Raw genomic sequence first — 576,716 nt, 5'->3', positions numbered from 1 at the left:
GAAACTGCAAAATTAAATTTTGCCAACGATATCCAGCACTTACTCATATCATATGTACAGCCCCATGTCCTCTTCAATGTGGACTTTTGCCAGAAATATCAAGTGCATATCCTTGGCACATAATCTGTCCATTTATCACTCAACAGCTGAGTCCTCTTGGGCCTTAGGCTTCCATTTATTCATTTTTTTAAGCAGTCAAGAAACTGATGTTAAAGTGAAAGGTCTAAATTTACAAAGGGCCTCCATTTTGTGGGTGTATGAAAGCCACATTGGCAGTTCAAAATCAGGTATTTAAGCAACCAGTATATGTATTCAGTTTGTAATTTGATGCTTCTGAGAGACAAAGTAGACTAAATCATGTCATCCTTATTCAGTTTTTATTCTATCCTTGTACAAGCAAAATTCCTGTTGAAGTCAAAACTGAGTGAAGACCAAAGGAATTTGGTCCATTAATAATAATTAATTAAGATATCCTTAAATGTAGAAAGCTGCTTTCTCTTTGATAACGTAGCCAAGTTTAACTTTTCATTTTCCACCAGGTCAGGCAGGATAGAGACATTTACATCATCTGACACCCCCAAAATGAGGATACTTCTGTCCCTGGTCACATTTTTAAAAGCCCCTAATTTAGGATCTATCATGGCAACCTGTTTAACTGTTGTCTTCATCATATTCTGCTAAATGTCAGTTCATAGTATCCATTTTGTCCTCCAGGTAAAATGTTTTGTCTGTATATGTTTTGAAACTCTTCTGCAAAGAGTAAAATCTGCTTTGCCTTCAATCTACTTTAGTCCCCTTAAACTACAGCGACCTCAGAAGGAGGCTGCCTGCTTCCATGTTGTTTGCAGGGGAGGCCTAAATTCTCTGGCAGTATAAAGGCAAGTATCTGAGAAGAAAAAAGTTCTGCTTTCCAAACTCTATTCTATGTTTTGATATGGTAAGTTAACAGTATTATCCTCCTAAAGAATCCACAATTCGGAGATGTCTGTGGAAACCATCTAAAGCCATTCCATTCACCCCAAAAAGACTTTATAGCATAAGAGATCATGCTTTACAGAAGAATGGCTCACTGGTCAGCAGAAAAACCACAACTTCCCATATGGGGGAATAGTTATTAGACCTAGGAATTCTTGAAAATGATAAATTCTGTTCCACAGAGAGCCAAATTCCATATTTGGGAGGATCTCAAAGGAAAGAAGGAACAAAGGAACAAGGAACAAACAAAGGAAATCCTACCTACAAATCTCAAGGGAGAATTTGACTTGCAGAATTTACATTTTAGGAGATCTTGACTTCTGGAAACAACCTCATTGTTAATGTTGGAAATACAGATCTGCTTCTGACATTTAGCTCTTTGGGTTGCATCACTAATTAAATCATGTTATTTCCGGGCAGCTCTACTTCCTTATTCAGGCTCTTATGGAGAAATCTGTGTGAAGTGTTAGTACCTCTTTATCCACAGAAACCACATCATAGTAGTTTGTATCTATTAGCTTATTTAGTCTTATTCATATCCACCAGGAATAGGTAACTCTCCTTTTCCTATTGTAACGTAGGCTTAGTCTCCCTATGGCAACCACAATCTGTAGAAAGAGATATTAAATCTCCTGCACATCTAAAAAGAATCAACATGACTTTTAAAAAAGATTTTAAATGGTATTTCTTTCCCAGCTGACATTAGATTGTAATATAGATAATTCCTTGAGCAGCCCAGATCAAAAGAGCAACAAAGTTTAACATTTCAACATTTTACTCAGCAGAGTTTTCTAAGGAAGGCAAAGTGGCTGAAACATTAATCTTTGTAAGTTTTTCCATTTTCTTTATTCAAATAAAGGAAAGTGATGGTCTCTTTTAATTTGAAGATCTCACTGTAAATACCTGGAATGTACATTAACTCAATATTTCTATGCATTAGTTATTGAAGAGTATAACTATTTAGTTCATTTCACACACAGCAATCATGCTGAACAGGGTGTAAATCAGGGCAGTATTTAGGCTGTAGAGACGTATCAGGAATGTTGACATAGCTACAGAATAGGATCATTTATGTCTTTTCTTTGGTCCAGAACTGTAAATAGGGAACTAAATCAGCAATGCTGGTCTTATTAGGAATGGTGGGAAGCTCAGAGGAAATACCATTTTCATCATCCAAGTGTTTTGTGAGCTAAATGAATCCATGGGGAAAAAAAATAAGCCTTGCTCAGTCTTAAGTTGCATACGGGTTCAGGAGAATTGCTTGTATATGCGGGCTGTGTTACAGCATTCTCTTGTGTAGGTGACAACTTACTGATTTTAAACTCTGAGCACTCAGAAGTCATAAAAAGAAACATAGAACTGCTGAGTAAGGGTTGCAGTACTTGGCTCTGAGTGACAAGTTTAATCTGCTCTTAAGGTTAAGGTTGGAAATTCCTTCACCAAATAAGTAATTGTATCATGTACACCCCATTGAGCTGCTAAATAGCAAAAGAGTCATTTTAGGATACAAGGAAACTAGAAATCTCTTATAATTAAGTCTATCACGCCCCCCTTGGTGTTTATAAATAAACTCTACAATAGTTTGTTTTTACTCAACACTTGCATAACACACTTTTTTAAAACTACTTATGCTCTTAGAGTATGTAGAAAAAGCCATTAGGTGCTATCTCCCACTCTCCAGGCAGAAAAATTCCATCTGAATTCCTTTTGTGTCTGGTCATTCCATAGATTAAATCTATGCCCCTTATTCTTGTGTTTGGCATGAACTCATATCTGCTGTTAGTATCGGTCTTGTCCCTTCTTATTTTTGTATACATAATTTAGATTCCTTTAAATCTTTTCTTTTGGAAAGTTCACAGGCCCAGTTCCTTTAATCTTTTGACTAACTAAGAAGTTTAAGTTCCTGTATCATCTGGTTCCCTTCTCCTGTCACTTGTCCATCTCTGATATCCTGCCAACAAAGAAGTAAACAGAATTTCATGCCATGTGCCCAGTTCAGCCCTCAGATACACCTATGCAACTCCCACTGTCTTTAGTTGGATTTGTGCAAGTATATCTGAGGGCAAGCTAAGGCCCAGGATTTGTAAAAATGGAAAATGTAATGGGTGTGTGGAGAAAGGCATGAGGGAATCAGATTCGGCTTCCTGATTATCAGAACCAGCCCCAGCCTTGCCACAAATAAAGTTGCTGTGAGGCAGTTTTAAATTGCACATCTAATGGACCAGTGTGGGACTGTTTTGATGAAGGAAAGCAAAGGTTTGCCCATCCACCCTGACTTGCCTGCTTTTGCCCCCACCCTCTTCTTCCCCAGCCGCAGCTCCTATGCCAGGAAGCAGGGTTGGAGCCACCACATCAGCACCAGCAAGGAGTTCCCGCAGGGGGATTTTCTGTGAATTAGTTACAAACAGTTTCAGGTTCCTTGATGCAAAAATTGCAAATTTGCAGCAGTGGATCTCATCTTGGTTTCAAGTATCGGTAAGCGCTACTGGTTCATATTGTGTCTTTCTTTGTCTACAAATGGAGTTTGCACTAGTGTAACTACAATAATGACTGGCCATCATGGACTGGAATTGAGATAAATCCCTGTGACAAAGTCTTCATGCAAATGTCAGAGGGTAAAGACACTACAATTATGAAGGTGCATATTGAGTAAATGGGTGTGAATAAAGAGGAAACACAGAAAATAGTTGTTACCTCTGATTCTTTGTAACCAGAACTGAGCAGAGCAATGAGCTAGACAAAAGCCAGTTGAATTTTAAAGTAAGCTTGCTTGGGTCTTTGTTACATCATGTCTTTCTGGCCACATCCTTAGGAAACTGGGAGGAAGCTGTTTTGGCACTGGAATTTTGTCACTCCTGAAATGTTCTAATTATCTGCTCTAACATGAGCCTAGTTTCCTGGTTCAATGTTTTCTTTTCCTCCCTTGAGACTGTTTCTGGCATCTGTTTCCCCACCATTATGTGAATGTTGAGTAAAAATATTTCTTTAATGTTTTAGCAACACCTACCTCACTTATCAAGTGTATTGACATCTCTAAGAAGTCCTGCTGTCTACATCTAACTCCTGTTTTCCTTGGTGAGTTTGCACAATTTCTTATGGCATCCGTGTGATCCCTTATGATATCTTCCGTTCTTTCTACACTTTTTCTTACACTCTCTTCTGTAATCTGCAGCCAACATTTTATTCAAAGTTCATTCACTCTGGTTCACATAGAGCCCAATTCTGCTAGGTGTGGAGGAGCTGCGACACCCATTGATGTCAATGGGCACTAAGGGCATTTAGCACCTCACAGGTTTGAGGCCTAAAGAGTCAAGCAGAAATACTGAAAGAATGCCCGATTATTTTCTGATCATTTCAGAAGAATCAAGATTAGACTCATGGATCTGACTCTACCCACAACAAGCTTTTAGGCACAATGCTTGATCAGTGCTACTGTAGGATTTGATTTCACTAAGCAGATTCTGAAACATGATTTGAAATGTAACTGTTGCACCACAGGCAAATTCTGAAAACAGCAAGTTAAACCGAGCACACATTAGCATATTGTGAATAGACTTCAGGAATAACGGGTAAACTTTTTGACTTATTGAGACAGAATTAAAAATTCCTAAATAATGATTACTCTGCAGACTTTTATAAACCTGAGCCAATACAGAGTTCTGACAGTGCAGTGCAGTATAAATGATTTTTGTACTATTAAACAGGCCATATGTCACATAAGACATTAAAAAAGGAAATCATTCTTTGATGGCGGTCCAGTTGGAATGTAAATATTATATAGCAACTTTCTTCCCTAAAGGATCCTTCACATCCCTTATGGAGCTCGATGATTCTGCCACCTGCAGCCTGAACTCAATTGCTTTTATAACTTAGTTTACATTTTAGTTTACAATGTAGAGATATGATGCCAGCTGTTGAGTTAGTATAGATGGACATAGGTCCATCGACTTCAATGCAGCTATGCCAGTTTACACCAACTGAGGACCTGGACTATTGTGGATATAATTATATAATCACACATTTTTTAACACACACAATCTTCACAGTTTACTTTTCAGGTCTGCCCTGCCTTAAAAAAATCTGTTGTTTATTACATTGTATTTGCAACAGAAATACATGTATTATCCTCAATTGAAGATAATAATTGAGACCTTATTTAAAACAGACCAACAAGAAAGAAAATGTTAAGCTATTTACTTGCACAATTATAGACACGGGGACATTTTCCTCTGTCTTTAAAGCCTACAAAAGAGCTAATCATACTTCAAGGATTTGCAAGGAATGCTTATTAATGAGTGGCAGCTTGCTGCATTCTCAAAGCACAAACAAAATGACAAGTACTGAAAAGCACTAATGGTGGCACTAAACAGAATCAGTATGTCAAACTATCTGCCTTTTACATTTGAGAATTTCATTCTTCCCCAGCTGGCACTACAGTACTGGGGTGGGTGTGGTGTAGTGTGGTGTTTGTTTTTTCTCCCCCCACCTCTCCAATTTTTAAAGAAAACTAAAAAGGGAAAAATTCGTTTGGCCATAATGGGAAAAAGATTGTCTTTATAAGCATGAAAATTGAGAAATAATTATTCACAATTCCTTCTTAAAATATAAACCTTTTAAAATAGAAACATATGTAAAATACTCCAAAACAAATCTTTAATGAACAAATTAGTTGGGTTTGTAGCATCTCATAATCCTGAGGAATTTAGGAAAGCCACATTCCATGGATTCTAAAACTCTAACTGTTCCCCCTGCTATTTCAAATAATGTTGATTTTGCTGACTTCTCTCTTTGAGGGCCAGCACAGTTGTCTAATTGTAAGTAAATAATCTTGAATCAAATCCACGCTTGACATACTGTCATACTAATGTTTACTACTTTGAAAAGGGGATTTACTCCAAGGATATTGAAAAATTCCACTAGTGTTTAGGGGAAGAAGCAACTGTGACCCTCCATAAATTAAATTATTTGACCTTATGATCCCAAACGTTTCAGATATTCAAAATAGTAAAGGTAGATAAACACATTTTATGTGAAGATACAGCATGTTATTTATACAAACAACTAGAAAGGTTAGCTATTTGAGATTCACACACATTCCCCCCTCCTCTTCCCTGCTAGCTACTTTGGAGCCCCATTAACTTGAATGGGGATCCATATGGTTATGGGAACACAACCACATGTATCATGTTGCAAGAAAAATACCTTAGGCCTCCCAAATGAGCAAGATATACTTTAAGTATGTGCCTAACTTTAAACATAACTATAGAGGTGGGTAAAATTTTTCCACCAAATTTTTTTCAGCCAAAAATAAAAAATAAAAAAAATGCACATTTGGTTTGACCGAAACTTTTCACAGATTCATGTTGATTTCAGTGAATTGTTTCAGTTGTAAAAAAAATTCAGAAAAAGTCAAAACATTTGTTCTGCATTTTTTAAATGAGATTTTTCAACTTTATATGTGATTCATTTTTTGTTTCAAAATGACATTTTATTTTTTTTTAATTAAATGGAGGGCGGAAGTAGATCAAAATCTAAACAAAGACAAAATTCTGACTTTTCAGTTTAAATTTAAAAAAATTTTAAATTCATTTTTGGTTCAACCCAAAATGTTTTGGTTTGGTTTTTTTTTCAATTTTTCAGAATTGCTGTCAAATTGAAAAATTCATTATTCACACAGCTTCATGTGAATAGTGCCATTTGAAATCAATAGCACGTACTTAAAATTGGGTACCCGCTTAAGTATCTTGCTGAATTTGAGCCCAAATGAGTAAGTTAATAATTTAGGACACAATTGTTATTATTAGCTGAAACTCTTGATTCTGAAAATTTGTGAGATCAGGATCTCTTTGGATTCCTCTACTTCTCATTCCATCTGAAACCAGAAACTAAAGAAATAAGAGACAGGAAAGGATTTGGGTGTGATTCAAACTGTAGATGAAGGATCAGGTCAGTTCTCATTGTATTGGCACCAGTTCACCTATCCCTAGTAAAATAGTATGTTACTTTACCTGTTATTGGAGTTTTACTTTTCTTGAGCTAGATTGTCTGATGATTATAAATGCTAAAGTGTCAAATCAATTCTTTAGACTTATCTTATGCATGTGAGCAACCCATGGAGAGTTTGCTAATAAATGCTGCTAACAAATTTGCCCTTTGTGACCTCTTGCTGTGAAGTTACCACAGTAATTAAAAGAGCTCCTATATCAAGTAACAAAGACTTTTTTTTGACAGTGGAATGTGTAATGTTTGTGGATTTTCCTCTCCAGTAAACCATCAGCATTTTCAAAGGAAAGGAGGGAGAAGTCTAGTGGTGAGATCACGGGACTGGGAGTCAGGAGGTCTGGTTTATATTCTTGGCTCTGCCTGGGTCACGCAATGTGGCACTTACCCCTTCTGTGCCTCATTTTCTCCATTTATAAAATAAGAATAATGCCACTTACATACCTCAGAGGGGTGTTGCAAGGCTAATTAATTATTATTTATTATAGTATTATTGCATAGTGTCCAAAGGCTGAGCCCCATCATGACCCCATTGTGCTCTGTGCTGTAACATAGGAAGAGACAGTCCCAACTCTGAACAGCTTACCTTCTAACTAGTTAATGTTTGCAAAACTCTAGATGAAAGGCTATATAGAAGTGTCTGAAGAAGAGAAAGTGTCATCATGATTTGTAGTGGAGAAAGCCCTTTAGATAAAGTTCCTTGATTAAAATAGAAAAATTGTTACTGGTTCAAGCATGCAGTCAGGAAACCTGCCGTCTACTTCTGGCTCTGCCACTTGCTTACTGTGTTACCTTGGTCATGTCACTTAACCCTCTCATGCCTCAGTTTCCACAGCTATGTAATAACATTAAAAGTGTTCTTTTCAAGGGACTGATACGTTGAAGTCAGTGGAATGATTCCCATTAACTTAAAGGGCCGTTAGAACCCAAGTGCCATGATAGTTACTTTAAAAAAAGCTTTTTGTGAAATACAAGTTGCAATAGTTCTAATACTTTGCTCTGGCTTATGGTGCTCAGACCGGGAAAGACCAGCTAGAAGGCATCTTCAGGAACCTTCTTAGCATTAAACACATGTACAGCTTGGAAGAGTTTATTGCTGCCTAGTAAACCTGGTAAGGTCAGTACCACCCTCCATCCCTGACCATAATGAAGCCAAATTCCGGCTTCCATCCTGACCTCTCTGTGCTGCTCCTCTGGCATATTAGGGGCATTAAAGAAGCTGCAGCTGGCTGAGATAGAATTTCCCCAATGTGGGGGGGTCTATGTAAATAGCCTTATGATGCCCGTCCAGTCACAGGCCCCAGTCTAGAGAATGTGCCTAGACAGGTCTGGGGCCAATAGGAAACAGGCATACAGAGCTTGGTGCCATGAGAATTTTGGGCTGTAGTGAATCCTATAGGCACTATAAGATAAAGAAGCCCTAGTAACATGAGGGCACTTTTCACAAACATCCAAAGTTCTTATGTAGCTGCACCATTATGAGTTTTCTAGACACTCCAGTTGCCTTTGAAAAGCTGTGTAGTTTTCCCCCACAGAGAACACAGATGCTGTGCACTCAACATCAGCCACTCTTCCCGTGAATATGTGTACTGGCCACTAAGGTGCCATTATAACCGTTGTCAGTTGATCCAATGTTTGTTTTAAGCCAGATATTTTCTTCATTGATCCAATAATATTTCCATGAAATCACAAGTAGCTTTTGTTCAGTGATGAACTAATAGCTACATAATGTAATGTGTTTTTTCTTTTATTTTATAAATGATTTTTTATTAGTCACTGAGGAAAAAGAAAGCCTTATAACAATTCAAAATTAAGCCATCTGGCTTTCTGCTCTTACAACACAATTAACAAATGGCCCACATCTAATAGAGAAATATGAGGAAGTACTTCCATAGCACACTCATATGCAGAACATATATACATATTTTTTAATAAAGTACATACTTTTAGCTTTTTCCAAGACATTACACTGACTTGTTGCATGTGTTTTGGTGATCTTGTTCCATCTCTCGGGGTGTGTGCCCCTGCAAGCACACAGGCATTGCAAACCATGCAAGACAAAGGTGTTCCATCATAAAAATAGGCATCTATTCATTTAGATTAGCAGTTAGATTTTACGTGTGAAAAAGATGACTGAAAAAGAGGTCAGTCTTAGACTCTTGTTATTTAGGTGAGTCTTCGTCTTGCAGTTATTGCAGTTTAGAAATAAAGAAAGAAATGGGATGCTTACAATCATTGCTAGTCCACAGGGTAGATTTACCAATCTTCCAAATCATATAAGGAACCTTCTTAATGAAACACCTCCTGAAAAGCATAATCTGAGCTACTGTATATGAAAAGTTTGGCATGTAAATTAAATAAAGACACCTCACATTTTGGTGTCCTTGTTTATAAAAGGTATAGAGAAAAAACGGAATGCAAGAATTCTGATCTCCAAACACCTGAACCAACACCCATGATAAGACTTCCATTGCCTTCCTTGGGCTTTGGATCAGGGGCCAAAATGTTATACTTCTTAACACCCTTGATTTCACTCAATCAGTCTTCACAAACACTCCCTCATATGCTCTATGGATACAGCTTTGTTTTTATCATCAACAACTTTGCTTTTTCTTTCTTGAAGACCATCTGAAATTTTGATTCACTTATTGCAAAACTGTCCAGCTAAACCAGCACAACTATTTACAAAAACTTTCTTTCAGCTTCTCCTTTCCCCACTACTGCGGTTTCCTGAAAGTCTGTCCTCGCTTCTGCTCTCATGACTAGAGAGACCAGGTGTCTCTGTGGGCAGGGAGTACAAAAATCATGTACCATGAAATGGCTACATTGGCTAGGTGCCTATTTGAGCTTTGAAATCCTCAATACCCGTGGCTCAAAGTTTCTCTTTTCCTCGAGTGTGATGACAGAAATCTTTCTGTTATTAGCTCACCACCAAGTGGGAATCAGCGACTTAATATGAATAACAATATAGCAAACCTTTAGAAAATGCTGGAAAGGTTGCCAGTTATAATGACAAAAATGTATTTAGAATCAAATAAAGCAAGGTCTTACTCGTCTATGGCATGTGCACCCCCCTTTCCGGGAAGCTAATCCTTTTACCCCTCCTATTACATCTGAAGCCCTGCCCCACCCCTTCAACCTGAGGCCCCTTCCACCTGGCCCCTTCTGCCCAAGGCCCCACCCACCACTCCGCCCCTGCCTCCTCTCTGCTCCTGCTGGCTCACTGGCCGGCGCAGCCCCAAACCCAAGCCGGCACCTGAAGCAGCCCCAACTGACGCCTGGAGCAGTCTGGATGATCCCCAAACTCTGGCTGGCCAGAGGAGCTCTGAGCCCCACTGTGGCCTGACCCCCCAGCCTCCATTATGCACCATCTATGAGGGATGGGAAGAGCCAGGGCCACCACCACGGCTCAGGCATCTGGCAGCAGTTTGGCAGTGGCTGCACCAGGGGAGCCAGGCTTAGCCTCCCCTGGGCTATTATACCCACCACTTATGGTCTTACTTTTGGCCTGATTGTGACGATTTTGATTTTAATGCCTACATTCATTCTTGTAAAAGAAGGCTTTGCATTGTATATTTGCATTGTATATGTATAATTTGGTCAAATTAATACTGTCATAGAATCATAGAAGATTATGGTTGGAAGGGACCCCAGGAGGTCATCTAGTCCAACCCCCTACTCAAAGCAGGACCAACCCCAACTAAATTATCCCAGCCAGGGCTTTGTTAAGCCAGGCCTTAAAAACTTTTAAGGATGGAGATTCCACCACTTCCCCAGGTAACCCATTCCAGTGCTTCACCACCCTCCTAGTGTAAAAGTTTTTCCTAATGTCCAACCTAGACCTCCCCCACTGCAACTTGAGACCATTGCTCCTTGTTCAGTCATCTGCCACCACTGAGAACAGCCTAGCTCCATCCTCCCTGGAACCCCTCTTCAGATTACTGAGGGCCACTATCAAATCCCCGCTCACTCTTCTGCAGACTAAATAAGCCTAGTTCCCTCAGCCTCTCCTCATAAGTCATGTGCTCCAGCCCCCTAATCATTTTCAGGGCCCTTCGCTGGACTCTCTCCAATGCGTCCACATCCTTCCTGTAGTGGGGAGTCCAAAACTGGACACAGTAATTCCAAGGTGGCCTCACCAATGCCCAATAGAGGGGAATAATCACTTTCCTCGATCTGCTGGCAATGCTCCTACCAATGCAGCGCAATATGCCATTAGCCTTCTTGGCAATAAGGGCACACTGTTGAATCATATCAGCTTCTTGTCCACTTTAACCCCGCAAGTCCTTTTTCACAGAACTGTTGCTTAGCCAGTCGGTCCCCAGTCTGTAGCAGTGGATGGGATTCTTCCATCCTAAGTGCAGGACTCTGGACTTGTCCCTGTTGAACCTCATCATATTTCTTTTGGCCCAATCCTCCAATTTGTCTAGGTCATTCTGTATCCTATCCCTACCCTTCAGCCCACTCCCCCCAGCTTAGTGTCACCTGTAAATTTGCTGAAGGTGCAATCCACCCCATCCTCCAGATCATTAATGAAGATGTTGACCAAAACCAATGATGTTCATTAACGAAGATGTGTTGACTGGCCCCTCAGGCACCACTGGTTACCAGCTGCCAATTAGACATCGAGCCATCCACCACATGCAATATTTCATAAAAAGCAGGAATGGGGTTAAATTTCTTGCAGAAAAGTTAAAACATATCCCTGACTTCTAATACCATCATGCAAGAGATGTTTTAAATGCACACATGATTCTTTCATAATCTTCAAGGCAGGACTGTTTTTTACACTATGTTTGTACAGCGCTTACCTGATCTGCTTCAAGTCTCCAGACATTCATAATTTTTGTTTTATGGAAATTCATGGATATCCCTTAGGGGTGGACCTATTAATGGAGATTTTCTGTACCCTAGTAAGAAGGAGAGGATGGAGAGGATAAAATATGGCTAGGGTCTGATAAGAAACAGTCAAATGAAAAAGAGTCCCATTCAATTATATCACATAATGGCACACAGCTAAAAAGGTGACAGTTTTTAAGAGCTTATATACAAATGCAAGAAGTCTAGCTACTAAGATAGGTGAACTTGAGTTCTTTTTATTAAATGAAGATAGTGATATAATAGGCATCACAAAAACTTGATGGAATGATGAGAGTACAAAATATATCGAAAGGACAGAATAGGTCATATTGGTGGGGGAGTGGCACTATATATGAAAGAAAGCATAGAGTCAAATGAAATAAAAATCTTAAATGAACCATACTGCGCCATAGAATATCTATGAATCTCTAATTCTATGCTTGAATAATAAGAATATAGCAATAGCACCACCTGACAGGATGCTGATAGTGACTGTGAAGTGCTCAGGGAGATTAGAGAGGCTATAAAATTAAAAAGTCAGTAATGGGGGATTTCAACTATCCCCATATTGACTGGGTACATGTCACCTCAGGACAGGATGCAGAGATAAAGTTTTTTCTCACCTTAAATAGCTGCTTCTTGGAGCAGCTAGTCCTGGAACCCACAAGAGGAGAGGCAGTCCTAAGTGAGTTAGTCCTAAGTGGAGCACGGGATCCGGTCCAAAAGGTTAATATAGCTGAAACACTTGGTAATAGTGACCATAACATAATAAAATTTAACATCCCTGTTGGGGGTGGGAGGACACCAAAGCAGCCCACCATGGTAGCATTTAATTTCAGAAAGGGGAACTACACAAAAATGAGGCAGTTAGTTAAACAGAAATTAAAAAGCACAGTGCCAAAAGTGAAATCCTTGCAGGCTGCATGGAAATTTTTAAAGTCATCATAATAGAGGTTCCATTTAAATGTATACCCCAAATTAAAAAACATAGTAAGAGGACCAAAAAGTGCCACCGTGGCTAAAAAAGAATTGAAGAACAGCTAGCCAAGGACTCCAAAAGTAACAGCAAAAAAAATTTAAGTACATCAGAATTAGGAAGCCTGCTACATAACCAGTGGGGCCACTGAACAATCGAGATGCTAAAAGCAGCACTCAAGGAAGATAAGGCTGTTGTGGAGAAACTAAATGAATTCTTTACATTGGTCTTCACAGCTGAGGATGTGTGGGAGATTCCTAAACCTGAACCATTCTTTTTAGGTGACAAATCTGAGGATTGAGATGTCATTAGAGGACGTTTTGGAACAAATTGATAAATTAAACAGTAATAAGTCACCAGAACCAGATGGTATCCACCCAAGGATACCAAGTTCTGAAGGAACTCAAATGTGAAATTGCAGAACTACTAACTGTGGTACGTAACCTATCATTTAAATCAGCTTCTTTACCAGATGATTGGAGTATAGCTAATGTGACGCCAAAAAGCTCCAGAGACAATCCTGGCAATTATAAGCTGATAAGCCTAACTTCAATACCAGGCAAATTGGTTGAAACTATCATAAAGAACAGAATTATCAGACACATAGAGGAATATGATTTCTTGGGGAAGAGTCAACATGGTTTTTGTAAAGGGAAATCATGCCTCACCAATCTACTAGAATTATTTGAGGGGGTTAACAAGTATGTGGACAAGAGTGATCCAGTGGATATAGTGTATTTAGATTTTCAGAAAGCTTTTGACAAGGTCCTTCACCAAAAGCTCTTAAACAAATTAAGTGGTCATGGAATAAGAGGGAAGGTCCTGTCCTGGATCAGTAACTGGTTAAAAGGTAAGAAACAAAGGATAGGAATCAAGGGTCAGTTTTCAGAATGGAGAGAGATAAATAGTTGTGTCCCCCAGTGGTCTATACTGGTACCAGTACTGTTCAACATATTCAAAAATCATCTGGATAAAAGGGTAAACAGTGAGGTGGCAAAATTTGCAGATGATACAAAACTACTCAAGATAGTTAAGTCCAAAGCAGACTGTGAGGAATTACAAAGGGATGTCACAAAGGGATCTTACAACGTATCTCTCAGAATAGTATTTACACATAGTTAGTGAAAGAAGAAAGTGCATCTTTCCAAGAAGTACTACCAGAGCGTAAAAAGGCATGTGTATGACCAGATGTTTAATCAAAACTGTTTAAACTCAGAATGCTGTTAATAAGCCAGGAAAGAATCCTAGACATTGTTCCAATATCAATTCATACAGCAGCATTGTATGCAGTGTAAGATTACATATGTTTCTTAATAGTCAAGAGTCTTGTCCATCAATATAATCAGAAAATACAAGTCAAAGTAAAATTATGTAATTATACATAAACTATTTGAATTCACTCTTGCCAATAAAAATCTTAACAAAAGTACTGTCTGCATAGCCAACTAATTCCTAAGTGAAAGTTTGGCACGTAAGACTACAGGCTGTGATCTTCAGCTGTGCTAGAGTAATGCATAGTGCAACTCAGGAAAGGGGGTGAAGTGGTGGCTTCACGCCATCTTTGTGCTGTCCAGTCTGGGCTAGCTGCATGTTGGTCTGGTCCTCTGGTATATCATAGAGCAGACACTAGTTGCCAACAGCCTATTACCTCCACCAGTGATTGCCAGGTCACAGATGCTCTCGCCACATCTTCTACCCCAGCAGCAGGAAGAAAGAGTGGCATAGAAGTGGTTTGGCTAACGCTGTGCCACCAGGACATACAATGGGATGATGATTCTCCCGCAGCCAATTAAGCTGGCTTTAGGGCCATTTTGCACTGCCAGCACAAAGCAGCCCGAGCACAGCCAAGTGTCTGTGCCGGAGACTTCAGAGTCTGTCACAAAACGATCCATCGCACTTACTATCTTATGATTACAAATTAATTGCCAGTATAGTACTTGCCAATATAGTGATGAATAAGACACAGAAGATATGTTTGTGACCTCTACACTTGATAATGGCAACTCATTATATTTGGGAATGAAGCCATGCATTCTTAAAAACTTCCACTGGTACAAAATGCTGCAGCCCTTTTGCTTAGCAACTCAGATAACCTAGAACACTGAACATAGGCCATGCTTACAGGATGAGGGACTCTATCCTGGAAAGCAGTGGCTCTGAAAAAGATTTGAGGGTCATGATGGAAAATTGGCTGAACATGAGTTCCTGGTGTGATGCTGTGGCCACAGGAACTAATGTGATGCATAAAGAGGAGAATCTCAAGTAGGAATAGAGAGATGTTTTTACCTCTGTATTTGGCATTGGTATAACTGCTGTTGGAATACTGTGTCCACTTCTGGTCCCCACAATTCAAAAAGGATGCTGATAAATTGGAAAGGGTTCAGAAAAGAGCCACAAGAATAATTAAAGGATTAAAAAACATTCCTTTTAGTGGTAGATGCAAGGAGCACAATCTATTTAGCTTAACAAAGAGAAGGTTAAGATGTGACATACCAGGCTACAATCCAGATTGATGAGCAACTGTGTCACCCATGCCCTGCAACCTTGGGTGCCTTACAATGCCTTGATGAAGTAGCTCCTTCCTGGGCTGCTAACAAACAGCCTTCCAGCATACAAGTCACATCCTGAGTGTGCATAACTGCAGCCTGCCAGCCACATTTGGGTTACACTCTGGCTCTCACAGCCTCCGTTATACTGCAGAGTGACCTCAACTCATCCCTAGTCTTAGATTTTCTCCCAGAAATGTCTGGCCTGTACTGCCCAGCCCTCTCGTGGACAATATAAGTCAATTATTTCTTTATAATATGCACACAATTTGCCACCCCAAATAGAGTTTCCCAGACACTTCAATTTAAATACACTGAATTAGACAAAACAATAAAACAAATTTATTAATTACAAAGAGACAGATTTTAAGTGAGTACAAGTAATGAGGCATAAAAGTCAGAAATGGTTACAAGAAAATTAAGATGAAAAACACTGGTGCCTCACTTGACAAACTATGTTAAATTCAAAGCAGTTTTCTCACCACATGCTTTCAGCAGTCTTACTGACCAAATTTCTTAGATCCGGACTCCTTCTCCAGTTCAACGGCTGCTTCCTTTATCCCTTCAGGTGCTGTGAATCAAAGGGCGGAATGTGCCTTGGAGTGTTTGTCCCTCCTTTTTATAGTTTCAGGCCCCCTCTTGAAAAACATTTCCAGCTGGGTACCAGGAGACAAAAGGTCTATGGGGAAAGATGTTCCCTGCTGCTTTTTTCTCACCTGTTTGAGATTTGTTTCCCTTCCTGCTTGATGATTCTGTTTACTGTTTAAATGCAAATTAAGCAGAGCAGACATTCCTTTGTATGAGACAGACCTGTTTGCCAACCTCAGTTTGGAACATGTGTTAATAACACTGTACAGTAGAATCTTACAACGTCACATATAATGTTGCCACACATATTTTATTAGGATGATACTGATCAGCAAACTATGAGTTTTCAAATTATACTTTACAAGGCATACTTTATACAAAGATTATTACAATAGTGTGTAGGATGTGAACACAGGGGTGTATTCTGCCACATAAGGGGTGATAACAGTCGATAAATACCTATATGGGGAACAAATATTTAATAATGGGCTCTACAATCTGGCAGAGACAGGTATAACATGAGCTGATGGCTGGAACCTGAAGCTAGACAAATACAGACGAGAAACAATGTGTACATTTTTTTTTTGGTGAGAGAAGTTAATCATTGGAGCAATTTACCAAGGGTCATGGTGGATTCTCCATCATTGACAATTTATAAATCAAGATTGGATGTTTTTTTAAATGATATGCTCTTGAAATAATTTTGGGGAAGTTTTATTGGCCTGTGCTATACAGGAGATCACCCTAGATGATCACAACAGTCCCTTCTGGCCTTAGAGTTTATGAATCTATGAAACGCATCATCCCAGTTCTACATTTTCTGCTGTGGGTCCCCAATAAACAGAGACCAATTCAAGGCCTCTGTTCTGATATTCAAAGACTTATATAGCTATCTCAGAGATGACCTGTTCCACCATAATCATTCCACTGAAACAATGCAATTACCAAACAATAGGGTGGAGGCTCATGATTGCAGGAGATAGAATGTTAACAACAGGTGAATCAGCAGCACTGTGGATCTCACTCTTACAATAGATAAGAAAGCCCACAGACCCCATCACTTTCAGAGATCAATTCAAAGCTCAAGTCTTTGAGTTAGATTTCTCTCTGTAAGTTACACACACACACACACACACACACACACAAACACAACCGATTATGTAGTATTCAGTCACTTTCTCTTGAATAAAGAGAAAAGTAAGAGAGAGATTATTAATATTTATATTTTTAAATACTTAGTGCTAAGATAGGGTCATGCGGCCATATAAGTATGTAAATATAATAGACAGAAAGGCAGACCATATGTCCCTTAGTTATGTAGTTCCTTAATTAGAATTTTTAATTTTCTTTGAAGAAGTATAAGAATTATAGAGTGATATAATTTTGTCCCCCTCTTTGAGGGTTCCTCTGTCTCCACATCAGAGCCCTGTGGAATCCTCTCCCACATACTAAGTCCTCTACTTTACATCATCCAAACCTCAAATTCCTCTCTGTGAATGACTGTGGATGGGACTGTTTTCTCCAAGGGTTGTTGTTGAACAACTTGAAGCAATTCCTTCCCTTAACCCAGGGGCTGGGCAAACTACATTAACTGCTCACAAAAGGTTTTCATTCCACGTTTTAGATCTACAAAATGAACTGCTACTGGGTTGAAATAGTTTGAAAACTGCTTATGTATCTGAGCCTCCCTTAACTAGAATCACATACGCTGTCAACATGTTTAAAAAAAAAAAAAAGTTAATGGCTTTGGGCCAGATTCACTGAGGCTGGCAGAGGAAGGTATAAATTATGCCTCCTTGTCCCAGCTTGGCTCGCTATGCCCTGGAAAGGGTGGGTTAACCCTAAGGATATGTCTTCACTGATGGCGGCAAATTCGCCACCATCAGATCGATTTTTCAGGATCGATTGAGCGGAAGTGAACAGCCACTCAATCGATCCGGAAGTCAATTTAATAAATCCACCTGTGGAAAAAGAGTAATGCTGTGCCTACGGAAGTGCATTTCCCGTCGGCGCAGCAAAGTGAAGATGCCACGGTAAGTAGAAGTTAGGAAGTTGATGGGAGATACGCAAGCTACTCTACGTAGCATGCATATCTCCCGTTGACTGCCGCCAAATTTCCCAGTCAGTGTAGACCAGGCCTCAGAAGCACTAGGCAATGTTTCTATCACTGTCCCTTGGAGTTTTCCATCAGTGGTACATTGCATTGGGGCTGCATGGGAGCCCTGTCAGCATGAACTGCTGAGGGTATACACCAAATAAACTCAGACCCTGACTGCCCTGATCATGTCCCTCTCCACACAGCACTGCACATGTTTTGTGTTATATTGTTCCTGACGGAGGAAGGATTAAAGTCACTCTGGGCTGGATTCACAAAAGGACTTAGGTGCCTAACTGTCAGAACTAGGCACAGGTGGATTCACAAAACCCCTACTCAGTTGTCCCTTAGCCCTGTAGGCACATAAAATAGCTCGATGCCTACATTTTCATAGTAAAAGTTCCCTAGGCACCTCTGTTTCTGCCGGGGAGCACGTGCACTGCAGCCTGCTCCCACCCCAAGCATCCAGATGCCTACACCCCAGAGTGATGCACAAACAGGAGCAGTGAGGTATTCTCCTCCTAACTCACCTGTGGGGCCCAATCTGGTAAGTGTGCTCAGGCTTGCCAGGCAGCCTGGTATTTGTATAGGGAGCGTAGGGGCCAAACTCAGGCATTGTGAATCCCAGTGATTTTCTAGGCACCTAGAAATTAGGTGTGATGACACTGAGCATCACCACCTCTGAGTATCTTTGTGAATCTAGCCCTTTTCGTCACTGGCATTCTTTCTTCATTTCTCCAGCCATTTTTTTTTGGTGCCTATTATTAAGTGTAGTTTACACTTCCCATTATAAGACCCCATTTACAGTTGCTTATAACTTGGCCAAACTTTAACTGAGCAGCATTTTTCCATGCTAGGTGTCTGTCTCAGGCTGATTTTTGGAGAGGGGGAATTTCAGCCCAAACAGTTCAATTGGAAGGAAAAATGTATTATTTGGCCCATGTTAAAAAATTCTGGCCACCTTTTATTTATAAAGCGCTAACATACCCAGGCTTTGGTGCAGGGTTTTGAAATTTGGTGGGGAGGAGAGGTTAGCCTTTGAGTCAGGGATGAGATATGTCTTTTGCCATCCATATGGACATCCTCCCAAATTTGGCCAAGTTATCAACCTTTGAAAAATCAGTTTGCACATGCTCAGGGGAGAGACTTCTTAGATTTTAACAGGTAAATTGGGATTTTCCCTGAAATTGCAGCACTGGGCTGCTGTGCATTGTGCTGGGTTCAGCTCACTGAACTGTCTTTCCTGAGCTCTCAATGACACCCTGCTAGAGGCAGGGTGGAGTGTAGAGGGGACAACAGAAGGACCTGGGGTGGGGGAGTATATTGGGACAAGGAGCCTTGCAGGAAAGACTGAAACTGAAGGCTGGTAGTGGAGAAAAATGGGACTGGAAGTTGTGGTGGTGGGGAGACTGGGACCGGAAAGCTTGGGCAGGGTAAGACTGGGCAGAGAGATTGGGATTGGGAGGCGAAGAGGAAAATGGGGGAGTGGGAACTGGGAGCTATAGGGACTGGCTAGGCAAGGAAACGGGGAGTGAGAACCAATGGGGCAGCAGAAAGAGTTGATGTGGGAGAGGAGACACATATTGAGGAGCTGGTGTTCAGAGGAGAACTGGGATTGGATGGGCAAAGAGACTGGGACAAAGAGCCAGGGAGAGGACACTGAGGTTGGACAAGGTGCCCAGGCAGGAAAATTGGAAGTGGGAGCCAGAGGGAATGAAGAAGGTGGGCTGAGGGTGACTGTAGGCCAAGGTGGGGGAAAGAGAAAGATTGGACAAAGAGCCAATGGGAGGGAGGGAACTGAGACTGGTTGGGCAAGGACACTGGGGACAAGGAGCTGGGGGCTTAGCAGAAGAACTAGGAATGTCTGGACAAGGAGACTGGGAGTGGAAGGGAGACCAGGACTGGGACCAGGAGTCTGGAGAGGGTGAGACTAGGAGTTGCTTGGCAAGAAGACTGAGACTGGGATGAGATGCTTGAAGACTGGAGACTGGAACTGGTCAGGTGAGGAGAATAGGATGGGGACACTGAAGCCACTGGTGGGGAAGAGACAGGACAGGAACAGGTTGAAGGAGATGGGACAGAAGGATCATATTTGGGGGATACAGGCAGAAGAGTGTGTGCCTATTAGAGCACACTTCCCTCCAGAGCCTGGCTGTAAACCAAGATCCATGAATTTCACCTTTCTTCTCTTATCAGCAATTATCTTTGTAATCCACTGGCAAAATGTCCCAACCCCAACTACTGCTGGCCCGCACAGGGCGTCACAACCTACTAGTGCTGTCACTTACTTGGTCAGCTCAAGTGGTGGAGGGCTGTTTGCAGCGAATCTAAAGATTTCACCCTGCTGATGATTCATGTGGATGTCAGTACGATGCCACATGATGGAATTTATGGGTTATTTTTCAGTTTGCTTTTTTAAAAACCAAAGAAACTACACACAAGAAAGTACATTACAAGAACATCGTTAAGGTTGCAAAGTCAAGCACTCAAAAGTTAGGAAATACCAGAATTAAGTTGGCCTGTGCAACCTTAGTTTGACCCCCTTGTGCATATGCATTATAATACTGTCTTTAATTACACAATCACATACAATCTTTCCATGACTCCTGCCTCATTCAGTGCACGGGATGCACCATGCTCTGGGGATGAAATCAAGGTTGTGTAGTAAAGGAGACATATCTGTAGGACCCCTGCAGAAATTGGAAGGTGTGTAGCAAATTAATTAGGGGATTGCAGGAAGAGAAGGATGGTTTCATGGTTAAAACAGTTGAATGCTGCCTGGAGAACTGGATTATATCACTGCCTCTGCCACAGTGTTTCTGTATGATGCTAGGCAAGGCACTTAAACCAAGCTTTTCACAAGTTGTTGCTGTATTCCTCATTTTCTGGCGCTTGATTTGAGAGTCTGTGGTCTCATTTGCAGAAGTACATCTTTTTGTGTGTGTGATGCATATAAAGTTTTCACAATGGAAACAAGACACATACTCCTCTGAAAGTGTTAATTAATATTTCCCATGAATAACTAGCAGCATGCAATCAAGCTGAAAGAATACAGAAATATTGTTTCAGAGGCAACTGTTGATAATATGATCTCAGAAGCAATATACAAGGGGCAATTTATCTCCACCTATCTTTTATTCTGTCTGTTCCTTTTGAAGTTTGTTTAGTCTGAAAAGCAAGACCAATATAAACCTAATAAATAAGACTAAAAATACTTATTAAAGCAGCTATTGGTTATTATCATCACCTCAACTAGCAAAATTTCAGAGGTTCAGTATTTTCTATAAACAGTAATTTACATAGATTACAAATGAGTTCTACATATTAAACAAAATACTTTATGGTCAGAATCATTATGTTTCATTAATTTCTAAGTTATTTTTATACTTACTGGCCAAATTCAGGTAAAGTGTTTTAACTTAAGACTCCCTGAGACCTACAGACACCCACTTATTGGTGTGTAAGGGAGTCTAGACAGGTGTGCTATGCTTCTCTTTTCCGGCCAATCAGCATACGAGTTATACCAGCTTAGACTCTGTTAGGCTCTGTGGTCCAAATTCAGAGGTGATGAGTAAGGGGGAATGAAAGTTATACATTTGTAAGAGGGTCTGAATTAATAAAACTAGGGAAGCTAATAAAGCTATGGAATTCTAGAGGGACTAAGCTACATTCTAGTAGAAGTAAGCTACATCGTGAGGATGTCAGAAGAAGGTATAAACTACACCAGCTTCAGCTCTCTCTAGAGTTAGTTAGGCTTACATAGACATCCATCTGAATTTGCCTGGTCTCTAAAAGAAGTTACACAATAGGATTGAGTATGCAGAACATTTCAAACTCTTTGCCTATTGCATATGGAACACAATCTGGCATCTTATTTCTACATGCATATAAAGCCCACTCTTCAAGGAGCTGAGCATCTTCTGCATGGGGCTAATCATCCCCAGCTCCTATTGAATGTAAAAGGATCTTGTAGGTGCTCAACACCTTGACATGCTCAGAACATTGTAGGATCTGTCTTCTATTGTTTGTTTCTTTTCAACAACGTATATCAAGTCACAGTTTGTGGTAATTTTTGGATGTTATTAACTATTGCCATCCAGCTAAAGATCCATTAGATCTTGGGCAAAATGTAGTATAAATCAGGCTTCCAGAATTTGAAATGTTGATATTCCACAAAGTACAGTCTCCAAAAGAAAGAGTTCACAGCAAGGAAAGCCTGACAAGCTGCCACTGGGATGTGGGTCTTAGAAGCACCAGCATTCAGATTTAGAGAGAATGACGTATAAAATGGGAATCTACATCCATGACTAGCTTGAGATACTCAGAGATAACCAGGTGGTTCACTGCTTTCAGGGTCTGTCCGTCATACTTCAGAATGCCCAGAGAATGAAAAAAGGGGTATGGGGCAGCTGAAACCAAACTCACTTGTATAGGATAAGTCAAAATAATTAAATACTTCCAAATTCTGATGATACATAGAAGAGACTACATGATCCAGATTAAGGAAAAACTCATCTGTAGACTTTACAAAATGATTTGTAAATAACTTCATCATTTGCTTACGATCATTTAAAAACTCTTACCCGGATCCAAGGATAATATCTTTGCTTTGGGCACAGTTCCAAAAAGGTCATTAACTACTATAGAAAATTGTGGAGGAAAAAGATTTATCTCCAAAATACATTATAATACGCAACTTTTATTTTTCAAATGAACATTTTGTATTGAGCTCAGCAACATCCTCAAGTTGATGTGTAAATTGCAATAATTTATATACCCTAATGCTCAAGCAACAGTAAATGCGTATAAGTAGATTTAAGGGGGGGTAATTTACACCATCCTGGTCCATCCCCTCTACATTTGGTCATAGTGTGATATCAGTACATGACGTTGTGTTATGACTATGCACTATAATAGCAGGTTGTCCCTCCACCTGTATTTTGTGGTTCTCTATGACCATCTGATGAAAAAGTGGGTCTCTAATTAATCTCTTGAACTAGAACAAAAACAAAATATCTAAAATGAAATATTTCTGTTAAATCAGGTGCTACTATAGGATAGCCAACCCTAAGAACCTGCACTTTTCTAAAATAAAATAAAAGAATGTTTGAGGAAATATTTTCTGAAAAAATAAACAGTTTTGTAAGGAGATACAGCTGTAGTCATGTTTAGCAAATTGCATAATATCCTTCAACAAGACTCAAAAGCTGCAAAGGCAGACAGCTCAGTAACTGCCTAGAACATTCTGGGCATGGTAATGTCATCGGCGATCCCTCAGAATCGAGGATGATCTGTTTCACAGGCTTTATTTCATATGGGTCCTTTGGTAACTGAGGAGTCCAATCCTTGGGCTGCAGACTCATTGGCAGACATTGCTAGTGCCGTTGAAAGGCAGGATTGGGTCACAATTACTGCATCACAGTTATCTTGGTTTTTTTTTTCTGTCATTTTTCTGCAACCAGGGCAAGGCGATTTTCCCCAAAAATGGTCATTCCTTCTCTGACAAGTCTTTGCCAGTTAGCCCTGTCTTCGGCTACTGTCTCCCAGAGTGTGGTGTCGATGTTACACCTCTGGATGTTGGTCTTGAGGGTGTCTTTGAAGTGTTTCTTTTGGCCTCCCCGTTTCCTTTCTCCTTTGGTGAGTTGGGCATAGAGCAATCATTTTGCACACAATGCCTGCTCCATCTCAGCTGGTGCTGGGTAAGGGCCTCAATATTGAAGATATTGACCTCCAGGAGGACACTGACTTTAGTGTGGCGATCCTCCCAATTTATGTTGGGGATCTTCCAGAGGAAGTGCTGATGCTGGCATTCCAGGTTTTTCAGGTGTTTTCTGTAGGTCACCCAAGTCTCGCAGCCATAGATGAGAGTTAGAACTACCACCATTTTGTAAACTAAGAATCTGGTGTGTGTTCTGATATCATGGTTGTTTAACACCCGGCAAGAGAGTCTACCAAAGGCAAGGCTGGCACAGCAGATTCTGTACTAAATCTTGATGTCTATGTTTGCCCTCTGTGAGAGATGGCTACCATGGTAGGCAAAGTGTTCTACATTTTTCAGTTCCTTTCAACAGGCTGTTGGAGTTTTCCAACAGGCTGTTGGAGTTTTTCAGTTCCTTTCAACAGGCTGTTGGAGAACTTTTGTTAGGCTTTTATAAACTATGGAGAAGTAGTTGAAGGCTGTTTGTAGATCTTCCTTTGAGTGTGCAACTATAGCACAATCATCTGCATGCTGGAATTTGGTTATTGTTGCCGATGTTACTTTAGTTCTGGCACAGGGGTGAGGGAGGTTGAAGAGGTTGCTATCAGTCCAATATTGGATGCCCATGCCCTATGACAGACAGTCTTGGATTAGCATTTTCATAGCTGCTAAGAAAATGGAGAAGAGAGGGGGTGCCAGTACACAATCTTGTATGCTAGTACACAACCTTAAGGAGATACAGCTGTAGTATTGTTTAGCAAATTGCATAATACCCTTAGACAAAACTCAGAAGCTGCAAAGACAGACAGCTTAGTAATTACCTAGAACATTCTGTGCATGGAAATGTGCCCTTATTACTGCATTTACTCCCTCTTCAATAGTTGGATGGTAGAGGGTTCCATAATCACCAGACAACAGGAAAGGGAAATATAACATGAAGTCCGAGGGGATGTTCTATATGGTTGTGCCATCCCCCCATTTCTCCAGTGTTGTCAGATGAAGAAGGGAGAAATGCAGAAGGTGTTGGAGCACAGCATCACTTTTGTGGGGGATATTGTCACCCCGTCAACAGCCAGCATTTCCATAGTATGTTATCAGAGTGTTTTAGTCTGCTACAGATGCCTATCTTTCTAATCAAACTGTTTTGGATGGAAAGGTCTTTTTATTTTACTCTCTCTCCCCCACCTTCTCTCCTATATCAATAATCCTTGCAGCCAAGGATGCCAGAGTTAAACCTCCTGAGTCCTCGAAACAAATTTAAAAATACACTAGCTACGTCCACTAGAGTCTTTCCATGGAACATCCACAAGTCCAACTCATTGTCTTTCAACAGATTCATAAATTTTAGAGATAATAAGGACTCTTAGGATAATAACTTTCCACAAACTTTGCTTTCTAATCCAGGGGGCTGTTTAGGAGTTGGGGGAGTGTTTTGTGGGGAAGAAAAAGGAAGTATTTAGTTCAAGCTGTCTGAACCATAAAAGGATTTATGTCAGAGGAAAGAGTTGAGACTTGGGACAGTTCTTATCTTTTCTAAAATTCTTTACTCATCACTAATAGAGCTTTTAAAAGCCACTGCTATTTAAATATTAGCAGAGGATAAACAGGATTTTAAATTATATAAAAGAATTTACGGAGTATACAGTTCAGATGATCAAGGAATGATATACATTTAAGAAACATGAAGTATCACAATCCATACAAGTTTTAGTAAATAAATATATATTTTGAAACCACAGCAAAATGCACATTAACAGATTCAAACCCTAATAGGTCAGTTATAAATGTCTTAAAACATGGTCCATAGGCCTTCAAATTCTCTGGTTTTTCTTCTTATCCAGTATGTTTTTTTTCCAGGCACATCAGCTTACTCATTGCAATACTCAGGAATATTTTGTTTGTTTGTGTGCTGTCCTTCAGTTTCTTAAGCTTTTGGCAATTGCATATGCTGTCAATAAAAAACTGCTTTTGAGGTGTCCTACCTGAAGAATGAGTTCCCAGGTTCTTCTATAATGTCACTATTTTAAAGCAGTATTAATTATTTTTACATCAGCTAAGTGGCTCAACTTTAAATCAGATGTAGTTTTTCTGTGGAGAATTTAGACCTCTTCAATAATGGCTTTATCCAAAGCCCATCAAAGCTGATTCCAAATGGGAATCTTTCCAGTGACTTTGATGGGCTTTGGATCAGGCTCTAAATAGTTATTAATACTGGCAATTGAATACACAACAATTCAGATTCCACAAAATCAAAAATTAGTGGTTGACTCAGGATCCAATTTAAGCTAAATGTCTGATCAAGTGTTGTGCTGGTATGTAAATACTGTCAATGCTGTTGCCTTTACAGATTAAAATGATCGTTAAGGCCCTAACTCAGCAAAGTACTTAAGCATGTGCTCAAAGCTTTGCAGAATAGGGCTGGATTTAAGTGCTTTGCCCATTATACATATGTAGCAAAAACTCAATAAACTAGTGTAATATAAATAGCAATCTCTTTGATATCCAACACCTGACCTCAAAGTAAAAGGGCTTAGTGGGCTAACTACACCCAGTTTAAGTGATATGCAAATATGTTTGGCAATACTACCAAAGGGAGAACAAGGATGGTCTCTGAGGCAGCAGAATGAGGGTTGGATCAGTTGGAACCAGTAATAGTCATGACACTGTCTGAAATAATTATCATTTCTAAGAAAGAAAAATCTTTGTATTAAAGAAATTATTTTGGGGGATCCAGTCTTCCTATCCTCATTCAGGCAAAACTCCACTTGATTTAATGGCAGTTTTGCCAGAGTATTTGAGTTAAAGAAATAAAAGATGGCTTGTCTTTATATCTCCAATTCTGCAGTTACACCGTACTTAATTTTAAGCACTCTGAGTAATCCCTTTGATTTCCATTGAGCTACTCACAGTAGCTATGTGAAAACTGTGCCACAGTGTGGACCACAGGGTGTGTGAATTGCAAAAAGTGTTGCTAAAGGTACCGTCCATTAACATAGTCCTGTTTGAAAGAGGAATATGTTAATGTGAACTATGTACCTTCTAGCTTGTGCTAGCAGCATCCACATAGGGCATTTAGATTCCAACACTTTGGTGTGCTCTGCAATTCACACCTCCCTTAGTCTTCACTGTGACACAGTGTAGACAAGCCTGTTATGTAAAGTTAAGCATCTGTGTCAGTCTTCATAGGATCTGTGCACAAGTCTTTCTGATGGATGGAGTAAAGGTGTGAATTGGTCTTCTGCTTCTTGAAGTAGTTTTTTATTTTGTACTGGTAAAGTGTGGTCTAGTGGTTATAACAAAGGATTGGCTGACATTATAATTTATTAATTGCCATCTACTGGCGATGTGCATACAAGATAGAAGTGCAGACAATCTCCACCCTGATGAATTTACAATCCAATTAAAAAGCCCTGTTCCTGATTCTGTCACTGACTTGATCTGTGACTTTGGACAAACCACGGAGGCCCGAATCCTGTGAGTTACGATGCATGGACACAGGGCCTGTGTGTTCTGACGTGCAGGATCAGGACTTTAGGTCTCAACCCTGCACCAGGCGGAGTACAAGCAGACACCTGAGTCCGTGCAAGTGCAAGGGGGCAAGAGCCATCCCTGAAGAGCACACTGGGGGATCCCCCATAATCTCTTTGTGCACCAGGTCCCCCGTCAGTAAAATAATACCCACCTTTGTAAAATGCTTTGAGATCCTCAGTGAGAGGGGCTATCAAGGCACAAAGTCTTCATTAGCTAATTCATCCACCTTGGTAAAACTGGAAATTAAAACAGCTGAAGGTGTGGGCTCAGCCTCTTCTCCCTGTCCTGTCTGCTCACCCCTCCTTGGAGTGGAAGGGAGCCTCTGCCTGGACCTCACTTGCCTCCCAGCCCCCACTCCCACGGGGACCCTCTCACCCAACCCAGGCTGACTGTAGAAGTCTGTAGAAAAGCGTCCAGGTGTTGACTGAGGTCTCAGCCATTCCCTCCTCTGGGGCCATTTGAGGGGGGGGGCTGCTGGGAGAACTTCCTTGGCAGGCTTTCTCCTCCTCCCCCACCCCGCCCCCCTTTGCTCTGGGAGTCCCGGCCTCGCTTTCCAGCCCAAAGGGGGAGAGCGGGGAAGCAAGCGAGGTGGCCAGAAGAATTGCGCAGCAGCTGAGCTTTCTCCTCTTCCCAGCTGAGCCGGAGGGGAGGGGCAGGGTCCGTCGGGTGAGTGCTGGAAACTCCAGGTCCTGGAGGCTGCTGAGACCAGAGGCAGAGGGAGAGCGAGAGGCTCCTGTCACAGCTCCCTCTCCCCGAGTGCCCAACATGGAAGTGCAATAAGGGAGCCCAAGGCGCCAGCAGCAAACTTCGTTTCAACAGGCTCTGAACGTGTCCTATGTGACCCGTTCCGTTGCCAACATGAAAGGTACGAAGGGAGCTGGGGGGCTGCGTGTGGATCCAGCCGCGCTTTAAGATGTGCTGCTTGCTGTGCTGGGGGATACCTGCCGGGAAATCTCTGCAAAACACCCGTGTGTGTGAGTGGGTGTCGAAAAATAACTTGCACTAGCTGACCAGGGGGAGGGAAATGGTGCCAGAGAGAGAGAGGGAGGGCTCCTGGCTCCTCTTTAAACTGATGAAGAAAGCTGCCCTGGATGAGTTTCTAAATAAAGCCTGAGACCAGTCCCTAAGAAGTTGTTTACGGAGCACTGCTTCAGATGTGTGTGGACTGAAAAAAAAAATCTGTTCAGGAGAGGGGAGCACTCGCCCTCCCGATCCTTTCCGCTCTCTCCAGCACATATTTCCTGACCACCTATCTTTTATTTTTCTCCTTTTTTCTCTCTCTCTCTGTAGTTTTAAAAACAGAGCAGCCTTTTCTTTTTTGGCCAGTATTTCGTGATGTTCTTGGTATTGCTTTTAGACATCTGGCAATGATTAGGTGCCAGTGGAGGTTTAACTGGCTTGTGAAATGTATTTGGCATCCTTCACCCCAAGATCCGACTGGAAAATATTTGGTCTTTTGCTTTGCATCTGTTTAAAGCTGAAACGTAAAGTCTTTCCCTGCTTTTAAAGGGTGAAACACCCACTTCTTTTACATTAACATTGGTGTTGGCCCTGCTCATGTCGTATGAAGTTGTGACCAAGAGATACCAGATAGTACACTTTTTAAATCAAATACAGAAGTGGCTCCCCAATTGCTATAGTTCTAATCCAATAAAGATGTGCTAGGGCTTTGCAAGAAGCCCCCGTTTATGAAAACTGAGAGCCACACAGCAAAGCATAGAACCCTATACTCTGGGGCAGAGTTACAATAAAAGCATCAAAGAACATTAGGGAACGCTTAGGAAGTACTTGTGAGTTTGCAAGAGTCAAGTTAAGTTTTTCTCAGAGACAAAAATAAACTTTTTAAAATATCAGGAAACCTGCAGCTGGCCACTGGTTTAAAACCTGGATTGTGCAATTTGATTCTAGATGCCAACAGGCCAGAAACATCATGATAATTACACTTAATTTCCAGAGCCCCAGTACACCAAGCGATGTGATCATTTATTCACATGCCAGAGTAGCTGCCTACAGGGAGGAGTGTGGTTGCTTTTATTTTTGTTTTGTGAGCCCACACACACTACTTTAAATAACTTTTGGCATTGTGACAAGGTGTCTCTAGGGGAGCCTGCAGTTTATTAACAATTATATATTAGTAATTTTTATTTATACGGCACTAGTACCAAAAGTTTTGTCACTGCCTTGTTGCTAACATCATTAACATAATCCTCATCATAATAATATCTGTCTCTTATATAGCACCTTTCACTGGTAGATTTCAAATAGCAGAGACAAAGCAAAGCAGTCGAAATCCAGCAAATTTAAAACCATATGTGTTTTAATTTACAACCTTTAATTTAGTGTTTCTTCTCATGTTGGCAGTGAGGATGTGCTCACTTATTTTCTAGCTGTCTCTTTTTTGGAGTGAGTAGAAGGTGAAGTTAAAGGAGCATTATATGATGCTTTACCTTGCTGAGTGCCACATTGAACAGGATCCTCCACCCATTGAATCCTACAGGAGTTTTGCCATTGATTTCAGTAGATACGCTATATGAGCTGATATGATTTGTGGCCATTGCTTTTCTCTGCTAAGGGCAGAAATGGCACTCAGAGAGAAGGCATTATGGCTTTTATAACTTAATGTTGGTTGCTCCAGAAATGCATTGTTATTGAAATGCTTCACACTCTTTTCTAGTCCCTAACCACTGTTTCTTTAAGAAATTTCACAGCTGCTTGATTAAAAAATTTTTTTTTCAGAACAATGGAAGCCAATCATAAGCCTTGTAAAATAAAATCTTTAAATTAGAGTGTTAATAGAAAACATCCTTCAACCAAGACATCAAATCAAATGGTGCTGCAAGAGTTATGGAAATCCTAAATACTGCCAAAATAAATTTAGTCTCTATATTTTCCTGTTGCCTCTTTAACATACATATTTGGCTTTCCACATTCTCCTTTTAAACCTGGGGCTTGTAATAACGCTAGAGCTTTTGAACCTTGTGCAATCACACATTCTCCTCATGAATAACACACAGTTGATTTTTTGAATGCAGTAAACAGTTGTCTCTGTTCCCGTATCTACCCTCTCTGGAGAACAGAACAGTATCAAAATAATTACATCATTAGATATTTGAAAGGAATAAATTATATTTTTCCATTGCTTGAATTCTTAATGTGTTGTGTCTTAAGTCAGTAAAATAAATTGAAATTTATGTTTAGTTTACTGCCAGATTCATTTCCAGTAAACTAAACTGAGCTCATAAACTTAGTAGCTTTTTAATAATTTCACATTTTTATAAAGGGATTCGACTGCCACAAGATTACCTGAACCTTTATCTAATAATACTTCTCAATTTTTAAAGTTTTAAGTATTTTGTGAGTTATGAAGCAGTACTTGTTGCCTAGACAATAGATGGAAAACAACTTTCACATATTCAAACAACAACACATGTTTAAAACCATTGGGCCTAATTTAATATAGGGAAAGAAGATGCCATTAAAATTGAGTGTTCAACTGCATATTTCTGAACTTCTTTGTTTCAAATGCATCAGTAGGCACTATACTTCTGTCACAATTGTTCTGTTGTCAAATATAGGAATATGTTATATAGATATGGTTTACTGTGTACTTCTCATATCACTTACTTTCTTGGAGTCTGCTTCTTTGACATACACCGGACTATGGGATACTACATCAAAGATTTTTAGTGGGGGTGAGGAATGTCTGATATATTATGGAGAAAAGTATGTGACTAGAGTGCCCTGCCCCATGCAAAGTGCCCTCTTATATTAAAAACTGCACATTCAGTGAGACGTATGGCCAGATTAAGCCCTGGGGTAGCTCCACTGAAGTAAATAGTTGTATCAGGGATGAAGCAGGCGGAACTGTTCTTTCAGACCCCTTCTTCATTAGAGTGCATTGGCTTACTTTAGAGGAAACTTGTTACATAAAGTTTTCAATGAGCCAAACTTATGTGCGCTCTTTGCTTTATTCAGGATGCACTTTACTGGACAATGAATGAGGTATGGCTCCTATAGTTACAATCACTCCTGTTATGATCCTACACTGAGCCATGACACGTTTAATGGGCAAACCTTTTTTTAAATTTAACCATGCACCAAAAGTTGTCATGCGTGCACACAAAATGCAGCCAATCATTGTATAAAGATATATTTTTTAACAATCAAAGAATTATCTTATATTATTACTATTTTCCTGCCAAATTTCAATTTTCTATCCACAGGCACTCTTGTGATAGAACTGTTTTTTAAAAAATTAAAGACAGTTGGGCTTAGTAATGCTTCATCTGTGCAGGCTCCCTTATACAACCAATTAAATTATTGCATGCAAATTAACTGTAGAGTAATAGTGGTGATTAGTTGACTTACCTCTGATATCACAATGGTCTAGGCTTACTGTAGCTGAAAACCCGTGCTGTGGTATGGGTGTAAATTGTAAAGTTAAAATGGCTTAAAAATTGGACAGTAACAGATCTCAAAATATAGTGATGGTTCAAACTGGTGATATTCTGAACAAAAAGAGCTTTCAACCATGCTTATAGCTGTCTCCATCGCTTGATACAGACTCAGCAGACATTCTAGGCTTCAGAGTGACTGGAATCTTATTACATAGATTAGTATATGTGTGTAGTGCCATAAATGAACCAGACATGCATGTACAATGAGCCCCCTGTGCCGCACCTGTAACAGAACATAGACCTTGCAGTCTAAAGGCATGAGCAGGTACAATAAATGTATGATGCAATGCAGAAAAAACACAGAACTTTGTCAGTATATGGTCATTCTAGCTGGAATGGTTGGCAGAATAGAAGGGTTTTTTAAGTTTCTTACAGGTGGGGGATCTTGCAAAGATGAGCTGGGAGGGTATTCTCATTTGGCAGCATACAAGAAGGCACAGTGTCATGAGATGGAAAAAAAGGAAGGACATAAATATTGGACATAATGCAGATAAAAATTACTGTATATAAATGGTGTTAAATATAATTAGGATTGAAATTTAGTATCACATAGGATTATCAGAATTAATTAGAATTGCTCATGGTGGGTCTCAATATTCTAGTTTCCCTACACATGCAGAGCTGTGACTGATACTACGGGGAGTACTGGGTGGTCTGTGCAATGTAGGGAGAGCAGGGACTTAGAATTTAGCTCCACTGGGTTTGGTTTGGTTTTGTTTTGTTTGGGGAGCGGGGGAGTTGCTTTTACACAGGAGTCAGTGGAATTACTCTAGACTGACAGGTATCACTGAGAGAAGAATTTGTTTGTTATGATTCCTTAGCTCTATTTGTTTACATTTGCACTGTAAGAGCAAAATCATGCTCATAGGTCCACATATCACTGCTTCTTTAAGTTGTAATATAAGGAGGGAATCATGCATAGAAGTACAGTCCCCAGCGTGAGTGGCTATGCATGGTGAAACAAAGGGAAACATAATTATAATTAACGATGGCTGGAAAATGGGATAAATACACAAATTGATTTTAAAAATACCCAAAAATACAGGTGTCCAGTCATCAAGGGAGATGCCCAGGATGATTTGCTCCAGAGTTTTGCCTTGAAGAAGCAGACAGGACCAGTAGAGCAAAATTTAAAAAAAAAAAAAAAAAAAAAAGTGTCTGCCAGGTTCTGGGACTGAAATGTCCCCCTTAGTATGTTGAATGTAACATTATATAAGCATGGACTAACCGTAATATGAATTCTCTTTGGGGTTAACCTGCCCCCTTCTAAAATTACAATCCATTTTGGTTTATAAATTGGAGGTGAAGACTGAGACATGACTGGGAAACAAAGTGGATGAATTATGGAAGTAGTATAGCAATATATTATTCAAGAAAGTGCAGCCCATGTTTTAACATGGTTTAATGAGTGCTAAAAACTGCAAGTAGAAAAATGATAGTTTTTAATTCATGAATAGGATTTAGAAGATCTGTTCTCAAATTGTTATTCTGAAATATGAATTGATTTAAAATTCAGGCACTAGTTTCTAATTGTTAGTTTCAAACTTTGATATTGCATACTGCATCAGTTCCTGGTCTCAGTGCTGGTTGACATACTGCACTGATAGATGAAGAGTCTGTTTGGTTCAAGAGAAATATTCTACAGACTTCATTATATAAAAGTCAAACTAATGGCCTTTATCTGTTTTCTTTGATATGTGGTTATGGATGGATCTCCTAAGTAAAACTTCTAAGAACAGAATTGAATTATCAGCTTTTGTTAGACCGATGGGGGAAGAGGGATGGAATCTTGGAGGGAAGATGTCTGAGAAAATTGGGAATGAGCTATTGAGCCTCATCTATTTATCATGATTAATTATTTGTATTACAATGGTGCCAAGGCTCCAATGAGATCAGAGCCTTGTTGTGCAAGGCACTGTAGAGACATAGTCAGCCAAAGGTCTGGGGAGAAAGACTGTAAGATATGAGCAGAGTGGATGGTTTGTCTGAAAATGGCATGTTAGTTCCATGATTTTGGTGATGTTATTTTTAATTTTGGGTGAGGTTTTGTTGGGAGAGAATTAGCTAAACAGAGACAAAGAAAAGAGAGGGCTATTGAAGGGAGGTAGCAAGGAAGAATGAGGGACGAACAGGAGTGTGGGAGAGCACATGGAGTAAGGCTGAAATGAAGAGTCTGCGGAAGAGGGAATGGAGGGAACTGGAGAGAATAGTCAATGGGCTCAGGGCAGGGAACTTCTATCTGTGAAAACTAGCTGAACACTAATAACACGATCAGCAACCAGAAGTCCCTGCTGCATTTGCTTGTCTTTGTTCCTGCTGGCTCAGTTTCATCTCTAGGTCAGTGTTTTGAAATAGTAGGTTCCAGCTCCTGGATGATACTTAGGTGCCTAACTCCCACTACAATGATCTTTGAGTATTTGGGCTAGGTTAAGAGTCACCACGAGTATGTATACATCTGATGCCTATTCAGCAACTTGTAATAAATGAATTGGTTGTGTCTGTTCTATGTGCAAAGATGTTAGAATTACAAAAATACACCGTCATGCAAGTTTGCATCTTTATCAAAAAGCCCTAAGATTCAATAAATACAGAGACTGAACTTTTTGCCACTAGAAGTAGTACTTCCTTACTGGGTATGAGACACACTGGTATAGAATTCTGAAGGGGAACCTTGCCTTGTCATTGTATGGACTGTCTCTGTTCTGTGGATAAACAGAGAATGTTAGTCCTACATTATCAATGCAGCATCTTTCAAAATAAAAAGTCTATTCTTGCTAAGGATAAAGTACATTTTAGAATATTGCATAAGGTTATATACAGTTCCCATTAAGTCAGGGCCAAAAGCATTAAAGCCCTTTGAAAATGGACATTATAGAAAGATTTATTTTAAAGGAAATACAGTGGAGGTCACTATTACTAGAAATTAGTACTATAGCCCTGAGTTCCCAATGCAGTACTTATGAGTGATTTCTAATATAGGCTAAATTCAGTTTTCATGGGGTTTATAAATTAGCTGTTCAAATCTGAGCTGAAATTTGGCATAATCATTTTCAGTCCTAATCTCTTAATTATTCCTTGAACTGTATCTTTATTTGGTTTTGAAATCTGGTGTGGAAAAAAAAGTTTTTCTTCTTTTTAAATTCTGCTCTTTAACTTAAAAGGCTTAAACCAAGGGCCAGATTCTACCCTTGTTAACATGTGTACAAGTGTTCTAGGAGTCTACCAAGGTAGAATTATGGTCCAAAAGTACTTCAGTTCCTCAATATTATTTACTGAAACTGGTGTGTTTCATTAGTTAAATATATTTAAATCGCCGAGCTGTTTGCTTTTGAGAAGTGGCAGCTGGACATGCGCGTTAGCTGCTTTCCATAACACATTCTCCATGCCAGGAATGACATCCATAAAACACAGTAGTAAAATTGTAACAATTCCACTAAAATCATATTGGATCCAAAGAACCCATGGATCTGACATACTGCCAATAGAGGGAGAAAGAAGTGGAGTGGTTATGGGTTATATGACTAGGATGGGTTTGGCATCCTTTGTGGCTCCAGCCCAAATCTTTCTTGAGTTCAAACTGAGTCACAAGTGGACCATGATTAACATATTCAAGATTCTAAAAACAAGAAAGCACAGTTCTACTCATCAGATTTTTACTTTGCCTCCAGTAAATTAATCAAACCACAGTTTGATTTGTTTTAGATTAAGTGAACTCTCGAAATTAGTTGTTAATTCCCTGTTGAACTGACTTATTATTTCCTCTTCTTTTAAGCAGTGTACTGTAACTTAGTTAACTCTCTAACTATATTTATGAAAGGTATGACAATAACAATTTATATCTGAAGTGTTATCAGAATTTGCCATCAGAGCCTGGTGAGGTGTGGTTGCTGCCAAAGTGTTTCAAAATTTTTGAATCTGAGTTCTTGCTTTCCATTGATTTCCCAATAAGGGTCTTATCCTATTTCCCATCCAATTCTCGTCCCATCCTGGCTACAAAACTCCCATTGTCTTCAGTGGTTCAGGACTGAGCACTAAGTGAGATTCTGGTGTAGAAATACAAGGACGTACCTACGTCAGTGATGAAAAAATATCTCTCAGAAGGTCCCTTCATTTTTCTGACGTGATCTTTCTCTTTCTTTTGTACATTTAAATAGTGGCTAGTTACTTTTAAAACTTTGCACAATAAACACGAAATCCCAATTTTTGTAGATCCTTCAAGCAGAGCTCCAGCTGAAGCTAATGGAAGCTTTGCTTGGATAAGAACTCTTAATTTAAGTTAGATTTTTCTCTTCTTTATTATAGATTCACTCACTTATTCTCCTCACTAAAAACTGAGAGCTCTGTAAAGGTCAAAAAACATGGATACTAAGTAGTGAAATACATGACTGTGATGGTAGTGATCATGTGAGCATAGCATTAACTAAACTTCTGAAGTCCTATCCCAACATGTATTGGGCTCAGTGGAAAACCTTGAATGTCTGTTTGTTTGTTTGTTTGTTTGTTCCAAAGTTCTGATCAGGAATCTGGATGGGTTTCTATAGGATATTAGATATCACAGTTTAATCTGCTTTCAGTGAAGCATTTTGGTTTTTTTAAAGAATCTAACCAAGCTCACATAGGGAAGGTGCTGCCATGCCAGAGGATGTGTGAGCAAAGTGACTTTCCCTTAGCTGTCCTAGTAGTTCCAAGTTTGGAGTGTCCTAAGCCCCATCCTATTAAGTGGCAGACTCTGAGTTGAATTATGGCTGACCTCTCTTGCACTGGTAGGGAGTTAGTTCCTCTTCAAGCTAGGTGGGAGGCGGGATATTGTGGCTACCTGAATGTCACAGCAGCAAGTTCAGTTTTATTTCTTAAAGAGAAATATGCCCTTTGTATTTGTCACTTAGGAAAACACTTTTTTAATTTCATTTTTAACATACTGCCCCAAAGTACCCCGTGAAAATGAAAAAGATCTAACTTAAACAACAACAATAAACATTAACTTAAAGGCTTTCACTCTGCAAATGTTGCTGTGTTACACCTGCATAGCCTCACAGAAATCAATGAGATCGTATAGATATAAGTGAACAGAATTTCAGTACTGCTAACACCATACAGTCATAAATCATGAAGCAGGCCCTCCAAATTTCCTGAGATTGACTTTAAAATAATGAGATTTAAACAAATAATACCCTTTGGGTTCTTTTCATTTGCTTTCTGGTTTTGTTTTGAGCCTTTATATTGAAGTCACATTTACATATTTTCCTCTGCAACCATCATGGCTATCAACAATGAAAACTGAGGTTCTCCTGTAGTCACATGACTAGGGGTTTTGAGAAAAGCACCAGTTTTTGTCAGGCTCATCATAAAATCTCCAGAATTGGCAAAACTGGAATTTCAGCGCTCTGTTCTTAACACAGCTGCTTGTACCTAGTACAATACTGATTAGAGTGGATTAAGGTGTAGGGGAAGGAGTTAGCCTTACCTCTGGATTATGTTTATCACTTTGTTTCTCAACTTTCATTTTAACACTGTAACTTAGAGAAAAGCCTTAGTTTAGATTCATATCCTTGGTTGACTTTTTATCCCACCACTCCCGAAAGGGTAGAACTTTAATTCTACCTCCTCTCTAATTTAATTGCAATATATTGTTACATATGCAACTACAGTTATTATTGATTTTAAAAAATAGTTTGTTTATATTTTCACCTTTAATAATGGAAGGCCAAATGAAGGACTGTTGAATTTGGCCCATTAGTAATTTTGCTCACAAAGAAATACATTTTCTGCTCTTAGAATACGAGTTCATGGGTAATAAAGTCTTACCCAATCTTCATACTTTAATGTAAAGGAAGCAAAGAGATTTGTTGACAGAAGTGTTCTTACACTCTATGTTCAAAACACCATGAACATGCATCATAATTAAGAGATTTAATATGGGCATTATAAAGTCTTTTACCTTCGAGCAAAGAAAAACAGTAATCTTCAATAAATCACAGTGCTCTGTTGTGCAAATAAAAAAGCCAATGGTCCAAAGAAATCTACATAAATCCCTGGCAATGCTATTGGGCAAATCATGAGTAATGAAATGACTTATATAGTGCATCTAGTGTTTTGGGGAAGGAGGTGGGACTTTCAGCAAACAAGCATAGCTAATTAACCAGGTATCACTCATAAACTTCTTGGATTCTTCAGCACTTTCCATTGTACTATACTAAAGTTAAGTTTTCATCAGAAAAGCAACTATATAAATGGCATCTTCTTGCTCAACATATCTATTCTTTTTATATATTCAGACTCAAATCTGCTTACATTAATGACAAAAATATATTTTGTTTATTACTTTTAATTCATATTGCCACTGCAGAGCCAAGACAGAGAAGAAAGGGAGAGAAAAGTTCTGTTTCATCTTATGCATCATTAAACGACTTGTTTGCTAATTTTCAATTGGTTACATCTGTGCACAGGTGTCCGTGAAGGCCCAATTAGGCCTGCTGAATCTTTATTACATGTGACTAAATTAGCTACAAAATGATGATGTGTAAATTAGCTGTTACCGCTGAAGAAAGAGATCTTGGAATCGTGGACAGTTCTCTGAAAACATCAATTCAATGTACAGCGGCAGTCAAAAAAGTTAAGAGACTGTTAGAAATCATTAGCAAAGGAATAGATAATAAGATAGAAAATATAATGCCACTGTATAAATCAATGGCACACCTACCCTTGAATACTGGGTACCAGGGGTACTCAAACTTTTTTTACTGGGACCCCATTTGAAAATATTTCAGGCTGTGATGACCCCACCCCTCAAAAAAGTGACAACCCCTCCCATACCAGGCCACCCATACTTCTCTGCTGTTGCTGAGGGCGGTGCTGAGGGGGTTGCTGAGGGCTGCTTTCAGAGCACCTGGCCAGCAGCCGCTGCTCTCCGGCCACCCAGCTCTGAAGGGCTCTGGCTGTCAGCCATGTACGGAGCTGACAGCTGCAGCCGCGGCATGCCTGGGGGCTGACAGCTTGTGACCTCCCCCCCATAATAACCTCACAACCTTGAGGGGTCCCAACCCCCAGTTTGAGAACCCTGTGTACAATTCTGGTCGCCCCATCTCTGAAAAGATATATTAGCATTTTAAAAGATATAGAGAAGGGCAACAAAAGTGATTAAAGCCTTATCTACACCACAAAGATAAGTCGATCTATGTTAGGTCAATTGACAGCCACTGTGTTAATTACTGCGATGGCCGATGTACACGTTACTTACCTTGGGTCGGTCGTGTGTGTCCTCACCAGGAGCACTTCCACCAACCGAAGAGGGGCAGTGTGGGGAGCTGAAAGCCCAGTCTCAGCTATGCTGGCAGCTCCTTGCCAGGAGCCTGACTGCTCCACAGGCCCCTGGGCTCCTGGCAAGTTGGCGGCCCCCCCCCCCCCACTCTCCGTTCCCTGCCGGGAGCATGGTCCAACCGCCCGGGCTTCTCACCCCATTCCCAGCCGGGAGTGGGGGCAGCTGGGCTCTAGCTGCCCAGCTTTCTTGTCAGTTTCAAATTGCAAGAATGAGAGGCAACAGCTGATGTAAAGAATGCAGTGTCTATGCTGACAGTGTCACCCTAACTACACTGACACAAGCTCTACACTTCTCGTTGAGGTGGTTTTATTATGTCGGCATAGCAGGGGAGTTACATCAGCGTGAGGAGCATTTTAGTGTGTACACCTCCACTGTTTTGTCAACAAAAGTTGACTTTTATCAACAAAATTCTGTAGTGTAGACCAGCCCTAAGGGTCTGGAACAGCTTCCATATGAGGAGAGATTAAAAAGACTGGGACTGTTCAGCTTAGACAAGAGACAGCTAAGGGGTGATATGATAGAGGTCTATAAAATCATGAATACTATGGAGACAGTGAATAGGGAAGTATTATTTACCTCTTCACATAACTCAAGAACAAGGAGTCACTCAATGAAATTAATAGGCAGTAGGTTTAAAGCAAACAAAAGGAAGTATTTCTTCACACAGTGCACAGTTAGCTTGTAGAACTTGTTGTCAGGGGATGTTGTGAGGCCAAAAATATAACTGGGTTCAAAAAAGAATTAGATAAGTTCACGGAGGATAGGTCCATCAAAAGCTATTAACCAAGATGGTCAGGGACACAACCCTCTGCTCTGGGTATCACTTAACCTGTGACTGCCAAAAGCTGGGACTGTATGACACAGGATGGATCACTTGATAATTGCCCTGTTCTGTCTATTCCCTATGAAGTGTCTGGCACTGGTCATGTTGGAAGACAGGATGTTGGGCCAGATGGTCTGATCCCATATGGTCGTTCTTATGTGTGAGAAGGGAAAAAATCTATTTTGACTCTCAGATCCCATTTGAGTTCGCAGGGTTAGCTGTTATAAACCCCTTCTTCCTATCTTTACACTTGTAAATAGAACACATCCGATGCTGAAATTATTGAAACAGTAAACATGGAACTCCACAGTGCCATATTTTAGTCACAGAGCAGAACTGCACTTTAAACATAGTTATTTATTAGCTAAAACAAAATACATGTATCAGTTGAATGGAATTTTACTCTTTTATACCAGAGCAAAATTTTGCTTTTCAACTAGAACTGCAATGGGAAAACTACCCCAATAAGAAGATCAGCAGTAATTTGCTAAAAGGGTCTGAAACAAATGCAGACAGATGTTTGCAGCTGAAGAGGGCAGTAGACATGCAGCTCCTCTGAGTGTCTCAACCTTCCAATGCCTACTTGTCTTCAACCTTATCCCCTTTGTGATGGATGTAATAACAACACAGGGGATAAGGAATTATGTTGGGTCCTCAGCCCCGCCCTGTCACACCTGCAGGAAATGTTCCGTCTGGTGCAGGAATTAAAAGACAGGGAAACAGCTCATTTGGGGGCAGACTGGGAAGAGAGCAGAGCTGCAACCCGCGGCTCGAGTAGCACAGAGCAGAGGGAAGGCCGAAATCTCTAGGATAACTGCCCCAAAAGGCCCTCCTTGAGGGAAGGGAGGACTAACCCCAGACACAGGCAAAGAAAGAAGCATTCCTCTCTCCCCCGCATATGGACCCTGGTTCTATCTCCCACATTTTTTTTAATCAGTTTCCTGCAGCTTCCCAGGAAATAAGAGTGTGAATTCCTCTCTCTAGTTTGCATCACTTGGTTTGTTTGCTTAGCTTTCTTATTCAATGCTTTCCTGAACTTCATCACATTTTGCTATCATTTTGTGTGTAACCCATCTGCCTGTTGGAGTCAGCAGGAAAAAGGGCCGGTTTCAATATCTAGGGGTTCCTTTCAACAATACAACACAAGATAGGCTTGAATCACACCCAGTAACCTGAGACAATTGCACCCGACCCCTTGGGGGCCTCTAGAGGCAATACTTTCCCTCTCGCAAGCACAGAGACTGAGTATAGAAAAGAGACTTTTAATAAAAAGGGGAAAAGTAACCCGCCTGGCATTAATTTGAGAAAACGCTGCAGGCAGGGTTCACACGCATAAATCCATGAGAAAACACCCGCCCCAGGGTACGTTGGGCAGTTTCCTTTTGCCTCAGGTTCTTAAGTCCAGCAACAAGAACGTTCCTTTCAATGTGCCCCTTCCTTCACAACACCTCCCTCACCGGTGTTATACTTAGTCAGGGCAGTCCCAGAGTCTAGAGGTGCAGCTGCGGAGTTCACGTCCTACCCTGGTTGCGGGGAGGGGGATAGAAGGCACCTTGCTCACTCCACTATCCAGCTGCTACATTCTGGCTGCTTACTGGCTGCTTGTTGCTCCATGGGCCACTCCACCAGTCGCCCGTCAGCCACTCGGCCATCCACTCCACCAGCCACTCTGCTGCACACCATCACTTTCTGTTATCACCTGCTTCTCTGCTATGAACTCTGCAGGCCAGTCTCTTGAAGTTCTACCCAGCTCTCAGGGATTTCAGCTCTTATGGGGTGAACCTCAGTACTGAACTTGGACAGGCGCTGGCCCACAGTAGATGATTTCAACTCTAGTGAGTACTTAACAAAACAAAAGATTCCTAATAGAATCTTAATTAGCCCTATCTTTGAACAGTGTCAGGAGGAGGTTAAATCATGCCTGGGGCTTTTAGGCAGAGCCCACACTTCCAGGCAGGAATCTTGTCCCTACCCCCATCAACCTTCATATGGTTCTGGCATCCGAGTCCCTTGCTTAGCCAGTTTGGTTCGGGTGATAGTCCTTCAATCAGAACAGGCTAAGCACAGTTCTCCTGCCCTTTTCTCATACAATAAGGGAAACAACATTTCATTACCCCTGCATTTAACACTAAAGTGATTTGTAGCCCAAGACCAGCCAAAGGAATCATTTGGGCAAAGCAGTCCCACCATGCTGAGCACCTAAGCAGGGTGGGTGTGCTCATGCAAATATAGTCTGGTCCTGACGCCTGTTCCCCTCCTCCCAGCCAGCTCAGCAGGATGTTCAGACCCTGCTTACATCCTCCCCCCAGCCAAGAATTTGTCGTCCCAGCAAATCACACTCTGGATTACACTAACTGCATGAGTTCTCCCCAAAGGGTCTGAGAAAACCTACTATTGCTTCCACAAGCCTGTAAGCTAAGTGTATTACTTCTTCACTAATCACCCCTGGTGCATCATAAGTTAACCTGTTTACTGGCTTTATAATCCTGTTGTGTCTATTGAGAGTTGGCCTGGTGGGGAGCGGGTGATAAGGTGTTGTCCTGTACTTCATAATTCCTGCCATCCTCAACACCTCGGTCAGAAGGTGACTCTCAAAGTCCCGTCTCTGGTCAGAATGCATCCGAACCAGCAATCCATATACTGAAAAATATTTCTCTCACAATACTCAAGCGACAGGGTTGGCCTTCTGGTCACATGTGGGGTAGGCCTGCGCATACCATGTAAAATGGTCAGTCACTACTAAAATGTTCCCCACATTCCTCCTGTTCACTTCTAAAGACAAGAAATGCATACCAGTTTCAGAGGTTTGCTGCTGGTGATATTCTTTAGATACGCCATTTTAGTGGGCTCTAAACTCTTTTGGTAGCACTAGTTGTGTTAGTTGATTTTTATAAAGGATTTGCAGTGATTTGGTGCAGCGCCCTCTGTATTAGTGTAAGTTTGCTCCGTTCCCTCAGTAGCAGTTTACACTCGGGGGTAGAATGAATAATTGCAGCAGGGTTTCGCCCCTCCCATTTTGCAAGCAGAGTGTTACGAATGTCATTATCTTGCAGTTGGGCTTTTTGCCAATCCACAGCATTGAGCCTGGGTAACAGATTGGTCCAACACAATATAGTTCACTGAGGAAGGTGGCACAGTTTCAGGGGGCAGACCCAGAGTTTCTGTGACACAGCCATGGATACTTTCATGGGCCTCTGACTCTTGACAACTCCCCCTGCAAATAGCTCTCACTCCATCCACAGGAATCACAGCAACAACTGATGTAGGTGCAGATGCATTGTCCACCAGCATTGCTTCTCCCTGATCAGTACTGAGTGCTGAACTTGTAGCTAGCCAAGGTGACCACCCATCTCTGTTCTGTAGCATCCAGCTTAGCACTTGTTACCAGCAGCTGGAGAAACTGCTTTAGAGAGCTGTCAAGAGGGGAGCAGTGATTGCTGAGCAGATGGGTCAGACCAGATTGGCTCAGATTATAAGAGGAGCTCAATATCAGAACCTAGTTCTACTTCAGCTCCAATTAATGGGACAACAAGAAAGTCCCTGGAGTTACTCCTGGCTGGTAAGAGGTTAAAGAGAAGGAAGAAGCTGAATGTTGACTGATTTGTGGTCACTTTGATTTTTTAGTACTTGTCATAAGATCTGCTTCTTTATTGGATAGAGTTTTCAATGTGTAAATTTTGAAATTTCTCAGGCTTCTGGAGATTTTGGGGAAGACCATGACAGTGGTTTCTTGTTGCCTTGAAAAGCAGCAAGGGTTTTAGGAAGCTGCAACAAGTTCTTGCTTTCTTACATATGCATCCAACTCGGGATCCAATTCAGGCCATGAACAGCGGTGTGATGGGTGGGCACTACCTGTAAGAAATGTAAGGTGAAGAGTTTGGATAGCAGGTTTTGAGCTGTCCTGTCAGAGGCATCATCTGTGTGAATGTTAAAGCCCTGCAAGCTGATAAATTTTGTGAACATCACCACCATGTCAGGCAGTGTCTCTGTCAGCTCCTCTGGGAGCCTTCGATGTTTTGTAATTAATAGCTTAGCAGTATGCCTAAATTAGTCTTGTCTCTGGGCAAGAGTAAGTGGATGCACTCACAGGATTTTGGTTTGAGTGAGCTTTTCCTGATCTTAAACCTGAAACGGAAACAAATGATTATACTCCATCTTCAGATTTGTCCTCCTTAGGTCTGGCTGTGTAGTTAATAAAATATCTGAGAGGGTGGGGGGGAACAAGGTGAACTAGCAGTTAGCTGCAGTGTCATCCAGCCAGATTTCTGTGATGCAGACCTGGCTGGTTGACTCATCAGCGATGAGACTGAATCATGAAGGTCTTATTGAACACAGATTTTGCACTGATCTTCATAAGGCTGAGGGCCCAGTGATTTATTTTGGACCTGTCTAATGTACCTATTTTGTGATTGCACTTGATTGAATGAAGCTTTCTGGTAATCTTCTGTCCAGATACTGGCCGGTGTTCCTGTTTACTTCTTTCTGTTATGACTTGTCTTGGGAAAGAGGTAGCTGAGGAGTTAGTGTACTTGGTAGTGATGGCAATCTCTGTGTGTCGCACACCTAGACAGTGGTATGGGCCTCCTAGGGGACTAAGTTAAGGTGAGCTGTTAGTGAAGATTTGCAACTGCTCCAGATGCCCAAGGTGTGGCAGGTATGCTTAACACCCCTGGGCGCACTGCCGCTGTTGATGTGGGAAGGGGTGAAGCTCTACTTCAGAGCAGTGGAAAATAGGGCGGCAAATGGAATACAGCCATTAGGCTACCCCTTCTTTACCTGCTCTCGGTCTATGTGCTGGTAATTAGCAATGCGGCAGTGTCCCCTCTCTGCTTTCTCCTCAGAATAGGAAGGAGAACAGAATAAAGTGAGGCTGGACCAGGGCTCCAGACCTAGGCAATTCAGCTGCTGAGTGATCCTGGGTCTCAAGGGAAAGGCCCTGCTGGGAGTAGGATGAAGGGCAGGGTTGGTGGAGGGATGTTATGTGTGTGTGTGTGTGTGTGTGTGTATATATATATATTAATTGTGATATTGCTTGTTTGTGTTGATCACAATCCTTTCCTTTGTGCTGGTACTGGCAGGAGGACGGGGGGAGAGATGAAAATTCATGACAAGATAAAGGCCTGAATATCAACCTCCTACTCCTTGTGCCAAAATCAAGATGAAAAGGACTAAATACTCTTATTTCTGTTACCTTTTTGAGCTTGATCAAGTTGTCAGTTCTGTTGCCCAAGTCTGAATGAGGTTTATCTCTTCAAGTGAATTTAGTGTGCGTAAAAGGTGATGGGTTGGCAGCCCTAGCAGCTGAAACTTTCTTCTCTTTATGCACAGGAAGAGCACAGAACAGGCAAGCAGTAGTGCAAGCTTGCCCAAAGACCTTGCTAATGTGCCTCTACCGGTCTACCCCGACCTGGAGGAGACTTCCCTGTACAGGTTAAAGGGTGGTTCAATCTCTGTGCCTATTTATTCCTTTGCCTGGATGAAACTGCCAACAAACATACACCAAGTGCCTTTTGTGATGAGGGATTTGTCTGCTCAAATCTGTACTAAGACTAACAATCAATTCAGTAAAAGTCCCTGAACAGCCATCAGATGATAACTTGTCAGCTGGATGTCTGATGGTGACTCAAGAAGTAAAAAGGATCCAAGTATCATACAGTAGCCAAAGATTGGGGTGGAAGATTAATAGTGGAGAGAGGAAAGTTTGTGATATTTTCATACACCAGTGAACTGTAATATGTGATAAAATCATTTAAATGCTTAAATACACTGTTCAATAACTTGTAGTATACTCTGAAATTTCTGTGCATTGGTATCTAATCTTAGTACTAAATCTGTGCTCCTGTCTTTCTGTAGACGACTTTGCAGAAGAGGAGGAGGTTCAGTCCTTCGGTTACAAGAGGTTTGGTAAGTAGCAACAAATCTCTCACCTTGCTCTTTCTTATTACTCGTATGAAGTTAAACTGTTGTTACAAAAACCCTTCCTGATAGCAGTAAGACAAAGTATGGGAACAAGCTCATCACAGGGCTGATGCAGGTATGCAAAGGAAATATACAGTATAGGACCATAAACAAGTGTTATCTTTAGACCTGGTAGAAGCATCTTTGGCAAGTATATTCTTCAGCAATAATCCTGAGCTAACCATCCAGAGCTTCTTAAACAAATACTTTCTTCCTGTGATGTTACAGGTTATCTGTTTTATTGTTTGCTTGTTTACATAACTCTTTCATGTAGAATTTGCACTTCACCAGAAGTGAATCTCTGCTGGTCATTCAGAAAAAGGTACAGTATCTTGCATCATGGATTTCTCCTTGGCAATTAGACTTTCCTTAGGCCTGTAAATGACTAGCTAAATTCTCAGGAATAGGGCGATGGGAACTGTTATGGAAGACAAGGTGTTATGGAAGACAAGTTTAGCCGGAAATTCCTCCGGTCCCCTGCATTTCTCTCAAAAAAGAAATAACATGGAAAACAAGGCAGAAATACAGGTACACGGTGTGAGCTCATTCAAGGTTAAAAACAAGTCCTAATAATAATTGCTCATCACACCCTTATCATTTGCTTCTGATGTTATGTGGTGCAACTCGATATTTTATGAATTGCTGTTTAAACTAACAATGATATTGAATGTTCTTTACTAAGCTGACAGTGTCAGTTGTCTCGCTTTGATCTCTGTTCATTGTAAATGACTGTTGTGCTGCACTGACCCCCCAGTGCATGCAGCTCTGAATGAGGGCTAGAAGTCACTGAGATTGTTCCCTATTCTCAAAGGTGTTTTTCCTCCTCGGCAACTACCTTTGGAGGCATTCCATAGCCACCCAAGGCAAGAGCAATCAGACGCCACTCTGATTGCTGTAGGGATCCTAGGAACAATAGTGTGAGAACACTGAGCCTTCTGCATCAAAATGCAGGGAAAGCTCCGTCCAAGATGACTGATAGTAAGATTTCTTAAGGGGCCTGTGGTCCAGAGATGCCTTCCTGTTTGGAAGCTGTCAGCAGGGAGAAAAGGCACAAGTGACTGTTTGACTAAAATCTCACCTTATTTTCCTCTCTTCCCTCAAGCAAATCGTGATGGGGAGATGTGGGGCGGGAAGGGCCCTATCTTCACTAATACCCACAATATGGAGCAGGAGGCCCTTCATTGCCTCTGACTAGCAAACGGGGGAGGAAAAGGACAACTGAATAATAATTCCTACTGCCTCAGAAGGAGTGGGGAGAGGAACATTCGTTCGTAGCAGAAGGAACTGCAGTGTTTGGGAGTGGGAATCTTATCTGCATGACCTCTTCTTCATCTGAGCTACTCCACAGATCTCTGCTGTCGAGGTTTTTTGGATAGGTCAGCTCAGCATAGGGCCGGCATCTGCGGCTTGGAAAGTTCATAAGTTTGCATGTATTATTTATTTATCTATTTCTTTCTTTTTCTTTTGTTGTTGTTGGATCAGGCCCTGGAATAGCAGAGGATTCTTGAGAAATACTGAGAGAGTGTAACCACACTTCTCTCACCTTTAATGAAAAGAATTATAATTCAAAATGAAATATAAAAATAGTTGCCCTCTGTTTGCTATGCAGTGCTCATCAGTGTGCTTTTGCAATGAATGACTAAATGTTTTAGTGTGAAGTTATCATGTCTGTGTAACAACCCACTTGTGTGACATAACAAGTATTAATGTGTTAAATGTTTTCATTTTTTTCTTTATCCTGGATGGTGTGCCACAAAGAAAAATTATTAATTTCTCCCCTTAAAAATGTCATACATCTCATCTGAATGTTCCCAAAACAACTTTTATTACTGCTCATGGAGGATAGGGGAAGCAGTATAGTATTAATAGTAGGCAGATATTTCTCATACTCTTGCTGTGAACAAGAGAGAGAGGTTAGCTCCATTTCTGGAAAATAACCTTAACCTCTCCTTCATCAAAACAAAATTCCAGAGCTTTTTCTGCTGTCATCAGTATTTGAAAATAACCCCTTAAACCAATCTTTGGTTTGGAAGAACCATCTGTAAAGAAGGACCAGGGAGCTTCATTGTGCATATTCAGTATTCACATTGCAGTGGGAATTTTATAATTCTGTAATATAAATAATGTAATATTATTCTGTTAAAAATCCATCTTCAACTATTCATATTATTTTTTCAGTGCAAATTGTCAAAAAGAGCTGCCAAAATTTACCCCCCACAGTTTGTGCATGCCCATTTGTACATGCCCTTTTTGCTTGTGCACACAGTTGTTTGTGCACCTGTCTGTCTTCTGTGTAAGACACTTTAACATGTACAAATTGGAGTGAGAGTGTGCCATGTACACAGCAGAGGGGTAATGTCTTGGTCTGGAGGGAGGCACCGCTACTCAGAAAGGTAAGCTAGGATCTAGCCTGCACCAATCAAATTCATTAACACATCATTAACACATTTTCGGTAGGACACTAACTTGCTATAGGTGTGGGCCAGTAGATTAACACCTGACTAGGAATTGGGATGTCCAGATTTTTAATCCTGCCTGCAATATTTACTCCCTCTTTGGTCAAGTCTATGCCTCAGTTTCCCCATCTGTAAAATTGGGTATAATAGGCATTTTCTTATCTCCCAGGGGTGTCATGAGGATTAGATATCTTTTATGAAAGTCTTTGAATAAGTACTAAGTGTTTTTGGTTGTTTATGGTTATGTGCATATTGAGAGTGCCCCTTGGTGCATATGCCAGCCTGTTCAATGAAATCCTGCTGCTGTTAATTTACAGCTCCCTACTAGAATGTGTTTGATACAGTAAGGGGCACTATAGCATTGTTTTTCCATGAGTCCTTAATATAAGAGCTATTCTTTTACTCTGATCAGCTGTGAATACATGGCTGTGATATTAGTTCTTCATTTTTCTGAGTCAGACAGATATTGCCTCAGTGGCAGAAGTGTTGTTGACTCCATCTTTTGGGGAGGAGGTGGGGCTTGTTTGTCCTTTCTGGAACATAAAATGTTTTGAAAAGTAAGAGAGAGCCAGAACACTGTTGATTCCATGAAAAACACTGGTAGAAGCTCAGTGTATTTAAAGGCTTAATGTGAGTAATTGCTGGCAGCTGGGAACAGTTGTTGGTCAGTGTTTGGCAAGCAAAGTTTTGACCAAATTGCTTCTCAGGAGTTCAGCAAAAGTGAAATTGGGTTGTTATTGTTGCCATTAGTTCATTCTGCGAACAGATCTGTAAAGTTGCAAATGGATGAGGGGAAGGAGCGACTAATAAACCTTATTACTCTCTGCACTTAATTTCATAGATATTCAGTAGAGGAGGAAGACATCCTGGAGGAAACCTTGTGTTTTGGGAAAAAAGCTTTTTAAAAAACAGACTAAATGCTGCCTCATGCTGCCAAATAGAGACACACCACTTACCCTCCATGAGTCTTTCCCTCCCGCCCTCTCCTGTAAGCTAATTTTAAATAATTTATGGTGTTACCAGTCTTTTCAATTGGCAAAACATTAGCTAACTATATTAAGCCACAAACATATTAAATAACAACCAGTGCATACTCTGGCGTACTTCAAGATGCTTGAAAAACATGCACTAATTATTTTTCGTTTTGTTTTTAAGCAAAGAACAAGTTGCTCTAGGGAGGTTGAGGACAAGTCCTTTTCCAACTGAGTGGTGGTTGAGGCTGTTTACTTCCTTTCAATGCATGCTGTAGATGTTCAAGAAAACTGCCAAGAGTGAGCCATCTGCTGACTCGGCTTTCCATTGCTTTTGACTGTTGTGGTGAGAGTGTACATAAGAAACATACTTTGTCACCATTACTATTTCTGTCAGCCATGGTGTTTAGCTACTTCTGAAGTCCTCTAATCAATATATCAAGCTAGTGCCTTCTCCATCGTTTTCCTCTAGAAAACTACTACCACCATTTTTAACCCTACCCTCTGTCAGAATTTCAGGAATTTCCATCTTTTCCTTTGGGAACAGTTAATGAATGAAGTTTGGAGGCCATCCTTTCAGGGACACACATCTTACAAATTCTTTAGTTAGTAATTTTTTGTAAAAGATAACTTGTACAGTCAGTGGTCCTGTTTGTTTTCTTTTAAACTGTGAACAGAAAATCAAGATCTGGAACAAAGAAATGGGGGAATGAATAAAAGAGAAATTAATATGCAATATAATGTGTACTTAGGTTCCAGATCAATGAACTCATGCAAGCTCCTATATGTCCTTACACAAAAGGTTAAGTGGCACAAAGGAGTTTATGCAGAACACTCCGTGTGGGAGTGAATTGCACTCCTATGTATTGACCTTTACAGGCTGTTTAAGGAGACTATCTGAAATCTAGTAACTTTTAAATAATGGGTTAGAATTATTTTCAGGTACTTCACCTGCTCTTTATTTCCCTTGCACTTTTTAGTGGTCTTACAACCAATTTTCCTTTCCTCTGTTGCTGTGTGAAAGACCTAGGCAAACACAGGAAACTGATTATATGAAGGGCAATAGTGAAAATGAGTATACACAAAAACAAAAAAAGAACACTTTTTCTGTAATCTTTCTCAGTAATAATGTAAGGTGTTACTTTTAACAAGAACAGGTGAAATTTTTCAGATAGAGATGTAATTTTTTAAAGATGATGATGTCTTTTAAAATTATCTTCTTTAATTTTTATTTACAAAGAAGTAATTCAGCATCTCTGATCTCCACTGTAAGCTAATTCCACAATTTTTGAGTTTACTTGCCAAAGGCTTGTATAACATATGGGAAAAATAACTTGCATGACGAGTTATAGTATAAACTGTTTTCTTTTTAACTTTTTTTATTTATAAAGTTAACAACATTTATTCAAAGAAAAAGATGTCTAACAACACTGAGAGCATACTGGGAAATATTACACCACAAAGAAAAGTATTGATTTCGTTGACCACAGTTGAACACAAATTTAAAATTTTGGAAGGGATATTTAACATCATGCTTCAGGGTTTAAACCAATATCTAACTATTAAACACCAGAATGAGATCTGTATGGAGAGAAGAATATCCCACATCTACCTACTGCGGGGTTCTTACTCCTTCCTCGCTACATCTGGTGCTGGCCACTATCAGCATTAGGATACTGGACTAGGTGTACCCCAGGTTTGATTCAGTATGGCAATTCTTGTGTTTTGTGTTCACAGTTCATACCACTTCAGGGTGACTGATGTGGGGAAGAGAATTTTAATTTAATGTGTTTGTTAAATTATAAAATATATAATGTTCAGATTGTATTGGACTCTGTACATGCAAAGTTATATACCATACATTTTATTCCATGCTCTTGGGTCATTCAAAAACCAGAAGGATGATGGACTTACCATTCTTTATTATGGAACCCATGACAAAGATTTTGGAAACAGAAGAAATTGAAAGGAATGATAGGATGACCAGATAGCAAGTGAGAAAAATCAGGACAGAGGGTATGGGGTAATGGACACCTATATAAGAAAAAGCCCTGAATATTGGGACTGTCCCTATAAAATTGGGACATCTGGTCACCCTATTATGAAATGCAAAATTTGAAACCATGCTGATAACAGAAGCTCAAAGAGGTCTCAGAAGATGAAGCTAACATTATGGAATAAGGAGGAGGACCAAGTGGCCCATATAAATCTATTCCCTTGTGTTGAATTAACAGTCCTGCCATTTGCATCTGAAGAGATGCAAGAAGGGTAAGTATAACCTTTTTTTTTTTTTTTTTTTTTCTCTTTCTCAAAAATCCCGTGGGATCTTGAACTTCCATCCAGACACCACACCAGAAATGGGCAAGAAGGAGCCTCATTTTGACACCTCATCCAAACAATAGAACTTCTAAAAGCATACTATACGACACCTATAGGGACCAATTTGTCAGCCATACAGAGGATAGAATAATGATGGAGATGCAAGCAGTGTGAGCACCTGTCGTGTGTGAGACTGATGTGTGACCTGCATACTGGGTTAATTCATTGTTACTGTAACAGGAATAAAACTCCTTCGTCGGTGTTTGGGGTAGAGGCGGGGCATGCAAGCAAGGAGTGGGTCATGATTAATGCAAATAGAGCATGTCCCTTTCTGACAGTTGTGCATGTGCAGCAGTGATATGTGCGTAAGAATGACAGTGTCTACACTGAAGTATTCATCTGCCACATTTTCAGCAGAATATGTTTGAGCACTGGTCTCTCAACAGATGAACAGTACGGTATGAAAAATCCTTTCTTAGTTAGTTGGCAACAGACCTATGACTCCACAATAGGCACAGCTGATGGAGCCAGTATGAGACTCATATGTTCTTTGGCTTTATAAACTTCTTTTTTACCTTGTCATTTAACCGTCTGGGTGTCACTATTCTACAGCTGCATAACAAGTGCTGGTTCACACAGTGGACGGTCCCTGGATGGCCTCTTCTGGGTGGACACATTATGCAAATCAAACTCCTCCTAGTCATTGATGCACTAGGATGTACAGGACCTCACTTAGTGTACAATAATGACAGGGATGGGTACTACATAATTGCACCTAAGTGTGTAAATTAGGCCTTTATATAGAATTTACATGCCAGAAACTGAGTGAGGCCCATAGTGTCATTCCTGGTGTAGGAATTAAACCCATGAGCTTCTGTCCCAAAAATGAGAGCCACTAACTGACCACACCATCACACAAAAATATGGCACTTGCAACTTAAAAGACTCTTTTTAAAATATAGATCTTATGTTACCAAAAAAAGAACATTTTTGTGTGGTAAGTGGCAAAGAAACAATTGAACTGGATCCATTCAATGATTAATTCCTAAATACTGATTGTTTGTATTATTTTATACATAAATAGAGAAAAAATATTTACTATTCCTCCACCTTTAGTAGAAGTTGTTACTAAATTAAACTTGAAATGAAAACTCTATCTATAACTTACAATGGAAGACCAAAACTCTGACATAGACAAAACTTTACATTTAATAATCATAGAAAGGTAGGGCTGGAAGGGACCTCCAAAGGTCCTCTAGTCCAGCCTCCTGCACTGAAGCAGGACCAAATATACATAGACCATCCCTGAGAGGTGTTTGTCCAACCCATTCTTAAGAACTTCCAGTCATGGAGATTCCACAACTCCCCTGGAAGTATATTCCAGTACTTAACTACCCTTATTGTTAGAGAAAACTTTCTAACATCTAACCTAAATCTCCCTTGTTGCAGATTAAGCCAATTATTTTTTGTCCTACCTTCTTGGGCATGGAGAACAATTGGTAATCATCTTTTTTATAACAGCCATTAACATAACTGAAGGCTGTTACGTCCTTCCTCAGTCTTCTTTCTTCAAGACTAAACATAACCAGTTTTTTGGAATCTTTCTTCATAGGTCAAGTTTTCTAAGCCTTTCATTTTAGTTGTTCTCCTCTAGACTCTCTCCAGTTTGTCCACACCTTTTCCTAAAGTGTGGTGCCCAAAACCGGACACAGTACTTCAGCTGGGTCCTCACGAATGCCAAGTAGAGTGGGAAAATCACCACCTGTGTCTTACAAATGATACTCCTATTAACACACCCCAGTATATTAGCCTTTTTTGCAGCTGCATTACTTTATTGGCTCATATTCTATTTATGATCCACTATAACCCCCAGATCATTTTCTGCAGTACTACTACCTAGTTAGTTATTCCCCATTTTATAGTTGACCATTTGATTTTTCCTCCCTACGTGTAATATTTTGCACTTGGTTTTATTGAATTTCATCTTGATTTCAGACCAGTTTTCCAAGTTGTCATAGTCATTTTGAATTCTAATCCTGTCCTCCAAAATACCTGCAGCCCCTCCCTTCTTGCTGTCATCCACAAATTTTATAAATGTAATCCCCTCTCTGTTATCCAAATTGTGAATGAAAATGTTGACTAGCACAAGATCCAGGACAGATCACTGTGTACTCCTTTAGATATACTGATAAAGTACATATTTTTACTATAAATAACATAGTTCAGAAATGATCACTGTAAGCATTTGTTAAAACTCCCCTTTTGGCATTTTCTGTTAGTTGCAGGAAGAGCATTTATTCATTAAACACTGCACAGACCACCCCTTCTACACCAAAAATCTATTCTTTATCCTTTGATGAATCCAGTCCATTGTTCAAAACTGCAATAACTTGCAAAAAAATGTCTGGCATCAGTCTGGCAATGTGTCCAATATGCACACAAATCTTAAGCCTTCAGGGGAAAAAAATCTAAGCTCTAGAAGTTTGAGCTGACATTCTTCTAGGTCTGGAAAGGGCCAGTGGAGGGTTTTAGTCCCCATTAAAGGGACATTCTTCTATGTATGTGTTTGCAAATTTAATAAAATTATCTGGGCTGCCATTAATAACAAAGCCAGGAAGGTCTGGCAGGTTACTTCCAGTTCAATGATCTGGTCATATTTATCATATTATAAAATGTGTCTGTATATTTTTATGTTAATTAAAGCCGTGTTGAATGAAAGTCTTAGTGTTGCTGTTCGTGATAGGATGAGAACTTTCATCTGAAGTGACCCTTTTGTCTAAAAGGGATATTCAGGCAGGACTAAGGAAATATTCTCAGTGTGGTTGGTGACTGTGTCCATAAATATGTGGAAAAAGCCCCCAAATAGCCTGTGATTTTTGTTTATATTTTCAGAGGGTTTGATTACATAATTCATAGGGCTAGATATTGAAAAATCATTTTGCCCAATGGATCTAAGTATGGGTTGACAGATGAACTTGACTTAAAAAAATGTGATGCTTCATGAGAAAAAAAATGAGCATGAATTGATGTAAGGCTAGCAACATGTCTCGAGTTTGTTTAGGTAGGTATGCTATCAGCTGGCCCTTTCCAGTAAGCCTAGGTATTATGCAAGCCTCTGAAGATTTCTTCCATTGCTTTTAGTAGTACTGTGTGTGCTTGCTCCATATATGGAGAAATCCCATTCTGTCATTTTTTTACAATGTATGCTGAGAGTATTGAGGCACTTTGCAAGGAATTGAACTCCAAATATGAAACAACAATTGAGGTGTGTGTATAACATGAACATTTCAGAGGAATGTGTAAAATAAACTCCCATCAGGGTTGGTATGTTTAAACCCATGTCTGCTGTGTAGCGTCTGTATTTTATAGTAAGTATGCATATTAAAGTGGATAGATGATAATCCAGTCATGAAATAGGAAATCACACAAAGAAAATAATTGGCATGTGGCATGACCTGACCAAGTTTCCCTGTGTCAGGCTACTTACTGAAACCCAAAATGTTAAAATTCCTTCGCGTCCATTTTCATATGCACTTACTCAAAAAGCCATAAGAGCCATTGATTTTTCTGGGTTCATCTGCATCTGTAGGATCTGGCCTGCTAAGCCTTGTTAAAGGCATTTCTTCTTCTAATCCATAAAAAGGCGTCTAAGCAACTAATGTGGGTGGCTCAAGTCATTCCAGCTGTATATTCTTATGCAGGCAATCTACCTTTTCCTGGTCATGGGTTTTAGTCATCTAGAATTTCGGTATGCAATGAAAGTTCACAAAGTTTTTCATGCATGTTTCATTTTCATGCCTAAACTACCTGCTTTTGACCACCTTCCATCCATTTCTGAGATGTGTTGAAAGGAGATACATAGATTCAGCTTTGTGTATGTATCTTTCATCCTTCCTTGTACTGGAGCTGGAAAATAAATGCATGAGCTTGAATGTTCCATTTTACTTTTCCACAGGAATGAAAATTTTTGAATATCTAGTCCATCATATCTTGGGGATTTTGCTTTTGCTTTTCTAGTAAATCAGTATTAAAGAGAGACAGATAATGAAATACTTAGCACCTGGTCACTACCAAAATCCCCAGCCTGAGCAACCTGTCACATATGCTATCACATGTCAGGTGTTCAACTGTTTACAGCGATTCCCTGAAATAGACTGCCTTACACAAGGACTAAGAATTGTCTCATCAGAAGTCAGCACCTTTGATAACATGAAAACAATACAGAAAAACAGTGAAAGGAATGGAAATTAAAGGTGAGCAGCTACTCTTAAGGAGGAAGATGAAAATGACACACTGAGAAGCTGGCTGTTAGAACAGTCATCAGTAATATAAGTTTATGTTTTCAATACTTGTTATAATACAGAAGTCATTGGTGAGCATCTTTAAACATTGTTTAAACATTGTTCAAACTAATAGTATTTACATGCAGCCAACTGCTACTATCTACCCCTCTCCATTAACCTATACTCACTCATGCCATTATATAATGAAATGCTTCAGAACTGTATTAGGGACATGCTCTATCTACCACAGCTCCTTCAAAATCATCCTAAGTAATGAAGCTGTTGTGTTGTATTTTCTGCATATGACTGAGCTAGCTGTTCAACAAATGCTGGTATCTAGTGGTAAGTGGCATTCACCCTTTAAATTTAACAATTAGTGCCACTTTCTCTTGAGGGTATGTGAAACACTTAGGCTAAATATTTTGTACTGACAGTCGGAAATAAAACTCAAACCCTGCATCAGCTGGTCATGGGTGCTACTTTCATTGAAATCCTAGATTCCTTTCCATTCCTTGGAAGGCCCTTTGAAACACCAGGAAGCTCTAACAGTGACCGTATCAGACATACCAGAAAAGCTCAGACATACTTTCATTCCTGGTATGTCAAGCTTTTCTGGTATCTTGGTAAAGATAAAAGGGGAAAAATAAGCGTGATATCATGATAGAGGTCTACTTTAGATCTCCAAATCAGTAAGAAGAGGTGGATGAGGTGTTCTATTTCTAGAACAAATAACAGCATTTGGGGCCCAGTTCTGCAAGCTACTGAATACTTTCTGGCTTTACTGAACGTTGAAGGTAGTACCTTTCAGAAGAGGTGCTAAGCATCTCAAAGGATCATGACAGCAAAATTGGATGCATCCAGTAAAAGCTCCTAAGATTGACGTTCAGAACAACCTAGCTGATAAAGGAATTGATATACATATGCCCTAACACAATAAGCATCTGACAGTCAAATTAAGAGGCCTCAGATTCTATTGATGTCTGGCTTGATGTCTGACTGTTTGCATGCAGATAGAGCAACCATCTTGCACTCTGCTCTCCAATTCAGAAATGTCCTAGTGAAGGGGAAAGATCAGATTAAATTAAGTTGGTACAGTCATTTGTCTGAAACCCTCAAAAATCTTAGAATCAAAATGTCATAACATTTTGACATAAGATGTCATTTAATATTATGTCAAGCCTCTGTGGCACTGTATGACTCGTGCTTATTCTCCCATGTGCTGAGAGAGCCTGAACCCGTGAGGCAAGCAGCCTCCCAGGATTGGGCCTGCTCTCAACTCTCACACTTTACACATACAGTGCTCTACCCTGCACCCTTTCTGAGGGAGATGGAGGCATCCATCTGCCTGACAAGAGGTCCCAGGAGGTGTGCTGCCTGCCTGGAGACCACGTCCGAGATATCATAGAAAGGTTGCCAAGGCTCCTGTGTCCTTCTGACCACTGCCCCATGCAGCTCATCCACATGGACACTAATGAAACTGCTAGGTATGACCCTGAGCAGATCAGCAGTGACTATAGGACTCTGGGAGCAAGGGTGAAGGAGTGGGGGTGCGGGTTGTGGTGTTGTCCATCCCACAGGTTGAGTGTTGTGGAAATGAGCATACGGCTGTGCAGATGGTTTCAATGGGAGGGCTTTGACTTCCTCGACCATGGGATGGTGTTCTGGAAAGGAGGAATGTGGGGGAGAGATGGGGTCCCACCTGACCAAGAAGGGGAAGAACATCTTTGGACATGACTTTCTAACCTAGTAAGGATGGCTTTAAATTAGGCTCAAGAAGGAAGGTGGCAAAAACCTACATGTAAACATAAAAGGGTGACCTTAACAGAGGGCTAGAAGTTGTGGGAGAAGGAGATTACATGGAAAATCACAATAGGGTCATAGGAGCAACAAAAGGGAAATCAGTGGGGGAATCTGCTCGGTATCTTAGAGGTCTAGACACAAATTCAAGGAGTATGGGAAATAAACAGGAAGAACTGGAAGTATTAGCACCTACGCTAAATTATGACTTAACTGGCATCATAGAGATTTGGTGGGATAAATCTCATGACTGGAATACTGGTATAGAGGGATACTGCTTATTCATGAAGGACAGGCAGGGAAAAAAGGGAAGAGATATTGCACTATACAACAAGAATATATACACTTGTTCTGAGATTCAGAAGGATATGAGTGACAGACAAATTGAAAATATCTTGGTAAAGATAAAAGGGGAAAAATAAGCGTGATATCATGATAGGGGTCTACTTTAGATCTCCAAATCAGTAAGAAGAGGTGGATGAGGTGTTCTATTTCTAGAACAAATAACAGAAATATCCAAAACACAAGACCTGGTAGTAATGGGGAGCTTTTAGCTACACAGACATCTATTGGAAAAGTAATATGGCAAAATGCAGAATATCCAGTAAGTTCCTTGACTGTAGTGGGGACAACTTTTTGTTTCAGACACTGAGTGAAGTAACCAGGAAGACAGCCATTTTAGACTTGATTCTGGCCAACAGAAAATAATTGGTTGCAAATCTAAAGGTGGAAGGCAGTTAGGGTGAAAGTGATCATGAAATGATAAATTTCATGATTCAATGGAAAGGAAGGAGTGAGATCAGCAGAATAAGGATAATGGACTTCAAAAAAGTAGACCTTAACGAATTGAGCAAACTGGTATATAAGAGAAAATCTAAGGGATAAAGGAATTTAGTAGAGCCTGCAATTTCGAGGAGGCAGTATTAAAGGCATAACAGCAAACTATTCCAATACAAAAAAAAGATAGGAAGACTAGCAATAGGCCAATATTGCTCTGTCAGGAGCTCTTGAATTACCTGAAAATCAAAAAGGTATCCTACAAAAAATGGATAGATATTATTATCAAAATCTTTCAAACTATAAGGGTAGTTAAGTTCTGGAATTGGCTTCCAAGGGAGTTGTGGAAGCCCCATGATTTGACATTTTTAAGAACAGGTTAGACAAATTCCTGTCAGGGCTGATCTAGATTTATTTGGTTTTGCCTTAGTGCAGGAGGCTGGACTTGACCTCTGAAGATCCCTTCCAGCCCTATATTTCTATAATAATGTGTTCACCACCCTGCAGGATTGACTCCTTAGCTTCTAGCCAATAACTTGGGACAGATGAATGGCCAGATCTGACCAATTGTATGCCTGTAAATAGCAAAACTTTGAAGTTCAGGTTTGCAGTGACTTAATTTCATGTCTGAAGATTCATTCAGCACATTAAGTGGAAGACATAATGACTTCTTGTGATGGGGTATGCAAACCCCATACTGGAACGCAAGGGGTTCAGACACAGTTCTGATCCCATGCAGCCCCATCCAAAGCCTGCACAAGCTGGCGACAGGGCTTTAAAGAGGGGAGCAGAGCCGCTCCGAGGTAGGCAATTGAAGGGATCAGGTGGCAGTTTTGAGCTCAAAGGACTGCCCAAGAGCTCATTGCCTGGGACCTGGCAACATAGACCTTGGCAAATCCACAAAGGAGAAGTAGGGAATGGAGTGTGTGGGTCAGAGACTTGACTGGAGTGAGTTACTTTGGGAAGCTGAAAGAGATTGGGGTAGGAAGTGGTCTGGGGGATAGCAGGTTACCACCCCAAGGTATTGGATGTAGCTGCTCACTACTGGGCCATGGACTGGAGCCCAGTGGGGAGGGTGGTCCTGGGCTCCTCCACCCACTCTGAAAGGACAATACAACAGTAAGAGCCTTCACCTCTGGTGAGAGGCCAGCTGGAAAAGACTGTGACAGTTCAAGGGCCCAGCCCTCAAAGCCCTAGTGCTAAGGGGAGTACTGGAAACCCTTGAGACAGAGATGCTGAAGGACATGGTTCTGCTTCAATGGGTAGACGTTCTGCCAACCACTTCCTAATCACTAGGCAGTTCTGTCAGTGGCTGTGCACCTTCTACACTTCCCTACTAAGAGAAGTATTTTCAATATTGGAGATACCTCATTGCTTTGGGTCCTCAGCCAAAAGGTATATGATATGGGGGCTGGCTACTATTGTCCTTCAACTCTACTTATATAACTGTGCGATGTAGGGAACCCCATGCAGCCATTGGCTGGAAAATCTGGCAATGACTGCTGACCTAGAAAAAGATGCCTGAGGAAGAAGATGGTATTGTGAATGGGCCAAATAAAGGTAGTGAAAATCTTTATGTGGCAGACAATGGGAGAGGAAGCATGTGTGGTTTTGCTATCAATATAGTGAGATTAAAACGAAATCCTAGTCAATGTGCTGAGACACCAAAGAAGAGCTGGGATGTAAATTGTGTTTAGTCTTTTCTTTATCAACTTTGTTAATATTCATGGTGCTTGGCTTAGCTCTCAGTGTAGAAAAAACATCTGTCTTGTTTTACTTTTGGTTAAATGAATGTGCTGACATTCTGGAATGACTGAACATAAGAATGGCCATGTGGGTCAAACCAATGGTCCGTCTAACCCAGTATCCTGTCTTCCGATAGTGGCCAATGCCAAGTGCTTCAGCGGGAATGAACAGAACATCAAGTGATCCATCCCATCGGCCATTCACAGCCTCTGGCAAACAGCAATCCCTGCCTATCCTGGCTAATAGCCATTGATGGACCTATATTCCATGAATGTATCTAGTTCTTTTTTGAACCCCATTATAGTTTTAGCCTTCACAACATCCTCTGGCATAGAATTCCACAGGTTGACTGTGCGTTGTGTGAAGAAATACTTCCTTTTGTTCATTTTAAACCTGCTGCCTGTTAATTTCATTTGGCAACCCCTAGTTTTTATATTATGAGAAGGAGTAAATAACACTTCCTTATTTTCCACTACTTTCTCTGCACCAGTCATGATTTTATAGACCCCTATAAAATCCTCCCTTAGTTGTCTCTTTTCCAAGCTGAAAAGTCCCAGTCTTATTAATCTCTCGTCATATGGAAGCTTTTCCAAACCCCTAATCATTTTAGTTGCCCCTTTCTGTACCTTTTCCAATTCCAATATATCTTTTTTGAGATGGGATGACCAGACCTGCAGTATTCAAGATGTAGGTGTACCATGGATGTATAGTGGCTATATGATATTTTCTGTCTAATTATCTATCCCTTTTCTAATAATTCCCAACATTCTGTTACCTTTTTTGACAGACGCTGAACATTGAGTGGATGTTTTCAGAGAACTATCCACAATGACTTGAAGATCTCTTTCTTGAGTGGTAACAGCTAATTTAGACCCCATCATTTTATATGTATAGTTGAGATTATGTTTTCCAATGTGCATTACTTTGCATTTATCAACATTGAATTTCATATGCCATTTTGTTGCCCAGTCACCCAGTTTTGCAAGATCCCTTTGTAATTCATCACAGTCTGCTTTGGACTTAACTATCTTGAGTAGTTTTGTTTCAACTTCAAATTTTGTCATCTCACTGCTTATCCCTTTTCCCACATCATTTATAAAAACTGGAAGCACATTGTGAAGGATGTATGAAATGGAAGAAGCTCTGCCTGGTATATACACAGAATATGGAGAAATGTTGAGCAATCAGTGCTTTGATAGTTTCTGTGTGCGACAGACATTCACCATTCAGTTCAGAGATGCATCCAGAAAACCCAGCCAAGAAGTGAGACCAAATATGCCCTAGAAAAATAAAAGTTCATTATTTTTGTTTTAATTGTCCACCCTTTATGAAGCAAACTGGAATCTTTGTGGGAGGATGCTAGAGAGGGGAACTTGATTCAGCTTTCCAGTTAGAACCCCTGGGAATGTCTTCTTTTTTTATGGGCTTTTAAGAGTGGTTAGGACATAGAGGGGAGAGGATGTTATGGGGTGTTGCTTTGCTGACAGTTATTTGTGGGTAGGCAGTTTTATGAAGGTGAGTGTGACTCATTGTGCTTTTAAAGGATGGCAGGCACCGGGAGCTCTTGAGATGCCTGTGATGGTATGTATACTGCGCATAAGGCCTGAACAGGTGAAATAAGCTAATTAACGTCCTATAGGCTGCACGTGGAGAGGAGTCAGGGCTAGATAAAGGCGGATAAAGCCCGGCAGGGAGAGGAGCTAGGATTGGCTTATAAAGAGAGGAAGTTGGTAAAAGAGGGCTGCAGGGCACTGAATGACCCTCTGCAGCCTCTCTCTAGAGAGGAAGAGAGTTAGCATGAGACAAGGAGGAGTTCTAGGGGGAGAATAAACCTTGGGATCAAGTTTGGGAATAAAGACTCTGGCAAAAAACCCAAGACAGTGTGAAGAAGTCACAGGGAGTAGAGGAAGCTCCAGTGGTAACCAGGGGAGGGCCAGAAGTTAGGGGGAAAACTATAGGAAGGAGTCCAGGGACAGCAACAGGGTCTGAGATTGTGTAGACTGTGGTTGCTAGACATGAGGTCCCTGGGCTAGAACCTGAAGTAGTGGACAGGTTGGTTCCCCTACCAGCCCCGGTGGAAGTGGTGCAATCTGGCCAGTGGATTAGAAAACTGCCTGAGACAGTTTGTCCACAGGTACTTTGATACCCAGAAGGGGGAGACTATAGGTGACCTGGCTAGAGGGTCATGTCACAAAGAGAGAGCATCCTGAGTCACGAAGAGGGAGTAACTTGACTCCAGAGAGATCACAGGGCGAGGAACCAAAGAAGGGGATGACAGACTAGCCAAGAGGTAATCCCTATATGAGCCAAAAGGAGGCACCCAATGGTGAGTAGAAAGCCCTGTGACAGTGCCTCTTTGCATATTTTATACACTGAAATTAAAAAAAAAAAAAAAACCAAAACTCTTTAAAAAAATAAATAAATAAATAATAATAATAATAATTCTCTTTAAAAATGGTGTGGTTTTGAAAGTGTTTAGTTACTCTTTTATGTTATATATCTGATACTGAGGTTGTGTGCCTCTCACTAGAAAGTGGAAAATCCTGAAAAGTTTATAGCTTCAAAATTCATAGAAGTGGAAATTGCCTTTACTTCAGTTAAATTCCTGCAAATCTTGAAGATGGATAGGCCAAGCTAAACTATTCAGTGATGGGTTGTGGTAGAAAGGCACATGTTCCTTTCAATTTTGTTCGAAGTTATTTTCAGGATGATGTTTTTCAGATCATCTGTGTATTGGTGCTCAGCAAAGATTTTGTTCGTTTGTTTTGTGTCCCCCCACGCACAAAACCTTTGTTCACTAAAAATGCAGATTCAGGTTGACTGAAACAATTCACAAATGTTTCAGTTGGGGGTAAGGAGGGATTTCTTTTTCTTTTTTTTTTTTTAATGTTGAAACAGTTTACTTTGGCATTTCCAATATGAAACATTTTGCCTTTCCATTTTAGAAAGACACTTTGTTTTGGCATTTCCCTCAATTTTATTTTAAAAATTCATTTTAAAACTATTAAATCTAAAAATTGAAACAATATGTTTGATATTTCAGTTATTTGAAAAGTTTGAAACATTTTTATTTTGGGGTCAACCTGAAATTACTTTTCGTTAATTTGGAATCTGCACCCAAACCACACATTCAGTTATTCATATAGGATTACTGTGTATATAATGCCATTGGTAGCAGAAAAATTCTTCATCATATAATGCAAGACAATGTGGTTGTATTTGCAAGTGTATTTTCTGTTGGGTGTCACTAAGTACTCTATATTTATTGATCCACATGGCCAAGAAACTGCCTCTTTTTCCTCTCCTGCAGTATTTTCACAATTGGAACATTACTGTATAAACTAACTCAGATGCCATTTACATATGGCATACTCTTTGCTTAATGGAATGTTTGGACTGCTTTGTGCTGCAGCTTCCAAAGTGAAAAAAATAAATAATAAAAATTAGTTGCTGATGTGTGTAGTAATACTGTATGCAGTGTCTGATGTAACTGAGCATTTCTTGTATTAGAGCACTAAGTTTCTCCCTTCAAACTCAAACTTATCAGCCTTAGTGAAAATATCTTTCTACACAGTACTAGTTGAACTGCCAGGGTCAAGTTTTCAATGTGTAGCTACTGTTTGCATCATGCAGTCACAGGGCCCCAAGAACTTTTCCACACCATTACTTGTGTGATTGTGTTTAAATACACAGACTCCATTTGAATGTATAAATCAAAAGAAAATGAGGTTGATTCCTGCACATTTTTTCTCTTACCACTACAAGTGTGCAAAAATAAGTACATTAAAAGGTAGCTGAGGTTTAGGTTCCTCTTGAAAATGTTCTCTCCAAATGTCCTGACCCAACATTCCCAGTGCCTGGTAACTGAAAAAACTGGGGTGGCTTTTCTTGACTTCCAGATCCCTGGCCAAGAATGCAGAGGTTGTTTCCCATTACACTGTATGTGAAGTTTCCTAAACCAGGCTAACCCATTGCTGTCCCATAACTTACTTGAATGTCTCCTAAAGGAAATTGGACTTTTGCTTGATTAATGGTACCTACTAGTTGAAAGCAGAGAATTCCGACATATACATACTTTAGACCCAGGCAGTGTGTCCTTAGTAAATACTTTGCAAAAAGCAGCAGAGTGTAGGATGGGTGAGAACACTGTGTATGACTCAGTTTTAAAAGAAAACAAACCACCAGCTGGTGTTTCTGCGCATTACAGAGGATCTGAAAAGGCTTTCCACAAATATTACACTTAAAATTAAAGTGTTTTTAAAAGGGTTGGTCATTTTGTAGCTACTGTTTTTAATTGAAAAATAACTAAAAATAAAACTCGTTTTCAAGTCATTGTCACAGGATAGCTGGCCCCTGAGGGTGGTCAGGCTCCCAGCTTACCTATGACAGGCTCTGCTAGAAGAGAGAGAGCCAGCCCAGATCCATTTCGGGATAATTGATTGCCCAACTAGGTGGGCAGTACTTAATTAATTAAGGGAAGACCTGGGCCTTATAAAGGGTTATCTGAGCTTAGGCAACAGAGAAGGCAGGGAGGAAGTCTCTGGGGAGAGAATGTCTCAGGGGAGCTGGCTAGAGAGCTACTCCCAGTGAGGCAGACTAGAAAACAGGCTCCTAGGGAGAGGAACAGTCCCCAGAACGACAGAGCTCCTAAGGGAAGGGCTTCTCATGGAAAGCTAGTGAGGGAGCTCACCAGGAAAGGAAACCAAGAGTGGTCTTAAGTGGGAGAGGCTCTAAAAGGGAAGCACTAAGAATACCAAATCTCCGCGAAACCTGGTCCCAATAGAAGAACTTCACCAGACAGCAGCAGGGAGCCCAGATCAAAGGAACTGTGTGTTCTAAGGAAGGCTCATTGTGGTTTGACTCTGTGGGGACCTTGACCGGAGAGGAGAGGTCCTTCCTCATCTGATGACAAAAGGCCCTGACTCCAGAAGAAGGCTGTGATTCAAGAGGGCCTCACTGGTAAGGAACCTGTACATAAGTGGGGTTGATAGACTAAGATTAACTCAGTCCAGCTAGGACCCTGGGCTGGAGGCTTATATTTTTGTTCTGCCTTTGGATAAAATAAACTGAAAGGGCACTGCTCAATATACCTAAGCTTCACTGGACTTACTGAAAGCTCACTAGGGGAAACTGACAGAGATTTAATTGTAGTGCTGCAGCAGGCTGCCATGGTCAGAAACACCATAAAGAGGAGTGGGACTAACCTGAAAGGATAAAATACATGTCAAAGATCAAGCTTCCCTCCCTCTGAAAATTTTCTGCAGTGTCTTGAGATAATGTTGTGAAAGTACCATGTTCCTCCAAAGCGAAGTATATTTTAGTCCATTTTAGTTCTATCATCTATGTAGGTCTTTGCCAAGGTACATACAAATCTAGTTCAGACAATGCACGTTGGGGGACCCTACTTGATGGGGACCCACTGATTTGTGTGGTGTTTACTGCTCATGCTCTAGTACCGTATGGTGTGGAGAACAAGCAGATGTTGTGCTGTGATGCCCACTAGAGAATCACAATGCTTCAAAAGAATGTTCCTTGTTCTACTGAAGCACAGGCTGTGGCAAATCAGAGGAAGAGCCTCCCCTCTTCCTGTTTAACAAAAAATCTCCGTCCCTTATACCCTTGACACCTTCTATTCACTCAGTCTCATTCTGGATTGGTGCAATAGACTGAAGAAAGCAAGTCCAAGGCTCCGCCAGATGGCATGGCATAGGAGTTTGGGAAAGGTGTGAAAATTGGAGAGAAGTTGTCATTGTTGCACACTGAATCTTGGGCCTTACAGCTTTCCAACTGAATAGCTTTTAGGGATCCCTATATTTGACACAAACCAGGAACCAATGAGTCAAAAACAGAAAAGAGCTTTAACCCCCATATTCAGTCTGTATCCATCTTGCATAGTGACACTGAAATGAGTGTGTGACATTAGGGCCATCTTAACAGTGATAGCTATGCTGCTTCCCTTTTGCTGCTTAGCATCCTGACTCCTGAGAAGCTAATGATCTTGGCAAGCCATTTGTATTTTATTCTCAAATGTCTACACAAGAGGTTTCAGTTAGTGGTATGATTTAATACAGAGCTGTATTGCTGGCAGCTGTCACTTTGTAACACATTTGGTTTGAATGGCAGTTAAGCTCCTTAATTACATCTCCAATGTCCAGAAGACTCCTTGCTAAGTCTCTTGCTTAAAAAAAATTTAAATAGTTGAAACTAGATTGCAAAAGAGAACCAAGGAACCATACAAACCTCTAGATAAACCAAGCCCCAGGATATTTTTCGAGGTAATAGTTTAAATGGCTAACTTGTACAGGAGGTTAGGCAGTGATGGAGAATAAGCAAAAGCCAAGTAGGAGTTCCTCTTCAAATGGAGCAGAGAAGCTCTAGTGAGGTCAAATGATCTCTTGTATCAAAATATACTTACTCCATCTTAGTTTTATTATTTTCATGTTTGCTGATTACAGTGATATAGCACCATAACTTAATCTTTTTTCCCCTTTAGAAAGTTATTGAAATCTATATTTATTTTGCTTTCTAAAACAACCTGTGGTACCTTCTCAGGTGAAATATTGAAAGGACTTTTGGTATGCTAAAATAGAGATATTCACAGAATATTTCACAGTATGTATTTTTTTATTTTTTTAAATAGTATAATCCTTTTTTTAAAAAAAAAAAAGTCTAGAGGTGCTTTTGATTCAATGGAAGTTGAATTAAGAAACTCCCACAACTCAACATATTGTACAGCGTGGTATGTTTGCAAAATAGTACATCATAGGAAATTATGAATGTAAATTCTGTTAATAACAGGAGGAATTATTTTGCCCCTCTCCTCTTCAAACATACCCATGAGATTTGTACTGGTAGCATTTAGAAAACCCCCATCCTAGGCTCTGTCATAAAGTCTTTGGTCAGGTAAATTCCCAAATCCACCTCTGTTTTTCAGACACCTGTAGCCTCTCTCATTTTCAAGGTGGCTTCATGATATCTCTTTAAACATTCTTTTAATATTACTATAATGCCTAATGCATCAGTCAGCACTGGGGATCCCATTGTGGTCATTACAGCCATCTACAATCTCTGCTCAAAGGAGTTTAGTCTGCCATCCTTGAGTAGTAGTTTATCTTGTGATTAGAACCTGGCCCTCTATCATTTTACCACAATGAAAAGCCAATGTAAAAGGCAAAGCAGTACATTATGAAATCTATGACATGTTTATACAACTTAGTTTAAAAATTTTTAAACTAAATACTCCCAGCACTGTAGTTAATCTAGTTTATGAAAGGCTACCTGTTAATGTAACATATCTTGCCTAATGTAACTCAATAACCAACACTAAACAGTCCAGAATCTAGTTATTCTTGGCACTGAGTTCAATAACGGGAAATGAAGGCAGTTTGATTTTTCTGCCCTATGTTTGATGTACAGTGCTTATAGCAGCAAAAATGGAGAACAATGCTGCAACACAACAGAGACACTGCAGTTGTAGAAAGAGTTGGGATCTTGGTGGAAGAGTCTGTTACTTCCATTCACAGTGAAAAGCACTTATCAGGATGTAAAAAAATGTTTTTGCTAAGCAAAGTTTAGCTGAGATTTTTCATTGGAAGAGTCTGTCTACTATTATTTGGGTACAGTTCAATGCAATACATATTTTTATGCTCATTCATAGAAAGTAATTTGAAATGTTTCAAATTTCTCCAACTGGTGTCTATTAAGGCTGTTTCTGCCCTGACTTGTATTATTTTGTTTTATATACTGTACTTCACTTCATCAGATTGGAGCATGTGATACAGACATAGCTCAAGACAGGGTTAAAAACATCTGCAGTTTGGAAATCAACACAGTCCTTTGGGAGGGTGTTAAATCCAGAGAGTGCTGATCTGTTTCCTGTCTTTGTTATGATTTCTTCACTGTAACTGAATATCCATCCCTCTGAGTTCCAGCAAATGAGTTATCCTAGTACAGCTGTGTCAGCAGGCCAAGAACTGCTGGCTTAGCCTCCCTTTTCACATTTACACAGCTAGCTTCCAGAATCCGAGAGTAGGTTTTATTCACTTACAGGTTAAACCACTCAAAGTTTCTCTTGAAATCAATGGACACTTGCTGCATACTGCCTTCACCTACATATTTGACAACCCAAAACCTAAATAAGAGCAGTTAGTAAGGACAACCCTTACCTGTGACTGCATTAGTTCATGTCTATAGAAGATATGGAGTGATGTTTATAGCCCTGTATATCATTACATGGGTCTCTACATGATATTTAGAAAGGGGGTACAAAATGAATATTACAGTTAAGGCTCTGGATAGAGGATTTTTTTTTTTTCATGTTGAACTCCAGAGTTTTAATAAAGTTCAGTGCTTTTCAGGAAGGAAGCACATTGTCCATACATTTCACCACATTTTTAGCAGGACACATTCCGAGCAGATTTCTGCCTGTTTTCTTTGCAACCTTAAAAAAGAATCTACCTAATGTGATGACAGTGAAGAATAAGAGTTGTGTGTTGAAGAAAAGTCCATTATGTCCACAGATCTGCTCTATAGATATTGACCTCCCAGACTGGTAGGTAACACATGAACTGCAGGTGCATAAATTATTCCATCTTCTGTAACTCTGACATTGTTTACTAGCTGAGACAAAACAGCAAAAAGTCTGCCAGGACCTCAGCTGTTTCCATCCTGCAGTGAGAAGAGATGGTGTGTGAAGAACACCTCTGCTGCCGCCAGTAGAGGCCTACTGTGAAGCCTGAAAAAATGTTATTTGGAGGGTGTGAGGGTAGTTAGGTCCTCTTGCCTGTGGTTGTATGGGATGGGTCAAGAAAGATCTCATTTTGCCACCGAGCTCTCTTCACTCAGTAGATGGATTAAGTGATAGCCATTGATACCCAGAATCTGTAGACCCAATAGTATGTGTCACTACTGGCCCCAAACCTGTGTATAGTCTTTTGCCCCTGAACTGAAGCAGTAGGTTTCACTGGTTTTCCCCTTACGTACAGCAAAATGCGAATTTAGCCCCATGTTGCCTTCTCAGTGTTTTCTGTTAACTCCTTTTGGTTTGTGGCTAAGAGAAATCTTACTTTACTACTAGCTGTTTGTTTGTTTGTGTTCCTTTCTTGTTTGGTAGATGGAGATCTGGCAGTGCCATCTGATCAGCCTTTGAACTTTTGAAGAATGATCTGTGTGTTCTCACAATGTTTAGCTTCCAGAGCTCACTATTGCTGAGGATCAGCAAATCCAGTCAGCATACTTCCTCATCTTAAAAATGTGCTGTTTTGAAAGTTTGCAAATTACACTAGTTCTTGAACCAACTCATGAAGATGTTGCCAGCAAATTTCCAGTAAACTAGACATACATTTAACTCCAAGTGGCTTCTTTGAAAAGTTTGAATTGTGGCATTAGTGCAAGATGTGGGGGGAATTTGTCATGTATATGGTGCTTTCTTGTGCAGATGGAATATCGAAAGCAGCACTTGCCTTTTCAATTCAAGATTTGTGTGATTAGACTTATGATTTTTCCTAGGCCCTTACTTAGGAAGAGGACCAGAATCTGCATTGATTTACACCGGGTGCAGTCCCATTGAAATAAATAAAGAATTGGACCTTTCATCTCCTACCTTGCACTACCAGGAGCGTTTCTTCTTAAATACTGTATAATTGAAAATATTTTATAGTATTGTAATAAGACATAGCTATGAATCCAGCTACCACTCCGTCCCATAATATATGAAAACATACACAAGTATTTTGTAAATAACGTGAATAGCTGCAAAGTATTGACCTTCATTGTTATAAAGTCTTGCAATAATAAAGTGAATCCTATTTTAGATTTTTTTTTTTTTGCATCAAGTCATTTATGGGATTTAATTAAAAAAGAAGACAGTCACACTTGAAGTCCAATAATCAATCCATCTTTTGTCTATAAGTATGGCTGGCAAGAATAGAGCCTTTTGTCCTTTGAGATGACCATTTTACATTTATTAGCACCTCTAAGTTGAATAGTTTTTCTCTCTTGCATTATTAATCTCTGAGAGCTACACATATGGCTATTTTGCATGTTGTAACCAGTAAATCAGAAGAGATTAGAAAATTATTTGGCGTATTTTCTATAATTGTGGGGATTTTATGGTTTTAAAACAAAATGAATCCTCTTTCCCTTGATCATGGCCACTATCCCACTCCTTATGTTTCTGATACTTTGAGAGAGGATTTTAGACTGTGTGTGATGAGAGAAATGGGCCATGTGTTCAAAAGTGCATAGCACCCAGCAGCTTTAGCCCTAATTATCTTCGTTTCTTAAACAGTGTGTTGAAGGAATATACTGTCTGCCCCATGCCATTTGTTAACTGGGATGAAAGGATATACAAAGAGGTAAAAACAGCTATGCTCATTTTAGCTCCTCTGTTTTGTGCAGTGATAAATCCATGCCCACTCAGTTCCCTTTAACAAAACAATTCTCTCTCCTCATTCAAATCCTTCCAAAAACCTCGCTTGCTCCATGCAGCCCTAAAAGGTGAATTAGTATAAACGCCTTTTTACTTTAGCGGAACCATCTAACACTGTACGCATCATGGCTTGGTAAGTGATCTGATTACTGTAAGTTTTATGCTTCCTCAGTCTGTCCCACTTACTGGTAGTTTCTCACTGTATTGCATCTACAATTGGATGTAAGCACCTTGTTGACAGAGACTTGTCTTTCTATCTGTTCTGTAAAGTGCTTTACACACTTCTTGGTACTGTACAAAAGAGTGATTAAAAACGAATAATCAGCTAAAATAGAAACAGTGCTGTTATTGCAAAACCTGGTTACAGATGTGATGTGTCATTATCAGTGTCAATGAATCATGAGCCCAGTCTTAGTCATTCCAGTTACCGTATTTTCATTGAAATTGGAGCAAGTTTTGTGTGTGAAAGGACTGTAGGAAAGGGCACCTACTTCGTTCTCCTTGCTGATCATCACTGAATCAAGACAGTCCACATTAATCAGAATTGACAGTGATTAAGAATAATTGAAGCAGATTTTCTAATTTAGTGATTTCAGTTTTAATAAGGAGAAATTGGAAGGAAAAACAAATGCTCTTGTTCACTAGATCCTAAAGATCTATTTCTGGTGTCTATAGACTCAACAGTTCATTAGAGCAGGGAACTGGCAGTATACAGTTAAAGGAACTCTAGTTTTCTGCTTGTTTTATGATATTTTTGTTTTCTCTAAACATGTTGAATATTAACTTTTTCAGTTTTCATAATGTCATAGTGCAAGGATTCAGGACACTAGGCACTTCCTATTGTCTTGCCTCAGTAATGGAAATAAAGGAATTTTGCAGTCATGATTGGCCAAGTAGAATATTTTCACAAATTCCTAGGCAAAATAGTCCTCTTGGTTTTGAAAAGAAAAGTAATGAAGATATTAATAAGATTACCTGTAGTGTTGGGTTTTTTTCCCCACTTTATAATTTTCTAAATCTTAGAATTATAAAGGACAGATTAATACCTACACATTAATATGAGACAGAGAGATAAACCACAGGTGGTGAAGACAACTGTGTGATAAATTGCTACCTTACTGTATTCTGGACACTAGCCCATCTCCTGTAGGATCACTTGTAACATTCCTAGTCTGTAAGCAGCATTAAGCAACTGCCAATATATATAGGCCTAAATTTAGGGCTCACATTAAGGAAGCTAAGTGGCAAGAATAGAAAGGATACCCTACTGCTGCCTAGGATGATCAGGCTCTGCTGTTCAGCCTGCCCCTATCAGAAGGCCTCAGCACCTGGTAAGTGAAGGAGGCCCTGGGATGTTTCTGCCCTATCCCCAGAAGATCTCCATATTCAGAGGTTCCAAAAGTATCTCATTTACTTGAGCTTTTATTGTGCATACATGAGAATATGAACCAGTATGCCAAGTAGCCTTTTTGCAGTTTGAACCTAAATGTCAACTGCCTTGTTTCTCCTCCAGTAAATGCAATGATTGCTTTGTAAAACAATGCCTTATCACTGTTTTACTGGCTAAAATCAAACTGATCTTATTTGAACTGTGATCATTTGATGTCAGTGAAGAGTTATAATGAACACTATCACAACACCTAAGGAAGTGTATATTAGCAAGCAAGTAGGTTGACTCAGGTAAAGGCTTGAAAGCTTCTCTAGTCTTGAACTTGAGCTTCAGCTCTAGCCACAGCATCCATGCTGCTATTTTTAGCATGCTAGCCTGAGTGTCTCTACCCGGGGGGCTCACTTCCAACTGCCATGGAGAGATACCCTTAGTGGCCACAAGTGAAGTACGTCTAATGAGGCATAGAATTTCCTTCGCAAGATTTGTTTTCAAAATGTTGTGCATTAGATTATTTGGATGTTAGTATTTCATGAACAAAGCCACATCAGAGATGAGCATTTTATTTTGTATCCATCAGGAAATCCATATTTCATTTCAAAGGGCCTGTCCCTGCCCTTTCATCCTTGATTTTTACACAGGCCTCACCCCACTTACATTAGGATAAAAGAATAGAATCAACCCCATCTCATCTTTGGCTTATGCTGTCAATCTTTATTTAAACCCCAATTTGTATATTTAAAATAACCAATTGTCATGGTATTCCATCCCTCAGCCTGACTCTGCCCTCTTCCACATGTGTATGCATTTTCTATTTCTTGTATCTAGCATATGGAGCCTACCATGTTAAAAAAAAAATACACAATAGGTAATGTAAGAGCAAAACTTTTATTTTTTCCGAAGCCTAGTTAAAACCCAAAGCCACAGTTCCCTATAAAACTGAAATCAATCACCTAGCTCCAAATATGAGGTAAGCCTCAAACCTGACAAGGGAGAAAAATAAAGTTATATGCTGGGTACTAACAAAAGCAAAACTGTGCCACAAAAGCAAAACATCAACAGCAAATGGCACATCATTAAACCAATAGCAATAAAGTCTGATCTGCAGTTAAAACCAACTATTTAATGCTTATATGGCATTTTGAATATCTAAAGTTCTATAAATAGTCATATTTGTCTCAGTGCAAAAGGCTACATACAGAGTGCCCACACTTCGGAGTAAAATTACCCCCATGCAACAGAATATAGGAATTGCCATACTGGATCAGATTCAATGGTCATCTTACAATAGACCCTGATCATCCCAGCCAGCAGTGGGGTATCCTTTCCACTTCTATCACTTGGCTTCCTTACTGTGGGCCCTGAATTTAGGCCTGTGTTATTGAGGGGAGAAGCTAACAGATGCTTCAGAGGAAGGTTCTAGAAATCTTGCATTAGTTAGATGTGGGATAACTTACTCACTACATTTGATCTTCTCTTAATTTCTAATAGAGACTGGCTTAAACCCTGAATCATGAGGTTTGATATATTTTCCAAAGTTTGTTAGAATTAACTATTTGTAACTCTGGATATTTCTGCTATCCATATAAATGTTCTTTTTGAATTTTGCTGCATTGTCAGCCTGAATTACATTCTGTGGGAATGGGTTCATGAGTGTGTGTATGTGTGGGTTTTGTTGTTCGTTTATTTTTCTAAAACAAAGCACCACACCAAACAGGAACAGGTTAAGGAGTTGCTGTGAGTTCAAGTAGCCCATTCCAACACACCAGCAAGATATGTCAGGGCTGGAGGAAGCGTTCAAAAGGGGAGAAGCCCAGCTCAGTAGGAGGCAGCCCTGGGAGGATGGAACTCTAGTCCCCAGCACCCAGGGAGGAGCCTGGTGGAGGGCAGAGCCCAGTCCTATGCCTACAGACTGTCTGAGCACTCTGAGAGAAAGGCAGGCCAGACAATAAACAGTTACCTCAGGACACTTCCTGGTAGTTAACCAGATGACATTGAGCTAGAGTGTAGTTTGCCCAAGGTCCCCCCCTTGAAGGAAGAGAGCCCAGTGGCTCATTTGGGACAGGTTGGTGGTTTCTACTCTTCCCTGCCTTCATCTTCATCTTTGTTCTCTGACCCCAGAAAGGGTTGGAGGATAAACTTCAGAGGAACTGGAGTTTCTGTCCTGGGCTTGTGCTGTTAAATCTTCCTAACTTGGACAACAAGTGTGAATGAGTACATGACTCTGTTGTATTCCAAGGGGTGCTGCAGTGGGATTAGGCTCTTGACAGAGTTCCAGTCTCGAAGTGTGAGAAAGTTTTTTATAATCTGCTTCCTTTTGATGTAATTGAATGTCCCCTTATTCTTGCTTTGTAAGATTGGATGTTCTCAATCACTAGGCCCACACAAACTTAAACCTTGTTTTGAGGGTTAAAATAGGATTTAAGTGATGAATGAGTCTTGTGCTGGCCTGCCACGTGGGGCTGCATTCATCTTCAATTCCAGGTGCTATTAGTTTGTTTTTTAAAGGAAATAGCTTTGTTTAAAAGGGCTGAAGCTCTAAAATACCTTCACTGTAAACACGAGAGCTGATCAAAAACTGGATTCCTTCCTCTTGCCTCCCATTCCACAGGAAATTCCAATACTATGAAATTTGTTTTTGTTTTGAATCAGGATGTGAAGTTGAAATATTTAATTATTTTTCACAGAACAGAGTTCAGAAAAATTTCTATTTTGAAATGTCTAAATACTCTGTTTTGGTGATTTCAACTGAATCAAAATGGTTAGTCATTCCTGAATCAAAATGTTTAGTTTCAGCTCAGTTTGGCACTAAATTGCATCCACTGGAGCTGCCACAGTCCCTCATGGGATATGTAGTTCAGATACATCATGCCACCACTTGCCTGTAAGGGCCAGACTCCTTGGCTAGACTACATCTCCCATGATGCATAGCAGCTCTTTAGCCAGAAATGTTAGTCTGGTTCAACAAATAAAAATGTTTTTATTCTGGACAGAAAATATTTTGTTTCCATTTTCCTGATACAAAATAAAGTCTGCAAGATCGGAACTTTTCTTCTGAAAATTTCAATTTTGCAGTAACTGTATTTTCCATTAAAAAAGTTTGACAGAAAATTCCTGACCAACTCCAGTAAACACTTATTTCTAAAAGGCACCTGGTTTCTTTGTGGTTTAATCGTTAGCTGATTGCTCTAAAATTATTGTAGAATTATATTCTGAAACTATTTATACAACCTGTGTTTTTCAGATGCAAAAAGAAACTGAAAATGACTTCAGTGATTTGTTTGGAATTAATGATTGTTCTCTTTCCTGTTTTTGAGTGAGATCTCTATGCTTCCTTGCTGTGTTACTTTCTCTTATCATTTACACACAAGAGGGAATGATCACAAACAGTCAGTTAACTCATGGAGGCTGAAGTTAACACCTTTCATTTAAAAAAAATATAACGTCCCCTATAAATCCCAGAATATTTATTGTTACTTATTATTTATATGTTAAGCTAGAGCTGGGTGGGAAAAAGTTTTATCTCACAAATGTTTTCAGGAGTCTGAAAACTTTTACTGTATTCAATCAGGACATAAAGTCAATCTCAAATTTCCACGAACCAAAAAAAGGAAAAATATTTTGGGTCATGTCAGTCAAAATGTTTCACTTTTACTTTGAACTTTAATGTTTTTCAGGCTAAATAGCTTAGATTTCAAAATGAAAAGTCCTTTTGAACTGGAAAACCAGATTTTTTTTGTTTAGAAAATGTTGAAACATGTTTTTGACAATTTCAAAAAGAATTTTAAAAAATGCTCAAGTTAACGTTTTCTTCTTTCCTTTTGCTTTGTCTGTGTTTTTTGCAGCCATTGAGTCTAGTTCTACTTATATATCAGGGCAATGAGAGTCTTTATGTGCTGACGACAGTACTGTAGCTAGGTTTTATAATCTAAAATTACGCATAAGGGCACTTCAATAAAAGATTTTAAAGCTCTGCAAAGCAGAGTTAGAACATCAGAACTCAACATCTATTATCTGGACAACCTGATGATAGCCTAAACGAAAATATGTGAACACCTAATGTTACTGCTGCTCCCAGATACTCCCACAATACACAGAAGGGGTCACACAGATCTGTAAAGAAAAACTAAATCTATGCACTACAATGAAATTTGTTTATAACTGTAGCATAATTCATTACACAGCATCTCTGGGCCTGATTCTGATCTTATATCACTCTTGTTCTTCTAAAGAGTCATTCCTGATCTATACCAGTATAAATGAGATCTGAGTCAAGCCCTGTGTGAGCAAGTTCAGATAAACTAGGTAGCTATGTATATTCTATGGCTGGAGTTTGTTGGCAGTTGTGGAAGGAGAGAAGTATAATCTCTCCAGAAAAATAGTATTGTTGCTGAGAGGATCTAAAACACACAGAGGATGGAATCTGCTGAAATTACATTTTTACCATGATAAAAGAACAGGTGTAGCATTATTGCACTTTCTGGTACTGAGCTTATTCTGTTCATCACATGAAAATTATTGCACTGGCGAGGTTGGTTTGATGTGTTACATGTTCACACCAAAGTGCCAAATTCCATGTGGTAAAACCATTTTCAGTAGAAATAAATGAACTGTGACTTTCAAAATAAAGGAAGAAAGTAACAAGTGAGATTTGACTGTCATGCAATTCCTCCTGACAGAATCCAGGATATTCAGCATTAAGGCTGCACTTTTGGGCCAAATTCAATCCTGTGTAAATGGGCACATCTCCCTATGAAATCAATGAGTTTTGCCTGAACTCAGTGCCCTTGAGACCTTATAATCAATCCAGGGATCTGAACAAAAAGAAAAGAAAAAAAAAGTTTCTCACATTCAAATTAAAAAGTAATACAACTGATATCACCTGCTATCATAAAATATACTACACAGATTTGGCATTTTTTATGTAGTTTATTGTGATAGTTTGGTATTAAGCAATTTTTGGAAAGAAACTTTCCATCTGCCATACTCACATGCTCATTGCATTTCTCTTTCCTTGACAGGCTGCCACACAGGGAAGTTTAGCATCAGACTTTCGTGTTGGGTATCACTGATTATCACCAGTTTTCTAGCAATCACTGGCAGGTGTCCTGGCATCTGTTGTTTTCTTACAATGGACGTGTTACAAACAACTGTTACCAGGACTGGGTCTGAGGAAGAATGTAACACCAGTGTGACAGAGAGCACAGCTCTTTTGGTGAGCCCCATGAAGAGTCCTGTAGCCCTTCTGCTTCCTGCCCCAGAAGAGCCCATAGATGGATGCCTAGGTGAGCCAGAGAGTGGCCTGGGGTTTGATGAGTTAAATTGTCAGTAAGAATTTTAGAGTCAGGTCAGATTGGTGCTTCCAACTGGGAGCTAGTCAAGTGTAACTAACCCCTCTTCATCGCAACATACTAAAGACTGGTTTGGTTACTCTCAGGCCAGAGAGAGATGTGTTTATGCTGACCAAGAGCCAGGATAGACAGCTCTTGGGGAAACAAAAGAGTTACCTTTGGTGCTTTATAATGTTCTGTTTTGTGTGTAGTATTTATTGTCTATTTGCAAATAAAGAGTGTAGCAGCCAGAAACTTAGTTGCAATTTTTGTGTTTTCGGTTAGAGAAAAATATAAACCCAAGCATGGGTTTTCCTTTACTCAGATCTGGGTCTCCATTCAACTCTCTTGCTAGGCACTCTGACCCTTCCCTACAAAGGAACGACCTCATCTAGTTCACCTAACCTGTTTTTTTCAGTGTTAAGCTCTTGCCCATTAGCAACTTTCTACCGTTGCTAACTAAATACAGCTACACAATGAGAGAATTCATTGTTCTGTACCACTGACTGCAGTTATTGAAGTATGACCCTGAGCTACAAACTTTTGCATCTATCTTCCTCCCTTGCAAAATATTCTCATGATGAAAACAAACTTCTGTGCTGCAAAAAAAGAGTGGGGGGAAATAGTCATAGGACACATCAGCCAGGGCATGGAAAGGAATTCTGGATTCTTGAAAATGTCTTCCAGCTGTTAGCACATGTATATTGGTGTTATAATCACCTCAGTGTGCACTCCTCATTCTTCAATGTATGGTACATTGCTTTAGCTATTAGATCATTGACATTGAGAACAAATCTTCATACAAAGACCTGGATTTAATTATAGATGGTTCAACAGGGTTCTGTCTGTTCAGAACATGTTATATGCTTGACAAGTTACCAAGGTACACAGAGGTGGATGGCAAAGATAGGAAGGCAAGAGCGGATGCACAACTGGCTGTAGAAAAATGGTCTGACTAACATACTATGCACCATAGTCATGGTTCAGTAATTTTGGTTTAAATTCCCTGTCGGTAGGAGGTGAAAACTGTGTAACTAAGCCGGAGGGGTTGACCAGTTACATAGCTGGGTGCCAAGATGACAGCAAGAGACTTTTGCAGTGGTTAGCCTGCCCATGATTTGAAAGTACTAGGTTTCAGTTCAAAGGGTTTCTTCCATGTGTTATCAGAAGGAAGGATGTGAAATTTCTAGAGAATACTTTGAGCTCTATAACAAAACGGGGTAAGAGCAGACACTCTCAGTATGCTCCGAGCATTCTCCTGACACAAACTCTTCCATTGTGAGGGTAGCTTTCTCAGTCAGTGAATGGAACAATGCCTTCTATTTTCTCTGTTAGAAAGTCCCATTGCTCATATGAGACCCAATCTTGCGAAATAGGTTGAGCCTATTAACTAACACACAACAAGCAATTTACATTACAGTTTTTGTCATTGATGAATTTAGTCCATTGAGGTGCCTTCGTAAAAGGCCAAGGTTAGTCTCTGGCCATAAATTAACCTTGTCAATGAAACTTGCCCCGGGCCTGTAATACTGGACAGATTTGCCTTTAGTACTTCAAAATCTATAAAAACAGAATGAATATGTAGATGAGAGGGGTGGGGCAAAAAACCTCCAACCTTAGAAGAAGAGGGCCTGATTCACCACTTTGTTGTTCCAATTTCTTTTCCAGAATAACTCCATTGACTGACTACCATGGCATTATGCCAGCATAAAACAACAATAACATTGTAGTGACTCAGACCCAGAAGCATTCCACTTCTCAGTCACATGCATTATCCTCGTCTTCCTCCTTTTTCCGCTTTCTCTGTCTTGTAGTTAATGTTTGCTACTGCAGATAGCAAATTGTTAAGAAAGGCGTCTTATTTTGCTTGTTAGCCAAAAACATGACATGCAGGTTTTTGGTAATACTGGCCATTCATGACAGAAAAAGATTGTAAAATGTTGGGGTACCAGCCACAAATGCTGAATGTAGCAGTGATGAAAATAGAAATACTTTCAGAGTTAGGAAAACCCTGGATAATTTTTATCAGAACAACTTGCCTAAAATTGTTGCTTTATTTGCAAATTCTTAGCTTTTGTCCTAGGATTTCAAAACCATAAAAGAATTTTCTTTTCGCAATTATTTTTCAGAAAAGACATCCCCTTGTAATCCCCTTCCCCGTCGTCTTCCCCCCCCCCCCCCCCCCCAGCACCACCACCCACACACACACTGTATATTTAAGGAATGGAAATGTTTGGTTGTATCTTAAGGTAAATGGTTGGGAAAAATCTTTGGCATCAGATTTCTTTAACAGCTCAAAATAGATGACTTTTCTTTATTCTTTAGGAAAAGCTTTCTATCTGGATCATAAACGCTCGATGTTTTTATTTATATATCTGGTTTCACTAATAACCTGCATATTCCTTAATAGAGTAAGCAAAGACAGACAAATGTTTGATCCAATTTTAATGAAATTCTGTTTCATTATAATAGCAATATTTAACCATTATGTAGCACTTTTCAAGTAGAATATATCAAATTGCTTTTCCAAGGAGGATAAATATAATTAGCCCATATACAGACAGGCACTCTGTAGCATAGAGAGAAGTGGCTTCCTTAAAGTTATGTAGCAGGTCAGTGCCTAGTTAGGAGCCTTCTTAAAAAAAAAAGGATGGGAGAATAGGTTGGGCTATATATGCATGGAAGGAAGGAGGTCAGGCAATTATGATTCTATTTTAGCTCTGTCATGTAATGTCTGTTTGACTTTGGGAAAGTTACTTATCTCTGTCCATTTCCTCATCTTAAAAATAAAGATAATGAGACTTACTGACTTTACAGGGCCTTTTGAGGCTTAATATGGTTGTGCTTTTCCAAGACAAAGCCGATCACAAATTCCAGGACAAAATGTGTGGCAGTTGGGGCCAAAGTACTCTTAGTTGAGAGGATCTGGCTGTGGAATGAACTACCAGAGGAGATCAGGCAAATGTGGAGTCTAACCATCTTTAGGAATGCTGCAAACTGTTCCTTCCACCATAGCAAAAATGGCACTTGTATTGTTGATACCCCATCTATCAAAGCACACCTCCTACCTACCCACCCCAAAAATGGAATCAAACAAATAAACCAAATGAACAAGCAAAAAGCCCTTCCCCAAAAAGAGTTTTTAACCCTGAAAAAGGAAAAGTGCCAGAGACTCCATAAAGCCCTCTAAAGACTTCATTGTTACTGTTTTACATGGAAGGCGCTCAGCTATTATGGTCATATAAAGATAGATATTCGCTGAAATTGTTGGGTGGAAGGACCCATAGAAAATGCAAATCTTTTTATTTTATGGTTTACTCCTGGCTGAATTCTGTGCCACTGTGCACACGCAGAATTCATGTCCCCTGAAGATTTTTTTTTCACCTCACAGAAAATACATTCTGGTGGGAAGGTGCTGCAATTATATCTTTTGCCCACTTGGAGCTGCTGTGGCGCCAGAAGAGAGGGCAGTGGCTTCGCCAGCCGCGGAGAGGCTTGCCCATGGGGCTAGGTGAGGAGGCATGGGATATGGAGGGGATAGACAGAGCGGGGTACACAGAGCTGCTGGGGGCTCACACAGACTGGGGTTCAGAAGGCTAGTGGGGGAGGGGGGAGACAGACTGATGCAGGAGCATAGGAGCTAGTGTGGTGACAGCATTGAGCCAGGGGCTGAAGAGTGGGGATGCAGGGCCACATGGGGTTGAGGGTAGGAGGGGTGCAGGGACACATGAGAACAGGGGGAGATGTGCCTGGCTGAATGGGAGAAGCTAAGGGTCAGCTAGGGTCTGCATGGGAGAGTCTCCCTAACAATCCCTCCCTCCCCCCAAAAAACCCTGTTCCTTATTTCTCCCGTCCACACCTACTCCAAGTTCACACAGACTCCTTCTCAGCAATTACTTCCCTCTCCCTCAGCTGCTCTGTTACCCCTGATTTCCTCAAACCTTTGCACTGCTTCTGAGGGGTGCAAGAAATAAGTTTCTATATTGTAGTTTAAATTAATTATTACTCAGTGTTCTATATCAAAATGTCTAGTAAGGAAATTATTTGTTAAAAATATTTCCTGAATCTTTTTTGTTGTCTGTATTGTCACAGACATATTTGCTGATAGGTATTTTGAAATAAAAAACCTTTAGAGTTGCAGATCAGAGAGAGGCTGCTGGGAAAGGAAGTGGAATAAGTGCAAGACACTTCTTAATAGAGAGAGATTTGGAGGGGAGCAACAGCAGCCCATCCCTGCCTGCTGGTAGGGCTTTCCACTGACTGTAGTGAAACTCCCAGCTGAGGAAGGGCCCAAGGAGGAAATGTGCTTAAGAAGTCTATGAAAGTGCTGGGATGAAGGCCATAGAGGCAAACATAGGGCTTCCTGCCCTTGCTGGGATCCCCAAAGCTATCCTAGCTGTAGGACTGGAATAATGTGTGCATGGCTGCAAGATGGGGAGAAGAACAGGCCCCAACTGCCCTCAGAGGGTTAGAGAGAAAATTACTTCTGGCGATGAGGGAAGTGCAACTTTTCTGATGCTGACTTGAGGGTAGAGTAGATTGGATGGAGAGGAAATCTTTCCTTAAATTTACCATGGAAGAAGTCTGGGATCTTCACCCACCTCATGGCTATTGATTTGGAGGACCTTTGGGGGAATCATTGGTCCAATGGCTGAACTCCATTATAGAGTTAATCAACCAAAGAAGCATCTTAGTACTGCATAGTCTTTTAAAAAATCTTCCTTGCCTGTCATCTAGGATGGTCCCAGGAAAGAGGAAACCTTGGGTGGCCATGTAGTTCCTAAAATCATAGAATCATAGATGTGTAGGATTGGAAAGGACCTAGAGAGGTCATCTAATCCAGTCCCCTGCACTCAAGTCAGGGCTAAATATAATCTTGACCATCCCTAACAGGTATCTGTCTAACCTGCTTTTAAAAACCTCCAATGACAGCGATCCCACAACCTCCCTAGGCAATTTATTCCAGTGCTTAACTACCCTGACAGTTAGGAAGTTTATCCTAATGTCCAGACTAAACCACCCTTGCTGCAATTTAAGCTCATTGCTTCTTGTCCTATTCTCAGAGGTTAAGGAGAACATTTTTTCTCCCTCCTCCTTAAAACAACCTTTTATGTACTTAAAAACTATTATCATTTCCCCCCCTGTCTTCTGTTCTGCAGACTACATGGTTTTAAGCACCTACCCTGGGGAGGGAGAGGACACCATCTTGAAACAGGGAGGAGCCATTGTGGCAATGTCACCCAGAAAGCCCATTGGGCGAGCAGCAGTAGAGGATGCATATCTGCTGGGGAGAGCCCTAATGTCTGTATGTGTGTAGCTGCAGTTAGCTACCCTGAACTGTCATGGCATATATGATGCTGGCAGGAGGTCTAAAAGGCTCTGCTTTGCTACATAAATGAAAGAACCCAGAGCAATGTTTCTCGGTTATGCAGTAAAATAATAAAAATGCAAGCTGAAATTTCAGAATTAGTAGGGGACTATTTTTGGCCTTCTCAGAGACAGCATCTGTAAATAATCAGGCAGAAGCCTTTCCATAAAACAACACAGAAAAACCTCAAAGAGCATTTAGAGTCTGCAACATTTAAACAAGATTTTTAACCCATAGGGAAGCCAAAATCAACACAATGCTTCCTGCACATAAAAGCCTGGAATTTCATAGCAGTGTGGGGGCAATAAATGACTATCACGTTTCCCTCCTTTTTAAACATAAATACTGTTCAGTGTTGATATGAATATTGGTGGAAAAGAACCAGGATTGTATGTTACGTAAGAATTGGGTTAAGCATTAAACATTGCAGACTACATGCTAATTAGAGAAGAGTCTATACTGCTAAGTTGAGTCCTGAAAATGGATATCAGCCTACATCGAAAATTCCCCAAAGACCAAAGGGTTTGGATCCAGTGTTCAAGTTCAGATCCATCTTTTAGTGCTGGGCCTGAACTGTGAAGGCTTGGATCATGATCCAAACTCAAGGGGGTTCATCTCTGCCCTTCCGGACCAGATCCATCTGGAATATAAATAGAAAAGGATGAATAATGTGTGCTGGGAATGATATCCTTTTTAAAAAGACAATGAGAGCATGATGACTAACAGCTGTGCAGCAGGATGGATAGCTAGTTATTTCAAGGTAATCTAACTAAGTTAGTTAATCAATTCTTATTTAGCATTTACCGTCACAATCTTACACATGACTAATTTGTACATAAAAACTTCATCCACAAAACACTGAGTACATGAAAGTAGTATTAAACACAAATTACAGTTCAAGACCCAAACATTCAGCCAGGTTAGGGATGGTATATTTTCGTCATTTCACATTTCTTTTCAATTCTCCTAGCTGGAGAAAAGAATCCAGAACATGAAGCTGGATGCCTTAATTACTTCAAATAATAACCAGTATACCAGGCCTTCTTGCTCTCCATCAATAGCCTTTTGTTTTTTAATTAATCTCTGCATGAATACATTATTATGTAGTGAGACATGCTCCCAATATCACCCTTACCACAATCCTAACTCATATCCTGTGTGAACCCTGTGGTTTGTCCAGAACTAAGTCTGAAAATGGTCCTGTATAAAAATGTGTACTGTCTGTAAGATAAGTAAACTGCAGAATCAGGCTTTTGGACATTAGGAAGTAATATTGTTCATAGGTAATCGGCTACCTTTCTAACAGACCATATTTAAATAATTACAACCTTATTTCACATCTGTGACGCCATTGTGCAGAGTAGGTAAAACTTTTCAAACCGACTTTGATGCTAGAGAGCATTTGCTGCTTGCTTACCTTTATCGTTAGTTTTATCTCATGTTTCTGAAACTATAATTTCAAGTACCTGATTGGCTAACTTCCCACAAAAGACAGACTGAGTCTCCTTTGAGGTCATGCACCATTACTAAAGGGTTATGCAGTGAAAGCCTCGAGCTAATGGCATGGCCAAACTGCACTTAAACTGTTTCTAATTTTCTCTAACGATTGAAAGATTTATTTGATATCCACAGAGGCGCAATTACAATATGGAAAAAATTCAACATTGTTCACTGCAGAATCCAAACAGAATGAGTGTTAAAAAATGCCTTTTTGATTGTGTAATAATCATGGTTCAGATTTATGTTCAGACCATCATAAAAATGCTGTTTACCTAACCTCATCCATCATAATATATTTCCTATATCCTCTCTACCAAGTCAGAGGTGTAATATAGCATCTCTCCATCAGAATCTTTTAAAAGCGGCAGGGGACTCAGTCACTTGACAGCAATGTACCTCCCTGTTGCATCTGGTTTTGGGAGCAGCTCCTGCTTTTTTTTCCCCCCTCCTTCTGGGCAGGTAAAGTTCACACTCTCCCCACTGGATCTTGTCTGTTTCTGGACCATCCTTGGGCTCTTTGGGACAAAGGACTGTTCTTTTTAAATGCACAAAGGACAGTTACATGCCAGTGATGGGGTGTACAAACCCCACACTGGAGAACAAGGGGTTAAGGAGCAGCTCTGGGTCCAGGCAGCCCCACCCCATCGCACCTGCAAAGCCTGCCTCAGCTGAAGGCAAGAGTTTAAAAAGAGAAGCAGAGCAGCTGCAGGGGAGGCAGGCAGGCAGTGGAAGGGAGCAGACCTCTTCTCTGAGGTGTATGGCCTAAGAGCTCTTGGAGCTGGAGACCTGGCAGCACAGACCTGACAAAGCCCACAAAGGAGAGACTGGTGACTGACTTTAAAGGGCAGAAACTTAATTTTCAGTTCTTTAATTTTCCTTCTGGATAAAATAGGACTTAGGTAGGAAGTGATCCAGGGAGGAAGTTGCTTAGCACTCAAAGGTGCAGAATTTACCTGTTCGCCACTGATCCCTGGATTGGAGCTTGCTGGAGAGGCTGGGCCTAGGCTCCCCTACCAAGTCCACAAGACAGGACAACAATGGGAGCCTTTACCTGGTTGGGGAATCCAGCAGGGGAAGACCCTGAATGCTCCAGGGTACAGACTCCAAGTCCCTGAACTAAGGAGAAAGCTCTGAAGCCACTGCAGGCACCAAAAGACTTCCCTGCTATTGGACTTTTCTTGTATACATCCTGAAATGGGTTGACTAAAATGTGTGACCCTTGCAGAGGGCTGGGCCACAAAAGAAGGGACAGACTCCACAAGACAGAACAGAAAAAGGGGAATGTCAGGGAAGGAGACAGCCTGCCTTACCTCTGCCTGACCATGAGGGGGCACTGGTGATGAGTGTTCCCTTTTACAGTGCCCAACTCCCATTGGCTTTAATAGGAGTTGGATACCTGCCTGCCCTTTGTCCCTTTCAAAATCCTCCTTTGTTTCTACAGTTCTTAGCAGAATAGAGCTTCAGCTTGGTTGACCAGTAGGCTCTATCACAATATAAATGCTTAATAATAATAAAAATGAGTGGAGAGAGATGCTAAACTCTGAGGCTAAAACAGTTTACCGTGCCACAACCAAAGCATTATTTCAAAGAACCCTGTTAACGTTGGTATCTCCACAAACTGACACACTTTGATAGTGGTCCCATATAGGAGCCAAAAGAGCTTGCTTTGATGCTCTTCTCAGTGTATTTTTCATTGCAAACTAACCCCCTGTTGCTGCCAGGAATATTTAAAAAACCCCAAAAACTATGATGTAAAATCATAGAATCATAGGGTTAGAAGGGACCGCAGGTTGGTAATGTGAGATGAACAGACCCACAGTAATCAAAATATACATGGTCACATATATTGTGCAAACATTGATTTGTTTACTGTTGGTGTAACAGTGAATTGTGGCTTTTAACATTTTTTTCTATGACTATAACGTGAATTGTTTAAGAAAGCAATATTGTATATGGGATGGCTCCAGAACATAAGAACTTCCAGATGAGACCACTGTCGAAGTAGGTCAGTTTTACATCTACAAAACATTAAAGGGTGTCTTTAAAGTGAAAGAATACATTGCAACTTATCTACATTATGGGTGGCACAGAGATTTTTTTTTTAACTTGGTTAACACACATACCTTCTATATGCATTACTTAGGTTGTATAAACTGGTGATTACAACCTTTGACTTCCAAAATTAAAGACGTAAAAATCAGGCATAATTCCTGACTCTTCCCTTATTCCTTTAAACTTTCATGTATACACTGTGATCTTTTCAAAGCATTCACCTCACATATGAAAATCATAAGCAAGTATGATACTTTACATGACTACAGAAAGTCAAAAAATGCAGGGGTCTGCTTTTTCTCTGCCCCCCCCCCTCCCATTTTTATTTTGAACCCAACTAATGTAACTTTTGGAGATATAAAAGATCACCATGTTTGCTTGAACTAAGGGTGCTGGGGGTGTTGTCACACACCCTGGTTTGAAGTGGTTTCCATTATATACAGGGTTTACGGTTTGGTTCAATGTCTCTCAGCACCCCCACTATACAAGTTGCTTCAGCACCGCTGCCTGTTTGAGAATTATGAAGTATTTTCCACTATCCTCATATAACCGCATGAGATGGGTAGAAGTAGTATCGATGTCTGAGTCATTCAATTTCTTGTTCATATTTTACTGTACAGTCTCCCATACCACATCCCCGCTGTTTAGTGAACAGATGCATTACATTTTATTGCATTAAGTACTGGAGACAATAGTCACAAGTGCTGCATCAAATATTTATAATGTGGGATTATCTTGAGACAGGAGCTGAGTACAAGATGGCATCCTTAATATTGTCTCATTTGTTTTTGTAAGAACCAGAAGCCTTGCTGCTACTGCTTTGCAGTTATGTTTCTCTTCTACCCTTCAGGTGTCAGCTTCTGAATATGTTTTAATTAGCGTTATTTATTGATCTCTCTTTAGTGCTTCCTAAATCAGCTTCATTTGAGAAAGGGCCAGATTTTCAAGCACTTCTCTTTTGTGATATCACCTGTTTGTATGGGTAAGACCCACATTTTCATGTACAAATCAGTTAATTGAATTGGGAGCAGACATGGAAATTTTGTGTGTATGCAGAACAGAGGTACATTGTGTGTACATTGGTCCATAGTGTGTGTACAGTGATTTGTTCAACATACTAAAAAGCAGCACTACCTTGTGGCCCTTATGTATTTTGAACATCACGGTGTTACTACTTTCCCTGTGCAAATCTGGGAATGTAGTCACCACTCCATACCAGCAAGTAGAAGCCTGTAACTGAGGGCTTAATTTGTCTTTCTCACCAACAGAAGTTGGTCCAGTGAAAGATATTACCTCATCCACCTTGTCTCTTGGCTTAATTTAAGTGTCTTTAGAACATTTTCCTATGTCTTATGAAGTGAAACTTCAATTATCTATAATTTGTTTATCCTCTGATACACAATGTCATGTTTCCAGCAGCTAGTTATTGGTTTTCTCTGAGCTTTGCAAAAAATTAAGACTTCATCCTTAACAACCTACCTTAAAAAGTCTGAAATAGCTGCAGTTATTTTCTTTTTAGAAAATCAACACATTAAAAGAGTTTGTTGTTGACCTGCAACTGATGTCTCTTATTTATGACAGTCTATTTAAATTCTAAATTTAACATGCTTTCTTTACCACTTCCTCCTGGCATATCAGAACAACAGTATATGCAAATCATTCCCACGTGCTCATGACAATTGAATACCTGCGAATTAATTTGCATCTAGTCAAATTAATGAAACTTTTTTGATAAATTATTTAAAATGAATAAATTATCTGTGAACAAATATCTTCATTATTTGACCAGCTGTTTTGCTGATTAATAAATTATTCAAATATTATTCAGACTATTTATTTCCTTTGATTGTTGAATAATTTACCCACAACTACTTTTCCTTTATTCAGCTAGCTATAGTTTCACTGTATCTCGTCCATCAGAAGAAACTGTCCTTGTTTATCCTGTTATGAATAGTATTGTTAGGATTTCTATTCTAATTGTTTCTATTCTATTCTATTTATTTCTATTTAATTTCTACTCTATTGTTAGGATTTCTATTCTAATACATCTAAGGAAATGCTACTAAGGAGTACAGCCCAAGGAGGGTTAAGGGGGTGGTATGCCATATTTGCACCATTGGGATTCTTGGGCTCTCAGAAGCCAATTTGTTCCCCTGTGTATGCTAGGGATGCATTAGGAGCTGTACTAGCGGGGCTACTGTGTTTCCAAGCCCTGTCCAGAAGCTCAGAATAGATGGAACACAGTATGCTGTAGCCACAGTTCCTCCCTCTTTCCATATTTGCCTTCCCACTCCATGGGCCTGGCTGCATACTTGGGGCTTTGAGGAGGGACAACACAGGACTGTTACAACTGCCTTGTGCTGCCTTGGGAACCCTCTTTTTCCAGTAGCATTTCCAGATGAGGAGATCTGGCCAAGCTAGCATTCTGTACTCCCCAAATATGCTATGCTGTAGGAGGAAGGATTGTCTTGTGGTTCAGGCAGTAGCCCAGGACTTGGGAGATATTGCTGGGATTGCCTGCTGTGCCACGCACTCTTTTTGTGTCTTTAGGCAAGTCGCTTAGTCTTTCTGTGTCTCAGCTCCCTGTTGTAAAACTGGGATAAAAATACTTGCCTACCTCACAGGAGTGTTGTGAGGATAAATTCATTAAAGAGATACGATGGTGCTGAATGCCATAAAAAGTACCTCAGACTGTACCTAGGCTGCTGTCTCTTCAATGTCACATTAGAAAGGGTTGCATGACAATAGTAGCTTTTAGAATGGTCAACAGAGAGCTAAAATAGTGAAGTGATGACAGAGAGAAAAACTGAGGAGGAAAACAGATGGATGGGCATGGTAAACCATGGGCAAAGGTGTCCAAGAAAAACCTGGACTGAGGGTTTTCAAGTTTATAGAAAGCGATCACAACCAAACTGTGGAGAATAATGTGGAAATGGCAATGAGCAAGGGACTTGCCATTCAATTTCCATAAATACCGTTTAAATTTTGTTTATAAAATAGAAATTGAAAAGCCATCCTATCAAGTGGTGCATCAAGAGGACTATTTCAAATACCCTCCTGTCGCCCTGCTGCTGAGGTCAGAACAGCTTCATCTGTAATGTATAAATTTTCTCTTGCGTATCATGACTCACAGTGACTTTCTGAGAATAGAACACCTAAATATGATGCAATCAAAAAGAATAATAGTTTGGCCTTTATTAGCTCTATTTGCAAGGCCGGAGCATGCAGCATAGGAAATATGAAATAGGTAGAAATTGCTTTATTAAGACTTCCATGCTATTGGAAATCTCTAATTGCAGAGACAGAGCAAAGGATAAACTTTCAAAAAGGTCTGATGCAGAACACAGTTCTCATGAGCTCACAGGCATGATGGCTGAATGCATGAGTAAGAGAGAATGAATTTCCCCTTAACTTAACCTTCCTTCTCAGCTTTTAATGCCACAGTCCTTTTTGTGTTGTACAGAGGGGAGAGCTAAAGTTGTATGAAATCTTTACCAACCTGCCTTGATAAATTCAGACGAAATTCATCACCTCATGATCATATATAATTTTCGGAGACACTAGAACTGCCCTGCCAATGTGTTTTGGAAGATTACTCCACAGGCATGCATCCTTGCTGCTGCTGGGATGTCCTAGTATTTAAGATCATTGGAGCATCTAATTTTTAAGGGAATTTTTGGCCCTTTGGGTGCAGTTTACACAGAGTGCTCCACAATACAGTAGAACCTCAGAGTTATGAACATCAGAGTTATGAACTGACCGGTCAGCCACACATCTCATTTGGAACCAGAAGTACGCAATTAGGCAGCAGGAGAGAGGCACCCAAAAAAAAAAAGCAAATAGGGTACACTACTGTGTTAAACATAAACTACTAAAAAATAAAGGGAAAATTTAAAAAAAAGATTTGACAAGGTAAGGAAACTGTTTCTGTGCTTGTTTCATTTAAATTAAGGTTAAAAGCATTTTTTCTTCTGCATAATAAAATTTCAAAGCTGTATTAAGTCAATGTTCAGTTGTAAACTTTGAAACAATCATAACGTTTGGTTCAGAATTATGAACGTTTCAGATTCCTGAACAACCTCCATTCCGGGGGTGTTCTACTGTACATTTCATCCCTGAAATGTTTAAGGCCAAGTCAGAAACCCAGTGGTTAAAGCCATTTTGGGGTGTTAGTGAAACCCCTTCACTCCACATGCAGAAATCTTTACCCTGCCCATTTTTATCTTCAGGGAGAGTAAATTAAAATTTCACCCATTTATCTCTCAGAACCTGAATGAATTTCAGTTGATTTGTTTCTTTGGAGGTAAATAAACACTACTGGCATCACTTTATTTTTTAATATGCAAGATTCTACCAAGCTGAATGCAATCTTTTAAGGACCCTCTTCTCACAGGTTATCTTAAAATTCAAGCCTATCTTACTATGCAAGATGTGTTGTTCTCAAGAAAACATTAGAACTTTACAGTAAGGTGCTCCGCTGTCCAGGAGCACCGTGAATTCATCATGCTTAGCCTCAGAAATAGCAAGTATTCAATATAGCTCAATAATGGCTCCCCCAGCATGTGGAATGTGCCATTTACTGACTCTGGAAGGTAGAGGAATTCATTTTTGGATTAAAATCCTCAGAGCTCTGTGTAGGATACAGTGGACTTCCAAGGAGCTAAAAGTGTGTCTTCATTAATCCAGGAATCACTGCTAACTTGTTTCATAATCACTTTTTTCTTTTTTATACACACACTTCTTTTTAATGTTGCCCATCGCATATAATCTAATTATAAAATCATGATAATAAGCTTGATTTAAGGAGATGAAAGTTTCTGAATTTAAAATGCTTGCAAAATTAAAAAAGGGTTGACTTAGAAGACATGTATGAATGCTCCTGTCCTTTGCAGACCTACATTTATTTATATAATTTGGAAAAGTGCTAAGATAGATGGTACTGAACATAATGTGCATAGGAAGTTAAAGTCAAGTTGAATTTGAGTACAATTCCCTCCATTTTCCTCAGAGTAAAGAAGTCATTTTGAATAAAATCCAAATGACATGCTCAGGTTACTTTTCTGGTTTTACTTGTGAATTGGCCCAACCCAGACCTGCCAACAGCAATTCCGGGCCCCATGGCAGAACAGTCAATGGCCTCTGCCCCCCTAGAAAGGGATGACTGAGGTTTACGACTATGGGCAGCAGGTGAAGCTTCCCCTCGGGTAGGCTAGCTATCCATCCCACCTCTTCCGTCTGCAGCCCCATCCACACTCCACCCCTGCTCTGCCTCAGACCCTGCCTCCATTCCACCTCAGGCCCAACGCTTGCCCACTTACTACTGCGTCCCTCCCCCCAACTCCACCACTTGCTGCATCCTTCCTTCCCCTCTCACTCAGCCCCCCTTCCATCTTCCACACCACCCTTCCCTTGAGGGTGGTGAGCAATGGTAGAGGCTGAGCGGGAAAGGGGGGGGAGGAGGGACTTGGTGAGCAAGTGGACTGAGTGGGGGCAGGGCCTTGGTGGAGCAGGGATGCATGAAAGAGGCTGGACAGGGAGCTAGCCTTCCTGAGGGGAAGTTTCATCCGCCAACCATGGATTTATCCCGTTCGCCCGTGCCCTTTTAAATCACCAGGCTACTGTGCAGTTGACCCCTTTCTCCCCCTCTCCTCCCCCCATACCCCTGTCTGCAGGCCTGGCCCTACCTCTTTTGTTCCCTGTGCAAATGCAGTATTTGAGCTCCCTGCTGAGTCCTGAGTTTGGAACAATCATGATGAATAATTCAATCTTAATCTTAAATTCATTCCTTTCTGAGTTTCAAAACTGTCATTCTTTGTATATTTATAAAGTGCTTACTCTTTTGTTACAAGAAAATGTTTGAAAGGAATGATTTCTAAATGAAGACTGGTTGTATAATGTTTATTTAATTCAGAAGAATAAGTTCCATGTGTGACTATTAAATGCTCCTCCTTATGTGGAAAAGAAGGCATCACTTTATTACAGTTTTCTAATGCCATTACGTATTTGTCTCGTGTGGGCAGGATTATATATAGCTATAGATACACATGTGTATGTAGATACTAATATTAAAAATGAAACTCATACATAGATTATATTTTATATTATGTATATTACACTATGTAGTGTATATATAGAATGCATGTAATATGTATAATATAGCTCTGTGTTTATACGATCTTAATTGTTAGTACTTTTAGTTACCTAGATCATGTGGTTTTGGGGAAGGGGTGGTTACTAAGCATATTTTACGTCTTAAACAAAAAGAAATAATAACAGATTTGCTAAATAGTTAAGATGCCATGCATACTTTTTTAGCATCCATGATTTCAACTACATCTAATTAGTTTCCTCATGCAGCTTTAAATCAAGGGTGAAATTAAATGTAATTACTTTTCCCTGCAGCTGGTGTGTAAAAACATGGCTACTGATAGAAGGCCACAACCATGGTAAGGGTGTGGCTGCTAAACACACTGATCACTAATTAAGGACAGCTTCTGTATAAAGATACATGGATTGTGCATGACCTTTCACATTTCACAGCAGACTATATCACTAAAAAGAATCCTACCCCATATGAATTTACTAGATACCCAGAAGGCAAGTAATGTTTAACAGTTGAAATCAGGCCAATGGTGTTTAAATATAGCCATGTAGTTTACTGCTGCTGTAGTGACCATAAATCGTTCATTTGGTTCTGATGAGAATAGTTCAACATGCTCCCAGCATGCCAAGCAAGAGATTGGCTGTGTGGCCCTATGAAAATGTATTAAACAGATGAAAAGGAATCCTAAAAATACTTCCTCTCATTTTAGAAATGGGAAAAGATCCCTCTCCTGAGTAAAACCATGTGGATTTAAAGCATTCAGGGCCAATCCTAGGGCCAGACTCTGCTAGCATGGAATCAATGGCAAAACTCCTACTGGTTTCCATAGGAGCAGGATCAGACTCTGATCTTTTCCAATAAAGGTTTCATGTGACCATCTCTTCTGGGTTCCTTGAATATGTTCAATGCTGATCAATTTCATGACTATTCCCAGATGGCTTCTGTCATAAAAGCATTTTCTCATTGGTAAATTGATATCAGTGTGCAGAATTAATAGTTACATATCTAACTGTTCTTTTCAGACAAACTAGTAAACTGGGCTTTGTTAAAATACTGTCCTTATTAACTTTATGGGTCAGATCCTCAGCTGGTGTAAACTGGCATAGCTCTAATGATCTACAGTCGCTGAGGGTCTGGTCCTGTATATCTATATTTCTAAACATTTAAAAAAAACTAAAATAGATTTAAGATGGAAAATACTGTGCCTTGAAAACAACAAGAGCCTTAAAAGAATATTTGGGTTTTTTTGTTTTTTTTTTAATTTAAAAAATCAGGAGAACTCAGAGGCAAAATTCCACTTCCTACCATAATTGTAACATACTCTTCATATCCCAGTTCACCGAATAGATCCATAACCTCTTTCAGAACTATTACAACTTTAGAAACTTTTCACTTCCAATGGGCCAGATTCAACTAATTGTTTTGCCAACTTGCCCCCCAAGGCAGAAGCCTGCCAAAAGGGACTTTAAAGTATCAGAAAACATTAAAACATTAACATCCTCTCCATTCAGAGATGGGAATAGGCTAGTGCTGCCAATGAAGTAGGTGGTGTCAAGAATGGGGTGTAATTAGGGCAGTCTGTGGATTCACTGACTCAGCACATCCCTCTAAGGACAGGTATCATATTATTGGTAGGGAAGTGGCTATGCTAATGAATGATTTCATGTCAATAAGAGAGTGATTGTTATAATAGATGTACTATGCCTCTGAATTTACCTGGTGTGACCTAGAGGTTTCCAGAAGCCCGAGCAATCGCAGCATGAGTTGTGTGTTCATGTTTAGAATACAAGTTTTGTATCTTCTCTCCAAGCAACCTGCCTTGTTTAATGCTTATTAAAAATTATAGTCCCCTGCCACAATCAAGTATGAAAATCTAAAGTAGAAGGGCAACTTCAACACCATCTGCACACCCCCACCCCCACAGGGTGAATCCTGGGCAGTAAGGCACTTTAAAAGTTGCTGTAGACCTCGCTACACCTGCAAATAGTGCTGACTTTTCTGTGTAGCTGTTGGGTCCTTACTAATTAAAGCAATTATTTCTGGTGTAACCACATATGCCCCTCTGTGCTCCAGTCCGTACTGTAACTCAGTGTCAGAACTAGCCTGATCTATTGGCAGAGAGGGGGGAGAGAACGTGGAAAAGTTTCTCTTAAGTAAGTGAATCACCTTTTCAGTAAGAGGAGGCTTTGCAGTGCCATACTGAGGGTCTCCAGTGCCCGGAGGCCAAGCCTACATTTGCACACATTTCCCCCCCCCCCCCCCGTGTTGCTCCCTCTCCCCCTCACGCGGGGCAAGAGGGGGCCTGTGCTGCCCCCCAGCTGCTCCAGGGAGGGGGGATCTGTATCTGTGGGGGGGTGAGGCTTGGGGGGGGCACAAATGCAGGCTTGGCTTCCCCCCACCCACGCGCTTACCCAATGTACAGCGCCCCCCTCTCCCGCTGCAGGCCTGGCACCGGCTCGGATGGGGTGGCCACACCCCCTGGCCTGAGGAGCAGGGCTGGGCTAGCCCTTCATGAGGCACGGGGGGAAGGCGCTGAGGGGCAACCTGCAGAGCCTCCTGTGCCGCTCACCTATTATGAAGAGCTGGCCCAGCGCTTACCCACCACTCCAGCCCTGCAGCCCAGTGCTGGCTCAGATGGGGCGGCCTCACCCCCCCCCCCCCCCCAGCCTGGGGGTGGGGCACCGGGCTGACCCTTCATGACACGCAGAGGTGCTGAGGGGCACTCCTCAGAGCCTCTTGTGCCTCCTGCCCGTCATGAAGGGCCAGCCCGGCATACCCCCTTTCCCCGCACTTACCCACTGCTCCAACCCCACAGCCGGGCGCCAGCTTGATGGGGCAGCCTCTCCCCCCCACACCCCCCCAGCCTAGGGGCAGGGCCCTGGGCTGGCCCTTCATGATGTGCGGAGGGTGGAAGGCACTGAGGGGTGCCCCTTAGCCTCCTGTGTCCTCCGCCTCCTACGCATTGTGAAGGACCAAGCTGGGGCCCGCCCTGCAGGCCGGCGCTGGAGGTCTGGCCCCCCCATTTCCCCAGTTTCCCTCTCGGTACGTCACTGAGGCTTTGTTTTCTATATTCCCAAACACTGAAGGACAAAACAGGCTGCTCTGAAAGAGAGAGACTCAGGCTGAAGAAGAGGCAAAGAATGAAACAAGGAGGATAGAGAAAAATAAACTTTTTTTAGGAGAGGACTCTGCTAAGAAACTAGGCTGAAACAGAGCAACAGTTGCAACAAGGATTCACAGATCCCTGTGAAAGTGAAAAGGAGAGGGTGGGGCTATCTCCACTGCAGAAAAGATTAAAGCAATACACAATGATACAAATGGGAGAGGGGAGAAAGGAATTAAAATAATATTTATAAAGAGAAAAAAGTTATTTTTCCAGGAGCAATGGACCTAATATTTCTTGTCATCCTTCCAAAGAGCTTTAACTTTGGAGATAAATCAGCCTGGCCAAAATGGATAAGCCACTTTGAGCAGTTTCATGTTGCATTCAGACTTGTGAATGAGTGATGAGTACCAAGTCATTTTCCTTATTTATACCAGGGGAGATGATGCAGATGACATACCATATTCATGATATCAAGTCTAACTCCAGATGTGAACAAAAGAGGGAAGAAAGTTATGACAGATATGGCAATTTCCTGCATATCCTTGGGAGACCTTATTGAACGAAGTTTAAGTATGGGGTCCATTGTATTAAATGCAAAGTTTATGTATTACTGTGGGCCAGGATTGCATACAACCTCTCGAGGGGATAGACGTGGTGTGTGGCCTGGGAGTTCAAAGGGCTATATTGAAAATGTGCTAAACAAGAATGGACTTTTGAGACAGTAAGTGTGAAGTGAATTTTCTGGGGAATACCTAGGGAGAGGCAATGCAAATTCCCCCACCTCTAGTTATGCAAAAACCCAGACTTTTGAAGCTATGTCTGGAGGAGTGAGTCATTGTCTGCTGATTCTTTTTTCCTGGAGACAAGATCAAAGGCCTGAGCAGTATAAAGAAACAGCTGAACTTCCCAGCCTGTGCTCTGGTTTTGAATCTGAGACAGTCATGAATTTATAACCCCAGGGAAAACCCAGTTGTGGGTTTTGAAGGACTGACACTTCCAGAGCCCAAGGTTGGAGTTGGGGTGACTTCTGGTTATGGTTTTTAATGTTTTCTTGGTAATGCTTTCACCTTAAGAAGAAATGTGCTTGCTTAGATAGAGCTGTGTGGTAACTTGTGGCTACTGGCAGTTACTCTGTTCATAGCCTCTGGAGAGGAAGAAAAGAACAGATACTGGCCTTTTTAGGAAGTCTGACTTGCTGGGAATATCACAGTGTAAATCAGGAGGCTGAGCAGCCTTAATATCAGGAGGGAGAGAGATATGGATCTCACCCACGAGAGATGATGGCTGAAGAGCTGGAAAAATCTTTAAATAGGTGCTGGTAGTAGACCACAGAGGAGGAATAGCAAAAGCAAAACTTAGAATAAACCAGAATAAAATATAGATTTATGTAAAAAAGAAAACCATAATCATGTAGAATAAATCCTACTTGCTTTTTTGGGGAAAGGACCAAAATATTTTAATATGAATATTTAATTTTTCACCTCATTATCTCCTGCCTCTCCCCAAAAAGTCATAACTTTTTTCAAGAAGCTAGAAATTCTGAATGATCTGGATACACTTGCCTTAATCCATGTGTGGATTTGCCATCCTTTTAGGAATATTCCTATGTGTAAAACAACAAAAGTTCATGACTGCCAAAAAATGTAATAGTTTATATATAATGCTGTTAGCTCCCCAGCAATGCATAAATTACTAGTAGACTGGTGATGCCTTTAAACAATAGAAAGACATTCTGGAGTTCTACAACACTATAATGTATGCGAAAGCCTTCTGTGAACTATAAGAATGACCGCCATGTTTTGCCATTTGATTCTTTTCCCAAACTCCTAAATACTGTTGCAAACAAAAATAAGCCATAGAATGACGACAATTAGGGAGTGCACCCAGATAAAAATAAGTCACCTAAATTCAGACGATTATGGTTGTGTTCTTATGCCAGAGCCATTAAAACAGAGCGTCTACATAATTAAGGCTATATCAGTCTTTCCATTATAAGCCCTTATGTTAGAAGTTATAATTCAAATGTACTCACTAAAGTTTTTAAAGACTTTGATTAGGGAAGTGCTGGGGAATGCACCCCTAAAATGCATTCACCTGTTTTTTAATGGCAGCATACCTGCTTATAATGGGAAATTGGAAATCCTTAGATTTTCCTTGCTAATTCCTTGCCGGTCAAGGTACATGTAAAAACATATGTTTGTCTCTTTTTCAAAAACCATTAATGAAAGAGAGTCCCAAAAGCCAGCAATCTCCCTCTCCCCTGACCAATTCCTCAAGCAAATACTTGCGTTAAGAGATGGGCCTCCCAGTGTGCTCTAATGCTCAACAGATATGGCCTTGGTTGAGCCAGCAGGGGAAGTGAATTCTGGAGCGGAATGCCCATTACGGAGAATGCCCTGCAAGCAGCCACTAGATTCTTAAATCTAGGGATAGCTAGTTTGATCACCTCAACTGCCATAGAGTGACACATGGCTCTCTCAGGTAGCCGGTGCCCAAGTAATACAGGGCTTTATAGAACAATGTCTATATTGCATGCTGAAACTAGCACAGTTCTTGGAGAGCTGCTATGACATGGGCCTGTAGTGAATACTGCCAAACAAGTGGGAAGCTCCAGGTGTGTAGCAGCTCTAGTTTCCACATGATCTTCGAAGGTAGCCCCAAATAAAGTGCTGTGCAATAATTCCATCTAAAAGTAAAACAACACACAATTTTCGGGTTTACTATATCAAGGCCAAGATCTGACAGAAAAGGTCATGAACCCTTAGCCACATGCAGATGAAAAAGGTACTCTAGGTTACTAGGAGTAATAGGGAGACCAAGGCCGCCTCCAAATTGTGAACTTCTTGCATAAAGGGTGGGGAAAAAAACCTTCAGTAATAGGGGTAGAAACCAACCCTTCCATTCCCTCAAGATCCTTCCCCCTCCCACCAATATCTTGTTGGACTGAGCCTTAGCCATCTCACTGCTTCAAATTCCAGCCTTGGACAAGCACTGAGAAAGTGAAGAAACCACACTATCCAGGACTAATGAAAACAAGCAAAGATCCACATCTCATCTACCTACTGATAACAAGGTAGCCCCAATCACATGTTGAACTGGAGGATCAAGCTGTTTAGATCTCATGATAGAGATCCTTGGGGAAAAAAAATCTGTATGTAAATGCTAATGACAAATAGTCTGCCCTGGGATGGACAAAATAAATTGGCTAAATGTATTTTTCACCTCATCTAATTGCTACTAATATTATTCAGATAAATGAGTCTATAATTTTATTAAGTTTTAAATAAGTATTTAAATGATAGACTAGATGTTTTATAAAGACTACTTGGCTGTTGAGCACATAAAACAAAAATTTTAAAATTGCCAGAATACAAGATTACTCAATAGATGGAAAACTGTTTTATTTTTATTTGTGTTTATTTTATTATTGGCATGTGCTGTGGATGAAGCAGCTTTGAATTCAGCTTTGAATTTCCATGAGTTTTCATGAGTTAAAGCCAGAAACTTTGTTGGTCAAACATACTGTTTTATTTTAGATTGGTAATAGGAGTATAGGAATTTAGACTTATTTAGGTTAGGCTTACATTTGGATTTTGACCCATCCATACCTTGAGTGCTTTCTTTCTCCACTTTTACAGTTCCCCATATTGTGTTATTTAAGTACCTGACACTTTTAAGTGGATGTATAAATATCCACCCCATTGGTGTGAAATAAGGCAGTGTGCAAAATATCTGGTTAAAGCTGTCATCTATAGATATTTCCACATGGAGACATAGAAATCTCAGCAGCACTCAGATGTTTTCAATCTGCTGCATCTGGTTGATTTAATTTTTTACTGAATCTCTTTAGTTTTTGGTTGAATTCATTTTTTTCTAATGCTAAGGTAATAGATATGTTAGAAATACCGTGGAAAGATTATAGTAGATATTTCCATTTATAATTGGTACGTAGATTTGTAAGATTACCTGCCTATCTTAGGTATTTGCATGATTCTCATTACCATAATATTTGAGCACCTCACAGTCTTTAATGTATTTATCCTCATAACACCCACTAGGTAGGGAAGTGCAATTAGCTCCATTTTATAGATGTGCAACTGAGGCACAGAGAGGCTAAGTGACTTGCCCAAGCTGGCACAGAAAGTCTGTGGCACAGTAGGAGATTGACCACTTCTAGGCTAGTGCAAGGACTGGCACACCTACAATGATGATCATACCCAATGTACTGTAGTTCCCCTCATTATATGTCTGTGTCATAGTGATAGTCTCTGAAAACATAAACAACAGAAAAGCGTGTTCATGACCTTTTGTGAGTGATGGCATCTAAATCCTTCTGTATCCAGGGGCACACAGTCTAGTCACAGCTATAATCAACCGGTGGCCTTCAGTTTCTGATGTGACACACACAAGCTCATAGGCACATGAATATGCACAGTACTTACCCCATCTTTGCTCCTCATGAAGAAGGAGCTAAAGCTTAGCGTCCAGCTTGAAAATGGGGTGAGTGGCATGTGGCAGTGAGAACCCCTGAGGTGAAAACCTTGGCGGTTTTCTACACTGTGTAGTGTGCTTCAGGTCACCAAGGGCCTGTAAATAGCATGGTAATGGCTGGTTCCTCAGCAGGAATAAGCATGTGCTTTGAGTTTTCGAAATGATTCAGAGGCACGCTGTGAGATAACTACTGATAACAAGCAGATGTGAAGCTTGCTTTTCAAGAGAGGGAGGCCCAGAGGGAGAGTAAAGTAAATACTGTTTTTGCCTACTTTCAGTGAGCCTGATTTTGATCCCACTTAAGCTGCTGTTTACAATGGTGTAGCTATGTTGAAGTCAATGAAGTTAGTTCTGTTTTACAGCAGTGTTAGGAAGTGCAGAATCTGGCCCAATGAGATCATGCAAATTGAGGATTTGGGTCAGGACCCAATCATAAAGTGTGGATCCTTCTTCTGCAAAAATAAGGAACTTGATATATTTCAAAATGTATATTACATTAGGGTGGTCTCCAATTTGTTTTTGTCCAGAAAACTTCTCTAAACTTGCATAAGCAATTTCTCCAATTATCATACTTTTCTCGGGTGTAAGCAAAGCAAATTGGTAAGCACAGTATGTCTCTGTGGGGCTCTTGTTTTATTGGTACACACTCATACTGTTTGCTCCAAGGAGGGGGTGTACTATAGATTCTTGTGCATTTTACCAATTTGAAACTCTACATTTGCCCAAATTTTGGCTGATAGTAACATAACACAGGATCTTCTCCTCAGACATATACACAGGGCTTCCTCAGAGCTCAGTGTGAGCCGCATACATGTGTCTGAGGGAGAAGAATTTGGTCCACAATGTGTTTTTCTTCAGAATCACTGTTCTTCATGTTTGCAGGGCCCAAGCATAATTTTTTCGGGCCAGTACAAACTTTTAACAGAGGCCCCCTCCCATAATGGAGGTGATGGGGGTTGCAGTCTGGGCGGGGCCCCCCAGGGCCTCCAACCCCAGTAAAGGGTACCCTTTTCCCCCCCATGTGTGGGCCCTGCATGCTTGTAATATACAGTGTGGGACTTAAACTGGGCCTGTTTTTAGAAAAGAAATGAGCCTGATTAAAGATCCCGCAAACATTTCAAATATCCCTCACTAGTTTTTATAACTTGCCATTTTCTTCCAAGCCCACGATTACATAGGTAGCCATTTTCACACAGTTGCTTTTGGTATCCATGTGTATTTCATGCATATATTTCAATGAAGGGACATATAATAAATTAACAAAATTCACTGTGCACCTGATTTAGCTGGGCACTCAGCTGAATAAATGCTGTTCATCATAAGTAAGGGTTGGTGAATCAGGGCTTATATGTAGTTTATAAAAACATCTATCTTATCTATCATACAAATATTGTCTCCATTACTGTAGTATCTGAGCACCTCACAATATTGAATGGTTTTATCCTCATAACACAGCTGTGAGTTACGGAAGCTATTATCCCCACTTTACAAATGGAACCGAGGCACAGAGCGGCTAAGGATCAGATTATTAAAGGCATTTAGGTACTGCTCTGCTCCACTTTGCAAGGTCTACAGGACAGATTTTCAAAGGCATTTGGACACTTAAAGATGAATACAGGCACTTAGTGAGGTTTTCAAAAGTACCTAAGCAGGTTAGATGCCTAAGTAGGCTAGGTTAGACTTGCAACATTGAGCAGAGCAGTGCCTAAAATATCTATCACAAATCTTGGCCTGAGGGGGTCTGTTGACACTGTCACTGGCAGATGTGATTTGCAGCATGGGTAGACAGACGTGAGTGTGCTAAAAGTGCTGTGTGGACATTGCAGCACTGGTGGCAGCTTGAGGTAGCTGATCAAATCCAAGCCTGCCCAACTCCCTGGACCTGAGGTCTGGCAGCTAGCCCAAGCCTCTACCAGTGCTTGAAAAGCCACACTAGGATTTTTAGCACACTAGATTGAGCCTGTTTACCTGTACTACGAATCCCACCTCACAGCTGCAAAGTAGACGTGCCCAGTGACTTCCCCAATGTCTCACACCAAGTGTTCAGCGAAGCAGGGTATCTAAACTTGGGTCTCCAACTGGGGTGTTTAAACTGGGTTCATACTCTAACCGAAGGAAGGATGGGGAAGAAACATCACAGAAGAAAGGTTTTGTTAACATTGTACACATGGGACAGAAATAAAGATGTTTGGCTTTTTGAAATTAAAAGAAGCAGAAAGACATACTGGTGTCCTTGTCAGCCACAAAAATTCCCACTAGATCTAAAATGAATCAAACTCATCTAACTTGAAAGCTCCCGTTGTTCTAAAGTGGAAGGAGGACTTGTAGCTCAATAGGTTAATGTGCAACCCTATCATCTCCTGTGACCTAGATTCAAACTAAAATGTTATGATTTATAGACCTCACTTATGTACCTGGCTCTTCTGAAATCTATAGGAATACACGGACTACATCATGAAGACTTCACCCTCAGCATCTCTGATCCTGCAATCAGTGAGGATCTGCATGGGAGCATGGATATACTCTTGTGGGTCCAAATGTGGGGTCAGGGCCAAAACTGGATGAAAACAATGCAAACAAATGTCAGGTGTGAAAATGTAGGGAGACTACTGTGGGGGAGATTAAGCATAAAAAGAGTTTGAAGGAGGGGATGTATAATAACTATGTTGCCAACCTGAATTTATTTTACTTACTGATTTAAAAAATTAGTTTTCTTTGAGAACATCTTTTAAAATAGTATATCTTGACATTTAAAAAAATCTTGAGTGGGGGGGAGTATAATAGCTTTTTCTGTTCCCTAATGAAAAGGGAGGTAGCCTGATGCATGGAAAGAAGTCTAAATTACCTTATTATTGCTCTTAGGCTAGTCACTATTCTTATTTCTATTTACTTTTATGGTCCTCATTGATGTAACATCTGAGAACATCACAAATAGTAATGACCGTCATGACCCTCTTGTGAGATAGGGAAATATTATCCCATTTAACTAGCAATGGGGAATGTGGTCACACAGAAAATGCATAGGAGATCCAGGGTAAAAGGCACGTTTCTCGAGTCCCAGTCCCGTGCCTTAACCCAAAAGACCATATTTCCTCCATACCAACAACAAAAGTTTGGCACAATTAATAGTTTCAAATAACTTAAAAAATCTTACAAGTAATGTGTATATTTATAGATTTTTAAGGCTAGAAGGGACAACTGTGATAATCTAGTCTTACCTCCTGCATACTCTAGGACATAGAATTTTACATCAAAATTCTTACCTGAAATCCTTAACTTTTGTTTGAGCTACAGCATGTCTTTTAGAAAGACATCCAACTCTGATTTGAAAACTTCAAGTGATGGAGAATTCACCAGATCCCTAGAAAAGTTGTTTCAATGGTTAATTACCCTTGCTGTTAGAAATTTGCATTTTATTTCTAGTCTGAGTTTGTCTAGCGTCAGCTTCCATTCATTAGATGTTATGACTTTGTTTGCTAAATTAAAGATTCCTGTACTATCAGAAATAATTTCTTCATGTAGTATAGACTGCAATCAAGTCATCACTTACCTTCTCTTTGATAAGCTAAACATATTGAACTTCTGTACCCTCTCGCTTTAAGGCGTATTCTCCAGACCTCAGATCATTCTGGTAGCTCTTTTCTGAACCCTTTCCAATTTTTCAACCTTTTTTAAGTATGCACACCAGAATGGACACATTGTTCCAGGAATGGTGTCACTAATGTTATATGCAGAGATAATACCACCTCTTTAGTCCTACTTGATAATTCTCTGCTTATACATCCAAGGATTACATTTGCTCTCTTAGCCATCACATTGCATTGTGAGCTCATGTTCAGTTGGCTCTCCATCATGGTCTCTCCATCCTTTTCTGAGTCATCACTTTCCAAAATACTTCCCCCATCATGTGAGTGTGACTTATAGTCTCTTAGTTCCTGTATTTATGACTTTGTATTTAGCAGTATTAAAATGCATGTTGTTCAAGTGAATTCAGTTTACTATGCAATCCAGATTGCTCTGTAGAACTGACCTGTCCTTATCAGTATTGCATATTCCATCAGCACTGATGTTATGTTCTAGACATATTGGCCAGGATGAAACCTGTTGAAGATTCACTTGTTTTACATTGTACTGTCCCATCCTTTTCCCCCCATGCACCTAGCTGCAGACTCAATAGGCATTTGAAAAGTATTTATGATCTGAATAATGGCTTTCTGTACCATGTCTTGCTATTGCTGGCTCACATTCTGTAATCTTCTGTCCTCTTCCAACAACCAAATCAGTTTTGGGACTGTCACAAAAGTTTGTTTAACAACTACAGCACTGAAATGTCAAGTTCACAAATATTGTTTTATGTAATCTTAGTTCAACAGAACATCTACATCTGGTTCTGTTCCTTAGTTGACAATAACACTGGCTCCCTCACTTGAGAGAAGCAAAACTTCCTCTGAATATTTTGTGGAAATGGCTGGATTATCTTGTCTTGTTTTTCTTCTGTTTTGTATGTTGCCTTTGAAGAATTTGATTCCAAAATGAATCAAGAGCCTAGATTGTCAGATTTGCAATTGGACTAGGCATAACATTACATTTATTATAATTTCATTTGTATAATGCTGTAGGTCTACAAGGCACTGTACAAATGATAGAATGTTCAAAACAAGTAACAGAGTCCCTGCCCTGAAAAGCTTTCAGTCTAAAGCCATGAGTGGATACAATACAATATAAAACTCAATGAACAGGTGGTGTGCAGGCAGACACCATGTGGCGTGTGATCACTGGAGCTGGAAGGCAGTCCAGAAGAAAGTGAATTTGGAGGAGGGGTTTGAAGGAGATGAGGGAGAGTGGTTGGTGAGATAGAAATGAGAAGCCACTCCAAGCCAAGGAGGTTTTGAGCTAAATCTTCAAAGAGATTTAGGTGCCTAACTGCCATTTTGGGCTCCTAAATCTAACATTTAGGCATCACTGAGATCCTCAACCCCTCTTCTCCCAGCTGTTGCTGGTAGGTGTGTGAATTCCCTAGGTGCTTAAGTTTCTGCCAGCAAAGTGCACTAAGTGCCTACATTTCCATTGATTTGAGTCCTGATGCTTGTGGGCTGCTCAGGCACTCTAGCTTACCCCTGAGCCCTGCCAGGATTCTCAAAGTAGGCATTTGCCCATTTATATATATGCTGCTTTTCCAGAGCAAACCTACTGGACTGGACCTCACATAAAAGGCAGGCAGGGACAGCCAGATCATGAATTTTGCAGGCTGGGAGTGAGTGGGTGTGTACCCAATAGCCATGGGGTTACAACACTCACCTGGGAGACCTATTTTCAAATCCTTACTCTGCCTGATTTGGAGTAGAGACTTGAACTTGGGTCTTCCCCCTGCTAGTCAGTGCACTAACCCCCAGACTATTGGGTATTCTGGAGCAGAGCTGGCTATTCCACACTGTAACACTAATTAAATATTAATTTGGCCATGGAGAGAACAAGAGAGATTGAATCTACAGCCTGGTGGCTAGGGCACATAATTAGGAGGTGGAAGAAGCATGTTCAAATCCAGATTTCAAATCAGGCAGAGCAGAGATTTGAAAACTGGGCTCCCCAGCCCACTTGTATTCCTGAACCACTGGGCTAATGGCTATAATGGGGGGTGGGGTCTTTTTCCTTTCTTCTGGTTTCTCGTGAGAAAAGCCTAGGTGCCTAACTCTAGAAGAGGGATTTTGGCTGTGAATTCCGAGCAGAGAGCCTTCTCCTACCCAGAGTTAAGTGCCTACCCATCTATGAGGGACTAGGCTTATGCCCTGCCCCTCTCCTTGGTATTTCCTACTGGCTATCTTAGGTGGTTCCATGCACAATGAGCTAGCTTCTGTGAATTCCATTCTTAGGAACCTAACTCTCCCCAGACATTGTACAGATAGTCTGGACACTTAACTTGGATCTGAGGATTCTGCTGGGTGGTAGGGTGCTCAAAAGGTAGACATTGCAACACTGAGCTTTGCAAAGCCTAAATCCCTTTGTGGATTTAGCCCTTAGTGCTGATCCAGCTCCCATGGATTTCAGTGGGATTTGGATCAGGGCAGCAGTGAAAGTTGGTACAAAGACACAAATGGGAGAAGGAGAAAAAGGGAGCAGTTAGGAGAGAAGAAATGGAAGAACATATGGAGGTGGAACTGAGATCAAATTTAGAGGTGTAATTATGAAGTGCTATGAAGATGGAGGAGAGCACCTTAGTTTAATGCAAAAGAATGCAGTAAATGGAATTACTGTTAAGTTAAATGGAATTTGATTAATTGGAATTACAATCTACAATTAAATGGAAACCAGTGAAGGCATCTGAGAAAAGTGATGTAGTGAGAACAGTGGGAAGGAAAGAGGATCTTAGCTTCACTGCTTTGGATACACTGGAAAGGGTAGAGGAGAGATGCAAAGAGGCCAGTGATGAGGAGGTTTTGGTAGTTGAGACAAGAGATGACCAGGACTTTAGTAGAAGGAATGTAGAGAGAAAGCTCAATTTAGGGATGTTTTAAGAAAAGCAATAAAACTTAGTGAGAGCCACAGCTTAAGAGTTAAAAGTATGAGAGTTTATTCATAAGACAGCAGGAAATATACAGCTGATATTGTTTCCATATTGAAACAATATGGAAATTAACTCTTTGTTGTAAATTTCTACTGGAAACACTTCTGATATTTTTAGTCCCACATTGCATAGAGCTTTAACTCCCTTGTGGATAAATTTGTTTCTCATCTGTTCAGGAATTCATACTCCACAGGCATGAAGAATACCAGACAAAAATGGTGTGTAATATCTAGCTCCTTGTATATTTTCAGCTCCATACAGGGAGATTTAGATGTGTTATTGCTGTTGTCAGAAAAGTGCAAAAAAGACCACAAGAGTAGATCTAAGACCAGTAGATCTAAGAATGCTCATACTTTCTGCAAAGAAAGGGAAAAGAGACATGATTCCAAAGTGTGAGGAGGACTGGAAGATAGCTGACTAGTGAGTTAATGCACCCTTATCACCTATACAACTTTTACCTATTGATATTAGTATTCAGAGTCTAGTAATAAAGAGTTTGTTGCTCCCAGCCTTGTCTCCATTTCTCCACATCCTACAACTACCCCATAGATTGGCAAAGTTGCAATTTTTGCCAAAGAGAGGCTCAGGATTGGAGTAGCAGGGAAGCTGTAGGTCAGGATTGAGGTTTACTGGAAAAGCTGTAGGAAGAAGTTTGCACAGCTCTTGACCACATTATGCAGTGGTGTCTCACTTCCGTAAGTACCTCAAAGAAGAAGTTCTTAGAAAAGAAAATAGTAACAAAGACATTTGGCTAATTAATATGTTAATTATAGAGCAGAATGCTCTGTTTATTGTCTAACTCTTGTTTACCCTAAGTAGGCTTTGTCTGTGGGTATTTTTCTCAAGTACAGCAGGTATGTGAGAAAGGAACAGACTTTTGAAACCTTAGTGTAAAGGAGACGTCACAAATGGGCATAGTGATCAATCTGAGATTCAATTTTGCATTTATTTAACTTTTTAAAACAAATTATTATGACCTCACCCCTTTAACAGAAATTCCTCCTACAAGTCTTGTGAATGTCTTCCTCTGAGAGGTGGTTGTCAGCATGATCTTATTAGTGTTTGATTTCTTTGCTTTCTGAGAGCCAGGTCCTAGCGTGCATACTTTTGATTCAGGCAAAACTCCCGCTGACATCAGTGGGAATTTTGCTTGGATAGGGAGTGAGTAAGAATGATTGGATTTGGCCATGAGAAAATATGAAACAATTTTGAACATTATTTTTGTTCTGAAACTGACCCCACTGAGCAAAAGCCTAAGAAATGTTCTTAAAATAGGATATCAGGGCTACTAAACAGCGCTTCTATAGTTTATATTGACAAGTAATATATTAAATGTACTGAGACAAGTTCTGCTCTTATCTACACCAATATAAATCTGGAGTAACTTCAATGAAATCAGCAGACTTCCTCTGGATTTACACTGGTGTAATGGAGATCAGAATTTAACATCAGAAAGAAACTCCACATGAAGGAAGCAAATTCCATCCACAATCTTTTGACCTTTGTTTGGTTTATCTGTGCTCACTATGGAAGCCTAATCCTTCAGACACTGTCTGCTGGGCTCAGTGCTTATTCCTGTGACTGCTTCCAGTGGGAGTCATGTATCTGGTTGCAGGACTAGAACCTTAAATGGTAAACCTCTTGTGGGGCAAGGAGCATGTCTCTTCCGTACTCTGTAATGCACTAAGACACTATCAGTTGTAAGCAAATAACAATTCCATTGATTTACATAGTGGAATTACACTAAGGATAAATTTGAAAAGTTTTAGAGGGGGCCAAACTTAAAATACTCACACTTTATTTTTTAATGGTGATATTGAGATTAAATGTCTTCAAAATCCACGTTACAAGAGCTTCCTCAATAATGTGTTCACTTGAAAGTCCATAACTGCTTCTTTGATCACACAAAAGCAGATTTAGGGATAAATCCTGCCAATTTGAGTGCATGTGGTCACAAGGGGCGTGAATTGGAGGTTAATGGGTTGTGCCTGCTGTGACACTCTGTGTCTGAGAACAACACCTCAGAAACGCCATATTCACCAATGTCGTGTAATTATGATATGTTCTGTACAAGGTATGCCTTGTTTGGTATTTTAAAAGTCTTGATCTGCTGAACATTAATATATTGTTGGATTGTATGTGCTACCATAGTATGTGAAGTTATGAAACATTATTGAACATGCTATTTGAACATGTTGCATCGTGGGAAACTCCCACAAACAAACAGCCTTTCAGGCACAACAGTGGAGTGGCCAGACAGCATTAATGGCGCTCTCTCACCCATTCAGGAATAGATTCCACTAACAGGAATTGTTTACAGTGAAGGCTTCATATAGGAAACATGTTTGCATGTTGGGGTTGGATTGCATGTTGGGGTTGGATTGACCAATGAGGATGACCCCCCCAGGTCACAAGATTGACCAATGAGGATGACCCCCCCAGGATGATTGGTTTGCATGTTGGGGTTGGATTGACCAATGAGGATGACCCCCCCAGGTCACAAGCCCGATTGTTCTAGCAAATTGGAACTGACTATAAAAAAGAGGAGTGATATCATGACTTGACTCCACTCCCATACAGCTGAACACCTGAAGGATCATCTGGAAGACAAAAGGACTTTGAAAGGGGGGAAGGGAGTCCCAGGCAGGGAAGGTTGCCCAGCCAGTGTATAAGAAACTGCTTGTATCAGCTAACGAGGGCGAGACATTGCTAGTTCAAATCTTGTTAGTTTGTAGAACTTAGACTGCAATTTTATGTTTATTTCTTTTGGTAACTACTTTTAATCTCTTTACATTTGATACTTACACACTTAAAATCTATTTTTCTGTAGTTAATAAACTTTGATAATGTTTGGATAACATGTTTTATCTTAACGAGCAGGCCCACTGACAGCAATTCCAGACCCCAGGGCAGAACAGTCCCATCTCGCCTCTTCCACCCGCGGCCCCGCCCACAGTCAACCCTCTGCTCTGTCCCAGGCCCTTCCCCCCTCCCCGGCTCTCTGCAACATCCCTTCCCTTCCCCTCGGTCCCCCTCCTCTCTTCCACACTCCCCCATCCCCCAGGTAGTGAGTGAGAGCTGGGGAGGGGCTAAGCAGAGGGGGAGGGACACGATGAGCAGCAGCGGGTGGTCAAGTGGGGGAGGAGAGGGACACAAGAGGTGAGTGATGGCGGGGATGCTGAGCCAGGGCGGGAGAAGGAGCGACGAGGTGAGCAGCGGGTCTGGGAGGGACCTGGAGTGGAGCTGGGGTGCAGTGTGGGTGGGGCCATGGGCAGAAGAGGCCTGGGCCCTTTTAAATTGCCCCCTCTGCTGACCCTTCCACCCCTGTTGGCGGGCCTGTTAACCAGTGTGTTTCTGAATGGAGTGTTTAGACAAACACTGCTCAGTAACAAAAGCTGGTGCATGTTCCTTCCACTTTGAGAGAAGGGCAGACTGGATAATAATCTTCACTGGTCAGGGCTTTTGACCAGGGTTAGATGGTAAAGTCCTGGGCTGGAGAGTCATCTGGGGTTTCACTATTGTTGGTTCATGAATGGCTGGGGAAAACATTCATGGAACTAAGTTGGGTTGGGTAATAACAGGGTCTGGAGAGGCTGCTTATGTGTCACCACCCAGAGTGGTGGAGAGCTCACCCTAAGCTAAATAGTTGTTAAGGGTATCCAGTGGTTCCACAATTAACAGACGGTACCCCAGGGATTCTGAATACCATTACACATGCACATCCAAAAACTAACTTAACCTGTAACGTATAATTACCCCATAAGCTATTGACTTATCTGCCATGATAGTCTCGTAAGAAAGCAGAATTTCAGTCAGTGTTGGCTGATAAACAAATCCAGTCCATTTAAATAAATGTAAGTACATTTTAAAACAAAATCTAAATCAAAGAAAGCAAATATTTATATTTTTAAGAGAGAAACAATGTAAAAAATCCAGCATTCATCTTCTCTCAAAATAAACAACTACCAGTTGTTGAAACAGGCTAGTTTTTTCAGGCCACACAGTGTGTGTAGGGAAATTAGATTCAGCAAAACGGAATCATTTTCAGATTGTGTTCTTCCGAGAAGTTTCACAAAGCAGTCAGACAACACTGATGGGCAACAGTTGACAGGCCAAATTTTGCTCTCGGTTACATTGGAGCAGTACCCTTCACTTCTGTGGGGATCCACAAGAGTAATTGTGAAAAGAAGTTGGATCAGCTTCCATGTGAAAGTAGTATTGATGAAGCAGAATATTCTTAGATTCAAGCCACTGGGACTTGGCATAGAATCCAAACACTGAAACTGAATGAGAATTCAAAGGGATTTTTTTCTTTTATTCAGTTTTGCCAGGCACTACACAGATAAATTGGAAGATACAGCCCTGGATCCTTTTCGTTATAGCATTTTAGGCATCCTGGGAAAATGCAGCAAATTATCTGTTAATCTAAAGCATTCACAATATTACTCCGGCATGTAAGCAGTTAATAGACATTGGAGTGAAGCATAACTGTGTCCAAAAAGCATAAAAAAAGCAAAAAAAACCCCAAAAAAGCAAAAAGCATAACTGTGTCCAAAAGAAGGTACATCTGTCCGCATTCTAGAGATTTTTCTTTTCTGTTTCCTCTTTTTTTCTTTTTTCTTCTCCCTTCTTTGTTAGATGAACATAGTGAAAAAATGTCATGCCTGCAACAAATCTTGGAAACTATAGTTTTTAAAAAACAGCCATGTATTTGAGCTTTTCTCTAGTAGAACGCCCACTATGAGAATTGAGCTGGGTCCAGAGGTATTCCAGAACCTGTCATGTTCAAGCGTCTGTTTTTCATACAATCCCTAAATTGATTATGCCATTTTGAAAGAAGAAGCAGCAGATTCACAACCACACTGCAAATCCTAAAAGGCATGTTTCACTTTCCCTTCTTAGAGAGTTATATCTGAAAGCAGAGCTAATTTTTTCCCTCTGAGACTAGAATGGTGAATAATTAAAGCTACAGCTCACTGGGACTCACATTTGTTGGCAATAAAAGGCAGATGCAATGACAACTTTACCAATTACCCTGTCAAAAAACTGACAAGTTTCTTTGTGAGAGAATCGAGATGGAAGGCTAGGGGAGCTGTCCCAGTAAATGAAGCACTGGAAAGTCCCCAATAGAACATACTTTCATACTGTTCCCTTCATTATAGGTGTCCAATAATGATACAGCATTTCATCACTTCTTTAATGTATTACATCACATATTAGATTTATGTAACGTTAACTAGCCCATTGGGCAAATGGTTCTAGAATGCAACATTTACTTTTATTTCTGATAACAAGGATCACGGTCAAAGCAGCCACTGTGGTCAGAACAGGATTATAAAGACCAAATGTGATTCAATAGTTCGTGACTATCAATAAATTCAATCGAAACAACATTTTCTCAGTAAATATCTTCTACATCCATGTAAAAAGTTGGCACCTGCCAAATTTTCCAGAAAACACTGGTCAGTTCAGATCTGAGGATGTCTGCCTACATAAATTACAATGAATCCATTACTACCTAGTACTGTAGACCAAAAGCACCACTTTCTCTACTGGGCCTTTTAACAATCACTGGCATTACAGCGCACTGTGGTGACTGATTTTGTGCAGTTGCAGAAAGCATGATTTAGGGCTCCATTATTCCTATACGCTTTCTTCAGTCCATAGTGACAGCTCATTCACAGAACCTTAATTCTTCCCCTCTATCCATTTTTGTATTCTTGTAAAGAAATAAGTAGCACTCCAACAAAATAGCCAAAAATCTCCTTTTTAAAATGTGGTGAACCACTCTGAAGAAGGCTCTGGAGATGGGCCCATGCCACAGAGTAAGGATCTGCATCTGGATACTAACTTCCCCAAAATTCAAGGATGTCCAGTTCTGGGTCTTTGGCTCAGCCCTTTATAGAGAGAAGGGAGACCAGGAACATTCAGAATGGTAAATTTGCCCTCTTTCAAGCACCCAGAAAGAGTAGAAACAATGGGAGAAGCTGGCCCATAATAACCATGTTACACATTACAACTTGCACATGTTCTCTGAAGAAAACAAAGCAGATAAGATTGCTCAACTATGCAATATTAACACGCAGGACCAGAGCTTACTCATCCAAGCTCTCACGAACTTGGCAGTATTACAGGGTCATAGTTTCACATGGATGAACAGTTTCTAAACAATTTCTCCAATTGTGTTAGATACAAACAGGCTTTTCATTCATATCTGGAGTTCACGTCTTCTGATTCATCCTATTTGTTCCTAGAACAAACATTTTTATTATGGTCTTTACAAGTAAAACCATTCGGACAGTGTCTCAGGGTACTGAGAGAGTACCAGCTATTGATCCACACTCATCCCCTTTATATGGACTCCCTTTCAAATCTCCAATGCCACAAAACAATTGGTGGTGTTAATTACTCTTTTCCCATATTAATTATGGGCTCAATTTTGTCTTTAATCACATCCTCATATTGGGCCGATGTGGTGCTAAATCATACTAGCAGTTCTCCTGCTTGCACACAGAGCACACAAGGTGCTATATCTCTTCAGGAATGCAGCACACTCCCCTCTTGCACACAAGACCAGTGAAGAGGTAAGCTGTGGCCCACCCGCTTTGCAGTGTCTTGCACAATCTGTGTCCATTGATGAGTGGGTCACAAGAGGGACTCCTTGTGCCACTCACACCCATTTGGTCCTTGTCTTCTGACAGTACTGTATTTTATTAAACAGTGCTGTATTTTTAATTGTTAGGAAATAAAATGGCTTTTAAAAATAAGACTGCTCTTCTATCTCTAGTTTCTTTCTCCTATGCAGCAAGGTTTTGCCCTAACTTTGCTACTGCACCTCTGAAAAAATACTTAGGAAGAGGCAGTTCTCAGAAAACATTGTTCACTTTAACAGAGATCTTGAGAAAATAGGAATGGGAAGAGAAAGGGAGCCCTTACTTCAGATAGGCCAGCCTTAGATTTTCTAAGGGAGCATGATACCTTGACTGGCCATAGCCCCATCGGGTTATATGACACAAGAGCTGCCAGAACATTTTCCAGCTGTGACAGAGATTAAAACAACTGGAGATGCTCAAGGTTAATCTACTGGCTATATCTATTTTAAGGTTACATCCATGTCAATGTGACACTTTTAATTGTGCAACTCTGCACCCTAATTACTTTGTATTTGATATACACAATTAGAGAGACTACACTTGGGATTTTGCCAGTTAAAAATATCACAGCAGCAGATATATGAGCTGAATCCGTTCACCTTTAAAAATAATTTCATCATATTTTTATTATGATAGTATACAAGACAAAAATTATTCAAAAGAGCAAAGCAGCATTAAAACCAGTGAACAGGAAGTTGTCTTTACTTTCACATCAAATCACTAGTGAAGAACAAGAAAAGCATGCAAAGTAGTCAAACACAGTAGTCTGTGCTGTGAAAGTGTTCTACCTAGGTCTTCAAACATTATTGTACTGGGGAGGCTTGAATAAGATTCTGACATGTTACAGAGAGTGATTATGAAATATGTTTAACAAAATACATATTTTATGAAACGTGAACACTTCAACATCACACTGAAAGCCGTGCCATGCATGGTATGGTTCATGGTATGAGGTATAGTTAATCATCAGCATTTCTCCACCCTGCTTTTTAGGAGTTTATAGCTCAGCCATGGAAAGATTCACTCTGAGCTGAAATTTGATATACAAGCAACCAGCCAATAAACTTTTTATATTAAATAGAAGTACATAGAAACAGACATTTTTAGACAATTTTTGCACTCCTAATAAACCAAAATTATTTTTCAGCTGAAATTTTGCTGAGCATGTGGGCATAATGGGGCGACTCAGTGCCTCTAAAATTTTGAAGACATGTAGGCAATTTAGTTTGTTTTATAAACAGGTTGTAGTGCTTGTGCATTAATTTTTTAAAGTGAAAATGTGAAGAGTGAAGGCTTGATTCTGATCTGACTTGCATTTTGGTAAAAATTGGTGTAAAAGTTGGTAAAAAAATTGGTGTAAATCAGAGATAACTCTGTTGGAAGCAGGCAGTGAGGCTATCTTTGTATAAGTCAGAGCAGAATTGGGATCCTGAGTTTTTAGTACAGTGGCCTACTGAGAATGTATGCCATTTGCATTGACTATTATATGAGATTATAATGGCTCTAAATTAGGGCTGAAAGACTAGTTGAAGAATACAATATATTTCTGTGTTGGAATTCAAAGGAGTAACTGGGAAGTATAAGTAAATTATAGCAGAGAATGACTTCTCTTGGAGTGAAAATAAAGTTGTATTGACCCAAAAGTTAAATATTGACCCCACGTTTGTCTCACTCAATATTTGATTCAAGGAACAATAAATCTTGACATACAGCAATACGTAAATCAGTGAACCAAATTCACACTTGATGTAAGCAGGTGCAATTCCATTGACTTCAGTAGAGTGGCACCCTTTATGCCAAACATGGAAAAGGACCAATATGTATATATTCCAGATGCCTCATCAAGATCTGGAAACCTCTACATTACAGTCATGAATTTGAGAAATGTAACTTTCTTCAGCATTTTAAAGGTAAGATAAAGTTAGAATCTTGGAAAGCTATTGACTACTGAGGGACCAGTCAAGAAGCAGACATTTAAATATGCAGTCTAAATGGCTTTTAGCCTCAGTTTGAGACTGAAGAATCATTCAAAAGTAGTTTTCATATGTGATCTGACTGATTAACTTTGTTCCCACCTGCTTTGCTCCAAGTAGTGTTGACCTCCAAGTAAGCAAACATTATTTCAGACTTACCACATGACAGCTTTCATTCAATCATGAGCCAAGATTTTGTCTTGTATGTAACATTGCCTGTTTTCAAAATTTCCAGTAATGTTCTTTACTAAAGTGCAAATACAGTTTTTTTTCCTTGCCATTTCAGATGATAAAAGGTATTTCAGAGCACCTATTCTTTCTAATTTTTCCAAGCTTTCAAAAACTATCAAGTAGGGATATATATTCTTTTTACACACTTAACAGCCAGCACATACTGTAATAAGGTTTATTTTTATTGCAGTAACATGTTTATTGCTTAATTAGGTAGCTGGTCAATGAATTTTCCTTATGTAGAAACCTGATAAATTGTTGCTGGGCCTATGTGCACATTTAAAAGATTTGCAGATTAGTTGACTAATATATTTTGCCATTTTCAGTAGGATTTTTATCTATTTAACATGCTTATTCCTTGGCCACTAACTAAATAGAAGGGTTTTCCTATACATACTAATCTGAAAATACTGGCATAAGAGACATAGTAAATGTATTATTTCATCACGGTTTGTGTTACTATTGACGGATTACTTACCTGGACTGTGAATACAAACTGCATAGGATACCATTCCACATATCAAATGGCTTCTTCTTTTTTTCCTCTTGTTTTTAATATATGACAAGCAGATTTAATTCCACAATTCATAAACTGTTTTCAAAGAAAGGTCGAACGCGGCAATTGTCTATTTCTAAAACTTAATTAGGAGGAAAAACAAGAAATTGTATCTATTAGCCCACGTTCTGCCAGTGTGCTGGGAGCATCATACAGCAATTTATTAAATATAGTGTAATAAAAATTACCTCCCCAAAATATAAAAGAATTTAAAATAAGAAGTAAAATCACAATTGCAGTTAATTCCCCAAATTTAGGAAGTGCTAGTCCAAGGCAGAGACAGTCTATTAATCAGAGCTGTGGCTTCCTTGCCTTACAGAATTGTTGTGCATTGTCATAACTGCCTGAAACAGGCTCTGGTCCGGTGAGGAGAGCTCATGCTGAGCTTACTTTATAGTGAGGTAATTGGATGCTAAAGAAATGTGTGTGCCATGAAACTGAAAGAGTTAAAAAGTTAATACCCGGTCTTTTTCAGTGGAACAATGTTTACAGCTAAGCATAACTTCTTCCTGTAGGTGGGCATGCAAATTATTGAGATTAGGAATGATTTGTAGTCAATGGATTTGTAACCACTCACACTAGGGTGAATTTGACCTAGTGTGTCTAAGGATCTTCCTCTTCTATTCAGTGCCATTCTATTCCAACCATGAACTTAGGAGCTGGAGCATGCTGGCATCATCACTTGATGATAACCTGTTCTATTCATTCCCTCTGAAACATCTGGCATTGGCCACTGGAGGAAGGCAGGATACTGGGGTAGATGGACCACTGGTCTGACCCAGTATGGCCATTCTTATGTTCTTATGCTGGGTGACACCATGGGAAAGTCTAGTGAAAAATGGCTTTGAACAATTTGCTTCCACAGCCATAGCCTGATAAATAAATGATGCATCGTTTATGGTGTCCATATGTTTTCCATATTCACGTATATGAGGTCCTGTTCACGTATATAAGGTCCTGTTATGCTCAGATTGGTCTTCTTCATGCATCTCATTATTTTTGTGCATAATTCTATTCATTTGGTCTCATTCCAAGTAAGAGACCTATTTTGCTGCTACATTTTCAAGACTAACAGGCACACCTCCATCTCTTCCATTTTAAATCCTGAATAATGCCCTCCATTAGGCTTTTCATTTGGAAAAAAAGTACTTCATACGTTATGGACTTACTCCTACTTCCAATAAAGTCAATGGAAGTTTTGCTATTGACTTCAGTGGCAGCAGGATAAGAGCTATATATTAATTTAAAGCTGTTAACTCAAGATTGACTTACTCCAATTCTGTATAGTCAGTTTTCCATTACCATATTCTAGGTGGACCATATTGTGAAACCTATAGTTAAGGATACCGTCATTTTCATTCTTTCATTTTTTTTCAACTGGAATTTGGCACACCTGTTCAGTCTGAAAGTTTCAGTCAAGATAGTTCTGCAGTTTGCAAGAATTGAAAAAAAAGAGAATGCAGTTTTTCTGCTATAAAATATTTTGGGACCTTATTTTGGACAGCTGTAGCATGGCAGTGGGAAGTGAGGAAAACTTGGTGTTTGTCAGGAACATCATGTTGAGGGCATAGATGTGTCTTACACTGGTTTGGTGAAAATTTGTTTTGGTTCTTCTGAGTTATAAGAGTTTAAAAACATAGTTCATGGACGCACATTGGTGTTATACAATACAACTAATTACCTGCCAACTCTCCATTAGTACTGCACAGGTGCATGTGTATGAATTTTACAGAAATTTCTTTTGAACAGATAGCCTCCTAGTATTCCCTTTGGATTTGCATGCATGCATAAAAAAGGTTGAATGGAATTTTAGTTGTAATATATGTGGTTTGTGGAATATGGCCTCTGATGATGTGTTTGAAAGAAGGAGACCTTGCCTCATTGTGTATAGATACTGTGCAGGAGAGAATGTTCCTCTGTGTTTTCTAAAATAGTGACACATGCTTTCATTTTCTCTTTCTTTTTTTTTTAAATCTATGTTATAAGAACGTTAAGGCTGCCAAGTGGAACACTCAAAAAGTCTGGAAATATTAATGTAAAGGTTGATTGAAAGGGTCCTGGGAATTTCATCTGTCCCTTTAAGCAATATCACTATTTCCCCAATAATCCCCTCCTCCATGCAAATATAATTGGTGCCCAACATCATAATCAGTAAACCTTACAGCTCCTTCCAAGACCATGATGTTACTTCTTTAACCTGGCCTCTTAAAGGGAGCTCAAGGGCAGTGAAGCATGCATTTCTTATTTCTTCTGCCTAAAAACTACCCAGATGCCATGACTGTAATCACTAGCACTCAGATACCATGGTATAAAAATTTAGACTAGTAAGAAAAAAATAAAAATTGAGTCTAATATATTAGACTGAAGGAAAAACAAAAGGTAAGTTAAATTAGGGGACAAAAATTAGATACATTGATTGGTCTTCAAATTATACAACGCTAATTAGGGACTACATTCCTTTAGAAACACTAGAGATGAAGTTCCTTGCTTTGATTACAAATTGAAGGTCATAGAATTATATAGAGTTAAGGAAAGAAAAGACATATTAGGTCATCTGACTAAATGCCCTGCCTCTGTATGAAGCTCCCTTCTATATATTTTCCAGTGCTTTGTTTAGTTGAATTTTAATTTACTCAACAGTGGGGCTTCCACTTCTTGTAGGAGACTGTTGCACAATCCAATAAATCTTGCTATTAGGAATTTTCTCCAGTTATTCAGCCTAAATCTCCTGTGCATGCGTGCATGCGCACGTGTGGCTCAGTTTGAGAAAAACTTTTAGCTGGAATGCTAGTTGGTGTTTTGGCGTCTTGTGAGTCAGTATACACGTCCTTAATTCTTGCACAATTATAATTTATTTTAGCAGTTCTAGGATTTTTTTCTTCCGTGTGATTTAACTGGATTTCCTTTCTTCCAGGGCAGTGAACTAAGTGATCACCTGCTTGATTTGCGTTAATCAAGTGCAGTGACAGCTCACCCACTAAAGATTATTATTTCACAGTACCCTTGTTTACTGCATGTTTGTTCTGGATGGATCTTAGATCTGGTTGTATTATTTTAATATAATGATTTAAAAGATCTCATATCCCCTGGGAGTTTAATAATCTTACCACGTTTCTATGGCTTGGCATTGTACTGTAACAAATCTATGATTTTCCTCAAAATTTATCATGACAATTCTACAGCTCTTCTCATAATATTTGTATAATGTACAATGAAGACACTCAGTGGTCTCTGATTTGCCTGTATTGTGACTGGGCCATATTTGTACCCTTTTAATTAAGTTGTTTAATGTTTAATCACTGCAGGACGTTGTTTGGTAATACTATATAACTAAACGGTTATGGTTGGTGAGGTGTATAATTAGGAACTTGGACAATTCATTCTGAATCTGTAGCCTACAATGAACAAGAACAAAGCCAAAGCAAAAATGCTGGCTGGGTTATATAAATAAGTGCGAGATGATGGTCAAGCTGGATCATGATGGCTCTTCCGTCCTTTAATGACAGGGATTGTGTATATTGCATATAATAAAGTATTTTTATGCTGGGAGCTTTCCAGAGAAAATAATACCAGCCTTTTGGGACCCCTTATTATGTCAGATGTGGGACAATGGATTCTTGGAAAGGGGCCACTACATATGACGGAACAGATCTTGCAGCAATGAACTTTCCCTGCTTTTCGCATGTGCAGATTTAGAGCCTGTTCCAGCAGGGCACTGAGGCTGAGATTTTCAAAGGTGTCTAAATGAGTTGGCTCCCAAACCCTATTGGTATTCTACTTAATTCCGTTAGATGCCTTTGACTGCCTCTGTGCTTCATGGGAGTTACTAAGTCCCTTCAATTCCCATTAAGCTCAGTGGAAGCTGAAAGTATTAAGCAACCCCAAGTATTCAAAAATTAGGAGTCAGCCCCCTCCATCATAAGATTGGTTTAAAAAGCATTACATTAAAAAAAAAAAAAAAAAAAAAAAAAAAGCTAGATTCTTTTATTTGCCTTGTGGTTTTGAGCTTTTAAAATTCACATTTTCAGGCTTTTCTCTGCAACCAGTGCAGCTAGAAACTCTTTTATTTATTTATTTATTTTTAAAAGAAACCTGAGAGTCTCATGTAACTTCAGAAGTGTGATAAGCGGGGCAGATAGTGCTGCCTATTATTAAGGTTGTCTGACGCTTCCCACTATAAGACCTTATTTTCAGTTGTTTATAATTTTGCCAGACTTTAACCATTTGAGCTGAAATTTTCCATGCCAGGTTTCTGCTTCTGGCTGAATATATTTGGAAAACTTCAGCCAAAATGGTTCAGTGATTTCTAAGAACAAGGTAAGGGGAAAATACATTATTTTGTACATATTAAAAAATTCTGGTGATCTTTTCCATGCTTTCGAACAGGAATTTAAAACTTAGCAGGAGGGTGGCCTTTGTGTCAGGGATGCACCTTTTGCAATCACCATGAAAATCTGCCCAAATCTGGACATATAGTAAGAGTGTGAAAAATCAAACTTTTTCAGAAGTCTCAGTAGAGACTTCTATTTTAGTAGCTAAAATCACCAAAGATTCAGACTATGTCTACACTTGCTGCCAAATTCGGTGGCTGTCAATGGGACAGGCTCTACGTAGCTTGCTTATCTCTCGTCAACTTCCTAACTTCTACTTACTGTGGTGTCTTCAGTTCCCTGCACTGACAGGAAATGCCCTCCCGTTGACGCAGCGTTACTCCATCTGGTGGAGGTGGATTAATAGTGTCAATTTCCAGATTGATTGAGCGGGTCTCCACTTCCGCTCAATCGATCCAGATAAATCAATCTGATGGTGGTGAATTTGCCACCGTCAATCTAGACATAGCCTCAGTCCTCACAGAGCATGCTCAAGACTCTCACAGCTCCTAGTTCTGACCAGGCTGTGTATGCACCCATCCTCACACAGCAATTGAGCATGCCCCAGCTCAAGACTAGAGATTTGAAGCTGGACTTCTCCTGTAACAACTGTTCGGTGCTGCTGTGGGGCTGACCACTGAGAGCAGGGTGTCTGTCTGGCCTGTGATCTCAATGACCCTCTTGCTGACAGCTAGGCAGCATGGAGCAGGAAGTTGTCTGATTCAAATGCAGAGGGAACAAAAGCCAAACCAGTAGAGAGGAAAAGAAATAAAGTGGGAGAAGGAGTCTGGTGAGACTGGCACTGGATGTAGGTGCAGAGAGATAAACTGGGATTGGCTGGGCAAAGAGACTGGGACCAGGAGCCAGGGTGAGAGTGGAAGCTGGGATTGGTTAGATGAGGAGGCTGGGAATGCATTGTACAGGCAACCTTAATTCTGTCATTACCTAAGTTTTGAGTGCTGGACTTTGCAACCATATGTCCTTTTAACATAGCTTTTGTGTGTTTAATATATAAACTAAGTGTCAACCAGATTCCCTCTGAGCAATACCTTACTCTGTGAGGAGCCCTGTGGAATCAAGGGGTTGAATTGTGGAGTAACGTACTACTCAGCTTGAGTAAGGGTAGCAGAATCTGGCCCTAAATTAAAGTACTTAATAACCATAGTCTAAGGGTATGTCTGCACTACAGAGTGAAGTCGATTTATTTTAAATTGATTTTCACTCACCGAATTTTAGAAGTTGCAGGAGCGTGATCACACCACACTCCTTGCATCAGGCTCTTGCGTCCCCACTCGCCATGTTTGGGTCGACATTCAAAGCAGTGCACCGTGGGTACCCATCCCACAGTGCAACTAGCCGCAGAGGCTTTTGGGAAGCTTTTCATCCTCCCATGATGTAACGTGCTCCCTCCCCCTCCCTTGTTGTCCCAAACAAACTGCAAATGCTTTTTCGTGCCATTTTTCTATGCCACGCGCACACTGTTGCCAGAGAGTCATGGAGCCCGCTCAGCTCTGCACTATCATTGTGAGCATCACAGATACCTCATGGCTTATCCTGCAGTATGTTCAAGGGTGAGACAGGAGCACAGCATGGAAAATAACAGTGTTACTGAGGCCACCCTACTACAAGCCATAGAGCGAAACAATTCCCGTTTGCTTCAGGCTGTCATACATCATCTTCAGTCCATGGAACTCCAGTTCTGGTCCCGGGAAACAAGCACAGATTGGTGGGATCACATTGTTATGAAGGTGTGGGATGATGAGCAGTGGCTGCAGAACTTTCACGTTCTTTGAACTTTGTGCGGAGCTGTCCCTAGCCCTGAAGCACGTGAATACTCGCTTGAGACCAGCTCTGACAGTGGAGAAGCGAGTGGCCATTGCTCTGGAAGCTGGCAACCCCAGACTGCTACCAGTCAGCTGGGAATCAATTCGGAGTCGGTAAATCCACCGTTGGAGCTGCTCTGATGCAAGTGTGCAGGGTCATTAATAGACTTCTGCTACAAAGGGTAGTGACTTTGGAAAACGTGCAGGACATAGTGGATGGGTTTGCTGCAATAGAGTTCCCAAACTGTGAGGGGGCAATAGATGGCACCACATCCCTATCCTAGCACCTGGCCACAGAGTACATAAACCAGAAGGGATACTTCTCAATGGTGTTGCATGCCCTTGTAGATCACAAGGGACATTTCACCGACATCAATGTGGGGTGGTCTGGAAAGATGCATGACGCGCATCTTTTGGAACTCAGGTCTGTTCAATAAGATGCAGGTGGGCACTTCCTTCCCTGACCAAATAATAAATATTGGGGATGTTGAAATGCCAATAGTGATCCTGGGGGATCCTGCTTATCCCTTGCTCCCTTGGCTAATGAAACCCTACACCAGGCACCTGGACAGCGCGAAGGAGCATTTCAATAACAGGCTGAGCAAGTGCAGCATGGTGGTGGAATGTGCATTTGGACATTTAAAAGCCAGATAGAGATGTCTACTCACTAGGCTTGACATCAGTGAAAAGAACATCCCATCAGTTATATCTGCATGCTGTGTGCTCCATAATCTTTGTGAAACAAAGGGTGAAAAGTTCCCCCATGGTTGGGCCATGGAGACTGATAGGCTGGCCGCAAATTTAGGGCAGCCAGATTCCAGCGCTGCGCTCAGAGCCAACCGCGGAGCACTTTGCCTACAGGAAGCATTAAAAAAACGGTTTTGCAATGAACCGCAGTAATGTATGTCTCTGCTGTGCCTTTCCTTCCCATCCCCCACCCTCGCACCAGCGGCCCCCTCCCCTTCTTTCCCCACCCAAGCTATGAATGAATAAAGAAAGACAGATGTTTTTTAAAGCTGCAAAGTTTTATTTGTGACCCGTTTCAGTGGGGGGAAAGGAAGATAAGTTAACATTGTAAAGTGTCACTGTGCAAGCAACTGTAGTTGCGTGCAGTTCTTAAAGGGTCCATCACGTCTTTCTGCTTGCCTCCATTTGTGTGGAGTGCAGCACGTACTGCACCCTGCTCAGCCTCCTCCTAGAGCACTTGGGGGTGGGGCTGATAAGAAAGTGATAGGTGGTTGAGCATTTTGGAAAGGCTGCAGAGGGTATCTGTCCTGCCACTGCTCTTCCTGGAGCTCTACCAGACGCCTCATCATGTCGGAATGATCCCTCATAACACACAACATCTCCTGTTGTGTGTCATGCTCCTGTTCCTGGGCTGATCTTCTCTGTTCCATGTCCATGTCTAGTTTTTCAGACAAGGACATCTTCCAGGCTCTGAGCTCTGTGGCAGCAGCCCTGGGAGGCGTTCATTAGTTCGCTGAACATGTCATCCCCCAGTTTGTTTGTTTTTCTGCTTCCTAATCTGGGAAAGTCTTTCAGCAGGAGTTCCACAAGGTGGGCTGAAAGCCGAGGTGTCGACTGTAAGAAAAGCAAAGCACAAAGTTGCCATTGTTAGCTGACCCAAAATAGTAAAAGAAATGTTACAATGTAAAAAGAACTCCCCTTCATATTCACAAGGTGAAGCCAGACCTGCATTCCAATCTGTATGTATCAGATGGGTCAGAGTGGCGTTCCAGACATGGTAAGCAAAGGGCCCTTGCATCCATTATAGAGAGGTCTCATTAGCACTAAACTCCACAGTCCACACTTGAGCAAGGAGAAGGATCACTGAGCTCCCCTGTAACATCCCAAGGGCTGGTTTAGGAGGAGGTGGGCAAAACAGATTAGAGGATGCTGTGGGTGAAGTGTAGTGGCAGAAAACATAGGGCAACCAGTGTCCCAACCCATAATGCCCATAGCAACAATACCGTGACTAGGAATTGTCTTGTGGAGGTGCCCAGGGACAACACCCATGGCGGAAGAATAACACGGAGTGACTGTATTGGTCGGGTGTTTTAAACTTGCACCACCTTCCCTAGATGACCATGTGTGATATCAGTCTCCTGAGGGTAACGCAGGTGGAAAGGGAAGATTTGCTGCAAACATCGGGGTAGAGGCCTGGTGCTTATGCTGCTATGCTGTGTTCCATGATGATGCCTGCTCATTTAATAGCAGAGTGGCAGGGTAAAGTGTCCTCCCGTGGCGTAAGAAATAGGGCTGCCCTCCCCAGAAACCTTCTGCAAAGGATTATAGATTACCTACATGAAAGTTTCCTCGAGATATCCACAGAGCTATTCTCAGAGCATACCTTTGCACATAAATAGTCTGTTCCGGGGGTAATCCTCACTGAAGTTTACCAACACCCAGGAAGCCCATCCACTCAAAAACACAAACTCCTTTTAAGAAGCTGGACTGGGGACATAACCATAAAAATGAGATTTGCCACCCACACTCACAAGATATGCCTTCCCCTGCATCTCGATCAGTCCCGCTGTCCTGTGTGTGGCTGGGCTGCTCCGGAGTAATGAACAGGTCCTGACTCTCAGGGAGAATGGATACTCCACTCTTCTGTATCCTGCTCTTCTCAGTCTCGTCCTCAGAGTCCTCCTCATTTGTCCTGGAATAGGATTCTTCAGAGGTATTGTTGCTGCTTGGTGGCACAGTGGTTGGGTCGCCGCTGAGAATCACATGCAGCTCCTCATAAAAGCAGCATGTTTTGGGTGAGGAGCCAGAACGTCTGTTAGCTTCCCTAGTTTTCTGATAAGCCTGCCTCAGCTCTTTGATCTTAACGCAGCATTGCTGTGCATCCCTTTTGTGCCCCTTCTCCAACATGTCACAAGATATCTTCTCGTAGATATCAAAATTTCTTTTCCTGGCTCGGAGCTGAGCCAGAATAGACTCTTTGCCCCACAGACCAATGAGATCCAAGACCTCTGGTTCACTCCATTCTGGAGCGCATTTGGGCCATGCTGTCGCCATGAGTGGTTCAGCTACAAAGCTCTCTCCACGCTGTCTAAACCGGAAATGGAAATTCAAAATTTCCCAGGGCTTGAGGGGAGGAGCTATTTCCTACATTACAGCAGAACGTGAATGTCCAGAGTGGTCACAACAGAGCATAATGGGATACCTCCCAGAGGCCAATGGCATTGATTTACATTGCGCTCTGCCTACACTGACGCTAATTCGACTCATGGATTTCGACTTCAGCGCTACGCCACTTGCGGAGGTGGTTTTATTAGGTCGACTTTTCCCATGATTTAGGTCAGCGGAACTTATGTGCCAGCAGAGATGCATACTGTAGGGGGTCAACATAAGCAGCGTTACGTCGACCTCCGTTGTCAGTAAAGACCAGGCCTTAGGGTCTGATCGTGTGATTGCTGAGCACCCTCAATTTCCACTATAGCCTTTATGATGCAGGATCAACCTCTGAAATAACAAAGAGCTGATGTTCCTGAAAATCAACAAAAATCAACCTCTTTTTGTAACTTATAAATCTTAGAAAGTCACTGATTTAAATGTTTTACAGACTTTTTGCTTTCTATAGTATGTTAACTCTCAGAATGTATCTGAATCATCAGTTTTGCTATTTATAACCAAACTATTCACTTGGGATTATAAGGATTCATACCATAAAGTAGTAGGGTAATAACCTGTAAAAACCAAATGAAGGAAAAAGTTGCAAATCTCAGCTAAAAGTTTGTGGCTGGCTAGATTTTACAATCTCCACGCTTTATTGAAGGTTATCATTGGTAACCTGAGCATAGAACATGCTAATGCAATATGCCCTTTGTTCCCTTAAGACCCCAGCAGATCCAAATATTAAATACTTTGAGACCAGTTTTCATATCTGAACATCTAATCTTTCCCCTTCAGTGCTCAAATTGTCACTCAGGCAGTCAGATACTTATTTTAGGTGTCTAAGATGTCAGTACAAATGCCCAAATGCATATCTGGATGCCTAAATTTAGAACCCAAATTCTGAAAATCGCCTTTTTATGCCCCATTGATATTAGACCACCTTCCTAATGCTTTAAAAGTATTTATCAATATGTATCAGTCTTTAATGCTAAAGCGTCATGATTTTACTTGTCAAGTACACCAGCTAAAATATTCTAACGTGGGTCCCTGATTTTAGTTACTTAGGGTCAGATTTTTCAATATATTTAGTGCCTAAATAAGCACTAAATATATATGCACTACATTATACCAACATTTTCTTTATCTTACAAATGCTTTTTTATCATGGTTATGTAGGGAACCTTATGTCTTCATCACAACTTTACATTATAGCACAGATTTTATGAAGCCACCTAAATTCCTGAAGCAAGAGCCAAGAAGAAAGCTCAATGGAAAATATTTCAAAAGAATTATTTGGCAGGAAAATATGTATACATGTTACACTCAAACATTCTAAGTCATGGTCCACGAAACATGTTTGAGGCTTCCGGCTTTTGATAAGGTATCTGCGCACTGGCAAAGGGCATACGTGTTTAGCCTCCTGTAATAAAAAAAACCCTGCCTATCTGCAGCACAAAAGGAGACTGCAGATGGATACCCCCTGCAGGAAAACAAAGTCCCCATCACTAGAATGTAATGCTGTATAAACAAATTCTACAAAGGCTGGTAACAGGAGGATGTCTCTCTTGTATGTTTATTGCAATGATCTTGGTTCACAGAGACAGGGGTCCCCAAAACATGTGAGCCAGCAGGATCCCTTTGTACTTACTTGCTGTCTGTTTGGCCAGATGTCTTCCCAACAGTGAGACAGAAAAAACAAAGCTCTTATTAAAATAAGTCAGGAAAAAGAAAAGTGTGTCAAGTGAAACAAGGCACTGTGTGTCCCATCTGATATTTATTAAATGTTGATAAAATCAGCAGTAAGCAATGCTCATCATCCAGAAGTGACCCTGACTTTTTGATATGCAACACTAGTGACAAATGTCTTGGAGCAGATCAGCATTAAAACCATCTGTACAGAATGCATAGTGGAGTATGCTATGCTAAGAACAACAAAGATCTGATTCAAGCTAAGTCCACTTCTGTGTGATTTACATATGTTCTCTTTGTAGGAAAATGTCCTACACTGGTTCCACTGAGTTAAAGATCTCAAAATAAGATGTTACAAACCTACGTGGATAACACTGATTCACTATAAGCCAAATCTTGTAGTCTTTATACTCAGGCTCCAAACAGCCAAAATACCATTTACTCAAGTGGAAGTTTTGCCTGGTTAAAGATTGAATATGGACTTCAAGCTAGGACTCTGTGTTCCCATAAGGCTGAGGGAAGGTACCTACTTTATTCCAAGCTGCAGTTTTTTACATGTACCTTATGCTGACTCTGAATCTTCTTCCCCATGCTGACTCTTGTTACTCTTATAGACTAATATGGCTGTTTCCTTTGTAAAGAAAAAGACCTTAACAAACCACAAGGCACTCTTAATGAGAGCACGTTCACAATGCATACCAAGTGCTTCTTATGTACCAGATCAGCCATCTTTGAATGGACTTTAAGCAAAGTGAACCTGAACTGTTCAACCTCCCCCAGAGACATTGGAAAGAGTCCAATACTTATTCTCTGATTTGAGACAGATCCAGGTTTTCATCATGTTTAGCAGTCCTCTCCACTCAGTTAGTCAGAAGGCCAGCTAGTATTAGGAACAAAATGGATATCCATGTATTCCTGACGTAAGATAAATGCTACAGCCAAGAGGAGGTTACAGTGATATAGCTATCTGGGCCAGATTCTCTGCAGTGCTCTGCTCCCAAGTGGGGGAAAAGGAGGGATTCCCTTACAGTTCCCTGATTCTCTGCTCTAGCCCTTGTGCAGGTTAGATCATTTTGGGATAGATTAGATTACAATATAATGTAATTATAAACTGACAAGAATGGGAATCTCTCTCTCTCTCTGACACACACACTCACACACAAAATATGTCCCAGAATTGAAACCCAAATTGTGTAAGCAATCCACTTTAGCCTTTATGGCTGCTTTAGTGTGTGCGTGTTATCTCAGGACTGACAGTAGTGGATTGTTAAAAAAATGAAAAGAGTCGGTCTTGAGTTCAGGTGCTATTTTTATGTCAGTTTGAAATACACTGAAACTGAAAGATCTATGAAGCCCAAGTGTTATTTAATTGAACCATAGATAGGGAGAGAAGACCAAGAGAAGAAAGCAGGTGGCTTGTAAAATATTAGTACATGTATGTTGCTAGATGACGAACGGTATTACATTTAGTGGCATCGGTGAGAGTTGCAGCCTGTTACATTGTACAGGGAATCAAATTAAGTACAGTGACAGCAAGCAGATCATAAATTGAAAATGAGTAACCTTCGTGTAGGGTTTTAATACAAACAAATTTTCAACATACAGTTAATGCTAAAGGTATGTTTTTTCTTTCTCCTTCTCTGTGTTGTACTTCTGTGATCTGTTGCCCTTTCTTATCATGGCTTGATTCTGCTTTCATTAACTTTAAGGATCAAGCTTTCTGTTGCCTGTATAAGCTAGCGGCCAATCCTGAGATGTGCTGTGTGTCCTGAACTCCTATTAATTTCCATGGATAATTAGGGTGTACAAAAACTTACAAAATTTGGTCCTAAATTATAAACTTCTCAAAGGAGAGACCTTGTCTTCAAACTTGTCTGAAAAGCAACATGTACTCCACTGCACCTAAAGGAACTTTCCCTCCAAGCAGTTAATGACAACAAAAAGAGCTGCATTCAATATATTTGCGGACCTTCTTGACAAATAAGCAAACTGGCCCAAGCCACCTCCCAAAAACCTGAGAAAACTAAGTGTTCCCTCGCTAGGTGCCATTAAGAGGCAGGACTTCTCCCTCTCACAAGTACTTCAAGACATGGACACCAGGTTTGTATAATTTTTGGTGGTGCCCAGAACGGGTCCAAGTCCTGGCCCCCACACCTGCCTTGTAAGCCCTTGGTGGGGGGTGCCGACCGGGCCCACATACAAGAGGGGTGGGGCTAGGAGGTGGGGGCATCTGTTGCGCTGCTTGGGGCAGGAGCAGCTCCTGGCCAGAGTGCTGGGCCCACGTGGGAGAGAGGCGGCGGGAAGACATGGGGTCGGGACGGGGGGGGAGCAGCCACTGTGCTGCTTGGGGGCGGGGCTGGCACCGGAGTGGCTCCTGGCCAGCTGCTGTGAGTGTGTCCGGAGGGCAGAGGGGGGCAGAACAGCCAGGCCGCCCTGGGCGCTGCGGGCCCCTGCACTCCTCCCCTGCACAGCCGAGCATCACTGGAGGCTCCGCGGCCGGCCCCCCAGCAGCACAGAGATATTGGTGGAGCCGGACCCACATTCCTGAATATTGATGGAGCACAGGCACCACGGGCCCATATAACTCATCGCCTATGCTTCAAGACTGTGTACAAGCAAGGAAGGGAAGCCAAGCACACTTAGGACCCTGGAGCAGAGTCCTGGCTGCTTGGAAATCAGCTCTTTGTCATAAGATCCTCTTTCTCTGTCCAAGCTCTGGGAGCCCACTGCCCCTAAAATCCAAGTTCATATCTAGTGATGGTGATTCCCCAAGTGGCAGAAGAGGAGTTGTGCATAGATGACCTATGCAAATGAAGCTCCCTTTAGCAGGACTTTTCTCTTTCCATCAGTAGAGGGAGCAGATAGCCCTTTCCCTTCTGGAGCTTCTGGCCACATGGCATTCACTAACAAACCTAGATTTAGAACATAAATGTATTAACTTGTTTTCTCACAGTTTTTTTACCACATCTGTTGATTGACTGATAGGTTTGTATATCATCTGAAAAAAGGAATTGCTCTTTCCCAACTGATCTTCTCTTCTGACTATGTCCTAGAGTGACTTCATAATTTTAAATCCATGACATCACATCCATCCCACTGCAAAAAAATGTGATGTCACAACCATAAGAATATGATTTCACCACACAATTATAATGTGGAAGAAGGAGCTGGCCTGTGAGGTGTTCATTTCAGTTTTGCCCAAGCCTGAAATATGAAATAATACCGTAGTAAAGAGGACTGAGAAAATAAGTCATTAAATAAATTTACTTTTATATAAATCTCTCTTCTTGAGTTTGCCTCAGTATGCAAATCCCTTTTTAAAGCACTTTAGATTTAAGAGAACCACTAGAACCTGTTACTCGTTGAGATAACAAGAGTTGATTTAATTTGCTATTTCTGTCATCAGTCCTCAATAAACATGACTGAAGCTGCCTGTGCATTTCTCAGAAGAACTGCATGTGCAGGAGGTCACAAGTCCGTGAAAAGTAAAATCAGCTGTGGGTTAATCCCCATGGGAAATATAATTTACTTATAAAGAGCTGTTGAGCAAGTTTTCATTAGATCAGTAATTTGGTACATGCAACTTATTAAAGCTCTCTCCTTAGGGACTCTATTAGTGGTAAACAAATAGGGTAAAAGGTCAAGGAAGTTCATTTTTAATAGACACAGGGGGTTATGTTCATCCTTGCCTGCACCTCCCTCACTACAGTGAGGGCTGAATCTAGTCTATTCATTCCAACATGGTCTTCATATTCCCATGGTTTTTATATGTCGCTGTTTCCCCTATATTTCTTGATAATCCAATCAAAGCTTGCAATACTTAGAGGCTATGCCCTGTGATCACTGATAGAAGAGAAGGATATTGGTCCCACAATAGACTGACATCAGTATGTTCTGTAGAAAGCTAAACTACCAAATATTAAAGGTTCATTTTCTCTCACAACCTTTAGCTATGCTCTCTTTTTTAGAACTTGCTTACATGTGTAATTGCTATGGGTAGCATAATTATACTGGTATAACTCCTCTTAGTTTCCACACAGAAAGATATACCAGTTTAACTATGCTGATAAATTTTCCAGCGTAGAGAAACCCTAAATCTCATTATTTTCTCCCTTATTTTACACAGTGCAAATAAATGGAGTGCTAATATTTTCCTTCTCAGTCCAAGTGTCAATGTAAAGGTTGCAAAATAGGGCAAAAATCTCCTTTCAGCAGGGGGATTGGGACAATTTTTACAGTGGTGGTGCTGATAACCACTGAATAAAACTGAAAAAACCCTGTATATAATGGAAACCACTTCAAGCTGGGGGTGCAACAACACCCCAAGCATCCCTAGTTCCAGCACCTATACCTTTCAGCCATTCACAGAAATACTTAATTTCAGTATTCTATTTCTGTCTGTGTGTGTATGTTGCCCACAGCTAACAATGTGGGGAAGTTGAATGCTAAAACCAAGTTGTTACTATGAAGATCTAGACAGAGAATATTGCCATAAATTTTTGGCTTAATTGAAACCTAGTCTCATTATCAGACTCTTAATAATACTGTTTTTCAAATAAAGCCACACCTGGTTTTTCAGTTAAGTTGAATCCAGTTATTACCCATTTGAAATCTTAAAATCAGCATATCACTAAAGTAAGGTTTTAGTGAGTCTGGAGTTCATAGAATGTTAGCCAGCACTTGCAGTGTTGATAAATATGTGTACAATTATTATCTGCATATGTGATTTAGACAAAGAAACCAGAGAATAAAATCGACCCGATTATGAAAGTCCCATCTTTTTTTGCAGGTATTCAGGAGGGGACTCAATGTACCAAGTGCAAAAATAATTGGGCACTGAAGTTTTCCATCATATTACTATATGTTTTGTGTGCCTTGCTAACAATAACAGTAGCCATTCTGGGATACAAAGGTATGTACCATATTTATCACAGTGTTTCACTTTCAGACAGGAAACCAAACCAGAGTTCCAAGTATTAGAAAGAGATGGAGAGGAGAATGGATTTATTTTATTTTCAGCTTTAAGATTATTGCAGAATGAAACTTCTATGTTAACATGATTCATTGTACATTTGGGATAGTCTACACTAGACAAACTTTGCAGTTTCTCTCTCAACCAGCTATAAAGCTCTGGCATTAGATCAGAGATTGGTTGATTTTAAAAAATATATATATAATTAAGTTACCAGTTTTTGGTATGAAAGAGTATTAATTTGGAGACCCAAGGACTTCAGGAGGGCTCCACATGGGTACCAGCATCCACCCCTAGAATTCATCTTGTGTAAGGGAGGGGCCAGGAATGGTATCACTTAATATATTAATATTTAGAGTATGTCTATACTGACGGTGCAAAGTCGCCGCCACAAGATCGATCTTTCTGGATCGATTGAGCAGTCAGTGTAGACCCACTCAATCGATCAGGAAGTCAACTGAATAAAACCACCCCCTCAAGTAGCGTAGCGCTGCATTGACAGGAATGCAGTTCCCATCGGCACAGTGCAGTGAAGACGGCGTGCAGAAGGGAAGCACAGTAGTCGACGGGAGTTACACAAGCTCTGCGTAGCTTGCGTAACTCCTGTCGACTGCCGCCAAATCGCCAAGTAAGTGTAGACCAGGGCTTAGTATTTTTTATCTGTGGAGTTCAAAAGTATAATGAATATTGTTCTTAGTGATCTGGAAGAGGCAGTAAATGGTGTGGTGCCAAAACTGATGAATTACTTATTTTGATAAGCCAACTCTAAGAAATATTTTGAAGACTGAGGAAATTCTGAAGAATCAAACAATGCTGAGCAACGTGTTGCCCAAGAAAATTATATATATATGAGTAGAAATTAATGTACACTGAAAAGAACAGTTTGTGATATTCAGTTCAGCTATAATCATCAAAAAATATAGGCATCATTCTGGACAGATCAATGCAAACATCTGCTCATTTTGAAGTATTGGTTAGGAAAATAAGCAAATTAAAAGCTTGGCTATATTAAGAAAGGGACACGATCCTGAAAATATTACAATAGGACTATATACACTCCCCCTCTCTTTGCTTTGTGCTTTGTTCACCTCACCTCAAAAAGGAAATAGTAGAAATAGAAAAGAGGCAGAGAAAGGCAGCAAAGATAATTTAGAGGCTTGGGAGGACTTCTGTATGGGAAAAGTTTAAAACGATCAGGACTGGCTAGAGAGAAGATTCCCTAAGAGGAGACATGATATTGGTGTATTGACTTATGGATGTAAATAAAGGACAGTTGGGTGCTCCCATTTACCCTTTAGTATAATACAAGAACAAAAGGGAACTTAATAAATTAAAAAACGTATTTACAACAGAAAACACTTTTTGGCACAACTTATAACTAACCCATGGAACTCTTTGCCACAAGATGTTGAAACCAAAAAACTGACTCAGTTTCAATCAATAATTAGATATTTGTAAGGATAAGAATATCCCCCGTTACATTAGCTGGATAAAAACAGAGCCAGACCCTTAGCAAGTTAAGTTGGCATAGATCAATTTACACCAGTAGAGGATCTGACCCTTATATGGGATATCGGTCCTCCATGTTAAACCAGCCACTAACTGCCTGGGTTCAGAAGTTTCCATGTTGTTTGGCATGTTATTGCATAACTGTCTTTTCTGGGGTCTTACATCCTCATTTGAAGAATCTGACACCGCTCACTGTTAGAGACAGTGTACCAGTTGGACCCTTGATTCATGGATTCCAAGGCCAGAAGGGACCACTGATCATATAGTCAGACTTCCTGTATAACTCAGGCCATAGAACTCCCCAAAAATGTTTCCTTTAAAACTACCACATATCTTTCAAAAAACATCCAATCTTGACTTAAAAATTGCCACTGATGGAGAATCCACCACTTGGTAAGTTGTTCCAGTGGCCCATTACCTTCACAGTTAAAAATGTGCATCTTATTCATAGCCTAAATTTGTCTAGCTTCAACTTCCCGCCATCAAATCTTGTTATACCTTTGTGTACTAGACAAAAGAGCCTATTATCAAATATTTCTTTCCCATATAGAGATTTATAAACTGTGATCAAGTCACCCCTTAACCTTCTCTTCGTTAAGCTAAATAGATAGAGCTCTTAGAGTCTTTCACTAAAGGCATCTGAACTGACCTGCTATGTCAATTCCTTTGTTCCTTCATGAAACTCTGAATGGGAATAAGCAAACAAGAAGACCCTTACTTGAGTGTCTCTCACTCTTCCTAACCCTACACTTTCAGGTTTCTCTAACCACATGCCTCCAGCGCTGTCTTTCTTCCTCTCCTCAAGGCCCTCCTCTCTCTTTCTACTTCCTAGCTACATTCTATTATGCACTTCCATGTATGACTACAACCATTTATGTGTTATCTTCTTTCCATCTCTGTAACACTCACCAGGATTTTTCATTAGCATCACTGAGAGGAATTTCTTAGCCCATTGCCACAAGGAAAAAAACCCGGGGGTTGTGTGAAGATGCACATCTCATTAATTCATCATAAGGCACATTGGGGCTCACCCAACCCAGTTTCAGGGGAGGGAATCATGGTATTGGCCCAGAGTCCCTGGTCTGTCCAGCACTCCTCTCAACTTCCTGCTTCTCAACTCTCTTGTTCTGAATGCCTCCCTGTCCCTCCTGTCTCCCATGTTGATGTTTTCATTGTGAAGGTTGAGCATCAATGCATGTTTCTTACAGTTCTATCTGTTCCATTGCATTTCAGAAGACACTGACATCTTGAGTTAAATTTATCTTTTGAGTAACTCCACTGAAGTGAATGGACTTACACTGGCGATGAATTTGGCCTTTTGTCCTCATATTTACATCCTGTGCACTGGTCAGCTAGCTTTTATACAAACCCTTCTGATCACTGGAATCAGAAGAAATACCAGTTTGCTAGGAAAATATTATGATATTTGATACCCAAATGAATTGTTGTGATACTTTTGTTTATTTGTTTCTAAGCAGTTAGGCCTTAAATCTTGGACACAAAAGAAAAGTGAAATACATTTTTACAACAGTCTCCTCTACCTCAGAGTTCAGTTTCTCCTTTCTATGGTGATATTACAATGAAAGACAGAATTTTGCTAGCATCAAGAATTCTTCCAATCTGTTCACTAAGGTTCCATTAAAACTGTCTCCAATAGCTGATGATTTATATTAATAATGCCCAAAGCTGTTTTTAAGACTTTCAGTTTCTTACCTGGTACTTAACTATTCTATGTAATTTCAAAAAGTCAGCTACTAATTAATGGATTAAATTTGGTTGGCAAGAAAAATAACTCTATGGGAGACAAAATAAACATAGAATAAATCTCCAAATTAGTTGCAAAATTTGTATAACAAACTGTAGAAAGCTGACACCAAAACAGGAATTAAATATCAAGATCTGCAAAGGATTGCAAGATAAGTTTTCTATTCATTTCCCTTCAGAATGAAACTTGAATTCTTTCTGTTGTTAAAAGCATTAATAAAACAGGGGCCTTGGTTTTCCAGATGTTTTCTTAAGGAAATTAAATGCAAAAGTATGTAGTTAAGATTCTTCTAGCACCAGTCAATGTAAAATTAATCTATTTAAGGTTAATGATAATACTCTAGCTCACTGCATGGTAAAGGGAGTGGGAGAAGTAAACATTCTTTGAGTATCAGCCTTAAATTTGAATTTCTGGTTATTGTATAGTTTGTGGTAGACCTTTATATTACAGCTTGTAGTTTTAGGTTTGTGACCAACACACACAGCAACTCATCTATTGCTTGGTCCTTCTGCCACTGTAACCCAACTCCCTGGGATGGGGTACTTGTTCATGCTTCTTGTCTGAGACTGAGAGCAGGGAGTAGGATCCAGACACTCTCTCTCCTTCAGCAACTGAATACAGGATTTGCTTCTCTTAAGGTACATCTGAAAAATTGCCCATAGAGCAGTGATCTTAACAAAAATGAAGTTTATTAAAGACAGAGAAAATGGAATTAAAACAAAAGAAATGGTTTGCTTAACATAGCTGAGTTTACACTTTTTCATCAGCTACACTAGATAAAAGTAGTCACAGCTTAATCATGAAGTAAATAGCTAACATCTTACTGCCCTCTTTTGTTCTCTTGTGAGCATCATGCTGCATTATACAGCAAAATTGCTCACACACACACACAGACTTTAGACTCATGCATTTTCTAGGAGCTGGACCATTGAGGATATAAAGACTCTTTAATGAGGATCAACAGCCATCTTTCAAAGGCTTAAGGACCTAGCTCAGACACGGCTACCTTGGCTGGTTGTATGTAGTTTCGATAAGGCCTCTCATCATTCCCTTCAAGAAATTTTTTTTGGCAAAAAATATGAATTATGGGCAGGTCTCCAGATTGTCCATCAAGAGGTTATTAGAATCATTTTTGTAAGTTACACTTAATGTGCTAGACTGTCAAATTTCTCAAAAGTAGATAACTGTTTTCTGATTAAAGTTACAAATCCAAAAACTTTAGCATCTCAGAAACTAGCTGGTTTTCCTACTATGCTCTGGCCCCATTATGCTGCCCACATGGCATAAGTGGGCCAAAAAGCAATTACATTTCCCTAGCAAGTATATAACCAGCATGTTATAGCTTATGACACACTCTACGGCCCCTCCCCCCAGTGTAAGGGTATCATATCAGGGTAAGGAAGGGGCATGGCTGGAGCATTCTGCACTCAGGCATTCCCTGGTTGGCCAATGGTCTCTTGGGGTGTTATAGTCAGTCTGCAGAAATTAAAGTAGACTCCACATCTCTCTATTGTACTCCACGCTGGCATGAAACCAGACCTAGAATCTACCTGCTGGAATTGTAACCGCCTGCCTTGCAGCCTCCCCACTCTGCTGCACCCAGGCTAGTTTTACAGCTCTCTGAAGATTTGACTTCCACCAATTCCTTGAGGCCACAATGGAGTATAACATGTACCAACATTTGAGCCTAAACTATTTTAACATCCCAAATATTCTCCAGCATTTTTCAGCAATATTAAAGTTACTCTTGGTGAAATTCTGTGCCTGTGCCTCTAAGAGGGGGAAGGAGGATATGGTGACTGTCAGGCTGTCTGGAGTAGCTCCCGAATGTGCATGCCAGCTTCAGGGCAGACTGTTACAAACCCGGGCACAAACCCCAGATTGGTTGTGTTCTATAATTAGATTTCACCAACCAAATATCAAGTGTGAACTCCTCAAACCCTGTAACAGCCTTGACATGGAGTCACAGACAATCCGTTTAGGAATTCAAATTTGTCTTTCCACCCAGACAAGCTTGTCTCTGTGATAGATGATCCCTTACATCAAATATCACAACAATATTTAGGTTATTCCCAGTCCCAGTCACTTATCCCAGCTCAATCATACCTTAGATATCTCAAGACCAATCCTGTAATACACTAACTAAAGATTCAGCCCTCAGTGCTGAAAGAACAGGTTTAGGACTATTTAGAAAGACTGGACATACACAAGTCCATGGTGCTGGATACAATATATCCGAGGGTGCTGAGGGAGTTGGCTGATGTGATTGCAGAGCCATTGGCCATTATCTTTGAAAACTCGTGGCGATTGGGGGAGGTCCCAGTTGATTGGAAAAAGGCAAATATAGTGCCCATCTTCAAAAAAATGGAAGAAGGAGGATCCGGGGAACTACAGACCAGTCAGCCTCATCTCAGGCCCCGGAAAAATCATGGAGCAGGTCCTCAAGGAATCCATTTTGAGGCACTTGGAAGAGAGGAAGATGATCAGGAATAGTCAGCATGGATTCACCAAGGGCAAGTCATGCCTGACCAACCTAATTGCCTTCTATGATGAGATGACTGACTCTGTGGATGTGGGGAAAGCAGTGGGGAAAAAAAGAGAGTTATTTACCAGGTTAAAGCAAGTAACACACACACAAACGAGTTACAGTTGTAGGTTCAAAAAGTAAAGCTGCTGCTGTTATATGCAAGCTCTATGTGTCTGCAGCTTGGGGATCCCTTGCTTAAGCTTAGAAATACTGTCTTCTCCAAATTCCAGGTAGCATAGTGATACAGTTCCATCTGGTCAGGGATTTTTATTCCCTTCCCCCAGAGTTCAAACTGTGATGGGACAAGTATTTGTGTGGGGAGAGCAATCAACAAAGTCTTTTATACACTGATGTTCCACAATGGTTCATCTGGTGTCTATAGACCTCCTAATGCTGAGCAGGAGACAATACCTCTTGCAGTAAACTAGTATTTCAGATTTGGTAAGGCGTCTCTCCTAACTGGGGTGGGTTCCAATTTCAGAGCAATACATAAATATGACCTTATAACATGGGATACAGAGAGATTAATGCACACAGCAACTCACAGGCATTTCATAAAGTCCAAACACTAAACACATTCTTATAAACATAAGGTCTGATTTAACAATGCTAACACACAAGTGAGCCAGACAGGTTTCCAGCTACGCTTTTTGTCAGTGTTCAGTGAGGCCTAGGGGCCTTGGCATGAACCGGCACCTGGTCTTTCAGCATCAGTGGCTTTAAGCCACCTCTGCATCCTCCTGATCCTGGGCTGCTCCTGGGTAATTTAGACAGCACTGAGGGCTGGTCTTCAGGCCTCAGTCTGGCCAGTATCTCCATAGCACTGCATGCTATGGCTCTGGGCTTGACACAGCTGGCCCTTTCTGCTCCCTATAGAGGCACTGGTATGCCTTGGATGCCAGGGCTTGCAAGAGGGACTTAGGAAGAGAACCTTGCAGCTGTCTTCCACAGTGTCTGAACCAGGGGAATTTTTCACCAGCCAGAATTGAGAATTTTAGAGCTCTTTCACACTACTTCTACCGTTTTACCTGGCTCAAAAAGGCTAGAGAGAAGGTAAAGATTTCACCCATTGTCTTTACATATCAAGGGCCTAATTTACCACCACATTACATCTGTTTTACATGTGTGTAACTCAACTGAAATCTGTCACCTGGGGTTATTAATAACAATATATATTATAGCTGAAAGAATGTTAAAAATTATGTATTTTTGGGGCCCAAACCTGCAAGTGCTCCAGACATAGCTTTTCCACAGATTTTAGGAAGAGTTCTACATATAGTAGTTAGCACACTTATTAAAGGCAGTGCTTTGTTTTCTTTCTGCGTTTTATTCAGTTTAGATAATGAAAATAGGCTAGATTGCTCTACTCTTATTTCTTGCCAGTTTCACTTCCCAGCTCATAGGCTACCACTTCAGGGGAATGTAATAATCCACATAAACAGCATTTGAAATTTTAAAAAAAAAGAAAAAACTATCAGGGAAACATTTATTTCTATTGTTATAAAGACAGTGTAAAACCTTGTTTTTACAAAGTTTAAATTTGAAGTCTACATTGAGTTGATAGTGTCCCTTTAAACAATGAAAGTGCTAACATTAACACTAATACATGTTCCTTCTCCAAATACAGCAGTATTGTATAATATATAGAAAAATAAGTTATTGGCCGTGGCTTAACGAGAACCATAAATGACGTGATAATGCCGCCCAGTAAGGCCTTGATTCAAACAAAGTATTTAAAGCACGTGCTTCAGTTCCATTGAAGTCAGTAGACTTATGCACCTCCTTAAAGGCTTTGGTGAACTGAGGCTTCAGTCTTGAAGAGGGACAGAGAAATAAAAAATCCACCCTCACTTGATTTAGAAGGCACATAATATGCAGCATTTCTCTGCATTTGAAAAAGTATCTTAATAATCAGAATGCTTAATGGAACATTTGTGTTATTTTTTAGAAAATCCTTGCCAAGGCAGAAGATATTGACAAACATTTTCTGCTTAAAACTTTTTATTTTTTTAGGAATTATGTGGTGCCACACCCATATTTAAATTAGTTTTTCCTTCTGTGAGGGTTTCCTCCCTTTTCTCTTCTAGCATTCTAGGTCAGGAAATATGCAGTGCAATAGTGGATTTCTCTTCCGGGTTCCTGAAAAATTCAGAATGACATAAGTTAGGAATAAGGACAAAAAAAGCCCAGCTGTATTCTGTTACAGTGAATGTTAGTTCTGGATCCCTGTCAGCCTAGATCTTGTATTCAGTAGGCCAGCTACCCTCATCTCAGCCATGAAATGCAGAACTCTGCACCCTGGTTCTATTTTTGTGTTTGTTTTGTTTTTTATACACACACACCCTGGAGTTTGTGTAGCTGGCTCAATAGCATCATGCAAAGGAGAAAAAAAGCAGCTTTCCACCAAAAAATGTTCAAGTTCCTTAAAAAACCTTGGGGCCTGTGATAGGGCAGTGGTGGGTGGAGGTTGCCCCCATAATTCCTCGGGTGGTGCAGATCATCTCTGCCCAGAGGCTCAGTAATCAGGGTAAAGAGGGAACCTTCTGGCCTTAGCTGTGATTTGAGTACACAGACACCAAACTGAAAATGGGTTGGGACTTGAAGGTCAAGGCTGAATCTAGCTTCTGAAGCATTCAGTTTCCTCCCTTGCTTGTTACAATTCAGAAATACATATCAAACGATTTGAGCCTTCTGGACTCTTCATTTCTGGCTCTCTCCTTCTTCCATACCTATATTGTTGCCATGAAAAGCAACAGAATGTATATTTGCCAGAAAAACAACTCAAACCTCATCAAGCCAAGAGCAAATCGGGAACAGCCATACATCCAGGCTTGGCTGAATATGACTATAGTTTAAACCCTTGCATATCAGAATTATTTTAAAACCATTGTTTAATTGAATGCCCTTATGTTGTTATCAAGAGATTTCAAAGCTGTCACTTTTCAAAAGGCATTATTTTAGAACAAAAACAACAAGAGTCCTGTAGCATTTTAAAGACTAACAAATTTCTGCGGGCATAAGCTTTCGTGGGCTGCAACCCACTTCATCAGATGCAAGACAAAGTGGGTTGCAGCCCACGAAAGCTTATGCCCACAGAAATTTGTTAGTCTTTAAGGTGCTACAGGACTCTCGTTGTTTTTGCTGTATACAGACTAACACAGCTACCCCTCTGGAATATTTTAGAACCGCACCTTATATATGAACCTCAGCCTCTAGGATGCAGTTTATAATAATTAAAAGGATCAGAAAATTATTTGGTCCATTTAAATGGAAATGGCCCACAGGAGAGTAAGAGGAAGTTTGCTGTCAGCGAGGTAACAAGCCTTAAGCATGTAGTGTACCTTCATTAGACAGAGGCACCTTTAGCAGTTAAATATTATAAAAACTAATTGATTAAAGAGGAAGACTCAAAGAGCAATCTCCATTCATGAGATTAATCTGTTTATTATTACAAGAAATATTGGGTCCAAGCCTAGTGGTTAACTTCCTATCAGAGTGCAAGTTGGTATGAGCAGAAAAGAACACACCAGTCTGAAAATCTGCAGTGTGCTCTAACTCTGGAGTTAAGTAGAAAGCAAGGTAATTGTTTATTTTTTTAAGTATTTTCTATGCTTGACCCTAATTATTTTGTAGTTTTTCATTATTCACTACATTCTTGTTTATTGTTCTTCTATATGACTTGTTATAAAAATCTCATTATTTACACCATATCTCATAGTTGGAATTTCACACAATGATATCTACACCAATTATAAATGTAAATGCTTGTTAACACACTGTTCTCAATTTTCCAGTTGTCGAGAAAATGGACAATGTTACAGGTGGAATGGAAACATCCCACAGAAGATACACTGAGAAACTCACAGAAGTGGAGAGTGGTCTGAAGAAATTAGGTAATCGCCACATAACCAAAAGCCAGATAAGTCACGTCCCTGTGTGGTGTTATTATGGGAGATACATCAGTGGACAAAAGTTGATCTGGTCCCCACAGATCTGTCTGATGAACAGGTGGCCAAGGCATGTGCATATCCATTCCATCTTACATTTTTGTTCCCTATTCAGGACAGCTCTTAAGCACATTCTGAAGTCCCACTGAAATAATGTTGAAATAAATGGGACATCAGGATGTGCTTAGCAGCTGTCCTGAAGGGAATTGTTTTTCTCAATCAGAGCCATACAGTGATGCAAACATGGATGGACAAAAGAAGAGACTCTTGAAAACAAAAGTCTTCATCCACCCAGTTATCTTTGAGTTAATGTTGTTTAGGAGATAAATTCCAAATCTGGATTCCATGCCAAGAGATATTCAAACAGTAGCATATGCTTAACCCTCACCTCAGAGGCAAAAATATAACTTGTATAAAGCGCATCTCTTCAGTCATCAGTGCTTAAAGTGTGCTGAGTGGAAATAGATCACAGACCCAGGAAATAAGATTTCTAAAAAACAAGCCAGGTCGCTGAAGGGCACACAATTTTAAAACTGCCTGCAGGGGAACCCCCTCTGGTTGGCTGCAGGAAGCAGCAGAGCTCTCCCCGTTCCTTCAGCAACCCAACATCATTTGCACAGAATGTGGATCCCCCCACATGATATCACGCTCCCAACTTTGCAGAAAGGAGGAGATAAATGGTGTGGAAAGAATTTTCTTCACTGTGAATTTCCAGCCTTTTTCCTCTACACCACTGAAATGGAAGCTCCAGGTATTTAGAAATAATTTTTTTAATACTTGAAATAAGTTGTTAGTTGTTTTATAGGGAGACAAGGTGAGTGAGGTAATATCTTTTATTGGACTAACTTCTCTTGAAGACAGGGTCAAGCATTCAAGCAACACGGAAATCTTCTTCATGTCTGGGAAAGGTACTCACATTGTCACTGCTAAATACAAGGTTGAACATACTTATGCTAAACTAAGACACATTCAAGGTGAAGTGGCTCAGTAACACCCCTGTCATCATAGGACAAGGTGCGATTAGAGGGTTATGGATTGTTGTAACAAGCCATAAATCCAGTGTCTTTATTAAGGCCATGATTTTTAGTGTCTAGCAGAGTTATGAATTTAAGCTCCCAGGCTCATCTTTTGAAAGTGTTGTGCAGGTTTATTTTGAGGATGAGGACTGATTGGTCAAATATAGAGTGATCACTTTGTGAAAAATGTTCAACCACAGGCGATGTGGTATTTTTGTCTTTTATTATTTTCCTGTGTGAGTTCATTAGAGGGCATAATGATTGTCTGTTTTCATCTACATGGTTGTTATTGGGGCATTTAGTGCCTTGGATGAGGTACATCACATGTTGCTATAGGCATGTGTAGGGTCCATGGATCTTGAAAGGTTTTATAGATACTGACAATATATTAATTGAGGTGCATATTGCTAGGGAAGCTGTTTAGCTTGCAGTTCAGTCATAAAAAAAATTCTAATGGCTACTCAGTAAAAGGTGTCCATAAACTGTATGTTAATGATATCATTCAATGACCTGTGTTAGCAGTAGTGAATTCATAGGAAGAGAATGTTACAACTAAAAGCATATACGGCCTTCTGTTATTCTGTGATATAAATTAACCATAGTCTGGAACTTTTGTGATCCAATTCATTTCTAAGCATTGTTTATACTCTGTAGTATGTATGGTATGGGCCAGATCTACGGGGTGCTTAGCACTATCAGTTCCTATTTAAGTCAGCTCCAATTGTGGAAGTTAAAAAAAAATGGGGGCAATATGTGTGGGGCATATTAGCAAGGGGGCACTAGGAGAGAACTTGGGGAAGTTGGGTCATGGTGGGGGCTGACATGGAGAAAATATGAGGGTCACATGGTTTACTGATCATCATGGTGGCACCTCCTGGTGGCCCCAGCTGGGGATTACCTCTCAACCAGAGCCTTTGGTTGATCACTCTGTCTCTCTCCTTCTGGACTCAATTGCTCCCTCTTGGTTACCCAGGGTGCTCCCTCTTCACCAGTGGCTGGTAAGGAAACCCAGGCCCACTGTAACCGGGCGTCACCAATGCTGTCCTGCTTCCACTGCTGCTGCACTCACAAAGTCACTCAGAAACCCTGGGGTTCAGTAACCACTGGTGCAGTTTTATTTACAAGTTGTGCTCCCACCACATTTTCCCATACACAGCTTGCCCTTTTAGCATCTACGCCCAAGAGGGAAGAGCCATTGCTCTGCTTCCACTCTCTGGCACCCTCCCTCTGGCTCCCTTCCTCTCAGTCCTTTATGCAGCCCCAGGCTAATTGGGCTGGCCGTTGTCTCTGGTTCTCTAAAGAGGTCTGGTTTTCTCCAGCCAGCTCCAATTTACCTCCCTAAATGGGAGCTGGCATGACAGAGGGCTGACTTAGCAGTTCTTGCTCAGCACCCTGTCACACCCACGCTCTACTCCAGGTTCCAGCCCAGGGACCATATGTCTAGCAACCACAGTCTATGCAATCCCAGACCTTGGTGCTGTTTGACTGAACTGCTTCCCACCTTTTTTCTTTAGCTCTGGGCCCCCTGTGTGTTACCATTGGAGCTTCCTCTGCGCCGTGTCATTATTTCACGCTTTCTGGGCTCTTGCCAAAGTCTATAGTCCAAGGCAGAATCCCAGGGCTTACTCTCACCCTAGACCTCCTCCTTGTCTCTTGCCAACACCGCTTCTCTCTAGGATGTGACTACAGAATTCCTTCCTGAAGCCCCCTTCTTACTTGCCACTTCCTGGTGTTAGACCAGCTCACCCTGGCCCTGCCCAGCTGGGTTTCATCAGTTAGACCAGAGGTGGGCAAAATCCAACCCATCTAACATTTCTGTCCAGCCCGCCATGCAGGGGCGAAAGCAGGCCCACCCAATCCGTTGCTTCTGTTGCCAACTCTCTGCTTAAACTACCCTGGAGCATCAGGCAGCTTTCGGCCAGTCACTACCTGAACTTCCAGCTCCCGGTCATGTGGCCGGAAAAGGGAAGTCCAGGAAGCGACCGGCTGAGAATCACTAAGCTGCCCAACGCTCCAGTTGCCAAGGTAACTGGAGCATCGGGCAGCTTAGTTTCTCAGCCGGTTGCTTCCCAAACTTCCTGCTTCTGGTCACATAGCCGGAAACGGCCCAGGCCCATGACAACTTACCAAAATTCATGGAATGGCCCATCTGTGAAAATTATTGCCCACCCCTGAGTTAGACCTTATCAGCCCTGACTCTTCTCCAGGTGCAGCCATCACAGGGCTAATTGGTCCTTTTTACTTACTCAGGCCTTGTGTGGTGTAAACACCCCATCACAGTAAGACAGGTCATAGAGTTGTAGGAGCTTATGGGGGTATAGCTGGAGGCAGGCATGGTTAGCGATCAGCTCTGTGAGGAATTTGGGATATGTGTTACAGGTGAAAAATGGCACTTGAGTTGGGAGGATCCAGGATCCATGGTCTGTGTCCACAGCAGGTCATGGATAGTGGAGCACAAGCTAGTTATAGCTGCCACAGTTTGGCAACCTGGCAGTGCCCACTAGCTGGCAGCTCTGCAGGCGCTGGGTTTGAGCCTGCTGGGCCTTACACGCAAGGGCAGCAAGAACACTCCCAAATGAAAGAAAGCATGAACATCAACATTTCTTTCCTGGCCATGCACAGAAAGGGCCATCAGCTACTTACTTACCTATCCCCCTTCAACCTATTGTACTTGACTTAATCATCCAATCTTTTTTTCAGTACAGTAGCAGTACTAGACTACACCTATTTGCCATTCTTTTTAAAAGTTGATTTTTAAAATAAAGTAAAACAATCATGTTTAAATAAACATATATAAACAGTAATGACAATAGAACCATCATTCTATTCCCCTTGGCAAGACAAAGGGTCACATTCCATTGGCTTCAACAGCTGTTAAGTTCATGTACGTTTGGGGGGCGGAAGGCAGAATTAGACCCTACAGTATCTGTTTTTAGAAAAGTGACCACATAATGTTTCACCAACTGAATGCTTTAATTGCCTGACCACTCTTAGATAGAGCATATACAGTGCAGGAAAGAGGTTTGTTTTTTTTATATTGTGCTTTAAAACCAACCCCAAATCTAATGCTTTTTAAAATTTCCCTCTTTAATAGATGACCAAACTGGACAAAAAGATATGAGCACTAACAAAGAACTTTCTAGCTTCAGATCTGACATTCTGGCTCTTCGCCAGCAGCTTCAGGAAATTTCAGAGAAAACCACCAAAAACAAGGATACACTGGAGAAGCTACAAGATTCTGGAAATGTATTAGATGACAGGCAGAGCCAAATGAAAGGTGTCTTGGATAGCAATTCTTTCATGATCATCAGTGTCAATAAAACTCTCCAATCATACACTGGCTATATCAACAACCTCCAACAAGACACAAGTAACATCCAAACAAATTTGCAAAGCCAAATGCATTCTCATAATGTGGTCATCATGAATCTAAACAACTTAAATCTGACACAAGTTCAGCAAAGAAATTTTATCAGTGTTTTGCAGAGGTCTGTGGATGATACAAGTCAGGCTATCCAAAGAATCAAGAATGACTTTCAAAATCTGCAACAGGTTGTCCTTCAAGCACGAAAGGACACTGATTGGCTTAAGGAGAAAGTGCAAAATGTACAGATGTTAGCAGTCAACAACTCTGCACTGGCCAAAGCTAATAATGATACACTTGAAGACATGAATAGTCAACTTAGCTCATTCAGTGGGCAAATGGAGAACATCACCACAGTTGCACAAGCCAATGAACAAAATCTTAAGGATCTGCAGGAGCATCATAAAGATTATGAGAACAGAACTTCTGCCAAGTTTAGCCAGCTAGAAGAGCGCTTTCAGCTCTTTGAGACAGATATAGTCAATATCATTAGCAACATCAGTTATACTGCACATCATCTGCGGACACTGACTAGCAATCTCAATGAGGTCAGGACAATTTGTTCAGACACCTTAAGTAAACACACAGATGACCTGATTTTTATGAACAACACATTAGCCAATATTCGTTTAGATTCTACATCTCTCAGGATGCAACAAGATGTGATGAGATCAAGATTAGATACTGAAGTTGCCAATTTATCACTAATTATGGAAGAAATGAAGCTGGTAGATTCCAAACATGGTCAGCTCATCAGAAACTTCACAATACTGCAAGGTAAGCTGAATTTCAGTCTATACCTCAAGTTGTATCTCATAGCAAAATATAGGTTTGGCTTCTTTTAAATAAAACCAAAATACATCAACTTTTTTTTCTTATTATGGGCTAAATTCTCTCCCTCTGAACAAACCCTGATTGAGATGTTGTTTGTGAGGACATGGGGAGAAAGAACACTTCTTATGTTGTCCATGGAGCTGAAGCAAAGCAACTTTGTAACTGCTTAAGGTTGCAGTAGTTCTCAGAGCTCCTGCTGCCCTGTTCTGCAGGGTAAAGGCCCAGACGATTTGCACAATGGCGAATCTTCCATTCCTGCACCACCCACACACCGGGCTTGTCCTGCCCAGCTCTTGCTGTTGGCCTTGTGAAGGGCTTTGGCTGCTATTTGATGCCTTTGCAACCCCTTTAATGTGTTTGACAGTACCTCTTGTAACACAGGTGTTATCACTTACCAACCTTGGAATGTGCTGTAGGGGCTTTTGGCTTCTCCCTGCATAGTCGCCAAAGAAAAGGAACAGGTACCGTAGGTTAGCCTTTAATAAAATAATAATAATAATAATTAGTCTTTCACTGTATGAAAGTCCATTTTCCAGTTTATGCTGGCACAGAGATCTTACCTGTTCCGTTATCTAATCCTAAATCTGGGAGATGTAAATTTGGTTTAAATTTTTCTACCTAAGATTCCCATCCCTTCTTTACTGGCCTGAATTTGAGATGTTGTAAAAGAAGTTCTACATTTGTTAAATTTTATTCTGACTGTTGGGTCCACTTTTGATCTATCATCTAAAGTAAGCCGTAATAGATGTGGAGAGGGTGGAAACCTCAAGAAACCAATCCCTGCTAAGGAGGAAATAGCTGAAAAATACTAACTGGATCCGTCCCAGAGAGGTCACCCTTAGTGTAAAGCAGGTTACTATTTTGTTTTAAGCCAGCTGGGAGCAGGCTGAGAAGCATCCTGTTTCTTTTCATCAAAGGATACTTTATTTTCTCCAGAAATAAATATACACATAATGTTGTTGAGCTTTTGGGGTTTTTTAGTCTTCCAAGCCAAGTGTTCTTCTAAATGAAGTTAATACTCCATATTGCTGACCTGATTTGAACCAGGTAGTGGCAAGCCTTGAACCCTGATCACTAGGGTTGCCAATCCTCCAGGATTGTCCTGCAGTCTCCAGGAATTAAATATAAATCTTTAATTAAAGATGAAGTTATGTGATGAAACCTCCAGGAATACATCCAACCAAAATTGGCAACCCTACTTATTGCAGAAATAAAACCTTCTCTCGGAATAGAAAGCGATAGAAGCAAGGTCCATGATGCATGTGAGTCCAGAGTACCTTTCTTACCTGTCCCCATTTCACACGGAAGTAGGTGCCTCCATTTTCAGAGGCATGTTAGGAGTTTGTCCTTGATGGAGATTAAACGGGATAGATTTTGAAAATAAATAAAAATTTACTAAGACGTGCTTATCTGTGAACAAAATCCAAACCTGCTTTAAAGATCAAATATAGAAGACCCCTCCCTCTCACTACTTTCTCTTCTCTGGCTATGACTGGAGCTCTGTCCTTCTATAACTATCCAATAGGTAAGTAGCTTTCTGCTAGTCTTTCCATTAACCCTCCATTGGTCTTATTTCTCAGTCATCCATCCCAAGATTCTCAGATATCCCATAGCTCCCTCATTTCCACCTTTCATCATCCAGCTCTCCTGTGGATCACTTTGTCTGCTTCTTGTTTCATAATAAACATGTGGTGCAATAACTCTCAAGCCTCTCTGATTTTGTGGGGCATTCTGCTTTTGGGCTTTCTCCTTTTTTGTTCCATTATCCCAAAATGTCACTGCTAAATCCCGTGCAGTTTCCACATCAAGACAGCACTGTTTTTTCTGACTACATGCTGCTGTTAGAGTGAAAGGAGAGTGAAAGAAAGGAAAAGTGAAAGGACAAGATGAGAAAGAAGAGAGAATTAGGGGAAAATCATGCAGTAAGCCTCATATTTCAGGGGCAATGATCTACAGTGGCTTTGGGAGGCACCTATTAAAAATTGAGAGGTCCTCACCTTTAATCCCTGCACAGTTCTGCCTCACCCATATCACAGATCTCATTTCCTTATACTCCATCCTCTCCCCCACACACACAACTGCTTACCTCCTCAAAAGTGCCCTCTTAAACATTTCTTTTGCCACCTCTTTCCACTCTTGCCTTTACACCTTCTTCCATGCTACTCCTTAAAATTAAAAATTCATTGTTGTGTCCCAAACAGCCACTCTTTCTCTTCATTCAAATCCCTTCTTACGGCTGCCATGAAGCCCATCAATGTCAATCCACCAAAGACAAAAAAAATACATAACACAACATTTAGAAAACAAATGATAACTGTATCAGTTTGAGAGCTGAGGTTCATTGATCATCTAGGGTACTGATCATCTGGAATCTAACTTAAATTACAAGGCCTATCTGGCAGGGTCCATGTTTTCTTCTGTGTCTTGTATAGCATCAAGTGCCTTGAGGAGGCTCAATAAATAATAATATATAACTAATGATTGTGAAGAAATTCACCTACTTTTTCTAAACCTCCTGTATTTTTACATTGCCTACTCAAGTAGCTTTGGGCTTTATTACTGCTTGTAGTATATTGAATGTCCAACATTTTTAATCTCAGGTATATTGAACACTCTTTCTGTTTTTTGTTTCCTTCTGCATGTTTAAATTGTTTCAGGCCCTCCAGGTCCAAGGGGACCTAAAGGTGACAGGGGACCCCAAGGGCCTCTTGGTCCCACTGGCCTAAAAGGGCAAAAGGGAGAAAAAGGTGAGCCAGGGCCACCAGGACCTGCTGGTGAAAAGGGCCCAGTTGGGCCAATCGGGCCACCAGGAGAAAAAGGTGGGAAAGGTTCAAGAGGATCACCTGGCTCCAAAGGTCAGAGAGGTTCTACTGGGAAGACTGGTCTGCCAGGGCCTAATGGAGACCCGGGACCACCAGGACCCCCTGGCAAAGATGGTCCTCCGGGTCCACAGGGTCCACCTGGATTTCAAGGACTGCAAGGAACTGTTGGAGAGCCAGGGGTACCTGGACCTCGAGGATTGCCTGGTCTGCCTGGCATACCAGGGATGCCTGGGCCACCTGGGCCACCAGGTCCAGGAATGCCTATGGCACTACAAAGTGAGCCAACATCAACACCTGAGGCTAACGGTAAGCTATCTACTCACCCACCTACTTTTCTACTTACATGTTCATCTGCCCAACTAGGTATTTTTAGTGCACCTACCACCAGGATAGTGGACTAATGTTAATCCCTGTTAGCTTTTGCTTATGTGCATCAGTTCTCAAAGAGTCTTAGTGTGGAACTCAGTCTCACCTAGCAAAGTTGTGTCTGCTTGATTTGTTTCGACTGCTGTGGAAGTGGATTAAAATGCCTCATCTCTAAGGAGATGGCAGCAATGCAATGAGTAGTGAGCAGTTCCCTGGGCCTGCAGTTTAAGCTGTATTCTGCATTCCGGTGCAGACTTCTGATATGTGCCTTTTATTGGCTCAGCATCTAAGTATTTCAGATACCAGGCACGAGGACAGTTTAAAACCCCAAGTTTAACAGCAGGGTTTCATGTCACAGGTTGTTCTGCTCACTGGAAGAACTTTACAGAAAAATGTTACTACTTTTCATCCGAAAGAGAGATTTTTGAAGATGCAAAAGTTTTCTGTGATGAGACGTCCTCACACCTGGTTATCATAAACAACAAAGAGGAGCAGGTAAATAACATCACCTGCTTGTCTGAAAGCCATAACATTTGAAGGTATTTTGAGTCTGGAAACCACATGGCAATAGGGAAGCTGAGAACATCATGGATTCATGTGGTGAAATGAACACACTGATTTATCCCATTCAGAATGCTGTACTCTCATGTCTGCTCAGCACTTATTGTTCATAGGAGCAACACAGGAGGCAATGGGCCTGATCCAGAAAGTGCTGAGCACCTGCCACTTCCAGTAAATTCAGTGGGAGTTGTCGGTGTCCAGCACCTTTCAGAATCAGGCCAGTTGTTAGCAGCAGATTATCTGAAACACATTTTTCTTCCATGTTGCAAATAGTTATTTTTAAATTCAGTCTTTTAAGATAGACAACTTAAGCCTTTATTGTGATCTTCTATAGGGAGAGCAGCAATAATTAATAACAATCAGACCTTACATCATGATGTGGTATAATTGTTTGGTAGCCAAACATGCCCCTGCCATGCAATAGTGGCGCAATAAAGTATAACTGCTTTGTTTTCTTAATTAAAAAAAAACTATTGGCTGTGGACTTGCCAGTTTTCACAAGAAGTTCTTATTCATAGACAAATAGTGCCATTAAGTCTAGTGGGACTCCTTGTGTAAGTTAAGGTTGCAGAACCAGGCACTAAAATTACAGCTGCATAAACGTTCCATAATCATTTGTACATTAGCAGTGATGACCCCTCATAAAACAGGAGTAGTAGTGATTGGTTCTGGAGAGAACCACATACCATCTAGGATGTTGTTATAAACTAAGGTCTATCTTTGTGGGGAGAAAGGGAAGGAAGGAAGTTCCAGCCAGCGAGGGAACCCCGTAGGAGAGAGCATTCTTCAATGACAAGAGGGGAAAATAATTACCAAAGTCCCCACTGATACTGCAGTTACCATCAGATGTGTTAGCAGCACACACACACAGGAGAGAGAACAAAGGAGGGTCAAACTCAAAATTAGAAGGAATAGGTAATCAACAAGGAAGCGAGGTGGGGGAGCTTGGAGAATGGGAAGGAGAAGAACACTGTTCTTATTCTGTCTTCAAAAAGCAAAATATACACAAAACAAGGAATTGTTGCATTCATGGATTTCTTTCACTCACAGCAATGGATAAAAAGACAGATTGCTGGAAAAGGCAACTTCTGGATTGGGCTCACAGATTCAGAGCAAGAGAATGAGTGGAGATGGCTGGATGGAACCTTACCAGAGTACACGTATGTGTTGAAAAGAACCATATTGTTTATACTCTGCAGAGTGCTACTGTTCTAGCCGCCACTTCACTAGAGATCTGCAGTATCTACAGATGATCTGCAGATCAGAGAGTTACTGGATGCCAGTGAAGCAATACTTGATCTGGCAGTGTCGTTAAATGTTGTTTTTCCCACCCACTCCTCCTTTCTCTATGCACAAGGCTTTATTTCCTTGCCAGAAGGAAAATGGAAAATTGAATACTGAATGAAAGAATCATATAACCACACAGCATGATACTGCTTGCCAATGTTTTTACAAAATGGGGGTGGAAAGCCCAGACAACTTTTTGGTCTTGGTTTAAATTTTCCTCATTTGCATTACAACTGGCCATAAATAGAGAGCTCATTCTTATTGAAAAATAGCTATTAGATAAAAGTCAAACCCAGGTGCAAGGTAGTAAACAGAAGGAGAAGGTATAAAGCAAGGAGGTCCAAACTTTGGTGAGCTCAGGGCTGCATTGGCAAGTGGCCAGGAATCCAACGAATGCACCTAATTTGTATTAAATGGACCAGGTTGCAGCCACCTTAATTTTTAATACAGTGGTATGGACCACAGAGACTATAACTCTCAGCATACGGCACACCAGAAAAACAGGCTAAATCCATTGTATTTGTTATAAATGATTTGCAGGTCTCTAATTGGTGGCCACTTTTCATGAGGAACATGGAAAAAAAGACCTGTTTTGGGTAAATCCTGTCATAATACTTTCTCTCAACTCCAGATGGCTACAGCAAACCAGTGGCCTGTGTCACTGAAGCCATTATTTTCAATAGAGTTCTCTTGTGCTATACTTTTTAGGTGTCCTCTAGTGACCTCAGAACTGTCAGTCACTGATTCATTATTTCTGGAAGTATTTGTTCCTTCCCAGATGCTGTCAGACCCTCTGTATCAGGCAGGGAATGTTCTTTTGCTGCATATGGCACCATTTCAGCCAACAACCACAAGCTTCTGTTCAGCAACCTGTTTCTTTAAGAAAAGAGCTTTTAAGTTTTGAGATTGGAAGCACATCTCCTTTATTAAATGAAAACAGAATCGAGAGACTTTTGTTCCACCAAGCAAGGGCACTAAGTACGGTGTCAAGTTTTACTATCAAGGTTACTGGCCTCCAAATAAAGCCAACTTTTGAAAACTCCGTATGAGTCTGAAAATTCATTTCCCATCCAAATTGAGGTCTGAAAGATAGATAAATTCCTGCTTTGCAGCTTGAGAGGCCTATCACAATCAAAACAGGGTTCTGAGTTTCTGTGCAATTACAGGTGCCTATTTTGCCACCTTTCTCTTCTATGTCCCTTTTGTGTTCTTATTAGCAGGCAAGGTATTGAAATATACAAGAATCTCACAGGAAGAATCTTGGATGTTTCAGTACCATCTGTTGGTAAGAATGAAGTAGACGGACAGGATGATGCAATGTGCATATGGCACAGGCCTGCCAACAGGGTGGGGCAAAGGGGACAATTGCCCAGGGGCTCGGGGATTTTAAGGAGGCCTGTCAATTTTAAAAGGGGCCCAAGCCATGAGCGGTGGGGTGAAAACTTTCCCTTGGGGAGGCTGGCTCCCCATCCCGCCTCGTCCGCCTGTAGAACCCGCCTACAGTCCATCCCCACTCCACCCCAGGCCCCACCCTCACCACCACGTTCCTCTCCACCAGCCCACCTCCCTGCTTGACCCCCATCCTATCTTCCACACACCCTCCTTTCCCCGCTTGACCTCCCAACAGCTGCATACCCTCTCCTCGCTCAGTCCCCCTGCCATCGCTCGCCACGTGCATCCCTCCTCTCCTTCCCCGCTTGCCTCCCCACCGCTGCTTGCTGCATCCCTCCTCCACCCCACCACACTCAGCCCCTCCAGCTGTCTCTCGCCGCCTGGGGGAAGGGGAAACGTGGAAGGAGGGGGATCGAGTGATGGGGGAGAGGGATGCGGTGGTGAGCGAGCTGACTGAGCAGGGAGGGGACATGGCCAGGGGTGGGAGGGGCAGGGCTGCAGGCAGAAGGGGTGGGGCTAGACTGTTCTGTCCTGGGGCCCAGAATTCCTGTTGGCAGGCCTGATATGGGATGTTCTCTCATCACACTTGTGTGTACATCCACAAACCAAAATAGCACTCATTGGTTTAATTTTAGGTTTTGAGCCTTGACAGCCTTAGACTGAGCAGATTCCCTTCTCTGCAGCACATCTGTTTTCCATTTTCAATAAGAGTAATGTATTGTTTGTTGAAGAGTGTATTTCCAGGTCAGAGCAGGTCTCGGAATGTTTTTTGCTAATCTCTTCTGTTGTGCATGGAAAATTATCATGTGGTGCTGCATTGTAAAATAACATCTACTTCTTATTTTGTTGAAAGAAACTGGAAAAGTGGGCAACCTGATAACTGGAGCACTGGACAAGGGCCAGGGGAAGATTGTGCTGGGTTAATCTCTGCTGGGCTCTGGAATGACTTTCACTGTGGAGATGTTAACAGTTTTATTTGTGAAAAAGACATGGACAAAGGTAAGCTGGGTGTTCAATTAAAAGAGTTTCAACATATCCACAAAGAGTCAGGATTGCATAGTTTGGACAGAGGAGATCTGTATATATATTGTGTCCAGGCAGAGGCTGTGGAGCTGCTTTACAAGGAGGATGGGCCTCTCACAAATGAGAACTCAACATAGATCTAGCCCAAGATGCATGAAAAGTCCCTGCTGCTGGGAAGTGTTTGGCAATTGCTGGGCCTCTCTCCTTAAACACCCACCTGCCCACTCTGACTGCTGGAAGGGAGTGTGGGCCTTGTCCAGGTTCTCTAGCAGACAGCTCCATTTTACATAATGGCAGGTGGGCCGGGTGGAATCACAGACTGCCTGTTTGACTGAGAAGTCACATAAGTACTACAGAGTCTCTTTCTAGGTCTAGGAATGCACTCACAGTAGAACCCCCTGGTGCCCCAGAGCTGCTTAGGGCTGTGCTCCACAATTATTACTAGAGCTCAGATTTGGCCTATAATAGTTTTGTTCTGATGATTGCATTGTTTAAAGAAGTTATTTTACAGCCTGCCCAGAAATATTGTTGTTTAAATTAATGCTTTTTTCAGATTTTTTTTTTTTTTTTTTTTTGGGCCATGAATGCCTGGCTGTTATGATTGTCAATACAGTACATAGGTAGAATTTCATAGGATTTGGTTTTGGATACTGGCTCTTAGGTAAAGTCCACAAAAAATATATACACTCTCCAGGTGCATAATCCACATCTCTGAGTGTACCCTGAGGAATTGCATGTGCACGGAGTTCTTTTTTCTTCCTAGATAAATATGTCTGATATTAGTAGAACTTTAGGTTTTGAAAATATTAATTGTTGGAGGTGTACAATATCTGAATATGGGTCATATTTTAAAAAGTTGGATCACTTGATGATTACCTGTTCTGTTCATTCCCTGTGAAGCACCTGAGTTCGGCCACTGTCAGAAGACAGGATACTGGGCTAGATGGACCATTGGTTTGACTCAGCATGGCTGTTCTTATGATCTTATGTACTTAAGTTACATTCCTTGAAAACCAAGCCTCATATATTGATAGAATTTTCCAAGATACTTGAATTCAATAAACTTCCTTGCTGATAATTTATTTTACCTTTGCAAGCTTTTCACCTATGTTCCCTCTTTCTCTCTCTCTCACTGTAGCCTAGGCATCTGGATTATAACAGGCTGTAAATTTACAGACACACATACTAAAAAAATCCTATGGGACTTCATCATCTAACAAAATTGAAAAGGAAGCACTGAAAACTGGTTTAGTGAAAAAAAAGAATTCAGCAACAACTCGTCTTCACCATCTTGAGATTATTCAAGGATTTTGAATCCATAGCACAATGCATTTATTGGAAATGCAGTTGGACTGAATCAGTTACATACTTTTGTCAACCAGTAACAATACAAGTGTACTAGTTTTGTCTGCAGGAACATGGAATATATCAGTCTAAGTAAGACTCTTGGTCATTCAGCTATAGGAAATACATATAAAGCTACAGTGTAAACAGTACTTTAATTTTGCTAAAATCTCAAATGTAGGAAAATTATACAGAAACACACATATAGTATATAGATTTTATATAAATATATATATAGTCAAGTTCTTATCAATAATATGGAATATACTTTTAAGAGCTTTTAAAACTTTGTATTTTTGTACAAAATATTTGCTTTTTACAATTGTTCTTTTTTATTGTCTTTTTTAAAAATATATTTATATAGTACGCAGGGGCCAAAGAAACCAGTAAAGATACTAATAATAATTCAGGCTGTTGTCAGACTTAGCTATATTCAGCTATAGAAAAATATTTTCCAGTTTAAAAAATGTGTTTTCCCAAATGAACCACTCTGGCTAAATAACTTTGAAGCTGATTTTAGATAGTATTTTCAGTATTTTTATGCAAGGTCTAGTCTGTGTGTGTAATAGTTAAGTAGACCAGAGACTAGATATTCATGATGGCTGTAATCACAGCCAATGATCCATCAATGCACTGCTGTACTATATGGGTCGTGTTAACACAAGACACCACAACACCTGCCTTAATTTCCTCCTTCCCTCTCTGTTTACGGAAAAATATCAGAAGTAAATCACTCCCTTTTTAAAATGATTTTTAAAATGTTTTCATTATTCCTCTTAGTTATTAAAAAGCAGGTTTTAGGTGTTCTGCTATAACAAGTGCTGCTTACACTGAAAGGCAAACTAAGAAGACATTAAAAGACATTTATAAAACAGAAACAAAAATGTGAGCATACTGAAATGTGTTTTTTTTTAAGCTGGATTTTAAAATGTGGTAATAAAACATTATGTACTCAGAAAGGTCAGATCAACCTGCATTTCTCTAAAATGTTTTACTGTAAATTAATCTCATGACTTCTTTGTCTCAACCCTTCCCTGCCAAAATAACTAGAAAATTAAGTATGCTACCACCAGAAGTTAGTATGTTTAATGGATGATATCACTATCCAACCCACTTCCTCCATGTCCCGCAAGAGCTGTTGCCGAGACAGCAGCGGCACTGCATATCGTAAACAAAAAATAAACAGTTAAAGTTTATTAGCAGAATCCATGTGATTTGGTTTCTATTTTGTGTATTCTCTGTGTGGTCACATACTACTCTGTCATGTATGTCCTTTTGGACCCTTTTGGAAGAGAGTTGTTTTTTTACTGCCTCCTGACCTCCAGTTTACCTTGGCTGAGTATAGATAAGCCTGTTGAAATATTCCAGCTCTGCTAGAAGGAGACAAGGTTTTTGTACTTTGTATTTTCAGGCATTGCTTATAAGTGTAACCAATTAAAACTCCTTGTCTTACTGTCACTAGAGCTCCCAGGGCCTACATTCCATACCCTCTCAAAAGTTCATCCTCCTATTTCTTAAGTCAATTATAATTTATTCCAAGAAAGTACCTGGAAAGTGAAATGCAGAAATCCATAGTGTACATAATGGGTATGAAAAATTAACATAACAGCAAAATCCATAATTAAAAGCCATTTCAGAAGCAATGCTTTTCCTAGAACGTTAGATTTCCTGAGGGATTTTCTTTTTGTCATGTATTGAATAACAATCAAATGATCTATGAATATTATATGGTACTTTATATATACAAAAGTGTATAAATATAGAGTATTGCCATGTTTAAATATATATTTATACAATATCTATGGGGATAACATTAGCACAGTATCTTTAGACAGACAGGTGCAATATTAATACTCTGCACTGTGGTAGGGTCTTCCATCCAAACCTACAAATATTAATGAATGAAGCCTCACAGCATCCCTGTGGTTTAGAGCAGTGGTTCTCAACCAGGGTACATGTACCCCTGAGGGTATGCAAAGGTCTTCCAGGGGGTACATCAACTCATCTAGATATTTGCCTAGTTTTACAACAGGCTACAGAAAAAGCACTAACAAAGTCAGTACAAACTAAAATTTCCTACAGACAATGACTTGTTTATACTGCACTATACACTGAAATGTAAGTACAATATTTATATTCCAATTGATTTGTTTTATAATTATATGGTAAAAATAAGAAAGTAAGCAATTTTTCATTAATAGCCCGCTGTGACACTTTTGTATTTTTATGTCTGATTTTGTAAGGAAATAGTTTTTAAGTGAAGTGAAACTTGATGGTACGCAAGACAAATCAGCCTCCTGAAAGGGGTACAGTAGTCTGGAAAGGTTGAGAGCCATTGGTTTAGAGAAGTATTAATATCTCCATTATACTGACTAGAATAGGTAGGCTTCATTCTGACTTCACACCAGCATAACATTATAGATTTAAATGGAGTTGCTCTTGACTTCCACTGGTGTGACTGAGAGACAAACAGGGCTCATAGCTATACTAGTCTAGAACCCAAATCTCTTGGCCTGGGCCTGGGCCAATTTACCGCAAGGCCGTCTTTCATCTCCTGCGATAGCGGACAGACTGCCTCTTTTTAAAAGGATGGATTTTTCCCATAACATTAGTGTTACAATGCTCTTCAAATGAAGGTACACTTCAGTAAGTGATCCTCCCGAGACCAATTTTCTTCCATTCAGGGAGGTTTCCCATGCAGAGACTACCAGAAGCTTAGAATAGTGAGTTGAGTTAATTTAATGTTGTTGAATAATAACTATTGTATGAAGAATGCAGATGCTGTTTGGATGGAGATTACATTTAGGAGCATTCCTCATTACCCATGTCTGAGTCAGAAACAGCGCAGGCCTGATTCTCAGTTATCCTGACTCACATCCTCAAACATATTTAGTGCCTAGCTTGCATTTATTTCAAAGGGAGTTAGGTATTTAAATACCTTTGAGGATCTGGTTCTCTGTTCCTGCACTGGAGCAGAGATGGATTCAGGGGGTGGCTTTAAGTAACTGCCCTCTGCAGGCACAACTTTTAGGGTATGTTTACACTGCTGAGGCTGCGCAGATCGATGCAGCGGGATCAATTGAATGGGCTGTGGAGACCCGCTCAATCAATCCTGGAAGTGCTCTCCGGTTGATGCCATTAATCCATCCCTCAAAAAAAGTAAGGCTGCGTCGACCAGAGGGCATCTCTCATCGACACAGTGCAGTGGAGATGCTGCGGTATGATAACGTAAGTAAGTATGGCAGTGTATCTCCCATTGACCGCTGGTGGCACTGTAGACCAGGCCTTAGACAACCATTTTTGAAAACTTGGCCTGCAGAGTGCCCGCAAGTAAGACAGATTCATCAAGCAAATGCCCATTTGTCCATCTTTGGCAGCATTCGTACAAGAGAAAAAGGGAAATGTGAGGTGGAAAAAGAAGACTGAAATCTCAAGGGGAGTGTGGAAGTTGCTAGTACAGCTCAGGAAACTGACATGATAGGGAGGGCAACTGGCATGGGTTCAACCTGATGCCATGAGAGATCAAGATTGCCATGGAAGTCAAAGTTGCCATGTGGGGTCTGGCAAACAGCCATGTAAATCTACTTTCTTGAATGGCTTGAATGACAGCACAAATTGTGCAGAAAGTTACTTTTGTGTGAGAAAATTCTTTTATCCAGTTATTGCAATGTCTGGGTAAGCTATATCCAGCTAAAGTGGAACTGGCTGCATTCTCTTGACGTACTAAATATATATTTCCATTAGGATTTTTTAATGTAACATTAAAAACTACATGTTATTTCACTGATAGCATAACTACCCTGAAAAATTAAGTGGCTGCCATTGTAGCTGTTACGAAAAAAAAAAGTTGTGCCTTACAGTATCAGCAAATGCTAGATCTTTTAAATACCCTCTTTTACTCATATCATTGATTTGTTTTGAATCACTTTCCGCAGATTAGAACTTTCCACGTGCCTACAACTTTCCATAAATATCATCTGAAATTGTTCCAATGAAAGAAGCACTAAGTGGGAGACACTTTAAGTATTGCATATTCTATGCATACATATAAAACAAAATTGGCAGTTGTGTAGATGCAAATAGTCAAAAAAAAATTCCATATGTATTAAAAGCCAAGTTAAATGAAAGAATAGTTCTGCCCAATAAAAATTCTCCTCTCGCATCAATTTTACACCCAGTACGGTTATTCCTGATTTACACTGCTGTAAGGTAGAGCATAATCAAGCATGTGGTATCTCTAAACACAATTATCTATTTTACTTAGTGACTGCATTTTTAATTCACTGTTCCTGCATTATCTAGCTGCTAGAAATGTGTAGTTTAAATGGTTAAGAGAAAAAATGCACAACTCATCTTCATAAAGCCTTACAAGGGAACTCAGAACTGGGAAAAAGAATCAAGGGTAAAATATCTGTTGACTTTAATGGTGCAGGATCAGGCTCCAAGTTAGCTATAGTTCAGTCTGTTTAACTCGACTGTGTAAATAGCTATACCTGTTCTAACCTTGCTCTTTTGCTAGGTATCAAATGCTTAGCTGTTCTAATTTTTCTTTTCAGTAGATATTTTTTTGTTTTGTTTTAACAAGTGGTAAGAATTAGTCTTTGATTTTGAAAAATGATAAACTGACTGGAGCATGGTGACAAGCAAAGAAATCTGCTTAGCTGGAATGGAGGCAAAGCCACCTGAGACATCCAGTTTGTTAACACTATATGATTAAACAAAAATGTTCACCCCTTATGGAAAAATTGTTATTATTCCCCCATTAACATCATGTTGTTAACAGAATATGGATTTGGAAACTGATCTTCCCCTCTTCTGAGTTCCTGATTGGGCTTTTTGGTAATGGTAATACTGATATCACTTACGCTGCATAGTACTTTTCATTTTCAAAGTAATGTACAATCTACATACGTTAATTAAAAGAGAGTCACAACTGGAACTTTATTACCGGAAGAATATGTAAAGAGAATTGGAATTGACTATGTCTTGATCTAACTTCCTAGAGAACAGCTCTTTACTTGCCGTGTCACTCTGCAGCGGAAATAGGGATGTCCTAGGAACTATCAGTCTTCCTGTCAATTCATTGCCTCACTTAAATTCTCCGTCACTTGTTTGATGGCATCTAATACAAAGAAACCTGGTTTCGAAAAAAATAAATTCTAATTTGTTTTCTTTTTCTAGCAACCAATATTTTTCTGTCTCAGTGAAAAAGATAAAGATTTGTTTGTTTTTCAAAATAAACTATGATTAATGCTCCAAAATTTGTGTGAAAATTTGTTTTTTATATAAAAGCCACAGCACTAGGCAAGTAATATGAATATAGGACTGGAAGGGACCTCTGGGTCATTGAATCCAGTTTTTTGCTATCACAGGCAACTTTGTTATAAGCCTGCTCATAAATTTAATCAAGGTCCCTATTAAAACTATTTAGGTTGTTTGTGCCCAGTACTCCTATCTGAAAGCTGTTCCAGAAACATAATGCACAGTCTGCTGTTATTCAATAATAATACTTTACATATGTGTATGGTTTTCTTACCCAAAGATCTCAGAGTCTATGAGTGCTTTCCTAAGGTGGGTAAGCATCGTAATCCTCATTTTTCAAATGGAGTAACTGAGGCAAAGAGAGATTAAATTCTATTCATTTTGAGTGTCTCCATTTTGGGGTACCCATTTTGAGATAGTGAGAGCCTGATTTTTAGTAGTTCTGTTGACATTAATTCTCTGTTAGATCATAAAAACAGATTTAAATCATTTTTAGATGTGCCCCACACCTGGCAGTTTGCGCCTCTGTTTTCCTCCTAATGCTAACTTAAGCCACTGCTACTGCTGCTTTTCCAGTGCAACCAGGTGCCATTACTATGCCATTTCCTGTGCCACTCCGCAGAGCAGAACTCACAGCTGGTGCTGCAGAGCCGGCTGAGCTCAGCAGTAAGGCAAAAACTAGTGAACTATGTGTAGTGTTTATGAAAGGGTTAATGAGTGACACTGCGTCTCCAAACAGCTGTTGATCCTGTGTTATGTCATGTAACTGCAGTGGTCAGTTAGGTTACATTTCTCTTGAGACACAACCAAGGAAAGATGTGAGCAAACAAACTCACCTGAGAACAATGCCTCAGCCCTGCATCAACAGGTGTAAAAATGTGGTAAGACTGGCAGGAAGGGGGACAAATGCAGAGACAAAGAAAGGAGGGGGGAGTACACACTGGAAGAATTCAGTGGTGGCCTTTCCTTCTCCATTGGGTCTCCGATCTCCCATTAGCTAGCCAGAGGGCACGGGGAGCTAATTGGCTCCTCCCCTGCCCCCCTAATGTAAATCCTAGGGTTTATGGATTCTCTTGCTCCAATGTAGCTGTCTAGAAGATTTTTTTTTAAGTGAGTGACAGAGGATTTATTAAATGTTTAATGAATGAAACTGTGGACCTGACTGACTCTGATCTCACTTAGCCTGACTCTCATCAGGGTGAGTTCAGAATCAGTGCCTGGATCTTCAGAAAAACTTTGAGATCATCATGTGATCTGTAGTGGTTACTTTTATAGTTCCATCAGCCTGAAGTATCCTTCCTAGTTGCCTAAACAAAGGTTTCTGGCTGCAGACTCCAGCAGCTGGGAAATTTCCAGACACTCAAGACTACTTCCAAACTGTCAGGACTTTCAGTCAAGCTACAGCCACAGGTGCCATGATGGGTGTTAAAAGTTTAAATGTACAACTAAAAAGTAGGATGTTTCTGCAGCCCTGACATTTTGCAGGGCTTTGCAGCCAGACTGCAAAGAAAATATTTCTTCAGTTCTGCAGCCTCACTTTGACACTCACTTAAAAGAGGAGCTTTATTTTGTTTACTGATAGTAATAAAAAAAAAAAAGTGTTATTTATGTCTGTTTTCGGCAAGTGCCAAAGTAAAAATCTGCCAGTGGAAGTAGCAACTTAAGAGAACAACATCTCAGGCTATGCAGCTTCTTACTGTAACAGACAAGACAGGCAAAATGTTCCTGACCTGATGCCTGAGAGCACCACAACATGCTGACATATTTGATGTAAATTTTAGTAATAAATAGCTTTTTATGTATTGATGTTAGCATAAAACTTTATTATGGCCTAAGCTTTCAATAGCAGATTTCCCACTCTCAATCATGGAAGGTCATTAGCAATCTCACTAGGCATGTAGTGTCCCTCAAATGTTTTTAAAGTTGTTTTGGTTTTTTCTAAGAAGATGAGTAAGACGGAGAAAGGAAAAAGGGCAAAGAGCTACAGAGGGTGGAGGCTGGGGGGGGAGGAAAGGGAATAGGAAAGAGAAAGGAGAGGACTGGAAAAGAATTGGGAGACACCGAGAAAGGGGTAGAGAATTATTGCAGATGGAGAATTGTCCTGAAGTTCTCATGGTGGTCCCCACCAAACTATAAAATTTGTTATCCAAAACATTTTTGCTAAAAAATGCAAATTCAGGTCAACCAACATTTCACCAATTCATGTCAAATACAGGTCAAATGGTTTCAGTTGGGGCAGGGGGGGAAACAGAACACGGAAAACTTCCTTTTGACATTTTTGAAACACAACTTTGGGGTTTTTTAAATCAAAATGACTTTTTGTTTCAAAATGTATTTCAATTTATTTAAGAAAAACTGGACATGTAAAGAAGCTCGAAAAGTAAAAAATGTTTTGTTTCAGGTAGAACAAAACACTTCATTCAACCTAAAGTTGAATTTTTTTGCTTCACGAAGACATTTGAAAAAGTTTGTTTCAGATTGACTGGAATTTTCCTTTTAATGGGCATCAAATGGGAAAAAATCAGTTATTCTCACAGCTCTAGTAAGATCACTCAGCTGACCACTCCTAGCCCTGGCCTCCACCCACTTCAGGGGAGAGGCTGAACAAGAGCAGGAAGAGGAGCAGCACCTGGGCTGGGGCCATGGGGGAAGAGCAGGATGCAGCAGAAGGGGGCGGGGCCACGCCTGGCTATTTGGGGAGGCTTAGCCTCCACTGGCTTATAATTCCTGCCACCCATGAGTATAGATTTTAGAAGTTAGGAAAGATTATATAAACTGTGTAGTGTGAGACGTGAGCTGGAACTTTGTGGTATCAGCCTGTCCCTGGGCCAGGCCAGCATGGGTAAAGAGCTGTTACATGCCTAACAAAGTCACCTGAGTGATGATTTGGAGTTGAATTGAAGATTTCTGGAACCCAGAGGACTGGATGAAGTGGACTTCCCAAACTGGACAGAGTGTTCTGGATAAGCCAAGTGGAAAGGTCTTGGAGGGAAGCCCAACACTATATGAAATAGAAAGGGACAAAACCGTGGGGTGGTTTGGGGCTTCCAAGTTTCATCATTTGGGGATTTAATTTATCAAAACCAAAACAAATTTGAGGTAGTTCAAGTCTAGGTCCCATTTTATCCAAACCCCCCCAAATTTGGGAAGGGAAGAAGTGGATGAAAGTCCCAGTTTTGTCTTATCATTAGTTTAAATCAGCTCTCTTGCTGTGTGTGTTAACAATTTTGAATAAGGGAGAAAGTATGCCAGGCACAGTGTTTCATAAAAATGTCATTAGAAGCTCTTTACTTATTTAGCAGACATCATTACTGAGGCTCACAGAGTACATGCAGAATTTGGCACTTCACATATGAGAAGAGGCTAAAAATAAAACAATTCAAGCAGAACAGCTGTTTTATCCAGACCAGACCTTGAATGAAGTCCATGATGGTGGGGAAAACACTGCAATTGAAAATCCATTTAAGTCTTCAAGTCTGATTGCAGTTGTAAGTTTTAGATTATATTCATGATAGATTAAGAGAAACTGGGCCCAGCCCACATCTCACTGGCAAGAGAAAAACCTCCTGTACAGCATCACTTGTGGTTGCTTCAACTCTGTAGGTACAGTATATTGAAATTATATAGTAGTATTTTTTCATTTGCCATCACAAGCAACAAAAGCATGTGTATTATATTTTCCACAAACATTCGAATGTCAAGGATACTGATATGTGTTTTGATTTGCTGTTTTCCTTCTACTACTGAACTGCTTACCCTGTAATCAAGCTAACCAAGATAAACACTGAAACAATATATGGCTTGTGAAATAACCCAAAAAGCCAGGAATATTTCTAGCGCTCTGTATAAATAAATAGAGAGTGAAAATGAGTGTTCATGGTGTAACAGGCTAGACAAACCAGTCTAGCAATGACTAAACCTCTTCCCGTGCTGGGGCCTCCAATTCGGCCAAGTATTGTTGTGTGTGTGTGTGTGCAGTAGGCATGAGGAGTGAAATACTATGCAGAGGACCGGCCACAGGACATTGAAGTCCCCAGGCCAGTTGAGAGAAATTTGAGGTCCATGTACCTCATGGTCTCTGCGGGTCCCACCTCCTCCCATTTCACCACAGTTACAGATGTTTTGGGGATTTCAGGGCCCAATATAATTGTCTCTCCTTGTTCCTCCTTTCATCAGCTCTGCAAGTCTCACTTAAACATAATTGTGAGGGTTTAGCTTGAGTAGTGCATAGGGCTTGTGCTGGCCTTCTGCACAGGGATGAATTTCACCTTGCAATCCACTGAATGCTCCTAGAGGGTGCTGAGTGCCCGCCACTCCTATTGACCTCAGGGAGAGTTATGTCAGCAGCTCCCAAGAGCATGCGGCATACAAATCATCTTGCAGGTCAGGCCCTAACTAACAGTAAAGTGTATTTAGCTAAGAGGAGAATGAAGAAACAAGTGAAGGATCTGAACTATGCATTTAATTAATTCTTTGGCACTTACCTCAGAAATAATACTGGCTTCCTAGCCAATGAGCTTAATCAAACACAAGCAGAACACTGTTATTTATTTGCTGTGTGTTCACAGTGTGCTCAGTGCGGTACAGAATACCACGTTAAGATACTGGGCATGGTATTTTTTTCCTCTCACATCAGTGTAAATCTAAAGTGACTCCATGAAAGTTGGAGGAGCTACAATGGTGTCAAATATATATGCAAGCAGAATCAGGCTCGCTGTCTGCTTTGAGTCAATTACAGTCTGAGAAGACAAACCTAGACAGCAAACACAAAAAATACATCAGCCACAGGATAGAGTCACAGATGAGTCTTTGTTTTCGGTTTATTTATTCAGTGATCAGACCCTAGTACAATGGCATGAATAGTATGTACTCTCAAAATAACAATGTGGTTTTTAGTTGTTCAAAGTACAACTTTACTTAAAGGGCTGACAAATTGGCTCCTAACTCCACAGTCCCTGCAGCATGCCAAATTAGTATAGGAATCAGTTGGAGCCCAAAAGCTCATTAGTACTGGATTCCTTCATTTATCAAACCAGTTCAATGCAAGTCACAATTAGCTGCAATGCTAGCATTTGCTAGATAAGTGATTGTGTTTTCACTAGTCTGGCACCAATATAGAAACCTGAGTGGGAACTACTTTGTGCTGATAGCACATTGCTGGTGGTAAGGGGGAGTGCAGAGCTCAGCTGTGGGGGAATGGGAAGTGTTGCACTGTCTGGAGTGGTTCATGATCATGAGTGCCAACCTCAGGGCAGACTGTCAAAAGCAGGGCAGACACCCCAAACTAGTGAGATGTTCTATCATTAGATTTCACCAACCCAGTAACAAATGCAAACTCCTGAAGCACAGTAACAGTCTTACCATCCAGTCAGAGACACTCTCCTTAAACATTCCAGACTCTATGTTGCCAGGCAGGCAAGCTGGATTTAGTGATAAATGGTCACTTACACCAAAGATCACAAAATAGTCAGGTTGCTGCCAGTCCCAAGAGACCAGTCACTTACCCCCATGTCAAGTTGTACCTCAGATCTCAGACTCTCAAAGCCAGTGCTCGTAGCCAATCCTATAGTAAACTAACTAAGGATTTATTAACTAGGCAAAAGAGATGACAGTTATTGACAGGTTAAAGCAGGCAACATATATACACAAATGAGCTACAGTCTATGGTTCCAAAAGGTGACAGAGTTGTAGCAATCTGTCAGCCCTGTCTTTTAGGGCTAACCCAGACTGACACTGGGGATCTCTGCTTTTGTTTCCTAGCTCCAGCCTTGTGAGAGTCCAAACAGCAGAGATATGAAGAATTTCATGTCAGCTATCTTAATTTCCTTCTTTCAGAACTCAAGCTGATAGGATGAACTGGGGGACCCACTCCTCACACCTGGGTTCACAAGTTCAGAGCAGGCATTTTTATAGTTATAAAGCAAAACTTACATATCACTTTATAGCAGTGTTTTTTCAACCTATGGTCAGATGTCTCAGGGGGTCTGTGAAAGGTTGTCGTTACCATAGAACAATGGTTTTCAATCTGTGGACCATGGGCCCCTGAGGCTGCAGACTGTCTAAGGTTTCCAAAGGGGTCTGCACCTCCATTTGAAATTTTTCAGGGGTCTGCAAATGAAAAATGTTTGAAAACCACAGCTTTATAGCCTGGGATACAGATGTTACACGTAAGCTTAATGCATGCAGTAATTCACAAGCATTTTATAGATGCGTCTAAACACAGCTTTATAAGTCTAACATCTGTCTTGAACAATATTAACATACAGGTGAGCTGGTCTGGTTTCCAGCTATGAATTTGTCAGTGCTCAGCTGATGCCTATAGCTTTGGCAAGAGCTGGCACCTGGTCTACCCGCATCACAGGAAGTACAAGCTATAACATCCCTTTAAAAGTGCAGTATCCTCCCTTACTATGCAGCTGGTCAGTAGAGGAGGAAGGGGTCACACCTGCACCAACTCCCTACTCTCTGTTTCCCCGTTAAGTTGAGCTGTTGCTGAGGAGTTGCATGTGGTTAGCAGGCCCTGAACTCCACTAACATAGGAGCTGTGATTCTGACTAGCTTTACACAGGGAAGGCAGGGGAAGTGGAGGCTCCTTAATCCCTTCCTGCCCACACTGTGCACTCACGTAAGGATTAGCCATACCCTGGCCCTGCTTAAAGAGATATTACATAGAGGAGTGACACAGCACTCACTTAAAAATGCTAAATGTGCATCATTTATGGCCTATACGAATGATGGGAGTCAGTGGTTTCAATTCATTTGCCTGTGGAAAGGCAACCCACATCACAAACACCAGCAATCAAACATGGTTTGGTCAATCTCAGCACAGGTCAGGGCTAGACCAGACAGGGGGATTGAACAACCTAGAGCTGGTTCCTTTAGCTGAGGGATGAGACCATTTAGCTGGACAGTGAGGACAAACTTTCATTGCCACAGCCTGTGTCGGACCCAGTCTATGACCAAACAGAGAGCGCCAGGGTTTTCAGTTGTGAACACAGCACCTTTCTCCAGCACTGAAGTGACACTTTAAGAAACAAAGTTAATTTGCATATTTTAGGATTTAATTTATATGAATTTCACAAGCAATATCTTCCCTGCAATTGGTGGGTGTGATATACATGGATGAGAGGAGAAGTTAGTGGTACGCAGACATAGAAACTTTAAAAAGGTCACTGCATTGCATTGAAGTTCTAGTGAGGTAGACAAATGAGAGCTAGATCAAGGATGCCCCGCATGGATGTGCAAAGGGGAAGCAAATGGATGTAGGAAGCTCCTTTCTTGCCCTTGTACACCAGTTCAGTGGCCAACAGGTAGCTGATGATTGCACTTCCTGTGAGCAAGAGAGTCAAGCAAGCAGTCAGAAACACTGTGCCCATCAAAGGGCATGGCCCTACCCTCCATAGCCTCCTTTGGGCGGCTAATGTGCTTAGGACACAGTAGGAAGGTGCAGTTCTTAAATGTGGGGGAGGGCAGAGATTGCAATTGTGCTTGGTCCTTGGGCAAGAGGCACAAGGAGGTAGATTCTTTGTGTCCTCCCCCACCTTAGTACAAGGATTGAGCCCTCAGCACTGCTATAGTGCTTTACAGCTACAGATTCCTTTAGAAATAGTCATTAATCAATGCTATCGAGCAATGGGCCTGAGCTGCAATGTTTAGACACAAAATTTGATCTGAACCAGAAGTTCCAGGGTGTTGGGATTCTGCATTTCAAAGCGAGATCCACGGCAGGCAGAGACACCTGTTTCTGAAATTATCCAGCTGTCTGCTTGCAGCGGCAAACAAAGCACTGCTGGGAATGTTTTCATTCCATAGCCCTGTGCAATAGAATTTCTCTTTCACTTTCTGCAAATTTACTGCGAAACGGCCCTGGCTAAAACACAGAAAAATGGAACAATGTACTGATCTTATAATAGACGGTTATCACATCTGTCATGTTATGCAGAATGTCATTGTGGCTTAGGGAACACCATTCAGAGGCAGATGCTAAAGGCTCTTTACTTTTGGGAAGTCAGTAGCAATTTGGCTGCTGTTTTGTAAGTTCCACTGTCAGGAGATGAAGGACTTGTGTAGAGGACATCTGTCCCTCTGCTTCAGACTTTCCAGACTGATTCTTTAAATTTCTTCTTTCATTGATACAAATGGGTTTGAGCTCCAATTTATTCTCCTTCAACAGAAAGTAGCTTTTTGTGTACAATAATCTGTCACAGAACAAGGTCATTGGTCTTCCTGGCTTATTTTATATGAAACTGAAAAGCGGCTTCATCTAATAGTTAAAGCTTAAGCCTGGCTGAGACTAAGAAAATATGGATCCTTGCTCTGCCATAAACTTACTGTAATACCTTTGGCAAGGTATTAAGTTCCCAACATAACAAAGCACGTAAGCATGTGCTTAACCTGAAACACATTGCTATTCCCATTCATTGAGGTCTAACTCTCACTCTATCTCTGTTTCACCAACTATAAATCAGAGATGATAATATTCATCTCCCTTACAGAGGTGAGCATTAATATATGTAAAGTGCTTTGAGAAAGTTGGATGGCAGATGGTAAGGGAAGTATAACTGCTATGTTCTCCAGTCAGGAAAACTGCCATTGGTTATGTAGTCTTACAGCCATATTTTACAGCCAAAGGTAGAATCAGAGATTCCAGTATTGGGAAGAAGTTGGATTGGATCACAATGCTACATAGTCACCTTGGTTCTGGGGATATGTGTATTGGGATTTTTAAAATCTATAAGAAAGAATTCAGGCTGAAGGAACTGAGAAAGGTCCTAGGTAGAAGCAGTACAATGAAGCAGAGTGAGAAACACAAAGGCTTTGGGGCTAATGCTATTTTCCTTATTCTGACAGGATTCCTTGTTCAGCATTAGAAAAGAATGACTGTGAGCCTTTTACCATTGTCCCATGACACCTCACGCTATGACAATGTGAGTAACTCTCCTAGGAAGAAGCATTATGAGACAACACACACAAAAAGCACTGGGTTAATTGCATCCCAGCTCTTCCAAAAGAACAAGCAGTGTGCCCATATGCTATTTATACTTCAGTAGGTGATCTATTCTTCTGAGGTTAGAGACAGTCATACTAAAAGAATGTTGCAAACAAAAAAGCCCCAGGGAGTTTGTTTAGTCTATTAGCCCCTTACTGAAACTTAGGGGGTCTTTTTGGTTGTCCATCTCTTGAGGAAGCAAGACCCTGAAACAGTCACAGGCTCCAGGGCCACTGGAGAGAGGCCAACTCAGGTCAGCCTGATTGACAGGGTGGGTAGGCCAATGAGGGAGTTAGGGCGTGGGGGAGTCCCATCCTCCCTGTGAGCTGCAGCTGCCCGCCTGGGCAGAGAGCAGGGCTGAGCTAAGGACAAAACAGTCAGTGGCTGGGAGACCAGAGAAAAGACACAGGGAGCTGAACTGAACTGAACTGAGCTGAGCTGAGCCACAGCAGCAGAACCAGAGGGGCAACCCAGAGAGCGGAGCTAAGCAGAGCAGAGCAGAGCACAGCTGCACAGAGCAGGAGCTGGGGCTGGAGCCCTCTGGAGCCAGGTGCAGTGAGCAGCTGGGGAGAGCGAGGGGGACCCTGAGCAGGGCCTGGCGCAGGGAGAAGCCACCAGCCCAGAGGCCTTGCAGGCCAGACTCAGAGTGACCCGGACAGGGGGGCTGATGCTGGGGAGAAAGGTCCTGCCCCCTAGAGCCTGAGAGCATGTGACCACTGCCAGAGCAAGTGTCTAACTCTCTGCGTCCCTGCAGCGCAGCCAGGGCCTGGGCACGGAGCCTGCGACGTGTGACACAGACTGTGAACATCCCTCACACCCCAGAGACGCTGTGTGTGGTGCCTCCGTGCCAGAGGGCAGCATTGGGTGTTTTCCTTTAACCTTTCTCCTCTTCTCTTATTTTTGTATTTGATTTTTGATTGCTGTGTGTTTAACAAATTGTATTGCTGTGAACTGTATGCAATGATCAGTGGGTCAGGGAAGCGTCCAGTGTAGAGTTAGTACCCCGGAGTGGGGACACCCTCGCCCCTGCCCTAAGGGACCACGGCAAGATTGGGGGGGTCGAGTCCCAGGAATCCTGGGTCCAGCCTTGTCGAGGTTACAGGGACCCCACCACACTGGAGAGTGGAAGGGGAGCCCTCGAGGTCAGGCAGGCCTCTGGGTAAAGAGAGTGGGAGCAAGGACTCGGATCCCTTTGCTAGCCAACTCCACTGGGGTAGTGTCTGAGCCAGGAAAGTTCCCCACGATAGCGGGCCCATTACCCCGCTTACACTGACGCATATTGATCTTGCAGGGATTTTAAAGTGATTGGGTACTCTGAGGTAATAGGAGGGACTAATTTCCCTTTCAGTGAAGCCACATATGCTAAGCATTCAGGTTTTGAAAAGCAGCCAAAACAACATTCCTTCAGGCTTGAAGCTGATATAAATAAAATGTAACAGAAAGCCCTGATAGCAAAGTTTATCAATGACACATGCTTTAGTCATAATTTATACATAGACAGGGCTGGATTTTCCATTTTTGTGTTCAATTCACTTTTAAGGAATTTCATCGGCTGCCATAAAATGGCTATTTCCAACCGCAGTGAGCCTAAAACAAGAGACCCCGTGCACAAACAACCCAACATGATTTGTGTTATTGTTGTTACTTATATTGCAACATCACCAAACTGGGGAGCAGAGCCCCTATGTGCTATACATACACACACCAGTTTTGGCCTGATGAAGGATGGACGAAAAGGATAAAACATACCAGCAAAGTGGTCAGGATGACAGTAGGCACATGACTTGTCAATTCCACACTCCTCTTTCTACCCATCCCACATCAACCAATTTTATTTTTATTTTAATATAAATTTGGCCATAGACTTTTCCTATTTTATTAATATATTTAACCACGGCCCAGTTATGTTATGTTAGCCCTAGTCTTTTCCTACTTGTTTAAAAGTATGTATATTTAATGCATGCCTGTTCAAAGTTTTTCTTAAATTTTTTCCATTTTAATATATATTTAACTCTTTACAGTATTTTCTTTCTTTCTTTCCAGTCCTTGACAGTTTTTCCACACAGGCATCACCTCCAGTGAGGAACATGGCAGCAGTTTAACAGCCAACAGTAATTCTACACAACAATTTAGTACAGGAAGAGAAGAATGCCAGTTGCAACTCCAGGAGGAACTGAGGTAGGCAGAATCTCATTGCCCAAATTAGAAATTGCCCAGACGCCAGAAGTGACACCCTTATGTCTCTGAAAACTGCTAGAGGATTTCCAGTGGCCTCAAGTGGTCTGGAACTTATTTTCATCATTAGCCAACCTAACATTATATTGATCCATTGGGTCATTACTGGTTGAGAAGGAATCATCAGTTCCTGCAGCATTGTAGATTTTCCTTAGGAGTCTTCAATCCAGGGGCAGACTTGGATGCTTGGGATAGGATCCTCTCCTACTGTTCTTCCCTTCTCTTTCAATCTTTGCACTGGCTGCCCCTACCTTGCATGTCAAATTCAAGTTCCTCATCTGCATTTTCAAGGCCCTATGCAATTCTGACCCTGCCTACACCTCAGCTCTCATTCCCTCCTCACTCTCTCCCTTCCTACTACACCCTTTGGCTCAGCTCAGTTTCCTCTCTTATGTCCCTTCCTTGTCCTTCTCTCACTCTCACTTCTTTCTTTTTCCATGCTACCTGTCATCCTTGGAATAGCCTCACTCATCTCATGTACCAAACAACCTCGTTCTCTTGCTTCAAAGTCCTCCTCAGAGAAAACTTTTTCTGCAAAGCCTTTTTTAAAAAATGACCATTGCCAGATTCTGACCTCAACAATTCTTCTTTGGGTCTTTTCTGTAGTATTTGTGTTTGAAATAGATGGTAAGTTTTTTGGAGCAGGGATGTGTCTTGCCAAGATGTTCAGATTAATAATAATGAATAATACCAATAATACCAATAAATCAGCTCCAATAGCTCAGTCTACAGGAAATCTAATCTGAAAAAAAAAGCTCTTTCAACGTTGGGCAGAGGTTTAGAATTACCATACAAACACAATGGCTGCATCTAGGAATTCATCGCAATAACTGATACAAAGCTAAAGGAAATAACCCCAAAAATTCATGGTATGGAAACATGGGTCTGTGGTCTAAATAATGTTTTGGTGTATGTAGCATTCTTTAATAGCCCAGCAAGAAACTATAAGACATTCCTGAATAAAATTAATCTGCTCAAAAATAAAGCTAAACTTTTAAATCCTTATCAAATTAGCTGCCTAGAAGAACACATTCAGGAGAACTGCACTTTTTGGCTTTGATCAACAAGCTGATAAAATTTTGAACACTGACTATTTGGAGCCTGATCCAAAACCCATTGAAATCAGTTGAAAGAAGCTCACTCACTTCAGCAGCCTTTGGATCAGTCCTTAATTTACATGCCACCCTCATTTCCTTCTTTCACTTTTTGCCTTTTTTCCTTCTGGCTCCCTACATCTGAAGTGCCTAGCCTGATCTGTGCTGCATGTTTCCACCCTTTGCTCCTAGCGCTCAGCTCCTAGCACTCAGGCCCAAAGTGCTCAACACCTTGCAAGATCAAACCCATGCGCAGCTAATGAAATTGCTTGTGTAGCCCCCTCCTGTCTACTAGCCCAGCATGAGGGTGTTCAAGATAGGGAAAGTCTGCCTTGTGACTTTTTAAACAGCTTTGGGAAACTGGGCCTGAGGCGCCTCTGTGTGCTCTGCGTTGTGTGTCAATGTGTATTCACCTCAGACCAGACCCACTCAGACCAACCACCAGGAACAAGGTTTTATTCTGCATGGAAATATAGAACAGGATTACAGTCCATCGGTCTCCTCTCTGCTTGTCTGCCACATGCTCCTAGCTTCAGCCAGTGCTGAAACTCCCTGCTCGGGAGAGAGGGTGCTTCCTGCATGCTGTAGTATGTCGTCCACACTGCGAAGCACACTGGACCTTGGGCTGCACTTGTTTACACAGGCATTTGCAGACTTATTATGCCCAGAGACTGTAAACTTGAAGAAAGGGTCCACATCTCCTCTTTTGCTGGACAGCACCGACCACAGTGCAGGCACTCAACAAATAATAATAAATATTTGACACCAGACAGAAGAAAATGCATAGCAAAAATTTGTACTTCTTTTTCCAGCATTGTTTCCACTTTCTTTCCTCTACTGGTAATATAGTGATTTATCTTTTAGGCAAAAGGTGTAATGGAATTAAAATAATTCAGAGGGTCTCATAGGACTTAACATAAAAAGAAAATAAAAGCATCTTATGAAAAGTGAGTTTGTCAACTTTTCACAAAATTAAGGGCATCAAATTTTGGGCTTTTTTGCCAAGAAATATCATTATTAACTGAAGTGGCTTAGTGTGAGAATTTCTAATTGTGGCGCAATAATGAATTTCTCATAAATCTCCATTTAAAATACCTATGTAATTTATAAAAAGAGTATATTGGTCATATCATTTCTGTCAATACTGTCATACTCTAAAGACTGATCCTAAAAATCACAAGATTTTCTACTTAGGAACAACATTCTTTTCAGAATGTTACTAGCATACAAATCTTCAGTATACCCTGTGATAAACTTATTTGCAGGGATTTTTTGGTGTACAGTCTGTCTGACCATTCCACAAAATGCCACATGGAAATCCAGGAGATAGTGTTCAGATTGCAAGAACTGATAAATTCATTGGAAATTTTGATATGGATAGTATAATGAAGCACAATCCATTTCTACTGGTGTCAGTGAACATGACTCAGGTAGTTAGAGAGTACACACAGAGAACGACATATCCTTGGCCTAGTTTTTGGACTGAATTTGGAATTCTAGATGTCAGGTTTGCAATTGTGCATACAATTATTGGGGAAGTCAAATCTTTCCAAGAGGTTCACCTTAAGAGGCTGCAGTCTCCAGATCAGTTTTGGCATGACTATCTATTGTATAATTCTCACAATGGGTCAGTGGAGCAATGTTATTGTTTGCTACCTGATTTCAGAGGAACGTGTAGTACCTCCACAATATGCCTTAATTATAAGCAGCTGCTTGCAGGAATCTGAGCAAGACCTTTTTCTATGTTAGCTCATCTTTGATCATTTTTACCTCTTCGTTTTTTAATTCCCCTTCATGAATAACTTTTTGTTCAGTCTACTTAGGGTGACTGGATAGGAAGTGTGAAAAATTGGTACAGGGGATGGGTAGTAATAGGCACCTACATAAGAAAAAGCCCCAAATATCAGACTGTCCCTATAAGATCAAGACATCTGGTCACCCTAAGTCTACTTGGACCAGTTCTGTTAACTGGAATGTCATGTAAACTTTAAAATATTTTATGTGTGATAAGTGCTATAAAAATTAATTGATTAGTGTTGAATGCAACCAGTATGCCCTGCCTTGTATAGCCATAAAAGGAAGACATGGTGTCTGCTTCAAGTAGTTTATATTGTAAATCAGACAGACAATACAATTCAGACACACTACAATTCAGACACAACATGCCAGAAAAAGTTCCAACCTCAAAGCAGTGCTGATACCATTTTTTTCCTTTCTATCTATGCTAGTTTATTGTTAGAAGGCTTTGCAGAAGACGTACGTTTAAAACAGGGATCCAAATGAAGAGATAGTGGCTGTTCAGTACACCTAAATGAAACAAGAGGAAAATATATTAAAAAGCAGTCAAAATGCTGAAGATATTAGATACACACACACACACACACACATATATATATCAGACATAAAATTCAGGGATGGGAGAAGAGAATAACAGAAAACTTGAAGTCCTCTGGAGACCTCACCATGCAAATTTAATTTATTTGGAAGCATTTATATGCTAAGCTGATATGTATTATAGAAAACCCAAAGATAAAAAGTGAGAAGTCAAGTCCTCTGTTATAAGCCTTTTTTAAGAGTAACTAAGTTTTTTGAGAGCTATTTTTGTGCTGATATGGCTTCTTCCTGACTCCACATAAGTTAGACTGTATATCTGAGAGTCAGTAACAAACTAAAATGTCTGGCAGGATACCATCCAGAAGAAATCAAGTATCAAAGGGAGTGTGGGCTGGGTGTCAAGGACACTAACCATCTTAAAGATGTTCCAGTTTGTGCAGTTCTCGATGACCAGTTTGGAAATACCAAGTAAACTATTTAAACTAGGCTAGCCAGGTGACTTATCCATCTTACACATTGTCCATTCTCAGCAGGTAGATGTTGTGGAATCTAGCCTTTTGAAACCAGTGGAGAGCTGCAGGGAGGAGGGAGGCAGCAGAAAGTGAGACAGAAACTCAGACAGGGAAAAGAAAGCAGAGCTGCTAGAAAACATCAGGGAAATAGGTACGGTTTAAAATATACCACTGTTTGTACAAATGACAGCACAAGATATAGAGTTGGGTTTGAAAAAAGATTTTTGTCTGGACAAAAAGCATCTGGTATATGTAAAGTCCTTTATAATTCAAGCTACCCAATTGATTGGTATCCGATAACATGACACCTGATCTATCAATGATCCTCTAAACACACCAATGTTTTGAGATCTTGATTTTTTTTTAAGTGCGTTGGTCCACTTTTACCTGTTTTCCAAACCATTTTTGGGAGGAGTGATGGGAGAATCTACACCATTCATTAAAAATTGATTGTTAAACACCTACTATTATTGGGGAGGATGGTGAGTGAAGGACATTCTTAATTTAACAATATATTTTTATCCTAAGAATACTACCTTCCTGAGTTATCAGAGAAAAGCAAATATCTTAAGTAGGATATTTTTAATCCAGAGTTTGTGTTACAGCCAAATATGAACCATTTTAGTCATCTGACTCTGCTTTTAAAAGCCATGTCCAACTCGAGTGACAAGAATCTTAGCTGATTTTGATGGTATCTGCTTTGCAAAAAATAGGAAAGTGGTGATCTGTATTTGATATGAGCTTTTTATATTTTTATTGGTTTCAGATACGTGCATTAATCAGAAATATGGCATAGTCAGTATGTAGGGAGTCTTGATGAGGTACTTTCTGCTTGTATCCTAATGATTGCTGGTGCTGTGTTAGAACAATAGACTTGCAAGTCTTCCTATTTAGCTGAGGATCTTCTCTTTCCGAGAAATTCTTGGTTTAATTGGCTGCTTTTGAGATCATTTGGGCTGAAATCTGATTTCTGCTGTAGGTCAAAAAGCCAACCAAACCGCAGTGTCCAAAGGGACCCCCAGCTCAGACTGGCTTGCTGTGTGTTGGACTCTCATTTGAGTCTCTTTATCTCCAGAATTTCATTACTGACAAAGCAGGCAAGAGAAAAGCAGCTGAAAAAAATAAAGTGTTGCTAAATAAGGCCTTGTCTAGACGAGGATTTAAAGATGTGATGTTAGCATGTAAGCTCCTCCTAAGCTTTAAACCAAGCAGTCTAGCACATTGTAAAGATAGCATGTCTGATCTACACCAGATTTTTGAAGTGTGTTAGCACGTTAGCTACTGGGTGCTAATATCACACCTTAATCCTAGTCTAGATAAGACCTAGTGAAAGTGGCCAGTGATTCTTAAGTGATTAAAGCCTTAGGGCTGGAGTCATTATTGCCCTGCACCTCACATGCTCATTTACACAAGTTCAAAGTGAGTGAAAAGTAAGTGTAAAAATATTACCATATCAGAGTGGTAGCATTTTGCTTCCACTTCACACCGTGCTTCCCTGGGAAGAATAATTACCCAAGATGTCCCTGCTAACACTTGTATTACTTTTTAATTGGCTGGCAGTTTGTCTCTGTTCTTGTATAACCCAAAATGGCTAAAGGAGCCTATATTAAAAATAAATCTCCATTTATTTTGGTAACACAGTAAGTGCCTGTAGGGTACTTGTGATTTGTTTTAATAATGTCTTTACCAAAGTTTAAAACATTTTTACTAAGAGAGCTCTTCCCTGCTTCTCATTCACAGCATCGGTGAATCAAAAGACATATTCAGAATGGAAGGACTAGTGAATTGACAGGGCCAGACTCTTACTCCCAGATTAACTGTAAATACGCAGAAATTTAGCAAAATGAGATAACGAATAGTAGAACTAGAAGTATGTGCAATGCAAATCCTGAAAAAAGCTAGCAAACTTTCTTGTGAGCCTGAAAGAATAATGTTCCACTTATCCTGTGGAACTAGTATATGACAACTAATTCAAAACAATAAACAGAAAACATATCCAGCTATATTTGATGTTATGAACCCCCTCTTCTTTGCTAATTGCTTGAAATGAGGTGGCCTGGTTATGACACCCAGAATTTTTCAGACAATGAGAAACAATAGTCTGATTTTTAGGTGAGGTGATAAAATTTCAGTTAGCCAAATACTGTTGGATTTCCATGAGTAGCACATCATCAATGCCAGAAACTGCTTCAAGCCAAATCTAACTGTAAATGAGATGTTTGTTAGCATATGCTTATTTTCTATGTAAACACTGTCCTCTAGTGGTATAATAACTTACTACAGTCACACAATCAGAAAATACAAGTAGAATTTAAAATAACAATGTCCTTTTCCTATTGAAAGGAAGTGGTAAAATAAATAAAATCAAAGCATCTTTGATGTACAGATCCATAGAGAAGTTGAAGTTTTTTTGATCCATTATACCAGTTTTCCAGCCAGTCAATTGGAATTTTCAAAAACTAGGTTTGTTATCCTGTCATAAAATAATATGTCTGGTAGTCAAGGGAAACCACATTGGGGCTAAACCAGTAGGTTTGTTTAGGCCCTCTGAGCTAAAACACAAGCTAAGTCCATATGGCTATTTATTACCATACACAAGCAAAAAAGGAAAACACATCAAGGGTAGAATTCATCCCAAGTGACCAGTATGACCACCAGAAAGTAATGCCAGGAGGCTCTTCCTGACTCAGATTCTTTATTCAAAGACACCAACTTGTCTTCTGAGCTCTTCTACTGTTTGAAATACAATTGTGTTCTGGTGAGTATTCAGCAGCCTTACAAGGACCCAATCCTGCAATATGCTGAACACCCTTAGTTCTTGAATTCAGTCTAGACTAGGGTAAAAGGTATTTTGTTTTTTAAACTTCCCAACAAACACATTTTAACTAACCTGTTTTAAAACTCTGGTGTCAACAGGGCCAGTTGTATTATAACACATCCGTTGCTCAAGATGAACCCTAGACTTCCCACTGAGGCCTTGTCCATACTGGTGGCGGCAGGTAGGGTGCATGTAGTGATACGCCACAGTGAAAAGTAGACTATGTCCACACTGTGGTGTGTAGCTACATGAGGCAGTAAAACGCTCTGGCAGGGGGAAGGCAGCAGGAAAAGGCTCCAGCAGCAGGGAGCTACTGGAGCCTTTCCCCAAAGCCAGAGTCTTTCACTGAGGAGGAGGAAGGCTTCAGCAACTCCCTATGGCAGGAAAAGCCTCTGGAAGAGATGAGACAATGGGACACTACTTTGCTAAAAACAGCAGTGTAGATAGGGGAGACACTGCTTGGGTGTGTGGAGAGCCATGTAGTGTACATACTGTAAGGTTCTGGAGTGTCTTTACTCACCTAAGCAGTGCCTTACTGTCTACATTGCTGTTTATACTCGTGCTAGCAGGGGAGGTATTCTGCATGCCACTGTAAGTTAAAACATAGCGTAGGGTTCACCTTGACCAGTTAACACATGTAAATATACAACTTGTGGAATGGTTATAGAGTTCCTGGTTCTCCATAGTTACCAGAGAGAACCAGGTCATCATGCACCTGGGAGCTTAATAAACTTAGAAACTTCCTGGTCAGGGAGTTCTCTGATAGCTCCTGAAAGTCTGGCTCTTTGTGTTTGTCCTTGCACCACATGATGTCAGAGGTGAGTGAATTCCTCTATCTACAGAAGGAATTAAGGAAAAGAAAAGAGGCCCCCCAGAGCGGTGAGTGTATGGGGAAACTAGAAGATCAGGAAGGATCTGTGAAAGCTGCATCAGGCAGGAGGCACAGCCCTCTCTCAGCACAGCAATGGAGTCCATAGTGCAAATGGCTGTGCTAACCCAGTTTAATTTTGGTAACTCAGTTTTTTGAGCCATCGATTTGAGCGATTCCAGATGCCTTCTGGTTTAGTAGAGAAAACACAAGAACACCAGAAAAATATCCTGATATTTGTCATGGGTGATGCTGTTTATGACAGCCTGTGTGCACTAGCCCTCACTAAGGAGGAAAAGAAAGAATACGCCGAAGTGAAAACACTTTTGATGCCCATTTCAAAAGCAGACAATATTATATGAAAGGGTCAAATTTAATAGGAGGTGCCAGGAAGAAGGGGAAACAGCTGAGAGTTTTATTACTGCAGTTCATAGTCCTGCTGAACATTGCAAATATGAAACTCTAAAATAAGAACTAATAAGAGACAGATATAGGTTGGCATAAGAAACACCAATTTATCAGCACAGCTTCAGTTAAATACAGATCACAATAGCAAAAGTGAGACTGCAAAGAAACCATATAGAAACAGCAATATGACTTACATGCCAAAAGCACAGGGCAGACTGCATCAGACAGAATTAACACAATAAAGAGAATAGACACAAACATGAAAGGAGCAATCAGACCAAATTTACAATGTAACAATAGTGCACAACTAAAGTGGGAGACCAAAGAACCTTAATAGAAGGGATGGTTGGAAAAGCTGCGTGAGATGTGGCAAGAGACCAAGCCACGGCTGGCAATAATGTCCAGCTAAAGAAGCAGAACGTAGGAGATGCCATAAAATGGGACATTTTGCAATAGCATGCAGGTCACCAAGAGTAGTGGAAACCATATAAGAGAGAGTCTTATCATCAGATGATGAGTCCTTTCTTCTAGGGACTATATCCTCAACAGAACAGACAACACCCTGATATACAAACATGAATCTGAATGGTTAAAACCTTACATTTAAAACTGATATCATGGCAGCAGTCACTGCAATTCCAAAAAAAAAAAAATTATAACCAATCCCAGCATGGAGAGCTGCAAAGGCCAAATAAAATTCTTCTTGGGGCTAGTAACAATACATTGGATGTTTGTGGCAATTCCTTGGGAATAAAAGGACTATACCTAGTAGACTGAAATGCATGCATTCTGGTATGTGGGGATTGTTGTAGTACTGAAGGCCAGTGGCAAAATCTGCATTTGTGTGGATCTTAGGCAACTTAATAAAAGCTCATGCAAAGCAAGACACAATTGACCAGTTGACCTGCAATTGCCCAAACATTAGCTCAGTTATCAGAGCCCAAAGTGTTGTCAAAGTTAGATGATACAGCAGACTTCTGGCAAATCCTCCTTTCTAAAGACTCTATACCATTAACTACATGCATTGTCCTGTTTGCAGATATTTCAATCATCTGCCATTAGGCATATTGTCAGATCCAGAATATTTCCAAAAGTGAATCTCAAATTGTGTCAGGTTGCTTGGCATCTCTTCCAATACAGATGATGTGCTGGTGTACGGCAGAGATAAAAATGAACACGGTGAGCAAACCAAATGCAGTTTTGAATGCTTCCAACTAGACAGCCTCATTTTGAATGAGAAATGTGAATTTGGAGAGCAGCAGATAAAATTTGAAGGATGCATAATTTGCAAAAAAAGGAGTTCAACCAGATTTAGACTAACTGAGGGCATTGCTAGCTTTACCCAAACCCCAAGAAACTTCTGCTGTAAGAAAACTTCTGGGTATGACAAATAATTTTGGGGAATTCTTACCAAATTTAGCTCATGTAACAAAACTCTTAAGAGATCTTCTGAGCAGACAGCAGCCAAAGTTAGCACTTGGAACAATTTACTCAGAAAACTGTCCGGCTCAACCTGGGGTGCAGTTGCTTGGACACTTAGAACATCAGCCCTTGCCCTCTGCTATTCAATAGTAGAGTACTGTGCTCCTGTCTGGTGTCATTCGTCTCACATGAGGCTGGTTGATGTAGAACTTAGCAAACCTATGCACATTGTTACCGGGTCTTTATGTGCAACTCCATTGCCATGGCTGTCAATACTTAGTAACATAGCGTAGCCTTATATTTGCCATGAAGGGGCTTCCATCATGCTCCTGGCCAAGATCCATGAGAACAGCAATTTGCCTCTGTACTTAGACCTCTTCAACCACCCTCCAGTTACCTGAACAGCTCGTCCTGCTCTTCAGCTATACAGCAGAAGTGATGCATGCTCCCTGCTGAAGATGTAGGAGGCCAGACTCTCAAAGACATGTATGGACATAGCTCCAGCCATCTGGCTACTCTTTGGTCTACATGCGTCCCGGCCCGTGCTGCAGCTGACCTGATCACAAATGGGGCAAGTTTGTGACAGATATGTTCCTAGAAGTAACTACATGTTACTGATGAGCCCTATTGTTAAGTCAGAGTGTGGGGATGATACAGAAGCACACATGAATGCCATTTTGAGTCTCTTGTCAACCTCACTATAGAAATTAGGACATTAAAATAGCCACCTATGGAAAAAGAAAAGGCTTTAGAAAAAGCTGTCAAATGACCTTACTATGACAGCACTTTCAGTTGACTTCAGAAAATTAGCTTTAGAACCTGCAGGGCTGAAACCTGGGCAGCTGACAGGAGGCTTAGGCTGGGCTCCCTTGGGAAGACCCTGTGAGGCTGGGCATGGCAGGAAGTACCACCCAGAGAAGTTGAATGGCAGCCTCTCACAGCCCCCTGATTGGCCAATACTAGTACTTAAACCAGGAAGCCATGAAGGGGAGCTGTCAGAACAACAACAGAGACCTGCCTGTCTCTGCTCTAGACCTTTCTTGTAATAGACCCTACACTCTGGCTTCTGACAATGGTTTGTCCTCCACTTTGCTATTTGATTGCTGTCTGTAATCTGGTACCTGACCCTGATCTCTTGGTAACCTGAACCTGGCCTGCCTCCTGGCACCTGACTCTTGGTTCACTCTCTGGCCTATCTCTGACTCTGACATCCTGGTACCTGACTTGGCCCAACTCCTGACTCCTGCACCGACTATTAGGTCTGTCTGCCCTCGTCCCGATCATGACAATTAGACATGAACCACTAAAGGGGTGGGGAGTCATAGGAGTCAACTTCCAACAGACCTATTACTATATTTTCAGGACCAAAACTACCTGCACATGGCCAGTGACCTGCTTCTGAAAGGATGGCGCATTCTTAATCCTTACAGTACTTCAGAAAGATATGTTATCCCGAATACATGAGGGACACCAAGGTATAAACAAGTGCATAGCATGAGCACAATAATCTGTATGGTAGCCTGGTCTGAGTAGGAAAATTCAAACCTTAGTACGGGGCATAAAGGTCTGTAACAAGGAAAAAATATTGCCAGAACCATTATTTTCCACAAAGCTATTTGCCAGATTGTGGAAGTGGATAGCAACAGATTTGGTTTTTTCGGAAAGAACACACACACATTATTGTGGTAAGTTACTTCTCCAGATATATTGAGTTGGCTATACTTACACAGACTTCATCAGCACAGGGCATCCAGAAATTCAAGTCAATATTTGCCAGACATGGAATTCCTGAAGTGCTCGTATCTGATAATGGGCCTCAATTTACCACTAGCATTTGCACAGGACTTTGTTTTGGAGTATTATACTAATAATCCATGTTACTCCAAGAGTAACAAGGAGGTGGAGAGAACAGTGCAGACTTTAAAAACTGCTGCAAAAATAAATGGACCTGTATAAAGCACTCCTGGCATATCAGTCAACACCACTTGCATCTGGACTGTCTCCAGTGGATCTTCTGATGAGAACGTGACTAAAGATGCTTTTACCTGTGGCACTGATACAGCTTAAGCCTAAGTGACCCAACTTGAAGAAATGCTGAGAATGGGGGGCTGACATAAAAATTTGGCCGCAACAAATCTTCAGTGTCAGGGCTTTTGTTCTGTGCCAATCTGAACTGAGACTGAGATCAAAAGCTCCCAAATTTTTTGAACTTTTCAGAACTTGGCAGAAGCACACAGATCCTATCTAGTGGAGACTCCAAAAGGACTTCTCTGGAGGAACTGGGTTCATCTTCAATATTTCCCAACACAATGAAGAAAGAATCCGAGTCCTGCAAATAATCTGTCAGAAAGTGAGCTCCCTCCACAGGGAACTACACATGGAAACTCAGCAGAAATGAGAATAAATCTGGAAGACTGATCAGACTCCCCTCAAAAACTTGATCTTTAGAATACTTCTCAGACAATTTATATGAAACTGATAATTGGTCATAGTAGTGTCAATAGTTTTAATCTGAAGTTTATTTTGAATTGTTGTGTGTATATACCTTGGTTTATAATTTAAGTTTTAATTTTTTATTATAGGTTTATAATTTAAGTTTTAATTTTTATTATAAACAAAGGGAGATGCGGAGTAGATTTTCAAGTTCCTTGTCCTTCTCAGTTACCAGAGAGGACCAGGTCTTGTTACAGCAGGTGCTTAATAAACTTAGGAATTTCCTGGTCAGGGAGTTCTCTTGTTGCTGCTTAAAGGACGGTTCTTTGTGTTTGTCCTTACACTACACAACTTGCCCTGTCTACACTAGAGTTTTAAAATGTGTTTGTTAAAACATATTAGCCAACACATTTTAAAAAAAAATTATCCTAGTCTAAACATAGTGTTAGGCTATGTATACAATTTGTCATTTCAGAAAACATTATAACTAACATGTTTTAACTAACTTTGCATCTAGTATAGACAGGAACAAGTGCATGACTTTGCACCTAGGGTAGATGGGGACATGTCACATCTATAAACATAATAACTGACTCTGTTATCACAGAGCCTAACCACCTACTTACAGGGTTAACCTGGACCAGCCAACATTTTTAAACAACTGTTCCTGTCTAAACTAAGGTCATGTTTAAATGTTAGTTATAATGTGTTAGTTAATTCAGTAACCACAAGGTAATGCTACAAGGCTATGTTTGTCAGGTCACTGGACTGAGAGACAGAAGACCAGAGTTCTGTTTTTGGCTGTTTTTAACTGTAATATAGATATAGTCTGGTTCAGCCCTCCTAAACTAAAAGTGATCATAGAAAACTGGGGCCGGTATACAAAGAGTGGGAGGCTACATAAGAGGAATGTTTAACCTATTTCCCCTGCTTCTTAGACTTCTGATCTAGTTATCTGACCAGATTGCTTCCCAATCACAAAAATAGGAAGGGTTGTACTAAAGGGGATACACCAAGATTGCCTCAGTTGTGTGAGGTTGGGAAGATCTAGCACTAGAGGAGGGCAAAAACAAATGCTCTAAAATACACAATGCTTCCCTGACAAATTGAAATCAACCAAGTTTACTTGCAATTTATGTAACAAAATATATATTTACTAAAAGAGAAGGAGAGCTAAATGGAGACAAAGAAAACCAATTCACCCCACTGCACAGATTGATTCAGATACTTTCAAAAGTTCATGAATAGCCAAAGACTGAATCTCTTTCCCAAGGAAAAGCAATTATTTGTAATTCGGCCCCCCAAAATGATCCCATTCCATAGAGAATCCGTGTGCATCTTCGTTAATATCAAGCTAACATGCTGTTACTGGTTTTAGAGTGGTAGGAGATGTGGGGGAAAATATGCTTGTTACAGAACTGAGGCATTTGCAATTTGTTCATGCACTGCTGAGGATGGCAATGTCAACAGAAATAAGAAACATTTCATTCAGTCATCTCAGTGGACTGTAAAAGCAATCAGTAAGAAATAGCTCTCTTAGTTAACAACCAGACTATGGAAGTGGACTTGTAGCTGATTCAGTGCTGTCTCAGACTCAATTGGCAGCATGAGCAGAGGAGGGAGCTAAGGAAATAAAAACATCTACAATTCTATTCAGTGATTCCTGAAAGAAAACAATTTATTATCCATCTTTTCTTAGGTATTTTGTGTAGCACTGAACATTGTAGCATCTATGCACTGTGACAGCTCCAGCAAGAGAAGAATTTGTCATCTTGTTCCTGTATTTTTCTCATATGTTCTGCATTGCATTGTAATTAAACATAGACTGTAAGTTAGGGTAGGTCACTGATATTGTTTCTGATGAAAAGTGGATGACTTAATGGAACAGAAATTGTCACAGAAAATTTTCATTTATACATTTTCTGCTTTTTCAGCTAAACCAGAGTCTACCACAATGTTGTCCTATCCCCCATGACTGGGGCTCTTAAGTGCTATGATGACGATGATGATAATAATAAACACAATTTTTCCTTTCATTTTGAATCTGAAAATTTTATTTAATTTTGTATAGAAGAAGAATAAAAGGGAGACGAAGTGGGAAAACCATTAAAATATAGAAACCCAAAAAACTGAACCAAAACAAAAATTTTCAATTTGAAATGAACCAAAAATTTTCTTTCAGTTTCATTTTGTCAAAAAACACAATGAAATTTTATTTTTGATTTTACAGAAAATACAGTTTTTTTCACCAATCCTACTGTAACTCATCAGGCATGGAATTTGTGTTTGTACAGTGGCCAGTGTGATGGGGTAGATTGGTGCCTTCGGGTACTACCATAATAGAAATATTTAGATCCATATTCTAATAGCTTAGGACACTGGGAGATGGCATTGTGTTATAACACGTGTTATATAACAGTATAAAAATTGTGGTAACAGTCTGTGCAGACAATTAAATTATGTCAGATGGTTGTGATTACCCCTAGTGTCTATGAACAATTTTCTATCCATCTGTCACACCTCTGGAGTGGCTCATGCTTGTGAATGCTTGCCTTCAGGCAGACTGTCAAAAGCAGAGCAGATACCCCAAACTGGTCTTATTTTCCCTAATTAGATTTTGCCAAGCCAGTAACAAATGTGAACTGCTGGATCACTATAACAGTCTCACCATGGAGTCACAGAAAGTCCCCTTGTAACTCTCCAGTCTATCTTACCACCCAGGCAAGCTGGACTTAGTGATAAATGGTCACTTATACCAAAAATCACAAAATATTCAGGTTGCTTCAAATCCCAAAATATCAGTCCCTTACCCCAGATCAATTTTTATCTTAGATTTCACACCAAAGACAATGCCTGTAGTCAGTCTAACTAACAGGTTTATTAACTAGGAAAAATAAATAAGAGAATTAATTACAGGCTAAAGCAAGCAAACATATACACAAATGAGTTGTGATCTAAATCCTCAAACAGACAGAATTGTAGCGATCTGTCAATTCAAAGCATCTGTCAAGGCAGACCCAGGGGTAACGCTGAGGATCTAGGCTTTCTTTGGTCTCTGGCCCTGTGAGAGTTTAAACAGCAAAGAGATCGAAAATTTTCCTGTGTCTTTGGGTATGTCTTCACTGCTTGGGCTGCATGGATCAATGCAGCAGGATTGATTAAGTGGGCTGTGGAGACCCGCATAATTGATCCTGGAAGTGCTCTCTGGTTGTCCCATTAAATCCAGCCCCCCAAAAAGAGTAAGGCTGCGTCGACTGGAGGGCGTCTCCTGTCGATGCAGCACAGTGGAGATGCCACAGTACGGCAACGTAAGTAAGTCGACTGTCGATACGCAAGCTACGTTATGTAGCTTGCATATCTCCTGTTGATGGCCGGCAGCAATGTAGACCAGGTCTTTGTTTTATTTCCTTCATTCCTCATCCAAGTCCATAGGACAAGTTTCCTTACACATAGCATTTCCAAGATGCAATAGGGCCATTAACCTTTGTATTGCAATGTTCCTTGATGGCCCAGCTGATTTTGATAGTTCTTCTGGACAGGTAGGGGGAAACACTCTTGCCATCTGAATTCACAAGTTTAGGGCAAACATTTTCAGGCTATAAAGCAAAACATACATATTTCCTTATTGCTTGGAATACAGACATTACAAGTAAGATTACCGCATGCAGCAATTTGCAAACATTCTACAGACTCTAAACACTAAATACATTTTATAAGATTATACCTAACCTATTTTGAACAACACTAACACTCTGGTCTCCAGCTATGAGCTTCTCAGTTCTTAGCTAATGCCTGCAGCCATGGCAAGAGCTGGCATCTGACCTGTACAAATCACACCATCTACTTTAATTCATCTACCTGACGCCAATGGAATAACACCAATTTACAGTGCCTGAGGATCTGGCCCAGTGTGTTTAACATCCTGTTAATTAACAGAAGTTCTCCTGCTAACATAGCTACCGCCTCTCATGGCGGTGGAGTTATTAATCCAATGGGAGAGCTCTCTCCTGTCAGTTTACACATTTATTCCTTTCATATTGTCCTACTAATGCAAAAGAAACATATAGAGAGAGCAGCGCAGACTGCTGGAGTCAGCACAACGCTGCTTCCTTTGCAGGATTGGCACAATGCTGTCAACTATAACAGTAGATCGTTGTTGTAAGTGGCCCTACTTAAAGGATATGTGGTTGAAAAATAATGCATCTAAGAGATCTCAAACTTTCTTCTCCTACCACTGGAATGCAGACAAAACCCACCTCCCAACAAAGGTCACGATATCTGGATGAGAGGCAAGGCTGAAGAGTTGTTTAGGTTTACCAATGTATTGTTAAATATTGACTGTTAAATACTGTTTATAGACAAAACTGGGGTTGAGGTGTTTGTATCAGTGTGTGTGTACTTTTTAAATCTGCAGCGCACAAGAAGGGAAGGGGGGAAAGGTTCTAGCACCTCTACAGCAGCGGGTTCTCAAACTGGGGGTCGTGAGGTTACTATGGGGGGGTGGGTTGCGAGCTGTCAGCCCTTATGCACGCTTTTAAGGATGGCATGGCATGGCATGGCATGGCGTGGGGGGGGGGGGGAGGCGGGGGTCGACGGCCTGAAGGGGGGGGGGGGGTTGCTTGGGCAGGTTGGTGCTGCTGGGAAATTCTCGGTTACACGAGAGCGCAGCGCAGCCTTTGCTCCTCCCTCGAGCACAGCGACGCGGGCGGGCCGGGGCCCCCGGGCGGGGGCGCTGCAGAGGCAGGTACCGCCCGCCTCCTCACGCTTCTACCGCCCCCCAGCAGCGGGGCGAGGCGGCGCTGTGTGTGCGCGTGCGCGTGCGAAGCGCGGCCGTTACGTAGCGAACAAGGCAGGGCGGTGACCCCGCCCCCCCGGGCGTCCCTCAGACTCGTCACTGCCTGGCGGGGCGGGGCCCTACGTCTCTCTGGCCGTGAGGATGCGACAGGCCGTTGGCGGGGGGGCGCTCTAGCTCGGGGTGGGGGGCGGGGAGATCTGCTCTCTATGGTTTCATTCTAGCTCGAGAGCCGAGGACAACGACGGACGGAGGGAGACGCTGAGCGATGGCGTCAGACTCAGCAGCTCGGGCCGCGGGCTGTTGCTGAACGTTGGGGGGGAGAGAGAGGGAGGATGTCGCCGCCGCTCTTCAGCCTGCCCGAGGCGCGGCTCCGCTTCACGGTGAGCAGCGCGGGCCTGGAGCCGCGGCACGAACCCGCCTCCCCCCTCCCCAGCGTCCGGCGCGCGGAGCGGGACCTGCGCAGGCATTTCCCCTCCCCCGCCCGGCCCAGCCCAGCCCTGTCTGCAGGGTGCGTTCCCCCCCCCGGCCGCGCGCGCGCCCCTCCGCCCGGCGCGGGGCAGTGGGCCGGCCCGGGGCCAGGGCGCGGGAAATGGAGCCGCCGGCACGGCAGCAGCTTTCCCCTCAGGCCCGGCCTGGCAGGAGGCTCTGCGTGTAGGTCGCTTTGTGACTGGGACCCCCCCCCCCTCCCGTCGGTGCTGGAGCTTAAGAGTTTTCCCAGGGCTGGTCTGCACAGAGCAGCTGCCGCCGCTTAAGTTTATTAATCACTTGAAAAAACCGTTTAGTTAAAACCGTGTAAACCCTCTGCGTGGGCAGCCGTAGGTCGGCGTACCAGTGCGAGCGACGGAAACCCGTCCAAGTGCCCACTAGTAAACACACACGCAAAACTTGAACCAGTTTAGCTCAATCAATTTAAAACCCCGCCTCTGGTCAAACTCGGGCAGCTGTGAGTAGACCAGACGTTTGTATCTAGAACACTTGTATTCTCAGTCACGTTAGTGTGTACCTTAATTCATTTAAGGCATGTTTCCGTGCATTAAAAGCCACTGCTTTCCGAGGCATGTTGACCCACCAAATTGCATACATTTGTTATCATTAATGGAAATTGAGCTGTGGAAATACCCACATACTAATAGAGCAAGTAGATTCATTAGCATTTACTTTTTTTTCTGTCATTAAAAAGAGAGAGTCTTCTGTCTGGACTGCTTTTGGTTTTTTGTACTGGCACTTACTTGCAATTTATTATGTCATTTAACTTGTTTTTAGAATTCTACTCGAGATGCTCTGACCAACAAAACTATCAAACCCTTATTGCATTCATTCAACCAGATTCCTGGAAGGTAAGGAGGTATTTCATTTAAAAAAAAAGTATTTTTAAATAATTTGTATTGATGCTGAACATATCATCAATATAGTCTAAAACTTTTCTATTTGTAGTGAAAATGAAAAGAAATGTACCCTGGATCAATCTTTCAGAGTTGTTCTAGAAGAGGAAATTGTAAGTATATTGTTCACATCACTGTAACTGTTGATACAAATCAAAATTGTACATGTAAATTAATGTACAACTGATGTACAATTTTCATCATTTGAATATACTATGTTGACTATTAGTAAAAACTTGCAGAAACTATTAGGATATCTTTTGGAAACTTTGATGCTATATATTTAATTTTTAAAAGATGCAGTTAAAACATGCTTTCACAAATGATGTTTCATAGTATAGTGACTTTTTAAAATCTCTCTTGCAGCATTTATTGACATAGCAATTTTTAATATATACTTAAATTCCTGATATACTTAAATTCCAAATTATAAATCTGTGTGATAATAGTGAATGGAGGTGTGATAGCAGCTTGTATATAGGATCAAGAGAGAGGGCTTTTTAAAAATTATTTAGCCCTTAAAGGATATCCTAAGAGTAAAATAAAACCGAAAATAACTTGCATCAAAAATACCTAACAGAGTGTAGACTTAAAGAATTTTATTCTGTACTTTGAAAGGAAGACATTTAAAAAAAAAAAAAAAAAGAGAGAGAAAGAAAGTTACACATTCCCATATGTTTTGCAGTATAGGCTGTAAGTGCCTTTTAATGTTGAGTTAAAATAGTATCGCTGTTCATTCCAAAGCACTTCACAAAATGTACACAGAATCATTTCACCCAGCACCAAAATGCAGATGCTTCTACAGTGGAGCAGGTTAACTGTTTAATGGCACACAGCAACACTACATGGCCATGTCTACCCTGCTGGTACTATAGCAGCATAGTTGTAGCTATGTTGTCATAACTCCACAGTCTAGACACAGTCCAAAGTGATGGAAGGGATTTTTCCATCACTGTAGGAGTTCCATCTCCCTGAGCGACTGTAGCTAGGTTGACAGAAGCCTGGTTGCATTTACAGTGGGGATTAGGTCTGCATAGCTGTAGAGCTCAGAGGTGTGGATTTTTCACACTGTTGAGTACTATAGCTATATCAGCCAAATTTTAAGCATAGATGAGACCACTGTTTATGAAAGGAATCAGATAATTGAAATTGCAGAGGAAATTTAAGGAGAATGTAATTAGACATGTTGGAATAAGAATATTCTGTAGCACTGGCCATGCATAAAAGTCTTTAATGACCACAAGTAATCAGGAAATGTCACTTAGCTGTGTGAGTTTAACTTGGTATGAGTTTTATATGAAATGCCTGCTACTGACTGTTATTCCCAGAGTGCTTAAATTAATGGGGAGATGAGCATTGACTCTTCCTTGTGCCTATAGTGAGATTTTGAACATTTGTAATATAAAATATACTTTAGCTTTCTCTGGCTTCATTAAATGTATCTGATCAAAATATTACAAATTACTTGGATTCTGTGTAGTAAATCTGTCTTACATTTGTTTAGATAAACCAAGCTTCCTGTGAAAATGTCTTGGCTATTATTTCTCTTGCTATTAATGGAGTTACAGATGGTGAGTAATTATATAAAACAACCTATGAGATAGATAAGTTTGTCTGCTCATCATATTCAATAGTATTTACAAATGTCAACTCTGCTTGTGCATGATCCTTAGCGTAACTAGTTGGGTAAACTCACTTTGCATAAGTGCTAAGATATTATCGTGATGAGTGAAATACAAATACTGTTCTAACAGTAGCAGAGCTTTTGCATAGGACAGCTGACTAACTCCTGCTAGCTGAACTTGTAACTGCTGTACATGTTAAAGTGATTCTATTTTAAAAAAAACAAACAAACAGTGGGAGTCTGTGTTCATTTCTGGACTCTTCTCCCCAGTTGTAATAGCATTTACATAGTACTTTTCATCCATAGATCTCTAAGCTCTTTACTTATGGGTCTTGTTATCATTTTACTGTTGAGAGAGAGAGGTTAATTGTCCAAAGTTAATTAACATGTTAATGGAATAAAAACCCATCTCATGGCTATCCATGTTGGCCTCCAGCAGTAACTGACCTACTGCAACACAGTTGTTTTGATAGTGTTTGCGTCTTTGTCTTTATGATGTCTTTTTAGAATTGTGAATGAGAATTAAGGCAATGGTGGAATCCCTCTTGCATAGAACCTCTGGTCATCCATTTCATTTGTTTATGAATAGGAAAACACATCAGTCACTTAAGTGTATTCCTGTTAAATATTTGTTTTGTTGAGTAAAATTTTTGTATTAACTGTAGTAATCATCTTTTGGCAAAACATGTGTGTTTCATAAATGATCAGTGTAAAGTGTGACCAGTTAGCTGTGATTGCATATGCTGTGTACCTCAGTAATTTCTGCATCTTATTTATTAGAGCACCATTGTAATAGTCACTTGACTAAAATGACAATAATAAAGCGTTTGATCATGGTTTACTTTGAAGTAGAAGTAGAACCATTGAATTGGAAGTCTGAAAAGTGAGGAAGGACATTGGAAGAATATGAGGCTATATGCCTCTTCATTTCTGAGGAATTAGTCACTGGCTGATGAAAACACTGACATTTCTGAATTGTTTCATAGTAGAGGGCAGTTTCTACTTCAGAAAGCCCTAAATGGCAATAGGCCGCATTATAGTTTCACTTTCTTCTTCTGTAAAACATTGCCTGCTTTAATTGTAATAAAAACACATTTAAATACAAATCCCAACATCTCTTAATTTGGGGACCTACCAAGTTTTGATAACTATTGCGGTTATCAAAACTATACTGCATCCACACACAGGAAAACAGAAGGATTTACGCTTTAGTCCTCATCCTTTGTAACTTTTTGTGGGAACCCTGAAAAACTTCTCTCTCATGGTACTCTGCAACTTCCTTTTACTGTCTTTGTTAGTACAGTTAACCTTCCTGACCAAAATAATTCTTATACCCCCACCCCTCTCCAAAGGTATCTGCACAGCATCAACCCCTTTTGTGCTTCTGGGAGATGTTCTGGATTGCCTGCCTTTGGACCAGTGTGACAAAATTTTTACCTTTGTAGAAAAAAATGTCACTACATGGAAATCAGTAAGTATTTTTTCCAAAGTATGTTTCATTCATGCCAAGGTGATGCTATAGATGTATAAAAGATTGACCAATTAACCAGATGGATTTTCTTTTATTTTTGTGATGGAATAAATGTCAGTATTGCCTGATTGTAGGAAACATAAAACATAAGCTTGTAAGTCTAACATCAGGAGTTAAAAAATCATGATTAGATAAAAAAAATGATTTTTTCTTTTTTTAATTATCTTCTGGGTTTTTTTTAAATCCCCTGCTTATCCCAAGGGGTCTGTGACAATAACAGGTTGGAAAGTCAACTCAAAATGCATACATAATGTGCACTCCTAAAAATGCAGGCCTTAGCTGCCCATGTGCACTCACCCCTTTCTCCTTCCACTTCCTGCCTTCTCTCTAGCCTGCAGGAGAAGGGGCTTCCTTTGGGCTCCTGTTTTCAGTAACTCTCTTCCTGGATTGTGGGGGTGCAGCCGCTGCTGCCGCCGCCAAACTCACAGAGGTGAACAGGCTCTGCCATACTGCACCTGCTCTAGAGCTCTTCACTGCATGTAGCACATGGGTACCCCAGGACTGCCGGCAGCTGTTATGGTTACCTGCAACACAAGAATAGCAGCCTCTAGAAACTCCAGGCATTTCAAACAAAATTCCTGAGCTTCCAGTTTTATTGCATGATCGTGAGAACCCCACAAAATCAGCCCAGAATTGTAACACTTTAAAATATCTCTAGTGTTGGCACATCTTCAGACTTACCCTTAAAAAGCTTGAGAATATTCTCAAGTTTTCTCTGTTCCTTGATCTAAATGTGACCTCCTTGCCATTTGGGACAGGCATGCAGACCATTCCACTTCGGAGCAGCCTCTCAACCAGACTTGCTTCTGCCATTATTCCAAACATCATCCATTTCACTTCTCTTACTGCCAGATCTCTAATGCCAGCTGATGCTGTTCAAAATTTTCTGTTTACATGCTTCTTTTAACTTTACATCTATCTCTAAAACACATAAAGGGAAAAATAAAAATGGGATGCATACATATCAGAATTTCGCACTGTTAAGAGCCTTTCAGAAAAAGCTGGTAAATTACAGGCATTTCTTGTATTTGTATAGAGGTTGGCATTAAGCGTGATTTGCATAGGAAATAGAAATTTTCTTGAAATTAATTGGGACTTTATTTTGTTTGTATTTTCATTTTGTGAAGTCTTTCTTAGGCCGTGTCTATGCCAAAAGGTTTTGTCGATGGTAGTTATACCGGTGATTTAAAAAAAAAAAAAAGCGCTCATACCCGTCTATACACAACACTCATTTTATCACAAAAGAGCATCCACACTTAGCAGCAGTGAGAGCAGTGCATTGTGGGCAGCTATCCCACCATGCAACTTGGCAGCTTCTGCTGCTTGGAATTCTGGGATGGGGGAGAAGAGTGCAGAGCACCTTGGGTGCTGGTTCAGTGTCCCATGGCACAATGTGTATCTGTGCTGTCATTCATTGTGTTGCTTGTAGCGACTCGCACCCTTTTTTCAATAACTCCCTGCCGTTTTCTGCGCGCCCGCCATCTGAATCTGAAATGATGGATCCTGCCCTATTCTCCACTGTTGCTTTCAGTGTTCTTAACACATCGTGGCTGGTCGTGCAGTATATCATGAGCTCTGAATAGGAACAGGAATCAGAGGAGCTTGACCTGCTGGGTGACGTGCAGACAAACAGCACCGCATTACTATTGTCATTCATGGAACATCTGCACATAGTGAACCGTTGGTTCTGGGCGCGTGAGACAAGCACTGAGTGGTGGGATCACATTGTTATGCAGGTCTGCGATGACGACCAGTGGCTACAGAACTTTTGAATGCACAAAGCCACCTTCATGGAATTCTATGAGGTGCTGGCCTGCTGGCCCCTGCCCTGCAGCGCAAGGACACTAGAATGAGAGCTGCCCTCTCGATGGAGAAGCGTGTGGTGATCGCTGTGTGGAAGCTGGCAACTCCAGACTGCTACTGGTTGGTTGCTAATCAGTTTGGAGTTGGCAAGTCCACCGTTGGAGCTGTTATCACAAATGTTCAGGGCCATTAATCGCATTCTGCAGCAAAAGACTCTGACTCTGGGCAATGTGTGTGAAATAGTGGATGGATTCGCAGCAGTGGGATTCCCTAACCGTGGCGGGGCAATAGATGACACGCATATCCCAATTTTTGGCTCCGGAACATCTTGCAACTGAGTACATCAATAGGAAGGCATACCTCTCTGGTACTGCAGGGGCTTGTTGATCACCGGGGTGTTTCACTGACATCAACACCGGTTGGTCGGGAAAGGTGCATGATGCTCATATCTTCAGGAACACAGAGCAGCACTGAAAGCTATAAGCAGGGACCTTTTTCCCAGATGAAAAGATTACAATAGGGGATGTTGAGATGCCCATAGTGATCCTGGGAGACCCAGCCTACCCACTGATGCCATGGTTCATGAAGCCTTACACAGGCAACCTGGATAGCAGCAAGGAGCGCTTTAATAACAGGCTGAGTAGGTGCCAAATGACTGTTGAATGTGCCTTTGGAAGGTTAAAGGCTTGCTGGAGATGCCTTTATGGCAGGCTGGAGTTAAATGAGGACAATTTCTTGTGGTTATAGCCGCTGTTGTGTGCTCCACAATTTATGTAAAGCTAAGGGTGAGAAGTTTGCCCCGGGGTGGACAACTGAGGCGGATCACCTTGCATCTGCATATGAGCAGCCAGATGCCGGGGTGTTGGGGAGTGTAAGGGGGAGCCATATGCATAAGGGAGTTAGTGAGGGCCCATTTTGATAATGAGAACCCATATATATATATATTTTTTTTTAAACGTCACTGATATTTTACTGCTATGAAAGGTAAAAGATGTGCCTCGGAGGTGCCCATCTCATGTTAACACAGAAATAAACAGTGCTTATTGTTCTGAGAACTGACTTTTTTATTAAACACCCAACAGTGCACAACACAAACAAATCCTGAAGGGGGGCAGTGCCTGCTTTTATAGCTGCGTGTAAGTCCAGCTGTCGCTCTTGAAGCTGTCTGAAGGAATGGAATGAAGAGGGTATCGAGGTGGTCTGACTTTTGTTGGGGGAGTTGGTGGAGTGCAGCGAAAGAAGTTCTGTTGTGGCGGTGGGGGGGGCGAGGCGAGCTTGCATGAACTGTGTCTGCAATGACACTATTGTCTTTAGAAGCTCTGTCTGCTCTTCCGTGACCTTGATCATGCACTCATGGCCAGCTAAAATTCTCTGCTGGTTTTCCTTCTGTTCCTATCTGTCCATCTTCTGGGATTCTGACACTGATTCTCTCCATGTGCTTTTCTCTCTTTTGAACGCCTCAGAGGACTGGAGTAGTTCCTGGAACATCTCCTCCTTGCTTCTGTGGGGTTGCTTCCTTATCTGCCGGTTTAGGGGCCTTGGCTGCAAAGGTCTCATCTGTGTAAGAACAAGAAACAATGAAAAGAAGTACTATTGTCAGTGCCCTCACAGTATACATGTATCACTGTGAAATACACTGCATTCTCATTGTCCCCCTGCGCAGAGTACAGCTCCTTGGTCAGCCTGGGAATGGTAAGTTTGGGGGGGGCCAAGATCATTCAAGTAGGTCGAGGTTCTGGGTGGGTGCTTGCTAGGGGTATACATGCAGGTGCACTGGGAAAACAAATTTCAAATTGTGCCACCATTCTACACAAAGAAGCCGATACGCTAGGATGTATCTCCTCTACGCGAGCAGCTTCAAATCGGGTCCCTATGCTGCATGACTGTGCATTTACTTGGTCCCTGCTAACATGATTTTCAATCAGTGTGGGAAAGTGACCTATAATGGGGGAAGAAACACAGCTGCTCTGCTGAGGAATCTGAGGCAGAGAATCAGGGAGTACCTCCAAGAAAGTTTCCTTGAGGTCACACTGGAAGATACCTTTGATATCTTGGTGTGCATTAACGTGCTTCTCAGCCATACTGCCTAGATGCTGAAGGGAATGGGAAAGCACATGCAAACACAGCTATTCTTGTACATTTCTATCCCTTCCAATACCTGTATGTTTAGACAAGCTGAGGACCCTCATGCCTCCTGTACACAAGCAGCATCAGCTTCCAAACACTTACCAGAGCTTCTCTCTCCTGCATCCTGAGTGCCTGAGCTGAAGGGCTGGGACTGTCTGTATCCTTCTGGGGTGGAGAACAGCTCCTGACTCCCAACCTCAGCAACTGAGCTGCTTCCTCACTCTGGGTCATCCTCCATTCCACTTCCTCATCAATTACCTCTTCATCGGGGTTTAGACTGCTATCCGGTGGCCCCAGGGCCGCAGAGGTGTCTACGGGTGTCTTGGAAGTGGATATGGGGTCCTTGCTGAGGAAGGCTTCCAGTTCTTTGTAGAATTGGCAGTTCATTGGCTCCGCACCAGAGCGATGGTTTGCCTCCTTGGGCTTCTGGTAGCTCTGCCGCAGCTCCTTGATTTTAGCTCGGTACTGCAGCTTGTCTCGCTCATAGCCCGTCTCTGCCATGGCATGAGAAATCTGGATGTAAATATCAAAGTTCCTTCAGCTAGAGTGGAGCTGGAACTGCACGGCCGACTCCCCCCAAATACTGATCAGGTCCTGCAGCTCTGGTGTGCTCCAAGGCGGAGAGCGTTTGCTGCATGGAGCCGCCATGATCTTCTGGGAAGATGAGATGCAAGCTCTCCATGCCGACCAAGCAGGAAGTGGAACAAAAATTTCAAATATTCACGCAGTTGTAAAGGAGGAGGAGCAGGTGGCAGTAGAACAGCAGAGTGCAAACGATGTCCAGAGTGATCAGGATTGGCATTGTGGGACATTTCCGGAATCCGTTTAACGCGACATAAACATACAGCAGTGTCTACACTGACGCTTTTGCTACAGAACTCTGGTAACAAAGGCTCTATGTCTCTCGTCTAGGTGATTTTATTTTGTCGACAAACAGACATTGTAGTGTGTACACCAGGACTGTTTTGTCGACAAAAGCTGACTTGGACACAACTTCCTAATGTAGACAAGGCCTTAAATAAGTGGAAATTCACGTTTGAGGTTTAAGAACAGGAAGGACTCAAATGGATTTATTTCTAGTATCAATGTAATATGTATTATGTTTTTGAGTTAAAAATACAAAAGCTATTGAAGAAGATTGCAGCATCTTCCAAACGATACTGATACATTTGCTCTGTTTTTCAGAATACATTTTATTCAGCTGGGAAGAATTACTTGTTGAGAATGTGCAATGGTGAGTAGGACTTCTTCAGGGAAGTGGAATGCAGCTCCAAAAACAACTGAACAAAGCTAGGGTCTTAATATTTGAGTCGCATTAGAATACGTTCTGTAATAGTTTTACAAGTGATGAGTTTTTTATTTCGGTAAGTGTTCAAGACTTTGCTGCTCAATATGATCTTCATTTTGATTATGGGGAAATTTGTTTGTCATTAGAGAGAGAGAGAGAGATAAAGTAAAGGAAAGTTTCTGAGCAACTTTAAGTCCCCATCATTGCCAGAGGCTGTATTGGAAGGAGTGGCCCAATAGGTTCTTTCAGCAATTATAGAAACAGTTCTAGGGCTATTGGTTTGTGGAAATTCAGAGACTTGGTCCACTAGAACACATTAGATAAAGCATTTGAGGCCTGAGGGATGAAGGGTTGTTTAAGATAGTGGAATTTGAATTTACAGTTGTCTCAAATTTATTTAATTATCTATCTCACCTTTCTGAATTCTTAAAATGAGTGCTAGAGATAGTGGATGAGAAGTTGGGAGATGATACCCATGGTAACATTAATGCTTGTCTTTGCTTTCCCATTTTTACATTACTTAGATCTCCTAAGAAGATTATCTAAATCACAGAACACAGTCTTCTGTGGAAGAATTCAGCTATTCCTTGCTAGATTATTTCCTCTTTCAGAGAAGTCAGGTGAGATTTTGTGTATTTCACATGAAAGAAGAGCAGCATAACACAGATTTAAATACCCCAGAGTCTCTTATACTTTTACTCCAAACAAAATTCACTTTAACCAGAAATCAGTTTCTAACTTTCTTAGTTTATTTAATATGTGCCTAATGTAGAATTTAAAAATCTTCACTTTTTATTAATACAAGCAGAAACTGTTACTTGATTTGTTTACTGCAGATTGGCTATTGTATGTTGGGTAATAATCATGAGCTGGCTTTATGAACTTCATAAGTTCCCAGACTGACATATTTGCTATTTTTAAAAGTTGGTATTTTTTTCTGCAGGACTTAACTTGCAAAGTCAGTTTAATCTGGAAAATGTCACAGTTTTCAATACTAATGAACAAGAAAGCACTCTGGGACAGAAGGTGAGAATTGCAGCATTATACTCAACTGTGTCTGCAGAAAATTCTGTAAAGTATAGGAGAACTGGCACAAAAAAAGCACAACCACTTTTAACCAGTGTTTAGAATTATTATACTTCTAACTCAGTTTATAGCACTCCTATAAAACAGCATTCTGCTCTAGAACTTAGCATATATTTCACCCACTTTGTTACCTACCATTATAGGTGGGATGGGCTGTTGGAATTTTGAGACCGGATGCTTTAACTTGTGGTTTAAGGGTTATCTTGTTAATCAAATAAGATTTTCCCCGACTTCTTGTGTAACTGAAATGCTAGCATGCTCTCTCTCTGACTTGCCGATTCAGGGCCCGTACAGGCCCTCACAGAGCTCAATTTAAGCCAAGGAGTCTGTCCTTGCATAGTCCATTACAGAATCATGGCCATGGATACTTCTCTCTTCCTTTTTTTATATGTATGTGTATATATAATATGTAGTGCAGTTCATGAGAGGGACCCATTAGTGTGGAATACAGTAAAGTAGAGAGGTTTTCCTTCGTTATCCTAAATTTTCTGAACCAAAAATTGAAGTAGTTCCTTAAAAAAAAAAAAAAAAAGGAGGGGGTGGGGTGGGGGGAGAGGAAGTTATAAATTCCAAATTTTCTAAAGCGCTATTGAGACTAAAACCATATATGCTATTGGAGGGGGGAAAAAACCAATGTCCCTGGTGTTCTTTTGTATCTACCTGTATTTCTCTGTCTCTCTAGAATGACACTTCCGTAGAAGTTACACTAGGTGACTGCTCCTAATTTTTTCAATTCAAGAAAATTAAAAACCATTTTTGTGGTGTATATTGAGTGTAACTCCTCAAGGGAGAGAAGAAGGAAAAAATAATATAGGTCTCGATTTAGGAAAGCACTTAAGCACATGCTTAAGTTCCACTGCTTTACGTGGTTAAGCACTCTTCCTTCACAGGGAGGCTGTCCTGAATTAGGCCTTTAGAGGGGAAAGGAATAAAGTGAAGGGGAAATCTCTTTGCCAGTCTTCACATTTCAAGGCCTGTTTTAACATCCATATTTACTTACTTTGAAATGCAGCGCTCACTCTCACCTATAGCAAAGCTTTTTCAATATTCAAAGAGTTGGTGTTTGAAGACCTGGCTTAAGAATGAACAAACCAAAAACTATTCAAAGTATGTTTTGTTTTGGTTCCAATGAATAATGAAGGTCTTTGAAACTGGAATAATGAAAATGACATGCTGATTAAAATTTGTATATGTAGTTTCTACACTTTGTGTACTTTTTCCCCCCCCCCTTTTGGTCAGCACATAGAGGAGAGAGATGAAGGAATGGAAGTAGAAGAAGGTGAAATGGGAGATGATGAAGCTCCTACAAGTTGGTGAGTTTAAAGTTTAATTTGACTTTTGAAATTGTTATAAAATGAAAGCATGCAGTGGTAGATTGAAAACTCCTGGTCTTTTAGCATAAGAATGTTTAGTTTAGGAATTACTCTTGTATGTTGTATTCAGAATTCTTCCTTTCTCTAAACAGTTACGATCTAATGTAAAAAATCGTCCAGTCTAAGTATCTACTTTTATTTTAACACAGTAATGTAATCAAATAATGAAGCGACATATTTTGACATTACCAAAAAATACTGTAACAAGCACTTGGTAATGGTGTTGAATTAAACTGAATACAGTATAAGTCAGATAATAAAACTTCCTGGTTGATCTCATTTAAACAATATTTATTTGAATGGTATTTATGCCAAAATTTTCAAATGTGAGTATATAGAGAGAGGCATTTAAATAAATGGCTCTGATCATTAGGCCATTTGTTGCCTAAAGTCAGTAACCAACAGCTGACAGTTAAGGCCTATGGGTTTATAATATGTCCTCAATTCAGTTAATTTAACTGAAGACTTAAGTGTTGTTTAAACCTTTTATTTCATTAAACTAATTAACTTGTAACTTATTACTAATTTACAAAATGCTAAATTCACACTTAAAAGAAATTCTTTTCTGGTTTGCAACATGAGGGTCATTGAAAGAGGATAAACTGCAAGCTATTTGACTGCACATCACCACTTTAATTTTAATTGACGGTGTACTTGGCACTGAGGTTGAAAATCATTCCAGTAAAGTGGCTGAGCAGTTCACCAATGTCATCAATCAAGAAAATGCTCGATTTAATAGGAAAAAACTTGTTCCCTGAGGTTTTTATATTAAAGCAGCTTCTTTCTGATTATCCACATTCCATTTAAGTGGTTTCACCTGTCCCAGAGGGAGAGCTGGAGACACTGGTGCAAAGCATGGTTGACAACATGCTTTTTTTAATGGACTTTGTGTCAGCGTTTGTAGAACAAACTTCTGCTTAGATTATTGGTGAAATTCTTAGTGTAACTAGTTTTACAGGTACTAAACAATGTGTTTCTTAATTTTGGCATACTGGGCTTCAAATGGGTGTCATCTGCCATCTTGTTATATTATTAGAGGAGTGGTTAAACAGTGAGGGCAGAAACAGTAAATGTGAGCTTGTAATAGTGCTGCATTCACAGTGGCTGAATCATTAAGGTGAGAGAGGTGATGCTCTAGGTTTTTGTTGCTATGGATTCCAGGTCAAATGAGCCAGATGCTAAGTACATGCAAATAATCAGAAAACATTGCACTAGAACAGTAATACGAGGGTTGATATGTCAATATCATGATCACTTTTTAAAAAATTATAGTACTGAAGGAATGAGAAATACATAGCTTTATAGATTTGCTGCTGTTTGATGTTTCAAAGGTTGGAAATTTTACCACTGACCTACCATTCTGAGGAATGAATTGACACATACTTAACACCACAGTCCCTTAAAGCCTGAATTATTAATGCACCCACTTAAAGGAACATTATTGATATAAAAATCCTGACATAAACCATGACCTGAGAGAGATTACGGACAGCAGTTGAGCACATGAAAGCAGAAAGCCTACAATTAATGGAAGATGGGAGGGATCAGCAAGGAAAGCTACCTCTTAGAAGTCAGTGTAGGGAAAAAGTGAAACTGCCAAAAGCCAAGCAGAGTTGGATTTTGCAAAGGAAACTAAAACCAGTAGTAAATAAAAGGAAAACAAGGAAGGAAGAAGTAGGGAACTGCTAAGCACAGCGAATGCATGGAGGTTAAAGATAATCTAGGCATGGCCCAATACCTAAACAAATACTTTGCCTCTGTTGTAGTAAGGGTAATAAGGAGCTACTGAGTTAATTAGGTGTAGTGGCAGGGTGGCTAGTGGAAACAAGGATATGGAAGTAGAAATTACTACATGCGAGGTGGAAGTCAAACTCAAACAACTTAATGGGACCAAACTGGGGGGCATAGATAATTTCCATCCAACAATATTAAAGGAACTGGCACATGAAATTGCAAGCCCAGCAGCAAGAATGTAGAAAGGGGAAAAAGGGATTTTGGAAACTACAACCCTGTTAGTTTGACCTCAGTTATATGCAAAGTCTTGGAACAAATTTTGAAAGAGAAAGTAGTTAAGGACATAGAGGTAAACAGTAATTGGGATAAAATTCAATATGGTTTCACAAAAGTTTCATGTCAGACCAACCTGATCTCTTTCTTTGAGAAAATAACTGATTTTTTTAGACAAAGGAAATGCAGTAGATCTAATCTACCTGGATTTCAGTAAAGCTTTTGATACAGTTCCACATGAGAAATTATTAGTTAAATTGGAGAAGATGGGGATTAATACAATAATTGAAAGGTGGATAAGGAACTGGGTAAAGTGGAGTCTATAGGCAGGGGGTCATACTGAAAGGTGAATTGTCAGGCTGGAGGGAAGTTACTAGTGGAGTTCCTCAGAGATCGGTCTTGGGACCAGTCTTATTTAATGTTGTTATTACTGACCTTAGCACAGAAAGTGGGAATGTGCTAATAAAATTTGCGGATGACACAAAGTTGGAGGAGGACTGGAATATCATACAAAAAGATTTGGATGGCCTTGAAAACTGGAGTAATAGAAATTAGATGAAATTTAATAGTGCAAGGTCATGTATTTAGAGATTAACAACAAGAATTTTTGCTATAAACTGGGGGACGAATCAGTTGGAAGTGACAGAGGAGGAGAGAGAGCTGGTTGAGGATTATGAACTGACAATGTGATCCAGCTGTGAAAAAGGCTTAATGCAATCCTAGGTTGCGTCAGGCAAGGTATTTCCAATAGAGTTAAGGAAGTGTTATTACTATAATACAAGGCAGTGGTGAGATCTCATCTGGAATACTGTGTGCAGTTCTGCTCTCCTATGTTTGAGAGGTGAATTCAAACTGTAACAGGAACAGAGAAGGGCTACTGGGATAATCAAAGGAATGGAGAACCTACCTTACAAGAGGAGATTTATGGAGCTTGTCTTGTTTAGCCTAACCAAATGCTCTCTCTAAATACAACTGAAGGATAAACATCAGGGAGGGAGAGGAGTTATTTATGGTAAAGGCCAATATTGGCACTAGAACAAATGGATATAAACAAAGTTTAGGTTTGAAATTAGGCCAAGGTTTCTAACCATCAGAGGAGTGAAGTTGCAGAATAGCCTCTCATGGGGAACAGTGGGGGCAAAAAAAACTAACTGGCTTCAAGACTGAGCTTGATAAGTTTATGGAGGGGATAGTATGATGTAGTTGCCTACAATGGCATGTGGCCCATCCGCCACTGATAGTAGCAAATATCTCCAGCAGCTGGAGATGGGGACACTAGATGCGGAGGGCTCTGAAGTTACTACAGTGAATTCTTTCACAGGTGTCTGGCTCTGGGTCTCACCGACATGCTCAGGGTCTAACTGATCACCATATTTGGGGTTGATGGAATTTTCCCTTAGATCAGACTGGCAGAGGTCTTGGGGGATTTTGCCTTCCTCTGTAGTGTGAGGCACAGGTCACTTGCTGGTTTGAACTAAAGTAAATAATAGATTTTCTATAACTTTAAGTCTTTAAATCATGATTTGAGGACTTCAGTAACTCAGAGATTAAGGGGTCTATTATAGGAGAGAGTGAATGAAATTCTGTGGCCTGTGATGTGCAGGAGGTCAGACTAGATGATCATGATGGTCCTTCTGACCTTAAAGTCTTTGAGTTGGTACTGTTTTTCCTTTCTGTCCACTTGCTCCTCCGTCCCCCACCCCTCCCAATTTTTTATTTTTTGTTGGGTAAATTTCTTTACCCCCTCCTACACTCACATGTTCATGAGGGTGGAACCTAGTATGGTCACCCACCTGGATAATGTGAATACCATGGGAAAAGAGAAATTAACAAGCTACTGTCTCAGTCTATAACCATGTAACCAACCACAGGAGCAGCTCATCCTAGAAGCTACCATGTGAGTGGGAAGGAAAGCCAGACAGCTTTCAAGGGGTCACCTGCTGTTTTACCAATAGCAGTGGGCTCATATTTAAAATGGGTGGATCTGTGATCATGTCCCTTCCTGTGGTGATGTGAAAAGACTGAAAGAGACTCTGCAGGCATAATTACCATGATTGAGAGTGTGAATGACAGTTACAAATCAAACTGGCTCTTTGAAGGCACTGGTACTATTAGTGCATGTGAAATCACGGTCTCAGATCATGTATGAGAGCAGTCCTAAAACTTGTGCCTAGAAGATGCAGAATCTGCACCTAAAATTGTTTGGTGTTTAATTTAAAGGGCCAACTCAGGATCCCAGGTAATTGCATAATAAATTGCTACCTGTAACGCCGATCTCAAATCCATGATTTGACTCATGTTTTTCTAGCTATTATGAGATAAAGGCACTGGCCCAGTGTGTGTCAACATGCTTGGATGTGGGTTATCCTAAAAGAGGAAAGACAATATACGTAATTTTCAAGCATCCTTAGACTGGCTACAGTACGAGTCAGTGTATGCTTTGAGGAGAAGAGGCTGTACAGCTTCTCAGCCTATGGGATAGCGTTGAAATTGAACTTGGAGAAGGACTGCAAGAAAAGGATTCTGATCTTAAAAGAACAGCTGAAAATGAATGGGCTGAATGAAACCCCCTGTTTTGGCCTGATATTCTGAGTTACTGACTCTAGGAAGGGCTTACTACTACTGGTTTTTGCTTATCTGATTTACAGGAATAGTGGTAGTTTTGTTTTCAGTGATTTCATATTCATGAAAATGGACCTTCATTTGTTTAGCATATCTATCCAGAGTAAAATAGTTATTTGCTTTTGTTAGCTCCATTCCAATAGATTACAACCTGTATAGAAAATTCTGGTCGCTTCAAGATTTCTTTAGGAATCCTGTGCAGTGCTATGAGAAGATCTCATGGAAGACATTTCTTAAGGTAATTATTTGTTCCTATATAAAACCTATTCAGCAATCCACCTTTTGTTCCACAAGTGAAAGTATTGTTTCCAAAGATTAAACTATTCATGATATTGGAAAGTAAGAATGCATGAGTTAATGCATTATACATTTTGTGCAAAATTAGCCATGCAGTAATTTGTTTGATGTACATATAGTGTATCAGCTAACAAAGCTTCATGTTTATAGAAATGCTTTCTGTATTGGAACAAATATCAGATTTTCTTTTTCTTTTGTTAATAGGAAAAAAACAGAAAAAAACATTTACTTTAGGCTTAGATCTTGCAAATGAATCCAGGCAGATGTGCCTTTATGGAGTCCTGTTCATCACAGTCCAGGCCAGTGGGACTCTGTACAGGATAATGTTCTGTTTATGTAGGTCCCTTTGTAGAGTCTGGACTTGATGTGGTGACTTTAAGCTGCCATATATACATAATAGCTCATTGTACCAGTTGGATACTGAATAACAATGTTTGTTTTGCCAGCTATGTAGATATGAGGATGATTAGTAAATTTAATTTTTAAATTGTTTCTATGTTAGACAATGGATTATAATTACCTCGTAAAATTCTTTTTGTTTTTTAGTAATAGGAAACCTATTTTATTTCAATCCACTTCTGTATATTTTGGTGCTAAAATGCCTGATCTGAAGAGCAGAAGTAAATAAACATTACATCTTGGCATTAAATATGTTAAAATAATCTTCATTTTTTAAAATCTCTCTAAAAAAATTGTATTGTTTTGGGGCACCAAGAATGGCAGGACTTAAGCAAGCCAAAGTTTTGGAAATTATCACAAGGATTCTCCATGAAAATGAATTGTCATGAAGATATACTTTAAAAAATGATGTTAACTAATCCTAAAAGTAGAGCCTTAAATTTAACTATTCGTACATGCTCAGGCATGTTCAAATGGAAGTGCAGTGGTGCCTGAGTACAGCACGAAAAGCATTATGGAGAAAGCACTTATACACATTGATAGACAGGAAAGTACTAACATATTTTAAGAATAAAGAGTTCAAATCATTTCATGGATTAAATTGTGTCAGGTGTACTCTGTGCATTAGTTCTCATGGAAGACTAAGTGCTTGAGAAGTGTTGAAACTTTGAAACAATTGCTTTTTGGGAATTGAGTGGCCCAAAATGACTAGACAAATCTTGAAAAAAAGACGTGACATTTTCACTATTCTATAATAAAAATGTCCCTCTCCTTTGATATAAGTGTGAGCATGAGAATTTTCAGGCCAAAGTGGTTTTTTTGTGCGTGAAAATGGGGTAGGAGGACGGACATTATGGGGCTTAGAATTGAACTTGTCTTGAACTTTAACTACACTAGTCAGCTTCCTTGTTTGCACATTATAAATTACTTAAGTTTTCAGTACTTTCTACTTAACACTTGAAGGACAACTTATTCATATTTCGTCTGATTTTTAAATTATACAAGAAGCTCTCAGTCAAATTTTCCTGTGCAAAATTCATTCTTCATCAGACTTTTAAGTGAAGAACTTTTGTGCTTTGGCTAACATTGCACACAGATGTTCCTACTGATGGTGAATAGCAAACTTATAAATATATTTACTAGCTCAAAACCTTCTGGGATTGGTCCTGTTGCATTTTTTATTAGAAAAACACATATTTTGATATTTTCACGTAATAAGTACCATTTGCTTTACAGTACTCGGAAGAAGTTTTGGCTGTTTTTAAAAGCTACAAATTGGATGACACTCAGGCCTCCAGAAAAAAGTTGGAAGAGCTGAAAACAGGGGGAGAACATGTCTACTTTGCAAAGTTCTTAACTAGTGAAAAGGTATTGTAACCTGATTTCTGTCTGTCTATAAAGAAGGAAAAGCTTGGATCATGGGAAAAGTTGATACAATTATATTTGTTGTATCTGATCTATATTGTTCTATAATGTTACAATATAGAAGGAAAATGAGTAGAAGTAATTATTTACAGTCTGCTTTTTTCTTAATCACGTACAACTAACCTTTCACCTCTTAAAATGAGCATACCAATTGTGTTTTAGTTGCATTTTCTGCTTTTTGTATCGTGATTTTTGAGGAAATTATTGCAAATCTCTTTTAGTGTTGTAGTAATGTGCATCGAACTCAAATAATTATGTACTTTATGGCAATTTCATGATTTAAGTCAATAAATACTAAAATATTTACCCTTTGAAATAATATACATATTTTTACAAAAGTCACCTTTTATTTGGTTTTGAGACTTTTTTTTTTCTTGATCTCCTTGAGTTTCCTTAGCCATCTGGTAATGCAGAGTTGCCTTTTCTGGGATAGGGGAGCACATGAAACGGTTTCATTGCTGTTACTTTAGGGAACTTGGGCTTTCACAGAGCCCAAGTATGGTTAGTGCATAACCCATCATAGCCTCTTTTGCACAGTGAACAGAACTGTCAAAGTTGATTTCCCCCCCCTCCCTCCCTAATTTATCATGTAGCAGTAATATTGTATGGGAGCCAACCACTGGGCCACCTCTATAGAAAGTTTTTCTAGGAGAGATTAAATCTGGTAGTAAAAACTAGGTATTTTTTGTAAAATCTGTGCTGCAATACAGTGTTGCACTGGTGGAAAGAAGTGTTGAGAGTCCTTTTGTTAATTTTAAACTTTTAACTATGCAGTGTAATAGCTTTTCATGGCTGCAATGTATGGTGGTAAAGGGAAAAAATTGTTTGCATCTGTGAGTACATTTGAGGTATTTGTACAAATTCTTGTACACTTAGAAGTGAATGATGTCTCCGGTAGAATGTTATGCAGTCCAGTAGCACAGCAACATAAAACATTTGTAATGGTTTCTAAAAACCATGTGTTGCCCATGTATGCTATTCTCCACGCTTTTATCTTTTCTTAACAGATGTCACATTAATATATCCCCCAAGACATCAAAGTTGGTGTCTTAATAGAGAAGGAATTCTAATAAAAGTGGGGCAGCATGATATATAATGCATTTGAAGATAGTTAAGATGAATTGCCACATATGGATGATCTCAACTACAGATTTCACTACATTTCAATAACTTCAGATTTATGTAGGAGCAGTCTCAATTTAGCCTATCAAATGCATTCAGGCTTTCCATTTGAAAGCTTGAAGATTATCTGAAAATATATTGGATCTGATGAGTCTTATATAGTTGGTGGGATTTTTTTTTAACTCAGCTTCTTTGTTTTGTTTAGCTAATGGATTTACAGCTGAGTGACAGTAACTTCCGCCGTCACATCTTGTTGCAGTATCTAATACTATTTCAGTATCTAAAAGGACAGGTCAAATTTAAAAGGTAAATTAGAAATGGTTGCCTTTTGGGGAGCTTGGGTTTATAAGTACAAGCAAATTTCAGCATTTTCAAAAGAAAGACCAAATTTGCTCTTTTTAATGGAAAATCTTATGTAAACCGTAGGAAGAGATCTGACAGTGGGATCTGAGCTGGCTGAGATATCTGCCAGCGTGGATCATCTGGTTGAAGGATCTGGACCTTTCGGTGCTAAGGATTTTTTCTGTGTCCAAAATACCAGCATCAGTGGTCATAGGTCATTGTTTTTAATAACCCTAAAGTGACAGACAAAAATGCTGTTACGTTGCTAAAGACTCTAATTTTGCTATATTAGATTACAACTTCCTAAATGTAAAACAAAATTTTTGCAATTTAGCTTATTCATTTCTTGTGCTGTGTGTACATATAATGATTTGTTTACTGCCTTTATTGTAATTAAGGTCAAGATTTTGGCATGGGGATTTTTATTAAAATCAATGGGCAGGACACAGGCAATAAATCATAAATCACGAAAGCCGGAGCCTCATTGGCTGCAGGAGGCTGAAGCAGAAGTCACAGAATCCATGACCTCTGTGATCAAATCGTATAGTTAATTATCATTAATCATACCTACCTCTTACTATGATGCTTTCACTTTACACATGTCCAAGTACTTTATAAAGGAGGTCAGAATTATCTCCATTTGACAGAGAGGGAAAAATGACTTGTCCAAATTCTTCCTGCAGGACAGTGGCATAGCCAGGAATAGAATGCAGGTTTCCTGTGTCCCAGCCCAGTGCCCTATCCATGGACAAAACTTCCCTACAATACAATTCAGACACAAATATTGACTTTATTCTTCTGTCAACATAAGTATTCAACCAACCCTGGAATAAAATAGGAATGTGACAGCCTAAAATTTCATATAGATATTGCAAGATAATAATGATTTTCTAAAACAAAAAAATTCACATTCCTCTCACTAGAAGGGCTCCTTGCAGAAATCTTTCTGCCATAAGTTGATTAGCCATAATCATGTTTGTATTTACTGTTAAATACTAGTGCCTCACAAAAAGATGAAATTTTACATATTGTGTTGCTACTGAATGTTTTGATTCAGACTTTATATTCCCAGGGATTCACTTTACAAATGGACTTTTTTTCTTTCACCAGTGAAAACTGAAAATTAGAATTTAAAGTTCATTTTCAATATGTAAAAATTACACTTGTTTCATAGATGAGCCAAGTCACAGATCTTGTTAATTTCACTTCACTCCCCTCCCTTTCCCCTCTTACCTGCCAGTCTTGTTGAGATACTAGGTGTATAAAAAAAGCAATATCCTTTGTTCCATAAAGTCTACAGAATAGTCTGAAGTTATTGTTTGAGAGGAAAGTGGATTTTTTTAGTGTAGCTCATTGCTTACTATTCCTAGATTAATTGGTTCCTTTCGGATGCTGCTGGCTTACTACATAAACTCTTCCTCATATAGAAAACTTTAATATTCACATTACAACTATGAATGTACAGCATCTCATGTACCAGCCTGATTTTTTCCCCCCCCAGTTCAAACTATGTTCTAACTGATGAGCAGTCCCTCTGGATTGAAGATACTACAAAATTAGTTTATCAGGTCAGTACAATACAATAGAGGACAAACAATGCATGTTCTAAATCTTTTACTGTAACTCATAAAAGGATCTCTGAATTGGCTTCCTTATTCCATTTACTGTTTTATATTATCAGTTTTTAATAATTCAACATGGCTGTACTATGGAAATTTAGCTATGTTGTTTTCCTAAATGTGAAAGAACACTAGAAATCTTAAGAAAATACCAGAAAGGCTGAAAAATGGCATTTCTTATCCATGAATTGGTTATCACAGTTTTGGTTGTTTACTTTCTTTCAAATATTCTGCTACAATCATATGATCTCTTCCAATTGCAGCTTCTTTCAGAAAACCCCCCAGATGGGGAAAGATTCTCAAAAATGGTAGAGGTAAGTATTTTAAAATAAAATTTTAGTATATGTCTGTGTAAACAGAATCAAAGTAGGTGGTAAAAGGATGCCATTGACAGTCAGTTTTAAGGCATGAGGTAAAATTTTCAGGTGCAATAACCACCTTCAATTCCCCCATCAATATTTTGTTTTGCAGTCACTTTTTTTCATATTTCTTTAAAATGCTTTCCTTCTGTTACTCTGGAGAAAAAATGGGCACGCACGAACATACGTGTATGTAAAATAAAAAATGGGGAGATTGGCTATATAAGAGAAACAGTGTAACTGATTTCTTTGTGTATTTTACAGCACTTTGTGGGCAAACATATTGAAAAACAGACCTTTTTCCTCTAATCTTTTGCTTGATCGTCTCAGGTGTTTCTAACCCAGCTTCTCAGGTGGTTTAAAAATGCAGACATTGTTTCTGAAGGGGACTTTGCCCTTTAATGATGTCAGGTGTCTGTCTACTTATTTTTCAGCATATATTAAACACTGAAGAAAACTGGAACACCTGGAAAAATGAAGGCTGCCCAAGTTTTGTGAAAGAAAGGTAAATGTGCATAGAATAGTAAAAAGCTTCCCTTTTACAATGAGTTTGAAATGACCATTCCATTCAAGCATGTGTACCTACCTATGTTTATGTATTTAGTGACTTAGCAGGTAATTTTGCTAAATAGAACAGCGAGATATCACAACTATGGTTATGTCTATGCTGCAGTTGGAGTTGTGATTTGCAGCTCGAGTAGACATACCTATGCTAGTTTTAATATAGGTAGCATGACTAAAAGCAGTGAACATGTGGCAGCACATACTGTGGTATGGGCTAGCAACACAAGTGTGTACCTGGGGTTCTGTGCACACTGATACAGCCCATGCTGAAGCTTGTTTTCTCTGCTATGGCTAGTCATGTTAATTGGATTAAAGCTAGGATGGCTGTGTCTGCCTGAACTGCAATTACACTTTCAGTTGTAGTGTAGACATACCGTGTGTGCATGTGCTCTCTCTTGCTTTCCCTCCCTCCTTGGATACCACCAAGGGGTCTGTGATTGGAGAGACTGGTGAAGTGTCATGTCCTTCCCCACCTTCTGCACTTACTTTTTCATTCTGAGCTTTACTAAGATAGCTGAGGCTAAAATGCTTTCCCATATACTCACATCTTCGGGTGTGGATTCCCTGTAAAGGGGTCCCTGGCAGTTTGGCGCTAGTGAAAATGTATACAGGGGAATATACAGCCTGTAGGTCTCTTTGCTGGAATGAGGTCTAAGATTTTATGTAATGGTGCTTCAATGAATATATGTCCTCCGGCAGCTGCTCATTGATTATCAGTGAGTGACCTGAAAGAAAAAGTAGTTGGTTTCATATAGCCAATAAACAGTCCCTGTGCAGTTAGATACAGGCCATATTCAAAAGTGATAAAACTTCAGGCTAAAAAATGTATCATCTTAGCATAAAGTGATGGCCCAGAACCTTTCATCCTGCCCCTCTCATCCCCCACTACTAACTGGCGTCTTCAGTGGTGAGAAGCAGCTGGGTCACCACCTGATAAACTGGGGAGAGAGTCCGGTGGAGCTGTCTCTTTCTGATTCCACCCATTTGCAGAGATGGCAGAAGAGGTGAAGGAAGGGAAGAATTTCTATCAAACCACAAAGCTACAAATAATTATAACAAGTCAAATTTTATAATTCCTAATGTCCTACCTCCTTCTCCAGATCCCAGCCAAAGTTTCTGAGTTTGGGTAAGTCTCACTCTGACTGCCTTAGTGGTCTGGGAGTTTCACTGCCTTCTACCATTGGCTTCAGGGGCATTGTGGAGAGGGGTCCTGCATCCCCTAGAGGTTGCGTGCAAATGATATGTACTGCTGCAATAAATAGAAATTATTTCTTTTCAGCAAATTCTAAGATGTTTTGTCAGTTTGAGTCAGTTATCTCATTAATTTGAGGTGTAATATGGTATCTGACAAATCCCCCAAAATCCTAATTGCTCATATTTCCTGTGGAAAGTTTGCATTGAGATTCGGCTAGAAGTCATCTATAATGAAATGTCCTCATTTTGGATCTCCAAATATTGTAATTTTGACATTGAAAAAAGTGTTGCTTACTTAGACCATCAGATTCCAAGCCAACAAGACCTGTGAGAAAGAGGCCAGCTCCAGAAGATTTCCTGGGAAAAGGACCAAACAAAAAAATTCTCATGGGGAAGTACGTTAATTTTTCTTTGCCGCACTGCATTGTATTTTGGTATTGATGACTTGGTGGTGATATGAAAAGTATGAGGTGTTGAGAATGAGCTAAACTACTGAAATATGTCTTCAGAGTATAGCATGTCTTCTATTTCCTTATTTCATGCCTCCTTGTAATCAGCCCCTTTGAATCTGCTCACATTCACCACTTCTCTGTCTCTCCACACACACACCTTTGACCCTTCTACCTTTACACTTGTTGAACCACCTTTCCCTCTTCTGCCTTAAATCTTTTCTTGAGACATTTTCTACAAAGCCTATGCACCCTGATCTTTGCAACAGTCCAAGAATTCTTTTCCACCTTGCGTATCTATCCTGTACCAATGCGTTGCGTCTATATTGTCTTATCTGTGACTGAATTAAATTATAAGCATTTTGGGGCAAGGGCTTTTCTTTATTGTCGGTTCATCCCCAAACATGGTGATGTCACATAAGTAAAGGCAACATACAGAAGAACATCATAACCATGTGTTGTACTGATTACATTTAACAGTTCTTGAGTGGAGGAGTGAGAAATTTTGTCTTCTCCTTTGTATTGTAGCTTTTCACCTAACCTCCAAGCTGGGAGAGGTGAGGTTCAAACTTCTGTCAAACTCTAAGCCCCTCTTGTTGATTGCTTGTCAGAAACTCCTCTCTGAGTTAGAAAGTGGTACTTAACTCTATCTATCATAAATACCACAAGGCCAAGCTTTTCTAATTTTGGAAGTAAAAATCTTTATTCTGTTTCTGATTCCAAATCCCCAGGGCAGCACATTGCACATATATTAGGAATATAAATGTCCTAATGGCCAGCAAAGACCACAAGGTCATCATTCATTAATGTTATAAACCTAGAACATAATGATTCTATGTACATCTCATAACTAAAATTATTTGTTATGAGGGTCTTTAGATGAGAAGTATGGTTGGAATATTTCTTGCACCTTTTCTTTTAGTGAATGATTAATGTGCAGTTTTAACACATGAATTAGTATTCATTCCTCTTTCCAGTGAGGAGCTAACACGGCTTTGGAATTTATGTCCGGACAACATGGAAGCTTGTAAATCTGAAACTAGGTAAGTAGGAAAAGTACTTCATTACCTACAAGCTAACTTCCAGCACTGTGACTATACAAGTTTAAAATATTATTTAGATACACTAGCAAGCAAAACATGAAAGATGGTTATATAGCTAACTGATATATTACTCTTACCTAGAGAGAGCTTATTTTATTGCTTGGATCTCTCCTCATCTCTTGAACTCTACTTCAGGATAATCAAAGAAACTTTGGTTACTTGTCTAATAAAATTGCTTATGCTGTCAATAATAAAAGTGAACAGAATTGAAGTAAAATTGTAACTAAAGGCTACAGTCTGCAGCCCTCACTTACATTGAATGGTGCACATTCATGCAAGTAGTCCCATTGCCTTCACTAATTCTGGCATTAGTGAGTGGAGGCAGGGGTTGTAGAATCTGGTTCTAAATGTTTAAGCTATATTAAAAGACTAATGCTTGAGGGTGATAAAATGAGATGATAGCAATTTGCTAGCATGTATGTGCTACTTGTAGCATTATTTGAGATGAAGCAGGCTAAATTTTTTCCTGCTAGGAATAGGAATCTGCTGTTAGTGATTTTTTTTTTGTGATTTAACACTCCAGCTGTGCTAAGGCAATGACCGTAAAATGCACTCTTCAGTTACTCCTTACAGTTGTGCTACTGTCAAGGCCTCATGTACTATGCAATTATAAGGCTTCTACACTTGATCACATAATTGTCTTTGCTAATGCTGCTACATAAATCCGTTTTTGTGCTGCATCAGTGATTGGCCAGGGAGCTTGGGGATTGGATGGAGCAGGAAAGAAGTGGTAGACAGTGGCTGAGGAGGCCAAAACAAACACAGGGAAAGACGCTTGCCCTGCTGCATTGGAACTTTGCAGAGCCTCTGCTTTCACAGATTGTAGGAGTTCTGCACAAGAAGTGACTTCTTCAGGTGTGAGTGACGCTTCTACTATGTGCTGAAGGTAGCCTCAGAATCTCCACCAGGGTGGAGCCAGGCTAGCTTGGCTAGCGAGGATAAAGTGTGTACCAGAAGAATGCTGCCAATGGAGCTGTGCTTAAAAAACCCAACCTTTGACTCCACATGAGTTGTGACTTCCCCACCCTCCAAGAATACCAAAAAAAACTTTGGACAATGGAGGTTTGGTAAGCCATTTGGCATTTATTTTATCATGACTGGAAGAGTGTTGAGCAGAAGGATTATTGTGTGGTTAAGGTACTGGACTGGGACTCGGGAAACCCTGATTCAGTTCCTAGCTCTGCACAGACATACTGTGTGACCTTGAGCGAGTCACTTTATCTCTGTGCCTCACTTTCCCATATGTGGAATGGGATAATATTTCCTTTCTCACACCAGTATTGTCTCTAGATTGGTAAGGTCTGTGGGGTGGAAACTGGCTCTTACTCCGTTTGTACAGTGTTCAGCACAATGGGGCCCAGTCTCAACTGGGACAAAACCCACTTTTCAAAACCAAACCAAAATCAGTTTATCTACATGTCTTCATGACCCAGTTCTACAGTGTGTGTCCTCCCTGCTTCCTTGTTGCTCCATGATAGCCTCCTCTTCAGGCAAATGTGATACCTCTCTTGAATGGACCTTGGATAAGGTACATATAGATCAAGACTTGATGCCTGATGAATCTGTTTTACACTGTATTTGTGATGCAAGATAATGCACATGTCACAATACCCTATGTCTCTAAGGAACAGAGTTTAGTTCTCTGTTTCTGTTGCTGTCCTGGTGGTTGTGAATATCTTTAGATACATCATGGTACTTAAGTGCAGATTTGAGTATCCAGTAGAAGCAGTTGCTGACTATTTCAAGAACAGTAACAATGCAGCTAACAAAAGGGTGTATGAGAGCTATAAATATTGACTTTTAAATAAAGCTAAGTAATTTGCGATCCCTCAATATTCAGGATTCTGTTGATTACTTTTTAACTTACATAGTAGTTACCATGTGCCATATTGAAAGTGGAGCAAAGCAAGCAAAGCCACACTTATCAAAATGTTCAATCTGGAGTGAAATCCATCAGCATGGGAATAACATGTTAAGTATAGTACAGACCAGTGATTCCCAGTCTACTGGCCACTTGCAGCCCAGTCAGCACAGAACTGTGGCCCATGTGACATCCTCAGGACCGTACAGGTAGTGTGCGTATAGTGTGTGAATGCAGCCCACATAACACAGAGAGCTGCATATGTGGCCCACAATGGTAAATAGGTTAAGAACCACTGGTATAGACTTTAAAGTCAAAAGGGACTCATGGTCATCTAGTCTGACCTCTTGCACATTGGCTGGTGGGTCTTGTCCACGTGCTCAGGGTCTAACTGGTTGTCATATTTGCAGTCGGGAAGGAATTTTCTCCCAGGTCAGATTGGCAGAGACCTATGGGGCTTTTCGCCTTTCTCTGCGGCATGGGGCATGGATCACCTGCAGGTTTAAATGAGTGTAAGTGGTGAATTCTTTGTAACTTGAAGTCTTTAAATCATGATTTGAGGACTTCAGTAACTGAGCCAGATGGGTCTATTACAGGAGTGGGTGGGTGAGGTTCTGTGGCATCTACAATTTTTCCTCTAAAAATCAGTGGCCAGAAATAAACTCAATGAAAGGGAAATGTGCAGCTCATATCAAACAGTTCATTAGCCTTCTTGTTCTGTGCCTGGTAGAGGAGGTGTAAGGATCTCTGCTTTCTAGGCTCTGTTCCACCCAGATTGCACAAAATTGACAGCCTTTTTTGACTCCTACATCCGTGTAGCCCTTCTTGATATGGTCAGCCATGCCTCCTCTTTCTCTCTCTCCACTTCAAACCTCTCCTTAAAACACACTTCTGCCATGGAATACGTGCATCCTAATCTTCCCCTCATGGCACTGGTAATTTAAATAATAATCAGTATTTTTACAAAATCCTCAAGACTCATGCATATTAGTAACCAAAACAATCATGTAATCCTATTACAGTAACCCTTGCCCTGCCACCCAAAATGTACTATATCTCCTCATGTCATATCTTCATTGAGTGTTCAGTTCAGCAGAATACTTAAGCACATGAGTAATCCCGTCACTGTTCAGTAATGCATTTAAGCATGTACTTAATTCCTATTTAAAGTCAGGGCTTTTCTGAATCGGGGCCTTAGACTGTAAGCTCTTCAGGGCAGGGATTCTGTCTTTTTGTCTTATATGGTGCTGAACTGATGATAGTTATGTTACACCTCTGTTGCAGTATAGTGGTGGAGCTGTAATTCATCTCTTAGCAACATTAGCAATGCATAGATAAAATTCACTTCATTGCAGTGTCAAATCAGGATATCTATGGCTGTCTCATAAGGAAGACTGAATTGTGCATAAATTAATTGGAGGGATAAATAGAGATCAGTCAGAATGCAAATGTGAAGAGTATCAAGTTCTAATTTTATTTCATAGGGAATATATGCCAACATTGGAGGAGTTTTTTGAAGAGGCCATTGAGCAGGCAGATCCTGAAAACATGGTTGAAAATGAGTATAAGTGAGTAGATTTAATTTTATTCCACTTTATTTTGTGTCCCTTCTTTTAATGTTTGCTTGGGTTGTTGAAGAAAATAATCTGTTCTCTGGATTATTGATGTCTTCACCAGTCTGAACTCCTGTGCTGAAGGCTAGTGAGTTTGGATAGCATAACATTAGTTGGGAAATAAGTGTGACCTTATTATTTGTCTGGCTTGGTAGAATTAGATTTTTTTTATAGTTTCAGCAGAAAAATCAATGTTTATTTTTAAGCATATTTTCAATTTTTTTATTTAAACTGTCACAATTGTGGGAAATTAAGGGGGTCGGACAACGGGGATTGGACAATAATTATTTAATGACAATAGATGTTGAGATTCAAAAAGCTAGAGCTTTGCAATCATTAAAACACAAATTGTCAACATCACATGTCAAAATATACAAAGTAAATATCCTAAAATCAAATTCTAATAGATTCTCTAGTGGCATTTTTCTTTCTTTGCTTTCCAAACCCTATGTATAGATGACAAACAAGTAACTAACACTACTTGTCTTTATAGGGTTGTGAACAATTCTAATTATGGCTGGAGAGCATTAAGATTACTAGCACGCAGAAGTCCACACTTCTTCCAGCCAACCAATCAACAATTTAAGAGTTTACCAGAATACCTAGAAAACATGGTAATCAAATTAGCCAAGGAGTTGCCTGTAAGTAATATTACCTGGTACTTATATCAAATTATGCTAACTGACTTTCTGATGATCTCTGATTCTGAAGAATGGTAAATTATAATCACATATATCTTTGGTTCATGGCAAAAGAATTACATTCATGTGTATGGTTGTGTGTTAAAATAAAAACTGCAATAAAACTGGTGTTACCCGTTAAGACCCCCTGATGCTAGACTTTGGAGCAGATTTGATTTGCTGTCATGTGCTTAACATTTTGGCTTGTTGGAACAACTGACTGTGACTCTCAAAATATTTGCAGAAACATTCATCTTCCATGTGCTTGGAGGGTCAGTTTGTCTTAAGCCTCTTGTTAAAGGTGACCTTGGGTTTGTGCCATTTTTACTTTGAAGGTCTGAAAGGTTAGGTGGGATTTTTTTTTTGTTTTTTTAAATCTGTATTTTTACCCCTTAAAAATATCAGGATTATCTGTCTCTTCTGATTGTGTTGTTTCTCATCAGTTTTGGAGGATCCACACTTTTGTTTGAGAGCTTTCTTATACCTAAACTGAAGCGAGAAAGAGAGGGAACTCAATTTTTAACAAAAAGCTTTTTTCAGCATGTTCAGTCATTTGAATTAACTAGTTGATACAAACAGTTCTTTTTAAAAACGTTAAACACTCCGTAAACATCACTTTCTTTTCAATCACGTTTCATTTGGCATAGTTACTCTGGCTTGGTCTACACTTACCTCCGCGATTTGGCGGCAGTCGACAGGAGTTACTCAAAGTAAGCAAAGAACTTGCATAATTCCCGTTGACTTCTGCGCTTCTCTTCTGCGCGCCGTCTTCACTGCACTGCTCTTACGGGAACCGTGTTCCCGTTGATACAGCACTACGCCACTTGCAGGGGTGGATTAATAACGTCGACTTCTGGATCAACTGAGCGGGTCTTCACTGACAGTCGATCCAGATAAGTCGATCTGATGGCAGTGACTTTGCCACTGTTAGTGTAGACATAGCCTAAGTCATCCTACTAGTTGTCTAATTGTCTATTAGATCCAACAGCAAAAAAAACGTAGTAGAGAAGACCCGAATTTCAAATGTTGAACAAGCAGGAACCTTTTTTTAATCCTGTCAGGCTTTTATCCATCATAAATGAGCAAAAAGCCACAAACTCAATGTTTTTTCCATTGGATGCCACCATCAGCTAATGAATGGGAAAATGGGCGAGGGTGGGGTGGGAAAACAGGGTTTGGGAAAAATAAGAAGCACTGACTATCCCACTGTGTCACAGATAGATAGTGGGATGATTGGTTTTCCCTAAAGTGAGCAAGCTGCATGGATATAATGCAAACTTTTGTTTTCTTGAAAAGAGCAGGAGATGCTCCTGTGACCAGGTCAGCTAGCATTTTTTTTATTGTTTGTTAGGGTTTTGTTTACAAAAGGATACATTTGGGTACAAATGTGTCCTGTCAAATTTTCCATTCTGGCAGGCATATCAGGGACCATCACACAACAATAAAATGTCTTTTAAACACAAAAGCCATCGAGTAATTTTAGTTCTCTCATTATAGCCTCCTTCTGAAGAAATAAAAACAGGAGAGGATGAAGATGAGGAAGATAATGATGCTTTATTAAAAGAAAACAATGAAAGTAAGATTTATATATTCTTGGTCTCTTTAGTTTCTCTCTTGATGCATATTTAGAAGGTGTGTTTTTTTTAATCATATCTTTTTCCCCAAAGTCATCCATCCTGTTTAACCTTCTGCTTCTGACCTGTCAACATTTAGCAGCAGTATTCATACTGAAAGTGACAAACAGCACCATATCAGGTCCCACAAAGCTAGCAGTTACTTGGATCTCCCCAGCACCACTGATAGTGTTCAGCTCCTCAGAGTTGGGTGGAATCTTCACTGTGAATACTCAGGCCTGGTCTACACTGCTGTGCTGGGTTGATGTGATATACACTGGTTACGTACCGTAACTAACATATCTCATGTCAGTGTACTGACATCTACGCAGTGCAGCATCTTCACAACACTACATCAGTGGGAAAGTGTCTCCCGTCGACGCTGCCTTCTGCCTTTCAGGGAGGTGGGCTAATTCAGGTGACGGGAGAGCACTCTCCCATTGACTGAGCGGGATGTCTGCCACCGCGGCAGGGTTGGCATGCCCTTAATTAGGAATCTCTCCCAGTATTCCTCTTTGGTAGTATGTGCTTACTGTGTAACTAGATGTTGTTGAAAGCCAAAAATAGTGCATACCTTTCTCTGAATTCTCCTTTACCTCTATTGTAATTACAAATTAAATTGCGCCAGGATAGCGTTTACTTATAGACCCTTAAATATCCTGTGCAGTGCTTCCAATAATAATCTGTCTTCAAGATCACTGAGATCTTAATCTTTTCATCTAGATGTCTCCAAAGACAGAAATTTCTCTTTGACAGAGGAGGAACATTCTTCCTGTTAACTCCATTTCTTTTTCCTTTCCATGAATCAGACTTCTCATTTGTGTCCTGCCCATAACATTGGCATATTCTTATTCTGATCTTTCCTGCCCCATGTCAGTGAATCTGCCTATCTCCATCCTTATCCATGCCCTCATCTCATTCTAGCCTTTTCCTGTGTGGTCTTTCACTGTCCGAGCTCTCCATTATCCAGCATGTGGAGTGTGTTTCTGGGAGTTGCATGTGACTTCATTCCCATCCCCGGATGCCCTCAGACACCTCGAGATTGAATTAAAAAAAATTTCCTTTGTTTTTTTTAAAACCTTCCATGGTTCTCTGCATGCACGCGCACACTCCAGTGCCCTTTCTCATCTAGCACTTGTCATCTCTTCACTTCCACAATCTTGCTGCTCTGGGTGCAGGAGCCTTTTTCTCTTCAGCTTAACACTAACTAGAACAGCCTTCCCAATTCCATTTTGCTGAATTTCCATCTCATTTTAAATCTCATCTTAAAGTAAAGATGGGATGGCTGTGGTCTGATGCAGTATATGCATGCTCTGCCTCTGAGTAGTAATAGAAATGTTATGTTTGCTTTTGTCCCATGCTATTTATGAACTTCAATTCCTAACCCTTGCTGTAATGGTTTTAGTTCTTTGTGAAATGTCCTATAAATGAGTGTGACTGATAAGCATTGGAGGGAGTTAGAAACCTTCAGAACATGCCAGTTGGCTCTTGAAACTATCTGAGGAGAGACACTGATTCAGAATATTTATCCAGTCCTTGTATAGGTAATTTCATCCATTGCTTTGTTTTTTGGAAATGTTATGCCCAATAAACTTGGTCAGCAAAGCACATAGATGACAAACCATGATACATTACAAGTTTGTAAACTCACTCGTATAATCATTGCAGAATTTGTCTTCTCGTTAAGACACTAAATTAAGAGTGTTTTTATCTTGATGCCAAAAGTTTAAGAAAGAAAGATTGTTTTTAATAGTATAAATTAACTGCTGTATAATCCAGTGCAGGCTGCCCTATAAGCAGGAAGACCAGAGTTTTCATTCCCTCTCTGTACCTTTAGTCATACAATTAGAGGGAAGCAAATCTTGTTTTTCATAAATTCTTACAAGTTAAACTGGGTTAACTCTGCTTGATTTACCTAACTTAAATCTTTCCAAATGTAGTAAAATTCCAGTTATGGTTTTGGATTTTAAGGCAGCTATCGACGTAAGTATTGAAAATTACAATGGCTTTCAAATGTAAACTACTTACACGCAGCAATGGAAATGATTGCTTTTGATGTACCTAAGAATATAGTACCAAATTGGACTAGTGGTTTAGAAACCCTCATAGTGGACCGTCTTCATCTGTGGATGAAGTTTCTGTTAGACCCAGGCAGTGATTAGACTATGTAAAATTGACTGCGGTTTTTGAGTAGGGTTTAAAGGACTGTTTCAGACCATAAATATAAAATAAGATGCTTAGCTGAAATGGGTAAAACAGCCAGAGGCTGTTTATAAATAGGTTATAACTTAGTAGATCACAAGGAATGTGGAGTGCTGCATCATCCTGAGGGTATAACCTAACTCTCTCTCTGTCTTTGTTTAGGTCCAGATGTACGACGAGACAAACCCGTGACAGGGGAACAAATTGAGTCATTTGCTAACAAGCTTGGAGAGCAGTGGAAGGCTCTGGCTCCCTATTTGGAAATGAAGGACTCTGATATAAGGCAGATTGAGTCAGATAGTGAGGATGTAAAGATGAGAGCAAAGCAGCTGCTGGTTGCCTGGCAGGATCAAGAGGGGATACATGCAACACCTGAGAATCTGATTACCGCCATGAACAAAGCTGGATTAAGTGACCTTGCAGAAAGCCTAACTAACGACACCGAAAACAGTAGTTAACTTATTTCAGATTGTAACTTTTTTATTACACAATTGTGATTATTGTTGCCAGGTAACAGACCTAACATTTGAAAAGGGCAGCTTACGTTTACTAAACAATAAAATCTTTCTATAACATTTAATTTTCTAGAGTTTCTGAAAAGGATTAGTAACTGTGATCCAGAAATAGCAATCCATCCTTGAATTATGAAAATGTAAAAGAGAAGAGTCAGAGGTTCAGTAGCATTCTCTGTGACACACACTGTAATAGTTGAATGGCTTGGTATTTTGAGTGAGGGCCATTGTTTTGCTGACAAGTGGGTCAAAGGCCTGTGTGTAATGTGCACTATCTTGGTACTTGCTTCTCAGGGTAAATATGGGTACAGATGACCTGACTCCTAATTATCTATTTGGTTGCACATACAAATGTTGGGGTGGAATCGTACGCAGACCTTTGGCATCCCTTCCTGAAAACTTGACTATTAAGAAAAAAATGTTGCTAGTAATCCAGAGAGAGAGATTCTTCCTGCTGAGGGAAGTTGGTTTCATTGCTGAGTCAGCAGTGAAGCAATGTCCTTTGGGAGAAGTTGTAAAAGGTGCAGTTCTTTTCAAATGCTCTTTGGATAGGCAGATATTTGCGGTATTGACTCTTACCAGTAAAACTCTGTGATCTTTTAATTTTTTTTTAAGAGTAGGGTTTTTAGCCTAGATCTCCTGATTTTAAGTTATGCCTGGCTACCCAAAATTCACCTTTGATGTAACATAGATAAGGTATTCTTCTATCTTGGTCTGTTGTGGAGTATTGCTGAATGTTAGTTTAAGCTTCCTTTTTGAAAAGTAGGGATGGGTGCATTTTATTGATGTGTGAAGCTTGTTTGTTCAAAAAATATTTCAGGAGCTTTTGATGGTGTATAGTACGTGGGTAGAACCCACTTTATGGAGAAATTTTCTGAATTTACTGGAGAATTTGCTTTATTAATTGAAGTACTTCAATCGCTGAATACTCGGAAAACTTTAGGTATCATTGGATTTTTATCTTTGCATAATTCTCTGTTCTAGTTACAAAATCATGTCTATAAATTTCTATAGATGCTAGCCAATGACTTCACAGCCTACTACAGAAAAACTATACATATTTCCATAAGCATTTCTGTCAGTGGTATTAGATTAATTCTTCCCACTACTGTTTTAAAAAAAAAATTTCCTCTGCAAAAAGAAGTTTGAAAAAGAACAGATCAGCCATATATCCTGGCCTGGGAAGCCACCCAGGGCCACTGGAAGCAGGATTTAGCAACTATAAGGAGAGAGTCCTTTAAAAAGCTGGAAAGGGGTCAAGCTACTGTGGCCCCAAACCTGACTTCAGTGGCAGTAGAGAAGGGGGAACCTTTTAAAAGAGAACTCCATCCAGCCTTTCCCAGCCCAACAAGACTCTCGGGCTGGCACACATGCTGTGGTTTTTGTGGATGGAGCAAGGTAGTGGGAAGTTCTAATAGGTTGGCTCTGCAGGTGAGAAAACAGGGTTACTTACCAGTAACTGTTGTTCTTCGAGATGTGTTGCTCATATCCATTCCAATGCTGCTCATGCTGCAGTATATGAGGTGCCTGTGAGCTGAGTCTGGCTATTATCACCACCACCTTCCACAACTGATGCCAGCATGGAGGGCTGGGGAGCTCACTTGGAGACCTAAATAGCCCAGGGTCTCTGGAGTAAAGAGGAAAAGGCTCACAACATAAAACATCTAGAGCAGAGAGCAGCTGAGCTAGCTCTATGAAGGGGGAGCCAAATCCTGGTTCAGTCAGACAATATGACTGTGGTTGCATATTTAAACAATCAAGGGGGAACAAGAAGTCCAGCAGTACATACGGAAGCAGTGGAAACAAGAGGTGGGCACAGTCCCTTCTTTCCCTCAGAGTGATCCACCTCAAAGGGGATATGAAACAAAAGGAAGGTTGGCTAAGCGGGTGCAGGATCAACAATTCTGAGTAGTGCCTAAATCAGGAGATTTTCAATCGCATTATTCAGATGCTCAGCCTCTCTTCAGCCAACTTGTTTGCAAACTATATGGACACAGAGGCCAAAATACTTCACAAGGGAGGCAAACCCCTGACACCTGGAGACAGATGCTTTCTCAGATAGTTAGCCACAGGGCCTACTTTACACATTTCCACTCCTTCCATTACTGGGGAAGTTGGTTGAGAAAATGAAATGAGAACAGACAATGTTGATACTTAAAATTCCTCATTGGTCACAGAAACACTAGTTCTCAGACTTGATGGAACTGAAACTGGAGACTTCAGCTTCTGTGGAGACCAGACATCCTCTCACAAGGTCCTCTTCTTTATCTGGACCTGAAACAGATTCAACTAGCAGCTTGACTAGTGAGAGTGAAGTGCTTAAGGAGGTCCCGTTCTGTCCTTCAGACTCATTAAGACATGGCTTTGAGCTGCAAGAGTATCAGCCCTAAAACTGTACTCTTACCTGGTCCAGATTCAAAATCTGGTAACAAGCGCACAGTGCAAATCCCAGAAATGCAGGAATTGCAGCTGTTCTCTACTTTCTTCAAGAAGGCAGAGGCCTTCAGCCCAGTACTGTTGCATGTCAGGTGTTTATCTGAGTAGTGTGCTATTTGCAAGTTCTGCCGGCTCCCTGGCAGACAATCATTGGAGCAGCCCAGTTAGGCAGTCAGGCCACTCTTCCCAAAATGGGGCTTCGCTGGTTTTGAGGGCCTTGACAAGCCATCACTTTGAGCCTCTGACTTCAGAGTTGGCCGTGTATTTATCCATTCATTTGTTTCTTAGTAGCTGTTGTGCCTTCCAGGCAAGTGTCTGAGCTGGCAGCCTTATCTATAGAGGAAGCTTACTGAATGTTCCACAAGAATACGATTGTGTTCAAGACATCAGAATCCTTTCGTACTAAGGTAAATTTCTCCTTCCACACTTCAAGGCAGGTGGTGCTTTGTTCTTTCTGTCCAAAACCACATCATCCAGCTAAAATGCGTGGCCACCTTCAATGTCAGAAGAGCATTGACTTCAAAAGGGGCTCAACAAATGGTTGAAGAAAAAGAAGCTCTTCTTCGAGTGCTTGCTCATGTCCATTCCACTATGTGAGTGCACACCTCCATGCACGGTTCCCGGAACTTTTTCCCCCATAGCAGATCCCGTAGGGCTGGCTCCGGCGCCCCCGGGAGCCCTGCACCCGTGACGGTTGCTGGGACTAGCCTTGCTCTCGGCAAGTACTATTCCCTTATTTGAACTTGTTCATTATTCTAAGTTAGTTTTAGTTAGTTAAGTAGTTAAATGTTGTTAAGAGCAGTTAGAGATAAGGCAAGCCCCTGCGGGGACTTAGAGCGGCCAGGCTGTGCCCCGGTCACTGGGATTCAAGCTGTGTGCCTCCTGTGGGAAGGCCTTCCCGCTTAGCAACCCCCATGACCGCTGTCTTAAGTGCTTGGGGGACGTGCACAGAAAGGACAAGTGCAAGATCTGCAGGGCTTTTAAACCGAGAACTCAGAAGGACCGAGAGATCCGATTGAAAGCTCTGTTAATGGAGGCAGCGCTCCGCCCGGTGTCCGAGCCGACCCGCTCCACCTCAGCACCAAGCACACCGTCGGCACCGCCCTCGACTCAGCACTGTGCAACATCGCTGGCATCGAGGCGCGGAGCGCAGACACTCCCCTGCGCCGTCAGTATGGGCAGGGTCGAGCACGGAGATGCACTGGACTCAGCCCGTAGATCTTCTCCGGTGCCTGCATCTCTGGTCAGGGAGTGTCCCCTGACTCCTGGGAGTAGGAGAGTGCCCCTCTTGACGCTGTCGACACTGGAGGCTTTTCAGGTGGCAAGAGCCTTGTTGGCCTTGCCTACGCCACCTCCGCCAAGGGAGAAGGGGCCAGTGTCGCGGGGGAAACCTGCGTTGGGTTCCCCTGAAGGGCAGTGGAGTAGAGTAGAGATGCTCCCCCAGCAGTGGCTCCAGGTCGGTGTCATCGAGCCGGCCTGCTTCGACTGAGGACGTGGAGTCTTCTTCTCGGCGCTGATGTCGATCCCCAGCACTGGAGGTAGCGCAGGCCAGGAGGTGTCACCAGTCGAGGTATGCCAGGCGGCACTCGGACAGCTCCTGTCCCAGTTCCCCAGCACTGAGGAGTTCGTCTGTGCCCATACGGCACAGAACCCAGTCATCATCAGAGGACCTGCACCGAGGCAGCGCAGAACCTGGTTGCCATCAGAGGACCTGGCACCGTGCAGTCCACGACTCAAAACCTGGTTGCCAGAGTCTGGCTCGGCACCAATGTCGGTCATCAGAAGGGTCTGCAGGACCACATGGCGAGCAGTAATGAAAGTCATCGGTACTGAGACAACACTCTGGTATCTCTAGCTCTTCGGAGCACATCTCTGGTCATTGGCACCGTTCACAGCGACGAAGGCAGTCCTCATCGTCCTCCAGGTCAGAGGCATCAAGAGGGCGATCCTCGGCGTGCAAGGATGCCCGGGACCGAAGACATGCATGGCACCGCCAGTCCAGTGACTCCGGGTCTCCTGGGGGGGACAGACGTCGGGAGAGCTGATGCCCCCACAAAGCGGGGCGCCAGGGTCAATGGCCGCAGCAATGGCCTTATTGGGCCCCATGGGGTATCCAGATGGGGCCGGGGCCCCAATCCATCCTGTCATTGGGGATGCAGCCTGTGCCTCCGGCACAGGAGAAGGCCCATAGACGACACCACTTGAAGGAGGAGTCAGACCCCATGAAGGGACCCTCAACGGGTGCAACCCTTTGCCAGGAGGGGGTGCACTCGGTAGTCCTCTTCACCAGAGGAGGCAAGTCTCCTGGGACCACTCAGCGCCACTGGAGGATTTCAAGGCACACCAGGAGCTGCTCAAGAGGGTGGCCTCCAACTTGGGGCTGGAGGTGAAAGAGTTAGAAGAGGCCGAAGATGGCCTTTTTAACTTGATGGCGCTGGCTGCCCCAGCGAGAGTGGCCCTCCCACTCCACGAAAGGGTCCTTAAAATTGTAAAGGCCCAATGGCAAATCCCTTCCTTGATCGCCCCTAAGTCAAAGGTGGCCGAGAGAAAATAGTATGTCCCGGCCAAAGGGTTTGAGTATCTGTTCACTCACCCTGCCCTGGGAACTCTGGTGGTAGACGCAGCTAACCAAAGAGACAGGCAAGGTCAGCCAAGGTCCACTCCCAAGAACAAATCCAATAAAAAGCTGGATTTGTTTGGGAGAAAGGTTCTCCCTGTAGTTCAGGAATACCAACCATCAGGCCCTCCTGAGTAGATACAATTTCAATCTGTGGGACTCCCTCAAGTGGCTCGCTGAGGACCAGGCTGCAGACTTTAGCACCATCATGGAGGAAGGAACCACGGTAGCTAGGGCAGTGCTCCAGATGTCCTGTGATGCTGCTGACTGGGTGGGCAAGGACCATAGCTTCCGTCATCTGCATGAGAAGATGCTCATAGCTGCAATCCTCGGGCCGGTCCCAGGAGGTGCAGCAGTCGATTCAGGACCTCCCCTTTGATGGGTCGGCCCTATTCTCTGACCAGACTGATGCGAAACTGCATGATCTGAAGGACTCCAGGCTCATGCTGCGCTCTCTGGGCCTGTACATGGCCCAGGCGTCAGTCATGGCCCCCAGGCGCAGCAGCAGCCAAGGCCTCTGCCCAGGCCTTTTTGACCCTATAGGAATAGGTGGTTTAGAAGGAGAAATCAGCTCGTCCTCAGCTTCCCAGCAGGGCCCCCCCCCAGGAGGTCGGGCAACCAGAGGAGACAATTTTTATCGTGCGCCCGAGGGTGGCGCCCTGACTGCTCTCCTGTATCTGCTCCACCCCTTCCTAAACAGGTTAAGACCCTTCTATCCTGAATGGGCAAAGATTACTTCAGACCATTGGGCCCTGGGGATAGTCTCAGGGGGCTATGCCCTACAGCTTACATTCTCTTCTCCTCCTCCCCCACACACACACACAGCCCTGCCCCTCCGTCCCTCTTCAGGGACCCCTCTCATGAGCAACTCCTCTTGCAGGAGGTGGACACCCTCCTCAACATAGGAGCAGTGGAAATGGTCCCCCAAAGCAGAAGGGGAAAGGGGTTTTATTGGAGGTACTTCCTCATCCTCAAGGCGAAGGGGGGGGCTGAGACCCATATTAGACCTGCTTCATCTAAACATGTCAAATGACTCAGGTTTTGCCTGGATCCAGGGGACTGGTATGCCGCCCTCGACCTCAAGGACGCATACTTCCATGTGTCCATCTTCCCTAGCCACAGGCGCTTCCTCCATTTCACGGTGGCTGACTCCCACTACCAGTTTACAGCCCTACCCTTTGGCCTATCCTCGGCTCCAAGGGTGTTCAAGTGATTGGCGGTAGGGCTGCCCACCTGAGATGAAAGAGTGTGCAAATTTTTCCTTACCTGGACGATTGGCTGATCAGGGGCAGGTCCAGGTCCCAAGTGCATGAGAGCGTGACCCTCACTTGCTCCACGTGCAGCAGGCTGGAATTGCTCATAAACGAGCAGAAGTCCACACTAACCCCAGTGCCTGCTTCAGCCACGTTTCGAGGCGATGGTCTTTATCATCTTCCAGCTGCACCAATGCCCCACGACAACAGCCAGACACTGCCTATAGTTGTTAGGCCACATGGCAGCCTGCACGTACGTAGTGAGACTAGCTCACCTGAGGCTCAGACTGCTTCAGGCGTGGTTGTCCTTGGTATATGTACCAAGCAGACATCCATTGGACGGGGTGGTCACAGTTCCCCTGCTTGTCTTAGCCTCCCCAACTGGTGTTGGACTCCCAGGGCAGTGATGAAGGGGTTCTGTTCAGGGAGATTTGTCCAGTCGGTCACCCTAATTTCCGACCCTTCGGGTGTAGGATGGGGAGCCCACATCAGCACCAACCTACACACTCAGGGGCTCTGATCAGGGGAGGAGAGACGCCTGCACATCAACATGAAGGAGCTGAGGGCCATTCGCCTAGTGTGCAGGGTGTTCCTCCGTTTCCTGACAGGCAGAGTGGTACAGATGCTGATGGACAACACCACAGCCATGTTCTACATAAACAGGTGGGGGGGAGCACATTCCTCAGCCCTCTGCGAGGAAGCTACCAGTCTGTGGGACTTTGCCATGAGGCATTATTTTCACTTGACCCAGGAGTGAGGAATGACAAGGCGGATCGCCTCAGCAGGTTGTTTCTACCCCGCCACAACTGGTCGTTGCGTCGAGAGGTGATGGCTATGATCTTCCAGAAGTGGGGCGTTCCCCCAATTGGACCTGTTTGTGTCGACCTGGAACATGACGCATCCGAGGTTCTGCTCGCTCCAGGGTCACGAGACTGGGTCAATTTCTGACACGTTCCTCATCGACTGATTGGGGACCCGTTCCTGCCCAAGGTCCTCCTGAAAATAGAGGGCCAAGACACCACTGGTTCAGCATGCTGACATTATCCCAAGGCAACACGACCTTCTATCCCAGGACCCAGCCTGGCCATTCCACCCAGCTTGTGGCTCGGCTGTACAGGCGATCCTGGAGTTCCATTCCACCCAGCTCCGGCTGTACAGGCGATCCTGGAAAGCTCCAGGGTCTGGCGCTGGCCTCGCTGAAGGTTCACCTGGCGGCCGTTTCAGGCTTCCATCAGCCGCTAGAGGAGAGATCCCTGTTCTCCCATCCCATGTCGGTCAGGTTCGGCAAAGGAATGGAGAGGCTTTATCCACAGGTCCACGACCTGGTGCCTCCCTGGGATCTCAACCTGGTCCTCTCGAGATTCACTGGGGCCCCCTTTGAACCTATGGCTTCATGCCCTATGCTCATGCTTTCATGGAAGTTAGCCTTCCTGGTGGCCATTACCTCACCTAGGAGGGTCCCCGAGATTAGGGCCTTGACCTTGGGAACCCCCTTATACAGTATTCTATAAGGATAAGGTGCAGTTGAGGCCACATCCAGCCTTCCTGTCCAAGGTTGTTTTCCAATTTCATTGTAATCATGATATTTTTCTCCCCGTTTTTTTTCCCAAACTGCATGGCTCAGAGGAGGAGAAGCGATGGCATTCGCTGGACTTGAGACGATCCCTGGCCTTCTACATCGAGTGTACAAAGCCGTTCCGGCAATCGATGCAGCTCTTCGTTGCAGTGGCCGACCAGATGAAAGGCTCACCTGTCTCCACCCAGCACATCTCCTTGTGGGTTACATCTTGCATCATGTTCTGCTAGGAGCAGGCGAGGGTGCTGCTTCTGGGAACCATCACAGTGCACTCAACCAGAGCTCAAGCCTCGTCTACAGCTTCCTGGAGAGAGTGCACCTGCAGAACATCTGCAAAGCTGCCACCTGGTCATTGGTGCATACTTTCATGTCCCCCTACGCCATCGTCCAACAGGCAAGAGAGGACACGGGATTCGGCAGAGCGGTGCTGAGGGCAGCTCACCGGTAACTCCTACCCACCTCCCAGGTATTGCTTGTTAGTTGTCTATAGTGGAATGGACATGAGCAAGCACTGGAAGAAGAAGCAAGGTTACTTACCAGTAACTGATGTTCTTTGAGATGTGTTGCTCATGTCCATTCCATAACCCACCCCCCGTCCCCGCTGCTGGAGTTGACAGAAAGAAGGGACTGAGGGGGTGTAGGGCTGATAGTGCCTCATATACCGTGGCATGTGTGCGGGGCTCCAGGGGGCGCTGCAGCTGGTCCTACAGGGCTTGCTAAGGGGAAAAAAGTTCCAGGAACCAGTGCACGGGGCGCGCACTCACCCTATATTGGAATGGACATAAGCAACACATCTTGAACATCAGTTACTGGTAAGTAACCTTGTTTTTTGGATGGAGCCCCTCCCCTTGATAGTGTCATCCCTGTCCCAGCGGGGACTTCTTGACTTGAGTAGATCGAGCAGACATATATCTCCAAATCCCCAACAGACCATGCTCTGCAGACTTCTGAGGTTTGCCTGTGGCAGGAAATGTCTCAAGAGCACAGAATCCATTAGACTTTGGATGGAAGAACACAAAGTGTCAGGAACTCAGAGCTTCCATGTCTTCTGCCAATAGGTGGATTAGACTCTAATGAAGTCTACAAATCATCAGAAGGGGTCAAGGCATACTCATTGTGATGCTTAGCAACCCCATGGGCAGAATGAGCAAGCATGTCCACTTGGAAATTTGCAAAGTGTGACCACCTGGTCTACAGCTACAACTTCATTAAAACATGGACTTTTTATCTTCTGCAGAGGCTGTTTTTGGTAGGAAGGTGCTGCACATGGTGCCCCAGACATTTGAGCAGACTCACAAAGCAGTGGCTGGCACTTGCCTACCAAACTTTTGTTTCCTACAACTGTTCACTGCTTGATTCTTCTAGACATCCAGAATTGTAGGAGATGCTGGGCTGCAGAATGGAAAATTTACCAATGATTTCCTTTCTTCTAGCAGTATCTCACAATTCTGTCCAACCTGTGGCTTGTGAGTCAAGGTTGAGATTAAGTGGAATTCTTACCATACAACTTTTTTGATCTAAAGTACAGTTATTTTATCATCACTGGAATGTTTGATGATGATGGGGAATAACTCAGCTGGCGGCGGTGCCAAAACACTGATCCACTCGGAGCTGCTACTAGCAAAGGGCAATTATCGGCAAGAAATTTTCTGTTTTATGAGTGGGAGTTGAATTCCACTGCAGAGAGGGATTCTGATTGGGTATAGGACTTGAGAGACTATCTTTACTGCTGAAGGAAGAGATTTTTGTGCATGGAGCTGAATTCCTTCACTTTGGAATGAATACTTTGCTAGGGAGGTGAGACTACTTCATGTATAAGAGGGTGGTATCCCTTTCATATTTTATTTGACAGATTATCCTCCTTTAGGGAAGGCGAGCACCCCATTGGACAAGGATTCCTATTGATTAAACTGTTTTTTTACTCTTGTGCCCATAGTCATGAGACCTCTAGAGGAAGAGGTGAGCAATGCGATTGTAAAGTGGATGGAACTAGTTGATTACTAAGGGGGGTCTGACTAGATTTATGTTCTAATTAACCATTAATGGTGGAGTTTTGATGTTTTAGACCATTATACACATGGTTGGAAAAGATTATTTGGCAAATGAGTGGTTTTGGTACAGCCACATCATTTATAAGTAGTAAACCAAACATACACACAGCTGCACATTGTTTGAACTGGTTCTCTGAGTAAGCTCCTTAGTGATTTTTATAGCAGGGCACCTGTGCTCTGACCTAGCACTTCCTCTCTCCTGATGTGTTTGGGAGGAGTAACATACTATTGGTCCTTTATACAGGGTTTTCTTAACTCACCAGATACTTTATAGTGCTATTTTCTCAAGAAGGCAATTAGGAATGTAATGAAGTGCAGGTGGAACAAAGGCTTCTGTACAGAGAGCTCTGTGTGCTGCATTTCCTTTTCTAATCTCCCAAACAATCCTCATGCTGTGGCATATTTCCAGATTACCCTCTAATGACCAGGCTGTGATCAACATAAGGGCCAGGGTCTCACTTACACAAGTGCTGGATCTACCCCTGCTTCTACATGCTTTCTGTAGACATGTCTCACCTCTGAGCAGTTGCGGAGGAATGAGCACATGCATTTGTCTCACACATTCAGGCATTCAAACAGTTGTGGGTTTTTTTAGGCTGCCAATGCATTTTATTTATAATAGACCCCTATATGCCTCTTCTCCTTTCCCACATTTGAGAACTCTTGCAACCAGAGTCTGCTTAGGAATATTTTTTTTCTTGGAGACATAGCAGGAAAGTCCTTACTCAGGAGTTAAGACAGCACTGCAACAACATTCAAGGTAAGATGACTGACAAAGGAGATCATGTAGCAGGGACACTATTAGTATAGTTAAAGTGGTACAACCTACCTCCTGTGGACAATTTTCAATAAAGGTATTTGGATAGTCACACCCCCCTAAAACAGTGGGTGCGGATCATACCTCAGTAAATATAGCTAATGTTGGGAAACAGAAAACAAAGGGTGCTATTACCACATGGAATAAAAAAAGCATTTGTTCCAAAGAGCAAGACATTGCAAAAATCCCATGATAGGTAGGTAAAAACTTCCTCCATGTGACCTGCTTTAAAAGGACCATGATATGACAGGAACTGCACTTCCACCTTCAAATTTCTGTATTTTTTAATGTTCTGTAGAGGTTACTTAGCTTTGCTTTACTTTCTCTATTTGACAGCACTTCAGGTCTATCCATTTTTACTCTTGAGCTCCTCCTGGGGCACCCAGTAGAGCAGTATCCTAAAAGTATGTTAGATCTAGCTTTTAAAGAAGCAATAGTATTTAACTGTATGCCATAACCACTAGTGACACTAGAAGTGTTAGGCTGCAGTCACAGCTAGGTAATGATCCAGTACTCATTTTTCCAGACAAAGAAAAGACAATTTTAAATACAAAACAGCACGTGTTGTTGATCACCATTTATTTTAAAGTCATGAAATGCCAGCAACAGAACAGACCAAGTCAGCAGGTCAGGCTGGACAAATACTTGATTATAGCCATGTTTCCATAGGCTATGGGCAGCAGCACTGAGTTACACAAGAAGGCAATAATTTCCCCTTCCACATTCCTTGCAAAACTGTCAGACAAGGCAAAGGATGAACAGCTACTGAACAAGTGGTATCAACCATGCAAGAGTAACAAATGATGTAATAGGTGTGTAATAAATATTTGGTTGAAGTTAGAGGGAGGCTCATTTTAGTTAGTTTTTAAAAAATTATCCTTAGGTAAAAGCTCTAAGTGTCCTAGCAGCAGTACACTCAGCAATGATTTTTGTAAGTGTTTGGTACATGGATCAGTTTCAAACAGATTAATTTCCCAGGAGAAATGGCTTGAACAAATTGTCTCCACTGCTAAAGCTCCAGGGTTAAAGAAGTGATCAACATTTATTTCACACCCAGGTAGGAACAACAAACTGTAGACTAGTGTTCAGCTTCATCTTCAATTACTTCAACTCTGCGAGGTCCATACAGTAGAACATAAGCTATATGCCAGTCTCCACCCCCTGATAACCTCAAAATATCTTCAGGTGTAACAATGCTGACTTTGTCATCATCAAACTTAATCCATTCATCTACAAGAAATAAAAAGATATTTGTAATTCTCAAATTATCTAGTACCCTTTAGGAGGAAAGGGTATCACCATTACTCATGCTAAGTAAATACATTGTACAAGTTAACCAGTACAGCTAGGCTTTTCTTTTAAACAGCTAGTAAACAGCACTGGAAAGGCATTTATTACCTTGTTTCCTTTTTACCCAAGATACATAATGACCCGAGGAACTAGATCTTCCCTGATGCGTTAGCACAGCCTGCAGGTCGTAAAAACCACAGTTATTGGAGCCAATATCTGAAAAAAAAAATTGCACCATACTGATTAAATACAGTAATTGGATTTTAATGTTACTCATTAGATTGGGTCTTGCCCCAATACTTATGGCAGATAATATTTTTCCATTTAAATGAAACTGTTTCAAGCACCCCAGGTCAGCTTTTTCCTTGTACCAAGAGTTAAGATTTTGCTGGCTTGGTATCAGTTATCAAATACATCAAAACCAAATGCAAAGAGTAATGTGTTCAGTGTGGTTCTAGTCAATACAAAATAAAACAGTTTGGGTAAAGAAAGATCTCAAGAGCTGTTTTTGTAGATTTAAATAGCATTAAATCATCATTTAACTAGTAAAGAACCCCAGTGACAGCACTGTCATTTACATGCATCACTTAAGTCAATTATTTAGCAGGGTGTGTTTGTTGTTGTTGTTTTTAACTAAGTAGAAACTAGTTTGTAATCTGAGTTAGGATAGAAGAAATCCTGCTGAATAAATACAGTGAACTACCCTTGAGAGCATGCTGAACTTATATCACCACAAAAAAAGAATAGTTTCCAAAACTACTGTTGGCAGGTAAAATGAGATCTGCTTTAACAGGTTATGGTGAAGTTATTTTGAAGATCCCGCACCTATTCTTACTGTCAGTGTGGACCACAACATGGAAGTGTATTTTCTTGTTGCATAGTTATTACTAAAAATATGTAGCTGTCATGCTATCACTCATTATACATGAAGACTGCTTAATCTGCAGCTCAGTACTGGCACTATCTCACTATGTGGTGGTCTTGGAATCAAATTAAAGCATTGTTACAATGCCTAGAAGTTTTTTTTTTTTTTAAATGGAGCTTATGTTACACTCATGGAGGTTTCACTTTTCAATTTGTAGCTTAAATACATCTGAAAAAGTGAGAGGTTTTCCTTTGCAGTCTCTAACATGGTATGTGTGGAAAAACTTGGCTGAACACAGATGGATAGCTGCATGTGAAATAGGAGAACACAAGCAACTGAACTGGAAGAAGGCTGACGGCACACCATTGTCTTCTTCCTTCAGAAGTTCTGCATTGTGGTCCCTTTGAAAACAGTCAGTGCTCATCTGATCAATGGATCATCATTTGAATGCTCTACCACAAATATACCAACTCTCTGGCTGGCCCCATCCATTATCTGTGCAGTGCCCAACAGACTCCACCATTGCATGGGAGTTGAACTTGTACCATACACCTACTGGCCAAGTGGATTTTTCATGACTTACACCCCCACCCCCCCGAACCTGGGTTCTATCAGTGAAATGAGTTGAGCACACTAGTTACAAAAACCAAAACATGAAAATTACAAAACAAGAACTTCTATTTACAGTAGAACCTCAGAGTAATAAACAAGTCAGGAATGGAGGTTGCTTGTAATTCTGAACAAAACATTAGGGTTTTTCTTTCAAAAGTTTGTAACTGAACATTGACAATACAGCTTTGAAATTTTACTATGCTGAAGAAAAATGCTGCTTTCCCTTTATTTTTTTTTGTTAGCAGTTCACATTTAACACAGTACTGTACTGTATTTGCCTCTCTACTGCTGCCTGATTGTACATCCAGTTCCAAACAAGGTGTGTGGCTCACTGGTCAGCTCATAACTCTGATGTTCGTCTGAGGTTCTACTGTAATTTAAGTTCTGACGCTGGAGTTCGACTTTTAACTCCCAGCCAGGAGACTTGGGAACTAACATATAGCACAATGCAAGTGCCTAGCATATAATCTGCTTGTCCTATGGATGAATATAGAGCTCCTCTGATGCAGTCTTTGACTAATCAGGTAGCACTTAAATAGATAGCTGACTTGCCACTACTATTTCCATTCTGTTACACTGCACCTGGGTTTCTGGTGATTATTTTCAGTCATGAAAAGTAAAGTTCTCTGATGGGGAGATTTTTCCCCTTATACAAGATAATTTTGTCCTTGCTTAATTAGGATACAAGTTTAAAAATGGATATTAAACCTCTCAAAATTCACTTACCATCAGGAAAGGAAAATGGTTCACATTTAACTTCTTTCTGTGCACCATCACCTTTACTAGACTGGAAAATAGAATGAATTTTGGATGATTAATTTTAAAATGCCTTACTATAACTGTCAAATATATGGCTTACATCTTTGAAAAGACATTGTTTGCCTTGATTTTCTGGTTGCTTGACATGAAACATCTTAATGGAACCTGGTTTCCAAAATATGCTGAACACCCACATTCTGAAAATGAGACCACTTTAAGATCTCAAGTTGGGCACCCAAAAATTGGGATATCCAAAATCACTAGTCACTTCTGAAAGCATAGATACATGCTAACAAGTGTTTGACCAGGACCATTTTCCCAACAGGGACAATATAAGCAGCAGAAAATGTGCTTATGGATTGGAGTGCCAATAAAATTCTGCGACAGAAAATTTTCATCTCTTGCTATGGTCACACTGGAAGTAGGGGAGAGGCTAGAAAGGAAAATAAAAATATGGGAGATGAACTAAGTGCTAATCCTGTTCACAATAAAAACACCTCTCCTCCCCCATCTAAAGGGAAAACAATCCTCCAAAGACAAATGAAAGCTGATGAGATAGGGAATATGAATCAACTTTAGCAATAGCTATACAATGGTACAGTTCAACATACACAGATTATTTTTTTTTAAAAGAAGAATCAAAATCAGTATAGCATAAAGGATACAACTAAATTGCTTATAGAAATATGTGCTCTAACAAACTCAAAAGTACATAAATACATATACATGTTTTAAAAACATGCACGATGGAGCCAAAAGAGCACATCTACTCTCGCTCTTCAATTCAATACCAATCACAGCTTCATTCTATTGTGATTCTGGGTATGTCTTCACCATCAGGGCTGCAGAGATCGATGCAGCGGGATCGACTGAGGAGGCTGTGGAGACCCACTCAATCGATCCCAGGAGCGCTCTCTGGTCAATGCCATTTATCCAACCCCCCAAAAGGAGTAAGGCTACGTCGACCAGAGAGCATCTCCCATCGATGCAGCGCAGTGTAGAATGGCAACGTAAGTCCACAGGAGATATGCAAGCTCCATTATGTAGCTTGAGTATCTTCCGTCAACCGCCAGTAGCAGTGTAGACCAGGCCTCAAATGATCTACCAGTAAGCGGCAATATTTGGGTATTTCAGTTTACAAATTTATAGAAAGTACTTTTATGCATAGCGAAAAAAACACTTTGTTCTAGCTCACTGGTCTCTACTACCCAGAAAAGATACAGGTGCCACCGCACCATATTTTTGGAACAATTTGTCCACTGAAATTAAAGCACAAACATATTTGTCTGGTAAGAATGATTTAACTTGCATTTCTTAGAAGCTGATTTCTCAGGAAATTGTAACAAACAAGTGTCCCACATAAGAGCTAGCATACAGTACTTCTTTCCTTTCAAGCAACTATGCTGACAGCTTTAAGACAATATTGTATGTGAGACATTTTGCTAATTATTTCAAAAGCTAATGAAAAAAATGTGTAATATTTAAGGGAATTGTTTTTCTGCCCTATCATTGGATGAGACTAACATGTGAGGTGCATTTTTTATTCCCATTATACATTTCATAAGATTAAGCATATATATTTTCAACTACTGTTGAATATTCCAACTCTGAAACACACTTACTCCAGGTTTTTTAAACAAAGCTGAAGCTTTGTAATCTGATCACTATTTGTGGGCACAGCCTTGTTTATATGCAAGTCCTTTAAAGTTTAAATTGGCATGACTGACATTAAAGCACATTGGTTTAATAGGTCAACATTCTTTTACATAATAAGCAGCTTTCACAGCCTGCAGAATTGCAGCTTAAATTGCTTGACCACATCAAATTTATGAAACTGAAAATGTCACTTTTCAGTAAATGTAAAGCATCAGTAACATCTCACCAATATGCAATTGTGACTACAACCTAAAATAATCTGGAGATTTTTTTCAGTGAACAGTTTGTGGAATTAATCTATCAAGTCCAAGTTTTTTTTTTAAGAGGCATGAAAAATTTTCAAACTATGGCCCATTATGTCAGGATGCAAGTTTGTAAATTAGGACTTGATACGTATTAACTTTAAGACATGCTGTCTCACTTTTGCTGATTATATGAAACCAAACATTAATTTAGGATATTACATAAATCAAAATGGCTAAGAAATTTTCATGTAACCTACATTCTTTGGCTGCTGATTTATTTTTTTGTCTTCTAGATCCTTGAATTTTGACCGAAATGGGACCATCTTTTCTTGAAGTTCTGGTGTACATAACTCGTATACATCCAACATGAGAGGAAATTTGACATCCTAGAATCAAGTTTTAAAAAAAAAAGTCAGACTATTAGCTCAATTTAGAATTCCATATTAAAGTGTTTTTCCAAAGAAAGCCAATCCCCCTCTGATCATTTAAATGCAACTTAGCCATATTTCTGACACAGCCTTTTCTTGATTTATTCAAGAGTATAAAATAATGTAAGATGTCCACAAAATAGATCACATAGAAATGCACACAACTGTCCGATTAGCCCACTGCTGAAAAACTGACTAAACATTTGTGTGTGTCTGCATGTGGGAGGTGGTATGTGTTTCTGTAACAGACCAATGAGTGTAAACTGCAACAAGCTAACTAAAATACAGTTAATACAAACATTTACATGTCAACAGTCCTTTCTCTATAGATACACTGGAAGAAAACTTTTCAGTAAATAACGGACACCTCAGTGGGATTCAGTTCTTTATATCTGAGCAAACAGTTTAGATTGCCTCTCCACTTACTAATTTTTAAAATGTATAATTTAGTTTTAAATACAATTAACTAATGCTCTCAAAGTGTTCATATGTAGCATGGCTCCTTATTTTACTCTTTTGCAGTACTACTTGCTGTCAATTCATCTTTGCAGGAATATTTATCTGCCAAGATCAATCCCTTTTTGAGTGTGAAAAGCATACTCTTCAAAGTATATTCTGCTAAAGAGCAGGCCACCCTCCCTGAACTGATTTATAATGCCATTAGCTAATGGGCACCCTCCACTGAAAAGGAGAACTCTGAGTATTCCTGAAAGCCTGTTACACGAATCTGATTTGCTGGCAGGGACACAGGTCAATGAACAGCCAATCCAGGCAGAAAAGGGCCTCTTATTAATTCATCCACCACCAAATTGGTCCTTGACATTCTCAATGCTGGCAAGTTTGAAAGTCAGTTTCTATCAACTTCATTTACACTAAATCTTAGCTTCTCTTAGGGGTTGAAACTTTCCATACTTTGTCTCAAAACTGATTTTTTTTATTTTCATTTTTTAATCTGGCAAATGTGGAATCTCCCACATGAACATTCAAGAAGAGAGACTGTATGAATAACTCAAACAGCTGAATTTCAGAATTCAACACTGCATGTGATTCAACCTTTATCAGAAGCAGAGTTGATAAAAATCAATGATTTTTTTTTTAATTTAAAAAAAAATCAGTTTTTATTTAAATCAGATTTTTTTTTTTAAATCACTACTAAATTTCTCTCTCATTTAAAAAATAAGTTATAATTAAACCTCATCACAGACATGCTAAACCTACACTTACAGTCTCATAAAAATGAATTAATGGCTCTAGTCTGTCCAGCCTAGCTACCAGCTCTTCCTTCTTGAAAGTTTGGGGCTTTCAGTTTCTGTTTCAGTTTCTCAGCAGCCTAAAGTCACATGTGCAAAGGAAGACAAGCTAGATAGGACTGTCGTTCTGTGCTTATGTGGTGGTGGAGCTGGGCCAGGCAAGGTAGAGGAGTTAGTTAAGACACTGTCTTAAAGACAGAGACAAAGGATGGAGGCAGAGTAGAACAGTGGAGTGGACTGAAAAGAAAAAGGGAAGACATTATTCAGTACACACACAGCTTCCTATATTCCCCTACACTTTTGCCACAGAAAAACTGTCATGGCTTCTGGGTGTAGGAGACCCTATCTGGGAATACTTTGAAGAAATTCCTTCCCTGGGCAAAAAAGGAAAATGTGTCAAGTGTAAGCAGTGCAAGAAGGAGATGCAGGGCCTAGTTGCAAGAATAAAACATAATGAAAACTGCTTATTGGGAGAAAATGATGTGGATCAGCTGGTTAGTAATGTAAATAATTCACTTTGCAATGCATCATTCTTCAAGTTTCACTCTATGCCTTTTAGTACAAGCGTAATTTAACAAGTAAATTCCCAAGCTGTTTGCTATGTTGGATGTTGCAAGTATATGGTACAGAAAGCTGCAGTAAGAGAAATTTAGAGTTGCCAGTTGTCATTGGGTGTCATTTTCTTATTACATAATACATGCCCCTTACTTTGGAGCATCATGGCCACAGACCATAATGCTGATGCCTACGTCTATTCCCTATTTTATTTCAGTGTAACTCAGCTTTCCCAAAGGAACCCCATCTTATACTTGTTTTCTCAAAAAACAGAAGTGCCAGTGAGTTCTATGGGACTTACCCCAAAATTAAGCGCACTTTAAAAAAAAAAAAAAAAAAAAGGGCAGGAAAACACGTATTTCTGTTTCAGTCTATGAATAAAAATGACAGTGGGAGTGGGGAAGATGAAAGCTAGTTGTAGAAGTTAAGGACAGCATACATTTAGTGTTGTGGTCCATTGTCTACAACTAAGCCTAAGATACAACCGGATTTGCTCCGATCCCTCAGACAGAGACAAACACCTACAGGATCTCCATAAAACATTCTTAAAACAACAATACCCACCTGGAGAGGTGAAAAAACAAATTGACAGAGCCAGACCGATACCCAGAAGTCACCTACTACAGGACAGACCCAACAAAGAAAACAACAATACACCACTGGCCATCACCTACAGCCCCCAACTAAAATCTCTCCAGTACATCATTAAGGATCTACAACCTATCCTAGCAGATGATCCCTCACTCGCTCAAGCTGTGGGAGGCAGACCTATCCTTGCTTACAGACAGCCCCCCAACCTGAAGCAAATATTCACCAGCAACAGTACACCATACAAGACCACCACCAACTTGGGAACATACCCCTGCAACAAACCCTGCTGCCAGCTCTGCCCACACATCGACTCTAGTGACACCATCACAGGTCCTAACCACATCAGCCACACCATAAAGAGCTCATTCACCTGCACATCTATTAATGTAATATATGCCATCATGTGCCAGCAATGTCCCTCTGCCATGTACATTGGCCAAACCGGACTGTCACTATGCAAAAGAATAAATGGACACAAATCAGACATAAAAAATAGAAACATCCATAGGAGAGCACTTCAATCTCCCAGGACACTCTGAAAGTTGCCATACTTCAACAAAAAAACTTCAAAAACAGACTTCAAAGAAAAACTGCAGAGCTTGAACTGATCTGCAAACTTAACACAATCAAACTGGGTCTAAATAGGGACTTGGAATGGTTCTCTCATTATAAGAAGTAACTGTCACTGTTCACACATTCTCGCCTCCTAATCGATGGTTAGGAATAGGCCTCAACTACTTCCCCATTGTTGTTCCTTAGTCTTAGATATGTACATATACACACCTGCTATTTGATTTCTATTCCTTACATCTGACGAAGTGGGTTACAGCCCACGAAAGCTTATGCCTGCAGAAATTAAATTTGTTAGTCTTTAAAGTGCTACAGGACTCTCATTGTTTTTGCTGTAAATTAGTGTTGTGATGAATTGTCTGTTAGAGTTAATAACATTTGAAAATTAAAAAAAATAAGTTTAAGGACAGCAGTCAGCTGGCAATCCAGGAGACTGTTGCAACTGCGAATATGAAACACTTATGTAACATTTAAGATTTAGTTTAATAAAATGTAAGTGCTATTGTGTTTCTGTGCGAGATTTAGTTCTTACCATTCCTAATGTACTGCTGCTGCATCTGCAGCTTGACTCAGGTAATTATTATATACTACTTCCTAAATTAATAAAAATCAAATTACCTAAAAAATTACACAAAGTATACCCCCTCTAGATATTGTAAAATGCTGTACTGAGTTGTAAATTAACATTTTAGTGATCAGATTTGCACCATTGTTTAAGAAATATGTGAAGACGTATCAGTGGGAAACTTGATTTAAATCAATCCACCCTGATCAGAAGTGGTCACTTTGTTGGTTTTAAATACAAGCAACTAAAATTAAAGTTATGAGTAATTAAGAATTGGCTTTTGGCAGGCTAACTACATTATTTCTACTAAGTTTTCAGTTGCATAGTCACTAATGGCATCTAATTGTATTAGGCACCACATGGACAGCTATTTTTCAGTTGCTAAGCATAAAAATGTATAAATTGAAGTCTGAACTAAAAAAATGGTAGCATCTTCAAACTGGGCACAGACCGTGTCCTGAATTCTTGGGCGAATTATTTTGTTAATCTGTATACTAAATTTCTCAAATTGAAATTTAATTGATTTTTGCCCACTATAAAATATCTACAATGTAACTGTGTATTCAGAAGTTGCCCAACATAGCAGCATTAAACACTATTGTGCAACTCTGTAGTGGCATAGCTAAAGGACAAAAACATGCATAACGAACACAAGTAAACATACCTATACCCTAACTACATACATGCTGTGCGAATAAATAATCCCATGTATATACCCCACTAACAAGCTACATATATTCACAGACATGTCTGTCCTATATAGCTATGTGCACCGTCACATCTTCCCTCACTGCAACAATCTCTATACTCACCCCAACAGTGTCTCACTATGCAAAACTGAGTACTGTGTAGACTCGGTTACATGCACACATTTAAATCTTTCTCCCACCTCCCACAAAACCAGTCTTTACTTTGTGCTGGAAGGAAGCAAGATTTTTTTTCTTGCTCTGCTTTTCAGTGGGTTTCAGGAAAAGGAGAGTGGGCTAGTCTAGCATTTGTCAAAACAGTACAGGATTATAGAACCCTCCAAATAAGTAAAGCCCCAAGAGGCTGCTTATATCTAAAGCTGCCTCTGCCCTCCTACTCTATCTTTACACACATGTCCTTCTTCCATTCTATGTGCACACATTTTTCTAGGAGGCCTGGTCACATCATAAATGGACCACACACATCTTTTCTCTATTTTATATATTTTCCATTTTCTTTTTCATTCCTCTTCCCAACAGGAGGTGGAGAGGCAGTTTCTTCCCTGTTTGACACTCAGAAAGTAATCTAAGCAACCCTGTGCTGCTTGAACACTACAAAATGGAGCAGTCCATCAAAGACAAGGGGCCACTAACACCCCTCAGAGTGCTGACTGGGGAGTAAGCTGAAAGCAAGAGCCCTCTTCCCAGACAGGATAGTCACAGGGGGCAAATATGACATCCTCCTCTGAACTAATGGTGAAAGACAGGATAAAAAATGCTTAGTGGTATCAGGGCAATTGAACTTCAGTCTCATACAGAAAAAACATTTAATTTGGCATCTTCATTATTGGGACAGTTTCAATATATTTATGAAGATACTGTACACTTTTGGAATGAAGATGTACTGTCCATATAAGGAGTAATTTGAGAGCAAAACCACGTCAGAAAACTATCTGCAAGTGTTAATGAACTTGAACAAAATTCTGATCTCCAATTATATGAGGACTCTAAACTTCAACATATTAATGAAGATTGCTACTGACCTTAAGAACTTTGGCATTCACTGATTCCTTCTCTTTGTAAAAAAATCGAACCATCTGAATTGTCAGGTAGGCAGGCAAGCGACTAATCTTGGACTAAATAAGAAAATATTTAGAGGGAACCATTATACTTCAGATTTTCAGAGAATTTAGACATTTAGCATTTTCATCTTAGACCGTAAGCTCTTCTTGGAGGGACTGGGTCTTCCTGTATGTTTGTGCAACATCTAGCACAAAAGTGCCCATCTTGATCGGAACTTCTGGATGCTTTGGTATTAAATAAAGTAATAAATTGCTCTGATTTGTACACTTCTTGGTTCTTGGAATCTGGAGGCTCCTGCAAAGGTTCAGCACATTCTGTTACAATAACTTTGTTTTGGAGCCAGAAAATCTTGTCAACATGATGAAGTTAGTAAAATTACAAGAATAGTGATGACTGATTACTACTCACAGATTTGATGTACAGAGCATTTCTTTGCAGTGTTGGAGAAAGTTTTGTGATTTCCTCTTGAAGACGCTGTAAAAGAAATTAGCAATAATATTAGCACTGAACTAATACACACCTATACAACATAAAAACAAAAGCAGTTGTATGGAACATATATGTTAGCCCTATTCCTTACTCCACCAATCCTACTCTTCTACCTGGTTGCTAGCGCTCAATATGTGATAAGAGCTCAAAATAAAAGAGCTCTCTGCACCAGGACCATGTATTTCTTCAGTGTCATAAATATCTGAGATGCTTAACTTAAAGATACTATATAATTATATCCCCTAAGGGCAAGGGTTTTTTTTCCCTGCTAGAAAATTACATGCTATAAACTAGCTGTGCAGTGTGAGGTTTTGGATACAAGCAATTACAATATTAACATTGTAAATGTTAGTTAACATTAATATTTTCTCAGTGTAACTAACAGAAGAGTATATAGACCAGTGTCATGAACTAAGTAACAGACTTATTTTAGAACACTGTTTGAGCTATTAAAAACACAGTAGAAAACATAAGAAATGTAACATCCAAACAAGACCAAGTAACATGAAATCAAAGACCAATTAGGGGGAGCTGATCAGACATTCAGATTGACCACCTGGTATGAATCCATGTTCTCAAAGGTTTTGGACCCATGAAAAGAAATGTGACTCAGTATCTTTTTATAAGTGTTTAACAACACCTAAAAATAAGATCAAGAACTATATCACCAAAGCTAAGCTATTACTAATATTAAACTAAAGAATAAAGCAATAAACTATCAAATCAAGATACAAATCAATAAATTGGTCTCCATATTGGACTTGAGTAAAATCATAGTTAAATAATAAAATATAAAAAATAGTCAGTCCTTATATACTTTACAGAGGATTCTAAGGTGATGGTTGGTTAGTTGGTAAAATTCCTTAGTTGGGATTTGTAACCAAAGTTAATAAAATGTATAACTTGGAGCTGATTAAATACTTTAATAATGAAACAAAAATCATCTAAGGTCTAGAGCACAACCTCAGAGCCAATTATAAAGCTACCTTCTTAGAATTCAATTCATGTGTGGCGGCTTTCTTCTCACTACCCCAATCAGAGTTACAGAGTTCTGTTAACATGTATTATAAATCACTCTTATTTACCAAAATTTACAGATGGAAATTTCAAGCCTTTCAGGACTTTTAAAGACAGTTTAGAGAATGGTTTTATGGGACAGGACTAGAGGAACTGTCCTTCCAGTGCCTTCCTCATGTTGACTTTGTGCATGCATATGCGAGCACCCACACTGCCATACCCTAAAAATAAAAAGGCTAAAATAGACTGGGATGTCTCCAGACAATAACAAAAGAAAAAAAGAAAAATAGGATACTTGTGGTAAATTTATTTTTTTCAAAAAACAAATTCTTCAACACTCAGTCTTCTGGCTCTCAGAGCAGGAGCTGGAATTGCAGTCCAGAAGCCAGAGAGCGATGTTCTGCTGGCACAGCACTTCTTGCTAGTGGACCTCCTTAAAATGCAGGCTCAGACTAGTCAAAGGCTAGTGTGGCCTGCTTGTTGATATCATCACTCTCTTTCCAAACTTCTAAGTTTTGGGAATTCTGGAAGGTCAGTCTTTCCTCAGGTGGCTTGTCCCAAAAGGAGAAGATTCTCAGTCTTACTCTTGATTTTTCTAGTTGGAGAACTTTAGTTACTCAGTCTTGCAGCACCTCCTTCAAAGGTCTTTGGACAGATCAGGTCCCAGGCCTATTTTGGAGCTCTGCAACTCGGTTCAGTCAAGTTCAAATTAGGCCATCATTAGTAAGCAGCACTTTGGAAGAGTACTGCTTAAATTAGTGATTTTTCAAAACTTCTTGAGTTTTCTACACCACAGAGATTGTGAATCTGTGATCCGCACACACACATGCACACAAATCAGAAATCCAGAGACTATTTTTGAGGAAGCTGGCATTTTGAGGAAGCTGGTCTTATCTGAGTGAAAGGTCTTAAAACGAAATTGTGTGATCAGTTTACACAAATTCAAAACACAAAAATCCTATAAAATAGCTGACTAAAAAACCCAATCAACAAAGCCAGTCATTCAGCATTTATTCATCAACAAATAAAAAAAATGCAAACCTGTGATCTTTCACCACCTCTGCTTCTCGGCCTTTTTGAAAAAGTAAATGCAATACTTTCCTATTTTGAAACTGGGCTATTGGTCAAACAGCTTGCGTACTGGAATCTACTTCTATCTAAATGAAACCCATTTAATCATTTAAAAAAAAATTATGTAAGGTCTCTTATCCCATATACACTATTTCTCTCACAAATGAGAGAACTCTTGTAGAAATAAAACTCTCACAAATGAACTCTTGAAGAAATAATTTATAAAATGTAAACAACTCAAAGTACTATTATTTTGTATAAATACTACAGTGGTAGTCATTTGGGCCCTGTGTATAATATTGCATGTTAGGCTCAAATTCACAGCAAAGCCTTGCAATTTTTACAGGAGGGTAGTATGTTAGTGTTTAGTAGTAACTCACTTTTAAGTGTTCTTCTACTTTATGCTGTTGTAAATTTGTTTGCCTCAATTAATTAATTAATTGACAGTACAATAACTGTTTAGCAGTTGCCACTGGATGGGTGAAGTAGTAGAGAAAAATTTGATAGTCTGGCAGCTGAGGAAGTAGAGAGAATTAATAGATACACCATCCTCTTCCTTCCTTGTATGTTTGTCATTTTAGCACTCTCCTAACACCAATTGCATAGGAAGAGTTCTCGGATTTGGCATTTTGCTTATTCTGCCTGTCAGTATGCTGCCACTACTGCTTGGTATGACAGCTGTTCTATTAACAGCCAGAGAAAGGTCTTTCATTGGTGGTGGTACATTCAACGATGGTTGATTGATAAACATATCTGCAATTATGAATGGTGCTACCTATATGTTTTTTCTTCACACAGTAGTACAAAGTATTTGGCCTTATTCCTGTGAAGACATGCTCCAAGCGTGATGTAGGCCATTTGCTTTTTTGGTCTCAGTTCAAAGGAGAATGTTTGTACAAGCCCTATGACCGTTTGGAACACAAGTCAGCATGATTAACAGATTTTCCTGAAGAGAGCCGGAATTAGAAATATAAGTGGATGCATGTATAGAGAAGTGTCAATCTCTGGCTCCACTAGGTCAGGTATCAGCCAGTGCTCTGTTTACATTTTACTTTGGTTAATATGCAATTCACCTCCCCTTTTCCTATTCCCTTATCCCACCCAAAAAGATCAGCTACCTTTTAAAAGCAGGGAAGTGAAGCCTGCTGTCACGTACTGTGATTTATATTCTAAATTACCTATATTACTGCCCTTGGCTTTCAAACAAGATATGTTTAATGCTACTCACCAATTTAAGTCCTGTAAAAAGATATTTGACTTCTTGATTAATAAAGCAGCTAAGTTGAAGTTGATTTTCTTTTCCTTTGGTTACTTCCTCCTCTTCTGCTTCTGTACATTTCATGCTTCACACAATTAAGGAAAACCATCACATCCTAAGAGCTGAACTATTGCTCTATTACATTGGTAGGATCAATGGAATACTAAATCAGTTAATACAATCTGAAATTTCTGACTGGATAGTACTTTTACTCCTCCCTTTAGAAAGAATAATTTTTACATAAATGTGGTTTTTATATAAGAAAGAAACTACTAAGATTTGGTACAATGAAAAGTCCTTCTGTTAAATAAATATCCACCCACTCTTCTCTGCTTTAACAAGTCTAATGGCTAGAGTAATAGTCCATGGAAACAGCAACAGCTCACAATAAATGTTTTGCTGATACTTAGCCTTGCAAAGGCCATTTTGCTACCAGGAAACTAACTGCAATACTCGGTTTGCCAATATCAACTCCTGGGATCAGCTGTAATATTACACTCCACTGAGAGTGAACAATGGGAATAGAAACAATTGCATTAAGTTCTTTTACACCTGCTATCTCCCAGGCTGTCCCCACTTCAGATCACTTAACAGCTTTCTCTTTGCAAATTGGTAGGTATTTTATGATGGCACATATCCCCTTCCATCCCTTCCTCCTTTCTATCTCAACTGCCTTTCCTTCCTCCCTAATTCTATAATAGCCATCCCATCACTTCTTTTCTGTAGCTTCATTCATCCTCTCCTTTCACTGTTCTTCCTATCAGTGGATGACCTATGAGGTAGATCACTTATATCCGGGCTTTTTTCTTTTGCAGTTCCTTCAGCACACAACTCAGTCTCCCTATCAGCTAACTCTTCCCTTCCCTACACCATCTCTGTTCCACATGCCCTTCCATTATCATGTTCTTTCCACTCTCTGAGTTCCACCCCTAACTTTCTATGGACTCATTTCATCATGCCACTGACCTATCTGTCTATTCTCTTACCTACTCATTCTGCTCCTCCAACCAGTTTAGGGACTCAGATACTAAAACAAAGTCCATGGTATGAGAGCAGAAAAGCATGGGCCTCTTGCTCAAAAAACATCTAAGATCTAACACTTGACTCTGCACCAAAGGTTATATGGGATTGCTACCCTGATTTTAACAGACATTTCCCTCTTAATATCTCTCAGAGGAAAGCAAACTGCCCCGTCCACGCCCATATGTTCAGGGAAAAATTATGTGCCATGCTCAAACACAACACTCAGTTCCACTATGGGCAGGTATGCAAGAATAGTACACTATGCTTTAAATGCCACTTCCATGGAGCACATAAGTCTTGATCAACCTCCTTAAACAGTATTATTTTTCTATTAAAAAAACCTACAGATTGAAAATTGTGTGATGAATCCACTTCCTAGTCACCTGATATGTGACTGTGTATTTGTTACTTTTGACAAAATTCCAAAGGAAGGGACTACTATTTTTTGTACACGGCTAAGTACATAAGCAACACAAATCAGTGACTAAATATATGGTCATCTAGTCCATTTTATATCAAGATATCAGTGGTATCCATGTAAAAGTAAACTGTCACCGTCTCCTGAGGCAAAGAACTTCAAATGTTAGTCGATAGAGAAAGCCACTGTGTATTAAAGCTCTTTTTAAAAAAAAAGTTTCCAAGGTTACCATGTTTTCCATTACTACTTATTCTAATTTTTGTGATATGCTTTTATGTACTTCTGCTATACCAGATGCATCTTTTACCCAAGCATCTTCCCTCTGCACCCTCTTCTGACTAAGCTTTTCATTTACCCCTTAAGTGTGAAATCCCCACCCCACTCCGATTTACTAAATCACTACTACTCTTTAGATCTTGCTTTAAAATCCTTAGGATACGTTGTTTCAAATTCAATGCTGAAGAACTGATCGACTAAACTCTTCTTTTTAGAAGCTGCTGCTGAAGCTCCTGAGTCTGTCTGCAAAACAGGTTATCTTATTATAATTTTAAGTAGCAAACAAAACACCTCTCTTCCATGCAGACTACAATTAAGTATGATTTACTTTTAAAAGATAATTCATTAAATGACTATTCCTTCCAAAAGAACACACACCTATGGTTTCGCAAGAAAACTAGTTATGTTGACATTTCATCTGCTTAGTCTCCCCCTAAGCAGAGGGGAAAAAAATCAGAAGACACACCAACATTAGCATTTAATTACTGTGAAAACAGTCTCTTTATACTATAATACTGACAAAAAACAGTAAATGTTTTTGTTATCAAGAACAGCATTGTTTATTTTTCTTTGAAAGACTTCTCTCTAATACTTTTTTAAACTATAAATAAAGCTGTTTTATCTCTGACCTTTGTAAGCCAAGACTCTTCACAGAGTATTTTTTTTAAAGCTACACTTTGGAGATGTCTCACTCTTAACTCTGGAGGAATTAAAGTTCTCAGTGAGTTGACTAAACTAATCCTCAGTTTGCCACAGCATTCTTGCTGAAATCCTTCTCTGAAATACAAAGCACAAGGATGCTTTTCAGCAACAGCCAATAATGTATCAAATGAATAGGATGTTAGGGCCAGTAGGTCAAACAGGCACTGATCCTGTGGCCCTTCACCATTGTGGTCTTCCACACTGGCTTATGCAGGGCCAACATGGAGACTCTTTCCATAGTACAGGCATCCCAATGTGGGATTTAAGTGGCATGGAGGGCCTTGCACTAGCCATCCAAGCCATAGGGCAATTTCACATACTAGCCTATAATTATAATCTAGGGAACTTGGCAGCACTCCAGCTTAATGAAACTGGTTCAACTATTTATTGTCATACTCACCCAATAAGAATATAAGTCATGAATACTGTATTATAAGCCTCATCTATAATGAAATCTTATAATATTCTATGATTTTGAATTACCTCCATAAGAGAATCACCTTCTATCCCTTCCAGCTTTTGCTGTAGTACCCTCATCATTTGTACCCAGCACTCATTGGCATCCTATAAAGAAAACAAAATATTGAAATTTGTCTAAATACCAGTAATTAACATTTATGATTTTACATATGTAATAATATAGAACTATCATCAATCTCAACTACAACAAAAAGTTTGGAATCTGACAATTCATTAACTCTAAACTTTTTGCCATTCCAAAAATACTCATTTTGCTAAGCTAGTGTTTGACTCTTCATGCAACTTTTTTCTACATCCTTCAGAAACATCTGGCTTTTAAGATACAAAAGGCTACAGAATAATTTTTAGACTTTAGCTAGAAGCAAAAAATAATTTTCTGTTGAGTTAATGCTTTGTAACTGTACTCTATGACAGAATAAGTTCTTTAATAAATGTATCTTTTCCAGATATGTATTGCTTGGACACTGTACAATATGCTGGAAATTAAGTGAAAGTATGTACCTGTTGAAGATATTGGCCTTGATCACCTTTTTCTGCAAATTGTGGGAAGGCCATGTGCAAAAACTGCAGGAGAATGATGGGCGGGATACTAGAAGAAGTTTTATCCATGGAATCAAACAAATCTCTAAGAGCTTAAAAATAAAGCAAGTGAGTTTTGAAAAATAAATTTAAAAAATCAAAATTAAAGAAATCCACTTAGTTAAAATTAACAGCAAGAACGTAACAATATTCAGAGGGAACGCTTATTTAATAGTGTCAAATTAGAGCTTTTCACCATACAGCTAAATATTTTAGCAGTAGATATAACAGGTGCACCGACAAAATATGTTTGTAAACTTAGTATGCATAACAAATGACCCATATATGAAAGAAAGGCACAAAGTGCCTTGCCCTATGAAGCTGGTTCCCTGCTAACAGTCTAAGAATGGAATCTTCATTCATCAAAAACTATTTAACACACCTGAGGCACAATGTTCTCATAACAGGTCTATACCTAAAAACATAAAGGTGTTCATGTAAGATCCACTTGCTGTAACTGAAATCCACAGTGACTTAAGTGTCACTTACTGCTGATAGAACCAAAACTAAACTTGATTTTTCAAAATTAAAATTATTCAGAGAATACTTAAACACACTTTGCACCCAGAAAAAAACGAGTGAATTGTACAGGTAAGTGCAGAAAGTTCAAAACTATTTGCAAATCAGTGGATGATGCTCATAAAGAGTATGCTGAGTGACAAAAACACACACATCCTCTTTTTCCCCCACTCCTAGCTGCATATATTAATCTTATTCCTAAAAATGTACCCGTTATACAGCATTTGAAGTTTATAAAGTGCTTCACAGACACTGACTGCTGCTCACAACAGACCTATGATGTAGGCTTTATAGGCAAGGAGACTAGGTGTGAAGCTTTTCTACCAATGGATATAGCGAACATTATTTTATAACAAAAGGAATTAAGTTTTATGGCCAGTTTCTTCCTGTCCCTGTGATCCAACATCTATTAAACACTGACTCCAAGAAGAGGCATTATCTCTATATGACACAGCCATTAAAAAAGGCTTTTGTGTCATGCAGGAGCTCCTGACCAGCCCAGCACCAAAGAGTTAACTAAGGATTTACTTATTAATGTATTAGACTCCTCAGAAGCAACGTTGTCACCTCAAAAGAAAATAAGGGACATAAAGTAGAGGCAGTGAGAAGGGAAGGGGCAGGCATGGTTGTATAGAATAACCATTGAACTTACCACCCCAAAATTCGATCAGCAGGCAAACCCACAAACTGGACCTTTCCTTCTTTATTTTGTTTTGTTTTTCCTTAAATGGACTGGTAGAAATCCCAGTGTGCTGGCCCAGCATCTTAGTGGGGCAATGAAATAGAGTGAAAAAGAAAACAGAGTGGACAAGTAGTACCCTTGTTCAAACGTAAAGGGTCGAGCTAGAGTTCTAGTTAGAGCTCAGAGATACTGGGCCTTTGTGAGCTCCTGCTACTTAAACCACCATCACCACCATGATAAAATGCGACTTTCCCTTTGGAGAGTAAATATGCATGACACTATTATGAAGTCTGAATCCCTAGGGTAAGGATGATGACATACTAATGATTGCAGTGGATATTACGCCAATGATATTGCAAGGCCAATAACATTTATTAAAAGTGTATCACTGGGATGGTGAGTTCCAGAAATACAGTTATAGCCTACCATTAAGAGAAAAACAAGAACTGTCCACTAAAATGTTTATATGGAAAGTGTTCACCTCAAGTGGAGAGGAGGGTTTTACAAAGTCCCAGCTACTTTAAATAAGAAATAAGGGACATAATGCTTTATATGCAAGACTGAATTGTGTCTAGTTTCATGTGCACAATCCACACTACTCCAAGTATACCTTTGTTGGAGTAGTGTTTGGAAGGTGCAGAAAAGTATGCTTTACATCCAAGATTAGTCAATTCCTTAGAAGTGCACGAGGTAGTAAAAGTTAAAAATGAACCCCTCACTGCTAATGGACCTGGAGCTCCCAAGGCATAAATTCCAAAGAAAAACAGACTTTCAAGACTTGCAATAGCAATCCTGGATTCCAGCTGCAATGAGATAAAGTTACATAATAAAAAAAACTCAGTGTTCTAATCCAAATACCGACCTGCAGTAATATACTGAGCAGAGGCCATTTCTCCTGAAGCTCTTAAGGCACCAGCATACCTAAAACATTCAAATAATTTGCATGCAATTAACCAAATCATGTAAAATAAATTTAAAAAAAATAAACACCACACTTTTAATTCACAAAAGAGAGGAGTGGATAAAATGGTCGGATAAAATTTTAAGAAAACATTCTAAAAAAGAGTTCTGGATAGATTCATTAAACTTGACCCAATCTAAGTATTCACCTCCTGATAGCACTCATTGTCTAGTACTTCGAAACCCACCCCAAATCACCATTTCTGCTATAATCATGCTGAAGCAAGGGAAATGCTAGCATCCCTCACATCAGTTTTGCTAAAAGGTGAGTGAAAACCAAATTTTAATAAGATATTTTTATTTTTTTTAATTCTATATAATTTTGCATACACTCTACTTCAATTTAATTCAGTCCCCCTTCTCTTCCTGTTTCTTGGAAGAAGAGCCTTTCCTTGCTTAGCACATGAAAAGTAAGGCTGAACACTTGCCTAAACACAAGTTTCTACTGCTTCTCATGGGAACATCATCATACGCTTCCTAAATGATTTTGCACCAAGATGGGAAAGAATAGCCACACTAAGTAATTAAAGCAGATCAAAGCAGCAAGGAGATAAATAATTTTGGTAGCTGTTGTCACACATTTCCCTCTTATGAAACAATGCAGTGTTGCAAGGGAAAGGGAATGGGGACAAGAGAGTAAGTATCCAAAAGGAATTCATGTCCCCAAGCAGGTCCCCAGCCAGCCAAGGAAAAGTCCACCGCAAATATGGAACAAGTTAAGGGCACATTTCATGGGAGTGGGACACACCATTCTACCAAGAAGGAGAATCTATTTTAGAAAAAACATAAGAAATGGGGAGCACATGCAGGAATTACTCCTTAGAAATTTCTGAAATATCCAGTGCAATTTCCTCCATTTTACGAGATTAAGATACTTGGAGTCACTGTGGATAATTCTCTGAAAACTTCCACTCAATGTGCAACAGTGTTTGAAAAGGCTTAGAGCATGTTAGGAACTATTAGGAAAGGGATAGAAAATGAGGCAGAAAATATCATAATGCACTATATAAATCCACTGTGCGCCCAAACCTTGAATACCATGTCCAGTTCTGGTCACCCCATCTCAAAAAGGATTTAGTAGAACTTGAAAAGGTTCAGAGAAGGGCCAAGATGAACAAGGGATGAAATGACTTCCGTAGAGGCAAGATTAAAGAAATCAGTTCAGTTTTAAAAAAGAGATGACTAAGGGAGGGGGAATATGATAGAAGTTTATAAAATCATGAATGGTGTGGAAAAAGTGAATACAGAAGTGTAATTTACATTTTCATGCAATAACAAAATAGGGTTCACCCAATGAAATTAATAGACAGCAGGTTCAATACAAACAAAAGGAAGTACTTTTTCACACAGTGTACAACTAATCTGTGGAGAGCACTACCGTGGGATGTTGTGAAAGCCAAAAGCATAACTGGGTTAAAAAAACCTAGGTAAGTTCATGGAGGATAGGTCTATCAATAGCTATTAGCCAAGATAGTTAGGGATGCAACTCATGGTTAGGGCAAACCTATTCCTCTGATTACCAGAAGCTGGAAATGCAAGACAAGGGTGGATTACTCGATAACAGCCCTATTCTGTGCACTGCCCCTGAAGCTCTAATATAAGCCACTGCCAGAGACAGGATACTGGGCGAGATGGATTATAGTCTGACCCAGCATGATAGTTCTTATGCTCTTAAAATAAATTTTGAATAAAATTATGTAGCTGGTGGGCATCCCTTCTTCTCCACTTCTCTCAGAGGGAAGCAGTGAGTGGGACAGATCTTTCTTTAAGAAAAGAGGAAGTGAATAAGTAGGGTACATCTTATCTGTCAGATGCTGCTGCTGTTTCACCCACTGCTGAGGAAGTCTGGGAGCCCCTACTGCTACTCCTATTTCAGATTTATCTTCCTAATGAGCCCTTACTTTAGCACTTAGAAGAGGAACTCTGAAGAAGCAGGTTCCTCCAAGCCAGGAAGAGGGATGTTTGCTTCTCTTACTTCAACCTTGGACCTGACTTCCACATAAATTCATGCCAGAGAGAGTATCCCTTTCACCAGAAAGGGGTACATCAATCATGGGAAGCTAAAGGGAGATGCTCCCGGAGACCTCAATAGGACAGCGGACATGAAGGGAAACCAGAACACTAAGCTTGCCCAGGTAAAACTACTCACTTTTACTTCCCTCCTCACTATCCTCTGTGCTGTCATCAGGTGAGAAGAGGAGAAAGGCTGAGTCTTGCTAACACTCTTCAGAGCAGTGGATTTGACTTTTTCCAGGGCTGGTTTCCCAGCAGATAGAATACTGTCATATTTTATTGCACCCTCCCAGTTTTATAGGCTATACCTTGACACTCAACCTACGTGATATTTTACGTACTAAATAAAGCACTGAAACTAAGGGTAAAAGACTTCCTGGCTGAAATGAAGGTTTATGGATTTCCCCCCAGATTATTTCTAAACAGTTTCCCAGTGTAGTTAGGTATGTAAATTTTGCAACCTAGAAACAGCTATCAAAATTGATATAAGGCCACATTGATGGCTTTAACAGTCAAATTGATTATTTAATAAAATGGAGGGCAATTAATTTGAATAAGTATTTGGATAATCAGTATTACTGTACATAGGGAATCAAGTCAAATATAGAAGAGTCAAGAGTTTTGGTCATTCTACATGAGTGAAGTAATCCTGACTAAATGACCATTATCCCCACAATTCTTGAATGTTAAAGATCTCTTATATTGCATGCGAGTTGGCTCTCTCACTGGAATTCTCCAAAAGTAAGTCTGGAAGAACTGATTTTTCTCTCTTGCTGATCCCTAAACGGTAGCAAAATCCTTCAATACATTTCTCACAATGAAGTATGTAGAAATTGTTTGTTTCTAGACCTCAATCCAGAAAAATCAGGAAAATTAGGAAATATCAAATGTACTTGAAAAAAAATGCTCGTGGATTTATAAGATAAAACTTTCATTGTGTTGCCAACAAAACGTAACATACCGAACATCACAAGCTACATAATCTGTAATTAGACAGTTTGCAAACGAACTCTGGACAGAGTTATGGTCAAATGTTTTTGCAAAGGAACAGGACTTTGTTTCATAAATTAACTGCATAACAGGTTTTTGTGGGTTTTTTTGTTAGTTTAAGAGAAAGATAATACTTTAGATGAAAACAGAATATACATATTAACCCCAGAAGAGTAGATGCTCAGAATTCAGCAATTCACCTAAACAGTTACATGAAGTCTATTTGCAATTGATGTGAATTGTTTTAGCAAGACAGAACCAATAGTTATTAAAATATTTTAGCTCCTATAAATATATAGTTTTAAGTTTATAAAACAAACTGTATACTGCTTTGACTTCTTACTAAGGACACTTACTAAGCTGCAACCAACATAATAATTGTGCTACTCTGTAGCACTATTAAGACAACAGTTTTACAAGACTGACACTCCATAATCCAAAGAAAACAATTTTAATCTTAGTACTTTTATAATGAACCCTACCTCTTAAGGGCCTCTTTCAGTTCTGGCACAGAGCGGATACACTGAACTGTAGCATTCATGTAACAAGTGTTGCCAAGATTTGTCAAACCACATGGTAATTCCATCTGCCAAGGAAACATACAAGGTGCTTGAAGGTTTAAGAGACATTTATTTTGGTATAAATATTGTAACAGACAGTAACTTGTTAGAATAGGATGGATCTGAAATTAAAGAAACCTAATCACCCACCATGTTGCATCAAATTTCATCTAATAAATCTATTAATTCAACATTTTTTCATGAAGTGTATTTATTCCTAGTTCTATTTTCTTGTTAGTTTGAAGTATTTTACCTTTTAGCGCACTTTAAAATACATTCAGGAGTTCTTCATTTTATTTCTGTGTGTTTTGGTATGGTGAGCAGAATATAATTTAGAGGGCATATCTCTTGAAAAGCAGTCATTTACAAAGGTTCCAATTATAACCAAATTCAAATTTTAACTTAAGTGTCCTGACTTGTGAATTTCTGAAGTCCTAAAATTTACATTTTAAAAATACTGATTTGACTTTGTAAAAGAAGAAAATGGTTATACTAATGTCATAAATGGATCATAACAATTTCAGGTACCATTAGAAATAATCGCACAAATAAATAATTTTTACAAAAAAACAATGTAACAAAAAGTGAGCCAGATATCAGGAAAAAATGGATTAATAAAAGATAAGTCAATTATGCATTTGGATAAATTTTTGGGAAAAAGCATTAATCTAGCTACACAATGTGTGTTAGTGTGTCCATTAAAAACACAGAGTACAGGCATATTTGAAATTCAGATGTTAAAAATTCAGCGACAAAATTTGGCTAAAAGAAAAACAAAGTAATATAAAGATTTTCAAATTTTATCCAAGACTGATTTGTCTCCTTTTTCACCTCTATTATTAATAGTTAGCTATTCTAGTCACTTAGACTATTGTCTCATAGGTTTAAGTATCAATTATTTCCACAGAGACCATAGGAGGCGCTTGCATAAGTACTAAAGACACATCAGTCCTAAATTACAAAGCCATCATCATATGGATATTTACAATAGAATTATTGTTCCATACGTGCAGTAGGCAGTGTTCAGAAGTCAACTTGACAGTTTTACTTTAATAAATACTATCAGATTAAGGACAAAAACAAAACTGATGAAGTTATAGAAAAGAAAAAACCAGGGAAACCTTTGTTTTTAAACATGATGTCAATTCTTTTCCCCCAGATACTATAAATGATAAGTAAATAAACTATAATTTAAGATCCACTTTCAAATAAAAATTACAAATACACTGAAAAGTGTAGTTATCCAAAAGATAACAGGAATCTGTGGTACAAAATATACTTACAGCTGAGGCTAACTGCTCCTCCGTCATGTCTTCTACAAAGACAGGTCGAGCTACTGGTTCCTCAGGGAGTGCATCTGCTGAGCCCATCATTAGTAAGGACATCCCCTGTAAACACAGGAGGTATAATCAGACATCCATAAAATACACGCACCATTAGAAATAATTGCACAAATACATCATCATTTTTTGTAAAAATTATGTAATAAAAAGTGAGCCAGAGATCAGGAAAAAATGGATTCACACAAGATAAGTCAATTATACATTTGAATAAATTAAAGAGCATCCATAAAATACAAGTACAAGAAAGGTAGAAATCTGCATACCTCTAAAATTTAGTAATTTCAGATGTCTCCTATTGGAGATAAACTAACACACAGTCTTCTCTTATAATGTTTATTTGATACTGCATTATTGTTTCTAAAAACAAAGCTAACCAATAAAACATAAAATGAAATTAATCTGCTTTATTCTATTCTATTTTTATTGAATTACTGAATCTCCATTACTTTACGGAAACTAAAAACATTTTAGTCCATTAATCTCTAAGTAATACTGCTAACTTTCTCATTATATAGAAAATGCACAATAGGAAAAAATTCATAGTATTTATTCAAGTTTCCATTTGGCCACGCCATTACATCAGTCAGCAGACAAGATCTTTTTTAATAAATAGCATTAAGTAACATCAGATTCCAAGTCTGACTAAAAATGAATGAATCACAAAATACCCTTAAAGAAAAGAACTCCCCACAGTTTTTGACCTTTCAGAGCCAAAAGTCTTTCATACTGCAGTACAAGGAAAACTACTTTGTCCTTCTTTCCTCTGATCATGAAGACATCTTGAGCCTCAGGAAGTTAGGAGCCAGAACTATATTCAGATTTGAACGGATAAAATAAAGTTGACTAGAATCTCCACATCTCCGTGTGCAAAAGTTTCTAATTAGTCAAATTCAGAGTATTCTGAACAGAAAGAAATTGACCCTTCTTTGGCTAAGAATTTCGGGGTGCTTAAGAGGGGCCTTGCTGAATTCACTAGCATGGAGACTGGCTTGTGGGTATGTGTGTTCTCTTGGGATGGGAATACTAAGAGGAGGGGGAAGAGGGTGCTGACAACTCTGACAACAGGGGGGCTATTTGAGGAAGTGAGAAATATTTGGTCAAGGGTGACAAATATGGCTTAAATACGAGGGGGAAATAGACGGGGGATGCTCCAGAGCATTGCCCAGAGAACAAGAAGAGGTGGACAGTCGGGGGAAAAAAGGTACTGGTGCTATGATCTTTCATGGGCCAGTGTGCGCAAAAGGAGCTTGCCATCATGACAACCTGGGCTGGTTCCAGACCATAGACACTTCCTTCCCCTCTGATCAACATGTCAGTCTTTGAAAGTATGGTTCTAATCATGAGAAGGGTATATCAAAAAATGATTAATACCCAGAGACTCACCCCAACCATAAATTCCTTAAAATATCCCAAAGTGTGGTAAGATTGCTGGAGGAAGGATACAAGCACTGGTACACAGTGCAAGACCAGAATTTTACCTATCTAGCCCTCATCGCAGTAGTATGAGAATGCCTTTGTCATAGCTCTTTGATCAACTGCACCACCCTGCTGCTACTATGCAATAAGGACTGGACAGCTATCACCAGGCTAGGGGAATCAAGCAACTTTCCCGTTTGCTCAGTATAAATCCCCTCCCTACCAGACTGCTGGTGAATCTGAGGAACAAGAACTACCAGTTCCTGCACGAAAGAAGAGAACCATCAGGGAGAGCTCAGGTGCAACATCTGCTCTTCCCTGGTCAGTCAGAATATTGGGTAAACAACATGGATGTGTAGAGTAAAAGTGCAGCAGGCTACAGGAAAGAACAAAAAAATGTACATGAAGAATCTCTTGTATTACCCCAGCAAGTGGATAAATAGCAGATAAACCTCATCAGTGAGGCTAGTGAAAGTAGTACATATTCTATATCAGAGAAAATCGTAGGGAAGTAATTGAGTGAATGCAATAAAAAAATTCTCAAAGCATATCAGAAGACATTGTAATTTCCCTCCACAGGGCCTAGCTCACAAAGTTCCCCCACCATATTCCCAGAGAACAAATGTTAGGAGACCCAGTGTGGGAATTTTAAAAATATGCTTGGGTATGACAAATATTTTCTAAAATTGTTTAGACTAAAAGCAGAAAATCTAAAGGCCACTGTGGCTACAAAACAATGCCTATGACAATTTTGATTAAGTTTCTCTCCTATTATTTTTGTTGTCTTCACTATGGCTTTCCTACTTTTTCCTTAAAGTCATAAGACACCCCCCACTTAGGAGAGAAGTAATGAGAGGCTCTTAAAAAGACAGTCACTATAATAAAATGAACAAGTTTTTAGTAATTTACCAATATGCAAGTTAAATTTCAATGATACTTACATTCTTTATCTTGATGTTGCCCCATTCATCATCCTATGTTTAAAGGGAAGAAAAGGATTGTAAGTGTTACTGTTTTACACTAATTTAGAAGATTCTAAAGACTAACTGATGTTTTCACCAACATTAGTCATTTGTCACTGAACAGCACACTATAGTAAAGCTTTAACACTTAACTAGATACTATTGTTTTTGCAATCTTGTGTCAATCTAAACAAAAAACAGTAAGGGACTTCTTTCTAGATGGTTATTTATAGTTTTCAACTGGTCCCGTCTCTGGCAAAGAAAAACATTGTCTGTTCTGGATTGTTTTCACTGACCTGCAGTGCAAAAACAAGTTAAAGTTCTTAACTGAGCTATATAGAAAGAAAGTTCTGTTCAAGTACTATTAATTTCTTAGGCAACAAAGAAAACAAGAGACTATCTTGGTATAAAGGGATGGGGGAAAATTTTGAAACATTGGTTTGTGGGCTTGACCACCATTTAATCAACCTGGATTTTGCAAAAAAGATGTTCCAGTAACAAGCAACAGACCCTACGGCATCAACACATCATGCTATGTATTTCCTGAACTGTTCAGTCACATTTATACATTTGTATTATTATATTCTTACTGTTGATTAAACATTATTCGGAGACAGAATAAGACAAATTTAATATCGGAAAGTTATAAGTAATTTCTACCTTTAGAGTTCCTCCTTTCACCATAACTTTTTGTCTGTCTGGCTGAACTCCAGTCAATGCAAAAAGCTGAGCCTTGAACACCATTGGAGGTTCATCAGTATTCAGCTCTACACCATCAAATTTCTCTTTCCCCCATTTTACGTTAACTGCAAAGACAACACATTATACAAGTGGATCATCCTCTTCTACTTGAACTTTAGTTTCTAGAATTAACTTTGAGTATCTAATTTTTTACCTAAGACAGACCTGCCCCCATATTTTCAGTTTCAGGTTGGCTCTCAAATTTGAAAAGATTATTCAAGATACAACAGTCTAAGCCATTAGAATACATTCTTCAAAACAACTGTATAATATGATTCTGTAAAGCAAGTGTAAACTCAAGTGATTCTCAAACTTTTTGTTTTGGTGACCCCTTTTACACAGCAAGCCTCTGAGTGAGACTCCCTTGCCCCCCACCCCATTGCCCTGGTCCCCAGGGACACTCCTCCCCCTTCTCCTCTGGCCACCATGTGCTTCCCACTCCCCCTTCACTCCTGGCCATCACAGGCTCCCCAGTCCCCCTTCGCCCCAACCCCTGCACTCCCCCCTTCACGCCTAACCCCTGCACTGTGCCCACTGGGGGAAACTGACCTGCATGCACAGAGCGGTTGGTATTTCTGCTGGCTCCTCCCTGAACACTGCTCCTCCACACATCCCTAGGATGTGGAAGGGGAATGAGGAGCAACCTCAGAGCTCCCTACATCCAGATCATTTTCCCCACCTGGGCTGCATAAGGAGAGGGCAGAGAGCAGCAGCTCTTGATGCTTGCCTCACTGCACAGCACAGGTGGGGAAAGTGTAGGGATTTAGGGAGCCCTAGTATTGCTCCCCCTCTCCCACGCACAGGGCGTGGAAGACCACTGGGGGATGGGTGAGCAGTATGTGTGTCACTGCTCGCCCCCTCCCCCATGTTCCTTGGCTGAAAGGAAGCAGAGAGGCTCACAGCTCGCGACCCCCACATAACCACATTGTAACCCCCTTTCAGGTCTCACCACCCCCATTTTGAGAACCAATCTATTTTCAACAGCATCATACAGTTTGTCAATGCTATTTCTCTGTCCAATATGAAGAAGTCATTAGAAAGTTAATTCCCCCAATCTATGGTCATGCTGATTGCAACTATTAGTTAGGGTTCTTCCAAAACAAAACTTCTGTTTAACAATTGCTAATACTTCAGGTGACAAAGATTTTTTTATATGAAATTGCATAATACATATATCAAATATGTCCCCAGATTATCTTGCTTTCTCTTAATGACACATTAATTTTATAACCCCAGTTATACCACCACCACTGCTAAAGAAACAATGGACTGTTTAAATGAGTTTTAGAACCCATATTCACCAACTCCAAACTAGGTCCCAATTTACAAACCACAATTCCAATTGAGGGTAGATAGGGAAGTAGCTACATTGGTAAGTTTATTCCCCCAGCCCTGAAATGCTCTGACAGGCCTGGGAGGGCTGAACTGTGAAAGGCAGATGCCACAGCTCCCAGAGGAGAATCATGGAAGAGTGGGAATTTCCAGCTCTTACAGTTTTTGTCCATAACTTTCTTTGGTGGAAACGGGTGGGTGGGATAAGATGCAATTGTGCTAAATTGCATCTTCTCTAATATTAACTAGCATACAGTGCAATTTTAAAAAAAAAAGCACAAGGCTGATGGGCCTACATTAGGAAAAGTGAGTGTAGAATTATTTGTTGTTTGGTGAACCTAAGTGTGTTCAGCACTGTGCAGAATAAAGACAGAGAGGCCGAGCAAGTATCAAATGTTTGTAAATGCTTTTTATATATATCCACCTCCCAACAGGGCAGGCAGGCACTGGCACAGCAGACTGTTACTACATTGCTTGCTTTGCAATGCACAAGAAGTGCCCCTCTCCCCAACCTCCCGGGCAAGTGGATAGACACAAAGTTAATACCTGTAACACCAGGCTGCTTTGGGGTGTTTGCAGAATGCAGCAAACATGGTTTATTTGCAATGCTGACACTGTGCCACACAGAAGGAAACTAGGGAAATGCAGCTTAGATAAAACCACGATCAAGCGGGGACACAGCTGGTTCAAAGCCTGTTCTCTCAACGGCTCGCTCTCAGCCTGGCAGAGGCATCAAGCAGGTACCAGCGGCGGTGGGTGAGGGGGGCCAGCCCGACCGCGCATTCACGGGCGCTGCGCGGCACCAGCCGATCGTTACGGCCGTAACAAACCGGGGAGACGTCTTCAGGCGCCGCTCGGTAACTCAGGCGGGACGCGGCCCAGTCGCCGCCCCGGGGCTAAGCAGGCGGGCCCGTGCCCCCACCTCTCCCCGCCGGGCGGGCCCCGCCCCGGCGACACCCCGGCCGCCCCAGAGACGGGAGAGCCCGAGCCGACAGCGCGCGCACGGGGGAGGCCCGGCGGCGAGCGCGGGAGGGCGCGGCTCACCTGAGAAGAGCGGCATGGCGGCGCGCGGGCGGGCGGCGCGCGGGGTGTCCCGGGGGCGTCAGCGGGCAGCGGCTCAGGCGCGTCCCTCCCTCGGGGTCTCATTCAAACCGGCCCCTCAGCATGACGCTGCAAGCGAGGACAGAGAGAGCCCGCCCGGCCGCCGGAAGCAGTGGAAGGGGAAAGGAGAGGGGGGGGGGAAGTAGCGCGCGCAGCTCCGGAAGAGGCGCCAGCGTCCCGTCACGTGACTGGCGACTGCGCTTTTCGCGCCCCTCGGCCAGCGTGGGCCGCCGGCGTGGTGGGAGGAGCCTGCGGCGGGGCGGCTGCGCGCGCATTGCCGAACTGCCGCTGCAGTGCGCGCGCGCGCTGTGTGGGCAGCAGCGTGGCGGTGGGGCCCCGGGCTCCGCCTTCACGAGCCCCACCCTCCTCCCTTCCCCCCACCACGAGACCGGCTTTTAAAAAAAGTCACCGTTAATTTTCTCCCGCCTGAGCCGCGACATCCCGCCTGACTCGCGGGGGGGGTTGGTTCCGGGCGGCCGCCTGCCAGGCCGCCAGCTCGCGCTCCCAGCCGGGCTGTTTGTTCTTGGCCTTAACGAATTAAACGTGCCCCCTCCTGGGCTGTCATGACTGGGGCGGGCCGGGCTTCTGCAGGACTTCCTTGAAGCCAGCGATGGGGGGCGCCGCTGTCTCCAGCAAAGGCAACGTCGGGAGTGCAGCCTTGCAGAGACACGGGTCAGGGCACAGGCTCGGAGGGAACCAAAGGCCCCGCGCCCCTCCCGGCCCTGTGATTAGAGAGTCTCGTAAACGTTAATCGCCGCGCAGCGCGGGCGGGGGTGGTGCGGGCAGGCGGAGGAGGGCTGGACGCTAATCTTTTTTTATTCCCATTCACTCTTGTTAAAATACACAGACGTGACTTTTTCAAAGAGGGCGCTTACCCTTGTCACGCACCGTTTCTCTGCTGCATGAAAGTAAATCATCTTTTCCAAGATTTGTCAAAATAGTTTTTCCAATAATTCTGGAGGAACACAGATTATAGCAGAGTTACAGCGTGCTGTCCCTACACATCCTCTTTCTAGGGGTCATCCCCTGAAATTAATACAAGTTTAAAACAAACAAAAGTAAGTATTTAGTCTCACAACACATAGTCATCCTGTAGAACTCTTTGCCAGAGGATGTTGTGAAGATTAAGACTATAACAGAGTTTTAAAAAAAACAAATGAACCATCAGTTCATGAAGAATAAATAGGTCCCTCACTGGCTATTAACCAAGATGGGCAGGAATGCAAAACCACGTTCTGAAGTGGCCCTAGCATCTGTTTGCTAGAACTTAAGGTAGGATTACTTGTTCTGTTCATCCTCTGAGCACCTGCCATGGGCCACAGTTACAATACAGGATACTAGAGAAGATGGAGCAGTGATCTGACCCACTCTGGCAGTTCTTATGTTCCATTGTAATCATTATAAAGGTAGAGTAAAGGTGCTTGCCTCATGTTTTCCTTAACAGTATATCCTAAAGCTTTTTTAAAAACATTTTTCCCTCCCCTCACTTGATTCAATCATTTAACAAGCTCAAGAGCTGGAAGAAAAGTGTCCAAACAAATTTTCAACCCTCCCCCCCTCATTTCCCCACCCCCCAAAAACAAACTTTTTTCATCCATTTCCCAAAACAGCTGTGCCACTCAGCCTTAAGTAAGGTCAATGCAATGAAAGAATGTGCGCTTGCTAGTCTCCATCCAACTCTCAGTTGTCTCAGTTCCACTCATGTTGCCAATTACAGCGGTTCTGGAGAAGAATGTTACTACTTTTTCCTCCAGTGAGGATGGTTCTGGACTCTTGTCAATTTTATAATTTAGTGTTTCCAATAACCCCTGGATAGCATCATTGATAGTGGCATGTGAGTGGGAGCAAGTGGGTGTGTATCACTGTAAAATGGTTGTATAGTTCAGACATAAGACAATAGAAATTAGCAGTGGTCTTATTTTTAGCAGGAGCCAATTTTTTAACCATGAATAAAAAGTTACCATGGGCAGCGCTCGTGTCTCTCCTGCAAACAAATAAACTAATCAAATTAATAACCATCAAACTAATCACTTCCCTAGTCAAGGGTTCAATCCAATCCTTACAACATGGATATGGAGCCTTGTTTACTAGCCATACTCATCCTTCTGGCTCTCCAGCTGCCTTCGTTTTAGCTCCACTCGAACACTTGTGCAAAGGGAGGAAAGAGTTAATCTCTTGCTTACTGGAGATGTGGCATTGAACCTGCACCAGAATCACTTTCCTCTAACCACTAAAATAACATGTATCTGAGTATTTCCTGTATGTTGATGAGGGAATCAAATGATCTTCTTTGCCATGTCAGGATGCTGAAGTCCAGAGATTCTTTGACTGGGGGGATTCTTGTAGAAGGAATCAATCTTCTGTCATTCACTTATTCTTGATAGCAGAAAACAGGAAACCACTGGGGCCACGTGGTTTGTTGAGCCACTTTCTTCTATATCTGAGGGCTCGTCTTCATTAGGTGGCCAGCTCAATGTAAGGTATTGAAGTTGATGTACCTTACATCGAGTAGCCGCACTGTCTTCACTAAGCTATTTCGATGGGAAAGCGTCTCGTCAACATAGCTTACATTTCTCATTCCAGTGGAGTATCAGAGTCAATGGGAGAGCGCTCAGCAATTGATTGAGTGTGTTTTCACCAGACCTGCTCAAATCGATGCCACTGCATTGTTGGCTGCGGTGCTGATGGACCAGCGTAGTGAAGACAAGCCCTTTAATGTATATGGATAAAATATCCCTGTGGGATAATGGAACTTTAATGGTAGGGAAAGTAGTTGAGTTGCCTTAAGATGGTATGAGCAGGAAAAAAGATACAGCAGTCATAAATAGATTTTCAGGCCTTCTTCCAGAATGGTACAGTTGATTTAGGGATATAAAATATCATTTAAACAGTACCTGTTTAAACTGCTAAAATTAGACCAGTTAAATGTTTAATCATTAGCATGTTAACAACTTGCCCCACCCATGTCCACATATATTATCTTTGTCAAGTGTCTTTACTAACAACAAAAACAGTCTGACTTAAACCCACTTTTGCAATGACCTGCAACTTCATTAAGTTAAAATACAGACATTCCTTTCCAGCTTTATAAATTGTTTAAATTGTACTCACCAGAGATGAAAGAAAATGGGTAAATCTGCAGAAACAACTAGCTGTAGCAACTTCTTACTTAATAGCCTCAAAAAATATAATACATATCAGTCAAAAAACAAAAAGTCTGATTAAAAAAATAAAGTTCAGAGTCCAGTCCAAATGAATCAAGTTTTTAAAATGTTGCATTTCATTTTCAACTCAACTCTATTGCTACTGATTTTGCTTAAGAAAAATTAACATTTACATGCTCTGGTATCAGTCTTGTGTGCAGACAATTAACAGTAAGGCCAGTGTTGGAAAACACACATTCTGCAGGCAGAGACAATCCTGGAATGCACATGTAACACTGTCAGCTTTCCAAGCCTTGGAAAATGCTGAGCATTGACCTCGTACCACTCCAATAGACTGCATTCCAATGAAGGACAAGGCTCCATGTAGTAATTTTTCAGTTCATTTTCCACTGCATTCTCCTCATTCTTTTTGGTATAATCTTCACTGAAAAGCATCACTATAGCACTCCTCTCAGTTACATGCATTTTTTTCGGCGCAGCCTTTATGTTCAGCTCCTCCAATTCAGCATTGCTTGGATCAGCTTCAGCCACAGCACTCTGAGGTCTTTATTTCTAACATTGATACAAGTTGCAGAAGCTTTGATTTAGCAGCGATCTGGACAATAGGCAAAAGAAACTGCATGTGTGTATGGCATGGATCTAACATGGAGGCAATAAATGCAGGTTTCTCATTTATGGCAGGATCGTTGGGTTTCATATGATGTTGACAGAACAAGGAGCAACGGTCTCAAGTTGCAGGGAGGGAGGTCTAGGTTGGACATTAGGAAAAAGTTTTTTACTAGGAGGGTGGTGAAGCACTGGAATGGGTTACCTAGGGAGGTGGTGGAATCTCCATCCTTAGAGGTTTTTAAGCTGCGGCTTGACAAAGCCCTGGTTGGGATGATATAGCAGAGGTTAGTCCTGCTTTGAGCAGGGGGTTGGACTAGATGACCTCCTGAGGTCCCTTCCAACTCTAATATTCTATGATTCTATGATTCTATGATTCCAGAGAGCGACAAACAGCAGCCTTGAAATCAGTGACTTTTCCATTTTTGCCAGGAGCTTCACTTCTGACGTGAGTTTGGAGAAGACTGCTGCAAATTGGATAAATGTTTGAAATTGAAACTGACTGTTCAGCAGACATGGTAGTTGTAGTGTATTATGAAGTGGAAAGTGGTGGCAAGATATCCTTTATTCATTGCTAGTACTCATCTTGCAGCTGAAGCATTCAGGCATCAAATTGTTTTGTTACAGAGTTATCTGAAAGCACAGTTGTTACCTTTGTTCACTGAGTCTTTTGAACGTGTCATACGTTGAATTCGTATTGAGTTGAGTTTTATACGACTGGATCAGATGGTGTCACTTAACCTGAAGCTATGATTGTTTTCTTTCAAATGCTTTTGAAGCCACAGAGCTGTTGTGGAAGCATGCAGCTAGTTCACTTGAAGCTGCAAACAGCACAATCCACAGTACTTGAAGAAAACCCCTTGCTGCAAAGAATGGGCAAAATAATTAACAGATTCCAATGTAGAATACCTCAATGTGTTGGCAAGCACAATGTGTCATCTGGCCTGCCAGATCCCATCTTTCCAGTGTAGAGTTTAATTTTTCAGCAAGGGTTTCCACTGTATATTGTTCTGCCACACTTTCAGTTTGTAGGACTGAGGATCAAAGCTTCCAATTTTCAATATAATGGAAAGTGACAGTCACGTAGCTCTCTGTATTAATGCTGTCCAGCAGTTGGTGGGGAAAGCTACTTTAACGGCGTTTTCCAATTGTTCCTGTTGAGACTTCACACAATCTTTATAGCACTTCTCTAGTCACGAGGTTACAGCCTGTCTCACAGGCACATGATATTCAGGTTCTACAAAACTCATCAATGAGCAAAAACCTGTACCCTCAGCAACTCTTATAAAAAACATATCTGTAGTGATCACGTGCACAACTCCATTATTTTTTCGGCATGTTGTGCAGTTCATTTTCTTGAACTGCCAGAAACAAATGTCAGTGGTGTTTGATTTTTGTCTTCTTTTTCACATGAAACGGGAATGTTTCAGCTTCAAGTGGTTCATCATTGCTCTGGTGCTGTTTGCATACCTCAGCTCTATGTTACAATTTACATTTATCGGGGTCTTCTGTTATTTTTGTGAAATAATTCCAGGCATTACTCCTTCTCATTCGCTCCATCTTGATTGAAACTATGGGTGCGTTTTTGTGCCGTTTAGGTAAAGTGGTTACCAAAAATTGCAATAACCTACATGATGCTGTTTGAAGGTTTCACACTTCCAAACTGTGATGTCAGTTCCATAGCAAGTCTCACAACACAAATCACGATTGGTACATATTTGCTGGTACTGCTATGGCATTTTTGATGTGCACATGTCGAACTACGCTGCTGCACATTAGGCAACGTTTAATTAATGCACTAAATGATATGACTAATAATTACCGGTTAAATGTTTGATGTTTTCCAGCCCTAAGCTGATGTTTAATAAATACTTAAAGATCGTTTTTTCCCCCCCCAAGAGACCTGCTCACACATTGCAGAGTCAGTCAAGATTTTTGACAGTGAAAATATTTTTCTGGGTGTGTCATTCAAAATGTTTCTCCCACTGCATATACACATCACACTTACAGTAAACTATTACCAATGTCTACATATCAGCACGCAACTTGTAGTTTGTAGTAGACTTTATTATAATAGGTTGCAACATACCCTAGACCCAGAAATCAATGTAAATTTACACTTCATTAGATCATTTTATTTGAGTAAAACCAGAATTTAAAAAGAAATGTAGAACTTTAGTACGGGCACATTAACATTTTCTATAGTGTTTAAGCGTTCTATGAAGCCTATCCATTGCTTCACAATCATACCTTGTTTTGTATATCACTGTCAAACTTTAACATTTGTTATGTATCTTTTTCAGGCCTTCAACACCCATTTTCTGAGGTATGACATTCTTCTTGAAATGAGGTATGATTCAGCAGCAGGGTTCTAAATCTCAAATACAAAAATTCAGTTCTACACAATGGAATGTGGGAAACCAAACTGAAAAATAACCCAGCTCTTGAGAATTATCTGACCCCTAAGTTCCAAAGAGGGAGGAAACTCCTGTCCTGTCTGTGCCATCTTTTACCAAGTTTATTTTATTATATTATGTATTTCTGAAGCAAGGTAATCTAAATTTAATCAGTTTAACTTTACTTTGTGAAGGTGGGGGTTGAGTTGGAGAGGAGGGGCAGGTTTAGATTTTGTTTGTGCATACATGCGTGCAAGCTCTAACCAAATAAACCCCTTTAATTGAAAAAAAATAATTTAAAGTGTATTTTTCTGATTTAAGCCAATTATAGACATGGATAAATCTATTTCAGGGGAGAATTGAAGGAAAATATCTTGTGTTACATAGACATGGTCAGTGAGGTAATATCTACATTTCCACCAGTTTGATCTTTTTGCTTTTCCCAATTTTCTTTCAACAGGTCCCTTAGTGTCATCTCATTCTCTGCTTCCATACTATCCCGTTTACTCTTGAAGCATCATCTCTCCTCATCTGTTAATTACAACAACTAGTCAAAATCCATTCTTTTTGTGAAGCTTCTCAGTGCTAAGCTTCCACACCAAGTTCTTGCCACTATTTTCTAAATTGTTTCTCATGGTTTGTATCTAGGGGGTTGAATTAGACTGGAAACTACTTGGAGTCGGGATATTGTGTTTGTGAGTACTGTGTACACATATGGCACTTCAAAATAAAAAGGGCATCACAGTTATGTAAGGTTAATAAGAGTCCACCTGTTGTCTTGTCATAACCTCGTCTGTAGCTCTTTGTGGCAAGGACTAGCTTTTTCTGAATGTCTGTACAATGGCTAGCACAATGGGGTCCTGATCCTTGATTGGTGGCCCTAGACGCTACTGCAAGACATACACACAAATAGTAATACAGTTTGACAGAATTTTACTTAGTCACGCTACAATTATAACTGAAAAAACAGTTAAAGATGATTTGTGTTTAACAACAAAGTATTAATTAACTATATTAGATTTCAAGAACTGTTACTTGAAACAGTTACTATTACTACTCAGATTTCTTCAGCTGAAAATCAAGTATGTTTTACTATAGTATTTACTTGTTCATGTAGCAGAACAAAAAATTATTCAGTCTCATAAGCATTGTATCACAAATGAACATTGTACCAGCTTCTTGCATCAAACTAAGAGAAACTTTTTTAAACTAAGAGAAACTGAAATCTTTGCATTAATTATGCATATTTTGATATATTTGTTCATCTATTACATAAACTTTATAGCAAATTTTCTGAATGCTCAAAGAAATGTACACTTTAGTCAGGCGAAAACACCATACCAGTCATTTCAAAAGGGTCCTTCCATAAATTACTTTATTTCTCATTGAATGAGCACAGAGTCATTACCATATTAATAACAGATATGTTTATTATTACATATCCATCAGTGCGGCTTTCAATACCACTTGAAACATGCACATCGTCCTGAGGACAAATCAGTTTTCCAGTGCTTCTTATTTAATACACAACTGCAAAGCCATTATAAATTACTGAAGAGGTATTTGGTTAAAAAAATAAAATAAAACAAAACCATACTGTCCATACCATGAATGTATTCCTGCTACAAAGTAAGAGTTTAACACATTTATACTTTAATTCCTGAATTATCTGGAGTTTTTAAAGTTTCACCGATATATTTTTTGTTACTGTTTCTATGTTACATGCTTTTTGCATTTTCTGCAAATCTCATCTTATGAATGAGAATTCTTTCTTTGTAACAGGAATTTTCATTCAAAGATTGTATTCAATTTAGGAAATGCATCTAGTATCTACAATACTTTAAACCAATTAAAAGTTCAGTAAAAGCTACTGATGCAGAATAGGTTTTTTGAGATTTCTACGCTTATTGACATGGCAATAATACAATTATCTCAAAACAAGGCACTAAAAGGGCAATGCAACACCCATTAAAAGTGTTCTAAGAATAATTTACATTTCAAACAGTGCATATATTTCTTAAATGTCGTTAACTTAATGTACGTTATCACTTAAAACTGTATGGCAATATGTTATACAATTACAGAAATCATGTACCCCAAAATATGTTTCCAAACTTGTTTCTTTTGTAGTTAATTTCTAATGCCTCTAATAGTAAAATAATTCAGTATGGCTTGGCAAAAATGCATAGATTAAATGCTTGTTGTCCCCATCCCTTTACACACTTTCTGAATCAGTATTTTGTAAAGCATAATGTGAAATATTTAACACTTTGATCCATTCTATTATGGGTGATTAGCATTAAGGCTGTTAAGAGCTCTGCTGTGAAGGCACTGAAGTTCAAGTGAGTATACGGCTTCATTTTTAAGGTAATTCTGCAGTGTTCAAAAGCACAACTCTGAGTCTTTAAAGAAATTTCAATTCTTCTCATTTTGAGATAGCTTCCTTCTCTGCTCAAGTTTGTGTACTGATCTTGATATAAATATCCTTTCCAAAGGGGCAAGCAGTCCTTTTCTCTCATTGATATGAGGAAAGTTGACTGCATTTCATCATGATTGACAGGCATTTTTTATAAATCCAAAAAGGCAGCACCTTTTTCATACACCTAGCTAAGCTTTATTTGCTTTAATTTGCATTACATAGTAATAATTAATCTAATCTACCTTTAGGCAAACCCGCAGTAAAACACCTTCAGTGTGCTTTTTGTGCCAAAGCAAGGAGGACAGAGTAACAGCAATCTTAACCCTGAAGCCTGTGATAGTTGTGTTGAAAGGAACAACAGCCTGTCTGCACTGCTCTGTATGGTTAAAGAAGCCCAGTTTTTCAGACTGTATCCCATGGGATTCCATAAAGTATTGTACATGTGGTTAGCTGGAAGAAAAAAAATATTGCAATTAATGAAGAAATAGCAGGGACACTCTTAGTTCATGTTAACCAAGAGATTAAATGAAAGAAATCTGTGTTCTACATAGCAACATTTTATAACTTATTTTTTTCAACTTGTAACATACTTAGCATCACACAGCCACTCTTACACAATTGTAAATTTAAACACAAACCTCACATAAAATTCCAAGTAAATATATTTTCTGATCTTTCTATTAAATGAAAATTCATTCACAGTATCATTTTATACAAGAACAATGTAATTTTTTATGTAAAGTTTTAAAATCACAGTTAGATGATACAAAAGTTAATGTATGCAATATTGTTGAAGTTATGTTGGTTCTAGAATATTTAAGAGACAAAATGCATGAGGGAACAAACAGAGGTTGTTCCAATAAAAGATATTACTTCACCCACTTTGTCTCACATAACGTTAATGGACATGAAGTCAGTCGGACTCAGTTAATAGAAAATGAGACCATCACAAAGCTTAAATAAAGTTTTGAAGTGTTAATGACCAAAACAATGGACTATGCCTGACAACCAAGCCTATTCTGTTTCACTGTAAATGTTAATATTGCAAATACAACAATAATTTTCCACAATCTCCTTGCAATTCTAAACTGCTATAGTGAAATAAATATAAAAAATATTAAGAGCAAAAAATGGCACAACGCTGAAGATAAAAAGTTCTGTAAAAATTAGTGTGGTAGAAGCCTAAAATATCCTTTCAGATCTGCAGATAGCACTGCTATTGGTAGTAAAATAATTAATTCTTGGTTTCTCTCTGTAAAATGAGGAAAATCGCCTACAAGAACTTAATTATAATGTATTGCACCCGCTTCAAGACTCAGACTTCATGGACTTTTACTCAGTTTATTGGCTCTGAATCAGGAGAGCACTTAAGCTTAACTTTAAAGCACATGTTCAAGTCCACAGCTATTCAGCAAAGCATTTGATTGAATGCTTAAATACTTAGAGGCCTGACCCAAAGTCCATGGAAGTCAACAGAACAACTCTAGATGGATTTATTCACGTTTGAAGTTAAGCACACACTTAGATGCTTTGCTGAACTGCAATCATAATGGGGTTTCATCCCCCTATGATCAGGTTCCAACATACTTCTAAGAATGTAGTAATGATCAAGGTAAATGCTATATTCTAAGAGGATTACCACCTGTCTTCATCCCCTCCTTCTCAGTTCTGGGAGAACACAGATTTTTTTTTTTGGTGGGGGAGATGGGAATGAGGTACAATAAATCTTCAGTAAGTGGCTTGCACTGTATAATAAACAACAACTAAGAAACCAATCTTTGTTTCTAGGATGTAAAAGTGAATTTTTCAGCTGATTTTTGTTACTAACCCTGTGTTCAATAATGGCCAAAACAAAAACCCCTCCCCCCCAACTATCCCCTAAAAAGATGGTCAGAAGCCCATGTACAGAATACTTAGTGATGTTAGGAACATAGGAAGGTGTTCTATGTCACAGCAGAATCCATCTAATTTCCAACAACCATTAGTATCAAATGCTTCAGAGAAAGATATAAGAAAGTCCCTACTAGAATAACTTGTTGATGGAGAAAAGTTCTTTCTAACCCTTATCAGTTAATGTCTATCTTATGCCCTGACACAGAAATGTTTATAGCTCCCATTTTTTCCTAATATAACTGTGGATCTTTTCATTATCCATTTAAATATCTAATCAATTTTGGAATCTTATTAAGCTCTTAGACTCAATATCCTGTGGCAACTAATTACACAGGTTAACTATACATTGTGTAAAAAGGGATTTCAAAGGGATTTCCTTTTATAAGTTTTAAATGTGTTGTTTTTCAATTTCTTTGAATATCCTCTTGTTCTTGTATTATGCAAAAAGGTAAATAGAAGCACCACTCAATTTATTTTCTGCCATTCATTATTTTGCATTCTTTTATCATATCCCTTCTCATTTGATTCATCTCTAAAATAAATAATTCCAGTCTCTTCAATTTCTTTCAGTAAAGAAGCCTGTGTATGCATGCCTCTAATAATTTTTGTCACTTCTCTCTGGACCCTGTCTATATCTGCTAGAAATAGAGCAACACAAGCAATTATCTCTCCCTATAAACATTATCCCAGGATATACACTCAATCCTTACAGAATGTGACAGTTAAAATGTAGAGTACGCTGTAAATTATGTTCAGCAAATAAACTATATTCATAGTAATCCTGAGACACAATGAAATGAAATTTCTCAGGGTGGATTTCTTTGCTATTATACCTCCACCAAAAGATTCAGAGAAAGTCTGAGAAGAATATATTGGGTTTAACTCCCATCATCCTGGAACATTTTGTATTAGTAAAATTAATATCCTAAATTGTGAGAGCATTTATCTGACGACTGTTTCTTTACAACAGTAACAGGAAGATAGAGTATAGGGGCCAAAGAAGGTTTGGGAAGAAGCTCTACAATGAAGCAGAGAGAGAGAAAGAGAAAAAATAGATAATAATTTAGAAAATTAACTTTAGGGACAGTACTGTTTTCCTTATTCTAATAAAGTTCTTTGTTCAATGCTGGAAAACAAGGACTCCCAGATTTTTTACTACTGTTACATGACACAAAAGTGTCAATGATATTCAAAGGGAAGGTTACTCACCAGTAACTGGAGTTTTCTGAATGGGCACTCTCCCCCACAGATCCACACCCTTCTGCCCTACTGAAATGTAGAAATGAACATTTCAAGAAAAATTTCAGATGCACTGAGTGCTGTGTATGCACTCTATATGAGCATCTAAAAAAGTGAACTGTATGCCTGTGCTGGTGAAAGGCAAGACACAAGCCAAAATGTCTGTTATAAGAATGTGAAAAGAATACAGTGAGTTGGTCTTCCACTTCTCAGCAAACTTCTTCCTATTATTTGTAAAGAGTTTGAATGGAAAGTTTCTGTCTCCCCTAAATAATCTGCAATAATGTCTGGGTAAAGTTCTGATCTTGAAATGAAAAACTTGAAAGCCAAGTAGCTAGATTCTTGGGAGCATGATCTGAGTGAAGAAACTGACTGTTCTTTCAGTACAAGAGAATCAAAAAAGGGGGCTGACAACTATAATAGATCTGAATAGCAGAGCTGTTTTGCCTAATGTGGCACTGTGATAAAAAGTGAAGCCTTTGTCTTAAATGAGTCTTGAAATAAGTAGAACCAGAAATAGAGACAGAAGATTTTTTTGTTGTGTGAAGATCCACATTCTGTGGAGCCTATTGAGAGACTTTCATTGCTGTAATTTGAAGAATATACAATTTATAGGCTAATTGGAACAATATAACAAATTGAAGATGTGTTACTAGATTGTTCAAAATAAACACACAGTAACAGCAACCAGAAGCCTCTGCAGAGGGCAAAAGGAGAGCAGAGCCGAGCATACTTAGGATAGAATTCCAGTAGCCCCCTGGTAAGAGAAAACAAAGGACACAACTCTAAAAACACACTAAAAAGTAAAATATAAAAGCAGTTTTACAGAAATGCAACAGAAGGGACAGCAGGACGCCCTACATAATAGACAGGCAGATACGGGTTGGTGTACCCCCAAAAATGTAGTTTTCACAATCATGCAGTCAGGACTATGACATTCCAATGGTTATTTTTATTTTGTATATTTCACACAACCAACAACAATATAATTTGTTATAAGATACATTTACACAGTGTTAAATTAATCCTCTTTTTCCTTAATTCATCCTTTAGAAGAAATCTGAGATATGTTCCAGAGAGGTATCAAACAATGCATCTACCTTTCCTTATATTTAGGTAATGCAAAAGATCCCTTACAAATATATACAACCATAAATGTGAATTCTCCAGTATTTACTATATGAAGATCATTTCAAGGATGGACTTACACTAAGCTTTGAAAGCAACACACCAAATTAAAATAGAATCCACAAATTCTAAGGCAAAATGAGTGGGAAAACAAGAACCCTGTATCAACGTATCTTAGAAGCAGAATTACAAGGTCATGTGAACAATCAGCTGAACAATCTTAAATCAACTGTGGGTTCTTTTTTTGATGAGGAAAATTAGAAGTTGCCAGAAGGGGAATGTTCTTTGACAGAAGGAAGAACACTTAAGGCCTAATCCAAAGTCCACTGGTCAATGAGAGTCTTTCCACTGACTTGTATAGGCTTTGGATCAGGGATTTTGTTAGAAGAGGTCATACAGGCAATCTAGGTTGCCTTGGGAGAAGGGTCGTACTTTACAGCAGTTGGAGTGCTATTTGGGACCCACCAAGTGCTTTAGACCCTTAATAGCTGAAGCACCTATAGGGCTTGTTGAGGCATGCACTTTGCACATTACTGTGTGTAGGGCAGCTCTTCAGGACCTCACGAGGGGGCAATGATTATCCAGTGGTACAAGTGGGATCCCATTACATTCCTAGTGATATGAGGAAGAACTCAACTGGTTAATTTAGCCAGCCGAAGTTAGGAATGAGCAAGATGCCAGAAGTCTACATGGCACTAGAAGTGAGTAACTTACAATTCAAGTCTTTATTTTTCTCCTGAGGTCTAGCAGACATGATAGTTCAGGTGTGGTGATGCAACAGCTCATATTCATGCTTGGGAGTGTACAGTGGGGATCACAGAGGTCTGGCCAACCATATCAACTACTTTGAGTGGACTGCAAGAATAATAGATGGAATGAGACCACTGAGCTGGATTTTATGGGTCTGCTATTCCAACACAAAGCCAATAAAGTGTTTCAAGGGCTGGCATCTGACAAGCAATGGGGATAAGCATCTACTAAGGATGACCTCCATGTAGTAGCCCCTAGACCGAATCACAGATTCTAAGTATAAACAAGCAGACTTCAATAATAGGAGACAAGAAAAGGGGAATCCAACAGTTATTTTGGCTGTGCCCTTTGACATCTAGTCACCAGGGCATTTACACATTTTAAGGAACAATTAATCCTGCATGTGTGACCCACATATATGAAAGGGAGACTGGGATAGCTCTTTGAAAGAAGAAACCTCAAGTACTGGAAGGAGCAATCAAGACTATTGCAAAATTGGAGCTAACCACAGAAGCTGCATAATAAGGCTCAGTTCCCTGGGCAGAGGTACCTAAGATCAAGCGCTTACATAGAAGTGGTACATCTGACATGGCAGCAGTGAACCACAGCACTCCAGGACCTTACGAGTAGGCCACGATTACAGTACAAATTTTTCCATTCTTTAAGAGATACCATATACACAGGTTTCCTACTCAGAGAAGGATGTCAAGGAATGTTTCATAATAGACAAGTAAAAAGTACTGCTAAGAAAATTGAGGTTAGCCAGAGCACTGCTGCCTTGACAAAGCAGGAGCTGGATGCTATTGCCACACTTAGTAGGGAAACATCTGCTCCACAGAGCCCTGGCTTCACAATTTGTATGTCAGCAAGAATGGAGAAATCCTGCTGCTATGTCATCTTTCAATGGGAGCTCAGTAGGCTGGCCCTTTAGAGCAATGTCTATGCCCCATGACCTGACAGGTGTGTTTGTTTCAAGGCAAATCTAATATGGACCCCACAATATGAATGAATCAGAACACTGGAAAAAAGGGCCGTTCTCAGACTGTCAACATCCTAGCCCACTAGAGTAAGGCATCTTGCACTAGGAAGATGTTCAAACCCTGAGTGCTTTAAAAAAAACAATATTTTGAGTGAAACTGTCCTAAAATTTGGAGTGCAGAAAGGCACAGCCATCTTAGCTGGTTACATGGAGTTGCTGAGGTCCAGCTAGAAGAAAATTCTTGAGCGCTTCCTGCACATGAGTGCGCCTATGATATTTACTCCCCAAAGAAGTTCCTTTTGGGACAGCTCAGCTGCTGGCAGAAAAACAGAACAAAGCAATCTGAGACATATAAAAGGAATTAAACGTCTTTGTTCAGGTGGTCAAATCCTAGCTTGCCAAGAACAGAAGTGAATTGTTCTGGTAGATGTTAACACATTCAATAGAGATCCTCAAGACTACCTCATCTGGGGGAATGACTTTCAACATGAGCAAGTATTAATTCCAGGAATGTTGCATTAGAGCTCACAGCCACTGCAATGACAGAAAGAGGATACAAACAGAAATCTATGGCCAGTGAGTTAAAAACAGTAAGGTTTGGGTTTTTTTCAAATATACTGGGGGGAAAATTCTAACAATGGTATTGGTCCATTACTAGATGGTAGAATTGTCAATAGTGCAGAAAATACAGAAAGTGTTCAATAAATATTTCTGTTCTGTATTTAGGGAAAAGCCAAACGATCCATTCATATCATATGATGATGATGAAATACTTTTCATTCCAACAGTAACTAAGGAGAAGTTAAATAGCAGCTATGAAAGCTTGACATTTTAAAAATCAGCAAATCCAGTAACTTACATTTAAAGAGTTTTAAGAGGAGCTGTCTCTCCCATTAATGTTGATTTTCAATAAGTCTTGGAACACTGGGGAAGTTACAGAGATCTGGAAGGAAGCTAATATTGTGCTAATATTTTAAAAAGATAAATGGTATGACATGGGTAATTATAGATCTATCACAGCCTGACATCAATCTCGAGCAAAACAACAGAACAGGCGATACAGGACTCAATAAAGAATTATAGGTGGGTAATAAAATTAATGCCAATCAACACAAAGTTTATGGAAATTAATTCCTGTCAATCTAACTTGATATCTTTTTTAGATGAAATTACATATTTGATTGGCATTTGACTTAGAATAAAACAGCATTTTGATTAAGAAACTAGAATGATATGAAATCAACATGGCACACAAGAAATGGATTAAAAATTGGCAAACTGATAGGTCTCAAAATGTGAATGGGGAGTCATCATTGAGTGAGTGTGTTTCTAATGGGGTCCTGCAGAGATTGGTTGGTGGCTCTACACCATATAATTTTTTTATCAATGTCCTTGGAGGAAACATACAGAGTGATCTGGATCGGTTGATAAGCGGGGTGCAAGCAAACAAACAATGTGCATTTCAATATGGCTGAATGTAAAGTCATACAACTCAGAACACAGAACATAGTCTCTCATCCTGTAAGCATGGCCTATCTTGGGAAGTAATGACTCGAGGGGGGGGGACTTGAGAGTCATGATTGATAATCAGCTGAACATGCGCTCCCACTGTCGCCAAAACGGTTAATGCAATCCTTGGTCCTTTCTGGCCTTATAATCTATGAATAAACGAGTTGATGAAGTCCAACAGCAGATCCTAAACCACAACTGATGTGTTGAGCTTCCAACACAGGCCATTAGAGAAGATATTGTCTGTGGGATTCTTCAAACTTCTCCCCCTGGTGTTATGCCGGGGTGTTGATCAGTTCTTGCTGTTGAATGGTGGAAAAGTTCTGTGTTCTGGATAGTGAGCTAACAGAAACACGACACAGAATCAAAACTGGCCTGCCAAGTATCATCATAATGCTCTGATATGTCAATGAGTTTGCATCTCAGGGGCACAGGAAAAATGAAAACAAAGTAACAATGTTTCAAAGTGCCTCCCCACATCAGAACACTGAAGGTCCCCAGTTACTGCTGTTGCGACAAAGCAACTTCACTTCTCTGAGTACCAGGAGAACCTGAACAGAAACTAAATACCCCAAACCAACACTGTTCTGCTTGGCATCTAGAGATACAAGAGGCATCAAACCCCTCATGCAGTGACACCCAGCATTTCAGCACCTCCCTCACATAGTGCTTGAATGGCAATGGCTAGGCACTAGCTCACCTCACTTCAAGGTGCTACGGCTACAGTACTACAATTCCAGCATACCTCATCTCTACAGCGCTGGTTCAAAGAGACACACCACCTCTGTGGTGCCAGTGCATATAGGCACTCAACTCCATGTCCCCTAGGCAGCAAGGCACATCAGATTCATGGTGCCAACAGAGAGAGGTCAAAGCACCAATCTATCAAAGCAGTTGCACAATGAGGTGGAGGCACTGATGCACCAAAGTGACTCATTACATCAATGTGAGTATTCTGAGGCAAATCCACTGGAGTACCTCTTCATCTGACACCAATGTACCAGTGTTGAGGCAGAGATGACAAAGCACTGGAGTGCCTCTCCTCTGTAGTGCCAATGTGTTGAGATAGATATGTGCCTGTTTCTGGGATTTTGAGGCTGAGGTGATATACTTCAGATTGCTTCCACCATGGTGTTGCTCAGTCTAGGCAGAGGTAGTTACTCACCAGAGTTCTTCCTTTCCCTGGCACTAATATGTTTAGGCCAAGGCATTGATGCTTCTTTCACCTTATGATGTGCCAAGACAGAAGTTCCAATTACCAGAGTGTCTCAGATGAACTGAGGTACAGGTGTTCTGGAGAATCTCTACTGTTCAGCACCAATGTATCAAGGCAGTGGTCTTACAGTGCATTTACTATAAGGCAACCTTCTACCCCTCTCTGCTTCTTGTTGGAGGCCTGATACCACCTGAGTTGCCTGACCACTGTCCTACAGGCCTAACATAGCTTCAGTTGCTTGCTTGGATATTCTGACCCCTGTAGCATGATATCTTTCAGTTGGCAGAGACTGAATAACCTTATAGATGTCTCAGTTTCTGCATAGCACGGCATATAAGACAAAATACAGATATTGTATGCTTGCAGCTGCACATAGATAACGGTGATGGGAACAAGAAGCTATCCTTGAACGACTGGGGTACACTGTTTTATTGCCAAGGGGCATACTTTTACTCCGCCCTTCCTATCACCAGATGTTGTTTTGACAACCCCAATTATTATGGAGAGAATGAAATGTAGTTAAGGATGGAAACCCAATGTAGGTAATTAGCATCTATGATAATGAGAAAGAGATAATTAGGTGAAGGTTGTTTATGGAAGGGTATAAGTAGTTATCACTTAGACAAAGGGGGGCGCTCCATCAACACCTGACTCTGCGGGAGGTGCTGCCGGTTGGACTAGAGGCCACTGACTCCCTGGCAGGGCCCCTGAAGAAAGCTGTTCCTGTATACAGCCTTCTGAGTGACTGCTTAGCTCTCCAGGCTTAGTGAGTATGATGTATTGTAGTTAATTTTAGGCTTGGTATCTAACTAGTATATTTATAGAAAACCTTGCACATTAAACCTTATTGATCTGCAAATCAGGCGTACCGTGTCTCACAGGTATTCACACTGATCACAAAGTGTCCAGAACCAACACTTCTGGGCTCACATCTTCTTCCACCTTAATACCCTAATACAGTAGTCAGATACACAAAGCACTTAACCTCCAAAGCAGTCCTTGACCCTTAAGTGGATGAAATACCTTAACTCTGGACTGGAATAGATTTACAGACTCTAGGAATCTGGTGAAGGTCCCTTGACCAGGTATACACCATTCAGAAAATAGTGCCAGGTACACCTCAAGTGCTGTGTGGTGAGGCACTGGTGGAAATAGTTTAACATAGATAAACCCCTGAAAGAACAACAAAAAAGGAAGAACATGAAAAACAAACTATCCATACTAACAAATTGATTGAATGAAGGAGATGTCCTCATTCCTGACAGACTACATGTGCAAAAGATAAAGCTACCGTTCTAATGTGGCATAGGCAAATTAAGACATCTAAGAAGACAATTGCTTTAAGCTTTGACAGACAAAGATGGAGTAGCAGCCTCAAGCTTCAGATGTAAGTTATCTTGGAAACAATCAACGCTTCCAAGGAAGCTGCTATTCAAATCTGAGTGTAAAGGCTCAGCACCAACTAAAAACTAATTAATTAGAATGAAAAGGAAAAGACCAATGAAGGATACAGTGGAGTGTCAGAAATAAAGAATGTTCTAAAAAGAGTTGAAGTAGCAGTAGGTGAGGTCTCATGTGCAGTTTACATAAAGAGTTTAATTGCTGACTGCATTCAGAAAGGAACTAACTAAAAAGTTAAAAAACTAAACTCATATGAAAACTTGACACAATCAAACTGGGTCTGAATAGGGACTTGGAATGGTTCTCTCATTAGAAGAAGTAATCGTCACTGTTCACACATTCTTATCTTCTAATCAATGGTTCTGAATAGACCTCATCTACTCTAACTGAATGGACTTTGTTTACACCTACTCTCCCCATTGTTTCTTACCCTTGGATGTGTACACACACACACACACACACACACACACACACACACACACACACACACACACACACACACACACACACACACACACACACACCCTCCTCCTCCTCCTCCTCCTCCTCCTCCTCCTCCTCCTCCTCCTATCTGATTTCTATTTCATGCATCTGACGAAGTGGGTTGCAGCCCACAAAAGCTTATGCCTGCAGAAATTTGTTCGTCTTTAAAGTGCTACAGGACTCTCATTGCTTTTAATGTAAATATACAGTCTTATTACAAATGTGATGAACTCTAGCTTTTAAGGCAGTAAATCAAGGACTGGTGGTGGGGATCCCTGGTTGGTGGAGATCTTGATGGCACCAGCCTGAGAGATTCCTCAGGACTGAGACTCGTTGAGATTCTATAGTTACCATGTGGGGCCACGAAACCTCAGATGAGTGGTGAGGGGAGGAGAGCTCCTCTTTGCACAATTCTTAGAGGGGGATCTGCCCTTAAGAGTTCCCTGTGCTCTAAGCTTTTTCTTTGGCATGCTTCTTCTCCATTTTCATTGACTTATGGGTCATGGAGAATGACCATCTGTGTGGTAAGGAACCTGCACATGCAATCTTCAGAGCAGAATGTACTGCAGGGTTGGTCAGCCTGGATTTGGTGATAGCTCTATGGATCTATAATACAGAGTGACTTAGACAAATAGGAGGAGTGGGCCAAAAGAAATCTGATGAGGTTCAACAAGGACAAGTGCAGAGTCCTGCACTTAGGACGGAAGAATCCCATGCACAGCTACAGACTGGGGACCAACGGGCTAGGCAACAGTTCTGCAGAAAAGGATCTTGGGGTTACAGTGGATAAGAAACTGGATATGAGTCAGCAGTGTGCTCTGGTTGCCGAGAAGGCTAACAGCATATTGGGCTGCATTAGTAGGAGCATTGCCAGCAGATCGAGGGAAGTGATTATTCCTCTATTTGGCATTGGTGAGGCCTCATTTGGAGTACTGTGTCCAATTTTGGGTCTCCCCACTACAAAAAGGATGTGGACATGTTGGAGAGAGTGCAGCGGAGGGCAACAAAAATGATTAGGGGGATGGAGCACAAGACTTATGAGGAGAGGCTGAGGGAACTAGGCTTGTTTAGTCTGCAAAAGAGAAGAATGAGGGGGGATTTGATTGCAGCCTTTAACTACCTAGAAGGGGGTTCCAGGGAGGATGGAGATAGGCTGTTCTCAATGGTGGCAGATGACAGAACAAGGAGCAACGGTCTCAAGTTGCAGGGCGGGAGGTCTAGGTTGGATATTAGGAAAAAGCTTTTCACTAGGAGGGTAGTGAAGCACTGGAATGGGTTACCTAGGGAGGTGGTGGAATCTCCATCTTTAGAGATTTTTAAGCTGTGGCTTGACAAAGTCCTGGCTAGGATGATTTAGCTGAGGTTAGTCCTGCCTTGATCAGGGGGTTGGACTAGATGACCTCCTGAGGTCCCTTCCAATTCTAATACTCTATGATCTATTTAACAGAAAAATCTGAAAAATTGTCTCTACAGGCCTGGGATATGAATAATTTGCAATTTACATATCTTCCAGGAAAACGTGAGATTCCCTGAGGACAATAGAGGCCTTTAACATGCCTATCATTGGTGGGCACAGTTCCCTCAGAAGGGAGGCAGTATTTAAACCTTGGCGATCTTGAGGTGGCCACCTCAGAAAAACAGTTTTCTCCTCTCTCTCTCTCTCTCTCATTTTAATTGTAAAAAGTACACTAGCTATAATTAACTATAAATACGAATACACTACTGAACTGGAATACAGAGATGGACAACAACTGCTCTCTCGATGCCAAGAGGCGATTGAGAGGAACCAATGGCAGATTGTGTGTGCTACCTCTTATGCCCTCAGTGAGAAACATGAGGAGATGCAGGGTGTATGTGCCCCAAACAGATATGCTGGCCGAAAGGCTCCAAACTCAAGAACAGGGGGCACACACACACACCATTAATGGAATAGGCATATGGACAACCACTTGAAGCAGAATGTGAGATTCTAAGGGCTAAATTTAAAAATTGAATGATTTGTACCTTTTTCTTCTGAAGACTATTTTTAATAACGAAACTGTGAAACAAAAGGGATTTTAATCCTGTTGTAAATGAAAAGTTCAGCACAACTTTAACTGCAGACTTACTAACAATGCCCCCATAATTTATGATATACTGACAGACATTTTTGCATTAAAAAAAGAGCTAGAAATGTTATAGTTAATTTCTCACCTAGTTTTTCCAGAAGTATTTTTAACAACTTTTCGGAAAGACTGATTCGCTGAGGATCTTGCAGACAGAGTTCTAGGGGAAGCACGAATGAAACTGGATGGGGGTGTCTTGGGTATCTTCTTTACTAAATGAGTGACCCATTTCTTCTGTTCATCCTGACAGGATGCCAACAACAACATATCTCTTGCTGAAGTTATATCATAACTCACTGTAAATAAGAGAAGAAAGAAGACTGTTCAATGAAAAACTAGGCAGAATTATCAATACAATGTTTATAGTGTTATGATAATCATGCTGCTGGGAGAGTGCTGGAATCTGCATACCTAATGTTTAATGAAATGGGTTATATATTTGTAAAACATATCAGTGGAAATTACAGAAATTAAATATAAAACTATGCAAATCTGTCTCTATTAACCAAATTAAAATTATGGCGACTTTAGTCTACTTTAGTCTACTTTAATTTTAGTCCTAATAAAGCTGATATAATTATATTGGGGCTCTGTGGCCCAAATTCTGGAGAAAAATGCACACCTAAAGTACAGGGATGTATACTTCTCTATGGGAGCACAAAAAGACAATTACTCACCTTGTAACTGTTGTTCTAACTGTAACATGTTGCTCATGTCCATTCCATTCTAAGCGTTTACGCACCTCCCTGCACAGTTACCTGAATTTTTTTCCCTTCAGCAGTACCCATAGAGCTGGCTACAGCACCCCCTGGAGTCCCGCACACATGCTGGGGGTACATGAGGCACCGCCAGCCCTACACCCCGTCAGTTCCTTCTTGCTGTCAACTCCAATAGCAGGGACAGGGGGCGGATTATGGAATAGATATGAGCAATATATCTCGAAGAACAGTTACAATGTGAGTAACCGTCATTTCTTCTCCGAGTGCTTGCTCATGTTGATTCCATTCTAGGTGACACACAAGAAATACCTTGGAGATGGGCCTGGAGTTACAGATAAGCTATCTGCAGCACCGCTCTGCTGAACCCGGCATCATCCCATGCCTGCTGGACAATGGCATAGTGCGACGTGAAGGTGTGCACCAATGATCAGGTGGCAGCTCTACAGTTGTCTTGCACTGGCACCTGTGCCAGAAAGGCTGCCAAGGAAGCTTGCACTCTGGTGGAGTGGGCCGTGACAACACCCGACAGAGGCACCTTCGACTGCTCGTAAGAAAACTTGATGCAGGAAGTTATCCAGGAGGAAATGTGCTGGGCAGAGACAGGTAAACCCTTCATCCTATCCACCACTGCAATAAAGAATTGTGTAGTTTTCCAGAATGACTTAGTGCATTTAATGTAGAAAGCTAATACTCGCATAACGTCAAGTGTTTGCCACCTCCATTCTTCCTCCTAGCCATTCAGCTTGGGAAAGAACACAGGAAGAAATATATCTTGGTTACAATGAAATTGAGACACCACCTTGGGTAAGAAAGCAGGATGAGGCTGCAACTGGACCTTGTCCTTATAGAAGGTTGTGTATGGCGGTTCAGAGGTAAGCACCCTAATCTCAGAGACTCGTCTCGCTACGGTAATCACTACCAGGAAGGATACCTTCCAGGAGAGCAATAGCAATGGACAGGTAGCGAAAGGCTCGAGGTGGGGACCCATGAGCTGAGACAGAACTAGGTTCAAATCCGAAGGAGGCACTGGGTCTCAAACCTGAGGGTAGAGCCTCGTTATTCCTTTCAGGAACCTAATCATCATGGCATTGGAAAAAAAATCGATTTTCCGTCTTGCGGAGGGTGAAAGGCCGAGATGGCCACCAGGTGAACCTTCAACAAAGCCATAGCCAGGCCTTGCAGCTTAAGGTGCAATAAAGTACTCCAGAACAGCCTGGATCAATGACCGTTCAGGCAAAATTCCACGGGACGCTGCCCAGCAGCTGAACCGCTTCCATTTGGCCAGGTATGCAGCCTGAGTGGAAGGCTTTCTGCTACCCAGCAGAATTTGCTGAACCTGTGACGAACAGGCCTGTTCCTCTGGGTTCAGCCATGGAGTCTCCATGCCATGAGATGCAGAGACTCCAGATCCGGGCACAGTAAGTGACCTTGGTCCTGGGGGAGAAGATTGTGCCACCGAGGCAACTCCAGTGGGGGAAAAGGGGTGTTGACAGTTCCAGCAGTATGCTGAACCAATGCTGATGGGGCCATGCTGGTGCGACCAGGACGTTCATCCTGTCCCTCTTGATTTTCAGGAGAACTCTGTGTAGCAGGGGAATGGGTGGGAATGCATACATCAGAACCACCTTCCACTGTAAGAGAAAGATAGCGACACCTCCTTGAGGCCGCAGAGAGAACAGAACTGCGGGAACTTCTTGTTCCATCTGGATGCAAACAAGTCCACTTGGGGAGAGCCCCACCTCTGGAAGATCATAGCGGCTACCCTCAAGTGCAGCAACCAGTCACAGCGGGGTAAAAAGGACCTGCTGAGGCAGTCTGCTGTGTCGTTCCTGGTGCCTGGAAGGTGAGGCGCTCTAAGGTGAAAATCATGGCTCACTGCCAGGTTCCACAGACAATGCCTCCCAGCAAAGGGCTGAGGAGTGGGTCCCCCCCACTTGTTGATATAGTACATGGCAGGAGTGTTGTCGTCAGCACCTGTACTACCTTGCCCACAATGAAAGGAAGGAACACCCCACAAGCCAGACGCATCGCCCGTAGCTCCCTCACGTCTATGTGCATGTCTTGCTCCTCCCGCGACCAAACCTCTTGCATGCTGTGGTTGGAGCTGAAATGGGCCCCCCAACCCAAATCTGAGGCATCCGAAACCAACACGATCAAGGGGGCAAGCTCCTTGAATGGCATGCCCCACAGCACCGAGTGAGGATTCTGCCACCATTCCATAGAGGACAGGACATGAGGTTCAGTGAGTGCCTGTTCAGGGAGTACACAGAGGCCAGCCACAACTGGAGCAGCCTGAGCCCTAGGCGTACGAGCCTTACTACATACGTGCAAGCCGACAGATGGCCCAGCAGCTGCAAACAAGACCTGCCTATCATGATGGGGCACTCGTGCAGGCGAGTAATAATGTCCGACATGGGTTTGGAGTGAGGTTGGGGCAGAAACGTACTGGCCCACGTGGAGTCCAGGACCACTCCAATGAATTCTATCTGCTGTACCAGCGTTAGTGTTGATTTCTATTAATTTATTAACAGAACCAGATGGCAGCAGGTGGTACACGAGGTCCAGGCTGCTTCAGACCTGAGACTGAGACCTGCTCTTGATCAGCCAGTCATCTAGGCATGGGTAAATCTGCATGTCCTGGCATCTTAGGTGCACCACCACCATACATGCCGTACATTTTGTAAACACTCTTGGCAGACGAGAGACCAAGGGTAATGCCATAAATTGGTAGTGGGAGAGAGCCACAACGAAGCGGAGAAATGGCCTATGACTAGGAAAAATTGTGATGTGGAAGTGCATGTCCTTTAGGTCGAGGGCGGCATACCAGTCTCCTGGATCAAGAGAGGGAATGATGTAGGTTAGGGAGACTACGTGGAACTTCAGTCTCTTGAGATATTTGTTGAGACAATGCAGGTCTAGAATGGATCTGAGACCCCCCTTTCACCTTGGGAATAAGGAAGTACCGGGAGTAAAATTCTTTCCCTTTCATGTCCATCAGTACCTCCTCTACAGCCCCATGGCTCATAAAGTTCTCCACTTCCTGCACGAGAAGTTGCTTGTGAGAGTGGTCCCTGAAGGGAACTCCCACAAGGACCTATCCTGCTGAGATTATGCCAAGGATCCAAAGGTCCGATGTTGTCTTGGCCCATTCGGACAGGAAAGGGGCAAGACGGTTGAGGAATGGACGGGAGGGAGGATCCTCTCTGGAGACTGGAACTCTGTCCTCTGGTGCACCCTCAAAAGGAATGGCGTTGGCTGTTGGAGTGCCTAGAAGGCCCTAGCTGGGGCAGACCCCGCAGTTATCCAGCACCTCCTAGACCCCCTATCTTTGTCCCTTCATCTGTAGGGGGCGAAATGAGGAGGCAGATACCTCTGCTACTGTTGCTGAGAGCAGAACTGGCGCCTCGAGGTCTGGGGCATATAAATGCCCAAGGAGCACACCATAGTCCTCGAGTCCTTCAGACCATGCAGCTTGGTGTCAGTCTGGTCTGAGGAAAGGGTAGACTTGTCAAAAGAAAGGTCCTGAATGGACTGCTGCACCTCCTGCAACAGACCAGAAAATTGCAGCCATGGGCACTGACACATGCAAATCACTGAGGTCATGGCCCTCCTGGCTGAGTATGCCACATCAGAAGCCGCCTGCAGGGCCGATCTAGCCACTGTTATACCCTCCTCGAGGATGGTGGCAAAGTCCGGTGCCTGTTTCTGAGGCAGGAACGCCTCAAAATGCTTGAGAGAGTCCCAAAGATTGTAATTGTACCTGCCCAGGAGTGCTTGTTGTTTAGCAATGTGAAACTGCAGGCTTGCCGTCAAATAAATTTTTCTCCCAAAAAGGCCCAGTTTTTTATTGTCCTTGTTTTTGGGAGTTGTGCTAGGTTGGCCCTGTCTATCAAGCTTGTTGGAGGCCACCACTCCCAGGGAACCCAGGGAGGAGTGAGTGAACAGATATTCATCCCCCTTGGCAGAAACATAGTACTTTTTCTCTGCCCTTTTTGATGTTGGGGCCACAGATAATGGCGTCTACCACAGAGCTTTCACAATTGTGAGTTCCCCTTCATGTGCAGGTAGGGCAACCCGGGCTGGCATCGCCGCTGCGAACACATCAAAGAGGCTGTCTGAGGCCTCCTTGAGCTCCTCTGCCTCCAAACCCAAATTCGAGGCCACTCTCTTAAGGAGCTCTTGGTGGGCCTGAAAGTCGTCCAGGGGGACAGATAGCCCCAATGTGACCGCCTGGTCCAGGGAATATGATGAGGACTGAGCTGGCACAAAGGGCAGTGGCAACCTCTGCTGCTGATGGGAAGCCGCTCTCAAATGTCCCCTCCTGGGTGTCTGAGTCCTCCTCCAACTCGTGCGCCCTCTCCAAGGCCACTGGCGCTGACTGCATGCCAGAAGACCTGTATCAGAGAGGGCCCGGGGCCACTGGTATCCCCCAGGGTCCCCAATACAGCTACTGTGCCAGCCACTGGCCTTGGGGCCAATCAGGAGCTGCAGAACAGGGGATTTGCTCCTGAATCTTGGGGGGTGGCAATGCCCCAGTCGAGCAACAGGCTACCTGTCCTCCCTTGATGTAATGGACTCGCTGCCGGATGACCATGGAGGGGGGGAAGTAGCTGGCTCCTTTGTGATGCGGTACTGCGGGGTGGAGGAACGGCACCCCGAGCACCATGGCACTCCGATGATCGCCGCCTTCATGTTGGGGAACGCAAAAAGGATGACCATCAGTGCTGTTCACCCAACCAATGCCGGGTTGCCGAGGATCCATGGCCCAAGGATGAGCGGGACCAATGCCATGTTGAAGATCGGCGCCTTGGGACCAAAGGCTTGCGGCGTCTTTGCCCCCTTTAGGGGATGACTCCCTCTCCGACGACCGGGTTCTGTACCGTGCCTGTACAGGCAAACTCTTCAGTGCCGGGGAGCGTGGAATGGTGTCAACTCCCCTCCAGAGAACACCTGTGGGAGGTTGAGTGGGAACAGTGCTGTCCTCCTAAGCGTGAGGCCCTCTGTGCTGAAGATTGCGATCGGAGCCCTGAGGTGGCCGGTGACTGCCTCTGATGTTCCACTGAAGAGCACTCTGGATACGGGGATAGGGAGCACCCTCTCAGGGACCAGTGCCACAACATCAACTCCCTGCGCAGTGACCTGGCCCTCAGGGTTGGGTGCCTCTGTTTGGGGGAATGGTGCAGCCATTGTGGGGGACCCTTTGGAAACTGGAGCTGTTTCCTTTGACATCACCGGGAACCAAAGAAAAGGTGGCAATAGCAGAGCCATCAAGTTCCTTGCCACTTGGAATGCCTCTGGCGTTGATGGCACCATAAGCTGAAGAGGTCCCCTCCCACTCCCAGGAGTCGGGGGTGGCTCTCTCATCAGGGTTGCACTCCTAGATGGCGATTCCCTCTCCTGCTGACCCTCAACCAGCTGGTCCGGAACGGGTCCCACGCTCGACCCCGCTTCCCTAGACTTTCTCGGTGCAGGAGAGCAGCCTCTCTCTGCATGTTGCTTCTTCTGTTATTCCTTGACGGGGAAGGGGAAGAGGAAGTGGTGCCATGTCGGGGCTTAGCGCTGCCTCCATCAGTAAGGCCTTCAGGCAGATTTCCCTCTCCTTCTGAGTCCGCGGCCTGAAAGCCTTACAGATCTTACACCTTCTTGTGACCTTCCCCCATGCACTTCAGGCAACTGTCGTGGGGGTCACTAAAAGGAAAGGGTTTCCTGCACGAGATGCAGAGCTTGAAACCCAGAAACCAGAGCATGTCCTGCTCCTGGGCAAAGGTCCCAGCAGGGACTATTCCTAACCTAACTATTGAACTATTAACAATTACTTAACTAACAGAGAACGAACAACTACTATCAAAAACTACTGAAAGTACTGAGCACTTGCGAAGCAAGCAGAGCAGTTCCAGCAACCGTCACAGGTGGAAAGAAGGAACTGATGGGGCATAGCGCCAGCGGCGCCTCATATACCATGGCATATGCACAGGATTCCAGGAGGTGTCAGAGCCAGCCCTACAGGTATTGGTAGAGAGAAAAAAATTCCAGTAACCATGCATGGAGGCACGCACACACCTCGAATGGAATTGATATGAGCAAGCACTGGAAGAAGAAGGAATGCTCCCCTTCAGCCCATGGGATAGTTGCAAAGCAACTCCACGGCTGCTGCTCTAGCCTTAAGGCTGTAGTAGCCTGTATGGCCCCAGTATGTCCCTCTGTGAAGGTGCAGAGAATGATGGAAGGATACATGTGGCGTGGGTGCTCCTTAGCATTCCCCTCCTACAGCTTATCCCTGCATACAATCTCTAGAATCACGCTCTGATTTCCCACAGCAAAATTGCATCAGTTCTGCTGCCAAGGAACTCTCTATGGAGACATAGGCATAGTTTGCCTCTTTAACAGCAATGTGTTAGGTGTCCATTATTTTAACACTATCCTTACCAGTATAAATTTTTCTAAAGCTACCATTAATACATTATTTTTATTTGCATCTGGTAATTTGAAGTGTTTGGCTAGAAATGCACAGAATAACTGTTTCAAGCTACAAAAAAATATAATAGGTACAATGCCTTACCTTTGCATGGAGCAATTAAGTCCTCCTTTTTATCTAAATGATCTCTATGGCACTTAACATGGCACCTTCGACACTCCAAGGCAGGGGGTGGCTTAAAGACATGCCAGAGGGGTTTGGCACAGGCTTCACAGTTGGCTGGAAAGTGGTATAATGTAGGAATAAATTCATGCCCTTTGTGATTTAGAAAATTTGTCTTCTCCACTGTCTGTGCCGGTTCTGCTTCCAAATCTTTCCTGCATTCACCTTCATTAGCATACAGAATCTGAGCAAAAATTAAAAATAATATATTGGACAAACCTTTAAAACAGATAAATTGTATTGATTTTTAAAAATTATTTAAATTCCTGTTACCTGGAATATTTTAGGGATTTCCTCAGTTTCTGCTCTATATACATCTCCTTGGGTGACAGGTCGAACATGGAATAGTTTACTGTAATTACAGAAACAAGATTTGGAAAGTGCTCACAGAGTATACACCAAATCTCTTTATTAAACTGCTCTGGATTTAAATTGGAGACTCAATCTTACGACTAACTTCATGGGAAGAAGACATTATCTGCAGTGCAAAACACTTATTGATATTGAGCTAGACCAGTGTTTCTCAACTGGTGAGCTGTGAATGCCAGGGTGGTCACGTAGACAATCAGGACAGTTGTGAGGCACTGAAAATTTTATTACAATCCAAAGCAAAGGAAATCTCACTCTCCCATGCACTCTTATCCTTCAAGGCTGAGGATATTCTGTCAACCTCTGAAAACATACAAACATCTTATGTCTGATATATTTTTTCTCTCTTTTATATTAAATGTAAGGGATGTGTGAAAATGTTTTATTTCAATTAAGGAGTCAACAACCTGAAAAAATTGAGAAACACTGGGCTAGATCAAACCTGATCCTTGCTCAGATACGTACGAAAGAGGTGGTGGTGATGGAACACATGGCTCTGGAATCAAGGAGCCTTTCCCTCACCTTTTGTCCCAGAATTGTGCCATGTACAATTGCAGTTCTTTTGTTTAGGGAACACAAGGACTGTTCCCTCAGTGCAGCCCAGGGAGCGCTAGTCATCCCAAAAAGGTTAGGCAGGGTCAGGGAGTCAGGGGCCATGGCTTCATCTTCTCCCCCCACCCAAGGACCTGGCTGTTCACAGAAAGGAGAGAATGCTGCCATCATATCAAGATGTGGAGCAATGCATGTATTCCCGTTCCTGTGCACATCATGTGATGATGTGGCTCTGCACCACCCTGAATACAGAACAATGGCTAATCCCATTATCATATTATACTGTAGTTAATTTTTTCCTTTATATTTTATCAAAACAAGACACTAGATAAAAATTGTCACTGAAGTCTAAAAGTTGAAGATACCAGAAACAAAACACTTCAGTATCTTAAAGCAGGACAAATAAGTATTTATTTTCCAAAGGCCAAAGCAGATTCAAGGCTATTTACTGTATCTTGATTCTGAGTTTTCAAATTTGTTGTCAGTCACAGTACATAAAATAAAATGTTTTTACCAATTTTTTTTACCTCAAATTAACAGTAGCATCACTTACTCGATATCTAGTACCATGGATGGATTGGACTGGTCCTTGTCCTTTTCATCATTATAGAACAAAATCTTTTTACTGCTTACCACAACATACTGAAAGAAAAGGAAAGGGAAAAAGGTTACACACACACACACACACACACACACACACACACACACACACACCCACCCCTTATATACCAATAACTAGAGTTTTTCAAGATGAACCTCTGCACAACTGCAACACTGGGAGATGTGCTAGTGTTGCAGCTGAAACCTCTGGAAGCAGTGATCATTGAAAGCTCCAAGGCACTCCATCCTTGCAAACACTTTGAAGGTTAGGCAATAAAAAGGAGCGAGATACTTCAACTACTTCTGTTATTTCCACATTTAATCCTGCAGCCTAGTTGTAACAGGGCTCTGAGGAAGTGGGGAAGGTAGGAAGTAGCATGAAAGGGCAGAGACTCATTTTGAAGAAAAAACGCTTATTAACCTTCTATAACTGTTGTTCTTCGTGATGTGTAATTCATGTCCATTCTATGTCAGGTGTGAATGCGCGTGCCACATGCACTAGTGCCGGAGATTTTTCCCTCAGTGGTATCCGTAGGGCCGGCTCTAGCACCCTCTGCAGTGGCACATGTATGTGCTGGTATAAGGGCACTGCCAGCCCTCCCTCCTTCTTAGTTCCTTCTTGCCAGAACTCTTACAGAGAGGAAGGAGGGTGGGTCATGGAATGAACATGAGCAACACATCTTTAAAAACAACAGTTACTGAAGGTTAGTACCCTTTTTTTTCTTCGAGTTCTTGCTCATGTCCATTCCATGTCAGGTGATTCACAAGCAGTACTTCTGGAGATGGACTAGGAGTTCACAGATGTGCCAACTGCAATACTACTCTGCCAAACTTGCATTGTCCTGGGTCTGTTGCATGACGGCATAGTGGTATGTAAAAGTGTGACCAGAAGACCAAGTTGCAGCCCTTCAAATGTCCTGTATTGGAACCTGGGCTAAGAAAGCCGCTGACAAAGCCTGTGCTCTTGTCGAATGGGCTGCAAGAGTGGCAGGAGGTGCGACCTTTGCCTGCTTGTAACAAGTTCAGATGCAGGCGGTAATCCAGGAGGAAATCCTCTGTGATGAGACTGGCAAGCTCTTCATTCGCTCAGAGACCATGATGAAAAGCTGCATGGATTTTCGGAAGTGCTTAGTTCTTTCGATGTAAAAATCCAGTGCTTGCCTGAGGTCCAAGATGTGCAGACTTCTCTTTACTAGAGCTGTGAGGCTTTGGAAAAAAAGACTGTCAGGAAGATATCCTAGTTGACATGAAACAGCAATACCACCTTTGGTAGAAATGGGGGACGAAGGTGCAGTTGAACTTTATCTTTGTAAAACACAATATAGGGAGATTCCGATGTTAGAGCCTTGATCATGGAGATTCACCTCACTGATGTAATTGTCACCAGAAAGGCAACTTTCCACAAGAGAAGAAGCGAACAGGAAGCCATGGGCTCAAAGGGAGGCCCAGTGAGTCTGTACAAAACTAGGTTGAGGTCCCATTGGGGGACCGGGTCTCTGATATGCGGAATGAGCCTTTACAAGCCTTTCAGGAATCTGGCTATCATCTCATGGGAGAAGACTGATCTGCCTTGGATATGTGGGTGAAAGGCCGAGATGGCCGCCAGGTGAACCCTGATTGATGATAACACCAAGCCTTGATACTCCAGAATGGAGTGTAACGGAACTTGGGTCGGGGAGAGGTTTCATTCTACCGTGCAGCAGCAGAAGTATTTCCACTTCGCCAGGTAAGTCACTCTAGTAGAGGGTTTTCTACTTTCCAGCCGGATTTTCTCAACTTAAATGGAGCAAGCCTGCTTCTCATGCTCCCCATGCAGCATCCATGCTGTCAGATGTAAGGAAGCAAAGTCTGGATGTAACAGCCAACCATGATCTTGTGAAATCAAGTCCAAGGAGCATCCAAGGGGCTGCTGTTGCCAGGTCCTGGAACTTGCCAAACCAATTGACCGGGACATGTCAGAGCAATCATTATGACCTGCACTTTGTCCCTCATGATATTTATGAGGACTTTGTGGATGAGAGGAATCGGTGGAAAGACGTACATCAGGCCTCTCGACCACTGCAGGAGGAATGTGTTGGGAAGCGAGCTGCTATCGGGTCCTTGCAAGGAACAGAACCGGTGACATTTCCTGTTCTGTTTGGTTGCAATAGGTCCATCTGGGGAATTCCCCACCTCTGGAAGATAACCTTGACAACCTCCGAGTGCAGGAACCACTCATGGTGAAAAGAGAAGGACCTGCTAAGGTGATCAGCCAATGTGTTCTTGACCCCTGGGAGGTGTGAGGCTTTCAGATGGATCATATGTTCAATGCAGAAGTCCCATAGACGGAGTTCCTTTGGCAGAGGGCAGAGGATCTCACTCCTCCTTGCTTGTTGACATAATACATTGATGCCGTATTATCGTCTATCATCATAGAATCATAGAATATTAGAGTTGGAAGGGACCTCAGGAGGTCATCTAGTCCAACCCCCTGCTCAAAGCAGGACTAACTTCAGCTATATCATCCCAGCCATGGCTTTGTCAAGCCTCAGCTTAAAAACCTCTAAAGATGGATTCCACCACCTCTCTAGGTAACCCATTCCAGTGCTTCACCACCCTCCTAGAGAAAAACTTTTTCCTCATGTCCAACCTAGACCTCCCGCCCTGCAACTTGAGACCGTTGCTCCTTGTTCTGTCATCTGCCACCACTGAGAACAGCCTCGCCCCATCCTCCCTGGAACCCCCTTTCAGGTAGTTAAAGGCCGCTATCAAATCCCCCCTCATTCTTCTATTTTGCAGACTAAACAAGCCCAGTTCCCTCAGCCTCTCCTCATAAGTCCTGTGCTCCAGCCCCCTAATCATTTTCATTGCCCTCCGCTGTACTCTCTCCAACTTGTCCACATCCTTTTTGTAGTGGGGGGGCCCAAAACTGGACACAATATTCTAAATGCGGCCTCACCAATGCCGAATAGAGGGGAATAATCACTTCCCGCGACCTGCTGGCAATGCCCCTCCTAATGCAGCCCAATATGCTATTAGCCTTCTTCACAACCAGGGCACACTGCTGACTCATATCCAGCTTTTTATCCACTGTTATCCCCAGGTCCTTTTCTGCAGAGCTGCTGCCCAGCTCGTCGGTCCCCAGTCTATAGCTGTGCATGGGATTCTTCCTTCCTAAGTGGAGGACTCTGCACTTTTCTTTGTTGAGCCTCATTAGATTTCTTTTGGCCCAATCCTCCAGTTTGTTTAGGTCACTCTGTATCCTATTCCTACCTTCCAGAGTATCTACCACTCCCCCGAGCTTAGTGTCATCCGCAAACTTGCTGAGGGTGCAGTCTACCCCATCCTCCAGATCATTAATAAAGATGCTGAACAAAACCGGCCCCAGACCGACCTCTGGGGAACTCCGCTTGTGACTGGTTGCCAGCTAGACATGGAGCCATTGATCACTACTCGTTGAGCCCTAAGCTCTAGCCAGTTCTCTATCCATTTTATAGTCCATTCATCCAACCCATACTTCTTTAACTTGCTGATAAGAATACTGTGAGAGACCGTATCAAAAGCTTTGCTAAAGTCAAGGTATATCACGTCCACCGCCTTCCCTACATCCACAGAGCCGGTCACCTCATCATAGAAAGCAATCAGGTTGGTCAGGCATGACTTTCCCTTGGTGAATCCGTGTTGACTGTTCCTGATCACCTTCCTCTCTTCCAAGTGCCTTAAAATGGATTCCTTAAGGACCTGCTCCATGATTTTTCCAGGGATTGAAGTGAGGCTGACCGGTCTGTAGTTCCCTGGATCCTCTTTCCTCCCTTTCTTGAAGATGGGCACTATATTTGCTTTTTTCCATCACTCATACTACCTTTCCCAATATCTGGAGAAGGAACATTTTCACAGGCTAGACGGATTGCCCTGAGCTCTCAGACATTTATGTGTAATGTCAGCTCCTCTGCAGACCAGAGCCCTTGGGTCCTGAGGGAGCAGAGGTGGGCTCCCCCACCCTAGGTCCAAGGCATCCGACACCAAGGACAGCACCGAGAGGGGGGGCCGCAAAGGGAACTGCTCTTGCTACGTGGGTAGGTTTTGTCCACCATACCAATGAGGCAAATACTTGAGGTGGGATCATAAGGATCATGTTCAGGCTGTGTTTTGTCAGGGAGTAAACCGATGCTAACCACATTTGAAGGGGTCTGAGGAGCAGTCTTGTGTACTGTACCACGTAGGTACACACTACCACGTGACCAAGCAGTCTAAGGCAAACTCTTGCTTTGGTGAGGGGGTGATCTGGATGATCAGGTCTGACAAAGTTTGAAGTCTGGCTTGAGGTAGAAATGCTCTGACCTGGGTAAAGTCGAGGACAGCACCAATGAACGCTATTAATTTCTGTTAATATCCATGGAAATATTTTCACGTGTGCATGCAATATTGAAATCAATATTTACCGATGATATTTACCAATAAAAATCGAATCCTTCCAAGCCTACACCTTAAATAAAAGATTTAGGCCTGGCTATCAGCATAGTTTTTGATCCACCTGCTACTCTTCTAACCCTCTTCAATACCGCTATGGAGAGTTGCAATGAGCAATTAGACACTAATCTAAAACCAATTAAGTAAATGAAAAATTTCCAAGGGTATTCGATTAGACCCTTAGTACATAATAGGTGTGAATCCCCTATTTAGTTTCTTTCACCTGTACAGTGTCTTCTGTGACCACAGAAAGGAAATAGGGAGCATTGAGTCCTAAATTTGTTTCATTGCCAATTATTTAATAAGACTTAGACCAAATATGTTATTCCTCTGCAGAACACATTGTAAAACACCTCCACATTGCTAGCAATGCTAGTTGCCATGAAAAAAATCAAAACATTGCAGTTTGAAAAAAAAGCCAGAAAAAACCACAAACAAACCAGACTTAGTCCTACTTAAAAAAATATTTTAGTGCATAACACCAGATGCCACAAGTTTGAAGATATCTGTAGTCTTTCTGCAATAACGTAATATATATATACTAAATTACTCTATTTTTTTCTAAATGTAAGCTGCACAGTTAATGTTAATATTGGACATATGCTTAAAAAACTCTATTGGGGGTGGCAGGATGGAGAAGGGGGGAATCCTTTCATACCTGTTTCTTCCAGCCATACCGTTTTATATTTCCTTTGTTTGGTATCGAAAGCCATCCCTCAATTCTTGACTCTGGTTTAAAAAACATGCAAATTAAACAGTGTTTTAATATATTATAATAAAACAAACAAATATAACCAAGTGCACTTGACGTCATGCGGCAATAGGCAATTACCCAATAGATCAGCAAAGCAGGAATTAAAAGAACAGCTAAAATAACTCAAGGATATAAGCATTTATATTTCATGCTTCATCACAAACTAACATTTTATGTACACACAGCTATTGCAGAAAAAATGACAAGCTGTTTTACATAAGGCTAATATCTAACATTATATTAAAAAAACGTTTAAAAAAAGCCAGACAGGATGCTTTGGTTTGAAAAATGTGTTCCAGCTTAAATGGAAGATAATTAAAATATTCTCAATGTAAATATCATTTAATATTCAAAGTGGCTATATGAAAATACTTAGCAGAACGATGCTGCAAGTGAAACAAACCAGAGCCACAGTTTACAAAACAGAGAGAGCGCGCACAAGAAAGCAAGCAAAGGTACGCAAGTGACCCATTACTCACAGAAGATAAGAATAGAAGATAAATAAATAAGGAATGCAGGAAGAATCAACTAGATATAAAGAATAAGAGACAAGCATTTTATTCATTTTTCAAAGGACAATTTTCTGGTGAGTATTTTGATCATGTATTTTCCCACAACATATTTACTGAAATAACAAATCATTATTTTGAACACTGATAAAAGAAATGAGACTCATCACACTGACACTTAACATTTTGTGGTCTCATTTTGGCTATCGGCTATAAAAACCTCTAATTAGCTGATGTTCTAAATTTATTTCTATTATTTGGGATTCATTTTTTAAAATATGCATGAAACTGGATAACAGTAATGAAACACTGTCTTTCTTCCAACGGAGTTCAAATGACACGATGGATATTCTACATGGAAAATCTCACTATTTTATAATTACTTATGTATAGTTTTATAAAAGGAAAGCAAGTATCAAAAATAGTTTGTTTAAAAAAAGGTTGTCAAAGAACAGTAACATAAATGCATAAATCAATTATTCAGCCATAACAATACATTTGATTAAAATAGGGCTAACAGCATTTCAATACCCCAAGAAAATCAACTAAACAAACTAGCTACAACTTTCTGTCTATATATTCCTCCAATAAACTCTATCACCGTAGGGATAAATTCTGGAAAGCAGTCAGTGAGATTTAGCCATGCAAGTTTAATGCACTGCTCTGAAAATACACACAAATATTTTTTCAAAATAAAATCCATATATTTTGTTGATGAAAATTAGGAAGGGTTTGCCACCCTATTCTTCCAAAAAGAAAAAATACCATTTCACTGAAATAAGATATGAAAAATAACATTTCTTGCATTAATGTCTATAATAAAGGCAACGGTATGTGATTACTTATCAATCATTGGAATTCTCTTTGATCTCTCCTCCACACTCTACAGATGTTCCTCCAACTACTTTGAAGAATACAGAGTCTTTGAAATACAAATATGCAAGTGCATGCCAGCATTACTCTTTTCCACCCAGAAATTTATTTGCAACACACACACACACACACACACACACACACACACACAACCCTAAAACACTTCCCTTTGCTCTCTGAATCTTAACATTCAATAACTTCCTAGCAGGGAACGTATTTTCCTCAATCTCTACAATAATCACACTTAAGAAGTTTCTTCTGTTTTGAAATACATTATTCCTGTGGTAGTCTCAATTAAGCAAGAATTAATATCACTAAAATTGATGTAATTTCTGAAAACTTAAAAATCTTTAGGGGTTCAGCTGCAAAGAAGAGTAATAGCTGTTATGAAGCTAAACTATAGTGACTGAAGTGGTTCAAAGAATGGACAAGTAAAGTGCCTGAGGAATTAAGTTAAGGCTCTTTCTGGGGCATTTGAAAAGCCTGAAGGTCTGATATTTCCAATTGCTTTGCAGAAGTGAGGTTGTGCCCATAAGGACACTGACTGTGAGCAAACTACAGAGGCTTCTATTTCACCATGTTGCCTTTGAATCCCTTGTCAAAGTAAGTTTGCAGGAAGCAGAGAACGGATGGGATATTTACAATGCTGCATTGGCTACATCGGGGTAGCCAAACTTACTGACCACCCTGCTAGGCAGAATCCTCTAGCCTCACCACCCGGCCGCAAGGCAGAAGCTCTGAGCGCCCCACCCCAGTCTGGTAGGCAGAGAATTGGGGGGAGGGGAGGAAAGCACAGCACAGGGGGCTCCACGAGTCATGGTTTGGCCACCCCTGGACTACACGTTGAATTGGCTGATGTTCTTTTCCGTGCACCAACTAACATCTATTCTGATGCACAAAGTACATTTGTATAAGGAATGGTTTACAAAAAGTACCTTGCAATTGAAGATTATCTGCTTCTCAATATCTTGCTTTTCTAGGAGGCTCAAGACTTCCAAGTATCCAACAGGCCTTTGAAAGATTGTGGTTTCTTCTCAACTAGAAACACTGATGGCGCATATGGGTTTGTTTAGACTTTCATTTATTGTCCTGTTTTAATCTGATTTAACTGATTGCCAGTTAATTTAGCCAACACAGTTATAAATGCCGGTTTAGCCTTCGATAAACATTTGATCCAGGACAGAAATATCTGTTGTTACCCTAACGTAGTAGCTCAGAAAATATGGGATGTCTGGACCGATGTGGAATAGTGATCTCATAGTTCTGCTGAGACAGTCTGCCTTCATATTAAGGACACCCAACAGGCGTATGGCTCTGAATGATAAAACAGGTCTCTGCCACTTTGAACAGAAACAAGCCTCCCTGGTACAACAGTGTCCCTTTAGTCCTTTCTTGCCAAATGAGGTAGGATATGGTGGTCATATTTTTTGACACAATGGTAAAATGTTGCTGTTGAAAGACTAACTGAAAGGGAATGAGTGCAAGGCAGACTTCCTCTATTTCAGAAAGTTCATGTTGCTTTTCTTTTCTTCCCAGGACCACTGTCCCTAAGCCAAGAAGTGCTTCTAACTTCTTAGAGCAGTATTCCCATTGGACAGCAGCATAACACCAACCTGCAGCAGAATGCCCTTCAAGAATCTCTCTTGATTTGTCTGTTAAAATGAGTATTCTAACCAGCTGAGGTACTGTCACTTTCAATTCCATAGTGAATATTTTTACAGAGCATTTTGCTGGGGTACATCTTCTCACTGTTTTGTGATCCAGCAAGCCAGGGGTAGATAACCCAATATGCAAAGCCATTAATCCGAGGAGGGTTAGAAATATTCAGATTGTGGTTCTCATGCAATCTCAGGTCTTAGAAACTACAGTTAAATGTGCTCAGTTTTTCTTGAGAGAGAGATATAATATCATTAGCTGAGTCTATCACTAGCCCCCAGATAGAGAGTTCTGGATTATGTTCTGAGACAGTGTTTGGTCATTCTTTTGTTGGTTTTTCACAAATACTTGTTCCTAGAGAGAGTTAGAACAGTGATCTGCACAGCCCTCTGTGTCCCAAATGAACTGGCATCTCAAATAAATGTGACATCCTGGAACAGAGTGGATCCTTTGGTAGTGAAGTGTGGCAACAATGGTCACTAGCATTTCTACAGAAACTCAGGGGTGGTTGAAAGACTGAATGGCAGTACTTTTTACTGGTAGCCTACAGAACCTGAGAAACATTTCCTGTCTGGATCTGACTGGAATATGCAGAAAGGCCTCTCTGAACTCTACAGAAGTTAAAAAGTTGGTTGCATACTTGTAAAAGCTGAAGGTGGGCTTTCCCTTCTGAACTTCTTGTATCTGGGGCATTTGTTGAGTGCTTTACATAAGAACATAAGAATAGCCATCCTGGGTCAGACCAATTGTCCATCTAGCCCAGTATCCTGTCTTCCAACAATGGCCAATGTCATATGCTTCAAAGGGAATGAACAGAACAGGGAAATTATCAAATTGGCCAGTCGCAGCATCTGGCAGTCAGAGGCGAGGGACACCCAGAGCATGGATTTGTATCCCTGACCATCTTGGCTAATAGATATTGATAGACCTATCCTCCATGAACTTATCTAATTATTTTTTGAACCCAGCTATAGTTTTAGCATTCACAACCTCTCCATGCTTTGTAGTTCAGTACTGCCACAATTTCATCCTCATGATTTTATCACCATATAAATAAGATAGGTTCTGAAGGGCTTTAATGCCATCTGGTGGGGAACCTCCCTGGTTTGGAGTAGATAATACACAAGTATGTATATGGTTAGGGCTAATTATTGAGTACATTTGGTAGCTTAGGACTGGATAATTAGAATTACATAGTTTCAGACTGTCCTTCCTAGGCAGCATAAGACTTCTAATATGTTGACCCATTTGGGGAAAATTTCCTGCTTTCAAATTACATGAATTTAGAAATTAGGGAGGCAGGTTCAATGGAGGTTCTTTTCATATAGGAGATATTGATGATCATATTCATGCTCCTACACGAATATGACGACAGTAGAAGTCACCAGCAGCAGATTTCGGAGGGGTTTAACATCGTATCTGCCAACATCCCAAAAATGCTCCTGGAACAAATATGTCAGAAACCTATAGGGCATATGCGTTATGGTCCATTTTACAGTCTGAACTGTGCTAGAAGCCAGAAGACTTATTACGCAATGCAGCAGTTGTGAAGATTTTGACACACCATTAAATGACTAAAAACACATTTTAAAAAAAGGTATATAATTTAAAATAATCTAAAGTAAAAAAACAAACAAACAAACAAAAAACCTAACTAAGGGAGGATATGACAGCAATGAAGACAAAGGGAGGGAGGCTACTATCTAAAACTTCACTAGTGACTGTTACCTACCTGAAATTCAAGATTTCAACCATTTTAAGATCCTTGGAAGAACTGTAGTGTGAAGATCTAGGCATCAGTAGAATGCATCAATAGGAAGAGAAACATGCCTAAAACGTTTCTTTTACATTAAATCATCCACTAAGGTTGTAAGGTCACATGTAAACCAATAACCCTTCTCCCCTTTGTCTAAAATACTATTGATGACACAGGTCCTCCCCTTATTTATAGATATTTAGATATATTTTGCTGCTGTATACACAGATGTTCAAGTCACATTACAAGCATATTTATTACTATTTTCACAAGGAAAATTATATAATTGTATACAAAAATAAGCACGATAACTTTAAGTGCATTTTGCAGTATAGCACATTATTATTGAATGTTGTTCTGTATCTGGAGAGATACATCAGCACACAAAGGCTATTTTTGTAACGACATTGGGTTATACTCTTGCAGCACCACAAAAAGTAATCAGTACTACAATAGCGGTTCTCAAACTGCAGTCCACAAAGTATACGCTCATGGTCTCCAGAGAAATGGTTAGTAACATGATGCTATTTATCTTTGTCTTTCATCTGTTGAATCACAACATATAGCTAAAAATGCATTAAATATGTTCCTAACATTAACTTTCCAGGGAGGCAATTGCCACAGCAATGCTATGTGAACTGGAGGGGAGGTGGTCCATAAGACAATTTTTCATTAAGATATGGTTCACACTATGAAAAGTGTTGAGATTCTTGATATACAACACATATCACGTCCATTATATCCACACAGTGCAGAAACAATAATGACAGTTGTAAAGATGGTCTCTTCCACTGAATGGAAGTGATGGCTATAAACTGGGAAGACTGATTTCAGATGGAATGAAGACTTAACTGTCCTTTATACAAATTTAACCAAGCTATGAAATCCCAACTGGCCTCCAACATGAAAAGCTAACACTATCATCATCCTGCATTCAGGGGTTCAACAAAAGAATAAAGTAAAACATTTTAAAAACTGAAAGTGAAAATAATGGAGAGGGGATACAGAAAAGATAAGGAAGAAGCCATTTTAAAAGATGGTAATTTGTCTAAAAGACAGAAAGGCCAACAATTTCGAAGATTAAGTGTATATACAAAAGAGAAGTTGTCCAAATGATTAATTCTCCTACCTGTAAGGTTTCCATCAGTTTCATCTGTCGGGAGGCTGGCAACACTGGTAGAGTCCATTCCTTGCTGAAGGTCTAAGATTTTACTACGCAATTGTTCTATATCACTCTCTTTACTATCCAGCTGCATCTGAAGCTCATTCCTGTATGTTGACTCTTCCACTAGTTGCTGTGTTTACATATACACAGTAAGCATATGATACAAAGAAAATGGAAACAAAATAATGAAATATTTAAAAAATTAAGAATGAATTATGATGGATTACAAACTTTCAGTAAATCTGTGGAATAATTTGATTAAAAGACTATTCATTTGGAATCTTTTAATATTGTATTACAATAATATTGTAATAGAATTCTCCGAATGATTTGGGCTTTTGTTTGAAATTAAAATATGCTAATTAAGCAATCAGCCGAGTTATCAAGGATTTATGGGAATACATTAAATTAGGAAATAGTCTGATTAATTTCATGAATCAATGTTTTTCTTAAAAGCATATCACCAAGTATTAAACCAAACCATTTAAAGACTAAATTAGAGCAATAATTATTTCTTTAATCTGTAACAAAGAAAGTTAAGTACCACATAAAGGGAATTTTATACTAGCAAGCACCAATTTACACCTGTAAACTATTGTGAATTGGTTTGCAAAAAACATAAGCCGTATTATGTGTGCCATTTTTTCCACTGTTCAGTCAGTCAAATGCATGGTGTTGGATTCGTTCCCCGGTAATTGTCACAATGAAATGGGTCTATAAAGTAGATTCTACTGTATTAGAAAATATAATCACAATATTTTGGACAGAAAAATGTTTCTTCTAATATATATACCTGGATCCTAACTGTTACTTTTAAAGAAGATAAGGTCTTCATTCCTTCCCCCCTCCCCCCCTTTGGACTGGACCATAGACTACCACGAAAAAGGAAAAATTTTTTACCGCTTGCATTTCATTGAGGTCCTTCTGGTATTTCACTACCATCTGATTGAATTTCTCTTTTTCTTGATTAAGCTCTAATTGTAGCTTTCGGTTTTCTTTCTCTTTTTTTCTCAAATCCTGTATGTTAGCTTTCTTTCTGTCTATTTTAAAATCTTTCCGATTCATTATCTCAGCCAATTTGTTCACAGCCTGTACAAAAAAGTAAATGAATTAAGAGAGATGCTATATACACAAGCTTTTGAAAAGAACATAAAAGTTCCTCTTGGTTCAGAACCACAATGTCAGAAAGAAAAAGAAAAGAGTTTTATTTATGATCACTTGGGCTAGAGAAGTCCATGTTATATTCCAGCATGATATCATATTGGAGACATGCATATAGAATTCCCTGACTTTCTAATCACCTTGTTACTGCAGCTGTCAAACTGATTGCTAAAATACAAACATTTCAGTAAGAAAAAGTAGATATAAGAGATGGAAAATGTGACATTTCCAATTTTGGAATAGGTTTTTGTTTTTTTAAAATAAGCTGAGAGCACCTTTAAAAAGTGTGGATTTCCCAGACCATAATCAATTACACAATTGAATGCATTGGCTACAAAAATGCTCCTATTAACATGTAGTCATCTGTGGGTCTGATTCTGCAAATACTTACCCACTTAAACATTCCTTACTCAAGTGAAAAGCTGAAAATTTTACAGGATCAGAACTTTTAGTTATAAATTACACAAATGCAAATTTAAAGTTTATAGATCATCACTAATACAAATTACATCTAGCTATAATGCTGAGAAATAATTACACAAAAAGAGTAATTCGTTAAAATTTGAAAGCTATTTTTCTGGTATGCCAGTGAAATCAAAATGCTCATATTAAAATGTCTAAAAATTAATACCTGTGTTTTAAGAGTTCTTTCACTGTTAAGGATCTTCTCATAATGCATTCTAATATTGTTTATTTCCTCTTCTTTCTTCAATTTAAATTCTATTTAAAAAAATACCATTAAACTTTCTAAGGTATTCATTTTATGACAATAAAACAATTTTTAAAAGGTCTTTCATTTCTCTATAGCATGTGATTTTTCCCCCCGTTTTACTGTTCTTTGATTTTGCATACAAAGCACACAGACATTTTGTTACCATAACTACCATTTATTTAATGATACTGGAATACCATAAAACTCTCACCAAAGAATATTTTACACAGATACTGCAATGCTAAAAATATATATATATATATATATATATATATATATATATAATTTTTCTTGCCTTAAGAGGATGAAATCATAGAAATGTAAAAGTGAAAAGGGTCTCGAAAGGTTATCTGTTCCAGCCCTCAGCTCTGAGGCAGGACCAAATATACCAACAATATCCCTGATAGGTGTTTAACTAAACTGTTCTTTAAAAAAATCCAATGATGGGCATTCCGCAACCTCCCCTGGAAGGTATTACCCATTAGATAGAAAGCTTTTCCTAGTATCTTGACAAAGCCCTGGATGGGATGATTTAGTTGGGGTTGGTTCTGCTTTGGGGTTGAACTAGATGATCTCCTGAGGCCCCTTCCAACCCTAATCTTCTAGGATTCTATAATCTAATCTAAATCTCCCTTGCTGCAGACTAAGCCCATAAACTCCTTGTACTCCCTTCATTGGACATGGAGAACAACTGATCACTGTCCTCTTTATAACAGTCCTGACCATACCTGAAAAATTTATCGTCTCCCCTTAGTTTTTTTTCCTCAAGACCAGAACATGCCCAGTTCTTTTAAACCTCGCCACAGAGATCAGGTTTTCTAAATCTTTTAGCATTTTTGTTATTCTCCTCTGGACTCTCTCCAATTTTTCCACATTTTTTTGAAGCGTGATGCCCAGAAGACACAAGGCTTCAGCTGAAGCCTCACTGGTTCTAAGTAGACCAGGACAATTTCCTCCAGGATCTTATTTATGACACTTCTATTAATTTATCCTAAAATATTAGTCTTTTTCAAAACTGCATCACGTTATTGGTTAATATACAGTTTGTGATTCACTATAACCCCCAGATCCTTTCAGTATAACTACAGCCTAGCCATTTTGTAGTTATGAATGTGATTTTTTCTTCTTATAAGTAATACTCTGCACTTGTCTTTATTTAATTTAATCTTGTTGATTTCAGACCAATTCATCATGCTCATTTTGAATTCTCATCCTCACCCTCAAAGTGCTTGCAACCCCTCCCAGGTGGACACAATATTCAAGGTATGGGTGCACCATGGATTTATATAGTGGATTTATTTATTAATATTTATATATTTATGGGATTTGCAACCTCTCTCTACAAATGAAATGGCCTGGGGACTTGGCCCACAAAACCAGCAGATCCAGAGAAATCTTATAATTCTTTGCTAGCTCCTGGCTCTCCACAGCCTTTTCTCATCCTCATGGCAGTACAGGCTGCCTCAACAGCTGCTTCCACCTGAAATCCCTAAGGAGCAGAAAAGGGACCACATGTTCCCCATCCCATGGAAGGGAGGAGGTAATTAATTTCATGATGGTGGAAAAGATTAGAAGGCAGTTAATGCTGATTGTTAAAGCTGGTCTGCAGGTCTGTAACAGCAACCACATACTTCTCTGTAATCAGTTTTGCATCATAACATTGTTAAAAACTCAATACATGACATACCTTCTGCCTGTTTCTTATTTTTTTCAATTAGCTCTGCATTTTCTTTTGTTAGAAACTCAACATCATTGGTTAACGTATTATTTGTTTCTTCCAGCTAAATGAAAGAAAACAAATTTTAAAACAAAGCATTTGCTATACATCCTATCCATATTTAAAACTGCATTCATTCTTTAAAATAATCTTAAATCAATAACAATATTCTATATAGAATCACCATTCTTTGATGAAATGGTTACCTACCTTTCACTAACTGTTACTCTTCGAGATGTATTGCTCATGTCCATTCCAAGTAGGTGTGCGCGCGCTGCATGCTGTGTTAAGAGGTTTTTCCTCTAGCTTTGTCAGTGCAGGCACCCCCTGAAGTCACGCCTCCATAGCATTATATACAGGGGCCCACCAACCCACCGCCTTTTTGTTTTATTCTTGCTGGCTGGCTCTGACAAAGGAAAAGGTGGGTGGGTCTTGGAATGGACATGAGCAACACATCTCAAAGAACAACAGTTACAAAAAGGTAGGTAACTATTTCTTCTTCTGTGTGTGCTTGCTCATGTGAATCCAAGTAGGTGACTCCCAAACTGACCATAGGAGGAGGGATCAGAGCTCACTAGATCGCTGACTTAAACACTGCTCTGCCAAATGCTGTGTCGTCCCTGGCCTGCCGAGTGATGGCATAATGCAAGGTAAACGTGTGGATCAATGACTATGGCACAGCCCTGCAAATCTCCTGTGTAGGGACATGAGTCAGGAATGCTGCTGAGGAGGCCTGTGCCCTCGTGGAATGCGCTGTCAGTGCCAGGGCTGGCACCTTTGCCAGATCATACCGAGTCCGAATGCAGGACATCATCCATGATGAAATGCTCTGGGATGACACCAGGAGGCCTTTCATCTTGTCCGCTACTGCAATAAAGAGTTGGCTTGATTTACAAAATGGTTTTGTCCTTTCGATGTAGATGTAGAAAGCCAATGCCTGTCTGACATCTAGGGAGTGGAGACTTTGCTCCCTGCTATTGGCATGTGGCTTGGGGTAGAACACTGGGAGGAAAATATCCTAGCCTGTACGGTACTGAGTTACAACCTTAGGGAGAAAGGTTGGATGAGGCCACAACTGGACCTTGTCCTTATAAAAACTCATGTATGGAAGCCCAGATATCAAGGTCTTAACCTCAGCCAGGAGGGTGTCTGAGCTCATTGCAACCAGGAATGCTACCTTCTATGAGAGGTAGAGGAGCGGGCATGTTGCTAAGAGCTCAAGGAGGGGCCCCCCCATTAGCCTGGAAAGCAACATGTTAAAGTCCCATGTCTGTACTGGATGGCAAGCTTCAGGGTATAGTCTATCCAGGCCCTTGAGAAAATGGGTCACTATCAGATTAGCAAAGACTGATTGACCATCCACTCCTGGAAGGAATGCAAAGATTGCCACTAGGTGAACTCTTAGGAACGATACCACCAGACTTAGCTGCTTCAAGTGCAGCAGATAGTCCAAGATAGAGGGTATTGATGCTTGCATTGGAGAGGTGCCCTTCCGCATTGCCCAAATCAAAAAGCTCTTCGACTTGGCCAGGTATGTAGTTCTGGTGGATGACTTCCTGCTGCCGAGGAGGACCTCTCTAAAAGGCTCTGAGCATGCTGACTCTATGCGGTTTAGCCATGAAACTTCCACATTGTGAGGTGGAGAGACTCGAGACTGGGGTGCTGAAGGTGGCCATGGTCCTGGGTGATTATGTTGGGTACCAATGGCAGGGTGATGGGAGTGGCCATTGATAATTCCAGTAGCATTGTATACCAGTGTTATCGGGGCCAGGCTGGGGCTATCAGTATGATGGACGCTCTCTCCTTCCTGACCTTGAGCAGGACCTTGTGAACGAGCGGGAAAGGCAAGAAAGCATAGAACAGGCAGTCTTCCCAAGGAAAGAGGAATGTGTCTGCAATTGAGCCCGGGCTGTGATTCAGGAATGAGCAAAACTGCTGACACTTCCTGGTGAGTCTTATCGCAAACAGATCTACCTGGGGAACTTCCCACCACTGGAAGATGCTGTTCACTCTGTCTAGGCGAACAGACCACTCATGGTTGCAGAAGGATCTGCTGAGATGGTCCGTCAGCATGTTCTGAGATCCTAGAAGGTAAGATGCCTTTAGATGTATGGAGTGGGCTATGAAGAAATCCCACAACTTGAAAGCTTGATGGCATACAGGAGAGGAGCATGATCCACCCTGTCTGTTATGTAAAACATCCCTGTTATGTTGTCCATCATGACTGATATGCATCTGCCTTTCAGATGGGACTGGAAGGTTTGGCAGGCTAAGCGCACTGTTTCAGCTCCCTGACATTGATGTGAAGCAAAAGCTCTGTTCAGTACCAGAGGCCTTGAGTCCTGAGGGTCTTTAAATGCGCTTCCCACCCCTATGCTGATGTGTCCGTGACTAGAGACATCGAGGGCTGGAGCAGGAGAAGAGTACTCCGGCACATACCGATTGAGGGTTGAGCCACCACATGAGGGACTTGATAACCTGAGGGAGGGCTGAAGGGAAGGACTGTAAATTGATAAAGGGTGTGGTTTACCATGAATCTGAGGAACCTTTGGTAGGGTGGGATTATTAATATATGAAAGTATGCATCCTTCGAGTCCAGGGCGACATACCAGTCCCCCGGATCCAGGAAAGGAATGATGGCTGACAAAGATACCATGCAAAATTTCAGTTTCTTCATGAATCTGTTGAGGTTTCGCAGGTCAAGAATGGGTCTGAGACCTCCTTTGGCCTTTAGGATTAGAAAATATTGGTAGAAGAACTCTTTTCTCCTTAATTCCAGAGAAACCTCCTCCATTGTTCCTGCCCTTAAAAATACCTGCACTCCTATAAAAGAAATTGCTTGTGAGAGGGGTCCCTGAAGAGGGATGGAGCTGGGGGATGGGATGGATGGGATGAACAGAACTGGAGAGAATATCCCAGTTCTACGTGAGTAGCACCCATCGGTCTGAGGTTATCTGGGCCCATGCCCAATAGAAATGTGATAGACAGTTCAAAAAGCAGGGATAAGGATCCAGGTTCTGGCCTGGTGTGTCGCCCTCGGGTGCACCCTCAAAATGGTTGCTTGGTTGGAACCCTGGCCTTGGTTGGATGGGGACTGAAGTGTTCTACTTCTGGTATTCCTGCCCAACTTCCTAGAGTAGTCCTGCCTAGGCTGTGTAGGGTAAAATTGTGGGGGGAGGTTGAGCCTTAAAGTGCTTTCTTTGAGGGGCAGAGTTATAAAGGCCCAAGGACTTCAAGCTCCACAGCCTGAAAGATTCAAGGGCAACAATTAAGTCCTTCTGCTCTGAAAATCCTTCAAAGGGCAAGTCCTGTATTGTTTGTTGGACCTCTGGAGGGAGGCTCAACACCTGCAGCCATGAACTCTGCCTCATAGCAATTGTAGACGACACTGTCTGAGTCCACCACATCCAGGGCAGCCTGTAATGAGGTCCTTGCCATTGCCTTGCCTCCTCTACGACCACTGTGAACTCTGATCTGGAGTTGGACAGGAGCAGCTCCTTGAACTTCAACATGGTACTCCATGAGTTGAAATTATAGCAGCTCAAGATCACGATACAAAGCTGAAGCCCCCCGGTGGAATAGACCTTTCTGCCAAAGAGGTACTGCTTATTTGAGTCCTTGGACTTGGGTGTTGGGCCATGCTGCCTCTTCCTCTCTTTCTCGTTCACGGCCACTACTACCAACAACCCCGGCTGCAGATGAGTGAAGAGGTACTCATGCCCCTTTGAGGGTGTGAAGTATTTTCTTTCTATCCCCTTAGCCGTGGGGGGGTATGGGGGGGAACGGACAGAGGCAGGGATCTGCCACAGAGTTTGGTAGTAGCCTGGATGCCACTTCTGAGGGGCCTTCTGGTCCTAACATGTCCACCATGGGGTCCACTGATTCCATCACCTTTTCTGCTTAGAGCCCTAGGTTCTGGGCCACTCTACGCAATAGCTCCTGGTGGGCCCTGTTGTCCATAGGTGGTAGAGCAGTTGAAGTTTCTGCCACCACCTCATTGCAGGGGATGACAATGATGATGCTCTGAGCAGTGCCAGGTCCTCTGACCTTCAGGATCACGGGTTTCTCCCTGCATGGAGTTCTTGTGCTTGGTGCCGATTCCTAAGCCACACTCTGTGCCTGCCTCGGTGGCACACGGTGATAAGCGATCCTTGGGTGATAGGGGAGCCTGTACTTCCGAAACAAAGGACTGGGAACCTCTAGAGTAGGACTCCTGGGCCTGGTTGTATGCCATTGGGTTCCAAAAGGGCCATTGCACAGGCACCTGCCACTGTGCTGACCGAGGACACGAGAGGGGCTTATCCTGTCTCCTGTCTGTAGCAGCGCTGCTTCGACCGGTGCTGGCTACACTTGGAGATATACACCTCCACCTCGGAGTCCAAAGACTGTGACTCTGAACGTGGAGACCATGGCGGTGCTAAGTAAGACGGTGCCAGAGAGTGGTGCCATGGAGAAGGTGACCAATGCCGCATCATGGCCAGTTTGCCTCTAGACAGCACCACACTTTGATGTGGTGCCGAAGGTCTTGTATCTGGTGCTCTCTCAGGTCTGGCAGGGGACTACTGTGCTGTCATCGCTATCAGATATCTAGTCACCTCAAACATGTCTAGAGTGGAAGGGATATCTAATTTCTACACCCAGCTCTCCGTTATGGGGGATTCCACTGGCACTGGACTTGACAGACCACTGTGCCAGGCCTGGAGTTGACGGTGCCGCCTCTGGTGGGAAAGGCGCCCGTTGCCTTAGCCCAGTACGCGCATCATTAGCGATGTCTCGTCTCTCCTCCACCCCCTTCTCACTGCGGGCAAGCGCCCTCTGTCAGTTTTCTTATGCCTCTTGTGCAGCACCGGTGAGTGGGGAATGGCGGTGCCGAGAATCTGTAGATGCCGAGTCCTTCCTTGGCACTGCAGGCTCCCTAATTGAGACTGGCGCACTCTGCACGGAGTGGCTAGGTGCATGGTCCAACTAGCCTGGCAGTTGGAGACGAAGAACTGCCTCCATGAAGAGATGTTTCAGCCTGATGTTCCGCTCTTTCTTGGTAGAGGACAAAATTCCTTGCAAATCCTACAGTGATCTGTCTAGTGGGATTCACCCACACAGTTCAAACAGGATTTGTGGGGATACCCATTGGCATTGGCTTATGGCTGGTCCCATATGGTTTGAATCCTTGGGACCAAGGCATGCCACGATTCCCAGGTAGGGGCGAAAAACGTAATGCGGGGACCCCCCCAAGCAAAAACTTAACTAAAAAAATAACTACTTCTAATCTAACTATTTACAGGTTACTAGGGGAATATTTGCTGAACCGAGAGAAAAGACACGTAGCTCCAACGATTGTCACAAGCGATAAGAAGGAACTGAAGATGTGGTGGGTCAGCGGAGCCTTATATATGGAGCAATAGGGGCGCAACTACAGGGGGTGCCTGCACTGATGCGATGGGTACCGCTAGGGGAAAAGCCTCCTGATGACTGTGCACGTGGCATGCACACACCTACTTGGAATCAACATGAGCAAGCACCAAAGAATACATACTTATCTGTTCATATTTCAAAACTGTACATAAAAGTCTAGATATTTTACTTCTGATCCCTCTTTCTTTCATAAAGACCAGTTATTCTCAACCTATTTACCACTGTGGGCCACATATGCATTATGTGGGCTGCATCCAATACTACTTGTATGGCCCTGAAGACATCACATGGGCTGCAGCTGAGTGCTAATTGGACTGCAGGTTGAGAACCAATAACAAAGACAGTGAGGATACAACTATCTCTGAGAAAGGACTAGGTCTGTTTCTATGGTCCAAACAGTGTTCAGCACACTCTCAGTGTGCAATAAATAATAACGAACAGAATTTAAGGAAGTAAGCAGAACTTCATAGTTACTTGATCCAGCAGCTTTCAGTAAATTTTAAAGAACCTCTTATGTAAATGACAACATGAATCCAGAGAATCCTACAATTACAACTGATACAACCTACAACTGAATCCAGAGAATCAGTTGATAGTTACAGAATTCCAAGATTTCAGGCTTTCCACAATTATTTAAAATCACTCACAGTCCATGGAATTTACATTTGAATAGTTTTATATATCATGAAAAAGAAAGGCACAGATGGATAAAAAGAAAAAATTTGGTTTTAGTCAAATGGCGCACACAGGATTTGTGAAATGAACTGTAAAGAAAAATTAATATTATTTGCATATATTAGCTTCCAGTCAGGATCATTTTGCTGAATGCTGTACAAACACATATTAAAAGACAAAAAGACTACAGTTGTGTTCAGTAAGCAAGCTTTGTCTTAATGACTGTGTGTTGAGCTATGTAAACAACACCTGAAGTTGACAGTTTATAGGTAGGAAGTTCCTACTTAGATTGCACATTGATGAAGTAACTTAAAATAGTCTCAAATGAAAATGAGGTATTCTGGAAAGTTAAAGGTTATTTGATGGGGCTATTGCACATGTAACATTAGTGCAATAAATGTTACTTCAAATAATTCAATGTGGTGATGTAACGTGCATAATAGCATGCAAGAAAAACAATGCATTCTTGTTGTCATGCTTTAAAGTTTTAGTGGGGGCTTATGTTAGGCAGTGCCTGAGTGCTCTGCATACCGGAAGCCAAAGTGGGAGAACATAGTTTAACAGTATTATAAAACAGAAATATTACACCGCAAATTAATAGGGTTTGAAAGTCAAAACTTTTGGTTAACACATTACTATAAATGTAATGCAAAAATTAAACAGCTGTTCTTTGAAGTTGAGACTTCCTAACTTGTATATTTTGATTTAAAAATATTTGCCTGAAAAAAATCCCCCGTATCTTTCAAATCCTTTATGAATGAGAAAAATGATTATGTAGTCAGATCCCTAAGTACACTATTAAATAAATTTACAAAGATTTTTTTTAAAAGATAGTGAGGGATGGTGAGACATAATTGAAATAAGCTGATTGAAAGATACTGTGCTTGATTTTCAACTTGTCCTTGAACCAGTCTCTCTTTTTGTATCCACTTTTATTTGGGAGCTCAAATAATATAATAAGGGCTGTTAAATGATTAAAAAAATTAATCACAATCAATCATGAGATTAAAAAAAGTTGCAATTAATCACAGTTTTAATTGCACTGTTAAACAATAATAAAATACCATTTATTTAAATATTTTGGTGTGTGTGGGGAGAGAGAGAGAGAGAGTGTGTATGTGTATATTATATATATATGGGGGACCACTGTTTCTTTAAGACGAGCACTCAAGACCCTGAATGCTTTTTCAGCCAGCAGCAGCTGCTGTCAGTAACATTCACTTCTGAGCCAGCAGCAGAGAAGCTTCCCCTGTTCCCTGACCCCAGCTCAGTAGTGACTAAGTACACAGGCAGGTGGAGGGGAACATCAGCTCTCCCACCCCCACTCTGTGCAACAGACAGGAGACAGGCTCTCAGCCCGGAGCAGCTTGGCCAGAGGCGGCTCCATTTGGGGGAGGAAGAGGGGTGGCAGCAGGAACAGCAGTGGAGCTGGGCAGTGGGAGGATGGGCACCCCTGTTCTGGAGTCATGCAGCAGCAACCCCTTGAGCATGGTGCCCTGGTGTGTGATTAACACTCATTAAAAAAATAACACTTAAATTTGTTTTGAGTTAATCGCATGATTAACTGTAATTGATTGATAGCCCTAATTATTTTTTATTACAAATATCTGCCTTGTAAAAAAAGATAAAAAAAGATAGTGCAATTTGTAAGGTGAAGCATGAAGGGGCTTATAAATGTTTAGCATATCTGGCACATAAATACCTTGTAATGCTCGCTACAACAGTGCCATGTGAACGCCTGTTTTCACTTTAAGATGACTTTGTAAATAAGAAGCAGGCAGCATTATCTCCCATAAATGTAAACAAACTTGTGTCTTAGTAATTGGCTGAACAAGAAGTAAGACTGAATAGACTTGTAGGCTCTAAAGTTATACATTGTTTTGATTTTGAATGCAGTTATGTTAAAAAAAATTCTACACTTGTAAGTTGCACTTTCACGATAAAGAGATTGTACTACAGTACTGTATAAGATAAAAGAAATAGTATTTTTCAATTAATCTTTTTTATAGTGCAAATATTTGTAATAAAAAATATTACGTGAGCATTTACACTTCGTATTCTATGTCGTAACTGAAATCAACATATTTGAAAATGTAGAAAAACATCCCAAAAATTTTTAATAAATTTAAATTGGCATTCTATCATCATCCAACAGTGTGATTAAAGCTGCAATTAATGGTACTAATTTTTTAAATCTCGATAATTTTTTTTCATTGATCACTTGATTAATTGACAGCCCTAAAAGTAATTTGAACATAAAAGTACCTGAACATGCCCTCAGCTCAGATACTCAGATATCTAAATGGCAGACATTATGTGCACAAATAACTGCAGGTGCAAAACTGTGCCTCAATTTGCATGCACAAAGATTCTGGATTTTAAAATCCTGTCTCTCAATTTTTTATGTACACATGCTCAATTGCAAAGTTTTTGTAAAGGAGGTCTTACTTGTTCGATTTAAGAAAAATTTTTAGTTATAGTTTTAATGTTTGAGGGGTTTTTGACAATAAATCCACTTTTTAATATGTTTACCTAGCAACGACTTACCCGGATTACAATGATGTCCTTATCAGTAATTTCTTGTCTATTTCTTGATGCTGCTTTCTTGCTCTCCTGAGTCAATTCAAAATACTGTTCTTCCAGGAGAGCTCGGGCCAACTGTTCTGACTCAGCTTTGGTTTCAGCTAGATCCAACTGTGCAGCAAGAGTTTCTCTATAACAGAACGTTAAGATATTATGTTTCCTATGGAAAATGCTTAACATTTTCAAGGAGAACAAAAAAGCCCAGACTGTACTTTTCAGTGCATTTTTAAAAAACATTGCTTTTAAAGGATCAAAGGAAGCATATAGTTCTACATTAAAAAAGATAGACGACACCTATAATGTGATGCACGACAAAAAGACAGATCCTATCCATTCCGGCACTTGATTTCATGCTTGATTTCAAGCTTGATTTCATGCTTGAAACTTGGGGCCAACTGGCAGAGGGCACAGTAGGTGCGTAGGGTTTTACAGGGATCCCCAGATATATGCATGATAGTTCACTGAAGGTTGGCATGCAAGATCTCTCCAGAGAGCTAGAAGCCCAGTGGTCGTCAATCACTGCAAAATGTATGTACGGATGATATTTAAGGAGTTATGTATCTATACTAAAAATTATGTTGTTAAGGTCTTGGCGTTAAGGCAGGTCACCATGAGGTGACATACTGCAAAGATGTTTCTTTCAGGCAGGAGGTAACTGACACTAATCTCCCTGTCTGGCCATTTGTGTATTATATGATACTTGCATATTGAACCAAGTGTGAATGGAGTGACTGCAAAACTATAAGTGAGGAAATCTACAGGAAGCAACAAACAGCAGGGGGAATATCCTGTTTATGAATAAAGACAAAGTATTGGTCTAGTATCTTGTAGTGCAAAGGAATACAATGAATCTTTCATGTAGGAATCAAATTGACATGGTGCTCCTTTCATGAAAAGAGCATCACAGCCAGCCTGGCTGTAAAGCACTGTAAGGATTTTGGGTGAGCAAAACTCTACAATTAACAAGATACTCTAATGTCTTAAGTCTAGGCTCTTGAATATGTGTTATGATTTTACATGTAACTATTTGTTTTCAATACTTCTACTTGAATCTCTATACTTCTTTAAATAAACTTACACTTGATTTCACTATAAACATATCTAAGTGATGAGCAGTGAACTAAGATGGAACTGGTAAGCTGGGATGTACTATTTCTTTGGAAACAGTGAATCTGTGAATACTATGAGTGTCCAGCAGACAAGGGGCTGGACACTCCAAGGAGACATCTGAAGGGTTAAAGGGTTGGGGTGTGCTAATCAATAACCTATAGAGTGACAGTACGGCTTGCAAGGCCTCAAGAGCAGTATTTGTGTTGCCCATGGCCAGCTGGAGTTAGGAAGCTGACTCACAGCAGGCACAATACAAGGCTTCCTCAAGGTAAGGACAGGTTGTAGCAAGTTGCATCACAACCCAAGGAAGCATCACAGCCCCCAGTGTGGTAAAACCATGGTATCATGTTGCAATATAGAGATGACCTTCATAATTTCCATGAACCATGCTAAAGCCAGTTTGAGTTTTTATTGCAGTATTAGGTCAAGTTAAAGGCTTATCCATATTGCAAAAGAAAAATGTTCTCTCACAGTTCAAGGACAGCTGCGCTGCAACTGAGTCCTCCAATATGGTGTATTTGTATGACAGAGGGCCCCCTAGTGTAGACAGGCAACAATCAATCAGACAGAACCAGTTTAGAATAGCTCATTTATATCTTTAACTAAAAAGGAATATAACATATAAAGGTATTATGCTGAAAGGGTGAGAGAATAAAAAGTCCCCAGAAGATGACAAAAAATTAAATGGGAAAGGGAGAGAGAAGACAGCAAGAGGGCTAGAGGGAGTGTCTCTTCCCTTCTCCCCACCTTAGAGGATTGAGACTCTCCTACATTTTCTTGCTCAGGGGTAAGTTTGACTGATAATCTCTCCTTATATCATGTTTAACAATATGGTGCCTCTTCTTGTTCCTTTCCATCCTTCTTCCCAAATCCACAGTGAACACAGTTTTTAAACACGCTCTCATTTATTCTTAAGATTTTTCTGCAGTACTGATGCAGACCTATGACCATGCTTGTCAAGTAGTACAAGTTTTGTAATATGGACAGGAGCAAAACCAACATTTTTCAAATAAAGATTATGAAGTGGACAGGCCTAATTCTGCATATTATTAATTAAATTATGATTTAATTAATAATATGAAGAACAAATGATTAAATGGGAAACAGTTTTACATAATAGTCTTTCATAAGTTTTGAAATACTGTAAACTGTATATTCTTCAATTACAAAACTGTTCTCAAATTTGGATGAACTTACCTAGCGTAGTAATTAATACTACACATTTAAAATGAGCTTTCAGATGAAGTATTATCTCCATTAAAATTCTTTGTCTCAAAACTATTTATTGGCTCAAAAAATATATGCAATTACCAGGCTAACAACATTTTTTTTTTTGACGGGGAGAGTGCATATTATAAATAAAATTATGAATACAACTAAACAAACCATTTTTCAAAATGTCAGTCCTTGCTGAACTCTCAAAACTAAATCTTTTTCTCCAAAAACCCTAAACTTAATCCAAGAAAATAAACATGAACAAAAACCTTGACTCCATTTTTAATCATCCATCAATATAAATAACATACTATGTGTTCACCATATTACAAGACCTATTTATTTATTTATTTTTTAAAAAGTATGTCATTTTTCAGCACTACTGCAAGAAAAAAGTATTTTTTTAAAATCTTGGATTCAGGGTTTCAAAATTGATACCACACTATTGTATAAGGTAAACATATTTCTGCTTGAAAACATAAAATGGACATACTTCTCATTTTGCAATTCCTGTATTTTTCTTTGAGTTTCTTTATTCTTCTCCTCAATTTCTTCTTTAAGCTCCTTAACCTGAGTTTTGTAAAGTGTCTGTAAGAAAAGCATTAAGAAGAAATCATAATTCAAATCCCTCCTTAAAACTCTCCTTTGCTGTGATTCCTACAAAAAAGTTTCACAACAGGTAGGCAACTGGTGCACCGATATTACTGCCCATCATTCTGACCAATTATACTATCTCATTGTTTCCTTTTACTCCCGTGTCTGTCTGTATCCATGTATTGTTTCTTGTTTTCTACTTAGATGGCAAGCTTTTGGGAGCAGAGACTATCTTTTTACTGTTTGTACACAGCATAGCATTAGAGAGCATCTTACGCCATTGTCTGTACTCTCACAAATAAAACAAATCCTCCAGACAAATGAGAGACATGGAAGACCATGAGTACAATATTGATACAATTCCAGTGCATGAAAATGTGGAGAGTAGTCCCTTAGTGCCATGAACCATTGCTCTTGCTGGGGGCTCAATCAACAGAGATGCCCATAGGATAATGGCACAGAAGATTTTTCACTAGGAGGGTGGTGAAGCACTGGAATGGGTTACCTATGAGGTGGTGGAATCTCCATCTTTAGAGGTTTTTAAACTGTGGCTTGACAAAGCCCTAGCTGGCATGAGTTAGCTGAGGTTAGTCCTGCTTTGAGCAGGGAGTTGGACTAGATGACCTCCTGAGGTCCCTTCCAACTCTAATATTCTATGATTCTGTGTGCCTCATATGAGGGAGACTAGATTTTGTTTGACTATCACTGTCATTTTTTTTTGGACTAGCAATACAGTCCCACTGCAATTCCACTTCAAGGAGTAAATCTTTTCCACTTCAAGGAGTAAATCTTCCTGTGGAAAGCTTCTAACTTTTTAAAAGAATCTCCAAAACCAGTAGATAGTACTCCATTGGTAGTGTTCATCCATCCTACATCCAAACCATCAGGTGCAATGAATGAGAGTGTACAAGCAATAACTGATGCCCTGTGATGGGGTGTGCACTCACTGACTCACCAAACTGACTTTATGGCTATGAGAAAGGCCACGTTGCTGCTGAGGTGGCATACCAAACATTGCAGCAATGGCTCAGATACAGGTTCTATGAGGTGTAGGAGAATGATGTTTCCACACCATGGCAGATGGACTTTAATAGAGTTAAATGCCTGACAGGATTAACAAAGGCCTGGGAAGCCAGTTAGGTTACTGATGTCACCTGAGAGATGGAGGGCCAGGGCTAACTGAGTAAAGCCCAGCTGGGGAAGATCTGGGACAGCACTATAAAGCCAGGAAGCTGAGAGCAGAAAAAGGCTGAAGGGGAAGAAGTCACTCCCTGGGATAAGGGAGGTCATCAGGGACAAATCATGCGGAAAGTAAGCCCAGAGATCCTGCCCTGGAGTAAGGAGGCTAGCAAGAGACTAGGAGGGGATAAAGTAGTCACGGGGAGTAGAGTAGGCTCCCATGATAAACACAAACAGGCAAAGGCTCCACCCAAACGGAACCAGATTAATGGCATGTAAAATTAAAAAGGCTGTAGAGGAGTATTTAAATCAAGGGCTGTAGGAAAGCCAAAAGCGATTCTAGTTCAGACAGGAACATCCCTTAGGGGAGGATCTATTAACGGGGATTTTCTGTGTCCCAGTATGGAGGTGAGGATGGAAGTTGATAAAGTACAGATAGGAACTGAAGAGAAACAGTCAAATGAAAGAGTCCCATTCAATTACATCACATAATGGCATACAGCTAAAAAGTCACAAATTTTGTAAGTGCTTGTACACAAATGCTAGAAGGCTTAATACTAAGTTGGGTGAATTTGAGTGCCTGGTATTAAACAAGGATATTGATATAACTGGCATCACTGAAACTTGGTGGAGCAATGATAATCAATGGGATACAGTAATACCAGGGTACAAAATATATAGGAATGACAGAGTAGGTTGTGCTGGTATGGGAGTGCCACTATATGAAAGAAAGCAAAGAGTCAAGTATAGCAAAAATCCTAAGTGAATCAAACTGTGCTATAGAATCTCTACAGATAGAAATTCCATGCTTGAATAATAAGAATACAGCAGTAAGAATATACTACGGTACTGACCACCTGGCCAAGGTGGTGATGGTGACTGTGAAATGTTCAGGGAGATTAGAGAGGCTATACAAACAGAAAATAGTAATAGGGAATTTCAGCTATCCCCATATTGACTGGGTATATGTCACCTCAGAAAGGGATGCAGACAAAGTTTCTAGACACCATAAATGACTGCTTCTTGGAACAGCTAGTCCTGGAACCAGTACAGATACTTGACGGACCCCACAATTCACCTCTTTCCCTTCTGAAAGTGGACCATTTATTCCTATCCTTTGTTTCTCATATTTTAGCCAGTTACTTATCCATGAGAGTACCTTCACTTTTATCCCATGACTGCTTACTTTGCTTAAGAGCCTTTGGTAAAGGACCTTGTCAAAAGCTTTCTGAAAGTCCAGTTACACTATATCTATTGGATCACCCTCGTCCACGTTTGTTTGACCCCCACCTCAAAAATTCCAATAAATTGGGGAGGTGTGATTTCTCTTTACAAAAGCCATGTTGACTCTTTCCTCAACAAATCATGTTAGTCTACGTATCTAATAATTCTGTTCTTTCCTATAGTTTCTACCAGTTTTCTAGATGCTGAAGTTAAGCTAACTGGTCTGTAATTGCCAGGATGGTCTCTGGCGCCTTTTTAAAAAACTTGTGTCACATGAGCTATCCTCCAGTTATCTGGTACAGAAATTGATTTAAATAATAGGTTACATACCATGCTTAGTAGTTCTGCAATTTCACATTTGAATTCCTTCATAACTCTTGAGTGAATACCATTTGGTCATGGTGACTCACTATTTAATTTATCAATTTGTTTGAAAACCTCCTCTATTGACTCCTCAATCTGGGACAGTTCCTCAGATTCGTCAAGTAAAAAGAATGGCTCAGGTGTGAGAATTTCCCCCACATCCTCTGCAGTGAAGACTGATGCAAAGAATTTGTTTAGCTTCTCCACAATGGCCTTAGTGAGTGCTTCTTTAGCACTTCAATCGTCCAATGGCCCCACAGATTGGTTGGCAGGCTTCCTGCTTCTGATGTACTTAAAAAATTGTTTGCTGTTAGTTTTTAAGTCTTTGGCTAGTTGTTCTTCCAATTCTTTTTTGGCCTGCCTAATTATACTTTTACACTTGACTTGCCATAGTTTTATGCCCCTTTCTATTTTCCTCAGATACAAATAGGTGTAGATTCCCTGTTTCCTTAGATGTGCCACCTCTACAACCAGACACTTAGTGAAAACTGTGTCACAGAGAGTTTAAAGGGAAGAACTTCGTATTGGGAGTGTGAGCCCCACTGTGAACATTAGGTACTTCCTGTGTGCTGCATGGATGGCAGTGTGAAAGTACACATCCTGGAAGTCAAGAGCTGCAAACCAGTCTAGAGCTTGGGGCAATGGAATGATGGAAGCAAGTGTTACAAATGCCATATCAGATTCAGGATGGTATTTGCTGAGCTGGGGAGGCTTTAGCATGGGTTAAACTGCATTCACAGAATCGTGAAACTAAGGACACCAAACCTGAATGGTGCTGTGAACCCACATGCCAGGTCACAATGCCTCAAGTGAGGAGCCAGGCTCAGTCCTGAGGGTTAGGAGCAACCACTGATGCATGAGTGCAGGACAAGTGTGGGGCAGACTCACTCTCCAGTCCCCTGCCCTCCAGGGCCTCCCTTCCGCACTAGGCTAGGATTAGGGTTAGAGTGGCAGGGCAGAGTATGCTGCTGTGGTGGTTGTTGCTCCCTTTACTTAACTCAAAATCACGACCAAGAAGAGTTTAGTATAGTGCACCTATTGAATCAGGAGGCTAAATCCACCCTGTTGTTGAGTATCCTCAGGTCTAGGACAGAACAAAGACTCACTTTTTTCTTCAGAATAAGGAAATATTGGGAGTAGAAGCCTCTTCCTTTATATTTATAAGGAATCTCTTATACAGCTTCTAGATAAAGGAACGAGGCCACTTGTATTTGCAATGGGCTCTCATGAGAAGGGTCCCTGAAGAAGGATGGGTAAAGAGTATAGACTGGAATTACATGCAGTAGCCACAGGCAATGTTGTCCAGTACCTTCTCCCCGTCTGCTATTATGGCAGACCACACCTGGAGAAACAGGGTGGAGCAATTTCCAAAGGTTGTGTTCCGTGGAAGGGTCCTGATGTAGCTCTCAAGTGTCTCATCAAACCTGCTGATGTGTTATCATGGCTGAGAGCAGGGCTGCAGTCCCTCCATGCTATACCTAGGACATTTCTTGGCATGGTACTCAATCTTGTCTGTGGTAAGACAACATGCACGATCTCTACTGCTGTGGTGGTTGAGAGTGGTACAACATTCAGTGGAGCAGGATAAAGGAGATGCCCATGGAGCATAAAGTCACTTTGGAAACTTTCAGTAAATGTAGGACACTATCAGTCCTTTGCTGAACAGTTCCAAGCACTTGAAGGGCAAGTCCACAATTGTGCCTTGTACCTCATGAGGGATGTCTAAATCCTTTCTACGTGGTCATCACAGTGGCTGTGGACCTGGCTGAGGCATCAATTACCACCTATAGAGCTGAGTTGGCTACCAGATGTCCTTCATGTCTTTCAGCTCCTCTCTACTTCCATGAGGGAGATTGGTAAGGAAGAGTACCATTCTTTTCCAATGTAAAAACACATTCAGGGTATGTCTATACTGACCGTGGCAAAGTTGCCGCCGCCAGATTGATCTTTCTGGATTGATTAAACGGTCAGTGTAGACCCGCTCAATCAATCAGGAAGTTGACTGAGTAAATCCACACCCTCAAGTAGCGTAGTACCGTTGGCACAGTGTAGTGAAGTCGGCGCACAGAAGGGAAGCACAGCAGTCAATGGGAGTTACACAAGCTACTCTGCATAGTTTGTGTAACTCCCATTGACTGCTGCCGAATCTCCAGGTAAGTGTAGACCAGGGCTTAGCCAGCAATGTCTGGCAGTTGGGGAAGCTCACCTGGTGTGAAGCTGATAAATTCCCCTTTCTTCCAAAAATGTGTAAACATTTGGGATTCCTGTCTTCCTGTCTTTCTGCATGCTCTTAGAGGATCTGGATTTCTTCTAGGCAGCCAACATAACTGGGAACCAGGATTGGGATGAATTTAAAAGTATTCAAATCCCAGGAGAGATCCCTGCTATTGTTTGTTGGCATGTTTCGCTGTTGGTGTTACAGCAGCTGGCATTTGCCACAGGGGTCCTGCTGAATTTAGGAGGTCATTGTTTATGGGGAGAACAATCCTGATAAGGCCAGTGGCTGACAAAATGTCAAATAACTTGTGGAATTTTTCAGAGATGATTGAAGTCTCAATCTTCAAGGTTTCTGCTGTCTGCACCACAAACTCCTGAAATGCCTTGAAATCGTTTAGTGCCAGGAACAGTAAGAAGAGTTCCTTAAGAAGTGAGGGGGAGACTGCTGGCCCTCTCAATCTTGGTCCTCTCTGTTTTCCAGTGACTGAAGTCTTATTAGGAAATCTGCTAGTGAGGGAGACCTCCATGTCTTCTACAACTGTAAGAACCAGCTCCTAGAGGCTTGGGAAGATAGGCTGCAATAGCCACAATAGCACCCCATATGCATATGGGTGGCTGTTGGGTTGCTGGTTAGATCAGTGACAATCCTGGTGGGCCAGTAGTTGAGGTCTGTACAGGTCCTGAGGTCTCCCAGTGGCACAATTTGTGGACTTTACTAGAGACAGATCTCTGCTGGATGCCAGCAAAAAGATGTGCCTTGGGGATGGTGGAGGATGGATACACCTCTTCCACAGGTAGTGTTGAGTGGTAAGGTACTGTGGGTGCTGGGGTTTTTATCAGTGCCAGTACCTAGCTCCGTGCCAAGAGTGGCTCCAGTGCACTCCAAGTCTGCCCTGCTAGTGCTGGAGTCAACATCAATGGGGATACTTCCACACAGGTAGAGTCTGTTGCATTGCAGTCTGCTCCTTTCCACTGATCCTCGAAGCCATGCTGGACTTGACCAAATTGTCTTCTGATGTCTCTCTCTGCCTCTCTTTTTACAGGAAGAGACAGAGATCCTTCTTGAGCGCCTGCCTGATGTTCAGCGCGGCTCCTTTCAGCACTTTGCCTCAACCTCCGAGATGCTGACAAACGTTGGGGCTATTGGTGGCTTAAGCACCCGTGCTGGCACTGGTGCTCATATTGGGTCTGGCTTCAGTACTGTTTTTTCTGAGGAGGTCTTTGGAGTCATCAGTACACCTGACGGAGACCTGGCAATGTGATCTAGACCACTAAAAGGGTCTTCAAATTCAGTATTCTGGATCCAATGCCACTTACATGGATTGCTCCAGAAAGTGAAGCATCAGTCTCACTTATTACGACTTCCCAATCCTCACAGAGGAGAGTGAGACTGAGCACCTGCTTCAGTTATGGGACTCTCCAAAGTAGAATAGGTAACTGCTGAGCTAGTCTTTCAGCAGAATTAGTCCACTGCAGGAAGGACAGATTTTGAAGCCCATGGCATTTCTAAGGTATAGTACAGTCGTCAAGCACTAGAACAACATAGGTGACTAAATTAAAAGAACAGAGGTTCCTCAGAAGAGTCTCAGAATAATGTGGAGAAGTTTCGTTTGAACTAAGATCTAGTGGGTCAGACATCAGCTAGGTTCTGTCACGCTGGCATGGGCAGTCAGAGGGACCTGAGGGAAGGATTAGGCTGTCCCACTCATCTCACTACTTCCCTCATGTGGGAGCATGAAGTGGCTCGGGGCACAAGTGGAGCTCCAACAAACGTGACTAGTCAAAAAATCCAGTCAACCACACTTGAGACAAGTATTTTGAGTGGGATCCACGCTGACAAACACTCAAAGAATTCATGGTTTTGAAAAGCTCTCTCTACTTAGGTTAGACTTCGGCTACAGCAATATAAAGCTATACAAGGACAGTATCAAAAACACACAGTGAATAATTCAATTATATGCTAATAGGTTATTTTCTTCCCAGCCAAAATCCAAGGATTGTAAATCAAGTACAATTAATACTCAATGAAAGAAAAGTTAGTGATTAATAGTATTAAAAAAAAAAAAAAAAAAGACAGGGAAGGTGGAATCTGGGGCTCTAGTGCAGTTCTTTACTGTCTAGCTCATTAACCTGTTAGGTTTCTGCGATGGATGGGTAGCCAGGTATTAACAAACTACAAATGTAGAGTGCAACACTTCGAAAATCTTCTAATAAAGATCATTTAACTTAAAGATGGTTTGGTTAGCTTGGCCAGATTGTGAATCAAGCATCCCGCATATAAAAGGAAGTGGTTTTGGGGACATGAAGAGTCATTTGAACAAACTGGCTATAATATTGCATACAAAAGGTATATTAAAAATTATTTTGGTTGCAAAGTCAAGTACTCAAAGGTTAAGAAATGCCAGATTTACAATGGTTTGTGCAAGCTTAATTCAATCCCCTACGCATCCAACTTGTACACTGAATTTAGCAGAAGTACTGCATGAAAAAAACCTATTGTATGTGATCAGGTAATTAAAGACTGTCATAATGTACATACACAGAGAGGCAGAAATAAGGTCGTGGAGAACCACCATAAATCTGGATTTTCCTAACTTTCAAGTGCTTGCCTTTGCAACTTAAATAACATCTTTAATATAGTTTTTAATGTAATTTCCTAAATATGTCTTTTTTTTTTTTTTTAAAGTAAAAACAAATCCATTACGTACAACTGGAACAAACCCCCCTCATGCATCATCATCAGAGTCTGACCCTCTATAGTTTCATCAGTGTAGCAGCGATTTCTAGCACATGAGCTACAGAACTAACTACATTACTGCTGGCAGCATCAGCAGGCTATTATCTCAGAGGGAGGGATAGGACACTGGGGCCATCCAGTGGGTTTAGGGAATGATGGGGAAGCCCTGTCTGGCTCTCCATCCCACTGCTGCTGCTGCAGCAACAATGTGGGTCTCAATTTTTAAAATGCTCCTGTTCAGTTATTCTAGGATGCCAAAATTTTCCTGAGGCATGCAACTGAGAAATACAAAACAGTGATTTTTAACAGTTTATATCTCAGCTAAACCTCAATGGAATCTCATGGGACAAAGGAAAGACACTCCTCCAGCCCAAAGGGTTGCTCCCTGATAATTTTAAAATGTTTGCGGCAAAGAACAGAAGTATTAGAGCTTAAAAAGGCCACAAAATCATTTTATCATGAAATGTGTTAAACAACCGAAATATAGGGATCACTATCTCCCCATCTGTAATATCCTACAAGGTTAGAGCTTGGATTGAGTCTTCAGATGCCTAGACTAAGCCAAAATTTCCTCAAATGCTAAGGCTTTGAAAACAGAAAAGTTTATGAATTTTACTGACTTGGATAAATTGGATATTAATTAGCACTTAACATTGCCTTAGTATATGGTATTCGTGAGGCGGATTTTGGAATACTGTATATATCTCTCTTGTCCATATTCTAAAAAGAACTTTGAAAAATTGGAGAGAGTACAGAAAAGAGCCACAAACATGATTTGAAGCTGGATAAAAAACCTCACACTGACGGACTTAAAAAGTTCAATATGTTTAGCTTACTAAAAAGAAGACTGAATGGTGACTTGAATACAGTGTATAAAGTACCTTCATGAGGAGAAAATACTGGGCACTACAGGACTCTAACCTTGAGGAGAAAGGTGTAACAACTAGTTTGTAGAAGGAGAAGCCAGACGAATTAAAATTAGAAATAAGGCCTAAATTTTGAAAAGTGAGGTTTTCACTGCACAAACTACTAAGCGAAGGGGTGGATTCTCCATCTCTTGATATCTTAAAATCAAGACAAAAATTCTTTTTGGAAGATTTGCTTTAGCTAAACACAAGTTATTGGGCTCATTCACAGGGGTAAAAGTGGGTAAAATTTAATGGCCTGTGATATACAGGAAGTGAGACTAGATCTAATGGGCCCTTCTGGCCTTAAACTATATGAATTTATTATTTTTCTTTCTTTCAATTCATCCTAAAGTTCAGTGCTAAATGCATCAGCTGAATGTTGTATAAATCTATCCAATTTAGAAGACCAATGGGGAAATGATGCCTGGCTTTACATACCCCCCCTTCATCCCCACTGCACTGGTGCTAGTTGGCAAATCTGCTAAATTATGAGCAAACTAATTTGGAACCAGTTTACCTGAGGCACTTCTAGGAAGTTTTGGGGGGTAGTTCACTACTATATGTATGTTTGCATATGAAGTGTTATTACTTATACAACATAAATGGAACATAATACTTTGCCGCCCACAAAATCATATAAACAAAATGGAACAGATCAGGTATAGTATTTAAGCATGTTACCATACACAAATCACAATCTTTTCATGTTGTTAGCTTGATTTTTGTGTATTATTTGTATATTTTAGAAGTGTTTTGTATCACTCATTTATGTCTGAGCACTGGGGTACACAGTCATGAAGTTTTTAACTGAAACAATCCTTTATTTTTGTAAAATAGTTCATGAACCTACCGAAAAATACTGTTCAGCTTCAAGCTGATCCTGAAGTTCCCGCATCTGACCTTCATTTCCTCTATACTGTCTTAAAGAGAGAAAACAAAACCTCATATAAAAGCCATCCATTACACTTCCACCTTTAAACTCTGCATTTTTCCTTCATACGCACTTACCATGTATTTCATACACTACCTGAATACATGGTAATTCATAAACACCTCATTCTAAGATTCTGATTTAACAATATAATTTATGCTGTCACAATGGTAGCCCTACTGGATAATTTGGATGGGAAGCAGTGCTCTGAAAAGGGCTTAGTTTCGGTCTTCAACTGTAAGCTATTGTGGCAGAGGTCCAATAAAGGAAGGATATTCTTGGAGAAATAATGCTGTCCCCTGACTAGCTAAAAAAAAATCATAAGTGAGAGGAGGAGTGTTTGAAGGAGAAAACATAAATGTACCAAGCCATGAAGCTCAGTGTTCCTCCAACAGATGCTCCAAAGTCTAAATCTCAAATGTGGTTCTTCACATTGTTCCAGAAAGACCGGACAAGCCTGAGCACAAAAGTATCAGCCAAGCAAAGCTTTTTATATTTCAAAACAAAAATATTTTAGTACTATAAATACATACACGTCTTCATACAGACATGTTTTTAGAAAAAAAATGCCAACACCCTAAGTATTTTTGGTTTCTGGAAAAAGGTGACAGACAAAATACATGAGAATGACAAAAGAGAATTTTCCATTTTATGTCAGACCTCTACTTACTTAGTGAGTTGGGCCAACTCAAATTCCAATAATCTCTTAGCTTCCAACAACGTATTGATCTCCTGTTTTAGCTGCTTCTCAGAACCCTTCAAGTTGTCTGCCTCAAAAGCTTGCATTTTCAGTTCATTCTGTGTCATTACTCGCTTATTTGTCTCTTGTTCCAGCTGAAGTGTTAGATTCTTAACCTAATTGTTTAATAAATCATTTCAATTTTAATTTTTACCAAATATTTTCCTGGATTTTGTTCAAATTGTTTCATACATGCATTATTTTATGTCAAGCATCACCATTTCCTAAATTTTAAATTAAAATTAATTAAATCATTAAATAATGCATACAAATACTCAAAAGTCTCTAATATTAACAGGGGTGCAATAATATCATAGAAGATAGTTTTTCTTATATATTGTAGTTTATATTTCACCATCAAGAACCTCCCTGTTCCCAGCCATTCACTTTTGTTTTTCTAACACCTGAATTCCCTCTTATCTACTCTACTCTAAGAGTGACAATGGAAGAGGCCCAAGAGGTTTGATGGACCACCGTTCTTCTTTGTGGAATTCAGGTTTTATAAGCTTTGTGTCCTTTTCCTAGAAAGTTATGCTGCCCACAGCATAACTAAAATTTGAATTGTAGACACTATGGCCCAGCAGAAAGGTTTTCAGACTGACTCTTCCAATTTAATTTGAAAGGACAATGGGGATGAAACTTTAACAACTAGCTCTTATATACTTAATTTTCAATTCCTGGGATAAAATTTTGCATGCTCTGGACTACAATCTGAAGGATGCAAATTCAGAAGATGCACAATATCTAATTTGCAAATGTAATAAGACCGCACATTCAAACTCACAGGCAAGCTTTTCTATTTTTTAAAATATAGAAAAAAAAAATGAAATGCAAAAATTGTATTAATGTACCAACCAGATGAAAGTTCAAACACAAAATAGACAGGACATAGAAAAGTTAGCTTCTCACAGTAAAATTAACTAGCAATGTTATAAATTAAAGTCATAAAATTATATATATATATAAAATGAATATAACAGGTCAAATGTCAGTTCTGGCTAAGTAACTTTAATATGGGAACATTAACGTTTGAATGTACTGGCTATTTTGAAATTCAGCTTACATTCCTTTATACACAGACAGTATACTCTTTAATAATCAACAGATGTCTTTGATAATATAGAAGAAAATATGCTAGCCACTTTGAAACCCATAAACCCTGCAAAACTTACTTCCTGTGTAACTATATTGCGTACAACCTCACTGACTTCATGCCTGGAGTCAGTTCACTATTAATGCATAGCTTATAAAGGAAGACTGAAAGACTGACGTTATCTAGGGTCTAAAAAAGATACGACACTCAACCTACTTAGATATAAACTTTAGCATCATTTAGCTGAAACTTGTTATATCAAATAATGCTATGCTACATAAACATCTCAACTTAAATAGATACAGTTTTCTATTTCATAGTGCAACTATAATTATTTAATTTGTCTTTTACATAGAAAACATGATTGGCAACAATACATGTTTTGCTTACCTCATCTTCTATCCTCTCCTTTTGCTCAGTGAGGTGTTCAAGCTTCTGTTGAGACTGCTTCAGGTCAAAGTCCAGCATGGAACACTGTTTTTCAATCTGAACTATTTGATTTTCTGCCTTGTCTCTTGCTGCCCTCTCCTCCTTCACTTTTTTTTCCATTTCTAAACAGGAAACAAAAGCAATTGATAGCACAATAAAAACACAAATATGGCATTTCTAAGAGTGTGTGTTTGTAGGACCATGCCTTTCTTAAATACACCTAATATTCCATCCTCGATTCTATTCTTGGGAGTTAAACACAGGGTTTTCTCTCCCCTATGGTTGGGGTGTTTGAAATCCTTTACAGTCAAATGAGTATGCGTCCCTAGTCTAGTATTGAATAAGATCATAGTATTGTTTCAACAGACAGTTATAGTGATTGCCAGAGCTTTAGGCCCCTCCTATAGCCAACTGCTTGTCACTCCACTAACTGCCATTATACCAATTCTCAAAATGTTCCAGCCAGTTCATGTGCTGCTCAAAAACAGAGAGCTTCCAACAATAGCCAATTAGAAATGCAATTAAATAAAATTTTTGATAGCATTTTTTTTGCTATTCATTCTAGGATGTGTGAACACCCTAAAGAAACACATGCCTCTAAACTCTGAAGAGAAGTGGGTAGATGAGTACAAATCATGTGTGACGATAACATCAAAGCAGCAAAATTATAGATAAGTAATTATCCCTTACTTTAAAGATATAAGCAGTACAGGATTTTCAATTTGCAGTATAGAGATGTTAACAGACCTATGCTGATTTATACCAGCTAAGGAGACAGCTCAGGATCTTTAAATAATGTAATATTATGATGTACGTTTTGAAATTTTGATATGCATATATATTTTCTCTACACCAAGGATAAAAAAAGCTGGTCTTATGAACACCGCATTAAAAAAATTCATTGCCACTGTAATGGAATTAGTATAATAGACCTTATTAGTGCTCAATATTTTCTTTGAAATTAAAAGGAAATACATACCACACATTGCAACTGATTTTGCCTCTTCAATTGATTGATGTTTGTCAGTTAACCGAGCTTTAGTCACTTTATGCTCATTTATCTCCTGTTCCAAACGCTGTTGTAATGTTTTGAGTTTATAGTTTAGATCTATTTCTAAGTTATTCTTTTCCTGCAAATTAGGACCAAAACAAAAAAAATCCCACACTTTATTAAAGCAGAACTGTAAAAAAAATCTGCAGTATTTTACAAAGTCATCAAAGAGATCCACATTTCCTTTTCTTCCTTAAAAAAGTTACATTTTTGTTTATTCACAAGTCACAGTATTAATATTGTGTATTATACCATACCTTTTTAGGTGTCCATGGGAGGTATGGAAAAATGCTCTCTATATGCAGTCCATGGGTCCCAAATAGGGCCAATGTGGGAGAACTGGCATGTGGGGTTGCATCCACGAAGGTCCTTACCAAAGACCTGGATCACTTCTGGTTTCTGGTATTGAGGACAAGAAAATTCCCTGTGAGATTGCCTTTGATATGAGGGTGGAGTGTGTGGTACAATGGAGTACCCCTCTTCCTCTTCTTCCTCGCTAAAGAAAAGTGGTGCAGTGCTCGGTGATGAAGGGGAGTGGTGTTGTGTCCCCGGGGAAGAGGCATGAACTGCACGGAGTTCATAATGGCAAAGTGGCAACTCTGGAGTATCAGAAACAAATCAGGTCTCATGGATACCGAAACTCCTGTGGTACCAGCAGGAGCATCATCAGCACTAATGGTTGTAAAAACAACGAGAGTTCTGTGGCACTTTAAAGACTAACAAATTTAATATTTGCAGACATAAGCTTTCGAGAGACTTCAGCTCTCTTCTTCAGATGCAGTAATACAGAAAATAGGTAACACAGAGGCATCTTATAGATATCCAGGTGCATTGAGAACAATGGGGGAGGTGGAGTCCAGTACTTAAGACCTAATGATGACCATTGAGTAGGAGGTGAGAATGGGTGAGCAAAGTAATTTACCTTCGGTACTGAGATAGCCACTCCAAGTCTCTGTTTAAACCCAGTTTGAATGTGTCAAGTTTGCAGATCATTTCTAACTTAGCAGTTTCTCTTTGAAGTCTGTTTTTGGAGGTTTTTTTGGAGAAGTACAGCAACTTTCAGGTCAGAGACAGAATGCCCTGGAGGATTAAAGTGTTCTCCCACTAGTTTATGGATGTTGTTATTTTTTATGTCTGATTTGTGTCCATTTATCCTTGTGCGTAGTGATAGTCCAGTTTGGCCAATGTACATGGCAGAGGGGCATTGCTGGCACATAATGGCATATATAACATTAGTGGATATGCAGGTGAATGAACCCCTGATAGTGTGATTGATGTGGTTAGGACCAGTGATGATGTTATTAGAGATGATGTGTGGGCAGAGCTGACAATGGGGTTTGTTGCAGGGATAGGTTCCTGGGTAGGATTTTTTGTAGGGTGTATGGTTGCTGGTGAGTATTTGCTTCAGGTTGGGGGGCTGTCTGTAAGCCAGGATGGGTCTGCCGCCCACTGCCTGAGCCAGAGATAGATCATCTGCTAGGATAGGTTGTAGATCTTTAATGATGTGCTGGAGAGATTTTAGCTGGGGACTGTAGGTGGTGACCAGTGGGGTTCTGTTGTTTTCTTTGTTGGGTCTGTCCTGTAGTAGGTGACTTCTGGGTACCCATCTGGCTCTGTCAATTTGTTTCTTTAATTCTCCAGGAGGGTATTACAGTTTCAGGAATGTTTCATAGAGATCCTGTAGGTGTTTGTCTCCGTCTAAGGGATCAGAGCAAATCCGGTTGTATCTTAAGGCCTGGCTGTAGACAATGGATCATGTAATGTGTCCAGGGTGGAAGCTGGAGACATGAAGATATGCATTGCGGTCAGTTGGTTTTCAGTATAGGGTGGTATTAATGTGCCCACCCTTTACTTTTATTGTAGTGTCCAGGAAGTGGATTTCTTGTGTGGAGTGGTCCAGGCTGAGGTTGATAGTGGGATGGAAATTATTAAAATCCCAGTGGAAATCTTTGAGGGACTCTTTCCCGTGGGTCCAGATGATGAAAATGTCATCAATGTAGCGTAGGTAAAGAGGTGTAAGGGGACGAGTTTTGAGGAAGCGTTGTTCGAGGTCAGCCATAAAAATGTTGGCGTACTGTGGGGCCATGCGGGTGCCCATAGCTGTGCCACTGACTTGGAGGTATAGATTGGTTCCAAATCTGAAGTAGTTGTGGGTCAGGACAAAGTCACAAAGTTCAACTGTGAGGTGTGACATATGATCATCTGGGAGAGTGTTTTTGATGGCTTGAAGTCCATCTTTATGTGGAATGTTAGTGTAGAGAGCTTTTACATCCATAGTGGCTAGGATGGTATTTTCTGGGAGATCACTGATGGGTTGTAGTTTTCTCAGGAAGTCACTGGTATCACGAAGATAGCTAGGAGTGCTGGTGGCATAGGGCTTGAGGAGAGAGTCCATATAGCCTGATAGACCTGTAGTGAGAGTGCCAATGCCTGAGATGATAGGGCATCCAGGATTCCCAGGTTGTGTGGAGGTTGAGAGCATTGCTAGTGCCAAGGGCGGAGTGCATTCTCTTGAGCAGCCAGTAGATGGGGCTGAGGGTCACATTGGTGCCGAGAGTTTGCTCGATGACGAAGACTTGGTCGGTGCCGAAGCACTCAAGAGTTTTAATTGAGGTGGTCGATACCAATTTGGAAAGTCTTGCACTGTCCTTCTCAGTCCTGAGTGGCAGTGTTTCTGCCTGCAGTCCTGCCCGTTTAGGGTCCTTGGATCTCTCCTTAGTGCTGGTGCCTGGACAGTCGCAGGAGCCAAGTCTCACACCTGAGGACATTAAGGTTACTGACCTCACAGGGGATGCCTCTCTCTGAGGCAGCTCCTTAGAGGGTGAGCTAGTGCCTGTCTCTTTTCATCTGAGAGGGAGAGATTAGATTTCCTTTTGGTGTTGTGCGGCGAATGAGGGTCAGCTGATGACCGTGCTGATGGTCATTGGCGTGTAGGAGAGATACTGGGGCCAGGGTCTGAAGCTGGATGTAGACAGCACTCCATTAGTAGAAGTTTTATCCTCAGTTCACTGTCCTTTCTGTACCGGGCCTTCAAGTTGAGACAATGGGTACACTTTTGAGAGATGTATCCGAGATGTTGCAGTCAGTGTGGATCCTACTCTAGGTGACTTGCAAACAGTATTCTCCCTGGATGGTAGAATTGAGGAGTTTCAGATGTATTAAGCAAACAAAGAGATTAAAGTATTAGTCTGCCCAACTTGATAAAGCAGACAGATCAGAGGCCATGTGGATACCATATAATGAAAACTCCATTAGCTGCCTTACAGATCTCAGAAACTGGCACATTTCTCAAGCAAGCAGAAGACACTGCCTGTCCCCTAATGGAGCATGCACCTTGCTTTTTGGAGGGAAAGCTTGCCACCCAGCTGATAACAAGTAGAGATACATTGTGATCCACTTCAGGATGCCCTGTGACAAGATAGTGCCAGATATGGCCATAAAGAGGCAGGGAGAGAGGCTAACTGACACAGTCCTTTTGGGGTAATAGAACAAGACTCTGGAAATGCCAGACAATGGAGCATCTTTTCTCCCTGTGCAGTGTGTGTCTTTCCAAAGAAGATTGGCAAGGTAAATGTTTGGTTCAGATGGAATTCCAAGGCTACCTCAGTTATGATTTTGGGGTATGGTTTCATCCCCTCAAATTTCATCACCTTCCTGTGGAAGGATGTGCAAAGTAGTATGGCCTAACTAACTTAACTATGCTGATATAATGGCCACAAGTAGAAACAGCCTGTTAGCAAGACAATATACTGAGCACTCCAGCAGCAGTTCAAAAGAGCTTTATAAGGACGACATTTAGGTCCCCTGTGGAAGTCAGTACTCTTACTAGAAATAAAGTACAATATGAAGACGAATCTTGAGGAAATTCAATACTAGGGATATGAGAAGACTGTGCAACCGTACTGGGACATGATACACCAATACTGCAGTGAGGTGGACTTTAGGCGAGTTAAATATTAGTTCCACGTGTTGCAGGAGCAGGATACAGTACAACATCTTTGGTTATTGGGGCCTCCATTGGGTCAGTATTATTCTGAGTTGCCCAAATGGAGAATCTTTTCTATTTGGAGAAATAGGTCAACTTTATGAAATGTTTCCCGCTCTGTGTAAGAATTTTCTGAACCTGTAGGAAACACCCTCTCTGTCTGTGTAGTTCAGCAAGCCAACATCCAGGCTGTCAGGTGCAAAGACTGAGTCTGGGTGCACTGTCTGACCGAGGTTTGAGATATCACATTCGAGAAGGTAGGAAGATGTATGGAAGGCTGCTGGGACATCTACAGCAGTTCTGATATCCAAACTGTCTCTGCCAGTATAGAAGTATCATGATGACTGAGGCCCTTTACTGTTGATCTTGGATATTCTGGGGATCAGGGGATACAGTATGATACCATAAAAGAGTACTGAAGTAGCAAGACATTCGGTAGTTAGCCTGGACTCACATCTCCCCGGGAGCAGAAGTTCTGGAACTTGCTAATGTCCTATGTGGCAAACAAATGTGTGGCGGGAGTTTCCCACTGAAAGAATATTGGGTCTAGTATGGCTTTCTACACAGACCACTCATGGCTAGTTACCACATTTCTGCACAAAAAGTCCATCAGGTCATTGCTGAACTCTGGAAGGTGTGGAGCTAGCAGAGTCACCCCCATATTGATATTCCCAGCATTGGAGGGCTTCCAGCAGGAATGCTATACAGACGAGCTAGATGGCTTAGTTCCAACACATTCATGTGTAGATTAAAATCATCATGAGACCATGTATCTCACATTTGACGATGGTTCAGGTGGGCACCCCAACCAGTCCCTGTAGTGTCTGAGACAAGCATCATTGTCCCCTTTTCTCATGTTCATCAAGACAAGCCACCAATTAAACTCTTGCTTGACTTGAGGTGGGACCCATTTTCTCATATGATGTTTAGATGGGAAGTTCACAGACCTCAGCCATCATCGTAAAGGTGGCAGATAAAGTTTGGCAAGTAACATCACATACGTGCATGTACACTATTGACTGATAGGACCGAAACTGGCCTCTGGCAGAAAAGACTTTGCCGAACTGAAGTAAAGTAGAGTTCCTATGAACTCTATCATCAGTGATGGTGAACAAGAGGACTTCTTCTAGTTCACCAGATGTCCTAAGTGGGAGAACAGGGAGAGGACACAATCCAGGGTCATTCTGATTAGCCAGTCATCTAGATATAAGGAGGTGTAAATTCCATGTTTTCTTGGACATGCTGCAACTACATCTAGGAACTTGGTGAAAACTTTCAGTGCCATGGAGCGTGTGAAGGGCAAAACCCTGAACTGTGAGTGGTTGGCACCCACTGTTAACCTCAGGCACTTCCCGTGGGCCATATGGATGGCAATGTGTAAGTACACCATCCTGGAAGTCGAGAGCCACGAACCAGTCTAGAGCTTGGAGTAATATAGGCAAGCATTACCATCTTGAACCTGAGACTGAGCATGTATTTGTTGAGTCTCCTCATGTCTAGGATAAAAGTACAGTCTCACCCAGGAGCCACATGTGCACCTACAGTGGGAGCCACACTATCACACTCAAAGCAGCTGTGATTTATTTACACAATACAAAATAATTCAAAATACATCATCATATTCTAACCACAGCAAGTGAGTTAACAGTAGCATTTTCTTGAATTATCATGTATTAGTTACCTTACCTTTTCACAATGATTAAGTGTGTCTTGCGCCTGTTTTCTTTCCGTTTCCACTCTTTCAAGATTATTTTTAAGATTTTTTACTTCTTCTTGTAAAGATGTAATCCGAACTAGTATAAAAGCAATTAAAAATAGTTCAATTTTAGCTACTATGCCTAGATGCAGAAATAGGACTTTGATTTTATTTTGTCAAGCTGCTAAAGTATATATATTTCCTTTCATTAATAAAAATCCTGTTATAACACACAACAGCCACATTTTCTGATGATATGAACTCAGCTGAAGTTTCATTATGGGTAGGTACAACATGTAACACAAAGGAGCTCCAATCTCAGTTAGGGCCTTGAGGTGCTTTTGCAGTACATAAACATAATTAAAGTAACATGCACTGGAGAGTTCCTCCAGAGAAAGAGGAATTATTTTTACCCTCCAGATCACTCCACAAAAGTGAAGCCTCTCCTCCAGTTTTGAGTTTGAAACAGCTTGCTCCACTTCATGCAGTTGCGTTACTGTACTATTAAGCTGAAGACTTTAAAGAGAAAGAGCAAGACATTTTATGTTACGTTTCCCACTGCAATTATAATTTGGTCTCTTGTACTACTCTATATGTTAAATGCTGTACCTTATACCCAGTATATATGCAACATGGTTCACAAGAATGTTGTTGGTCTATCTAGAACACTGCTTGCGTTGCATAGCGTAGCTTTATTAAACAGAATTTCTAGAAGACGAGGAATTTCTAGAAGACAAGATGATGTGAAAAAGAAAAATGAAAAGAAAAACACTTCCTTCTCCAGAATTTCAGTGCTGTGCTTACTTGTCAAACATTTGCTTGTTAAAAATTGGCAATATCATGTGCAAATTTCATGTGGAACTCTCTGGCTAGCTACCAGAAGAACATCCCATTCTGTACACTTTTTAGGAACTCTAAAGAAGATTATCCCTTTCATGCATGCCTAAAGAGCTGTGTAGCTCTAACACTGCATATGTTAGGTTTGTTCCACCAGACTTTACAAAGTGTATAGGAGACCTTCCTCTTGCCCCTTTGTACTCTGACTTCTTTGAATGCATTTCTTTTTCTTCATATTGGATAAATTGACCTCTCACAGTTATCCCAGTGGAAATCTAGAGTAGTTCATCTGAAATGGATTTGTTCTATTAAGCTGTCTCAGTGGCTAAGCAAGTTGTCACTTCACGTTGGCTGTCATCTTGGGTTAGAGAATCTAATATTTCTCTTAAATACACAACTCTCTGAACTGTATGGAACTTCCTGAAATTTTCACCTCTCAAACACCTGAGAATAAGGGGGATGGATTACCATGGAAACTATTCTGCATCCCTAACTACGGTGGTTGTTTCCACATTGCTATAAAATTGCTCCTGTAAAACCTTAATACATGTCAAAAGGAAAAAGCCTGCTCCTTAACTCTAAGGATCAAGTAGAAAATCCGAAGTATCGAAGTGGGTGGTGCCTCAGGATAGGATACAGTATTACCACTATCATTGTCCCATCCTGCATGAACATAGCTCTGAAGGGGTCAATATCCACAGATGGAGAAAAATCTTGTTGGAAAGAGAGAGGAGGATAAATCACTACTATTCACAATACTGCTTTCCTCCTCGTTCCTAAAACTCAACCACAAAGGAATTATGTACTTGAGTTAATACTGACTTAGTAAGACATTTTGCACCTTAAACTGTATTTACAGATTTTCCCAAGTATTAGTTCTCTAGGGATATGCAATTCATATGTTGATTACTGTTCCGCTAGACTAAATGAACAGAATTCAACTCCTTGAAAACAGCTGATACATCTTTTTCAAGCCTTAGATAATGGTACAGAACAACAAGGGTACATCTACAGATCGACTTATCTAGATCAATTGAGCGGTCAATGAAGACCCGCTCAATCGATCCAGAAGTCGATGCTGTTAATCCACCCCCTCAAGTGGCGCAGTGCAGTGAGGCTTGTGTAGCTTGCGTAACTCTCATCGACTGCCGCCAAATCACCGGGTAAGTGTAGACCAAGCCAAAGTGAAGTTATGAAAATGGATTTTTGTAAGAATAAATATTTACAGCAACATTAAAAAATTACTTAAGCATGGAATGGTTACCTTGTAAATCTCCAATCATTTCAGATCCATGACTTCTGTCCCTTCGTTCTGCTTCCAAAGCTGCTTGCAACTGATAATAGTCCTTTTCCACTTGCAATTTTGTGCTTTCTAGAACTCTGCATCTTTCCTGAAGTTCTCTATTTAGCGATTCTAGCTGGCTTACGGACTTGCTCATTTCTGTATTACTCTTTCTCAATCTTGCTGCTGTATCTGATTCTGTCCTTAGTAAGTCATTGGCTTCTTCAAGCTGATAGAGTAAAAAAAGCAAGATTTCCATTCAAAGTGCAATAATTAAAAGATTCAGTTTTGTTACAGTTACGTAATCAATACTATATGACAAATTTGAAGAAACAATGAAGACACTGAAAAGCAATCACTTACTTGCTTTTGTAATTGTGTCATCTTCTCATTTGTATTTTGTGAATGCTGGCTAATTTTTTTCAAGTCTTCTAACTGATCTTTTAATGTGGACACTAGAGACAAAAATGAAAGCATTAAATATGGAATTCAATTTTCTTAGCAGATCAGAACAGAAAATCTTTGCAACATTACTAGATATTTCTACATACATAGACAGCAAAATAAGAATATTTTCTTTTAATTTCTTTAGGCCAAATTTTGTTCTTGAGTATATACACCTGGCTCTCATTCAAGTCACTATGGGCTCCATGTGCATACATCTAAGGGCAGAATTTGGTACTTCAAATTTCTAAAACAGAAAAGGCTACTTTCCTGTGATAACAATGACAAAAAAAAACTAATCTGTTTATCAGTATTTCAAGAAAAACATCTATTCTAAAATGCTTCAAATGCTAAAAAAAGTAAATTATTTGTAAAAGAATAGTAATAGTGTACACTCCAATATTTCGAGCACATGGGTAATATTGTTTACCTTCATTTTCTACATTCCGTCTTTTTTCGTTCTCCTGTTCAGCTTTTCTTTGGTATTCATTTATTTTATGTTGCAGCAGCATCTTTTCCTTTTCTGTCTGAGATACTGTTGATTCTAAGTTTTTTCTTTGATTTCCCTGAAATTATAAACACTGACATTTTCCATGTACATTTTACAGAATGATGCTACAAACCATTTCTTATTCTCTTGTTCTGTAAAGAGTTTCACTGACTTCAGCTGGTGAAATCCTGGCTTAACTCAAGCCAGTGAGGTCAGGATTTAACCTAGGGAGACTACTGACATGAACAGGAGGTTTGCAGAATATAGCCTAATAATTCCCAACATCACTTCTGAAGCTTGTCTCTGATTAAATCTGCCAAAATCACTGCAATAACTGCAGTTCATACATAAGCAAAAATTACCTGTTTACTAGGTTTATGAATACTACAGTACAATGATGTGCTAAAGGATTATCTACACGTTGATTTTTAGAAATCTAGCTAATTTTGAAAAATTATATTGACTATTCTGAAGAACAAAGCTAAACAGAGTGTTCAGCACAGGATTTGAAATTCAGGAAAATAGTTTTGAATTGTAGAATCAAAAAATGTATTCTAAAATTTCTAAAATTACATTTTGCATTTTCATAATATGGAATTATAAACCTCTAACAGTACTATGAGGACACTGACAGACAACATAGTTAAGAAAAACACAACTTACCTCTTCATCCAGTTCTTTCATTATCTTGTCTAGTTTTATGTTTGAAGTTCTATAAATAATGAATTATTTTAATATGTAAATGAATAAGACCTTATTTTACATGCCTGGTGTTTAAATATTGAAACTATTTAAGACCATTATTTTTAAAAAGCTTACTATGTGCATGCTACTTCATCCTAAAACAAGCTTTTTAAATTGGAAAATGCAAAATCAACATAAGTAGTTTATGATAGCACAATCATCAAATATATAGACAGTTCACTGCAGGTGATGTGTGTCAAAAATAGTAAGGGGCAAATTCTGTCCCTGACTCCACAAAAAAGTACATAGTAAGAGGTTTTTATAACTAGGAAATGTTGGTCAATGCCTATTCTGCCATTCTCTAGAAAGAATGGCTCCAGTTGTGCACATCCCACATCTCTAAGAATGTGGGTCCCCAAAAGTGGTCAGTTACCCACACAAATGTGTCCATATCATATATAAAGATATCTGCATGCTATTACTGCAGAGAAAAGGTGAAATAAGCGCAGAGTAACACCACAAAGGAAATATGAACTTGTCCGCTAGCAATATGGAACAAACATTAATATGAAGGAAGATATCCACCAGTTCTATACATGTGATATGGATGTGTTTTCCTAATTTTGGACTCTAGAAAACATTAGGCCACAAACAGTTGGCCTTTTGTAGCTATTTACCTCTGTACAAAAAAGTTATAGCAAAAACGATTCAGACTGTATTAACTGACGTGTAATAAAGAGCAGTTTATACCAACATATGTAGTCAAACCTATTAACCCTGTGATAAACTGTGTTTAACTGTGAGATATCAGAAGAGACACTTATGTTACTGAATACACATTGTCAGTATAATTGTAGGGATGCAATTGTTGTATATATTTCTAGCATCATATGTGATGCCTTATGGACAGTATGTGGACAGTGAAACTCTAGATATGTGTAAAGGGCACACTGTGAACTAAATAACATGGTGGTGTTTGAATTCCCGTAAAACATTTTTGGTAGCAATTCTTCAAAGACAATCAACAGCTTATCTGCGCACACTAAATTCCATGCTCATCAGATGGCAGATTTTCAACTGTATGCTCATGTTGATGAAGGTGCAAAAATAGGCAGTAATTTGTCAGAAATTTACTTTTTTCAATGACACAACAGAATTTAATACTCAGATTGAAAACTACTGCTCATAGCTGTCTTCATCTAAAAAAGCCTTTCAATAGCACTGCAGCATTTAATATACCAATATGCTGGATAATGTTAAACTCCAATATTCTAGTACATATGGGCCACATAGTACTTTATGTTATTCAAAAATCTAACTGCTCACTGTGTCCTGCAGGTGTTGTGAAACCTATCAGGGTAACAGAAGGAGAGAACATGGAGTTCAAACATTCAATTCAACTATTCAGTATGTCTGTTTCACTGATGCCGACACAAACAAATCATCTTCTTCTTTATATACACAAGAAAAACATTATTGAGATGTCATTTTAAAATTATTTAATTTGTGGCCTAGAACCTCTCAGACCACTAAATTTCTGTAGTAGCATTCTTGGTATCATGCTTGTTATCCTTAATGTATTCTTTACAGAGCTGATGTTTTACATTATTTAATTCTGAAAATGTATTTAAAGTTCAGACTCACCTGCACTTTTGCTCCATTTCATCTTTCAATTGCATTTCATTTTGAAGCTGCTCTTCCAACTGATAGATAGTTTTCTGCATATTTTCCAGCTTAAAATATATACACACATTAAAAATATGCATTACAGTCTACGAAACTTGTAAAAAAATGCCAGTATTTGCCAGGACTAGGTAAATGATGTCATTGATCTATCAATTTTGTATCAAGCATTTAATGACAAAGAGGAATAGAAGAGACTGGTTTCCACTCTCTGCACCATCATTGGCATGGGAAGAAAAATCTAAAGATTATGTTTTGTTGGTTATTAAAGTTGACATTCTCTTCTTGAGGCTTTTAAAACAGATCAATTACAAAAAACCATACCACAATGTAGCAGTTGAGAAATCGAGAATCAAGGTATTTCTCAATAAAAATTCAAGTTATTCCTGCAGAACTCTCTCAGCTCATATATTTCATGATACAAAATATGTAAAATTGAGTAAGGCCTGATCCTGCAAAAATTTGGCACAGGAATAAATCTTTATGTACATGAACAGTACCACTGAAAACACAATTAAATCACTCATGCTTAAAGTGTTTACAGGATCAAGCCTAAGTTATTATTGCAAGGGATATATGAAAGATTATTTTTATTTACATGAAAATTTCCTTATTTTTAGTAGGAAGATCCACAGATCTTTTGCAGAGAATCTTCTGCCTGTCAACAGCTCAGGAAACAGAATCAGACTAGAGCTGTAAAAATTCAGTTAATGAGCAATCCAATGGTTAAATGCTCTGAGCTCCCGCCACTCTGACGTTCATTTGGGGAGAAGGGAAGCTAAGCAGAATCCTGTGGGTTTGGTTCTTGGAGGGGAGACCAAAAGGTATGCAGGTTAGCCTGTTAAGTGATTTACTGCAATGACCTGCTCCCTTTGTACGTTTAAATAATGATACACATTGGATTCCAGCTTTATAGATATTTGTTATTGTTTAAAAGTGAAAATAAAATGATTAAGAAGGGTTAAAAATACATAAAAATCTGATTGTAAAAAGTCTCATTTAAATAGTGAATGAGTTAATGACTGGGGGAGTTAATATGTTGATGGGTTTATGACTGGGACAGTTATTGACTGGGGGAGTTAACGATTTGTGTGTTAATGACAGACTTGCTCAGCTAATGAATGAGTAACTCTGCCCCCCAGCACTCAATCTCTGAGCACAGCAGCTGGGAGGCTGGAATCTCCAGGATGAGCCAGCCTAGTGCCCCCCACCCAACCCCCACCTTCACCCCAGCACATGATCTCTGAGCCACAGCAGCTGGGCAGATTGGGCCCTTAGGACAAGCCAGTCCCGTTCCCCCTCCTCCCCCCCCCAAGCACACAATCTCTGAGCTGCAGCAGCTGGGCAGCTCAGGCTCTCTCGTTTAAATGTTTGATTAATTTGCTAAACCGTGAGAATGCTGCTCATCGTTTAAATGTTTATCCTGTTACATCCCTAAATCACACCTGGGAGCCTCAGATAGGGAGGAAATGGCTCAGTCCCTGAAGATGTAGCCAATCTGAGATAATTTCCACAGCTTCTGCTGTATGACCACTTTATTCAACTTTGAAACTAACTACAAGGACTTCAGATCCTCTTACTACAATAAAGTTACTGAATAGCATCTCTTCTCTGCCATAAAAGGATGACCACCAAGATAACATCCCAGACATTCAATATTTTCATTCTCTTTAAGTGCTTGGCCATAGTTGGTTCTCACATGTTCACTCACATTTTAAGAGCTACATGGAAAGGGATTTACAGTTATAATTTATTTCCTGAAAGGAAACGTATCCAAGTGGTCTTGCTATCTATCCTGTCACCTTTCTCAAGGAACTCCTCCCTCAGCTGGGTTGTCTGGAAGAAAGTATAGATGTATTGATACTCTTCATAAAACAGTATCTAAATACTCTGGGGCAAGAGTTTTGTTTTGGGTCTCCCCCTGTATTCTGAGGAATCAGACAATTACCAGTCATTTCAGGAAGAGAAATCAAAGGACTGCTCTTCCTAGGTCTCTGGGATTCCTCCCCACCTCCTTCTGACCTAATTTGTGCTTTGAGAAATTAGGTACTAAGGATCCATAGTAGGATGATGGAGACAGGAGGCTCCACATGTTTGTCCATGCTCCTTCTGAATGCTTTCTACAGAAACCATTCCTCTGCTCTGCTGATATCTGATATTTGGGGAGAGAATCTAATGCTCTTTACCCACCTTAAATGGGAGAGGTGAGAGAGAGATTTTTTTCCAGCCTCTGAGCAGGATGTTTCCTCACTTCCTTTTTCTATTTTTTAGACTTTTCCTGCTATTCCAATGGAAAGAGAAAGACACAGAATTCATACTCCTCAAGAAACTGAGGAGTCTGGCAGGTGACTGCTCCTGCTGGTTTTATCATTTTGCTTTTTTCCACACCATTGGGCTGCTCTAAGATATCCAGAGGTGGGGTGGAGAGGCTCTGTAACTGTCTTCCTTCTAGATAAGACAGTATGCTATGTGAGTTTATCAGACTCTGCCACAAAGCTGGGAGATATGAGAGAGTTCCCCAATGCCTTTCAGAGGAAGTGGACTCCATCCTAAGACCTTGGAGTATCCCTGACAAGGAAATCTAAAGGGGGAATCCCTCCTACTGTTGCACCATACAAGGTATGTGACCTTTAAAAAAAGATTATTCCTAAGTGGTATCCCTTAGATTTTATGGACGGTGTCTAACCCCATAATTTGTAGGGACAAAGAGCGGATTCAGGGAAACCTGTACATGGAGCAGCCACTTTGTCTGAATGAGTCACACAGAAAATATGGCAGGGTTACATAAGGATTACACACTTTGATAAGAAAGGGCATGGAAGCTGGACAGAAGTAAATGAAGGGCCCCTTACAGCCTACTTGCTCCTCCGTGTCTGGGTTGCTCTCCTTTTTTGTCTCTCCATGCTGGCTACTCAAGGGAGGGTTGTTTTTTTTTTGATGGAGGGCAGAGGGATAGCTGTCCACAGTGACAGTTAGGGACGGCAACCCAGGAATTTCTGTGCTCAGTCCTGCTGGTTTGGAGCTGGCTGCCTTGTGCCTCTGGCTGCCTGTGTGGTGCAGTTCCCTGAGAGGCCTGCCCAGACATGCTGTGCTAACAGCTGCTGTGGCCAATTACCTTAGTATCAGAATAGGTGCTTACAGAGAGGTTTTTGCATAAGTATGAGGCTAAATAACAACCCAGCAAAGCCTGGAATTAACAAACTGTGCAGTTAGAATAAAAACGTTCCTTTCTGTTTTTCTTTCTTTTCTGTTTATGTTCTACATTCTGGGGCAGGGAGAGTCTGGAGAAGTCTGCCTACAGAAGAGAAGACAGAACAAAATTCTCTGGGTTTTTAGGGGCTGGGCTACACCCTGACAATGACTTAACTTGTCTGGTTCTGCCTCCTGAGCTGTAAAAAGGCTGAAGACACACTGTAAAAGAATTTGTGAACCTTCTTGCACTTAACTTTTAGAATCTGATGGGTGTTGAATTTTCAAGTGTTAAATCAAAATAAATGAGTAAAGCTAATTCATACTTCCAAATAGATTCAGAATTCCAATTAAAGAACTTTGGATTCCTTCTCTCTCTAGAATCCTAAGGTCAAATCCTGTGAGGTCCTGAAGACCCTCAAAACCCAATGTGTTCCCTTGAAATTGTAGGCATTCAGAGGCACTCAGCACCTTGTGTAACTGTATACTTAGTTGTATCAAATTACATTTACTTAACACTGTGTGCAGTGTTGTTGTAACTGTGTTATTCTCAAAATATCAGAGACAAGGTGGGCGAGGTAAGATCTTTTATTGGACCAACTTTGGTTGGCAAAACAGAAGTTTTTGAACTACACAGAGCTCTTCTTCTAGGGGATTTTCAAAATAACTAAGCAACTTAGGTGCCTGCTGAGGCACTCACTAGATGCCTGTCTGCAACTTTCAGCACCAATATCTAAAAAGCTGGCCTTAAGTTCTTATTTTCTCACATCACCAACCAGGTGACAACACACAACAAAGACGACACCAGTCAAAATGGGCACAAAGAATCAGCATCCTCCAATTCAAACACTTACTGAATTGTGTTAAGCCAATGCAAAATATATACTCGGTTCCTTTGTCCTCTGAAAATATTTATGTTGATAATACAGCATTTAAGGACAAACTATACAGAGTTATCAAAAATAGACATAAAACATAGCAAGTTCAGCAGTTGCACTTTTTTTTCTTTTATTCAACTGTACAGCCTTCCTTATCTTCCTCTGTTTGAAAAACACCTAGCACATTTTGGATTCTATTGCAATCTAGTTAATAACAAATAGTAACAGAACAGTTACTGATATCTGCATCTCAAATTTCTCTACAGAAAATGGATAATAGAAAAAAAAAGGTACTGATACCATTAGTCGCATCCAAGCTTGGTACAATAGCTATTAGAGCTAGCCAGAAATTTTCCAGTGAAACGTTTTTCCCAACAGAAAATGCCAATTTTAAATATTCAGCAACAATGGGTTGACTTTACCAAAAATCTCAGTGGAAACCTGCCTGATTTCCCTTCCCCATCCAGCCATCTCTCTGAAATCTGGGGCTTCCCAGGATCCTCAACAGGTCATCTGGAAGAGTTTTAGATCTGGGGATCCCTGCTCCTCAGCATCATGTCTGATGGGGAGTTTGAGAGCTGTGACTTTCAGGGTTACTTGACAGCTCACTAGGCAAGCTGTCCTGGAGCTGAGGCTCCTAATGGTGTCCAGAGTATCCAGGATCCCTGGTTCTTCCAGTGCTCCCAGAACTTTCAGGGTTTCTAGGCTCTCAGCTCCTCAGCAGGCTACTGGGCTACCAGAGATCTCTAGACTAGTCCATTCCCCCACTAGCTGGCTCTCTGGGGATCTGAGCAACCTGCTTCCGGTCTGGCCTACTCACAGGCTGCTTGGCTTCCTAGCTCTGTGGCAGCCTTCCTGGCATGCTGCTGCAGATCTGGCTCCCAAGGAGCATATTTTGTTTTAGAAAACAAAAACTTTTCCACTATGATGTTTTGGTGTTTCTTAAAATTAAATATTGTGGAATTTCAGTTCAGTGAAAATTCTCAGCTTTCAGCATTTTTCATTCCAATTCAGGATTACATTTTTTCCCCCTAAAACATCATTTTTCGCACCAAAACTGAATGTTTCCCTGCCAGCTGTAATAGCTATGCCAGTCTAAACAGTTAAAACAAACGGACTGGTTTTCCATATTTCAAAACAAAAATTCAAAAATTACTTCGGTATTTCAATATGCAGTGTACCCACTGTCAGAAACTAATATCAGCAAAATACATACCAGGCTTTTATCTATACTGGAGCTTGTTCTGTTATTTGAATTTTCTGCAGAGATGGATAAATACCTGTAACAAAATATTTAATTAAAAATGGTTAAAAGCACAGCTACAGGAAAGAGAAAACAAAGAATAGTTAAAAAGGATCTCCAAAAATTCCAATCTCTGTGATATCCAACTACCCTAAGGTGCTATAAGAACAGATTTTTAGTGCTTGTGTTTATGATAAGATGTAAACACATTTAATTAAAAATAACAGTTCATTATATAATTTGTCTTGTATTAAGTAGAAATCTGCCATTTTTACCATTCTTCTTCTTCTTCTTCTAGGAAAAAAGGGTTTCCGCCAAGTACTTCCTTTTATAAAATAACTCTAAAAAAAAGTTTTGCTTTCCATGGGTCAACGTTCTCTTGGGCCTTGATCCTGCACACATTTACTCACATGCTTAATTTTACTCACAGGAGTGGTACCATAGACGTCAACTCTGCAGGGGTTATGTGCACGAAACCCCCAATTAAATTAACTAGTTGGAGGGACTTGCCCTTAGACAGTATTACTGTTTTATGTAATGGTATCTTTTTGATGTACCGAGAAAATATATAAATTTGTCATGACTGTGTGTGCTTATTTGTCATGATTATGAAAGTCAGATAAAAAATGCAAATAATTTGCTGATTATCTTAACATCATGGGAGGAGAAACTGCCCCCAGCTCCTACACTTTTATGCTGAGTAAAGGAGCAAGTGTGGCATACAAGTAGGGTGACTATATTTCCCTATGCTGAATACAGAACACCTGGTAAAGTTACTCGTGTGTGTGTGTGTGTGTGTGGGGGGGGGGGGGGGGGGGGGGGTGGTGGTGTGGGTGGGTGTGTGTGGTGGTGGTGGTGTGGTATGCAGAGCTGGCCAGGGGCCACATACACCGTGTGTGTGGGGGGGGGGTGACACACACATCCCTCCCCCCACACGCATGCGCACAGAGAGGGGTGAGACACACACACACACACACACACACACACACTCCCCCACCCCTCTCTCACACACGGGGGGTGACCAACTGACCAACCCTCCCTGCCCTCCACCCTCCATGTCTGGATGGGCCCTGGGGATGGGCCCATCTCTCCCCATACTTAGCACCATGTCTTCCTGGCGTCCCCACCGTGCCTGAGGCTGCCACCAGCACACACTCACTGACTGAAACTTGATGTTTTGCTAAAATTGCCCTCTTACCCCCGTCAAAAAATTGCCTGAGGCAGACACCCAGCATGGAAAATATCAGTCTGAACAGCTAAGTTCAACAAAGTTATAAGCAACTGAAAACAGGATCTTATAACGGAAGGTGTTGGTAGCCTTAAACAGTTATTGCTACCAGCACCAATTATACTACTGAATAGTAATAACCATACAAATAGCAAATGCATGCAGTTTGAACTGATATTATTTAAAACCTTATGAGCAGTAGGGCAAATTACAAGAATCACGTCAATTTCATGCTGCTGCTTGGGAAAAAAAAAAGAGGCTAAGAGGCAGAGTCCAGTAGTGAAGCCACTACCTTTACAACAGCCAAGTGGGAATGAGAGAGAAACTTCCTTATCCTTTTCTAGCAGCCACAAGGAGGCTTTAAATTTATGAGATATCTATTAGCTAGAAACTGATCTAAAAGATAAAGTACCCAAGCAAAGTCCGGGAACAACACCCTAGGGATAAAGTGAGTTTGGGCTGGATTTGGTTTTTCATTGCCTTAGGACCACTAGTTTTGCCCTCATCCTTCTGGCCTTGCATGAACACATGCACAAACTACTCTTTTTAATCCTTTCTATGTGATTCTGGCTAGTAGGTGCCTGCTACACTTTTCAAGTCCGATTACTGTACTGCCACTCTATGTATGGTTAATTCAGAATCAATAAGAGTGGCCCGATTACAAAATTACTGTAACATTTTAAAATACTAATGTTCAGCGGTACCATTTTCAAATAAATATCACTAATTATAGTACTCTAGAACTTTTCATTTTTGAACAGCCTATTATCTAAATATACAGTGTAGGTGGGGGGGAGAGAGAACATGTGTACACACACAAAAATAAAATAAAATACAATACAATACAATACAATACAATAAATAAAATAAAATCAGAACTTGGTGCTAGAACACAACATTAATTTGTTTTCTCTATACTTACTGACGGTTGCTGTAGTATGTAAATCCTACAAAAGGTAGCTGATTGCCAACAAATGCTTTTGGTATAGGGAATGTTTCTTCCTCTCCCTTGTCTTCTTCCAAATCATCAAAGTTACTAGTGTCAATGTCACTACTTAAATCAGGCACAACTGGTGCTACAGCTACAATAAAATAAAATTATCATTCCACTCAAATGACATAATCAGCTATATGAAAAATAAATGTAAGTGTTATGATTAATATTAGAATTATTGTACCTTCTGTTACAGGGGTCTTCAAGTCAATAATTTGTGTTATTTTAAAATAGCCACAACTTGATATTTAGGGATTTGTGTGCGTCAGTAGGTGGACGGATGTGACAGTGATGATCTGAACAAACTTAGGTCCCAATCCTGCACTGCATGGGGCAATGCACACTCAGTGGGGCACTGTGCAGGTGCAGCAGTTAAACTCTGTGCTAGGATCAGGGCCTCAATTGAAATCTATCCAGTTAACCATGGACTGCATAAAAAGCCAACAGAGGAGTTCAGAGACAAAAACTGCAGCAAAGACCAGTGAAGAATCATTAAGGTCTATAAAGTCAGATTCTCTTTTGTGTTCTGGCTCCTTTGCACCACTCTGGCAGTGATAAAGAGGCACAAAGAAGGCAGCTTTGGCCAACTTAGAATTCTGTTGTCGAGTTTTCAGTTATAAAAGAGCAAGCAAACTTGATTCCTGCATTACGTGTCCCTCCCTACTCAGCCATGACTTTCAGGGCACGTCAGGGGCATACAGACACAGAAGGGGACTTGATCTGAATACGTCCTGCCCAATCCCCAGCTGGCATAAAGTCTGTTTGGGGACTACCAGCAAGGAAAGCTTAGAGCATTCTCCATTGCATGAGTGGATGTAAATTCTGGAGCAGCAGAGAACCTGGCCCTCAATTCTTCAAGAGGTCTTAAGATACAATCAAAACCCCACATTTAAAATAAATCTGAAGAACTGGGTTGGCTTTACAAAGAATGGCTATCATAAGGCAATTTTTGCATTCAAATCTATTCATTTATCACGTGCAATTACACTGTTCTTATTCTTGCAAGAAAAAAGTTTATTTTGGGTTCAAATCAAAAGTCTGAATTGTTTTTAAAACTATTTGTATAACAAGGAGATGTAGTTACTCTAATGTCGTATAATCACACATCCTTTGATGATAACCCCTCTATTGGCAACCATTTGCACTGACAGAAAAGAATGTTTACTTATCTTTCAGTAACGGTGATTCTTCAAGATTATGTACATCAGCATGGATCCCACTGTAGGTGTGCACAGGTGTGCAATCGGATTCTTCAGAATAGCAATGTCCGTGGGGGCTGTAATATACCTACTCATGCTCCCATATGAGGGCATAAAGGGTGGGCCAACCACAACCTTCCCTCAGTTCCCTCACAACTTATACCCTGAAGGCTCCGGGAATGGAAGGGGAGCCCGCACAGGTTACTGGAACAACACTGTCAACAACATCTCAAAGAATCACTATTACTGTTGGGTAAATAACTTTGCTTTCTTTTTTGAATATGTGTCAGTATGGATTCCACTGTAAGCAACTGGCAAGCAGTATCCCCCTGGGATAGTGGGAATGAGGAGTTCCAGCTAAATCAGTTGAACAGTGAGGCTTAGTCTACACTTACCCCAGCGATTCGGCGGCAGTCGACGGGAGTTACGCAAACTACACAGAAAACTTGTGTAACTCCTGTCGACTGCTGTGCTTCTCTTCTGCACGCCGTCTTCACGCCACTTGCGGGGGCGGATTAATAGCGTCGACTTCTGAATCGACCAAGCGGGTCTTCACTGACTGCTCAGTCAATCCAGATAAGTCGATCTGACAGCAGGAACTTTGCCGCCGTCAGTGTAGACATAGCCTGATTGTTCAGTACTGCTCTAGCAGCTAAGCCCAAGCGAAAAATGTCTGTCAAAAATCAGTGGGTTATTCTACATCATTGCTTTGCAGATTTCCGATATTCGTACATTTCTGATGCAGCGGATTGATACAGCCTGAGCTCTGGTGGAATGAGTCCATATATATGATAGAAGAGGTGTACCAGCCAACTGGTAATATGGTGAGATACTTTGTGTATACATTTTGAAAGTCATCTTGATGAGATGGCCTGACTTTTAGAGCACCTAGCTAGAATGAGAAATAGACAGGCAACAGACTGAACAGTTTGGTCCTGTCAACGTAATAAAGCAAAGTCCTGAACACATCTAGTATATGCAATTTCTTTTTTCCCAGTGCCTAGTATGGTTTCAGGAAGATAGGTAGGCTGATTGATTGATTTAGATGAAAGTCTGAGACCACCTTGGGAATGAATTTCAGGTGAGATCTTGTACCATCTTGTCTCTATGGAGTGTTGTATAGGGGAGCCCAGCATAAGTGACTGAAGCTCACTCACGCTTCTGGCCAAAGTAATAGCCACAAGGAAGACTAACTTCAAAGGGTGATGTTGTCAGAAGCATTCTAAGAGGTTCTATGAGTCTTGGGAGGATTCAGTTGAGATCCCAGGCAGGAATAAGTTCTTCAGCTGATTGGTAAGTATTTATTAGCCCTTCAGCTTAATACTGTCAGGTGAGAAAAGACAGAACAACTGTATCAATGGATGACAAGTAAAATTGTTGCAAAGTGGATTATAACAGAACTGAATGCTCTTTCAAGAGCAACAAATAGTTAAGAATCTTCTGTATCAAGGCCTGAACTGAATCCAGACTAAGTTGATGTTTCCATATTGAAAACATCTTTCATTTAGATGAATAAGTCTTTCTGGTTGATGTTTTCCTGTTTTGTATCAGGATTTCCTGGACCTGCACAGAGCAAGCTTGTCTGTGGTATTCAAGAGCCAATATCCACATGATCAGGTGCAATGACTTTGGGTTTGGATAGAGTAGCTGTCACTGCCAGGTCATGGGCAGCCAGACCAAGTGGTCAGAGCCAGAGTCCACAGTCATGAGAGGGGAGTCAAGAGTCAGGATACCAGGTGATCAGAAGTAGGAGACAAACTTGAGATGAGAACTATGAGTCAGGAACCTGAGTCAGACTGGCTGAGGGTACTGGGGGGTTACAGGCTGGAGACAAACTGGAGATCAGAGACCATAAATCAGATGCCTGGAGTCAAGTCGGGTCAGTATGCCAGGAAATCAAGCCAGGGGAGCAGGAGCAGAAAGCACAAGGCACACAGTCCAGAGCAGGATGGAGCCCAGTTGTTCGGATAGCTTCCTGTACCTGCTGCTGGCTTAAGTATGACCAGCAGCTCTGGGACTCTGCCAATAGAACCTCAGAGGTGAAGCCCTGAATTGGGATTGGACTTCATGGATCCTTGGTAAGCAGTTGACAGTAGACTACCAGGTGGAGGTAGGGGCCTCTCCCATGAATTCTGCAGACCTGGGTTTAAGACCTGAGGTCCTGACAATAGCTGTCCATAGCATTGGAAGATCAGGTGCAGGCAGCCCAGAAGCTGAATGTATATCTGCAACAGAGCTGTAATCCAAAACTGCCTCTGTCAGTATGGAGCGCAGAATTCACAGATTCTAGTTACAGCAATATTCACTCCCCCTACCACAGCCAGAGGGGGATTTGAACCCATGGCCTCTAGCCCTGGAAAAAGATTCCATGCTCCTACCCCACCAGGCCATCTATGAGAATAATAGTGGATTTGTCTGCTCTGATTTTGGAACTCATCCCGAAGATGAGAAAAATCAGTGGAAAGGCATACAAGAGGCCTTAGGACTACTGAAGAAGGAAGGCATCTGGTATCAAGCCCATACTCAGGCATGCTGTGGAATAGTTCTAATCATTGGTAGCAAACAGGTACTGTAAAAAAGGAATATCATACTTCTGATGGACATCTGCAGTGACCACTCAAGAAAAGTTAGATGGTCTACTCAGAAAGTCTGCCAAGTTAAATCCTGGGAAGTGAAGAGCCAGAGGCGTTAATTGTGTAGGTGGCCTGGGTTTCACATCTTCCAGACAGAGGAGAAAGAAGCTTGTGCCTCCTCGCTTGTTTATACAGAGCATAGTAGAGGTGTTGTCTGCCAGCACGTGCACTGTGGCGTTCTGAAGAACAGATAGGAATGTCATGTATGTGGGCCTGATGTCTCTGAATTGTGAATATGAAATTCTAAGTCTTCAGGGGACTAGGTCCTTTACATTTGTATGTGATCCAGGTGGACTCTGATGCGTTCATAATTAAAGTTTTTGTTGGAGAGGGGACAGAAGAATAGTACCCTTCCACACGTTGGTGGGTTTCTTCCACCATCCGAATTCAGCAATGATGGGAGGTGGAATCATTTGGTGTTCCCCTGCAGCACAGACCAATATGAGACAAAGTCGAAGCAGTCACAGGTGAAGTCTGGCAAAGTGGCATCATATATGTGCACACTGGTCCCAGACACATCCATACCATTGTGGTCAGGTTTGAGTCTTTCTTGAGCACTAGTGACTGCATTGACAGGAACTTGTCTTCAGGTAGGTACACGTTCATCAACCTGGAATCAACCAAGACTCCTATGAACTCAATCGTCTACAATGCGAGAGATGTTTTTTCGTAGTTCACCAGGATGCCCAACTGAGAGAATAGGAAGATGGCGTAATTCCACGATTGCTGCCATCTCCTATTGGGATCAGCCAATCATCTAGGTAAGGGTAAGGGCGAATGCCCCTTCCTCTAAGACATGTCGCTACTACTGATAAGCACTTTGTGAAGAGTTTCAGAGCTGTGGAGAGTTCAAAAGGCATTATCTTGTGCTGGTTATGACTGGCCCGCAATGTGAACCATAAGTATTTCATGTGGGCCAGATGGAGGCTATTTGGAAATATGCATCTTGCAAGTCAAGAGTTGCACACCATTCTTGAGCATAAAATGATGGAATCAAAAAGCATTACTATCCTGAATCTGAGGCAACATTTGTATTTGTTCAGTCTCCTCCGATCTAGGATAGAATAGAAAAACCCTGTCTACAGGATAAGAATATATCAGGAGTAGAAGCCTCTTCCCTGTACTCTTGCAGTACGTCTACTGCAGCTCCTAAACACATCACAGTTACAGGCTCTCATGAGAAGGGCCCCTGAAGAGGGACAGGAAAGGGGGTGGGTAGGAGCCATGCACTGGAAATATATAGACTAGACTTGGGCAATGTCTAATGCCAATTTATCAGCTGTGATGGCCACTCTGGCCTGCTGGAAGAGGGCAATGCAGTTCCCAAAGTTGGGGACAAGCCCCAGATTGGCTCCAGTGTGACTGGTGATGCTCTTGTCAAATCTGCTGCCTTTGAAAAGGGATTAGGTTGGTCACACAGGCGTCTGCTGAACTACCTGGGCTTCTTTCTTTGTTGATAATCTAGTTGTCAACCATGGTAACGAAATGGGGTCTTCTACCTTTGTTGGGGCTGGTACTTGTATGGCTTTCTATAGGAAGCCAGTGTGTATATCCTCAGAGATCACAGCATGGCCCTTGAGGGAATGGAATGCTTCATATGTTCTCTGGATGATGAGCTAACTTCCTTTGTAGAGCACATTCTCTATAGTAGCCTGTACCTCACGTAGCATGGCTGAAGCCATAAGGGCTGGCTCATGGAGAGATGTACAGGATGTGTAAATGGGCTAGTTGACCCAACATGCAAGTAAATCAGGCTTACCCTCAAAGAGTTCTTTAACCATACAAGGAAGACAGATGATCCTTGTTGGACAGTCAATACTCTGAAGAACTGAAAGAACATTCTGCAAGGGACAGGTGGACAACAGAACAGTATGCTGCAACTGTTAAGTCAACAGGCAAAAATCCATTGGCAATGGTTCTTATCGGCACTAATGACACCACATAGCCAGAATATCTCGCAGAGTGTATGACTTCAGGGAACTCAGAAGCATGCTAAAGAAGAAGAATGCCCAAGCAACATTCTCTGATATACTTCCTGTCCCACAAGCAAAGGAAGACAGAAGGCAGAAGATCCTAGAAGTGAATCACTGACTAGGTGGTATAGGGTGGAGGCCTTTGGTTTTGTGTAACATTAGTCCACCTTTTATGGGGAGAGGGGGCTGTCTGGATGGCCTCCACCTTAGTAAATGGGGGACCAAGTTCCTTGTGTACAGGCTGGCTAGAGTAGTCTGCAGGGGGTTAAACTAACAGCAAAGAGGAGGCTTAAAAGGCGGGAAGATATGAGCACTCAATTAGCACAAAATCGAGATGTTGAGAACAAATTTAATCAAGAACCCAAAGAATATGAAAAAAAGAAATCCTTGAATTGCCTAGATACAAATACTAGAAGCCTGGGTAGCAAACAAGAAGAATTGTTCATGAGCATACATTCAATATAGTTGGTATTACTTAAATCTGGTGGGATGATTCATACGACTGGATGTTAAAATCAATGGTTATAATCTATTTAAAAAGTACCACCAAGTGGGCAAATGGGGAGGCTCTCTACATAAAAAAAATGGCATTACTTGTTTCCAACTCACTGACAACTTGGAAGGAAATGATCTTGAATGCTTATGGATCAATATCCTAACAGATAAAGCACAAGACAGGCTATTAATTGGGTCTCTTACAGACCATCAAGTCACACTAGGGAGAAGGACATGACCACTTCCTTATGCACTTATTGATAATATGGAGTGGGGGGAAAAAAACCTGTGTGATCATGGGGTCCTTCAATTTGAGTGACATGTGTCAATACTAAAACATTCTTGGAATTTCTAAACATTATAGATTATCATTTTCTAACTCAAAAAGTGTTGCACCCAACACAGGGATTCTATGTTAGAACAAAGTCTAACAGATAAAGAGGAACTAATCACAGAACTAGAAGTTAATGGTAGTTTGGGTACAAGCCAGAGATAGTAAGAGTGAACCATTCCACCCTTTTTACACACACCGGAGCATGAGGAGGCTCAGGGAGTATGCATCATTCCAATGGACATGGTTCTTCAGAACAATCCAATCTTGGGCACACGAGGTGCATGCACACCTACAGTGGGATCCACACTGACATATACTTTAAGAACACTGAACCACATCATTACTAGTCATTACCCTCTTCTGTAAAAATATGCTTCTTGGGATTGATGAGCATGACCCCATGCCATCCACTCTGAAAAAGTGTGTCTGCACAGTTCTGACGTTAAACAAAAAGTTTTATCCTTGTGAGTTCTCTATGAATTTTTTTCAAAAATCTTTACTAAAAATAAATATGAAGAGATTCAACGCTGAATCAAGCTGTAAAAATAAACAAGCCCCAGCACTACCCTCTCAGGCATAAACCTGAACAAACAGGCTTTACACTGTATTCTAAAGGTCAAACTGAAGTGGCTTTGTCAGACCAGTGGGAGAAATGAATGCCAGAGTTGAGACCATACACTGAAAACTTTGTCTCCAGCTCTCAGATTTTCAAATTGAGACATGGCTAGCAAGAAGTTACTAATTGATCTCCACTATGTGATGACCCAGGGAGGAATTTCTCAGATATCTAGGACAAACATGTTTAAAAACATATAGTCCCTGGAGCAGTGTTAATATGCTTTCTATGGCTCATACCAATAAGCAAGCAGGCAGATGCATTCTGCATCACTTAAACTTCTAGGACACTATTTCCATTCAAAACTTTCTATTGTCACTGACCTTCCAGAAGCTTATCATATCATTATGAATTAAGGAATGATAAATACAGAAGACAATGTTGCTGAGAAACAGATCTGGTCTCAGCATTTGCTAAAAGAAAAAAAAATGGAACGAAGAAAATCCTATACTGTGTGGGAAATCTAAACAGATTTGTCTCTTAGAAAACTATAGAACAAAATATTAAGTACATTAGTTCAGTATTTAAAGAGAAAAATAGTCTCCCATTAAAACAGAGAGATGACAGCCCTTTCCCTGATATATCATGTAAAAATAAGACAATATTACTGCTTCTGTACAAAGAACTACTTACTGTCTCTAAGAGTTTCCCAAGCCCATTGATCATTTTTGAAGAAGAGATGTCGTTTGATTTCTTCTACACCATTTCGTCCTAACCTCACTTCCCTGTAAAGAAATTTTTTTTTAAATACCATGTAAGATATTTCCTTTCCTTTAATGAGTGGTTCAAATGTTCTAGAGTTTAGAACTGAGAATTTACACCAGTCAAGTAAGGGCAGTATAAAACCTTTAGTTTCTCTGAAGTTGTGACATGGAATGCACCATACCAGCACAAGTGGGTTCATGAGATTTCTTCTCTTCATTGTAGAACACGGTCTGGTCTTAGGCCTTGTCTACCACAGGAAACTTTTACCAGTTATGTTGATATAGTCATATCTGTATAACACCACTCCCTCTCCTCCTCCCTCTCCCATCCCCCAGTATTATATATATATGGACACTCATTCAGGTATAACATAAGGAATTTTTGGTTTAGATTAAACCCCCTCCTAAGTGACATAGGATAAACAAACAAACAAAAAAACAGGGCCTAAAGCGCGGGAAGCGCCCTCGTTTTTTTCTGAAAGGGCCCTCCCCCTTCAGATGGGGGAAAAGGGGGTGCAATTCCGGGGAAGAGGGGGACATATTGTTAGACAAAAGTCCACAGGCGGGCTCCATTTAAAAAGTTTGAGAACCACTGCATTAGTGTACCGAAAAGGAGGTGTTAGACTGATATAACTACATTAATTTAAATTCACATCTTTGGGTATGCAAATAAACTTTTAAGTGTAGACAAAGCCTTGGGCTATCAAATCCCTAGCTGAAGAGTTAAAGTGTCCCTCTAATTTAAGAAACAGGGCACAATTATCCACTCACTTCCACTGTTGTAAATAAGTAACTCCATGAAAGTCAGTTTCGTTTGCTGAGAAAGGAAAATCGGGCCCATTATCTCTTGTCCAACTTCTTTATAATATAAACAGTATTTACCGACAGCATTCACCCACTCTTTCAGAAACAGAAAACACGGTTACCAACCTTCTGCAACTGTTGATCTTCGAGATGTGTTGCTCATGTCCATTCCAAATAGGTTCGCATGTCTCATGCAGTCACTAGATGATTTTCCCCCTCGTAGTATCCGTAGGGTCGGCTCTGGAGCACGATGGAGTTGCGCCTTTATGGCGCCCTATATAGGGCTCTGCCAACCCCCACCTCTTCAGTTCCTTCTTGCCAGCAGACTCCAACAGAGGGTCTTGGAATGGACATGAGCAACACATCTCGAAGAACAACAGTTGCAGAAAGTTAGTAACCATCATTTCTTCTTCGAGTGCTTGCTCATGTCGATTCCAAGTAGGTGACTCCCAAGCAACTCCGTAGGGGGTGGGGTTGGAGTTGAATAGATTACAGATTGCAGAACTACCCTACCAACTGTTGTATCGTCTCTGGCTTGATGAGTAATGCATAGCGTGCCACAAAGATGTGGATGGACAACCATGTTGCAGCCCTACAGATGTCCTGAATCGGGACCTGAGCTAGGAATACTGTTGAAGGACGCCTGGGCCCTTGTGTAGCTTGGGTCCAGTACATTCGCCAGGTCATAACAGGTCTTGATACAGGACATGATCCACTATGAGATTCTTTGACATGAGACTGGGAGGCCCTTCATCCTATCTGCTACTGCTACAAAGAGTTGAGATGTTTTTCTAAACGGTTTAGTTCTTTCGATACAGAACTGACATCCAAGTGTATGTTCTTACCGAAACATTTGCCTTCCAGATCCGTACTGAAGACTTAACAGGCAAGGCATACCACTCTTAAATCTCTCACATTGATGTGGGTAGATAGATTTTCCAGAAACCAAAGCCCTTGAGTCCTGAGACATCCCAGGTGAGCCCCCCAGCCTGTCTCCAAAGCATCAGTGACCAAGATCAAAGAGGGAAACAGAGAAGTGAAAGGGATTCCTGCACAGTCCAAGTGAATGAAGCTTCTGCTCGTGGCCATTGGTGTGCAGTTTGGGGTTAAAAAACAGAAGAAATATGTGCTGGTTCGAATGGAAGTGTGACACTACCTTTGGGAGGAAAGCTGGGTACAGGTGAACTTTTTCTTTGAAGAAGATCATATGAGGAGGCTTGGATGTCAGGGCCTTAAATTCTGAAACCCTTCTAGATGAAGTGATGGCCACTAGGAAGGCTACCTTCCATGATGGGTATAGGAGCAAGCATGTTGCTAATGGCTCAAACGATGGTTTCATCAACACTGATGAGACCTTAACTTGGTACTATTGGGGGACCAGCTGACGTGTCTGAGGAAGTAACCTGTCGAGGCCCTGGAGAAAGCAACTTTCTGGATGATTTGCAAAGACCAAACTGCCTGCTACCCAAGGATGAAAGGCCAAGATTGCAACCAAGTGAACCTTAATCGATTACACCAAAAATCCCTGGTGCTTAAGATGCAACAGGTAGTCCAAGAGTAGAGGTATGGATGAAAGTTCAGGTGAAGCACCTTTCTGGGTGGACCAAATGGAAAATCTCTTCCATTTAGCCAGGTAGGTAGCCCTAATGGAGGGTTTCCTACTACCCAGGAGGAACTCTCTGACCTGCTGTGAACATTCCATCTCCTGGGGGTTTAGCCATGGAGTTTCCATGCCATGCAATGGAGGGATTGTATGTTTGGGTGTAGAAGGTGGCAATGATCCTGAGTGATCAGGGCTGGTACTAAAAGAAGGCTGATGGAAGTCTCCACCGAGAGTTCGAAAAGCGTGATATTCCAGTGCCGGCGCAGCCAACCCAGGGCTACCAAGATTATTCAAATCCTTCTTTCCTGACCTTCAGAAGGACCTTGTAACTAGGGGTATCAGAGGGAATGCAAAGAACAGGCGCCCTGTCTATGTGATAAGGAATGCGTCCGCCATGGACCAGGACTGTGGTTTTCGAATGAGAACTGAGTGCATTTCTTGTTGGATTTCATCATGAATAAATCTATGTGGGGGGTTCCCCACCTCTGGAAGATGTCGTTCACCACATCTGGATCGAGAGACCACTCGTGGGTGAATATCGACCTGCTGAAGTAGTCTGCCAGCACATTCTGAAACCCTGGCAGGAAAGACGCTCCCAAATGAACCGTGAGCTATGCAAAAATGCCACAGGTCGAGGGCTTAGGGGAGAGGAGCAAGCACCACTCTCTCTGTTTATATAAAACATCGCTGTTGCTTTGTCTGTCCTTATGAAAACGCATTTGCCTTTCAGGTCTTTACTGACGGCTTGACAGATGAGGCATACTGGTCTCAGCTCCCTCACATTGATGTGGGCAGACAGATCTTCCAGAGACCAGAGCCCTTGAGTCCTGAGGCATCCCAGGTGAGCCTCGCAGCCTTTCTCCAAAGCATCGGTGACCAAGGTCAAGGTGAGAGACGGAGAAATGAAGGGGACTCCTGCACAGACTAATTGTGGGTCTAAGCCACCAGTGGAGCATTTCTAACATGGATGGAGGAATTGATACTGCTCTGTCAATGCAATCCCAGGATGGGTGGTAGATTGAGGCCAGCCATGCCTCTAGGGGCCTGAGACGCACTCTGGCATGTTGGGAATACATAAGCGCATGCCGCTAGGTGGCCCAACAGTTTCAGGCAGCTTCTGGCTGTGGTAATGGGGTGCTGTTTCCATTCCTCTGTGATGGAGCATATGATCCAAATCTTAAGTCCGGGAGGTATGCCCAGGCCTGGTTTGAATCTAGGACTGACCCTATAAATTCTATCCTCTGGGTAGGAATCAGGATTGACTTCTGCACACTGATCAAAAGGCCTAATCTGGTGAAGGTCGAGCTTATGAATTTTATGTCCGCTTCCACTTCCAGTGGTCTTTGACCAGCCAATCATCCAGATATGGATAGACCAGTATCTGCTGCTTTCTGAGGAATCAGCAGCCACAATCATCATGTACTTTGTGAAATCTCTGGGAGCTGCCGCAAGGCCAAACGAAAGTACTGTGAACTGATAGTGAAACCCATTGACTATGAAGTGTAGGAAACTTCTGTGCCTGGAGATAATTGACATGGATGTACACGTCCTTTAAGTAGAGGGCGGCATACCAATCACCCGGATCCAGGGAGGGAATAATCAATGCCAAGGAGACATTGTGAGTTGTGGAACCTCAACTTCTTTGCGGATCTGTTGAGATTTTGCAAGTCCAGAATGGGCCTGAGACTGCCTTTGGCTTTTGGGATTAGGAAATACCAGGAATAGAATTCCTTTCCCCTAGCTCCCAAGGAGCCTCTTCCACTGCTCCTGTCTTTAGGAGTACTTGTATTTTTGAATCAGAAGTTGCTCATGAGAGGGGTCCCTGAAGAGGAATGGGGAGGGCGAGGGTCATAAGGACCTGAACTGGATAGTGTATCCCAGTTCTACTGTGCGTAGCACCCAACAGTCTGCATAATCTGGGCCCATGCATAGTAGAAATGGGATAAGTGGTTTGAAAATAGAAGATATGGAGGATCCAGGGTTTGGGTTGTACATTGCCCTCAGGCATACACTGAAAAGTTATGATTAGGCCCTGGGGGTTGTTTCGATGGGCCTGCAGCCAAAGTCCTGTTTGTTGTGGCTGATAGAAGCAAGGAAGTGCTTAAGGTTTAAAATGTCTCCTCTGGGGTGCTGGAGTGCATAGGCCCAGGGACTTCAGGGTGGCCCAAGAGTCCTTGAGACTATGCAGCTTTGAGACAGTCTGTTCTGAAAACAAGGACTGACCCTCGAAAGGAAGGTCCTGAATGGTTTGTTGGACCTCGTGGGGGAGGCCCGAGGCTGCAGCCAAGAGCTGAGGCAATCACTGTACCTGAGGCCATGGAGTTGGATGCTCCATCTGCCGCATCCAGAGCCTTTTGAAGCCAAGCCTTTGCAATTGCTTTGCCCTCCTCCACCATGGTCATGAATTCCTTCTTGGAGTCAGGTGGGATGGACTCTGCAAACTTCAGCATAGACCCCCCAGGTGTTGAAGGAGTACCTGCTCAACACCGCCTGTTGGTTTGCCACATGGAGTTGGAGGCCCCCAGTGGAATACACCTTTCTGCCAAACAAGTCCATCTTTTCTGCCTCCTTTGCTTGGGGTGTAAGGCCTTGGTGCCCTTGCCTCTCCCTCTCACTGGTCACTGCAACTACCAAGGACTCTAGAGGGGGGTGGGTATAGAAGTATTCATGGTCCTTAGATGGAACAAAGTACTTCCTCTTCATCTTTTTAACAATTGAGGGAATGGAAGCGGAGGTCTGTCACAGTGTCTTGGTGGTATGCTGAATAGCATTTATGAGAGGCAGAGTTACCTTGGCTGGTCCTGATGGGGTTAAAATGTCCATCATCAGGTCTATCCCCTCCACCCCCTTCGCAGACTTCATCATCCTGGAACCCCAGGTTTTGAGCAACTATCCCAAGTTGTTCTTGGTGGGCCCTGTTGTCCTCCACAGCTGATGCCAGTAAGGAGCCAACCACCATCATCGGGTGAAGAGGATGATGATTTCCTTCTGGGTGTAGTCTCCTGACCCTCTGTGCACAGGAGATCACACAGTGCTGGTTGTTCAAGTTTGGTGCCTGGGTCAACGACGTCAGGCTCTGTGACGGGAACAGCGTCATACTCAGTGCCGGTGTCTGCATCGAACCAGGGAATGGTCTCTGACCGGGGCTATTAGTATCTGCTCCTGGATGCCAGTAAGAGTGAGCATCCTGAATGAGACCCCTGGGCTTGGTGAAAAGCTAAAGTGGTCCAGAAGGGCCATTGAATCAAAAACTGCCACTGGGGTGACCACAGCATGGAGAAGGGGGTAGTGGCTTCTAGACTCCAGTACCTCCCTCTCTCCTAGTGATGACTCCGCCCAGAGGTGTAGTACTCTGCCTCAGAGTCAGATCCTGACTGCTCAACTCCTCGGAGACCAGGGTGGTGCGTTGCTCTTCGGAGCCAGCAAAAGGAGCCTGGGTGATGGTTGATCACTGTGGGCTTCCCCTTAGAAGGTACCACACGCTTCCTTGGCAGAGCCTCTAGTGTTCTCTCTCTCAAGGGCAGCACCATGATCTTGATGAGCTTCCTGGCTGCCGCAAAAGTCTCTGGAGTGGAGGATCATTGGAGGTCCTCCTCCTCAAACTCCCAATTGGGGGAGTAGGGGGAAGTTCATAGATAACTGGACTCGACGCACCCCTCTCAGGGGACAGAGTTGATGGCACCATGGCAGTGGGAGCAGTGCATGACTGGCCCGCTCGAGTCGCACTCTATTTATGCTCTTACGCCCCAGTGGTTTGGGCATTGGTGAGCATCCTGTCTGTTTTCTTCTGCTTCTTCCTCGGAACAGGAAAATTAGAGAGGTGCCATGCTCGAATGGATACTGGTGTGCTCCGAACCAAGGCTAACATGCTGGTCACCGGTTCCAACAAGATCAGAGATGGTTGGAGAGCTGCCTCCATGAGGATAAACTTTAACTTCTGTCTCCTCTCGTTTTGAGTTCTAGGACGAAATCTCTGCCAATCTTGCAGCATGTCCTCTAGTGAGTCTCTCCGAGGCACTTGAGGCAGGTCAAGTGTGGATCTCTCCTGAGCATGGGCTTCTTTCAAGCCCTGCACAGTTTAAATCCGAGGGACTGGGGCATGCCCTGGCCCTGGGAAGAAAGGGGAATGGATGATCCCTTATGGCATGTATCTACCACAAACTACCCTAAACTAACTCTAAATAAACATTTAACACTACTCTAACTATTTACAGATAAACAGTGTGGAATGGGACACTTGCAAATCAAGAGAACCGATTCCAGCCAACCATCAGAGGCAGTAATAAACAACTGAAGAGGCAGTGGGTCAGCAGAGCCCTATGTAGCATGCAATGAAGGTGCAACTCCAGGGGGCTCCAGAGCCGACTCTACAGATACCACTAGGGAAAAAAGCCTTCCGGCAACTGTGCACGCGGCGCGCACATCCATTCTTGGAATCAACATGAGTAAGCACTCGAAAAACAACCAACCAATAGCTGACCATCAATAATACTGCTCCTTATGACCCAGTCAATTTTTCTTTGTAACATTTCCACGTGCAGACCACTGCTACTTCACTACAATGCAAAAGGAAATGACAAAAAAAGACAGGTAAAAAAGAAGGCAACAAACAGAGTGAAGTGAGGGGAAGGATTGCAAGGGCAAGACAAGAAAAAAAGAGATTGAGGAAAGAGGAAATTGGAGGAAGAGAAACAGACAAAATATTAGGGCAGATGTAAAGGCAAAGATCAACACTAACCCTGACACTCCACATAAAATGTTCACTCTAAAATTGAAGTAAATTATTACAATTAGATTTTTGGTAGTCCACCAGACTACCATAAAATAAAATCAGTTATCTTCATAATAAATCTGAAGTTCTGAAGAGAAAGCGGTATTTAAAAATTAGGAATCTCTGGTCTCTTGCCCTATCCCTGAGATATTTGCTTAAATTGTGGGAGCGTGGATAACACTTACCCCCATGCTCTAAAGGTCCCAGGAGAAAAACTGAATTTAAAAGTGTCCATAATTAACTTTTCCATGTTGTCTTTTTATGGAATTTAAAAATTATTGATTTCCCATCTACATTTTAAATCAGTTACCAGGTAAGTATTTTAACTCTGTTTTTAAGGGTTAGTAATTTACTCTAAAATCAAGCAACATCCATTTAGCAATATAACCAGTGCTACATCAAATTAGCAATTCAAAAGTTCCCATGATGAAAAACAGTTCTCATGTATACTAACTGTGAATTAAATGTGAAGTTAAGATATGAATGTAAAATTGACATTTCAAGTCTATTTTTATTTGTAGTCTATTGACAAGAACCGAGTATCATTTCAGATGCTGGCAACTGAACCAACTAAGTTCTCCAGTTCCAATGCCCTTATCACCTGGCAAATCAAAATGAGACACACACAAAGGATCTTTGCTTTTTAGGAGAACGTTGCGCTCTTGTAACTTAATGGAAAAGTCTATTTTAAGCTGTAGTGAAGTATAAGATTAAGTGAGACTAAATATTGTTTAGTCTGTTTTAAAATCTTTTTTTCTGTAATGCTTTGTTCCAACTACTAATCAAAAATAGTTTTAAGGCCTTGGTCAATATCACTAGCGCATGGATCAGCATTCATGTCACACTCCCCATCAGTACAAGGCCCAAGCCGGGGAAGCTAATGATCCAACCAGCAGACCAAATTCAGTGATGACTCCTGGTCACGGGCCACCTAAGGCATGCTGCACATATGCTAAGAAGAATATCAGTAGTCAAAGATTCCTAAAGGGAGGAAATGCAGATGTCTGAAATCTAGTCAGATCTAGAAGGGGATTTGCAGCTAGAATACACAAATAATGGGGGGTCAAATGGGAGGAATTGTGAGATTCCAGCTCAAGAAAGGTACATGGGGGGGAGGCGGAGAAAAAATGGAAACAAATAAACCTAATTGAAGTACACTCAGCGAAACCAGAAAAGGGACAGAATGGTACAAATGACTTCATAATTCTGACAGTGCCTATATGGTAGCAGAAATATATTACATAAAGATCAGAACAATGGATGTTTCTGATACTGTTCAACATTTTAGAATACCTATAGAAAATCCTGTATACACATTTTTTTTTTTTTGGTCATAAGAGGAGAAAATGCCCTTAACAATAACTTATTTTATATTTTGAATAATAATTGGAGCTTTTTTACCTGTCAGTTAGGAAGGCACATATAAGATTTTTTGCATCTTTAGAGATATCATTATCATCCGGGAAGGTAAGAGAGTTCTTATGGTTCATAATCTTACTATATGTTCCAACCAAGGAATCCGCATAAAAAGGTGTATCACCTGAAGAAACAGCAATGCAAACGTTAACTATCTGAATATAATGTAAAAATCAAAAGTACTGGAAAGTTTTAATTTAGAACAATTTATTTATCATACACTGTGCCTCTGAAGACTCTCAATGCCCATACACAATTAAAAGTGCATAGATTCTTTTTAAAACTTTAATAAAAATATCTGTTGACAGACCCTAGATTTGAGTTCTATAGCATACCACTTCCTTAAAAAAATGATGTTTGACATGCAACATACAAATTTTTACTTTTGTGCACATTCATTTTAGGCCTTAAGTATAACATAAGTGTTTCCAGACTCTATAGTAAAACAAATGCTTAAGGAAGCCTAAAATGATTGATTATAACATCCTTTAAAAAAAATCTCAGATTTTCAGACAATACATCAAAAGGAAACACAATGAAGCTGTCATTATTTGTCTTTCATATTATTCAAATGACAAGAAACAGATTCGTCACCATATGTCTTGATATATGCTGGTATGCAGCTGAACATCATTCTATGGCTTGACTTTATAATTTCTCTAACTCAACTTTGACATTCCTGCTAATTGGATTATTGTTGAACACTAGGCAGAGTTCGCCTTGTTTGCAATTTTACAAAATTAAAATCAAGAAAAAACACAACATTTTGAGTAGCTCTTGGAGAAAATAAAAGAAGTGCCATTAATGAGACGTGCATATAAAAGCATATGGGGGGCTAAAACGGAAGGTAGAGAAGAGGGGGAGTCTTGGCTGGAAATGGGAGCTTTACCTGCTGAGGAGCTTCAGCTCCAGGAAGCTTCTTTGCACCTCAGCAGCTCTACCCCCACCCTCCACCAGTGTCCCTGGATGCCTATAACGCTGGACAAACTACTCAGTAGTTTTGCCTGGTGAGAAGAGGTTCAAATTGCAGCCAGCCAGCTGTTCTGCTTCTGAATAGCCAGCCAGGCAACTCAAGATTCTATATAGCTAGGCTTTTATCCACCAGACCAAATGAACCACCTCCACCTCCCAACTTCCATGCAGAGCGATGAGGGAATTCTCCATGTGCCTTCTGCCTCACACAGGCCAGGCTGTAGTGTCTGAAGGGTAGTGAGTACAGTGGGAGCTCCTGCTCCACAGCAAATTCCTGCACGAGAGCCCTTTGGTCTCATGGCTCCCTGTGGCTGCACAACCTGCAACCACTCTGAATCAACCCTGTATGCAACCTTCTTTTGAGACAAGAGAAGCTCTGATAGACTGATCTAGAACTTCAAAAGCTTACCTCAGTAGCTCAATCCATGAGGCCCCATGCAAGCAGGAGGTTCGACCTAGCACAAAGCCAGCCAACTGTGCACCAGATTAGAGTACAACACCTACCTGCACAGCCACAGTGCACCACATATCACTAAATTAAATTACTATGATGGCATGATGAGTGAGTGTTATTCACCTTTAAGGCTGAAAGCAGCCAGGAGGGCACATTTTGCTTCTAGGGTGTTTTTGGACACTCTGCGATGTATGTGGAAAACTGCACTGAAACAAGTTTTTTTTGTTTTTGTCTACTGTCAACAAGCTCACATACCACAGTTTGTGAACCCCTGCTCCAAAGAATTTTCAAGTATGGTCAATTCTTGCTCTTGGATCCTCGACTGTGGAACTCCTTTCTGTCAGTCCACCAGTGACTGATTTGGTTGACCCTGGCATGGTTTAAAGTTAATTTCTTTGCTGATTTGGGTTTAAGTAGCAGTCTTGATAAATGGCTACTGCTACAATCTATTACAGACAAATGACTGATATATATTTATAGTTACATAAAAATGCTCAGATGTTGTTGAGTTGGGTGCAACACAATAAATTAAGTCTTATTAATATAGGCTTCCCATTTAGTGAAGAATGTAGTGATTCATTTTATTCAAATCAAACAGGACTGTTAGAGTGCTTACTGTTCAATAAGACTTAAGAAAAGAAGTCTTAAAAGTTTCTAGAGAGTCCACCACTCATGTGCTGACAATATTTTAACAAGGGGCTCTCAATTTTTTTCCTCAGCCTGTGATGAACAGCACATACATGGTATATGCTTGCAAAGAGAAAGTGAATTTATTCATTTATTTGCCCATTTTAAAAAAATGGTCTCTCATAACCATAACCAAGGAAGGAGTCAGCAACACTGGGCCAACTTATATTAAGTGCAATATGCTGGAATTTTCATATTCAGTTTCTGAATAATATACCAGTGTATTAATACAGCAAATAATTCAACTTGTTTCATTTGAAATGGGAGGCAAGGTGAATTGAGATCTTATAGGATCTCATCAGGACTAGGCTTCCCTGCAAAACATTTTTGAAAATACCTGATAGTTGATATATTTTGGTGCATTCTACAGGCAAAAAAAAAAAAAATTGTATCTGGTGGGGAAGTTTTACCAGTATCTAGTGAAGGGAATAAAACTACATCAGAGACAAGGAATTCCTACCAATAGTCCCTTTTACTTAATAACAAAATTAATAACACTAACCCAGAAACTGATGCCTCTGTATAGCATACTTATTTTTGGAAATACTACAATTACTGACAACCAGAATAGCAGGCTAATTCTGAATTAAAATATATGAGAAACAATGTAATTTTAACAAAGTCAAGTAGCAAGTGCAGTCAATTTTACTCATAAAACATTGATGATCTTGTTACTCACCAACAAGCATTTCATACAAGAAGACTCCAACTGACCACCAGTCACATTCTCGTCCATAGTAACCATCACCACCCTGGGATTTTAATACTTCAGGAGAAATATAATCTGGTGTTCCAACAGCTGTATCACATCGTACCATACCTTCCTACAAAGAAAACAAAACAGTCAGGTTCAAATATTTAGAATGGAAATTGCACAATATTTTAAGGGAATATTCATCATCTAGATTAATGCCCCTTTCTCAAACAATGGAGTCTCTGAAAATGTTAGTCTGAGGTGGGCATTTTATCATTTTAAAAATATCTTTTAAATGCAGAACACAACTCCAGATCTGCCAAAGATACATTTTAATGCTATTAAATAACTATTAAACAGCTCTGAAAAAAATCCACAGTAACACAAAAAGCTAAATATTAAAACTTGAAATCCTAAGTAGAGAAACTGCATAAGGGATAAGGGCCGGAAGGAATGGTCCAAGGTTGCTTGTGCCAGTGGAGGAAGAACTGACAAATTAAAGGCAGTCTCTTTTGGCTATGATTTAGAATACTGGATTCATAGTCAGGACCCACTTGCTCATCCCTATTGGTCATACAGTTTTGAAATGATTCTAGGCTCCGCAGGGCAGGGCAAGCTATTCATAGAGAGGGCATTTGCAGAGGCAATTTCATAATGGAAAACTATTGCTTATAACTAATTTTTGTTTAACATATCCCAATTTTAAACCAATACTGCACATGCAATTTTTTTCTGAGTGAAATTAAGTGTATTCCAGACATTGAATTGCCTTTGCAACACCGGTATATGCCAAAGCCTATTTATTGGATGTGGCTCTTTTTTTTTTTTGGTACTCGCAGCTCAGAAATAAAAACAAGAACACCACCTTTCTTCAACAAAATTCATTACCACCTAACTTTCAGGTAAAAACCTAATTAAGTTGAACACATAGGACTAAATTCATGCCTAGGATACTCCACTGAAACCATCTGAGGCAACTCTGAGGAACTGCCTGCACATACGTCCTAAGCCTAGCTCTATTTGCAGGAGCTCTTAGTGCCTTTTATTCATTTACTGTAAAGCAGTTAAATTAAGTTCTTCATTCAAGAGTTCCTGAAAAAGTTTAGCAGGTGTGTTGTATCAGTCACATGTGATCTATCAAGGATCACCTATTTCAAGGTTTTCCCTCAGTATATGTTCATGTATGCAGTATTGTCTGACAGAACAAATCACATCAGCATGTACGGAACAGCAATTTTTTTTTTTAATAGTGCTTGCAAAATTGCTCTGGAAATCATTTATTATTTTATGGCCTCAAGAATATATTCCAACAAAATAATTCTGAGATTTCTTTCACCTGGTCGCTCAACATTAACATTTTTGCTGAGTGAAAGTATGACAAATAAGCACATAAGGGACGCAGCAACTTTGGATACTGGATTATTTCAGAACAAATGACAGAGAAATTGCTGCAGTTTTTTTTTTGTTTTTTTTTTAAACACTTCAGTAACATAACCAAAGACATTAAGGACATAGTCAGTATGCAACCACTGAGACATTGCCATGACCTCAGGTTTTCCTAGGGAACAATTTGGAGTTTGATTCTCCAGAGTACTCTTTAGCACATTAGCAAATATAAATGGTTCCTTCAAATTAAAAAGAGCTTCTATTTATGTTTCTCCTTGCACTGGTTTTGTACCAACAAGTCCTTCAACCACCTGACTCTTTACACTGAGAAGGCTGCAGCAAAAAAAGTTACTTTGCTTCATAACTGTTGTTCTTTGAGATGTGTTGCTCATGTCCATTCCAATTAGGTGTATGCACGCCGTGTGCACTGTCGCCGAAGATTTTTTTCCCCCTAACAGTGCCCGCTGGGTCAGAACAGGCGCTCCCTGGACCGGCACCCACATGGTGTTGTACATAGGGCACTACTGACCGGCTGCCTGCTCAGTTCCTTCTTGCCAGAATGCTCCAACAGAGGAGAAGTCAGGTGGTTATTGGAATGGACGTGAGCAACACATCTCGAAGAACAATTATGAAGGTAAGTAACCATCTTTTCTTCTTTGAGTGCTTGCTCATGTCAATTCCAATTAGGCGACTCCCAAGGTGGAGGGGTAGGAGCTCACAGAATCGCTCACTGAAGCACAGCTGTACCAAATGTGGCGTCATCCTGGGCCTGTTGGTTGATGGCGTAATCACCATAATGCATGGTGAACATGTGAATTGATGACCAAATAGCAGCCCTTCAGATCTCCTGTGTAGAAACGTACATCAGGAATGCTGCCAAAGAGGCCTGAGTCCTTGTGGAGTGTGAAGTTAATGCCAGTGCTGGTACCTTAGCCAGGTCATAACAAGCTCTAATGCAAGAGGTGATCCAAGAAGAGATCCTCTGGGATGATACTGGCAGGCCTTTCATCCTATCAGCTACTGCAATGATTAGTTGGTTTGAAGGTTCGTGCACTCACTCTCGCTCTCTCTATATATCTACATCTATATCTATATAAAGTTAGTGCTCTCCTGACGTCAATGGTGTGAAGGCTTCGCTCTCTGTTGTCAGCATGTGGTTTTGTGAAAACAAAAAACGGGAGGAAGATGTCCTGGTGTGACACACTGCACCCCCATGTACACCCTTATAGTGTAATTGTGTATTGTTTAATGCAAAGTAGGTCATGTAAGATGTTTCTGGAATGCTCATGGCATACTGAACCTTATAGTTATGGTAGCATGTTTGTTGCAATGTCATATGTCTGGTTATGAAGCTCTGCTATGTAATATTCCCAAATATATGTCTCATGGTTTGAGGCAGATCTAGGCAAACACTAAAAGCAGAGAGGTAGTTCATGCCTCATTAAGGCACGCATAAAACAAACCAGCTCTTTCAGAAATCTCTCTCTTCCACTTCCATCTACAAAACAACATCAAGCAACTGAAGGACTGTCCACAGGGGGAGGGCCTGGCTGAAGGAGATCAGCCAGCCTATGGTAAGTATTATCTGACTTTGTAAGGTTTTCTGAAAGTTTAGAATGTGATTTGCTTTTATTTCATCCTGATCAAATTTGACTTATTTTCCTCTGACTCATAATCACTTAAAATATTTCTGTACTTAATAAACTTCTTTGTTTTGTCTAAAGCAACGTATTTGGTTTGAGGTGTGTCAGAGACTCCATTTGAAGTGACAAAGTTGGAACATATCAATTTCTTTGACAAATTAACAAACTAACCTTGAGCTTGCAATGTTCAGTGGGCGGCACTGAACATTGCAAGATAGATGTTCCTTGGTTTGCATCTGGGACTGGGGCTGTTTGCTGGGGTCATTCTATTGCATAATCCATGAGTGGCTGGCCAGAAGCCCTCACTCACTAAACTAAGGAGACTGTGTGTGAGCTGACCCAGGAGTGGGGGTTTACACAGCAGAACAAGTGCAAGACAGGCTCCAGGATTGAGGGATTGGGGTAACACATTTACATGCCAGTCCAGATTGCAGAGGGGAACGTCACACCTGGTTCATGTGAAATTGGAACACCACTGTCAGTAGGAAGGCCGCACGCAGCTGCTTGTCTTTGTGAAAGAGAGCATACGGTGGGTCCGACATTAACGCTTTAGGCTCCGACACTCTCCTGGCTAAGGTTATTGCCACTAGGAACTCTACTTTCCATGAAAGATACAGGAGTGAGCAGGATGCCACGGGCTTGAAGGGGGGCCCCATAAATCTAGTAAGCACTAAATTAAGGTCTCAAGCAGGCATCGGATTCCGTACCAGTGAGTAAAGTCTCTCTAAGACCTTGAGGAAACAGGATGTCAGAGGATCGGCAAACATGGTCCGCCCACCAGCGACCAGGTAGAAAGCAGAAATTACTGCCAGGAGCACTTTTACAGAAGAAATTGCCAGCCCTATCTGTTTCAAGTGCAACAGGTAATCCAAGATGAAAGGGATTGGTGCCTGCATTGGAGACACGTTTTTCTGGGCCGCCCATATGGAGAATCTTTTCCATTTTGCCAGGTAAGCCGCCCTGGTCGATGGCTTCCTGTTACCTAAGAGGACTTTCCCCTTACCGACTCTTAACAGGCAGACTCCCTGGGGTTTAGCCCTGGAGCTTCTACACCGTGAAGTGAAGTGACTCAAGGTTGGGATGTCGGAGGCAGCTGAAGTCTTGCATAATATGATTTGGTACTAAAAGGTAGGGCTCTGGGTGTGGCTTGCAAAAATTCCTGCAGCATTGTGAACCAATTCTGTCTGGCCCAGGCTGGGGCTATAAGTATGACTGATGCCTTTTCGTGTCTGATCTTGAGTAGGACTTTGTGGACAAAAGGGAAAGGGGAAACGCGTACATCAGACCATGTTCCCACGACAGAAGGAACGTGTTTGTGACTGAGCCTGGGCTGCGGTTCTAGAAGGAGCAGACCTGCTGATACTTCCTGTTGAGCTAATTCGCAAATAGATTCCCTTGGGGAACTCCCCACTGCTGGAAGATATTATTCAGGATATCTGGTTGGTTGTGAAGAGACCTGCTGAGATGGTCTGCCAGCACATTTTGTGCCCCTGGAAAGTTAGAAGTCTCCAGGTGGGTGAAATGAGCAATGCAGAAGTCCCACAGCTTGAGAGCTTCTTGGCACAGGGGAGAGGAGCGCACTCCACCTTGTCTGTTTATTTAAAACATCGGTATTGTGTTGTCTGTCATAACTGAAATGCACCTGCGCTCTAGTTGTGGTTGGAAGGTCTGACATGCTTGTTGAACTACTCTCAGTTCTCGGACATTTATGTGGCGGGACAGCTCCTCTTGAGATCAGAGGCTCTGGGTCCTGAGGAAGCCCAGGTGTGCTCCCCAGGCCATTTCTAACGCATCCATCACTATGGCTAGCGATGGCTGTGGTTTGGAAAAGGGAACTCCCATACAAACCAGCCACCCATTTCTCCACCACTGGAAAGAATTGATAACCCAGAGGGGATGAGAAACAACCTTGTCCAGTTTGTTGCAGTTCGGGCAGTAGACCAACTCCAGCCAGGCTTGGAGAGGTCTGAGCCGCAGCCTCATGAGTTGCACCACGTATATGCACGAGGCCATGTGGCCTAACAGCCTCAGATAAACCCTTGCCATTGTATTTGGAAAGTGACTCACATCCCTTATAACGGATTCCAATAGCCTTGAAGCGAAGCTCCAGTAGAGATGTTCTTGCCCATCCCAAGCCCAGCATTGCACCTATGAATTCTATCCTCTGGGTAGGGGATAGAGTCGATTTGGGCATGTTTAGATGGAGGAACAGGTTATCAAATGTTACCCGTACTAGTCTGACTTGTGCCTCCACGTGAGCCCTGGTGTGGCCTTTGATAAGACAATCATCCAGATACGGAAACACCCGCATCTGTTGTCTCCTCAGAAAAGCAGCGACCACCACTATTCACTTGGTGAACACTTGAGGGGCCATTGACAAGCCAAATGGGAGGACAGTGAACAGAGAGTGAGTTGTTTATCACAAATCTGAGAAACCTCCTCTGGAATGGGACCATAGATATGTGAAAATAAGCAACCTCTAGGTTGACCATGTCATACCAGTCTCCCGGATCCAGGGAAGGGATGATCGCAGCCAATGACAGCATGAGAAATTTTATCTTTTTCATTAATTTGTTGATGTTTCACAGGTCCAGAATGGGTCTGAGACCTCCTTTGGCCCTCAGGTTAGGAAATATCAGGAATATTCCTTCCTCTTTGCTCCCACGGGACCTCTTCCATAGCCTTGGCTAGCCTGAGGCATACTACGCCTGTTGCTTCTGCCCCTTTTTCTGGGGTAGTCCTGTCTCTGGGGTTGATAAAATCTCAGGGCAGGTTGTGGCTTAAAGTGCTTCCTTTGAGTGCTCGGGGTAATTCACCCCAAGAACTTTACGGTTGCCCTACAGTCCTTCAGGCTGTGCAACTTTGAATCAGTCTGTTCCGAGAACAGGCCTACACCTTCAAATGGCAGGTCTTGAATGGTTTGCTGTACCTCCAGTGGGGGGCCCAAGACCTGCAGCCAGGAGCATCTCCACATCAGAATCCTTAAAGACATGGTGCAGGAGACTGAGTCAGCTGCATCTAGGGCAGCTTGCAAAGATGTTTTTGCCACTGCCTTCTCCTCCTCCATGATGGCAGCAAACTCCTGCCTGGACTCAGCTGAGAGAGACTCCTTAAATTTTGACATAGCACCCCAGGAATTGAAATTGTATCAGACAAGGATAGCCTGCTGGTTGGCTATGCAAAGCTAGAGCTCTCTTGTAGAGTATACCTTTCTACCAAAGAGCTCCAGCTTCTTAGAGTCTTTGGACTTGGGCATAGGCGCCTGTTGCCCCTACCTTTCCTTGTTGTTCAACACATCCACCACCAGTGACCCTGGATGTGGACACGTGAAGAGGTATTCGTACTTGGTGAATGGGGCAAAATATTTGCGCTCTACTCCTCAGGAGGAGTTACTGATGGGCCCTATTGTCCGGGGGGAGTAGCAGAGGTCCCCAGCCACTGCCTCCTTCAGGGAAGGTGATGAGGATGCTCTAGAGAAAGCTGAGTCCTCGCGTTCCATGGAGTCCTGCAGTTCCCTTGCAGCCTCCCTCGCAGTGCCGTGGATCTCTTCAATGTCATGGTCCACACCAGGATCCGCCCCCCCTTTGGTTCCACGATCAGTTTCCCTCTCGGCACTGTGGGAAGATTGTTGCAATACCGATGGCCTCAAGTTCCTTGTGTGAGAGGTGACGGAGTATGACCTCCTAGATGAGGACCACTGGGTCTGATGGTAAGCCTAGAGAGTCCAAAAGGGCCACTGGGACTGCCAAGATCCCATAAAGGGGTTTTGTCCTTGCCCCTACATACAATGCCATGGGTGCGCCACGCCAGGGGGTGCCTGCTCTGACCCAACAGATGCTGCTAGGGGAAAAAACTTCTGGCGATAGTTCACGACGCATGCACACCCTAACTAGAATCGACGTGAGCGAGCACTTGAAGAAGAATCAATCTTTTCTTCTCAATTTGTGATGAGGCTTCTAGAAGGCAATCATATGTAACTTTTTAAAAATGATCAGCAGGAATACTGCAACTCTAGGCCTGATCCATATTCTATTGAAGTCCATGTAAAGGCTTCTATGGACACTGAATCAGCTCCATAGTGGAATGTGTGTCACTTAATACATATAATGTTCTACAGAAATCATAGTCTGGCAAAATATTTCCTAATTTATTATATGCTTTTGTCTGCCTTGACATTATACACTATGTGCACAGTAACTCATTTTAATATCTGACAGGCTCATCTATAGCTTCCCTAGGGCAAGCAAGGTAGCCAGAAGCCGTCTGCTTTGAGGAGTAAGCCATTCAGAAATGGGGCGAGGGGGAAAATGTCAGGAATTTAGGAGGATGGGGACTCCTTCCCTCCTCATCCTTACAGGAGGAACAATACTATTTATTAAAAAGTACTGTTTTCTTGAGGGGGTGTGAATTAGGCATTGGGTCTCCATTCTCTTAAAATTCCTGTTTCCCCCCCACCACCACTGCTAAATAGCGTAAATCTCCTCAAGCAGATGAAAAAGGAAGCTTGCTCTGCAGTCTAGGTCAATGAGAGGAGCAAAGGGAGGAGGGGAAAAAAAACAAGGAATTTCAGACTCCCACTCACATTTGAAAAACAGGACTTTTTGAGTCCTCTTTTTCCCAAGTTCTTGAGATTTGTTATCCCTGCTGATAAAAGTGGTATGGACTGCAGTCTCAGCAGAAGTGTCAGTACTTTTAGCAATCTCCTTTTAACCAACAGGAAATAGAAAATACAAATGTCCTTTGTTCTCTTGGTACTGAAACTATAGTGCACAATTCAACAATTAATTTTCTACTGTACACATTGTGAAAAATAGTACACACCTGGATATGGAAGGATTTTCTTATGACTAAGGCAAGTATCAAGACACAGGAGACCTAGGTTCTTTTTATGTCTTTGCTACAGAATTTCTTTGTGACTGAAAGACACAATCTCTTTGTGCTTTAACACCCCCATCTTAAAACTGATATAAAAATTTCTCCCTAATTCACAGGGATCCTGTGAGACTTCATTTGTTTACAGATGTGAGTTGCTCAAACACAACAGTGCTAAGCATCAAAGAAAGTCCATCAATTAATCAATAGCAGATGGCAACCCAAAGAGCAACATCCACTGGATGCTTTCCTCAAATACCAATGCTAGATTCAAGCTGTAAATATACCAACCTTGTTCATCTTCATACAAGTACCAAAATCTGCTAGTTTTAAATGACCAGCTTTATCCAGCAGCATGTTATCAGGCTTCACATCTCTGAAAAATATTAGTTATACATAATTTGACAAATTAGTTTTCACTTACCAAACCAAGAAAAGACAACTATTTTTTGTATTAATCATAGCAAGAAGAGACTAAGATACTTAAACTGGCAAGAAGACACTATTAAAAAGGCAACTGTCCCCTTTGCCCCACTCCAATTTTTCAAACTCTCGGTCAAATACCCCCAAATTTCCAAGTATCAGAAAGTATTGCCTCGTCATTAAAGAACTAGACTGAGATGTAGCTTCAGATCAAGAACCTGAGTCTTACTCTTCAAACTCAAATTCCTCATATCCCTTCCTGCAAAGTCCTTCTGCTCTAGATTAATCTAAATACAATTATTTACTTAAAGAACAGGTCACTCTGTGAGTGAAGAAGCTTGGACATTGCACATTCCAACTTGCAGTCATAGGTGGTGAGAACCAAGGTGGTGAGAACCAAGGGGCACTTGAGGATACCCCTCCCTTTATGTCCTTAGTTGGAAGCATGAGACACTCAGGGCACAGATGTGGCCCTCAACAGGCACTGCTGGCTAAAATATTTCGACTTAAGTGCATTGGGAACATGTGCACCACTGGTGGAATATATATGAACAAGCACTTGAACTTTGAAATTCACTACACCAACTAAGTTTTCTAGAACAGAGATTGCTTTTCCCACTTTCTCTCTTCTTTATTCACTTCTTAAATTTAAATAAGCTAAACCAGAAGAAGAGAGTCTACTCTAACCAAAAGCATACTTATACTACCTATAAAGGCTAGTAGCAGCTTCCTCGGTGGTTTAACTTTCTTTCCAACTTTGGGAACACATATGCACTTTTAGAATGATTAATTTATATAATGGGAATTGATTTTGATTATGTTTGATATCACTAATAATTAATTAAGTATAATCATTTTAGCAATATTTGACTCTTGCAGTAGTTCTTTTTGCAAAAGTTTAAGTGTTAATCCTGACCTTCTAGCCAAATTGCAATTTATATATTTACATTGTCCCAAGCTAAAATTACCTCTATTTTCAGTTGAAGCAGTTATTCTTCAGTTCCCAATTAATAAAATCAAAAACCAAAAAACTTACACAAACTCTAACCACAGAATAGCTATTATACTCTACCCCAGATGTGATTATATTACAGTTGTGGCTAAGTGATTCTTAAATGTATACAGTATGCAAAGTATTTTGGGATCCTTCACAATGGAATGCACCTATGTATGTATTTAATTCAAAATTATTCGATTCACTTACGCTGTTTTTACTATACACCTGAAAGTTTGTGTTTAAAATAGCTCTCTTTTCAACTAAAGCAAATATACTAATGTTCCTTTATTTAGTAGTTTTGAGGTTTTATTTCAACTCTATAGCGTACACATATTTTGATTAACAGTCTAGTAGATTAGAATGATAACATTCACCTGTTTTTAATCAGCAAAAATGAAAAATACGGATATATGTAATTTACTAAGAGAAGCTTCTCATTGATTATATAGCCATTTTTGGTTTCTATATCAATCAATGAGTTTTCTTTAGGAAAAAAAGAATAGAAAATTGATGTACCTAGCCACTCTGCCATTCCAATTAAGAAGGGATGGGGAATGAAAGTTGGGAACATGCTATGGGGAAAGATGAGGAACATGCTATGAACGAAAGCATATTTTATGTTGGGTTTTTTGTTGTTGTTGTTTCTGTGGCCCAACTAACAGAGAGAAATAAATACATGTGTAGAGAGTTGAAAAATGATTGCTGTAGTTGCAAATAGTACTTTTCCTTTCCATTACTTGCTCTCTCAATGTCACCTCATTAGTCAGAGACTGAAAGAGCTACTTTATTTACCCGTATATTTATATTTTCTCTGTATCACTTTCATATTTGTACCCTCTTCTCACATCTCTTTGGAGACACAACTAAATTAAATCTATTGGAGTGGATCACCCATGAAGTAGAACAAATATAGAAAGATTGCACCCAATCCTGAGAGTCATTCAACCCTATCATAATGTGAGGATTAATGAGATAACAAGACTGATCAGATATCAGAGGTATATTCTAAATGCAATTTTTGTGATGTGGTCCAGAAGATTAGGGCACTGAGTCTCCTAAATCCCAGTCCAACTTCTATTCCTGGTTCAGTCAGAGACATGTTGTGAAACCTGCAGTAAATCATTCTACTTGTCTGTGACTCTGTCTCCCCTCTTATCCTTTGTCTTCTTGTTCCTATAAATTGTAAACAAATTGGGGCAGGGACTAACCCTTATTATGTGTTTGTATAGTGCCTAGTACAATGGGGTCCTGATCGCTAGGAATTTCTACAATACATATAACAACTAATAATACCAAATAGTGAACACTGCCAAATACTATCATTCGCCAGTTACCAAATCAAGTGCTTTCTCTACTCAAGAAAGAAACCAAACTAAAGATTTTAGTACCAAGGCTTGGGATAATTCATTAGCTCCATTTTGGTTTTGTTTCTATCTCTTATAAAGAGAAATCCTAAAAATCCTAGAAATCCTTGACTCAGGCAGAGAACATAAGACTCAAGTCCTGCCAATTTGCTGAAAATATCTTATTGTGAAGGTTAGCTCAGATTTGCGTTTTCTCACAGTAAAAAATTTTGAAGGTGTGTAGGAGGAATAACCACGCAGCAATAACAGCAGCACCAATTTTAAAACAGATTAAGTAATTCTTATAAAGACATTATGAAAAATAAAGATTAACATAGATCTGATTAACTGTAGTAATTATATATGCACCTGTGAATAAAGCCCATTGAGTGAATTGCATCCAACGCAAGAACAACTTCTGCAGTATAAAATCTTGCCCATTTCTCAGGAACATCATAATTGCTCATTAAATTCACAAGGTCCCCACCAGGCATATATTCCATCACCATGTAAAGGTAACGGTCATCTTGGAATGCATAAAATAACTATAAAAGAAAGCAAACAAAAATAAGTAACTGAGTATATAGTATATCTTAATATAAAAGCTTTTTTATTGTTGCATATTGTATTAATCCAATGAATTTCACTGCAAATGTCTTGACATTTAAATATTAGTAGAATTATTAGAGCCATTCCTGCAGTTTTACGTATTGAAGAATTCCCCTTACAAGGAAGGGGTGCCATTTCTGCTGTATTTTGTCTCTTTATGCTGCTAGACAGGCGTTCTTCTATCAACTCATACACTGTCTGAAAAGTGAGTTAGAAATTTTTTTAAAAAAAGTAAAAATCCTCCTTTATCTGTTGACATAGCTCAAAATAAAAAGTGAATTAAATGTATACACTGTTTGGAAACAATGCAAGCATCTTTAAAGATAATCACTGTCTAGAAAAATACTAACATGATTAGTATCCCAAATTAGTGTCAATAAGGCTTACATGAGTTTGATCCTGAAAGTTTGGTCATTTATACCATAACACTACAAAAATTCAGGCACCATTCTTAAAATTAAGAGTAGTACCACTGAGCAAGTTAACATGTGTAAATCTTTGCAAGACTCAGTCTTTATATTTCAAAGAAGAAAGTGATGCTTGAAAAAAAATGTTCATACTGTAAATTATATAGACTATGCTGCATTTATCACCACAAATCTACAATACCATATTGCAGAATTATGGCTTCTCTCTTCTCATTTCAAATTTTGCATTCAACCTCATTTAACAAAGAGAAAATACAGATATACATCCAACTACTTGTTTTCTGAAAGATATGCTCTACTCGAATAATTGTCATGTACACTGAGGTCACCCAAAGACTTCTTCTCAAGCAGACATGAAAATCTTAACAAAATGATTTTCCCATCTATCAATTCAGAACATAATTTAACATAATTTTACCAAAGAATTACAGCACCTACAATTTTATTTTTTGCAGCTTTCAAATTTTCAGTGGCTTTTCTTAACAAAAAATTTCAACTTAGCTGAAAAGGCAGTTTTGTAAGTTGCTTAGGAAACCAAGTTAGAAATGAAAATGTATATAATTCTTTAGTTATAATGTGATTTATCCAGTGATATAACAATATTTTTAATCATGGCAGGGTGATTTTAACAGTGATATCACTATACCTGAACAACCCAGGGGCTATTAGCAAAAGCCATAATGTCTCTTTCTTCCCAAAAGAATGCAGAATCTGATCTTTTTATCATCTCAAACTTGCTCAGAAGTTTCATAGCGTACACCTTCCTTGAAGATTTATGCCTTACCTTTGAAGATAAAATTAAGATATAGAAAAATAAATTAACTTTCCATACTGACAATCAGTTAAAATATTTAGTTCAATGTTTTTCTGCTTTGAGCATTTTACTTTAATTAACCTGTTTTATACAATTCTTCACTTCTCTTTGGTAAAAATAATCTTTCTATTGATCTACATGATATAAAGTTGAATTTTATAACTACAATAAAACTACTAAAACAGAACAATGTTTGCAGAGAATTAACAATCAAGAACACAATAGTTGCTCTGTAATTTGCATTTATTTGTTTTTAAAAAGGTAAATATTTTTATTTGTTAAATAATGTAAAAAGAAAATGACAAATATTTTGAAGAGCACATTTGCCTTATTTTACATTTCTTCCATCAGCTATCCAACCCAGTGATTCACTATGAGAAGACTTAATAATTCTCTGCACACAAAAGATGATACATGTGGAAAGTGTATGTTCAGGCCTTGGGGGCAGCTCCTCAGCTGGTGTAAGCTGTCAGAACCTATTGACTTCAATGAGCCTATGACAATTTACACCAGCTGAAGAGCTGCATCTCAAATTCCTAAAGTTGCAGTGGCCAGGACTACCATAAAGAGAGTGTACTGAGCCTCTGGGCAGAGAAAATGCATATTGAACTGAGATGTTTCTGCATGTGAGAGTATTAAAAGTTAGGATCCTAGAAAACTTTCTTTCAAATAATTAAATTCTCACTAGGCTATACAGTCCCTATATTACAAGATCAGTGTAATATCTTTTAAAGTATCTTATTACAAATAAAAGATAAGTAGCACTGAGTAACATAAAACAAAATCCAATCCTTTTTACATTCTGAAATATAACCTACCAACTGAACTTCCCCAAATGCACCTCTACCAATCACCTTCACCACTTCATAATCTTCAGCTTTCATGCGCAAATCTCTGATTTTATTAATTGTGTCTTTATCTGTGTAAAGAGAAAAAATATAAAGCATGAAAACAGAGCAATTAATTACTAAAACCTTCAGTGACTTTCTATATAGGTTATTACAGAACTACACATTAAAAATATTAGTAAGGAACTTTCATATTAAGAAAATCTTTCAAATGTATTTGATTTAACACAAAAATCAATTCACATTTCATTTATTTGTAACTATTTTTGTAACATCTGATGCTTATTAAAAGATATATTTCTTCTTATTGGAAATCTGTATTCTGAGCCTGTGATCTCACTTTCATTACCATGGTAACAGAAAACTGTCACACAGTACAACTTCATTGCAGGATCAAGCTAAGGAAGAAGCAGAGTTTAAATAGTGAAAGCTCTCATTCAAAACAAATATCTGAAACAGCTACTAGAATGCAGAAATTCTGCATCTAGGGTGAGCTGCCTGTATACAGAACAGCATAAAAGGCCATTGCTTAAAGGGCACATATGTAAAAGATCTGAGAAATCATCATACCATATAGGTATAAAATACACTTAAACAAGTTACTTATAAAACGAACAACCACTTGAAAAAGTGGATTTTAATTTAAAACATGCAATGGGAATCATTATAATTATTTATATAAACCTGTCATTCTATAAACTACAATAATTTACAAACTCCCAGTGGGCAGATATTTTAATTCCAAATTTGGTCATAGATTAAAAAACAGGCTATTTTAATCCATATGGGTCAACACTGGCATGAGATTACATAGAAAAGCTTCACATTTTGGTAAAAGTACAGAACAGCTATTAAACAGCCCCGTTTCTAATAAAACATTCACAGCAATAATCCTGTTTTATTTCCAGAATAGAATTTTAGACCAAAAAGGAAAAGTTTTGAAAGAATTGTGAGGGGAGGAACTGACATTGCTGTAGTCCACATTTTTTTAAAATAATTATTTGGCATGCTAATGAAAATGACTATTAGTGTCCTACATACAGAGCATGTTTAAAAATAAAAGATGCACACAAATTAATTTTCATATAAAAAGGACCAATTTAAAATAAAGCAGCAGGAATGCAGCTGAATTTCAGTAACAAGAGGTTTTATTAAAACTCCATACCTTGTTTTGATTACTTATATTTAAATATTCTTTCCCCTTGCTTTCTAAGATAAACCCATGGTTTACAGAGAGATATATACCACACACAGATTTTAATAAATTAGGCTACAGAAATATAGAATTACAAGTGTAATTCAGATTCTGTAAAATGGTTAGTAAACTGCATAAGATCTAATTTAAGTTATTTGACTATTCGAGCAAGGTGACTTGGTCTAAGGCTAGAGAAACAATAGGACTGGATGGAGTTGAAATATAACAATCACCATGCTAAACATCTTCTGTTTATCAATAGCTGCTTGCCTAACAAACCCATGACAAGAGGACTGCCAACACTAATGCAGGAAAAGGAAGACATGTGAAAGTTTGCTTCAAATGGTTTTCATATATAAATCTGACCTGTGACCAGGTTAACGGCACTCATTTCTGAAGGATCAAAGGGCCAAGAGGTTAAAAAAATATGAAACTTTTATTCTATTGTCAAACATCTATTTAATACTATATACAGTACGCAGCTATTGTTTTTCATGGGGTTCGGACACTAACATACTGTAAGGTTAAAACTGGCATTTGAATAACATCAGATGCAATTTTTTCTTTAAGTTGCTATAATAAATACTTTGTGAAAAAGATGTAAACTAAAAAGGTTTGGGATGGTTTATAACTGACCAACTTATTTTGAAAGGCAAAAATTTTGCAATAATTTATTCTTCAGTGTATTGAATTATCTCTTTGTGTCTTGAGAGTTAATTAAAATGCATTTTTTCCCCGCAATTTAGGTCCAAATATTATAAAATGACTAATTGACTTTCGTGTGCAAATTGCAACTAAAATGTCTGAAAGAGAGCTACTATATGCACACATTCAACTCTTATTAAACAAGTCCTTCAGACAATATCATGTTACAGTAACATCATAAATCATAGAGAATCTGCTGCTTTTAATAGGAAAATGTAGCTTATGGAAAATTTCCTGTCTTTGATTTACATGGTCCACAGACCCATTAATCAATAGTCTCTTAGCCTGCATGCAGCTACAAAAGCTGAACCAGACCTGTTTGTCACTGATAAGTGTAGCTGCTGTCCTCTCTCCTAAGAGCCTGCCAAGTTGCGACAGCTTCCACAGGAATGGATATTATCTCCCCTGTTGCTTGTAATTTGTTAATGAGCTTATCTGCACTGAACAATAAAACTCTGGATTCCTACTGGAGACTTTGCAAACCAATTTGAATGAACTAAACAGGAATTTTTAGATCCTCTCCGGACAATCTTCAGAAACCACTTGCTGGAAGCAATCCAAGGCCAACAATCTACAAACTTAAGGAAACGGTCTATCCCAATGCTCTATACCAATCTGATGTGGCAGTGAGATAGGAGTTGTTTGGGAAGACATGAAGCACCACCAGAAAGTGAATGGCTCAAACCTGGACTTGTCATCTCTGGATCCAACCACTTTCTTCTGGAATAGCAGAGATTATTTTGTCTGCCAAACCTGGTCTGGACGCCTCAAAGGGATTGCTTGGGTTTGGAATAGGATTTATATTCCTTCTTGCAGGGCTTGGCAGGAGGCAGGGTCTTTTTTTTTCTTTGACTGAGGAGTCTACCACGACTTTATGCATCAGTTCTGCAAATCATTTTCCTTTTAAATACTCTGATAATGTGAAAGTCACCTTAGTTTGGACATGTCTTCGAACTCCACAACCACATATGTCAACGAGTAATCACACTGTAGTCCATCGTTCTTGCTAAATTCTGATGGAAATCCAGAGGGTTTTCAGAAATCCAGGCTGCTGCCAGGGAGATCTTTTCAACAGAGAGAAACACCCTGGCATTTCCTTTATTTGAGACAATAGATTCAGACAAATCATCCATCCATGACAATACTGTTCAGGCAAAGCATTTGGATGCAATCAAAGTTCTCAGTGACGTAAGAACTCGGAGTTTCTTCTGAGTGCTGTATCCATACTTCTGTCTGTGGGCTTCTTAAGACTTAACTCTCCATCTGTAGGTACTACAGTACTCTTAACGAGGCATATCAGTGCCACATCAATATTTGGAAGGGAGACGAAATCTTCTTTAGACTAGCACACACTAACATCTCTTAGTCAACTTGCTTAGTCTCAGATTTTCTTGGAATATCCATTCCTTCCTAATCACATCTATCAAGGTTGGGTTGAGGGAAACATATGATTCAATTCTGAATCCTGAATGGTAACTGATAATACCTCTAAGTAGTATTGCTGCTCTTCTTAACTGGCTCCCCTGTTTGTCTTAGACATTTCCTCAGAAGTTGGATTTAAACTGGAAACAGTCCTATTAAGCATTTATTTGAAGAATTCTAACTGGAAGAATTTTTCCTGCTCTTATCATGTGGTTTCTGTTGTGACTCTGAAAGTTGTCCCTCACTCCCTCGGGGGCAATAAAGCACTCCTGCACCTGCACAATCTGGATTTGTGCTTCCTTCTCTTGGCCCTTAGACCAGAAAAATACACACCAGAAGATTTAAATAGATGTAGATAAAAGATTACTGCGCTGGCACCTGGATTTCGCTTTCCTGAGTACTAAAGCCTTTTTAAAGGATGTTTTTCTTTTCCTGTGTGGAGCAGATAGCACATATCCATGTTTTCCCCCTTCTTCTAGCCTTCTCCATGCTAGAATCATGGTGAGGGTAAGCATGGGAAATAGGCAGGGTGTCTCTGAACTAGAGACAAACAGGACTTTTAAATCCCCCAGTATGGGAGAGGACTAAAAACACAGATACAGGAGCAAATTAATGTTTTATTTTGTTTTTTTAATATAAATGTTTTTGCTCTGCAGCAGGAAGTCTGGCAAAGCTTGAAGCTAAGGAAGCACAATGAAAAACTGGCGGGCTCTTCAGTTTAGCTGGCAATGCCCTCTGCTATTAGTGTCTGACAGTGTCTGACTATGTAGCTGTATACAGGACGAAAGCCCATTGATTAATGCATCAGCAGGTGAAATAAATGGAAATATCTTAATGCATGCTAGCCTTAACAACAAAACAATACAGAGATACAAATTAAAACAAAAATTGTTCTGGGAGTAGCTGAAAAATGTACAAGCCACTTATTAGCCAAGGTCATCAATAAAGAAGAGGAACACTAACGGGTTCCAAGGATAATTTGCTCATATCTCCATAGCCACTAAGTGTGTGTGCTGGACAAGTATTACTCTAAGCACCGTTTGGAACTACATTTTTTATATCAGCTTTGGCTTCGAGATGTGAATAATCATACAGAACTAATAGATACTGAGGGGAAGTATATCTGCGAAGGGGAATTAAAACCACTCTTCCCCTCCTCCAATGGAATGCCCCCTTCTTTCCCTTCCCCTCCAGCAAACATGGGAAAGAGAAATACTGTTCATCTTTCTCCTACTTGCAGTGACATTCTGCACACCACTACCACTCATTTTTGCGGGGCTTGTTCTTCAGTGCCTGGGTGCTCCAGGATCTGTTAGATACATGTGCATAAGGCAGAATAAGTTAATTGAGGAGCACTTCATTAAGTAGTCGCACTTCCCAGCATGGCTGGAGCACACCAGGCAGAATAGGTAGTGGAATGCCCAATCCCTGGGTTAGGTTGCCCTCACCTAATTGCCAATTTGAATCTCCTTTGGCAAACACATTTTCAAGATGTGGTCTTTTCTCATTTTATCTTATGCTTTCTTATTCCCTATTTGTATAAACTCCAGAAAAGAAGTGGAGTTGAAATTTTAAAAAATGACAAAAGCAAGAAAATGTAGTTAAAAAAGACATCTGAAGTTATTATAATTGGCAATTTTTTTAATTTTTTTTTTTTTTTTTTACTTCTCCCAACTTGGTCTCTTAAAGCTAAGTAGCAAGCTTCAGTTTTGTTTATAATCAACTTCCTTTTAGTGTTTTAGAACAATGCTCCAATATTTAGATTGCTAACACTACAAGGGAGTATTTCTTGTTCTTTTAAGAGGTTTTCCACTAGAACGAAAAAAAAAATCATGGAATCATTTCACTTTGTCTTATGTTATGTAATTTTTTTTTAAAAATCAATAATATGGACCAAATAAGACTAGACTGTGTCTCTTTAAGGTCACCACTCACTCAAACTCACCCCACTGTGTTTTGGTATTTCAGCACACAGAACAGAGTGTGATCTTACTTATTATAAAACCCTATACTCCTTTGCTTTTGTTTTATATATATATATATATATCTCCACCTTGATACTATTTCAGGTTATATTTTTATGCTTATATAGGATGTCATTTTTATGGAGAGAAATAGGTTTTTAAATGAAGATGCAACTGTGAGAGTTTCATTTTCTTACCACTAATGCAAAAGTTGGAGCTTTTCTGAGCCTAGTGTTTTTTCAGTAATCAAAATTACATTAATTGTAATTGCTGCCATGAGTATTCCATTTGCCCAGTTCCACCCTCTCTTTTCTCCAATAAAGTTTCACCACACCTTTTTTCAGAACAACTGAGTACATAATATGTTCACGATAATAAGGTTATACTAGCTCAGGTATAACTTGAACTGTGGGAAGCTAAACAAAACATTTGATCTCAGGTCTCTGAGCAACCAGCCCTCATCAAAAAAGTCCATAACTAAATCTAGTGAGCTCTACTCATTTCTTCTTTCATTATACACTACTAGGACTAGTAGTTTGTCACAGTAAAATTAATTGAAATATTATGGTCTGATAACAGAAAAAAAAGCAAATTTACAGTAAAAATTAAGTCAAATTGCATTATTTTAATCAAATTACCTCCTATTTTGCAATAAAAGTAATTTAAAACTATTTAATAACATTTAACTAACAAACTTAAAAAATTAAGAACATTAGGAAACACTATGCCTGTCAGTTCAATCCACAGTAATATTCAATCCAGTATGTGCAACTTCTGTTATTAAGTGATAAGATAGACTGATCTAAGTCCGAGCAATTTAAATCGTGAGCTGAAAACCGTGATTTAAATAATCTATTTTAATCTAGTGTTTTATTTGTACTTTTTAGTTATTTCCCTAGAGACTGATTCTCCATGGTTGGTAACCATTAAAACATGTCAAATTTGCAACTGAGGGTATGTCTACACTGTCGGTGGCACTGCCGGTAGTGCAGGATCGATTTTGTGGATTCGACTGAGCGGCAGTGAAGACTCGCTCAACCGAACCCTGAAGTCGACACTGTTAATCCATCCCCGCAAGAAGCATAGCGCTTCGTCGACGGGAGGGCATTTCCCATCAGTACAGTGCTGTGGGAACTCCACGGTATGTAGATGATAGGAAGTCAACGGGAGATATGCAAGCTATGTATATAGCTTGCGTACCTCCTGTCGACTGCTGCCGAAATCCACGGTAAGTGTAGATCAGGCCTGAATTTAGTGCTTCTTGCTAACCAGGAGGATACACTATTTTTATACACATTTATTTAAGCAATTGTATTAATATTAATTAACACACTTCCACAGTCTTTATTTTTACTTTTTATTATGATGGAAAATGGCGAATGAAGCATTACTTATTCACTAGAGAATGATTAATTTTTACTCATGATGTGTGTCAAACTCTATTTGGCTAGAAATTGGAATTTAATTAAAATGCACAAAGGCAACTTTAAATGTTTTCTTGGTATTTTTTTAAATATGTTAAATAAAGCTACCTTAAATGTGCAGAACATGTAAGAAAAAAGTTTATTAGAACAAGTTTTGAATTTAAATCTAACTGATTTATTCAGTAAAAGAAATATTACATATAACTAGTTATTTAAACTGAGTTTTTCTAGTCACCATGTCCCACTTTTATAACTACTAGATCTCACCCTCTCATATCTAATTTTTATTCACAATTTGGAAAGGAAAATGCAGCAAAGTTTGTTTTCAATTCCTAACCAGTTTCTTAACTTTGAATGACTGGTCATTGAACTGAACTAGCTGAATAAACTGAAAGGAAGAAAATATCCTCTGTTCCTGAAAAAAAGGCTACTGATGTCAAAAGTTGGTTTAATACTTCAGGCAACAAACATGTACTGCTTATTTATTTAAATAACTTTAATAGATTATAGTAAACTTTAGATCTTAACATAGGTTGTCAATTTCAAATTTAAATAGGATTATTTTTAAAAAGAAAAATGTATTTAAATGTAAAAAGCTGATTTAGTATTTTTTAAAATAATTGATTTTTATCTATTTTGCCATGTAACGGATCAAAAGCCCTCATTTATTGATTCTTGATCCCTCAATGTCCTACATAGCCCAAGATTTAAGTTGGCAGCTTGCAAATTTCTCAATAAAACTGATCCAACTGTTCATTATCATAGCCATTTTCCCATAAGCAAAACTAAATCACAGATTTGTTAAAGATATCCTAAAGCATGAAAAGTATAGAATCATGACTCCTGTGAAAAAAACAGCTTCATTCATAATAATAATAATAAAAAAATCTCATGGTTACTTTAAAAGCCATTCCATTTAAAGGGTCAAGATGAATTAAGAGTTTACAATTTTGAAGTTCTTTTCAAAATGTACCAAATGCCAATATTAACGATAGTCACAATTCAGTAATACATGGTGGTGCCCTTCAACTGCAAAAGAAAATACATAAAATTATGTATATGATTGTTTCAATGATCCCTTACAGAACTAAAAAAAAATTTAAAAAAGGTATTTCCTTGTTCATTTTATTCTTTTGCACTTGATAAACACTGGAGTTTTTCATGATGCTATAACCAACATAGCTAAAGTTCATTTGCTTCTTTCTTGTGCACCAAAAACCAATTAAATTAGCACATACAAAAAAGAGAAGAATTCTGCACAGCTAGCACTAAGCACACAAAAAAGAAGAAATACATCAACTCACAGGGTTTAGGCTTCTCATGTAGTTTAAAGCAAGAGACCTTATACACAAAAGTAAACCTAAATAAATCATGTATCAATAGCCTAGTAATATATATCCCTTGTGGCTTACTGAAATCATACTCTTTCTGTGATGGTTTTAGTAATTTTGTGTTGTGATAATTTCAGTAGTTAATGTATTTGATTTGCTATTTTAGGAATAATAGCAAATATTAAAAATGTGATAATCAGATTTTGAATAAATGGTTTTATTTATTACACAAGTGATCTTTACTTAATGTGTGTACAGAGCTCTGAAACTCCACAGTATTATGTAAATGTTTAATATTATTATTACTTACAATTCTAAGTGGACCAGAGCATAGTCCCTCACTTCTGGGAATCCAGTATGCTCAACTTCTGGGTGTGGGAAGAAGGGGAGTAAAGAGATTTAAACAATCTCTAGTATACCCTCTAGCTGCAAAGTGGCAAGTATGGCTCCCCACCTATGCCAGAAGGATTGCCCTAACAGATTTTGAAGCTAGGGAAAGTGAGTCTTCAGGACTGACAAGAGTATAGGAAAAAGAAAGATCTAGGGCTACATTTTCAAATATGACTAGTGAGTTTTGGTGCCCAACTTGAAACACCTTGAAGGGGCTTGATTTTCAGGACTGAGTGTTCAGTATTTTCTGAAAGTCAGGCTCCTTTAAAATGTCAAGGGTGGCCCCCCAAAACTGAAACACCAAAAATCACTCATTTTTATATTTAGTTATAACTTGTCATTCAATATTCTAATAAAAGTATTAAATACTTACATCTGTTCAAAAAGTTGTCTATGTTTTTGTTTTTTCTTAAGGCAGGAAATTCCAAATCGTACACCAAAGCATCTAATCCATCCTGAACAAAGAAAAGCACAAACAGAATTATAGATCCTTTTGAAACACAATTAAGTCTTACGTTAATCATACAGACAAGACTAACAATTGCCATTGCCAAATTGCCACATTAATGGAATGAAGTTTGCTTCATTATACAATTAGCAAATTAAGATATATTTAAAGGCAAAATACTGTTATTCAACTTTTATTCCACTGCTTTCACCAAAATGCCTGTCTAACAGTCTCCATGCATCCCATAAAAGAAAAGAAAAAACAGAAAAAGATTAACAGAATTAAACTCATGTTTGTTTTAAAAGTTCTATTCTTGTGCTTAATTACCGTGTTTCATTCTAGAAAGTGGAGAAAATAATTTTGACGTAGACTAAAGCGCACTGCTGCCAAAGAGTAACAGTACATCAGATAATGAGGGTAGAGGCCTTGTAAGAGTTCGAGGGTAATTGTAAGAGAGCAGAGCATGACGTAAACTTAAGGTCAAGCTTCAACCAAATTGAGTTTCAGCATTAAATGCTTTTTATTTATTTTAATTAAGATTACTTTTCAGACTTTCACAGCAAGCATTTCATCCAGCAAACACGCATGTCACTTCATGCGCATGTATAGTCCCATGGAACTCAATGGGACTACTCATAAGCATGTGAGTTACTACATACAAGTGTTTTGCTGCAACAAAGCCTAGCATAGAATCAGAAATAGCCATGGGTCCTCATAGCTTCTATAAAGCTGCAAACTATTAGGGCTGGTTTTCATAAACAATAAGTGACACGCAGGGATGTAAACATACAGCACATAAGCATGCCCACACTAATTTTCCATGTGGACCCTGTTACTGCACACTAAAAGTTCCCTAGTACATACTAAACTATTCCCATTTCAAAGTGGAATAGATCAAAGCACACTAGGAAACTTTCAATGCACAGTAGTAAGGTCTACATGAAAAGTTAAACTGCATGCTAGTGCTCTGTATATTTACACCCTAACTTTCAGCTCACTACCTGTTCATCTAGACAGGTCTTAATATACTCAAGAACAAGCATAAAGCCATGCAACAAAATACTTTGCAGGTCCTATGAAGTACTGCATGCCTCCTCATTGGGAGCTGACTGCGCTCTTAATTTCACAGAAAGCATACAGCACCTCACATGTAATGCCCTACATATCTGATGATAACACAAATTCTCTTCACCTCCCAACAAATGGCACTTCATCTAATAAAAGCCGATCAATCATTCTGGATGACTATACTTCAGAAAATTCACTTAAAACAATGTTGGAAAACTTCTTTTGCAGTCAGATAATGTTTAAGTGGCAATTACAAAAACAAATTAGAGAGTAAATTGTGCTAGTGCAAGTTCTGAGACTTTTCTACATTGTCTTTTCACCAACACCATAAAATAAACTCATACTACTTATCCAAATAGTGGGATCAATATCCCACAAACTTGCATGGCTGGAAAAGCAATGCTATGGTATACCATTTGAAAATCTACTTTTTCAAAAGCATTCTATTAGCACAAATACAATCAAATTTCTGGTTTAAAAAAAAAGAAAAAGCTTGCCCTGTATTTAAAATTTCAACCTGATTTTAGTGTCCTTTATCTCAAGAACTTTCAGAGCTAGAATTAATGCCATCTGAATGAAAGTTGTTGAGAAGCTTTGAACTCTTACTTTCAAATGACGTAAAGCATCAATCTTTAACTTCAGATGAGTGCTAAAATCATAGCAGATCTTAATTTGGTGACAGTGCTGAGAATAAGGATGAGGGTAATCAGAATAATCTAATTTGAAAGCATGGGTGTTATCCCATTTTTTAATTTCATTACTTAAAAAAAAAATTCTGCTAAATATTAACCATTTGTACACTGCCTAACACAATGGGGTCTCAGTCTCATTTGGGGCCCCTAGGCACTACTGTAGTACAACTAAGTAGAATGTCTCAATATTTTCACAAAACAAGAAACGGTAATATTTGTATCTCTCCTGTGATTCTCTTTCACAATAAAGAGTCAGAGGCTTTTAAGGACCAGTACTCCTTTTGGCACTGGATTAGAGATCAGAAAGAAACAAATCAGTAACCGGATAATAGAGTGGACTAACTATCTTTACGGGTCAATAGTTTGGAGAAAAAAGTCTGAAGCAATGTATACGCCAAACAGAAATGGTAATGAAGATACACAGCATGAAAAGGTCAAAACTGACAAAAACATTGTTTACTAAATTATTGAAAGTCACATTTTCCAGATTTAACATGTTAAGCGCCTGGAAAACCTAATAAAAGGAAAACAATCCATTTAATCCTGGCAGTGGTAAAGAAAGAAAAGGATAATAATCCTGGGCCCTACTGTGATCTAGCTAATGTGCTTGAACAAGGTACTCTATTACTGCAATGCATCCATACATAAGTGGGTATCAGGAGGTGAAGGAGAGCAGTCTTTGCTCAGCTACTATTATCCTCTCACACTGCTGTGTTGGGAAAGGGTGGGCAGAAATGAGGAACGTGCAGAGCCTTGGCTCCACTCTACCCTCCATTCTCGAAAATGCAGGGTGAAGTAATTTGTATTGGGCATAGTACCAACACAAAATACTTCTCCCCAGAGCTGGGCACAAGGGGAGACTAAGAACCAGATTGTGACTCTGATTTAGAATCAAGTTCCTTGTCTGCTCCTGGGGTAGTGCAACTAACTACCTGCTTACTGTCTCTAGCTCAAGGCTTCTGGAAAAGCCACAATTTAGCTCTTTCTTTGAAAAATACAATCCTAAAATATTGTGTATGATCTTCTATGTCAAATTAGAATAACGGCAAGATTCTAATTCTCCTCACTTTTTCTTTTCAAAGATTTAAAATTATGTCTAGTGCAATAAGAATCTCAAAATATACAGATATTTTTTTAGGAGTTGTTCTTTGTTTTTGTTGTTTTTTTTTAAAACCTTCAAAAACAAGGGTGAGACACAATCCGTAAGAAGTCCACAGCTATGGTAGGTCAGAGTGAATTTTAAATAGGTCAGTGATAACACAGTACTTGTGAACAGTCAAAAATAGAATTAATCCAGAAATACACATGTGTTCATAGTAAACCACACACTGCTCAGATCATAGCTGTTTTTTATCTGAAGGAACCCATTTCTATCAAAGATCAACTTTAAAGGAAGGCTAAATTGATATTGAACCATGTCAAGCTATTCAACAATCTGAAGTTCAGTTTAAGTTCAAATTTAAAAATCAGGTAAAAAAGGATGTCTAACAAAGTTATCAGGCCAAGAGAATCCTATTTAAACATCCTTTGCTGGGGAAAAGGTAGAAGCAGTCCATCCTTCAGTATCCAGCCACCCTTCGTAAAAGTGCTGAGAAGGGAATCTGCTCTACTCCAGCTCACTCAGAAGAAAAGATGATATAGGATTTCAAATTTTTTTTAAAAAAAATTAAAGAATTTTAATATTGTTTTAAAACTTTCAAAAGTGAACTGCAGAGAAAAGACAAAAACTGAGTTAAAGCTAGATTTCTGTGCTGATTTCCCTTCTTCCTTGGCTGAGGGTTGGAATACTCAGCATAGACTAATTTTTTTTTAAAATGACCTGTGTGAAATCCTCTCATCATCTCCTGATTAATTAAAGTAAATATTTAAAAGTCTAATAAATCTTTTTAAAAGGGGGAAAAGGAGGAGCCGGGAAACTATAGACCAGTAAGCCTGACCTCAATACCTGGGAAGCTACTAGAGCAATGTATAAAACATTCGTTTGAGAATACCTGGAGGATGAAGGGGTAATCACTAGCAGCCAGCATGGATTTACTAAGAATAAATCATGACAAACCACCCTGATTTCCTTCTTTGACAGGGTAACTGGTCTGGTGGATAGGGGGAATGCAGTGGACATAACATACCCAGACTTCAGCAAGCCTTTAGACACAGTCCCACATGACATTCTGAAAAGCTAACTGGCGAAATGAGGGCTCAGCGAATTATCCTTATGTGGACACACAATTGTTTAAATAACCACAAACAAAGAATGGAATGAAGTCAGATTGGAGGGAAGTCTCAAGTGGGGTTCCACAGGGTTTTGTTCTGGGTCCAGGGTTGTTTAACATTATTAATGGACTTAAATGTAGCAATAGACAGCATACTGATTGAATGTGCAGATGAGACAAAGCTGGAGAGGGGGGAGGCTCCCAACACTTTGGAGTATAGAGCTCAAATGCAAAGAAAAATTAGACAACTGGGCTACAGACAACAAAATGAAATTCAACTAAGACAAATGTACCTACATTTAGGGAAGAAAAAACAAATGCACAAACACAGAATGGGGGATAACTGGCTTGGCAGCAGCACTGCTGAAAAGAACCTGAGAGTTGTGGCAGATCATAACCTCAACATGAGTCAACAATGCAATACTGTTTCAGAAAAAGCAAATGCAATTTTAGGCTGCATTAACAGAAGCACAGAATGCAAATCATGGAAAGTGATAGTACTATTCTATTCAGCGCTTGTTAGGTCTCAACTGGAGATCTATGTCCAATTCTGGTCACCAATGCATAGAAAGGATGGAAAAAAACTGGAAAGAATGTAAAGGCGAGTGACAGAGATGATCAAAAGGTCAGAATGCAAACCATAGGAACAAAGGCTGAAGGAACTGAGTATGTTTAGTTTGGAAAGGAGGAGATAAGGAGGGGATGTGACAGCAGTCTTCAAATACTTGAAAAATTGACATATAAAAGATGGAGAAAAATTGTTCTCTCTTGCCACAGAGGGAGGGACAAAAGGCAGTGGGCTCAAACCATAGCAGAACAGATTTAGATTAAATCTCAGGAAAAACTTTCTTATTGTAAGAGTAGTAGAACAATCGAACGGACTGCCTAGGTGATTGTGGAAACGCCTTTACTAGAGGTTTTCAAAAGGAGGCTGGATAGCCATCAGTCTTGCAGGATTTATTTATCTAAACCATCCATCTTGGCAGACGGTTAGACTAGATGACCCTTGAAGTCCCTTCTAACCCTATGATTCTAACTATTTAATGTGTGAGGTACTAATGTGTAAAAACTTGAGGGAGACTTTTTTTTTATTTTATTTTCATAAAGCTTGTTTAAAACTTACTAGCTTAGATGGAGGAGCTTGTAAACTCCACAGGCTATGTATGAATGGAATGATAAAATGATACCTGAACTCTGGCAATTACACAGTTACATCAGCTGGGGAGTGAACAGGTAAAGAGGTATCTGAGCATCAGAAGTGAAAAGTGCCTTTTAGAGAGAATCAATGGTAACACTGAACATAAAAGTTTTGGACAGCTGAACAGCTATGGCATATTAGTAGTTATACCTGTGAGAAAATGAATGGGAAATAGGAAGTGGAGCATGATCTCTGCCATTCCTTATTCCCATCCAGAACCATGATTGGCTGCAGAGAGGTACACCTCTCTCTTCATTTTAGTTGCCCTCTTTCCTTCCAATCTGTCAAATCGACTATATATCTTCCCTTCAATGTAAAGCAAGTAGATATCCCTTTTTCTAAAGGCCTCCAGTGCTCATACCCTCTTCCTCAAAGGAAACTATTACCAATAGTTGCACAGCCCCTAACCCATCATTCAACTTTAACCTAGCTTTGCATGACTAGTAGGGAAGATGATTTGTCACAGGTCTAATTGAAATCATGGCATTTATTTAAATGTTTGAAACTCTGGAGTTGTCAAAAAGTACTTCCCCATGAGTGATGTTTCTGGTGGGGAGGGAAAAGCTAACTACACCTTTAACTTTGGAGTTACTGCAATGTCTCCATGCTGCCATGTTGATTGGCCTGAGGATCTCATAGGCAATTCCCTCAACTGCTACCTTTGTGCTCTGAGCAATCCCTATTTAATTTGATCATGGTTTGTCCAGTCTCAGAAAGTCCTTTTCTCTCACTGTTTGATTCCTCTATGTAACTCTGGCTTAGGCTCCCTGTGTCACGGTATGATCTTTCTAAATTCTTTCCTTCAGTTGTTCAGTTCATCTCTTAATGCTTGCTTTAGTATCACACATAGATTTGTACTAGTTACAAATTTTTAGGTTTACAAAAAATAAAATTAAGCTTTCAGGAAGATAAGAGTTGTGTTTTTCTGTTTAGTTATCTGTAATACTTTACACTTGTTATTCTACTTCTGCCATTTTCTAAAATAGTTATACTACTAATTAGAATGTTGAGCATCTAACTCTCCCCAATTTTTGTACAACTCAATCTCAACAATGCTGTGATTGGTATTATTTTCATTCATCCAGATTACATTCACAGCTTGTATAATCCCAACTGCACATTCTACAGATTCTTCTGCTTAACTGCTTTAGCTTTCATTAAAAAAAAAGATTCTAGATCTTTGACTGCAAAGAGAACCTTCCAAATTTGTACCAAGCATAAACTGATGAAGTGCTGTCTTCCTTTCCCCTATCATATAGTACTTCTGTTCCTTTACTTGCTATAAAATATATACAACATATTCCTTTACCTTATATAAAAAAATTTGGAGATGACAAAATATTAATAAAACTCTCTAATTTAAGAATATATCACTGGACTTGCCAAAGACAGAACTAGTACAATTTTTATCAGAATTCCACCAATATAATAATCCAGTGATTCCCAAACGTTTCTCTGCCACGGCACACCTTGATACCTTTAATTATTTTGAGGCACACCACCAGATAGTCTCCAAATTAACTTATGAATATTCATGAGCCATTCAGAACTCGCCAAGTAGTTTTTCAAAAAATTCCGTGGCATACCTGCTCAGGCCTGACAGCATACCAGTGTGCCACAGCACACTGGTTGGGAAACACTGAAATATTCTACGTAGGTTTCCAGCATCTTTTTCCACATAGAAAATATTTAATATATTTAAAAATACATATCCTGGCCCTGAGGGATTTTCAGTTAAAATTTTAACTCTTGCATTATTTTGATATGACGATTTTTCCAATTTTTTGACATGGCAAACAATTATGTTTACTTACAAGAATTTTCTTCTAAGATAACTAACAAAGTAGTTTAGCATTTTGAAAGTCTGCTCAACAAGAATTAATCTTGCTTCAACAGACTAGTTTTCCCTTATGGTTTTGAGACAGCAGACAGATTTTCAAAAGTGAAAGTATACTCATCACTATTGCAGCTTTAAATTTTGCAAAAAGTTTCCAGCTAGGAAAAAAATTAGCATTGAAAATGTATAAATTACACTCATTACAATGAAGAGCTCACTTCATTTTTCTATCTGAGGGTAAAAGCTTTCCTCAAATTGTTTGTGAAGACTAGGAACCACAACCCCTTTCTTTATCTTCTTCACTCCGAATTTGATTTATCCCCTGGAGCACGAGAATTTTATTTGTTTTAATCTCATCTAATGTAAATGTGGATACTTTCATTATCTACATAAAACGTCTAATCCTTTTACTGATTCCCACTAGATTGGGGTACATCTACACAGCACAAAAAAAACCATGCAGTAATGAGTCTCAGAGCCCAGATCAACCGACTCAGCCATGTGCTACAGGACTAAAAATATCTATGTAGATGTTTGGGCTTGGGCTAGACCTCAGGCTCAAAGACCCCCCCACCTCACCAGGTTAAAGTCTACATTGCTATTTATAGCTCTGCACCGTGAGCCCTAGTCAGTTGACCCCGGCTTTGAGACTCACCAACCTGGTGTTTTGATTTGGGGGAGGAGGGGTTGGGGTTTTTTTAAAACTGTGCAGAAATACCCTTGACTTCAACAACACCAAGCAGCAATGAATTCCATAGTTAATTGTGTGTGGTGTAAATAAAAAGCATTAACTTTTCCCAATAATGAATTAAATGTTTTTCAATTTCATTTAATGTCCCCTTGTTCTTATACTATGAAAAAAGGGTAAATAGGAGTACTTAATTTACCTCTATACCATTATTTATTTTGTATACCTGTATAATAGCCTCTTAGTGTTCGCCTCTCTAAACTAAATAGTCCCAGTCTTTTCAGTCTCTCTGCATATCGAAGTCTCTCCGCATTTTTAATTATGTGTTCTGTCTCTTTTTGAGATACGACAAAGGAAGAACTTAACAACCATTCCAATTAATTGTTTACTATTTAACTAAAGGCATTACAACATGTCCAGTATTTTCCATCCTATTGCTATGCTTCCTAATACTTGGTTTGCTTTTTTGACTACTGCATCACATTCGGAAGAGGTTTTCATTGAGAGGTCTACAATGACACTCAATTTTTTCCCTCTTAGTGAGTACAATTAATTTAGACTGTGTATGAATATTTCAAATTGCTCTTTCCAATGTGCATTATACTGTAGTTGTCAACAATTAATTTCATGTGCCATCAGCCTGTCTATTCACTTAATTTAGCTAGGTTCCTTTGCAATTCTTCAGTCTTTTCTAGCCTCACATAAGTAATTGCGTATCATATGACAACGTTGTCATCTCTTGATTTACCCCATTTCCAGTTCGTTAATAAATGTATTAAATACCATCACTGATATTATGAAACCCTAGGGCTTCCCCCATTTAGATACTTGATTTTGTCCCCTATCTGTGTCACATCAGTATAGTACAGTAGAACCTCAGAGTTATGAACATCAGAGTAACCAATTGACCAGTTAAAACCTCATTTGGAACTAGAAGTACACCATCAGACAGCAACAGAGACAAAAAAAAGCAAATACGGTATAGCACTGTGCTAAATGTAAACTATTAAAAAAATTAAGGGATAGTTTAAAAAATATTTAACAAGGTAAGGAAACTGTTTCTGTGCTTGTTTCATTTAAATTAAGATGGTTAAAAGCAGCATTTTTCTTCTGAAGAGTAAAGTTTCAAAGCTGTATGAAGTCAAGGTTCAGCTGTAAACTTTTGAAAGAACCATAACATTTGGTTCAGAGTTACAAAAATTTCAGAGTAACAACCAACCTCCATTCCCGAGGTGTTCGTAACTAAGGTTCTACTGTATTAAAAATGTATCTTATAAGAGCAAAGTTGACTACACCACTCATCCCAACCCCTGTACCTGCCACACTTCGCAACTTACATGGCATGTTGATATAAAGGTAATACTGTATTTATTCCAATGTACACTTTAAATTGACAAAATGTTAGTTGTGATATATAGTTGAGATTAAATGCACACGTTAGGGTATTTAATAATATAGCCCCCAACACTCGGATTTAGCAAAACCTCATTTATTATAGGATAAACTCAAGAGACATACCACACAACATGCAAACAATGTATTAAGGGCCATGGTACAAATATAGGAACTTTATATTTTGAATATATTATTTGCATGTACTTCATTCTAACACACAACATTGTTTTATTATCTTGAAACTCACAGGCCTCTCTGACAAGCTCTGTGGAATATTCCATCTCCTATATGACAACTCCTCAAGCTGCATTCTTGTAAACAGGAAAAAAACAAACAAACATTCTTCTTCTGAATTAGGTCAGGTATTCAACAAGAATGTGTTGCCACTCCAGAACCCTCAATGACGAAGAACCTCATCAATGTTACTTTTGCCAACAATATAGTGCTAAAGTCTAATCAATAGTCAAGCTAGTTGCAGCACTTAGAGCCCTGTAAAGTTCAATGGCAAGTATCAGCCTGAAAACTAATTGGGGTGATCCAAAATTCTTCTGATAGATGATTTTGAACACACTGCAGCCTCTAACATCTTAGCAGGTGACCACCCAGACAAGATTGTCATCGATTTCACTACCTCAGCTTTGTTCTCGATACCATGGGCAGCATCAAGAATGTTTTTGCAGTGTGGGCTTCAAAGTCTGTCAGTAATGGGATGCCTCATCAACATCTCTCGCAAACCAAACACCCTGATACTTAGGGAGATGAAGCTGAGCATATATAATGCTTCAGTGGATAGTATTCCGACCTATGGGGCTGAAACATGAACCTTCACTGCTCAGATCGTAAAGGAGTCAGACACCATCCAGATGAAACATTTCTGAATGATGAAAATATTGACTTGAATTTGTACCATTCAAACAAAGAGATCCGTTTTCTAACTAAATAGATTCTTCTCTCTCTAATGGCCGCCCAACACCCTCTAAGGCTGATGGTCATCTGCTCCAAATGCCTACCAACTTCTCTGTGTGAATCATTTTCTATTTTGACCGAATGAAAACAGTATGGAAAAGGCCACCACCCCAAAAGACCTAAAACACAATGATGCCAATAGACACCTTTCCCACAAAGGCATCCTACACTATAATGCACCAGATTTGGCTCAGAACAGAACATCATGGAGGTGCATAATGTATGTTTGGTAACATCCACACTATCCAAGCAACAGCATTAAACTTTTCTATTGAGTTTTATTTTTACTATTTTATAATCTATTATTCAAAGAAATAAGAAAAACTTAATAGGGAATTAGCAGCATACAAAAGTTGCATTCCTTGGGCTGACTGGCTGTATCCCAAGTTTAAATGTGCTTGCAGCTTTTCCTTTTTTGGACAGAGGGCACAGTAAGTCTTGAAATCCAAAACTGTAATTTTCCAAGTTATAATTCCCTCAATCAAACCTATTTTTCTGTTTTCTGAAGTTTTGCCTTTCAAAAACTTCTTTATATTTAAAAGAATCCTGCTGATAGATTTGTTGTAGTGTCAATTGTTCAATTTTATCTCATTGCTCTAATGCATAATTGTAGGGACGCTATCCATCTAGCTTGAACTATCATTAGAACAGTCTATTTACTGTGTTGCTGGGAAAGGGAAGAGGAAGAAATCTTTCGCTGCTAATGCATGTTTAAATTAAGTGTCTCCCTAGTCCTCCAAAAACTAATGATATGTGAAACTTAACATACAACACTGACCCTAGGTCAAAATTCCTAGTTTGTTTTTTTTTTTGCAGGAGAATGAGAAATCCAGCAATTCACATATGGGAAAGAGAAGAAATAATGGAAAAAGCAAGTACATTGTTGAGTTGGAAGATGTATGACAGCAAGTGGATGAATAGTATGCATGGAGGAGGAGTGCTGGGTTTGTAGTCAGGCAGGGAGAGACTGAGTTGGGAGGATACGTGTACTGGCAAGATGGACTGTAGCAACCAGGCATAGTCAGTCAGTAACTGCAAGCTCCATCCCTTCAATAACCACTTTATAGAAGCCAAGAAGATGAAACAACAATGCTATAAACTAAGTCTACAGTGACCTGGCAGAAAGCATGGAGGCTTTTGATTTGGAGCACTTGAACACAGTGATTGTAGGTAAGAGGAATCAAAGGAGGAAAAAAATTGGGTATAAGAAAGAATCCATACAATTCGGCCTGGTCTACACAAGAGACTTTTGTCGATCAAAGTCTGCTTTTTGCACCAAAACAGTGATGGTGTACACACTGCAATTCCCTCCCCCTTCCCCACCAACCCAACTCCCCTGGGTTTGCAACAAAATAAAACCATCTCAACGATAGGCATAAGGCTTTTTGCACCAAACTTTTAGCAAAAAAGCGTAAGTGTAGACACCACACTTGGTTATGTTGCGGTAAATCTCCATCCATTTGAACTCCACTGCCCTGCAGTCATTTGCCCCTTCCCTTTTAAAGTCCCTGAAATTTTTTAATTCCACTTTCTGCTTGGTCAGCGTGGAGAGCTCACATCTCATCCTCCCAGCTGACCACGGTGGTGCCATGCACCAATCACTCCCCTGCTTGGAGCACACCAGAGCTTCTGGATCTGATCAGCATTTAGGGAGAGGAGGCTGTGCAGTCCCAGCTCTGCTCCAACCAAAGGAACTTTGATACCCATGGTCAAATTTCTCATTTAATGGTGGAGAAGGACTATGAACAAGACACATTGCAATGCTGTGTGAAAACCAAGGAGCTGCGGCAGGGGTACCAAAAGATTAGGAAGTCAAATCGTCACTCTGGTGCAGAGCCAAAGATCTGCCAGTTCTATATGGAGCTGGAAGCATCCTTGGTAGTGACTCCCACCTCCACTGCCAAAAGACCTGTGGATAACTCTGTGGGCCTGGAGGTAGCAGACACTGGACTCAACCAAACAAAAAAAAATGATGGACAAGGAGGTCAAGCTGGAGAACAATGCAGAGCAGGGGACATCTTCTCAACCCTGAAGGTTCGAGCCAGTCCCAGTCTTCCAGCTCTGGTGTGCAAAATGCAGGGGAAGGGAGCTCAGATAAGTGATTTTTTTTGAGCTGAGGCTGCTCGGTTACAAGGTGCAGCTGTCCTTTGTTTTGTTGCATTATACAGCTGGTTGAAGAGATAGATATGCACAACAGTACAATGTGTTTTCATGTGCTTCCCATTCCCCTATTCAGCTAGGCAGTGTGGTGGAACAGCATGTTAATGCACATCGAGATTTCACAAGAATCCTTCAGAGATATCTCTAGGATACTTTCCTGGAAGTGCTCGCAAATCCTCTGCTGGAGATTCCTCAGCAGAGCTACTTTATTTCTTCCGCTATTGTAGGAAACTTTCCTGCGCCAATCAACAATCGCTTTTGCAGGGACCAAAGCGGCACAAAGGTAAGCACCATAAGGACCCAGTTTGAAGCTGTTTGCATGGAGGAGATGCACCCTAGCATCTCTGCTTACTCTCAGGCGTGAGATATCAGCTTCTATGGCCCCCGCCTGTGGAAAACGGTGGCACAATTTGAAATTTTGTCCCTATCTGAATCAATACCTCAAACAAGCACCCAGAACCTTTTCCCCAGCTTGAGTGCCCCCTCCCCGTGTGCACAAGTCACTATGCCCTGGTTGATCGTTGGGCTGTGCACTTGCCAAGGGACTGTGTGTAATTTACAGTAATAAATCAATACTGTTATTGCACTCACAATCATGCTTCTGTTCATTATTTATTGTGCTTCTACTGATGTGCCTTTGAGGGGAAACCCCTCCACACCTGCCAACCGTCTGTGGCTGATAGGAAAACAACCAAAGAGAAGCAAAGAGATGTTCCAAGAACTCTTCCAGTCCTCTGAAGTGGAAAAAAAGAAAAAAGGGCATGGAGACTCACTATGTCCAAAAAAATCAAAAAATTGATAGGCAGGAAAGAGAAAACCAGGAGTGAGTGATAGCAGGTGACAAGTGCATTATAAAAGCCATGGAGGAGCTGCTAGTCACTCATAATGCTGCAGACTGAATTAATGCATACTCGCATCCCCCCACCACTGCAGTCAAGAGAGAACTGCTTTTCATGTCCTCCCCAAACTCCACCCACACATTCCTACCAAACTCCCAGCCTGTCCTGGTACTCATTCACTCCATCCCTTCAGACAGCTTCTAGAACAATAGCTGGACTTGCACCCGGCTGTCATAGGTCACACTGCCCCTCGCTGCTTTCTCACCTCCAGCCCAGCTTTGTGTGTGTTCTGAATAATTGTTATTTAATAAAAAGACATACTCTGTGAATAAGCAATCTATTTGTCTCTTGCCTGTCTGGTTGCCACTCACACTGATACACAGTGCAAGCTCAATAGCAGTCATAGCATGGCACAGTGCTGTTTACAAAGACACCTTATTGTTGCTCATTGTCAAAATGGCTCCTCAAGGCTTCCCTAATTTGAATGACCCCCGTGTCTTCCTCTAACAGCCCTGACATCTGGTCGGCCATAGTCAGCTACAAGCTGATTGGCCTTTGCACACCATGCAGGTGGAAAGTTTTCACCCTTAGCTTCACAAATATTATGGAGCACAGAGCAGGTGGCTATGACCATGGGAATATTTTCCTCGTTGAGGTCTAACTTGCCATAAAGGCATCACCAGCAAGCTTTTAATCTGTCAAACACACATTCAATGGTCATTCGGCACCTGCTCAACCTGTTGTTGACCCACTCCTTGTTACTATCCAGGTTGCCCATTTAAGGTTTTGTGAGCCGTGGCAGTAAAGGATAGGCTGGAACTCCCAGGATCACTATGGGCATTTCAGCATTCCCCATTTGAATCTTTTGTCTGGAAGAAAGTCACTGCTTGCAGCTTTCTGTACAGGCTAGTGTTCCTGAATATGTGCGCGTCATGCACTTTCCCTGACCAACCCACATTGAGGTCACTGAAATGCTCACAGTGATCTACAAGCACCTGCAGTACCATAGAGAAGTACTCCTTTCTATTGAGGTATTCCACCGCAAGATGGTCCAGTGCCAAAATGTGTGTGCCATCTATCGCCCAGTCACTGTTAGGGAAGCCCATCTCTGCAAAGCCATCCACTATTTCATACACATTTCCAAGACTCACAGTCCTTCATAGCAGAAGGCAATTAATGGCCCTGCATACTTGCAATAACACAGCTCCGATGGTGGACTTCCAACTCCAAACCGATTAGTGAGCAACCAATAGTCTGGAGTTTCCCGCTTTCACACAGCAATCACCACATGCTTCTCCAATGAGAGGGCAGCTCTCATTCTGGTATCCTTGCGCTGCAGGGCAGAGGTGAGCTCCACACAGAGTTCCATGAAGGTGGCTTTGTGCATTCAAAAGTTCTGCAGCCACTGCTCATCATCCCAGACCTGCATAAAAATGCAATCTCACCACTCACTGCTTGTTTCACACACACAAAAGGGGCGGTGCACCATATGCAGATGATTCATGAATGCAAATAGTAATCCGGTAAACAGCAGGTCAGGCGCCTCGGATTCTCGTTTTGATTGGAACTCATGATATACTGCATGACCAGCTGTGATGTGTTCAGAACACTGACAACAACAGTGTAGAGCGGTGTAGGAACCATCCTTTCAGATAGAGATAGCGGGCACACAGGAAACTAGGGCCGCTGAAAAATTCTGTGAAATGCATTCGGAAACCCATGAACTGATGGGATAGAAGTCACTGCATCAAGGAATGTTGAGCTCCCCACCCATGATGCACTGTGATCCTCTCCACCTTCCCACAACTCCTAGCAGCACAAAGTGGCAAGCTGCACAGTGGGATAGCTGCCCACAGTACACTGCTCTCACTGTCGAGGCTAGAGCACCACCTATGGATGCACTTCGGCAACACAATGAGTGCTATATGGTATGGACAGGCACAAACTTCATAATTACAGCGCTTTTTGATCATCACAACAACTTGTGTCAACAACGCTTTCTAGTGTAGACAAGGCCTAAATCTTTATTTTGTTGGTTTCACCTTCAATTACCTTTCACAAGGTTGTGATGTTAAGCAAACAATATTCATGGATTTCAGCTCATGGTAATTTATGCAAGACAAGTAGTTAATGTGTTGAGAGTCCATGATCAGTGCAGGCATAAGCCCTCACCCACACACACCTTTTTGCAATATATTGCCAAACCTGGTTGGATGATGCTTGTTTGCCAGTTTTGTCACAGTTGGCTTTAACCAGTTATTCAATAGAGTATAAAACTACAGAGAATTTACACCTGTGTAGCTGTGCTGCTTGCATCAAATCTGAATTGTAAGTGGTTTTCTACCCCAGTAATAGATCAAACAGTTCGTGAGAGATTTAGTTAGCTTAGTTTAGCTAAATTAGAAATTAGCAAAATTTGAAATCACAAAGAAAGGGTTATAATGAAAAGATGGATGCTTGACACATCAAAAGAAGGAGGAGCCTGCAGACAAATAGAATTCAAAAGGATCATATTAAACAGAAAAGACTTATGTAAAGAAAAGAGGAGGCAGTGAGGGCAAAGATATAGGCAAGAACAGAGTTGGCCAGTGTTGATGGTAAGGACAAGAAATTTGAAATGTACGTGGAAGTCAATGAAAGCATTAAAACAGAGGCATCCCAAAGTTCAAGAAACAAAACAAGAAGGTTTACCAACATTTCAGAGAGACTGAAGGGGACTGAGGTAGGAGGACGGATGCAGCAGATAAAGTGACAGAACTAATTAAGGTATGGACAACAGGTTTAGCCATAAGTGTAAGGACAACTAAAGATGCTGTAGAGGTAGAAGAAGAATTGGAAGAAGTGACAGTTAAATATGACTGAGCATTGAGGAGGACAGAAGTGAAGACAGAGAAATTGGCGATCATGATGGAGAAAGTAGATGCGAGTAATTCAGTTTTTTGCAATACTGAGTTTAAGCCAGCAGAGGAACATGTAGGATGTCAAATAGCTGGAGAGCTTAAAATATGAACAATGGGATATAAAGGAGTAAAGGAAATCAGGACTGGTGAATGGAACATTCAGGATTTAAAAGTTGAATGAGCTTGGTGAAAAAGGAAGATATTTTATGAAAGATCAGAGAAGGAGGAGCAAGGAGTCAGAAGTCTCACATTGTCAGTTAAAAGAGATTTCTGAGCTTGGACAGAGACTGAAGAAAAAACATTAACTTTCTTCCCTGGTGAAGTCACATGATGCTATCATTTGACTACTCTATATTCATCTATTTTGCAGAGGAAAAAAAATCTGTATTGCAAGAAAACCTGTTTGGCCCCTGCATTTCCGTCAGCTACTGTCAGATAGCAATGGAGCCATACCAGAGAAAGGAAATACAATGGGTGGGCCAGGGCTAGGGATTAGTAGGATAAAGTGTTGAGAAATGAGAGCAGTAACCCCTGCAGTAGGAGTTGCATGCCACATGATCCATGGAATTATGCTTTATAGATATAAAAACTGAGCTCCTGGTAGCACTTTAGAAGAAGTTTAAACCAGAGCTTCTTATAGAATAGACATAACAGAGACAATTAACCAACTAGGTTAGGCTCCAAGTCACTTTTGTAATAATAACCTACCTTCTTATATAGCATCTTTTATCAATAGATGTCAAAACACTTCACATAGGTTAGTATCATTATCCCCATTTTACAGATGAAGAAACTGAGGCAAAGAAAGGAAGTTACTTACTTAAGGTCCCCCAGCAGGCCAGTGGCAGAGCCAGAATACAGAAATCAGTCTCCTGAACTCCAGTCCAGTACTCTATCCAAAATGATGAGTTTCAATAGAGTAGTGATACAATTAGCTTGGCATCTGGCCCTTTCAACAAAATCCAAAAAACAAACTAGCAGTCCACTTCCAGATGACCCTAATACAGCAAAAATCAAACTCTCCACAAAATTCTTCAGCAACTATTCATGCTGATCTTATCCTCTGCAATTTAAATTTAAAGAATTCTTAATTTCCCTTAGAAGGGCAGACTAATCTCATGAGCCCAAGGTCAAGCTGCAAACAAGACTTTTGAACCTACAGAGGACACATCTGCAGTCTCAAGAAGCCACCAAAACTAGATAAAACGGTTTTTGGTCCAGTGGTTTGAAACTTTGCTGTTAAAGTCATTTTCCTGACATCACTAAATTTCTTCTGATGACAAGTTAATGTTCTTCTTCAATCCAATGAAAATCCTTAGAGAAGTCGGATTCACTCACAACCGCAATCAATTGACAGGTAACATATTTGCACAAGAGCATGAATCACCTCTTGATGCAATTGTATCATTATTGTGACCACTGGATTGAATCCACTTTTACCAAAGGTCCTTTGTGAAAATGGGTAGCCACCACTTTCATGTACTTGATACACATTCTTGAAGCTGCAGCCAGCCTGAAAGTTAACACCCTGTACTCAGTGATTTTTGCCCAAGTGGAACCTGAGGCGCATCTGCCTCTGTCTTTCTGAGGTACAGTAAAGGGTCACACACCAGTTTTGAGACTTTAAAAACAATAAATTTCCCAAAATAAGTCATATGGAATTTTTTCAAATGTCAAAGAGTACTGAATACAAGTCTTTTTGGGTAGAGTAAAATACCAGAAAATTAAACAAAAAGCCACTCTGCTCTTCTAAGACTCAGGTTCCATTTCTATCATTTCCATTTTAAAATGGGAGTTGATTTTACCCTGCAGAAGCATCTCCCAAAATGGTTCCTAAAAAGCAAACAAAAAAATCCCAAGGAACTCTCAAATTTCTTTATTGAACCCAGAGAAGCAGTTGACAGCCCAGAGGTCAAAGAAAAACCACCTAACCCTAAGACTCTTCAGAGTGGGTTACTCTGGATTTCCGAGTGGAGTGGAATCCCTTGAGGAAGAGACAATAAAATTGACCTTCCGATATTAGGAATAAGACCACTTATTCCAAAAGGACACCTCTACTAACAAACTAAAACAAAAATAGCCCTGAAAGAGCAGATGAAAAAATTAACAGAACAATGAAGGATGCATTGAGGACACTGCATGTAATCTGAATTTGCTACACCTCTGGCAATGAAAGAACTGAGGGAAGTTTGGGGCCACCACCACCCTTTGATACCCCTGCAAGGGATGAGTGGCCCTAATGCCCTCTAGAAGATTATGCAGCTCAATGAGAGGAGATGCAAGTGCCACAAGTGGGAATTTGCAGAAGCCGCTCTAAAAAGAAAGATTACAGTCTCAGAGATTGAGTCATAATTGTGAATCTGGTAATCTTCGACTTCTCAAGTGTCTGAAAAAAATCTGCTTCTCAAACAGCAGGTCTATTGCTTTTATTTGACTTTCAATCAGAAGGTCAGAATCTCAGAGCAAAGACTGCCTGCAAACAGTGATGTCTGAAACCTAGGTGCTAACTAAAATGAGGCCCACACCCAGCATCTTGCCAATTCCTGGCTTAATTGCCTTGAACTCCAATCTCTTCTCAGGAATGTGGTCAGCAAGAACATTTAGAGCAGCTCAACTACTTCATCATTAACTGTATTAATTTAGGTCTAACATGCCATATAAGACATGAAACTTGAACCATAATCTAGCCACAGAACACAGACACCTTCATTACAGCTTTCTTGTGAAGCAAATAGGAAACGGTCTGTAGAAAGATCATCTAATAAGTTAGGTTCCCACAAGCTGCCATTTACCTTATAGAAAAGCAGAAAAAGGAACTCTCATCTCCAGAGGCTACCAAAATAAATAAATAAATAAATAATCAAACACTTAAACACTGAATTCTCCCTCAGAGATGTAATGAAACTACCATATTATGGTATTATTTATTGTTTCTGGCAGAGCCCAACATATAAACACCACCAATACAGTCTTTCTCCGGAAGAGTTTAGTTGGTTGTTCTTTTTAAAAGCAAAACAAAAACAGAGAGCGAAGGAAAAGGAAACAAAACATTAAAAAGTTAGTTGGCCAAGTGTAAGCTAGCAATAGGTCAAATCCTGTTAGTGAGTTTTAGAGAAGATTTAAAAAAAAAAAAAAGAAAGATATATAGTTAATTCCAAACTACATTACAACCAAACCATCCATAATAGTTACTCGTTGGGGTGCATGAGCAAAGGATAGTGGCCTGACAGAGCCGCTCATTAAGAGCATTTCACATGTAAGTGGCAGCATAAAAACTGCAGTTTACTAACTATTTAGAAATCCAAGCTGTTTGTATTTCAGTAATTACTACAATCCAAACAAGGTTAATATGAACAGACTATTTTATTTGTCTGTCGGGGTGGAGGAAATCTACAGAAGCTATTCCACAGTGGGTCACAGAAGCCATGAATATCTTGAAACATTAACAGACTGGTAGCTGTAGGAAACACATCTACACTAACACTGCAACAATAATTTTATCCTATCTTTTCATTTTGCCTTCCTACACTTTTGGATGGTTTGATGTATACACCTCTTTTAAAAATCAGAATAATAGATTAAGGCCAGAAGGGGCCATCATGATTATCTAATCTGATCTCCTGCGCAACACAAACCATAGAATTTCTGAAGTAAGCATCTCCCTTTTAGGGGAAAAAAATTCAATCTTTATTTAAAAATTTTCAAGAATCCACCACAACCTTTGTTAAGTTGTTCCCATGGTTAATTACCTTCACTATTAAAAATATGTGCCCTATTTCTAATTTAAATTTGTCTAGCTTCAACTTCCAGGCACTAGGTCTTGTTAAACTTTTGTCTGCTAGATTGAAGAACCCCTTATTAAATGTCTGATCTCTATGGAGATACTGATAGATTGTGATCAAGTTCTTAACCTTCTCTTTCATAAGCTAAATATAATGAGAGACTCAAGGAGTTCAGTCTCTCATTATAAGGTAAATTTTCTAATGCTTTTATCATTCTCATGGCTCTTTTCTGAACCCTCTCTAATTTATCAACAACTTTTTTGAATTGCTGATACCAGAACAGGACACAGTAGTCCAACAGCAGTCCTACTACTACCAAATACAAAGGCCTTATCTACACTAGCACTTATGCCGACAAAACTTTGTCACTCAGGGGTGTGAAAAAAACCACATCCTTGAGCAACATAAATTTTGCCGGCATAAATGCTAGTGTAGACAAGGTCAAAGGTAATATAATCTCCCTACTCCTACTAGTCCTCTGTTTGCACATCCAAAGATTGAAGGAGCCCTTTTGGCCACAGCATCACACGGGACACAGAGCTAATATTTAGCTGATTATCCACGACTGTCAGGTCTTTGTCATGCTTCCCAGGATAGAATTCTCTTTATTGTAAGTATAGCTTACATGCTTTATTCATAGATATACGATGTTACATTTGGCTATACTGAGACACAGATTGCTTTTGTCCAGTTTACCAAGAAATCCATATTATAATGTACAAGTGACCTGCCTTCTTCATTACTACCATTTCCCTTGTCTGGGTTACCTGCATACTTTATTATTAATAATTGTACGTCTTCTTCCAGGTCACTGATATAAAGTGTTAAATAGCATAAAGTCAACCACCAATCCCTGCCAGACCCCACTGGAAAAAACTCAATATGATTTCTTGTTTACAATTACATTTTCAGACATCAGTTAGTCAGTTTTTAATTCATTTAATGTGCCGTGTTGTTTGTGTTGGTCAAGTCCTTAATCAAAATGTCATGCGGTACCAAGTCAAATGCCTTAGAGAAATTCTCTGTCCCCTTCTACACAGAGAACTCTGAACTACAGAACTTCCCTTCTCCACCAGATAGGGTATGTCTCTACTGCTATTCCACACCATGATCCTTTTGAAACATTAAAACAGTACTGGGTTAGAAGTTGGCTCTCAATTCCCCCTCTATCCTAGCTGCTAGTTTCTAACTAAAGAGCAAAAAGGAGATAAAATCATGGCTGTCACTCTGCAGATTCAGATGACCATGCCCAAGTCATTTTAAGAAAAAACAATGAAAGGATCTGAAGTTTCGAGATTTCCTATCCCCGACCCTGGGCTCTCTTTAATCAGTGATTGACTGACGAGATGAGCATGAGACAGAGCATGCAACCCCTGCTCTCAAGTGAAAATGACTTTGTCTATGCTAGATGGCGATGGTTTGGATGTAAATAGAAAATTATCATCCAATGGAGGCATTCTAGTAGGATCCCACAAAAATCGGCCAAATGATATTGCTGATAAACTTTACAAGAGACAAAAGTTGAGGGAGGGCTAAACAAGGGCCGGTAAGTTCTACAGAGTTATCTGGATCAAATGGCAAGTTGTGATTAATTGGACAACATGTATTTAATACAACAAAATGTAAGATTATAGATCTAAGAGCCAGGATTGTAGATCACACTTAAAAGATGAGGGACTGTATCCTGGAAGCAGTAACTCAAGAGGACTAAGGATCATGATGGATAGCCAGCTGAACATTACCATGCAGTGCAATGCAGTGGCTAATAGAGCAAATTCAATCCTTGAATGTATCATGAGAATATCAAACAGAAGTAGGGAGACGTTGTTACAACTGTATATGGTATTTGTGAGACCATTTCTAGAATAATGTGTTCAAGCTCTGATATTCACACGTCAAAAAGAATGTTGAAAACTAGAAAGAGTTCAAAAGAGTTACAAGAATGTTTCAAGCTCTGGAAGCTCTGCCTCACAAATAAGAAACTAAAAGGTTGATCCATTTAGTTTGAGAGAGAACATTTAGTGACCAGGTAACTACTATCAACAAAAAAAAATAATTATACAGGGGGAAGATTCTGATTGGAGAGAGTTCTGTAATCTAGCAGACAAGGATAACTAGCTCCAACGGATGGATGCAGAAGCTAGATAGATTCAGAGTAGAAATAAAAGTGCAGATTTTTAACCATGAGGGTAATTAATAAGCTTGGATTGGATCTTTATCAGGAAACGTTGCTTTCACCGTACACACACACACACACACACACACACACACACACACACACACACACACACACACACACACACAAATTGACATCAATAATAATCAAAAATGTTCAGGTCAGAGAAGTAAAATGTTGCTTGAGAACTTAAATCAAACTAAGTATATTTCTTGTGTATTTTGACATGTGACGTTGACAATTTGAGTTATAACAGTTACAAAGCTTTAACTTTTTTAATCTCGATGTCTGCTCTCATTAAATAGTTGTCTGACCCTCCCAAAAAAACTCCCTGCAACTATGAAAATTTAAAAATTTAAAAAAATGGAAAAAAAAAAAAAAAAAAAAAAAAGCTTACAAACCAGCATCTATATTATCCATCAAAATCATAAAAAAATAAAAATAAAAACCAAATTTGGCAAGACTACTAATTAAACAATGGAATAATTTAGGGAACAAGGTAATAATTTAGGAATAAAGATCTTGGTGGCTCCTCCATCAAAATCTTTTAAACACAACTGGATGTCTTTCTAAAAGATATGTTCTAACTCAGCCAGAAATTATGGGTCTGAAGCAGGAATTAGTTGGCAGAATTCCATGGCATTTTACACGGGTGGTGTGATCAGAGTCCATTCCAGCCTTAATCTCAATGTAATTTTTTTGGGAAGTCTCCCTCCATTGCATTGCTAACCTTTCAGGCTACCTTTATACATCACAAAACAGCTAAAAAAAGGATAACCCCGTTTTTTCCCATCCCTTTTAATTCACCATTAAAATTGACTGTATTCCCCACAAATGTGCAGTACATGGCTCAAATTTTTACAAAATTCCATCAATCAGTTTCATACTTTTACTAAACAAACATTCCTAACAGAAACTGAAAAATTGTAGCTGGCTCCATATCTAACAGTTACAAGTTCCCCACCTGCTGCCACAAAATCTACATTCAATATGAAGATCAAAAATAATCATGACAACATATAAATTAAGGCCATAATGGATTAAGAACAGTTGCATCACAAAAGAATCTGTGACCTACTGCTTTCATTTCTTTCAAGTTTGGATAAAATTTTCTATGGTTGTCATGTGTAACCCAAATCTATAAGCTACACAACAGAAACAGATTGAATTTTTGCAGAGTCAAAGATTAATCAACTTGAGCTCATGATTGCACAACTTCCTGTCGTGACTCTAGCTACAGTTCTTCAGCATTCCATCGCAAGCAATCACACGTCAAGCAGATATTTGAAATATGTAACTGAACAAGAACTGTAAAATCAGAACATTATGTAGTTCTATACAGCAGCCACCAGCAAAACCCATGGGCTCATTTTGTATGTGCTTATAAAAGGCTGAATTGTTCCTTTTGATGAATACAAAAGTGTTTCCTCGATAGCCAAAATCATTTAGTTTTCTTACATCTGATTATTTCTTCTTTATCAAAAACAGGCCTGATTTTCAAATTCAAGTTTATAAATCTTAAATCAACATGCTGATTTTATGTTAATAAAAATTCCATATAAAATACTGCCAAAGGCTGGAAATACTTCCACACAAAGTTTATGAAATTTCATCACTGACAGCAACAAAAGAACCAATATGAATACTTGCAGGGCAGATTTTCCAAGAGTATTTTCAAGCTGAAAACACAGCTTTTAGCAGCATTATGCATTTACCACAAAAGGAGTTTCAAAATATAATACATCAATATACAAGTCCACCTATCACAGCATGCCTTTGACTACAGCAACAAGGCAACAGATTTGACAATGTTTGCCAAAAAACCACACACAACAAAAGAAAACGCATATACCGTATTTCCCCATGTATAAGATGCTCCCATGTATAAGACGCACCTTAATTTTGGGGCCCAAAATTTGAAAATAAATGTATTATGGTACATCACCGGTAAGTACCACTGTATAAGACGCACCCAGTTTTTAGACCCCAAATTTTTCGAAAAAAGGTGCGTCTTATACATGGGGAAATACGGTATAATACTTAAGAGTTCTACCTTTTCCCACATGCTCTTGAACAATATGCATATACGTGTGGCTCCAGAGAGTGCTAGAGCTAACGCTACGAATACCAGTAGGGGAAAAATTTCCATCACCTATGCATGAACAATTAACATGTAGTGGACATGAGCAAGCACTCGAAGAAGAAAAAGGAATATTGGCCAGCTGTGACCACAGAAAACACAAAAACAACTTTTAAGACACAGAAAATTTTTAAGTCCATTTCTAAGTAATTGACAATCACTATCTTCCAAGTGAAGGGCCAGCTATTTTCACTTAGTGCCTTAAACAATCACAGCAAAATAGAGAACATATGAATTTGATACACAAAGCAGCACTTTATCTATATTTCTTTTTAACACGGGACACTCCCCTTCCTCTATTAAGACAGGATAAGATGCACAGTACCCTATACAGCACACAGGTGTAATTATAAACAAAAACACTTACATTAAAAAAAATTACGGTTACAAAGTCAAACATCCCAATTTTAGGAAGCATCAGAAATAAGGTTGCCTATACCAACTTAAATTTGACTCCTCTGCATATGCATTATGAAAGTCTTGCCCAACCTCAGGACATTTGCGGTAGAGCCAGAAATAGAATCCATCTCAAAACACAAGTTCATATTCTCTTTTTGTGACTTTGTCTTATTCACTGTTCATGCTGTGCAACCAATGAGGTAGGGAATCTTTAGATCAGTATAATTAAAACTACCTTAAGGCATATGGACAAGGAGGACAAATTGAGGTTGAATACACAACTTCAGTTCTGATATTTCGTAAGAGGTTGGGACTTTGCAACTTTAAATGTTCTTTTAACACAGTTGTATGTAATTTACTAGTTTGTTTAAACTAAAAAAAAAACCAAATTCCATTATGTGGAACTATACAGCCCTTTTCCTTTCAATGAGTCATTAGTATGGTCTAAATCCAAGACTTTAAGATCTGCAGCACAGACCTCCACCAATTATGCTAAAAGAGTAACGTGTAGCAGTAGTAAGTTTTTACTTTGTGGCCCAGCCACAAGAGACAAGTCACTCTCTTCCGGTGGCTTACACAACTATTCGTTAGAAGGAATGGGAAAGCTGAAGTCCCATATTATTCCTGTCTTGGGATGGAAGTGTAGTCTAGTAGTTAGACAGCACAGAGATCTTGCACATTCATTCTGAAAAGCAGCACAGCAATGTGACTGAGACCTGGATTCTATTCTCAGCTCTGCCTGATGTGACCTTGTGCTACTATTCACTTACAACCATTTGTAACCATCTTTGCGTCTCACACTGCTTCCAACCACTTCCCCTACAGTCCCAGTGACAGTGAGCAGTTGCTGTCCTTTCCCTGTTGCAGCTATCTCGCTGGCCATCTGATGCTTTATAGGGGAGGAAGAATAGCAGCTCTTGCTGATCTACTGCCAGTTTACCAGCTAAACTGAAAAATCACCTACATCACTATGTCCCTTAAAAAACTATACCCATCCTCCCCTCCCTCAGTTATACACACACTGAGTCACCTTCCCCCAGAACCCCAGTTGTCCAATAATCCATTTACCCAGAATTTACCATTCTAAACTGCAAAGCAGCTTCCAAGTGACTGGGTTTTTAATCATCATTATTGAAAAGGGGAAAATTTCCTTGTTATTCCTCATATGGCGTTATCCCACAAAAATTACACCTGTTTGAGGTCCAGAACAAGCAGGATTCATTCCTGGACCAGAACAGCTTTCATACTCTTAAATGCAATGAGTTTAAAAGCCCAATATCTGCAAGGCTAGAAGGAAATACTACCAGATTGCCATTGGGATCCAGCATTCTTCTAATCTTGGAAGAGCCCTGACGTGTCACTAGTAGATCAGATTTTTAGTTACAGAAAAAGCTATTTGAGATCATTTTAAATATTTTTATAGCTCCCTATCAGTCTTGTACAGTTGACTGAGGGAAACTAGAGTCATTCAACCCCTCACAGGCAAAGAGATATGAAGATAGAGAATTGGGACTAAGACATTCCTAAAGCAGCTGTTCAAACATATGCAGAGTATGTAAGATACATGATAGTGTAAAGTATATATCATAGTATCAGAGAAAGAAAAAACAACTTTGCTTAAAGTCAATTAAGATTACCAAAGTAAAACAGGGCAAAGTTTTCCTCAAACACTGAAAAGCCAGGAAAGAGTTGCAGTCAACCACACTAAGTTTCTCTACCTATACCAGTATAAAAACAAAACAAAAAACAAAAACTATGCACCTTAACTCTTACTATCCTCCTTTCACAATACCTAGGTCTTCATAAACTACAATACAGCTTCTAATGTCAACATGTACGTTAGAAATATCTATCTTCCTTTCAGGCTATGATTCTTTTTCTGGATATTTTTTTTTTTTTTATTATTTTTTTTTTAAAAGACAACTTAGCCCCAAGAAGAAAGATAGCCAGAACTTCCTTGCCTCGTGCAATTGTCAAGGGTTTTGCTGAAAGATTCCACCTGTGAGGAGAACAGAGTAAGACTGAGGTTGCTCAAGTCCATCTGTAAGGACAGGTCTACACTGCAATGAGACACCAGCAACTGGCCCAAGCCAGCTGACATGGGCTCACAAGCCTCAGGCTAAAAGGGCTGTTTAATTGCAGCGTAGACTTCGGGGTCTTAGCTGGAGCCCAGCCTAAAGGAGCCCCTGAGAGGTGGGAGGGTCCCAGAGACTGGGCTGATATTTTAGCCCTGAAGTCTACACTGCAGTTAAAGAGTCCTGCAGTCCAAGCCCTGAGGGTCAGAGTCAGCCACCATGGGCCAGCTGGGGCTTTTTCTGTTGCCATGTAGACACACACTTATAGTACTGAGAGTTAACAGCACAAAAATGGCACCATGAACCTGCTATTGAACAAATCTGTGCACAGTCATACCTAAAGTATTTCTTATCCCTCCAGCTGATTAACGAACGGCTCTATAAGAAACTGAAGGCAGCTGTCTGAGATGAAGACACAAACTGAGGAAAATGCAGGAATCAGCCAGGAGGAAGAGGGCAGATGAGTCTGGGAAAACACATTATTGGGAACAGCAACTGGTCATTCATTCTACATGCCAAATCTGAATAGCAGAAGGAAACCCAAAGACTAGATTAATCTGATGTCTAATACCCTTTAGGAAAAAGTACAAAACCTTCCTCGTTACTAAGTTTTTCCTTCACAACCCGAATGGCATTAACAACCCCTCCTTCTACTCCATGCCCACACTAATTCCTCCCTCACATACAACCCACTCCAAGCAAAATCATCTACATACTCTGTTGTAGGGCATACCTGCCCTGTAGCACCCGTGCTGAGTTAATATGGCACTGCACATGCTTCGTGCCTCAATTTCCCTTCTCAGGAAGCCAATAACTTTACATTAGGCACTTCTGATGCTTAACTCAATAATTCCATCCTTAAGATTCGTTATTACCACATCTCATTGTAGCAAGTCGCTGTGGCCTTCCTCGGAGCCTGGGCCTGAGGAAGGGCCACGACAGCCCTGCTGGATGGAACCGCCAGCTTACACTCATACAAAAGGGGTCATAACAGAGTCCCATATGAACAAAGCATGCTTTTGGCTTTCAGCATTCCTCTGAAGCCTGCCCTCTATGCTCTGTACCCATTCCCCTCTGAGTTCTCTCAGCCTTTGTCTCTCATTATGGCAGGGGTTCCAGCTGTCCTCCGGAAGCTTGGGAGTTCAAAGAATTATTGTTCCTCTCCTTACATGGAGTCCCCAGCTCTTCTCTCGGAGTTGGGCTGCAGTCTCCCTCAGTTGGTCCCACTTAGTATTGAGGCTCAGAGGATTTGGCAACCTTCTGCTGGGGTCTCCTCCCTGTTAAATCAGGGCCCTGCAGAACCCTTCTTACTCCCTTCAGTATCTGCTAGGAGTGGGAGGAGGCAGCATTTAGGCTCATTCCCTTCTCTCAGCTCATCCCTAATTGGTTAGGAGAAAGTGGAGCTTTTTTCCATCCTCCCTGCAAGACTCCTGGCCCTGAACAATTAAAGAAACCGTATCAGGTTCTCCTCGGAATGCTACTTACTCCCAGGACCCCTTTCTCTCTCTCCAATATCTTCCAAACCCTTGTTCTATATAATTGAACCTTTCAAGTCTTTAAGAGCCAGCAAGCTGACAAGGTGGACTGACTAGTGGGCAGACTACCCCATCACACTGATACATAAGATGAACCAGAAAATCCAAGTTCACTATGGACTTTTTACTACTGCCCATCACTGCAGAATCACTTCCCATGTAAAGTGGATTGGCAGTAGCAATGCTATAATGCAAATAGAGTGATGGCCTCAGGATCACCTGCTAGGTTTTTTGTTTTTTTGCAAGATGAACAGACAATGTCCAGTCTATAAGGTACAAAAATGATCCTTCATTCTATCACAGGCTGAATAAGAAGTTCTAAAAAGGATGATCTTTTGGTCAAGGCACTGGACTGGGACTTGGGAGATCTGGATTCAGCTCCCAGCTATGCAGAGAGTTCCTGTGTGCCCTTGGCCAAGTCACATACTCTCTCAGTACCTCAGTGTCCCCGTCTGTAAAAATGGAGATAAAGGTTACTTATGGTAGCTTGTTTTTTTAAGAGTTGCCTCTTTGCATTCAAATTTGTGGGTTTGACATCTCCTAGAGTAAATGCGATAGAACTTTAGCAAAGCATCATCTACTGGGGCTGCATAAGCACCCTTACCGGAGCCCATATAATGGAATGCAACTCCCACCCACCTTGTTTCATTCTACGCTGCAGCAAAGAGCATAAGGAATACTACCATACTAAGACTGATTAGCAGAGCACTGTAAATCCCTACATTTTACTTTAGTCTATTTCCTTTATTAAAAAAATAGTTTTTGCCTCAACACAGTCCTAACGCAGTACTAACCAGCACCAAGCCCAATGTGAGTTTTAAGAAATGCACCATTTCCCCGAAGAGCTACCTGGAACTGTACACACATTTGATGCCTGGTGTGCTTAAGTGAAGCTCACACCTCATTGCAATGTTCAGTTTATTCAGACAAATACTACCTCTCACCTTTTGCCCATCATGCCTATTTAAACTTCAAACTCCATCTGTGTTTGTAAGAGACCCTATCTGGGAATATTTTGAGAAATTCCTTCCTTGGGTAAAAGGAAAAACATGTCAAGCGTAAGCAGTGCAAGAAGGAGATGCAGGGCCTAGCTGCAAGAATGAAACATCATAATGAAAACTGCTTATTGGGAGAAAATGATGTGGATGAAGATCTGGATATGTCTGAAGAACAATGTGGATCAAGTGGTTAGTAACATAAATAATTGACTTTGCAATGCATCATTCTTCAAGATTCTCTCTATGCCTTTTAACAAATAAATTCCCAACCTGTTTGCTATGTTGGATGTTGCTAGAAAAAAAGTTTAGCTTAGCTAATCCTTATGGTTTGTTTAATTAGTTAACTAGGTTTAGAATCTATCACCCAAGTACACAGTACAGAAAGCTGCAGTAAGAGAAATCTAGAGTTGCCAGTTGCCACTGGGTGTCATTTTCTTACTTTTATATTACATAATACATGCCCCTTATTTTGGAGCATCATAGCCACAGACCATAATGGTGATGCCATAAGTCTATTTCCTATTTTACTTTGACATAACTCGGCTTTCCCAAGGAAACTCCATCCTATATTTGTTTTCTCAAAAACCAGAAGTGACACAGTGAGTTCTATGGGGCTTATTCCAAAATTAAGTGCACTCTAAGTGCAGTCAGTCTTCACTTTTTTGGTAATTTGGAATCGGATCTGCATCCTTGCTGATAAAAATGTAAATGATTAACTGAACAACAGTGAGAAGAATGACTATTCAAAATCATTTTTTAATTTTGTTTCAGGATCCCATTTAAGCATAAGAGACTAACTATGACTGTCTATCTCCAACAACTTCAGAGTCATCCGTTGCTACTTTTAGAAGCAGTGCTGCACCTAAATGTATTTCAGACAACAAAGTATTAGTAGCAAGCAAAAGATTTCAATCATCCAGTAAAACCACCACCATGGATGGGTTTGTAGTAAAGACCAGCAAATACCAAGACACTGTAGATGAAAAGATTGCTCAGTTCATTTATGCCACAAATTCTCCTTTTTGAATGGTTAACAATAAACACTTCATTGACATGGTTGAGTCCTTACTAGCAGGCAACACTCTACCTGGTAGAGCAGGCATTGGTGGAAGGTTGCTAAATACAGTGTAGGAGAAGGAACTTTCACAGTGTGCAAGAAATCTGCCAATTTAAGCCTTGATGGGTGGAGCAATATACAGAATGATCCAGTAATATGTGCCTGTGTGACAACTGAAGATGGGGTTGCGTATCTTTCAGAAACAATACATTGAGAAATGCCCACACAACAGAATATTTAAAAGAAGTGGCAATGAAAGCTGAAATAAACTGAACAAAAAATCAATCACCACCTGGGCAGTTTTGTCGCAGACAATGCTGCAAACGTGACAAAGATGAGAATATACTTAGAAGAAACGGAAGGATGCTCCTTAACATATGGTTGCAATGCCCATTTAATGCATCTTTTAGCCAAAGACTTAAGTATTTCTTTTATTCCTGGAGAAGACAATGTTGCAGTTGCAAAATACTTCCATAACAACCATTTTGCTTCAGTTTCACTGAAGAGAGCAGGAGGATCCAAACTAATTCTCCCTCAAGATGTTCGATGTAATTCTGTGGTTGATTGTTTTGAACAATTTATTAAGAACTGGCCTATTCTCATAAAACTTTGTGAAGAAAACCATGATATTTCCATCTATTTTATATATAACATCCAAAGTATCTAACATTGGCTAAAGAGGAATGTAGAGGATATGCTCACTATACTGAAGCCTATATCCATAACCTTAAACAAATTTCAGAGAAATTGTTGCTGCATTGCTGATGCTGTTAATATTTGGAAGGCACTTCAAGAGACATTGAAGAAAGAAATACCTCACCAGGAAGTTAAACTGCAGGCAATAAAGAAGTGAATGGATCAAGCACTAACTCCACCTCGTTTTCTTGCGAACATTCTCTCCCCAGATATAAAGGTAGATGCCTAACTTCTGACGAAGATGCTGCTGCCATGGCATGGGCACCTCAAAAATCACTGCACAGTTATGCCAGTCATAATACATTTCAGGGCCGGAGCAAAACCATCTAAACAGTGCATGTTTACTGATGTTTTGTTTACTGGTGTTTTGATGTCACTCCCCTGAATTGGTGGAAATCATTAGCCAGGCACCTTGAAACAGAGTTCCTTCAGTTGCTAAGTCAACTTTTCACAGCAGTAGCTTCCACTGCAGGCACAGAGTATTTCATCGTTTAGTATTATTCACTCAAAGCTAAGAAATCGACTAGGAGTTGAAAAAGCAGGAACGCTCACTCATATTTCTGTTTGTCTATGAATAAAAATGACAGAGAGAGTGGGGAAGATGAGAGCTAGTTGAAGAAGTTTTAAGGACTGTGTACATTTAGTGTTGTGATGACTTGTCTGTTAGAGTTAATAACATTTGAAAATTAAAAAAAAAAGTTTAAGGACAGCCCGGCAACTCAGGAGACTGCTGCAATTGCAAATGTGAAACACTTATGTAACATTTAAGATTTAGGTTAATAAAATATAAGTGCTATTGTGTTTGTGTGTGAGATTTAGTTCTTACCATTCCTAATGTACTGCTTGACGCAGGTAATGAGTATTATGTACTATTTCCTAACTTGATTTTTATTAATTTATCTAAAAAAATTACACAAAGTATACCCTCCTAGAAGATGTAAAATGTTCTACGGAGTTGTAAATTAACATGTTTTAGTGATCAGATTTGCACCATTGTTTAAGAAATGTGAAGAAGTATCAGTGGGAAACTTGATTTAAAATCAATGATACAATCAATTATTTAAATCACTTCAATTTAAAATCAATCCACCCTGCTTTGAGGAGTAACTTCTTGTTGGCTATTTCATAATTGCATTCAGCTGGGATGAGTCTTTGTGGAAAAAATACACAAATGGATGCATCTCTGTCTGGGGCCCTGTTTCACAGGATAGTACCAGCCCAGTGACTAGATCAGAAGTGCCAGCCTCAATGACAAAGGGCTGGTCAGGATCAGGGTTGGCCAGCACAGGAACAGACATGAAAGCTATCTTCAGGCATTCCAGGCCTGGTGGGCCTCCAGGGCCCATGGAAACCTTGCCATTTTGAAGAGGATAGCAGTTATAGTGGGTGTGACCTTTGAGAAGTTTGAAGATATGCTCCTGTAAGAGCTGGCAAATCCCATGAGCCTCTGGATGTCATGGATGTTCTGGGATTCAGACAATCTTGAACTGCAGGTACATTCTGAGGGTCCCTTTGTAGTCCACCTGCTAACAGTATGAACACCAAAAATTCAGCAGATGATTGGTCTAAGGCTTTTCAAATTATGCATATAATCTGTTCTGGCGCAATACTGTGAGAGCTTCATAGACACTGTGGTCATGGCTTGCTTGACTACTGGAATAAATTAAGGTATCATCTAGATACGCCAACACAAACTGGTCTAGGACATTGCAAATGTCGTTGATCAGGTACTGGCAGGTGACAAGAGCATTGGTGAGTCCAAAGGGCATTACCAAACATTCAAAAAGTATTCCATACCTTGTTCTAAAAACTGTCTTCCACTTGTCCTCCTCCCTGATTCAAACTATATGATATGCAGGTTTAGGAGTTCTAAGATTAATGTAAGGGGTACAGTAGCTGCTTGTTTGCAGCTACACTTTGGAAGAGCAATCACCGCTTATGGCCCACATTCCCCCTAAGAACACTTTCCCTACCATCAACTGTCCACTTGGTAACAGCAACATAGATGACACATAAGAGCAACAGTTGTGATGTCACATCCGGGGTGGAGATTGGGAGGGCGCATAGGGCCTTGCCCCTCACCCAAACTACATCTTTCCACTCAACTCCTTACCCTGGCCCTTCAGCACTGCCCCAGGGCACACAGCCCCGTCCTCTGGCCCTGCCTGACAGAGCCTGCATGGAGAGCAGGTGTAGAGGGGAATTTGGGGAGAAGGTCTAGCAGAGAGGACTATTTTGGGGCAGGGGAGCCAGGGTTAGGAGAGAAGCAGAGGTGCAACTGGAAGGTTTTCTCCTCCTTCCTTCCTCAGCATCTGGTTTGCAGGCGGCGGGGAGGGTTTCTATTTTGTAGTAGGGAATATCAGGGAACCTCTGTGAACTTCCCTTCATCTCAATTGCTGTTCCCTTTATCTCAGTTGCTGATTGCGGGTGTGCTGTTTTGAAGTGGGAGATTGAGGGACCTCCTCCCCAAGGCACTGACCTGTCCCTGTCCCCTCTCATCTCCATTGTCCATGCTAGGCCCCCACTCATTTGCAGGTTGTGCACAGTGCCCCCCCCAGCCATCCATCCCTCACCAGAGTGGAACATGAAGTTGCAGCAGAACCCTCTTTCGTCTGACCCTGCAGCCGGGCTCACTCAGCCATTTTGCTGACTGGGGGCTCCTGTCAAACCTGGGGTTCCCCTGAAACTTGGGTTCCCCCACCCCAAACACCCTTACCCCCAATAGCATGGCTGCTGAAACTTCCTTAACTCTTCATACTCTTTTGGTCAAATGACACTCCCCATAACAGCAACAGCTGTTAAGGAGCAAAATAGGAAAAAGGCACTCATATGGTGCTACTAATGAGCTTCTACTGTACCAATTGCATATATTTATTTGGTTCAGCACCCTGTAGCCTACGCAGTCTCAGAGCAGTCTTTCTTCTTCACAAAAAATACTAGGGCACCTGCAGGGGAAGTAGAGTGGCAGATAAAACCTTTAGCTAGGTTCTCCTGAAGATACTTCCTTAACCTAGCACCGGTTCGGACACACACATATATTATATATATATGCATGCCTGAACAGAACCTGGGTTCCAGGATGAAAGTTGATGAGGCAATCAAACACTATCCAGGGGTAGTGACTCTCTGTTCTGCTTTTTGGTATTTCACAGGAAGATATGGTCCATTTGTAGATCTCAATTATGCATTATAGATTCAATTAATAGAGAGAATATTGACACTTTCTGTTTAATTCTGTTGAATCATGTTCTCTTAAAGGATGATAAATAATTGGAGACTCACCCTAATATATTTAGAGTACAAGTGAATTATGCATATGCGATAATATTAACACAAGCATTTGACATTGTTAACATGCCAGCACATACTGCAAGGCAATATACATATTTTGTTGCGTTACTCTCCAAACTTGTATCTGATGTTTTTAAGGTTTCAAGACAGCCTCTTTTTAAAGTTATTTTCCAAAAGAAACAGACTTCAAACTAATCATTTGTAATAATTAGACCAGTAGACAAACAAACACAGTATCATATCTGTGCCAGTTACAGGTATAGGTGAACGTCCCATGCCCTGAAATTCCCTCCAGTTAAGAAAGCTTCCACCACCAAACTAAGTCAAACCTACTTTCCCTAGGTTACAGATTGTGTCAACTATATTTTGAGGAACAAGCACAACAATTTCTCTTCTTGCGGAAGACAAGCTCTCTCTTTTATCCCCACCCCCTTTAATCAAACCCACGTTCCCCCATTTAACAACAAATCCAAGTCTTCAGATATCAATTTCCATCTCTATCATGGATCCACTTGTCTCCAGGTTTATTACTTGAAAAAATGAAGTTCTCAGGTAAGCACAGATACCTTTTTCCATTTTTCCTTGTGCTAAGGTCCACAGAACTATTAAAACAGGATTTTCAAAGCACCGTGCCTCCTGGGTGGGAAACAGGCTCATCCTTTAAAAGAGAATATCCAAGACACAGTTTATTATGTATAGCCTCCATCTTTCCCAGGATAATAACTATAATCAAATAATAATAATAATAATAATAATAATGACAACAACCACAGGATAAATCATCCCAGGACTTCTACCAGAAAATAGTCACAGGATGACCAATATGCTGAATTTGATTAACGTGTGTTCATGGCCATGAAGCTCCCAGGTGTGTCTCAGAACAGGAGTTGTGTCTACTTTGCCACGAGAGAGACTCTCAGTGTTCCTAAAGACTTGATTTTAAGACTTGACCAAAAGAAGACTAATTCTCTTAAGTACATTTAAGAAAGTATGCTACGATAGTTCTGAGACTGCCTGTCTGAATTAAACATACAGTACTGGGTTTTGTTCAAGAAAGCTCCCAATTAAAAAAAAATTGGAGGGAACTTCCGGGACAGGGCACTCTTCCGCAGCCTGACTGAGAAGTCTGGCTCTATCCCGAAGCTGCAAGCAGGCATAAGCACCCATTGTGATGAATCTGCAGATTTTAGCATAATGAAGATACAAATCCTACAAGGACTTTGTTGTCTCCAATCCCCCTGCTTTAGGGCCAAAAGCCACTTTCACGGCACAGATAACAGGATATAGTGACCTTAACCCATGAAAAAATGTTCCATATACACAAAAGACAGAAGACCCCACCTAATTCTTATCATTAAATTAATCCTCATCCACAGTCTAGAATGAAACCGTAAACTGTCAAATTTTCTACTGAGGTATTTATATGGTCATTATCCTTGAATCATCATAGCATCACCCAACTAATCAGAAACTTAACAGCCATCCCTTTCTTTCCAGCCTGAAGAAGAAATAGATTAAATTTATTGTGTGCGCACATGAAAATTTTAGAGGGAAATCTAAATTGACGAAATTAGTTTTGAGTGATGATATCCATAGTAATTCATCTCTCTCGGGGTAAATTCCATCGTTTAGGCCTTTAAAAGTTGTGTACACTCATAAATTTCCCCTTACTGACTAACAGTTTCATTATTCCTGTAAACTGCTGCTTCCTCCGCAGTTCTCTCTCAGGTAAGTAGGGCCAAACCCATGAAGGATTTTGAATATCTGGGCAGACTTCAGACTGTACTCTGTATTCAGTTAGGAGCAAGCACAAAGTGTGGGGTTGTGTTCACAGCAGTCAGACTGCTGCATTTTGTCTGGAGATTCCAAATGATACAAGTTTTCATTATGCAATAATCAAGCCCAGAAGTCCAAACTGCATTTATCAATTTGACCAGGTTTGTGCCTCAGAGATTACATCTTTTGGCCAACTGCAGATAGACATGAGTGTTTTTCGATGCCATGGCTCTTTGGGTATCTATAAGCAATGAATAGCCCAAATGGACCCTAAGATTACATACTAACAATGAAAGCACAGATGTGTTCAGCAGCAGGGAATGCTGTAGAGAATGCAAGTTCTTCAAAGCACTTCTTCAGCTTCAATAAGGTCAAGTTTCAGCTTTAGTTCAACTGCTCATCAGGGTTATTATTTCTGAAAAGAACTGAGAGAGCATGGGGGGCAGTGCTATTTACATTTGATTTAACGAGACAAAAGTGTGGTCTGCATACTGCTAGCATTTCTGCCCACGTTGTCACGCCAGCTCTATGGCTTCATGATGTTGAACGTCGAAGGAGAGAACTGAGCTTGTGTGACTCTACAGGTAAAAAAGGAAGAACCATTCCCTGTAACAACCCTATAGGTCTGAAAAAAGGGGCTGATCCATCCCAGTATGTTTCCATTCAAACCTGCAGTTTCTGGGCAACAGGACAAGAGAACTTGATAACATATGGTATCAAACATCTAGCAGACATAAAAAAAACCTGACTTTCTTTTTTTTTTTTTTTTAAATACACGCTCTTTAGAGTATTTCCCACAAATGCCATAGGAATGAAAGTAAGGTTCTACATGTTGCTCTCTTCTAATAACATCTTGCAGCAAGATAAAGATGTGCAAAAAGTTTTTTGCACATATTATAAGGGATTGAAATATGCACCAACTAATCATTTGTTTTTTATTAAAAGAATTACTGCTCTTTATCCCTGTTATATACAGAGAGACAAGTCAGAGACTTAGTTTTCAACATATACCTCATACACTTACACACACGTAACTATTTTGAGGAAAAAAATGATGTTTATATTTTGAGATTACTGGAAAGATTATATTGTGAGTGTTCTTATGAAATAGATTATTTGATAATTTATAATGTCATTAACTATTTGCTTGCGTGCTTCAAAGTGCTTCAGTTTTATTTATGGTGAATTAAATTCATCATCACTCAGAAACCTCAACTATTTATTTTTAATTAAGAATTTTTTTTAATTTCCCAGGGTTTTATTGTTTTACACATCTTTTTCGGTTTGTTGCTAAAAAAAGTTTCAACTTTTAGAACAAACAGTATGAGCTATCTCACCGGATTATTAAATTGGAGAGCGTGAGCTGCATCAGGCAAGCTAATAACTGCTCCTACAACAGTGCTTTATAAACATATGCTATACATTTTAAAAGGTTGGCATTTTGATTATACAGCTAAATTAGCCAACCATGCAGCCTACAGTCCTCAAACATTTGAAAAGTGCTAAAATCTCTTAGAAAATTAAAGGTCAAACCTAGAACTAGAACCCACTTAGCCAGGTTCCACAGCCACTGCCTCCACCCACCAACACACAGTGCCTCCAAGCCAAGTTACTGAACCTCTTGGTTAAAGTTACCCCATCTAAAGTTGTGGTTAAAAGAATATTTTGTACTTAGTTCTTTTCTCCATCTGTAGATTTCATAGCATTTAGACAAGCATTATTTGCCCAATATTACAGTTAATTACAAAGATTTTAACCAATTTGTCTGACATACCGCAACCTGCTAAATAAAATTTTGGTGTAGCATCTCAAAGAGGGGTATGTTTTCAGCTCTGCTACAAGACTCCTTTTTAAACCACGAGTAACTGAACAACACATAGTTGACAAATCTATACAATGGACCACGTGCACACTGATATTAGGATTTTACTGGATGTGTGAGTCTCCCCTTTAATTTTCAGGAGTGGCACTGGCCAGTGAGGAACGTGGTTCTGAAGTTGACAGTGAAGATATTCTCAATCACTATTTTCTCTGTTCATAGGCTTTGTTGATAAAGAATGTCTACGTTTCAAACAGCAGTATCTTAGAAATATCACCTCTTACATGGATCGATGTACATCTTTCACTGAGTCATGTAACATGATTGTATTTTGACAGCTAAGGGAAGGAAATTAAGATGGCAAAAATTTCAAAGAGGTGCTAGTTTGAAAGGTTGGAAGGGTTTTAAATCTCCATAAGTAATTAGGTTAAAACTTGCAGAAAATATTCTAATGGCAACTTAACCCTAAATATTTTAAAGCAAAAGGATCTCTCTCTTTTCAGGGGAAAAAGAAGGAACAGAGTTACCTGGGTAAATTAAGTCAAACTAGGATGACTGTGGATATCCCTCTTAACATGGAGAGTCACTAATCTCACTATACTCAAGAAGGACCATAATGTCTAAATCACACCATTACCAAACTGCTAGGAAAAGTACTCATAATCCAAAAGCTGCACTGAGACATATTCTGAAGCAACAGAATCTGGTATCTCTTCTGAGGCTACATAAAATTAGCAGTGTATAATGTAGTACACACTACTATCAAACAGTTATTTTTAAGCCAACTTTCTGAACAAATCAAGAGGCACTTGTCTTCTCTGAGGATTAAGACTATGGGTGAGTTTGAAGTTTTAAAACTAAGCTGTTTGAATTAGTCAAATGTCTGAACAATAGTTAAAGCGTGAAAAAATTAGACCTTTTGTACTCAGAATTCAAAAATAGCCAAAAGGAATTTTACCAAACCATTATTTAAAGTTACTTTTGAATAAGTAACAAGTATGACAAATTTCAAACCAAAAGGTTTTCCTCCAGAAAGTTTTAAAGTACTAAAATACAAAGATCTGGGCTATTTTCTCATTATCCATTTTTGTGCAGTTTGTGTGTTATTAAAGTATACTGAGTGAACAAAAGTTTTAACTTTTCCATATAAAACAGACAGCTTGCATTAATAGCCAATTTCTTATTTTGCCTCTGGCCTTATTTAATACACTAGGTGTGCACCAATCTCTCATTAGTGCACACCCTAAAGTGTCTGACTACACGTTTAACACACCCTCTGCAGTTTTATTTGATCTTTTCAGCATTACATATTAGACTCCTAAGGCTTGATATTTTGAGAAGTTAACTGATGCTGTAACATGTACTTTTTTAAAGAAAAACTAGGGATGTAGTTCTACTATTCAACACTATAAAATTAACTGAAGGCCATTCTAAATTAAGTAGTTAATAAAAAGCTGTGTGAATTTTTCTTGTCCTTCCTCTTTTATCATTCTGTGTCTATTTTCTGCCTTTATATTTTTTTCCAAGTTCACTTTGTTCTTCTTACTTGCCAGTGCAGCTTTTCTTTCCTGTGATATGTGTTTCCTTTCCCATGCCTTGTTTTTCCTCTGGCTCTGTCACTTACATGCTCCTCACCCACACCTACCTCAGTTCTTACTACCGCTTCATTTCTTTGGCACTTCCTGTTCTCTTTGCATTGGTTTTCCTTCTCGTGTGCTGTCATGATACTTCACATTTCATTGTGTGTACAGCCAGGCTTACAGAGAAACTAGCCCATGATGTGCTAAAGTCTGAAGGCTACAGAACTACATAAACAAGGAACCACAGACATGAAATAACCAAGTTGGAAAGGGCAACAGAAGTGAAAGATGATGAATAATGGGGAAAGAGGGCAAAAAGCAATTATAAGACTAAATACACCCGGTAACTACAAAAAATTGTGTCCTGCCCCTAAAAAATGTTTGATATGTTTAAATCTGCATACATGGATAATGTGTTTGGGGATGTAAGGTCTTCATACAAGAGATTTTATTTATATATTACAATTCTAGCTGATACACCTTAGTCTAGCAAGACTAGAAAAAAAAATCCAGTACTATAACAAACATTAATTCCTTCAGTCAAATTAAAAGCTTTTTAAAAATTAAAGGCTTGTGATGGGAACACCAAAAACAGACGTTTATGTTAGCTCTATGGACTAACGTTAGACTTTTGTTTAACAAATCATTCAACTTTTTTTTTTTAAATGTAGGTATGACTTAGCCAGCTTCAAATGTTATTTTAAAAGCAGCAAAATATGTTTTTCTGCAGAATGCATTCCTAACATCTTTAATGCTTTTTTTAAAGCCACAGAAAAGGCTATGCCATAGAGTAAACTGTTCAGGCCAGAAATGATGTTTTTGTTTCTGTGAAATAGCATGTTAAGTTGTGGTGCTATATGGACATGAACCAACACATACCTAAACTCTTAGGACAACTTAATTTACTGTAGAGATTTTTTGAGGGAATTTAAATGCTCTGGCAATAAGCTTTTACTAAAATTGGCTAAACAGCATGGATATGAGACATGTCGGCATCCAGTCAGTAATGATTTTATATATAAGATACCAAGGATTTACAACATTAGTTTATCAGGCTATACTGACTGCTAGAAAAAAGCACTTCCTGTCATAGTAATCATACATTTTTGTTCTCTTTAAATGAGTGCTTACTAAGCAAAGATAAAGTGGAAAGTAAATCTCATTCTGAAAATTTGTATCAAAAGAAAGTACCTTTAAAACCATGACCCACATAAATTCACAGGAGCTCGAACCTATCATATGTCCTGTAAGACCCCAATATTAAAGAGAAGCAAGCCATGGGATGGAGCCACGTATTGCCCTATCTACATTACAAGTATGTCAAGGACCTGGTTCCAACACAACTGTCCCCCATCAGTGGCTCCCGCTTATAGAGCAGATGAACCAAAACAAGACAATAGAATATAGACAAGGTGGAGCTATGTTTGTAACCAAGTTCCCTGACATACTTGCTGTCTAGACATGTTGGGGGTAACGCCAACATACTAAATTCTGATATTTGCAACATCCTTGAAATTCGCAGTTCTCATGTCGTGGCTGTGGTCAGTTTTATGAGGTGGACAAGTATATAATTTGCACTAATTTGCTACTAAAAACTAAATACCACATAAAAACAGATTATGTTGTATACATAAAATGGGAAAAACATCTGAATTCTAGCGGTGAAACTAGGGTATAGAAAAGGTACAGCTACCCCAGCAGTTCAGAACTGATGATGATGTATACTGTAAGCTATGCTAGCTCAGAGTATCAAATTTGTTAAAAGAAATTTCTGAATAGCAAGAGTACTATACATACATACAGAATACTATTATTACTCATTAGGATTTCAATATATTATAATGTACAGCCATCAGCCAAATATTCATATTGCCCCAACTTGCAGCAATAAATTGACCTATGCATCCTTTACAGCATGAATTTCTCAGCAATGACATGAAATAGTATCAGCTCACACTCCCTACACCCTGCTGTTCAACAAGAGGTGCTTATCTGGTAGGCTAAAATACAAGATACCACAACTTCAGAATTCCAAAACTAAACAGTAGTTTCTGCTTAGCTCAATTATTATGCACTATATTCCACCACCTCTCTATATATACAGGTGCACATTCTGCTTGGAACCACACAGCCCAGGTTTAAAAATTTTTATTTTTTGCTTTTACTTGAAAATTGAATCTTGCCACCACAAGAAAAAGTAAATCAACAGGTTACAGTGAAAGAGAGTTAGAACAGTTGTGTGTCTAACACAGCTTTTCAAAAAATGTATCAGGCACAAAAATCTACTTACTTGCCTGCCCTTCAGTCACTCCAGCTATAAGAAATCTTGGAAAACTAGCCTGCCAGTACATGTAATTTATTGCTATTACTTATGACAACTCTAAAATTAAGGCATCCAGCCATATTTGAGTCTGACATTCCAAAGCAAGCAAAAACAAACAGTACTTGTATGAGAGTCTCATATAAATGCCAGCCACTACCATTTTAGAAAACCATCTCAGGAGCTATAGTCTTTAATTTTAGCATATCTGCTACTCATTAAGACACTGAAATATGTTAAGACACTATAAAAAATTTAGGAAGCAGCACCGGCTACAGAAAACTGAGTCCCCCAGTTCTAGTCCCATCACTCCAGGAGTCTTAAACAAGCCATTTAACCCCATGTCTGTTTTGCCATCTGTAAGAGTGGTTTTACCACTTATACTGCAACACTATGAAAATTAGTTATTAGTTGCACAACACAGTATGAGCAGTATTAAAAACACTGACATTCTCTAATGAAAAGGGTCATAAGTTGCATTTAAGCCCCACACTTCTCAAAAACACACTCATTTTAAAGAAAAAAATTATACTCGACGACTATCTGCAGGATAGCATCTGGGTTTAGAAGTGGCAATAACTTGTCAACCCTTTGAATAACAAAGTAAACACTGACCCCTATAACAGTAGTGAAAGCGAAGAACCAGCACACAAGACACATGACATGTACAGGAAACGTGGGGGGGGGAGGTGAAGAATAGGCAGACACTTTCAATGGTACTAAAGAATCTCTCATAGTACACAGTTTCACGCACACACTCTAAAGCACTCATCGCTGGTAAACAAACAGCAAGAGTTAACTGCCGCGCCTAAGCAACGCAAGGCGTGTAGGATTTGGTCCTACTTAGTAGCTGATTCACAGACAGGGCGCAGAGGGATCTCCGCATACTCACCAATAAGCAGTCACAGTTCACTTCAGATTTGGGGTCCCTTAACATCACATCGATTTTTTCAAACCGAGACTCAAAGTTTTCTCCCGTCGACATGTTTCCGAGGATAAAGTTTTCCTTTATGGCCCAGCAAAACAAGGTAAGCTACCAGGCTGCGATGCTTCCTGAGTATCCCCTAGATCAGAAGAGTCACACACGCTCCCCGGAAGACTTAGAGCCAAGGGGGGGGGGGGGGGGAAGGAAGAGCTGCCCCCCCTCCCCTTTTATCCGCACACAGGCTTTTCTAGGCTGCGAACACAACCCCGCCGGTTGCCTCGCTCCACCTCGGTCTCACCAGCCGCATTCCCCGAGCCAAGCGGCCGCCCTCGGAGCCAGCGGAACGGTTCCTCCTGCTGCTGCGGCTCGGCTCCCGAAGAGCAGTTTCTTCTGAAGCAAAAACCACCATGAAAACAGGAAACTCCTCAGCGCCTCGGGGCTGCTCCCTCCATGGAGCCCCCGGGGCGGGGCGGCGGGGACAGGCGCTGCCCCCGCCCTGTGCCCAAGTTGCTGCGGGTAGCGGAGTGCCAGCTGCGCAGGCCGCCCCGGCCCCCCGCTTCCGGGGGAGATGCCCCCTTCCTGGAGCGCGGCGACACCCCTCGGGCCCGAGCGTCTTCAGCGGAGGGACGGCAGCATCTTCCTCCCTCCCTGCGGCTCCTCCTCAGCTCCCCCGCGCCCCTCCGGTCCTGACCGGCCCCGCGGGGACCCGCCGCCCCGTCTCAGGCAGCTCCCAGCCGGGAGCCGCGCTTCAACTCGCCGCAACTTCCAGCCCCAGCTCCTCGCCCATCTCCTTCCCCCCGAGGCCGGCCGGAAGGAGCCGCTTCTGCGGTGGAAGGGACCAAGCGAGGCTGCGGAAGGGAGGAGTCGGGAGGGCAGTGAAGCAAGGTCCGGCCGCGGCTGACGCCTCTCCTCAGCGAGTAACTCTGTAGGAGAGCCGCAGCACAAATATGTCCGCCTTTCCTGTTTAAACAGACCGAAAGGGCCGATTCGGCCGAAACCAAGGGCGCATGCGCCAACTAGGAGGAGGAGGAGGAGGAGGAGGAGATGCAGCGCCGAGGCGGCAGGCGCGCGCTTTCCCGTCGCACCACTCAACGGCCGCCGAGCACGCGCGAGCGAATCTCCTGCCCGTGCATGAGCTGACGGGTGAAGGAGGCGCGCGCGCTGCCTGGATGCCATTGCCCACGTGCTTCTGGCTGCTTTCGCGGCGGGTACGCGAGGGTTCTCCCGTGGACCAATCACCGTCCGCTAGTGGAACATGGGTCGTTGAGGTGGCAGAAGGTGAGGTGGTGGCATACTGCAGCCAGCAGGAGAGTTGCTCTGACACGCCCTGCCCTTAATCTCCTCCCGTCCCCACCCCAGGCCAAACTGCTGGGGAAGTTAAAGAGAGGCTGGAGCGAGCGAAGGGTGCAGGATAGGGCCCTTCTGCGGGGGATGTGCTACTGCACACATGGCAGTTACAGAAAAGAGTAGTAGCACCACTTTAAGGGGAAACTGTGCTGGCGAAATCTGCATTTTCAATAGGGTAGACTGCTGCAGCAGTTTAAAGGGGGGAACAAACAACTCTGATGCCACCTTTGAAAGGATGGTGCTGTTTTTAAAGTATATTATCTCTCTCACACTTGAGTGTTTCGGGCTCATCTTCTATTTATTATTAGAGAGGTACGAGTCTTCATTTATCTTTGCACCGTTCTGACCCTAGAAACGGTGACTTCATGATCTTTCCACTCCCAGCATCTCCCCAGTTCAAGTTTACCCTACAAGCAGTTGCATAAGGCAGCAAGACATGCTTTGTCCAGGGCACGTAGACTGGGAGTGGACAGTTGGCTGGGAAAGTCTCTAGTGCAAAGTCTGCTTCCCTGAACACAATCCATACTAGTCTGCAGTTTACATTCTGCCACGACCCACATCCAGAACGGAGACTTGGGAGAGTAAACAAAAATAATACAGCAGGAAGTTTAGAAATATATGGTGTTGAACTCTTCAGCTGCACAGTATTTTTTGTGTTGCTACTTCATTTTGGCAAAATGGAATATGCATGACCAAATACTAATTTGCAACTTCGCTAAGGAACATCCCTTTTAATGATTAATCAAGTACATAACCTCATCATATAGCTTCCTGGAAAGGTCTCTATGCAGATTCAGTTCTTTGACTGTTGCAGTTATAAAAATGGGGCGGGGAGGCAGTTATTTTATGAAGACTGCTAGTCATTAGGTAAGGAAGAATTTAATTAACTGTAGAACCAATGCATGATATTTGTTTTTTTCTTAGCCACAACTGTATACCTCCAATGATAAAAATAAATTTTATAAAATTATTGGTGAAGTACACCGACTGCAGAACACTTGTATTGACATTTGATTTAACTAATTTTCTGCTGACTGCCACCACAATCCCTTGAGTGTAGGGTTGGTCGTTCTTTGAAATAGCAGTGTTCTGTTTGAACAACCACAGAGCAGAGAAGAACATACCACGTACAAGAGGCTGTACTGTTATGTGCAAGTGTTTTGTATGCAATGCAGCAAGCAATCTGTTACAAATGCAGCTCCAATAATCTTTACAGTCATAATAGTTAAACAAGAAAATAATGATAGTTAAAGATAAAGTGTACATTTAAAAAAAAAAAATCTTAAAAGGGACAGATTCAGCTACAAAGGCCACAAAAAAGAAGAGAAATTGTCATTTGAAGGGCAGATACTTATGGCATAGATAAAGCAATCAGGTCTAGCACACAGGCAACTCATTAATAATCTAAATAGTGTATTAGGTCCCATCCTGCAAACAGACACAACACAACTTCATTGGGGCTACTTGCATCTGTAGATTTAAGTGCATGCATGTTTGCAGCATTGGAACCTTAGCTATTACATCAAGAATGTAACAGGGTCAGCCACTTCCTGAGCACTCTGTCCATGGCCACAGGTGGCTATATAGCACCCTACCTCTGTTTTCTGTCTTCAGGGCTCTTTAAGAACTTCACACGGTCTTTCTCATGGCTAATATCACCCTTACCTGGGCTGGTTTAATAAGAGAAACAGTTCAAAACTATCCTTGGAATCCCAAAATAAAGTCCATCACAAAAATTCATACTCAGCTCTGGCATCTTCTACCATATCCAGAGCTCTTGATCTGTCCCAGTCTGCTCTTCACAAAGCTGCTACTCCCAGCCTTTCCTAGGTGGAGTTCAACTTTCTGGTCTGGCTTCCAGGCCCAAACTCTTCTCACAGTCAGGGTCTCCTAGGTGAGCCTCCTCCTCACTATAGCTCTCCTCTGCCACACCTTTTTTTTCTATGGTGAAGCAGACTTGACTGAATAGTCTATAGCTCCACCAACTATAATTCCTCAGTACTTAGCAGCTTATATCCTCTCACTTTCCCCTGTGTCTGTCAGGTAATGTAACAACACCTTTTTAATAGTACCCCATTTCCCCAATGTTTTTAGTAAATCACACAATGTAATGTTTTACCTTAAGACATTTTAATTCCTCAAAAAGCTTTTCCCTTTCTTCATCAAAGCCCTTACATACCCATAAAAAGTGATAAATTGTTTTTCCACCTTACAAAGGGCACATAGTCCATCTGTGTGTCTTTTTATTGGAAAAATATATTTGTTTAAACCGCAGTGGGCAGCTAGTATTCTAAACAAAAGCACTTCATTAGTCCTATCCAGGCCCTAAATTATGTTGTAATCAACTCTAGGGCACAATTAAAAAAATCTTCCGCTTTTTTCATTAATCCAAATTTTTTGCCATTCCTCTTTTAAATTTTTCTGTACTAGGTTTTTGAATTCCTGTTTACTCAAGGGTATTTCTATGTCCTTCCTTCCATTTCTTACAGCATTTTTAGCTGCTGTCCATCATTTCAGATCCCAAAATGTACTGGGATCCAAACTAATGCTATGTATATCCCGATCTGTACTCACTCGGTTATTAGAAATATAACTTAATTGATTAAACCACTTCTACATACTAAAATACCCCCCCCACCTTTTTTTTTTAACATCACCATAAGGCCTGAAATTGAATCCGAAAAATGGCGGCCATTGCTTGGCAAACATCCCAGATCCAATTTAATACTAGTATTATTACTACTAGTTCAACTGTCATGACAGCTACATAGTCAGACAATCTTTTAGAGGTACTAATTCCCAATTTTGGTATACAATAATGCTGTACCTACTCTTCCTATTTTTCTTTTTTGGACCTCTTTGTATATATTTGACAAAACTGACTCCACATTTCATCTCTGTATTGGAACACTTTATTTTTAAAACTTACTGTCTCTTTTTAACCCTTAATTTTATCAAATAAATCTAAATCCATGTTTGGATATGTGACTTTCCATCCATAACTAATTTTCCCATGACTAAAAGTTTTGACTTGGTTCAACTTTTCCTTGTCTTTCAGCTTCTGCATCCACACTAACTCGAACAGCATATGGAGTTCCAACATTGTGTGCTATAGTTTGCCTATTGAATTCCCAAAGGTCCTCATAAATTTGTTTGGTTCTTCCATCATTGTAGTTCCCATTAACTTTGGCCCTGAAAGTTAGGTCCAGTAGTTTCATTTATAGCGCAACTGGAATTTCACTGGAAACTATATGTAGCGCATATAGGTATCATCATCAATGTACCACATGCAGTTCATAGTGTGTTAAATCTAATTTTTTAAGTTCTGATTTTGATGCTGACCCAAAAGCTTGGCAGCCATAGTCAATAACTTGTCTGATTAAGGCTCTGTATACCATCAGCAGTGTTTTCTTACCTGCACCCCAGTTGCTCCCAGCAAGACTTTTAAGCAGGTTAATCCTTCCTGTAAGTTTATCTGTAACATAAGTTATATGATATTTCCAAAGTAATTTAGTATCAAATATTACCCCTACGAATTTGAACCTTTTAATTATATCTATTTGTTTTCTATACAGATAGAGTTTACATTCCTTTGTAACTTTCCTTTTTGTAAAGAACAGCCCTTTGGTTTTAGCAATGGAGAACCTGAAACTTCATGCATTTCCCTTGTCAGAGGGCTCATAACATTCTGATTCTCTTTTGTGCCACCTCCATATTCCTGCTCCTAATCCACAGAGCACAATCATCTGCGAACAAAGTGACACCTACCCCACCAATTATTTGTTTTGGGAGATCACTTACCATAATATTAAATAAGACTGGGCTGATAACACTTCCCTATATACCATTTTTAATATGTATTCAACATAACTTTTCTCTAGTGCACCTATTTTGTACAGTAAGCCTTCCTTCCATATACCCTGGAATTTTAAATGCAAACTTTTCAACCAGTCAATGTTTTCTGCATACATATGACATCTGGTTTAGTTTTCATTTCCAGAATATTTTATTTTAGTTCTGGACCATATGCTATCAGACTGGGCTTATTCCAACAAAAGACTGAAGTCCCTGTACTAGTTATATTTCAGCAATAACTTCATTCAAAATTGCATGAATACAGTCCTTGATAAGTTGCTAATATACAAGTATTTTTCCCACTGCCCTGGCTATAATGGTCATTTTTTCTGATTCCCCCCCACAATTAGTGTTCAATTTATCACTTCTCTCATAAATGCAATAAACCTTCCTTTTTTCACCATTTGTAGGTTACCTATTTCTTCTGCAGTGTTTATTATATTCTTTATAGAATGAGGCTGTGTTTGCAGTTCCCTTTTTCCTGTTCTGTTTGTCTCTTCCTTCTCCACTTGATGCTTTGAGAGCCATCTTACAGCTTCCGCATAAGATACCTTATTAACAATTTTTGTCTCTTTAGCTTGTCTTGCCGCAAGACATTCTCTATATGCTGTAATGTGGGTATCACCAAAGTTACTACATTTTCCCTCTGATTCCTCTATACAGTTTACATAAGAATGCTCTCCCTTCACATTTATTGCATTTTGTTTTCCCTTTTACAAATATCTGCTACATACCCATACCTGTTAGCACTTGTAACACCTTAAAGGAGAAAGGATATATGGCTTGGTTCTAAATATCTGAAACCCTAGGGTTAATTTCTCAGGTAGAGTCACTCCCTTAAATGTAATCAGTACAGCTGTTGATGGCTTGCTTTCTCCTTCTCCTTTACTAATGAGTCACTTACTAACATTTTATCTTCTGTGCTTTTGGTTATCTCATCATTGCTCATTCTAATGGCACTCCATATATTAACCCTTTATTTCAGTGAAATGTTTGGTAGCTGGCAAATTATTTTAGTCTTTAGCAGCCTGTTCTTTGTTTTTAGATTCAACTAAAAGATCACCATCTCACAGCCTCCTAGCTCTTACAATATTCCTTATGCTTTTTTTTAATCCAATCAGCTACTTTCACAGGGTTAACATCACTTAATCTTATTTCTTTGGCTACAGATCTTACAATTATAACATTTTGGTTTATTTCCTTCTTCAGCTTTGCTTTTTTGCTGATATCATCATCTGTTTCTGCTTCTACTCTTTTCTTTTTCCCCTACTTTGTATCCATTCTTCCTCTCTAAAATACTCTTGTCATTTTTCAGTGTAACTTCATTTGAGGTCAGAAAATCCTCTATCTCCCACTAGCTCAGCCCAGCTACACTAGCCCACCTTTCTTTTCCTGTTAACCTCTGGCACTTTATAGGGTGCACCTGTCCTCTAATACAGTGGTTCTCAAGCAGGGGTATGTAGAGGTCTCCCAGGTGGTAAATCAACCCAGTTAGATATTTGCCTAGTTTTACAACAGGCTGCATAAAAATCATCAGTGAAGTCAGTATAAACTAAAATTTCATACAGACAATGTCTTGTTTATACTGATCTATATACTGAAATGTAAGTACAATATTTATATTCCAATTGATTTATTTTATAATTATATGGTAAAATGAGAAAGTAAACAATTTTTCAATAATAGTGTGCTGGGACACTTTTGTATTTTTTTGTCTGATTTTGTAAGCAAGTTGTTTTTAAGTGAGGTGAAACGTGGGGGTATAAAATCAGACTCCTGAAAGGGGTACAGGAATCTGGAAAGGTTGAGAGCCACTGCTTTAACAGGCTTCATAGGGGATTGTTAATGAGCCATAGTTGGGCTGGAACAGTTCTCTCTTAAGAGGTCCAGTCCACCCTGTTACAAAATTCCGTAAAGTATAGTCAGTTATAATGAAATTGAGTATAATTGTTTTTACCTAGTCTGATGTAAACTGAAAATTGGTCATTTCCTCTTCCTGCTTTTGTTGCTCCACTTTAGAATTTAGCTAACTTTTGTCGAGTGAAATGGAAGTTACTCAACATACATATGCCCTGATAGTACTGAATAGATGAAGTAAACTAATTTGAAAGAGAAACCTTCCTGGGTCTGAAAGCAGATGCCTCTTTATGTAACCAAATATGCATGCCTCTTAGAAAAAGAAAAACAAGTTCATATCCTTAGGAAAGCAGAAATCACAGCTTTTACATTAATTTAGTCCTGCCTATATTTTCTGTAATATATTTTAGGTGGCGTGGTTTTAATGTGATACAAAGTATAAAAGATAATATAGATATGAGTGCTAATTGCTTGATAAAGAATGCAGTTCCTGCAGCGTGCAGTTTTCCTTGATTGATATAGAAAATTAGTGAAATATAGAAACATTCCTTTGGCTTCCCCTAGAAAGATGATAAAGCACCCTGTGATAAATTACTTGTATATAGTGCTTATTGTACAGATGATGTTCCTGCACAAATTACAATAATCAGACTAAAAAAACAATAACACAGTTTTAAATAAATGAAATTTCAAGGAAGAGTTAGCATAAAATGAACAAATCTGTGGTAGATTAAAGGCTAAATTGTGAAATGCTGTGTGGGCCCTCCCTGACGTGGGTCCTACTGTGGCCACCATCTTATGAAAGGCCAGGAAGTATTAAGTCAAAGACCATGTCTTTAACTGGCCCAGTAGATTTTTGGTGGCTGCCCTTCATCCCTTAACTGTGTGTTTACACTCACAGAAAAAGAAGAGTGTGTGTAAGAGAGTAAATTTCTAGGGCTAAGTTCATGATTACACTGAAGTCAGTAGTTACGTTAGGTGAGGCACAAATCAGACCACATATTAGATTCAGTTACTAATGTGTAGTCTACCTTCAAATTCAAATCCCTATTTAGTCAACATTAAATCAGAAATAATAAATTCACATCACATCAAACTTGTCCTTTGTTCTTCGCTTTCTACCCCACTATATACTGAGTCAAGTTCAAAGTCTTGTTCTTTAATTTCAAGGCGCTCTGTAGCCTGGACCAGCCAGTATACCTAAAACGCTACGAAAAGCTCTGGGTTGAAGACCTTGGTTGACAAATCCACTCCTCAAGCCCAGTGGAACTTTCTACTAGAAGGATAAAGCTCATCTGTACAAAAGACAAAGCTTTCTTGGGAGCTGGTCCAAGACTGCAGAATGAATTCCTACAGTAACTAAGGACCAATACAACCTCCCCACCTTCTGTTCCATGTCCAAGATGCACTTCTTCAAACTTGTCTTCTCTAACCTAAACACATAGAAACGTGTACATTTTAAAAAACAAATACCTTACCAAAACACTACACTGCACATACAATTTTCCCTCTGGGGAGAAGATGAGAAAGAAAACAAACTACATGTAAGAGATGTTAGTCACATCACTTACTACTGGAAAGCCCTCAGCTACTATATGATAAAAGAAACTGTAGAACTGACATAAATAGTAAAAGGGCCTGAAAAAAGAAAAACTCTAATAATGATATTAGAAAGTTTACAAGCACCTTTCATATATTTGAAGAAATTTTGTTTGCAAATAAAGTTAACATCTGAAAACACTTTAGCACATATACATTTTGCTTTTTTTTTTTTTTTTTTTTTTAAACTAAGTTTAACAAAGATAAAAGGCTCTAGGTAAATGAACTTGTACATATCTGATGCATCAGATATTTAAGTGGAACTGCACTTCTCTAATGTACATTTTCAAAATAAAGGCAGTTACACAGTGACCACCCCCTAGTTTCTGTAGAAAAATAAGTGACAAATTCGCGTTTTATTTTAAATTTTAACTAATCCTGAAGTATATGGATTAGGGACACAATCTCTCTTGATGGTGCAGTATGAAGTGTACACATACTTTCTATTCCCATATGATGTTTTGGAACTCCAGACTGATTAATGGCTTGAGCCAAAGGAAGTGCTTCCCTTGACTTAAATGGGCATTGGACTAGGTCCTAAATAAGTAAGAAACATATTGTAGCTATGTTTATTTGTGGAATTGACTATAAATAACTGTTTTTGTGACGTCCTTTTAAAAGTGTGTATACATATATACATACACTTTATATATGCAATATGAATTATATCACCTTGCAGCTAATCCTGTTCCCAGTGAATTCAACGGGAGCAGGACTTGGAGCCAACTCTATGAGCGTGCCAAGAATTATGTTTTTTTAACATTACACAAAGAAAATACCAATAGACAGATAGAAAATGCATTACCACATTAGATCCATGGTCTGTTTAGTCCAGTGTCCTATCTCCAAGAATGGTCATTACTAGATACTTCAGAGAAAAGTGCAAAAAAACCTCATAATGGACAATTATGTAATAAATTGTCCATAGGGCTAGGTTCTGTATACACTAGAAAGGTGTTCTACTTTAATTATACTTGGATACAAGTGCTTATTCCAACAAAGCTTCTTCTCATACAAGAAGGGGAATAAACTATACCAATATAAGACATCTTTATGCAATATAACTGCATCCACATTGAGGGTTGTACCAGTATAACTATTTTGGTAAAGGGGAAAAAAAAAACAATACCATCACACACCCTTAAGCAAACTAGTTATACCAGTACAATTTTCAAGTGTAGACCAGACGTAAGTTTTTTCCTAACCATAGACAGAAATTAATGGTTAATTTATGCCCTGAAGCAAAAGATTATATCCCTTAAACATTTGATCTTGTCTAATCTAACTATGGTGGTTATTCTTATAAATGTTTTATAAAAGATGCAGTGCATTGTTCTGGATGAACCCAAATGACATTAACAATGTTTGAATTTTCTATAGTTAAATTAATGCAAGTAAACAAAGTAAGCAAGAGGCATGAAAACCATAAAGATAATAAGTGCATATAGCATGGACTAAAGTAAAATTCTAAGAGTAACTTTTATACTTTGGGATTATTTTGTTACGTTTATGACTTGTTTAACATTGTGAAATGTCTTCAGTGTTCTAAATGCACTTGTACTCTGCAATATAGAGCTACATTGTTTAAAATTAGAAAAATAGGTGTCTGGAGTCAAGACACTGGAGGATACTGGAGTCAATTTGAGTAAATTTTAGATAACTAGTGTGAACCTGAAGGTTGTTACTATAAGATAGTAATTATGACACCCATTCAAGTAAGAGGCAGGGGAGAAAGAATTAAGTATTTTCTGCATAGCCAAATTTTACTATAATAAAAAATTTATAGTTAGACAATATTGCCTCCAAACTTGAATTAATGGAAGGATTACCCAGCATAATCTCAAACTTTTTATAATAGCCTGGATGATATCTTAATAAAGAGATTGTCTTCTGAGCCATGATCCCCTCCCCTTCCCCCCCCCCCCCCCATTCACAACCATGCAGACCTCCTCCCTTCCCCTTTATGAACATATAACATCCCTGTGGAAACTATAACAATTTCTTAGATAGATATTATTATGAGGAAAGTATTTAATGCATTACTGCAGTTTAGCCTAGGAAATGAGTGTGGGCAGCTGTGGGAAGCCCCACATCCTCCACTTGTCCTGGGCAGGGGCTGGGGTGCCCAAGAGCAGCCCCAGCCCAAGTCCCCCTCCCCTTAGGGCATGCTGCCCAGTGCTCCCCACAGCGGCCCAGGCTCTCTGGGAGGATCTTACTAATGCCTGGCTCCAGCTTCTCGCCTGGCAAGGAGCAGGGCCTTGGGGTGAAGAGGAGGAGCAGGGGAGGGAGTCCCAGGTGAGGAGAGGCTAAGGCCCACCTTAGCACCCGTCCTCCCCTCACTGGGAAGAGGCAGGTACTGCTCCTGAGCCTCAGGCTGGTGCAGAGCAGTGCCACAGGGAATCTGGACAAATGCTGTCCCGGAGTCATTCAGCTTGGGACTTGAAAAGTACATTTTGGGACTGTTCCACCCAATTAGGGGACAGGTGGTCACCTTAGTCAGAGCCCTGAAAAGTAATTACTTGGATAGTCCGGCTCTGGAGGAAGGAAAGGGAGTCTGGAACCTCAGAGAGGAATTGTTCCAGCAGCCTGGCTTTGGTGGGGGCAAAGGTGAACCAGAAGCCACACAAAGGAGCTACTTTATTTACCTGGACAAGTGGAGAAACGGCTCAGCCTCTCAGAGGAACAATTTTGGTTGGTGGTGGGGACCCACCCTGAAGAGAAGCTATTGCAGGCAGGGCAGGAGTTAGATAAGGCTGCATGCAACAATGGAAACTCTGAAAGTTTCTGCCAGTTACCAAAGGGCACATTTGTACAAACAGCTCAGCACAGCAGCTCTCAAAGTAAGCTGTGCTGTACTGAGAAGAAAAAAGAGCTGGGAGTCCTGAAACAGACACCAATCCCCAGGGCAAATTCCTGGTTACCAGATGGCTCAGTCCAGTCAAGGCAACATCAGCCACCAATGCATTTTCAGGACTTCTTAATTGTATATCTTACAAGTTTAGAAAATTCTATATAAAATATACTGCATAAGTTTAGTGTGTGATTTCCCCCCCCCCCCATGTGAAATCAAAATTTCACTGGAACTCTCAAAGGCACCACACCTCGATGAGGGCAATTTCCATGCCAAATGCTGGTTTCCCATCCCAGCCATTTTGGCTCTAGATATAACAAAAAAGAAAAGTTGCCAAAATTTCTTCTTTACCATGGGAAAAGTATATTTTTTTCATGCTCCTTGAGCTTAGATATGGCCAAGCATTTCTCCCCCCCCCCCCAACTTCCCCCCCCTCCCCACCCCCACCCCACCACCACCTACCTCTCTAAAAATCTCCCATTTTTGAGCAAAGAACAAACCTGGAAACTTTCATCCTGAAAAGCAGATATTTCAGAAAGTTATAAGTGAATTAAAATGGAAACCACTAGGCAGCATTAAATCATAGTGCTCATTGCCAGTCCTACTATAAAGCTATTTATAGTTTATTTTAACCTGATCTTTTGCTCTTAAGCTGTTTGCTGTGAATCTTGTGTAACATAGATAACTTTTTCTCTTGTTTTTTTTTCTACTTCCTGAACTTTTTTACCCCTCATAGAGATTATGTACCCTCCAGCTGCCCAACAATGCCGTATACACTTGCCAGTACAGGATTAATTCTGCACAAAATTCCCTCTGAAGTCATCAGTTCTCAGTGTCAATTATCCTTGATTTCTATAGGAAGTGTGGATGTTCACTTTTGCTTTAGCAAGGACTACAGTGGCAAATCCATAGTCACTCAAACAATGTAATATTAAAGATGGAATCTTTCAACTTTCTCACTTCATTTTTTTGGTCTTCTTTAGAGATAATATTTTCTGCATTATTGTAAAATATTTAGAGAGTATCATAGAGGTTCACAGTGTTTAAAAGGCCTTATGTAAGATATCTGCAACCTTAATGAGTTTGAATATAAATAAGACAATGCACACAAACACATTTCATTTTTTGCCCATGATGTGGAAGCAAGGAAGGCTCATTGATATGATGTTAGACCTTCTGGCAGAACTTTAAGGCATCTTGTTTTAGAAAATATTAATGTTTCATAAGAGAAACACACACACACAAACTATGTTTTTGTTAGTTTTGAACAATAAAATATCTAACAATTTCAGACTAACAAAGGACTTTATAAAATACAGAACTAAAAATTCTACAACCTACGTGCTAGCATAAAATGAACTGTAGTGGCTTTGTAGGGCTCTTCTGGGGCTGAAAATTGCAGAAGTCGTATTTCTTGCAATTCAGAATATAAAGTTTTGAAACATTGTTTGTTTATTAGAAGTTGTTGCCCATTTCTTTTTTATGATGAAATTCAACTTTTTCAAATGATATAGTATACCTTGTCTTGTTTTTGCATTTTTAAACTGGTTTTAATTTAAAATACCTATAGTACATTGCATTCAAGTGCTTCAAATGCTTTATGAATAAAAAGGTACTTAAGATTTAATTTAGTTTAAAAGAATTGTATATTTACAAACACTTTCAATACATATGGTTCCTGTGGCAACCTATTAGTGAGTTTCTAAAATTCACAAAAAAAGAACTTACATTTTTTGCACTATTTGTTGGTGGCAAAGGTATATGCAAGTGTTCTTTACAAAACACAAACAACAATGAGTTAATGTAGTAATTTTTGGAGGCTCTGAATAATGAATTTAAATACAGATATTGCACGATTAGACCTTGTCTACACTCAGGACTTTCTCAAATTCTCCAATTGTTATTGCACTGATGTTGTCTAGACCTGCTCTTAGCAGGGTTAGCTGACACAGTGGATAAAATGCTGACAATTATTTTCCACTAGCACTGCCATCATTGTTATCACAGCGGAGCTACACTGATTGTAGAACAATGGAGCGAGACTTTCATTTTCATTCTATTTTCACACACTCATAACATTCCAAAACCTTTTAGGCTGAAATTCTGCATGCTCCATCACTGCTAGAAGATTCCTTTGAAAGTTTCAGCAAACATTTTAGTTTTCGAGTTATGAGATGGTTAATCTCTTCTCCTGTCTGGTCCCTGTCAAAAACAAAAAAGGTACCTCCATATTTCTCACTTCTTATTGAAAAAGACCATTTTTTCCACTGGGTAACTCAAATGACTGAAGTTTAGGGGACTGATTCTCAACTTTATTATACCAATTTTACATGAGTATAACTCCACTGACTTTAATGGAGGGGCACAGTCATAAAACTATTGAAACAGAGTGGAGAATCAGGCCCTAGAACTTCAAATTTAGTGTAAAAATCAGCCCTAATAAGTAGGATGTACTTTGCTAAAATGTCTGTTTTAATATATCAAAGTTATGTGAACATTTGAAATACTTATACCATAGAAAGTTACTTTATTCTATAGCTGTGCAATCAATGATGGAAACATATTTGTATGCACAGATAATTAAATTCACACTTATTTGCTGAAATTTTAATTTTAAATTCCATTGTTGACATTTGTGGAGCAAACAATCTCTAGAAGACAAAAGAATTTATAAGCTAATTACCTGTAAACTTTTTTCCCCATAAAGAAATGTATACGAAATTAGAGTAAAAATACCATATCAAACCAAAGCCCTTAGCATAAACTACTAAATCTGCATTGGCTTTTCTGCAGTGCCGCCATATGTACCTGGGACATGCCTCCACCTCCAATTCAAGGAGGTTCATAGGCCAGCTGGTTAGGTATTACATCATTTGTACAGCAAATGTGTCTATTATTCAAAACATATATAATTTACTCTGATATATCTGCTATACTTTCATTAAGACCTGCAAGACTTTATTATGGTGAAAAATTACCTTTTATTCTAAACTGGTAGCTGAAAGCGTCTGGCAGCTGGGCAAATAAACAACCATGCAGTTTCCCTTACACAACTAATGATATCTTTGTGTGCAAATTAGATGAAGAGTAAAGGTGATGATTAGTTGAGTTACCTCTGAAGTCACAATAGTCTGAGACTCTTGGCATGGCATAGATAAATGCCTTACTATGGTTGTACACTGTATCGATGTAATTCATAAAGACAAAATGGCTGAGGTCTTAAACTGATAACAGACCACAAATCCTAGTGATGATTGAACCCGGTGATTGTCTCAACAAAAAGTGCTCTCAACCATGCATGTAGCTGTTTCCATCACTTCCAACTGACTCAACAGGCATTCTAGTCTTCAGAGAAAGAGAGAGTGATAATCCTGTAATCTTATTATATAGAAATTGATTTAATTTAACTATTTCAGAACACTATGTGGGAAAGAACACAATTGAATGGAAGTTACTATGAAATAGAAAAGGAAAACCCATTTTGGAGCATGCCTTTGTGACATTAAAGGTCTGCCACATGTGTTTATTTGATTGTGATATGTCGTGATGACCATGGCTTGCTTTTCACTTTAGTGATAGGACTGAAAATGTAGCATGCTTTTCTTTTGGAACCCCACTTCTTTGTAAGTTGCAATAGGTGCAATTCTCTAGTTAGACAAGTCTTGACAGCAAGAATGACCTGGTAAAGTCCAGCATGACCATCCAGCGAGAGTCTTTGCCCATCTCCATCCCAGTAGTGTGAAAATGATGGAATCTGGCTCCATTTTCCCTGCTGAGGATTTTTCAGGAATGGTGAGTCCCTATCGAGCATAGAGGCAGCATAGACCACTCCTGTGCCATCTTTTCCCACGCTCTCCAGTGCCGAGTGTACGCCAGGGGCATGGAAGAGGCATGGCTGAAGTGCTCTGCTCTGACTGTCCTAAGTTGGTGGACTGTCTGTTAGCCATTATTGACAGCTGATGCAGTTTAGAGCAGCCCCCAATATAACAGACCCCCTAGCAACCTCCTCTCCCCTATATTGAGCAGGAACTTAGCGCAACAAAGTATCTGGCTCTACCTATCCAGAACAGCCTATGATCCTCCTGTTATGGATAGTTAACATTTCTGGTATATTTTAGCCAAGGTGATCCATGACAGAATATTATTTCTAAAAGAAACAAAAATTGTGTATCTGATGATAATATGATGTAGCATGAGAAGGGGTTAGATTGGTCTGTAAACTGTCTGAGAGGATTAAAAAAAGTGCAATCTAGTTGACTCATATGGCCCATAGCCATATAAATGCTTGCAAAATTGCTTCCTGCCAGTGCTCTAGGACCACAGAGAAACAGAAAGATAACAAAAGGTGTTGTGGCAAGGGAAGCTCTTAGTAAATAATCAGCTATATCTTTAATTGCTGGTATAGAATGTAAATGGTATATCTGAAATAACATTTATAGAGGAGTAACTAGTTGTAAAGAGTATAGTTTTAAGCCATGTGTACAACAAACATGTAAGTTTGTATCCTGACTGTCTCAGGAATCTTTACAACTATTGAACAATTCAGGCCTAGAGTAAGCAGGCACAATTTCCATTGACATCACTGAAGTTACACCCAAATTCCTCAGGTCTGAATTAGATCCAGTGTCATCCAACACCACATAGCAAGACTAGCAGAGGTATGTTCTTTGGCCTTTATCTGAGTTAGCAATATACATTTTACATCATGGTTCACCCATCATTATGCATATTCATTTAGGTACAATAATGGGATGGCCACCATAAAGTAGTTCCAGGAATTGCCTAGAATTAGACAAATATTAAATGTGCTTACAAAGAAAAATCTGTAAGCATATAGTTTGAAAACAGTACTTATGTTGCATGTATATCCATTAAACAAGGACATCCAGTGGTCATTTAAGTCAATTTTACTGATGAGAAATATTCCTTTTGAATACACTGAATAGTAAGTATGTCAGATACAAATCTTACTGCTATTTTATGAACCACATAATTTGGTTAGTCATTACTTCTTCCTTCCCACAGTATATCTAAAATAGTATTGGAAATCTGAAGGTCTAACATTCAGATAACATTAGCTGGCATCTTTAAATCAATTCTAAAAACCAATTTGCTAGATCATCACTACAAAAAAGGGTGTGTGTATACTTAAAAAGCCCAAACAAAACATTTGAACTATCAAGATGCACACATGTCTACTGCGAGTAACCAGGTAATTACATAGGGCCTGTGTATATGGGTTCATTAGGAAGGTTATTAAGGAGACACAGTGTGTGATGTTTTCAGAATACTGCTGATGCCCAGCTGTATGCTTCTATGTCCTCTGATTTAGATTACAAGGTTCAGCACTTCAGCTAATATCTAATCAAGATTGGAGTATGGATGAATGTGAGTTGGCTGAAGCTCAATCTAGATAAGACCAAAGTAATGATAGCAACAACTAGGGGAAATGGCAGAAGCATTATTAGTCTCTTTAAATGAGGGATTTTGTCATTGGTCACTAGAATTTTCTATTTAGAAGTGATTTTAGAGCCCTGGTTGCTGTTAGAAAATCACATTATTGCAGTAACTTGGTAAAGTTTCTAAGAAATGTGTGTGGCAGTAGGTGATCACCTTTTCTCTCAGACACAGACCTTGCCACTATTATGCCTGCCTTTTATGTCAAAATCAGACTATTACAATGCACTCCACATCAGGCTATACTTTAAAACCATCCAGAGATTGACTGTGGTACAGAATGTAGCAGCTCATTTATTAAGCAGGGCATCTTCTTAGGAGTATGTGACACAAGTGCTAAGGGATCTGCACTGGCTGCCTGTTGGTCTCCAGGTGGAGCTTAAGGTATTAGTCTGTCAGGTAGTCAGGGACTTTTTAGGTTATGACTATCTTCAGCTCTGTGACTTACTGTGCCAGATGCATTCTGCAGAGATTTGCAAGCTGGATTTCCACTGTGATAAAAGAAGAGGCTGCCAACAGGACATTCTCCACAAGAGCCCCATGGCTCTGGAACTTGCTCTCTCCTCTGGTTGTGTGTTGTATCCCTAATCCATGTCTTTTCTCACCCCTCTCCTTCTTAGCATGTATTATGGTCTCATTTATCTGCTTTTAGATCCTGAACCTGCAATAAGATGTCTGTGTGTGACATTCTGTACCTCAAAGTAAAAAACCCCTATATCTACCACTGTCATATGATTATGAGATATTTCGTACAAAGTATGCCTTGTGAGGTATCATTTAAGAAGTCTTGATTTGTTGAACATTAATATCCTGTGGGATTGTATGTACTGTCATTGTATGTGAAGATATGAAGTATTGCTATATGTTTGTTACTGAAATATGTTGCCAGGTTGGGAGATGCCCACAACTGGCCTTTCAGTCGGGACAAAGGAGCAGCTATCACTGGCCAGACAGGCTCATCAAGAATCCACTCTCCAAGAGGCTCCTTGGAGGGGGCACATACACAATGGGGACTGCCTGACCCCACATCAGGGCAAAGATCTTTCTAGCAGCTGGAAGAAAGTATAAAAGAGGGACAGTGACATAATCACTTGGTCTCCCCTCCCCTGCAACACCCCATCTCAACATCTGGAAGATCGTCTGTAAGACAAAGACTTTGAACAAGGGAGATTGGTCCCAGGCTGGAAGGGAGTCCTGTCTGTATTGAGGAACCGGGAGCTGCCTGTAACGTCTGTTGGGGTGAGAGACTGCTTGATTCAAATCTTGGTTAGTCTGTTAAAGTTAGAATTTAGACTGCGTTTCTATTTTTTATTTCTTAAGTAACCAATTTTGATCTCTGTCTGCTACTTACAATCACTTAAAATCTATCTTTCTGTAGTTAATAAATCTGTTTTATATTTTACCTAAAATAGTATGTTTTTTGGCTGAAGTGCTTGGGGACTCTCAGCTCAGATTACAAAGGCTGGTGCATGTCCACTTTCCTTTGAAAAGTGGAGAACTTCTTATTAATGAACTTGCACTGTCCAAAGGAATCTTGAGCAGGGTGAGATGGTATATTTCTGGGATGCAAGGCTAGTGTCCCTTTCTGTAGGATTCATGAGTGGCTCAGGGACCATTCATGCAATCTAGCTGGGTGTGCGGTCCCAAATGCTGATGGCTGAGACATTGTAGCACCTGGAGGGGTTTGCTGCTTGTCACTGGCATAGCTTTATGAGACAACCCAGGCTAGAGAGTTAAGGAGGCACAGCAGCCCCACAGTTCCAGGTTGTACCCCAGGGATCCTGTCACAGTGTGGAATCTTGTGCCTCCATGGACACCCGCTGAAGTCAATGTGTCTATGTAGCTTCAAGGTTGGGGGCCTTGAAATGGCCTATTTCTTCCTCATATGCTTTGTCAGCATCATTCCCTCTTTTATGCTATATTTATACAATACCATTTCTAGATTGAGGATTTTCCCCTCTCCAGTCTTGTTTCAAAAGTTTGTTCTGATCTGAGTTCTTCTTTCACCACTCTTCCTTCCATGTTTAATTCTAAAGTGTACAATCAGTCCAGAAATTGTTAGCCAAATGCCCCTGAGAGAGCTCATCTGTAAATAAGCACAGAATAGTGTAAACATTAGAGAGACAGGATCCCTGGAGGTCTAACATTCACAAAACCAAATATATATTGATATTTCAATATATATATATATATATATATATATATATACTGGCTGCTCTGTGTGAGTAATGTTTCCCTCTAGTGGCAAGAAGCATACTACATTACAACCAGGTAAGGGAGCGCTCTTTTTTAGCTGTGTTTTTGTAGCTGACGAACTAGTACACTTCTTATTGTGGCTTCCCTGGGAGGAGGTAGGAGTAGTCGGTGTGTTTTATCTTATTTTGTGTCTGTCTGCAGCAAATGGATTCACCACCTCCAGCTGCAATATCTTGATTCTTTTTAACAGCTTATACTTTATGTAACTTAACCAAAAAGTTAAGGTATACAGCAAAACACTTAAAGCCCTGCTATGATAAAAATGATATTGCTAAATTTTTCAGCTGTCGTCACATGGACATCTCAATGCATTGTAAATGTTGTTCCTCTCTCTCATGATGGACACTGGGCCCAGAGTATCTCAACATGCACATGTGAATGTTTTCCAGCCAGTGATTTTTGTGACCTGCTGTCCTGAAGTTTGCTGGGCAATTTGCTCATATTATTTATGAGTGTGATGTACCACTACTCACAAACTCCCCGACTTGCTGTTTGTTGTCTCAAGTTATGAGAAAATCTCATCTATTTCAAGCCCTGCAATTTACACTCACTAAATTACTAGGATCAAAACTATATTCAGCAAATTGTTCCACCCTTACCAGCCTACTTCCTTAGTCTTAGTTTCAAGGCATCTAGTTCCAAATCTTTTTGCACAGTGACTTTACTTACTGGGAATAAGATATGTAGAGCTTATCTATGTAAAAAAAAATGATACAAATGTAATGCACCTTCTTTCTCACTCAGTGATGGTTTCTAATGCTCTGCCTTTGTCCCTAGGATTGAATTAAATCTCTCTCAGAAAAAGAGAATTTCCTACTACCGGACCAATATTCAGACACACACATATACACACACAACACAAAAGGCCGTTAGAATGAATGACAATGTATAAAAATACGCTCAAACTCCATTAGAAGCTTATGGCAATATAGAGCTTATCTTTCAAATATGGAGACATGGATTTAAAAAAAGTCTAAGTTAAGGCACACAATCTTTTCTAGGCTGTTTCATAAAGAATTGGACAAATGCTTCATGGACAATTACATTTTAAATGCCTTCTTATTGCCTTTTATGTCCTTTGCTAGATGTAACTCATTTTGTGACTTACTTTTTCTGATTTTTGTCCCTACATGTCTGTGCCATTCTTTTGTACTGATCCCTAGGAATTTATCTATGTTTTTCCACATTTTGTAGGAGTCCTTTTCAAATTTCAGGTCTTTATGGAGCTCCTGATGCAGCCCTACTGGCCCCTTACTATTTTTCCCTCTTTCCTTCACATCCAGATAGTTTGTTGTTAGGCCTTAAATATTGTCCCTTTAAGGAACTGCCAGCTCTCCTGAACTGCTTTTTTCCTTAGATTTTCTTCCCATGGAACCTTACCTACCATATTTCCTAATTTGTTTAAAGTCTGCTCTTTTGAAGTCTATTGTCCTTATTTTGCTGCTGCCACTCCTTCCTTTCCTTCGAATCATGAAGCCATCATTTCATGATAATTTTCACCCAAATTACCTTCCACTTTCAGATTTGCAACCAATTTCTTCGTGCTGGTCAGAATCAAGTCTAAAATGGCTGCCCTCTGATAAAGAGCAATATATTGAATGGAATAAAGTTGTTGAATGGGAAATTGCAATGGATCTTTTTGCTTTTGATCACATTAGAACATTCATTTACATTCCTGTAGAGGTTGAAAACACCAGGTTTATTAAATTTGCTGTTTGCAGATTATCTTAATTTAAGAGGTGTTGCAAGCACTTCTGAGGACTGAGACTTTGCCTGGCTGTTGCATAACTGCACAAGGTGAAGGGAAGATTCAAAGAGTCACCTTTTTCTTACCACCATTCCCACTCCCCACAGCAGGTGCAAGGCACAACTTCATTCCCCCTGTCATCCCCTTGAGGTATTTTTCCACCCCAAAGAGAGCTGGAAAGAGGCATAAAAGCCCCTCCATATCCAACTGCATGCTGCATCTTGCCTTTCAGGAAGCTCTGGAGAAACAACACCTTCCTAGTTCCCACTGGAGTGGTGGAGTTCTGCATTGCTCTCCATACAAGCCTATGCCATAAATGCACAGACTGACCTCTGGGTGAACTATTCACTGGTATGCTGGGGCGGGCGTGTCATGTTTGTTTCTCCAGTTTCAGAATCCCCCTAACTCTCTGAATACATTTGGCATGGCAAAGGTCAAAATAGGCCCGTCTTCTGTTGTTGCTGTTGAGATCTCTGGATTCTACACCATGTGAAACATGTCTTTTCAAACTCTGAGCCATCCCAGAAAGACAGAGCTCACAGAAGCACCATGCTTCTAGAACTCAAAACTGCTGCACGCCCACAGACTACGCTGGAGGAATTTATAACTTTGAGACATCAAATATAGTTGTTCTCATACCTGGTAGAAGCTTGCAAGCCTCCTAAAAATGACAGCTGAGTCTTCACGAAAGTTCTGAAATCTGTCAGCAAAGGCTTGACGAGCTCTAAACTCTCATGAGCATCACCTGTGAAACCAAGTTTCAACCTAAAGGCTGATCCTAAAAATACTTTCTACCAAGCTTATATACAATGAATATTCCCACTGAAAGCAAAACCAGGTGATACACATGACTCCATACATAAAGTTCAAGGCCATGATTTTCAGAAGTGCTGAACACCCAGCAGCTCCCAAATCAGACTACTAATGTAGATGCCTGTTATGGACTTATGGGTCTCACTTCAGGCAGCCATTTAAAAAAAAAATCTCTGCCCAGTTATTTAAGATATAGAAATAGATGCAGGGATCCTGTAATGAAAATTGAGGTCCCCTGAATTTCCCTACCATAAGGAAAGGGAAACAGTAAAAAGTAGAGTTGACATAACAAAGCTTTTTCCAGAACAACTTAACAAAGCATTTATCTAGCTGGGTGAATAGGTATGAATGAGATATGAATGTCTGAGTTTTAACTTTATAGATTAAAAAGGATGAGCAAGAAAATACTGGGTAATGTCCCATTTTTCCTTTCCTTAAAATTTTGTTTGTTCTAAATCTTTGCAGAGGATTTTTTTTTTTCATCCATTCTGTAGGAACCACAATGTATTTGATACATTTCAAATGTACTGCAGACTGCAGGACTTATTCACTGGGACAAGTGAAAATAAGTATTTTTTTTCCCTCTCAAAATAGTACGTTCTGGGATAGCTGGTCACTATAGAAGGCTGTAGCAGCCAGAATATCGATATTGTCTGCTGGAGTCTTCATTAGAGATGTCTATTACATCAAAATCCAACACCTGTTTTTCAATAAAAACTCTAATTATATTACTTATTCATCCAAATATCTGAAAACACTTCACATATAGATCAAATAGCTCTAAAATAACAATAATAAAACCACCCAAAACCCAAGCAATTCTTATATTTTACTTTGTTTTCAGCAGTACATTATATTTACCAATTTTTGTAGTTATCTCTATTTTGCAGATTGGGAAAATTTGGGGCAGAAAGATTTGGGGACATACCCAAGATCGTCTGTTTTAAGAGCAGGGACTGGAACCCGCCAAGTATCTTGGCTCCCAATCTCAAATGGACCAGGTTTTTAATCCCAATGTGTAATTTTTATATATAATCTCACTGGTGTTAGTGTGATAAATTGCATTTATCCTTTAACAATCACAGCGGCACTCTGACCACTAACTCATGTCCACTGGTATATATACTTCTAACATTCCAAACCTGTGAGCAGTTTTTAAATATCTGTCATTTTAAAAAAACCAAAACCCTACCACAAAAATGCTGCTGCTTTTTCCTGTAAATGTGGAATTTCTATCAAAATTACATCAGGGTGAGGTAGAAGCAGGCAATATTCATTCCTGGTCAGTAACTTGCTTAAGGGTCAGTATCATGAGTGCTAGGATTGAAAGTTTGATACCATGCAGGAGCTGGCAAGCTTCTCTTTATAATGCGATACAGTACTTGTCACAAGCACTAGGCACAAGCTATCTGTCTTTAAATTCAACATAATGGACTAGAAAGGTTCATCCTTTATAGTGCAGGATGGTGCATCTCATATCCTCCTGTGAAAAGCAAGGGCCACTATGTGGGACAGTCAGGGAGGGCAGGTATTGATCCCAATTCTGCCTTCCATGACAGTTGTACTGGTCAAGAGTAGCTTTAAGGACAGATTCTGCTCTCATTTATGTCCACGTAAATTCTGAGAAACTGCAGAATTGCTGCAGTCAATGGACTTTGGAATTATTTTAGTGTAAACAAGTGGAATCTTCCTCATAACCTCTACCTGGGCCTTTATAGGAGCTTTACTGGAGAGGCTGAAGTGGGAATGTATTTAATCAACTAGTGACTCCCACCTTCCCCAGGTTTTGTGGCTGTAGTGGCTACTTGTGGGCTCTCTGGCACCTTGTACTGTTACCATATCATCCCCAGGATGGTTTTCTATTGCTGATGGCCCTCTGCCAGGTTCTGCACTAGTAGATGCCAATGCACAAGGAGCTCTGTGGCCTGATTCCACAGAGGCAGATGTGCAGGATGGAGACAGATGTTCCCCAAAAGGACAGGGGAGGTGGAATCAAGAACTGCATGCACATGACAACATGTGATTAAATAAAATGCTTGGTATTAATCTGTTATGGATGCTGCCATCTCCAGAATTTTCTTTTCCTTTGACATCCTGCAGCCAGAAAAACAACACGACAAAAGTGGACTAAAACCCCTCAAGATCAAACATAAGACAAAATGCTAAAAAGTTTTCCCTCAGCAGACTAACGGTAATATATTGAGTTGCAATAATGATGATGACAAACTGCCAAGCAGAGAACTCAGTTATTGACCATTGTGTTGTACCTTCATTCTTCCTCAAGTCATTTGTTGACAAGAGCACAGAACTTGCCTTCAATATCAAACATTCAGATCAAACGAGGGATTAATTGTGTTTTGTCCCAGGCTTTGAGGGTTCACCCCAAATCCTAAGAATAATCACTATAAAGAGATGAGCCACACTCTATAAGCTATCATAATACTGCACAGTGTAGTCACTGTTGTTTTCATTATATGGTCTTCATACAGAGTTTGACCTCTGGTTGACTTTGATGTTTACATACTAAGAAAAACAGTCAACCAGCTGCTAAAACAAGCAAGCAGAGATCAAACAGTTCTGAAGGAATTAAACAAATCTCAAACAACGCTTATCTTTTTCTTTGTGTTTACTAATACATTAATGGTTATATATATATGCATATAATCAAACATATTTACATACAAAAACCTTTTTTTAAGGTTTGCAAAGTCAAGCACTTGACAGTTATGAAATGCCAGATTTAAGGTTGCCATGCAATCTTATTTCTGCCCACTGGTGTGTCCAACCTGTGCAGTGAATGAGGCAGTGGTCCTGTGGGGAAAATAGTATGTGATCATGTAACTAAAGGCTGTAACACTATGCATGTGCATCCCCTCAAGAGGAGAAATTGAGATGCTACTATATCAAAATATCCCATAGCCCTGCGACTCATGTATGTTCCTATAATGTGTAAGATCCAAGTTCAAATTCCCAACTCCGTATCATAGAGAGGGAGAAGCGAAGTTGGGTCTCCTACATCCCAGGTGAGTACCTTAACCCCAGGGCTAAAACTTAAAAGGGAGACAGAGCTACCATTTCTTCTGCTGGCCATTTTGTGACTCAGTCCTCCTTTCCTTTGCTTTTGTCAAAATGCCTGAAATGAAAACAAAAGTTTTCAAGTCAGGTCAAAATGAAACGTTTAATTTTGACCTGACTCAACATGTTTGCTTTTTGATTCATTGGAAGTTTTGGAAAAATTTCATTTTAGTTTGACCCAAAACAAAACTTTTTTTCAATGTTTTGAAATTGCCAGCAAACTGAAAAAATCCATTCTTCCTACCCCCGCTCTGACAGCAACCTGCAACAGAAGCTAGGAACAATATCCTGGATATGAGGGCATGGTGACCTATGGCAGCAGCTGAGGCCAACAGCCCAATACTTTCTCAGTCTTTTAGGTGTGGCAGAAAATCCCCACCCCCATATTATACTTTCCCAGATTACATGAGAAAGATTAAATAGCTATAGCTCATGTAGGGCAGCTGCAGACCTCCAAAGCGCAGCTTCACAATACTCAATACAGTCTTGGCTAACCCTCTATCTTCTGATTTTTTATTTATTTATTTATTTTTAAATATTCTTTACTATTTGATTCTCTAACCCTGATTTGTAATGGTGGCTTTTGTTCCCTAATGAGGAAGAATGTCCATCGGTGGTGGTGGGAGTTGTATGTATGGGTAGAAGAACCAGCCCATGTCTATTTCTTGGTCTTTAGCACACTGATGTGCAATGCTGCACTCAGAAGGTGAGCGGTAGAACTGGCATTCGTGATTATCCCCCTGTGCTTCTCTTCTGAAGTCAGCAGCAGAACCAGGTGGTGATTTTATTGTTCATTTATTTCCTCTTTGGGAGTTTGACCCCACATTCTGCTTCAGATGGGCAAAAATAGGTTCAGAGATTGTGCTGAAAACATTTCAAGTGGCTAGCAGTCTGTCTTCAAGGAGGCTGGCCTCATTTATCTCCCCTTCCTTACATGGGCCATTTGTGAGTCTCTCAAGGAAGATATTGGTCTGAGGCTCAAGGAGGGGCTCCCCAGAAGCTCAGCCTCCTCTCCACATGGGCCAGATAGATATGTGTTTCCTCTGCAAGTTTCAGCCTGGAATCTGAGCAGGGATCCTGGGTGAAGGGGTTTGCAATAGAAATTGCAGCAAGGGGAGACAGCTGGGCCCAAAGGCCCCTTACTGCACTCTAGTATTGGCAGCATCTGTGCAGTGTTCATTGTCCTCCACCTACAAGTGCAACCCATGAGGAAATGGAGGGACGGGAAGGAGACAGCTTTGTTCTGCAGTCAGAGGCGTGGCTGCTGGTGCAGGCTATTGGGACTCAGGCACAATCTTTCATCTGGTGTGTTCCCCTTCTGGCTCCACTCCCCTCATGGAGATCCAGAGGGGGACTGCTTGCCCCTGGAGCCAGTTCTTTTCCAATCCTGGCTGGCTCCTGGGGGAGAGGGGCACCCAAGTAACCTAGTCCAGACTGGACTGTGAGGGAAACAGTGTCCTGCCCAGAAAGCCAGCTGATCTCCCAACCAAGACCCATGCAGTATGGAAAAGGAAGCAATCTAATCTGAATGCAGAGTGGACAAAAGATGGACTAGGTAAGGGAAAGGTTTTAGATGGGGCTAGTGAGATGGGGACTGGAAATTTGAGGGGACAAAGTGTGACTGGGAGTCAAAGGAATCAGAGTTGAGGGAGTAGGAATTAGGGTAGAAGAGGAGGCTGGGACTGGGAGCAGGGACACCTGGGGCTGCTTGGCTAGGAAGATTGAAACTGGTTGGAAAAGGAGACGGGTCCCAGTGAGGGAAATGGGGGGCAAGCCGGAGAGCCAGCTGACTGGGGAGGGAGGAACACTAAGACTGGACAAGGAGCTGGAGAAAGACTATGATTGGCTGATCCAGGAGACTAGGAATCAGTATAGGGAAGTAGGGGCAGGGAGATGGGAGACAGATCTGACAAGGAGCTGGGGTGCAGAGGGAGAACTGGGACTTTCTGGGCAAAGTGATGAGGACAGAGAGCCAGGCAGGGGGGAGACTGGAGCAAAGAGCTAGTGATTGGAGGTGGGGACTGACATTGGATGACAGGGATCTCGACTGGATGAATAGCTCAGAGGGGATTGGGTAGGCAAGGAGATGGGGTGGGAAGTGGTCATTGGGATTGGTCTGGTAAGGTGACAGGGACTGACTAGTGGAGACTGGAACAAGGAGGCAAGGGTGGGGGAAGAGATGGGAGTGGGATAAGGCACATCGGGCAGAAGAATCTATGCTCACTTAAGCACACTCTTCTCCAGAACCTGGAATGGAACCCAAGATTCCTGAGTCTCATCATTCCTCTGCAAATATCAGCAAACATCTATAAAATCCCAGGGCAAGGCGTGGGTCTCTTCCCCTCCAAGTGTTGATCTAGATAGAGGATGACAATCTACTATGCTACCCATTACTACATTAGTTCAAGTGGCAGAGATCTGTGTGGAAGATCTAATTGTTCTAGCCTTGCTGGTGACCCATGTGGGTGTCAATACAACGCCACATAATGGAATGTCTGTATTTACAAGTTTACTTTTTTAGAAACCTAGGAAATTACACATAAAAAGCTATATTAAAAGAACATTATTAAGGTTGCAAAGTCAAACCACTCAAAAATTAGGAAATATCTGTATTAAAGTTTCCCTGTAGGACTCCTGCCTCATTTGTTGCAGAGGCTGGAAGTTGTGTACCTATTGTGCTTGCAAGGAGATGGCAGGCCTAAGCCTGTTCAAAGCTATAGGCCCGCCTCCTCAACCAAGGGGGAGGGGCTATTGGCCCCCGACCACATGTAAATACTGGGGAGAACAAACAAAAAAACAGGGACAGCAGTGAAGGTCAAAGGGAAACAATCAAGGAACTGGAAAAGGATAGCAAGCAGAGAACCCACATCAGGGCCTACTGCTCCTCAAAGGCATCTAAGGAGTCAGTGGGGACAGCCCAGAGGAACTCTGCATGGAGGTGTGACTTTGCAAGGGATCAGAAATAGGCTTCACAGTCACAAAGTACCCCACCATCCAGCTTCCTTCTTCTGGAGTGATGGATGGCCATCTTGGCCAGCACCAGGAGGAGGCTAATGAGGAGACTTGCCTTGGATGAGGTGTGCATAAATGAGAGAAGTGCAGCCAGAACCTCAGTAAGAGGTTCTGGACGAGCCGAAGGAAAAGTTACAGTCTGACACACCTTCCATAGATGTGCACCAGAGTCTCCCTCTTACCAGAAGAGAGACTGGTGGCAGGAGAGGGCATGAACCACACTACATACACACCCATGCTCACAGCTATGTGGAGGAGACACCAGCTAATATCCCCAGTGGCCGTGGAACCAGAGCGGAGTACAGATAGGCTCCCAGGAGCTCTTCTCCCTCCTCAGGTGGCAGCAGGACCCACCACTTTGTGTTGGGGTGGGACACGAGAGTGAGGAATTGGATGGTATGAAGCACAAGTGTTTACAGATGTTTTTTGAGCATGGTTTGGAGATGGAGTGGCTGGATGTTGTTCAGCTGACTTAGGTTACGTATCAGAGGCGGCCAGAGAGACTCATGGGACAGGGGTCGATGGTCAGTTCCAAACAGCCAGGAGTCAGGAGAGAGCATCCTCCCATAGCACATGCTTGAGGAAAGAGAGAGAAGTGGCAGGCAAGGTTGCTGTCACTTCCTGGAGCATACGATGGGGGATGCACAAGGTAGACAACCCTGTGCACTGGCTGAGCACTTATGTGGGGTCTATCTGGTCCTTCCGATCATAGTTCAGCAAGTCTCCTAGTCTGGTGTTGTCAGTCAGGACCAACTGCCAGCACTTGGAAGTTTGTAGTGTATGATGTAGGGGTTTGTAGGAAGAGAAAAGAGGATCTCGTGGTTAAGGCAGTTGAATGCTGCCCTGGAGAATTAGATTCTATCCCTGCCTTCACCACAGAGTTCCTCTGTGATGCCGGGAAAGTCACAAACCAAATCCAAGAAGCAAGACACAAGAAGTAATTCTTCCGCTCTACTCTGTGCTGATTAGGCCTCAGCTGAAGTATTGTGTCCAGTTCTGGGTGCCACATTTCAGGAAAGATGTGGACAAATTGGAGAAAGACCCAAGAATAGCAACAAAAATGATGAAAGGTCTAGAAAACATGACCTATAAGGGAAGATTGCAAAAACTGGGTTTGTTTAGTCTGAAGAAGAGAAGACTCAGGGGGGGATATGATAACAGTTTTCAAGTACATAAAAGGGTGTTATAAGGAGGAGGGAGAAAAATTATTTTTTTTAACTTCTGAGGATAGAACAAGAAACAATGGGCTTATATTGCAGCAAGGACAGTTTAGGTTGGACATTAGGAAAAACTTTCTAACGGTCAGGGTGGTTAAGCACTGGAATAAATTGCCTAGACAGATTGTGGAATCTCTGTCATTGGAAATTTTTAAGAGCTGGTTAGACAAACACCTATCAGGGATGGTCTAGTTAATACTTAGTCCAGCCTTGAGTGCAGAGGATTAGACTAGACAACCTCTCAAGGTCCCTTCCAGTCCTACACGTCTATGAAACTTCACTGATGGTCACTAGTTGTGTGTTCCTTATTTTCTGGGTGCCCAACTTGAGTCCTTGATTTGCAAAATTGATGAGCACTCACAACTGCAACTGAAATCAATAGAAGCCGTGTTTTGAATAGATAAAGTGCTAGATAATGCTAAGTACTCTGAAAAATCAGGTCCTAGAAACCCCAAATTGGGCATGGAAACTTTTTACCTTAGTCTCTGTATATCAGTTCCCCATCAGTAAAATGGGGATAATATCCCCTTATCTCACAGGGCTGTTGTGATGGTAAATTAATGTTTGTGATGAATACCATGGAAAAGCCTAGGAAGAAATTAATAAATCTGTCTTCTGATAACAGAGCTTGCACCACTGCAAAATCAGGCATAGTGTATCTCAGCGCCACCAGGGCCATCCTACTCATGCCCTGACACACTCCTTACGCATGCCCTCAGACCGTGCGGTAGGTAAGAGCAGCTTGGTTAGTAGGTGGCTATCCCACCGCAGCCAGATTTACACCAGCAGAGGAAGCACATGGGGAATTCTACAGTGGGAATCTCTGGCCAGTTTGAGTTCACTTGGCACTGCGTCAGTGGAGCAGAGTAAACCTGGCAAACTGTACAATCTATCCCTTTGGAATACTGAAACATAAATGTTAACTTTATTGCCTTGTTTTTTCTGTCTAGTTTGGTTACTTATGCCATAAACTAGCTACACCAGCATCTGGAGCCACTTTGAGCAACAGAAGGTAGCATTTTCCTCTGATAGAAGCAGAATATTTTCTAAGTAGCTATATCAACAAATCATAATATGAAAGGTTTTTCTTAATGTAGCCACATGGTCTGCACCCATTAATTCTAGTTAACACATACAACTCAAATTAAAACTGATTCCTGAACTTGCCCCCTAACACCTCAACCCCTGCCCCCGACCTTCACTATCCATTAACCTAGTGTCTTTATCTGATGGCTGAAAACACAAAAGAAACAAATGTTGGTTAATTAGTTTTGCACATGGGGAAAGCAAACAAAGCTGATCTCCATGCCTGGGAACACTTGAAGGGCAAGCCCACTGCAGTGATCCTATCCCATGGGGAGTGGTGTGGGGGGCAACATTTTCAGACAGGCCACTGCTGCTGTCAGATCCATTGGGTGTTGCTGTTTGAGTAACTTTCATAGACCCCTGTTGGTAGTTTACTCAATACCCAATAACAGCCATGGCCTTCTTTGCCTCTGATTCCTGTCTCTAACATAAAAGGCAGTGAGGATTTCAGTAGCAAGGAGCTAAGGGAGCAGTCCTACAGACTATGACCCAGACAAACTACTAGCAACAAATATATATATAATCTGCATTTAATTGGGGAGTGATGAGGGAAGGTCCATCTAGATTTTGTCCTTACATTTAGCATGCGTACCTTTTTGTTCCTTATGTTGTGACTGGAGCTGGGATTATAAATTGACCTGAACTAAAATCTCAAATTAATGTCCTACTCCTGACCATTGTTGCAATTTTTAAATCCAAATTTGTATCAAAAGCTAGATTCAAGTCCCCCTGGACTTTGGAAAAAATTCAGATTGGATTTGGTATCTGAACTTTGTGCTTCAAGCACTTCTCTATCTAAAATTAACAGCTTCAACAGTCCATATTAAACAAAAAAATCTTTGCACAGTATCATCATCAAGATTTCACTGCAATGCTAAGACAGTTAGTCAGAGGCAGTCTTTGTTAATTAACTGCTGCTTTAGAGCTAGTAAAACACAGAACATTTTGTTTTCAAGTCCTATTAAAAACAGCTACATTATTTTTGGCAATGCAGAGGTACATTTAATTCTAAAAATAGATGTTTAGAAACCAAGAATTTATTAGATTATAATAATTCTAAGAATTTTTCTCCTACCTATCCCATTTAAATCCCATAAAATCCTTTATTTCCTCCTATTTTACTCTCCCACCTGCACAAAGTCACATTCCATCTGTCCTTGCAAAGCTCACAAATGGAGAGGAGCCCAGAGAGCATCTCCTACCCACTCGTGCACCCTATGCCAGGGCCAGACTCAGTCCCAGTCGTTGAACACAGGGTGCGCAAACACTGCTCGAGGCTAGCATGAACAGTGTCATTAGTTTCCTGAGTGGGAGGGGTGAGGTCATGTCCCCATTTTCCTGTCACACAAGCAAGTGGCATTGACAGTGCAGTGGTGTGGAGAGAACATGTGCCACACCCGCCAAGAGTTTGTAGCAGACACTGCTCTGTGTGTTGGCATTCCTCACATGGTGGGGCAGTGCTTTAAAGAAGAATCAAGTTCTAAAAAGGTGGCCTGGTTTTCTTTTCATTTGCACTTAAATAGGTATAAATAAGAAGTAAGAAGTAATTCCATTGAAATAGATGGAAATGCACCAGTATAAAAATGAAAGGAGAATCAGGCCCTAGGTGTAAGCGGCGTGTAATTCTATTACTTTTGGGACTGTATAGTGCTATGAAGATATAAAGTTCCTTATATTAACTGGCTTCAAAGATCATAAAGCCGTAATTATATATGCTGTACAGTAGCAGTGAAGTTTACTGCTGATGTGTACAAGACACACATAAGTACATATGTCGAGACTTTACGTTTGGTTTGGACCACACAAAAAATATCTTTATAAATAACAATAACGTGAAGACTGACCTCATTCCAGAACAGATGATGAACTAATTTTTTCACTGATCCTAGATTTGGCTGACCTGACTTAAATGTGACCCAAGACATTTCTTGTTGCTCTGGAAATTGCATCAACATATTTGGGCTGGAGATGTCACAGTTAGAGAGAAACTGGTGTTTCTAATAAACCAAAACAAAATCCCACCTCCTGTTTCTTTTTTAAATAGAAAATTAAAGCAAGTTTTTCTATAGCTGTAATTTTTTCAAGTTGAGCAAACTGCAGCAATTTCAAAGGCAGTGGGAACAAGGGGTCATCTCAGAGTCAGCCAGAAAAATTAACTATTTGTTTTGTCTTGTAAAAAGTTTCTTCATGTTAATATAATTTAAAAGAGCCTGGCTGTAACTTAAAAGCCAAGTTTAACCTCTACTTTAGTTTTGATTTAAAAACAATTTTCCTTTAGGAATATGAGGCTCATGTTTCAGCAGTGTGGGAGAACAATAATTATGAACAAAAAGGAAGAAAATGAGAGCTATGCATTTGATAGATATCATTGCCACAAAACCAGATCATGTGAGATAAGTGCCCTCCCTAGGAAGTAAATAGGAGTGGAGGTCACACCGCACATTACAATAGCTGATCAGCCCCAGCAGAATCAGGCCCGTGCCATGTGAAATACATTACTTACATTCACTTAGAAAGCTCTATTTGTTTCCATCATTCTGAAGTCCTTTCATAATAACATAGTGTTCTCTGATTTAAAAACAAAAGCTCACTCCAGAAATACAGGATTCTAACACTTAACATGAAAAGAACAGATCTCTGCTTTATATAGTGATTCTCATGCTTAAGACATCTGAAAAGTCTCTAAAAAGAAACGTGTTAGATACTAGTTTATTTAGTTACTGATATGGGCCCCTTCACAATAGCATCCAATTGCCTCTCAAGTATTTAAAAAATAGAACTGTGCTCAGCAAGAGTTCACACACAGCCTTGGCCATCCGAATGTATTTTGATGAGAGAGGGAATGTTGGCCAGGACACAGTTAGCCACTTTCGCTCCCTATTCAACCTAGAAGCAGAGCTGGGCCTTTGAACAAAACTCTGTCCTTGAGCTGTCAGCCACTGCTAAAATTTGCTGATGTCAACAGAGGCTAAATTAATCTCTATTTAGAAGTTATTGGCTGGTAGCCATTCTAATCCCAGAGAAGATTGTTCTCTTTTTATGATTTTGCTAGTGTGATGATGGCAGAAAGTTGTTTCTAGCTGTATTGCAATTCTGGTAATTTGGGACTGGGAGGGCTCAGCTTCTGTAGTTTGAATACCATACTGGAAAAATCGAGATGAACAGCCAGTCATTGAAAACACTAGATATATCCATTCTTTGTATCTACATTTGCTTTGGGATTGATAATTTCCCAAAAGGACAATTTAGGACAGTAATTCCAGTTTAGGACAGTAATTGTAACATTAAAGTGCTTCTTCCCCATCCCTCTAATTTTTTTGCAGTACCAGCTGTGATTCTGATCCCAAGTCCTGCTGTTAGACCGCCCCACGACGAAACCATCTTGACATTGCAGAGATCCATTTTATTTGGATTAGATATGGGGAATACTGCAAATATTTTATATTTAGAGTCCTTTAATCTCATTTGTTTTGCACAAAACGACTTTACAAGTCAAAGAGACTGCAATGATATAGCAAAGTCCTCCTTGGGAAACAGGCTTCTTATGGCATGGGGCAGCCAGTGATCAGTAGGTAGGCCAGATTTCTTTGCATGAGAAGTGAGTAAATTGTAATCTCAAACCCTTTGAGTGGTTCAACTATGCTTTCTGAAGCTTCCTTAGTTATTGAGAAATGTGCTACCATAATCAATCCCATATAAATAAGTACTTGGGTTTACTCATACTTTAACTTCCACAGCACTGAGCACATCTGGCCTCACACCAAAACATTAAGTTTTAATGTCAACAAAGTTGTCTTCTGGAAACACAAGGCAGATAGCAGTTTCCTTTCCACTATTCAAAGGGGGATATCATATCACTCACCAGTGCCCTCTAACATTAAGTCACATTGACTAAGCAAAAAGTGAGTCCTGTCCAGTCTTCCCGAGCTAGAAGGTGGTTGTGACAGGGCATCAAGGGATTAAAGTGCGCATGGAAGGAGGGGAACAGGGAAGAAGCATGCAAGATTCTCACAATCTGGTTCTGGGCCATTCAGAACCTTCTGCAGAAAAGTTTGTTCTTATCTGTTATAAACAAGTTTTTAAAGAATAATTTTCTAAGGTTAAATCAAAATGTACTGGTTGGCTCCCGGCTTAATAATGCTAACGATAACTTTTAAAAGAGTTGTAGAACCCATTTAATTTACATAGCAATGGAATTGGCTATGGTGTTTTGGTCCCCACTGAAGATTGAAACAAGTAGTGAAGAATTTATCATCACCTTCACATTACAGCTGTGGGTGACTTTTCCCTTGTAGTTTGTTTTTCATCAGCAGTAATGACAGCAAGAGTCAGTACTGTCCAGTGAATAGGACAATGCAGTGAAAGTTCAGAGGCAGAGACCAGTTCTGCCTTCGCCTTCTGGAGGAAGTTACCTCCCTTCTCTGTGCTATATTTTTTCCCATCAGTAATACTAAGCTTCCTTTGTAAATAGCTTTGAGAGCAACAGAAAAAAGTGCTAAATGACAGTTATTTGCAGTGTTGTTGTAGCAGTGTTTCTTCCAGGATATTAGAGTGACAAGGTAGGTGAAGTAATAATTTTATTGGATCAATTTCTGTTGGTGAGAGACAAGCTTTCAAGCTACACGTCTTTTTCAGGACCTGAAGCTAAGAATTATTGTTGTATCGGTTAATGGAAAATCCTCTTTTTTGTTATCTTTAGATAAAAAGTGATACAAGCTTGTAGGGACTGCCAAAAGATACAAGAAAATGTGTCAATGGATTTTTCTTTTAGCATTTGAAACATTTCTACATTTTTCAATTATGTTTTTGCTTTAAAAAAGCAGCCAAATATCAACAACTACACTTGTGAAAGACCCTCACTGCCCTGACCAAATATATATGCATAAAACATTATAATGTTTAATAGATTACAGATGTATTATACACGGATCACTGTTTCTGAAATCATAAACCTTAGGCTATGATTACTCCAATATATAATCTAAGCAGGATTAGGCCACTAGTTACGTGAAAAGTGTGCAAAACAAACCCATGTCCTTTTGGAAGTTGTATTGGCAGTTCTCAATGAATTACAACACATATCTCTAGAAATCAATACACAGATATATTATTTATCCTTTTTCCACTAATAAAGCACACCACTGTTGCAGACACAGTGTAACCCAAGCCATAGTCCCACTCTACACCAACACCAATAAATCCTACATTAAAATGGACAAGGCCAAATACAATATAAATGAGCAACACTAGGTGTCACTCTCATGCTATATTTAGATGTGGTTGCAGTCTATTATGATCCAAATCTTTTTGCAAGAAACATTTCAGCTATACAGGGCTGTAACATTTATAAAAGCCAGACATGTTAGAAAATAAAGGATTATTTACTAGTAATTGTTGTTGGACAGTTGCCCCTGTGAATCCACACTTACGAAAATCTAAGGCTTCTAGCACTGAGCTGCAGAATTATATTTTAAAAAAAAGCCGTCTTCTGGGAGAATGCAGGGGCTCTTTCATGTGAGGGTGACATCATGGGCTTCCCTCTACATCAGTCTGGCCACCTCAATTCCTTCTCCATAGCCTGCAAAGTCCTGAAATAGAACGACCTGTTAGGGACCAGGCTATGGGCAGGGCAGGAGGCTAGCCTAATGACTGGAACAGATGTAACCAGTTCTAGTGACCAGAGCCCAAATCAGGAGCCAAGTTACCAAGTCCAGGGAACAAGACAGAGCCAAGAACCAGGATCCAAGGATCAGAGCCATGGTCAGAAGCCAAATACCAAGCCCAAGCAGCAAGCCAGAGCTGAGAGCCAGGAATCAGGAGGCAGGCATCAGAGCCAGAATATCAGCTGAAGATGGGGCCAAGAACAAGGTATTGAGAGCAAGAGCAGAAATGCAGCTGTATAACCTAGAACTCTATTGAGGACTTACAGATGCAGGCCTGCTGCAGAGTTTAGCTGAATCAACTGAGGGCAGTGATCTGGGTCTGGGTTCAGCTGTGGGTTCCTGGCAAGAATTCTGAGGCAGAGGGAAAGGCACAGAGGCAGCTTTTAGAAGAGTTACTTATTAATAGCTTCTATTTTCAATATTCCTCAAGGATTTTTGTTCACTCCTATTTATAAAGGATTATCAAGCAATGTCCCATCAGAGGAAGATGGGCAAGGAACTGTAGGCAAAAACAGAGTTTAGCAGCGCTTTTCCCAAATGAGTGTTGGTGTGCAATGGTGAGTTCAATGAATAATGCTTTATAGATGTATGAACAGAACTTCATGTTGCTGGTTTGCAAACTTCTCCAAAAGGAACCTGTCCCAGATAAGCTGCAGAGGAAACTTCGGCCCTAGCAGACTGCGTCTTTAAGCCAAGAGATATCTGTGTTGTGGTTGAGGAGTAATAATGCTCAATACATCTCTTTGTCCAGGGGGAAAGAGTTTGTTTATTAATAGGCTCCCCATTATGCATTTCCCCATAGGCAGCAAATAACCTGTTTGATTTTTTTAAATGATTGGCAGAAAGAAGGGGAAATAGAGGCAGCCACTGGGGATTTAGGCAACTGTAGGGAGGTTGGACTGCAGGTGGGCCTTGCTTTAATATCTGGTCTTGGGTATTATAAATTTTGGCTTCATCCCTGGTGTAGAAATGAGAGCATGAACCAAGTTTAATGGACTTATTGTAAAAGTTGATCTTTGAATACATTTTCAAATTAAATCATTAATTCAAGTTATAGGACTGTCAGCTGGTTATTTAGGAATGAGTAATAATGGCTTATATTTTGTTTTTTTCTGTAACAGACTCTCTTGTTTTCTGCAATGGAAAGAAAGTACACAGTAGAACAAACGGCAAGGAAGATTGTTGGAATTGATGTATCCACAGAAGTTCAATGTCAAATCATTAACGAATATATAGCAAATTATGAAAGTAATTCTCTCTGCAAAATATTTCCTTAATGCAAAGTTAAGGTTAAAATTATGTTCTTCCTTTAAACAAACCAACTCACCAGATTTCATTATAGCTGAGAATCTGAACACTTTGAGCCAAACTCTGTGGCCTACTAGAAGGGTTTAGGAAGGCCTCCAAGTCAGCAGAAATGGTATGTTTCCACCACTGTACTTGGATTCCAGTGTAAAGATGGCCCTAGCAGGACTGTTCCCCAGTATCTCTCTCTACACCACACTATACAGGGGGCTTAAGCATGTGCGGGGTAGCAGAAGAGGAGAGAAGAGATGGCCTAACAATCAAATTTTCTGCAGAAACCAATAGATACCTCTGCCCTAGTAAAAACATTATGCCCATAGATTAAGTAGGGAGAAATTCGAAAAACACTGTGCACTACAACAGATGCTACTAGAATTGGCTACAGTTTTTCCAAGTGTCAACAAAACAAAAAATATTTTTTTTAAATCACAAAAATTGTCACCAGTTTTCTCAGCCAACCAAGTCTAGATGCTACATTCTCTTCCATTCACTGAGCGGAAAGGCAGTTCCTGCCCATCTTGCTGTAGGAGCTAAATTCTCAGCACCCTGAAAATAAAGCCTAGCACAGATATGAGTAGGTTGCTACTAAATCACCATGTGACAGGGTTTACCAACCCTGAACTGGTTAGGCAGGGGTTAACCAACTACTTTAGGCCCAAGAGACCACGGCCCCTCATCCTTGCTGGGCATGCGCCCAGTGGAGGGAGCATATAAAGGGAAGCAGCTCAGCTCACTCTGGGCTGACTGAGGAGGAGACTAGATGTGGTGCTGCAGGTTCCTGCAGAAGAACCACTGAGACTTGGGACCCTGACTATATTACAGAGACCCAGGGACCAAGGGGGCAGTGGCCCACCGCCACTGCCAGCTGAAGAGACGCCCAAGGTGACCCAAGGATAAGAAGTGACCCGGGGGATGTGTTGAGAGACCTGGAAACCTGAACCCTCCTTTGGGATGATTGGTTTTGCAGGGTACTGGGTTGGAACCTGGTGGAGTAGGATGGGCCTGGATTCCCCTACCCTCTCCGCACTTACCACTAGGGCACGGCTGCACTGAGAGGAAAGGTGGCGCTGCAGCCTGTTGCTGCTTGGCCTTGTTGCTGCTGCAGAGGGGAGGCAGCCCTCTTTGGACCTCTGTTGTCCCCTTTGACACACCACCATTTTTCCCAACAAGTCATCTTCTTCACCCTCAGGAACCACTTCTTCTCCTCTCTTGCCATTGGATTGCCTTCCCACAGAATGCCCGCTGCCAATTGTATGCATTTTGACACCTCACCTAGGCATTATGATGTTTCAAGTTAGCTGCTGAAGTACAAACTGTGTCCCTGGGAGCTAAAAGTACCTGGGAACATCCTATTTCTTTCTTTCCTTTACTGGTCAAGTGTTTATTTTTTTGTCAGATAGGTGTCAGCTTGTATGTTAAATTAGAAGGAAAGCATGCTTGACAGTGATGTGACAAAGGACACTCCTTAGAGATGGCACTTGCATTGTTATGCGTATTCTTAGTGTAACTTGTTGCTCAGCAGCTATATGCTAGCGAAACCATGAAAATGTTTAAAGTGGCTATGATGTTATCCCAAGAGGCAGACATGAGCAGAGGCAGTGGAGATACCATGTATTTGATCGAAGTGTCTGGTCAAGCCAGATGGATGTCTGTTCTGATATGTGTACCAGTACTTACATTGGAATATGAATAGGGCACCCTTTGTGTGCCTTAATAGCCAATTCCATGTGGCAAAGTTAATTTTAATCATTCTTGGGTATCTCTCTGGAAGCTCACACATTTTACTTTTCCTCATGACAGATTTTGCACATCACTTCTATAGAGTGTCTACTTTATACTTTCACCAGCCCACATCATTGGAGTCATTCCTAAAATCCTCCCCTCATACATGAAATATTTTAAAAATATTTGGAGCAGTTTGTCCATTTTAATCTTCAATTTTCGCTGAAAAGTACAAATCCTTGTGATTTTCAAGTTTAATTTTGTACTGTGTTCAAAGGAATTCCAGTGCTGGAATTAATGGTGGGGATGGGCATAAAGTGTACCAGAGCATCAAGAATAGATGTTAAGCAATGATAAAAGTTCTTGTAATAACTGGATGTGACATTACATTTAATAAATTAAATCATATACAATGAGATGCATAGGTCACTTGGTGCCCTCTTGAGACAGCACTCCTATTCTGATTCACCCCATGCTAGGGGTGCCGTTAGAGGAGTTCCTGCTGAGCCAGACAGCAACGTCCTTTATTTTATTTTTGGGATGCTAAAAAACCCAGCAGGGGTTTTCAGCCTTATAGCCACGAAGCAATCGTGTGAAGCTGAGCATAGGCTCCAGATCTTTAAAAAGCATCTGGGATAATCTCATGTATGTGAGAGAGAGGAAAATAAACAAGCAAGTGAGGGAGTGGACATATAGACGGGAATATGCTGATCAGAAGACAAAACATGGAGTTCTGGAGGCATAAGAGATGCTTGGTTTATGTTTTGTTTGGTTTAATATTTGTTTCGTTTGGACTTCACAGATTGTTAAATGGCATAAAGGGAGTGCAGCCAGAGATTTTGCAGGTTTGTGTAATTTCAGTTGAACAAGAAACATGTAAATAAACTAGAAAACCCAGGAAGATTGATTTTTGTCTGGACATGCTCTTTCTTGCCAGCTGCTCAGGTTCTGGTTTTGGTATAATGAATAAATAAAATAATAATAATAAAGAATAAACCTGAAAAGACTTAAGAATTAGTTTGCAAATTAATTAATATTTTTTATTAAAAATAAAAGTTAACAGCATTGTTGCATTTTAAAAAAATATTATTACTGATTTTTTCCCTTCTTGTTCATCTTTGGCACAACTGCAGCTGCTATTTCCAGCCAGCAGTACCAATAGACAGGTTTCCTTTCCTTCAGTCAGTAATAATAGTCTCGTGTTTTCAGCTGGCAGGAGGTACTGAGCAACTGGCACACGAAACCTCATATAAATAAAATGTGACCTGAAACCTCATGTTGCAGCCATCAGGATCAAACACTGTCAGACATGACGGAGGATTATCTATCAGCTATCACAGCTTCTGAGGCTAGGTAATATAGTGGATTACAATTTTAGTCTTCCCCCTTAACTGGCCTTAGTTCAAATCCTAGCTCAGGCCACTACTGAAGGAACATTATTTACTGTTCTTATTCTAGTTACCATACATTTGTGTTACAGAGCCACATAATTTGGGGCAAGTTGTAGGCTAATGGAGATCCAGGAGTAACATAGGAAGCATTGTTAAAGATTGGTACTCAAACACACATGGTAGAGCACTGTCTGCCTAAACTTTGCCTGATTTAATGCAAGCCAGGGAATGATACTAGTGCACTTAAAAAAAAAATCCTCCTAATATCACTCAAACCAATAGTTAATAGACATATTCATCTAAAATACCCATTCAACAGAGCTATAAGGAGAGATAGAAAAGGAAGAAGGTGAGAGAGAGAATTATGACAAAAATATTTACAGTTGACATATTTATATATAAAATTTTATTTTTACAAAGATTTGAAGGCATGTGTAATAATTAGAGCCCGACTACCACATTTACATGTACAAATAAGTATTTGTATGCAGAAATATGGTAACTGAACATGCAAATACACATACAAAATTGAAAGCCACATTTTGAAATTTTGACCATGTTTTTTATTAATTTTAAAATGCTCTTAAAACTTAAACTAATGCTATCAGTTTAACACACAGGAACACACTAGGGTGGTTTCTAGTTACAAACAGTGAGAAAACAAAGCCATTTTTAAGATGATAAAAAATGCCCAGTCTGTTTATAACCTTTGAACTATGACCATGAGTGTTGAAATACTACCCAGGTAATTTGGGATCTCTATATTTTTCAGCTTTAAAATGGCCAATTACTGAGTTTCAAATCTAACATGGATCCAGGACTACCTGCTGTACTATTGTTACCTACATATGTTCCCTTTATTTAGTTAATTAGCAGTGAATCACTAATAGTAGAATATAGTACTGTTTCATAAAGAGACAGTGAGCCACCCTCTGTCTAGCAGCTATCTTCATTTGAAAATGGAAAAGCAAGTAAACTCACTGCCATTCACCTGTTAGGCTCAAGATAAACACCCCAACAAAAAAATGCCAGTATTGATATATCGACATATGAAGATTCACTGGTTTTATCTGACAGTGATAATAGCTGAAGTTGGTAAGTTTACACTTTCAAAAACTTATTTATTTTTAATTTTGTTTTCTTTGGAAATTTCTTCTCTTATTTTAATTAAACTTCCCTTAGCTTCTTGGGTGAAGAACTAGGAACTTTCAATGTTAAAACTTGAACTGCCACTTGCTTTTTTCCTGTCTATAACTAACACAAGCCACATGACAGGCCTCCTTGCAACATACATGAGTAGTTTTATTATGTATGGCAAACAGGCAGCAGCAAAAGGAATTATTTTATATCCCTGAGGTAAATGATCACTGGAGTCACAAAAAGATCAATTATAAATGCATATTTCATCCCTAGATCATCAAATGGGGCTTATTTAGATTAGGTGTTTGCCCATACAGTCATATGATTTAGAGATAATGGGTCAGGAGGCACAGTAAAGTGGAGGAGGGTAAGGTGTCTTTAAGTCACCTTTATGCCTTCTGAATTCTAAGCCCATCTGGAGTTCTGGCAGATTCCATAAATTAGAGTATCTGCAAAGGGTGTTTAATTTATGGCAGCTTTGAACACCTCCCTCTGAAAGCCCTTCTGGGGTGGCAGAGCAAACGGGCATGGGCTCACACCCATTCCATCAGTCTCATGGTACCCAAAGAAGCTCTCATCCCAAGGATAATCCCCAGAGAACAGGAGAGGAATAATTAAACTGGTTGTGGATACTTTATGGAAGCTAATCTGGTGTGAAGGGGGCCATAGCAGAACCCAGAATTAGAACCAATGTTTTGTAGAATTTCAGTATAACCTTAACTTTTTGCTTGTTTGTTCTTATAGCTTTACATTTGCAAGAGCTGATACATGGCAGGTGATGATCATTTCCCACATTTTTATCTATCTAAATACACCAAATGAAAAACTAAAGGATGTGGTTCTGCAGCCACTTACATGAGTAACTTTATTATACACAAAAGTAGTGCTATTGAATTCAATCAGACTACTCACATGCTTAAAGTTAAGCACTGGTGTAAGTCTTTGCAGGATCAAAGTTCAAGATAAACAAAAAGCAAGGGGAAATGACCTAGAAAGTACAGGTCAGCATTGGGAATCAGGTTTCTATTCCTGGTTCAGTCACAGACTTGCTGCATGCCTTGGGCAAATCACTTAGGTCCAGATCCACAAAAGTATTTAGGCTACTAACTTCCAAAAACTAGGAGCCTGAATACCCTTTTTATTATTCTCTTATAGTCTCAGTTTTCCTCAACTGTAAAATGGGGATTAATGGCATTAATTTTACAATTGTTGTAAAGCCATGAAGTACTGCAGCTGTGATATCAAAAGCATCCATACAAAACAACTCAGGAGACTGTTAATTTATGTTACTCATGTCATGAGATAAGAACCTGGCCCAGATCCACAAAAATACTTAGGCAGGACTTAGGCACCTAGGGCTGTTTTAGGTTCACTGTGATCCACAAAACTCCCACTCAGCTAATCCTGTAGGCTCCCAAACTCACTGGACTCATAAGGTTTTGCACTAAGATTTCCTTCAGCACCTATGTTTCTGGCTCTAGGGATGTGCATGGCTGCCTCACTCAGGATGTCTGGGATAGCGGTGGAGGTACTGCCACTGTCAACCTTATAACTTCTAGCCCACTAGTTAGCGCATTCATCTGAGATATAGGAGACCTAGGATCAATTCCCTCCTCTGCTGGAGATGGGGAAAATAGATTTGAACGGGGATGTAGGAAGGCACTGTGGCCTCCCCCGGAGCCGGAGCCAGAGCCTGAGGGAGGGCGTGAGCAGCCTGAGTGGACCAAACCAGGCCCAGCTGCTAAGTCTGCCCGGCAACCAGGGAACCGCTACACCCCTGTTCAAATCTGGACCTGGAGGAGCTGCTGGCCACCGAGACCCTCCCTGCGCCAAATGACCTAGAGGAGCTGCTCCTTGAAGAGGAGCTCCCCGCATTGCCGCCCGTGGATGAGGAGGGACTGACGGGCCAACCCCAAACGGAATACCCCCATGATACTGAGGAGACAGGTACTGGGGCCAGCGGGGAGGAAGTAGTCCGGGGCAGCCATAGCTTGTGGCTGAATCTGAGGCCTAGTTGGTGTGTTGCGGCAGGAGCTTTGCCGACACAGTGGCAACCGCTTTTGCCCCTGCTAGGGCTCTGGGCTGGGACGCAGTGGAGATGGGTGGACCTGCGTCCCCCTTCCCTCCCCCCTTTCCTAGCCACCCTGAAGACAGCCTCCTGCTCCCTTCCGCTCCAGAGAGCGAACCCACTGCTGACTTGTTTGCTTGCCCTGCGTGAGGGCCAGAGCGCTAAACTGCTTGCTCACCCTGCCTAAGGGTTAGAGCAATCGACTACTTGCTCGCCGAAAGCGAACTGTTTCCCCTTGTGTAGGAAGGCACTGTGGCCTCCTCTGGAAACAGAGCCCGAGGGAGGACCCCAGCAATCGGGCCAGCGAGGGCAACCTGGTGACAAGGGGTCTCCCACACTTTTCAGGAAGACCTCTAACCAGTGAGATATAGGTATTCTGATGTGAGGGTTTATCAGTCTCTGCTGTTGATGCTGTTCCACAGTATATAAATAATTAAAGATTATCCCAGAAAGAAATTCGTAAGAGGTGTCTAAAAAGACTTGTACTGTCCTGGAACAAGTAACAAAAATATTATTCCCACTTTTTTTGTTTGAATTCTCTCCTCTGCCTTTTTTGGGGGTGTTAATTTTTCATATAAATAATTTAATTCACTGGCCTGAAGCATTTTTTTTTAAACAAGCCAGTCAAGCTGCTCGATTTTATAATACAGCTTAAGTCTGTTTTATCATTTTTCCTGGGAAATTCTGCTGGGGTAGGGGGAAATGATGTGTGTAGTGTACCTGCCTAGCCCCTGCTCTCTTCCCCCATGCAGACAAGAGGAAAAGCCAACATGGGAGCAGTTATAAAGGATAAGAGGAGAATAAGGCCCTCTGGATTCAAAATTCAGTTCCAGTGGTTTCTCCTACTGTTTTCTGAACTCTCATATCTAGCATTCATTGTTACATATCAGCCAAAATATAGAAGGTGCTTTACAGAAAGAGCAATCCATAGTCCTTTCCCCTAAGAACTTGTATACTAAATCTAGACACAAGGCAGTGAGTGACTCATAGTATCAATGTGGAGAAAGGGAGGATGAGGTTTATAACAATAAAATTATGTAGCTGTTTAGTTTGGTATGTACATTTCATGGTGCTCCCTTTTTATTTTTGTTACATTCATCTAATAATAAGTGTGTATGTGTTTGTTCATAATATTAGTTCACTTATTTTTCATTTTGCATAATAGTTTGACTAGCTATACTGAGAGGACATAGATAACAGACACACTGGTTTATCACTAGCAAGATTATTTGGTGCCTGGTTAATTGAGCCACGTTAAGAAATGCCATGCTGTGTTATTATTATAAATGTATTATAAATTATTTGTATTACTGTAGCACTCAGGAGCTCTAGTCATAGACCAGCAGCCTGTTGTGCTAGGTGCTGTACAGATACAAGAAAAAGTCAGTCCCTGTCCTAATGATTTACAATGTAAATAATCAATATCTTTTTCCTTCTTCCACTGATGGGAGGCAGAAGGATCTCGAGGGTGTCTGAAACCTAAACTAGTCCTAGAAGGGCTCTTATTGCAGATTCATCATGATGAGTGCTTTCACATAATAAACTAAACACTTTCCTTCCTATCCTCATAAGTCTGTATTCTGTGCCAGTGTGTGTATTGGCTATACCGAGGCTCATAATTAGGTTTGAAATAGTTTTCTAACAGTTTGGAACCAGACCTTACTGGACACAATATGGAGGGAATATGCTCAAAATGTGTGAGCACTTTTTCAAAGCACATAAAATGACACCTCATTTCATGAGTTAAATTGTAAATGATTAACTGGATTATTTTTTAATGCATGCATGTCTTCTTCTTCTAGATGCGTGTCTTCTTTTAATGCATGTGGCTTTCAAAATCTATTAATCTTCTGTCTTCAATTTCCCCTCTATCTTTCCATGTATATTTTCTACTATACTTTGACCCTCTCAACACTTGCTCTGCCTCTCTCTCCTCTTTTTCCCCTTCCTCAGTTGCACACTTTGCCCTGTTTTCTTTAGACAATCATCCTCCCTCTCACACCTGCATGTTTATCCATCTTTGGATACATTATATTTCCTTTTCCTGCCCTCCACAAGTTGTCATGGTGTTTTAAAACTGTGGATCAAGGTACATGACTTAGTACTCTCTGCATGTTGCTGGTTTCTCAATTATTCTGTAACACATACTGCATGTCCTTCAAGACTGATAGCACCATTTTGTCAGCTGCCTGCTCATATTGTTGAATCATGGAGAAAAGCTCTTTCTCCGCTAGAAATAATAGTAAACATGGCTGATACCAGCATAATTACCACTTACCAGGTTTGTGTTATCATCAGATGCCTATAAGATAGCACACATCCTCTGCATAAGGATCAACTTTGCAGATGCCAGGTGAACACTGGTGTTCTCCTGAGGCTGGATAGAGTGTATTGCAAACTCTTATTTCACTGTGTATTATTCATAAAGTATTTCTGACATGTACAGTACAGAGTTCTTCTGTATCACCAGTTCCTACTTCATCTGGAGGCAAGGAAGTCCACCTTGCATCTGGTTGTCTTTTAAGAAGATACCATGCCAAGTACCAGTGAAACAACTAAAGTGGCTTAGATCTTCCAGGACCTCGTGATAGTTATTGTCCTGTCCATGTTTTCCCTGATCTCTGGAAATCCCTCATAGCTAGGATGAAGCAGTGTGCCAAGCATGGTGCATGCAGAAAACTCCTGTTAGGTTACCTTTGTCATATTTTAGTAAATAAACAAAATGTGAGATTTAGAAATTAGTTAAACTTAAATAACAAATAAGTTTCTTAGGTACATTGAAAATCAGTTCCCAAGCTTTATAATTATTTTTGTTTTAATAATTAGCAAAACAGTACAGACAAAATTTTGCTGAGTAGTACAGAGCAAAGCATTACATCTTCTGTCTGAAAACCATCAAAATGGCTTCTGTTAACCCTCCAAAGTATATGAGGAAAGACCAGATAATCAGAGAACCAGAACAATATGACTTAAACCAAGTGACCAGTTTCAATCAACCAAACTCAAAAGTCATATCTAGATTAGACTCTGTAGTGACTGGAACACTAGACTGATTAGGTAGCAATCTCAAAAATGCACCGTGACAATCTTACGCAAAATTTACGCAAGAAGTGTCAAATCTTCATGCTCAGCTTTGACAAATGTTTACTAACACACAATTCTTTAGCACACACTGCATCTTTTTTTCACAAGTATAAAAAAAGGGGCAGCTCTAGGTGTTTTCATTTTCAGAGCCAGTATTTCACAGACCTCTCTCTACCTAATAGTCTGTAACAAAATTCAATTTAAAAAATATCTATCAAACATAATGAAGAAAAGGGAAAAATCCAGAAGAGAAATTTGGTCATCAACTGCTATGGACCCAGGTACACATGTTCTACAGGTTCTTCTGGTTCAACACTCAACCTTGAGTTAGGCATGCTAACTCCTTTTCTGCTGCTATTGGTATACTGTCCACTGTCACCAGCATAGTCACTATAAAAAAATCTCTCTCTTGCAAGACAGATTAGTGCCTATTGCCAACTTGAGAAAAAGAGCTGTCATTACAATGCAAACTATTGATTAGCCAGCTGTAAAATAAAAAAGTGAAGAATCTCAGAGTAATCTCTAGTCAGTGGGACTAGAAAATAGTCTAAGGTGATTGTCCATTGGGAGAGTAGGGACTGGCTATGGAATTTTCCTATGGAAAATTGTGACCTTTTTTCCTTCAGTGAAATAATTGTCCCATTAACTTTGCCCATTCTACAAAATCTTTCTATTGACTGGCTAGCAGCAAATACAAAACAGACTTTCTATGTGTCTAATACAGATAGCTTAACTGACTGTGTGCCAATGCAAAACCAGCAGCAAAATATCTTACAAGCCAGTTGCTCAATTTAGGTTGTATTGCAAGAGTGATTCAATGGAAGGAGAGAGAAAGAATGTTAACATCTCTCATCTCCATGTGTTTTATCTCATGTTTCTATTTCTTTTCTCTGCGGCAGCAGTGTTGAACACTAATGCCAAAAACCTTGATGAGAACAGACACTATTTTTTAAAAGTGTTTATTTTTAGAGGATTTTCAATAACACAATAAGCACAGAAAAGCTGAGAAACAATGACCTTGTAGTTAAGGCACTGGATTGGGATTTAGGAAATCTAAGACATCATAGACAGCTAGTGTGACCTTGGGTAAAACATATAATCTGTCTGTGCCTCAGTTCCCCATCTATGAAATCTGGCTAATATTAGTACTTTTTTTCCTCTACTTTATCCTTTTTGTCTACGTAAGATATAGGCTCTTTGGGGCAAGGAACATCACTTATGCATTTTGACAGAGGCGCCTTTAGAAGCTATTGCAGTGCTACTAATAAGATAATTCTTTATATTACAAATAATAAATACTGAGTGCTGTGATTCATGCAGATCCACAAAGTTTGTTTAGCTGCATCATACAAAGAATTATTGATCCATATGGGGCTTCATCCTGCACCAATGAGGTAACTGGGAACTTAGGCATTGACTTCAACAGGTGCAATACAGGTCCATGGAATGTGAATACTTAATGCAGGTAAAGTTTAATAAAGATTTTGGTAGGCTAGTTAGAAAAGAGAACCAAAGTGAAACATTAGCATGCCTAGATTTTTAGTATGGAAATTTGAGAGATCCAGTTCATATGCATCAAACAAAGCACAGTGACACTAATATTTTAATAGGACTGCAATACTTAACTTGCCTCAGCTGTACTCAGAGGGGATATGTTATCAGTGAATGTTTTCATCATATCTTCATGTATCAGGTGGAATAGGTATTACATCATCTCTAGCTGAGATATAAATGTAAGCTCTAGCCCAGAAAGGGTTCTGAGCTGAACTCCTGATCAAAGTCTTTTGCTTCAGGGACCAGCAATATTGGGAACTGTGGTGCAGTTCACACACACAGCTCCACAGAGGAAGGGGAATGCTCTTTATTTTTATCCTGGTTGGCCCCTGCTGGCAAATTTTTGTGGAAAGTAGTGCTTGGAAGGGATCTGGTTCCTGTTGATTTACAAATCCTAGGCTGGTATGAAAAATGTTGATGAATGAATGAAATGAAATTAAATGAAATGAAACATGAAGAAAGTAAGGAGAAATTTAAAGAGGGAGCAAAAAACTTCCAGTCACGAAGCTACAATATTTCAGATGTGATACTTTTCCCTTCTCCAATCTACTCTTGATAGTGTAGTTATAGGAAGGTCCCATCAATCTGAGGGCAAACAGCAGGATGAAATAGGAAGTAGTTATGTGGAGGAAAACTTATGGTGAATGAGAACTGCTTCATCCTTTTCAAAAGAGCAAAACAAAAACAACTCTATAAAAAGTAATTCTGAGTTAAGCCTATCAGAGCATTCTCACTACTGTACTAATTACTGTTCAGTGATATTAAACAATTAGCAGTGTTCATAGAGGGAAAATTATGCTTCAGTATATGCACATCAGAACTGAGTTAAACATATTGCAAGTATTTTAGTTTAGAATTCCCCAGCTTTGAATGGCACATATTCTGTGCCTACACTAACATTTTTTTCAATAGTTCCTAGATCTTTCGTTAAGCAATGTCATTTGTTGTAATTTTTTCATTTAATTGTCTAAATGGCAATTTGGTTTCACATTACAACATTATGTCCAGAGACCAACACTGATAATTAATTATACTTTACTGAGTACCAATAGCCAGGGCCCAAGCATAACTTTTTCAGGCCCAGTACAAACTTGTAACAGTGGCCCTCTCCCACGCACATACTCTGGTAAAGTGTACTCTTTCTCATCCCCTCCCCCAGCATGTGGGGGCCCTGCCAATAGCACTATGGGCATAAAGTGTTCAACAGCATGAGGGTTCTTTTGTGTGGAGCTATATGAAGATATTTACTTGTAACTTTCCAGAAAACTCAATTTGTACCCTAAATGTATGTGGAGTAACTCTGATTAGGACAAACACTTGTTTTCATCCATAGCAAAGAAATTTAGGGCTTGATCCAATTTCTACTTACTTCCTTTGCTGCAGATTAAACATATTACTCTGGTCCTACCTTCAGTGGACATGGAGAGCAATTGACCACCACTATCCTCTTTATAATGTATTTGAAGACTTGTCCGGTCCCCCCCTCAGTCTTTTCTCAAGACTAAACATGCCCAGTTTTTTTAATCTTTCCTCATAGGTCAAGTTTTCTAAAACTTTTATTATTTTTGTTTGGTCTCCTTTTGGAGTCTCTCCAATTTGTCTATATCTAAACTGTGGCACCCAGAATTGGACACAGTACTCCAGCTGAGGCCTCACCAGTGCCAAATAGAGTGGGACAATTATCTCCTGCATCTTAGGTATAACACTCCTGTTAATACAACCCAGAATGATATTAGCCTTTTCCACAACTGAATCACACTGTTGACGCTCAATTTGTGATTCACAATAACCCGCACATTTTGTGATGTGGCATTTATGCTGAGTGTAAACTTAACAATAGTGTCACAAAATGTAATTTTATTGTGTCAAATAAACAGGAGACAAAAGTTAAAGTCAACTACACAAAGTTAAAAATATTTCAGCAGCATTGTAATGGGGTGACCCATACTTGTAAAAATTAAGATTAAAAAAAAAAAGTGTGATCCTTCTGCCAGATGGTGCCAGCACAAAAAGGGGCGGGTTCAATCTCTAGGGATTCCTCTTAAAATTACAAAACAAAACAGACTTGAACCCCTACTTAGAAATCTAGGAAATGCCCTGGGCACCTCTAATAGGCAATACTTTCCCACTTGCAAGCACTTAGTCTGTGTACAACAAAAGAAGACTTTTATTAAGGGGAGAAGGAACACAGCACCAATGACTAAGTATGCAGACAATAAGTAAAACACACATCCCACAGAACCTGAGGCAGTAATCTTTGCCTCAGTTTCCCACCTTATGGTATGAAAATCCAAGGGACAACTAGAGAGACAAGGTACGTGAGGTAACATCTTTTATTGGCCCAAATAATGATGAACTGTCTCCCAAACATCATGGGACCGACACAGCTACAGCAACACTACATATAACAATAGACATGTGCCTTAAACTACTCCCCCTTTCCCTCTGCTGTACCCCAATCATCACGGTTGTCCAAGGTGAGCAAAGTCCCAGAGTCCAGGGGTGCATTCACCTCCAGCTGCTACAGCTTTACTGCCACTGCCTTTGACACTTCTTGTTGCTGCCCCTACCCTCTGCTGCTCTGCAGTGCTCTTGGTTCAGTCTTACAGCACCACAACCACCTAGCCCAGCTATCAGTAATCACAACTTTAGGATTTGCTGGGTAGAGAGTGCCCTTGATACCACTGCTGCATCTTTCACCATGCCATATTTAGCTGTAAATACTGCATTCTGATATTCCACAACCTAGCACAGTTCTTAGTAATTTCAAGACCTCAGTGACTTCACTAGCAAATCTCACTGCTGCTACCTCCTCTATATTATCTTTCACTACAACACTGTCCAACAATAAGTCTAAGGCCCAGTGCCTAAACTACCATATCAGTATTTCAGCTTTAGTACTCACTAGAGACAAGGTTATGAATTGATTCTAGTCAGGTCTGTCTAAAAACACTCTAAAAGACAAATCAAACAGGAGCACGCACACACATCATCAACTTTTGTTTTAATGTGGGTCACTACCCTATACTTAGCAAGTGAAGTTCAGGTTGTGGTGATCCCTCAATTGGTGCATATTAAATACAGTTCTGCTGCCCTTTAGTCATACAATAGAGATAACATTTCCTTACGGCTGCATCCATGACTTAAGTGAATTTTAACCCAAAACAGCCACTTTGATCACTTTGGAAAAAAAGGTTTGTCTAGTGATCAAATTTGACAGAGCAGGTGTGTCTATGCAAATAAGGTCTCCTCATGAAGTTTTTTTCTCCAGTTCATCAACAGATGGCAGGAGAGAGTTCACTGAGACTACTGACTTACACATATTTACATATTAAAAACACATAGGTAGTACACTGTGCTTTGCAACTGATCCTGTGGCTATCACAGGTGTAGTCATGGTTATCCTTGTTTTCCTCTGGTATGGAGTGTTAGGGGTAATGGTCGATATTATGCTGCTACCTGTTACATCGGGGAGTACAGGAAACAGCAAACAGGGAGTCTTCCATGGATTGCACAGGCTGCTGTGTTTGGGATCTTTGGACATGTAACTCAGTAATGTTCTGCAACATCTGTGTTTGTTACCTGAGCAAAGCCATAATGTGCTTTCTGCTGCATCTCTTGGTCCATTTGACTTTCCTCCAACAGTCCTTAGTCTTGGACATTCAGCCCCTCCAGTCTCTGTGTTCACAGTGAGCAGCTGTAAAGAACTGGCAGATTTCACAGAGCATATCCTTCCTAGTATGCTTCTTTTTTTGCCAGATGTGGGTCAGATGTTCAGCCGTGGGAAAGGGCACCTTTCAAGGTCACCATGCCAGAAGCTGCTGATTAAAAAAACATAACCGTGATCGAATGCGGATTGTTTTTTAATTTATTTTCAAACATTTTACAAATAAAGTGAGGAATCAAAGCCTGATGCCTTTGTTCGCTAGGTGTATGGATGGGATGGGGGCATCATTTTTAAATAGGAAAAAAGGAGAGGGAATGAGTGGGTAGGTTTTGATCACTGAAAAGGGAAACCTACATGGTTAGAAGAAATAATGCATCTATATACTTACTGAGCTCCCTTCCCTTTCATCATCTGTGCTCACCATGCAGATCTGGCTCAACTCTGATGGAGTTTCGAGGCACTCCTGACTAGCTGCATAGTTTGCATCAACCTTGGCATCGTCTCTTCCCCACTGTGTACTGCCTGGCTCACACAAAGTGTCCACTGTTAGATTTGGGGCACTGGCAGGATCCCCACCAAATGCAGCAGGCAGTTTTTTGTAGAAGTGGCAGATCTGGGCTATGTTGTTGCCCTCCCTCACCTCCTGATATGCCTGCCAAAGTTCCTTGTCTTTCACCCAGAACTGCTGCTCATCTATGTTGTATCCCAGACTTAGCATCCTCTTTGCAATCTGCATGTAGATGTCTATATTTCTTCAGCTGCCCTGATCACCCCAGCTCCACTTCTCACCTCCCCTAGAGTCCCACGACCCAGGCTCCCCCTTCCCTTCACAGACAGGTCCTGACCACTGCCAGAGCCACCTCATCTCCCCCCCCCCCCCACCGCACAGCCCCTGATCACTCCCAGCTTCACCTTTTGTCCCCCCCAGAAAGGCCCTGACCATCCCCAGCTCCACCTCTCAGTCCACCCCCACTCTCACTCCAGGCCCCTGACCACCCCCCAGCTCCACCTCTCACCTCCACCTTTCACCCTCCCAACCCCTCCCCCCCCTGCTCCAACTCTTACCCTCCCCAGAAAGGCCCTCAACATCCCGAATTTCACCTCTGGCCTCCCCCACCCAGACAGGCCCTGGCTCCTGACCACCCCTCCTCAGAAAGGCGCTGACCACCCCCCAGCTCCACCTCTCACTCCCCCCCAGACCCCTGATCACCTCCCCCCCCCCAGCTCAATCGGTTCCCCTGCTGTCAGAGCAGGAGGGGCGGCACCTGCGGGGTCCGCCCCCGTCTCCTCCCCTCCCCTCCTCCAGCCAGAGAGCCCGAGACCAAGACCCAGCGGGAGAAATCAGCGGCGTTAGCGCAAGAACGGGAAGGGGTTTCGCAGCGCAGCCGCTCGGCGTGCGGGAAAAGGGGGCTCGGGGGCGAGCTGGCCCCGTCCCTCCACCCAGCACGGTAAGGGGCAGCGGCCGGGCCCTATGGCTCGGGGTCCCGGGCTCGCCTTTCCTGGCCCCGCTGTGGGGCTTCTCTCCGGGGAGGACACAAAGGTAGCGGAGCAGCGGGAGGGAGGGAGCTGGGTCCGCTGCTCGCTCGCTGTGTTAGTCACCCCGGGAGCGCGGAGCGGAGCGGGCTGTAGTAGGAGGAGGAGGAGGAGGGCGTGTGTGTGTGTGTGGAAGGGCTCGGAGTTAATTGAGCTCTGTCAGCATAAGTCATATTTCCCCTGGCGGCGCATCAGCCCTGCGGGCTCCGGCCCTTTGTTAGCCTCTTGCGCTCCGAGCAATAGCACGTTGACGGGAGCAGCTGGCGGTCTCCGGGGCTTTCCAACGCGGGGAGCGATCAGCTGCTTGCATGGAGCGGTGGGTAAGGCTCTCGGGGGAGGTGGAAGGACGGAGGTTGCATGGAGACGCAGCCGGGTGTGGGAGGGATTAAGGGGGTGCAGGTGGCTCTTCTGCAGCCTCTTCCTTCCCAAAAGTTACTAGGCCAAACCTTCGCCAATAGGAGGCTCAGTTGCGTTGCTCTTAGAGATGCCTGGTATAGCTCGATTAATAAAGTAGTTTCGGGGAAGGGGGTGGCTGTGGTTCACTTCGGGTGGGCTTTGTTTATGGATCCTTCCCGAAAGAGTCCTCGATTTCTTCGTGTTGGCAGTGAAGGCGCACTTTGTGTTTCTTTCTTTTTTTTTTTGCTGAATGGTTTTGGGATGATTTGCTGTGGGCATAAACCACACTGGTGTGTTGACAGTTGGAGGTGACCGTAGTTTACTCTGAGACCCGAGGAAAGGGAAATATAAATAAGGGAAGGATGGCTGTGTAATATTTTGCTAATGCGGTTGTTGATTAATTTCTTTTGGCTTTGCTCTTTATTTGCATGGATTTTCTAGTGATGCTTAGTTTTAGAAGTTCCACATGATAAAAAAGGCAAATGCTTCTTATCATAATATGTCTGCTAAACTACAGGGTACCTCTTGTCACTTTGAAGTACAAGCTGGCTTTCTTTTGAATGATTTCCTTTATCATCACATTCTCTCACTTGCCTGACTTCTTTGCTAGTGTAAAATAAGTTTGGTTTTGAGTTGTTTGGATGCAGTTTTCAAAAAGCATCTGAGTAATCTGAAAATTATTTATAAAATGGTGGAATTTTCCTTTTGTTGTTTTGAAATATCTGAAAGAAGAAAACTTAAAGCCATCATATTTGCTTTGATTATATGTGTGTTGAACTCCAAAGTGTTTTGGAAGGTAGACCAACCACTTCTGTTCATTTAGGCCCCAAATCTGCAAACACTTATGCATATACTGAACTTTAAGCACATTCTGTCAATGGTATTACTCACATACTCAAAGTTCAGCACATATGTGTTTGCAGGATCAGGGCCATAAATGTTTACTGTCTTTGGCAAATACCTTAAAAGTGTGAGATCAAAACATGCCTTTTGGCTTTCTCAGAATTAGTGACGGGTGACTTCCCCATGAAAGAAATGTTTTTAGGAAAATACATTATTTATTTTGTCACACAAAACATGACACGGTGCAAATTAAATATATTTAAAACTACTTAAAATTATAAATAAAGAGATGTTGAAGAAGAGAACAATAGTCTTTCATAATTTGAGGTTAGTGGAAGTCACAAATGAGAATTTAAAAAAAAAATATTATTTAGAGCTAATAGACACAATAGGCACTCACTCCTGTTAGCAATAGTTTCTTGCACTTGACCTGATAAGAGATGGTTTGGGTGGACCTTCACAAAGCCCTACCAGGTGAAAGGGCATGTAAAAGGCTTTCAGTAGTTTTTCATCTGAAAGGCCTAAGTATGCAGTATAGTCTGCTTTATTTTTCCTCTGTTGTATGGTATTTGACCTATAAATAAATGTGAAGGCCTTGTATTGATTGCCAAGCCTATTATGTGAACATTAATTCAATGTCACTTTCCCATGATGGAATTAGTGGGCTATAGAGACTTTATTTTCTCTGAAGACATTAATAAACCCTTATCCAAGAGAAATTGCTAGTGAAGTTCTGTTAAAAACCAAACCAAAAGGAATTGGTTTGTTTTTATTTTGTTTGCAAGGGAAGAAAAAATCTGTGTAAATTCCCCAGGTTTTTAGGAGATAAGATATTAGAAAAATCATCTAATGCTTGCAGGCTTAGAACCTAAGCATATGATTATTTGACTCTTGTAAGTAGTTTTACTGAAACTATGAACTACTCATATGAGTACAATTAAGTGCATGGTTAATTGTGATCAGGGTTTGGTTTCATACCTGAAAGTATAATGTACAACTGTTCAGATAGGTTAACACATATGATATATAGCCTTAAATTTTCACGGTGCTTTCAAATACATTTTTGCATTGGTTTAGTAAAATAAATATTAGTATAAAATACTTTGTGTGTTTTGTGCTTACTTTTTGTCATCCCAGATTATTACAGTATTACAGCCAACCAGAAATTTTGGAAGTTGGCAATAAGGCAGGAGGGCTAGATTCACAAAAGGATTTGGATGCCTAACTACCACTTTAGGTGCCTAAATCCCAGAATTAGACCTCACTGAGATCTACAAAACCCTCAGGCAGCTGTTGCCTAAGTAGGTACCTAAATTCATTTGGCACCTCAATTTTTGCAGTAAACGTTTTCCTCTGAGTATGCATGCTTCAGCCCCTGCCAGGCATCTGGTCATCTAAGCCCCAGATGGATGCACAAATAGGAAAAATAAATGTTTGTCCGCCTAGCCTGCCTGCGGAGTCCAGTCCAGTCAGTGTGCTCTGAGCTTGCCTACTAGACTGGGCCCCTATAATCGAGCTATTGCAAAATGGGGGAGGAGTGCTCTCACAACTTTAGTCCAGTCCTTAGGGCACTCATGTGGGAGACTGCTGGTTCAAGTTCCCCCTCTACTTGAGAGGAAGGAGGGATTTGTCACCTGCTGACCTGTGGGATATTGGATGTTCTTATGTTGTTGAAGCCCTTGCTTTGTGAATAAACAATGAAAGAATCGAGAATGACTCTCTAACCTCATGGTTAGATTAGTCACCCGGGAGGTGGGAGAGCCAGGAGCCAGTCCCCCTGAGCTCCAATGTCTTTTCTTAAATTTATCCACAGTGGAACAGCTTTAGTAGGAGAAACTGAGGGAACCCTATGTCACAATATCCAATAGCTCAGTGGTTAGGGCATGTGCCTGAGAAAGGGTAGATCCCTGTTCAAGTCTCTTCTCCTCCCCCAGCTGGAGGGTGGCCTTCAACTGGTGGTCTCCCACATCCTAGGTGAATACCCTAAGCACTGGGCTAAAAGTTATAAGGGAGGTGGTAGTCCTCCTTTGACCTTGGCTTCATGCCACAACCATGTAGGTGTACCAAGACAGGGTGTGCAGTTGAGAATCCTGAGCAGAGGGAGTCTCCTCTCTGCAGCTTGGATTTAGGTACCTCTCTCTGAGAGAGGCGAAGGGTTTAGCACACACCTTTCAGTTTGGCACCTCCCATTGGCTAGTTTTGGCAAAGAGCTACCTAGCATGCTGGCTTTTGTGAATCTCATTCTAAAGCTTCTGTCGCTCCCCATTCAGTGTATAGGGAGACTAGGTGCCTAGCCCAGGCTTTGTAAATCCCACTGATTTTTTTTCTAGGCACCTAAATGGGTCACCACGCCAAAGTTCCTTTGTGAATCTAGCCCTACGTGTGAATTGCAAGTGCACTATATGTATGCTGTGTTGCCAGAGGTGGTAATAGAGCTGGGAGATAATGTATTATGATATAATGGTTAAAAAAGTGATATTTTTTCTTATTGCATGCAGAGCCATTATGCTATAGAACAAAGGAATGATAGTATAACTATGTGAAAGGTTTGCATAAATTCAAAACCCACCCTGACTCAGGGCTAGTTCAAAGTTCTCCTAAGACCATAAATATTAGCCCTGGTCCTTGAAAGTTGAGTGGAATTGGGTTGTCGCACTTTGTAAACACAAGGAAGGAAAGGAATTATTTAGCATAATTCAAACAGCTAAATCTAGGAGTTATGGGATAACAGTGAGCAAAATATTGTTTTAGGTTAAATGTGGGCGAGCGTGGGGAATTTTCTTATCGAGACAGCTGTAATACCATGAACATTCAATTGCTGAGTTATCTAAAACTAGACTTAATAGTACTGAAGAATAAACTGTAGGGAACAGTTCAGCATTAGCAGTGGGATAAACAAGACAATCTAAAAGGTCTTTCCCCATAATTCCATTACATATTTTTTAGACACTGTAATATGGTACAAGGACATTTATTATCTAACCTGGATGAAAATAAAAATTTAAGTTTTGAGTAGTGTATCTTTCTTTCGTATAGCATCTTTCATTCCAAAAGATCCTAAAGTGCTTTTATTTTCTATGTGTATGTTTTTTAGGTAACTTCACCAACCACTGAAATGCAGCCCACTCTGGGTGAAATGTGGCAGCTGTTAACCAGGGTTTAGCAACAGTCCACAGTAGTTCAGGATGGGAAGTGCAAAAGAATACCATGTCTAATTGAAACAAAAGGGGGCATTTGGATAGGTAATTTACAAAACTTGGAAGTTGGACAAGATGCCAGGAAATCACACCCAAGATGCCAGGAAATCTTTAATGTGAAAGTGTATCAGGGTTTTGGTTTTACACCTTAGAATATTTGGCCCCTTTAAAATTTTAAACAATTTTTGCATACTCCTGCACCATCATCTCTCTATGTATTAGGTGGTTGACTTTAGAAGAGACATTTTCAATTGTTTATAGAAGATAAGCCTGGAAAGGAGGACCGTTTGTAAAGTATAGCTAACAAATGGAGAGACAGGAATAGGCCTCCCACATGTTGACAAGGATATCTTTTTTGGGCTTAGTGCTGTGAACTTCACCTCCTTAGATATTAACAAGCAACAAAAATAACTCTAATATTCTGAAATCATTTGAATAGTCACATTACATTAACAAAGATAAAATGATGACAAACTTTCACTGTCTCAGTGAAATTAAATAATTGTATTGCAGCGGAGGTTGCCGCAGAGGTTTTGAAAAATCTTATTTTCTCAGAACTTTCCTTTATAGCTGCTCTGAAAATAATGCTTCTGGTATAAATAACAATGCAAAAACAGTGCCTAGTATAACCTTCATGTTAAATAAAACAGCTTTTTTGAAAGAAAAAATTATGGTTAATACTGTATTTTACATGTACATTGAGAGCCTGAACTTGCATTTTTGCACACCCCAAACTCCACTGAAGTCAAGAGGAGTTTGGGGTGTGTTAAGAATGCTGAATAGGATCTTTAAATAATGAGAGAATACTGATGAAATAAACACAAACAATAATTTAATGCTGATATCATAAGAAGCTCATATAATAGACTTTCCAAGTGGGAAAATTGTGGGGTTATTTTTGGTGCTGTAATAAAACATAAATACAATAGATTTCAGTGAACTATACTATCATTAGAACAAGGATGTGTTCATTGCTTTACATAAAGTCTCAATGTAGCCCATATTAAGTGGATTAAAACTGGTGAACTGATTGCAAAAACTGACTGTAAATAGAAAATCATTTTGTGGTGGTGGTTCTGGTGTTCTTGACCCAGTGCTATTCAGTATCTTTATAAATGAAGAAAATATAGAATCAACTTGATGAGGAGTCAAAAAGTGATGAGAACAGGGCGGTTATACAGTCGAAACTGGATTGCTTGGTAAGGTGGACTTATTTGAACAACATGCATTTTATTTTAATAAGGTGAAATGTAAGGTCACACATGTAGGAATAAAGAATGCAGGTTACACTTACAAAATGGGAGACTGTGTCTTAGAGTGCAGTAACAGTGAAAAGGACTTAGGTAATGGTAGGTAACTACAGCATCAACCTGGGCATTATGTTCTGTTTTTTTAAGAGGGCAGATGCCATTGTTGAATGCATAGACGGGAATATCAAGTTAGGATTGTGGAGGTGGTATTACTTCTGAATTTGGAGTTCGTGCAACCATTACTGGAATACTATGTGAAGTTGTGGTGTCCACACTCAAAAAAGATGTTGAGAAATTAGAGTAGGTTAAGAAAAGAGGTGCAAAAATGATTTGAAGTCTGGAAAATGTGCCTTATGGTGAGAGAGTTAAGAAGCTCAATCTATGTTAGTTTGTTCATGACACAATTAAAGGGGCTTGGTCATAGTCTAGAAGTACTACATGGGGAAGAGGTTCCTGATAGTAGATGGTTCCTCAATGTAGTATAAAAAGGCATAATGAGATCCAATGGTTGCAGATAAACAAATTCAGACTAGAAATATAGGATAATTTTTTTTTAAACAGTAGCAGAAATTACCCACTTGAACAATTTATCTAGGGATATGGGGGATTCTCCATCACCTTGAAGTCAGGTTGCCTTTCTAAAATATATACCAGAGTTTAAATAGAAGTTAGGGGGTTGGTGCAGAAATTTCTGGATAAGTTTCTGTTGCCTGTGTTATGCAGGAGGTGAGACTAGATATTCATATATTTTAAAGCCAAATATGATTCTGTGACTAAAGAAGGGATGCATACAATAAATATCTTATCAGTTCAGGAAACTTTTATTGTAGAGTTTACCATGCAGAAAGGAATGTTGCTTTATTACCAAGGAAGTGGTAAAGTCTTAATTGAGAATTTTATTTTATTTTTAGCACATTTAATGTTACTTTAATGTGTGTATGTATAAAATGTGACTTTTGCATAAAATGTACCACCATCAAATTACTGAAGGCACTAGGATTCTCATACTTCTAGTATCAGTAGACACTGACTCTTCTAGTTTTAGTCCCTGCTGCAATATCTCTTCCCTTTTCCAAGAACTTGAAGTTTTTATTACTCAGCTTTAAGGACCTGCTCTGTCCAGAATAAATTTGTAATGTTTTAAGATGATCCGCAAGTATCTGCAAGTCAGATACATGAAGGATTTTTACATGGTATGCTAATAGTGAAAAGGAAAAAGGTTCACTATATAAGTAATTCTAAAATGTAGTTATTGTTTTGGTTATCTCCTGAAGTCATGGCAGCTGGTTCCTGTTTTACTGTGTCACACTGTGATGTCACGGCTTACATGAAACTCTTTTGGGACATGCTGGATCATAAGCAGGGGAATGCACACAAATGGGGGGCAAGCAGAGGCACGGGCCTGCCCAGTACGGGGTCGAATTTAAATTTCTGGGCACATCCCAGATCATAAGGAATCCAGTAAATGGCTTTTTTATTTTAAATGTATTATCAACTAATATGTAGCATCCTAACTTTTCATGGCATGTCATAAAGATCTAATAGAAAGAATTTGTGCCTGTCCTCAAGGACTTAGATATTATACAGGTATTTTAAACACTGATAATTCAATTGTGGCATATTTACATTTATGGTAAATTGCTATTGATGTTCTTCAGTAGTTCATAGAATATGTGAAATACACAAGATTCTTAAGCTCCGTATATAGTGAAAATAAATCAACAGTGCTAGGATGGCAGGGGGTGTTTCTGAGTCAGGGTGACAAGATCTGACAAAGGCCTTCATTTAATATTCTCCATGTGAGTATTCTAGAGCCATAAGAGTTTTTGGAAGCAGATTTAAAATCAACAGCAAAACAGTGTGGGTAGACTTAAGATAGTGTTACATGAGATTATTAGACATCTGTCATAGTGGTTCCGTGAACAAGCCGTAGGTGACTTTAGCTCTGTAAGGGTGTTGTTTGAAGACACTCAGATTCCACCCACAACTGTAGCATGTGCTTCACCATCAGTGGTTTTCTTTAAGAACATTTGTGTGAGTAGTATATATGATCAGGGCCCTTTGATGTGAAGTGACATTTAATTCTTGACTGTAACTGTGGTGTGAAATGCATTGAGAGGATGTTATTTACTTTTTAATAACAAAGGCTGATCCATAGATCTCATTGCACTGAAAGTAACTTGTATAGGAGGCTATTTAAATTAGTTTAGCTATATAAGTTGTAATAGAACATTTCATTAGTGCTTTCTGTGTCTTTTTGCGCAGAATTCAGCTGTGTAGCTCCTTGACAGTGCCAATCACCTGAAACCTATTATACCAGTTCTCCAAAGATGGCACCTATTACTAGGGCCCTACCAAATTCATGTTCCATTTTGGGCAGTTTCACAGCCAGGGTTTTTTTTAATTAGTCAATTTCATATTTTCAGATGTTTACACCTGAAATTTCAGGTTGTAGAAACTGTGGGGCTCATGACCCAAAAGGTGGCCAGGCTGTGTGTGTGGTGGGGTTGCAAGGCTATTTAAGGGAGGGTCCACCCTTACTTCTGATGGCAGGGGCACTGCCTTCAGAGCTGGGCAATCAGAGAGGAAGGCTGCTGGCCAGGTGCCCAGCTCTAAAGCCAGCACCATTGCCAGCAGCAGCACAGAAGTGAAGGTCACAAGGCATGGAGGGTGAGTTACCTTATGTCCGGTTTTCTTGGCAGTCTCCCGCTTGAGTGAGGGGCTGACAGCTGGAGTCGCAGCCTCCTCGTGTGGGGAAGGATGGGGTGACAGCCAGAGCTTTGGAGCTCCCTGCATCCAGGGTAGGTTCCCGGAGGTGAGTTTGACTCACCCTGAGAGTGGCCCTTGCAGGGCAAGAGGAAGTCCTGTCCTTCCCCATCTCTGGCCTGGGCTAGGAACTGGAATCCCGCACAGGTAGGAGTACCCGGCTGGGTGCCAGATTTCATGGGGGTGGTCAGATTTCACAGTCCATGATGATCTGTTTTTCACAGCCATGGATTTGGTAGGGCCCTGACTCTTACACCAGTTCTCCAAAGGTAGCACCAGCTTCCTATTGGATTCTGACTGTGATTCAGGCTATTGATATTTATTTATTTTTTATAAAGACCTATAGGATTTGGTTTTGGCCTCTTGTACAGGCAGAGAGGAAGTTTCTTGTTTTGAGTTAGTCAAGGACAGCTGAGGCATTCTCTCTAGCATTCTGTATATTTGAAGGGCTGGTGGTAGGACATTTTTGATGGACTGTCTTCAGATTTGGAATTTCTCCTGTTAGAGCCTGGAGTCTGTTGACCTTTAGGGTATGGCATAACATTCACCTTTTCCTAGAGTCTTTTCCTGAGTGTGTTGGTGGTTAAGCTGTGTAATTAACTTAATTTTAGTGAGTGGAAGTTATTTTTTTGGTAATTTAATAGATGTTTTTTGTTTTTACTTAAATATAATTACTGTATAACGGTGAGTCTAGCTCTAGGTGATATCATCAAGGTCCTAAAGTCCCCTCCCAGCTGTGTTACCAGTTTTGGGAGCTGGTGGGGTATAGTGCTTGGAAGATGTGGCCCTTCTGTTCGTCCATATTGCTCCAACTAAAAGGGAAATTATCAAGATCCTCTGATGCACAAAGGATTAAAGGTTTGATCCCCAACGTTGTGATTATCTAGTCCAGTGGTTCCCAATCTTTTTGGCTCAAGGGCCACAGATATAATTTTTTCAATCCTGAAGGGCCAGTTTTCACCAGCAGCCCCCTTTCCCCCTCTTCCCCGCAGCCAGATGGAAGGAGTTCAGTGAGAAGGCTGCGTCTTTGCTGATCTCCCGTCCCTTTGGCTGCGGCAGGGAAACTGCATGCGTCCTGTAGCCCTGTACACTCTACGTGGGTCCCTTGGCAGCGGTTCCCTTCTGCAGCCGTGGGGATGGGAGATCAGTGCTCCCCTCCCTCTGGCTCCAGCAGGGACCCCAGTGCCCGTGGACCCAGGTGGAGTGCTTTGCCATGCTCCCTGATGCAGCCAGGGGGAGGTGAGCACTGATCTCCTGTCCCTTTGGCTGCAGCAAGGAGTCTGCACCAGTCTTGTAGCCCCATGGCAACGTGCTCCGCCTGGGTCCTTAGGCAGCCACTCTCTTCTGCAACCAGTGGGAGGGGAACGGCGTGCCACTTTAAAAGACCCCACAGGCCACTTTTGGGCCACGGGTTGGGAACCACTGCTCTAGTCTGACCTCCTGAACAACATAAACCATTGAACATCCCCAAAATAATTCTTAGAGCATGTCTTTTAGACAAACATCCAATCTTGGTTAAAAAATTGTCATTGATGAAGAATCCACCATGAGCCCTTGGTAAATTATTCCCATGGTTAATTATTTCTGTGGCAGAAGGTTGTCAAGGGGGTTGTTCTCTTCCTAGTAAAACAGCAAATGATACAAAAACAAAAGTCCTATGTTTTGGACCATAAACTCAGCAGTAATTTATTATTTCATAATTTTAAAGTGCTCAGAGGGATGCTATGCACTGCACAGTAAACACAGATGGTTCCCTGCTCCAAGAGACTCATAATCTCAATGTTGGACTTGACAAACTAATGAGGTTGTTGTGTATATATCTGAAATGGGAAGGAGGAACACAAGTTACAGAAATAAGATTACAGTTTAGGCATCTGTGTGCCTTAGTAGGTCAAAGGATTTTTTTTTTTCTTTAATAAAACAAAGTGATAGGGAAACTGTACCATGAGAGAATTGCTTAAAGGGACTCTGATGTGCAGTTTGCAGTACCACTTGCCTAAAGATGGTTAGAAAGTGGTTATACAATCTTTCCTCTTGTATTATATATGGCCTAGATGGCTTACATGAGGACACACTTCTAATGACTGAATTGTATGTGTGCTTGGTTTTCATCTTTAGTATATATTTATACGGTTTACTTGTGGTGATGTTATATGTGGATGGGAGTTGAGCTCTAGCTGCTGCTTGTGCTGTAATAGGCTGCTGTGCATGCGGTGGGAAAATGAGCAATTGTTGTATTTTTTTTTTTTAAATTTGGTTATGAAAGGAGGGGTGCAATTTATATAGTATACTCCTCCCCCTCCCCCCTCCCCCCCGCCGCTCTAAGAGAGTAAATAATACTCAACATGTGGTTGAGTCTCCATGAAAAAATTGGCGGTATGTGACCAGCCAGAGGGGGAGGAACCAGAAATAAGCCTAGATGACATGTTCACTGAGAAACTCCCTCAGTTTTGGGAAGACGTTTCCTGGCAAATTTAATGTTGCATGGAGAACTGTTAGCTGTAATTCCATCTCCAAAAGACAAGAAAAGTGTGGTCCAGGACGGTGCATGGAGGAGACAGCACTCTACAAGGATGACCTCATAGAAATCCTCCTACACTTGGTGCTCCTTACTCCACCTAAACTGAGAAGTGGTCATGTTACTCAGGAGAAGGATAGCCTTTCATTAAAGACACTGTTGGAACTTCGGTTCTGTCCCCAGCTCTATCACAGACTTCCTATGTGACCTTAGGCAAATCACTTAATCTCTGTGTACTTCTATTCTCCATCTTGCAGGAATGTGAAAATAAATTAATTAATATAGTTCTTAAGATGTTATAATAATGAATGCTGGAGAAAAGCCTGTAAATAAATGTGGAGAAACCCATTTATGTGAACAAAGAACTGCCCTTTCTGGGAATGGGCTGGCAACAAACAGATTAGGAAAGAGCCCAGGCAAATCTCTTCTTTTTAGAGGATATTGGAAGCAATATGTTCATGCTTCCTAATGAGATTTAACTGACATGGCTTTCCTTGCCAACATTTGGGGTTTGTTACCAGTACAGCTATGCTGGTTATTGGCTATCTATGGCCAAATCCCAGCTATAGACAAGACATTTAAGTAGTCTTTTCTGAATTAACTTTTTTGTAGCCATTTGCATTTTTACTTAATAAAATGTTCAAATGAGCACAATTCCCCCATTTTTGCCTCTTCTCACCTTCCCCCCTCCTTTTAAAAAAAAAAAAAAAAAAAAAAAAATTGTGTCCTTGATAGCTTAATGCCTTAGAATTCTTCAGTGTCTTGAATTTTGCACTTTAGGTTGACATTTAGACTCCATCTCTGCTACTGTTGAAACACTGTCAGTGGAGCTATTGTTTATATGAGGTAACATAATTTAAACATAGTTCACCTGGCCAGAGTAGTCTAGATGTAACCAGTTGAGAGTGTCGTGTTCTAGGCTTGGCTGGATGATAATATACTGTTTGGCAATAAGGTTGGGAAATCTGGCTAGGATCAGTTTGGATCAATTAAAGGTTTCAGTTTATTTCCCTGAAGAATGTCCTAGTTTAGGGTAGAAGGTCAAATTATGCCAAATACCTTAGAGGAGTCAGGGGACCTGGGTTTCTAAAATAGTGATGTATGATCTAGACAGACCAAACAAACTGTGTTTAAGTCTTGTTAGCAGGAATTTAAAAACAAAACAAAACAAAAACAAAAAAAAGTTTGGAAACATTGTTTCAGTACCAGCATAGATGGGGATTTGAAGTAAATGTAGTTTGGAAATTGTGTGGTTTTATGATAGTGCTGCTACTATGTGTGTGTTACAGTTATATTTAAATGTATCTAGAGACTTTGAGCTCAGAGATTTTTTCATTTGAACCAAGTCATTTTCTGTTTGTGCTATGTATATAGCGGTAAATAGCTTTGACATGCTAAAGTGAAAAAATTATCGAAATAGCTAACTTTTTTCAATTATTGTTTCTTTCTGGGTTTGTAATTCTCCTTCTAGAAGCCCTGTATTTCAGGGATTTGTAACTGTGTTAGAGAAGATCCTTGTTTAAGAAGTACAGTAAAAGCACAAATAAAACTTTAGCTTAAAATGTAATTATTTCATGTTACAGTTTGCACAACAGGACATGAAGGGAACAGAAGCACTAGTGGCTGCATATTGAATCAATACAGCAATACATTACAAACTATTTGATTAATTGGTATTAAAAGAACCTGTCAGAGTTAATGCACCTATAATTTAACTTAATTGTTAAATTGTGCAAACATATTAATAACTTTTATAGTTATTTCTGTTCTCTTTTTACATTTAAAAAAAATCAATGTGTACATCCTCCTATTTGTGAATAACGAATGTCTGCATGATGAAGAGAGAAGAATATAAGTAAAGAAACAGGCTTCAATTACAAGATTATTAAAAACTGTAAAGAAAATATATCAAGGTTATAAAATGTGTTGATAGTGTCCTTCGTTTATCTACAATCACTGCCAATTTGATTCACTTTGGATAGGCAATGTGCCCTAGTGAAGAGAGCACCAGACTGGAATTTGGGAGACTGGAGTTGTATTTGCAATGCTGCTGCAAGTCACTTCATCTCCTTGTGTCTCATTTTCTCAAATCTGTAGAATGAGGATAATGATACTGACCTCCTATGTAAAGTGATTTTAGATTTACACATGAAAAGTGCTGTGAATGAGCTAGATCTTCTTCATCATCACTAGTCCCCATGGTTCTTGTTTCAAACTGACCGTCAGGACCCTGGACTTGGAATAGTGCAGATGCTGCAGTGCTTCCCTCTTAAGCTTCCTGAACTTTGGATGAGACAAAGGGCCAAATCTTGCTGTCGGTTTACACCCATGCAGTCCCATTCAGGAAAATGAATTTGACCTTTAAGAGGCTTGATCCTGTGCGTCCAAAACTCCCATTAATTTTAAAGGAGCCTTGATATTCATCTGTTGTGCCTGTCCCTAGTTTCTATGTGGGATCCTGTTACAGTAGCTGAATTGCAGTAGTTACAGTAGCTGAATAGTAGAGCTCATCCAATGTCTTGACCAACATAATTTCTCAGTAAAATGAATTTTAATGCCCAAAGGTCTTCATGGGTTGTTGCCACATAGCATGTAGTTATGGCTCTGTTTACCTACAAATATCTAGCTCATTTTTAAATGATTTTATTAAATCCGCTCTGAAAATTAGATGTACTGTTTCCAGCATCAGCTTTTCAGAAGCAAGCAGTCATTGATGAGCAAGTAAATAAAGCATGTGCAGACCACATGCAGTCACAACCTTTCCCCTCCCCCCCACCTTTTTATGTGGCCATATGTTTTAGTAGTCTAAGTATGTGTCAATGGTAATTCAGGGGTCCGCACTTTTAAAGGATGATTACCCAGTTGTTGGCAAACTGGTATTTTTCCATTTAATTTTTGTGTGGGGTATAATTGTAAATCTTTTATTGCAGATTACTCTTTGTATGCCTAAATTTAACTACATCTCTTTTGTGGCTAGCTCTTTCATTACCAGTTTGTATTCAAACAAACTGGTTTGTTCTTTCTTGATCCTAATCTGAATTTCAGAGCCATTGTTTTTTACACTCCTGCCTCACTCCCCCTCCCCTCCTCCTTTCTCTTCTCACACAAACACACTTGCTCCCTTCAATTTTTTTTCTGAGGCTGAGCAGAGAAGTGATGTTGGTAGCATTTTTCAACTCCTTCCTCCTTTCCCCACTTACAAATATTTGTATTTTGGATCATTGCAGGTTGCAGACATATAGGAGCCATTTGCCCTACACTGTCAATCCAAATGGAATAAATTGTAAATGTGAAGCTTTATAAGAAATGCTTATTTCGGTTTTCTGTTTGGGAGTTCAATGAAAAGAGATGGTTATTGGATTCAAAGCAGAGTTGATGTGTATTAGAAGAACACTGTTTTTATATTGTAAGGACAAAATTGCTGGTGCAGGGTTGTGGATTAATGTAATTTTTAGCAAGTCTTTATAAACAAATATCTTTGAATTTTTTGGGAGGTGAGGGAATATGAATGATGGTTCTGTAAGTGTGGGATCAGAATCATGGCAAGTCATACATAAAAATGACTGGGACTCCTGAGACCATTAGAATTCTTATTAGAACTTTATTAAAACAGTAATTGACCAGAATGCAGTTCATTAACTAACATTGTACTAGTATATCACTCAAGAATTTTGTAAACTACTTTGAGAGTAGGATGCTTGCCTAGTAATGTAGGAAATACTTGCCTAAAAGGCAAACTGGCTAGGGGATGCACACCAGCTTGATCTTGTATTTAAAATAACAAAACAAAGAAAACCGGCTACTTACTCATTTAAAAAAAATATTTTTGGTACATATCATGTTCTAATAGATTAAAGTATGTATATGGGAGGTGGTGGGAGGAAGAACATGTAGTAAAAGATTTATGCCTTCCTTTGGACTGTTGCTTGGTAACAGAAAATGCCTCTTAAGCCTATTTTTGGAGTGGGGCGGGGTGAAACTTGAATCAGTGACCATCTGTCCTAAGTTGGTTGATTTCCTGTTGAGATGTCCTTTGTTTCTGTCAAACAATTGATTGTTACCCTTTACAGATAAGAGTACTGTTGATGACATTGTACTGGTTTGTGGCAGCACAAAATAGACCCATTAAATGTTCTTTGTTCTTTTGAGGTCACTATCATTGGCCTCTCTTGTTTCTGTTTTTAAATTTAGCCAAATTACTGATTCCTTTTTAATTTGGGGAATGGCTAAAACCAATACAACAATAGGATATGTCAAGTAGATTGAATTTAGTATTGAAGAATGTTTCCCTCCACCATGTTTTCAAATAAACAGAAGCCCTTAATTATAGTTGAAACATTTGCTATGCTCTTATTTAGGGTTCTCAAAAAATCTTTCTCTTCTTGATTATCTCAACTCTTTGTTTAAATGTGCTGTTCTAGATAGATCGGAACTCTGATAGGTAAGGTTCTATTTCATTCGTGATATTGTGGTAATTGTGGATCCTGCAATATTAGGCTTCCACTGCAGTTTTGATTTTAATTAACTTACTTTGCACAAGCCACAATTTTGCATGCATTTCGCACTAATGTTCAATGCCTGTAAAGTGTAAAAAGGATAAAGTGACTGGATTCGATTTCTACAGCAGGTGTGTTAAGACTTTGTCTTCTGAATTTTATATTGTACTAGTCACTTTTTTTTTAATTAATGTAATATATTTACAGCAAAGCAAAACATCTGGTTATCAAAAAGAATTAGCAGGTATAACAATACTTGACTGTTTATCATTCCAGCAAATGTTTCGTAAACAAATACTTCTACTCTGGCTTTTCTAAATTACCGCTATTAAAAAAGACCCATTATTACTTTTCCTCAATTTTCCATGTCTTGTTCACAGCTCAGCTGCAATTATTTGACGGTCATCCCATGACTCAAGTAGGGCCTTGCTGATAAGGTTATTTTTAAAATATCTTATTTTTATCATAAAGGGCCAGATTGTGCCCCTAGCACTGTGCCTGCAGGGGACTCTGGCTAAGAAGGAAAGGGGCGTGTATTTGTGTGCACATGTGCACCCCTCTGCATGGCATTATTTATCATTGCCCCCATCTCCACATGTCCCTTCCCTGCTCCAAGACAGTGGTGTACCAGGGGTCTCCAGTGCCTGAGGGCCATACTTCCATGGTGCCCCTCCTCCCCCCCTTAGCAGTGCCCTGCGGGAGCAGGAGTCTGCGGCCCGTGTCCCACTCTCTCCCACTCCCTCCGTCAGTGGCAGCGCCTTCTGGGGGAGGGAGTGTCTGTGGGCCCATGTCCCACTCTCCCCCTGCTGTGGGGGCGGCAGGGACTTTCCAATGCCGGGGGGGCCATGATGGGCTTCCTCCTTGAGCCCAGTGCAGGGGCAGAGGGGCTGGGAGGATGCCCTGGCTGCCTGCGACAGGGAGTGGCTCCTCTGAGGAGAGCCTGGCTGGTGCCCCTCCCCTGGCTGGTGCCCTCCTGCCCCCGCCCCCGGTATGCCACTGCTCCAAGACCTCAAAGGGGGAGCTTCATGGTTCCAGGAATACACCAAGGGGGAAGGCCAGGGAACCCTTCTCTTTTCTCCCACCCCTGCTAGTGTATTTGGGTTTTGCAGAACAAGTTAATGCAGACTTCTGATGCAGGAACTGTTTCATGCCTCTCCAATGCATTGAAATTCCCCTTCATGGAGTTCTAGTGGGCCTCTCTGCCCAGGAGTCAGGGGCTAGTAGAAGGCCCCAGGGCTAGTGCAGATAGTCTTGGCCTCTTGCAGATCTCGGGGGGTGGACAGAACCCTAGCTCATTAGATGAAGTGTGGGGGTAACTCCAACCCCTTCTCTCATCATGGAGTGATTTTGAGAAATTTTGAATTTTTCCTTTCTTCTCTCTCCTCCCCTGTGTTTCTCATGGTTGGGGTGATGTTTTTTTAATGTCATCCTAAGTTTGGTCCTGATTCAGCTCCAATTGAAATCGATGGCAAAACTCAGATTGACTTTATTGGAAGTTGGTGCAGGCCTTTTGTGATTTTAGAGTTCTTTAATTCAATCTTATTAAACACTTCAGTGTGATAGTTTGAGTTACTGTAACTTTTTAAAGCAATTACCTTTACGTATTTAAAACTGCATAGCTAAAATGGCTCAGACAAGTTTTGTCAAATCAGGAGTTGCAATACTAAAACCCAGGCAAATCTTTGTATATGTATGGATCCATGTGTGTATTAGTTTCAGATTTTGCAGTGTGGAAGCCTCTCTAAACTTGATGCATACAAATGACTGGTATCTTTTAAGTATGGACGCTATTCTGTCTTTGTCTGTAAATTGATATTTAACATTCATATGTGTATCTTTCTAGGTTCTTATGTTGTCCTCATCACTGTAGTATCTGTTTGCCTATCAAGAATTTATGGATTTATCTTGGTAACACCACTGTGATGTAGGAAGGTATTATAAGCCCTCTTTTAAAGACCAAGAACTGAGGCACAGAGAGTTTACATGACTTGTTCAAGGTCATAAAGTCTATGGCTCAACTAGAAATTCAACTCAGATCTCCTGAGTTTCAAACCAGTGTCTTGAACACAGGATGTCCTTCCTCCATATAGTCTTGATTTACTTTTTTAAATGGCTGGACATTGTATGTTCAGTATTGTGTCCCATTATACATATGCAGGTGTGACCCCTTAAGAGCACACTTCTGAACAGATGTTACAAGGACTCCCTTATCTATAGCTCTAATATGTTTGTGAATGGAAAATTCAAGGAGAATTTCCTTTGTCACATTTAATTGATTACATAAGAAAATAAACTTGGAGATAGGTGACAACTTCCCTTAGGGATTCCACTCAGAAGTTGCAAAGGTCAGGGCTTATTTGGTGAAATATCTTCTAATAAGAAAGCATCTGGCTTCTCTACCATCTTGCACCTTGTGTGGAGGTTGACATCTGTTCAAAATGGGCCTGATAGTGTAGATTAAGAGTAACTTTATTGAAGTCAGTAAGGTTATATTGGTGTAAAACTGGTGCAAGAGGAGAATCTGACTTAGAGAGTACAAAGTGGGTGTAAAATGGTACCACCAATGAGTTGAAATGATTGATTTGGTAGCATTTTGTATTCACTTTGCACAGGTGTAAGACTGCAGAAGATATAAGTAAGCAGAAAATCAGGTCCATGATCACCTGGAAGATGATGAGGTGAAGCAGATGTCTCAGTCACCTTTGCTGCCCTGTTACAGGCTCCTTAACATCAGGGCTTTTCCAAGCCTATGGTACAGTAGAAATATCTAATGGGTCACTTTGTGCCTGTCATTAGAAGAGGTCTCTGAGAGAGGTTTTTTTCCCTTGCAACCGCTGCTACGTTTTAGTTTTAATTTTGTTTATTTTAATGTAGTCATTTTTCTTGATACAGATTTAGTTTAGAGTGAGATATAATTGTTTTGTGTGTGTGTGTGTATTTGAGTAATTCACTTAGGCTTATTCTATTCTATTCTATTATGCATGCAGAGTTGACTTTCTCAAATGGTGGCTTTCCTGTACATGACTGTTTTGAACAGCAGTAGTAATTTAAAAAACAAAAACAGAAAACTCCCACCTCCCTGGGACATGCATAAAGTTTGACAAGCTGTTCCATGTTTTGGGAATTGGATCTAGTGTAACCCATATGGTTGAGTTTATTACTCATTTTTTTCTATGTTTTCTGCTGTTTTTTCCCTCCATGCTTGCTTTCCTGACTTCTTGGGTACCAGTAGAAGGATGGTCTTGGGTACCAGAAGGAGGATGGTCTTGTGGTTAAGGCGGTGGGTTAGGAATTGGAAAAATCTATGTACTGTTTCTGTCTCTGCCACAAGCTTCCTCTATGACTTTGGAAGATCCACTTAGCCCATCTCTGCTTTCAGTTTTCCCATCAATAAAATGGGGATAATATCACTACTTCACTGAGTGTTAGACTGAATTCATTAATGTTTGTGAGTTGAATTAACATAATAGAAAAGCCTATAAATAAACCCTTCCAGGGTGATAAAAATTCTTCTGGGGAAGTGTTTTTCCCCCACCCTCCCCCAATGAATTAAAAGTGAACTTGATGTAAATCCTAGCAGAATGGGGCCTTGTTTTCTTCTCACTTAGGAACCCTCTATTTTAGTAATTATAGTTTAGGGTGGAGGAACTCAAATCATGTTCATTTCAGGACATGTTGGGTGCAAATGCCTGGGAAGTTTACACTGGAGAGATCTGTTCTGTTTGGCATGGCTAATCAGGAGTGAGTCTGGAATTGCTCATAGCTGTCATTCAGGTTTTGTTTCAAAGTCCAAGGACCTACTGGGAAAAACAAAAAGCTAATGAAAGCTGACTGTATTTCAACCCAAACCCCATGGAATCTGAAATGATGTCTTGACAGTCTGTGTATTCTTATTCATCTACATTCTTGTGGTTACTAAGGTAACAGGTTTTTAGAGGCTTTACATCTTCATTGTCAAGTATTTGCTACACTTATTGTTGCTGTTTTCAGATTAGGGCAATTCAGACAATGCTTTTTGAAAGGAGGTTTAAAAATACAAAAAAGGGATATAGTGGAAATAGATGTCATGAATCAGTTGCTCTGTCTCTCAAATCTGCAGTGCTACTTTTGAGGGTCTGGATCCAAACATTTATCTCAAAGTACATTTTAGTTGACTGACTTGGAGGTGTGAAAGTGCAAATTTTAAAGACCTTTTGAATTTCACATTGGAAATGAGCTTTTGCTAACAGTCACAGTAATGTTTATTCCCAATAATCACTATGAAATTGCAAATAATTTTTTTAATTCCCATAAAGGATTTTGGAATGTTTCACTGTGAAAATGGCTGTACCTCGTAATGCACTAAACTTTTAAAAGAAAAAAATATATATTTTGATTTATGTCCCACATATTAATGATCTAAATGGAAGAGAGATTTTTATAAATGGAATAATACTGACTTTTAACTGCTCTCAGTAATTGCTGCTGCCTGTTACAGTTATGATTTTCTGTGGCCCTTAACATGAGAATTAGATATATTTTATTTTCATAGATGAGAGAGAACCAAAGCAGTACATCTGTAACTCCTATCCTTACCAAGCAGAAGAACTTTGGGCGTGTTTGAATCCAGATCTGCATCTGAATGTTATCTCAGATTCATTTTTAATTATTATACAATTACCTGGAGCTTGTTAGTCACATTACATTTGTATTAATATCTCTAGGAAAAAGATTGCCTTTTTATTTACAATTGTTTCATTTTTTTTTCTATATTTGTTTTATTTTAAATTAATACAAAACCTTGTAGCCGCATAAAAGCCATGGATGCTATTTGGAAACCAGCTTTTTCAAGGAGAAACATGCTTATTCTTACTAACAGCTATTAGAAGCTGCTGATAAGTTCGGCATGGAGGGCACAGACTTAAAAACGCTCAGAACAGAAAACGTTTTATTAGTTTGGCTTCTCCTGGACCTGTAGCAACTTTAGAAGATGCACTGTCACCATTTGCACAACCTGAGTTAAGAGAACTGTATTTCAAAAACTTGTACAAATTTTGGCTGCTGCAGGGCTCTAAAACTGGTGGTGTTTTTCAATAACTGAATTCTGATCACATCTCTGCCAATGACTTGCTGTTTGACCTTGGGTAAGTCATTTAAACTTTTGGTGCTGTAGTTTCCCTTCTGTGAAATGTGGATAATTCTTAACTACCTGCTTGGAAGATAAGCTGTAAAATTTAGTCAGGGAATGTTTATAAAGTGCTTTGAGAACCTTGGATGGTAGATGTCAAACATTCAAGTCAAGAAAGGCAAAAGCTGAAATTTGAACTCCCAGTCTTATTTCTACCTCTTATATGAATTATTATACAGGTTTGAATTATATGATCACATACTATTTCTCCCATAACACTTTTAGTATTCAACCTTGTGCATATTGTTATTTCTAAAATAACAACATGATACAGTCTATAAAACAATGCTTATTCACAGAGGAGCAGTGTTATGGTTGTGCGTTAAGTCTTAACTTCCACAATTGCTCTATTAACTTTGAAGCCTTGATGCTGCATTGATATAGTTTTTTACATTCCCTTGTTTTTTGTTTTGTTCTTTGGTTTCTCCTTTTTTAACTTGAAAAAGTCTGGTGCTATTTAGTTGGTGCTATTTAAAAGCTTTGTGGGTTTTGCCAGCAGAGCTTGTTAGCTCCTTGCTCCAGACTTAATTGGCGCATGGAGCTAGAAAAATGCTGTAAACTGGATCTGAAGAAGCTGGGGAAACTTAGAAGTGAATACGGTTTGTAAGTTATTGCTCCAAAGCTGTTAAATCACTTAAATTTCTAATTCCTTTCCACCTCTTTAGGTGAATTTGTTAAATCCATTTAACCAAATGGATGTGCAACGTAGTATCTGTTCATGTATTCACCCTGCATCCTCTTAATGCAATTTTGTACAGTGCATACTAAATCTTACTACTTTAAAAAGTCACTCTATTTTAGAACCTTCTACTTTTTCAAATTTAGCTTTGCTAAATTACTCATTTAGCATCATGACATGTCAAGCTTGACACTTCAAAGTAGTTATTCCTAAAAATAAAAAGTAGACAGATTTTGTTATGAGAAATGTTTTTGTACCCTCTCGTCTGTAGAAGAATGAAACTCTTCCAAAGTATTCCCCAGCAGCCAAAGATAAATGTTTCCTGAACATCTGAATATCTGAAAGGGGCTTTGGAGGGAATTTGTTTTGTAATTTTACCTGTAGCAGTCACAGTCAGTGCTTTAATCCACTCTCTGTATTCATTTTAAAACTGAATGTACACAAGAAAAAGAACTATAAAATGGCACCTTTCTGCATGTAGTACAAATCAGTCTTTAGCTATCTGGTAGTTACTTAACATGTTTCATTCAGAAGAATCCTAGAGTACTTTTGAAAAAACACCAAAGCTAGTGCAGTATCTCTCAAAGTCCCCAGGGTAAATTATCCATCTATAACTACGTGTAGTATATTGGACAGATCCATGAACAGGTATGTATTGTGGGTAAAAACCTGGCTCCATCAAGTTTTATGGCAAAATTCCTATTCGCTTCATTGGAGCCAGAATTTTACCCGAAGTATGTACCTTCAGGATATGTTCGTTATAAAGATAGGATACGTTAGGAAAAGTGCCCATTGCTGTTAATGGTTGCAGTTGAACTAATGCTGGATTTGGTTTGATAGCATAGACCAGAACAAACTCTGTGGAGCACCGTTTTACCAGTATCATAAATGGTGCTGAACACAGTCTGTTCTTGGTATGCTTGCAGTCAAACCATGCTCAGCTGCATCAGTTGCTGATACCCATTGTCAGCAATGGGTGACTTTCCTGGCATAGACAAAGGTTCTGAGGTTGATTAGCAAATACTGTGACTACGGAGCAAATAATACTAGCAAAAAGATGGTTGGTTGAGGTAGGATGCAGAAGGCAGGTTGAATTACTCCCTGCAATCAAAGATATGGAAGGTACTCACCAAGCGTTTTACACAAATAATAACTTTTTTAAAAAGTATGTGTAAATGAAAAAATTAAATCCAGAGAAAGTGGACTGTCAGCTTTTCTGAATTTATGATTCATTTGGTTAGATCAGACCCTTAATGAATCTATGTATGTATGTATTTATAACACACCTAATCACAGTGGCATATAGGGTATACAAACCCCACACTGGGATGGAAGGGGGTAAAGGACTATACAGGGTCTAGCTAGCCCTGCCCCTCCAACCCAGCAGAGCATGCTCCAACTGGAGACAGGGTTAAAAAGGGAGCAACCACCCACCTCAGGAAGGGAATGGAGGCTGAGGAGGAGGGCAGACCTGCCCTAAAGGCTCCTGCCGAAAGAGGGTGGAGAAGCCTCCCTGAAGGAACAGGGCTGTATGTGGAGCCCAACCAGGGCTGGCAGTTTTGGTTTCCTTTTCTTTTCCTCTTATCTGTGACCAGAAGCTGAGGGAAGGAAGCAGTGGTAGGAAGCGACCCAGGGGAGGTATCTCAGAGGGCCCCTCCTGGAGGCCAAATGCTGCTGTCCTTCCTAGGGCCCTGCGTCAGAGCCCAGTGGAGTGGACGGGCCTGGGGGCTTCCTTACCACTGCCCACGACCGAGTGGATGCTAACCACTAGGCTCCTCAGCCCACTGAGGGCCTTGTTGCAGGCACTTATATTTTGTATGCAAATACAAAAAGCAATACTAAATCATAAAGGCAGGAAATACATAAGTTTCTGTAAGGTTCCAACCATAATGCCAAATTGGTGGTTGTATTTCTTATATGTGTTATGGAATATCATACATGGTGTGTGTATGTTTGTGTGTGTGTATATATATAGTAATAAGCAGTACAGTTAACCAAAATCAGAAGAGAAAATACTATATAAGTGCAATGCAGCAGAATTAATATTGCGGGTGGAATCCTATTTTTATTGTTTACTGTTAGCTGTGAAATCTGAATGTCACACTTCCATGATTATTTTTTATTTAATTTCCTGAGTGTTGTATAAAAAAGGGAGGAATCCTAGAAGATTTGGGTTGGAAGGGACCTCAGGAGGTCATCTAGTCATCAGAGCAGGACCAACTTCAACAGGAGAGGGACAGAAAATTGTCGTTTATTACGCTTGTGGAATTTGTAAGCCCCAATGATACCAGTATTCAGCAGGTGGCAGTTGGAAGTTTTTGCCAGTGGAGCCTGTAAATTCCTTAGCTCCAAAAGCAATCACTGAGGTGTCATATTTACGATCCCAGATCTGCAGACAGTACCACATGAACTGGTCTATGCACAACACTCTTCCACCAAACCATGGAGAATCCTTGACATTTAGTACAGCCTGGGGCTATATTAAATCCCCTTCATTCCATAGTAAGCTCTTCAGACTGAGAAGAGGAGTGTTTCAGAGGTGTCAGTACATAGGGGAGAGTCCTTGCAGTGCTATTATGGTTGCTGCAAGTGGGCAGGACACCAAGTTGCTCTTGTGGAGGCACAGGACAGCCAGCTCAGGCCCCCCCTCCCCGCGATCCATTTGGACTTTAGGGAATACTCGTGATCTGCAAATGGCACCCCCATACTTATTCCTCTGCCTGGTAGAATGTGTCTTGTCTTCAGTGAGCCCTGCGTCAATCAAACATCAGCCGTTTTTGTTGTTGTCCCTATCAGTTTTTTTAAAAATAAACAGAATATCTTTTTTCACAATAAAAATTTATTGTTTTAAATGTTTTATAGTTCAAAAGTGGCCTAGATATTTTGTTCCAACTCTTTAAAATAATCCATCAGGCAGAGACAACACATGGAAAATTTCAGTCCCGAAGGAGAAATCTCTGAGCACATGGAATCAGGTCAGGAGCTGGAAACTGTTTTGCAGCTGCAGCCTTACCTTTAACAGTTACCAGGCCCACCTATAGTGGATGTGTATAGTACACAGTCCTAGGTCAGCATATACAGTGAAGGCAGATAACTTTACATTTAATAGATTTAAATTTAAAATATCACCAAACAACTCTACTTGTAACAGTGGTCAAAAACAAAACGCTGACCAGCAGAGAGAAACTAATTTAATCTTCCATTAAATGTAAAGCACTGGAAGACAAATTAATGAATATAATCGAAGTTACATTACTGATCAGATAAGACATAGGGTAACCCATGCATAAATCCATCTTAAATTAGAAATGGAAGGAGGTCCAACAAAAAACAAAATAAAACACCTGGCATTTGTGAAAGTAACTTTTGAAATTGTGGAAAGGGAAACTAAGTACTAATCTGCATGTTACAAAATTGCTTAAGGATATATTTTTTCTGAGATAACAACATAATAATATTGGGTGAGGTTCTTTGCTGCATCTTTTAGAGGCACAGCATGGACTTTGCAGCCTAGGAGGTAATGGGACCAGGAGTAAGGTGCTTTTAAGCCTTGGGGGGGCCCATTGTCTGAGTTATGGCAGCCTCTTGGGGCATGAATTCCCTGCAACACTGCATGCTATGGCCTCACCCACCAACACATGCCTTCTGCCCCCACCAGGCCTGCTATGTTGGAATCCTCAGAGGGCAGTCTGGCAAGATATTCCATTGCATGCATTGATAAAACAATAATATATTAAATGCATTGGTCTATAATTTTCAATATATTGATGATGAATATATTGAAAATTATAGACCAATGCATTTATCTCCTTTTCCAATGACAAGTTTGGGTACAGTCAAGGCTACGAGCAGATTCCATCCACATCTATTTTGAGCCTGTTGGGGGTGTTGCCTGAATGGCTTCATGTACCACGGTACACCACTGTGTCTTTGGATATCTGCAGCGTCTCTCTTTATGCACTCTTCCATAGAGAACAATCTAGGCAGTTGGCATGGGGTCGTTCTAGCAACATGGCTAAACCACATTAGCTGGTGCCTTTTGATGACGGTAGTCACGTGCTGCACTTTGTCTTCTACTGATGTCATCATTTTGTAGAACGTTGATGTCACTTGTTGATGACAGCCACTATGAAGATGACATGTTATGATGGGGAACCCAAGTAACAGAAACAGTCTACTTGTTCAGTGTCTAAACGGTTAATGACAAGTTTAGCCCATTTCATGATTTTTTAGTTTGGTCTTTTGTTCATTCATTTCTACTCGTTCTCTGCAGCCTCCACTACTAATACTAAGGGAGTTGGACAAAATGTTTTTTAAGTAGAGAGAAAAAAGCATTGGACTGAGAATGCATCCCTTTTTGAATCCACTTTTCACTGCAAATCAATCTGTCAGATCCCCGTGACTCATGCTGCATGCCAAGCTTTGCTATACAGACTCTGCAGAATTTGAATCAACTTGCTGCTAAAATGATATCACTTGGGTATTTTCCACACAGCCTCTCTGTTAACAGAGTCATAAAGTCAACAAATGGGCAAAATGGGCTTGTTGAACTCTGTATCTCTCCAAGATTTGACTACAAACAAATATCTTATCTGGTGGAACGCCCAGGTCTAAAGCCAGCTTGTGACTCAGAAAAGATTTCCTCTGCTCTTCTTTTCATTCGGCTGAGGATCACTCTACAGAACACTTTGCTATAAATGCTTATAAGACTTATTCCTCTGTTATTGTTGCAATCTGTTGGATCACCTTTCTTAAAGAGAGGTACAATAATTTGAATGTTGCCAGTCTTCAGGGACTTCACTCTTTTTCCAAATGAGGTTAAATAGTTTGCAAAGGAGCATGACCAAGTTTCTTCTGCCATGTTTTAACACTTCATGCGGTATGCCATCTGGACCAACTGCTTTATTGTTTTTCAGGGACCTCACTGTGGCTTCAGTTTCTACTTGCAGTATATGTTGTTCTTCCTTGTTGCCTTTGCAGCTGATAGCCTCAAGATCAGCTGGGTCAACTTGACTATTTAAGTTCAATAGCTGATGGAAATGTTCTCTTCATCTTGTAAGCTTTGGATCTTTATCTACTATATAGCTCACCTGAGCATCCCATAGTTGACTTGTAAAGGGACACACCCTTACTCTGGTGGAGAGGAGACTAAAACTCCTCTGGGCCAGTTCAGCACTAAGGAGGTTCACCTGCAAGGCTTGCCCTGCCTGGAGAGGTCGGGGGAGGGATCTTAAAAAGGGAAAATCTGCCACAGGATCTGGAAGAAGTGGTGAACAGGAGGAAGCAGCTGCACCACAGATATTGCTGAAACAGAGACAGATCAGCTGAGAGGGAGTCAGTTGCAGGCCTCTCTGCTGCACCGACCAGCTGCAAAGCAGTACACCGCAAAAGGAGGCTCTGGAAGTAGATTCCACTAAGCGACACTAGAACCTGATTGACCAAGCTGAAAGAGCTGAATCTAGAAAGACTGCCTGACAGGCCACCTTTTGCCTTTCTTTGAGTTCACTTAGATCCCACTCTCTCTTTTTCTCTCTCTCTCTCGCTCTTTTTTTTTTTTTCTTCTTTTGTCTGTTTTAGTCAGAGAATACCTCATGCTATGACTTGGAAGGAAGAACAGTGTAAAGGACTGGCAGCGGGGTTTGAGGTGGGGTTCAAGGGAGCCCCTGCCTTCCCCCCCTCCCTTTGTTACAGATGTTAATTTCTTTGGTAGAAATCTGGCATTCTGAAAAAGCCATCTTGCATTACTTTTTTTGCAAGTGTTGTTCAAGCTCTTTGCCTTCTCTCAAGCCAATCTTTCATAGCCTTTTGAACCATTCTTTTTGGGTTGTTATTGAGCTGCCTGTATCTGTTTTTTCTGCTCAGTGCAATCTTGAGTTTTCAGAAGTTCTTGATACACTTCCCTTTTTTCTTCTTGATAAGTTTTCAGTCTCTGGTGTTAACCAGTCTTTCCCTTTTGGATACAACTTTATCCCTAAAACCACCTTCCTCATGGTATGCATGGTATCTTTCACTTCTGCCAAGAATTGTTCTACTATTGCATCTTCTAGATCTAAGAGGGGGCAAAGCAGCCACTGATGGTGTTCTGAAAGGTCACCGTAGTGTCTTTTTTTTTTTTTTTTTTTTTTTTTTTTTCCTCAGAGCTTTGACACTATAAACATTCCCCCCCCTTCAAATTTTAGAGTATTAAGCTTGGTCCTGACTGGTAGGGATCACTGCCTGATGTCCTGACTCTGTGTCAAGGCTTTCTGTACACTGTGCAGTCTAGTATGTTTATTTTCTGTGGTTGCTTTACTAAGATGAAGTCAATCGTGTTTTTTGTAGTACCACTTTTTTTTTATTGGACTCACCTATGCTGAAATACTGTTTGTTACAAACAAGTTGTTGATGGCACCAAACTGAAGTAATCTATTTCCTCTATCATTTCTTAATCCCATTCCTTCTTTTCCCATGATGTTCCTCCCAGTCTGACTAATCATTTCCAGTTTTGTCATTAAAGTCCCCTATTCCAAGCCAAAAAAATCTAGATGTGGTTCTAGATATTATATGTGGATAAATAAAAAACTTGATCCTTCTGTTCTTCACTCTCTCCTTCCCCCCAGATTGCTTTAGCTGGTCCCATTTTTGCAATTATATGGAAATGTACAGAGAATTTGAAACTGAATAATGGAAACTAAAGTAGGTCATAGGCAACATCACAGACCTTCTGTGGAATCACACTACCCAGTTGCATGGTAATAATATAATTTTACTAATAGAGTTTACCGTAAAACAAACATACCATCTTAAAATGTGTGATTTATTAGATTTATTTACAGAAAATGTGTAATTGGAAGTTTTAAAAAGAAATCTTAGTTTTTGTTTTGTTGTAATTCAGTATAATAATATTATATAATCCACAGGATTACTATGGTCCCCTTCTTCCAGTATATTAGTAAATAACAGTAGGAATGATGTACCCAATATATATGGAATGCTCTCTACTGAGTAGTTAAGCCATCACTATCTGTTAATTTAAATGCCACCTGAAAAATTACCTTTTCCATGATACCCACTTTAAGGGAGTTAAGAATATTTATCTTAGATATGTATCTTTTTAAAGGAATATATATATTTTTTGAAAAACTTCAAAATTTTAACCACTTTAATGATCTTCCCCCAAACACAAATTCACATTTTCCAAATGTTATCAAATGTTTTCATGTTCTCATGAAAACGTACCAGCCCAGGCATTAAATGTACTCGCTCTCCTTTTCCCAAAATGATCAGTAATTGGGTGGGGAGTGAAGGAGATGACCACTAAATATTTTACTCACCTGTCTTAGAAATAAACAAATCATCTCCTTCCGGTGAGTGGGTCTGAGTAGAACTTGTAAGTTTGCAGTAATGTTTCTATTAAAAAATTCAAAATGATATTGGAAGAAGTTCTAACACTTCTCAGATGCTAAGTCTTAAGGATTTCTTCCTCACTTGTCTCCACACGTCTTTAAGAGGTGGGCTGTGCAACACCTATCACTTTGGATAGAACATGATTGCCCACAAAAAGATCCAGACACTAGCCTGAAGATGATTTTACACTGTAGATGGCGTGGGATTTGTATGGCATTCTATTGGCAAGTCTGGAATTGCCTTTGGCTTCTTCTCATAGTTTGGCTGCTGATGGAATATCCTTTTGGACCCTATTTACTTTGTAATTACTTTAGTTCCTTAAGATCACATTTGTGTATCTGTATTAGCACAAGAATTTCTGCATATTGCTCTAAAGAACTACACAGTGGGATGAGTTTGTTTCTTAGTATAGATGGTTCCCTATGTGTGCCAAATATATATTGCTACACTTTCTGGTTGTTTACCAACACTGCTCAGCATGAGTCCTGTAAGCAGGCCGTCTGTTACACAGCAAATTTCTGTTTTGTCAACATACTGTTCAACGTTTTATAGCATTTAGTTGGACGAATCATTTGGCTTTAAGTATATATAGTCACATGCACACACAATGGAAATTTTTATGACAATTAAAATACTCAGAATTGTTTTTAGTCTTCAACTCTCCTAACTAGTCCTGCCCACAGAATTTATCCTGAGAATAATTTTTATTCAATGGGAGAAATACCCTAATATTTTAGCAGTCATAGAATTAAAATCTGTGAATTTTTTCATATTTAAAGAAGTAATATAAAAAGTATGAATCCCAGACTGGGAAAATGTTCCTTTTTAATGGTATTTACTCTTGAGATTAGACCTATTGATTTGAATGAGATTGCTCCAATAAGTAAGGGTGTAAGATTGAGACTTTAGACAGACTGTGGGACTACTTGCATTAATAAGACTACTCACAAATGTAAGAGTTTGCAGGATCAGTCTATAACATCAATGTTGACTCACCAGAGAACCTTTTAAAGGCATTCATAGTATTTCACTGACAAATAGATAAGTGTAGTATTTGTTTCCTTTCAGCCTGTGTGGGATAGAGGGATAGAAGGGGTGTGGGTCTTTTAGTAGTTTTGTTGCCTTTTGTGAGGAAAGGAAGTTGAGGTGGATGTCAGACAGCCACAAAGTTTTTCTCCACCCTACATCTTTTTGAAGGACCATGTACATCAAAGTGATTTAAATGACCTATTTTAATCATGATTTAAATTATAAAGCAGAAAACCTTGATTTTAAATAATTGATTTTGTGCTTTAATTAGTTGTTCTAAAGAAGGTTGTTTCTCATTGGTTGGTAACCATTAAAACATGTTGATTTGCAACTAAATATAGCCTTCACACTAAATTTGGTGCTTCTTTTTGCTAATCAGGAAGATGAGATGTGCTATATCTATATGCATTTATTTAAGATAGCATAACTTAAATTCCTATTTTTAATTTTTACATTTTTATTGTGTTAGAAAATGGTGAACTATGCATTTCTCACTTACTAGATGAATAATTTTTTACTTGTGATTTTTGTCAAGCTTTATTTGGATAGAAATTCAGATTCAATTAAATATACAAAAAGCACATTTAAGGTGTTTATATTAAATAAAACTACTTTGAAAGTGTTGAGTACATATGATTTTTTTTTAAAAAGTTTATTGAAACAAGTTTTGCATTTAAAACCAACTGATTTATTAAACCAAGTGTTTTATGTGTAGTTAATGAATTGAACAGATTGTTTCTGGTCACCACGTCCTTCAGGATTTCAGAGCTAGTAGATCTCCCCTCACACACAAGTTTATTATTATTATTATTATTATTATTATTCATAGATTGGAAGAGGAAAATAAGCATTCCTTTTTTTTTTAGTTCCCAGTCAGTATATCATCTTGAATGAACAAGTTATTGAACTGAACTAGTTGGAAGAAACTGAAGTGAAGAAAATATTGTCTCTGCGCCTGTGGAAGAGACTACTGCTGTTAGAATGGGTTTAGCATTTTAACAAACTCTGCTTTCAGGTGCTTAACCAGTGACTTACACCAGTTCAATTGCTTGACTTTAATTTCAAATGTAATTTTAAATAGTTTTTTTTTAAATAAACTTGAATTTAGTTTTATTTTAAAAAATCCAATTTTTAAAAAATATCGTTGATTTTTATCCACTCTCCATATAGGCGACACAATCCTCCCAACTCAGTGGGTGACGGGATGGCACTAGGAATCCCTTCAAAACTAATCATTAGTGAATAGTTCAAGGTACTTACAGTTCCTTCTTCTTGCCCTTTCCATAAGCTGACTATTCTGCCTTTATACTTGCATTCCCAGCCACAGAAATGAGGAACTGAGACCAGAAACTAAATACAGGTCTTCAGATGGCAGTACATAGGTTCTTAAAGCACAAAGAGAGTGCATTTGTTCTATAGGAAGTAACTTTAGCTTACTTAAACAGAAAGGAAAAATTCTGCCCTTAGTTCTAACACTTGCAACTCCACTGGACCAAGGAATGCTGGTTATGGTCCCAATGGAGCCACATAATGGTCTCTCTTTAACTGACCATAAACTGTGTTTGAGAGGGTTGGAAGTAAGCATGGCCTGAATGTGTTGTTTCCGTAGTGCTCCTGCAAGCGGCAAACATGGATTTCTTGCTTGGTAATAATGTATTGCTACTACACAGCAGGTCTGACTCTTCTCAGTATTTATTAATGGTTCTATCTATCTGTGGAATGAGTATTTTCAATGTAAATCAATTTGCCCTTGTGAAGTACTGAAATTCTAGCTAGTCTTTCCAAGAAGCTCACCTGTTTCTCATATATTACCTGCATGGAGAGTATTCATTTTTTGATGTAGAGGCCATAGGCCCAAATCCAAGACCTTTTGTTGTAAATCTAAGGTAAATTGTCTTCTGAGTGATTTATGGTATGACTTTCAACTCTGAATAGTACAGAAGGAGTTCAGAATATCCAGTTACTATGTGTATATCCATTATTATGATGGTTATTGTATTATTCTAGTAAAGTCCTGTGAGGATTGGACTTCAAAGGATAAAATACTGCAGCCTTCAAATGGGTATCATTGTATGTATTTATTTATTGGGAGACTATGTATACTCTTCTGGGAGTGCTGTGTAACGGCCTGTGCAGTGACTGTTGCCTAAAGTGATAGAGATATTGCATTCAATATCAAGACCAGTCATGCATGGAAGATTGCTTGCTGCTTACTGCAGAAAGTCTCAGTTTATAGCAGATGATAAAAACTATGACTAAAGAGGCTTAGGGAGTTGTCCTCGTCTGGGCTGAAGAGGCAAGGACATCTAGAAAAAGTAAAAGAAAGAGGGCCTTGCCTTTTATCCTGGGTTTAATGATGGCATGGCTTTAATGGCCAAACTGCTTGCCTTGGGTGGTGTTTAATTTCACTGATCTTTGCCAGAGTTTAAGTTAAAAATCAAATAAAATAATAAACTCATGTCCTCTACACTCAGCTGTTTTTTCTGTGTGGTATTTCTTCTGACTGTTCATCATACATTAATTATCCTAAGTGAATAGTTGTACACAAAATGAACTTCATTTTCAAATTGCTCAAAACCCAGCTGAAATACTTCAAGATACTGGTTCAAAATGTAGAGATTGACTGAGGGTTAAAACACTTTGTGTTTATCTCTTTTGCTGCTTATGTTTTTCCTCAAATTAGAATAGAAATTTGGAGTAGAATGAAAACAGCAAGAAGTTTTAAATCCTCTATTTATCATACGTGTAGGTGAGGAATTACTTTAGGATTTGAGACATGTTTTGATTTAAACCTCTCAGTACCACTTTGTGAATCTTCTATAATGAAACCTGATACCAGGTGAAAATGTCCTGGTTTGGGATCAAAGGGGCAATGCAAATAAGTAAAATGTAACATGTTTTGTTATAAACTTCAGGCCAGGTTCACTCAAAAGTTTGCTGAGGTTCATAAACCATTCTGTTACCCTATACTGAGTTTTGAGAGACCCTGGACTGACTTGTGTTTTATGATCAGATTCTGTTCCCTTCCTAGTGCTGCTCAAGTGAGAGGAGGACACCTGCTCAAGGGATAGCCATAACCCTGTGCATTGTTCTTCCTCAGGGCAAACTGAGAAGAATTGTTATGCTAGATGTCATGGCCACACCCTCTTTGGTACTGACTGACAGACTAGGCCTAGCACAGAGGGGAGTGCACAGTGCCTTTTCCCAAAGGAAGTATGCTAACCCATGGGGATTGTATCTCCTTGATTTCTTTGTAGGCAGAATGCTTCCAGGAACTTCTATCAGTGTGATGCCTTTTTTCATTGATCCCAGCTGTGGCTCATAAAGCCATAATATCGCCCTTATTGTGGAACTTTGTGGGAGATGGAGGTGACTACTGTAGAACACAATGAACCAACAAAATAATTTTTGTACATTGCTTGAAAACATGCAGTTTGTCTGGTTTTCCTTTTTTTGCTTGCAAACTAGCAGATAAAATCCAAGTATAAAAAAATCAAAGCATTTAATCGGTGTTGAGAATATGGATAGATTTATGTTGAACTTTCTAAAACTTTAAATGCAATAAATCCAGTTTGGGTGTTTATGTGCACTCGAGGAAGTAAGTGTGTGTGTGTGTGTGTGGTGCCCAATTTTTCTTACGTTATATGTTTACTGACACAACATGCTGTGTTCTTGCTGGTTGTTAACAGCATCTGAATTATGAGGCCAAAGAGGTCTTTCTCATGACAATAGCTAATGTTTGTAGAAATGCAAAGGTCATGATCACGACTACTTTATTTAATGCCAGCTGCATACTGACAACAATTGCTGAACTAGACAGATCTTAAAGGGTCAGTTTATTGACTTATCTTCCCTGCTTTATGAGTGCTGATGGTTTCTACACAACTGCTTGGCTTTTGTGTAATGCAGATATTATGTGGATTTTAGCCTTAGAAATTTTGAGGATGATTATGGAAAATAAGATGGCATGAGCACATGGTTCCCTAGCTTTATTCTTTTAAATTACATTCGCATTACCAGCACCATTACCATGTAGTAGGGAAAAATATAATGTTATCTGTGATGATTTGTGCTTGAAGCCGTATTCTTTTCTTTCTAATGTACAGCTTGTACTTGTCAGTTGTTTTGTACTTAAAAGAACATACATGCTTTTATTCATCACTGTGAAGAGCTTGTTTGTATCTTGACTGTTGGCAACATAGTGTATTTTCTAAATAAAAATGTTTGTAATCCGGACTAATAGGTCTAGGAAAAATCGGTAGGTAAAGCAGCCAGAAATTCTCAAATAGCTTTGCATTTTGGACTGAATCTGGAGCCAAGATATTAATACGTATAGTGATGTATGCAGTGGACTGCGAGATAGGTTGGGTAAGAATTTCTATTAAGTGATTCATCATGATTTTTTCACATTGTCCAAAATTCCATAACTATCTTAACTGAAAATAGTTGTTATAATGTAAAAGTTACGTAGATGAGTCACTGAAAAGTTTGCTAAAATAATGTTTCATAATTTGTGACACATGACACAATTAATTTTTCCAGCCCATCCCTTCGTTCTGATATCAAATATAGAATAGGCACTTTGTGCGTGTGTGTGTGTGTGTGTGATTCACACATTCTAATAAAATGCATGTTTTACTAAGCTTTTCAGTGATTTCATTCATGATGTTTCATAGAATTTGAACATAACTTAATCTTTCACTTGGTTAAATTGAAACCATGGATATGGCATTTGTACCTATATTAAGTTTACTATATTTAATTTTTCACCCCTCCAGAAAGGGAACACTATTTATTTTTTAGTCTGTTTCTCTGTGGAAACAGAAAAATACCTTCAGCTGTGAATTAAACATCTTCAAATTTTTTTTTTATTTCTTGCTCCTTAAAATGGAATCTGAAGCCTATTCTGTTACTTGGCATGATGAAAAATTCTGGCAGTAAAAACTAAAAATAGAAATTCTGAGTTCAGTTACCTGCCCTGGAAAATAGTTAACGTTTTAATAATTGCCGTTCATCATTAATTCATTATTTCCTTTATGATATTTTGTAGGTTACTCAGAATTTTAACAACAAATCTGATTTTGGTACTGGCAGAGAAAAGTTGGCACTGTATTTTTATGTACAGGACTGGTTTAAAATACAAATTTCAGTTCCTAGATACGGGTTAGTAGAAGTTTCTAAGTGCAAATTTCTATCAAATGGTGACTTTTATAAAACTGAGAGAGGGAGACTGGTGAATTGTATTGAAAATAAGCAAGATGAGCTTACAAGTGACAAATACATACATCATCCACTGAGGATGACATGCCTGGGAAAATTACATATGCAGGCACATAAATGTAGCACCAGACTCACTTTGTAATCTTGCTGGTACCACACTATGTGGTATTCACTAGTCCGTGTAGACAAAATTTAAAGGGAATTCAGAGAAGAAATGGGCCTGTCTTCTAGGAGAAGAATAAAAACATATATAGTTAGCTAATAGATTGGTGGGAATGTTACTGTCTCCTAAGTAGTAGCAATATGTAAACATCTGGGATGTAGGAATCTTGTTTATGGTGGTACAAGGTGCTATTAGTAGGAGCAATATGGTGAAATGAAGAAGATTTAAGGTGACTGTCAAGTTAAGCTTCTTAATTCTGATGGATTCTCAAACATTGTCATAGCACAGATAATTTTTTAATAGTGTTTTGTGGACAGTTTCCTTCCATTTGCAGTTGCATGGACCAACTCCCTCCCCCTTTTGTGAACTATAGCTTCTGTTGAAAATTAGTAATCTGAAAAATCTGGCCCTAAGTATTTTCCTAAGTGCTCAGCACTCACAACTCAGAAGAAGAGGAAGGCAGATCTTGCAAAATGGAAAATAGTGGAGCCTCTGGTGGCTGAGTTATTTTATGTGTCTAAATGGGATCTCTTGGATGCTGAGCTTTACTGGAAATCTGCAGTTTATTTTATTTTTTTTCTGAAAATCTGTGTTTTAGCTGGCCCTTAAAGCAGTTTAAAAGGTAGAAATGGAAAAAAGAGCCAGCACTATGTGACTAAACAGTTCTCAATAGACCACACTCTGAGAGCTGCTGTACTTGACTGTGGAAGAGAGAGAGAGTGGGAGTCCCATCACTGAGCCAAAACTAGGCTAGACACAACATTAGAAAATATATTTGCAGCAATCCTGAAATGACCAGATGGACTAGATGACCTAATACATCTCTTCCATCTTCAGTATCTGCTATTGAGGTTTTATTTCCCTAGAAATTAGAAAACCTAGTAGCTTTCATTAGGATAGATCTTGGCAATCTTCCTTTCTGCAATGAAAGGTTCATTAATATTTAGGAGACTATAAATTTGAATCTGTCTGATAGTTGATGAACATTCAAAATCTATGAACTCTTCTGTAGATACGGTGTTAGAACTGAACTGTATCGACCTTACAAATGCATTGCTTTATTTACTGCTCTTTTATGTTCCCCCAAAATAAACTAATTACAGTATTATTTCACTTTCTGGCCAGAAGATAATTTTGCTTCCAAAACAGATTGGAAATTGTTCAGTAAATTACTCTAAGAAATAGAATTTGTAATACTAACTGCAAATGGTAATCCATTTTAGCAGCAAAATTGGTCTAAAGCCAGCTAAACTGCATCTATCAAATTGCTGAAAATAAAAGCCTTCATGCTGAACCTTTTAGGTTATGTGGGGGGGGGGAAAAAAGCAGCCCAGGTTACAATAGGCAATCCAAAGAGTAGCGACTCATATAAACAAAGAATAGAGAATAAGTATTTTTGGTTACATGAAGTGCTTTTTATTTAATTATACGCAGAGCTGATAGAACTACCTATTACTAAGATTGCCTGACACTTCCCATTATAAGACCCTGTTTTCAGTTGCTTATAACTTTGCCAAACTTTGACTGTTTTGGGCTGAAATTTTCCATTCTAGGTGACTGCTTCTGCTTGCATTTGTTTGGAAAATTTCAACCAAAATAATTCAGCTTCCGAGAATGATGCTAGGGAAAAAATGTTTTGTCCATGTTAAAATTTTCTAGTGATTTTTTTTTTTCTTTGAAATGCTGTAGTGCCCCCATTATTTGAAGCAGGGACTTGAAATTTGGCAGGTGGCTAGCCTTTGTGTCAGGGATATGCATTTTTGCCATCATTGTGAAAATCCACCCAATTTGGCTAAGATATAAGCCTTTGAAAAATTGCACTTTGCACATGCTCAGTGGTGACTTGCTAATGTTTAGCAACTGGGATTGCTGAATACTTGATTACTGTTTTAGTTGTCACTTTTGTTAAATTTTGAGGCCAGCGCTGGAGTTTCTTATTGAGCGTTGTTGCAAAGAAATAGATGGTGTTTGAACTTATCACTGAAATATACCAGCATACTGTAAGATTGCATATCTTTTATTTTGCGAAGGTTAGTATCTCTGGGGCATAAGATAAACCTGAAAAAGCATGTAGTTTGGTTACATACAAAATAGTTACTTGAGAGAGATTTAAAAGAACCCCAAATAGCCTCATGCAAATAATGGCATATTATACCAGCAATGACTGAAATAATAAAATATACAACTTCTCTCTTCTCACGTGATTGGTGCATAGCTATGTGTACACTTTTTTAATCTTCCAGGTTCTTATTCCCTTGGCTTCCACCCAGTGTATTTGCTGAGGTGTCTTTTTTTTTTTTTTAAGGTCTGTCATTTGTATTAATAGATTTTTAGGCCAGAAGGGGCTATTATGATCATTTAGTCTGACCACTTGTATAACATATAACTCAAATTCTTCTTTGCTCTTTCTGCCTTACTTCCTGGAAAATGCAGGAAAATGCTCTTTGTCATGATTGTGGTGGTGATAAAGATATTACCTCACCCACTGTCTCTTGCTTTGTCATGACACAGTGATACAATGTGATGGTGAATTTCCCTATCTTTACTGGTAGAAAAAAATCAGGTTCTGTAGATTGTGAATAATATTTACACAAAAATTTAATTTGACTTGCCTGAACTACTCACGTCCAAAACAATCGGGAGGGGTGTTAACTTTGTTCCTCTCCCTTCCCTACAAACTTATTGATACATCAAAGTTTTAACTTCAGATTTCTTTTTTTTAAAGAGAAGTTTCTTGTCTATGAATAATCAACATTTTATAGCAGACAAAAAATGAGTCACTTCTAACTTAACCCCTTTATTTACAGAGGTTGTAAAAATTGTTAATGCGAATGATGTTGCCTTCTGTTGTGTGATGCTAATAGGAAACAGATCACTGCAGTTTATGGGGTACTTGCTCTTTTTGGTGCATGATAAATGGCTCACTTCAAATGATGTTTCCTCATTGATTTCCTACTATTTGACCAGAAACAACAGAACAGGAAGAATTGAGGCTAAACATGAAGTTGATTTTGAAGTTGATGTAATTTCACTATAGTGTGAATTCACGACAATACAGCATTTGCTGTAGCAGAGGAAAAAATTATATGATGTAGTCTTCCTCAGCCCTTAATTGCTCTCTAGGCTCCATGTAGCCAAAAGCATTTTTCATTACCCTAATTTATCCTGTGCATCCCCTCTTCTTTGCCTGGGAGAGTAGCTAAGATTTCATCCCCGCAGAGACTTTCAGCATATTCTGAATATCTGTTGCCGTGCCAGTCTTTGAGGAAAAAGCTGAGAAGGTGGGTAATGTGATATACCTTAATATTACATTATTTACCTTTTCCATGTTGTCACAAATGTCAGGCACATTGAGTGGAGTTGCACTGCAGTTTGCTGAAGAGTTGTGCTCAGGTAGCTGGTATATGATTTTTAAAGGGACACCAATTTAAAAAAAATCATGCTTCTGTCTGATTTTGGGTATTTTTTAAGCTCCTTTTGTTCCAAAAAATATCCACAATGAGAGGGCAGAATTTTTTTCTCCTTTCCTCCCCCCTGTTTGTCTGTACCGTTTTCCCTGTGTAGTCAGTCAGTTTTCCCTGTTTTTCATGGGGATCTGTCTCTTTCCCTGTTACTGTATGAAAACATTTGATTGCAAAACTGCACATTGGCAGGGTATCCCAGTGACAGGTTTAATTCTTGAAATTACTTTAGAAAACATTGACTAGATTTTAAGTTGACAGTGCCCTTTTTAAAAAGGGAATGAGTTGATTTCGATTTAAATTAGAACTATACTGCAGTCCTACTATAGACTATATAAGGTTTGTGTACATATCTTTTAGCATTTATAAATTAATTGAACAATTAAAACAGAATTACAATGAAAATGGAAGTTTACTTTTTTTTACATTTTAGCATTTTAATTTTAGGGAATTCCTCTTTTAATTACACACACACACATTCATCACTTAATTTTGACTTTGTTGTCCAACATTTCAGTGCTGACATTTTTTATTTAAAAAAAAATAAATGCAGCATCCTTTTTTTTAAATTATTATTAACCTGGGTAATTTCTCATTTATGCTGAAGAAAATTAAACAATTCTGTGTGGAATTATTCAAGTCTTTTGGATACCAACAAAAATAGTACCTTTCACTTCTTTAAAAACTAAAATGAATGATGAAACAAGTGCATTGAATCAAAATACTTATTAAGTGTAAATATATCCCATTCCAGAGAACTTGTAATTGGTTTTGAAATTCTCACTGTACAACAGAATAGCTGTTAATGATTTTCTCTCATCGCTTACCTACTTTTCTAGAGGTGTGATGTTAGTTTTACTCGGCATGTTGTCACTTTGCTTCTTTGCACTTCAAAAAGATCTAAGGGTACTGATTATGACTTTGCTACTTCCTGTCTTATTGTTATGTACTTACAAAGGATTTGTAGTTTAAAACCATACTGTAAAGAATGCAAGTCAAGTATAAATTCCTTAGATTTGCAAGTCTATAAAGTTTCCATTTCTCCTTTTTTTTTTTTTTTTAAGTGTATATAAGTAATCTTATGTGGAATATTTACTGCAGTCTATGAATGGGTGAAAAATATTTCAGATCATCCACTTCCCACTCCAGGCAAAAGATGGAATCAAACTTAAAAACACCTCATACATAACTGTACTGTAACTTTCCTCAGAAAATGTGGCAAATGCCTCTTAACTCTGAAAATAATGCCATCTAAAGCACAAGTCCTTTCCAAACTAAAATCACTTTTGCACAAACCTGTTTGTGCAATTGTTCCCTCCCAGAAAACACTGTTTTTGATGTTGCAGTAAAGTATTACTTAACTTCCCCTGCCTTCTCTCCTTTCAGTTATTACTGCCGAACCAACTTTTGCCTCTGCGGCTTGGGGACTCTGCAAGTGAATCTAACGTAAAATAATTGTCTAGCGAGCTGCTTTTCAGAGTGTTGGATTCCGTGCTTTCTGGAATAGAATGTTGTGCTATAGAAGAGTCATGTCCATTACAGTGGTCTTTTCAATGAAGCCACTACAGCTAGTGACTGGGCTATGTTCTACAGTTGGATGGGGTTGTTGATTGGACAGGCATTGAGTAATGAGAACATGTGTGAAGAAAAATAATTAAAGCATTGGATCAGTGGGTATGTTGTGATTCTAATTTAATAAATAAATTGAGAACATAGCCTTCAAAATAATTAGCCTGCTTAAAGGCAGGGAATGAACCATACTCTCCTGGTTGTTCTCTTAACTAAAGTTCATGGAGGGAGAGACTGGAAATAATAAAGCAATAGTACAGTTGCCTTTCACCGCTGTAGTACATCTACATAAAAAAACCCATCATAATTCATTTCAGCATATCTACTAACGTTTGTAGTTTACTGTTTGGAGTACGCGCTTGAATGGCACTGAACAAAATGTACTCCTTGAAGATAAGAATTGCTGTAAATGTTGGTTACGATGAGAACAGCATGCACTGAACAAGCATGAATAATTTTAAAACTCAGCTGCTGAACTGAAATGGATCAAGACGGGGATGAAGCTGCCTCCCCCCCACCCCCAATCTTTTTAATGTGTGTAACTGTTTGTTTTCCAAAGCAAATATAGAGATTACTCTTTTTTCCCTAAACCCTGATGTTAAAAAAAAAAAAAAATGGTAACATCAAGTCAGGTGGTGGTGATTCTGAAACAGATTTAGGCATTACCAGCTCATCTTCTAAGACTTTTAAGGATTCATCATTCCTGATGGGTGTATTTTCACCACCAGTAGCACTGGCAGAAGCTGTAGTGTAGAAAAAGCTCTGGAGTAAACATCGTTCCTTGAAACCATTCTTGTCTGTGACACAGTGGTAAGTACATTTTAGCTTACACCCATTAGAAATTACAGCTTCAAATAGTCTAATACTCTTTGACACTCCCAGTAAAGAGTATTTGAATCTTCACTTATAACAAGAATTTGGATTAACTATTTGAAAGACTACAACAATCTGATGTTTTATTTGCACATCTTTCTAGAAGATCCTTTTGTCTATTCTGAATTTAAAGATGTGACAGTAATCATAAGGGCTTGATAGGTTTTGAATTCAGTTAACATTGTTCACATGTGAATTAGGTATGACTTGTTAATACATCATTTAAAAAGTTTAGTTTCTGAACTGGGTTTCGCATACAGGGTGGAGTGAGAGTGTAAGAATTAAACTTCAGATACAATGAGTCCAGCATCAATCCAACTAAGGGTTTTACAGCCATATATCCTGCAGGATCTGTGCTGTAATTTGATGATACTTTGAGAAATTGCAGAATTCTCAATTTGATTAGTTTAAAAAAAAAATTGACTGCTTGAACTACTAAGACTCAACATTACTTACACATAGTGGACAAATTCTTAAATGCCAATCATGAAAGTTCAGTTACGTTCTTCTTTCAGAAGAATTGACTGATAATCTTCTTAAACCTTATTTCTGTACGTAGTATTGATTTACAAAGACAAGTTTCCATGTTTTCTGTTCTGCACATCTTCACTTTTTTTTTTTCCTTAGAGGATAGATGGAATGGAAAGGATTTATGAAATTGCAACCTCTCTGAATTATATCACTAGTAATTTACAAAAGAAACAAACCTGGCAGAGAGATGGACTAGATGACCTAATACGTTTCTTTTCATCTCTAGATACTATGATACTCGAGCACTGTTTTGTGGGTTTAGAAACTTATTACATTGCTATGATCTAAAAATTATTGACCTTGTTTTATTAAGAGGCTGAAAGTTTAGTGCATCATAAGTAGCAAGTGTTCAATTGCTTTAGGATTTTTCTTCCAGAATAATAAGCTTGGGCTAATTCATGTTAGTTACATTCTCTGGAAGAGAACACTTTTATATTGCTGTTTTTCCTTTTGTATATGCCACTCAAGCACTTTGATTTATTTCATCATTTGGCAAACTCAGACTGAGTAGCAGAAGAAATTGACACTGAATTCAGATATTTATAATAAACCCCAACCATCCCTGATTAAAAGTAATATGTTTTTAAAATTATATTTCTGTATAAGGTCTGATCTACATTAGAATGTTACGTCAACCCAGCTACGTCACTGAGGGATGTAAAAAATCCACAAGCCTGAGCAACATAGCTAAACCGATGTAACCCCTGCTTCTGTTGACTTAGTCACTGCCCCTCGGAGAGGCGGATTACATATGGATGGGAGAACCTCTCCCGTCGGTATAAGTAGTGTCATAAATATGGTCATAAGTAGTGTCTACGACGAAGCTGTATTGCTGTAGCACTTCCAGTGTAGACAAGCCCTTAGAGTAGAGATCTGCCATATCAACGCTGGCTAAGCATTGTTGGGTGCACATATACAGGCCACACCCTTTCATGTCAAAAGAGAGATTCTCACACACACACACACACACTAGTGACAAGCACAATTGCAACAGAGAATGTCCCAACTATCTCTGCTTTTAGTTCCCATGTGTCTTTAATATGAACGCACGCATAATGACTAAAATTCACATGTCTACTATGTTTCTGCTTTTTAAAATTCTATAAGTCTTTATTCCTCTGTAGTTTTCTTCTCAATCTTTTTTCATCTTTTATTGTTAATAACGTTCAGTTTCCCAAACCTTTCGTGAAAAGACAAAATTTTGGGGATGTGAAATTAGTTGGTGAAAAATGTTGCACAGATTGTCATGAAACTTTTTTTGGGGGGTCAATTTCATTGCCATTTACATCCAGGACTTAACAGAATCTTACATCATTTTCTAAGAATCAAAGGTTATAGGTATTTACTTGCACAATGCTGTAAAGCATGGTTTTTTCCTCCATGAGCCATATTGCAGCTCACTAAACACTGCTTCTAAATCATAATAATAAATCTGCACTTTCATTATAATACTTTCATGTTTGGATGGGCATCTGGACAGCGTGCTCCTCCCCAAAGTGACTGAGAATTGCAGCCTTCTTGATGAGAAGGAAAATAATTTATACTCTATCCTATGTGGAAAATTAGCTGGTGAAAACCAACTCAAAGGAGAAGGTAAAAAATTGCATTAATTATGGCATTAGCGAGATTCCAGACCTGGGGTTTTATAATAAGTTGAGGGAAAAGAATCAGATTCCTACCTATACTTGGGTAGGTGTAAGGGGCTGGAATTAGCTGTTCTGAGAGGGGTGAAAATATCTGACACTAATCAGGGAGGCAAGCTCATGACTAACAATTTCCTTCATTTCAGCATGAGCTTCCTGGGCTTTATATTTTTGTGCCATAGACTTATCCCATGCGCAAGAATCCCACTGCAGTAGGTGGTGGCTTCTTCTATGGAAATCCTGAAGATGGAGGATTTGCTGAGAATTACCAGACAAGATAATGGAGTCAATCTTATTTTATGTTTCTGAAGTGTTTTGAATAATTTAAATGATTTAAAAGCATTGTGATATTATTACTACTAGAGTAGTGGTGAAACTTGTACTAGCTTCATACTGGAGCTCTCATGTGGAAGTCAGATCTAACAGTCCTCAAAGTCGTGATCTTCAGAGGCTTGGAAGTATATATTGGATACAAATCCATTCAAGACCTCCAGAGTCTGAGTCAAAAATGATAGTAGCCAAATGGGTATTGTCTTTAACAGCATGTCTTTACTGAAGTTTTGTTTAGGGTCTTTCCATGAGTACACTAAGGGTACAAGCATTAGGTCTTAGCACCAGTTGAGGTAGGATGGATGGACACCTAACCCTCAGCTCGATCCAAAATATTAGCAAAAATGTAAGATCCATGGGTTACATTTTTCTTTTCTCCCTGAAACTTAAATTTGATCCTCAGCATATGCATTAAATTTACCCTAAATGTACCTTTTAAAAAGGCATTTTATTTAAAAAAAAATCTTTTATAATATATTTGAGGCATAAACTTTATGAAAATGCAAAATACCAAAGAAATATCCAAGTAAAGAGCATTTTAATTCGATGCTAGGAAGGAACCTGGGGATAGTAATTTATTTTAAATAAGTCAAATACTGTAGTATTTAATGCTAACATATTGCACTGCATAAAAGTTTAATTAATGAAAGATTTCTTTGGTAGAATCCAAATATCTGGTTTATTGTAACAGTAACCACACAACTTGGCTTTATATTCTACCTAAAAAATTAGTCTTTATGTGATTGGAAAAAACACAACAGGGACAGTAAAAGTTTAATGTAGCTTTTTCAGTTGTTGTCTCGGACCATAATCTATTTATACAGCACATAGTCCTAATGTTACAAAGCTTGTTTGTTTTATTTCCTACTTGATTTCCGTATCCAAGAATAAAATACACAGACTACTATATTCCTCCCAACTGTGCCGGTTTGACATTTTGAAAGGCTTCAGATTTTTACCTGGAAGCCAGCAGGTAAGTAAACCATACTTGAATATGAAATTTCAGCAGTTTTGTTTGCTCTGTGCATCTGATAGAGGAGTGATGACATCTGTGTACTACTTTAATAGTCACAGAATTCTGCACAGTATTCTAGCGGCAGTACGTTATGTGCCAGACTTCAGGGCTTTAAATGATTAGGGCCCCTTGGAGCTTTGCCACTTATTTAACTGAACATAGAATTAGGCCCCATTTTCTCAGTTAAGTAATAATGTTTAGGACTCTACCTCCACAAACCACTTCATAAACATTAAATGAGAGACAGTGCATTGTTCCAATATTTGGTCTACAGCTTTTTGCTGTACAAAGGTCTAAACTTTTTTGGTTGTGGCTTTTCAAAACTGGTGTTTTTATTTTTGCTTTGAAAAAAGATTTCAACTTTAATAACATCACCAACAACTTTTATCGGATTTGGGGGAAAAAAGCTTATTTGTATTTTGAATAATAAATTTCAGCTAGGAGTTGTATTTACAGCATAAAACTCTCAGTAAAGTTTTGCTTTATCTGGTTTCTCTGGCCTTCTTGTGGAAGAAGACTAGCTTGCAGATGTGTTCAGTGACAGATGGGATGACCAAATATTTTTATGGGGTGAGTTCAGAACTAAGCAGTCAAGGTCATAGTGGTGCAGATAAACATAAGGGGTCAGTGAGTTCTAGTGTCTTGGATGAAGCAGTTTTCTTGGCAACCTCAACAAAAGAACACTCAGACTGCTATAACCTTTTGCAGTTTTTACTGGGGTATATATGCTAGCTGTAGCTCCGTGCAGATTCTAGCTTGACTTCCACTTGAAACAGGTTACTGAGAACTGTGCCAGGCTCACTTTTACACTGTCTGGGAGCAGTTCCCAGAGTGCTGTGCCCTTCTCTGATTTGACTTTTGCTGGCTTATTTCATGAGCTACACTCAACAAAGAACTATGCTTTAAAAGGAGCACTGAGCAGATAACATAGTTACTAGTCTTCCCGTTTGTGACTGTAGAAAAGAATGAAGCACACCTGTAACCATGCCCAATTTATTGATTTGTTTAATCAATCTACAGAGAGCATTACAAATGAGAAACCAGAAGACGTTCTGCACTTTAAATATCTATATGTATTTGTGTACAGAACCATATGTATTGAGCCATCTGTCCTGGGTTACACCCATTCAATCTCATCAAAGCTAGTGTAGCAGGACAGAATCTGGTTCATTGTACATGAAATATGCCTCTCTTAAAATATGTCTTTACAGTTTTTTCCCCAAAAACAGGTCTCATTTTTTTTTCACAAGTAAACATTTTATGTCTGAACTGGAAGTATGTGCAAACAAAGGGTGAATAGTCTTAGGGCTTCTCTATGCTTGAAATTTGTTGCTGGTTTTAACTTGAGTCATTTTGCATTAATGTACTTTGTGTTCACAAACTTTTTTTTTTTTTTTAATTGCAAATAGTCTGGCTTTTTAGTGCATGTTATTAAACCCACTTGGAAAGTGGGTTATTGAGATGTGGGTTTACACTCAGTAAACTAGGTGTGGCTACATCCCCATCTGAAAACAACCTTACACATTTGCCAAGTCCTTCCACTGGTATCTTATGTTGCTTTGATATCTGTGTGCCATCTACTGCTCCAGGGCCATCCTGACCGGATGCCATGTCTCCATTTAAATGCTGGTGTGCAGCCAGATTCTATTTTTTTCTGATTATAGCTGCTGTGGGGTTCACAGTCCTGTCATACTCTACTCTTGATCTTTAAACAGTTGTGCCTTATTCTTCAGTATGGTCTCGTGCCGAGGTCCCAGACTTCATTGCCCTCTGGGAAGAGGTGCACGTACAGGCCCACCTGAATACTAGCCATCTCAAAGCACAAATATACAAACAACTGTCTGGAAAAAAAATGAAGGAAAGAGGATACAACTGGGACAAAGGAGATCCAGCTGGGTTACAAGAGTATGGAGGAGAATAATAGAAGCTCTGGGAGAGCTTGCAGGGTACACATCATCTATAATGAACTGGACTGTATATTTGCGAGAGACCCACTGCATTTGGTGGATACCGCTAATGGTACAAACCAGGAGGAGTAGAGTGATGATGAAATCTCAGATCTCATTGACGCAGTGAACTAAGAGACACACACAGTTACATAAACACTGCTCAAATGAAAGTTATTTTAAGGCGCTTTAAGGGTATCAAGTCTTCCCCTTGCGCTATTACAGAATTCTGAAAATTTTGCAGTGCAATTTATACTGATCCAGGGGTATTAAAAACAGCTTAAGCTAAAGATAGTGCTCTAATTTGGCATGGAGATTGCATTGTAATGCATCTCTCTCAGCACTGCCCATATTGCTTGTAATCCCCTTTTGCTCTTGCAGTAGTTTGGAGACACCATCGTGGCAAAGAGCAGCATGGCATATTTTTCCCTGTTTTGCCTATTGCCTTGTTGAACAGAATCCTTTTTTTTATCTTTTGGGAACATGCCTCAGGGTAGCATCTTTCAAAATAAGGATAGCCAGCAGAAGTGCATGTGTAAATATGTCCCCTTTTCCTACTCACCAACCCCCATCTCACTGGCTACCTACAGAGGTACACATGCAATTACTAGTCTGCGTCCGCTGCACCATCTTTAAATAACCCCCTGCCCTGATGTCTGTTGTCCACCTTATATGAATTACCTCTTTCTCCAAGTTGCCAGAACAATCTCCACCCCCGCACTCACAGCATAGACCCAGAAGCCCTGCACAAACAGGGAAGCTTGTGAAAACATCTAACCATCTCCAACCTTATTCAAGACTTGGGAAAAGCCTATGAGAATGGAATTCCACAAACAAGGAAAAAGCAATGTTTTATCACTGTTGGCAGGAAGACTTCAGTTTTGACTAACTCATTATCCTGTTTTTCCCCATAGCATCTTACATCTTGCAGTGACCTAGGGCAGGGGTGCTAGTCTTAAGTGAATGGCTGCCCAATCTGCATAGGAGGAAGGAGGAGCTCAAGGGATGACATGTTCAGTGACCTTTTGTGTGAATTGCAAAAGAGGGATAAAAAGAGGGAGTAGTGGAGGAAAGGTTTCCTAAAGCATGATGGAGAGGGAAAAGGACAGAGGATGGTTAGATTACACAAACACAGCTGCTGGGATAATAGAGAGGCAAATAGCCCCCCTGGAGAACATGGTAGCTTTCTGGTCAAGGGCTCTACTGCTATCTGTGCATCCCTTGCAGCCTCTACCTCTGATACTTCCACTTTCTGAGATACATTTTTCACTGCAACAGTGCCCAGAAGCAGATCCTCCTCTAGGCTTTCTATGCCACAGAATAACAAAGAAAATAGTGGAAAATGGGAGATTCTCAACTCCCTCTCCAGGAAGGGAGATGCTCTTTCTACCACCATCCCCTATCCCAAGATGCAGGGAACAGTTGAGTGTCATGTGTACACATACTTGTGAGCCTGGGTCAGAAACGTGTCCACGTGCTGCTCTTTGTAACTTCTGAAGTTTTTTTTTAAAGCTCTTTTTCTATTTGCACAGTGTTATGTATCTTTAGCTTTTTACTACTCAAACTATTTACATTGGTGTACTGTTATTTATTAAAAATATATTCTAAATGGCTTTGTAGCCATAGCTTTATAGCTAATACAACTCAAGAAAATGCTCATATTCACTTCACTGAATTATTATGGAATTCATGAAAATGTCCACCTTCACTGCACCTTCAAGTGCACTACAATGAAATCCATGCCTTATGTTATAATCTCCACAAAGGACACTAGAATTCCCACATGTGACATGAACAAAGCTTTGCTGCATTGCACATGTATATTAATATAAGTGCAATAATCCTGATTTAAGCTTTCTAAAAATGCATACATGTTGATCACAGGTAGTCCTTCACTTCAGAGTAGAAGCATATTGCCTTCCTGATTCTGTGCTCTTGAGTTGCTGCAGCCTGTCAAAGAGGCATCTTCTTTCACCATTCAGAATGTTTAGCAAGTCTGCCAGCCTCCTCCTCCCATCCATCTGCAAGTCTCTCCCCTTTCCTCTCACAAAGGTTGTGGAAAACAGAGCAAGCAGCTGACCTACGAGGCAGATATTTCTCATCAGCCTCCAGCCTGAACATTAGACTCCTTCTTCTGCCTTTCGGTCTCCCAAATGCATATTCTACTGTCATTCAGCACAGTATAGGGAATAGTTAAACTGTTCTCTTTGCCCATCCAGTTGCCCAGGAAAAGGCCGTGTAAGCTAGAGAAGAAGAGGGTAAGCTGGATCTCCCAGAATGACTGGAGGAATGGAAATGCCACCAAATGCCCGCAGATACCATGGGAGCAGGAGTTCCATTTTTCATTCCAGAAAACAGTCCAGCATTTGTAAAGATCCTGGAGTCATGGATCTTTCCAGCATACTCTATGTAAAGACAGGTGAACTGTCCACAGTTCTCAAACAGACCTTGCAGCACCGTGGAGAAATGTTTCTATTGATGAACTCTGGGGCCTGGCATGGGGATTAAAGGTTAGGCACGTGGGTCTCATCAATGGTCCCAATACAATTCAGGAATCTCAACCGTGGAAAACTATTAATAACCTCCTATGCATCGCCCAGCTTGATAACACAGTGGGAAGCACCTTCTTGATTTCAGCAACTACCTCCAGCATAGTTTCCCCAGTGGTAGATATCCCAAAACCATATGGGCTAGTTCTACTGACCCAGTAGCAGTTGGGGTGGCGAGCTTCTATTGAGTGAAGCTGCTCCCAGAAAAGGTCTAGTGTCTGTCTGCTTCATTTCAGCCTCCTCCTCAGGGGGCCATTATCACCCTGATTCTGAAGTCATTGCACAAATTTAGATGTCCTTGCAACAAACTGTTTGTTTATATTAATCACCATGAGGATTATAGCGGATCATCAAACCAATGCTTCTGCCATGTTGAGTGACCATTCTCTGAAAATGACACTGGATTGCAAAACCTAGATGGATGATGGCATGAAAGGAGAGAATCATGGGAATTATTTAGCTTGACCCCAAGCCAAGCCCTGGAGTTCCGTTGCCTTGTTGTAGGTATTCCACATGTGCAGTGCACGAAAGTCCCACAATGCATATAGCACTGCAGCAGCAGAGCATTGCACCATGTGAGGTCTGACCCGAATGCTGAGTGCTTGTTTTGAAACATCCCTGTGCTGTGTGGCAGCAATGATATGAGGCAAAACTATCTTAATTGTGGGAAAACAATGCAGTGTTTATGCACTGCTTGCACAACAGTTGTTTGTGGCTCACTTAACATGGAAGCAAAAACCCACAGCAAGTTTCAAGTGTACTGAAGATAATGGGATTTTTTGCTACTAACTTCAGCAGGGCCAGGATTTCACCCAGAGAAGGTGGGCGAGCATTGAATAATGCATGTATATGAGGAACTTTTTCTTTTAGCACTTCATGTCTTTAAACATGTATTCAAACTGAAGCTGTCGGTAAAACTTATCTGGTTTTAAAATCAGATCATTGTAATTAGCTAAACTTCTCTTATTAGTTTGGGTTGAGTCTAGCTGTACAATGGTTGAATTGGTTACCATTATATTTGGTTAACTGCTGTAAAGCAAGTTTCTAACAATAGATTCCTGCACTTAAATAGCATTGTAGAGCACCGGTGCCCTATCAATCATTCAGACCTTTCCCTCCTGCTGTCTAGTCTGATAGACAGTTCTGCTGATGTGGATACTTGGGAAGAAGGGATCAGGAAGAGGGGATGATGGATAAAGACAATCTCCTGTCTCGAGAGGAAATCAGAAAAACCCTTTCTATGACTATCAAGGAACTTCTTTGTCAAGGTGTCAGAAGATTAATTATACTTGTGTGAGAGCAACTTTTTTTATTTTCTTAGAATAGGATATCATTCTTCTGATCTGTGATGCAGAATTTGCAAAGAAAGAGGCTTAAAAATTTTTAGTACCATTATAGTGTTGTCTAAGTATTCTTCAAGATCTTTGGAGATACATCCATGACATTGTGAGGTTCAACCAATAACTGATTGATCAGTTTTTTTTGTTTCATGTGCAGTAAGGATGTGATCCTGAGACCTGCGGTTCCTGTTGTGGCATTAAGAGTTTCAGGTCCTTGGGGTATCTAAGTATCAGGTTTTAAATGAGCAAGAGATGTAGAAAACCTTTTTCAAACAATACCTCTTCGGAATCACCATGACTGTGATTTTTGAAAATGTGTAGAGGCTGCTCCCTTTTAGTATATGATCCTTCAGCTTAACCACCCCCCCAAAAACCTAATAAGGGTCTATGTGTTGGGGTTTTTTTTTTTTACTGCAATTGAGTAAGACTGCAAATTTAATATTATTTTGTTTTATCCATTATCCTTTCAGTTTTTTGAATCAACAAAACTTGAAATATAGTGCTAAAAATTAAATGAAGGCATTTTGAAAAGCATCTTCTGGTAAACGATCAAAAGTGAATTTCTAATGTTCCTAACAAGCTAGTTCTAAGTAGAAAGGACAATAAAAATTAAACACTTAGAGTCTTTTAAAAACCAAAATCTGTTTTGTTCCTATGGTGCTGACATCATTATAATGCCTTCTGTTGGAAGGCTAAGATTAGAGCTAGTTGAAAATTATGAGAAATTTTTAACTGAAATTTTGAAAGGTCAAAAATTAGTTGGGGCTTGGGAGGTACCACAAAATATTTTTTTCAGTGAATCCTATATTTGAAGCAGTCTTTTCTTTACTCATTTGTGAACAATCCTTTGACCCAGCCCTGTGGTAAAGATTATTGTACAAGAATAGATGTGATAGGTAAATGTTTTGCAGCTTGTTGGGATTTTTTTTTCTTGTACGGTTTGAAATTTAGTGTACTATTTCAATTGTAACTGTGGCACATTAGATTTAGGGAGCTCTCTTCCTTGTGTGACTTGGTATGTCTTGACTGTGATCTCGGATGGCACTTTTTTCTTTAATGTTTACATTGTTAAAGATATATATTAATCAGTTGCTGTCATGAACAATGCAGTGGGTTTTTGGTACTATGTGGCGATTTTACGGAAATGGTAAAAAGCTCTCCAACTGGCTTTGTTTTAAGATATGATGAGCTATGATCAGTTATAACAGACGAATTGGAACAAAACCTGGATGTGCCTGACCTTGAAATGTCAGCTGATAGAGGCAAATGCTGTTAAATTACACAAAGCATTTGGAAAAGAGGGGTATATATTCCCTGTAGGATAAGCTTTGATGCTACAAAACAACATTTCTTTTACAAGCATTCTTTTGCAAACATTTAATCAGATCTTTATATAAAGTATTCTTAAATGTGGCAAAGTCTCAGTTCAATAGCGTTTAAATTAATATGTTTTCCTTTGCATCTGTTCATTGCTCTAGTACATCTAAGAATAATGAATATACATCATATGCTATCTTGGTGTATAGGAAATTTATTTTCAGTTTGAAATTTCATTCTACATAGCTATAAACCTTGATAGTGCTTATAAGTTCATGAAAGAAAAGTATGAGGAACAATTTAATTAGACTGGACAGGAAAGAAACTTCTAGAGCTACAAAATATTGGCTCACAAACCACAGTGTCTAGCTGATGGCTTGTTTATTAGCTTATGACTCAAGACTGTTGTCTGACGATAAATGATGCAAACGTTCTTCAGCTCTGGGAACAACCTAATCATGACTATTTTAGTAGCTAGAGATTGCTAAATAAATATTTTAAAAATACTTTTGAAGGCATCTATTCTAGGGTTATTTTGGGTGTTGATGATGGCGATTAATCATTTGCACTTGTGTTATTCCAATTACCTTTCTATTGGTTGAGTATAATTAAGGGCCTGATCCAAAGCCCATGAGAGTCATTGGGAGTCTTTCCACTTTGGATCAGGCTCTAATAATTTGACTGTTTTTGTTTTTAAACTTAGAAGTTACATTGCAGAAACAAACACACACCTAATTTCCTACTTTTCATTAGTTGATAAAAGAAGACAGAACTATAGGTTAACACTTGGGAATAGGAGGACATAGAACATGTTTTTTATCAATCATATCTGTCAACATGAAAGGATACTTAATAATGAAGAAAGTAATTTGCTAACTAATCCAGATACAGTAAAGCATTTAAGCACATACATAACTCCAAGCATGTGGACTTTCGAATTTCATAATGGAATGTGCTTAAGTGGACTCTAAGGCTCACCTAAGTTGAAATCAGTTGAACTACTTGCATAAGTAAGGATAATTTGTGTCCGTATATATTTGGTCTGATTGGACCCTCACACTTTCATTTTTAAATAGAAATTCTTATCTTTTTATCCTACAATGACTGGAAACACAGGATCTGCTGGCTGCGTGTTCATTTGGAGATGACATTTTCTTCCTGTGTGAACCTCTGGGAGAAGTACTGACAGGTTGTAAAGTGAATCGTCTGTCTCCTTTTGTCCAAACTGAAATCTCAGCCTCTCTCTTTGACGTCTCCTCTTCATGGATGTCTAGCTGTCAGTTCAAGCTCAGAGCTCTTAATCTTCCCCCTAAGCCCTCTCCCAACCTCCTTTCATGATGATTGTGGCCAACAACAGGATGGTGCCTATCATCCAAGCCTGTAATCTGGGTGTCTAAATTTTCAAATTCTTTCCTTGTAACGTATCTCTAAGAAACAGCCTTGCCTATCCATCCACACAGCTAAAACTCTCATCCAGGCTCTGGTCCATTCATGTCTCAATTACTACAACATTCTGATTCTGCCTCACTTAGATCCATTCAGAACACTGCTACAAAGATCATTCCCTAGACTGTCGCTTTGACCATGCTAACCCCTTTTTGCATCCTTCCACTGGCTTCATGCCTGCCTCCACCTTCTCTATTTCAATAAACATAAGCTAGTTTTCTTTGCTATTGAAATGTTGAGTTTTGCTCTCAGTCAGCCAGTGATGCCAGCTTTCATCATCAACTTGTTAAATTTTCAAACGGGCATCTTTGTGCTTTTTCTCATGCTACCCTTCATGCTTGGGAGGAGCTCCTCGTAGCTTTGCAGAAGTTTATCTCATTATCCTCCTCCAAAATTCCTCCTTAAAATACTACTTTCCTGTGATGCCTACAAAATAATTGACAGTGGTTAGGTTGCTGGAATGCTGGTACCATATTAAGCAATATTGTCTCATCGTTTCCTTGTGCTCCCCCATCTCACTGTATCCATCTGTTGTCTCTTGTACACTTAAATTGTAATCTCTCTGGGGCAGGGACCATCATTTTCTATATTTTACAGTCCCTAGCATAACTAGGGCTTGTGCATTCTATGGTAATACAGATGATGATGATGATAAAAATACTTTGCATATGTTTCATAAACTTTTGTGGGATTGTTGTCTCCCCACCATACGGGCTTGTGAAAAATTCTAAATTAAACACAAAATCTGAAAGGAGTTTCTTTAAAAAAGATTGTTTAGAAACTGCAGCGTGGTAAGTCTTAGCACTTACAGTACTGGGTTTTTTTAATCTGTAGGAGTCAGAGTTGTATGCAACTTTGCAAGTTAGTTTCTTTGGGAATTGAGCTATACGTGTTTGTGTGTCTAGATCCAAATTGTCATTTTGCAAGGTGTGTAGTATAAAATGGTTCACATTGTTCTAGAGACCCTGGTTTTTTCTCACGGTGAATATGTAGGCAAGATTTTGGGTTCATGCCAGTCATGAGGATTTGCAGCAGTTTGGTTTGATAATACTGGAGGTGGGGCTAGGCCTCAGGCATGATGCAACAATAGGACTCTGATCTTGGGGGAACATATTGCTCCTTGTAAGAACGGGATGTAGTAAGTGTGTGGTATATGAATATAGCATGCAGAAATTGTACTATAATGGAAAGGATTATAGAAAATTGCCAAAATCAGTAGAAGAGAATGTTTTTAAAAAAATATTATTTTCCAGCAGTATTAGAGAGCTCAACATTGCACAGCCTCTCTTTGAAAAACTGACTCTTACCCATTTTTAGAAAGCATATGCTCCCTGAGTTGTGAACACAAACAGATTGTGTCTGTCTTTAAGCACACATGTACCAATGTAGTGAGAAAACCCTACTGCATATGCTTAGTGTATTGTTAAAAATAAATTTACAATCCACATAACTTTGATTTGTGTCAATACCATTTTTTCCCCATATCTGGCATTGGTCCTTATTATGGACACGTTCTCCAGTCCAACCCTCAGCATTAAAGCTTCGTGTCTCAGTGACCTAGTTCTGCACAAATATAATATAAAACTGAAGAGAAGCTACAATTTTTGAAGTGGGAAAATTATTACTATCTTCCCCCTTCTAGGATTTTATTCAAAACTTTCTAAAAAAAAAATGTTGAGCAGGAATGAAGAACATGATCTTGGAGTGGAGGGCTCTCCACACTTACCACAGAGTTCAGTGGGAATTGAGGGCACTTGACATCTTGCAGAATTGGATTGTTGAGTTTACAAAATGGGAGTATTCTGAGTTTCAGAAAAGGAGGCTTTATAATGGGAAATATTTTGAAGCCTGAACTCTAGTGGTCAGTGATGACACAATTGCTCTAATATTTTAAATTTTTGTTACTGAACACCTAATGGGGACTTTTATCTTTCATTTGGAAATTGAATTCAACTTTTCCCAGGATTCTACGGGAGTGAATAGTATGAAATGCTTGTGCCTAATGCTTGACGTTAAATCAGACCATCCCTGGATAATTGGATAAAGAAAAATACGTTGTTCTTTGTTGTTCCTGGATGGGAAAAATCATTTTTGGTTTATGTAAGCACTGCTCTGAAAGAGAGTTTATTTTTGCAGAGCTGAGAGCTAATTTTTTTTTAAATTTATTTTATTTTATCTTTTGGTGGATAGCCATGGATGGCTATTGCATCTTAAAATAAGATTAGTGGTTCATTTGCTGTTTTTATGGTGCATTTTGTATTTGCTGGGGAAGAGTCCCTGAACACACAGTTGTTTTCTGTGCAAATAGTGAGAGACTACTGGGACTGGCAAGGTTGCACTGACCTTACCTAGTGGCCTGGTGCATTGATTGACACGTTTCAAAGGTTAAACTAACTGTGGATGAAATGTAATCAGTCGTGCACTGGATTCTTTCCAGACTATACTGGAGGAGTGCAGTTACCAGCACTGTTCGCTTTTGGAGAGCTAGAGAACGAGTTCATTACCTGTACAGTTTTGAGCATGGTGAAGCAACTGTCCTTCCTCTTCCTCCCCTCCCTCCCCCCCACTTATTTAAAGTTTGGCTAGGATCATCAAAGAAGTGAAGACCATGATGAATAAATGGCCAATCTCTCACTCTTATTTTATTTTATTTTATTTGTTAAACTTGTCAGAGGCCCCATGGGCCCCCACACCCTGCTGACAGTTGGTCTCTGTGTCATCAGCCGGGGGCAGGGCCAGCTGTACTAGCACTAAGCAGGCAGTAAAGGCTGCCAGAAGAGAGAACACAACAGTTGCTGCCGCTTCAAACAGAGCAGCAGCCAAAAGCAGGCAAGGGAGAAGCCACAGCTCTAGAGAAAGTGAAACACAGCACAGGCAGAGGAAAGAGTACCTTTGTTTACCCCTCACCTTCCCCCAGCTAGGGATTGTGGAGAGAAGTTTTGTGGAGAGAAGGATTGTTGTGCTCTCAACAGGCAGGCAGGCAGTCCCTCCAACCCTGAAGAGTGATCTCCCTTCCCCTCCCCCACGCAGCCACCTCCCCACTTCCATCACTCACCTGCTGCGTTTGGGGTATTTTCAGTCCCCGGCACTCAGCGGGGACTCGCAGCGTGAGTTTCCCCCTGGCATCAGATAAAAGGGCTGTTTGGAGGATACCAGAAGTGTGCAAGATAGGGAGGGGGAGTACAGCTCATTGCTCAAGACTGGTTTCTTTGCCTGTCTGCCCTGAATTCCCAGTCTGGCCCCACCTAGCTCTGAAACAACCCATCTTCACGTGCCAGGTATCAAGTACCAACATATTAAGTGAAGAAAACAAATATTCCTCCTCTGAATTTAGTCCAAGGCGTTCTAGTTAATCAAAACTGCATGCCGTATAGCTTAGTGTGCATAATACAGTCTTATCATTGTCGTTAACAACCTTTGACATTTCCCTCCCCCCCCAGACAATTTTCCAAGTAAGCCAGGGACTCAGTAGGCCTGCAGAGAGGTTAGTGTGCATTTTGGTGAGCACTAGGTTATTTTAATGAAATATCTTATTTATTCAGTGCCTAATAACTGAATGGATGGATATCTTTATCCAGACATATGAATGGCCTTATATGATGACATTATTTTCTTTGGTTTATATGTATTGCAGTGGTGCATAGAGGAGGCCCAATCAGGAAAAGGGTCGCAAAGTACTTGGACTTTATAGATTTTTAATAGGAAGGTAGAATCTCTGTCCTGAGGAGGTTCCAATCTAAGAAAATCACATCCTGAAATTCATGTTAAATCCTACCCTTAGCAGGCTCTTCTTTACCTGTGATTGTGTTCTTGGGAGAAGCCACCTGGTGTATGTTTAAAGAGAGCACAGTCTGTTCCCTCCTTCAGCACCAAAGAGGGGGAAAAAGGCAGGCCTTTTCCTTTCCTCTGAATTTTCAGGTGACTCCCCTCTCTTGCTTTTGGTAGAGAAGAGCTTTTTTCTTCTCTCTTCCTTCTGAGATCCCCCCCCCCTTTTTTTTTCTTAACCCATCTATCTGTCACGTTCCCCTTCCCAATGCGTGCGTCTTCTCTCTTCCCTACTTGCTGGAGCTTTGGGGATGTGAGAGAAGGATGCTTTGGCTAAGATGCTTTGACCCTGCCTCTGCCATTTAGAGGGCTGGTCTATGTGATCATTTAGTTTGTGGTAAATGGGTGTAAATCTATCCTGCACTAGCCTGCCATTCACTAACTGCCCATGTGGCCCCTACTGCCATGCTCTAGCAGTTTCTTCATGCACTTTGATCTAGTTCTGTTTTACTAGTTTTAGATTAAAGCGCATTCAGTAACTGTTAGTCTGAGCCAGCAGGGTCCACACAGAGAGTTAGTGGATGGCAGGTTGGTGTAGGAGTAGACTTTCACCTCCAGCCTGCAGCGAACGAAATATTTATGTAGGCAAGCCATTAGATCATCTTTGTACAGTAAAATTCTCTCATTTGGAGAACAGTTTGGTTCCTGTAGCCCTGTGGTTCTCAGCCACTGGCATGCATAGGTCAGGGGGGTACATCAACTCATCTAGATATTTGCTTAGTTTTATCACAGGCTACATAAAAAAGCACTAGAGAAGTCAATACAAACTCAAATTTCATACAGACAGTGTGACTGGTTTATACTGCTCTGTATACTACATCAGTATTTTTCAACCTGGGAGTTGCGATGTATTTTATAATGATATGGTAATAAAAGAGAAAGTAAGCCATTTTTCAGTAGTAGTGTGCTGTGACGCTTTTGTATTTTTATGTCTAATTTGTAAGCAAGTAGTTTTTAAGTGAGGTGAAAGTTGGGGTACGCAAGACAAATCAGCCTCCTGAAAGGGGCACAGTGGTCTGTTGACAGTACAGTGGTACAGGTGAGAACCACTGTTGTAGCCCACTTTTAGCTCAGCTTTTGTGTCAAAAACACTCCAGACAGTTTATATGCCTGCCAGACCCTCTTTCACTCTGAACCATTTTAGTGTTCTTGTTTTTGGTAGCTGCTGGCATAATAGGACAGAGGGTTCCAATAGTTCTAATGCTGCCCCACAGTACATCTGTGCCCTCTTGAAGTCTCTTCCATTCCACTGCTCCTCGTAGCTCTGCAGGGTACTGTGCAACAGGTACTCCAAGGGACTTGCTGCTGAAATGGGTTAGAATCATAGGCGTGTGCACCCAGGGAATTTTCATTAGGGTGTGCACCCAGAGAATTTTCATCTTTATCAGGGGTTTCAAACTCAATTCCACCGGCTGGCCACATTTGAATTACCCGCCGGTGGAATTCTCGCCGCATCCTAGTCTCCGCCGCGAAATCTCACAGCTCCTTCTTTTTCGGCGGCAGCTCGCTGTGTCCGTCCGCCAAGAAATTGCGTGCCCTCTGCTCTTTCGGAGGCGGCTCTACCCTCTAGCATCGGCTGGAAACACAGCACCGCGGGCCATCTCGCTGTAAAAGGTACGCGGGCTGGATAAAAAAAGGTTCGCAGGCCGAATGCGGCCTGTGGGCCGGATGTTTGACACCCCTCACACCCGGCACACCCCGTACGCACGCCTGTGGTTAGAATAGTGCTAGTGGGGATGCGGGGCAATAGCTGAGAACATAAATCCACATGGCTAGTGTTGGCACACTGACCTGTTTGTGTTTATCCAGTTCTATCCCCCTCAGTTCAATTAGGAATTGATCAGTTCTCCAGTGTGTACACATCTTCAGCCAGAGCCTGAGGCCTCCTTCCTGCGCTGCTGAGTAACCCTAGCAACACAGTAGGCCAATGTCCTCCCCTCTTCACCCCCTCTGCCAGTTCAACCAGTTACCCAGGATGGACTGTGACAGTCCCAGCCAAAAGGGAAAAGCCACAAATGTGAATCCAGGGTTTGTTTCAATGTAAAAATAGCTAGAATTCCTGAAACATATAAAGGTGTTTAAAATTAGCATTTTTAGCCAGGTCTGCTGCTGTAGTGTATTATTGCACAAGCATACAATAGTTAAGCTGTAGGTCCTGACAGAGAGTCTGTTCTGCTGGAATATCTTTCTAATGAGGAAACCCAGAACACTCCAGGGAACAGATACTTGAAGTAACCTTGTTTAGAAAAGCTTTTGTTTTGTGGCTGGAATATGGGGTCTGCTTGAATGAAGGTTCTGAAGATGATTTCTTGTACCACAAGTGGGTCAGTTTGCCTGTTTTGTTTAAAGTGCTGTGAGATGTGTCTGTACAAAGGTCACTTGTGGGTTTAAGAGGACAATACCACACCCAGCCGGAGATCACTCCATTTTTTCTGTGGAATATAAGAATTAACTATACTGAAGTGCATGATCTTACAAGTCTATTTGCACCCAGAACACCAAGTATTAGGTATGTTTTTCAGTACAGGACTGAAGGCTAAATGCCTCCCCCACCAAGAATGGAAATGTGTTTGTATGGCACATTGAGAGTGGAATATCCATTTGTGATTTCAGTATGGCATTAGGTTAAACGTATCTCTTAAATATATGTACATATAGGTTCTGTTTGACTTTTTTCAATGGTAAAATTGGGATGAGATGGTGATAGACCATAAAATTTTGGAATAGAATGTTATGAAAATCAATAGATATTGTTACTTTTTTTGTTTCTGACATATTTGTCACTAATTCTAAGAGTTAGCAACAACCAACTTGGTGCTCAAAGTGTTGTCCACTGTAAACAAGGTTCTGGGTTTACAAAAGTTGCTTCTGCAGATAACAGTCAGTTCTCTGTCTTTGACTTGGAATTGAAAACAAATAGTTACATATTTGAGATTTCTTCTTAAATAAGAATATAAAAATACCTAATTTTAATTTTTCCTTATTTTTTAAAAACATAAGTCTAGTATCTCATACCATCTGATATCTGTCCCATATTTATACAAAATTGCCCCAAGTAGTTTGCTTCCCTCCAGCATTCTTTAAAGTGTCATGTTTCCTGCTCCCTCCTCTCAACTCAGGGCTTGTCTACACTTGAAAGTAAATTCACACCGTACCATAATCTGAATTAAAAGTGCAACAATTATTCCTGATAAACTGTGTATGGGCATTCTTATCCTAGAATATAAAACTGCCTTATTCCAGTTTAGTTTAATCCAATTTCAAAGTGGAGTAAATGAATAGCTATTTGGAATAGCTCCATGTGTAGACAAGCTCTCAGCCAGATCCCTCTACCAGAACTTCCATCTATCCATTGCCCCCACAAGGTCTGTGTGTACTGGAGATATTAGTACTGGAGTGGCTGTAGTGGTCAAACCCCCAAGATAGTCTGGTTTAAAAAAAAAAAAAATTCTAAGTCTCTAGTTTAAATGCAAGACCCATTTTACACTGCAGCACAGCCATCCTGAGATTTGCACTGATGTAGCAAGTTTGGTACAAATATCCACAGCATAGATTGTACCCTCAGTACATATGAACCCTCTGTACTCCACCTTTGTTCCACCTAGCTTGGAGTCTGAGCCTACTTTTGAGTTACGTTAAGGACCTTCTTACATTGAACTAAAAGTGTATAGGAATCTTAAAGTGGGACAACGTGTAATTTGTACCTATTTTAAAGCAGTGTAAAAGAACACATAATGTCCTATGTCTCTTTTATACTTCAGGCCTTTCAATTTTCTTTTTTCTTGTGCTACCTCATACCTTCCTAATGGATCTGAGCTGTCCTCTACTCCCCTCTCTACCTTGCACTTTTATTGATACTCTGCCAAGTCTATTGTAAGTCAGCTGAGCTCCAGGACTCAACTTTAACTAAGCACACCTGGGATACATCTGAACTGGAAATTGCTTAGCAATATTTGAACACAGCTGTGCCAGTGCAACTAATGGCATAAACTCTGTGGTAGACTAGGCATGAGCAGGTTTAGATGATGTGATAGTAAAATGCCGTGCACTGAGTCTTTGCTAGAGTTTACACTGTTCGTAGCACTACTGCTCAAAAAACAGTAAGAAATTCCCTAGTGTAGACAAGGTCCAAGTATCCCACTCTGTTTCAGAATTCCTGTACAGTACTGCTACCTATAGCAGCATGTGGCAGTACTCAGTATAGGGTATCTGAAGCAAAGTGAGTTTTCTTTGCATATTATTACCAAAAATTCCCTTCCATCTGACAGCTGTTTCATAGCAGTGCTGTTTGTTCTCTTGGGAACAAACTGAAAGGTTTGTGCTTGCTTTTGGATGAGTTCTTTACTATATGTTTTGTAAACCAATTTTGTGGCAGGCTTTTTTTACTTTTAGTGTCCAAACCTTTACACAGCTATAGGCAATACAAATGATAGAGCCTGGATATGTGATGGGGAAGGGAACCTATATTTACACTTAAATATTATATCAAAGAATATTGCTGTACTTTGAGGGAGACCTCTAGTTGTATTTGCATGTAATGAATCATTTGCTTATCAAACTCAGCAATCTGAGTCAGACAGTAAACTGAAATGATCTGTACAACAAATCTTAAAATCGTTACAGGTCTTTAAAATGTCACAAAGATTCAAAGGGAAGGAGGCCAATTTGCCTGGCAAATTAGCTGCAGACAAGAACGTGTTACCTTCAGTAGCTTGTCTAAGTCTCTGCGCTGTCACAGCTTCATTGCCTTAAATGTCACTTAAAGTAAGAGTAGTTTTTATAACTGCACATAAACGCACGATGGCTTAATGAAGATGATTTCTTCATGTGTCAGAATGACCTCTTTGTTTCTCATCTTACTCTTTTGTTGCCTGCAGCTAATCTGCTTTTGGGTTATCAGATCCAGGCATCTGACAATGCTGATTCTAGCAATGGCATTCATCTGGAATGCTGCCTTTTGTTTACTGGTTTTACCAGGCCTCAACTGCTTTCTTTGGTCATCTGGTGTATCCACTAATGTGATTTGCACTCTCATGCTCTGCAGGTAGTCATGAGGTTTTATATGGGAATTAAACTACAGCCTGCCACCCTGGTTGCTAATGAATTCACAGGGTAGTCTGTTTTTGTTTTTCTTTCCCAACTTTCATTTAAAAGATAAACTATATTCTGTTTGTTTTTTTTTGTTTTTTTTTGTAATACTTTTCTGCTCATTGCTTTGGAGTTTAACTTTTAGAGTAGATATACCAGCTGTGTTATAAGAAATATAGCAAATTCCATTTCTTATGGAACCATTTACTTTTGGTTCAAGGCTTATAAATGCACACAGAAAGATACATTGCTACTTTTTAAATCTTCAGAGTTTCTTTATTACCAACAATTGGGTTCAGCAATAAATATTCCTGATGCTTTTGGATATCTGATTATAATACTTGGAGATGGTTCACTTTTTAAAAGAGTTTTGATTATTGAGACTAGAAAAGTGAATCCTTATGATACATAGGGAAATGGAAGTGTTTTAATAATTTAGGTTGCAACTGAAGTCTTAGCATTCCACAAGCACATTTCAGTAAAGAGTATTTTACTGTTGTGCTGGGTTATGATCTTGAACCAACATAGACAAAAGAAGACAGCTGAGGGTAAACACAAGTACAGTTTTTGGTAAGAATGGACAAAATTATTTTGTTCTAATAATGGGGAAAAGTTACTATGGAAAAACTAGTGGTTTTCTTTGTGGTTTGTTTAATTTGAAAAAACAGGAATGAAAGTAACACCTGAGTTTTCATATATCTAATCGCAGATAATGATTCTGTGTTACGTAATCTCAGGAACTCCCTCCTACCCCTTCTTTTTCACATGAGGGAAGACCGCAGGCTCTCAAGCACTTAGGTCTGGTCTATATCTTAGGTCAATCTAGCTACGTTGCTAGGTAAGCTGAGAGATGCACTTAAACTGACCTACGCCCCCATATGGACACCACTTGGTCAATGGAGGAATTGTTCCAGTGACTAAGCCATCACCTCTTGAGGGGGTGGATTTACTATAGCAATGGAAAAATCCCTATAGCTGTGCCTCTGTAGCACTTGTAGAGTAGAAATAGCCTTGTGTGTTACATTTAGAATAAAGTCAGATGCTGAAGCCAACATGTGGTCTGAGCCTACAAACCCCACTCAAATAGTCCCATTGATTTGAATGAAGCTACTAGAGTGATTAGGAGTTTCCAGAATTAGGCCTACAGGTATGTAGAGGCTAGGATATGGCTCCAAAGTGCATAATAAGCACAATGTGGATAGTTTTTAACTGCCACCTTCATAATTAGTTTTTCTTTGAATATATATTGTTACAATATTTCAGTTTTTTCTGAATACAGAATTGTAAACATTTTCATCATTAAAGACTGAGCATCACTGAATGAACTACATATAAGGTACAGATCTTTCTTGTGACTGACTTAGTATAAGTATGAATATAAATTCAACAGTGAGGTGACAATAAAACTTCCCATGGTGGAGAGAGCAGCTAATAGTTGTTTTCTTTCTGTTTGTCCTTTTTTTAGGATGGAAAATTTTGGATATCCATTTTAAAAAACAAACAAACAAACAAAAAACCCCACCCAAAACTTTGTGCAATCAAGTGGCCCTTTCTCACTCAAGGAACAAAATAATACAATAATGGACAAATAAAATAGGCTATTCTCTGAAGGGCCAGTCCTGTACCATTTAAATCAGTGCAAGTCTTGCCATTGACTTCAACAGGTATAAGATCAGGTCTCTAAAATGGAAGAGTATATTGGAAAAAATAAGGGTTGGAAAAGCATGTCATTTTTGATGGACTGAATTTGTCCTTGATGGTTTGCCATATTTTTTATGCATCACAATTGATGACAGGAGCTGGAATTTCTGATCAAAGAATAGCAGCAACATTGTTTAGTGTTTGTTTTACTGAAGAAAAATGTTACTGTGTAAAGAATGCAGTTACAGGATGTATTTAATAATGAAGGTAGAACATATAAACTAAGAATAAATCGATTGAGTCATAGTGGCCTGACAGCTGCATAGAAGGTCCTTGTGACCCAGAGGTTTGTGACCCATGAAATCCCCACTTTCCTTGGAATTGGTAATATATATTGAAATGCAGAAGTTTGAGAAATGCTTTGAAAGTTGCATATTATGTGGTCTGAAGCTTCAAGTAAAAGTATAAGTGGGATATGAATATGAAATTGAAAGTGCATTTATGCTAGTTGATGTTATGGTGGGACTGGATTCTGACCTCATGTAGGTGTTACACCAGTGTAATTCCATTGACTTAAGTGAAGCAACAACTGATTCTCACAGGTGAGAGATCAGAATAAGGCCCATTATGTTGTATTCAAACGGCATGCTAAGATAGTATAAACTTCAAACATGGTGGTTCATCCTGATGCTCGATTGCTTTTTTACTTTATTTTATGAGCTTGTATGCCAAGGAGTTGAACCCCAAATTTTGTTTTATAAGTAGTTTATGCATCTGACTGAAAGAGACAAATTATGCAAGTAAGAGCTTGAGCTGTTTATAAAATGGTACATATCCAAGGCTACAGAATTTTTTTTCTTAAGTTGGCAGACATTACAGCCCTGTCCAGAGGCCAAAGGGAAGATAAATCAAAACTGGCCCCCTCTCTCATTTTTGAAATGGTACAACCCTGGGGTTTAGCTGAAGGACTTAAGGAGTTTTTGAAGTGCAAATGGGTTGGTGAAGGGTAAACCTTTTCAGAGTTTCATTTTGATGGATTTTTTTTTCTGTGTGGATTTCTGGCACCGGCTGTGATCTGGAAGGCCAGTTTTTTTGTTTTGGGTTTTTGTTTTTGTTTTTGATCAATCAAGCAAGAAGAACTTGCCATGGGGGCGTACATTCTCTGCATGCATATTGATCCTATTGTGCTTAAAAGTAGTTAATTTAATCAAGGCTTTTTGAAACCCTCCCCAATAAGACTTGCATTAATGGAGCTGTCATTTCAAGGTCATGCTTCAGTGTCAGTAATTAGTATAAATGACAAAAGTTACCTGTAAGTGAAATGTTGTTGGCCTGTTACACTTCTTATTAGGTTGTTGGGCTAATGAGGGTGAGATCAGGTTTTAAATATATGCATTTTAAAATATTCAGTATGAATAAAAATGATGTATTGTCATCAAGTTGGAGATTAAGACTATCTTGATTGTTTTCAAGACATCTTCGCTGTGCTGTTGGCTGAAATGACATATTATTTTAAACATATTATTCATTTTACAATTAATATTTTCAGTACAACTAGGAAAACATATCTAACCCCCTTTTTAATTCATACATGTTTTAATGTATATTTGAAGAGAAGTTACCCCAAAGTGCAAAATGTCTGTGCCTTCCATCGGTTTCACTTGAGCTAATGGAGGACAGTTAACTCCAATGGCTCTTAATGTATACTTATTTTCTTCAACTAATACATTTTAACTATATGATGTGTAAAACTCAGATTTAAGACATATAACTAGTTCTTTGTCAGTAAATAGGTTAAGTAAAATATTCTAAAAATTGTGAGCATGTGTAATACAAGCACGCACACATGCATTGGAATGAAAAATTGAAGTTTTACATAGTGGCTTTCTGGCCATAAAGCCATTAAAATACATTAGGAACAAGCAAACTGCACCCACCCCCATGTTCTTTCTTTCACAGATCTAGTATGGTCTAAAAAATCTGTTTCTTGCAATAGGTTTATTCCAGAAAAATCTGTTTCTTGCAGTAGGTTTGTTTTGTTAATATGGATGTGAGTTACAAAGTTCAGTTTTGGATTTCACAAACCCCAGTATTCAATGGTGTTTGGATCCAGATTTTTTATTTCACCCATCATGCAGTTTTAGATTCCCACATTTTAGTATCCTCCTTCCTTTTCCAGATGGCAAGGTTCACAGCCAGGGTTTTTGGTTCAGGTCTATTTCTAGTATTTATGACCATATATCTCTTTATACAATGTTTAAAATAAATAATTTGGGAAAAAAAAATGGATGGCTTATTAACTATAAATGCTTTCCCTTTTAATGTGCTTAACATTTGAACGGATAACTTCAAGATGTACAAGTGATCACTAGTAGATATCCTGTCTTGTCTCATCAAAATAGATAATTTTCAGTTCAGTTTTGGCCCAGATTCTGCCCAAAGATCCACAATGTTGCCAATCCAAAGTGTTAAAAAATCACGAGTCAGGCCCACAGAAATCATTGGGCTGATTTTAGAATGAAGAGATTTTATTAAATAATCAATGTTGATTGTTAAATTTGTCTTCTGGTTTTTTTATTTTTTATTTATTTATTTTTTAAAAATCTTTTAGGGCTCAAGTTTTATTCCTAATGATGTGGGCTGGAATCTTTTTTTTTTTTTTTTTTTTTTTAAGAAAGCTGAGATTTCTCACCTAATCTCATGCCACCTGGAGCAGAGGCTTTAAAATAAAATAACCCAAATATTAAGAGGCTCATGACAAAATTAGGAGAATTGGCAAAACTGGATCCAAGGTCACAGAGAGGAGAGCTATCTGTGCTCCTCTACTGCACTGTTTTCTCCCCATTTCTCCCACATACCTGGGACACTCCTCTTCCCATCCCCCTGCCAAGCTCTCTCCCTGGATCAACACCTGTTTGGGCTGTGGTGTAGATTGGGCAGGCCAGCCAGGTGGTTAAGGCAACTGCATGGCTTATTCCACATGTTCCTCGCCCCCTCACATGCACCCAAATGAAGTTTTTCTGCAAAGTTCCTCTTACAAGAGAGCACTCAGTTTAAAGTGAGGGTTGGCCAACAACAGAAGCTCTGATGCTGTGGCTTCATGGCACGACCCTAGAGGTGGTCAGAACAGGAGGGATCTTGGAAAGGATGTGGGGGCAAGTAAGAAGGCAAACCCCCGCCCTCAATGGACTGACTTGGGAGGAATTCTGTGGGGAGATAATCATGGAGTCTTCCTGCTTTTAGGCTTCTGGGCCATGGTTTTTACTGAAGAAAGACACAATCTAGTCCTTTTGTTATTTAACTTTCCACACTCTGGATATTCTTAATATGAGGAAATGAAACCATATTACATGGCACCCTCTGTGGAAATTATCTGTATTAGAGTTTGGGGTACCAAGGGCCCAATCCTGTACCAGGATCTGCTAATGCGGACCCTTGCATCTGCTGAAGTCAATGGGGTGCTGGATGAGTGCAGGGTCTGTGCTAGTGGATTCTTATGCAGAGTCAGAGCCTAAGGGTAAGTCTATACTTAAAACACTGCAATGGCATAGCTGAGAGGTGGTAGCTGTGTCAACAGGAGAATCCTTCCTGTCAAGGACATAACTCTGTCTACAGCGGGGGTTTAGGTTGATATAACTGCATTGCTCAGGAGTGTGGATTTTTCACACTCCTGAATGATATAGTTATGTCAAGGTAAGTTTATAGTATAGATCTGGCCTAAGACTGTACAATTTCCCAAGTATTACTCCAGTATTTATATATAAACAAACTGGGAAGGATGTATCTGGTAGTATCTGTTTTATAATCTTGTTTTTTCCTGCTCAAAAAAAAAAAAAATTGAGCAATGTTTGTCATGAAGCAAATTGCAGATGACAATTGGATTTATGGCAATGTTCTGTGTTAAGATTTTTTATTTTGTTTTCTGTTTACAGACAGCATACCAATTGTAAATTGCTATATAACTAATAAATATGGTAAAGAAGTGTGTATTGTGATCACATCAAATTTTTTTTTCATGTGTTACTATTGATCACCAGATGTTGGGTTAGTTGGCCCCCTGTCTTAATCTTTATCCCATGTTTCTAGTTGGTTTTTGTCTATAATACTTATGTGACATCAGTAATTTTGTATTCTGCAGTCAAGGTTATTTGCCATTACTGGATGAAAACTGAACATAAGATGCTTTTAAAAACCTTGATGGCAAAGAAGGAGAAGATTTCTTTGCATCCACACCATCCCTTTCACTAGAGGGGAAAGATTCAGAGTGTCCATGTCATCTCTCTCATTACTTTGTTGCTGGAAGATGTTCATATAACCTTTATTCTTTGTTGCCGAAGATCTATAGCACCTCCCAGAATTGTTTTTTCTTTCTCTTCTCCTAAATTATAGTTTGTGTAGTGAATGGTATGCATATTTTATGAGTCAGATGTTTGTATTCTAGATTGAAATTGCATGATGCATTATGGTCCGTATTAGGAAATATCTCTTAAAATAATTATTCCTTGTCTATTGTAAGTGAAAAATTTGTGCTAAAATATGCAGGAAAACTGAGTCCAAATTTGTTGATTGTAGTGTTGAACTGTCGTAAAGATTAGTTATTTGTGAACCACAGATTTAATACTTCTGGCTTTAAAACAGTTACTTGAAGAAGCAGATTTCTCTCTCGCTCGCACGCACGCACACTTCCTGTGCCTGTGAATTTTCCAGTATACAAATTTATCTTTATGGACAAGTCCCATAGAATTTAATTGATAGATGACTTTTCTGTAGAAAGGTGAAACCATCCTGTAGAATTTAATTAACAAATAATTGTGTTCTTGCGATAGAACTCAACAGTATGGTTGAAAAATTGTATAGAAGAGCTATCGTTTCTGTTAAATGTTGCATGGCTTTTAGAGCAGTTTATGTGGAATCCTATCTAGTTCCTGTTTAAACCTATTGGTTTCATCCTGGTTAAATGTTACAGGACTCTTCCTTAAGAGTAAATAGTGAAAAGGCTATCGACGACAACAATGAGGGAAAAAAGCACTCTTTTGTGCCTTTGATTGTGTCAGATTCCGTTTCTTTGCAGTCATTTTCTTTTTCACTTGAGAAGGGTTTATGGTCCAGTGTCTGTCAGGACAACCCTGTTTTAAGGTTGCAGTTGTATTTCTCCCTTGAGTTCATAGAGGTGATGTTATCTTTTGTTCACTCAGCAGTATGGTCATTCCTAAGAGCATCTGTCACTTTAGGCATTATAAGATAGATGGGTCTCAAGTGAACTGCTGGCTGAAGCAAATGGTGAAAATAAGGGAAGACAAGGGGGTTGGGGACCTTCAGAGATCAGAGAGGACAGACAACAAGGAAACACTGTTAAAAATCAAGAGTAAGCCAAGCAATACTAAAAGAAAGAACAAAGATTGATGACATGTCGTCATATTCTAAGTGTCTTGGAAAGTAGATTCTTCAGTGGCTGTAATGATTTGAGGAGGTCTTCTATAATCTCTATCAAAAACAAACAAACAAACCCCAAAACCAAAAAAACCCCAAAACCCAGCACATGCTGATCACAATATTTTGTTTATCTTGGTGTCTCGGCCTATACTGGATGCATGTCTATCCGCCTGCCACCATTTCTGTTTTATTGAATACTAATTTAATTTTATGCAACAGCGATAAACCAAAACTGAGAATATCAATAATTCTGCTTTTGGAGATGCAAATGAAGCTGTTTAATGAGCAGTTTGCATTTTATAAGTGTTTAATGTAAAAAGGAAGCAGTCATAATATAAATTCTCTGTCTTAGTTGGACTAATTAGGTTTGACATTTTGAACTGAATGAAAAATGATTATATTTTTTAAAACAGCAAAGGTCCCAGTTTGCAGATCCAGTCAGATAAGAATAAAATGAGTCTTATACTGGCTCCTCTGTAAGTAATGACAAGGGGTGGGGAGGGATGTAGGGGGAGCTTGGGTTGAAAAATGATTTTGTCACATTGTTTGGCGTTGGTCCATGAGGGGAAGCACGGGTTGAAAGGCGAAGAAATTAAGATAATTAGAAGCTTTAAAGCTTCACAAATGGTAGAGTATCTCCCTTCTCAATGGGTGTAAATAATAGATGAAAGACTAAGAGTGACAACAAAGGATCAGGGCATTTAAGAGAATGTGTGCAGCCTGAATAGAGGTCTGTGGCCTAGGGCCAAAGGTCTTAGCTTTGGGTGTAATTAGAAGAAAATACAAAAACGTCATTACTAGCAGGTGAAATATTCAGCACGTGGCCACAAAATAGCAATTTCAGACCTGAGAGCTGTTCAAATTGGATCACGGCCTGTTAAAAATCATTAAAGTCTTTGTGGAGTTTTATAGTTTGGTCAGAAATGATGTGGTTTAACCTTATTGACCATCTGTGACATACTTACTGTTAGTAGCATGGTGAGGTGTAGCACTGCTCAGAGTGAGAACTATAGTTCAGGGGAATAAAGAGTCGTGTGTAGGCTTTTTATGTGTTACAATGAAACACATTTCTCCTGATTAAAATAATAAGAAGAGGGTATAGCGTTTCAATGTTAAATGGCCTGTTCTTTTTTTAGGATTCTGGAAAAGAAGAAGAAACGCAAAATTCTATTGTTGGGAAAACCTTGTATTTCATTTCAGAGTCATGTTTTTATATAATTAATGTGCTTTATAAAATTAATTACATATGTTACCTGACAATATTGTGCCAAATTGTGCCACCACCTTTAAACAGAATATCCCACTTGCAACTCCTTTAAAATCTGCTGGCACAATGTGGCCCATTATTGTGAAGAAAAAGAATTGCCTGGAGTGACTAGGAAGCGCTTGTATGTGAAATATAAGCCAGTCAACAAGAAGTCTATTTAAGGCTTTCTCTTCTGGTAATAAATCTTGCATACTATACTACATGTTTTAGAACTTGACATTTGTACTTGCTGTTTGCTACAGCCCTGTTTGCCATCCTCTTGGGCATTTTAAGTATATTTCTCTTTGATTAAGTAGAATTCCTAATGAAACGACTTTTACAGTAGCAGTTTGGGTGTTCAGGAGGGGAGGAATCAGCAGTCCATTCTCTGACTTCATTTTTGTCTGGAAATATTTTTGACCATTACTGTATAACATAAAGGAGATGTAAAGATATATTTTTTGAAAAGCAATATGTGTGAAAAGTAATCTCCTTAGGTTATCACCGAGTGCTGATGGTTCTCTGCTTAGAGAATTTTCCTGTAAGTGATTATTTCTTGCAGTACTAGGTCCGAATCCTGCTACCCTTGCAGTCAGTAGCAAAGTTCCATTTGACCTCAGTGGTGATTGATCAGATTCTCACTTGGCAAGAGGAGCTGATGGTCTTTTCTTGTTTAAGGGCACAGAAGGAGCCACAGACATACTGCCGAAAGTGCAATATAGTTTACATGGCCATTTTAAAACACAAAACATTTTTCTTCATTTTGTCAGCTTGTGCGCACAGCGAGGAAAGTGCTGTAGGGTCTGTAAACATATAATTAGGAACAGGATCTATCTGAGAAGATCTCTGTACTGGCCAGTTTTGCTGTATGTGAACTTTGATAGGCAGGTTTTAATGTCATGTTGAGGCAGGTTTTAATGTCTTGTTGCTAACTGTACAATATGTTGGATCTGAACTGCCATCAATTATTTTGTTTTTCCCCCCTCATTATTTTGCAGGTGTTTAAGAACTTTAAACTACCTAGATAACGTGGCAGCAGGTTTCCCTAAACTCTTAGCTACAATCCTTAATCATGAATTCATTTAAAAAAGGTTAAAAGGAATGCAAGAAGGTACTGTACTTACCATATTCATAATACAGAATATGTGATTGTTTTTATCTCCCTTCGTCTTCAGCATCCACTTTTTTAAAATCTGTGTTTTGAGAAATAGGAACTGTAAAAAGCTATTTTATTTCTGAACTATTGTTACGACTTATTCCAACCCACCAAAAAAAGTGAAAAAAATTAACCAATTACTGAATTAAAAAATGCTGACTAGAAAAGACTTATCAGTATTGCCAAATGTTTTCTACATAATAAAAATAGCCTCAACTTTATTATTTTTTTATAATTGTTTGATTCCACTGCCATCCTTCACTTGATATTTAACCTTAGAACTCTGCAAGTTTCTAAACTCTTCTAATCAAATGAATGCTTAGGAAGTTGTGAGCGTATATGTATTATGTGCATATACTGCACTTGCACATGCTCTGTGTGTTTTTTCTGCAATCTCAGAAGGATTAAAACAATTGGGAGAAGGAGGATTTGTCCTCTAGTTGAATTGGACAGTTTATAAAAATAGCTGTGCACGCCAATTGAGAGCTACACAGTAGTATTTTCTGATGTTGCTGAGATTGGAAGAGGCTTGACTTATTCAAAATAGGACATTGGACTCCTATAGTTTCTTGTTGTATTTAAATGACCCAGCAATTCCCAGAGGCCAGAGATCTGTTCCTGTTTTATGACCTGTTATATCCTTGGGGCAGGGGCAGCACTGAGGCCCAGTAGAACAAGAGGGTCATTGCCACAGTCCAGGTCCTAATTGTTGCTTCATGGTTACCACACAGATACCAAAACCTGCTCTCTGTAACATTGTAGCTGTGAACATCTGGAACATAGTAGTCTGAGAGAAAAAAAGCCTCTTGCATTTTGTTTCACCAGGTGCTAGGAGGAAGCAACATTAGACTTTTTGATATGGGAGGCAAATTCTGTGGCCCCTGAAGTTAGGCGACAACAATTGAAGAGGTCAAAGGACAGCTGAGTGGGGTCAATGAGATACCATGGGGTGTATTTTGTTACTTAGTAAAAGGAGCAGCCTCCTAAAACCTTAAAGGATTCTCTTTAAAATCTATGTTGTGAAAAGGTTTTATGAGTCTGATGGCAAAAAGTGCTGATTTATCTACGGAATGCTTGCTTTTGTCTAAATGAAAGGATAATCCTTACCAAATGTTGTCAACTATCATAGTGCAGTCACTTTAGGTCTGAAAGGACCGTTAAAGTGTACTTCGATTTCCCAAATGCTTATCATTGTAATGTTTCTCTACCTGAAAAAAATTCTGAACTATTTCTTTTCTGAGCTTTTCTCCTTTGATATGAAAGTTAAAGAGAGTAAGCAAAATATTTGAAAAAGCTGAAAGAAAAACTTTTATTTATAAATTAAAGTTTTCATTTCTTAGGGAGGTTTCTTAGCCTCTGTAAGTTCCCGCTGTGTTTCAAGGGAAAATCTTGAATTGCCAGCACGTAGTCCAGTCTAAACTGTATCTTTTTAAACTTGTCTGCAGTAGGCATTTATTTGTTTGTTTTAATTTGTTCTGTGTGCTTGAATAAAAGAGAAAAATAGTTTTTGACCAAAGAATGTCTGTAATTTATTTAGCATAATCTTTTTTTATTATCCACAGGTGATTAATTCTCAACACTTTTCACCGAAGCAGATAGGAAATCAATGTCAGAGTCAAGAGCTTGTAAAATATAAAAAATGTAGTAAAGGTTGCCCCTTCACAGGGAAGGGGGTGGAGGAAAGAGAATGCATTTGGTATAAAAGGGTTTCGCCACAGCACACAATCCCAGGTCTAAGATTTTGACCCTACTATCTCATACAAGCAATCATAGTCACAGTAGGAAAAAATAGGTGTTCAGGAGACAAGAGACGGTGATATTGTTATAACACTTATATTGGTGTTTCATTGTATTCTTTACAAGAATACAACAGAAAGAAAGAGTGGATTGAAAGAATCTGTATAGCTGTGAAAGAATAGGAACAAACAGATGTAGTTTCATACAGAAAAAAAGAAATGCTTGCCTTTTTTTGTGAAGCACAGTTGTCCAAAGAACTAAATTATTAAACCTTTAAAAGTAATGTATACGCATGCTTGGCACGATTTATGTCAAGGTTAAGGTACCTTTCAACAAATATCTTGGAAACAGGTAAACCTACTAAAATACAAATGAGCTATTAAATGCAATTCCTGTTTGAATAACATTTAAGTTTCCCACAAAACTGACACATGCTATTAAATTTTCTTGATACCCCATTCTAAACTTATCAGGAGACAATGGGGTATATGTCTGAGGAGTGTGCAAGGGGGAGGCACAGGAAGTTGGAATGTCAGCCTTCACTTTGATTTTCCAGGCCTCCAGCAATTAGAGTTGAATTTCTTTACAATGAAATAATGATGAAAAACTAGTCTATAGTGGAAAGATTTTTAAAAAAGAGTTGTTTACCAAAGAGAGTGGACTGGATTTTAACATAGAAACTGGGTGGGCCTGGCTTCTCCAGGCTTGTATTAGTGTCTCTAAACATAAAGCTAGGTTCTTACAAATATATGTATAGGAACTTGTTAAGGGATATGTATCCATCCAAGTTCATATGCTTGTTAGAAAAGGCATAGATCAGACTGACTGTGCCACTAGTTATGCTAAGATTGGTAATATTGTTTGTAACAATTGTAACTGACACACATAAAATGGAGATAATATATAGACCTTTGTAAAATACTTTGACATCCACTAATGAAAACTGCTCCAAAAGTAAAAAGGTACTAATTTTTTTAAATGAAGTTTTGACCTGCTAGATGGAAAGAGTTTCGCAGGTAGCATTTATATTCTGTTGTGTAAATATGCAAAGTAAAGTGGGCTGAGGTATATTTTCTTCCTATTAGCTGCTGATATTTAATGGAGATTTTATCTGCATGAATCAGAGGGTTAACAGAGGCTATGCATTTCTGTATTACTCCTTATTAAACCATGATAGTTGTCTTGGGAATTGTGATTGTGATGTTATGCTTGTGTGGCAGCCACATTATATCTAGATTGTAAATAAAAATAAGAAATTTTCTTTTGGGGGGAAAAAAGAGTAGAGGTAGCACAGGAATATGTCTAAAATAAATTTAGTCCTGTGTAATTTCCTCTTCCTCTCAATACAATACAAGCTTTCGAGATTGTTTTGTTTGTTTATTCATTCCTATATTACATCATTTTGTTTGTTTTTAATTAAAAACTGTGTTTTCCCTATCATGAGCCATTGTGTAACATTTTATAGTTTAGAAAAAAATACAAATCCTGAAAGGAGTTGTTTGCTTTGGAGCGCTGAGGTGACCTTAGCTAGGAAAGGTAGCACAAATGCAGATGTCTACACTTTTTAAGATGCTTCCCTGTATTTACTGTTCTACTTTTGTTCTGTTGGGTTGCCTCTCTGTTGGAAAAACTGGTCTCCTGTGACACCTTGGAAGGTCACACAGTGCCTATTAGTGATTTGCATCTTTGATCTCTCTTAACCTCTGGTAGTTCCAGATATTCTTGACAGAGATCTGTTTATTTTACAGAAGAATTTCTGGTATTTCTGGGAAAAGAGAAAGTAAAGACTCAGCCTTGACACACGATAAATGCATGTTACATAGAAAAAGCCATTAGGAAGAAATCCACAAAACATTCTGCATTTTATGATCATTTCCACCAGAAAGTAATGAGAAAGCAGGATTTATTTACTAGAAATTAAATGACCCATGTGGCCACTATAACTCAGTAGTGTAAGGCTGTTTCACAGAAAATTGCTCATCCAGCATTAACCTTGACATAGTTTTGAGTATAGCTGGTTTTTAGGATCTCTGTATATACCCATGTTTTCTTTGTTTGCTTTATTAGTGCACTGTTTTTGGCAAAGAAATGGCCATGAAAACCAATGTCCAATAATTTTATTTTGTTGTTTTGAGCAATGGTTGAATGTGCTTAAAGAAGTGTGACTTGTTAATATGCCTGTTGATCAGAAGGCTGCAGTGGAGTTTCACATACTAAAAGTAAAGGACAAAGTGTACTTGCTCTGTTCATTTTTAAATGAACAATTTTGAAGAAAGGTGATGTTTATGTATTTGAAGAGAATTGTCTCTGAATAGTTCTTATTCAGAAATATCTGAGGATCCAGTCAGAACAGAATTTATAAATAGTCTGGCACAAACACTTAGCCAAAGATGTGTTTTCTAACTCCCTCAGTGATAACTTTTTTGAAGCCTGATTTAAAAACAATGAGAAAAGTATTTATCAGCATTATGATGTTTTTACACAGGGTGGTAAGGAATTGCTAATTAATTAGCCTACTTTTATCCAAGCCTCTTAGATATGGCCATTTGATTTCTCTGAGCTATTTGTATTCTTTCTTCTTAAATCTAAAGAATTACTTGTAGATTTTTTGTTTGCATGTTTTCAAGTTTCTTTTTAGAGCTGTAACATGAGAGAACAAACCTCAACTGTGTTTTTGGTAGAATTACACAATTAGCAGGTGAAGAGGAAGTGTAAGATACAATGTGTCAGATCCTTAGTTGCAATATGGCCAATTTGTGCCACACCTCTGACCCACTTTGGCTACAAAATCTATCTAACCCTTCCTGGGAGAATAAATAATGCCAGTGCAAGGGTGATGCTGAAGTGGCATAAAACCTGATGCAGGAGTTTATGTGCCCCAAGCTCTACCTGCTGCCAGCATAGAACCAGAAAGAGGGTGTGCTTAGAGAAGAGGGGATGTAGTTGAAATACCACTACTCCTGTTGATCCTGGGCTGCATTTTCAGTCACTTGTGATTGTTACAGTCCAGACAAAGTCTGTAACATAAGGTACGTCTACACTGCATGCCATTGGCAGCAGTGTGAAGGGTACGGGTAGCTACATGCTGCAGTAAAAAACAAGCTGTATCGATATGTTGTGTGTGGCTACATGTGGCAGTGAAAGGCTCTGGCTGAGACGACAGTCCGCTGCCAGAGCTGTTCCCTGCTGCAGAGAGAGGCTCCACCAACAGGCAGCTGCAGGAGCTTTCCCCATTGCCTCCCCTCGGTCAGAGCCTTTCCCTGCTACTGGTGCCTTTCTCTGTGGAGGGAAAAGACTCAGACAGTGGGGAGACAGCGGGACTCTGTGCTACTGTGTAGACGAGAAGGCACTGCTTAGTCACAGAGAGCTGTGTGAGGTAAATACCTTAAGATTCTGGCGGGTCTTTACTTACCTAAGCAGTGCTTCATTGTCTACACTACTAGGTGTGTGTGAAGTATGTGTATTTTACCATGTCTTTGTAAGGAGTGTACAGTGCAGACATGTGATTACAGTAACCTCAGACCAGAGAGTAATTTGGCTTAGTTTGTAACCAGGGAGATTTAGGTTAGCTAGCAGGGAAAAACTTTCTAAGTATAAGGATAGTCAAACACTGGAACAGGCTAACTAAGGATATTGTGAAATCCCTGTCATTGGAGGTTTTTAAAAACAGGTTAGACAAACGCCTGTCAGGAATGATCTAGGTATGCTGGTCGTGCCTCAACTTGGGGGGGAAGGCTAGATGACCTTTGAGGTCACTTCCAACCCTACATTTCTATGATTCTGTATAAAATATAGTATGCATGTAACTAGCTGTGTACTTTCATGTTACAATACTTAGTTATTCATTCAGTTATTTCATATTCAAAATGTTTGCATTAGAATTTGAGCAGAATTCAGAAATCACTTCAATGGTAGTTTTGCTCTATTAAGGACAACAGAATTTGGTCCAATGTTATAAATTTACTTTACTTTAAATCAGAAAGTGCTCCATATGTATGTATGTGTGTCTTAAGTTCTTAAGTTCCACCTCACTTCTGTGTAGAAACAAGTATCCTCTTCCACACAACAATGATAGCTTATGTTGAGTGGTTACATAAATAAACTAGTGGAGTTAATATTTTTCTTTTCCTTTTTTCTATTGTTGTTGTGCCTGTTTGCTAAGGAAAGTTGAATTCCATGGATTTTGGCATGTGCTTTATTCCTAAATCATCTCTGTTCCACCCAGGAATGCCCCACCCCTCAGAATACCCAGCTAGTTGGTTACACCAGGTTTTCTGTCCCTTTGTACCATGAGAGTAACATCAAGGGGTCAGAATGGGACCAAGGATACACCCCTAGTTTGATTGGGACCATAACCTGAAGTACTGAAATATAAGTAAAATTCTCAAATTGTAATATTTCCTGCCCAGAATGTGGAAAGTACAGAAATCTCTTTAGAAGATTCCCAGTTCAGTTTTGAAGACTCAATCAGTTCAGATAAGATTATGAACTACATCTAATTTTATGTACAGAGCTCTATATGGGACTACCTAAACTACATAAAATTAATATTGAGTATAGTGACACACTTTCAAAATACACAATGAACACAAGCTGAATATACTGGATTGCCCACTACTGTGAACAGTTTTGCTGGACAAGGCTTGCTGTTGAATTCTTTGCCTTTGTTGCTTATCATAGGACAAGAGTATAGATTATTCTCTGCTGTATTGGATTCTAGATGCCCTCATGCATCATGATTAGGTGAGAGGTGAGAATCTCTTGACTTTGGACCAAAAGCACACTGAAAAAGAAGAATCTTCAAATGTCAGTGAGGTAAGAAAAAATTCTGGTAATGAGAATACTCCCAAATTTGTGTTGTCCTCCTGACCTGTCTGCTTAGTAAGCAAGCCTTTTTTCCAAATGCTAGGGACAAGGCTGGTCACGTCCTTTAGATTTACAAGCCTCCACTTTTGGTTCTGAGTGGGGCAAACTATTTGCTAACTGTTGTCACCTCTGCTGTATGTGTTTGTATGGTAGAAATAAATGGACAGAACCTAATGATGCCCTACCGTAGGAAAATAAAATGTTTTAAAAACAAAATCCCACCCGGAGCATCAATTAAAAGGGATGATACTGTATGGATGAAACCATTAGCATTGCTGGATAAAAGCAAATTCCAAATAAAATGTTACAATATAAACAGTTTTTGGTCTCCCTTTGCCTACGAGCTTCCCTTTGAGGTTCAAAACCCATAAATAGACCCAAGGGTAGTGCAGTGCCTTTGCAAAGGAACCTTCTTTTCTTTTTGAAGAGAAATTTTTCCTCAGGGTTAGACTAGATTAGATCCTCAGATTATGGCTTTTGGAGAACACTGTTACACTATTAGCCTAAAAACCAGGTAAGGGCTTTGATATATCCAAGCTAAAGTAGGGTGTTTGCATCAGACTTCGCATTTGTTTTCAGGGCATTTGTAAAATTACTTTAAAAAAAAAAAAAAAAAAAACCCAAAAAACCAAACCCTAACATCAATAACCCCACCACAATTCCTCTTCATAGTCTTTGGGGTCATGACCCACCTGGAGGCCAATCATGGGTATATATAGTTTATACGGATGACTAGATTTATTCAGTAACAGTGCCTATGCTTAATGCTTGGCTTTACCCTGAAAAGTTACTGAGTAACACCACATTTTTCTAGTCAACAGATCTCACTGTGTGTGTTCAGAGGCATTCCTGCTTGCTTTTCTGATTAAAATAAGTTTTTTGGTTTTTTGTACTGCTTTTTGCTCCTGCTGGCACTGCAAAACCAATAGAACTATGAGAGAGAACTAGGTTCTGTTCCTCTTTATGCATCACCAACAGTGTTGGCTACTAAATGCCAATGTCTTACACCTGTGCAAACCAGTTGAAAGCAGCAGGGCTGCTCTGATGACTAGATGAGATCCGTACCTGAACTGACCAGGCTCTTCTAAGAGTTGAAAGGAAGCATGGTGAGCAAGCCACCACATTTTTTTCTGTGTTCGTCACTGCACAGTTTGGAGATACAGCATTAGAAAATGAATCCTTTTGAAATGTTAAATGTTGTTTACTCTAATTTTCCCCCTTAGTGATAGACAAGGAAGCTGGAATGGTGGAGACTTCTGCAAATTATGGATTGGTCCCATGAGTAAATCAATGTTACTGTCATTGGCTGTTAGTATTAAAAAGTTTTCCTCATTAGGGGACAGGTGAGGGAATCTCAGACATATCTCGCTCTGTTCTGTTATAGGGCCTCAGTACTGTGGGGAGAGCTCAGAGACTCCCAGCCAGCTCTCCTGGACTGTTAGTGCAGGGATTAACAGAAATCTTCCAGCTGTCTGTAGATGCTGTACAGTGAGCTTTTCAGCTATTGAATATCACTATTACATGTGACAGATTGGTTCCATTCTGTTGTGCTTTTGCACTGTTCGGCGTTGACAGGGTCCCAAGATCTCCCTTGTGCATTAGGCAGCACAAACATATTCATGATGCTGTCAAATTTAGAGCTCCAAAGCCATATATTCTCATTTGAAGTGTGAAATGTGCTTGAGGGGGAGAGAAATTTCATCAAACCGTGGATGACTTTTATGCACTATTTCTGCCTAAAATATCAGCAGAAGTCCATTTTTTTTATCATATGGGGCTATATTAACTTTCAAGTTACAAGAAGTGAATTTGTTTTTCCTGGAAATAGTAGAGCTCTGCTCAGCATTTTATGCTATGTGAAGACTTTTTTTTATTTTTCCTCAGAAATTCTCTACAATTCACCAAACCATTTAAAATTCACTAAAAAGCTCACAGATGGTTTTCTTTCATTTGTAACCAGGTACTCATTCTCTTTTTAAATTTCAGTCTCCCACCTTAACTTCCATAATGTCCCAGAAATGACCAGTAGTTCTTTTTTCATTTTCTTCTGTCATCTTTGGCCCTTGGCTTGTTTGTTAATCTCTCTCTTTTCACCAAATTATGTTTTCCTAAATTGTTTTTCATATGCAATTTTTTTTTGCACTTTCCAGGTCAAAATCCACTCAGATATAAAGCTGTAACAAGATCTTGCACAGGGTGACTGTTTGAAAGGACAGATGATTTTCCCTCTCTGCAGTTCCTCTTTCATTCCAGCTATTACCTCACTTCAGCCTTTTGTTCATTGGGATAGACAACTGCAAATGAGACCTGAAGGAAACTCTGTAGCCCTCCTCTAAAAAGGTGTGATTGTGATGGACATAATCAGTACCTGAGAGATGGTGGTGATGGGGCAGAAGTTATTTTTTTTGCAGAGAAGTACTCTCGAGAATGCCAGAGATTGGGAGGTGAAGATGAACCCAGACTTCAGAGGATGCAAGGAAATGCAGCATTTTATGCCTGAATCTTACCATAGGCAGCGAGGAGAAGATCTGAGGCAAGCAAAGCAAAAAAGCATTTATGCTAAATGTTTGGCTTCACTGACATTTTGTCATGGGCCAGCCATGGGTGTAGAGAGCTTCCAGGTCTGTAAGGAGTGTCCTGTCACAATGATGATCCTTGGTCTAATGGCCCTAATAGGAACTTGGCTGAACTGACTCTCTTTGTATAACTATTAGGGTAAAATGTCTGGCTTCATGAGAAGTACCACTTGTATAAATGGAAAAAATGTATACTATTGTTTTAAATGACAGCTGAGATTCCAGAGCTCGGTTGCAAAAGATGAATTCTGCAGCCGTTTCAGTTGCTGCAGAATCGTGGTGTGTCTGGGGCTCTGTAAATTAAAGTGTTACATGTTCAGTAGAGAGCCTTAAGGAACTCGTACACCTATATCTCAGAGAGATGGTGTAAGGATGTCTAAGTTATATTTTCAATAGTAGAGACACTTTTCCATGATCCTTACTTTTTCCATGCTGATGTGTGAATCATCTTCATTTTGGGCCTCCTATCCAAACACATCCTTCTCTAATTCATTGCTCCTGTATAAGCCAGCTATTTCAACATCTTACTTCTTGTCCAGGGCAGTAGCCAGGATTTTAAAGGGTCCAAGTAAAACTAGCAACAGCCCCCAGTAGGCACTGAGGTGGGGTTGTGTGTCTGCAGCAACATTTTAGATCAGGCACACCAGATATGAGTCCAGACAACCATACCTTTCTTGCTTCTTCCCCTCTTCCCTTCCTCAAATCCTGTTATTTTATCCTTTTCCCTGTCTCTTTACTGCAGCACTCTTCTTGTATTTTATCTGGGACCCATGTGGCAAATCTTAATTCCCACTGTTACAGTCTCATCTTTTCCCTCACAGTCCTTCTGCTCTTTTTCACTCTGAAGCAAGCACCTCAGTTCTCCTCCCACACTCCTCCCCTCAGATTCACTCCAGGCACATTCCAAATATTTGCTAGCTCTGTCCTGTGCTCTGGTTTTCCTTTTGTGCCCAGCAAGCTAATATGCTTGTAACCTTTTAGCCTCATTTTCTCTTCTGTTCTCCTCCTGCCAACAGAGACTATCCTCACCTGATCTTTCATAAATCTGTGTTTCTCCCTCAGGCCTGCCAACCTGTGTTGGGTGCTTGAGCATAAGGGAGTGAGAGACATGGAGGAGCTAACACTACTTCCTACTGATAGAGAAGAGCAACCCTTAAAAAAATGCTGACAGTCACTACTTATTCCCAGGTCCCCTGCAGAGTTTGGGCCTGTCACAAGTCTATCACTTATCCCTAGCCTTTGTTGCAGCCCTACTTTTGTTTGTATTGTTATTTATAAAAGGTAAACTATTTTAAGCATTGTCTATTGTTAATATTGTTACTACTGTCATCTGTGGCAGCGTTGTAGTTCAGTCCTGGTGAATCCCCCCCGTCTGCCCTGTGAATTACCCACACATTATTTAAAGGGAAGAAAATAAAATGCCCAATAGAATCCTGCATTTATTAGCATGTTTAGTAGAAGAAACTCGAGGTTTTTAATATCCTGAATCACTTCAGATGCCCTAGACTTTTAGGGAAACCAAACAAATAATCCAAATTAGGCAAGCTAACTTATGCTAGACAATGGTTTGTTGTGCAGGTTGCCGAACCCTGGGATCTATCCAGATTCCCACTCCTTGCAGAGGTTTCCCTGCGTCTCCTTTTCTGAGGAGACCTGCCTTTTTTTAAGTTCCTTGAACCACAAAGGAGGCCCAGCTGTCCTAATTGCCTCAGGCTTTGTTAAGAAATCAGCTGCCTTGTTACAGCTTTCCTACTTGAAGGGATTAACTCCTTGGGAGCTAGCTTCCCCCTTCTATCACACCAGAAGCCACCCTACTCAGTTCAGCAAGTTCCTCCTGTTAGAGCCATTAGACCAAGAATTGTCAGTGGGGCATCTCTTTTGGGCCAGAAAGCCCTATATACTGTTACATACTCCACAAACAAATTGAAACCAGCTCTTTCTCTCTCCTCTCTGTCTTGCAATAATCAGAATAATGTTTTCACATCTTGCTGTGCACAAACACATTATTTTATTCAGCATTCCACTATAAACCACAGTGCCCAATCTGTCCTACCTACCTTCTCTCAACAAACTAGAAATGCTGCTGTGTTTGTATTAGTTAGTCTCTGGTATAGATCTGTGACATCATCACCATCCGGCAACAATGCTATTTACACAGACACTGGGATGCCTCATTTTCCACAACAGCCTAAACAGACTATGATGGTTACAGGTAGAGGAAAGTTGTCCTGTGTACAAATGTGTTACTGATAGGACTATTTTCAAATTTTGGAAACTGATACTTATCATAGATTCCTATTTAGTGTAGTGTAAAGCATGGTGGGAAGCATGGACAGGATTAGGCTTTAAAGCTGTTTTGTGGAAACTTACTACTTCTTCGAGGAGTGTCCCCGAGGGTGCTCAACTCTAGGTGTGCTTGTGTCCCTGCGCTGCTGATCAGAGAACTTCAGTAGCAGTCTGTTAGGCCCACACATGCCCGGTCTCTCCTCATGCTGCACCATGAGGCTAGCCAGCACGCTCAAGCTAACCCGCCTCAGTTCCTTCTCAACCATCCTGGCTAGAGACGGAGCTACTCGCAGTCTGTTAGGATCATTGCTCTATTCACGTTTATATAGTCAATCAGTCTGTTAGTATAGTATAGTTATATTTTATTCTCTACCGCTTTATTTCTTCACCCCCCAAAATAAAAATCAAACAAATCAAAATTTTATTTTCTTGTTTTTCTTCTTCATCGGGGACCTCAGTAGAGGTGTCATCACAGTATTCCTCTCAGGCTCCATACATTGCTCATCATCAATGAGGCCCGAAAGTATATCCTCAGCCCCACCACTGCCATCCTTGTACAGCCAGCCCATGGGCACCACCACTGGGCTCTATGCCACTACCACCCCAGTGGCCACATTGGGACCCTTGGGTGGCATATTGCCAGAAAGCTTCTTGGGCTTTGAGCCTCACCTGAGAATCCTCAAGACACGCCCTCTCGACCACAGCATCCAGAACTTTGGAGCCTTCATAAGACATCGTAGAGGAACATGAGGGCGGTGCCGAGGAAGAAATGACCCCGAGGACCATATCTTCCTCCTCCCTGGATGAAGCTGTCATGTGTTCCTCATCATCTCTTGCAGATGACTTCTGTCTCTTCCAGGATTTAGCAAAGAGAGTTGCAGGCACTCTCCAAATACCACTGGAAGAAGTCAAGGACAGTCACTATCGCCTCCTTGGCAGCCTCCATTCATCCTGCTCCTCAAAGTTTGGCCTCCCTATTAATAAGGCCATCTTAGACCCAGCAAAAGCCATCTGGCAAACCTCAGTGTCAGTAGCTCCTACCTTTAAGCTGATGGACAAAAAATACTATGTCTCAACTAAGGAATCTGAATTCCATTTCTCCCACCCTCCATCCAACTCCATTTTGGTGGATGCTGTCAACTCCTGTGGCCAGTTACACCAGACAAGGGCCACTCCCTACTATAGGGATTGGAAGTGCCTAGACCTTTTCAGAAGAAAGGCGTACTCCTTGGCCATGCTTCAGTTCTGTGTAGCCAACTACCAAGTCCCGACTGCGAAATACAATTACATAAACTATTCAAAACTGAATGACTTTATTGAACAGATGCCAGAGTCACATTGTGACCAAATTAAGGCCATTATCCAGGAGGGCCTGTTAATGACAGACATCGCTGCAGTCTGCCCTTGGCATAGCCGACACAATGGCTACGTCCATCTCCATGGCGGTGGTGATGCGGCGAGTGTCATGGCTCCATCTATTGGGCTTTCTGAAAAAGGTACAGGACCTGACCTCCCTTTTGAGGATACCAGGCTCTTTTTGGAGAAGACTGATGACTTCCTTCACACCCTAAAGGATTACAGGGCCACTGGGGATCTACACACCAGGACAAAAGAGACAATTTAGTCCCCAATCCCAGCATAGACCACATAGATCTCAGTAACAACCTCAACACCACTATGAGCCACAAAGAAATAAAGGGAAATTTCCTAAGCGTAAACCACCTGCCCCACAATCTTTTGTCCCAGCCCTCTATGTACAAACACCATTTTTGACAGGTGAGTCAAAGTGCCATTACACCACTCCCCCTGACTGATACAGCCGACCAATGCTTTACACCCATTTAGCTCCCAATTGGCAGCATTCCTCAGTGCCTGGGAACACACAACATCAGACTGATGGGTTCCAGAGATCGTTTGAACTGGGTACTCCATCCATTTTACCTCCCTATCCCCTACACAACACCCATCCCTGTGCCTCTTCAGGGACCCCTCTCATGAGAGTTTACTGCAACAAGAGGTAGATTATCTCCTCCAGTTAGGAGCCATAGAACCAATAGCATCTGCGAGGCAAAGGGTTCTATTAAAGTTATTTCCTAATATCCCAAAGGAAGGGAGGTTGGAGACCCATACTAGACCTCAGCGCTCTCAACAAGTTTGTCAAGGCTCAAAAATTCAAGATGGTCACCTTATCAATGATCATTCCAGCGTTGGAAGAGGGAGACTGTTTTTTGTCCCTTGACCTTCAGGGTGCCTATTTTATCTGAATCTCATATCCTCAATCCTACCGACTCTCAGATGATTTATCAAATTCAGTTTGGAACAAGACCACTGCCGATACAGAGTGCTCCCCTTGGGGCTATCATGGGCCCCTAGAGTATTTTCCAAGGCTCTGTAGGTGGTGGCCATTCACTTGCGCTTCCAAGGGATCATGATCTACCCTTACCTGGATGATTGTCTCCTCAGAGCCCAATTTCTCCAGGAGGCTCACCAAGTCACCCGTGCACTTGTCACTGATGCACTTGTTTCCAGAACTGGGCATACAGCTCAACGCCCAGGAGTCAACCCTCATTCTAGTGTAATGCCTGGAATTCATAGATGCCGACTTCAACTTGCTGCAGATCAGAGCCTTCTTGCCTCAACGCAGTTTCCGATCCTTAGCCATGCACATAGAGACAGTTCAAAGCAACACAGAAATATCAGACAAACTCTGCCTCCAACTTCTGGGGCATATGGCAGTGAGCACAGCGGTGATACCATATGCCAGGCTTCACATCCAATGTGTCCAAATGTGGTTCAGCTTGGTTTACAGACCAAATAGGGACAGTCTGGACAAATCCCTGTCACAACCTATCAGGATCAAGAACTCCTTAGACTGGTGAAAGGACCCAGTCAACATTTGAAAAGGGATCCCCGTCTCTCAAACCTCACCGTCATTGCTCCTCACCACTGACGCATCACTCATTGGTATCTAAGTGGCCTGATGACACAAGGCAAGTGGTGGCTCACGGAGATGTCCTTACATGTCAATTTCCTCAAGCGAAGAGTGGTCAGGAACACCTGTGCCCATTTCCTCCCATTGATCACAGGATCACACACAAAGATCCTAGCAGGAAAATAGCTTGTATGTACTACATCAATTGACGGGGGGAGCCAAGTTGCAGAAGCGGAATTGGTGTATCTCCCACGATGTTACACTGTCTGCAGCTTACCTCCTGGGCACCCACAACTCAATAGCGGACAGTCTGTCATAAATTCTTACGGGAACATGAGTGGGAGATAGATCCAACAGTACTTCACGACTTATTCAGATGATGGGGGACATTATCCATGGACCTGTTTCCCACTCACCTGAACAAGAAATGTCCACACTACTGCTCCAGAGTGGGAATGGGTCAACATTTTCTAAGTGATGCTGTCCTCCTCCCCTGGAACAGGGATCTTCTCTATGCCTTTC

General features: G+C 40.3%; 4 protein-coding genes and 1 long non-coding RNA gene across 11 annotated transcripts; 3 read left to right on the top strand and 2 right to left on the bottom strand.

Annotated features, from left to right (window-relative positions):
• The first annotated feature begins 131,711 nt into the window (after positions 1-131,711).
• On the top strand, positions 131,712-156,853 carry COLEC12 (collectin subfamily member 12). Its single transcript, XM_067546946.1, has 8 exons — positions 131,712-131,829; positions 141,485-141,583; positions 145,748-146,794; positions 149,509-149,979; positions 150,398-150,534; positions 151,651-151,760; positions 154,133-154,278; positions 155,441-156,853. The coding sequence occupies exons 2-8, from the start codon at positions 141,496-141,498 to the stop codon at positions 155,443-155,445; spliced, it is 2,004 nt and encodes a 667-aa protein (XP_067403047.1). The 5' UTR covers positions 131,712-131,829; positions 141,485-141,495; the 3' UTR covers positions 155,446-156,853.
• A 32,196-nt stretch (positions 156,854-189,049) lies between these two features.
• Positions 189,050-223,081, top strand: THOC1 (THO complex subunit 1). 2 transcript variants are annotated; one of them, XM_067546925.1, is made up of 22 exons: positions 189,050-189,196; positions 190,080-190,153; positions 190,251-190,311; positions 191,703-191,769; positions 193,175-193,293; positions 198,469-198,517; positions 199,096-199,191; positions 199,515-199,597; positions 200,897-200,970; positions 205,789-205,897; positions 207,592-207,723; positions 209,108-209,208; positions 210,746-210,812; positions 211,127-211,177; positions 211,657-211,727; positions 213,280-213,375; positions 214,407-214,472; positions 217,878-217,961; positions 218,500-218,647; positions 219,334-219,396; positions 220,184-220,262; positions 222,664-223,081. In XM_067546925.1, the coding sequence occupies exons 1-22, from the start codon at positions 189,149-189,151 to the stop codon at positions 222,957-222,959; spliced, it is 2,034 nt and encodes a 677-aa protein (XP_067403026.1). In that variant the 5' UTR covers positions 189,050-189,148; the 3' UTR covers positions 222,960-223,081. The 2 variants fall into 2 exon arrangements, with proteins under 2 accessions (XP_067403026.1, XP_067403034.1); XM_067546933.1 differs by lacking the exon at positions 219,334-219,396 and having other exon boundaries at positions 189,052-189,196.
• Positions 223,082-233,525: 10,444 nt separating this feature from the next.
• Positions 233,526-264,980, bottom strand: USP14 (ubiquitin specific peptidase 14). The gene is made up of 16 exons (XM_067546913.1): positions 264,794-264,980; positions 262,337-262,482; positions 261,656-261,688; positions 259,239-259,343; positions 257,878-257,981; positions 254,295-254,353; positions 252,154-252,284; positions 251,656-251,736; positions 250,634-250,713; positions 248,724-248,838; positions 245,327-245,392; positions 244,879-244,971; positions 239,448-239,576; positions 237,257-237,317; positions 235,162-235,269; positions 233,526-234,993 (listed from the first exon to the last, which is right to left on the bottom strand). The coding sequence occupies exons 1-16, from the start codon at positions 264,807-264,809 to the stop codon at positions 234,842-234,844; spliced, it is 1,479 nt and encodes a 492-aa protein (XP_067403014.1). The 5' UTR covers positions 264,810-264,980; the 3' UTR covers positions 233,526-234,841.
• A 7,393-nt stretch (positions 264,981-272,373) lies between these two features.
• Positions 272,374-437,905, bottom strand: ROCK1 (Rho associated coiled-coil containing protein kinase 1). 5 transcript variants are annotated; one of them, XM_067546875.1, is made up of 34 exons: positions 436,947-437,901; positions 394,383-394,464; positions 385,549-385,649; positions 384,563-384,700; positions 383,249-383,424; positions 380,408-380,492; positions 372,201-372,345; positions 369,394-369,532; positions 360,744-360,835; positions 352,789-352,948; positions 350,612-350,675; positions 345,290-345,378; positions 343,625-343,673; positions 342,902-343,037; positions 342,391-342,482; positions 342,010-342,256; positions 339,899-340,005; positions 334,156-334,306; positions 333,138-333,298; positions 331,586-331,770; positions 330,835-330,904; positions 321,256-321,350; positions 318,402-318,567; positions 309,738-309,831; positions 307,970-308,058; positions 307,078-307,266; positions 306,142-306,307; positions 300,123-300,193; positions 294,969-295,057; positions 293,768-293,846; positions 293,417-293,678; positions 286,227-286,434; positions 283,173-283,322; positions 272,374-273,885 (listed from the first exon to the last, which is right to left on the bottom strand). In XM_067546875.1, the coding sequence occupies exons 1-33, from the start codon at positions 437,037-437,039 to the stop codon at positions 283,205-283,207; spliced, it is 4,188 nt and encodes a 1,395-aa protein (XP_067402976.1). In that variant the 5' UTR covers positions 437,040-437,901; the 3' UTR covers positions 272,374-273,885; positions 283,173-283,204. The 5 variants fall into 5 exon arrangements, 4 of the variants coding, with proteins under 4 accessions (XP_067402976.1, XP_067402984.1, XP_067402999.1 ...); XM_067546883.1 differs by lacking the exon at positions 283,173-283,322 and adding an exon at positions 276,538-276,597 and having other exon boundaries at positions 436,947-437,900; XM_067546898.1 differs by lacking the exon at positions 436,947-437,901 and adding an exon at positions 429,126-429,144.
• A 52,174-nt stretch (positions 437,906-490,079) lies between these two features.
• On the top strand, positions 490,080-572,279 carry LOC137151577 (uncharacterized). 2 transcript variants are annotated; one of them, XR_010919310.1, is made up of 3 exons: positions 490,080-490,193; positions 568,215-568,349; positions 570,551-572,279. It is a non-coding gene; the product is annotated as an uncharacterized lncRNA (long non-coding RNA). The 2 variants fall into 2 exon arrangements; XR_010919312.1 differs by lacking the exon at positions 490,080-490,193 and adding an exon at positions 517,977-518,321.
• Positions 572,280-576,716: the final 4,437 nt, after the last annotated feature.

Source organism: Emydura macquarii, unplaced genomic scaffold (assembly GCF_026122565.2).
Source record: "Emydura macquarii macquarii isolate MOO-44397 ecotype Brisbane River unplaced genomic scaffold, CSIRO-AGI_Emac_v2 contig_212, whole genome shotgun sequence".
Classification (NCBI taxonomy): Eukaryota; Metazoa; Chordata; order Testudines; family Chelidae; genus Emydura; species Emydura macquarii.
The sequence above is the reverse complement of the archived record's forward strand: the minus strand, read 5'-3'. Positions and strand labels throughout refer to the sequence as shown.

Excerpts from the sequence above, each read along its gene's own strand:
- ROCK1 (XM_067546875.1), bottom strand. The coding sequence starts at position 437,039 with ATGTCGACGGGAGAAAACTTTGAGTCTCGGTTTGAAAAAATCGATGTG. Across the intron at positions 350,676-352,788 it reads ACATACTACAGCAACCGTCA|GTATTTATCCATCTCTGCAG; the intron begins GTAAGTATAGAG and ends ATTTTGTTACAG. Across the intron at positions 295,058-300,122 it reads GGTATGGCTGGAAGAAACAG|TATGTTGTGGTAAGCAGTAA; the intron begins GTATGAAAGGAT and ends CTTTTCTTTCAG.
- THOC1 (XM_067546925.1), top strand. The coding sequence starts at position 189,149 with ATGTCGCCGCCGCTCTTCAGCCTGCCCGAGGCGCGGCTCCGCTTCACG. Across the intron at positions 210,813-211,126 it reads CTACAAAATTAGTTTATCAG|CTTCTTTCAGAAAACCCCCC; the intron begins GTCAGTACAATA and ends TTCCAATTGCAG. Across the intron at positions 211,178-211,656 it reads GATTCTCAAAAATGGTAGAG|CATATATTAAACACTGAAGA; the intron begins GTAAGTATTTTA and ends CTTATTTTTCAG.
- USP14 (XM_067546913.1), bottom strand. Across the intron at positions 250,714-251,655 it reads AAGGTGATTCTCTTATGGAG|ACAGACTCAGGAGCTTCAGC; the intron begins GTAATTCAAAAT and ends CCTGTTTTGCAG. Across the intron at positions 237,318-239,447 it reads TAAATCAGCAGCCAAAGAAT|TCTAGTAAAGGTGATGGTGC; the intron begins GTAGGTTACATG and ends TCTATTTTCCAG.
- COLEC12 (XM_067546946.1), top strand. The coding sequence starts at position 141,496 with ATGGACAATGTTACAGGTGGAATGGAAACATCCCACAGAAGATACACT. Across the intron at positions 146,795-149,508 it reads AAACTTCACAATACTGCAAG|GCCCTCCAGGTCCAAGGGGA; the intron begins GTAAGCTGAATT and ends AAATTGTTTCAG. Across the intron at positions 150,535-151,650 it reads TAAACAACAAAGAGGAGCAG|CAATGGATAAAAAGACAGAT; the intron begins GTAAATAACATC and ends TTTCACTCACAG.